Below are 537,774 nucleotides of genomic sequence, written 5' to 3' on the forward strand. Positions count from 1 at the left end.
ATTTGGAATTGTTACAGACTCACACAAAATGTGTGCAACCCTTGACTTTCACAATCTCCATTGCCTTCATAGCCGTGGTCACACTGCATTACAGCAGCATTCGCCAGGACAGGCAGCAGAGAGAGTATGGCGAGCTTCATCGTAAGTAAGGGACAGACTTCCGCCGGTCGTGTTTTCAAAATGTTAAAGATAACGTCCCACACCCACTTCTCGGCCACCCCCACATTTCGGCCACCCTAAAATGCCTCATTGAAAATACTCACCGCCATTTTCAAACTTGAATAGATTTACCAATTTTCACTCAATCATCACCATTCTTTCTGTGAAGCATAATAACTACCGAATGCGTCAGTATACAGAAGATGAAATTTCTCGGGCACTTGAGGCTATCGCAGCTGGTGCTAGCCTACGAAAAGCTTCATTACAGTATGGTGTTCCAAGAACAACTCTCCAATCTCGAATCCATGGCACCCAGGCAAGAGATATTGCCTTTTCTGATCTGCAAAGGCTTTCTCCAACCCAGGAAAGCCACCTGGCTGAATGGGTTCGAATTCAGGCTGCCCTAGGCCTGCCTCCAACCCATCAACAACTCAAGGACTTTGCTGAACGCATCCTACAGGTCCATGGAGACTCCCAGCCTCTTGGAAAGAACTGGGTGCAGTCTTTTATTAAGAGAAACCCATCTGTAAGGGTCCAAAGAAGCAGAGCAATCGATTCCCAGCGTATCAATGGAGCTTCAACTAATGTAATCAGGCAATGGTTTAAGCACCTCGCCATACCTGAGATCATAGCCATCGAGGCCTCTAATCGATACAATATGGATGAGACTGGTATTCTAGAAGGCAGAGGATCAAATGGGCTTGTTCTTGGATCATCAGAAACTCGTTCTATCCGCAAGAAACAGCCTGGATCGCGTGCTTGGACATCTCTGATCGAGTGTATCTCTGCAACTGGCAAGGCACTGCCTCCACTTGTTATATATAAGGGCAAGAATGTCCAGCAGCAGTGGTTTCCTCTAGATCTGACGCCATACGAATCCTGGAAGTTCACAGCTACAGAAAACGGGTGGACTTCAGACTCTACAGCTGTTAAGTGGTTAACAGAGGTCTTCATCCCTTCAACCCAGCCAGGGGACCCCTCAGAGGTCAGATTATTGATCTTGGATGGTCATAGAAGCCATGAGACTACTGCTTTTATGTATACATGCTTCAGGAACAAGATACACTTGCTGTTCTTGCCAGCACACACGTCACACGTCCTTCAGCCACTTGATCAGTCGGGTTTTGGGCCCCTCAAGGCAGCATACAAGAAGGAGCTTGGATTACTAGCTGAATGGGATGCTGGTACAGTTTTGGGCAAGAGAAATTTCGTTGTATGCTATGGTAAGGCGCGTAAGGCAGCCCTGACAAGCAAGAACATCATCAGTGGCTGGAAATGGACTGGTTTGTGGCCTGTCAGTATGGCTAGACCCCTCATGAGCCCTCTGCTGCTTGAGAACACATCAACCCCTGCTAAACCAGCTGGTCAGGTCTGCAAAGGGCTCTCTGATGGTAAAACAAGCGAAAAGTGGGCGGTAGATACATCAGCAGTCCCTTGGTCAACCCCTCAGAAGAGGGATGAGCTTCAGGATCAGTTCAGCCTATTCAGCAAGCTGGATAACGATGAGCATACGCAGCGCCTGCTTTTTCGGAAGGTTCAGAAGGGCTTTGATGAGAAGGCATACCAACTGGCAGTAGCCCAACGAAAGATTGAGGCACTACAGGCAGAGGTTGATGCCAGTAGGGCCAGGAAACGGAAGAAGGTTAAGATGAGCCCAAATTCGAAGTTTGCCGATATTGAGGCTATTCGGAGGGCTCGAATCGAGGCGGGCGAACTTGAAAGTAGCACAGATGAATCCAGCGAGTCAGAAAACCCTAGTGACAGCGAAAGTTGCATCGTCGTGGCATCATAATACATATAAATTTTAGTTGAAGTTGATGTGTATAAATGTGAGGGCATCAAAAGTGAGTGGCCGAAATGTGGGGGTGGCCGAGAAGTGGGTGTGGGACGTTAGTAATGAAGATGTGAGGTGTGATGATGGAGAGAATCGATCAACGTCGAGAAGAATCAGCTTATCATATATGTTCATTCTCTAACAGGCTTTACAACTAGTAAGTGCAAGTCGTTACCGATGTCTATCAAGGGTAAAGCGAGACCGAAGAGTTTAATTTGTGGTTCCGTTGATCGATATTATCCTCTATTGAGTACGATGTACGATTGCCGGCCAATCCGAACTGATCAAAGCCATCTTGGAACCACCAGAGCTGGAGTTGCTGGCACTAATACAGGTCCGCCATAGGGTGGTCGTGTTCGTAGCCGAGACGGACCTTCTAACCCGGCAACATCCTTATGTACACTATCCTGTGATGATCTTGAAATATGCAAAAGAAAGAGAGATCATTGACCAATATATTCTCTTCTCGTGTATGGGAATCTCTAAGTCTTAGTACTCAGTCAACCCAGCTGACTGTGAACTTGCAAGTGTTACTCCTGTAGGCCAGCAGTCTTTATCGCTGACGTAGGAAGTTTACTTGTAATTTCAAGCTCACCAGTGATGAACACGGCCATGACTAGCAACAAGTAGACTGTGTGGGGTCTTGGAAGTGCGCGTATACGGACAGATTCTCCTCCGAACGGCGCAGAGCCGAGGATTAAGGGTTATTGTAGACATTAGTTTGTGTCTGAATTTGATCTCATCCTGCGGATGAGTACAAGAATGCACCGACATTGAGAATTTTCTCTACGTAGACCATTACAAAGTCGTCACTCTTTGGACCTTTGTCGTGATTACTGAAAGCTAAGATACTGTCTAACAGTTACAGAGGCTGGGGCTTCACAACTTTGCCACATTTATTTGAGGGAAAAGTCTCATGATATCTTTCTATGTGTTTGAGCGGGGTTCCGTCATGTCTTCTTGAAAGCCAAGACCCCTTTTCTCTTCGCATGGAGTCCTTTGTGACTAGCAAAAACTAAATGCTCTCGGACACAGATATCTCTGATTTGTCAGTTCCGAGTGGAGCGAAATGCTTCGGGCCGCCAAGGACTTGATGGCCCGGAAGTGAAGTGGAGGTCCGGGGATTGTCGGATAGTGGCACGGAACGGAATATCTATCCGGCATGTCCCGATGAATCCCCGCCGTTCCGCATGCAATGTAGATCGCTGACTCATCTGAACGCTGGTCCCAGTCGGCGACAAGCCCCTCCAACCCACTAATCCCCGAAAGACATGAGGGCTCTCGGCGGACTCATCTGACGTGAGAACTTCTTCGCTGGCTCAAAGCCGATGAGCATCTAACTCGCTATCTCTTCACGTGATGACTAAATTCAACAGACAATATTAACCCTCCAACAACCCATCTCACTCTCACCTGCATCTGCCGACAGGGATACCTCAAAAGTGAGGGGCACTCACTCCTCATCCCACCTTTCATCCCACCACCTCCTCAACAACCCCTGCCATCTCAAGCAATGGCCAAGCGCGTGTGCATCGTCGGTACATACCCCCGAAAACCCCCGTCCTCTTCCGTACCCCAGTCCGACCCGGCACTCTAACATGCTCCGTCAGGCGCCGGCCCCTCCGGCCTCGTCGCCGCAAAGACGCTCCTCCACAACACCCCCGCCGGCGCCTTCACCGTCACAATCTACGACGCCCAGTCTCGCATCGGCGGTCTCTGGCCCACCCGCCGCGATGACGCCTCCGGCCTCGTCCACCCGCTCATGGTCGCCAACCAGAGCCGCCACACCGTCCAGTTCAGCGACCTCGCCTGGAACCCTGATGAGCCCGAGTTCCCCCGCGCCTGGCAGATCGGCCGCTACCTCGAGCGCTACCTGGACCGCTACAAGGGCGCCGACGTGAAGCTCGGCCACCACGTTGTGAAGACGGATCTCGCTGGCGACGGCACGTGGACCGTCACCGTCAAGTCCGACGCCGGCAAAGAGGAGACCAGCGTGTTCGACTACCTGCTCGTCAGCTCCGGCTTCTTTGGCAAGCCCATTGTTCCGGACGTTGCGGGTGAGACGGATGTTCCCGTCATCCACAGCAGCAAGTACCGCGACTTGAAGTCTCTCTTCCCCGATGGAGTCAAAGACGGCGGCAAGATCTTGGTTGTCGGGGGGCAGATGTCCGGCGTCGAGATCTCCGGCACCATCGCGACTCATCTCTCCGCCGCCGTGAACGCACCCGATCCGGTCCCAGTTCCGAACGCAGACAAGCTTTCGGTTCATCACCTCGTCCAGCGGCCCACCTGGGTCTTCCCGCTGTACACGACTCCCAAGGTACCCCATCTCTCCTCACGCTCACATCTCTCTCAACTGACACATTCCAGCCCGGCTCTCCAGCAGCCCCCTTCCTCCCCCTGGACTTCCCCTCTTACAACCTCAACAACCGCCCTCATCCCCTCCAAAACAGCCAAGGCCACATCACCCCCGAGGCCGCAAAGACAACCCACACAATCTACACCACCTCCCTCGGTCAGGACCAGTCCTCTTTCTCCCCCTCCGTCGCCGTCACGCCCTCCCACCACTCCGAGCCAGCCTACCTCGCCGTCTCAGAAAACTACATGGAGTTCGTCCGCTCCGGTCTCATCACAGTCTCCAACGGCAAACTCACCTCCCTCGCCAACACCACCGCCACAACCACAACCTCCCCCATCGAGAACATCGCCGCCGTCATCCTCGCAACCGGCTTCGACCCCTCCCCCTGCCTCTCCTTCCTCCCCGCCCCCGTCCTCGAGACCCTTAAACACTCCCCCGACCATCCCTCCCTCCCCCTCGCCCTCTCTTTTCACGGCACCCACCTCAAAGACCTGCCCACCCTCGGCTTCGTCGGCTTCTACCGCTCCCCCTACTGGGGCGTGATGGAAATGCAAGCCCGTCTCCTCGCCGCCCTCTGGACCTCCTCCCCCGCCCCTCCCGCGCTCTCAAACGCCCTGCTCGATGACGCCTCCGACTGGCGCACAGTCTCTCTCCGCGACGACCCCCGCTGCTCCCAGTTCCCCATGGGCGACTACGCCTACCTCATGCAGGAATTCGCCGCCGCCCTCTCCATCCCCATCTCCCCGGCCCCGACCCCGGCGACCCCTGAGCTGCCGCATAACAATAAGCCAATGGATATCCTCACCCCCGCGCGCTACCTCTCCCCGCTCGCCTCCCCCGACGCCGAGGCCGAAGCCGCCGCCTCGCTGGCGCAGACCCACGCCACCGCCGTCGCGGGGCTGACCACCCCGCGCTTCGTCGCCAAGGCCGTCTTCCGCAGTCTGCTGGGCACATGGTCCCTCGAGCGCTCCCTCACAAGCCGTCTGGCGACGCATCCCAGCGGTCACTTCAGCGGCACCGCGCGGTTCCTGCTGCGCGATAAGACTGCCGACGGGCTCAAGTGCGTGTCGGGCTCTGCTCCAGGAGAGGATCCTCAGGATGAAGGGTTGGCGACGGAGTACCTCTACATCGAAGACGGAGAGTTCCGCGCCGATAACGGGCTGGTGTTCAGGGCTACGCGGCGGTACATATGGCGTCATGATGAGAAGAAGGACTGCATCAGCGTGTGGTTCGTCAAGACGGATGATGCGAAGAGGGCGGATTACCTCTTCCACGAGATTGAGTTCTTGCCGCCGAAGGGAGAAGATGCCAGGGCATGGAAGGCGCAGGCTGGGCATCTTTGCATTGATGATTTCTATAATGTGAAGTATGACTTCACGTTCCAGAGTGTGAATTTGAAGGAGTGGAATATTGGATATACGGTGAACGGGCCGAAGAAGGATTACACGATAGCTGGGGTGTATAGACGACAGACATAGACAGATGTTACAGCCGGCAGGATACTAGAATTGAATTGTATAGAAGCTTTGTTGTGAAAGAAGTTTCTCAGGTAGGGGTAGAGTACTATACGATTCGATCCTGGCTATGAATGCTATTAATAATACATACCTGTGTAAATACTTAGACACAGTTCTTAGGTGTTCTCTCCACTACCCAAGGCGAGCCTCAACGTGGCTCAATGTCAAGCCGTGTGGCTTCTAAAGCGTGTTCTGCAAGTTGAATGTTGATTCCAGTGCCCGCCAGCTTCTCCTCTTGCTTTCTTCCCCAGCGGTCGGTTCAAAGAAGGTCGTGCGGAGCAGACAGTGACGACTTCGGTTAAAGTCTCTGCCGCGGATGCAGATGAAGTGTTGTCAACTCGCTAAGCATAGTAGTCGACGTCCTGCATCAAGATGTCTCCGTCGCAGTCAATCTCACGCAAGCTACCGTCTGCTTGTGCTGAAGCTCGTGTCATCCGTGGTTGCCTCCCGGTATTGAGAGCCCAGCATCGCCCCAAACCTTCGGCGCTGAAGGCCCAGATAAGCATGTCGGGACCGGAATCCACCGCTAGAGCTGTGATATCTGAGCAGACATCCACATGTTGACAAGGAACATCGATTGGGGAGGAAAAGCTGTCAAGAGAGCTCGCTGTCGGATGTACCGTATTGTTTGCAGCGACGATGGACAGAATCGACGACTTGAGCCACCACCATCTCCACTGCGCCACTGCTCCGTCGAGATCTTCCAATGTGCCATAGAAGCTAATGTCACGGAACACGTCAGGCGGTATGGTGTAGCAGACAAGAAGTTGTTTTTCGACTTCCTGCGAGCCTTCTTCAGTCGTATGTGTTGCTGGAAACACAGCAACAATACGCACGCCATGCCTGAGGTCGGTACTCGCGGCGTACATAGTTGGGGCACCTGAGGTAGCGCCGACAGGTGGGCTGAACTGAGCCTTCCGTTGGAATCGCGCGGTGGAACCTCTTGGTGCGTCTGCGCCCAAACATAGTGTTTCAGTTCGAGGGTCCGTAAAAAGAACGTGTGAGCCATCACTCAGAGGAACAGCATGCGTGTTGACCCATGACTCAGCCGAACCGGACCATGATTGAAGGTTTCGTTCTCCAGGTCCGGGACTTTGACGCAGCGTCGTATAAGGGAATGGATCGGCAAGTTGCTCGGTGACTGTGTGAATACTGGTAACGGACGTCCTTGGCCCGGCGGCAGTTGTTTTCAGGCTATACACAACGGCTGTTTCATCAAAGTGTTTGAACCTTGCGAACGCGTCGTAAATGGGATGTGTTGTAGGACCTACAGCGGTCGCTGAGCTGATGAGCCGAAGCCACAGAGACGTATCAACTCCAGATGCTTGGGAGCTGGGCGGAAGGAAGTACAGAAAGTCACTTTCCGTGGACAGAGGGAAGCGTCGAGCGAGGTCTTGGCCAGTTGGCTCGTCAACCTAGTGAAGCTCAACCGCAGACGCGCAGCCGAATGCTACACACTCGCGATGTGGACACATGGCAACGGAACGGGGCTGATCATCAGCGCCACCGACGCTGTAATAGACCCTTCGTAGGATTGGCGGTTCGCGCCACGCGTGCCATTGTTGGCAGACGCAATCCCCATCTGGGTTTATGTATGAAGGTTCCGCGTCGTTGTCTGAGTGGCCTAACGGAGCCTGGGATGAAGTAGTCTCCCAGTAAGATCTTTCGTGGGAAGACAGATCACAGACCAGACCAACCTGTTCTTCGATGAGAAAACCAATGGTTTGTCTTCCGAGGCTAGCATCCATTGCGCAAGCGATGATGTTCGCAGGACACAAGATCCTCGCCACGGGCCTAGGTAGGCCTCTGGGGCGGGAGCTGTCCGCTAAGGCCGACTGTGCCCAGCGGGAGCGACAAGGCTCGCATCGGTGATCCAGCTCGTAGATGTCGAGTGTTTTGTTGTGGCTGGCCATCAAGAACCGACCACACACACTGGTGCTGAGTTTATATGCACCTGTACCCTCTTGACAATCCGAAAACAGCGTTTGGCCGACCTCCACAAAAGCGGGCTGCTGGTTGGAGTACTGGCAGCAGAGAGTGCATTCCCTCGATAGCCATTTCGACATTGTCCATATTTCATCGAGATATTGTTTTCGTTGAGAAAAGAGGCTGAGACCCAGAATGTCTTCGACACTTGACCACCAGCCGCCCCTTTTGAGCATCTGAACGAGGACGGATCGGTTGAGGCTCATCGTGAACCAGGAGCGACAGGTATGTCTTGCGGAGTTGAAGTCGCAGGGATGTAGGTAAAGGTAGACTTGGTGCAGTATCTCGACGGGAAGTCGCATGGGTGGTGTTTCGGACGTCGCAGTGGTGCGGGTGTCGTCGCATTCGAAATCTAGCAGCTCAGGTAGCTCGCCATCCGCGGTGGTGAGGTAATGAATGATGGGAGAAGTCATGACGGATGTGGTATGTCAGAACGAATGTTGTTGGACGTGGAATAGAATTCGAACCCTCCGTCCACTTCGAAGTCTAAAAGGATGATGCAGTCGACCAACGCTGTGGTGTTGATGATGTTGAACGAGTTGGGAATGAAAGTAGCATGGAAGATGGCGTCAAAGTCGAGCTGCCAAAAGCCGCCGCAGAAAGAAGGAGACACAAAACTTAAGGCAAAATACCAGCGCGAACGAAGTAGGTAGACCTACAAAGGAAGGACATACCTGCCTGCCAAGATGCCCACTGGTGACTTGGGGAAAGAGCAAGTACTGCGCCGGGCCGCATGGCCCACTTTTCGTTCCTGAACACGGGGCCGAGCTGTTGCCGTCAAGGCCGTGAACGCCGAAAGTGCAGAGCCACTACACACAGAGGAGGCAAAGGATGGAAACCAACAAACCAGTCTGGGAGAGTTAGTTAAAAGGAAAAAAATGATCAGTGGGAGGCTTGAACTCCCGACCTTGGCATTACTCAACACGATGGATGTCGTATTAGTACCACGCTCTAACCAACTGAGCTAACCGACCTTGATGGCTCCCCCTCCGCAAATGTGCATTATAGTGGTAGCGGTGGACGGCCGCAGAATCACGGATTGCAACCTCGATGACCCCTCCTCTCTCCGTTCCTCAGCTTCTGAGTTAAGCGTCGAATGCACTGTATCTGCTCACGAGACGCTTCAACGCTCGTAACTCTTCCGCATGGCTCGTTAAGTGCGAAAACGCCAGGGAGCGGCATCCCCTTAGCTCATCAGCATCCATCGTATTCATGGCGCGACCTAGTTCAGGTGGACTTTTCAAAAGCCTGCTGATTGACCTTGTTGTCGACCAGGCACCAGATATGCCATGTGTCACCTTGTCTAATACGTTGCAAACTTCACGAATGATATAAGCTGTCTCTTTTCTATGCATAGCTAGTCTGCAATGCACATCTGAATGCTCACTTGCAAGACTGAACAACAAAGGCCGTACCCGTCACTCCCTCAGGTGCATTGGTGATATTAAGCTCACACGAGCTGCCCACCTCGTAGCTAACACTCCGCTGATCTGAAATCAGCACGCCGCCACCACCAGGAGCCTGGGAGCAACCCCCAAACGACGATCCGCTGGCGGGGTCTTCAAACTGGACACGGCAGAGGGTTGCGCCTGTTGCAGTGTGCACCAGAGCAGCATAGAGAGCCGCCAGCAGAAATTGCGCCCGCGCCATCACTGTAGCAAGTCAGGGTCAGATGCATACGCCACACGAAGCAAGCATGAGAAGACTCACGTACGGAATGGTGTAGATAACTAACTAGCTGACTATAATGACCCTGTGGCGGAACAGGAAGTCAGAGATTGGATTTTGGCAAAAAGGCAACCCGCCAACGGGTTAACGATGATAATAATGAAAGTGGTGACGGTCTAGCTGGAGGTCCTTACCAGCGGCACTTACGGCATTAAATACTCTTACCTGGGTCATCGGTTCGGTACACTTGCTGATTCAATGCCACATTGCATGCTCGTCTCTTGTGGGCGAGTTTGATGATTTCCATAAACAGCAGGATTCAGGTTGAACATTTGTGGTAGCGGTTCGCCACACTGCTTAGAGCTGAGGTTCATGGTCAAAAGTTGCGTCCAGCTTTCCTTGTGGTATTTCACACCCCGCCTCGTTTTGCTCCCCAGCTTGTTGGTGATATTCACAGCTCCGCGGCAATCGCAATGAGAATCCTTGTCTCACTTGCGGATTGAAGAAGATGGCCGAGCCCTCTAACGGTCCGAGACCAAACTCTTGTCAATGTACTGGTTGCTGTAGGGAAGGCCACTGCAATGCTAAGGTTTATCACAGCCCTGCCCTTCGGATATTCTGAGCCAAAAGCAGCACAAAAATACCGACCACAGAAATAACAAGCGGGCTTTTGTCTCAGAACACATGTGCAGCATTCATATATCTGCCCGGAGGGCGGCAGTCTGTCTGCAAAGGTTATTAGCAATCAATCTGTGATTTTCCAATTCGACGAAAGACTGTTGATTGATACCGCCACTTGCTCTGTGTGATGATCTAATCAGTATTCCAGCGGGCCGGTCCATCAAGGACCGCCGACAAAAGGGTTCATCTCAACAGTCTTAAGCGCTAGAAAGCTAAAGCGAGTTTCTTCCATGAGTCAGGTTTAAATTCCCATGTCATGTCTTCGCTGTTTGAGATCCTACCGGCCTGAGGCGGCGCGCCCGCTGGTACAGCAAGTCCGGCCACTTCTTGACAGCCAAACTCCGACGAGAAGTTAATTGCTCATGGGCTGTTCGCCTTGAATTGCGTATTTAATAAGCTTCACTTGCACTTTATCTTCTCGAGACTTCAGCCGGCTTCTAGCACGTCTTGTGACCCACTTTTTTAAACCATCCCTCCCTTTCATCTATTACTCACTTATACCACACTAGAGTAGCCGTCGTCGACCGACGCTATCGCACTACTACAAAATGCAGTTCTCTACCGTACTAGTCGTCCTCTTCGCAGGAATAGTCGTTGCAAACCCTGCCGTGGTTGAGCGTCAGCAGAACACTGTGGTACGTAAACCATTTCACTATTTTCATGAGGATCACTATGACTGATGAGGTACCTTGTAGTGCATCTCCTGCCGCGACGACTGCACTCGCAGTAAAGGAAGCGATGCCAACTTCAGGAAGTGTCTTAACACGTGCAACAAGGACCTTGGGTGCACGCTGTGACGTTGAAACTTTTTTAATAAGGGCACAATGTATGGATCCGCAAGATATGTCAACAGCCGATACTTTGAGATTAGACACGTCTGCGGTTGATGGTGCGTGATATGCAAGGTAGAATGAACATAGTTCTTCACTTAACCTCAAAATTGCATTTTGTAACCTGATCATTCTTGCCTCAGATTCGCCGTGTGTGGTGGCTGCATCGGATGCCAATCTGAGAATTGAAAGTTGAGCGGTGATTTCACCGTCGTTGTTGAAATCGAAGTCGGTAGAAGGGCGTGAGTCGAGTGGTGCAGTTGAAGTGAGAAACAACCCGTTCAATCCGAGCTAACGGTTTGCATACCGGCCCCACCTGTCCGGCAGTTGGTGCTGTGGTTGCCGCTTGGTGTTCACATGTCTTGCTGACATCTATCAGGGAACATTTATGTTCCACCTTGTCATGTACTTTACATTGCAGCTGTAGGATGATGGGGATAGACTCCAGCACCCGTTCGAGACTCCAGAACCCGTTCGCGGACGACGAGGAAGATGAAGACGCCGACAGCGATGACGACGATAACGACGATAACGACGGTCATCACGGCTCCGGAGCAGCTGGTGCTGTGACGGACGCGCGGGGTGCGTCGGGCCGGGGGTCTCGAGAAATCATTTTACTTCCTGCCATCACCGTTCTTGTTCTCAACTAGCACAACTAAGAGTTGACAAGTTGGGCGACTAAGCTGGTCTCAAGTACTCTATGAGCGACTTTGTCGATGCTGCTCGTTAGGCTAATCGGAACATCACAACGTCACAAGTTCTTGAGCTGCAGACATGACACATTTCTCAAAGATCTTCCGCGCTGTGGGATTTGTGCAGTCAATAATAATCCAGGAATGTCAGTTGAAAGATGTCCGCAAGGACCCCGACTCTGGACTTCTCACGCCGAAAAAGTGGACCTTTCGGCCAAAGTTGAAGAGGTTTGCCGTGACATGCGGTTCTTCATATCCAATAAGATTCCAGCAGACGATCATTCATTCCTAGTTCAAGGTGATTTATCGCGGACTGTTTTCGGTGGTCGCGAGCCTTCCATTGTGGTGCGGATGACGATGGGAGAAGGCACGTCAGGGCTCCGCTCCTGCCATTTGCTGACAGAACTTCGCGAACATTCCCAGACGGGAAAGTGGTGTTGAACTTTCCCCTCAACAACCCAAAATGTTGTATTTTGACGTCGACGCGCTTCAATCTACTTCCACCATTTGAGCTTTACAGCGAAAGCGGTCAAAGATCGCAGGCAGAGAACGCACTTCCATCCGCTGTGGGTCCGGTCCGGCAGTCTCCCGTGTACAGGTTAACTCGCAGGCTACCCCAAATTGGAACCTCACCGCGACCATCAAAAGCACACGTGCGGTATCGCGCCGCGGTACTTCGATGTCGGTAAAGACTTCATGGCGAGCCGCGCCGTCTCAACTGTCCATGCGCGGCCCTGTCCTCGCCATCGGTGGTGTGCCAGCGGTCCGGCCGGTCCGGGGCGATCGAGGTGAACGATTCAGGCGATTGTCGGCTCGTCGAAGGCACCCCGGTTGGTCTGGCATGCGGTAAGCCGCCTCCCTCTCCTCGATACTGCTTGGCGTTGGCGCAAAGGTCGAACGTGACTGGCTGACATTCTCAAAAGAGATAGAGCCAAGAGCAATCCCTCGTCATCCCGCCTGGGCGTGGCTAGCAAGATAAACTCTTTTAGATTTCAGCGTGCTAGCGGCACTGCGACGGCACCACCACCGCCGACCACGAGGCGCGGAGACGCGGGTACCGCAAGTCGCGAGCTCCGACTTTTAGACACGGCGCTCGCTCCACCAACACCCGCTGCCTGCAGCAGTGCAGCGATAGTCTACAGCCTTCCGAATCGAAAGCACCCATGACCACCAAATCCTTGGATCATCGATATCCGCGACAACGGTCTGGGTTTTGGGCATCAACCACGAGAACCCAAGCCCGCGTAACCCATCAAGTTGGAGGTACCAACGCTCGCCATCCCACGCTATCCACACGCAAGCCCTCACCTGCTTCGTCTCCCGCTGGATGCACTCCCCCCTCCGCTTATTACCATCCCGACAAACTTCCGCCATCTTGGCTCATCTCTCAGAGTGCGTTTTTGACCCCTGTTATCGTAAGATGCTCTGTCATCGAGCCCCTTGAAGGACGCGATAGTCCCTTTATCCACACACGATCTTATCCAGGCAACTGACAGTCTGCAGGCTGCCTCAAGCGATATCGGTCCTGTTCCAAAACCAAATCCCCTGATTAGTCCAATCCCCTCTTATTAACCTCTTGGTTTCCTCGTGAGAGAAGGGATATGCAGTGGGTGCGCCGTACCAATGTTTCGTGCTGGTGCTGCAAGGTCCTTGGTAGCACACACGCCCAACACGCCCAGCAGCCAAACACCGAGCTTGAAGCTCGCTGATAACGGTAGCCAGACTCAGTCAGATCCCCACATGGCTCCGCCGGGAATAATCACAAACCGCGATGCAATCAAAAAACCTTTTTGCTCCGTCTCCACTTACCGAATCTTCGTGCACCGTCCGCTCACAATCCTCGACACTCTTGTCCACATTGCCCGCTAGCGTTTGGCGTCAATCGTCCTTGGCATGGGAATAATTAAAGATGGGCGACGCCATTCCGCGGGCGTTGGCCTAGGAGACGGAAGATGCCACGAGACGACGAAAAGTTTGTGTGCAAAGAAGCAGGGAAACGAAATCTCTGTGGCGGCCGGGGATGGACCCCTCCGTACCCGGGTCTCCGCTCTCGGGTGGGTCCCATCTTTACCGGCTCCTGCGATCTGTGCGTCCCGGACGAAAGGGGCTGCTCTTTGCTCTGGCAAACAGCCAACCGAGGATGACAGCGGCATCCCAGCCAGCTTCTTCATCCCCAAACGTGAACCAGAATCCAGAATAGACTTCTCAAGTTCGGACGGAAGATCAGCCAGCGGCTTCGAGAAGGGAGAAAACGGGGTACACTCCATGTTGATCACTTGGCTCGAGCAAATGTTCGAGAGAAATGGGGAATCGTCGCAAGAAAAAACGCAGCAAACGGTTAAAAAATCATGACGACAACCCGAACTCATCCCGAGATTTCTCCCCCTGCTCAGCCCTGAGAGGGAACATGCCCCCAATCACCCGGGACCCCCGTCCAACCAAGCACGGCGCCACGGCGCTAGGCCCGTCCAAAGTCATTCCCTCTTATTCCCAGACCCGTCCCTCACCTGGATTGCCTAGACTCTCCCACAAATACCGGACAGAGCCGCAAGACTCACGAAAAAGAACGCGCCAAGCCGGTCGCGTAGAACGGGACAAGTCGGGCGGTCTGCCAATGGACGCACAAAGATCAAAGTTGTCTAGATCCATGCGCACGCATTGCATCGGCCGTGGTAAACGACGCGATTGGACTGAGCTCTAGCGACTCGAAAAAACGAAGCTTTTCAGAAACGGGCCAAAGAGGGAACTCGCTCTTTTCCCATCCCGGAATAGCCTCGTCTGCGTCGCATTAGAAGGAAAAGAAAAGCAAGGACGGAGGTTCGTGTCAAACGTGCTCGACACGTTTTCCGGTACGTATTCGTCGTTGCAGGCGTCCTTTACAATTCCGTCCCCTTTTCTCCCTTTCCGCGCACCCCTCTCCCCTGCCCGCGGCTGACACAAGATTCCTGCATCTGTAGCTGCAGAGATGACAATCGCACTCACTACCGTCTATCTCGACCTCTCACACTCTGCCAAATGCCAGTGACGAGATGCTGCTGCATCCACCTCTCCCGTTGGACGATTACAGGCTGTACTGCTAGACCTCCGTTCTCGCAGCGATCCAAGCAGGCGGCGGCAATGTGACAAGGTTGACATCAGTGGGGAATCACAATCGTCAAAACCTGACGTGTGTACGTGTCCAAATCCCACATGAATGGCTCACGGGCCATCATACAGCTGCTTCCAGGCCCATACAGGGATGCCTATTCATTTTTCTCATCGGGAGGCGTCAGACAAAGTAAACACACGCCTCCAAGAAACCTGGGACCAGGCACACCAAAAGACCTGTGTCTGCCAAAGAGATTGCACCATCGGACGGGAAAAGCGGGCCCCGCCCAGCTGGTGGGTACCCCGAATGCCGCGCCGATGCCCACCCATAGACCGAATTGCGACCGGATCCCATGCCCTGTCGCCAGGAGCAATACCAGGAGATAAGTATCCCTTCGTGACTCGACTTTTCGTCCTAGTAGGCGAGGATATAAATACATGGTGTGCCCCCCGTGGAACTGGAAGAGAAGAAGTCTTTGCTCCTTGAGCTTAAGTAACAGTCTGGGCCATCACCCTGCAATCGTCTTTCACTACTGCTCCCCCTTTCGTGACTCTTCCCACACGGGACTTCTTTTTGTTTACTAGTTCTGAATACATCGTTTACAACCTTAAGCCTCCAAGATGGAGAACACATCACGAACATCGTCAAACACCCTACCGCCGGGCTCTTCCTCTTCGGAAGGCCCGCAGTACGCCTCCATCACCAACAACAATACAAACACCCACAAGCGCACACCTTCAAACGCGAGCAACACCAACCGCCGCGCCTCGATCGCCTCCAACATCCTCCACCCGGTGCAGACGAAAGAGACCATCGACCCGGCCCTCGACGTTAACCTGCCCTACCGCACCCTCTCGCCAAATGCCAACCTGGACGAGTACCGCGTCGAGACAAATGACGGCCAGATCCCCGGGCCCCCAGCCGCCGGCGACGGCGCCGGCGGGCCCGCGAGCAACTACAAGCTCGTCACCTTCACGCCCGGCGACAAGGAGAACCCCAAGAACTGGTCCAAGGCGTACAAGTGGTACTGCACCATGGTCGTCGCGCTGACGTGCTTCGTCGTCGCCTTCTGCTCGTCCGTCATCACGGCCGATATCGCCGGCGTCGCGGAGGAGTTCCACGTCTCCGAGGAGGCCGCCCTCGTCAGCATCAGCGTCTTCGTTATTGGTTTTGGCGTCGGCCCCATGGCCTTCGCGCCGCTCTCGGAAATCTACGGCCGCCAGGTCATCTACGGCTCGACGCTGCTCCTCGCCGTCGTCTTCATCATTCCCTGCGCGGTGGCTAAGAACCTCGGCACCCTCCTCGTCTGCCGCGCCATCGACGGCATCGCCTTCTCCGCGCCCATGACGCTCGTCGGCGGCACCCTCGCAGACCTCTGGAGGAACGAGGAGCGCGGCGTCCCCATGGCCGCCTTCTCCGCCGCCCCCTTCATCGGCCCAGCCAGTAAGCCCCCCATCCTCCCTCCCCCCTTCCACTCTCCAACTAACAATCCCCAGTCGGTCCCCTCGTAGGCGGCTTCCTCTCCGACGCAGCAGGCTGGCGCTGGCTCTACTGGATCCAGCTCATCCTCGCCTTCGTCGTCTGGGTCCTCATCACCTTCACCGTCCCCGAGACCTACGCGCCCACCATCCTCGCCCGCCGCGCCGCCAAGCTCCGCAAGTCCACCTCCGACCCCTCCCACGTCACCGAGCAGGACATCGACATGCGGCCCCTCTCCGAGCGCCTCGGCATCTTCCTCATCCGCCCCTTCCAGCTCCTCTTCCGCGAGCTCATCGTCTTCCTCATCTCAATCTACATGTCCGTCCTCTACGGCCTGCTCTACATGTTCTTCGTCGCCTTCCCCATCATCTACCAGAAGCGCAAGGGCTACTCCGCCTCCTCCACCGGGCTCATGTTCATCCCCCTCGCCGTCGGCGTCCTCCTCTCCGCCGCCTGCTCCCCCTGGGTCAACAAGCACTACCTCACCCTCGTCGCGAAACACAACGGCCACCCCCCCGCCGAGGCCCGCCTCGTGCCCATGATGCTCTCCTGCTGGTTCATCCCCATGGGCCTCTTCATCTTCGCCTGGACCTCCTACGCGGACCTGCACTGGGCCGGCCCCGCCTTCGGCGGCTTCCCCGTCGGCTTCGGCTTCATCTTCCTCTACAACTCCGCAAACAACTACCTCGTCGACTCGTACCAACACCAGGCCGCCTCCGCGCTCGCAGCCAAGACTTGCATCCGCTCCTTCTGGGGTGCGGGTGTCGTGCTGTTCACCGAGCAGATGTACGACCGCCTCGGCGACCAGTGGGCCTCCACCCTGCTGGCCTTCATCGGCCTCGCGTGCTGCGCGATCCCCTTCCTCTTCTGGGTGTACGGCGCAAGAATCAGGCAGCGCAGCAAGTATGCTTACTCTGGCGACGACGAGGACGAGGCGGCTGCGAGTGGGAGCAGCAGCGATGTGGAGAAGGCCAAGGCGCCTACGAACGCGCTAGAGCCCACGAGGACTTTTGAGCCTGCGTAAACATCTGGTGTGACGAGAGGTTGAGTGGTGGTAATATCGTGCGTCGGAATGGCGGTGTTGGCTGCTCCGAAGCTGTTGGGGAGGGGGCATGTAGTTGCAGGGGACTGTACTTGTTTTTGGGTTGGTTCACTCGGCGTCATTGGGGAGTGAAAAAGGAAGGAGTATCAGGAGCTGGCCGGCATATTGAATCATAGACGCATTAGACATGGACGGCGATGCCGTAGACATAATCATAAATAAACCAAAATCAAAAATCACCGCCGCGGCAAAGGACACTGTAGGGAATCGTATATTCATAAGTCGTGATCCGTATCTACCCATGACCAGCCAACAAGTAGGGTATCCATCAACCTAGGGGTTTCGACAACGTCCAGCAGCAGCCTAGATAATGCGCACCGGCAGGGAGTCTCTGCGCGACAGGAGAAACTCTTCCTTGACCAGCGAATTGTCGCATTTGCGTCCCCGCAAAAAGTCCTCGAGGTTTCGGAACGTGCACTCGGAAATCTCCTGCAGCGCCTCCTCGGTGAAGAAGCCCTGGTGGCCGCAGATCAAGACATTGGGGAACGTCATCAGGCGCGTCAGCACGTCGTCGTCGATGATGTGTCCCGAGTGGTCGTTGTAGAAGAGGTCGCCTTCGCCCTCGTACACGTCGAGCGCGAGGCCCCCGAGATGCTTACTCTTGAGGGCATGGGTGACGGCCTTAGTGTCAATCAGGCCCCCGCGGGAGGTGTTGACGAGCATGGAGCCGGGCTTCATCATCTTGAGCGTCTTCTCGTTGATGATGTGCTTCGTCTTCTCCATGAGAGGGCAGTGCAGGCTGATGAAGTCGCACTTGGGCAGCAGCTCCTCGAGGGGCAGGTACTCGCCGAGCTCCTTGAAGGCGTCGGACTCGTAAGGGTCGAAGGCGTAGAGGGTGCAGCCGAAGCCCTTCATGATGCGGGCCATGGAGACGCCGATGCGGCCGGTGCCAATGATGCCGACCGTCTTGCCGTGGACCGTCTTGCCGAGCAGGCCGTCGAGGTTGAAGTTGCCCTCGCGGGTGCGGTTGTAGGCGCGGTGGGTACGGCGGTTGAGCGTCTGCAGGAGGGAGACGGCGAACTCGGCGACGGCCTCGGGGGAGTAGGAAGGGACGTTTGCGACGAAGATCCCGAGCTTCTCGGCAGCCTTGAGGTCGACGTTGTTGAAGCCTGCGCAGCGAAGCAGGACGGCCTTCACTCCTGTCTTGTGGAGGTCCTCGAGGACGTCGGCGGAGAGGACATCGTTGACGAAGACGCAGACGGCGTCGATGTTCTTGACGAGGGAGACGGTCTCCGGGGAGAGCGAGAAGTCGTGGTAGACCACCTCAAAGTCGGAAGGGGAGTGTTCGGCGAGGGTCTTCTTCTTGGCCTCGTGCTCGGCGGACAGGTATTTCTTGTCGTAGGCCTTGGCGCTGAAGACGGCGAGCTTCATGGCGGCGGTTGAGGAAGTCGGTGAATGGGAGACTGAGCTAAGTGATGCTTCTTGGCGAATTGATTGAATAAGGCTTGCTAGCTGTCTTTGCTCGAGGATGTTGTCGGAAAACGAGAGGATGGAGGTTGGAAGTGAAGATGGTAAACGACGTCGTCGGGAAGAAGAGGAGGTCGAGGGAATTTTGAGGCAGCACAAGGTCCAGCCAATGCATCAGCTCCCCCGCGCCTGCGCGTTCTTTTCGGGTGCCATTCTTGGCTGGAAGGTGGCCGCCTTCCACTTTCTGCAGGCTGTTCCTGCCTGTGATGCCTCAACCAGCTTGGCGCGATTCACGTCGAATTGCTCTTTCCGGCGTCCAGGGACTAAAAATGTGCTGAATGACGTGGACGCTGCGGGGGGTCCTGCCGCTCTTTTTAAGCTTGTCCTTCGGAGCAGTGGCCTGATCCTAAGAGCTACCCCGCCATGCCTCTCCTTCTGGAGCTTTGGGCAGCCCGCTAACCGGAATGGGCGCTGGCCTGCGCCTGTCACCACGAGCTGGCAGCAGTCATGCCCTGGATTTTCAGGGGAAGCCCCAGTAAATGACATCGTCACATCTGACTCGACTGGGAACGCTGCAGAATGCCACAGATGTACGAAATGACAAGATCAAGTCCTGGTGACGGTTCGATTTCATGGTCTCTTACTAATTCCTCATAAGTCGTTCAAACGCAAGGCACTCCAAACTCCCATGTGTATAGTCCTGTTGTCCCCGCTATCCACCGCCATTCACTACTCCAGTCATGAACCCATATCGACTGAGACTATTATCTACAGCTGGTGCACATCTCATCAAAGAGCCGTTATCGGTTGCTGCTGTCGGCTTGTTGGCGCCAGATGTGCGTATCACCTAGGCTCATCGAACTATCCGACGCAGCCGAGGCCGTGTTCGCCGGAGCATTGGGCCTCTCCGTGTCCACTGCGCTCTCGCTCTCGTCTCCCGAGTCGTCGGCTGGAGGCGGATCCTGATAGATCCACGGTCGATCAAGACTATGACACGTTGGAGAGAGTCAGAAATGGGGCCGCGGGTACATACCGGGAGGTCAAGCTGGGGTTAATGAACTTCATTCCCTTCTCCTTGTCCTCATCAATCGTGCTTCCTCTTCTAAGCAGGCCCTGCGAAGGTCTCGGCCCTTCAAAGTCCTCGTCGAGAATGGCAGAGTCCTCAGCGTCAAACTCTGCCCGAATGCTTCGGAGCGAGATGAAGCGGGTTAGGGGCTCGAATCGGCGTCGGAAGTAGAAGCTGTACCATATCGTGAAGATGACCAGAGGCAAGACCAGCACCGACTGAGCAAAGCCTGTCTGCAGCGCCATGACACTGGACAGAATGATCTCTGCCACGACCAGGCCAAGCACGATACGGTACGAAATCGTCCTCCACGCCGCACCCGTCGCATGCTGCGGCTGGTCCATGGCGTACAGGAGTTGATACTTGTACGTGAAGTAACCAAACGTGAAGTAAATCATTCCCATCGGCAAGATGAGAGCGCCAAACGGCAACGTGCTGTAGATTTGGCACAGCATAAACACCAGCAGCGCCGTCGGGAGGTAGAAGCCGTAACTGAACACTGGCGGCTGCATAATCTCGGCAAAGTCTCTCGGAGTCTTTGCCCCCATGCGGTAGATCGGGTAGAGAAAGACACTGCCCACCTCCAGGAGTCTGAAGGGAAACAGGCCAAGGCCTTGAAGCATGATGAAGTTGGCGTAGAACAGACCCAGGGCCTCAATCCGTGAACCAATCAGTCGTGCCAGCTTCGTCGTATTGCCCCAGGAATCCTGAAAGTCTTGGAAAATCTTAAAAACACTGAGCGCAGTCCCTGAGACGGCGAAGACGAGGAAGACGTTGACAAACGTAAAGAAAAAGTTCTTCGAAATGATGGACAGCTCGACGTCGCCCTTGGAGATCATGCCCTGCTGGTACGACAGATAATCGTACAGATAGGGCACGGCCACGTTGAGCAACGAAACGAGCACTGTCGTCAAGGACGTCTCGATCAACTCCTTGATGGTCGGGAATTTCTTCAAAAAATCGACCACAGAAGGGAACCATTGCTGGAAGTTGCAGACGCTCAAAAGACCTGCAATAGCAGCCAGCACGGCGATCCACAGGATAGACAGCGCGGCCACGAAGATGGTAACGGTCCACGATCGCAGCCTTCGTACACCTCGAGGTGCATATGTGTTGGCCCACATGATGTCTGAAGGCGCTGGCGCGGGTTTCGTCAGGAACTGTCCGGGGCGGGGATCGATGCGGGCTTGGATCGCCATCTGGCAGGCCGCAATACTGTCCATCGTGACGAATGCTTGATCGCTCGGCGCATATTCCTTCTGCCTGGCCTCGTAGATCTTTTCGTCGAGCCGTCTGAGCTTCTCCTCGTAGTAGTCGATGGCGTCCGTCTGGCGGCTCTGCAGCTTAAGAAAGCCGTACCACAGGCGAATCTTTGGGCGTTCCCGATCCACATACTCTGGGTGGATTTCGCCATGCCCCAATAGCCGTCCATTTTCACCGGCCTCTTCGTCAATCTCATCCTGACGTGGCTCCAGAACAGAGGGCTCTGCCTCTGGGTCACACAGACGTTGTACGGATTTGGGCAGGGCAGCCTGCTTTCCAAGGAAGACGCTCCAAGATTCCTCCAATTTCGCCAGAATTTGTGCTCGTTGCTCGGTCAGAGAGTCAATCTCCCTCCAGTCGCGGACCAGGTTAACACTCTCAACACGACCGATTTGGAGCTTCTCGATCAGGTGCTTGATCTTGTCCTCGGATCGCATGTTCTGGGGAATTCCTGACAGACGGAATGTCCTGTCTGTGACGGTTGACTGGGTTCCGAGGTACTCTTGGCGGATATGGATCACACGGAAAGTCTCTTTGTTCAGGATGTACAGCGTGAGCCCTGAAAATAGATAGACGAATACCAGCCATGCCCAAAGATAGCTTCTGTCTGGATCTTTCTTCGGGACCTTGCCGTCTTCGTCGTAAACGTTCGCGTCGCTGTAGGGGACGCGGTAAGAGCCCGTGTTCATCCATTCGAACATGGCAGCACTCGCGTTGTCGAGCTTGAGATCGCCTGGTTTGTAGTGGAGGTTGATCGGCAGCAGGATGACGAGGGCGAGGAATGTCATGATAGCCAGGATGCGAATGGCCATCCTGAAGAAAGAAAGGAACTGCCATTGTCAGCTTAGAGGGATGTGTTGCCTCTCGGGTAGCTCGTCCACCTACAACGAATGCATCAAGCCCCGCGGAGGCGAGAACCTGCTCCTCCGTCACACGGTACAGGCCGGGAATCCATCCGAGCAAGGTATTCGGAAGAGTGGGCAAGCCAATCTTGGGGTCGAGTCGGCGCTTGCGCGCAGCGTAGAGAGTCGGCCATCGCGGACGAAGAATACAAAATGCGACAAAAGCCGAGACGCCGAGGATGAGAGAAAGGGCTAACTGGACAATGATGGCACGGCTGCTCGGCTGGAGAGCCTCTGTGGCATCCTTCCCGCCGCACTTGTCTGTCGAGTTTATTATCAGCGCGTCCATCTCGCGTGCATAGTGAGGTTTCGGCCAAGGTAGTCGATGTTCTGTCAGTGTTGGCGGTGTAGATGCAGCTGTCGAATCGCCAAGCGGTCGTCGGTGGAATCTGGTGATGCAGGTGGTTGGTTGAAACCGAAGCTGGAGCTTCAGGCACGCGAAGGAAGGTCTCCACTTCATCTGAACCTGTGACGTGATGATGGAGCCCGAGATGAAGTAGCTGATTACGTAACTTTCGTCAACGGCCACACCGCCGCCACACGGGCCACCAACGCCGCGAAGTTCTAAATCGAGATGCTGCGGTTGAGGTGAGCGACATTGCGCTCATAGCGCGCTGGTTCCAATGCCCTAAATCCTCAAAGGCCAGTATGACCTGTGTGAAAGAATCCCATAGACAGTATGGCATGCCTTGAAAATTAGTATGGTCAGAGTTGTACCTTGAAAGTCCGGCTGTTGTTTGTCCGGGGTGTCCGAAGCCCGACTGACGAACATGCGAGGAAGGCAAGCCCAGCCCTCTGGCAGGCTGCAGCAAAATCACTAGCTCTAGTCGACGGTCGGGCCTCCTGCTGAGGTCGGTATTAGTCGCCTACACCGCAGATCTCACCGTGAAGCACCACTGCCTCTGCAAAGACCCATGCCAAGGGCAGTTATCGAAGACGAACCTGCATCTTGGGAATTTGGGAATTTGGAAGCACAGGACGAACAAGACGGGACGGCCAACTGCTTCGGCCCAAGAGTTGGGAGGTTTCAGTGCTCTGATGCCACAGAGCCGTTCAGAAGCCGACGCACTGACGCGGAATGTTTTCGTGGTCCCCTGCGGCGCATGGCTTCCCCCGAGCATTGTCGTCGTCCTCGTCCTGTCCGTTTGGCTTGCGAGGCTGGTTCGATTCAGAGCTGGCTTGACGTTGGAAGGATGGGCTGCAGCAGACAAAGACGGGGCATTCTACCGTCACCAGCCACTTGGCGCATTCAGGCCCTCTCCTTGCAGCCGTTTGCGGGCCATGCCATACGTCGACGTCACGCCCAGCGACGAGAACGATAGAGGTTGTCGTCAATCGATAGATTGTCAACAGCAGGATGCAGGATGCAGATGCACACCTTAACCGTCGCCGATGCCCGGGAATAAGGCCATGAGTCCCACTGCAGAGCGAACAACAGCGAAGTGCAGGCAGCAGGCCGAATAAAACATGGCGATAGCGATGAGACCGAGACGAAACAGCGTTGCAGGCCGCCCGAGTGCCAAGCTACGGCCCGGGACGGGTATTGACTTAGAGGTACCCGGCCGTAGAGAAGGTTGGCGGTCATCTCGTCGGCCAACCTCTTGCTTTCATGCGGCTTCCACCTCGGTCGATGAAATGAATGTTGCAGCAGCTTTGGGTGAGAGAGGCGCAAAGAGATCCGGTCTACAGCCAAAAGTTGAGCAGAGTTCATCTCCATTACCTGAGCCGGGGAAAGAAGTCTTTGTTATCGACGGGTCTGGATTGGCTGCAGGGCGCACCTGCCGTTGGCTGGCTGCGGAAACTCCCAATCGCAAGCCGCAAACTGCAAATCTGCGAGGTGGAAAGGGAGGTAGGTGCTCCGGCCTATTTTTTTCACTGGCCCCTCCCCCGCCGTTCCCCGGGTCGTCCCTGCCCCTCCACTGCCTTCCCAGCGCTCGCTCTCCTTCCCGCCCGTCCCTTCCCTGCCGCTGCACCACCACCACCACCCTCTTCCTGCTTTTTCAATTTCATTCCATAATTACCGGCGGTCTGGATTCAGGATCTGCCAATCGTACCTACCTATCTGCGTGCATGCCTGCGCAGGATTTTCACTGTTGCTGCCCCCCTGCACCTACCCTGCGCTACGGCTTTTGTCGGCCCACAACTCGACGACGTCGACCCCTCCAAAAACTCCCCGGTTCACATCTCTCCAACGACCACGAAAATTTCGGCTTTTTCTAATCAGCTCCATCGCGGCCCCTCAATGCCCCTCACTGCCCCTCGCATTTGCTACAATTGTTGCTTAATCACGATACTTCCGGGCCCTATTCAATCGCATCAATACGCGGCATACGAGCAACATGGCCGACACTCAAGTGACTTGCAGCCGAGCCGACGACTTCGTCATCGTCTCCAGGCCCAAGAAGGGAACCGCTTTTGTTGAGGCCCGACTTTACGATGGCGTGAGTTCACCTGCCACCGAACGCGCAACCTAGCCATCTACCTGTGAATAGTGCCAATGACACTCTCTAATTGACAGTACAACTACACCGACAAGGGCTGGCAGCAGATTCTTGCACACCTGGAACGCGAATTGAGCCCCGATAAGCTCAACGACGATGCCGTCATCTCCCTTGAAACAGATTTGAGGGACACCTCTCGTGAGTAGAACTCGCCAATGCCTCCCAAATCATACTGACCCATTGTCAGTCTACAAGCACGTGCCTCCGGGCATATTCCAGTCCTTGCGAGTCGTCGACATCCAAGGCCTCGACCCAACAACACGCAAAGTCTCGGCTCGGGATGTTGCCATCAAATTCAACCCTTACAAACTCAGCTCCGAGTTGCCAGCAACATACGACCACGAGCGGATCGCCGTCCTTCCAAACTCCAATCTTGACGGTCTCTGGGAACTGTATGACATCCCTGTCTACCGCTCGGAATATTATTATTGACTCTATCCCTTTCGTAGTTGCTGATTCTGACCATGATCTAGCTCGGTCAAAGACATCCATCTGCGATCGGAGCTTTATCAATGGGTACAGAACTTCGGTGCGTCTCGTCTTGAGCACCTTTCAAACCTTGGCCTCCGCTGACCTTAACCAGCATCTATGACCCATGTTGCAACCCCGCCCGCTTCGAAGCCAGCAGAATCCATTATCCTTATCCTGGGTCCCACTGAATCTGGCAACTCGGATCTGGCCATGGCCATGGCACAGAAGATCTCCATCCAACTTTAGCGCCGGGATAGGCTGATCCATCTGCATGCCCCCGTGCCAGGCATCAACTTCAAGAGCATTGCAGCGAAGGCTATCCAGTCGCGATCAACCATACACATAGTCCTGATTGACAGCATCGAGAGCTACAGCTGGACAAGGAGAGCCACAGTCTCCCCGGAGACCGACACCAAATTTCATGAAATTACCTGCTCGAGTGGTTTCGACACTCTTGCAGCGTTCCCAAACGTCGTGGTTATCTGCACATCGAGAACGGGCAACTTACCAGTCCACAGCCTCCCTGACCCCTCCGGCAAGCCAGTCAGATTGGCATATCTGGCACCCCTGACGTTGCCTCGCCTGCATCTGGCTCAACGTTATGATATTTTGTGCAGCCAATTCCAAGCTTACATGGACGCCGGCGTCATCACCTGCAACGACAAGCTTGACGACTGTCTCGGTGCCATCCACGACCGCGATGATGGGAAGTATACTCCAAGCATCCAAATTCTCGAGCTTGCAGAGCACATCGGGGACAACATAAGCGCCCGACTCGGGGGGCAAATAGTCATCCTGGCTTTGATGACCGACCTCAAGGAAGATACATGTGACATGGCCACTGCGGTGGGTGTCGTCTCGAGGTATCATACGCTTCTTGGTGCCGAAAGAACAACTACTGCTAACTAAGGTAAGGTGGTGTCCGGGCTTGCGTCGTGGACAGGTGAGGTTGACTAATGCATATGGGCAGGCTCCATCGAAGACAAAACTCAGGCGGCCGCAAAAGCCTCTGCCGAAGTCAAGCGAGCAGGGACGGAGACCAAAGAAAGGCCAGGTACTGCTGCAAGTAACCGAAGGGCCTTCTGTAATCAATCTGGGTTGCTTTGTCGACGTGGGCGAGGAGTCATCAGTCGCTGCGAGTCGACAGTGACAGTCAGTGCTGAGTAGAGGTTATTTCTGTTCCTCGGCGAGCGGTCCCTTCAATCCCCATGGTTGAAGACTCGGCGTTAGACGCCTATGAGTTCAGGAATATTGCATAGTTATGGCAGGTTCTGGCAGGGGTTCATTGGTGTGCGCCCAAGGTTGAGGCGCCACGATGACGGGTGTTTAAAGAGCATCGGATTGCTTCACCGCAAGGGCGGGTGATTAAAGTACATTTTTAATTACATGAATGATATCACAACTGTTCCTCGTGATGAAAAGAGGGGAGAACATTCTTCAGCTGTGCGCCTCTCAAAATGTAGTCAAAAACGATAGGCCTGTCAAGTGCGCTACTTGTAGCCCTAAGTCGGGCTCTCCACATCAACATTAAGACATCCATTCGTGTCCTTCGCCCTGATGGTCTAGCGGTATGATTCTCCCTTAGGGCTTAACAACCCACATCTGGGAGAGGTCCCAGGTTCGATCCCTGGTTAGGGCCTAATTCTTTTGCTTTTCGAATCAGTTGAGCTCCTTTTTGCACGAGAATATGCTGTGTGCATCCGCTGCTGTTGGTTTCCCTCTCAGTAAACCATTATATTATGTGCTGTTGCCTAGTATTTTCAGAAAAGCATGCTGAATGCAGTTGCTCGACAGGTTTTGATGTTACCGTATCTCGCTTTGTTTTGCTTACCGGCGGGCATGTCTAACACCTAGCGATTGTAGGTCCTAATGACATCTCAATACCGGCTAACGTGTTCTCATACGACAAATTATCCGGTCTCTTTTCTATCTTCGCTGACGAACATCATCAGCCTATCGGAAGAGGAGCTGTAGAAACCGGATGATCTGAGGGTCTACTCCGCAGGATATGCTGCTCGTTAACATGCGGCCAAGATGCTTTGCCAGCCTGATTGCATTTGCTATCGATGAGTCAGATGGCCTCATCTCACAGGTGACGGACAGGTAATTCCATACATCACCTCGATAGACAGAATCTTTTGGCCCAAGCAACTAACTGTGTCCTCGCGCATTTTTCCCTTTCCACTTCTTTGGACAGAATTCATACCGCCGAAGGAGGTGCTAGTTTAACAAACTGCTCAAGAACACGGGTGGGGTGTCATTCGAAAGGCGTTGCGCAAGGGGAAGAATCAACCCTGAGCGGATCAACCCGGGAATAGAGTGGTGCGAAGGTAGTAGAGTGCGTGTTTGTTTTCTCAGGGCTATTGGAGTGGCAATGTCGTCACTTGGGCACATGATCGATGTTGGATTTCGCGAGCCAGCTGCATTGGGGTGTCGTTGGAGACCGAGATTGTACTGGGGTCACATGGGGAGTTGCGACCTGCTTTCAAGATTATTCTATTCAGACTGAAAGGTTTGCCGAAACTAGTCTTGTATTTCCTTCCCGGATACTGGTTATTTGCAATCCCCACTGGGTACGTTGCTGGTGATGTTCGGCGGTATATCGATAGAGCATTCTCCCAGGTCGTTACAAGTTCCTTTGCCGTCAAAGCCATCGATTTGCGCGGTACAAGGCTTTCCTGCCTTGCTCGCTATACATCACTCAAGAGTCAGCCAGGCTTCGTTTACCAGGCACTCCCAGAGCTGTTGAACTTGCCTTGGAAGGCACTAATTTGATCAATATAATTGGGCAGTGAAAAGTATTCAAATAAAGCTGAGTGATTGTGAGAGTCAAATTGCTGTGCTGGTGGCAAGTTCGTGCTGTTTATATACCAGCTCTGGCTGCTAGGTGGCCTTGAGAGGGCTCCTAGCCATTCCTGGGCGACTCATTCTTTGACGAGAAATTTCCCTTGAGCTTCGACGAGTTGAGAAAGATGTTGAAACAGTCCTCTCAGACGTGTTCCTCGGGTAGTCGGTGAGGTCCGAGTCTTGAGTAGGTAGTGTGACATGATGGACCAATCAGCCAGACAACTCCTGGAGTTCAGATGACAGCTGTCAATCAAATTCGACAGACGACGAAGTTTTCAATCTTGCATTTCTGGGCCGGTTTGAGAGTAGCCATTGCAGCGATAAATGACACAGAATCAACGATGCACCTCATGGAGACAAATTCTGAACGTTGTTTAGTAAATAGCTTTTACGTTGCCGAGCCTCATGTCCGTTAGTTGGCTTCATGAGTATGCACCTTGACGCATGGATACTATTGGCCAATATGCGCAAATGTACTCACGAGGCATGATTCACAAACAATATTTCTGATATCTCTGCTTGCTGATGTGCATGAAAGCTGGCCAGCCACCAAAGAGTCTCATGTACGCCAAGAAGTGATATTGCTGACGGTGGTCTGACTACTGCACCCTCAGCCCAAGGGCTAATCCTTGCAACCACATCATGGTCAAAACTGAGCCCTATCCCCGGACTCGTTTGATCAACGTTCCATGTTCAATATACACCTCTCTGCAACTACGTTCGGAATGCAATAAAGGTCTGAAGTCTACAATCTTTCATTCACACGCGACTATCTTTTAGGAAGTTTCCTTCTTGGGGCATCCGAGACATCACGGCCGAAAGTTCCTTCGCTGACCTTCCAACATTGCCAACGTCTTCCGAACGAGACATGGAAACCAGCGACCATGAAACTACTGTTGATTCCTTCGTCAGCAGCATAGAACATGTGAACTCTTCATCTTTCAGCAACGAGGGCGGTCGGATGAAAGCTCTCTTAGCAGCACAGGCTCTGTTGGTCCGACTCGAGTCGCCGTGGGACACGGCTGTGAGACTCAACATGACTCAAGTAGGCCCCTCGATTCCAGGCCAAATTTTGTGATATATACGCCTAACGACTGCTCTTATTACAGCCGGCTCTTGGTGCTGCTATAAGAACGGTGAAGGATCTGGAGTTATTCGAGAGATGGAACGAGCACGGAAACGGACCGCTTACAAGCGCACAAGCGGCGGAGATTATCGGAGGCAAATGCGATCCTGCGTTGCTTTGTGAGTTTGAACTTGCCTAAATTCTTTTTGCCGCGCTTATCAACAAAATCAGACCGGCTTCTCCGTCTCCTGGCAGCAAACCATCTTCTAGAAGAGGTATCACTTGGCACATTCAAGCCTACGCAATTTGGCGTTGCTATCACAGCACCTGTGTTCAATGGGCTCTTCAGTAGTTAGTATGTTCGAAGAATGCCGCATGCGTGAAAGTTTCTGGACTGAACAAACCCTCAGCTACAACTTCATCCTGCCAATCTACGCAAAACTACCAAAGTTCTTCGAAGCAACCGGGTACAAGAATCCTAAAGACCCTAGACACTCGGGATTTCAATACGCCCATGGATGGGATGGAGACCTTTGGTCCTACTATCAAGCTCATCCCAAGGAGGAGGAAGAGTTCAGCATCATACAACAAAGCATTTCGGCGCAACAGCCTGCGTGGACAGATATCTACCCTGCAGAATCGCTTCTCGACACAAGCCCTGACGCACCATTGCTAGTTGACATCGGGGGTAGCATTGGCCACGACATTCTGAAGTTCCACGCCCTTTATCCCGAGAAAGCTTCACGACTGTACCTGGAGGACTTGGGATCCGTGATAGAAAAGGCGAAACTTCCATCTGGCGTTAACAAGGTGGCTTACGATTTCTTTAAGCCGCAGCCCATCAAAGGTTTGTCTCGTTATTGCTTTAGTAGGTATACCTAGGTTAACCGGCTGTTAGGTGCACGAGCATACTTGATGCACTCCATACTTCATGATTGGTCTGATGATCCGGCTCGGAAGATACTTGAGATGCAAAAGGATGCGATGACTCCAGGATACAGCCGGTTACTCATACACGAACACATAGACGTGGAAGGCCCTGCATACCCTCAGGCTACCGCTTTCGACATTCAAATGATGGCTATGGTATCAGGAAGGGAGAGATCCGAGAAGGATTGGCGGCAGCTTCTCGCATCAGTTGGATTCAGTGTGGTGAGGATTTGGAAATTGCCTTCGGCGGCGCATAGCATCATTGAGGTTGAAGTATTACCGGTCTAGGCAAGTACGCCCCAAGACGGGAAGTTAAATGGTGCAAAAGGCGTCAAGAAGACTTCGAAACTCGATAGGGACAGTTTTTCTACATGAAACCTAATATTACAAAACGCATCGTTCAAGTATGTCGAAAAGCATTCCGTACTCATCTGCCGAACTCAGATGTCGCTTAAGCCGCGAGTCTGGGTACGAGCACTCTCTACAATTCCATCGGCAGTTCGAAGCTTCTCAATTACCTCGTCGAGATCATTTCGCTGTTGGACGATGTGTTCATCCTCCCGAGCCAGCTTCTCAACCTCTTCTTCCGTCAATGTGAACATCCATTTTGTTGAAAGACCCCTAAGAGGTCCTGTCTCGTGAGAAATAAAGCTCTCGGTAATATTACTAGTAACATGCTCAATGAAGTTACCCAGCGATATCTATCAATCAACGAGAGTTAGTTGATGCCTTTGTGATCGGGGATGGAGGCATACCTCGTAATACACCTTGACAACATCATGGACGTCATTGACCATGTTTTCTTCCGCAGAATGGTGGAAAAGGTGAAATATGGCAGCCCAATGATCCTCGGCGGAATGATACCCTTGTGTGGGCGGATATGAAACGATAGCCTTCATCAGCCGAAGACTGCGGAAAGCCTGGAGTTTCTGCTGGAACCTCACATCCGTGGTCTGCAAATGGGACTCTCTCTCGCGCCGGCAGTGCTCTCTCAACTCTGCAAGAGCCCTTTCTTTCGTTTGTCGCTGAAATTGAGCAATGACCGCCGAGAGCTCTTTCTGAATGATTTCACAGCCACTGCTTGAGCAGACCTGCCGAAGGATCTTGTCGGCTGCGTGCTCGACATACCTGCCGACCTCATTGATATGCTCCTCTGCAATGCGCTCCCACAACTCTGATTGTTTCATGAATAAGACCCGGATAACCTCAGTGTTGATGAGACCAGGAAGCTCAGTTGTCTGCCAGATTTTGAGCTGAGATTGGATTTCTTTCGCAAAGGACGCTGCCGTTTCATCTTTCACGCCTTTCGCTTGTCCCACACGCCCTTTCCTTGGAGGTGTGGTGGGAGGAGTAACCGTGGGATCTGATTGCTGAGGTGGAACGGGTGGATAGTTGGTTGACATCTTATTGGCAAGCTCCTTTATAGGATCGATGTCAGGGTCTTCGAAGTCGAAGGTGTGGCCTCCCTCTTTCATTGCCTGGGTAAAGCTCTCATTGGCGCTGCGAGTCAAGGCTCTCACTCTCATGGTCTCATCGTCGAGGAACCCGGGAAAGTAGAGTGCCCTGTTTGTGATTTTGCAATACTTTTGAAGAATGTCTCTCAGGTATTGTTGGCGCAGATTGTGTGTTGGCCTCGGGTCTCCAAGGCTCTTCCTGGAGACCTCGGCTGTCGAAAGGAGCCTTGATATCGTATCTCGAATGGTAGGGAAGTTGTCTCGAATGCGAGCGCAAAGAAGGTTTCCGAGGTGTCTCTTCAGCATTTGAGAGCCGCGACGATTTGGGCTTATCTTGTTCCAAGGAGGCTGGTCAAATAGTTGGCTTTCAGCTTCTTGGAGATTGAAGTCGTCGCCATCCTTCGCCGATCGATTTCTCACAACAAACCAGCCATCCTGCATGGACTTGTCGGCGTATTCGCCAGTACCATTGGCGATGTCGACAATCTGACAAAGCGTGAATAAAGGAGCTCCGGATTCTGTGGGTTTGTGAAGATATTTACCTCGTCTGCATCGTGCAACATGTCGCACTTTGTGAAAACCCCGACGAGCCGTTTTTTCTCTACCACAGCAGTCTTCATGAAGATCTCTTGCCGTGCTAAATCTGTTACCGCGTCGGCCACACAGCTTCCAAACAGTTACTAGAGGGTCTCATACGACGGGGGAAATGGAACTTACATAACAATGTTGGCAGGCTGTTTCATGTAATCATCAATCATCTTGTTCACTGCCTTCATCTCGTACTCGTTCACGGCAACGGCATTTGATATAAGTCCGGGCACATCGAGAATACTGAAATGGGATCGGGAAGGCCCTGAAAGCTCGATGCGAAGAACCTGAGTGGCAAAGTTCTTCTTTCCTTTGCCTTTTCCGCGTCGAATTCCCATGTATTGGGTTGAGATCTGGAACAAAATTAGCTTCGCCGAATATCTTGTTCTCGAGTACCGCGACACTTACCTCATCCATGACCCTTTTGAAGTCATCGACTCCAAGGCGGTCAGTCGTGTAGACATAGTCCCTGTAGGAGGGGTCTTCAGGATATCCAAAACGGTCAGGAACCTCGGGCTCGGCAATGGTGATCCTGACCGTGCTGACAGTATCGGGAGCCGTCCTGCGGGAGACGATCCTCGTTGCAAAGCGAGTACAGCAACCCGTACCCACTGGGAAGGGTATATCTGTCAGACTCTGCAGTAGTGACGACTTCCCTGCCGATTGGCCGCCAGCAATGATAAGCTATGATAGCCGTGATCAGTGATGCTTGAACCTAGACGATTGGACGATGGGCGATCGAATACCTGAGGAATCGCAAGTTCCTGGCTAACTCCGCATGACTGCAGTCTGTCTATAGCATCAAACAGAATTTTGCTGTCCTTGCTGTCAAAAGGATTCTCGGATATGGCCTTATCCTGAATCCCTTGACTCTGATGATCGTCGAGACCGGGAGCGGATGCCACTGAGTCGAAGTGTTCATCTACGACAGATTCGGCATCGGACCTGTCGCTAGGGGCATCCCAATAGCCTTTCGACGTAGGCGACTCCAGTCCTGTACCCCCGTGGTCCGACTGAAAGAGCCCAGGAGACGGAAACGCCACTTCAGCCATGTTGCAAAGTAGGAATCAAATGAAATTGGGATTGAGGTATGACTGGTTAACAGAGATTGGAAATCAATTCCAAAAGAAATTCAATGAATGGGAGACTTGATACGAATGAAAAACACTAAAAGATTTTGCGTGGTATAATTTCGTGTTTAACAGGAGACGCTATTTATAAGAGGAGCTACCGAGCCCATGCGAAGCAGCCAGAGAGGATGGCGACGGAGTCGAACCAAAATCAGAAGCGCCTTTAGTCGCCCGTCAAGAACACTAGCGACAAGCGTGCAGTTTGAACACATTCACATACGAAGTCAAATCTGCCTTGCCAACCAACGTAGATGCAGATGTCGTCCGACTTCTCCTTTCTTGCTGAATCGCGTCATGAATTTCTGGGTCTGAGATGCGTGGGCTTGAAACCAGACAGAAGAGCGCTATTGGTTGCTGCAACACACCATACAAGGCACCCACGCCAATTGAGGTTCAGTTGATTGTATGCAGGAGTTCCCCAATGTGGTCCAGTTGCGGCTGTTGGTAGCAGGTTCGGCCAGGGACCTGGCCCAAATCCATGTGCGGATGCGATTTGCCCGCACGCTTATCAGTTCAAACGGACCCGAGGGAATGGTCGCGAAACGGGCTGAGCCTTCTTGGCCTCGGCCACGCCGACTCACATGCACTCAATAAACACCGACATTTAACGCCAGTAACGGGCCTGGCCCCAGATGGCAGGTCGCTGCACGGAGGCCATGTCCAGTCATGGCACGTCGACCGATGGTGGACAGGGGCGAACCGAAACCTGGACAGTCGTAGGCAACCAACAGCCTCCTGATGGTCTTCCCTGATGCGTCCCCTCCAACGAACAAGGCTTAATCCAATGAAGTGATATCAATTGCCCAGCGAATCTCAAAAAGCAATACGTGGCATACGAAGAGTTTAGACACCCGTCATAACTGGAAATATTGGCCCTGTATCCATGCACAAACAGGGGCTGCATCAAGGCGCAAGGAGTAGTTGCATAGCTGTAAGTGACCTACGAGTCTAAACATGAATACGAGAAAGCCTCCTTGAATCAGCCCCAAGATCAAAATGGTCACATCCAGAAGCGCCAGCGGCTCAGATGTTTCACGCCTTCTCCTCGTGCCGCGCCGTGACGATCACGCCAGCTTTCTCCCCATCCTCCGTAGACGCCTGATACATGTCCTCGGGCTTGTACTTGCCAAACTTGCGTAGCGGGACGCCCTCGTTGAACATCCGGTCAATCTGCTCCAGTGACTTGCCCTTGCACTCCGGGATACAGAACCATGTAAAAACAAATGCAAGGACAAGGATGCCTGCAAAGATGAAGCCGACCTTGGAACCAAGTCCGGCGCCTGGAGTGTACAATAAGTGGGGAATGCTGAAGTTGACGAGGAAGTTGGCCAAGACATTGACCATCGAGGCCGTTCGCTGGGAGGCGTCGCGGAGGCGCAGGGCGGGGATCTCGGTTGACACGACATAGTTGAGGGGTGCCCATGCCAAGACATAGGACGCCGCGAAGACGGTCAGCATCGCCACAATGCCTGTCTTGACGGCAAATGATGGATCCGAAACTGTGCCGAGGGAGCCCATGGTCACGATGGCTGCAAACTGCAAGACAGCACCGATCAGAAGGAGAGGCCTGTAATCATGCTCGTCAACGTTGTCCACCAAGATTTCAAGGAGGACAGGGATAACACATACCGTCTTCCTACGCGATCAGTCAGATAGAGACCAATGAAGACCATGACCAGATTGACAATTGCGTTGACAATGGTCATGGTGAAAGGATTGACGGTCCCGATATCCTTGATGAAGATTGCGCCATACGTCGATGCGAACGCCTGACCGGTAGCTTGTTGGAAGAAGTTCATAACCGTGACCACGACAGTCCTCTTCAAGTTGACGCCTTTGAACAACTCCCAGTATTTCCCTTGTTCGACCTCCTGTTTCAGAGCGTACTGTAAAGCAGCAAACTGTTCGTCGATTTCGGCGTCTGTGATCGTACCTACTCGGAGTTTCTTGAGCGATGCGTGGGCTTCTTCAACTCTGTCCTGGGTTAAGAGCCATCGCGGCGACTTTTCAAAAAGGTTAGTCTTTGTACATCGCAGAATTGGAGATTCAGAAATCACCTCGGGGATGAAGAAGATGAGGCACATCACTATGACTGGGATGACGTAGAAGAGCCCCATCGGGATTCTCCAGGACGCGTTTCCCTCCAGTGTGCTGGTGCCCCTGCAGACAGAGTTGACGATCAGAGTCCCGAACTATTAGCCACGTCAGTCAGTCTGGGTAAGTATCCGTCAACAACGGTTGTCTGTTACCATAAGACTAAATTGGTAGGATCCGACAGCGAAACCTCGGATCTCGGATGGCACGATTTCTGATTGGTAGACTGGCACCACTGCCAACTCCATCCCAACGTAGATGTCTTGGAGATGTTAGAGTCACACTTAATCAAGATTCAAACGCTGCCTTACAGTTGAGAATACGTGCGGCCATTATTTGCTCTTTGGTGGATGAAGTCAAAGCAATCGTTGCCGGAATTACTGCCCAGGCACTCATGCCAAACATGCACCAGCGACGACCCCAACGGGCACTGACGAGACTGCCGATGATGACGCCAGCGGCGAACCCGATGTAGTTGAGACTGTTGAACAACGATAACCAAGTAGGAGGAATCTTCCACTTTCCGGTTGTCGGATCCTGGTCGCCAAATTGCTTCTGGAAGGCGTCCATTGCCTGCGTCGTGGAGTAGCCCGCGTTGTCGAAGCCATAGTTGAAGGTCGAGATGGCGACTACGGTGAACGCGACCGCGAGGATCCGATTGAAGTGCTTGAGAATCCTATTTGGCGCCATGATGAAGGAAGTCTTCGATCAGAATGAGGGAATCCACGCCGCAGCTGACAGAGTAGGCTGGGGGAAGGAGATAGTGCATCGCGGATCTTTGAGTATTTGAACGCGTTCGCGGCGTTGAACCGTGTGCCTTGTTGGTTGGTATTAAGCTAGGCCTCTCTTCCTTGCAAGGTGGGGTTGAGCTCAAGGATCCAGCGGTTTGGCCTCCACTAGCAAACAATAAAACTCGTTCGACCTGCGGACTGATGGCAAACCAACACACGGCATGGCGGAGACGGGAGGTTTCCCCGACTTGGGGAAACCCACGGGGGAAGAAGCCGTTCAACGCGCTAGGCACTCGGGAGACATTTCCTGGAGGAAAATTGTGGAGGAGCTGAGCCCAGAACGAGAATCTTCTGGCGGGTGACCGGCCGGCTGGGTATTTGGCGTTGGACTAGGGTAGCTCCGGGGGCCGGAACTCGGGGGGAGGCAAAGCAGCAAACAACATCACGGAACTCGGGCGGAACAGAGCGCGAACTCATTCCCCCCCCGACTTCCCAACCCCATCACCCGATCTCATGCATCTTTCACATACATGTTTGGCAGAAGTTGCGGGTAAGGAAAGCATGGAGGCGGCTGCTCCATATCGAGCGTCCGGACGACCCCGAAAGGGCCTGCAGATTTGTTTCCAGTGCCGGAACCGAAAGGTAAGTTTTTTTTTTCGGCCTCGGATCAGAGGTGCTCCGCTTCGGGAGAGGGTCAGCGTTCCTAACCCGCATTCGATCAGGTCCGATGTGACGGCTCACCTGGGGGATGCGAAAACTGTCGCCGACTCAAATTTCACTGCTCTTTCTCAGTACCTGATGCATCTTTTGAAGATGAAGGGCCAGCTGGACAGGCGGATCCGAGCCACTTGAGGCTGGAGAAGAGGCGCGTCCGCAGAGCATGCATTCAATGTCGGGCCAAGAAAACAAAATGCTGTGGGACACAGCCATCCTGCAGGAGATGCTCCCAAAGAGGCGCTCCTTGTCAATACCCAGATCTGACTGCCACTACATCGCCGAAATCCCACCGGCAGCCAGTTACAACATCGGCTGACGAGTCTGTCAATGATGGCAATACGCGTAGAGCGTCTTCATCAGCACGGGGTACCTCGATCGCGCCGTCGCCAGCACCGTCCCCCGGCTTGTACGTAGAAGCCCGCCTCCGAAGCCCGGTGTATGCTGACATTCTACCCCAGTGAGTTGAACGTAAATAAGTCAATCATCAAACAGCACATTGACGCCTTCTTCGACCTGGTCTATCCTATCCCCTGCTATGGCTTCATCCACAAGGCCACATTCTGTCAAAGTTGGGCACAAGACAACCACAACCCTCGACTTTTGAAGGCCATGTGTGGCCTTACAGCACGCTATCTTGCCTCGGGAGACCAAGGGCGTCTGCAACAAGCGACTAGATGGATACAGGAAGCGGAAATGCAACTCTTCATGCGACTGAGCGACCCCTCGCTGTCGGATATTGAAGCACTCATGCTCACAACTCTGGATCATATCATGGCCCGCCGGTTCAGTAAGATGCTGATATCTGCATGCCTTGCAGCCCGGCTAGCCTACATGATGAGGTTGAACTATGAAGATGGCCGCCATGGGTTTCTGATGCAAGAGCGCCGGAGACGTCTTATGTGGGCTATTTTTACACTTGACACACTTTACTCTAGTGGTCGGGCTGAGTTCACTGGATGCTCAAAAGAGACGATTCACGTGCAACTGCCGTGTAATGAGCGGTCGTTCACTCTGGATATCCCTGTTATGACGGAACCTTTGTCACCTCCTGATATACCTACTACTTCTGATCTGGGGCTTATGGCATACAACATCCGGGTCCTGGACATCCGAGATCGTATCCAGAGGTGACATTCACCCTTCTCGCTGGTAGTCCATCTTAGCTAACGTCAGTGGAAAGGCTCTCTCACACGATAACGCACCGTCCAAAGCCACTTCCGGAATGCATCGAGCAGTTGAAAGGACTTGCTGATGAGCTCGAGAACTTACGCCGTTCATTACCACAACACTATCACTTCGACAAGAAGAACTTATTCCTTCGCGCATACACCCCCCAAAGAACATCATTCGTCATGTTTCATGCGTGGTGGCACCAATGCCAGTGCGACATGTATCGATTTACCATTCCTGGATTCCGTGAAGGGCTGCCATTCGAAGAGCTGCAAGGCCTGTCACCAGAATTTGTCGCTTATTGTAGAGACCGCTGCCTTGAGCACGCGCTAGCTGTATCGAACATCATGGCTACGGTAAATGAAATGGGGAAGGACATCTTCATTACTGACCCGTCCCTCGCCATGTGCGCCTTCCATTCCGCACGCGTCATCTCCCGCCTCGGCTCACCAGAATTCTCACGCTTACCAAGAGCAGTATTGTTAGCCAAGCTTCAAGCTTGCTCGGATATCCTCGAAACTCCCTCCGAAGTTTACCCAACGACAAAATTGCTCCGAGGCGGTATAGCGGATCTGATCCACGATGCCGAACGGAATTCTGGTGACTCTAGCCCGCTGAGGTCCGACTGGGACTTGGAGAAGCCCCATGAAAATGCCGGCGAGGTTGCCTCTGCGCCGGATAGTACCGGCAGGGGCTCACGTGAAGTGTACTCCAAATACAGCGTGACGGATGAAATACGAAAGCTTAAGTTTCAACAAGATGGCGAGGATAATGTGCAGCCATACCTGGACGACAGTCGAGAGACGAGAGATCAGCATGATATGGCCCATCCACATGCCTTCGGGATGCCCGACATCTCCAAGCCCGACGGCGCTCAGTCCTACATGGCAATGCAGCAAGGTATGACAGGGAATTCGTTCGGGTTCCCGCCTGCTGGATTTGGAGGCAACACTGCGGCGTATGACGTTTCCATGACGCTGGGATTCGAGCCAAGTTATGAGGAATGCCAGCCAGATCTGTTCTTGGACTCATTTATGCCGCTTCAGACCGACTGGAATATGGCCGATCCTGGGTGCTTTTGAGATTCAGGGCTGCTTTTAGTCACATACCGAAGGTCTTGCCATCATGAAGTAATTTTAAAGCACAAAATCTATGTATTCCGTCTCATTATGCTCCTGTCTGAACTCGATTTGCTATGATTTGCGAGAAGGTCAGAGACCGTTCCAGAAAATGCTCTTCTCAATCTTGAAGGAACCCGTCAATCCTTCAGTCGCGGACACCACATTAACAAGGTAGTCCCCTTTCTCGCAACACCAGCTGTTCCTCTTCTCATCCCAGACGGCCGTACTATATTTGTCGATGGGAATCGTTGCAAGTTTCCGCTCACCTGGCTCAAGATAGATTTTCTTAAAGCCCTTGAGCTCTTGTCGCGGCCGGGCAAATTTTGATTCTTGAGAGACGGCGATGTAGCGGATGTACATTTGAATAACCTCAGCGCCCGCCCTCTTGCCGGTGTTTTGTATGCTGAATTGAACATGGGATGGGCTGACTTGAATACCTGAAATGTCGAAAGTTGTGTAGCTCAGTCCGTGGCTTTATGAAGTTTCTGTCAGCTCAACCTCGAACTTAACCGGATACGAGATACCAACTCACCCGAAAGGGAATGCAGGCGTGATACGACGCGTCTCATACCATCGGTATCCAACGAACACGCCCTCGGAGTAATGCACCTTCCCGTTGTCACTACCAAAGCTAAGGAAGGCAGGGTTGTCTTCCAAACGGTCAGGGAAAGTCATTGGTAGCTTGCCGCTCGGGTTGATGCGCCCGAAGAGGACATCTGCGACAGCGTTCCCGGCTTCGTTGCCGCCGTACCAGCTGTGAATCATTGACTTCGCCGAGTGCCTCCAGAGCATCCGGATGGGGTTCCCTGCTTGTGTGACGATGATGGCGTCTGGCTGGGCTTCCAACACAGCAGAAATAAGTTTGTCGACATGAGGAGGCAAGTCCATGTTTTTTCTGTCCTTGCCTTCCTTTTCCAGGTCGGCCTGCGCGTGTGTGAGCTTGGTTTGTCGAACTTCAGAGCCGACTTACGTTTAGACCAGCTACAACCACAGTGTACTTGCATCTCTTGGCCAGCTCGACTGCTCTCCGGATGCCTTCTTTACGATCGATTTTCCGACACCCGCCAAGTCTGCAAGCCCCACCTGGAATTGCTAGCAACGAGCCACCAGTTACCTTTGATGTCGAGGCACTCCCCGCCTCCACCCGAAGGACATAGCGCTCCCCGGCTGTCATCTCGTAGACAGCTCGCCTTTCTGCAGATCCTTTACCAAAGAACATCCCGCCTGGTGTCTGTTCAGTTGAATTATCGATGACAAGTTCGTCGTTGATGTACAAATTGCTTTCTCCGTATGATGCGAGACCGAATTCGTAAGGCGCGGTGTGTTCGGGTGTGAAATGCGCTCGCATAGACATGAAAAACGTCTCCGCCTTGTCGGGATGTCTGTAGTCCATCAGTTGATATGTGGTGTCGGGTATTGTGACGTGATCAAATGGCCTTCGGCCAGCTGTGGCATGTGGTTCATTGAACATCTCGATGGTAACCCCTGGGAGACCTGCGTCGTTGAAGACATGTTCTGCAGTGAAGGGAGGCAGCAAGATGTGTCCATAGACGCCAGGTTCATGGTGGACCTTCGCGTTTGGTGGTAGTGACCCTCGGATACCCTGCAGGACAGAGCTGGTGTAGTAGGGCCGCAAACTAGCACTTCCACCACCACATGCAGCCGGGATCTCTGCATTGGGTCCAATCACAGCCACTTCATCGCATTGTTCTGCTGTCAGCGGTAAGATGTTCTCCTCATTCTTCAACAACACAATGCTTTCGCCAGCTAGGCGTCGATTGAGATTTTGATCCTCAGGCACATCCCGAGTGGTCTCTTCCTTTCCAACTCTTGCCAAAGCCGCATCATTGACAAACTCCAAGACCTTCCTGGCGCGTTTATCGATAGTATGTTGCGCAACCTTGCCCGAGAAAACCGCAGCAAGGGCCCCCTTTTCGCGATATCTGCTAGGTCCAGGCATCTCAATGTCGACACCGGCATTCAAGGCGGCTTCGCAAGAGTAGGTCCCGTACCTGAGAAATTAGCCATTATCTACGAATGGACAGAGAGACTGCTGGTACCAATCGCTCATGATGAGCCCGTCAAATCCCCACTCTTTCCTCAAGATATTTTGTAAGATCTTGGGACTTTCTGAGACGTGCAATCCCTGAACCTTGTTGTAGGACGACATAACAACTCTTGGATTGCTATCTCGTAAGGCGATTTGGAAGGGCATGAGATAGATCTCACGTAGAGCTCTGTCAGATATGCAAACATCGACCGACATCTTTTCCGTTTCTTGATCATTCGCCACGAAGTGCTTGAGAGCGGCTAGGGTTCCCCGTGACTGAACGCCTTTGATGATAGAACCCGCAAGAATTCCGCTGAGATGCGGGTCTTCTGAGAAGGATTCAAAGCCGCGGCCATTCAGTGGCGACCGGATGATGTTTACTGTTGGGCCAAGCCAGACATGAGCTCCTTTGGCTTCGCACTCTTTGGATAATAGTTTGCCGGTCTGTTCAATCAGCTCAGGATTCCAGGTCGCTCCTAAGCCGCTTCCGCAGGGTATGCACAAGGCCGGCACCGGGTTGAAGAACCTGGAGCCCCGGACGCCGTTGGGCCCATCGGTGCATTTGACAGCCGGGACGTTGTACTGTGGAAGAGGTGTGGAGTGCCAAAAGTCGGAACCTTCGAGTCTGTCAATTGACATCCTTAAATTGCAGGGGATGGCCTACCTGCTAGCAGCGAGATCTTTTCGGCGAGAGTGGCGTTCTCCAGGACATGTTCGATGTTGACCAGCTTCCGCGGGGGTGCCTCCATGGCAGAATCATTCCGTTCAGCACCCATTGTGCACCAGACTGAGGTCCTTCACAAACCGTTTGAATGACAGGTAAGCCTTGAGTACGATAAAGACATACATCATTCCACGTAATGATGCTGGCAAGGAGATTCCGGACATGAGATGACATATCCTGCGCCTCGGATGTCGGCTGGAGAGGATCCCGGATGTCGCCATACTGCAGATGGTCCAGTGGAGCAAACTAAATTAGGCCCTCAGAAGGTCGCATGCCGGCGGCATGGCCCCTGAGATGTGTTCATCAGCGCTCCTGTTAAATTGGCGGAGTTCTTTAGATGGCGGATGGCTGGCTGGCTTATTGTCGCACACGACGGAACAAGAAACACAATGCACAACGTTTTCTAGCCTCCGACCACAAGGACATGTGATCCCATGCCAAGCGATTGATAAGAAAGAAACTTTGATATCTGTATTCATCGTCTCTCGTCGCACAGGTTTCCTCGCTTCTTCTCTAGCCGAAAGCTGCCAGCACACTCTTGTGACCACCATTCGCACTCACAGCAGCACCATTCACCCAGCGACCCTCCTCACTCGCCAAAAAGCCAACAATGTACGCAATATCCTCCGGCTCGCCAATCCTAGCTGCAGCTGTGATATCTTTGACCTGTTGGTCGAGAAAGTCTGCGGGGAAGGTTTTCTTAGCATTTTCGAAGGCGTCAGTTGCCGTCGGGCCAACGCTGACGCTATTGAACGTCATGCCCTTTTGCGCGGAATACTGCTCTGCAAAGGACCTCGTAAAGCTCTCCAGAGCAGCCTTGCTTGCTCCATAGGTCATGATTGGGTCCCTATTTCCTTGCTTGCCAGCGATGCTAGAGATGTTGATGACTCGTCCGCCATACGCTGGAGCGTGGGGCATGAACGCGACGATCAAGCTGACAGGGGTAAATACGTTGGCGTGCATCATCTCAGCGAAGTCTTCGGGTGTCGTCTCGGTCACCGCTTTAGGTCTATCGGCGTTTCCCAAGATTGCGTTGTTGACCAGGATGTCGATGGTCTTCGCCTCCAATCCAGAAAGGGCTTCATTGATCACTCGCTGACCGACATCATGGTCGACCATGTTGGCTTGGATCATACACGTCCGCTTAGCGCCGAGCTCGCGACAGGCTTTCAGGGTCTCCTCCGCGGCTGCCTGATTCGAGACATAAGTGATGGCAATATTGGCAATGCCCTTTCGCGCAAAGTGGATCGCGATCCCTCGTCCTATTCCTCGCGAACCTCCTGTGATAATCGCTGTTTTCCCGGCCAGAGACCATGGCTGGGACGTGGTGGTCGATTCCGACATGATGAGATTGAGATCCATGATTTAGAGATGACGGAGAAAGATGGGATGTTTGCTTCCCCAATTGCGCCCAGATTGGCAACGGCCTTGATTATGTACTGGTCCCGATGAGAGTGTTTGATGGGGATTACAAATAGCAACAAACTTCAGATGATGATTGCGCTTCGATCACTTCTGAGTTCCCGCTAGATAATGTTTGAGTTTCGGCTCGGGCATCAGGTACGTCCGAGGCTCGCAAGACTCACAGACTACCATGAAACGGGATTTTGGAGAGTGGCATTGTTGGGAAGCTTGGCTTTCCCATTGGTCGGCATCTTTCCGATTCGTGACTTCTATCGGCTTGAAGGTCAGTCATGTGACGCCCTGGGCGGCATGATATACCCTCGTGGCTTAGCTATTACAACTCAAATAAAGCTTTTCAGTCGAGATCTTTTCTTCAAAAATACTAGTGATCAATAACGGCTTATCGGTAGCCTGGCCCAATAGTCTTGATATTTCTTGTTGTAACCGTTCTTGCGACATCTACTTTTTTGTCTGGTTGAGACCGAAGGTTGTTAGATGCGGCCAGTCTAAAAGGAATCATTAGCACAACTTCAACCTCAGTTCATACCTTTAACGTACCAAATGTGGTTCTTGCCGCGTTGACATGAGTAACCTTGACACTTTCGCCGACTTTCACACTCTTGCCAACTGAAGAACCGAAACAGTATCCATATCTTCCAAATACAGGACTATACTTGGCGCCCTTATCAACTCGTCGGTCCTTGTTCAACTTCTTCCAAGCCATACCACGATCATCGGTCGCTGTCTTCCCAGTAGCAAAGTCTACTGTGATACTCTGACACCGGTAGCAGTTAGCTGTCAGCGGCATTTGAACCCCTCCGCCGAACGTTAACTCGCCCCAGAAGTCTTCCACAAAAGGGCCCGATGCACCTTTCACAACGATGTTTGGTCGAAACTTGGTGATGTCCATTCGATAGTCCCCGTCTAATCGAGATGTAACCTGGTCGTTGGACTCTTCAGTAACCACAAGATAGTGAGCCAGATCATTGAAGACCAGTCGCTCTTGTGGGAGGGAAAGGAATGGTACAAGTGACTGGATACGTTGCAGGAGCCGAGCCCTTTTCAGTCCGCCTTTGCTGTGAGGTGCCATTGAACCGAGGACTGGTCGTGATCCGTTGCCAATATAAGCCAACCTGGTTTCGAAGCCGAGCCGTTCCGAGAACCAGGATGACAACTCATCACCCATATCGTATGCTTTCGCGTCGCTGGCATGTAAACTGATGCTGTAATCATCACAGCCTTGGGTGGAGGGCGTAAGAGGAAATCGAATCTCGTCCTTGGTGTTGACCCCAGCCGCTCTTGCAGCTGCGCCGAAGTCAGTATTGCCGCCATGCCACCTTACAACAACTTCGCCTCTGCTTGAATCTTCGCTTCTTCCGTCAAATTCTATTGTCGCTTGGAACAGTGCAAGTTGCAGGTAATATCCGGCCAACATTGTTTCGTATCTCTTGTTCTCGTCATTATCGCCATCACGACGGACTCTCTGTAGAGAAAATGTTCGGTCCCCTATAAACCCGTATTTTCCCAGGTGAGCTTGCTGCAAGGCGCATCCTCTGAGACCTTTGACGGGGTAACAGTACAGCTATTCAGTATCCGTCAGCATACATAGACTCAACAAACTCCAAGTTTCGGGTCAGCTTGATACCTGTGTGATCTCTAATGAGTCTCCTGAAGTTGAATTTGACTGTAGTAGTTGGCTGCTGATGAACAAAGTCGCTATCAGCGCTGCGACGACAACAACAGCGGCATTCGTCGTGATCGCCGGTAGGAAGGCTATCGTTATGTCCGTGATGTTGGTGATGGTGTCCATGACTTGTCTCTCTGCTCTGATGATCAGAGCTTTTGTTTCACTGGACTCTGGCAAAGTCAATGAGCGCCAGTCGCTTTCGCTAGACGGACTTCACGACAGTTTTATTCAGCAGTTGTGCCTAGCTGTCGCAACTCCATGCAGGGGTAGACCCTAAACTAAGCCTCGACTTGTCATTCAGACTCCGTAGAACGTGCGGAGTCGCGACTAGAAAATGTCAATTCACACCAACTAAACCCATTATGGAAAGAAGATGGACCAAATCCTGCGGGCAGACAGATTCACGGCCAGACAACCCGGCCCGGATCCAACGCATCCTCACACCTTTCCCCGCACATCTCCCCCAGGTGCCGAACCCTTTATCGCCTATCGGTGAGAGGGGCGGGCTTGCGGAGCGGGTTTCTCAACACTGATAACAACCAACGTCAGATCTCTGTGTTCCTTATCGGGCCCTCTTTATGCATGATTCTTCAATTCAGCTCTCCATCTGTCATCTGAACATAAGGAGATCCAGCTCCCAATTCGATCAAGCCATCGCACCATGGTCACCAACCGCGTTAGAGTCGTCGAGGGCTCCTGCTGGCCTTGCAAGAAAAGACGCATCAAATGCGATCTCACCAAGCCGACTTGCGTTCGATGCGCCAAGATTGGCGCTGATTGCGATTTCAGCGTCCGGAGACTTAAGTGGTGCACCCGTCCGACCATCAAGGCCCCGGCCATCTACCAGATCACGACCCGAGATGTGCAACTAGCTTCATCGCTCGCCGCCGATGAGAGACGCGCGCTCGACTACTTCCACCACCGCCTATGGCCGATGTTCACAACCGCACCCGAACCCTGTGCCGCGCCGATTCTGCAGGCCCTCGAACATCGAGTCGTGCTTCTGGCGACATGTGTCATTGCCGACGCCCACCGGGTGCTTCAAGACGGGCGTAATAGCCGTAACCTACTCCGCATGAAGCGGCTGGAATGCCTGGCGGCTTTGAGAGGCGAGCTGGGCGACACGCAGATAGCCAAGATCGACAAGGAGTCGCTGATGACACTGCTTCTGGCAGTACTACTGCTCTACTTTCACGACGGGTATCTAGAGTGCGCACAAGCTTCCGCGTCGACCACGAGCCACCATGGTGGTGTACGGGCAATCGTCGACAGTCTGGGGGGCATCAACACCGTCCTAGAAACCAGCCACGAGTCGATACATATGCTCCTTTCGGAGTTTGCGTCTACGGACCTCACATCAGTCATGCTTAAGGGTGGCCAGCCTGCCTTCGCGGCGGAGATCTGGGAAACGATAGATACCCGAGCTGTTTGGTGGGGAAGAGATATCCTCGGCAGGTCTTCATTGGCATCAGTCTTTCAGCAGATATCTCGCCTGGCATGGTATCTAGATGCGCTGATCAAAGGATCAGAGCGACTCTCCATGTCCACCGTGTCAGACTTTGAGACTGCCCTATCGCCGGTATATGCCAGAATCACCGACGCAGCAGAGAGCGATACCGAAACTGAGACGGTGGCCAACGACTCTTTTACACTTATTCGGGTCTTTCAGCACACGGCACTCATTTACATGTACCGAGCCATATGCGGCCTGCCGGTCTCTCATTCCCTTGTGCAGCAGCACGTTCTTCCGTGTTTGGAGTGCATTCTGGACATCAAGCAACCATCCAAGGTGCTGAATTGTGTCATCTTTCCTCTTCTAGTGGCTGGTGCTCATGTGTCCTCACCAAGGCATCGAAAGGCGGTGTTGGGTTTGGTTCAGGTTGTCCGTGATGAGATACGATTTGCTTCGTTTCATTCTGTGTCTGATGTTCTTACAGGGATCTGGAAGGCTGATCGGGAGGAGGTTTCGTGGTTTGAACTGTTTTCGGAACTTGGAGTTGATGCGATTGTACTATGAAATGGTATTATGTTCGTCCATACACACTAAAATATACCCAGATGTCACTACTCTACAGAACCGTTCCCATGTTCAAGTGCACAGCCTTCGTTTGTGTGTAGGCTGCGAGGCCTGCCTCTCCTAATTCGCGACCGACACCACTTTGCTTGACACCACCAAAGGGAACGCGGATATCAGAGTCATTAGAGCTGTTGATCCACACCATGCCGGACTCCAGACGAGCTGCTACACGGTGGCCGCGCTCAATGTCGCGAGTGAACAACGCCGCACCAAGACCATAGGACGTATTATTCGCCAGCAGAATGGCCTCTTCTTCCGTCTTGAATGGTGTGATAGCAACGAATGGTCCGAAGACTTCCTCTTGGAAGATCCTCATATCCTTCTTCACGTCAATGAAGACAGTAGGCTCGATGAAAAAGCCCTTGCCATCACCGACGTTCTTATGGGGGACACCGCCCGTAACAAGCTTGGCGCCCTCATCCTTACCGGACTGAATATACCCCAAGACCTTGTCGTACTGGGCTTTGGTGATCTGAGGACCTTGGAAAGTGTCGTCCTTGAAAGGGTCGCCGACCTTGTTATCGAGACAGATCTGCTTGAAGCGCGAGACATACTCCTCATAAACCTCTTGTTGAACGAGGATTCTGGATGTTGAAGTGCAAATTTGGCCTTGGTTGCTCATGATGCCGACGTGTCCCCACTTGGCGGCTTGGTCGAGATCCGCATCCTTGAACACCACAAGCGGTGACTTGCCACCGGTCTCTAAGGTGATGTTCTTGAGGTTGACGCTAGCGCCCTTCATGATCTGACGGCCAGTTGCGGTGGAGCCTGTGAAGGCGATCTTATCGACGTCCTCGTGAGAGACGAGGGCGTTTCCGGCCTCCCTTCCGAATCCGTTCACAATGTTGATAACACCAGGCGGAAACCCGGCCTTTTCGATCAGGGTAGCGAAGTAAAGAATGGAAAGAGGAGTCTGCTCGGCAGGCTTGAGAACCACAGTATTACCACATGCCAAAGCAGGGCCGAGCTTCCAACTGCAAAATCCTAGTGAGCAAGGTAATTCCGGAGAGCTTTCAGGATTTCAACTTACGCCGCCATCATCACCGGGTAGTTCCAGGGAATGATTTGACCGCAAACACCAATTGGCTGCTTGAGTGTGTAAGCGAACTTCTGTGGCGTGGTCGGGATCGTCTCGCCGTGGATCTTATCGGCCCATCCAGCGTAGTATCTCAAGGTGGCGATCGTCTCAGCGAGGTCCTCGCCGACAGCCACGCTGAAGGGCTTTCCGCCATTCCAAGTCTCCAGAGTCGCAATGGTTTCTTGGTGTTCTTCAACAAGATCTGCCAGCTTGAAGATCAGTTGGCCTCGCTCGGTGTTGGAGATGTCGCCCCAGCCGGGACCATAGAGGGCGGCTCGTGCAGCCTTTACGGCCTTGTCGACGTCTTCTGGGGATGCGGCTTCGACAGAGACGATTTCGGACTCATCACTGCATGATTCGATTAGCGGACGGCATCATCGATATGGACCAGGTTCGTGAAAATGAAAGTACCTCGGGTTGATGGCAGTGATTTTGGAGCCAGACGAGGCCTTCACAAACTCATTGTTGATGAAAAGACCAGTGGGCAGGTTGATCTTGGTGCCGTTTGGCGCAGTGAGATGTATAGTAGGTGCCGACATGTCGAAGAGCTTGGAAATGAGGATATGGAATACGAGGTGATTCGGTATCAGTGACTGCAGTGCCGAAAATAAAACGTTGGAGGAAGACGCGCAGATAGCCCGCAGAGCAGCTTGCGCATCTTAAGACACCCCGAAGACCCCGCCATATCGAGCGTTCTCAGACACAGTGACAATCAATTGCTCACAAATCGAATACTGATTTGTCATTGAACCCATTTGGGCAACATAGTTGACCATGGAGCCAGTCGTTATCACAGACCCGCATGCCCTACGCTACATGGCAAACTATTCTCCTGATGTAGAAAAAAGATGGGCAATTTGAGACGAGCTACCAGAAGGCCTCCCCAAAACAGCCTACAGAGCTCCCCCGCATTCCGCAAGACATGCCCAGGGTAGCTCTGACATCCTGGAGACCTAGTTCTGGAGCTCTGGCGGAGGGGTCGGCTGGTGAGGGATTGATGCAGGGCGTGCGGCTTGAGCTCCAACCTCGGCTTTCCGAATTGGGTAACAATTTGGACCAATTTAGTGGGGCGTCGAACATGGCACAGTCATGGCGCACATGGATGGGCGGACATGATAAAGTTGATTGACCTTTAGCTTGGGCATATCCTACATCAAAGATCATTGGCTGGCGCCGTTTTGAATCGGAAGAAGGCTGCCGAGACTGACAGCAGGAGGAAGACAGCCAGGATGAGGCAGCTCCAACAGACTTGCCCTTGGAGTCTTGCATCTGGGAAGAAGTTGAGCAAAATATCCAGCTTTCGTTGAGAGTAGGCTTACCTGAGACTCATCTTTCAATTTCCCAACTAGAAGTGACTCGAGTTTCTCCCTAGCAGCTTCGCTGCGTCCAACTTCGTGAAAGGCTTCGGTGGCATCCTGGCCAAGAACCTCAACTAAAATGTCATCGCCACCACCGCTGAAAGTTAGAAATTACAAGTTGGTGTGAAAAAGCGCTGGAACACATACGGATGCTCGTTCAAATACTCTGTTACGTCGTAAACCTTCTTACTGACAACAATAAGGCCAGTACGATCGGTTGACCGCTGAGCAACATCCTGGCGCGTGAAGGTTTTGGACATGTTGATAAGATTTGAAAGAGAGATGAGATTCGTTTGTCAAGATCAGCTGAAGACAGTCTTGAGAAATTGAAGGCCTAATTAAAGGGGGGACTACATGTTATAGATAGTGGCCGCAAACATGGCAACGGCTTCGGCCGGCGCGAGAATGAAGTAGATACGAATGACATTGCTACTCAAGATATAGATCGGCCCGCTTTATTGGTTCCTATGCTCTGTGTACCTTTTCAGAGACTCTTCTGGTCCGTTGCGGAATGCCTAAAGTTTGGGAACATCGAGAGCAGGAATTGACACAAGGCACCTCACACGCCGTCCAGAAACCACAACCATGGGCTGTCTATCGGACGCCTTGCGCATGTTCATGTGGTTAAGCTGGTGATGCCAAAGCCTGCGTCAAAGCTTGCGTCAAAGCTGCAATGTCTCGTAAGGAAGTAAAATGAGCACTTAGTGAGTCATGGAAGTACCTCAGTGATCTTTCATATTGCATGCTGTTAAATACCATTATCCCTGCCAATTAACCAGCATGTCCCTCGAAGCTTCACGAAGGAATGAGAGCCTCAACCTCGATCTCCACCTGCATGCCCTCTAGCCCAAGCTTGCCAATCTGGATACAAGTCCAAATAGGTCGGTGATTGGGGAAAAGCTTTTTGAAAAGCGCTGTCATAACATCGAAACTCGAATCCATGTCGAGGTGATACGAGCGGATTGCATGAATGTCGTTGAAGTTCAGCCGAGCGTCGACGGCCTTGAGAGCCTTGAGAACATTGTCGAAAGCAATGGCGATTTGCTTCTCAAGGTCTGGGGTGATGGCGCCGTTTTCATCCCACCCGCCCTGACCGGATGTGCGGACAATGTTGCCCAGCTTCACAGCTTGAGAGTAATGAAATTGGTCCGCATTGGATTCGGTACCGGGATAGTTGAAGAATTGTGCCGATGCCATGTTTCAGGGGTCAGATTGTCGTTGCAGAATTGAAAGAATTTGATTCGTGATGGGATATCTTGAGTAATGGAACTTGGTTTGCGGATCGTGGCAAGTGATGGAGACTACTTGAAGTCATATCTACTGGGCCTACTTATCCACGCGTCTGGTGCCAAGCTCTCGGTAACCGCGTCGACCGATGTCAGCCTACCACGTGTTGAAGCACAGCCAACTTACGCGGGGCTGACAGGGACCATCATGTCGTGGGCAGCAGTGTGGTCGATCTAGTTGCTAACCTGGTGGCGTCATTTGAGCACTCCCCACCCGGGCCGCTTCCTTGGCTCCTATCTAAACGTGGAGAGATGCATAAGTGCGAGTTGATCTTGACTGTTGTCAGTTCGTCATGATGTTCAGGTCTGGGAAGTGGTCCATGTTGTTACTTGACCGGGTATAGCGCCATAATGCGGGGTGTTTGAGGGCGAGCATTGAACCGATATGCCCGGCTCCGGGCAAGCATGCACACAAGTGGGCTGCCAAGATCGGAGCCGCATGTCGCTCCATCCTGCATATAGATAGATTAAGACGATCGGCATGTCCATTTTGATGTGGAGCTTCGGTTGGATATCTTATAACCGGAATAGGAGAGCCTCCCCGTTGAGAACAGTCTACATTCGTCGAAAGATACGACCAAATGGTCATGATAGTAGAAGGTGTCACTCTCCAATCTTTATACGGAGCAGGATTATCAGCGCTTAGTCTATGATGGGTTTTTGGATATCGTTAGCTGGGGTTTCGACTTTTTCGTCAAATTTCCTGATAGAGGTGATCCAATTCTGATAAACCCTCCTCCTCGGCTGTGGCCTCCGTCTTGAGGGAATGCTGACCAGACCTGTGACCGTGCCGTCTCCAGAGGTTTGCGGAATAAATCAAGCCTTCTTCTGTGGACAAAATCTCCGAATTATGCAACCGAGAAAATAACTTGGATAATTTGAACCTTGCATTCACAGCGATAGCGTTGACACCCAAAGTTTCCACACCATTTATCAAAGGTCCGACGACTATCACAGAAATCAAGAGTGAAGAGCCTATCTCGGCTATTGAGGCCGCTGGCCAATGACAATTTGGAATGCTAGTGGCAATAAAAGCCTACCCGACTTCGAGACAGAATCTACGAGCATGCTAGGGATACTGAGAGCGTACTACTACCTGCTGAGACAAAGAGTTCTTTGAGGAAGGTTCTACGTGTTATCAAAAACGAATTTACTCTATACTGCAGTATTCAATGAGCATTTGCTCCGTGCTTCTCGACTAGTTTCCAGTATTGTGATGCGGCATTTCTCCTCAGCGGCTTGCCAATGAAGATCATGACCACACACAAAGCCCACAGAGCCACACCAAGTGTAGCGGTCAGGATGAACGCATTTCTGAGGCCAATATTTTCAATCATTGGTACGACAGCGTAGCTAAAAGCAAAGCCTGAAGTACGTTAGCTTGTGTGCTGCCGATCGAAAGCATGAGAAACTTACCCATCGTATTACGAATCATAATAACAGATACAAATCCTTCTCCAGCAACTTCTTTGAAGCTATCCAGAACGTATGTGAAAGCCAGACTAGTGCCTAAAGGTAGCGTGACTGAGATGATTCCCAATCCAAAGGCGATGCCAAGCCAGTGAATACCCAGCGATGCTCCGACTCCGTATAGAATGCATCCGATGGGATGGGCAATGAGTGCCACGATGCCGAGCCAGAGGCGATGCTCCGGTTCCATCACCCCGCCATGTCTGCGTGCCATGATCACTGACAAGGCATCGCTTGCCCACCCAGAGATTGCACAGCCAATGGAGACTCCAATTACAGCAGCCAGGTAGAAAAGGCCAATGACGTTCGAACCGAAGTTGTAAGGAGCATTGCTGAGTATGAGGGCGAGAGACCCGCCGACAACATTATACCATGATAGGATGCCGCCGACGAGGAGGCCCGCGAAAAGGACAGTCGGAAACCGCAGAAGATGAAAAGGCAGAAGATTTCTTTTGAAGTTCCTTGGCTTGCGAGAGTCTTGGTATCCCCATAGCTTCAACTTCGACCAGAACGGCCTGTCGATAATAGCGCTGTATGTCTGTGGCTCGTTGATGTCGACACTAGAGTTTATCGTCGCGACTCCAATGTCGTCAGGCTGGGGCTTTTTGGTCTCGTTCACATCCCCATCATTCAAAACTCCTCCCTCTGTGTCAACAGCGTCAGCTTTGAGCTCCGCCGTGCCAATGATCTCTGGGTGGACACTCGGTCGGTAGAACATTGTCTCCTCAAAGTAGAGGAACGTTGAGACACTGAGTGCGCCACCCAAGATGGACAGAATGTATTGAATCCATCGCCAACCCAGGGCTTCGGCCACAAATCCTGAAGCCACGGGGCAGAGAAAAGCACCGCACCATAGCGTCCAGCTGTAGATTCCCATGTAGAATCCCCTTTGGTGAACGAAGAAGAGGTCATCAATGATGACCTCGATAAGGGTCTCCATCGGGGAGGAGACAACGCCGAGAATAATTCTGTTGATGTAGAACTCGGCGCTCGACTTCGTGTATGCAGACCAAAGAGTGACAAATGTCGTCAAGACAATAGAGATAACGAGGCTTGGTCGTCGGCCGTAGACCAAAGCGAAATTCTGGGTGACCATTGTTCCCCATCCAAGGAAGAGGTACATCAGGCCATTGCCCGTACTCAGGTTGGCGACTGATATTCCCGTGTCGGCTTGTATTTGCAGATAGGCGGGTGAAAGACCAGAAACGATGGCGGCAATGAAGAAGCACCAAATCATCACCCAGATGATGTTGAATGTCTTGCGCTTCTGAGTCCACGAGAGCGGGTCATTGGGGTCGTTGCTCGGCTGAGGAACAAGCACGATGTTGGCTTGGCCACTTCCGTGCTCCACATCAAGAACACCCTGGGTGTCAACGAGCTGAACCGTTCCAGGGACCTCGAAGGAAGACAATGGCTGTGACATGACGGCTGTTGAGATGTAAAATGATCGAAAGAGAGTTTGTAGCTTCTCGGCCTGATTCAGCGCAATTGTGTGCAGCGAGTTGACAAGATATCACGAGAATCTCCGAGGATCATGGCTAATTCAAAACTGCCGAATGAGTGGTCGTCGAATGCAGGACTCCTGCATACCATGTTCTGGGTTGCGTATACTGGGTTCTGTGCCTTTATCAAGAGGTCTCATCCATGCTTACGCTAGACCGATCGGGGGAAAAAGATGGGCCAGCACCAGCACCACCTGGTCAGTCGCCCCAGCATGAGTCGCACGAGACGACTGCAAAAGTCACTGACCAGGAATCGTAATCTTTAGTATTAGCCATCCGGGAGCCAAGGATGGCCACGTATACGCAGTAGAAGCTAGAGATAGAATTCTTCTAGGGTAAAAAGCGCAGGAACGGCGCTCTTCCCCGCATGAGCCCCGTTGTGACCAATGTACCGTTCTGATAAGTTCTCGTTCGAGAATCTCCACTACGTCTAGCTAAACAGTGACTACCGGCGTTCAGGCCGAGATAGTCAACTTCATCGCCCGAGTTGTGCATGGGATGCGCGGGACGAAGCTAGCGCTATCAAGCTACCGAAGTAAGCTGCAGTAGCCCTCATCGCGGTGCCCGATAACCAAGTTGGCAATGGGAGAATTGCAACCTCACGCGAACCTTATTTGCTTCTAGACGGAAAGTTTCTCGGCTGAATTTTGACAATTATAATCTAAGCGGAATCGCCCTTAACCTTGTTTCGTCTCACGGAGCTACAAGCCTGAGGCCCAGACCCCGCGGACCGCCTCCGGCCCTGAATTCTTGGGTCCACATCGGCCTGGACTCGACGGCCGGGTATGGCCCCACGACATCCGTGGGATGGGTCTATCCCATCGACGCCCCGGTAGTCCCCCAGAACACGGAGCACATTACCACCACCACAAGGCATCACTGAGATCGGCCCGCTTGACTGCCATACCAGCGCTGAATCATATGAAGCTGAAACATTGGCTTCGTATTCCATGTCAGATGCTTCAAGGACATCAGAGCAAGTGGGTGCTTGATTGCCAGCAATAGAGTTCACAGTCCCGATAAGCCACATGGAAGCTTCATTCAAAGATATCCCACATCGTATATCATACTACTTGTCCAATGTCATAATGAACATTACACCTGATGTGTACCGAAAACCAGAAAGGATCGTCAAAATACCTACTTTTCTTCGACTTCAACCTGTTTGCGCCTAACCGTAGGCAATGGCTCGGCGTAAACACCAGTCTTCTTCCGCTTGTCTCTGCGACTCGACACACAACACCACACACAGCAACCGCACAGCATGATTCCTATGGCTGAAGGAATGACTGTGACCAGAACCAAAAACTCAGTAAGACCACGATTACCTTCAGGTCGGTATGCTGTGGTTGTCGTAGCAATCCCTTCGCCGGGCACCCAGTCTCCAACATTGTTGACAGACTTGGTGGCGGCGGTGACAGAGTCTAGGTGTCGGACTGTTGCCATGTGATGTGCCATGCAGGATGAAGATCATATCCTTCGGTATATACTGTGGTTGATCCATTTGGATATGTAGCCGTGCGATTGCCGTAAGTGTCATGGTAGCCGTCGAAGTACCCCAGGATTTACCGGATACATGGTCTCGATTGGCAGTATGTCTGAGGTAGTTGTGACTAGTCGGTAATTGCTGAGCATCGTCAGTAACTTCAGGCGACCCATGAAGATGCCAACACGGTGATAGGGCTAACCTCAGACAGCAATATGCTGTGGATAGCGTGGTAGAAGATGCAGTTTTTGCAGCCAGGAGATGTGCTACCCAGCCATTTGGACACACTGCAGGACTGAAGTTCAATTGTCTGCCTCCGTCATTTTGCTTCCATGGAAGTGGCTGGCATGCTGAGATGCGCGGATTGGCCAAATTTGAAAACGCTATTTCAGTGGTCCCTTTTGTCGTCCCGTCTAAGTGAATCCACAATGCAGCCTCTCAAATAGTAGCGCAGCCCCAAGGATACCTGAACGGAGTTGTGAGGGCATCCTTCTCAACTTCCGTGGTTGACGATAAGGCGACAGTTGAAGTGGGTGCGAGTGTCATGTTTTTGAAAAGTCGAGTGCTGGCAGGCTTTGGAAGACTCTGTCCCATTCAAATAAGGTATTCAAAAGTGGGACGGCGATGTTGCCTTTGAATCCCCTCCTCCCCTGGAGCATTTCGACAATAACTTCGTATTCCAGGCACAGCCATACAGAGCCTGTACATAGAGCAAGCGTTAGCGCCAACCGAAGTCTCCGTACCAAGACAAGGGCCCATTGCGAGTGGCTGCAAGTGCTCGCTTACGAGAAACGACATCTCTAATGTCACTGGGACCTTCCTAAAAAGGGTCAAGTGAAAGCGGTAAATGCCTAAACTTGGGGTCGCTTTTATTCTGAATTTTTGTGCCGCATAGGCCACAGTCAAAATTGGCCTCTTAGTCTCAACCAGGCGATGACGGTTTGTTGGATGTGATATTGGAACCTATGGAAATTTATGAGGCTCCGCAGATGTTGACGGGTGATAATATCCTTGAGGAACAGACCGTGATTGGTTGTAATACGCCAATGTGCCCCTGAGCTTCGCCATACACGCCTGCAGACGTTGTTGGCTCACATACAAATGTGGTGCTTGCCTATTTTTCACTGTCAAAGGTTTACATCTAGGGCTTTCAGGACGTATAAAGTCTCAAAGATCTTACTCACGCTACCGATATATTAGCCACGAAAATGCATCAGCGTAATCTCTTTCTTTTTATGGTACGTATCACGTCATAAACCGTGATTATCGCTGAACATCCCCATACCGACGGTAGTTCAGTGCCATCTCACATATTAGTCGGTCATCAGCCGAGGCTGATCAGACTAAACGGTAAGAAACTCCGTGCCGAACCCCTGCACGCCACGTTGTGTCGGCTAGAATTCCTCGACTACGTACACATCGGCGCAACCGATGAAAGTTGGAATAGAGCAAAGAAATATTTTGTTCTCGGTCGAAGATAATCTTAGCGTTCACAACATCGACCAGGCTTACGGTCCTTTGCCGTCATGAATCTCAAGGTATTCATGGCGGCCGTTTATTTGCTGTCGACTGATATCTACCATGCATGATGGTAGCACCTGGGTCTTGCAAGTATATGCAATATTTACCGTGCAATTTTCAACAAGTCAATCAAGAATATGCTATCTCGGAACAATTTGAATTCGTTCTAGTACTATAAGGAAGGACTAATTTCGAATGTGGTCCTCTGCAAGGCACGGGGCAATATGGGGGTAATGACAGATCCGTAGGAATGCACAATACAGGTGTTTTTGAGCATCGTAGTAGACACTCAGTGGTCAACGTCAAACAAATAGCAGCAACTGGGATTTCGGTCCTTTCTGGTCGCTTTGCTTCTTGTTCTTATCTCGTCATCCCTGATCATGTTTGCCTGCTTTGATAGTCGCGTTTTTGATGTCGTAAAGATACTCATTCCTCGCTTCTTGTGCAGCTATTCTTTCCTCTTCCTCCCTTGCACGTCTTTTCTTTTCGTTCTTCTTGCCCTTCTCATGTGCAATACCACCCTCTCTGTAGCTAAACTCCAGCACTGACTCTCCATAATGGAATTGGTCCGATCCGTCGCTTCTTCGTACTTCTTCGTCACGCTTGCTGGAAGACATTCTGTAAAGATTAGTAATATTGACCCATGTCAGACGTTTTACACGTTATGGGTGCAAGCCACAGCTTACTTGAAGAAATATCAGGAGATTGGCTTGATGAATTGATTAACTGGTCGATTTGGAATGAAAATAGGGGTTTGGTCTAAAGGTGACGAGAGTAATTCAAACCTCAACAACCTCCTTTCTTATGTTAATATATATCTCTCGTCTTTGCCTCTCGATATACATGTTGGTGGACAGCTGCGTGTAAGATTATGAACAGTGTTCCGTAAGAGCGTTTCCTTACTCGCCCCCAACCCCACGAATGCTTGAAGTGAACAGTTGTCTAAGAGCATAGTATAACATGTTCACCATGTTTCGTAGATCACCAACAACGAAACAAAATAACATTGAGCATGGCTCAAAACGTGGATACGTGGATACTCGTGGAGTGAAGGTATTTACCATTTGATGGAAGGATAGGCATTGCAGTTCTTTAGTTGAAGTTGAAAATTACTTCACAAAAATCACCGATAGGGTCATAATTCAACTGAGAATTCCACAGCGATCATTGATCTTTGTTTCTAGTCCCGCAGCTCGCTGCGGTAAGGTTGACCAGGCGGCAAGTAAATGGCGAACATGACAAGCCGCGTCGAGTACGCAGAGACAATTTTCCTTCACAGTTCTTTTTCCGTAGCGTATTTTGTTGTGATTTACCAGGCTTCGAATGCTTTCACTGCAATGGTCGGAACGTAAAAATAGTGTCTTCAATCCTAAAAGTAGGCACTGATCTATAGAGGCGGTGAATTCAATTCGCCAAGGATTGTGCCACATCCCCGCAGGTGGATGCCAAATGCAATGCAAGCAGGGCAGGTGGTCACCATGGTTTCTGGCTGGCACATAAGTACAAATGCTTTGCCTTTGAGGTTCGTTTTCTTGTTCAATGCCCCAACACATTTTTTTGTCCGTTTCTCAGCAAATCGCCCCACCAATACACGTGCATGGTTGGTAAAGATGCCCAACAACGACGCCTGGGACCGCAAAGATGAGGCTTGGGAGAAAGCGGTGAGAGAAGCCAGATCGCTCTCCCGATACCGTAAAGTCACAGCTTTCGCTGAGCGGATGTTTGAGGAATCTGCGATGATATCGTTCCCAATCTACGTCGGCGGTTCACATGTCTCATATCCCATCCGACTCGGAGGTTCTTCTCTTAGGATTCTGGTTCGTTTGCCTCTTACGGACAGAACTGGATTCAGTGCAGAGAAATTATTTTTAGAAGCCGCTACGGCCGACTACCTCTCCAGACAATCTCAGTTGCCCTTCCCAAAAGTCCATCATCATGGACTCGATCTTGAGATCGGACCATTCTCTATTATGCAAGACTTTGGTAACAAAAGGGACATGCGCGATTTCTTGGAGACGCCGCGAACACATCTGAACGACCCACCAGTCTTACGCCCCGATATCTCAGACGAAAGGCTTGGAATACTGTATTTGCGCATAGCGCGATGCGTGCTCCAGACTGTGCAGCCTTCGTTTCCTGTCATCGGATCTTTGGTCAGCACAACGCCCGGATCATGTGCTGTGCTAGGGCGCCCCATTACAGCCAATATGTCCACTATGGTACAATTATCCAACGTCCCTGAATCGGTATTGCCGCCCACAGGCTCCACGTATCAAAATACAGATGATTGGTACGTGGTTCTGGCCCAAATGCATATGGCGACACTGGTCTTTCAACACAACGACATGGTGTCGTCGGAAGATGACTGGGAGTTTACATATGCCGCGCCGACTCAATTTGTCTTGGATTCTCCCTGGTGGCTGTTGCTAGGCTGGACGGAAAGATGGCACAACGGTATAGTAGAGTGGGCACATGAATATGGAAGACGATTAGAAACATGGCTATCGGCGCTACGGGAGGCGGAAAGTGAGATGGAACCAGGTTCTTTTCTTCTGTCAACGTACATGCGGGATAGTTGGGAGACGGGCCGCTTCTGGCTGAATTACGCTGCTCAAAGCAGTTGGGGGTTCGACAGCATTTACTGGAGATATCTTGACGAGCCATTCTTCGGTGTGAGGGATAAAGATGTCCCTACCGAGCAAGTTTGGAGGACAAGGATTCATCTTCTCACTGACGAAGAAAGGGAAGCTATGGAGCCTTTGGTGCAGATCAAGATGGCAGAATCGAAGGTACGGACTTTGGTCGACTGGGAAGATGACGAAGCAAAGCAACGCATGTCGTCATTCTTGTTTGATTAAGTATTCAACAACGGCGATTATAGTACCCTTAAAAAATCTCAAAAAGGGCTGGGGCCAGCATTTGGCTTTCCATTGGACTTCCCTTTCCCATCAATATTAACGCTTGTAGTTCATGAAATGTCCTGCTGGACTGCTAGAAGTAGTTTTGCTATCCAGGCGGATACTTACAATTTTTTGGGCAGAAATCTACCCATCTTAGGTATTGATTCTCGTATCCCAAGATTGTAGGCTGTGCGTATTGGAAGCAGCGCCAGTGAATGTTGATTTTCTTATAATTTGATACCTACATGGCGCAACAGGGTGATAGGCCATGCTGAGCATGTCCTCAGCGGAGCTATCCGCGTGTTGCAGTTCTGAAGCAGTCGCAGCCCCTGATCGCTGAAACGGCCATTCCCTGATAATACACACGGCGCTAATTGAACCATGCGAGCTTTCATCCAAGTTTAATCCGAACCAACCAATGATCATTCAAACACTGCAGCGTCCGTCGGATCATAGCATGGCGTCTCAAAGCCTATGAGACTGAGGATTGACGTCGCGTGGAAAACCCCGGACTACGCCGTTCCCACTCACGTCTGAGGGTCTCAAATCAGCGTGGTGAGACTTTTGACAGCGCAACAAATTTCAATGACAGTCCTGGATATCCCAGCAAACCTTAAACATGCCGTCGGATCAGCCATTACCTGGGCGTTATGTGTTTGGATGTAATCTTTTTCTGTGACTAGCGGTTACAGGGTAGCTTTTTACCTATTTTCAGCTTTCAAGTCCAGTTAAATAAGTCATAGCCTCTCTCGAACACTCTATGAACGTTATGTGCGCCCGTAGTCTTCGGCAACCCATCTCTTTCATCGTCAAGCAGAAGCTGGTCTTTGGTCGAACATAACCTTTCCTCTTGTACCTCATCATACATCCTAACTCCAATAATTCTACGTCGGTAATCGCCGTTCACTGAGCTCTCTCTCTCGATCAAGATGAGATTCACCTCAGCAACCGCCTTGTTGGCTCTGTTGATGAGCCCCGTTTTTGCTCGTACGATTTCTTTCCGACAGGAGCGGTATTGTTTCATGAGCTAACCAGAAGGCAGAAAGTTGTAATAATGGCCGTGGCTTTTGCAAGGGCGGGCGATGCGAGCCAAACAACGACCCAAGCGGCGCTGGACCTTTCGTAGGGACTTTCAAGGAATGTCTAACCGGCGGCGGACGATCTCAAGTTGACGACTTCATCCTTGGAGGGGGTAACCAAAACGCGAAGGTCAACGCTGGCGCCGCGTGTAATAACGGAAGAGGCACTTGTAGTGCCCGAGGTGCTTGCGAGCCCAATAACGATCCCAGTGGAGCAGGCCCTTTTGTTGGCACCTTTGATGAATGCTTCAGTTAAACAGTTGTGGGAAGCACATTTCAACCCCACTCAATAAGTAGAATATTCCCAGTCCATTATTCATCTGGTTACCTTGCTAGGTATATTGGAAGCATGAGAAATTCCGTGCCGGATTCTTGATACACATCTGAAATGCGTGTTATCAGACGGGAAATCGAGCGCTTGTGAATTGGCCGCTTTGAAACATTGAGGAAAGTCACTTCAACTACCGGTGAATCCGAAAGACGCATAGTCGGACTTAAGAGCTCCAATCTCCACAACGAACCCAGTCTCCTTGAAGCCATTACCAATCATCTATCAAGGTAATTCTCAACTCGCATCATGACAGTGGCAGCCACAGGTCAATCGGCGCTAACTCCGATCAATAATGCAATTTGATGTCAGCGATACGCATCAACAGCTAGCAAATTCCCACATTTGAGGGGCAGAGAGACACTGATCAGCGCAATGCGGGGTAGCTGTTCGCCATTTCGGTGCCGTCCACTACCCGCGCTGTGACCCCTCTTGATGGCGCGATCGGGCCCTAATGACGTTGAGAATAGGATGGACAAGATATATGTTCGACGTCTCCCCGCTCGGCAGATCTGCCCCTGCGATAAGATTAAGTGCTGACTGGTATCAGTAACCGAACGCTACATTACGCAGATCCTGACCTTTGAGATACAAGAGATACATCAATCATGGCCAACAAGCAGCTTCCCGCGCGTTTGAAGGAGTCGCTCGAGAGCACCAAAGTCGAGTACCGCCAACTCGGAAAGTCCGGACTTCGTGTTTCAGTTCCCATCTTTGGCTGCATGAGCTTTGGCGACCCGCGTACGATTCCGTGGGCTCTGGGCGAGAACGATGTGCGTGCGATGCAAAACCAATTGCGTGGACAGGTTGTACTAACAGGAGCTTTCAGGCGCTCCCGCTGCTCAAGGCTGCCTACGATCGAGGCCTCAACACTTGGGATACAGCCAACGTGTACTCCAACGGTGCTTCCGAGGTCACCATTGGCAAGGCGCTCAAGAAGTACAACATCCCCCGGGAGAAGGTCGTTATTCTGACAAAGTGTTTCTTTGCGGTCGGCGAGGAACCTGGTACGTCATTCGAGATCGCGATTCGAGACAGGTTTCTAACTGAATGATCAGAGGCCCGGCAATTCAACTTTCGCGATGAGTTCAATAAGGTGAAGGATTACCAGAATCAGTTTGGTCTCTCCCGAGGTGCCATCTTCAACCAGGTCGAAGCCTCGCTAAAGCGGCTTGATACTCCGTACATCGATCTGTTGCAAATTCACCGATTCGACCCCCGGACACCCGTCGAGGAAACAATGAAGGCTTTGCATGACTTGGTTCAGTCTGGAAAGGTTCGATACATCGGCGCAAGCAGCATGTGGGGAACCCAATTCGCCCAGATGCAGTTCGTTGCGGAAAAGAACAACTGGACGAAGTTTGTCTCAATGCAGAACCACTACAATCTTCTGTACCGCGAGGAAGAGCGGGAGATGAACCGATTCTGTGACGATACCGGCGTAGGACTTATTCCGTGGGCTCCGCTATGTAAGTGAATCTCGGGCAGTAAACGAAGCATACGAGGCATGGCTAACCATACTTCACACCAGGCCGCGGTCATCTCGCGAGACCTCCCGCAGACTTCGGCTCCACCTCTCGAAGCAAGGGCGAGAAGGAGGGACAGCCCGGATCCCACGGGACGGTCGAACCGGATCTCACAATCATCAAGAGAGTTATTGAGATCTCGGAGAAGCGCCAGTGGCCCATGGCGCACGTGGCTCTGGCATGGATCAACAAGCGGGTTACCAGCCCCATCATTGGATTCAGCAGCGTCGAGAGAATCGACCAGGCCATTACGGCGGACGGCAAGGTTCTCACCGAAGAGGAAGAGAAATATCTGGAGGAACTGTACCAGCCCAAGGCCATTGCTGGTCACATGTAATGAAGTATAAGCGAAGCACGGTCTTGCTAGCAGCAAGAAGCAAATTTCTCCAATCGGATCTATTGAACGCGTCCACGAGCCGCACCTTTCGTGTAGCACAGGGAAGCAATCGGAGCCGACAAGAATCTTCCTGAATGTTGCGTAATTTGACTCGAACCCTGAACTGGCTGAAGCTTTAGAAATGCATCCAAGCTTCTGCGTCCTTCCCTCTGGGATCCTACCATGTTCACCAAGCCGATTACGAAATAGGAGGGTTGAGAGTTGGTCCTCGGATTGGATGAGGCGTTTTTCGTCTGATCTCCCAGTCTGCCTCGCAACATTATCCGTCACAGAACAGGCTTCATTTCTGTACGTAACGGACAGCAACTTCACAGCCATCACGGCCTGACGTCGATGTTGGCCGGTTCATGGACTGATTCCCCGATTCCATCCTTTCTCTTGGACCCCACGTCCTTCCCTGAGCCACTTTCCGTATTCGGCGAAAGCATTGACAAAGTTGCTCTTTTCGTTACCCTTTCCCGCCCTCCATCTGAATGCGCGGGCGCATGACACCTGCCGGCCCATCATATTGCGCACTAGTTGCCGAGGGACGGAGGGATTTCGGTCGGGACACATGGGATAGGTCCAGAACCCCTCCTCGAAGAACTTGTAGAAGGGCTCTTATTAGCGCCCACGACCTTGACGGGTGTCAAAAATTAGGAACATTTCTCTTTTCGGTCATGCGATGCGAAGACTTCCCCAGCAGTTTCCGAAGTCACCGCCATCTCCCGTCGCACGCTACCTGGTTCATCCGACATTAAGCTACCTGGGCAAACTCAAGCGTGGGCGATTGAGATCTCTGGGGTTCTTTCATATGATATCATTGCGTTCTTTCCATGATTGCCGAAGACGACATGGCGGTGCATGGCTCTAACGTTGATATATGCAGGTGTTGTGGCCCGGACCCCTCTCGATCCCTTTCAACCCCCAGGTCTGACCACAGCTCCTGAACGAAGTCGCGAGAACAGACTTCTCCGGTGTTCGCCAAATTCTTTCTTCTTCACCATCGCTTCTTAATGATGTTTCCCAGGACGCTGGCCTTCGTCTCTCTAATCTCCTTGGCTTGGGCAGCGCCGCAAGCAAGAGGAGGGACTCCGCAAGTTACGATCAAAACACCACAAGCCAACATCAAAGGCACAACGAAAGGATTTCTCGGAGCCAAGGCCGGCGAGGTCGAATCGTTCAATGGAATTCCGGTCGCAAAGCCTCCCATTGGGGAGCTGCGATTCAAGCCCCCCGTCCGCATCACCGAGGCGTTGGGCAACGTCGACGCTACCACAGAACAGCCCGAATCTTGCCCGCAGTTCGCCCTGAATACCAACTTCGGCTCACCTCTCATCCCGCCAGATGTTCTCGATAAGGTGCTGAATTTGCCAATCATCAAGAATCTCGCCGTTGGACAAGAGGACTGTCTTACGATCAATGTGCAACGGCCAGCTGGGACGACGGAGAAGGATAAGCTCCCGGTGATGTTCTGGATTTTCGGAGGAGGCTTTGAGCTGGGGAGCACGTCAATGTACAACGGGGCTGGCCTTGTAGCAGAGTCCATGTCCACAGGAAAGCCAATCGTCTTTGTTGCGGTTAACTACAGGGTGGGAGCTTTTGGCTTCATGCCCGGAAAGGACCTTATGATGGAGGGAAGCTCTAACGCTGGACTGCTTGATCAACGAATGGGCCTTGAATGGGTTCAAGATAACATCGCCAGCTTCGGGTAAGTAATCTAGATGACCCCTTTCACCCCATCTACGGTGGAAATACTAATTATCAATTTCACAGGGGAGATCCAGACAAAGTCACCATCTGGGGAGAGTCTGCTGGGGCTATTTCGGTTTTCAGTCAGCTCACTCTCAATAACGGCAATATCACTCGCAACGGGAAGGCGCTCTTCCGCGGTGCAATTATGAACTCCGGCTCGGCTGTACCTACGGACCCGATGGATTCACCCAAGGCGCAGAAGATCTACGACCAGGTTGTGTCTACGGCCGGCTGCGACACGGCAGCGGATCGCCTCAAGTGCCTACGAGATCTTCCCTATGATGTAAGACACCCCTTCTATCCTCCTTTTCACGCATTGTCTGACAATGAACTACACAGGATATGAGAAAAGCGGCAAACTCGGTTCCTGGCCTCTTGAGCTACAGCTCGATTGCCCTTTCATATCTCCCGAGACCCGACGGCAAAAGCATCGTTTCCAGCCCTGAGCTTTTTGCAACTTCAGGCAAACTCCCCAAAGTGCCGTTCATCATTGGAGACCAAGAAGACGAAGGCACTCTTTTCGCCCTCTTCACGCCGAACATCTCCACAACTTCGGAAGTGGAAGAATACTTCCAAACTCTGTTCTTCAATAATGCATCACCTCAACAAGTAAAAGGTCTCGTCGCCACTTACAAGAATCGTCCTTCTGCAGGATCTCCCTTCCGTACTGCCGGCTTCAATAATATCTACCCACAATTCAAGCGCATGGCGGCTATTCTTGGAGACTCCGTCTTCACTCTCACGCGAAGAGCAGTGCTCAACATTTCCACAACTGTGCAACCCGATGTCCCGAACTGGAGCTATATCTCCAGTTATGACTACGGTACGCCAGTTCTGGGCACCTTCCACGGGTCGGACCTCCTTCAGACGTTCTACGGCATCAAGCCAAATTACGCCGCCTCAGCTACACGAGCATATTATTTCAACTTTGCCTATAATCAGGATCCGAACGACTCGAAAGGCGGCACTGGAGTGGCGAGTGTCAAGCTCATTGACTGGCCAAAGTGGAAGGATGGTGGAAAGTTGTTGCATGTGATGGCGAACAACGCTGACTTGATCGATGATGACTTCCGTCAAGACAGCTTCAATTTCCTGCTGAACAACGTACAAAGTCTGCGCTTCTAGAAGCATGTGATGGATGAAAAAGAGAATGTCGGGTGCGCGGTGAACATTGAGCTGGGCTGCTGGATCCGTTGCGGAGGTTTGATACCTACCAGCCTAAGGTGTCCATAATCTAATTGAACGCCGTCTTCTACTAGACATCCTTTGTTTTACAAAGCTTTGCCGTGGTGAACGATATACTATAACTCAGATGAGTCCCTTCATCTGATGATCCGTCGCGCAACTGAGCATGACGTCTATGATGGGACCATGTCTACTATCCATGCGCTTCCATCCTTCCGTGAAAGTTTCGACGAGTTCAAACACGTCCCATGTAATCCATCAAAAAGGCTAAACGTGCGGTCAAGCGGTACAGTTACCAGCTTCTTGGTTTCCATCAAATTCTAAGCAATGTCCTCCAATTAAGTTTCACCTATCTGGAGTCACTTTCACCCATGGTTGAAGAGGGGTAGGTTGAGAATTCTGCTTTCTTGTTGTTCCCTATTCCCTGTCATCTTTCTGGGAAATCTGCCTATCACATGCACTATCTGCATACCGCTTCAGGAAATGTGGCCAAAAATAGTGACTATCGTAGACTACAAACAACCACTACGAGCCGTAGCAAGACCTAAGGCTTTGCAAAGTACGGTCGCTCAGCCTGAGGTGTGATCCTCAGCATATGGCGCTTCGTCGTGCCCTCCTCCACCCGGAAGTCTCTGAGTGCAGAGTGCTGGGTGTTTCTGTTGTCGTAAACCACGACCGTTCCGGGCTTCCAGTGCACCCTCAAGTGCCAGTCCTGCCCTCTCTCAATGTGATCAAACAAGAAGTTCAGCAATGAGGCGCTCTCTTCTTGCTTCATCTCAACAATTCTTTTGGTGTACAATCTGTTGACATACAGAGAAAGCTGTTTCGTGACGGGATGGATTCGCACAACGGGGTGGACTGTCTCGATTGGCTCTCTGATGTAGCGGTCTCGATGATCATGCACGGACGCTTGCGAGAAACCGGAGTGAACGGCTTTCAAGCCGTGCAGCAGTGTGCGATAGGTGTCTGACAAGGCATAGTAGGCTGCCGTGGTCGATAGATACAGGGTGTCACCTCCAGATCGCGGGGTGCTCAGCGGAAGGAACGTTGTTGTGCCCATGCCGTTGCTTGAAACCATCAGTACCAGACTTGTGTCTCTACCTGGTCGTGACTTACATCTCATAGCTCATGTCACTGTGCCACTTTACACTTGTAACATTGTCTTTAATCTCGTTGTCTACTGCACCTGCACTGTGTTCGACGCTCTTCAGCGGGGTGTCTGTAATTGGGGAATCGTGACTGACTCACGTAAAGTCCCGGTACACGGGGAGAAGCTCGGGGTAATCCTTGATTTGACCACCCATCTGGTGGACATGAAGAGGACCAAAGTGCTGTCCGTACTGCCTCTGCCTTTCGGGTCCAATGTCGGCGAAGTCTTGGTCCCGGAAGAGGACGACGCCCCGCTCGGCGGCCAGGAGTGCGAGTTCATCTAGTTGGGCGGGGTTCAATTGACTGAGTTGAATCCCATGAATCTCGGTCCCGACTGCCGGATTAATCTCTTCATGTGTTACGCCGTGGGCCGAGAGAAGGTTCTTTTTCTTGGGGTCTGCCCTCAGCCCGACATCAACATGCTCGAACTCCTTGAGAGGCGGTTGAGTGCCAGGTGTAAAATGGGGGAGGTAGCTTTCATATTTGTACTGTCGATAGTGTCAGGAAAAAATTCGAAGATAGCATTGTTACTCCTTCTGCATACCTTCTCCCTCTCGTAGTCGATCGAAGTTTCTGCACGTAATTGCAGTTTCCGAAGTTGTTCAGTCGCAGTCTGCACTTGCGTTGCCATGGTCAAAATCGATACTGTGAAAATTTACTGGAGAAATCACTACTCAATACCGGCAAACCGTCTTAAAAACGCGAGCGGGTGAATTTCTCCGAGGAAACGTTGCAAGCACGCCATCTCGTGTCGCTCGTCGCGACATCATCCCCGCAGATTCGTCATGCCCTCTGCAACTCTCACATTGGCCAAAAATCCCATCTCCCACACTGATCTTATCATTCTCCACAGGCCGGGCGCATGAAAAACCTCCGAGAAAGATATTCTACACGATAGATCTAATGTTATCTCGTTTTCATGATTATTCCCGAGAGTCCTTACAAATAGAGCCTCGCTCGGTCGATTGCCGGCATCCCTCCGAGTCGTCGGTCGCAGGTCCCGCCTGCAGCATGACCCCCACGATAGCGTCGTGATTGTAAGGAATAATTGTGTACTCTTATCCCGCTGCCATTCAACTCACCATAGAAACCAAAAGTGGCGTGCTATCGAGATGCAGTCTTTCCCTTTTGTATGTCGGCCATCGGCCTTGCCCCGTGAACGCATATATGAAATGCCGACTTTGAACATCCAGTCAGCATGGCGCCTCCATCGTACCAGTATCAAACCTTCTCAGGCGAAGCAATGTCTAGCGACGGCAAGCAAGACACAGTGGTATCGGCAGATGCACAGGAGGACGCTCACAGCCGCCAACCGTCCCGCGGGGTATTCTCAAATGTCGCGCGAAAGATCTGGGGCGATGACCCTCGGGAGAGAAAGTACATCCAAAGGCTTGATAGCTTCCTATTGTGAGCCGTTCTCAGTGCCAACCGGAAGAAATACGACTGACGTAACGAGTTCGTATGTTTTGCTGGGATACTTTATCAAGTACCTAGACCAGACGAACTACAGCAATGCATTCGTAAGTGGCATGCAAGAAGAATTGGGTTTGTATGGAAATGAGAGAAATCTCCTCAACACATATTTCAATATCGGCATCATCCTGGGTACTATACCCGCGCAGATGATCCAGTTGAAGTGGGTGCGCCCGTCGATATGGATTCCCGCCTGCGAGCTGGCGTGGTCGGCCTTGACAATGGTCATGGCTAGTGCTAAAAGCATCTGCCCCTCCTCTGTGGTTTGTATCCTGACCGCCCTCTTAGCTGTACGCATTGCGTTTCTGCATTGGGCTTCTCGAATCGTGCAGGTTCCCTGGCTTTGCGAGTATCTTGGGGAGTTGGTACGGAAAGACCCAGCTCGCGAAGCGCATGGCCCTTTTTGAGCAGACGGCTGCGATCGCTGGAATGTTCAGCGGGTACTTACAGGCTGGGTTGTACACTGGCATGAATGGGACTGCAGGCCTGTCGGGTTGGCGCTGGCTATTCGTCATGGATGGTGAGAGTATCGCTTGGATGGTTGGAACCTTTCACTGACAGACGGAAGGGGTCATCTCGATACCGATTGCCCTATACGGATTCTTCGCCCTACCAGACTTGCCGCACAACACGCGAGCATTTTATCTCAAGAAGGAGGTGAGTCTTTCATCGCCAATCGTGATCACCCTCTGCTGACACTGCGGCGGCAGGACCGCGAGTATGGACTAGAAAGAACCAAGAAGATGGGTCGCAAGCCGCCGACAAAACTCACACTCAAGGCCATCAAAGACATCTATACATCTTGGCAGCTTTGGGCTTTCATCCTGCCCTATCTCATGGTTGCTGAAGCTGGGTCTGGTACTGGATACTTCAATCTCTATCTGAAGTCTGAGGGCTACTCGGTTGTCCAGACGAACGTTCTCCCAACAATAGGTAAGCAGTATAGAGAAGTAGCTCATCCTGGAGTGTTGTTTTCTGCAGATCGTGATCAAGGGGCAATCTGACTGGGTACTACAGGAAACGCGATCCAGATCGTAGCGGCCTTTTCGGTAGGATGGCTCTCGGATGCGACAGGCAACCGCGTTCTAACTGTGGTTTTCGTGCAAGTACTCGTCTTGGTATCGAACATCATATTGTCGATATGGAACGTGCCCAAAGCAGCACTTCTTGCGGCCTTTTACCTGAGTTACACGGGCGGAGCAGCACAGCCGGTGGTGATCAGCTATGGACATGAGATCACGCAGTGGAACGCTAACCTGCGACAACTTCTTGTTGCCACAGGAAACATCTTTACGTATACCTTCAGCGCCTGGATGCCTGGTAGGTTGTCTCACTCGCATGCTTTCGTGTCAAAGCACATGCTAATTTCGGAACCCAGTGGTATTATTCCCAACATATGATGCACCTAAGTACAAATACGGACATCAGATCCTGATTCTTTTCGGTGGTCTTGCGGTCATCGGAATGCACCTGCTAGACTATTTGTACAAAAGAGACCTGTAAGTTGATCGATTTAGGTTGTCGAGAACTCTGAATATTGACTGGCTTTCGTCTAGAAAGCGAAATCCTCATCTGTACGAGCTTGACGGTGAGACTGTCGGCGACAATGACTCGCAGAATGAGAACGTCACAGACGGATTGCGACCTTAAGCGAATGGATCCGGTGGTTCATTGTCCTGGCTATGGAAACCTGCTGAACCGGCCAAACCCGAAACATCTCCGGTCGGGGAGCCGTACCGATAGCCTGCGATCATTTGGGCACAGTGTTGAACGACGGAGTCAATACGAAGTTTAAACAGGATACCAAATTGAATTTGCCAGCATCATGAGATGTTTGGTGGCACAACGCGACAAACTTTACGATTGCATGAGACGGCGAACATGGACGGCGAACACGGACGGCGTGAGAAAACAAGACAATTGTCGGAAGGCGGGTCCGATCAATCGGCAGCTTTCGGAGCAGCGATGCTCCATCAACACGTGGCAGAGCCGATAGACAAGACCCGCTCCAGCTGCCGCTACCGGTGTCGAACCGGGCCATTGGGAGGCGGGGCAGAGGCGGTCATGGACCAAGAGTGCCGGAACAGTTCCTGGTCAGGTTTATTTCAGCTCTTGGTCCCCGAATAATCATTAAGTATGCGCAATGGAGAGGGATATTCTAACTTGGGATGTTACAGCGGACCACTCTACTTTCCGCGGGCAACCGGGTAAGTAGAATAACACGCGGGGACAGCTGCTGGGAAAACCTCTGGGCACCGTCATCGTGTCCTCACGGCCCTGCTCAATTCAGATACAGGCTCATTCGGCGCTATCAAACCCAGACACTACATCAATCATCTACACAGAATTTGCCAAATATTAGTAGTGAGATTGCTCACGGGGGTGGCCTATGCGGCAAAATTTTCCTTCGCCGCGAGTGGGAGTGTTTATCTTCTGTCACATGCGTCATTCCTCCCCTGCATGTAGAGCACACGCTCTCTCCTCTGCCCCATTCTGCGGCCCCCTCAGGCGGAGACCCAATGTAACCTTGCCCAGAGACACGACGACGACCACAAGGCATCGAGATGTAAGCTAAAGTAATCCGACAATGGAGAGAGGAATCACGAGGCCGTCCTGTTTAACATGATCAAGTCGAGGAATAAGAAGACCGGCGTCGTCCGTTGCTTCAAGACTTTCTCTAGCTCTAATCCCTTAGTCGTGTGCTCTCCTCAGCTCCCGCGATGCCGTTGGCGCCAGGGGTGGGAGTCGAAGGACCGTCCAAAGGGTTCCCCATAAAAGTCACGCCACTGTTCCCCATCGGCCTTGAATCATCCCTCCTTTCTCGGGGGCTCTCCCTCCAACGCCCGCTTCCTATTTGCTGCGCCAGCAACGCCCAAAGGACCTACTGCACCCTCTTGACTCTCGCTCTGTTTACGGCAGCGCGCAGCAAAACAACGTGGGTTGCCGAGCCTCTGCTGCAGACAGGTGACAGCTCGCTCTGGCTGGGTCACCTCATCCCGCGCGCTGCCCGAGGTAGAGTACAAGACGAAAATTGGCAGGAATTCGGGCACCTCTGCACCCCACGTAGGACGTCGTATCCGAACAGTTGTATGGCTGGGCCCTCCGTTGCCTTTGTACAACAGGAGACAGAGACACCTGTACCCAAGTCCGAGCGGCCTCGAAAGCCTTCGGGGTCCCACTTTGCCGCCGGGCCGCTGTCGGTGAGGTAATCGGCTGGGGGACTTCCTAAATAGGTCTTTCAGGTATCATCCCCGGGTTCCCTCTTCGTGAATGATTTCTACGCCTTTCCTTGTCGTAATCCTCCTTCCCTCTCTCCAACCTGTAATTTTTCCATTCTTCCTCTTTCCCTCCTGCACACCTCACCTTTCCCTCTCTACCGTCTTTTCTTTCTGCATTTCCTTCTGTGACAGACCGACTGCGTATAGACCAGGTTCCAGAACACCAAATACACTACACGTCCAAGGTGAGTTTCCGGCACGGCGCATTCTCGCATTCGGCGTTCCGTTCGGGCCAAGATGCCCCGCGATCTTTTCCGGCGCTGACTCCTGTTTCTTCCTAGAATCCGACGATCTCGAAAAACACACAATAAACAATACACATAAGAAATACACATAAAGAACACATAAGAAAACCGTCAAAATGGTCCTCATCACCCGCGCCATCTCCCTCACCAACTTCCTCGTCGCCTCCTCCGCGCTCGGCTTCCAGGTCTTCGTCCTGTACCCCTGGCACGAGCAGCTCTCCCACGACTTCGAGGACCTCAAGAAGGAGCACCTGCGCGTGCTCGACTACGTCAAGGGTGTCGACGCCGGCCTGAGGAGAGGACAGGGCGGCGCGCCCGCGGGACAGTCTCTCCTGGAGCGTCTGGGCTACAAGTCGTAAGCACAGAGCGCGACTGTAGCCCACATTCTAGAATCTCGTCCGCCTTTTTTTTTTTCCCCCTCCTCCCCCCTTTCGTGGGGTACTTTTTTGGGTCGGTCGGTCTGTCTTGTTACAACTTGGTCTTCATTTGTACGATTGCATGCGATACTCCCGAAATGCGAATTTAGAAAGAGTTTATACCCCCAAATGCAGCCTGTCGCCGTGCTTGTACCATATTGTCCGTTGTTTGTTGTCGCAAGTTGGTTTTTTGATTGTAAGATTGCAATTCTCAATCTCTCCGCCCGTAGTTTAAGTTCCAATTTCGTGTTTCTCCGACCTTCAATTCCGCGACTGCCGGCACCGACTTCGCCAGCAACCTGGCCGTCTCCAATGTAGTTCCACGACAGCGCCGATCAAACATCGCATTATCGCACTGAAAACAATCTTTTTGCCAGAGCTGGGTAATTGAGGGGGCTTATGAGGAGCCCGTTGAATGCGGTTTGCCGTAGTCTTAACTCCCAGATCATAATCTTCTGCTGCTTGGCATCTAGTTGGCGGTTTCCCGAGAGGCAACCCTCGACTCCTATCAGAGCACCAGTGTCCAAAGTACTTTCCTATTTGAAGAATATGATATCTAAATCGCCCAAACACATCCTGCGATATCTGTGACGCAGTCGGGGACATTCGGCACATGCTCGGCAGCACCGGCAAGCGGAAAGGTTACTCCACCTCCTCCAGGTGTTCGCCGGAGCTCGCTCCGACTCGGACCCGCCCGGGTGCTGGCGAAATCGGGTCGACGCGGGGTTTCCCCGAACGAGCTAGTAGACTGCCGGCACCGACTTCCCGTCCCCGGACCCAGGTCTTCGGATGGGATTGGTTTTGTTTGGTGTGTAAAAGACGTCTATACCTGTTAAAGACGTAAAATCGGGCAGCCTACAAAACAGTGCTTCCTACCATCCATTTGAGGACGGTACCCAAAGACGAGTGTACGCCATGCTGAGCGAAATTTTTATAAATGCTTCATCTGCACCCACTGCACGGGAAGTGAAAGGGGTCGATGCAAACGTAGCAGACAATTCCGTATTCAGCAGATTGCTTCCATAGAATGCAACTATCTCTGAAGAATCCATCCGCATCCACATCCAAAGGGGTATCTCAAACTTCAAATCCCAATTCCATCGCTGGCGAAACACCGCACATGAAGTATATGGTTGCTGCAACCCACTCACAAACTTCCGTCGCACTCTTCTCACGTATCCCAACTAGTAGCATCTCGAATGCGACCGACAGTTCATTTCCCAAACGACTGACGAAATTCGGAAAACGCTCATCCCACACGCTCAGGCGTAGCTCTCAGGCTCCGCAGGCCAGGTGCAGATCCAGGCGACGCCGAAAATCAGCAGCCACATGATCAGCCAAGTCGCATACCCGCCCCCGCTGCCGAGTCCGAAGAAGCTGCCGACCAGAAGCGCGGCGTGGATGAATGCGGTGACGAGCAGGAAAATATCGAAATGCAAGCGCCCCTGTAAGACAAATCACAATCAGCATGCGCTTGGAAAATTCCCAAACATGGGCCAAGCCGGCACACCCTGCCGGACCAAGCAAAAACCCGCCCGAACAGAGAACCGGGCGAGGGGGGCCCTAATAACTCACCAGCATGATCCCAAACACCTTCCGCCGCCCCTCCGCCTGCCCGATGACGGCCAGGCACCACGCAATGAAGAAGAAACCCAGCACGGCGAGGATGATGCCGATGATCCAGCTGACGACGCGGCCGGCGATGATGTCGCGCACGATGCTGAGGATGGACAGCGCGGTGCGGATGCCGAGGATGATGTACATGCAGATGCGGCGCAGCAGGGCCTGCTTGTCGGACGTCTTGAGCGAGTAGGCCTCCCAGGAGAAGGACCAGCAGCCGCGCATGTTGGGGCAGTTGCGGTCTTTGAAGGAGCCGCCTGCGGCCGGGGCGGCGGCGCCGGGTTGGCCGGCGTATTGTGTCATGTCTGCGCGGTGGTTTTCGAGGACGTCGGGAGGGTTTTTTGCTGCGAGAGAGGGTAAGGAAATCGCGAGCTGGCGGCGGTGGGATGGGGTTGGGAAATGGCTTTATATAGGAATGCGGCCAAGCGAGATGGGATTCTTGGTGGAAGAGGGGTGTTTGGTGTTGGACGTGGTGGGTAGGGGCGGAGCTTTGCGAGTTTGGGGTGGAGGAAGGGGATCGCTGTCTCACGACAGGGGAGGCTTGCTAGCCTTCAGGTAGGCACGCAGGATATGGGATCTTGGGGTGTTTTTGGCGAGTGCCGCTCTTGTTTGTTTCTGCCTGGATGGGCGGGTGCAAGGGGCGAGCAAATGTTTGCTACGACCTGTGTGCGAGGCTGGGTATGCATGTTGTCGTTGGTTGGTGAGACGATGAGCAACGCAGCAAGTATTACAGCTGTTGGTTCAGTGTTCAGGGTAGTGTTGGACCAGAGGAACCCTGCGTGCTGGACAAAGAGGTTGTCCTATTGGCAATGAAGATGCGACTCTTGCCGCCGGTTCATACCCATGATCTTCAAAACCCAGGACTTTTCTGGCAGACAAAAATAGAAGAGTCGTACGGTTGGTTGGTTGGTTCGAGTTGAGTGAGTGACAAGCAACCCCCGATCGTCTGAGCCCCCAAACAAGCGCCCACACCACTATCAGCTGTGGATGGCACCCTCAACCTGTTTAAGCTTAATCTAGCTGAAGCTCCATTGGGCGCCGTTGAACGTTAGCTCGCGCGATTCGCAGGCAACATCAGTGATCTTAGTTCTTGGTTAGCTGCATTTGAGTCGCAGGCAACGGGCTTCAAAAACGCTGTTACGGCAGCAGCAGCTGTTCTTAGTGTATTGTCGGCAAATGTCATTTCATTTTCAGGGGAGCCTCCGACCCGCTCCCGTAGAGCAATTTCAGCCCTGCATCACTGCGGAGGTGCCCACCAGGCAGCGGCTATCGGCCCCCTCTGTGCACCCTTGGCAGATGATCCTTCGCTTGGGGGCTAAGAAGGCAGACGTCGGATTCAGCCATATCCTCCGCTCCTTCGCAGTAATTTGCAAAACATAGTGTCACAGCTTGGCCGGGGATCTCTTCCAATGGATGGGATGTATGTTACGATGCTATAGATACAGACAAGGTACGGCACGTCTTTGCTTCAGCGTCTTGGGCCGGCCCCCGGGACCGGACCAAAGGCGGCTCCCCAGCCGTCGTCCGCCGCTGGTTTCGGCCTCGGTGCCTGCGGCTTGAACGCTCGGACTGCGGGCTTGGCCTTAGCCATCTTGGCCGCATCAGCATGTCGAGTCTTCTTCTCGGCCAAGGCGACGTTGCGCTGGCCCCAATCCGCCTTGATCGGGACGGATGGCCTTTTGGCCTTTCCGGACGTTGTTGTCACCGCGTTCATCTGCCCGCCAGCCGGTCCGTTGGCTGGCGTCGGTTTCGTCTTCTTTGGGGCCGGCTTTCCGTTCTGTTGAGACTGCAGCACTTTCCTGCCCGCGACAGTCCCCGACTTCTTGTCCGCATCCGTTTTTGACGTGTCGGTGGTGGGTTTAGACGGGCGAGTTTGGGCTATAGCTGGTTTCCTGTGGTCTGCGGGAGCAGCCGATACTTCTTCCGGGCTAGAGACATACTTCCGAAACGTTTGATGGATCATCTTCAGCTTCTTCCGCAAAGCCAACGTTCGCTTATCGTTACTGAGCCCGGTAGATCTCTGTCGGCGGCGAGCCCGCTGCTTCTCTTTCCGGGCCTCAGGGGTGGCTGGGGGGGTTTTCTTTCCAGTCCAGAACTCCGAGATCAACTCATCTGGCGCGGTCGGCTCCTGGTCCACCGTTTCGTAAAACAGTATCCTGTTCATCTCAGAGTTACCCCTCAGGAGGACGGCACAATTTCGTCCATCGTTTCGCATAACCCGTTTTCGCATGTCTTTCAGCAACGTCACCAGTCTTCGTAGAGCTAATTGATTGGCGTCCTCCCAATCTCGCAAATAACCCGCGGTTGGCACCACCTCTGCTTCATCGAATACACCGTAGATTTGGCGGGCGTTGATCATGTGTGTCACGCGGCCAACCCAGGCCTGTCGGAAGTCCTCTGCCTGCCTGTGCTTCTGCTCTTCTTCTGGTTTAAAACGCGATTGAGTCTTGATCTCGGCCATGCCGTCTCGCGGCGGTTCTGCGTATCCCGCACCCGCCGTTTCAATAACGATGTCGCCATTATCATAAGTCTTCTTGTAGGTCGTCTTGCCCAGATAACCCGCATCCTCGCCGCAATAAGCATCAACCTGAGTCTGAACCAGGCAGGTAACGTCGCCAATTTTGTACTTGATGTTACGCAAGTGGTCAGGGGAGTCTTGTAGGCTGCGCGGGAGTACCGTCACGGCCTTTTCGTAGTTCCTGCCAAAACCAGCAATGGGTACAGCTCCGCTGTCTGTACCCTCTGTGGGAGGCCGCATCACGTGCAGTGAGCGGCCTACCATGTACAGATTGAGGCGGACGAGTCTCGCTTCGACGTTGGTACAAAAGAAAATAAGGTGTTCCAGGACGTTCCTGGTCGCTATTATGTCCACGTCGTCCAACGATATGCGCTTTCCCTGGTAGCGGGCCATGTAACGGGCAGCCAGAAGCATCTGTGTCAAGAGGCTGTTATTTTTTACCACTTTTGGTTGCGGGGTCTGCAGGCCATCAGGAGGCACTGTAGGCGGCGTAGGCGGCGGACTGAACAGAGGCGCACGACCTATGCTGGGTCAGCTATTGACATGATGGTCGGGGGTCAACATCACTACCTGGTACACGTAATAACAACGGCTCTCCCGGTCTTCGGCGGGTATTCCAGTCGCTGACGACCTCATAGTCGGTTTTTGTGACGAACCCGTCGTAAGGCTGAATATGTCTGACCTCGAGGCGAGTGAATGGCTTCGACGACCCACGTGGGTTCTCGGCTTCGATGTCTGCACCAACGATGTCTTTCCAGGTCCTAATGCTATTCCTTCGACGAATATCTTCGGGGGCCGTCTTCAAATGCCCTGCTCTGATCCGACTGCTGACTGGTGGCCTCGCCCCTGTGGCTGCGATGAGTTTCCTGCGTGCCCTGAGTTCATTGCGAAGTTCATTGCGAGCCCTGCGTTCCTTGCGGTCCTGACGGGCTTTGTGTGCCGCTCGACTGGAGGCTTTCCTCGCCGCTTTCCTCGCCGCTTCCCTAGCAGCCTTCCGGACGTCTTGCTTGGAGATCTCCTGCCGTGCTTCCGCGGCTTCCTTCCATACATCCGGCGCGGCTATTGCCAGTGCCTCTTCTCTGGCCATCATTTTAGCACGGAAAACCTCGGCTCCCCATTGTCTGATCTCGAAGCGCCTCGTGGCCCAGGCAGGAGCGTTCCGTCGGACGGCCACCCAAGTCACCTTGGCCTTTGTTCTACGAGCCCTCTGCCTTCGCTTGGCTTCTTGCTCTCGGGCTTCTTGGTGTGCCATGAACTGCCGAAGTTGTTCCTTCGTGAGCTCCTTCTTCTCGGGCGCCTCGGGTGCCACCTTCTGCTCGACCTTGGGCAACGGCGTTGCGGCCCGCTGCGGCTGCGGCTTCGGCTCCGCCCATGCCTCAGGGCGGTGAGCAAACGCTGGATGGATAATCCTGTTTCGACCCGGCGTAAAGGCGAAGCCTCTGGCCGGACGACGCCATCGGAAGACGTTGTGGCCTACATTGACCCGTCGCATCTGGTGCTGTGAGGGGGGAGAGGCCGTCGACGGAGGAGAGAGCCGCAATGGCGGCGCGTGTAAGTGGATGAGTGGGTGATAGTGAGAGTGAGAGATCGTGGGTGAACATCGGCAAACCGAAACTTTTCCGGTCCTCGGGGTTCACATGTTCCGGGATACAGGGATAGCTTTCCCCGGCCAATCAGAGGTGTCACTAAGAAGGGTCCACTCTGGTACGTCTTACTAAGCACGTCGATGCCCCTGAGAATGCATCACGGCAGGAACAAAAATATCGTCAACGATGTATCTCAACGTTCTTTTGCAAGGTAAATACTCCAATTGTTTCAATTGGTCTAACAAAAACGCCAGTATAATTTCCAACCTGAAAATAAAAGCAACCCATGTGGTATATCTAAGCAAAACTCCAGCAAAAACCAACCCACATCTGCCTCACTCACGAAGAGGGCCTCTTCTCAAGCTCCGTGACACCCGCCTCCTTCTCAGAAATCCCATCGCTCTCGTGCCCTCGCAGCGTGCTGACCTGCGTCTTGCTGAAATTCCTCGCCGACACGCGCTGCTCAAACAGAATATCCAGCTCGGCGTACGTCCTGCCGCGCGGCTCGGGCAGGCGGAAGTACGACCATACGAAGCACAGGAAACAGCTGGCGGCCCAGAAGAAGCCGCTCTTGGCGCCCCAGTTCCACGCCGAGGGGTTCAGCATGTTGGGCGTGAGGATGTTTGTGACGATGCCCGTGACGTTGTAGAGGTTGCGCGCGAGAACGACCGTCTTGGTCTTGAGGCGCGTGGAGCTCAGCTCTGCGACGAGGGAGTAGCAGACGGGGCCGACGGTGCAGTCATAGAAGAAGGTGTACACGAGCAGCAGGCTGCCTATGGCCCACTGCGCTCCAATGTTGGAGCGCCCTGCGAGCGAAGCGAAGCCGATGGTCGCGAGGATGATGGTCATGGCGAGCTGGCCGCCGAGGTACAGCGTGCGACGGCCGAAGTGCTTCATCAGAACCCACGAGAGGATCGTACCGACGGCGCCGATGGCGTACTGGCCCAGGGACATGCTGAAGGAGTTCTCGACGGCCATGCCGGCTTGCTGGAAGAAGTAGGTGGAGAAGCCCATGAACGTGGCGCCGCAGAGCGTCTGGACGGTCCAGGTGCCGCAGACGATTTCGGTACGGCGGAGGTCGACGCCCTTGAAGCAGTCGGCATAAGTAGTACCGGCCTGGACCGCCTTTTCCATCTCGTTGGTGTGCACCATCATAGAGATGGTCTCGTCGGGGTTGAAGTTTTGCTGCGAGTTGCGGGAGGTGAGGCGGAGGAGGGCTGCTTTGGCATCCTCAAGGCGCTCCTTACGGACGAGCCACCAAGGCGACTCGGGAGCGAAGAAGATGCCGGTCATGAGTGGAATGGGCCACATCCATTGCAGCGCAAAAGGGATGCGGTAGCCCCATTCGTCGGTTCGTTCGACCATGGCACGGAGAACACCACTGGCGATCAGTTGGCCCATGACCCAGCAGAGGTTCACATAGGTGGTCTGGAAAGACAGATGTTAGCTTGAGTAACCTTCGCAAACTGGAGAGTAAACATACCAAGTAAGCTCGCAGATGAGTGGGGCAAACTTCAGAAGCATAAGTGACGGTGATAGTCTGGAAGATACCCCACGGCACACCAATAAGAATTTCTCCCACCAGAAGCTGAGGCAGCGACTGCGCAAAGAAGATGATGAAAACGAACGCCGTGACGCCGAGTAGCCCACCGATCATGGTCTTGCGGTAGCCGAACCGCTCCGCAATGATACCGTTGATGAACAGGCCCGAGATCTCGCCGACCAGCGCGCCGTTGCTGAGGCCGGACTGCCAGGCCGAGGTGAGCTGGTACGTGCCGTCGGGCTGGAGCTCGCCGAACTTCTTCTGGAAGACGGGGTACGCGTAGAGGTTGTTGAGCAGGGTCTTGTCGAAGCCCTCCATGACGACGCAGGTGCTGAAGAAGATGGACCACGCGACGGCCTTGGGGTACAGCTTGATAGACTGCAGGAGGCCCATGTTGTGCTCGGCCTCGGTCGCGGCGGCGGCTTCGGAGGCGACTCCGGCCATGTTGGCGCCGCCGCCCATCGAGGCCGGGGGCTTGAGCTCGGCATCGACGGCCTTGGGCGCGGAGGAGGTGAAGCCGACCATTGTGTCAAGTTTGGTGCAAAGATGTTCGCGCTGGGCGAGGTAGAAGTGAAGAAAGATCCGGGCTCGATCTACTGGAGAGTCGAGCTGGTTGGTATGAATGCGATGGCAAGCTGGATGTATTCGAGCTTGCTCTGCTTCGATCGCGATGAAGCTAATTCAGCTGGCTGTATCAAGTCGTCGTTTGAGTTGGGACACCCGGTCGTCTTATATCCTCCTGGAATGTAAACCAACCTGCTGCCCGCTGCCAAGGGATGATGGTGATGCTCCCTTCAGGAGGCGACCGGGTTGGTGTTGGAGGTTTTGCGGCCTCTCACTGGCTCGCTCAAATTCATTCGAAGGTGGCGTGGAAGCTGGAGAGGATGTTGACCTCATGGGCCACTTGTGTCTTAAGTTGTTCAATGCAAAAGAAGAAGAAACCCGTCCGGCAGCCCTGCCTGGCACCCTAACCCACGCAAGAGTCCCCGGGCACTAGGACGACGCAACTCCACTTTCTCCACGACCCATTGGCTCGCGCGGGGAAGAAGACGGATGGGCTGGTCTGGGGTTCCGTGTGCTGTAGTATGGGTTGAGCAGGACGGGAAAGACTCGCCACTTCGAGAAAGGGATGTCGTCTGTCGATCCACTGGTGTTAGAAGGAAAGGAAAAAATCCCAAGAAAATGGTTGCTCGTACAATGGGGCGCGCCAGCAAACCCACTGGAGAAAGGCGAGACATGCATCACAGTTCTGGACTCCACGACCGTGTCGCCGGCGACACCGCGGGCATCCCTGCGCCATGTGGCGTGCCTGGCGCTGCTTTTGGCCTGGGAGCTTTTCCTCGCCGGGTAAGGCCTCTGAGGCTAGAAGACGCGAACCATGTCAACCGTGTCTCTCCCCAATCACGGCTGAGAGAATGTTCGGTGCTTCCACCCACCGGCTATTGGCGCGAGAGTTTCTGCGAGATTTCGGTTCCCGGATTGGCCAATTGGGGGTTTTCGCCTGACGTCGCTGAAACTAGGGCCCCCTGCGTCCTTTGCTGGTTGGCTGGGTTTAGATGGGACGATGCTTGTGGGTTCTCTGGGGTCGAACTGTTGCAGCAGCTGTTGGTTGGTGCCGCCGGTTTTTTTCCTGGCAGCTCCCCTCCCCTTTCCTGTAACCTGTTTATTCGTCCAAGGCGTTGAGATCTGACAGATCGACCGGCCTACTTTGTTTTTGGGGGCCGGCTTCTTTTCTTAGTTCGTACGTTGATGCAGGTGCCTGTCATCACGATTAACCCAAGACATCTGTGCCCCCTGTGAGGTATCGAGTATCTCCGCAGCTACATCGAGGAATATGCAGAAACAAACAGATTTGGCCCGAACAATTCAAGCGATTGGTCGGTACGGATAGGCAGGCGCGACGTTGAGAGTTCAATAGCGGTTGGGGCTGGCGAGCTTGAGTGCCGTCCTCCGACGCAAGCCCCAGACTGTTGAAGTTCCATGTCGTTGAAAGTTTAAAGAAGCCTCCGGTAAGTCACGAGGGGTAGATCACTGTTCAGACACGACTCGGTCGCACCGATAAGATGTTATTGCGCTGGGCATCATCGTGGGATTGCCTTGGACATCACTGCTTTTCTTTCCCCACGAGGCCTCCCCCCCTTAATCTAGGTCTGATCGGGGAGACTTGCTCGAGAATGAAGCAAGGCAGAAGTTTGTGATACCAGATAGAACTCCCCCTTCCCACCGGTTATGTGCGCCCGTCTCGTCGTCATTCATGTTTGCTGCAGCATCTCTCTTCCCCGCACTCGGCCTTGGTCCTCCGCGCCCAGGCTAGCCAACCCCGCGCCGGTGCCAAGCTTCGGTTCCGTTCATCGTCTCCTTGCTAGCCCCGGCCATGTCTTTGGTGTTTGCCGCCGCCAAGTGGGCAGTCGTTCGTGTTTGTGCCTGTGGTAGCGCATAAGCTGTTGCTGGCTCCAAGTCATATGACACGATGTTTGTCGACGAATCGCGCCATGGGCGGTTGGTATCGTTGTTGTATGATAGAGTCAGTGACAGGCATGCCTCAAGGGCACGAAGTCGACTGCCGGGCCTTCTCGAAGCGTTACACCTAACTGGCTACAGAATCTCTCTGAAAACTTCCGAGACCCACGTGCCGTCCGCCGTGGATTCTGCGCCTCCGCTTCGGAGGTGACCACCTGGTGGAGGCGGTCTCGGGAACCGGCTTTAGACCGGCTGATCGACGAGCATGGAAGGCAAGCCACACCCTCGGATCTGGTCTGCGTCAAATTAAAACGCTTAGTCATTGATGGCGTTGAGTCTGCTCGCCAATTGTTATCGCAAGATGGTTCTTCCGCCGGGGGAGACGATGACGGCCCTGGGCTCAACAACCATTCAACCAAGCCGGCGACCGGTTGTTAATCAGAAGTCTGATTTTGTGAGCTCAAATGTGATTCGTGGAGCAGTGATCTCGAGGACACCCCAAATGCATCGGTGATCTTGATCAGATCGTTGCTTCGTACAACGTAAGCACTCAAAATGGAAAACGAATCGCCCATCAGCTTGCCAACCGCATAATGCAAGACATGTCAACCAATGGATGACCAATTTTTTCGCGTGCTGCTGACTATCCTACATGTTCATCCAACGCTTGTCAGGCTCAAATCCTCAGATTTCTTGGACGAACAGGGGGAGGGTCTTTAGCACATTTGGTTGAGTCAGGTTGCGTACATGAGATGAATATGTTTACTCGCTCTGCGAAGACATTGCAGAAAACGCCATAGTATTGCCTCCAGCTTTCCTATCATGTTTGTCGCGTGGAAATGGAAAAGACTCAAATGGGTACTCTCGAATATTGTTCCCTTCGTATTCGGATTCACTCAGCCGGTCAAGGGCGCACTCCTAATTCCGAGGCTGTTCCCACTTCAGCAGGTCGAGAAAACCGGGTCCAGAGTCAGTGACCGAAAGCTCGACGAGCACAATTGAGCAATCTCTCGGGCTGTTTTTGAGAGAACCATTCGAAGGATTGTGTGAGGTTGCCTCGCGTTTACGACGCCGGACCTTAGAGCAGTCGCAACGATGGATTTCATCATTTCCAATATCCACTTTCCTTCCGTTTTTGAGAAATAAGCCAATCACATGTAGCTAGATGAGGGTCACAATGCTGCGCTGCTATGATTTGAGAGCGCATTCGTATTCGGATACAGCGCTCATGGCTGGCTTCCTTATCGTTATCACGTATTCGTTTCGCCTACTTGGCTGTTAATCATCGATGCTATTGTCTGTTGAAAGGAGAGTGAGGTGCTATCGAAGCAGTTATAAAAGAAAACAACTATCTCTCCAAGATGCTTGAGCATGATCTGATACACTAACCCTCAGAATCGCGTTGATCACTCTGCCGACTCCTTAGACTTTCTACATTTCTTTTTTCCAACGCCAACTCCATTCTGCTTCAATATGGTGGAACGATCAAAACTGGGCCAAGTGCTTCTTGCTAGAGATGCTACTTTTGAGCAGATCCTTCACAAGGGAACGTCGAAAGGCAACGTTAGCATGTCAGCAATGTTGAAAAAAAGACCACGAAGCTCAGAAGGCTGCGACGGAAGACTACTTCAGGCATTGGGACAACAAGCTCAACGCTAAGAAAGAGACGAAACAGGATAGAGAGGTAAGTTGAACAAGTCAACCGCCGTGCGGGATTTTCCCTCTGACCCGCTTCTCGCCAGGCCCGAGCCGCAGAGTATGATTCACTCACGAGGCAGTAAGTCGATGCCGTAACTCTTCTCGATATTCGGACAAATGCTGAACATCAAACCATCAGATATTATAACCTGGCGAGTGATTTCTACGAGTATGGCTTTGGCCAAAGCTTTCACTTCTGCAGACCTGCCATTGCCGAAAGCTTCAAACAGGGCATCGCCAGACATGAGCACTATCTCGCCCACATGATCAACATCAAGAAGGGGATGAAGGTCCTGGACGTTGGCTGCGGTGTGGGTGGCCCTGCCCGCGAAATTGCCAAGTTCACGGGCGCATACATCACTGGACTCAACATCAATGAGTACCAGGTGGAGAGGGCCGCCAGGTATACAAAGACAGAGCGTATGGATAAGAACGTGCAATTCGTCCAGGCCGACTTCATGGTAAATTCAACCATGTTCAAGAAGATCTTCCACGCGACTTCTCTAATGCCAATGATCTAGAACATCCCCTTCGAGGACAACACTTTCGACGCCGTCTATGCCATCGAAGCCACGGTCCACGCCCCATCTCTCCAAGCCGTCTACTCAGAAATCCACCGCGTTCTCAAACCCGGAGGCGTTTTCGGCGTCTACGAATGGGTCATGACCGAGGCCTACGACAACGATAACCTCTCCCACCGCAAGACGCGTATCGATATCGAGCAGGGCAACGGCATCGCCAACATGGTGAAGGCGTCCGAGGCCCTGCGCGCCTTCGAGGCCGCTGGCTTCGAGATTCTTGAGAACGAGGATATGGCGGATAGGCCGGATCCAAGCCCGTGGTACTGGCCCCTCGACGCCGGAAGCTGGCGGCACGCACAGACAATGGGAGATCTGCTGTACACCTTCCGCATGACGGGACTAGGAAGGATGGCGACGCACGGGTTTTTGAGTGTCATGGAGATGTTGAGATTTGCGCCGCCTGGGATGACGAAGACGTCAGACAGTTTGATCCGCGCGGCTGATGCGTTGGTTTTTGGTGGGAGAGAGAAGATCTTGTCGCCGATGTATCTGATGGTTGGGCGGAAGTCAGACAAGACGGAGTGACAACATTCACCCATACACATTCTGAGAACACAATCAGGAAAGAGGATAGATAATGCAAGCAGCCCTAACAATACATCCATGACTCAAACAATCTTGCCCCTCCGCCTCCTGGTTGTCGGCCAGAAGTCCATGAGGTCCACACAAAACCATCACCACAACTTCAGCAACGAGCCAAAAAGACTCCAATCCAACCATAGAAGCAAAAGATTGGACGAACAGGGAATCGAACCCTGGACCACTCACATGCTAAGCGAGTATTATACCACTAAACCATTCGCCCACCGGTTGATTTCGCCCGGACTTGAACCGGAGACCTTCAGTGGAACACGGGGAACCGTCGAGGTGACGATCCAGAATGTTAGACTGACGTGATAACCAACTACACCACGAAACCATCTGGGATTGTTGAGGAGTTCTATCCCCGGCGGGTTCATGATGCGAGCCCTTGGTGCAGTCTGTGGATCTCGTGAATTAGAAGCTCCGGTTGGACGCCTTCATTGGGGCTAACGGAACCACGCCCCGTTTGGAGGTCCACAATCCCTGCACAAGCAAGGGTTCAAGGGTTCAGGTCCACTGAAGCAACATTCAAATCTTCAGAATGTGGAATGGTGGATTTGAGGCCGATGAGAGACGTTAGGATCCCCGGTTGTTTCGGTGCCGAATGATCACGTTTTAGCACAGAGGTAACACATGCAGATGAACAGTGTATGTCTATAAGCTGGATTTTCTACGAAACCCCTCTCAAAACGTTTGTCCAAGTACTAATGCCACTTTCATTGTATTTGCTGAGGCTGGCAAGCCCTTTGATTAGGCACTGGATTCATGTATGCCTTCGTTGGTGTATAATTCTGCCTTCCTCAACTAAGGCATGCTGGCTCCGTCAAATCAACTCCATCACTCACTGAAGATTGAAAAGGGTATTCCAGTCATCTGTGGCCGGGGCTGTTCTTGGGTTTAAATGCAGAAAACACGCCAAAGAACCTCAACCTCAAACTCAAGACCGCAACAATAACTAGTGTGACCAAAAGAAAGTTGACCGTAAAACTGCCTTACTCAGTCTATTCTCTACTGATTCGACGTCCTTCTACTACATTGCCATGGCCCACGTTATTGAGAATTTCTTTGCGATGGTCTCGGTTAGAGGGTCGTTGAGAGACGTGTAATACGAAACTCCAGTAGCACTGGGCCATCATGATAGTAAGTTAAAGTTCGTTTGACATTCAATATCTCACCATAACACTCTGATTTGACAAGGGATAGAAGTTCATAGTGCTGAATCATATACCAAATCGTCTGATGGATCAATCATTGTTGCCTTCAACATTCAAGCAACCCATTCTATTGCTTCGAATGTGATACAGGAATCATCAAATCCTAAGGAAATGCGTGCTAACGGGCGAGATACACAAGTGACGGGAATAATGTCGATGGTGATCAACAGATGTGGACGGCAATTTACAGGCTGATGAATCATTTCGACCCTGACGATTCGAGAAAGATGTGCTTCACAAGTGTCGCTTATAAAATAGCATAAGATCGGAAGATCCCCTAAAACAGCTTTTCATAAGACCCCCCTTTGAAGATCCCTCCTTCAAATACATAATACACCAGTATGATATGTTACATCAACTCCACGAATGGGTTTCCGGCCTTCTGCGTGACTATATCATCCGATTCCCTGTTGAAGGCAGGGTCAGTCCAGTGTTCAAACCCACCAAGCTCAAGACCTTTGTCTTACCCTTTCATTTCTTTTCGTCGGCCTTTGGTGCCGCTGATTTGTCCACGATCGTGACATTCAAGTGCAGTTGATCCTTCAACGCTATACTTGATACCGTGATGTGGTAGTTCAGAGTACCGGGATATGTGTAGCCAACAGCGGGATCGTTGGATGGGAACATCCAAGCCGAATTTGTGGTGCCGTCGTTGTACTTCGTCTTGTAGTGTGACTGGATGGGTTTGAAAAACCCTCTTTCAGGCGACTCGATACCGACGCAAAATGACTGTAGTGCCTCCATATCCTGCCAACAAAGTGCGACATCATCTTGCCCACTCTTGCCGAAATAGCACCCCTTGTTCCATGACATGAGTTGTTTGCCATCTCTCATCTCGAGCGTACTGCTGGTGATATCTTCTCTCATCTTGACATCTGGTGCGGTCGGGTATGTGTGTTCGAGTAGTGTAAAGTTTACCGACGCGAGATTCGCGAAGGTGATTGAATGATCCGGGTTGATCATCTTGACGCCTGGCGGATAGTAATGCATGAGGTGACAGAGGGAGGGTTTTTCGACTACGAAAGGGTTTTATGGAGGCGTCATCTCAGCACGTCTTCGCTCGGTTCTCTTGGCGAAAAAACGAATTCAAAAAATTGTCTGGGGAAATTCCTCGTGAACAAGGCAGAGACATGCAGCCGACTTTGTTGGCTTTCGAGGCGCCTTCACGGAGCTGGTTCTCCGCCCGAAATTGGAATTGCTTAGTGTAGAAGACCGCTTCCGGTGGAGCCAGACCCCTAGCTGCGGTCGGTGACGTTCGTGTGGCTTGTCCTTGCGTTGTTCTCGGTGGCTCGATTCATGCTGGATGCGAGAACCCGAATGCCCGATGCGGCCATAATGTCTTGGTTGTCCGGATGCAGTCCGGCAATTCTTCATGCTGAATGAGTGGACGGGGCAGGCACGATCTAGGTAGTGGCTGCTTAGCTGTGGCTCATTGGAATGTTGATGTCACTGATGTTGTAGATGTCTCTGTAACAAGAGTTTCACGCCGAGAAAAAAAATCTATGGAGCAAGAATTGCGGCGAGTAGTTCCATCAAGCATATTCAATTGCCTTTAATCATTCGCGTATGGTCTGTCGCTCATGATCCCTGTCAGTCAGTTGTCTAGTACCATGAGGTCGGGTTCACGACCAGCAAAATGCTTTCTTTCAGGGACTGAGACATCATAATGGGCTTTTCCGCCTCTGGCAATTTCTTAGAAGAACAACACCGCCACGAGAAGTCTCGAATACGGACGGACGGTGACTTGGTCTTGGTCACAGGTGCACATTTAAGCTCAGTGATGTAACACTAGACGTTATTTCCATAGGATCGGATCACCTTCTGTCTAGTGTGCTCGGGATCGTCTTCACTCAGCTCTAGTCACGAGGAAAAGGTATGCATAAGGCTTGGAAAACTACAGACATCCGCTGAAGAGGCACGCAAAAACGCGTTTACAAGCACAAATAAGTTCAAGGGGAATTATGATGCTTCATTATGATAAGCAGTAATTATTTGTCTACGCTGAACTTGGTATCCGTATTCCGCCCAATACACTTACCATGGGAATATCAGGTCTCCAGACATGTCCCAAGCTCCGATAGTAAGTCCTCGGCGGTAATGTCAATACCACCAGCCATCTTGTCTTCGATACCGAAGGCCAGGAAAAGAGTGTCGTCCATGTATCCATGATACCTTTGTCCCTTCGTCTTCCAGCTCATCGACGTTACATAAAACATGTCAGACGCCCCAGTGTCCTTCTTCTCCCGACCGTGTATCCATATGGGTTTCTTCGAGACAGCAAAGACTTCGAAGGGCGCTTTTTGCCGGAAGACCATGACGTACGGTTCATACTCGCTGTGGAAGTGATAGAAAGTCTTGTGCTGGAAGATCGTGAAGATGAATGTGTTGTCGCTGGTAGGTTTGCAGTTTACGTCCATCCGTTTGCAGAACGTAATGCTCAGGGAGTTGGTCGCCTGATGAATGGACTCCAAGTCCGGCGGCAGCTTCGGCATGTATCTCTCCAAACATGCCTCATCTCCGGGGGCTAGAAGCGCCAGGTCCGGCCCCACAGAGCCGTCGAGGTTGAGCTTCGAGAACACTCTCTTTGGCGCCACGTCGTGGTGCACGTACACGGCACCATCCTCATCCCAGAATGGGAACCAATTCTTTTCCATGGTCCCCCAAGGCGGTGGGCGCTGTAGCTCAGTGCCAGTGCTGAAGCCCTGATCCAAAGACATCTGGAACCCCCAGTTGCCCAGCGTTCGGAAATCTTGCATGAATTGTCCGAAGCAGCAGTATAGCGAGTTGGAGCCAAAGGTGATGAATGGTGCCTTCGGACCATGGAAGACACGAGCATCGTGAGGCCCAATGTTCATGGCGATGTAGGCCAGTTTGGGGGGACATTTATCATCACCACTATTGGTGGCAGCGATTGGAAGCGTCGTTGGTGCCTCCACGCAGGAGAGGCCTTCCATGCTGAAGAAAGCATTGCAGACCAGCTCGAAATGTTCTGCTGTCTTGTCATCGTGCATCTTACGCCTCTGCGCGACAATGATGTATGTGTTGTCGAGAGTAGGATGGGGCAAGATGTTGGGATTCATGGCATCTTCGTCGCCGAAGTGTATGGGGAAGAACCTCTTGTCGAAGGTAGATATTGAGAAGACCTCATGATGTGTCGACTCCGTGGCAATCGGGATAGAATCCGAAGGCGGTGTCGGTGGTAGGACGGTGGGAGGGACCGCGATGGGGGGCTCTGTGTCCTCCGGAGCGGGTGAATGCGCGGCAGCCGATGGGGCCGGCCGGGAGTGAGGTTTGAGCTCATCGGCTTGCCTCCAACTCGGCGCAAAGATGTGATCGAACCAGGTATTAAAACCTGATGAAGAGTCTCTAAAGTCGAGACATCGAATGCCAATGTAGACAAGGAAGAGAAAAGGCCCAACAATGAGGACGACACGCTTGAAGTCGCGAGCTAGCATCGCGAGGGGCTGTCCGCTCACGCCGAGGGTCGGATGCTCATTTGGCTGTGACTTGCAGCATTCGGGGTGCTCGGGTTGCAGCGCGTCAATTGCAATCGAGTAGCTTCTTGTTGCTGATTCTAGTTCTTCGACTCAGGCTTGACTGCGTGGTACGTACGGAGAAGAAGGTTTCCGGGTTTACGGCACAAGTGTTGCTGTGTCTCTCCACAATGTTTGTTGGGTCCCAGTTTCTTCCCCGCGGTTCATGATTGCATCGCAGAACAAGAGCTCCAAGGAATGTGGGGGACGGGGATACATGGACTTTGTGATTAAGCTAGTGGGAAAAAGACGGGGAAGTTCTCGGGGAGAGGTGTGCCGCGTGATGTAGATCGGTGGGCAAGCAAAAAATGAATACGACCTTGGACGTTGGGGTTTCCCCTCACTTGAGAGCTTCTATCCCCTGTTGGTCGACCCCCAACCACCCACTTTGCTAGCACGGGAGGGTCAGGTAACATGGCGAACTGGACGAGCGGAAACTCTGCATGCTGATGGAGGTGTTCCTGAGATAAGCGTCCCGAATTGAAGCAGTGATTCGCTGTAGTCCAGCAAGCAGCTCGCTGATTCAAGCATGTGAGCATGTGAGGGCCTCGGTGAACAGCAAAACGCCCCTGGTCAAGTCGCAATCACTCCCCCTCACGAACATCCCACACCATTACCCAATATAGGAATCCATCCGTCCTTGCAGCGTCATTGGGTGTGATACGGCTGCACGTCGATGGAAGGCTGCACATGTGGGAGATTAAGGTGTGCAGCTCAAGCAGAAGAGCTGTCTGCCTGTCAAAGAACTTTGGGTGGGGGGAATGTTCAGCCCATCATCAGAAAAAGATTATCGAGGCGAGACTTTTATTGCGAAGCGGTCTCGGAGGCGTCAGCACTTGTTCAGCCCATCGGCCCGCGTGGCGAGCACGCTGTGCCTGCACATTGGACGTCTTAGAATTCGACTAGAAGGCGGGATTCACTCGATGGTTTGGAGTGCGACCAATCCAATCATCCAATGACATTATGCTGTACCAAGCTAGGTGCGGCTGCGCCCTTGCGACTTTTAGTTTCGAGACGATGTAGTCCAATAATAGCGGGCAAGTGAATGAATTGGTGTACACTGATCATTAGCTATTTCCTAATTGCCGGTGTCCGTTGTTGTCTCGGCCTCTCCGATCAACTAGCTAGTAAAACATGTGCCATAAAGCCGGAATCCGCACCGTTCGATCAAGCTTTGGTTGATGGTGTTGGTGCTGGAAGAGTTTTCTTGTACAGCCACTGCGCAAACTTGACGCTTGGCTCATCAATCAGCCTCGTCACCATCTCTGCTAACCACAAGGTGAGCGGGAGAAGGATCAGATGTGGTAGCACGAAGGCCGGCTCCAACCCGAGCGGCCCAGCCATGGGGAGCGGGAATTTGTCGACCAGATGCGCCAGGTGTTGCCTCTCGGAGTCCTTGTGCCAACCCACGGCAGTGTAGATTCGGTCGCCCAGTGTTCCAAGGACAGGTCCGTGAACGAGGTAGAGAGCGAAAGAGATGCGGCCGAGATATTGGCAAAATCGTGTCTCGAAGAAGCGCCGCAGCCACCAAATGCGAGGGACGCAGGCGACTAGCAAGGTGGCAGCCCAGAATAGGTAGAACCACTTGTAGTCGAAGACGGCCTGTGGCTTCAATAGGGATAAGTAGTACCATCCGCGGTTTTCGCGCATTTTGTTGACGTCGCCGGTGTATGACGGTACTCCTCCGAGGTACATCGAAATGACGAATAAGTGATAGTAGATGAATGTCTTTGCTCCCTTCAGCTTGTCGAAGATTGCGGGTAGCTCATCCTTCTTTGCCAGCAAGTCGAGGTCGCAAAGCATCATGCCCGCGACGAACATGGCTCCGTACCAGCCGTCGGCAATGTACATGAAGTAGAAAGCCAGGCCAGCTTCGCACCATAGTCTTGCGTTTCTGGTGCAACGTGAAAACGCGAGCAGCGCGGTGTAAATGATGACGGATCCCTTCATCTCGACTGGAATAGACCACAGGTGAGGGTTCCAACTGAAGAAAGGGCCACCACCAGCCGTGAACACGAAACTGAAGTTCTTTGCCTCGCAGTACCATGCCCAGACGTCCTCTCTCCAGGTTGACATGCGGTCAATGTTGTCGACCCAGATGTCGAACATATGGAGAAAGCTCATGAAGATGAACGTCGTTGCCAACAGAGGAAGATAAAGCCGAAGCCATCTTCTGAAGAGGGCTGAGCCAACATTTTCAGCAAGCTTTGCGTGGTCTCCAGCTTGTATGAGACTGAGAGGCTTTGCGGACAGGACGTAGCCCGAAATGACGAAGAAAACGGACACCGCGAAGTGGCCGCCGGTGAAGAAGTGCCTGATTCCGGGGAAGGCGATTACGTGGAACTTGTTCTCATAACCGAAGGCATTCTCGAAGATGCGATTCTGAACGTGTGGCTCATGAGCCCACAGTTGGTTGTGGTGGATGTAAACCAGGAAGGCAGCGAAGCCTCGAAGACCGTCAAGATATGCCGTCGGCCGCAATGTTTCTGACTGTTTGGTATCTTTGATGGGCCAGAAAAAGGTGCCAAGACTTGAGAGGTTAAGCCGCGATGGTCGCCTCGTCCGAATAAGTGTGGCCGGCTTCCAATCTGACTCTTCCGAGAGCCATTTGGACTTGTCGCACCACGATGGTTTGACCTCGTCCCAGTCCGTGCTGTCAAGAATGCCCTCGTTTCTGGGAGACATCTTCACGAAAGGCTGATGTGTAGATGCTGACAGCAAAGTGATGCGAGGACGATGGTTTCAGCCTCAAGTTGTCAACGATGCGTGCTTACGGTCGTGTGCTGCCGCCCGAGGGGGTGATGGTGCAGGAAGAGTGCTTCAACCCTTGCCTGTCCGGCGGAAGACTTGATTTGGGAAAAGAAGGCACAGCTCTTTTCAGTATCCACGAGTCTTGCACGGGCACATCGGCAGTTGTGGAAGCAGAACTGCACTTACACGGCGATCGTCCGGCTTGGCGTAGATCCTTGTGGTCAATTGGCCTGATAAAATCCACATGAACCAGTTCGTTGTCGACGGGTTGTTCGTCCAGAGTTTCACGAGCCAAAACAAAACTCAAAGACCAGCTGAACGATCAAGAAGATTCCGAGGTCAATAACGTGAAGGATGCGGGGTGGCGGGTTGAGTCTAAGACGGTTGGGCAATCAGGCGTCTGGGGGGCCCTGGTCCAATATGCGGGGGATAGACCGGGGTAAAAGTGCGGAGAGCCAAACTTTGACCAACAACGAATTTGGTTCTTTTAGCTGGCGTAAGATGAAAATCACCAGATTTCCCTCACTCTGACGTAGATGCCATTCGTCGGTTGCGACTAGACCGGGCGTCCCTGGCAGGGCCATCGTGGGCAACGTAGCATTACTCGGCTCAGCTGGGTAGTGTGATCCGGACATGTGAATGACCTCGCCCGACTCAAGGACTCGGCCGGTTTGAATCCTTTGAGTTGTGAGAAATTTGCTGCCCTCCCTCCTGATTGGGAAGCTTCACCGCGCCTTGCTCCCCTGACTATCGTAGCCGTTGGTGCCGGCATGCGGCGGTGGTGAAGGATCGACCCAATAGACGCTCGAACAAGCTCAACGTCCCGGCGCTATTATGGCGCCAAATGCGGGTGGCCACAAACGAGTGGTCCTCATTTCCTCCCCGCAATCTAGATGGCTTCGATCCACCGTTCTTTTTACTCTCCGCTGCTAGAGGTGGTGGCTGTTCGGGGTTCTTTTGCCAAGGCGAATGAGAGCGAGCACCGTTGAGCACACCTCTCTAGTGTTTCTCGTATTGTGCAGACAGACAAGAAGAAGCAACGGCGAACTTGATTAGACAACTGCAGCGGCGGCGGTGGGGTCACACAGGATGCCGAACTGTCACTCGTTGGATAGTAAGGATGAACACGATGCGACTTCAGCCAGGCGACCTCGGCCCTTCCTCCCACTTCTTGGCCCTTGTATCCCGGCCTGTGATAATGATGCGCCGTTGGTAGGCGAGTGGGGGATTGGGGGTGGTCGGAAGCGAGAAGGGCAATCCCCGCCTCGACCACTAGGAATACCTATGGTCGTGTGCCTGCATGTTGGGAGCTCCTCAAATTTCGACATGCATCCTGCTGTTCCTTGTTCTTCTCTTATGCTCGTCGCATCTTCGCCAAAAGCTTGGTCTTAAAGCTTCTTTGGTTGAACACCTCCACCAGACTTCGAGCTTTGGACGACTGCAGTCAACATGTCGTCGCCCATCATGAGTCCATTGAGTCCATTGAGTCCATTGAGCCCAACAGGCTCCAAGGCAAACATCTTCCGGAATAGGGTTCCAACTCAGTTGCGGCGATGCATTCCCTTGTACATCGCTTGCGTTTGCCTTATCCTCCTGATTCTCAACGTCGACATGATCGGTTCAGTGCCCAAGCCGGTTCACCTGTCGAAGCGCAGCGGCACAAGGTCAACACGAGGCTTCCCCAAGAAGATTTGGCAAAGTTGGAAAGTTGCGCCGTTCTCCTTCGAGGGCGAGCAGATTCTTACAGCCAGAACATGGACGGACAAGAACCCCGGCTTCCGTTATGAAGTCCTCACCGACACTAACGACATGGAGTATGTTGAGGAGCACTACGGCCCTGAAGGCCTCGATCGCCCAGACATTGTCGACATGTACCGTCATGTCAACGCAACTATCATCAAGGCGGACTTACTGCGGTACATGATCATGTACGCGGAGGGCGGCGTCTACGCCGACATTGACGTCGAGGATCTCCGTCCTGTTAGCAGATGGATTCCGGAGAGATACAAGGAGGAGGATCTTGACCTAGTCATCGGTGTTGAGATTGATCAACCTCATTTCAAGGACCACCCAATTCTCGGCAAGAAGTCGATGTCGTTCTGCCAATGGACTTTCATGTCTCGCCCTCGTCATCCAGTCATGCTGAAGCTGGTTGAGAACATCATGGCATGGCTCACCGACGTCGCCAAGACCCAAGGAGTCTCTATCTCCGAGATCCAACTCGACTTTGACGAGGTCATCAGTGGTACCGGCCCTTCTGCTTTCACCAAAGCAGTTTTGGAAGTCATGTCTTCGAGATCTCGCCAAGGACCCATTACATGGGACATCTTTCACGACATCGACGAGTCCAAGGTGGTCAGCGGCATCTTGGTCCGCGACGTTGAGTCCTTTGCTGCTGGCCAGGGCCACTCCGACTCTGGCAACCACAACTCCAGAGGTGCGCTTGTCAAGCATCATTACCACGCATCGAACTGGCCCAGCCGCCACCCACGCTTCAGGCATCCAATCTTCGGCGAGGTCGAACGCTGCAACTGGAACATCGAGTGCGTCATGAAGTGGGATCAAGACATTGCCGCCTTCAACGCTCTCTCTCCTGATGAACAAAAGCAGAAGGTCGAGGAGCACGAGAACCTACAGAAGTTCCAGCAGAAGCAGAGCGAGCAAAAGCCGATCGAACAGCCGCTACAGTTCCCTCCGCAACAAGCTCTTCAGCCCCCCGCGAACCAAGAGGAACTAAAGTTGAAGTGAAGTAGCGGTCACGGTTTTCTCGACTCAAAGGTTTCGATTGATACGTCCGACATAGACAACGCCACAAAACATTTGCCACGCCAAGATGCGTAATTCAGCATCACAACTTGGTTGCGGCAGACACGAAGCGCAATGATTGCAGAGCAGTTTTTTATTTACACAATTGACGGCGCTCGCCCCCGGCGGATGCCTTGAGTGACGCTGGCATAGTCCGATTGTAGTTGCTTTGCAGCCCTGGGGGCTCTTCGGAGTGAGCAAATGGTCTCCTTCTGCTTGATAGGAAACATGAACACTAGCATGGATAGACAGATATACAGCTGAGGATGATACACAAGGAAGCACGCGCGAAGATACCCTTCGAACCCCTGTACATACCTTTGGCAGAAAATCTTGGCACTTGTCGCGATGCCGTGAAGCATCGCTGGAATAATGACGATGTCATAAAATCAAATACCAATGAATGCTGCAATGGATTGTCACAAAAGTCTTGCCATGGAATCACTTGGTGACGAAGTGATGGAGGCCTATGTGGCTCAGAACTGAAATGGTGTGTCAGTTGAGCGGCCCGTGTAGGGTTGGAAAGGCGTGTTGTGTAAAAGATTTGAATAATAAGTTGAAAAAATATGTACAAGTAAGCTATATACGAAGTTTATGCGCAGAGTTCACATAGCCACGAATATTTCATGACATATCCCCTATATACAGTCTCCCTCTTGCCACTTTTGACACAGTCTTGGTTAAGTATGGAGTTATCATCTCCCTTTAGAAAGTCAACTTCTGGCCGGCCTGTCCCGGCACAGTGGCAACAACGTTGGCAGAGCCGAGAAGGCTGTAAGAGTATCCGGGCGAGTTGGCGTTCATAGTACCGACGGGGGCAGTGTTGGCAGCACCGCCAAGATCATTGTCGATGGCAACAGCGTAACCGACAATGTCGGAGTCTTGGGTGGTGATGGGAACCGAGACGTTCTTGAAGACGTTACTCTGAATGAGGACCTGCGCGCCTTGGCGGGTGTTGATGGCAGAGTTTCCGCTGCTTGCTGTCAGTACTGATCCTGAGATACGCCGGGGAGGAGCGGAGGCATACTTGAGATAGTAGGAGTTGTAGATGTGGCCAGTGCCGAAACGCAGAGACGGGCCACGGGAGCCGAAGTTGGCCCAGTAGTTGTGGGCGTAGGTGATGCGGAGATGACCCTTGTCCTCGTCTCCGTTGTTCTCGCTGTGGCCAATCAGAGAAGTCTTCCAGTGGTCGTGGAAGTAAGTGCTTGAGAACGTTAGTCTACTGCATCTCTTTGGATGAATGCCAACTTACTAGGAGATAGTCATGTAGTCAGCGGCGTGGGAAGCATCCACGAGGCCGTCATAGTAGTCCTTGTCGGAGACCAGAGCACTGGAGAACTCGCAGTGATCAACCCAGACGTTTGTGCTTTGCTAAGTGTTGACCAGGAATTAGTCCGTGTGTTACCACTAACACAGGCTCAATTGGCTCACCTCAATCTTGAGACCGTCGCCAGTCGAGGCAAGGACGTTGGTTGACTTGATGTTGCGCACAATGATGTTACTCTGACGACGAGCGTGCAGCCCGATGCCATCAAAACCTGAACTTGTCAACAACTATGTTTACCGATAGGTATTGGCATGATTTACCAGCTCCAGGGAGGCCAATGACAGACTTATTGCTACCAATGCGGACGTTGGCGGTCCCCTTGATGACGCCCTTGACAACGACAATCTTGGCAGCCGTGTCTTTCTCGTTCACAGCGGCGGTGAACTCGGCGAGAGATGATACAGTGGTGACGGTTCCTCCAGCACCACCGGAAGTCCTTCGTAGCTATTAGCAGTGCCAAGTTGATTTGCATTCCTGTTGATACTCACCCTCCATTAAGGGTGGCATAGCCTAGAGTCGCCTTGTCGGAGATTGATGCTCGCTTGACAAGGTGGGGCTTGTCGGCGACATTGTCGACAGTGGGAGTCGGCGTCGCGACTGCGACGCTGGCGAATAGCGTCACCAAGGCAGAAGTGAACTTCATGGTTGCTTTAGTGTCAAGGATGGATTGAAGACGAGGTCGAGGTTGCCAAGGAGTCTAGAACCAATTTGTAGAGCTTAATATTCTGAAGACGTGAAATATGTTTCATGCTACCAGCCGTCCCTTTATATACACGATCTTCGCAGTTCACGATCGGGCCCTTTTCCGTCTACATAACAGGGGCCTTCTGATCACGGCATTGCATTACAGACTCTGGTGATTGCGACACGGCTTCGTTGACTGGCTGGAAGTATTTCCGCTCTCTGGGAAATGGTGAGGCTCGTGGATTTAGAGGGTAGCATTGCAAGACGGAAGCGATGAACCTAATCATTCCGCGAATGGTAGCACGCGTGCTCATCAAATCTCGAAAACCCCCTCAAAATGTTTCCTCCACTTGCCTGATAGCTTCGGTCGAAGGAACCCCTGCTCCGTGGACGATAAGCTGCTAGAACGGGAGGGTTGGCTCAGTCTAACGCCATCTTGCCGAGCGGGTTGACCAACTACCTAAAAAGAAGCTTGTCAACAAGCTTTTGTTTTGTTACCACCTTGTTTATTCAGTGGGGAGATGACTGTGTCATGTTAAGAGATCTCAATGGAGAGATGGGGTGGTCCGGGGTTGACGTTGGAGAAATTTCCTCAAATCAGCATTTCGCCGCGACTGGGGGGTGCAGGTACCGGCACTATCCGGGGTACAAGGTGTCTATACCACAATGAGAAACTCATAGCTCAATAAGCAGCTTTCATTGGGTAGAATTGGGATTTCACTGTCGAGCTGACGACGGGAAATGACCTATTCTCTTGGGCTACGGTCTCTATGGACGGGATACCGACGGACAAGTTTTTCCCGCCGTGGGGAAAAGTGACAAGATGGCCAAGGCAAGAACCTCGTTGTACCTTCTGAGGTTCAAGTGGCAAACGGCATTGGGAGTATATCGAAGCATCTGTCACAAATGCCAGTCTCAACGACTGTCAATGCCACGTCGTCGTGGGCTCGGATAGCTCAGTCCGTAGAACTTGACTAGCAATAACTGTAAGATAAGCGGGCGATCTGTATGTGGTTCTTGAGGAGTGTAGCCGATTGGGCGATGAATTTCATGGAAAGGCACTTCCAATTACTCATTTCTGAAGAAAGCAAGATCAGGGACTGAGCGGACGCAATCAGGCCTGTGACAAATGGGTTTGTTGTAGAAGTCCACAATTGTTGATTCTTTCCACCGATACGGTACATTTCTTCCCAACAGCCATTCGCGTTTTTCCTTTTTGCTTCGTCTCCATCGCACTCAATGGCCTCGTGACGTTGAGAATAAGCTCATGTCGACCTAGTTATCTCGGCTCTCACTGCCGATGGGCCTGCGGTACAACCTTGGCGCTTTCTTGGCAAGACTCAATGCTTGTAGACTATCAAGCTAAAGAATTAGACGTTCTCGGATAAGCTTCAGGAAAGAGGGAAAAATGACAGGCACAGTAGAACTAACCAAGGGGGGCTTTCGAATGAGTGGCATAAATTGCGTGTACCTGACTAGACTCGCATCTGCGTCCCTGGTTCGTGGATTCGTCTTTTCCGATGGTCCTCTTGATCCCACAACAGCTCTATGAAGCAACCTTAAAGGCATGCATAACCAATGTAATCTCCCACTTCGGATGAAGGTTGTGCTTCCTTCGAGCCTACTTCAAGTCGGGGGCATTGTACCGGAAGGTAGTCCGACTCCACAGCTCGTTACCACACATCTGCAACTCGATTCCCTCCAGGTACTCCTTCAAAGAATCAGAACATCCCTCTTCCAGCCTCTTGGCAACAAGATCCGCATGGTTTCGTTCCCATTCACGACACATGGTCCACAAAACTCGTTTCGACCCATCGTAGTCCAAGCCGGTTTCGTTGGCTAAAACCTGCACGATGTTGGACACGATGGATCCTTCGGCGTTGATATCTTTGGACGCACGGTACTCCTTGTCCCAACTCAAAATGTCGTTGATGACAGAGATGTGATGCGTGTAGTTTAGCTCGATTTCAGATACGGAGACTAGTTCCTCCTTCGTGACGGTGATGCCCTGTGAGAAACGCTGCAGAGCCAGAAGGAGCCTTAAGGGATTATTAGCCGTGCATTTACCATCGCAAGGTACCACATAATAAGACTCACTGCGAAGCAACGTCAAGCTCTCGGTACTCTAGGTACTCTGCGATGCTCTTCTTCGCTAGCCGAGCTTCGGCATTCTGGGAGCGCCAAAACTCAAAGGTGGGCGCTTCAACATCATCTGAGAGGGTCTTGTCAATGGCCCTCATCTGTTGCCAAATTTCGAGAACTATCTTCTCGATAGGAAAGTCCTCTGCAGGCAAGATTTCTCCTTTGACGATGGAAATGAGTCGCTCGTTATATGATGAGCCGTCTTGCAGCGACATATGCTCGAGCAGGTCTAGAGGGTATTATCAGAATGGTGGTTCAATATTTGGAATAGTTCCCTCTCGAGCGTTACACAGGCTTACCGTCAACCAGAAATAGCATCACCGTAAATCGAGACGCGACAACCACACGGTCATTCAGAGAGGTAGGATACTGGCAGCAGTGCCATGTCGGCAAGCCTTCAGCCACAAACTTGAGCCGGGAACGCTCGTCGGGAAAAGGCCAATTTTGAAGGAAGTGGTTGTTGACAAGCATCGTCACGCTGAGTTCATGAGGGTGGGGACGTCCGACCATATGCGACCGAGGCGGCCGGTTAGTCTGATCATTCGCACATGCCTCAAGAATGAGCATTTCGTGAAGTAATGTCTTTTACAAGACCGTTTGAGAAGGAACGGAGAGAAGGTTGTTTTGTTCAGACCTAATTTGGGCAAGAGCGATCTCTAAATTTGGGAGCGCAGGCTTTATATCTTGGATTAGCTGTGTTCGTCGAGGGTCGCATGCAGGAACATGAATTCTGCAAGGCTCGTCGAGCTTTCTCAACAGTCTCGGTGTCCACAAGCAGACGAATAGCGCGTTATCTTCAAGCTCGGACGCCATTATTCATCCGGTTACCCGGAATTCTATGGCAACGTTGCTGGTAAGTGCTATGAGTTCGCGTTCTTCATGTCGACACCCGTTGATGGGCCCGGTTACTAGGTGCGAAAGCCAATGGCTAGCCCCAATCAGTTCCATAACGGGCCTCTTGATATGGGCGGCGTCGCCATTGATGCTCAATTCCAATTCTTGAAGGCTTTGGGAACAATGAATAAACGAGTGCGCATGATGTTTGCTTCTCAACTGCTGGGTATGACGGGGTTTGGCGGCTTGCGCAAACAAGTTGGCTACTACCGGCAATGCTGGCTGTTGAATTGGCAGCGATGGACCAAGACTTTTGGCGAGGTGCGCCTGATTTGATCGTCGATCGCGTCAACATTGCCGTCTTTCATGTGTGATACCCCGGCGAGCGGATAAAAGACCAGCTCGCATGACATGGATGTGTAGTGTTGGAAGTCTAGCAAACACGACCCACTCCAGCTTTCATGCGTTTGCGGTGAAGGGGCAACAGCCCTGCAATGAACTGGGATCATCATGCGTCTACTACCATCCATCACCGAGAAGTCTTCTCCAGTCAACGAAATATTTTCATATGCCACTGCCTTGACTGCTTGTATCTACCTATCGCCCCAATCGTCGCTGTCAAGCCCGTCTACCCGCTCACGTCAACACACAACCGGAATCTTGGGTGCGTATATGTCCCATCCCAGTTTCTCCTCCATTTGAGCCGATGCGACGGAGCCTGGCCATAGCCTGCGTCCAGCATCGCTTGCTCGCTGAAGATACCATAGACTTTGACCGATGTTGCCAAGCCTCAGTTCAATATCGGCCAAATCCTCCATGGCCTGAACAGCGCGCTCATCGTCCATGGCTGAACCCGCCGGAGACTGCAAAGAGTCCACTATTGACTTGCAGACTTCTCTGGCCTCGTCGTATTGATATGAGCTGATTAGAACGTGCGAAAGGCTTCGGGCGCACGATCGCGACAGATATGAATCCATCCGCGATGTACATGCATGATTGTAGAGTGCCCTAGCCCGCCGCTCTGCCTCAGTCAGGTTACCAAGTCGTCTAGCTGTGCTGACCAGCATTCTTTGAAGACGGCATGCTGTCTGGTGTTCGTATCCCAAGCGTGAACCGAATATGTTCCACGCCTCGAGCAGGGCGATCTCGCATAGTTGGATATCATGACTGTTTTGTAATAGTAAGCCGCATATCTTTGTAACCGGGTGGGTAGGATGTAATTTCGTGGCTGTTAGAGCCCTCAGGTATCTCAATGAGGCTTGGCGAAGTTCTGGGCATGCTGTCGTGTTGGCAGGAGACAGCACAGCGAACACTTCCCAGACAAAGTCGAATGAGTCGTATGAGATCCCGTTGAGCACCATCTCGTCTGCGCTCTCCCATAACTTAATGCCGCAAACGCTTGTGGATTGCGACTTGATGATGTAGATGGCATGCTTGATGTCTTCCCAATAGCGTCTAGGATGTCCGGGTATGTTGGCTGTCCAATGCTCAAATACGTCAAGCGCCGAACTGCTCTTCAGCTGCTCACTGCAACACTGCCGAACGCTCTGAATGATTGCGCTCGAAGCTTGACTCTGAAGATTGATGGTTGTTGGAATTTGAAGCTGCATGCTGGAGCTCGGCGGGGTTTTATCCGAAAAAGCAGTCGTGGCTTGAGCGGTTTCTCGGGGTTGCTCCGTTGAACTAAATGACGCCATGTTTTCTCGAAATATGGCTTCGCACTCCTTCATTTCAGTTTTGTGGCATCTCATAACTTTCGACCAATCCCCCGCACTGATCTCGCCAACGCTTGCCGAGCTCTTTTGAATCGATTTGATGACTTTCATTTTGTCGACCTTTTTCATATTCTTTACGACGCCCCACTTCCACAAACGAGTTTCGTACATCCGTTTCCTGCAAGGGGCCTTATTATCAGCTAGGGCCGTTGCATAGATGGATTCCTTTTTGGGTGCAAGATGGCACATACGTGGCTTTGAAGTAGTGCCTAGCTTCCATCTCTGCAATCAAAACTTTCATCTGGCTATTCTTATAGATATTAATTATGGTCTGTTTGTGACGTTCCCAGTCGTTCGAAGTTGGCCAGGAATTGCGCTCAATAACGCCATCCGGTCTGGTTTTACCAACAGGTTGCATGGTGATCAAGGCAGGAAGCGGTTTCGCGACGCCACTAGCTGGATGTTGCGTATCGAATGACGGTAGCTTTCGACTAGTCAATAAGTAACATACCTCTATGGAGAGGTGTGTAGTGGCTGAAAGGCGAGGATAGATGCGCTGGGAAGCAGTTATCTTTACAAGGCAGGGTGATGGATGGGGTCAGCCACCTTGGCGCCACACGTCTCTGTGAATAAGTCTGCCTGGAGGTTTGATGCCAAGATACGTCATCACTTGGAAACTAGTATAGCAACCACTCAGCCTCTGATTTGAACCCCCTAGCTGCTTCGCTGTGAATGCCCTGCCACCGAGCATCCATGTCTGCGGCGTCTCAAACGCCACAGCGACTCAACTGTCAACAGGGTAGAAGGTGGCGCAGGAGCAGATCCGTCTACTCTTACAGCTTTCCAAGACAGCTTTTGATCCACGGATCTGAATCTCTCGTGGGTCTAGAACCACGTCCATTCCAATGTCGCGAAGCTCTCGGTCCCGAGTCGAGGCGAAGGATCCCGAGCGTTGGGGGCGATGCCAACGAATCATTTGCCTTAGCTTTACGGTGCGATCCTCCCTGCATAGATTGGCCCCCACGCATCCCTGGGCGTAGTAGGGCTGCCAATCGTTTTTGACTCGAAAACATTATATGCATTGTGCTTTTGCTCATGGTGGGTGGGGTTACGATACCATTGGTGAGGTTTGGGTGCTGACCTGGAGATTTCCAGGCAGAAACTGTGTGCTGCAATTATCCGCCCTACATCCCTCCGTCATATTGCATTCCTTTGTATATCAGAAACAACTTGAGGAGCGAATATTGCTTCAAGACACCTCACGCTGGAGATAGTCACATAGATGAAGTATACCTTTGATGGGCTGGATATCTCTGGGCGCGCAAATGTCTATTTCCATTTCGAACACCATAGCCTCCCTCCACGAGAGTAATTCGATGATTTTGCCCTGGAGGCAAGAAGCAACTTCGAAGATATAAGAAGTCTGCATCACATACATATTGTGCAAGACGCATCTGGCTCACCTGCCAACTGACTTATTTCACCATACAATTAGACATCGGAACCTTTCGGCTGATCTAGCGTGTTTGTTCATTTTTACTCGCATCACCATCTTCACCCCAGGACATTCATAATTTCCAAGCCTCAATGGCGAGCAATGAAACGCTGGTCCAAGAGCCAGATCGGAATGAGCAAAACGTTCAGTCTCAGTCCGCTGAAAACGAGGAGAAGACCGCGAATCCTCAACCATCCCGTGTCGCCAGCGAGAGCAGTCCTAGCATTTCCACCGTCGTCAATGACGAGAATTCGAATTCGCAAAGGACTGTCCAGAATGACCCGGCCGGGAGAGGTACACCTCTCGTCACCCGATCACACGCGAGAATGTCAGTTCAGGTGACGGATCGATACGCAGAGAATGCCGCAGCAGCCCCTGACTGGATGAGGAAGACGCTGGTACGCCATGATATGACGACGCGCTCCGTCGTACAATGGGCCATGGCACCACTGGATAATCCCCAAAGAACTATCTTGGCTCCAATCTTAGCCGCCCTGAGGGGCATAATGACTGCAATTCCTCTGCTATTTTTTAACTTCGTCCCTAACTCGCTGTGTTGGGCAGCGTGGGACCCAAAAGACATTTACGACCCCTACCTCGAGTTCAATGGAAAGTATAACGTCAATGACCCCGACGGTGGGAGAAGGCATTCCGTGCCTTCAGGGGACGATGGCTTGTCACATCTCGATGTGCTAGCACGTCGGACGTATCCATCGAAGCTCCTGCTCAAAGAAGAAGACGGAACGTGGACCCCAACGGACATGAACACGGCTAACAAACGACCAAAGTACTTGTTCGTCAGCCATGTTGGGTCGAAGACAAAACAAGACGAGCTTCAGTACCTTGATACCGCCCAACGACTCGCAGAGAAAGAAGGACTTACGGCAATCTACCTGGACGATTGGTGTTTCACCCGGCACATCAAGCAAAAAGTGAAGAGTGGTGCCCTCTCTGAGAATGAGGGAATCGCAATTACCGACCACCAAATATGGACTCTATGCGACGTCGTCCGTGGCTCAGCTCAAGTGGCCGTTATCTACCCAGGCGATTCTTCCTCCTCGGAGTCCAAGACGGAGTGGGGCAAGCGGATGTGGACGTTTGTTGAGGGACTCTTAGCTCCCGGTAACTCGATTCTTTTCTCTCCACGAGACTATGACAGGGAGAAGCTTCCAGACGGGCCACCGGTGGAATCTCTATACAAGGTAGAGATGACAGCAAGCTACTGGAGCGAAAGCGATACACGAGCATCTCATGAGGGCGGCAGCTCGGCACGGTTGCTGGCTGAATACTTTTCTGGCCAAGTCGTGCTCAGCACTCTTGAGGTTCTCCCACTCATCTTCGACGCCCTCAACTCCCGCAACACCGGGAACCAGAACTCGCTTTCGGACATGGGATACGCGGCAATGGGTCTTCTCCGTTTTCGCGTCGGGAGGAAGCCGGGCAGCACGGATAGTCCCACGCTTTTTCAGACTCTGTCCCACCTTTCTCTCAAGAACGACAGCGACAAGATCATCGACCGTATGATAAGCTTGCTTCCACTACCGAGGCTTCCAGGATCCGTTCCATCAGATGCGTCCAATCACATCATTTGGGCCAGTCTTTGCGGACAGGATGCCTTTGGCGCACGCGTCCACCAAATCACGCCCCTGTGCGACGTCGTGGGCGTGGCGGACGAGGACCACACGGTCTTCATTGACAACTGCCGAGCCATCAAGATACAATGGGACTCTCTCCCCGCCTTGCGCGTCGAAAACCACCCATCGGCCGTGACCGGACTCGTCACTCTTCTGCGGAAAGCTGCCATGAGCTCCATGTTGATCGTCATTGGCATGAGCATTACCATGGCCGCTATTGCCGGCGTAAACTCTGGCAGTTCTAGCAGCTCTCGCAGCTCCAGCAGCACAGGCTCCCTATCAGACGACTTTCGTCCTTCAGACTTTGCAATCCGCATGTTGAGCAAAATAGTGGCAGTCGCTGCTTGCATTGGATGCGCTTGCACGTTAATGATACCCGCGGCCGCACGAAGCATGTTCAGCACTTTCAAAGTCCGGAAATGCAGCCCTGGTCTGGTTGGGATCGAGGGTGTCATGCCCATCAAAGAATTGGAAGAGAAGATCCTTGGATACAAGTCTTCTACCGATGTATTCAACTACGACCCGCTCGCGTCGCATATTCTCGCAGATGAGGACGGCGTGGACAGCGAGACCAGAACCTTGGAAAAGGGCAGACCGGCATGGATCGAGAACGCAGAAGACCTAGGAGTGAAAGCCCGGCTCAAAAGAGGGCAGAGACTCTTCACACTTGTTGATCTGGGTCATCTGTCCGTCATGGTGGTAGCAGCAGAGCGGCCGCCTTCCGTTGCGCTTCTATCTGGTCGAGGGGGCGGGATGCTCAGAGCGGTTCTCTGCAGTTCCAGCCCTGCCAAAGACTGTCTCTACAAGGAGACGGTGGTCCAGATGCCGTCCGCAGTGTGGGATTCTGCGAAGCCTACAAAATGGCTCAAAGTCTGCCTGCAGACCCGCAACGAAGCCATGCGGGCCCGCTACCTGGCTTCCGAAGCCACCGTTGCTGCGGATTCGGCCCAAGAAGCGGCCGATCGCTCCAGCGCATGTGCTTGCAGGGCGGTAGCGGACGCCAAGCGGGCTTCTCATAATGCCAATGGCTCCCCAGAGACGAAGTCAGTGAGTAGTTCACGAGAAGCGGCTGACCTGGCAAAGAGCGCTGCAGAAGATGCAGCATCGGCTGCCAAAAAGGCACGTAAAGCTGCCGACGACGCTGATCCTGAGAAAGAGGTGGGACTGGCCAAGCAAGGGCTTGATGCCGCAAGACAGGCGCTCAGCGATGCCAACGACGCATGGCTACAGGCTAGTTATCAGGCGAATAAAGCTAGATTTGCCGCTGACATTGCGATATACAAATGAAGGATGGGCAGGAGTAGCTCCTGATCTCAATTTGATAGGATCGGACAGGCAAGCTGAGCACACGTATATGGACCGCAGTTGGCTGAGGGACATGGATACAATGCGTACATCAACGGTCATTCAACATGATCTACATAGCAATATACCTTCTCAAGTTCATTCTCTCTATCTCTACGCCTTCTGGCTATCGCAAGGAATATCCGACGGCACGCCCGTTGGGTTGACAAAGTAATCGTGGTACCAGTACACCTGCTGCTCAGGCTTCGTCGACAAGTTCGGCGCCGCGTCAACAGACTGGACCGTCTTAAGCACGGTGTACTGCGTCTTGTAGCTGCACCGAAATCGTCAGCCAACCTCTTCTCCCACACAATCCTCCTCTTGGGTGGACTTACTAGATCTGCGAGCAGTTCCCCGCCTTGAAGTTATTCTCAATGCGCCCGTGCGCCTCGTACACCGTCGCGGTGGCGTTATTGTCCGCGATAAAGGTCGTGTTGGGGAAGTGCGTCAGCGACATGCTGCCGTCGGTGGGCAGGAAGCGCTGCTTGCACTTGGTGATGGCGTCGGCGCCGACGCAGTGGATGCTCAGCGTGGTCTGCATGCCGTCTGCCGTGAAGAAGTCCGTGTAGGCTGTGGTGGCGGTGGGGTCCTCTGCCGGGGTGACGAGACTATGTCGTTTTGTTAGAGGGCATTAAACATGTTTGAGGGATTGAGCTTTGCTCACGCGTTGAGGAAGTCCTTGAACTCGGGCTGGACGCCGGGCTGCGGGTCGTAGTCGGTGAAGTCGATCGCCGCGACGAACCGCGCGGCGAGGAGGGCGGGAAGAGCAATGTTCAGATACATTTTTAGAGATTCTGTGATCGGAAACGAGCGTGGCTGAGATTGCGATATTCAACGGTTGTGTTGTGGCTGAACGGCTGCGAAAGGTAGTTGAGCTGAAGCCGGTGGGATCTTTATATCCAAAAACCTCAAAAGCAACAACTAATTAGCCCGCAATCGCCGCGCTTGTAAAGTTTCAGACTAACTTACCACCGAGCCTCAAATACCCAGCATCTACAAAAGGACTCGCACAACTCATCCTCGCCGACTACCGAGAGCGAACATCCCCCACAAACACACTCACCGGCCGACCGCCCCTTTTCTCGGCTGAAAGCGACACCACAACCCCATAACCTAAAAAAGTAAAATAAACAACCGCCCAGACCATGTTTTTACCTCCCTCTCCGTTCGCCGGGCCGCACGAACGCGCCCCAGATATATCCTCGCAAAAACCGCTGTCACGCGCGGCCGGGGGGGCCCTTGTCGGACATGGGACGAAGGTTTACAGGGACCATCTTCCCGAGATCAACCGCCGAGCTCGCCGCGACCCCTATTTCCTCCTTGCTGCCCCGGGCCGTCCGGATGGACGGGGGCGCCGATGGACGGTTCTGAGCAAGATTGATCGATCGGGACGGGTGTGCCCTGCGAAAGGGGTGTGCGTGGCCTCGTAAGGCGGACGATGGCATTTCACAAATCGCGTTTCAGCCCCTGCTGAAGATGTCGTCATTCTCATGAGAAACATAGCTGTCTCACACACCGAAACCTCATCTCCAGGCTCACCACCGCCGCGATGAAGCCCTCAACCCTCCTCCCCCTCCTTCCCCTCGTCGCCGCCATCGACATGGCGCCCTACAAGCCCGCCGCCAACGTCGACGCCGCCTTCGCCCCCTTCGTCGAGGCGTACTACGTCGCCTCCGAGGACAAAGCCGCGACCACGACCTTCACGGACTTCTGGCCCGCCACAGGCCAGCTGATCATCGCGGGGCGCACCTTCTCCGGGTACGCGGCCATGCTGGGCGTCAAGCAGAGCCTGCTGCCGCCGGCGGGGGACAAGTCGTGGTGGCACCTGATCCGCGGGGCGAGCGTGGCGGGCGAGACGGCGGAGAGCAAGACGTTCGTGGCGGAGATTGTAATACAGACGACGTATGTTGGGGGGAACTGTTCACAGGCGTAGTAAGTTTGAGTTTCCACTGCGACGAGGGAGAGGGAGGGGGCTGACGAGGGAATAGTGGCAGCGCGAGTTTTACGATTTTGAAGGATGCGCAGGGGGCGCCGAGGTTGGAGCCGCATTCTGAGAGTCTGAGTGTGTATAACCTCACTGTGTCGACTACGGACTCGCCCACCGATATCCCGTGCAGCTCTTCATCAGGTGTGGCGCATGATCACGATTCATGAAAGGAAGCATTATAGAAATAGATTCATAAGTATTGTATTTCGCTCATGATGGAAGTCGTATCGCACATGACACACATATCGTGTCCTATCTATGAAAGCCGTATCCTGAAAATGCAAGCAGATGTATGTTGTCGCTCTCTAATGCCGTAATGACAGTTTTTCGTCCAGGTGCCGTAACCCAAAAAAAATCCACACTGGAGTCGTATCCGAACCGCACTTATGAAAACGCCGCTGCCAAAAACAATAGTTGGTTTTTGGTTTAGAAACCGCCCGCCGCCCATATGTATAAAAGTGCCGGTCGTTCAATCGTCGCACCAAGGGAAAAAAGTATACACACGTAAGAAAATAGGTATCGTAACTAAAGAGATTTAACATGAAGGGGGAATCGTGCCGAAAGCAAAAACGGGAGCATGCAGGAGTAGTGGTAGAGAAGGAAGAGCAAGGCGGGATTAGCGGCCCTTCTCGACGTCGCGGTTGTTGGGGGTGTCTTCGGGCTGCGTGGAGATGATGATTTCGGGTGCCGCGATGGCTTTGGACTCGTCGCCGGAGACGACGACGTTGTCCTCAGTGGACGAAGACTCGGCATCAACAGTCTTCTTGCGACGGAAGACGGATCCCATGCGGGAGAAGACTCTGGCCAGGACGCGGTAGACAATGACCACCGGGCGTCCGACGGTCTTGGCAATCTTCTCGAACCAGGGATCCGGGAACAGACGGATGAGGACGGCCATGGGGAGCGAGAGGAACGCGATGACGACGGACACGCCCCAGTGCTCGGCACTGATGCCGCCGGGGGTGATGCGGAAAGCCTTGCCGCCGACGTAGATAATCGCGACCTGGGCGCCGACCATGATGCAGTTGATGACGATGAAGAAGTAGTTCCGGTGCACGCCCTCGAAGATGTTGAAGCGGTTGTCGAGGCGTCTGTTGTTGAACTCGTTGAAGATCTGCATCCACACAAAGGTGTTGAAGATCATGGAGTCGAGCTCGAGCTGCTGGTCCTCGTTGGCGGCGTCGTAGCCGAAGATGGCGTTGCCGGCGAAGTGCAGGATCAGGGTGGCGGTGAGCTGGAAGATGGCCTGGCCGATGATCATCTTCCACATGTTGATGGTGATTAGGGGCGCCTTCTTGCCCTGCGGGAGGCGGTCGAGGATCTTTTCAGTAGGAGGGTCCGTGGCGAGGGCGAGGGCGGCGAAGGTGTCCATGATGAGGTTGACCCAGAGGAGCTGGACTGCGGTGAGGACGGACTCCATGTTAGGGGAGGAGACGGCTGTGATGAAGGCGAGGAGGACGGCGGTGATGTTGACCGTGATTTGGAACTAAAGAGACATGTTAGTAAGTCAGGTTAATGAGGAAAGAAAGTTGCATACCTGAAGGAACTTCTGGACGGCGTCGTTCACCGCGCGACCCCACTTGAGGGCCGTGACGATGGAAGTGAAGTTATCGTCCATAAGCACAATAGCCGAGGCCTCCTTAGCAACCTCAGTACCCGAGATACCCATCGAGAAGCCCACGTCCGCAGCCTTCAGCGCTGGCGCATCGTTAGTGCCGTCGCCAGTCACAGCGACGGTTTCGCCCAGAGCCTTGAGGCGGGTTACCAGGATGCGCTTGTCTTCGGGCGAGGAGCGAGCCAGAACCTGCAGACGGGGCAGAGCCTCATCCATAGCCTCGGGAGACAGTGTCCGGAACACAGGGCCTTCCATGATGAGACCACCCTCGGTGAAGATGCCACACTCGGTAGCAATAGCCCTGGCAGTAACGGCATTGTCACCAGTAACCATGCGGACAACGACACCGGCGTGCTTCGCCTTAGTCACGGCCTCGGGAACACCAGGACGGACAGGATCCTGAATACCAACAACGCCGACGAATACAAGGTCGTGAAGGACGTCGCCAAGGTCAACGTGGCCCTCAGAGGTGGCGTTGACACCGTGAGGGGGCCATTGGGGGAAGTCCTGGTAGATCAGAGCGATGGTACGGAGAGACTGCTTGGCGTAAGACTCGATCGTCGCCTCAAGAGACTGTCGGTCAGACTGCTCCAAAGCCGAGATGGAAAGATCGGAAACGTCGAGCTTCTGGCTACAGTATCCCAAGAGAATCTCAGAAGCACCCTTGACAACCAGTCTGTAGCCCTCGTTGCCGGGCAGCTTGATGACGGCGCCCATGCACTTCTTGCTAGAGTCGAATGGCATCATCTGGGCGACCTCCTCGTTGGCGCGGGTCTCAGCCAGAGCCTGCATACCAAGGTGGTCTTTCGCAAACTGAAGCAGGGCGGTCTCGGTCTTTGAGCCGATGAAGGTGGCTTGGCCGTCCTCCTCGCCCTCGAAGGCGGTAGAGTTGATCGCGACGGACTGGACGATGAGCTTCTTGGTGGCGGTAGGGAGAGACTGGGCGAATGCGACTGCGGAGCTAGCCTTCTCTCCTTCGGAAGACTTTGAGAAGCTGGCAGAGCCAAAAGTGCCGGCAACAACCGTCATCTTGTTTGTCGTCAAGGTACCGGTCTTGTCGGAGCAGATCGTGGTCGCATTGCCCATGGTCTCGCAAGCCCGCAGAACACGCACAAGGTTGTTCTCCTTCAGAAGCCGGGTGGTCGCGAATGCCAAGGCAAGGGTGACAGCCAGGGGAAGACCCTCTGGAACAGCCACGACAATAATCGTGATGGCAACAATCAGGATATCCATAAAAGACGATGCCTTCTCGGCCCCGGGACGGCTGTCGTTGGGCAGGCCGGCCAGGAAGCGAATCAGAAGGACGACGAAGAGGAAGAGAGCAGCAGTGCTTCCGAGCTTGGCGATAGCTAGAGCAAGGCCCTCGAGCTTCTTCTGCAAAGGCGTAGACTCGGTTTCGGTGCGAACCGACATCATGATCTTTCCGAAGCTCGAGTTGGTACCGACAGAGGTGCAGACGAAGGTGCCGACACCCTCGAGAACCTTGGCGCCGGAGATGATGAAGGGGTCCAGGTCCTTGGGCGGGTTGCCGGACTGCATCGCGTTGAACACCGCATCGCCGCCAGTCTTCTTGAGCGCGTCAGACTCGCCGGTGGCCGAGGACTCGTCGCACTTCAGTTCGTGTCCGCTGATGAAGATTCCGTCCACCGGGACGAGATCGCCGGGTTCGAGATGGATAACATCGCCGACGAGGACCTCTGCAACGTTGATCATGTAGGACTTGCCGGATCGAATGACCTTGATCTCGCGATCCTCCTTTTTAGCATTAAGCTTGACAAAGGCGCGCTCCTTTTGCCAATCATTAAGAGACCCAACTAGGGTCACGATCAAAATCGCAACGATGATGGCCACGCCCTCAATCCAGTCGACCGGTTGGCCTTCGTCGGGGTCGTGTTCCGCGCCAAACGTTTCGTATAGACCGAGCGCCAATGAAATCGCGGCGGCGACTGTCAGCAAAATAATTACTTTATCATTATAAGCGTTCCACATCAGCTTCCACAGAGGCGTAGCCTTCTTCGGGGGAAGGACGTTTCTGCCGTAGACGCGGATACGGTCGGTGAAACCATTGCCGTCAGCTTGGTGCGTGGTGGTGGGCTGAGCACTGGCAGTGGCGAAGGATGGCTCCTTGTGGCCGGTTGCCTCCTGGAAGCTGACCCTACTACGGGCGGCAGCCTCATCCTGCGATAGACCGGCCTTGACGTCTGTCTGGAGGCCCTTTTCGATGCCACGAAGTCCGCCGAGGGCCAAAAATGCAGGTAAAGATTTTGGGTTCAAAAGTTTGTTGAGGTGCCCAGGGCTAAATGCAAACGGGTTGTTGTCGACAACAAAGTCACCTTCAGTGCCGGGGTCGGGGCGGAGGGCGGTATCCGGGTCCTCCGGGACGACGGTTGTTGTGCTTGAGTGCATGCTTGTCGCGGAGCTGACTGCCGGCGTGAGAAACGGATTTGAGTGTGTCGAGATGGGAGACGGTGTTATCGCGTCGTCGTGATCATTGTCCCCACGGGGATGGCGGGTGTCGACGCGCAACTGAGGAGGTGCGAGAGAAGCCATTAGCACCGGTGCAGAGTGTTCTGAAACTGATGCGAGATGTTCTCATGAGTGATCGGGTGTGAAAGGTTTCCAAGATGAGGTTTGAGATAAGGTAGTTGTGAGAAGGTGTAGTTGAGAGCTAAGATTGGGCAAGACAGATGATGGGCTCCCTCTCAGAGGCCTCTTGGTGACACAAGGATTGGTATTTAGATGTGTTGTGCAGCAAGGCTGTGTAGGAGGCGACGGTGTTGCGTGCACTCAAGGTAACGAGAAGTGGCAGAGTCTGAGGCGTACCAGGTGAGCACCGCGAATTTGCAACGACAGAGTGCCCGTGGGCCTTGGCGAGCCAAGCTGCGCCCTCGCCCCGTTCAAGAGAGTTTGGAAATCTCAAGATGACACCGACGTGTCGAAGACGACGAAGTAAGCCTACTCCGAGTCCGACGGCGTAGTTGAGAAGGCTGTGCTAGGCAGCGGAGGGGTTGGGCGGCGGCAAAACATCCACTTCCAAACTAACAGAGTCTGGAGTTGCAGAGGACGGTATTCGGCTCAAGTCTGTGCGGCCATCATGGTTTTGTTCTAATCGTCACAGAGTTGATGATGATTGACGAAGGGGTAAGAGATTTCAGAAGTGTCTGAGATATGCTGGCGATGGCGCCTAGAATCTCAAGACCAACAATCGAGGGTGGCAGTGCTCTCAGCGACTGCCTTTCTTGGCAAGATCAAGAGGAGATGAAGTCAACCGAGACTCCACAGGGAAGCAATGGATTGGTCAAAGTGAGGGACTGATAGGATGCAGGTGAGAAAAAGTCGCGCTTCACGATTATCACAGCAGCATCTGGCGGTCTTGGCGGAGCAGCAGTGGGTTGGAAAAAGTCTTCCCACGGGATCGAGAGGGGAAGGAGGGAAAGCCATTTGAGGAGATCCGGAGAGATAGAATGACGTGCCGGTCAATTATTCTCACATCCTGGGCTTGGCCGAAATCATTGGCAAGAGATTGGCTGGGCATGGCGAGAAGGGAGGTAACCGCCAGCGGTCTGGGCATTGAGGCTGTGCAAAGGAAAAGTGCAAAAGGTCCCGATGAGGGAATTTAATATGGAGCAGCGAGAAGCGAGCTCTGTTCAGTGGAAAAGAAGAGGTCGAGTCGGGGCCATCCTAGGACCGCCATGAGCAATGGCGAGTCGGAAACAAACAAGGGGTAAATTTGGATGGGGAATGGAGATTTGACAGCACATTGGCAACTCTGCCCGAGTGCCAATGTCAAACATTTGGCCCCCCTTGGCGGGTTTGTTGTTGCAAGTGCCGGGTCCTTATCACGTTCTGTTCTCCGGTGGAGATAGGTGAGCATGCGCGGGAGACAGTCAGGCCAGACACTTGTAGACGAGACCGAGGACCGCAGCCGGAGATGGCGTCCGACACTGGGGGTGGCGGCCCCATTCTTTCGCATTCCCCAAGACTTTGGCGGCGTTCCATTCGGCGGGTATGAACGAAGCCGTTGGATAAGGTCTGTTCTTCATCCCGATCGGTGGCCAGGCGTTGGTTCAGAGATGATGCGCCAACGCCAGTCGTCTGGCGCTTGCCAAGATGACCAAGGAGTCGAGGGCGCTCTTCGATGGAGTAGGCTCGTTCCTTTGCTTTGGCGTTCTTTCGCGCGACTCCCTCCCGTGGCTTCCGTGCTGGCAAGAGAGAGCAGGCTGCGAAAAGAAACCCCATCGGCTTCGATGAGGAAAGCGGCCGACCGGTGCCACATCCGACAGCAAGGCACGGAAATGCACGGAGACGTATCGGTCGGCGACGACGGCGACAAAGTTGTGGGTAGCATGGAGACGGAAAGTGGTGGCACAAGAAGAGACAGGAGGGGTGACAGATGCAAAAGCTCCTCGGAATGACGCCCGTCCACTGTTTAGACCTTGGGGGCCGTCATGTATTCGTATCCGAGAATTTGTTCGAGAACGTGTAGGTTGGTGTTTGTTTCCATGACAGTGGTTCGTGCCATGGATGGATGGATGGATGGATAGATAGATGGCCTGTGTGTTTCCGAGGTGCTCGTTTGTGTCGAAACAGATTCGCTTTGAGCCGATCAATCGGCTCCAGTAGCATTCCCGGGCGTATCTGGCGTGCATTGGTGATGATGGCGGTAAGTGAAAGGGAAAGAATTGGCGATGGTGGAGCAGAGGAAAAGAAGGTGAAAATGAGCAAGTCAACGCGCCAAGAAAAATTCGAAAGGGAGCAGTCGCGATCCAAATGTCACAGTCGAATCAAGCTCGGGCAGGTGCGCTAGTGAGCGCCAAGAGTGGCTGTACACTGCACCTGCACAGCTCCCTATTGGCTCGCTTAACGCAGCCAAGGGAGGCCGCCTCCGCAAATGACCTGTTTAGGTAAGCAGTACCTGCAAGGGTGGCACGTCCGTCCTTCCGTTGCGGGAACCCGCCCGTCGGGTCAGCCAATGACACTTTCACAGTCTGACGAGAGAGCTTCCTTCCCTTCAAGAGCAAGTCCGAGGATGCAACGTTCATCTCCTCTTGCCGCTCCTTCCCTGTTGGCAGTTGGCCGAGGGTGAAACGAAACGGTACAGCTTGCCTGCCGGCCGGAAAACTGAAACAGACAATTGGCCTCGAAGCTGTGGAAGGTTTGAACCAACACTGACTGTGTCCACCTACCTATGAAAATGGAGAGAACTCTTCCATGGGGTCATGATCATAGTCGATATGGATGTCATTGACCTCTTTCGGTCTTCAAGCCTGCTATCTGTGTTCTCAAGGTTTCTCGAGGTGCTTGACGGTCAAGGACCCGTTGCTGGAGAAGACTCTTAGTCTCTGACTATTGAACGGACCAAGAAATTCCAATGCAGTCATCGCCCACTTGGCATGTATCACGTTGATCCATTTCAAAATTATTTTCAGTCTTGTGCTGAGACATTTCGGACCGTTTCAATGTGCCCTACCAAGTGCCTTGCCATATTCGCAGCAATTATAATATGTTGCCTTGAACTTTGTTTTGCTGTGCGGCCTATGTATGATGTACCTACAACCGCATTATCGGCATTTCCGTGATCCTCTTCACTGAACCCAAAATAAGTCCCGATGTCGCCACTGACTCTTCAAAGCGGTTCTCACGAAGAAGGATAGAGGCTCATCCCGAAGTCAATTTCCACCGTTCGGTGGAAATACAGAGCATGCAGCTACTCCGCCTCAATGTGAGAACCGTTGTGACCACACGTGAAAGCGCCTGGCTTGCGGTTCTTGGTTATGCCACTGAGATCGTAAATCTTGCAGCCGCATAGACCGTAATAGTCTCGTATTCATGAACTCAGGTTTTGGGAGACTGGTTGCGCTTACCAAGGGGTGTCAGGTTTTAGTCCTCGTATATTTCTTGTTCAAATCTGAAATTCCCAAAATCAAGCCAATGGCTTTACACCCTGATGGCCAACCGTTGTCGTTTTCGTTGCGAAAACGAGACGATCTGTTTCACATGCCTCCCCACGCAACTCAGGTAGTCACCGACTCACCGAAGCTCGACAACACTGCCTCAGCAACGAAATCATCAACGTAACCATACCGCAGCGTCGGGTATCTTCAGCGGCATTTCGCCTCTCATGGAGACTTATGGCATAGTTTAGGTTTGCATACGATGCTCCGCGTTCCAATCCGCCTCGCTCTTGCGCAATGACATGGTGGCTCAACGACGAACGTCCTCACCAGCCACACTCCGTCGTCGTCAAAATGAGGCTGGAGTTGTCATTTCGCGCTGTAGTCCGCTCTACTAGGCTTCAAAGTCTCAACATGTGAAAGAGGTCGCGACCCTTTCCACGATCCATCATGTCTTGGCACATGAGTCTTGCGTTGGCAGCACAGCAATATCTCACCCAAGGAGGCTTATTGTCGCCCCAAACAAGCGCCAAGTTAACGAAATTGTTGAGCGGCGGCCTCTCTGACAATTGCGAATACTCGGGCTGTGGTGTTGCAAAGTCCATCCTCTCACCACTCACGGCGGTACACGTGAGATGTACCGGAAACGCCAAGACCCACTGATTGCAGCACTGCCCGCCTCCAAAATGTGCACTGCCTCTTAATTCACTGCATAATGACGTTAAGTGTCTGAAATGAAGTACTTGCTTCTTTTTCGCGCGGTGCTTTTGTTGCGTGCTTGGCGCGTTTGTGCGAAATATCAGTTGCCCGAGAGAGAGCCTTGCATCTTGGATGCGCTAAGAGTGAGGCGCAGTTGGGGGCAACTGCAGAAGACTGGTCGAGAGGCCCGGGTTTGGGGCGCTCTGAAAATCTCTGAAATTACTTGACATCTGACTGAAATATTGTTTCCATCTCTGGTATTATTTCGGTCATATTGCAATTGCGCTCTTGCTTGGTAAAAACAGTGAATTATCCCAAAAGATGCGGTGGAACTCACTCCTTCGTTTCGACTAGCAACTTTTGGGTCTCAACACAGTGCTGAATTTGTCGCGTAATAAATAGCCCAATTGTAGGTGGTTGCCTAGGAATCCGATGTAGTGTATTCAGCCAGGTCTACTCACCTGTAGAAGATGAGATTTAAAAGAGAAAAAAGAGAAATAAAACAACAATAACGCGTAGGAGATCGGCGTACCACTGCTGCAGCGTTACATTCCTTCATTTTGGCCTTAATCTTCGAGAAGTATTGATCGATAGCAAGCCCACCTCTTGTACCTCTACTCTTTATACCTCAAGTCACACCATCTGGGGAAAAAGTAGAATACCAAAAAAAAAGAAGAAAAAAAAGAGAAAAACAACCCAGCTCTATTCAATAAACATGCCCCTAGTCCCTCTCAGCATAAAACAAATTCCATCTCTGTGCCAAGAAGATCAAGATTCGCGTCATCTCCGTCCATGAATCCATCTACGTAAATATCGCCAATGAACTCATACTTTCCCTCTTGGTTCGTGGGTCGAATGACAATCGGAGTTGAGCATCCGTATGCGATGACGACCAAATCATCAACACCCATGTACCCTGTTCCCATTCCCATGTATCCTCTCTTTTCTTCGCTCTCGAGGAGACAAAAGCAGCGCCCCATCATACGGTCTCCGAAGTATTCCTGGAGGAACTGACGTCCTCTAAGGAGTTTGCGCCCCTTCTTTTGGTGAGACTGTAGTTCTTCGTCTAGAGGCAGTCTCCCCAAGCGTTCTCCAAGATATTCGGCAAAAACATCGAAAGTAACCTGCTGCCACTGGTCCACTTGTGGCAATTCGGTACCAGAAGAATCTCCTTCGATCGAATGCTCTGGAGACTCTATGAAGCCGTACTGACGATCGAGTGTCGAATGGACATCATCCGGAACGTCGCCCAAACATAAGGTCCGGCAAAATGCTGCTGTGTGGCCTTGGTCATAATGTTTATCGTCAAGTAAAATGTGTCTCCACTCCAAAAAAGCCATGAGGTAGTTGGAAAGTCTACCAAGCGTGCCAACAGCCATCCCCCTTGCCGTTATGGTGCCAATCTGGATCCCAGGTATTCGTAGCTCATCTGCGTTGAATTCTGGCGTATTTGAAGAAAGAGCGAGTTGCATTGAAGATGCCACATATGGGTGGCGATGGGAGAGATGAGTCGCAGCAAGGGACAACGTGTCAGGGGAGTGCGACCAGTCCGGGACCCAACTGGGCAAGCCAAACGAATTCTGGTGGTATGGGTAACGTATGGATTCGCATATTATGTCGTAACGTCCGGATATTCTGCAGATGCATTTGACAATCTCTGTGAAGATTTCTTGTGGCGTCTTATGGAAATTGGGTTGAAACGTTTGCCTAATATCCGTCGGTAAAAGGCTGAAGACACCAAGAATCTTGTCTTGAGGTCTGGCAGCTAGCTTGCTCCTGCAGATGCGGAGAATCTCCAAAGGACTTCCTGATAAGTTTGTTGATGGTTCTAGCAAAGCATTCGGGCCTTGTGTCGTCAAAATCTGCGCATGTGAGTAGTGGTTCTCTGAAGTGATGACCACTGTCCCGCCAGGGAAGGAGGCTTCGATGTGATGAGCAATGCTGCGAAAGATTTTGCACGCCGCGAGAATTTCGTCCAAAGGTATAGAGTTTGAACCACAGTGTACCATAACTCTCTTGGCGTGAAAAACCTCTTGAAGGACCCAGAGCCTTTTCCAATAGTTCATTTCAAATAACTGAACAACGGCCGCGATTTGCTTTTCCGACATGGTCCAGTCGACGGAATGAGAGACGTTCGTATTGGATACTTCCCGCAACCAACTGAAAGCTAGGTCACTCGTTTCCTCGAAAGGGGGAGGTCCTAAGCAAACTGCAACAGTTTCAGCTTTGCTGTAGATTGAATCCATGATTCGAACTTGAGAGCTGAGCTCATCGGCGTCGTCCTGATTGATTGATAACGCATCGACCCAAATGCGCACTGCTTTATCTTCTTGCCTCAATGCAGTCAAGGCATGCCACAAACTTGCAGTAATTCGGATGGTCTCTCCGTTTAACATCATAGTCTTTTGGCGCCTGCGGTTTCCCCACGCGTAGGATATCGCAATATAACTTGGCGGCGTTTCCAACGTAAAAGATGCAAGACACCCTTCAATAGAAGTCTTGTGGTCTTTTGCGGGAGACAGGAGTAGTAATCTGATTTTCCCATGTTGAAGGGGGTTGTAGCTTGATGCCGTTAATGGAGGGCCGTAGCATGATGCAATTGAGGGGCGCTGTGGAGGACGCTTCATTGATTCTGGATAATGTTCAAGAATAGTTTTATTTGAAGCATCTCGTCGTCGTGCGAAGGGTTCCTGCGTGCTGCCTGTATTTGGGCCGTTGTTGCTGGAAGATGCTTGCGTCCTCCGTCTAAGTGGTGAAGGCCTCTGGAACGTCATGGAAGGTGCGCCTGCATAACGCTTGGGCGCGACCCCATGGAGAGTAGCTTTACTGTCGTCGCCCCTTACCATGGCGCCCAAAATGATATTGTGTTGAGAAAATGAGCACTGACAACTTGAAATGCCGGATATCCAGCATACAACTTGCAGCCTGATGTACTTGCAGCCTGATGTATATATGTAAGCTGAACTGCGGGGTAACGGTGCGAGCTTTAGTCAGAAGGTTGGGCTTTTTCCAGATTTTAGACGCTGCGACACGCTTTTCAGACAACTATTGGTTGGTCGTTTGCTACGCTGTCCTCATTGGCTATGCCAACATCACCTGTATATTGGCCAAGGCAGAGGCAGTCGAGCTTCGCTCCCTCATGATTGGTCTTCATCTGATAATCCATTTGGTGACAAAATGTGGTGGAGGCAAACTTTAGTTCATTTACCCCAGGTGTAATAATTAACTACTCATTGTCAGCGTGAAATTTTGCCCTGTAGTTTATAAGTAGGTACCTTACTTAGGTATGAATAGAAGCTTTAACACAATAAGCTGCTTAACTTTAGAGACTGCTGTTTCAAACGCTAGTGATATGTAATTATCATCTCCATTTTACATGTCGAACTCAAAGTAGAAGCAGACGATGAGGCCTAGGTGTGATGGACGTATGCACAACACCTTCGATTGTGAACATCTCCAAGGCTCAGACGGTTGTTATTTGACTTGTTGTTGACTCAGCGAAGAGTGACTCAAGAACTTCTTTGTCTTCCCGACCCCATGCGTCAAAACACCCAATCCGCTTATACTTGCCTTTTTCCTCCATTGACTCAACCAACACAAGATATGAAGACCACCGTGAAAAATCGATATCTCTGCGGAACACATCGGAGAGTTGGTGAGGAACTGACCTCATAATATTCAAGTCTCGAACCCCAGCTTCCAATATGTGGGCCTCTGATTCTTGCTTGCGTCTGGATATTTGCGTGGGCTTGCTCACGCCAATTACAACACCTTCCTCTCTATAATCCAGCTTGAGATCTTTCGTCCGAAGAAGCAACACAACGATGTCGGTCAATTTGCAGCCGCGTCTCTGTGTCAGTCCGGCAACATCGTCCGGCTCAAATTCGATAGACCAGCGATAACCATGCTTCTCTAGCGACAAGGAGCAAATATCCTGGACAGTTCCGTCTTCGTATGTACCTTGCGCAGAGTCGAAGTCTAGTCCGCGGACCATGCAGCCATGCAAGATGATAAATCCGGAGCACAGTTGGCCAGTCGGCTCGTCTGGGATGATAGGCACCGTTTGAGCTTCGATGACGTTGGCGTAAGGTACCAATGGTGTGCTCGGAAGACGGGTGAGATAGGAGATTGGTCCTCTCAAGTGTGCCCGACTCCAAGTGGGAGCGACATATCCCCCGGATTCATGCCAGTCTCCTTGCTTGTTACGCTCTTTTAGCACGGACATCCAGGCTTCCACGTCTTCCGTGTTTGTATGTCCTATGTTGTCAACGTTTCTTCGATTAGTAGCTTTCATAAAAGCCTCCAGATCTGATGGTGATGGTGGCTTCCACGCCAGCTGAGTCACCAAGTCCCCTCTCCAGAGTCCGGCGAGGTACTCGTCCGGACCAATTTCTGAAGCTTGAGCTATCAAACGTTGGAGCCTATCCACAAGAACTCGAAGCGCCGGCATTTTATTCGACTCGTGCGCCAACGATCGCTTTGCATATGATCGAACAATAAGACGCCAAGCGTCGTAAATGCTTTGCATGTCGTGTTCACGCCCTGGGGACAGTTCTTGTTTGGACAGGCCAGACTCCCGACGGCACTCACACTCCATGAGGGTATCGCTGTAACGGGCTAGAGCCCGGCCGAGATCTCCGGCTTTGCCGGAGCAGCTACCGAGATCCAGCTCCGCCGAATCCACTATTCTGCTGTAGCACACCGCCTAGCCCCGGTCTGCATCACTGCTGCTAGGCGCCTATCCCTGTAAAGTCCTTTCCTCCTTCTTCAGCTTAGAATAGTCAATCGACGGCACCTCTACGTTGAACAAGCCTAGGGGCCAGCCCCTTACAATCGCACTCCCATGCCATCTCGTCACTCGTTAAATGCAGCACGCGTCGGCTCATCAGCCTTTCCTGCATTGTCCACCCTCTTGAAACAATGGGCTGGCTCAAATCCAACGCGCGACCCGACACCGTTGGGTGAGGTTGCGGCTTGATGAGCACCATCGGAGTGACATCTCCTTCGGGGTCGATGTAGGTACGATACTCAAGCTTCGAGAGGGCTTGGTCGGTTTGGAAGAGACCCTGGGTTGCTGAGTTGCTCCCGTCGGCACTGAGAGTGAGGGTGGCACCAGAGTAGACCTCACACATGAGCGCCGCCTCATGGGCCCAGTCTTCCGCAGAGTCCTGTATGATGCATAGGCGGTCTACCCAAAGATATTGTAGATCGAGATTCCTGGCCGCATGGATTGCATCTCGAATTGTACTCGGCAAGCTGTGGATTTCGATGCCTTCGAGATGAGAGTGGTGATTCTTTGTCGTGGTAATCAGTCCAGGCGCCCCTGAGCCCCAGCAATAGCCGAGAGCCGCGTACTCGCCGCTCTCGCCTTGAGTTTCTCGGAGGTAAACTCGGCCTTGATCGCCCCCGCTAAGATCTAGTACTCGTGTTGGCAAGAAGGCTGGCCCCGGTATGCTGCAGATTGTATGCCGTTCACAGCAGTTGTCTCGCCACTTCTTTGCCAGGAGTAACGCCTCATCTGAACCCGAAGTAGGTTGGACCTTTGCAAGGCTCGCGGGTTTAAATCTCTGCTCATCTACAGTTAGGGGGTTGATACCCATCTCATGAGACCATTCTTGGCGGAGTTGTCAGCCAATTCGGTGGCAAGCGCTTCTAATGTCAAGCAAGGAGACTTACCCATCGGTAGTCCGACTTGCAACTCTCGTTCCATGCTGCCAACATTCTGGCTTTTTCTGGTCAACTGTTCACCATGAAGCTCAAAGTCGCTTTCTCGGCATCAATGTCCGCAACGACTGCGATTTCCAGCCAACTCGACCATGGCTGTCTCACCCGAATGGTTACTCTTGTATCTTCATCCGGGGGCCACTGAATGTCGTCCAAGGGATGTTGTAGCAGGGCAGTCCATACAAACGAGCAGAAGCCATAGGCCCTAGCTTCCCCGACCCGCTTGAGAGTCGCGCCCGATGCTGAAAACTCTCTGTATGGACCCCGGAAGTTGTCGCCCGGATGTACCTCCAGTAGTACCACCCCTTCACAGACCGCGCAGATTGTCGGCAAGAGCTGAACTAATCGATGGTCTTGGTTATGAGCAATTCCTTGACCTAGAAGCACGACACATTCTGAACAGGAGTCGATTTGTTCCGAGACGCAGTCCAGACAGGAGTATCGAGGTCCAGAGATTCTGTCGTCCTTGTTGTCTGTGGCGGGACACGTTGGGTTGTCACAGCAGGCGTCGTCGTGTCTCAACGGATCTAGAACGAGGCGATCCTCGAGGCCATTTATGAGTTGATAGACTGGGTTCGTTATCCCGTCGGGGATTTCGTCGAGTCGTTTCAATGGCATTTCGCAGAAGAGTAGCACATGCGACTTTTCAATAAAGGGTAAGATATCCATGATGATGATGTAAACCCTTTGACCTGTTTGAGGCGTATTTGAATGGACCGGTTTCAATCCTGATGTGGAAAGTAGCACCACTTCATGTGTTTTCTTGCAGTACGAGCTTCAGGCTCCAGCATTTCGAGCGACTGAGAATTGGGCATCCAGACGGTCGGTGGTTCCGCTTACGTTGTGTAGCGCCCTAACATAGCCCACCAACTGAACCGATGCCATGCAAGGGTCATTCACAATATCACCCGACGTTTTTTGAAGGCACCATGCTCGAGACCGTAAGCACCAGCGAAATGTCTACACAATCTGGGGCCTATACTTCACTGTACTTTACCACCGAAATTTGACCCAGTTTCTTTAAATGCAGTCATGTCAACCTTGTGGTGGAAATGGAGACCCCAGTTGCGTCATCTTCTATTAGGTATTATGTTGATTCGCGCCCATCGCGGTCAAGTCACCTTTTCTACAAGCAGCACCACTAATCCTGACAACTTCGTGATGATGTTTTCTGTCCTCATGAATGAATATCCTCCTAGGTTTTGATTGTGATCATAAACGCGCTGCATTTGTCCCTTTCCTACGTCTCTCCTTCTTCCTCATAGTTCAGAAAGATGTGTTCGAAGGAGCATGCTATCTAGTAACCGTAGCCACCACCGCCACCACCACCCGTGGACGGGGGGGAAGAGTTGCCCTTGGGCGGTGCACCACCACCGCCGCCGCCGCCGCCATACTGTCCACCGGGTGAGTTACCCTTGGGAGGGGCAGATGGACCGTTGCCAGCCGGGGGAGAGTTGCCCTTCGGAGGCACACCGCCCCCACCGTACTGTCCACCGGGTGCATTGCCCTTGGGCGGGGCGGCCGGACCGTTGCCGTTCGGCACAGTAGGAGCATTGCCTTTAGGCGGGGAAGACGGACCGTTTCCGTACTGCCCGCCAGGAGCACCGCCCTTCGGCGTAGGAGGAGCAGGACTGTTGCCTGATGCTCCGGGGGCTGACGGACGCGGAGGAGGTCCGATAGGCTTGCCTCCTCTAATCTCATCGGGAATGTTGGGGACTGGACCCTTGCTGGCGACCCAAGTGTCGACGTTGCCCTGGTCGGAGGCAGTGAAACCGGACGGAGCCCAGCGTGCGGGAAGTGACTTTGTGCATTCCGTCAAGTCGTTGATGTTGTAAACGCCCAGAAGAGAAAGACGGACGTATTCGTGAGCGTAGGCCTGATGCAAAGTTAGGACGTCCATGAGAGAAGTATCAGCAGATGAACTTACCGCGTTCCACGCAGCTTGGCCACCAGGACCGGCAAAAGCAGCAAACTGGGCGCTTGTGCTAGGGTACTTTGATAGTGCAACGTCGCTGTTGAACTTGAATACGCGCGGAGGGGCGTTGCCGATGGTTTCGGAGTAGAACTTGACATCCCACACACCAGGGGTGCTGTCCTGGGGGTCGCCAGAACGCGAAGGGTCGACAAAGCGTTGTTGACTGGTCGTGTGCGCACCAATGAGCGAAATTAGGCCGTACGAGCTGATGGTTTTATTGTTGAAAAGATCGATTAGGGCATCAGCTGGGCTGTTGACGTCGGGAAGGAGGTTGGGAGGAGCAGCAACTGATGAATCCTTTCTTCCAATGAAGGTCCTGACGCGGGGACCCAGGGGGCACACAACGGTAGCAGCGTTTGCGGAGAACTGGATGAGATCCGCCATGCTGATTCCGTATTGCTTGTATTTGTTGTACCACGTCTTGGTTTGCTCGATAATTTCTTCCAACCCCTTGTTCTCGACGCGGGATGCTTCAGAAGAGGACAGCACAATCGAGCCGTCAGCGCCACCGAGGTTGCCGGTTCCCTTGGACCAACCAGCAGCATCGTGGAAACCGAGGCGAATCGCTGCGCGAGCGAAGTCGGTGCAACGGCCCGATTCACCTCTGAAAGTGGTTGCGAGGTCGTCAGCGATGTACTTCCAGATGCAACAGGTGTCGGCAGCGCAAGCTGGTGTGTCTTTGGCTGGTAGCGCGCCATTGTTGGGAGCAGGAGGACTACCGCCGGGAGCGGGCGGCTTGCCTCCCGGTGGGGCCGGAGGAGGAGCGCCACCGGGAGCAGAAGGACTACCGCCTGGAGCAGGTGGCTTGCCTCCTGCAGGGGCCGGAGGAGCGCCGCCGTATGACCCACCTCCCGGGACCGAAGGTGGGGCGCCACCGGGAAAAGGAGGCTTGCCACCGCCAGGAGCAGGAGGAGCGCGACCTCCGGAAGCTGGAGGGGAACCGCCGCCGCCAGACGGAGGAGCGCCGCCTCCACCACCACCTCCAGAAGGCGCACCACCTCCGCCGCCGCCACCACCCCCGTAACCGTAGTCTCTGGGATGGATAGGGGCGGATCTCTTCTTGCCGGAAGGATAAGCCTCGTCGCTCTCGGCGTTGCCAGCACCAGAAAGGAGCTGCTTGATGTTCTTGCCTACAGGCGTGAGCTTCGAGTCGTCAAGCGTCGCAAGATCGCCAATGATCTCGGTCGACTTGCCGCCGTTGGAACTGCCCTGACGGGCCGCGATCTCGGCGAAGGTGTTCTTCATGCCAGGGTAGCCAAAGACAGGAGCTGCCACGAGGGCTGCGGTGAGGATGGAAACGCGCATGATGAGACGGCGAGACCAGCTGGCGGATAATTAAGAAACGAACGTGTGTTTAGAAGCGAGAGTGTAAAAGAGAGGAGTTGTGTTAAGTATGAACGAATGTACAGAGACTCAAGCCCGAAGCCGATGTGTTCTGATGCGAACCAAGACTTATGATTGCGGGAGTTGTTGGTCCTTTATATGTTGAGTTGTAGTTCGAAGAATTTCCCCTTCCGGAACCGGTCTTACGATGCAAAACCACTCCGTCTTTCCAAAGTCAGGCTGAGGAGAGCCGTGAACTGATGCTAACATCGGATTACTTCAAAAGGTCCTGAAGCACGTTGACGCCGGCCTTTACCATGGCGCCGGTGTGGTGGTCGACTAGTTGCACTACGGCTACATTGAGCCGGACGCAATCCTGGAATGCCGGGTGTCGGATGCGATCTTGCTTAGCCTCTCCTTTTGGTCAGTATGTGAAACTCGATCGGGCTCGTGGTTGCTAGCTACCGTGGTCTCGTAGTCTGCGGGGCGTCGTCGAGAACCGTGGGTGGCTTGCACCAACCTATGGAAAGCTTGACATTGTCATGCTTGTGTATGCATCGTTTCTTTGGTCTTCAGACCATCTTGTAGCTTATGTATTGACTGGCCATAGCATTGGCAATGGTAACTGAATCTTCTGGCCTTGATGAGGTGTTGAGCTGCTCAGATGCTCGTGCATGATGCGTGACAGCTGCCATTGATGCTCACATCACGTCTGCGCACCTGCCAACCCCGTCTGAGTGACTGATTGACTGTTGACAGACATCCCCAGACTTGCCATGAAAATAGACTTGCGTCTAGGAAGTTTCCGGACTAGCAGATCGATGAAGAAAAGGGGCAACTGTCTTAGCGCAATGAACCGTTCGCACATTAGCCGTTTGTGGCTGATCCGATGTTCTGTTTAATACGAATTGGCTTTGCCTAGTCGCAAAACGCCCAGATTAATTCGAATTCACCTGAAACGAGATGGTCATCAGCAAAAACGCCATAGGCCTAGATAAACAGCGCTAATAAGCTTATTTCTTTCCAAGAGCTCTTGATGTTAGAATAACGCATCTCGGTGGAATAACTATGACCGCATCCTGACGCGTGCAATTCATGATCTTTTGGGTTGAATGTTGCAGCTATACCCGAATGTCATGAAAGACGTTTCTGCCGTAGAACATTGTGGGGTTATCTTCCTGGCCGAGGAAAATGCAGCACACTGCGCGATATGCAAACTATACGAGGGGCACATACAACCTGCGACTTCATACCAGAAACAAGCAGTGAAACTCGTGAATCTCGTCTTAGCGCAGGTATTCCCAAGCTACTGTGCGACTCGAGGACTTGTCCGTCCTAAAGGAAATGTTCGTGCTCCAGCAGCTGCGAGCGACGATCGTCTGCCGGCTCATTACCGAAACTGTTCGGCCAACAGACCAGCAAACCGCCCGTTGAGGTTCGGCATGTCACGCATGTAGCAACGTTCTGCGTCGTCGACCGTCAGAACGAGCCTCAAACTCTCTGCGCAGATCCCTTGTCCACGGCATCAGCGACGATCGCCGCGCCCGCAGCTGTCACGATTTGTTTCCGAGCAGGCCGCAACCCCATGCCGCAGTGTCTGGCTCTTGCGGCCGATGGAACACAGATCCGGTTTCGTTTCGGCGATATTTTTGGGATCGCGGCCGTCGTTCGGCATGCCACCCATGACATGGATCTTAGTCAGGTAATCCCCTCGTCATGACTAAACCACATACCTTTCCACGTCGTGCCTACTTAGTTGCCTTGACGAGTTAGACTGGTTCCTGATTCGCACAAGCAGTCCTAGCCCACGTGAGAGTTCACCTAGCTTGGACTGTAAACACAGTTGATGATTCACAATGCGGGGAGTTGTTGAGCTGTTGTTTTCTAGTTGCTTGAGTTTATGTGTATGGAAAGGTAGTAGTTTTCACCACGGTTTGTGGTTTTGGGGAGGGTATCAAATTATGCTGGCTGGCGGCTGTATTTTGTCTATTACATGCAAACGCACATACGCCGATGTGTCCGTCCTCGCTTCTCCATGCAGTCTATGAAGCAGACGCTTTTCGCTGATATGTGAAGCCGAGCAGGATATTATGGGTGCAAAGGCTGTGTGCCTGCGGTAGGCGTCGGCCATGAAAGACCATTGTATTACGGTGGTGTGGTGTCCTGCACCTGGCGTCGTAGAGTCGTCGAACCTGCACTGCGTCGAACCTGCAGTGCAGCTTCGTGTGAGGTCGGGTGTTGAGTGGAGTGAACTTGTGTCGATGTCCATTATCTGTACGCTGACGGAGCATTGTTAGATACCGGGCTAGGTAAAATGTGATATGGTTGTGTCGGACTTACATCGACCCTCGCTGTAGTTCTTCATTTCCTGTTGATCCAGTAGATGAAGCCCCCAACCCCAAAGATACATGTCGCAGCTGCCACCGTATTAGTCTACATCGTGGAAGACCCGACGGAGTGTCACGCCGACTTACCAACTGCTAACGTCTCCAGCACCGTGTGATCAACACTCCTCTTCATCAACATCGTCCCAACCTCAACAGCTCCCTCCTGGAGGAGCCTCGCATCGATGACGGGCATGGCGGCTTATGAGAAGAAGAAAACGTCGGTAGTGATACTGTTTAACAATGGACAAGAAAAGAACTGGCCGGGTATGTAATGTCGATCACCGGGATCAAGAAAGAATGGGTTGGCTTTTGTTCCTCCGTGGACGACACTAAAAACAGATCAAGAACCGCCTCGACTTACACGGGAGAGCAGCAGCGCGGCATCCATACATATAAAAAACCACAAAAGCAAGTCTTGGGGAACCATCGAAATTGGCCCCCCCCCCCCCCCCCCCCCCCCCGGTTCCGCCATCACCCCTGTGTCTGTTTCCCCGAGGTCTCCGCCCCGTCGCAACAAATGAACTGCGCAATCACCTTATCGTGGGGACCACCGCGCCGTCCGCCTCAGCGTCCCGGGGGCTGGGCTGTCGAGAGAAGCAAGGCCAAGGGAACCATCTCCCTTCCCCCCTCCCTTAGCATGAAGCGCGCGTCTGGGTTCGCACAAAACTGCCGTTGGGGTGGCCGTCTACGACACGCGTGGGCTTGGGAATGGGCTCATGTCATCTCATTTCGGGTTTCAGTAGGGGGCAGCTCATGCAAGGTCCCACGTTATCTTGGCTTTTGCCCAAATACCACGAACGGGGAGATAGGTAGTTGTGTGGCCCTGGGCAAATCACCAATTAGAGCTCCCCTCCGTTCCGCAACTTTTTGGATGTGGTCTGGGTTCCTGGGTCCCGGTACCCATTGAGTAAGGTAAAAGAAAAAAAGGTGTGGTTTCGGGGCCGCGTTCCTTAAAACGGGCTGGACCCGACCGGGGTGTGCACTTTGATGGATGGGTTTGGGCGGGCGGTTTCTGTTACCGTACAGTACACCGCCACATACGACGACGAGTTTTGAAGCAAGTCGACGCGGCCGATTTACGGATCTGCGAACGACTCGGCTGATGATGGAAATCATAAAAGATACTCTGGATTCTTTTTGGTTCTGCTAGGTTCGAACTCACCAAGGGCCCGGCTGTGTGGTTCGCCATTTGCATATGCAGTGTTAGTCTGCGGTGCGCGGTGCGATGTGTTGCTGCCGCCGCTTTCGTCCAGTCCAACATCTCACCTCATGCCCGTCCTATTCTCTTCACAAGCCTGAAAAATCACCAGACATACCTGGCTTCGTGCTCCCATCGGCATCACTTCAGAATGTCACAAAACCGCGTGGTCCTGCCGCGAGTCCTGCGGCGGAAGCACATCAGCTCGGTGGGGGGGGATCTCACCACCAGCGCACCCAACGACCCGTTCCAGCCTCCTGAAACAAGGAGGATCTGCGGGTAAAAAGGTCGCATGAACCCCTACTTTACAGCACGCTTAGTGGACGTCTTCCCCCCCTGAGCCCTGGCGCATCTGCCCATAATCCCACAACCCGGCGACACGGGGACATTTATTAGACGACGACGACTGCCTACCAAGTACCAAACGCAGACGCCACTTACTGTCTCGTCGGGACACATGCGTGTGAGTATGTGCGGCGCTTTCAAACCGATTCCGCAATCCACATGCCTTATTGTTTAAAAACCGGGCTTGTGGTTGGAAACGCGGGGGGGGGGGTGGAAGGGGCCCTTTTTCTCTCTTCTCTTACTTTGGTGGTGATGGTGTGTGTGACTTGGTTGTCGGAGAATATGCATGTCTTGTGCCAGGAGACTGGATAAGGTCGTCACCCATCTCGAACGAAAAAAAAAAAAAGCCAAGATGAACAAGCCCGAAAGGCAACATGGATCTTGGCAGCTGCCCACCACCACCACCATCCGTTTTCCCCGTGACAGGCTTCGCGACAGCTTGGCTGCTTGGCTTTGGCCTTGGCTGTGGTCTTTTCTTCTTGAACGCTGCCATTCAGAGTTTAGATGATCAAACCTGGTGTAAGCAATTTTCGAGACTTGGAGGCTGAACAGCGTAAGTTGCTACCCGTCCGGCAGATTCGGGCGGTAAATTGGAGGGTCCACTGTGTAAGAGCGCCAAGGGAATTCTAGATCTGGCTGTTGAATTTCAAATTCATCAGCCGGTGACTTGGTAGGCGCCGTGAGTGTGAATACACACTTTCCAGATGTTGATGACTGGAATTTGAAGATCGAATCTGCCGTCGTCGAATTCTCCGTTGTCTCCGTGCTCCGGTATGTCACAGAACCGCACCACAGGCACCGAAGCCACCATGGCTCAAATTTCACAGGATATACGGAAGGATCTGGGTCGACAGTTGAAATTCGAAGCCCAACCCCCCCAAAAATCCTCCAAAGCCATAGCCTGAGTGACTAAGGCATACTCTATCCCAATGACAGCCTCTCTTAGTCCTCCCGCCTCGGACTTTATTCAACTCCTTCTTCCCGTTCTCCATGGCCTTCCAAGCCATGTCCCTGAACTTGTTCGTCGATGCCCTCACTTCTCACACAAGCCTGGTTTTCAAGCATGACGACGCAGTTACACGAGACCACGGCATAGTGCAGAAGCCAGCCGAGACTTGCATTACCGCCTCTCTTGGCGGGAAGAAGCGTCAGCGGGGATGGGTGGACCGCGGGCCGCTGCCCCACACACTCACCCGCATCTCGAGATCTCGGGATCCCGTATCGCCCCGGTTGCATATCGAGGCAACAAGAAAAAGAAAGCAACGGCACATTTTCCAGCAGTCGCATATTCTAGTCCAGCCTTGTTGACGTGTCCTCGCATCAAGCCTCTGCTAGCATTTCCGCGCCGGCGTGGGTGCATGCCTCCTCCGCATGTGACCCATGTGGGGTTAGCTTTTCCAGAGACACACATCCGACATCAAGATGGTGCTAAGAGGCAGTCTAACACCCGCATAGCTGCATTGCCAACACTGCTCTATGCCGCTCGCCTTCCGGCTCTGATAAACCACGAGTCCATCTCATTTTCAACCATTCGTCTTTGCCACTAGATATTTATCAAGGCAGGCGACCCTCTTTGCAGCGAACATTGGGAGGGAAACTTCATGCGGGAAAACGGGATCCTCGATATCCCCGAACCCGTGTTATTCGTCTGAGCCTGATGTTTTTTCCGCGACGCATCAAAGCCGAAAGAAGAATCGTGTTTTGTCACAGGCCAAAAAGCGTCTGAGCACCACCGCCCTTCTACACACCTGTGTGGTAGACTGTCGCCTCCCCCGGGAAACCCGGCCTAATTGAATGAAAAGAGAGGAGATCCAGATACAGAAACAGAGCAGTCCAGGAAATCCCAAGGCAGAGGATCTGCATCTCTCATTGCCGCGAAAATGAAGCCTTGGAGGACATCAGCCCTCCTCACAGCCCTTTCGGCGTTATCCACAGCAACAGCAACGGAACGATGCGCCCCAGAAACGTTCGCCCTCCCGCAGCATCCCCTCCCGGGCGCTGTCCTGGTGAGGATCCTCGCGACGCCCGTCCGTGGGCTGCGCTTCACGCCCACGTCGCCCGAGGGCCGCGCAGCCATCCCGAGTTCGGGCGTCAGCTTCTGCAACGTCACGGTCGAGTACGTCCACGCGGGGTTCGAGGACCTGACGCGGGTGCAGGTGTGGCTGCCGCTGGCTGGTGAGGGCGGGACAGGTGGTTGGAACGGGAGGTTTGTCGGGGTCGGCGGGGGAGGGTACTCGGCGGGGCAGTTTGGCAGCGAGGCGTTTGGGGCGAGGGTCGCGCAGGGGTATGCGGGTGAGTCTCTTTTCTTATCTGGGTGTTCGCTTTTCGTTCCTATGAATTTGGCAGTGTCTCTGCGGTTTGCACGTGGGTTGGTTTGCAAAGAATGCTGAGGGCTGACCGGAATGCGTAGCCGCCGCGACGGATGCGGGGCACGACACGACAACCTGGGAAGAGGCGCCGTGGGCGCTGAACGCCGACGGGACGGTCAACTCGCGGCTGCTGGAGAACTACGCGCACGTCTCGGTGCACGACATGACGGTGATCGCCAAAGCGGTCATCACCCAATACTACGGCCGGGCGCCCGCGTACGCGTACTGGGCGGGCTGCTCGACGGGCGGGCGGCAGGGCATCATCGAGGCGCAGCGGTACCCGGCCGACTACGACGGGATCCTGTCGGGCGCGCCGGCGGTCAACCAGCCGAGCCTGATCGTGAGCACGTACTGGCCGCAGTTCGTGATGAACCGGATGGGCGTGTACCCGCACGTGTGCGAGATGGTGCTGATGACGCAATTCGCGGTGGAGGCGTGCGATGAGATTGACGGGGTGCGGGATAATGTGATTGCGGACCCGGATAAGTGCGACTTTGACCCGGCGAGCGTGGTTGGGCGGGAGCTGGACTGTGGCGGTGGGAGGGTGATGGAGATGTCGGCGGCGGCGGCAGAGATTGCGCGGGAGATTTGGAGAGGGCCGCACGACGAGGACGGGAAGCCTTTGTGGCTGGAGAAGGGGTATCCGATCGGGGCGCCGTTTACGGGGCGGTTCGGGCTCGGGAACGTGAACTGCAGCGTGCCGGGGGCGCCGTGTACGGGGCACCCGTTCCGGATGTCGGTGGAGTGGATCCGGAACCTGGTGCACAAGGACCCCGGGTACGAGGTGGCGGGGATGGACTATGCGGAGCTGGAGGCGGCGTACGCGCAGAGCCGGCGGGAGTACGAGGCGCTGATCGGGGCGAACGACCCGGACCTGAGCGGGTTCAAGCGGCGCGGGGGCAAGATGATTAGCTGGCACGGGCTGGCGGACGAGTGCGTGACGATGCGGACGTCGCGGGACTACTACGACAAGGTGCTCAAGAGGGACGGCCGGGCGGGGCGGTACTACCGGCACTTTGAGGCGCCGGGGGTGTATCACTGCTACGGGCTTAACGGGACGTTTTACCCGCTCAAGGGGCTGGAGACGCTGCGGGCGTGGGTGGAGGAGGGGGCGTTGCCCGAGGTGCTGGATGGGTTTAGGCTGAGCGGGGGTAACGAGAGCGAGGCGCCGACGAGGCCTTTGTGTGCGTACCCGGCGGCGGCGAAGTTCAAGGGCGGCGATGCGGCGAAGAGGGAGTCGTGGGGTTGTGAGAGGAAGGGCGGGTGGTACAGCACTTGGGGGCGGGATGAGTTGTAGAAGGACACGGGGGGGGGTCGTTGGAAGTGGATATAATTCATTATCAAAAGTAGTTACATCGCATAATACATATTGGTTTAGATGATCGAGGAGACACTGCTATTGCAAAGAAAAGAGGGATTAAACTTCTGATAGCGCCAGCGGAATTGCCGTAGCGCAACGTGATAGTGCCGTGGCTTGGGCTGAAGGGAGTTGCGAGTCACCAAGTGTCCTCCAGCTACGAGTATCACATTTGGCATTTGCCGGTGACAAACAGCAACAGCAAAACAGGCGATTGCTACAGCCACAATCAGGTGAAGTTGACAAACGGGAAACAACATCGGGGGATGAAAAGACGGGAAGCAGCAGGTGGAGCCTTTCCTCCGGATTTCGCTCCGCCAATGGCACCCGCCGAGAGAAGGAGCATCCCCGCCGGTTAGCCGTTATCTTCCCTTGGGCTGCTTGGGCGGGGCTTGGCTTAGCCCGAAGCGGAGAATCAGGGTCTCAACCGAAGGGCGCTAGCTCGTGGTTACATAAGCTCCGGGCTACCTGCAACACTTGTGAACTGCCCGAACCTGCAGAAAAACGTGACTCTGGAGGACGATTCGCTCCACTGGCGGAAAGCCGACGGGCCCAGTTGGCCTCAATCAGAGACACGATTGGACGGTTGGGGGTGTCGCCACCTGTGGCTTTCTGTGGTGCCTTCCCACAATTCACAGTTTTCAGGGTCCAGAGCACGCCGCTCCCCGCTTCTGTGCTGATGTTCGCATTTCCTGTGCCTGCCCTGCCATCCATGGGCAGGTGGGATTCATGGATGCCCGTAGCTCCTCCTCCTGATAGTGGCCTCTGGACCTGCGTGTGCCGTTGCTTCCCTTTCTGCCTGCATTTTGGCTGCGGCTGTTGCATTTCTTCGTGGCTTGCTCTAACAGAGGCAGAGGCAATTGCCGGTCTTGCTAAGTGGACAGGTCCTTCCTGGCTTTTGAGGCCCGGCCGGTCCCTTCCCTGGCACCTGCCGCCATGTCCGTCATTTTTGGCAAAGGAAAGAACAGGCAGGAAGTCGCCCCCTCCCCCTCGCCCCTCCTCCTTCTGCCACACACAGAGTTCAGGTACTTTCCCTTTCCCGTTCCCAGCCAGTTTAAAGAAAAGAGCGCTCGCTCGAAGAAACCTCGATCTCGATCTCTTGCTTCACGTCCGAAGATCGAGCACCACTCCCACTCACCCTCCACCGGCCGCATTCAATCCCTGGCCACCGTGTGCGCCTGTGCAGCACCCCAAGAGAACCGCCGAGAGGGCCGCTGCATCACTTTATTCGTTTACTTCATTTATCCTCCGGCGCTACCGCCGTCCGACCTCTGATCTGCTGCCGCCGTTCGATCGATCGTCTCGCTCCGCCCTCCGCGCGCGGTCGCAGCGTCGCGCAGCGCAGCCCACCCCCCGTGAGTGAGTGACGGACGCCGGGCCTGGCCGCTCCCGGAATCGATCAGATTCAGATACAGACATTTCGACTTTGCCATCATTTCCCCCATCCGATTCTTCAAAATTCCGTCCCACGCCATTACCGTGCGGCCCCACGTGCGAAGCCTCTGCTTTCGACCCGCCCGTGGGCCCCCGGCTCGATTGATGCCTTCCGGCCCCAAGAGTTCACGATCCGCTTCACCCTCGAGATCTGAGTCGTCGCCCAGAGGCCGTGATGCCGCCGGTATCCCCAAACCCAACCCGGCATCTTCGGCGGCATCCGGCTCCCGCGGCGACCTCAGTAGCGATGGAAAAGCAGACTCTGCCACCCCTCCTCGCCTCTCCTTCAATCACCTGAAGCAGGGCGAGAGCCATCAACGCGTGAGTCCTTTCTACTTCCTGTACTGCTTTCTGCCTTATCTGCTTATCATCCTTATCTACCCTGCCCACCTCCACCATCATCCTACAACATCCCCGTTTCCCATCAATCCATCAACTCCGTTCTAACATTTTAATCATCCTACAGATTCGCCATGGCGCAAAGCAGCTGCTTCGCCTGACGGAAAACTTCGCCGCCTACAATGGCCCCGGCCCCGACGGTGGTTATGACACCACCAACGACCAGGCTCTGCCCAGCGACAGCGACATACGCGCCATGACCAGGCTGTCACATGGCATCGCTCGCGACATCAGCCAGATTATGGCCCTCCGGAAGGATGACCCGGGCCACCACAAGCGAAAGAGCGTGGAGGAGCAGTTCGGCGCAGTCGGCCCTTCCACCAGCCAGGCCGGCATGGCCATGCCCGACTACGCGAGCACCGCCGGCCGCACCAAAAACCGCCGCAAGGTCGAGTTCTCGTGCCACAAGTGCCACCGCGTCGACACCCCCGAGTGGCGGCCCGGCCCGGACGGCCCCAGCACCCTCTGCAATGTCTGCGGCCTGATTTACGCAAAGAGAGAGCGCAAGAAAGAAGGTTCCACCATGCCGACCTTTGGTTCTCCCAACTTTTCTTGAATACCCATCGCCCAAGTGGGCGTGTGAGATGTGTGCAGTACGATTTCATTTTTACATATTGTGATGGCTGCGGGAGGCCTTGTGGATTATGAGATTTACATGTAAGATACCCCCCCCCCCCCCCCGCGATGAGGGACCCGAGAGGACCGTTCGTGTGTTCGTTTGTGTTGGAAAAAGGCTTTGCAAAGGGGTTTGGGAATGCTGGCGCAATCGGCGCAACTGGGACGACGGAACGTGGATATACCCGACAAGAACTTGATCTTTCTACCTTCTAATATCGTTTCTGTTTGTACCTCAATCCACCACCGCAACGTTACCTGAAGTGGTACGATGCTTGGCGCATGCGCTAAGCTCCTGGGCGAACCCCGCCCAGCTCACCAGTTCTCATCGACATATGTTGGGGTCCATATTTCGTCCCTTGCCCAACAGCAGAAAGCTCAGCTGAGGCAAGGGCCAAACCGTCCCATGCATGTCTGACTTTCAACGTCAAATGTCTCTAACGTTGTCAAGTACCGTGTTCAGCTGAAAGCCGAGGAGATGCTATTCTGGACACGGCAAAAGGAAGAGTTGCCCATCCCGCCCGGCGCTAGCTTCGTCCGCCCTTCCCTTCTCGCAGTCGTCGGGTACGAATGAGCATGAGAGGCACAGCGACGAGATGCCTCCGATAGCCGCGCCGGAGATGCGGGGAAAGGCGTCCCAGATCTGACCCACACACCATGTCAGCCCATCCCGGGAGAGGGGAGAGGAAAAACAAGAACGCCCACAAACGGCAATGCCAATGCTGAGCGGCTCCGCAGCCGATGTTGCATGCAGGCACAGAATCTCGTATTCTGTCCGTCACGCGGTTATGATGATTTTGGTGATGGCGATCCCACAACGTCATTTTTCATCTACTAAACCTCGTGTTCGTCCGGAGTGTCGTGACATCGTGGGTGGTTTGTTGAGGGGCGGGTTTGTCTTGGTTCGGCGATTTGGAGAGGGTGATTATCTGGATCGCTGGAGACGAGTGGTGTTGTCGGTGTGTGTTTGAGGGAGGATTTGGCGGGCTGTCAACCTCTTTGGGATAATGTCATGACAGTACGGATCGACCGCTCGTATTTTTTCTTGGGTCTGGGGCTGTAGGGCATATCGCCCGAGGAAGCCGACGACGTCTTGAAGTCTCTTCCGTCGTCATTGCTACCACGATCCAGGTATATAAGTCAACGGAGCTTTCAACAACTCACCTCCCGTTCTCATCATCAGCATCATCACAATCTCTACCTCCCACAACCACAAAACTCCAACCACCACAAAACCAAAAATGCAGCTCCCATCCCTCCTCCTCCCCCTCACCCTCGCCCTCGGCGCCGACGCCCTCGGCCGCGCCGTCGTCGTCAACCGCTGCCCGACCGAAGTCACCCTCTGGTCCGTCGGCGGCTCCGTCTCCGCCGCCAACACGCTCTCCCCCAACGGCGGCTCCTACGGCGAGACCTTCGTGCGGGACGCGACCACCGGCGGCAAATCCCTGAAAGTCACGAACGCACGGGACGGGCTGTACACCGGCGCCGCGCAGCTGAATTTCGCGTATAACCTGGACGGGAGCCAGGTGTGGTATGATCTGAGCACGGTGTTTGGGGACGCGTTTGCTGGGAAGAAGATCACGGTTAAGGGGAAGGCTGGGTGTGGCGAGATTGTGTGGGGTAGTGGGACGAATCCGGGGGGCAGCCAGGTGAAGGTTTGCGGGAGCGATGGGGATGTGACGTTGACGCTGTGTGCGGCTTAGGTGATGAACACCTTAGAATGGAGGGAGTCGGTGGATGGGGAGCAGGAAAGGGGTTGGAGAATGAGGATCGAGGATATAGTAATGCATAATGTTTGACTGCTTCGTGAGATTTGAGGTCCTTCGTTGACGCTGAACTGTGGGCGATGTGAGGAGAAATGTCAGGTATCGGGGTGATATGTCCGGATCGGGCAGACGGAGCGGAGCCGGCCTGTGGGGATGCCGTTGGCGGGGACCGGAGCGGGATGCGCTGTCCATCCACACGCGAGAGATGCCAGGCGTGTAGAAGTTTAGAATACACCAAGTTCCCATGGCAAGTAATAGCCACACAGCGAATTGATTGCACGAATCAAGGTCGTCAGTTGATATGTTCTATCCCGATCAGAATTGAGTGGTCAACCGTCGAGTTTCTCCAACACGATCCTGCTGCGCAGCCTCATCTTGGCAATCCTGATGTTTGGGGCTCGTCATTGGTGTATTATGTTGTGCTACTTGGGAATAAATTGAAGGGGATGGATGGGAGTGATGCAAGAGGCCAAGGCGAATAAAGTCTGTGTGATAGATCATGGTGCTCGCCTCCAGTGTCTTTTAGGGCCGACGCAAGGTAAACTCAAGTTATCAAAGTTATTCCATTCGAACAACGACCTGATTCTGCGCCCACGAAACTCAGTCTGGGAAAGAGAGGCCAATTTATGTACTCCAAGCCCTCTCGAAGGAATCCTGCGCTGTAGGGATCGGCGTGCGCAGAGTCATTTGGCGATTTCGCCTTTTGATACGTTTTCACTGCTGCTCTGGAGCGTAACTCACATTTGTATAATTTGGATTTGGTGCAAGCAAGTAACGTGCTTTGAGCACAAATTGAACATCGTAGGCGATTGGGAGCTGGTATGCTCTTCGAAGACACATGATTAGTATTTGTAGTGCGCGGGAAATGCCATTCATCCTGCTGTGGAATACCGTTTGCAATAGAGGCCTCTGGACGTAATTTATTCAACGCTGTATAGATAGACGAAGACGGCGCGAGATACGGCGCATGCGGATTCATCAATGCGAGACAGCGTCAATATGGGAGCCTTACGCTGTACTGCGACTGGTTCGATCGTAAGGAGACGTGAGAGTCCGCGAGTACTGAGCCCAGAGATTGCTCTCATTTGCCGTTGATGGTAACATTCGAGACACGCACATTCGTATTTATGTGTGCACTGTAGAAGGCCAACAGCATTGAATAGTGGTAAATGTATAAATGGGACGAGAGGCTACAAAACTCTCGAAGTTCTCCCCACAGAGGAAATCCCCCGGGCCGCTCGCGCCACGAGAAATTTTGTTCAGCATGCAAGAGGCTCTGGCCCCTACGTGACGGTTGTTCATGCGTAATAGGCGCACTTTATGAAGAATTTGGTCGCACTGGATACTAATTATTCACGCGGAATAAGCAAAGACCAACAACGTATGGCGAGCAATAGCACCGTAGAAAAACCAATATGCCCTTTTTCATCATTAGCGACACACGCCTGACAGGGACCTAGTTCCTAGCCCAGCGAAGCTCACCACGATAGACTCTACGATTTAGAACGCGAGTGGGCCAGAGCCATTGCTTGTCGAGTAGTAAAGTATGAAAATTTCTGTTTTATTTTATAGCTGATGCTTGTGAATGGTCATGCGACTGAGGTTAAGCGACTACATCAGCCCTTCGAACATGGAATGCTGAGGATAACAGAAGGTATTGACGTAAGCAGAATCTTTACAAAGGAACAGATAGTTTGTGACTGGTATTGACGAGTAAAGCAGATCTGATACTCTGGCTGTTGTGGCACCGCCTCAGATCAGTAAGCCTGTCGACTTCTTGCCGACAGACGGGGGTTGAATGGAAATCGGGCATCCGTAGGAACGTTCAATAGGCTGCAATATATGCCGGGTGGTGACAGACTGTAGAATATCTGATGATTCTTCATCCTTGGGGTCGCGACAACTAAAGTCCATGCGATGTCCCGCTCACATGCAGCCTTGACGACAACGCTCTATAGCAGACGGTCTGCCAGACTATGAAATCTTGCGGCCATTCACGCGATTGCGTGTGGGTGTGTATGTGCAGAATCTCCGTGACATTCTCAAACTTCCAAGCATTTAAAGTCCAGTGATTCTTCGAGGGCAAGCCGCGGAGAAACTCCCATCTCCCCTTCTGAATGGGAGCGGAAATCAGATGGGGTATGTCAGTGATCGAGGGTCGGGTGTGACAGCGAGTTGCATACTGATAATGAACATGGATTGTGGGTGGGACTTAAATTGACTTCGAGAAACAGGATTGCAAGAGAATGGTACGCGAATCGCGCTTTTACATGGTGAGCTTTCGGTATGCTGGTTTTCAGTAGCCTCCTGTTCAAATTTCACGGGGCAGTACGGAGAAAGTGGACCACATGACCCTGAAGGATGGCTGTATTATGTAGGGAGCTTTCGATGAGGGAATACTCCGAGACAAGTGATGATGATGACGACGGGTATTCTTGTGGCAATGAACGAAGTACAGGGCTTGGGCTGCACTGGTTCTGTCTAGAATACTCACACATACTTCTTCGAACGATGAAAGATAAAGTTGACGAGGTTAATCCAAGAGTTGAGTCAAGGCGAGGGGAATCGCTTCAGAGCCAAAGAAGCTGAGAAGCTCGACTGTGACTGGAAACCGAAGATGAAGTGTTACGATTGCCCTGCGTCTCATCTTCTCAGGGGAAAGTCGCCTATACTTTTTTACACGTGTGTTCAGATCAGGGGCAATACAGTCAAATGTGCGTTTGATGGTTCACACTAACTATCAAGGGGAATGAAAAGCACTTATTGCGGTTGTTCTACCTCGACTCGTCTTCCCGTTTCACAGTTTCCGACGACCATCAGTAGGTGAGCTGATTTTTAAGTACTAGGACGCAGACATCTCGGTTCCACGAATTGTGTAAATTCAAACTAACAATACGATTAACCTAGGTCCCGAACACACAAAATGGTCCGGTATCCGATGGAGAAATCGGCAGAATACGGACAGAAATATAGGGAACAAATACTATCGAATACAAAGTCTATGTAGACAATCTCAGGGGTAACAATGAAGAAAATCAATTGATCTGCCTCTTCTATTTACTTTCATAATTCCCATGGGCCATCATGCATGATAGCATCTTGCTATGGAGTATAGTGAAGGTTCAAGCGGGCAACAGGCGACCGAGTGAGTATACGCTTGATAAAAGCTCGTTTAGAGTGGTTCCAATCTCAGTTAAAAGCGCCAGCATCATCGAGACGCCAAACACATGGAAGCTCAAACCTTTGCGACATCATATCCAACGAACGCACCGAATATGACGGTAGCCGTTGTTTACAGCACATGAGATGCTTGATAGCTAGGAATTCAGCATGCTACAAGTCTCAAAGACCATTTCAAATAAACTGTTTGCGAGAATCTCGGGATTCTTCTTCGAACGCGAACGACATCCGAGCATGTTTCGGTGGTTCGGAGCCAAGCAATGCTCATCGCAACTCTTTGGCGCAAACGAAGGCCCCTGGCAAAATGCTAGAAACCATCTGTGCATATCCCGCCGGCGGCGCCTGGGTCCCAAGACGTCGGGTAAAATACTTCTTCGTGCATCTCAATGACGGTGTCATCAAGTTGAAATCATCGAGAATGTTGATATTCGCTCCTGGGGTACTCCTCGCTATCGCGTTCGCTCCACGTCCTAGCCGACTTTCGGACCAGATCACGTCACAAGTTCAAGCCAGGCTGCCATTTGTGGGTGACATACATCAGATCGCATGTATGTCGAATTGGCATTACCTCGCTTAGTATCCCTGGCAAACCATGCGACTTCTTCAAAGCATCTCTCCTTAGCGACCAGGCACGATCTCGTCATTTTCGAATAGCTAAAGACCGGAGACGAGACCACGGATGAACTTTCCGATTCCCCAGGTCACATAGATCTTGCTGCCGCACGGAGTTTGTGGGATGAATAGTCCCGCCGACGGGCTCGAACGGCGATGTGCCGCCCTTCCAACGGGGAGAGTGGTCTGACGATGAGGTGTGCTTTGGTTCGTCTGGAATGGAAGTGCAGACACAACTGTAGAAGCAGCTCACTTAAGCATTCTATCGACGCCCACTGGAAGCATCTTTGAACGAGAACGCAGCTTCACTGTCCAAAGCTATTGCTTCGCGAAAGCGAAACCGGAGGTGGCTCGTATCCGTTTAATTTTTCGCACATTGTAAAATCCGGAATTTCTAACGCAGCAACGCTACCTGTGCATCCAAATAGCTGTTCGAAACCGATTGGATATCATCATTTGACCGTGGTAAGAAAATGAACACGTTAATCACATCCGGAAAACCAAGTTACCCTCTTCCCGCAGCCGTAATGCTGCCAGGCGCATCGCTGCACAGCCATAACTCACGAGCTGCCGACCCCTTTCAGTCAGAATCTAATCACAGTTTGGACAGCCTCGGAGCCCTGCAACTAATGAACGGCCGAAACGCAAGCTGGTTCGGTGGGTGATGGGATGAAACTATCGACCAAGCCGGCTAGCCCAAGGGGGACTAGGTATTTCAGGACGTCCTAACGCTGACGGCGAAAGCCTGGACACTGCAGAATGCAGACTTCGTCGTTCTGGGCGAAGATGCTAAATTTGTGTCTTGATGCAGCTGTCAGAAACTGCATGGTGTATGAAAAGCCCAGCCAATGCGAGTGCGAATGTCGAAATATGTAGACGTCACATTTGGAACCCCCTGTGTGGTGATTGCGCTCAAACTAGTGTCGATTTGACGATGTCTTCATGAATGAATAGGCACGTCTGCTGGGTATGCGTTCGTCAATTGTATCAATTACCCTAACCGCAAAGTGGTCCATTAAATCATGTAATAATCGTGACCGTCGAACTCGAGATCGTAAGCTCACATTAGCCGTCACCCCAGCGCCGTTTGCTGAGTGGTATCTCGTCTAGCGCGCTTGAAATTCAACCCAAATGCCATCCAAAATTCTAAACCCGGGCAAAAGAAAACTGATTAAACTTCGTTGACAAAGAACCGCGCCTGATTGATGCCGGATACGTCTGCGATGTACCGGAGCCTTCCTCTGAGGTATCGTCTCTGCCGTGCTGTTGCCCATTCGCTCTTCATCGCCATGGCCACCGGCCACATAACGATGAGCCCAGCCTCTCCCTTGAGAGGATCATCAGGCTTGGTGGTACCACAAGGAAACTGTGACACGATCACTCCGTACCCGTTCCAACTGCAGAAGTACGGAACTGCCCCAACAATATCCTCAACCCGGGTGGTGGCTATCCGATTTAGCTCATCATACTCGTCATCATCCTTGAACATTTCCTTCCCAGCCGAGGCGAGCCATGACGAAGCTCGCATCATGGTCGTGATCAAGTTGAGATGAGTACACCAAGTGACCAAGTGCAATACGGCCATAGGAAGATTGAAGAACTTGTACACCTGCCCCTCGAAAGTCGGCTCCGTATCAAGCTCTTCATCGGTTCGATCGAAAACGTATTCCGCCGTCTCGACCTTCCACGTAGGACTCGGGTTGTTGTCGTTGATTTTGCGAAACTCTGCTTCCAATCGTCGTGCCTTTACAACCAGCTCCGTCATTTTCTCAATCGCTTCGGGACTCGGTGAGCTGGCCTTGGCAATGATGCCGTCGACAGCCTGCTGAATCTGACTGGCCATGAGACTGATATCAACAGTCGGCTTGTTGCTCTGCTGAATGGCTTCGTTGTAAAGAAGCCACGAGTAACTGGACATCTCGGCTTCTTTGAATATGTTCGACACGGAGAGACACTGGTTCCTCGTCATTGCAAAGAGTTCCTTCCCTTCAACTGTTTCGAGGCACTGCTGCCCGCGCATCTGCACAATACGTGCGGCGCCCTTGAGATGACTGATGTACTCTTTCATAGAGTCTTGGGACATCAATGTCTATTCAGATTGAGAAGTTAGTGACGATCATTCAAGACACGCGGACAATCAATTACCTCATAAAATGCCAGCATAATTACGGCTCCCAACGTCTGGTCGCTTCTCATCTCCTTGGGGTCCGCAATGGCCTGACCGACCGCCCTCAATGCCTTGATGTGATGCTCCTGAGCGCGCAGCAGTGCTGCACCTCTCATACCCTTCGACTGCCTCATAGCTAATGCCGCCATGGATGTGGCCTTGAACGCCTGCGAAAGGCATGCCGATACGGTCCCGCTGCCTAGGAATCGTGGTAAGAAGGCGTAGTACCCGCGTGCAGTCGGTGTTAAGGGCACATTGACGAATTCAGACAAGAAAAGACATGAAGCTTGTTCATCCAACGAGTCCATCAACCCTCCTGGTACCTTCTCAAACACACTCATCAGGTCGCCTTGCTTGTCGCCCAATCTGAAGTTTGGCGTAGAACCTCTCCTTGTGGTAATGGCCGTCGTATCCAAGTACCAGTCATCTACTTCAACGCTCTTAATCGGTATTGATGGGTCGATAGCACTGTTGCTGTCGGAGCTCCCGGACCTCATCTTCTTGAGCTTGTCGACCGACTTGCTCTGGTCCCGGACAACGGCGCCGTAGCCGGGACAGTGGCGTTTCGACTTGGTGCATCTTTGGCAAAACGGCTTCGCCTCGTCGCATTTCACCTTCCTTATCCTGCACAGCTTGCACCCTCCGGAGGGCTTCCCTGTGTAAACCATTATTGTCAAGATGCCGTCTTAATATTGTGAGCTGTGGTCTGGTAATAAGCAGAAGAAGTGTTGTTGCGTTTGGCAGAAACGAAACGCAAAGGACGGCTTCCAGCGGGATGGTTACTACTGGAATATGGGCTGAACACTCAAGATATTTGAAAGGCAGTCCCTGCCATTCAGGGGCTGACTCGAGCAAGCTTTTGAGTTTGTTGACTTCGAGGGGAGGGGTTATTAAGAGCCGGTGAAGGTCGAGAGGGCCTCGGCGAAAATCTAACATGACATGTAATGACACGGACCAAATCTGGGATCGAGTGCCCGTCATGCCATGCATGCCATGCGTACTGGGGCTAAAATAGCAAGTAGGCAGTTTGTCTCCCTAATAGCTGTGCTCTTCTGTCGCAGGTAGGCCATTACGTGACGGGTAGTGTCCGTCCCGCCGGCTCGAGCACACGCGTCCGAGGACCACTGGATGCGCATGAGAATGTCGGTGCGGGCGATCTTCCTCCGCAATTGGACGGCGTAGTCCTCATATGATTCATGATTTTCTGCTTCCCTTTGCAGTCTCTTTCTAAATTTGTTCGAAACAGGCAAGAAATTATCGCGCAAAACTCTCATGTACGGTTGATGGCTGGCCTGCAGCGGAGATGTTGGGGTTCGGATCCGGGCGGACAGGTCCGCCAGGCACGACATCCAAGACATCAGTTCTTCAGACTGGAAATATCATGACACACGCTGCAGATTGCTGATCCATCCGTGCACCCTGTCATCGTGTGACAGGACTAAGTCTATCTTGGGGCGCATGTGCTCTTGGACCTTTCCATTTTGTCGGTTTTCTTGCTAGAATAATGTTTCAAGGATAGAAAGATGCGGCTGGACCTCAGGCGGTCTTGGTGTCGACCTCCTCATCCCCGCTCGGCCGAGCGCCCACCGGGATGTGGTCTGCTAGGTGTTTCGTTTCACCAAGGCAAGACGCGGATCCGAAAAATGCCCAAGCTCAAGCGAACTGTCATCCGTTTGAGGCAAACCTCATCCTTCTGCCTTTCTCGCTTACTGGAAAAGATGAACGTTGCTTGGCCACAGGAGAGAAAACTGGTGCTTCCAAGCGAAAGGTTGATGAACCTTTTGATGCATTTGCTGACGCATGTGAAAGATTTGGGAAACCCGTGCAGTCTATCCGTGGTGCTGTGGCGTCTTGGTTGGAAACGGTTCCATGTCGTCTCATCTGGCTCGGAGAAGGGGGATTTAATTCGACCTGAGCGGATAAACTAGTCGGAAATCATCTCGCGGACTCTGTTGTGACTACGACTTCCGAACACGCCTTCCGGCAACGCCCTAGAGTTGCGAACCACGGCAACCTAGGTGATCCCCGGAAAATGGAGTCCATCAGCTATTATTGGAAAATGTTCTAGTGATAGAGCGCCGTCTCCTTCTTTGTCCTGCAACTGCGCTTCTGAATCTGTGTGGGCCCACTTGTTGCCGAGTCAGTTTTGACCCTTCTGGCCAAAGACATGTAACATGATGCGAGTTGACGGTTTTCTTTAGAATGCCGAATATGGAATCATCGTAGCTAAGAAGCATGGATATAGTTCTCATTTGCTTTTTTTGTGCACTTTATCGTCTGACTGTGTCGAGCAGAAGGGCTCCCGTGCACAAGAGTTGAGCAGTCAACATTGAACCCAAACGAATGGTGGGAGGACCAAGCTCATTTATGTGAGAATGACTGTGATGAAACGAAGTCTCATCAGCAGCAATATCCATCTCCTTTGGAGAGGGAAGTTCGCGCCGACGAGACAGACACTGCCGCTACTCTTCCCAAACCCCGTCCCCCATCAACACAAGCCCGAGAACTCATCTTCATTGTCCCACCCTAGATTTTGGCCGACGGGTAGTAAGACCAAAGTATGGAGGCTTGGTCTTGTCTGAGTTGCGGGGTTCGAGAAGCAAGGTGACGGCTTGGATTGGCAATTTCCTATCGATAAATACCTAGCGATACCGATGCTTAAAATGAATATTGAGTAAAATCAGAGTCCTTAGTCGTTCGTCTCTCGCTACGTCGAATGAAAAGAACGGAATCTGCGCTCAAAGAACTTCAGTATACAGTAAGGGATTGGGCGTTGCAGTATCCACATACCTCAATTGTGCTTCTTACTGGGGCCGGATGGAGGTATTTTCACTCCTTTAGGTCGAGCAACCCATTCAGGAGCTGAGCCATCCGTGCCAGCGGCAATCTCGTTCTTTATCTGAAGTTTATGACAAGAGTTATTACGGTCTCACAGGTACACGTAGTTAAACAGGACATTATCGGTCTTACCTCAAGGTCCCGTAAATAGGTGTTGCCCTCACTAACCACCATCGCCCGAGGGACCGCTTGGGCGATGGCACCTAGGAACAAGACGACGGCAACTTCAAATTTCATGTTAATATGTTGTTAATAGTAAGTATAATACAAAATGATATCGAAACTGGAGAAATGGGGATGGAATCTCTGACGCACTACCGGGGAGATCACGGAGACTTAAATGACACTAGCTGAATATTCTTATCATCAAGTGTACTTCGGACCGATCCAGCCTTGCATATGAACGCCTCCGACGACATCAGATCCATCAGGCGACACTATTTGAGTATGCAGGCAAGTATAAGCTTAAAAGCTGCGCGTAAAGGTGCCTATGAGTGTTCTAGGCCGTACACCAAAGGAACTACCGTCCATGAGTATCGCATCCTACACTCCTATCGGTAGCCGGCAACTGGTCATAGTTCAGAGCCTGCCTGTCAGACGAAGCCAAGTCGGATTGCCCCGAGACCCAAGCTTCTTGGAGGAGCTCGTAAGTTGATAAAACGCGCAATCATCAGACCCAGGTCATTTTCAATTCGTCCAGGCGGAGGGGTGGTTGAATCATGAGTCATCCTTTTCTAGAAATACCGAGACCTAGCTTGTCAACCCAGCTCAAATGAACCGTCATGAAAATTGGCAAGGCCTGCCGATGATGTTTCACGTCGTTGTTCACCGCTTGGAACACCTGGATAACCTGCAATCGGATATCACGATCACGACATCCTCATTTGGGTCTGGGCTCTTTCGCCGAGAATGTTGTCGTCAACAGTCTTACACTTCAAGAGTAGTAATTATACCAACAAGCTAGTCTGGTAGTCCATGCGTAGTATAAACATCGGATATGATGCAGAAAAACTCCCACCTCGTGCAACATCCCGCGGATCTGCCAAGGATTCACCCAGGGGTCAAGACACCAAGATCTAGCTGCCGGCAATAATTTCCATCACAGTCCTTATGGGAGCTATTCTCCAGGCTATCCTTTCGTGAGAGGAGCTCGGTCCGTTACCCAACAGAGTTCAGAGATGAATCGCCAGGTGTATCTCCAGACAGCCGTCGCCAACTTTAACCTGAAAAGAGCATGGATCCAACCCATCTAATGAATAATCTCGAAGCAAAGTTCTTATTGACTTTCAGGGTCTCAATGTCGATACCTCGCCCGACTGTGTTTATGGGAGACGCTCCCGTTGAAGCTCTCCAACAAGTTTGGGAGGGTCCGGGTCGTGTTGGGGCGATCCTCATAGCTGTGGCAGCCTCCACATATAACTAGCCCCAATTTCATCGCAATATCATGCCGACACATCGAATCTGGCAACTGGTGCGCCAGTGTCCACGGCTTCCGCGCATGTCGCACCAAGCCTCGTTTTTCTCAAAATCCCGATATCCCACCGGAAGTAAATGCAGGTCCGAACTTGTCCTGTAGGAACCCCATACGCACAGACGCCAGGCCAGAACTTTGCACCTTCTAGTCGGCGCATAAGGTTTCCCGGGACCTGGGCTGGCCAAGGGGGAGTGGCGTGATGAGGCCAAACGAAATGGATATTCGCACTGACATAACACGTATCGGAAAGATCAGCCGTGCAACGGTGTTCGCCTGAGATGAGTGCTGCCAAGCCATCTGGAGATGATCCTCATGGTTGGTTTGTTGATCAGCCGTGATATAGCAGGAGAACTGCTTTGCTCTTGCCTTGGGTGCGACTTCTAATGAGTTAGTGCAATAGCATTGCCGCACCGTGACGGCATGGGTATTTATCAAGATTCATCTGATCCTGGAGGCCAAGATGGCAGCGCTAACGTAACTGAATGGAGAAAGCCGACAATGTTAATCAGCAGATCCCGCCGGTCAATATCTTTTGTTTTCCTCAAACTTTGACTTTCGGTGTTTACCCACCCCAACGGTCGGTCTCCGCTGTTAAAATGGGCTGCCGGACCGAAAGTTAGCGCCATCAGCCTGTGATATGCTTGAAGAACCCCCGCAAAGTGCCTGCTGTCAACACCGCTCGGGATTTTATTACTTTGTCAGGACGCGGCGTCGATCGTTAAGCCTTTTCGGCCTATACTGAGTACAAAATGGTGAATCTCTTCTCCTGGAACCGTCTGCTGCTGTTTGGAACGCTCATCCCAGCGATTGTCCTCTTGTGGCCACGGGTGTCCCCTCACATGTCTTCGGTACTGGCTATCCAGCCGCTACCGAAGACGTACTCCATACGAATTCTGAGTTATGACCCTCTGATGATATACGTCGTGGGGTTCCTCTCATGGGCCGAGAGAAACCACCTGCTGCAGCTGGGGTAGGTGGCGTCCGTTTCAGTCATCTGCCGGCACATCTGATCATTTCCACAGGCAGCCTCTATTTGAACGGTCGACGGTTTACGTAGATGCGGAGAACCAGAATCTCTACGACTCGGACCGAACCAGTAGCACCGCATTCCTCCCGGACGAGGATCCTATCGTCCGGCGGATTATCAAGCGCGCGTCGGAAATCCAGGGGTACACGCCTAAGAACATGCATGAGTCTCTTCAGCTGACTCGATACAGCGCTGGTCAGCGCTTCAACCCTCACCTGGATCCCCTTGACGATTACCACAACGGCTCAACGACACATCGTCTGACGACCATCTTCGCCATCGTAGAGGCGACCTGCGAGAAGTGCGGCACGCAGTTTCCGAACCTCAACATCAACTGGACTCTGGAGGATAAAAGCTGGTGTAACTATGTTGAGTGCGACAACAATGAAGCTCTGACTGTTAAGGCTGTGGCGGGCAATGCACTATTCTGGAAGAGCTGGGACAACTCTGGGAAGCTTGATGACAGAACCACTCACGCGGGACTTCCTCCAGAAGGAGGCATCAAGACGGGATTGAATATTTGGACCAACGGTTAAGGCTAACGCTTGGATCATCCCAGCTAAGAAACATCATGGAGGACTATAAAGCCACCAACTTGACATGTCAGTTGTAGTTATGATGGTTGGTCTTTTCAGGAGAAATCGGGTCCACGAACTGACGCTGCAAGTCAAACTTCAGCGCAAATAGATTAAACCCAGTTATGGTCAATGGGATATGGGGTCTTACCACCGCCGTCAACTGAGGAATGTAGGATCGCGTCTGGTGAACAACATTGTTGACATAGCACCTTCCGACGAGAGTACATCGCCTGTAGTGAAATGATCCCAAGTTAAGCTTGCCGGGGGTGAAAGAGGGATAGAATAGCTGATCAAACTCAAATGCTGTGCCATTCAAGAAAGGAATATATGGCCCAGCATACAGCTCTTCAATCGCCCTGAACTCAGAGCAATGGATTTCATTGTAGAAGAGCCTGCAGTCCGTAATGAGCAATGGATATGAAATTAATGTTACACGCTGAAGCTCGACAGATTCACCCTCAACAACGGAACATGTGTCTCGCATGCTTCCAGTCATGTTTGAGTTTCGTTTCCATAAGTAATACCAGCGCAGCACCCGATTCAATCCCATTCAATTAATTCAACTAATCAACTAATTAAAAGAGGGTATTTTATACAGTTAATTAGCTAAAATAATAATACCCTTATTTTAGACGTTTTAATTAATCTAAAGTTAACTAGAAAAAAAAACCTTAGTTTCTAAACTAATTAGAATTTTTAAAATATTTATTAAAAAATGAAAAAAAACTTATTTAGATATGTTAGTATTTAGTCTTATTTTAATTATTTAAAGTTATAATTTTTTAAAATTTTATATTTAAAATAGATAACTTAAACTAATTTTAAACTAATATCTCTATAATTCTCTATATAATAGACTTATTATTAGTTTATTAAGTTTTATTATGATATATCTCTAAAAAAAAAAGTAAGTAGTTACAGATATTAGTTTAATAATAGTTTAAGTTAATAAGTATTAAAATAAAGTTAGGTATTTTTTAGTAGTATTAGCTTTATTATTAAGAAGTATTAGAAGTATTAGAAATATATTTTTTACTATATTACTTAATTAATATATCTTTAGCCTCTTTATTAAAGCTTAAAAAACGTTTATTTTTAACCTCTTTATTAGTTTTTAAAAATAATCATTTTTTAATATTATTAATAATATTACTATTACTATTGTTAGCACAGGTATAAGCGTATACAGAGGCGTAGTATATGCGCCTATATAGTATAAGGTTATGGATGTGGTAATGTTATGATAAAAGGTAATAATTCCGAGCATTTATGAGCATTTAATTGTATAGATAATAATAAGGGAACAGATGTATTGTGATGAGTCTGGTTGTTGTTGTTCGCAGGTTGCATCCTCTAGTAGGGAAAGGTGAGGGGAAAGATAACCTGAAACGTAACCTGCTAAACTGCTAATTACACAAGGTGTTTACGTAACTATACGTGTTACATAATCAATATTATAGTTATAAGTTATAATAAATCAAGTATTTTTATATAAGGTTTTATACCTTAAACTTTATTAGTTTATTTTATATAGAATATTAAAGTAAGTTTAGCGTTATTATTATTATAAAAGGATGTTATATTTTAACAACTATTATATTTATTTTTATACTTTAAAACTTTATTTACATATATTTCTTAACATCTTTTTTAACCTTTTACTTATTATTATAATACCTATATTAACTTATAATTAATATTTTAATTGTTTTATTAGCTATAATATATTAACTCTTTATAAAATTACTACTTAAATTTATATTTTATTAACTGCTCATAATATATTAACTACTAATTTGACTATTTATAATAGTCTTAAAGCTTTACTTTATATTATATAAACAGATGAGTATTTTATTAATATTCAATATATTTTAAGGAAAAATAGCTAAAATTATACCTCTTAGGTTAAAAATAAGGGCCTCTTTATTTATAAGATCTTTTAAAATAACACTTAAAATATACTACTGTTTTACTCTATTTTTAACTATATTAATAATATATTTAAGTAGTATTTATTAGGTTTATTAATACTATAATAAAGCTAGATATCTTAATATATTTTAAAAATCTTCTATTATATCTAACGCTAAAGTATATTTTAAGACTATCTACTATATCTTCTAAGATTAATCCTATATTAAGAGTATATTTAGTAATAACTTTAATATTAATAAGCCTCTCCCTAAACGTTAATATTTTATTTCTATTATTATATTTTAAAGTAAAGTCTTATAGATTAAAAAGCTAGCTTTTAGGTTTATTATTAATCTTAATAACTCTTTTTTAATATTTAGTAATTAATATATATAATAAATATCTAGCTTTTTTTAATTATAATATTTTTAACTAAATATGTTAGTTAGAGTTAAGTTAAAGGATTTATTTAACTAATTTTATGCTTTTTTAGAAGTATAAATCTAAGGAAAAATATAAAAAGTATTTATTAAGGTTTATATATTATTTAATTTATAGATCTGTCACAGGCTAGAGCCCGGATTGATATCTCCAGCTTCGCCGGAGCAGTTACTGAGATCCAGCTCCGTTGGACCCACTATTCTGCCGCAGTACGCCGCCTAACCCGGCCTGCTTCACCGCTGTTAGGTGCCTACCCTTGTAAAGTCCTTTCTTCTTTCTTCAGCTTAGAATAGTTAATCAACAGCACCTCTATGTTGAATAAGCCTAGGGGCTAGCCCCTTATATATTCTAAGCTTAACAACAAAAGATGCTTATGAAACCTCATGAGAGCGATACAACCGATTTGCTAGAGGGTAGCGTAACGAGAAGATGCTATATGAAAACCTCATAAGTGTGACATGATAAATTCACTGGAGGGTAGCGTAAATAATGCGATAACTGTAGAGATTAACTGCAGGGTTAACAAAGCAGTTAATATAAGCATATATCCTCTTTAGGACTAGATAACGCAGCTCTTAACAGCTCTGAACAGGCTTATGTTAACAGATAGAGCAACCCTTACGCCAATTATAAGCAGCATACCTACCCTATCCACAGCTGATATAACTACATAGGTAATAAGCGACAGCATTATAATAATAGTAGCTAAGCCCTATAAACTAACTTCAACTAGACGACTAAGGCTAATGCTTCCTGACCCCCTAAAGTTTGATAGCTGTAAGGGGCTGGCCCCTAGGCTTGTTCAACGTAGAGGTGCCGTCGATTGACTATTCTAAGCTGAGGAAGGAAGAAAGGACTTTACAAGAGTAGGCACCTAACAGCGGTGAAGCAGGCCGGGTTAGGCGGCGTACTGCGGCAGAATAGTGGGTCCAACGGAGCCGGATCTCGGTAACTGCTCCGGCGAAGCCGGAGATATCAATCCGGGCTCTAGCCCGTGACAATAGCATAAGATAATAGTTTCTATAGTAGGCTCTAGAGATAAACTTAAAGCTATAGATTAATGCTAAAGCTATAGGCAGAGAAGAGAGCGTGTTTATATATATCCACGCCAGGCTGGAGGAAACCACTTAAGCAATATCCTCTACCTTCTTTGCTGATAGAGTAGGCTGAGGAGACACCTCTCCAGCTTGATTTATGGACTATCTTAAAAGAATATATAGGGATCTAAATACTAAAGCCTAAGCCTTAGATAAGTTATATATTATGCAGCAATAAGAGGAAGAAAGTTTTACTTCCTTCTTTCCTAAGTTTGAGAAGAAGTTTGCAATAAATAGGGGAGGATCTTAGCAAAATAAGATTAAGATTAACTACTTAGAGGGCATATTGAATTCCTAGTTAAGTAACCTATTAATAGGGGTATTAGAAGTGCTAAAGGACTACCACTAGTTTATAAAACTGCTTCTCACTATAGGATCCTGCTTAGATAGTAGGAAGCTTGGGGAATACTACCTCAGTTATACTTCCTAGAAAGTGTTATAACCTAACTGCTAATAAGATATAGATAGAGATATATTAATGTTTAGCGTTAGCTATGCTAAAGGTAAGGAGAAGATAAAGTTATATTACTAATAAAGCAGCTCCTCATCTGAAGACCTGCTGCAGCTTATAAGAGACACCTACAAATGCTTCAACTGCAACCAGATCAGCTATATTACTATATAATGTCCTAAGCTGAAGCGTTCCTATCCTGCGAAGGTTAAGAAAGCTAAGAAGTGAGAAGAGAGCAGTGATAAGAGTCCTATAGAGGAGCTGGGAAGCTCTGAGGCTGAAGAGAGCTTAGGAAAAGAGTAACTCCACTGCAAAGTTAGGCGTTAGAGGCTGAACTTAGTAATATTATAAAATAGAAGCAGTTTAAGTATTATATAAGTAGTAAGTTAGTAGTAATTACTACCTATATATATAAAGGCACTTAAGCAGATGCCCTAATAGATATAGGGTGCAACTTATACGCCCTTATTAACCACAACCTAGCCTGCAAGCTCTGCCTGCTAGTAGTAGACCACTCTAAGTGAGTATTGGGCAGCTTTAGTGACGCTATAAGCGCTATAAAAGCAATAGGTGTGGTTATCTTTAACCTTAAGCTATGCAGTTATAATAAGAAGATCTTTATATATACTACATATAGCCTTAGCAATAATCTGTTCCTAAGGAAGCCCTAGATAGAGAGGAACTACATCATATATAATGCTGCTGTGTAACAGATATAATATAAGAAGGGTGGCGTAGACCTACATCTAAAAGGTGAGGAAGAGCTAGGATAAATGCACTAGATCAGAGCTGCCTACCTCCTCCTAGGAGCCCCTTTTGTAACGCTTTGTAAGAGGGTATAATAACATACTAAAAGAACTATAGGATATAAAGTTTTAGCGATCAGCCTAGCAGATATATAGAAGGCTTTTATAAAGAAGACTGAGAAGGCAGACCTAAAAGCCCTCCTCCCACCAGCTGTACTAGCTAAGTTCTAAGAGCTATTCCAACCTAATAAAGCTGCTAACCTTCCACTATATCGCCCTAGGGTTGACCATAAGATCCCTATTAAATAGGATAGTAGTAGTAATAAAGCTATACTACTATAAGGTCTGCTCTATAGTATATCATAAGAAGAACTCCTCATCCTCTATAAGACCTTATAAGACCTACTCAATAAGGGCTTCATCTGCGCTAGCAGCTTAGAAGCATCAGCCCTAATACTATTCATATATAAACTAAACAGAGGAATATATTTCTATATTAACTATTACGCTCTTAATAAGCTTACTAAGTGTAACTAATACCCTCTTCCCTTAATTTAAGAGATGCTATAGACTGTTAGTGCTGCTAAGTGGTTTATTAAGTTAGATATAGTAGCAGCATTCTATAAGATCTGGATTATATAGGGAGAGGAGTATAAAACAGCCTTCTAAATGAGATATAGGCTATTTAAGTAGCTAGTTATCCCCTTTAGGCTTATAAAAGCCCCTGCTATATTCTAATAATATATTAACAGCATACTTTAAGAGTATCTAGACAACTTTATAATAGCATATATAGATAATATCCTAATCTACTTAAATAGATTATAATAAGACCATAAAGCAAAGGTTAAGCTAGTACTACATAAGCTTACTATAGTAAGGCTATATTTAGACCCTTATAAGTATGCGTTCTCTATAAAGATAGTTAAGTACTTAGGGTTTATTATTACAGCTGGAGTTAGTATCTCTTATAACCCTGAGAAACTGAAGGTGATTAAGGAATAGATAGCTCTAAAGATAGTTAAGTGAGTCTAAAGCTTCCTTAGATTTATAAACTACTATTAGATCTTCATCCCAGCATACTTAGAGATTGCTGGACCCCTGATAGCTCTTACAAAGAAGGGTGTCCCCTTCTGCTGGGGTAAGGAACAAGAAGTAGCATTCCAGGAGCTTAAGAGGATCTTTGCTGCTAAACCTGTTTTATATCAACTAGACCCTAAGCGTATAACCTATATTAAGGCTGATTGCTTAGGCTTTGCCCTTAGAGGTGTACTCTTATAGGAAGATAAGCATAGCAGACGTCACGCAGTAGCCTACTACTTACAGCAGCTTAATACTACCTAGTTTAACTATCTGATATATAATAAAGAGATGCTAGCTATTATAAGCTATCTATAAGAATAGAGAGCAGAGCTATAGAGTGTTAGCCACTTTAGGATCCTATTAGACTATAAGAACCTAAAGTAATTTATAATGAAGCAGAAGCTTATAGAACGGTAAAGCTGATAGGCAGAGGAACTATCTCAGTATAACTTCAAGATATAGTACTAGCCAGGAAGCAAAGCAGTAGTGCTAGACGCACTCTCTAGATGTGAACAAGATATACCTATATCTCTAGAGGATAAGCGTAAATAAGGTTGAATCCTATAACTCCTCCCAGAAGCAACCCTACCCTCAGCACGTACATAACATATAGAGGCAGCACTATTAATGCTTATATTTACTGATGATAAAGAACTATAGCAACTCTAGGATCAAACCTAAGGATAAGATGAAGTCTACTAATAGGCCTATGCTGCTGTAAAACAATAAGAAAGAAGCTTCCCCCTAAGCCTTAAGCTAAAGGTTCAGATTGCTAAGTGTGAGATTAATAATAGCAACTAACTACTGTTTAGAGATTGGATTTAGGTATTAGGTAATAAAGATCTAGATAATAACGCAAATATGCTACGCACCTATATTATTTAAAGCACCTACAACTTAATGTTTAGTAGCCATCTAGGAAGAGATAACACCCTTACGCTAGTTAGTAGATGGTTCTACTAGCCTGGTTAGTCGCACCTAGTATAGCGTTTCTGCTGTAACTGCAATAGTTATAGGCGTAGTTATATCTAGAGGGAACGTTATAAAGGACTTCTAAAACCACTACTAATACTATAGCATATATAAAATAACCTCGCTATAGATTTTATTATTAACCTTCCCCTTATAGATAAGGGTGAGAGATATCTTTAGGTAATTATTAACTAGCTAGGTAAAGGTGTAACCCTCAAGGCAATAGAAAGCATAGAAGCTGAAGCCTGCGCTGAATAATTCCTAAACTGCTACTTCAGGTTTTATAGCATCCCTATGTTAATTATAAGTAATAGAGGGAGCAACTAAATAAGCTGCTTCTAGCAGCAGTTCTATAAGCTTTTAGGAATAGAGCAGCAGCTTAACACCACCTACTACCTACAGACTGATAGAGGCCTAGAGAGGATAAACCAGGAGATCTAGGCCTACCTATGCAACTACGCCACCTACTTACAGAAGGACTAGGCATATAACCTTCTAGCAGCTCAGCTAGCGCTTTATAGCTGCAATAATAGCGCTATTAGGATGAGTAGCTTCTTCCTAGAGCATAGATATAACCTAAAACCTATTAAGGTTAAGGAAGCAGACCTAGCAAGCCCTGAGGGCACCTATAAAGGCTAAGCATATAAGTTAGTAATAAGGCTTTAAGATGTGATAGATATAGCCTAATCAACCCTCGCCTTAATATAGCAACGCTATAAGGAGCTGGCTAATAGGAAGCGCCAGCCTATAGAGAGACTAGAAGTAGGTAATAAAGTCTAGCTTCACATAGGGCATTATAGATCCCCTAAGCCTTATAAGAAATTAGATTAGTTACACTATAAGTATATAGTTATAAAAGTTATCTCACTATATATAGTAGAGCTTGATATACTAGCAGCTATATACCTATGCTTCTATATAGATATCCTGAAGTATGCAGGTAACAACCCCTTACTTAGTTAAATATTAGATAATAAGTAGCTGCTACTAATTATAGACGATAAAGGCGAAGAGACCTAGAGTGTAGAGAGTATTAACGCTACCACCTAGAAGTATTAAGGGCGCAGGCGACGCCATAAAGTTCTAGTTAAGTGGGAAGGATATACAGAGAGGACCTAGGAGCCTGTTGAGACGCTCCAGGGGACATAAGTAATAGAGGCTTACGAACGCCGTTATGGCTCTGCGATGGAGCATGATGGAGACCTAGCCTTAGCGCCGCGGGCGCGCCGCCGGAGGGGAGCGGGGGGGTGATGTCACAGGCTAGAGCCTGGATTAATATCTCCAGCTTCGCCAGAGCAGTTACTAAGATCTAGCTCCATTAGACCCACTATTCTGCCACAGTACGCCGCCTAACCCAGCCTGCTTCACCGCTATTAGGTGCCTACCCTTATAAAGTCCTTTCTTCCTTCTTCAGCTTAGAATAGTCAATCAACAGCACCTCTACGTTAAACAAGCCTAGGGGCCAGCCCCTTACAAGATCTTACTTAATTAGTACATAATTATTACTATCTTTAGCTATTTTATTAATAAAGTAAGTAACTAAGTATAATACTTCTTAGCTTTTTACTACTAGCTTAACGCTTATTTTAATAAAAATATTATTATTACTATTTATATTATTTTTAGTAACTAAAGCTTACTTAATAAGGTTAATATAGCTATTCCTAATAATATTATAAATAATAACTCTTATTTTAAAGCTTTGTTTTTCTTTTTTTTCACTTATGTATATATAGATTAACGTTAAATAATACTAAATTTAATATCATAGTTATATCCTTAATTTTTTTAGTTATATTATTATTTATAATATTAAGCATAAAATATTTAAAGAGAAGTTTAACTTCTTTTTTAAGTTTAATAAAACCTAAGAAAACTTAACTTACTAAAAGTAGAAACACCTTATTAGTAAGCTTTAGAATATTATTAAGTATATTAGAATATAATTATAATAATTTAAAAACTTCCTATTTATTAGTAATTGAGCTAATAACAATAATAATAAGACTTTTATTTTATAAGAGACTTTATTATAAAAACTAGACTTAATACTAAATAATACTAGTTAATAAAACTTAATATATATAATAGTTAAATATATTTTATTTAAAAATAGCTAGATTAATAGTTATATGTTTCATATTTAAAGCTTTAAATATACTATAGATTATATCCCTAATAAAGATACTCTTACTAATAAGAATTAATAAATCTCTATAAAGTTAAATAAAATATTTAAGCTATTTTATAAATAAACTAAGAGATATAAAAGCTAAAATAAAAATAATAAATATAATTAACTTTAAGAGGTTTTAATAAGTATACAATATCTCTTAGATTAACTTAAAGGCTAATATAAGTTTTATAATACCTCTATTAATAAGGAAATTAACTTTATAGGTATTTAACTTACTTAAAGTTAGTTATAATAACTATTTTAACCTATAAAAAGTATTATAATACTATATAAAGACTTTAGTAATAGCTTTATAAGCCTTATTAATTGATTATATTTTAATTTATATTTAGTTTAATTATATATCTTTATAATACCTTTAGTATAATACTTTTAACTCTTATAATTACTTATACTTATTAATAATTAATAACTAATAAATACTTAATAAATATTATATTAAGTTTATAAAATCTCCATTTTATACTATTATAGTAATTTTATATTCTAGCTAAAGCTTATAATAGCTTAAGAAATGCTAAAATATATTACAGATTTATAGATAGTTTTATAATACTTAAGAAAGATTTTAAAAATATTAAGAATAATAGTATATTAAGAGATCTAACTTTATTAATTATTAATTTTATTTAAAGTTTTAATAAACTATTCTTTTATTATTTATTATTAGTATAAAAGTTAAAAACTTTAAATATTATTAATAGTTAAATACTAAGATTTATAATATTATTATTAATAAAACTAATAAACTAGAATAATATTTTAGCTTTTTAATCGCTAAGCTTAATAATATAATAACCTTATTTAGTAATAGATTTTATATTAATAGATTTTCTTAATATTTAGTAAACTTAGCTTTAATATCTTTACTATTTTAGTCATAGTAATAGACTAAAAGAGGGTATTTAGTTTTACTAAGTTAGTTTTAAAGTTATAGAGGTCATTAATAAAGCTTTTATAGTTTAAGAAGATTTAATACCTCTAAAATTAGATTTAAAGTAATAGTATTACTATTAATAGCTATTATTCTAAATAGAGAGGTCAATAGAGGGCTATATAACTTTAGATTATTATATAATATAACTTTAAACTTTCTAATAATATTATAAGAGCTTTACTAACTTACTATTTAGGTAAATTAAATTAAATTTAATTAAATTAGTTAAAATAATTAAAAGTGTTAAAAAAAGTCATTTAATTAGCTAATCTTAAGCCTCAGTTTTGACTTAATTAATTAGTATGCTACACTGAGTAATACGCTAACAAATAACTAGAAGACTGCAGTGAAAACTGTGGGAGGGAGTTATATTATCTTATGGACGCAATACTGGCTTTTCAATTGCTAGTCATGATTTTCATAGGTATGTCACCCATTCTTCGTCGATGAAAGGGCAAGGTTACCACCGAAGGGTCATTGGCTCATTGAAGATTTGTTCTTTCTAGTGTTGCTAATGTTTTATATACGCTCCGTGACGTTGAAGACGGAATCTCTCAATCTGCGAGCACCTTAACCGATATGTCATGAAAAGGTCTTGATAAGGCCTGGAACACACACCTGTTGGTATAAATTAGCAGTTTGTAGATGGTATTTGATGGATGGTCAATCTTTTCCGCTGAGGGCTAGCAACAATTAGTACTCTCCGCTATCTTCTTTGACTGGCAAGTGATACGTGGCATAAAGACTCAATCGGGAGACAACTCGCGCATCAACCACAGGCAAGATAAATCTTTATCGTCGCTCTCCGAGTATCCTATGATATCATCAGCAGGACGAAGCCTACCAGTGCCATAGATTTCGGTCTTCAGTTCAAGCCTGGTCAAGCTGGAGGGTTGAGCTTTGGATGAAGGAAAGCCAGGCGAAGTTCAGCGCAGGTTGTACAGCTTAAGATGAGAGAATCCTCGTGCCGGCATTTGAATTGCTGTTGAGCTGTACAAGTTCACACAAGCATGCCACACCAATATTTAAGAAATGGACTCAGCTTAATCTTTGACAATTGACGGCTGGAAATGGTGCAACGTCCTGAGACGTGTAAGCCTACACAGTGAATAATATGCCGGCGTGATAATGTTCCTTTTGCCTTCCCTGAGAATGAAAGATCTAGAAATTTTAGTTCTTTGGGGTTCTGCATCAACGTTGCCATCCCAGCTGAGTGCTGGTCAGCTCAGACATACCTAGGCTTAACAAGGTATGTTCAGTAGGTTTCGAAGCCGCATGGATCGTCCTTGGTTGTCCAGGGAGCATCATCTGAGTGCACATGTAGTACATCAGAGGGAATGAGAAACACGACTACTGATGTCCCAGCACACGTTCTTGTTAATCAGGACTTCGAAGTCCTAGATCATGTCGCCCGGATCAGCTCAGGGAAAACTCGCAGAATTTCTTACTATTCTGAAGTCTTCCTTCGTTTCAGCCGTTTGGTATCTTTTAATTTGCCGAGTCGACACTCCACAGAGTTATGTGTTCCCAGCAAGTAGACCAACGCAAATTCAAGCAACCAATCGTCTTCTGCGATGCCGGTTGGTTTTAGGCACTAGCAAGGGGAATGGATCGTGCTTATGATGAACCAGACGAGTCTGTGCAAGCCTCTTTAAAGCATACACGCTGTCGGCCCCGTGAAATATTTTCACCTTTTGTTACGTATTTGCTCAGAATCATCTGGGGATCCTAGTGATGCACAACAGCTAAATGTATAGTAACCTGAGTTTAATGTGCCTCACTTCATGTAAATCCATTGTCTGAACTCGTGCCAAGGTTCAGCAATCAACTTCTCATGGTCTACACTATTGAACCAAGGGATCCAGACCGTCCATTTTCCGGTGGTTTCTTTTCTGACAATGACTGGATCTCCGTCTGCTTAAATAGAATTCCTTACAGCACCGTTGTAATAACGTCGAAAGAACCCCAATGAGTCAAACAATAGCAATAAAGATAGCGCAGACTACGATCCTTCAGATTGGACTACAGGCAGAATCGCAAGTACAAAGCAGAGCGATGCCGAGATGGTCTTGTGGCAAACCACAATATTCGCATAGTGACAGCCGTCCTCCAATCGAATGATGCTTCTGGCGAGTTGATACATGGAAGAAGAGCGTATTACAGCGGCAGGAGATACGGATCAAACGTATGATAAGGTTATGAAACAAATTGTGAATCACCGTGGATATTATACGTGTAGCTGCTGGAGACGACGACGGACTGGGGCGATGTGAAGCTTGTATGTCATCATGCCTGTGGCGCACCCCCATCATCATACTACACATCTCTGGGTCCAATATGAAAGGGATCACCGATCATCATCCAATTGTAATACTGTTCTCGAACCCGGCATTCGTTGTCTGATAGCAAAGCGAAGTCAGCACAGCTCCTCAAGTATTATCTACCTGAGGTGGCATCTATCATGTTCCAGTTCCCGAGTCCAACGAATCGCAGTCACTGTCCTCCTCCCGCGATTCCAACCCTGTAAAGGACCTTGGGGATTTGTTCAAGCCGACTGGAAAGTATATAAACTTCTTTAAGCACTGAATATCATCGACCTCATCAAATCGGTCCTTTTCTGGTAGTGACGTCGCTTCATAGAGAATCCAAACCAGCCTCAACCGAAAGAACAGATTAACATGATTTGTGTCAGGCGTTTTTAAAGGGTATGTGAACGCGTTCCAGGGCTCCGAGTTTAATAGTATGAATACACTCGAGGTGGTGGCCCTGACGGACACCGCCACCAGACATGTCGACTCTCAGCTGTATCTCAGTCGCGACTTCTGGGAATCATTGGTTCCCTCGCCTTGTCAAGACTTCGATTATCTGGTTCAAACGGAATAACCGCTGTGAAGAGAACAAACTGGATTTGTTGTTTGAAGTTCCAGAACAGGCAGAGCATGCTATATATAGTAGAATCACTTGAAAGACCAAGGACCTTGTTGATAGAGGAAAGCAAAGCATTTCAGATCACGTATGAGGGTTTTTCATTAAATATAATCGAGGTGGCATATACCTTCGAGTACAGAGGCGGTGTAGACAATGTGTGTGGTAGTGTGTCTGTGGTCTTGGTTTGAAAGCTTTTAGAACATGAGCCGGTTGTCAACCAGGACTATCGACATATTTTGAACATTCATAGTCCTTCAGCTGAGGATTTATTGGCACTTGGCAGTTTAGGGTATTCGGAAGGGAAAAAGCACGAGAAGATGAGGATTACAAATGACTGCTTGGGAGTGGAGCAGCGACTTCGATTGATATCATCTGCATCCGGCAGTGTGTTGCTTGGGTGACTGGACATCGGTATCGACCGCTACAACTTCTTCGGCAGATTCATCTGTTCGCTTGTGAGCGTTCTCTGTATGTTTTGATAGCGAAGTTTTATATCACTGGCTTCGACATTGCAAGTGGTGGGCGATGGATCAGTTCATGCGAAACCACAACCCAAGACCCTTCTCTTGGGGCTCAGGCTTGGAGTATCGTATCGCACGACGCCTAGACAACGAGCAAAATTTGACTAGCTCAACACGAATCAGATAAGAAAATCGCCGGTGAGGGCGAACAAAGAAAGGTGGTTGACTAGCCATATGGAGCCCAAACAGTCGGGTCGTGCTAAGGAACGCACCGTCTGTTTGTCTATCTCCCCTCACCAGCGTACCCTGGGAAAGATTCTGCTTTGGGGCCGGCTTGGCTCAGGGACAACAGGTCCCGGAACCCGAGCCGACCTAGCGAAAAGACCGCAGTGAAGCGGGGACGGGGAAGCGGATAAGTGGTTTTGACGTCATGTGCTAATCCCAAGCGCGTGGTCTGATTTGGACGGCGCTGTTCTGGTCGCCAATTGAAAAGTCAATCCCGAGGAGGAAGATCCTCGGCGCGAGTTAGCCGTGATGGCCGGTTTGTCGACCAATAGCTGTCGTGAAGGAGTCGCCTCCTAGCTGTGCCTCGTATTTGCCGGCGGGCCCGGGTTGGTGGTGTAAAGGACGGAAGCCAAGACCTCCAGAAGAGACGGCGGGATGAACTGGATGGGGGACTAAGAAGATCAGAGTTTGAATATGCTTGATGTCGTAGTAGAAGCTTGCGGGAAGCCAGCTTCTGGCAGAAGCTTCTTGCGATGAGATGGTGGTTGACAGCGATGGGTTGTTGTCTTGGACTGCCCATCGCATCACTGTGGTCGGGCGCGAGAAGCAACGTTGCGAGGGGTGGCGGCGCTTGGGAGTGGCTTGTTCGCCCAGCTGCCACTGAAGCTGACCACTCGGGTAATCAGGTCAGACTCTGCAGGCGATAGCTAGCAAGGGTTGTGTTGACGGATAAAATGAGGGTTTCTCACGTGCATCTTTTGATTGAACGCTGCACCGGAGCTCGTAAAGCATTTGATGAAAGTCCTGGTTGAGATGCGCTCAGATCAGAGTGTTATTGCTGAAAACACCAGGCGCGAGCCGTTTTTCTCCAAACTGGATGGATACCCGTGGCATGGGTAAGATCGGACAACGATCTGACGTAAAAGGTCAAAATCACCCAGTCCTGTGCAGAATTCTGTAGTCAGAGTCGGTGACGATTGTCTCGGTTGATCTGCGTGGGACAGTGTGTCTAAGGTCAAGAAGCTTGTTTTCGCGCCCACAATAATAAGGTCAGCGCCAATGCGACGTGAGGCCCTGCGATGGGGCGGAAACCCCGCGGCCGCGGCCCCCGGCGGGGGGGGCGTAGCGGTGCTCGTATCCATCGTGAGATTTAGATCAAACGACGATGTGACGATGCGGCCATGTCGCGTTCTGCGTTGGCCTCATGAGTCAGCGTGGCAGACCAGCAGCAAAGGTGGCCGACGATGTGTGTCTGATGGAATCCAGGTGTAGGAAATCAGCAAGAGCCGACTGTGTGGTGAAGTGTTCCGGTGGTTGGTGAGGTATCGAGAGGGTGTGCGGAAATCCGCAGGCATTACCTCATTGGTGTAGGTAGGTCATCATTTCCCTGTACGAAGGGATCTTTTTCTCGCGCAAGCTTGCTGGCTTGCTGGGATGAGGCGGGCAGCGACAGCATCATGCATCGTGAGGGGAAGAGAAGCTAGGCGGCGGCGAGCTGCAGGTTGGAGTAGAACAGGAAAAGCAGGCGAGAGGAAGATGGGTTGACAGGGGTGCCAAAAAGCCTCAAGCTCTGTTTCTTTTCTTAGGCAAGCGAGTGCGTCTTTGTCGTGTCCAGGTTGGAGTTAGCGGCGGAGGTGAAGACCGTCTGCCACCTGATGTGCGTTCGTTGGAAACGGGACGTTGAAATCTTGTGAGTCTTGATGGTCGTGCAAAGTCTGATTGCAGGAAAGTCGTCAGCAGAGAAAAGTCGGGCAGGAAATGGAAGCTCGACAGAAGACGTACGAAGGCTGGGCAGGAACCTTCAAAGGAGCGCCTGCCTCTCATCCACATCACCAGCGGTAATTCCTGCGCCTCCCATTGGAGGGAGAGAAAATTTGACGATACGTACTCAGGTAGGTATCTGCGCTTGCATGTACGTACCCTTTCATACACGGCAAGAGACAGCCAGCTGGCAGTAGAAGGACAGGCAGAGGGAAGGCAAGAGGCTCCTTCCTCGAGTGCAGAGAGAAAGAGGATCGCGATGGCTGCCAGGAAGGACCGTCACCCCGTCACCTCGTTTGTCCCTTCCGCCTTAGCCGAGTGTTCCAACTCTCCACAGTGGAAGAAGGTGCAGGGCAGTAGCAGTTGCCCAGCGAGGCAGCATGGAACTGCCCGCCCACATCCACCTGCCTAAATCTGGTTCTGGCTGCCGCTGATTGGCTCTGCTGGACCGTCACTGTCATTCGACGGCTGAGCAACCCCTGGCTAAACCGCGCTAAGGGACGGCAGGGGGAAGGAGGCATCTGGTCTTCTAGGCTCTTTCCGATTTTTTTTCTCAACGTGCAAACCCATTCATTCATGCAGAGGGAAGAAGCCCGGCGAAAAGAAAGAAACGGCCGGACACATTGAAAGAAACTTAGACTCATCCTTACGGGCCCGTATCGTGGGACTTACATGGACCCAGCAACATCCGGCGCCACCATCCGTCAAGAAACGTCGAAACATCAGTCCAATCATCGCAGCAACACGAGAAAAACCACCAGGGCCACCTTCAATAGACTCGTGAACAGAGGACCCCAACTCCTCACTTGAAGATCCTCCGCACTTCTAGCGTCAACCCGTCGTTACAGTCCAAGGTACGGCCTCTCTCCCCCTTCACGTCTGTCTCCACCGGTGAGATCACTGACAGCAACCAGCCCATCCCAACCTGTCTTCCGCCGTCTGTCCCGTCTCCATGGCGGCCATGACAGCCCATCACGCTAGCCTTCGGTACGAGCTGACGGAGCGCGCCATCGCCGACTCACCATGTACTCCAAGGGCCGACTGCTGCCCGTCGACTGGCCGATGAGGTGCCGCCGTTGTGGTGTGAGTGGTCCGAAGCTAAGCAACATCACCACACCCACCATCGCCTACCTCCACCACCAATGCCATGATGCAGCGGCCCAGCCTGCAACCCAAGGTGCCCTACCCTAATTCTGCAAGCATGTACATCAATGGATGGCTGGGTTAGGCTGCACAGCTGGCTGGGTCCATGGGCAACGGGACATCAACCACGAGGCGACTGCGGCTCCAGCACCAAGCTCGTATTCTTAGCTTCTCCGTCACCGTGGATGCAGCGGATGAATGGGCCATGGGTGCATCAAGCATGGGATCGATTCCGCCCGCCGCAACCCCGACTTGGCCCATCCCATCCACCTCGCCCCGGAGTCGTGGCTTCTCATAAAGGCCGCATCGCTGCTCCGGCACTCTGGTTCCTGCCCCCTTTCCTCCTCACCCACGGTCGCTTCAAGCCTTTTGGCAATACTACTTTCGCTTTCAACTGGTAGACTTTCAAAGTCACCGTCATTCGCTTCCAACGACACCCGAAACCAACTCAAGATGCGCGGCCTCTACATAGGACTGGGCGCCATGGCCCTGGCGTCCGTTAACGCTTGGGAGTACCCCTTTTGCGTATGTCTCTCCCCCGTCACGTGAGGACCTCTGTATCTAGTGACACCCACTAACACAACCCAGGAGCACGATGGCTGCTACCGCAACCTGATCGACCAACGCTTTGAGGAGGAGGCCAAGACCTTCTGCGTCGACTTCCTCCACGGCACCACCACCGCTCCGTCAGCCATCCCAACTGACTTCAACAACTGTGGCGGTGACATCAAGGCTGTCTCCTCGGCGTGCTCTTGCATTACCTACAGCATCACCAACACAGTCCCGGCCACTACCTCTTCCGCTCCCGCGACCTCCAGCACCCCCGTCATCACCACCTCAACCAGCGTCTATGTCACCCCCACGCCTACTCCTACTCCTACTCCGAGCAGCACCAAGGAGCGCTCCACCAGCACTTCCTCTGAGGACTGCACCACCTCCACGACGCCGGTCAGCAGCACCTACGTCCACAGCTCGTCCTCCACCTCGGACTGTGATACCACTTCTTCGACCGCTGTTAGCAGCAGCAAGCCCGTTCACACTCCCACCACTTCTTCCGAGGTGAGCAGCTCGAAGCCCGTCCACACCCCGACCACTTCCAGCGAGGACTGCACGACTTCGACGACCGCCGTCAGCAGCACCAAGCCTGTTCACACTCCTACCACCACTTCGACTGAGGACTACACTACCTCCACTGAGGTCAGCTCCACGAAGCCCGTCCATACTCCCACGACTTCTGAGGATTGTGACACCACTTCCACCTTCGTGAGCAGCACCAAGCCGGTCCACACCCCGACAACAACCTCATCCGAGGACTGCACCACCTCTACGGCAGTGAGCAGCACCAAGGGTCACAGCACCTGGATTACTAAGACCTGGAGCACCAGCAAGTCTTATAATTCCACGATCGTCTCCACTGAGGACTGCACCACGATGACCACGTCCACTGAGAGTTGCACCACCACTACCCTCATCACCAGCACGAAGCCCGTCCATACCCCAACCACCACCTCCACTGAGGACTGCGACACTACTTCGACTGCTGTAAGCAGCTCGAAGCCCGTCTACACCCCCTCTACCTCTGCCGATTGCGAATCCTCCACCGAGGTCAGCAGCACCAAGGGACACACCACCAAGAGCCACCAATCTCACACAGTCCCTACCTACACTCCTCCCACGACCACCCCTTGGGCCAACACCACGAGCAAGCCCCACCACACAAAGACTACCGACAAGTTGACCACCTCGACCATCTACACTACCCACGTTGAGACCATCACCAAGTGCCCGCCTCACGTTCCCCACTGCCCCGGCACCATCACGACGGTCACCGTCCCCGTCTCGACCACCATCTGCCCCGTGACTGAGAATTCCACGCCTGCTCCCCCTCCCCGTCCCCCGACAACGTGGACTACGTCGACTGTCTACACTACCCAGGTCCACACCATCACCAAGTGCCCTCCTGGAACTCCCAACTGCCCTGGCGAGACTCACGTCACCACCGAGACGATCCCTGTGTCAACCACCATCTGCCCGGTCACCGAGAGCGTTCCTCCCCACACCTTCAGCACCGTCAAGCCCGTTCCGAGCAGCCAGCCTCCTGCTCCTCCTGCTCCACCTGCCAGCTCTCCTGCGCCCCCTCCCGCGGGTACTCCTCCCCCTCCCCCTGCCGGCACTCCTCCTCCCGCTGGAACTCCCCCGCCTCCTCCTCCTGCTGGTACTCCTCCTCCCGCCGGAACTCCCCCTCCTCCCGCTGGCACGCCTGCTCCCCCGGCCAGCAGCCCTGCCCCTCCTGCTAGCAACCCCGCTCCTCCTGCTAGCAACCCTCCCGCCCCTCCTCCGGCCGTCACCACTCCCCCGGATCAGACCACACCCGCTCCTAGCCCTAGCAAGACCACCACCCCTCCGGTCCAGGTCACCAACGCCGCCGGCCGTCTCGGCTCTGGCGTGGTTGCCGCCGCTGCCGGTGTCGTCATTGCTGCCCTTCTTTGATGCGAGTAATGTTTATGGATGTATGGATGGAAAAAGGACACCCGGGCCACCTCGCCCATGTCATGACCGATATTCAGCGTTGTATTTAATGTATAATTCTATGAAAATAATGTTCAGACGACAAGATGTGGGTATAGGATATGGAGCAAATATTCATATCACGTCGCATCATATTATTCAATAAAACGAAGTAGCTTAGACAACATTCATTGCCCATGACCCTGAGCTCATGTGATGTAATCAAATGATGGTAAACTATCCAACCTTTGATGATGCAAGAGCGTCCGCTATGCTTCAGAGGTTACATGCTCAACAAAATGGGTCGTTCGAACGTCATGTGAACACTACTACGTTATATCATCTCGGTTTGGAAGTTTAAATGCACTCACTCCTTGTCTCTGGGTGCCTTTCCTTCTCAAACTGGCGGGAGAGGTGGAATGACAGGCTCCCATCCCGGAGGGTCCGGGAAGGCACCGGCGTCGGAGTGGGGCCAAGTCCGACTCCACGGCGCCGGGACTTGCCTGTTCCAGCACTACCAACTCGAGGCAAGAGATTCAAAGATCCCAGTGAGTACTGGATCGCTATGCCAACTTTTCAGTGATAATTCTTCTCGACGATAAAAAAAACTGCTTTGTTTACATTTGACCAGCTCCATCCAGCAGATGCTACTTGCTTCCTTCCACGGCCCCCTTTGACTGCGAGCTCAAAAATATCAAGTGGCCAACAACGAAACGAAACAACCAGGATTACACACTCTGCCGTCACCCTCCAAGTTCCCGCAAAAGCATCTTCCTCAGCTGCTCCTCCATCCCACTGTCCTTGACAACCTGCCTTCCACGTGACCAGCTGCATCGCATCCCGGTTCACCTTGTCAATGTCCCTCCTCGACCTCTTCCTCCCCACACCCCAGCCCTTCCCCCCATCTCTAACCTCCCACTTCTCCCTCGCCAAAGCAGGTCTGTTTAAGCGCCTCGCCACAGATACACCACGCCCGGAAAGTGGTCTTGCTTTGCTCCATCGCCTTTTCCCGCCTGCCCTTCGTCTGGCTCCACAGCGCGCGGAAAGGGCCCCTTTTTACGCAGAGAGCGCGTCGTGGGGTTTGCCGGTTGTCGTTGTTTTTCAGTGGCTTGGTGTGGGACGAGTTGACTTTTGAAGGAGAAACGGTTCCTTTGGCTTCTCTACCGCAGAGGTTTCACAAAATCACATCGGCATCTTGGCTTTCCTGAGCTTGACTGTTGTCCGTCCCGCTCGTTTTGAGGTTATTCCCTACGAGGTATGTAATATTTCATTGTCTCATCCTCTCCGGCCCTCGAGGCGCCCTGCTGGTCACGACTCTCGCTCGCGATGGTCATGTTCACTTGCCCTGCGAGACCGCTCAGTTCCCGAGCAGGCATCCGGCCCGAAGACGATGGACATTCCGTTGAAACAGCTTCGCCTTCCTCTCCCTCTGTTATTTATCCAAAATCTCACCATACCCAAGCTAACTACTTCTCTTCCCAAAGATAATCCGCCCTCTCCAAGTCACCGCACCAAGCTCCAAAATGGCCGACATCTTTCCCTTCATCGACGAAACCCTCGACTGGTGCACCCACTACGTTAACCGGATCGAGACGCTCCGGCTGATGGAGGCTGCTGCCCCTCCCGGCGACCAGCAGCGTGAGTACCGCACCAACTCATCGAACCTCCTATTCGCGATCCCCTGGTCGAGTTGTACATGATGAGAAACGCAAGAGACAGAAGTGGTCTGATGAGTGGTGCCTCGGCTCGACTCATGTGATCTACAAAGCTACTCTGATGCCTTCCTTCTACACTGAATTTTGAGAATGGACGTTTAAGTTCGAAGCGCGGCTAACAATCTGAACATTACAGTGCTTGAGAGGATAGCTAGCACAAAGAAGCAGTACATGGATCACCTCGCCACTCTGGTCGCAGGTGCGTCGTTGCCCTTACAAGATTACAGGGCATTCAGGGTTTGATGCTGACTGAAATTGATATAGCGACCCAGATGGTGCTCAAGACTTACACAGACCACCGCACCGCCTCGCGCAACGTTTCGGGTGACGCGACCCTCTACGCCAACGACGACGACGAGGGCAGCACCAGTGCTCCGAGTGAGTCAGAGTACTACTCGGCCACAGAGGAGGCTTGAGGCACCATGGCTTCCAAGGCTGGACAGCTCCAGGTGGTGAGTCAATTTTCGATATATATGTTCAATTCGCTGTTCTGTCATTATTGTGGCATTTGTTTTAAAGCCCGATGAGTCTTTATCGATGACGGATCCTGAGTGTGATCTCATGCTAACTCTTTTTCTCTCCCAGGGGCACAGAGCTACATCGGCGGTCAGGCACGATAAATCTCTTCTTGGCAGTCAGGACGAGGACCGTTGGCTCTCTCTGTCGTTGGGATATGATGAGGCATAGGGTATACAGATGAACACATTGCGGCGTTGGAAGCCCCTATGACTAGGCCTTGATATTTGGTGATCTTTCAAAGCCTGTGCTTTGTGACACGTTTTCCATTGAGCCCATTGCCAATGACACGGGCCATCATGGAGTAGTATTTGTGCGCTAAAAAGTAACTTGAGTTACCTTGCCAAGCATGATATACTCGTCGGGGCCTAAGTTCCTCAGGCAGCTATGCCCACTCGCATAGCAGTCGAAGGTGTTCGGCAACTGGCCGTCATGCTACGCAGACCAAGGAGATTGTACAATTTGTTCTCTGCGATTATCCCTGCTTTCTGACGCAGAATACGGGGGAGTTTGATAGAAACACAGGACTAACACAATCGTGAGGCCTGCCCAGGAGTGTTGAACCAGCATTATCTCAACCGACGTGTAAGTAGTACAGGATCCTCTGTCTAAGTTCGTCGGACCCTTACTAGATGCCATGGAATTCAAATGAGACATCATTGCGGCGTTCGAATGATTATCTTATAGCGCACCCCTGATAAATAGCAACCTCGGCCGTCATGTCGCGAACGTAGATGCGCCACTTAGCAGTCCTTCCCATCCCCTTCTTGATGTGTGACCGGAAAATAACGCTTTTGAGACGCACTGAAAACTTGCTGATTTACTAAGGTACTGCTACTTAAAAAGCCCCCCATGAACCTGAAACCTTCAGACCTGTATGCCCAATGTGATTTCTGGGGTGATTGTTGGCAAGGGCAGGGCCCGGGAAGCAATTACCTCCGTCCGAACGACCGGATGTAACTTTCTCGCGTTTTATGATGTGAGCCCCTGCAGAAGGCATATGCTGTCGTTTACCGCTGTTTTGCCTTGACCTTTGGAGTGCATTCGTTCCAACGCATTCAGGGCAAGGGATGCCGGCCCAAAGTTACACAGCTGCGTTTTGAGCTGCAGACACGTCACTGGCTTGGCTTCTAGCTGTCGTCGTGAATTCAAGCTGAAACGCGCCTCGTGGGTGGCCATTCCGTTTGTGTTAAGATACGAGCATGCTCATGGGAGGTCGTTTATGCGGATGAATGAGTGAAATGCTTTCTTAGAAAGCTTTTAGGCGTGATCGCAACCATCCACCTAAATTTTGGCTTCATGGAACAACGCACAGCCTCGATAAAGTTTCGTAGTTTCTAGTATTAGACATGTTTACACAACACAATTCATCAATGGCCTCTCGGATGTGGGATCGTAATGCTCAGTCAACATAGCTTTTAACTGGGAGTCCCTGGATTCCACGCCTCTAGATTGGTCTAGAAAGCCCTTCCGAAAGCTATCATGCTAAACAAACATCTGGTGTTTAGTAACCATGCCGTTTCCATAGTATTCATCCTCATCCCATTTCAAGTGCCTTTAGTGTCCCCTCACACCAGGGGTTTCCTTCAACGTTTCAGCGGCATAGGGAATTTCCAAATGATGTCTGATCAGATATTGACATAGCAGATTACACGCCACTCAAAGTCTCAACGATGTGTGGTCAACAGATGTATACTCAACACAGCGGCTATAAGCAGTTACACACCAGCAATGCCAACTTGGATCCTCTGAAAAGATGAAATAGCCGATCTTCTATGGTAGGATCTCGAACCTGAACACAAATATAGGCTATTGAAAGCTGGTTCTGTTGAAACCTCAGTGCGACTCAACTACTGACTAATTATCGTGAAAGGTTTACCAAACCATCTTGATTCAGGCATCAACGTGCTCGCATTTCTGCTCCGCAAGTCTTCCACGGTATTGCCCTACAATACCACGAGAATTTTGAGAAAGAGATGCACTGTTATGTGACCGAGTTTATCGTTTAGGCTGCGACGCACACACATCATAATAAGTGCGGTTTGCCTTTCCACCTTGCATCGCAGTGGAAACAATATCAGACCAGTGGATAAATTCGGGCTTGGTACATGACCAATCACTGCCAAGTTACAAATAAATACGACCTTTCAATGGTGCTCTGGAAGTTTGGCGCTTGTTCGAGCTGCATCTGCACTGAGTCCTGGGATTAGTGGGATGGCAGTGGGATAGCCGAATCCGTCGAATAGTGTAAATCCGGTTCCGAGACCATTACCTGGCAAACTTATTCAACATGTTTTGATTTTAATCCTACGAAGAGGGTTCACTCGATGTCACATATAAGCCCGGGTTCGGCGACGGTCATTTAGCTCGTGATCAATCCAATTTTTCCATGTTCTGATGGGGTCCAACTGTCATTCACGCCTGGGCTATTTGCGCAGTCATGTAACTTCACACATACAGATATGCAAAACGAACTTATTCGAGATTCCAACCTGAGATTCTAATATTCGGCATCGTCGTCCTCTGGTAGCTATTCATCTCGTGACTTGTGATCCGCGCGTGACAAGCACTTTATGGGACCTCGTGCTCCGATCGATGCATTGCTATCAAGGTGCTCTGCCGTCCCTACTTGGCACCGTTTGCACCAGACAATGCTGAAGCCATCGATTCGCCGTCTGTAGTTGATTCTCCTTTGCAGTTGAACAGGTTTTTGAGAGACCGTCAGCCGAGGTTTCGCCGATCTCGTTGTTGACTCGTATAAAAGCTATGTAGTCAATTGATAGTATGGCCATGCTCACCGTGAGGAATTTTTGCCTGGTGTTAAAACGGCTCTGTAGACCATTCTGACAGCTCACCATCGGTGGCTAAAGTTGACTTATATAGGCCACCCCGAAGAGTTTGAGGCGCCCTCCATCACACACCTTATCCTGAGTTCGATGTCAACTTGGGTGTTGCCTGCGCTGTATCATTGGCTCCATTCGTCTTGTTTCGTTTCCGAGGCCATACTTTCGAAGGGGAAGGTGACTCATGCTAGTTGCCTATGCGCGGTGTCCATTATCACTTTCTGTGCTTGAACTCAGTAGTTGCGTCTAATCCGTCTGCCCGGGTAGAGTCTGAGGCCAGCAGATAGGGGAATGATTGGCGGGGGGCCGGCCTGACACAGTCCGATCAGCATAAGGTCGATCATCAGCTTGCACTTCTCGTAACGGCAGCACTTCAGCGCTGATTTGCCTGGCGGCGGTGTGAGGGGCGTCCGGTGCCATCGAAATCCCCCGTATATTAGCCAGGGATATTCCGAGAGTGACGGGCAACAATTAGTCTCTTTCTGGAGTAAAGACTTGAGGACCAGGCGTCTGTATGCGAGGGTTGTCATTCAATTGAAGCAAAACTGATTTTCTGGTGTGCTCAAGGCCAAAATGCCTGACGATTGGCATATTTTTATGTTTTTGACAATAGGTACCTAGTATGGTATTTAAAGACCCCTTCAGCAACTAGAGATACTCTCGGGAGTGTGTAGACAACAGATTCATTGTACAACACTTGTCTAGATACCAAGTCTCTCGGAAGCAATCTTTGCTCCCTTGACCCTATTCGCAACCTTCTCGAAGGCAACGTCCCTCGCAAAGTCAGGGCCCTTGGCGTACTTTGGCTTGCGATCGATGCTGAATGGGCTGAAACCGCAATCATCAGTGGCACCAAGCTGGTCAACCGGGATGTGCTTCGCTGCTTCGCACAGTGCATCAGCAATTTCCTCCGCAGTCTCAACTCGAGGGTCTAGCGGGTTCGTGACACCGATGAAGGCAACCTGCTTGACACCGTTGGCATCCTTGCGAATATTCTGCCCAATCTCTTTCCAGACGGTTAGCTTGTCCTTCTCAGTGGACAGTTGTATCAGGAAGTATCCTTTGTATGTTAGTATGATATTGTTCGAATACTTGAGGCATCAGATCACAAACCTGCGTTGATCTTGAAAAGTGAGGGGAGAAGTGAATGGTACGGCACGTCGGCAGAGTGGACAGAGTCGCAGTCACCACCGGGGCAAGTGTGAAGCCCAATGTTTGCCCGCTCTTCGGCAGTGAATTTGCCGAGGACTTGATTGATAAGGTCCACGAACGTTTGAAGCAGATCCTCATTTGTCCAGGGGTTTCTAGGGTCCTTCTTCGCCGCCAATCCTGAATCACTATTAGCGCCTCATTTCACACAAAAAGTAACCAATTTACTTACGGCCCTCTGTGAAGTCGATTGAGACTCTCTTGGACCCAGCTGCAAAACATCCCCGAATGTCCTTCTCACACTCCCTCACCAGATCATGAGTGAACTGCTCCCTGTTGTACCCTTCAATATCGCCTTTCAGAGGATACAAGAGGTAAAGCATGCTCGGTGCAATGACAGCACTCTTCATTTCATGGCCCCCGGAAAATGCCTGTGACTTTTGGAAGTTCTCGTACGCATAGGTCTTGTACCTGAACGGACCCTGTGTGAGGCGGGGAAGCTGGCGGTGGTGGCCGTCGTCAAAGTAGGCGAACAATTGGCCATCTCCAGCAAGTCCTAACGGGCCTCAGCTATAAAGTCTTTTCATGAAGGTTGTGAGAGAAGTGAGTGAGTTTCTAACCTTCGGCAAGACCTGTTCCGCTCAACGTATCCGTGATCGGATACGTCGCGAAAGAGCTTGCTCGTTGTTCGCCGTCGCTGACGAAGGTCTCGCCAGTTTGTTTCAAGCGATCGATGGAGTCTTTGACGGCCGCATCCTGGGCCTTCTCAAGTTGGCCTTTGAAGATCTTTCCAGCGTCGTAGTCCGCGTATGTCTTTTGCAACGCCTCCGGCCGGGGGAGACTGCCAACTAGCTCCGTAGGGATACCCATGGTCGCGACTCAATGGCAATATTTTCGATACCACTTTCAGTATCAATTCTGAACAAGAATTGAGAGTTCACCAGCGTTCAGCTTTATGGTCTTGACAATCTGGCGTGTCGGAGATGGCCTCCGTGGTTTACTCGTCCGACGCCCCGCTCTAGCCACGTATCTTCAGCGGCAGTGGTGCCGGGATGAGGGGCCGAAAGCTAAATTTAAACGGCTCTGGCGACTTGAATTTGGCTGATAATTACCCTGGTTGGTCATGATCGTCGTCTGATGAACGCTGTCAGTTTGGGGTATCTGCAAAGGACCGGGCCTTTTTCGGAATTGATTGCGACGAAGCTATCAGACTTGATAGCATGATCAACTTTGCTAACGCATAAATTGGCCTCATTACTTGGTGATTGAGCTGCTATGCATGGCCTTCAATCGACAGGTGGGTTTTTTTGTCCAAGCCAGGCATGCGCCCAATGAGTTTGGCCATTACGTCAATATGATGGATTTGATAGGCAGGCGGTGAGATGTATCTTTGTATGTTCCCAGTCTCCGATCCAGTCGGCAAAAACCATGAGTCTTCCCCTCGTCAACTTGAAGCGACGACTTGGCAATCAGACACGACGGGAAACCAGGCGCTGATTGACCTGATCACTAGAAGCTTCTGAAAGTTGCTTCGATGCACAATCTATGCGTTTGTTGTAGAGACATACCCTTGGACCCCGCAATTCTTGGGCAGGATGCTCTCCACAACACATGGTTCGACTTGGGCGATCTTGACAGAGTCATCAACAGCAAATGCCCCTTCTGTCAGCTGGTGGCGCAGGCAATTCATCAAGATCATGTTGTTACGGCGGATGATGGAGTGGCCACCAGCAGGCTGAACCCTGTGAATGTAGTTTGGTCCAAGAACATCGGGCCAGAGGGCGGAGGGGCTTTCTACATCTATGGCATTCGAAGATGCGTTCTTTGCTTCACGGGTGACTCAAGAGAATTGGGAGTTATACGCAAGCCACGCTTCCTCCGATCTACAGTTGACCCATGCATCGACTACGAGAGAATTAGACGATGGATCTACACCTGCGAGACAAAACACACGGAGGGGTGTGGCATGGAGAACGTCCCATTTTCGAAAGCATACCCTGGATTGGCGGTTCTACGGCTTATTGACATCACGGAATGCCGCCTTGTGGAAGTCACAGATGTCCCTCCTTACATCGGTTTGAGCTATGTGTGGGGTGGGGCTAGGAGCATCCGATTAACGAAGTCCATCTTTGAACAAATGCGACTGCCAAATGGACTCCGCGCCGCCTGGTCGAGCCTCCCGAAGACAGTCACCGACACTTTTGAGCTTGCTAAAAAGCTCGGAGTGAATCATGTCTGGGTGGATGCTCTTTGTCTCGTCCAAGATGATCCTGGTGATCTTCGTCGCGGAATTGACACGATGGATAACATCTTTGAGCGATCTTGGTTGACAGTAGTTGCGGCCTGCGGGCGCAACGCTAATTCCGGCCTTCCTGGAGTGCAGAAGAACAGTCGAACCCTGAACGAGTCTGTCGAGGTCAAGCCTGGCGTTCAGATGATGATCAAGGTGGACTTGGACAGAATGCTTCAGTCCACAATCTATCATACTAGAGGATGGACGTGAGTAGATATGAGCTTTTGTGCAGCTCGCACTTCATGAACGAGAAACTTACGTTCTTATGTGTAGATTTCAGGAGCACGCTTTGAGTCGTCGAGCGCTATACTTTTTCGAACACGAAACGTTTTTCCGCTGTGGACATCTTGACATCTCTGAGAGGTGCATTGGTGATGAGCACCATCCACTTGTCAATATCGAGAATGAGGAGTGGGACCAACCCCGAGAATTGAAGCAAGTACTCAAGCTAGCGAATCCACTTCGAGATTATTCCCGACTTTTGGAAATTTACACGGCTCGCGTGTTTACAAATCCGCAGGACGCAGTTTGGGCTCTGGCAGGTACAATTCGACGAGTCGGAGAGACCTTGAGACAGGACATGGTGCAAGGGATTCCAGCAGGTGCGCTAGGTCACTTCATGCTCTTCAGGAGCGCTTCCGGGGGCGGCTTCTTGAGACGCCGTAGGGGATTTCCCAGCTGGTCTTGGGCAGGGTGGGACGAGCAAATTACGTTTGAGTACGACAATCTATTCAACAATTGGAACGATACACGACACTGGATCGTGTGGTTTAAGAGGACTGTATTGGATGGGGTCCATCTACTGCCCAATCATTACGACGCGGGCGGTCAGTACGCGCTAACAACGGCTCAACCTGACTTTCCCTACCAAGGCAGATTCTGCTCTCGCTATAATCTAGATGTCAGTAAAACCAACCCAACGCACGATATGTTCCAGTCAGCTGGAACAATTTCATATCCAATTCTGCAGTTCTGGACTGTTGCGGTGTATTTCCGAATATCCATCGAGGATGCAATCGGTGGGATTGGCTCGTTCTTTGGAAAGGATGGGCGCAGCTACGGTAGTGTTAGGGTTGATGGTTTGGAGTCAGTAGCCTTCAATGATTCCAACGATCCCGTTGAGGTCATTCTACTATCGGAGCATACGGAAGAGGATTCTTCAGATGGCCTGTCCATATTTTACAATGTTATGCTTTTGGACCAGAGCAAAACAGTAGCGGAACGGAAGGGATTGGGTCATCTCTCGCTTTCACACATCGACCACAGCTATTCGCCAGGTCCAATATGGAAAGAGGTTTTGCTGGGATAAGGTAAATTTGATTGTCAATGAGCAACATACGTCGGTGGTCGACGGAGACAAACGTGCTTCTCAATACACTCGCTAATATTTTAACGCAATTCACTCGTGCTAACCACTGAGCAAATCCAAGAACCCTGAAACAAATTGCACCGATGCGTCCCCCGCTGACTCACCATGTTCCAAGGCCCAGCAACTTGCCGTTCGTGACATGATGGGTCCCGACTGCAGTGATGGGACCAGACGTTTAGCTCTCTGTGGCATTCACGACGTTAAGTTCTGGAATTTAAGCGTCGGGCCGTGATGGCTCACCTTTGCCTTAATATATTGAAGCGGCAAGAAATTCTTGAAAAGATGGAACACTCCAAGGAGTTTTCTTTGGAATTCAGGGTGCTTGGCTGTCAGTCAGATAGCAACAAAGACGCCGTCACCAACCGCCCCAGAGACTCTTTCCTCGTTCAAACTTGCAACGAGAGGTAGTTTCGAATCAGTTCCGAGCATGAGATGTTTGTTGCCCAAGAGGCTAAGATACATACGAAGCCTCGACCACACGAGTTTACTTTTAAATGCAGCCCAACTTTCTCACCCAGTACAAAACATGCTCAATCTGACGTAAGATCAATAATTGAGAGATCCTCAAACGCGTTGACATCACCAGCACCCCCTTGCTGAACATCGGCTGCCGCGTCCTCAACCAACCTACTCGTCTTCCACTCTCTGGTAGCCGGATTGTACTCAAGCAGATGCAGGACCTTCTCGTCCATTTTGCCCGTGACTTCGTACGACACCATCAAGTTCGGCTCAGCATAGTGGCCCATGAACTCAAGCTCAAGCTCAAACTGCGTCCCTACTTCAATATCGCCGCGGAAGTTAATCACAAACGGCTCGGATCGTGCGACGCGCCTGTTGTACGCAAGCTTGACCGACTGAAGAAACGTCACCGGGGTCCCGTCAACATCAACGCCACAGACGGTAATCTGGTGCCGTCCCTCCCCGACGGTCTGGAACTCAATCGACAGCCGGCGGCGGAGTATGAACACCGGGATTGGTATGTCGAGATTCTTCATGACTCGGATCATGAAGTCGTCCGTGGTGGCCCACACTCGCAACTGCGCCAGCTCGTCTATCGGTGTGCTCTGGAGGTTGCAGATTGCGAGCTGCCCTCCGGCAGAAGTCCGGCTGCGCTTCTTCCTCCCGACCGTTTCCGGGATCTCGTTCGCGGGGCTGACGGTGAGGGATGATCCCAATGCAAGACATAGGTCTGCCTTTCTCGCGTTCTCGCGCGCGCGTGACAGAGGTTCTTCCCAGAGACTTTCGCCGAAATTGATGATGGTGTCGAGGAGGACGCCGCCGCATCTCGCGCACTTGCGTCCGGTGCGGTGATCGTGAATGGAATTTTCAAATGTCGACACAGCTCGGAAGTCTGACATCATTAGCCCAGCGGTTCCGATGATGTTTACTGGAATGGCTTGTACCTCGAAGGTATTCCTTGTCGCAGTCTTTGCAATACTCCCTGTTGCTATTGCCATGCAACTCAGAAATCCGTTCCTTTTATGAATGCGGTTTAGCTGCCCGTAGTTATTGTCATCGCAACGACCAGTGCAACTTACCGGCAACATGCCGCTTCTCCTGTGCAGCCCGTCACAATTCTGGCTGACGAGGTACTTCAACAGCCCGCGGTTCTGCAGCTCAACCAGAGCCATATGAGTGGGCGTCGGGATAGCTTGCAGTGTGCTCGTCGTCTTCCCGACCCGTTGTCTCCCTTGAGCTCTGAGCGTCCACGCGCCCTCAGGACCTCGGAAGTCCGGTATTCCTGGATCGCTCTCTCGTTAGAAGACGTTTGTAGGATTTCGTCCCACCACAGAATCATCTCAGACATGGACTGACCAGCGGACGTGGAGATGCCGGCTCCTGTAAACGCAATAAAGTGCTTGCTCTTCCTAATTCTGTCCGCCAGCTGTCTCGCCTTTGTTTCGACCGACTCTGGCGCCTCACGGCGTTCCTTTTCGGCAACTTTGGGAGCGGTGTCCGCCATGACAGGATTGAGCTCAACAGAGAGCGCGATGAACAAGTTGCTGAACGATGAAAGATGTAGAGAAGCTCTCCAAAGGAGATATGAGATAACGTGAGAGTGCGAGCGAATGAGATGCTGGATCTATGTCAGCCACTGATTGCGCGACGGCACTACTTATGTCGTTGGAGAACGTACACATTTGGTCGATGACAAGACAAAAGCCCCACGTGATTTGTTTCTAAAGAGGAAACTAAATCGCGGTTAGGCAGCAGCCGCAGCCTGCTCACGCCAATTCACACCATGGACTCAAACTGCTCGATGGATTGGGCTTGGTGCGATAAATCGTTGTGAATAGCGCCCCACTCGACGATAACGGTCTGTTAGTGCTCAACAATCACACATGTACTGTAAATACCCACACCTCGAAACCCGCCTTGAATCATGTAGTAGATTTTAACTTGCACTCAGTTATCACCAATGCATACAACGTTTGACCGACTTTTACCTTGTTGATAGTTCGCTAATTAACTGTTTCACTTTTACTCGTTATTCTTACTTGCTGTTCTCCTTAATGTATCCCTTCACGAACTTCCTCAGGTCGCTCTGCGGCAGCTCCAGCACTTTATTCGCCTTGCCCTCTTCCGGAATAGAGTGGCCGGGCACGTCGGCGAAGTGGTACTTGATGAGAAACTCCTCAAACGGGAAGCGTCCGCCGGCAGCCAGCTTCTTCTGGCCCTCCTCGTTGACCTCGTCGGCGGTCTTGTGGTTCACCGTCCACTTGGCGCCGGTCTCCTCCTCAAACAGCTTGAGCAGCTGGTTCTGCGTCACGTCGAACTCGATGATGTTGATGTACTGGTTGGCCGTCTCGTCGGGGTGCTTCAGCACGGCCGCGATGCCCTCGGCCAGGAAGACCAGCGACGTCGTCGACACCTTCTGGTTGCCCGAGTCGAAGATGTCGATGCTCTTATTCGCGAGGTCGATGCCGTAGATGCCGCGGGTGATGCTCTGCCCGTCCGTCGTCAGCACAGCTCGTCCCTCAAAGCCAGCAAAAGAGGATAACTCACCCAATCAAAGAACAGACTCGTGCCAATCCCAGTCCACGTGAACCCCTCATGCGCCTTCGCCTTCTCAATCAGGTAGTCCACCGCCTCGGTCTTGGCAATCAGCCAGTCGCCGAGGATCTCACCCTTGAGGTTGCGCGTGTTGAGGCCGTACTCAGACGGGATGAAGCGCTTCACGCCGGCCGCGACGGCGGCGTCGACGAGCGGGTCCTGCGCGCCCTTGACGACGGCCGCGACGGTCGAGATGGCCGAGACGACGGCGTCCTGGCCCGCGAGCGCGGCGGTCAGCGACTCGACCGAGGCGAGGTCGGCTTTGCGGACGGCGACGCCCGCGGGGAACGTCGCTGTTGAGGAGGTGCGCGAGATGGCTGTGACGGTGAAGCCGTGGTCCTGGAGGGACTTTACGACACGGAGGCCGACGAGGCCTGAGGCCTGTGGGAGGCGGGTGTGAGCGCGTTGAAGCGGAGGGGAAGGGGGGGGAGGGGGTCTGGCTTACACCAACGACGGCGACTGTCTTGATCGACATCTTTCACAAGAGTGATACTACTGGTTTGAATTTCACCTTAAAGATTTCAAATTCAATATAATAAAAAGACCTCTTCAATAGATATTCAGAACGTGTAAGTCGCAACAAGCTTCCCGAGAACGCGACCTCCTCGCACTTGAAGTTCCTCGACTGGTCGCCTTATATACTCCCTCCCCGGCAGTCGACGACGACAAGGGGAGGGGAGGGGCAGGAACATACCTACACAGCACATCCCTCCCACCATCCCCCGCCATATTCTAGATACTTTGCGCCATCATCCATCAAGCTTGACGGGCAGCCCTGCCAGTGCAACCTTACACGGCCATTGCAAGCTTCATTCTGCATATGTATCTAGGCAAAACCTGGCTCCATGCAGCGCGTGTACGGATGCCTCCCCCGGCAAAAGATCAGCCAGAACTTAGAGTGGGATATCGAAGCTGCTGAAGAAACAACGGCCGGGTTGCACCTTGCGGAGCCTTGGGACGAGTCATGATAGCGGCGGCTCCCACCGAACGGCGTACCCGCCCCCTTCAATGCCCTCTGATAAGATGCTATGCATGGCCCGCGCCCCCACAGGCACCATCAGAGGCAGGTCTGTCGTCACATCCCAAATCGAATCGAACGGTGTTGTTCCGAGTCTGTTCCGGGCTGTGTTGTTGGCGTGCCTTGCTTGGTAAAAACTGCCGGGCTGCGGCAGGGGCCCTGGTCACGGCCCGAAAGCAGATCGATCTCCGGGTAGTCACGGATATGACCAGGTAGCCTTCGGTAGGTAGCTTCGGTGTTTGGTATTGGTATAGCCTCCTTCCTACATTGTGGCCTTATGCGTCTCTATCTCTGGGCGTGGGCGAGGCTGGTGATGGATGGATCTCGGGCAACAAAACTTTTTGGAAGGTGTGCTCGGTTTCGTTTCCGGCAGTTTGTTCATCCACGAAGGCAGAGTTAGACATGGCTGAAGGGAAGATTTGGGCTGTTCATTTTTGAAGGTATAGTAGAACTCATTCTCGAATCCTGCTATCGCTCACGACTTAAGCATGGAATCAAAATTCAACATCCGCTAGGAATATGATATTACACTACAGACAAATAAAAGCTAACTCAAACCACCTTATTCACCTTCCACCCGCCCGAAACCCCCCTCGCAACAAATATCGTGACCCCGCTCGCTGCCAGACAGCACCCGCTCCAGATCCACCCGCTCAAATACCCATGCGACCTCGACAGCGCGCCCGCAATGGGCGACCCGAACAAGATGGCCACCGACATGACCGTGAAGGCCATACCGAACCGCGTGCCCATGTAGCTCTTGTCGGCCGTGAGCCGCACAAACGTGGTCGGCTGCAGCGCGAAGAACGTGCCCGCGAAGAAGCCGTACACGACCGTGACCGCGATCAAGCTGCCCTGGCTGTCCGTCGCGGTGAAGCAGAACGCGGCGATGGACATGACGAAGACGGCGGCGCAGATCATGTTGAGGATGCCGGTGTAGGGCACGATGAAATTCGGCACGATGCGGCCGACGATGGAGGCGCCGTTGAGGATGGAGAGGAGGTAGAGGGCGACGTCCGGGGAGGAGAGGGCGTTGTCGAGAGCGTAGGATTGCACGTAGACGTAGGGGGTATACATGCCGAGGAAGAGGAGGCAGCAGGCGCCGAGGAAGAGGAGGAAGGGCGCGTCGCGGAAGACGGAGCGGTCGATCCAGGGGCGGCGGGCCGGCAGCGTCTTGAGGGAGGAGGTCTTGATGACGAGGAGGGAGACGCCGAGAGTCACGAGGGAGATCAGGGCGAAGACGAGGACGGTCCAGCGGAAGCCTATCTTGGGCTGCATCGCGCGAAAGAGGGCGGGCAGGACGAGGCTGGGAGGTTTGTTAGCTGAGTCGGTTTGTGGGAAGGGGATGGTGATGCTTACCCTCCTACGCCGCTACCGTTGGCCGCGATGCCGTTGGCCAGGGGCAGTCTTGTCGAGAACCATTGCGAGGGGAGGGCGACGCCGAGGGTGGAGAGGCAGCCTGTCCCGATGCCGATGATGAGGCCCTGGCAGAGGAGGAATTGCCACAGATTCTGGCAGAAGGCTTGCAGAATGAGTCCGACGAGGACGAGCAGCGAGCCGATGATGAGCAGGTAGCGCGAGTAGCCGAGGTCGAAGATGGGCCCGATGATGAAGCCCAGAAAGACCATCAGGAAGTTCTGCAGAGAGCCAATGGTCGAGATCTGGAACGCGGTGTTGTGGCGCAAGATATCAGACGCGTAGTACGCCTGAAAGGCGCCGAAGCTGGATATCAGACCTGGGAAGTCGTGTTAGCCAGGGCTCATCCATTATAAAGGCGCTCACGCGTCCGCCGGCTCACGATGGTGTTGCATCGCGGCCGTCCATCCCAGACTTACCCCATGTGTTGAAGTACAACAGAAACGACCCGAGAATGTGGAGCCATGCCTGCAAACCACCGTTTGGCGGCCCAGCAGGGGCGGCGGGCTTTTCTGCTGGTGGTGATGCTTGTGAAGACGACGTCGGCGGGCTGTCGTTGGTGCTGCCGTTGTCAGCGACGACAACGGAGGCATCTTGTGCCGTGGTGGCAGCGGCGTCCTTCTCATTCTGCCCCCTTGGGCTCTCATTCGGCGCCGAAGACATTGCCGGGCCAGGTCATCCGAGCCGGGTCTGACTTAGAGCAACAAGCGCCGAAACCTTGTTTGTGTGTGCTGCTGCTGGTTCCGAAGAGTCGCCGTCGCAATAGCCGCGATAAAAGCGCCAAAAAGAGGGTGCTGAGACACAAGGGATGCGCGAAGGATCAAAGTGAAAGGTGAAAAAAGTTTAAGTGATTGAAAGGGGAGCCAGTGTTGAGGATTAGGTAGGATTGGCATGCATGGAGTGGAACAGAGACACACAAGAGAGATCGGAAAACACGTTCGGCATTGGCAAAATACTTCCGAGAGCGATCGCTGTTGCTTCGGTTTTCTGCGCTCACTTAAGCAGAAATGGCGTTGTCGAAAGATTTCCCAGTGGTCCCTGGCCTGGCCCCCTTTCACACCAACAAAACATCAACGGGTTGTGGGGAAACGGAATTGGGCCCCAGCCAATTTTTGGTATTGCTGTGAATTTTTTTCAGTCGAAGGGCAATGGGCTGATGAGATGGGGATTGGGTGAGCCGATTCTCTTATGGGCGATTCCCTGTCGACGGGAGGGTCGTCGAGTGCAACCTTCCATGTTGATTGCTCAGATCGGGACCCCCGATGGAATCCGCAAGCCGCGGCAGATCTGATCTGGGTTGGCTCGATGTTGGAAGCGATGAAAAGAGTCCAAAGGGTTCATTGCACTTCGTTCAGAGAGGTCAAAGTCATCCTAGAAGTTAAGAATCCAAAGTTCAGCACGTCAACGTTCTCAGCACAACCCAAAGATTTTCAGACACTCATCTTAATCGCCCACTCTCATCAGCAAATGCGTTCCGGCATCATTCCGCACTGCATCTCCATCTCAGGACAGCCGCGGGAAGGATCATCAAAAGCAATGGGACCCCCGTCGCCGGGGACCGCGCCTGTTTAGGCAGTCCACATCCATGCTGATCTGCCGCGCGCGCGCCGGTCGCCACTGAGATGGAGCCCCAGAATGCCATGGCCACAGCTGCTTGACAACCTGCCAAAAATGGGCTGACACGACATCATGGCTCCAGCTGGATATTTTATCCCAAATTGGGTTAGAAGGAGTGAGGTGATGGGATGAAGTCCGATCGAAGAGACGTGCGTGTATGTAAGTTCAGCTCATCCATCGGAAGTACCAAATGTTCACTTTGTATCTTGCTTCCAGCAAGGTGAGCGTTGCCCAGCGGCCACAGACAACCTTGGATTGAGACGTGCAGATCCCCACTGATGCGCAAGCAGGTGAATTGAGTGACGACGGTTGAAGTAAGTGGGAATGCAGACGCCTGATTAATATGTTTATCGGCTCGATTATAAATATGTACTGAATTTCATCTGGAGCTATTCTGCTCTGTTGCGCCCCTTCCGATAAGAAAACCGACGTCACGTCAACCGTCTGTGTAAACAACGATTCTCGTGTGCCGCCTCATATGATTAACATCATCCCGTCTCTTCATCGCTCGAGCTTGAGCTACTGCTGAGGTTGCTTGGCCTGTTAGGTCTGACAACAACAAAGCCCTGCTCAGGTCGAGGTGGCCTCACGACCTGAAATCCGTGCTCTATACTCGGCTGGCCAGTGAATTTGGCCCAAATACCAGAAGTAGATCGAAGTGATGGCTTGGGAGCAGGAGGGCGGGGAATTTCTTCAGATGCTCGTGTGGCGGGCGCCGGTCTAGGGGCGCCGTAGTATAGGTCGGCTTCGCGGAACGAGTAGTCGCTCCATCGTGGACCAAGTGGCCTTCCATCGGCCTTAGTCGATGATGTCTGAGGCTCAATGGCCGAATCCTCTTCTTGTATTGATTCCTCTGATAGCCTAACCGGCGACATGATGGACTCGGAACGCTGGATGGATCGCTTCTCTGCCAGGGTGGTGGATGCGGATGCGGATGTGCTTCTCGATGGTGGGTAAGCAGACGAAGCTGGCGACGCAATGCTTTCGGATCTTCGATAGTAATCGGAAGAAGAGATGGACGTCCCACGCGATGGTGAGCGAGGAGGGCGATAGTATCGACTTGATGTAGTTGATGAATTCAGACGCAATGTGCTGGGACTATCAGGGCGGTACGTTGGGTGAAGGTAGCCAGCAGCAGGTTCCCCGAATGCGTCGTGCTCAGAGGGCAACCCGTAGGAGCTGTCGGCGTCGTACATTGTAGAAAGGTTTGTTCTCGATACCTGACGACGTCTAAGCTGTCGGAGTCCATATACCTATATATTGTCAGATGATGTATTGCAAAAGTAGACAGACAACGTACGTCAGGCCTTGGAGCTTTCCACCAAGTCTTGCACAGCGCAACAAGGTCGCAGACCGCCGGGACAAAGAAGCCCAATAGAAGCATGCCGGTATGCAGTGCCAGAAGCAAGTAGCCGATGGCGCTTTTCGTCTCGTGTCCCGCAAGGTCCGGCAGGAACGACACCATGAATATTAAGCTGCAGAGGCGCATGGTTGCCGCAATCGCGCCATTGGAAAAGGTAGAATAGGCCTGGAACCCGGCAATACTCGCTAAGAGCAGAAGTTCGCATGAGCCAAGGACGGCCAGCTGCGCCGGGCCCGAGATCTGCAACCCGCCGATGGCCGCGCCACGGACGAAAACCAGAACGAATAGGATGAGAATGAAGGTCTCGTCATGTCGTCGGAAGTCCTCAGTAGGCACGATCCGTCTATACCGCTTCGTGCTGTCGAAAATCAAGACGCCAAGACTGTGAGTAGGAATTTGACGGAGAAGCCAAATAAACGCGCCCATCATGGCAACAATGAGCGCCACTGCGAGTGACGTATGGTATGCTGGCAAGAACGACGCGTGGTCCAGCTGATAAAAGGAGAGGGCCGCCAAGGGCAACATGAAGTAGGACAGTATGATTCGAAGGACACGGCTAAAAGTGTGTCGCAAGCCGACAGTTGATTCAGAAACCTCGCCATCGGAATTTCGGTGACGATTCACGAGCCACACGACCTCGATCACCACGGCGCAGCCGAGAGCAACAATCACCATGAGAACAACCATATTGATCCAGGTATCCATCGTCATAGGAGCACCTGCAATTTGAGTCATCAGCTCCAGACCAAATGTACCGCCATACGTGCCATTCATGACGTAGATTCCATCCTGGACTTTGTCATAAGTCACCCCGTGTGTAACAGGCCCAACCACGAAAAGCGAGAACCAATTCAAGTTGCTGACCACAGGCTGGTAGAAGCCGGGATACCGGAGGCTGAGCCCACCAGTCAGGAAGACAAATTGGATGTACTGCAAGCAATCGCCGACGTTCGGAAGGACCGTCCGTATGGAACGCTGCTCCTCGTCGAGCGTCACTGGGGCACTGTAGACGGAGCGCAAGACGCCGACAAGAAACACGAAGAGGAAAACGCCCCATGTCGTGTAGCCAATTGCGGATATCGTGGTCGGATCGAGCGTAGGAGTTATGTTTGCTTGTCGGCAGCTGATCTCTTCGGAGTCGTTGCTCTGCAGATGCAGCGTCGCATGGAATGTCGACAATGGAGGCAGGCGGCCAATATCGGTTTCGAAGTTGACGTACAGACTCGCCGGGTTTCGCATGGTCGACTTCCAGCCTTTGGCAAAGTTGAGCTTTGCGCATGTCGTATTAGTCTTTGCGCTGAAGGCCGATGATCGTCCCAGCATCTGGATTTCTAGAGCCGCTGCGGGCATCATTCGGGCGATTTCCTCGCATTCTTCTTCTTCGATCCATCGCCCTACCCGAAATGATAGTCGCTCATCTCCGTCATCTAGCTGTCTTAACTTCGCATCGAGGCTCGTAGGGGCGAAAGGATCGTTTCTGGATGAGACTTCGTCGCACGTTTGCCATTGAACATAGGCACCAGAGGCGCAGCTGGCCAGCAGCCCTACGAGGCCAAGGCGTGCCAGCATCACCGCACCTTCCTGACCTCGTTTGCGATTCCCGAGACAGGCAACAAAGGTGGGCGACAGCGCTTCTTCTTCAGCGCATCAGTGACAGTCGCTGCAAGCCCCTCAATAATGTGGTCGTTGAAGATGATGGGGGCAAGACTGATCGTAACCAACGCAGCAGACGAAGAACTTCCATCTTCTTTCTGAACATGACCAGTGGATCCAAGGCATTGACTGCATTGCCGAGGACGCTAGTCCTCAGCCTGCTCGTATTCTACTGCAAAAAGGGGTCTTTTCTATGCGGATCCCCCTGACTCGCGGGTCCGCCGAACGTCTTTTTGCGGGGATATGCTGGCGTTGCAGATGCTCACGAGGCTCTATTGACTGGCGCTGATAGAGCACACAGGTGGTTCGATCCACTGTCTCTCTCCTAGAGAAATCTGCAACGCCTGAAGAGTGAAGACGGCGACGAACCAGGGTCCTGATAATTCCCGATGGCCCCCGCGTCTCACACGGAGCTGATTCTCGGCGATGGACGTGTCGGCGGTTCGACAGGTGGATGTGGTGCGGGCACAAGCTGATCCTGTGTTAGCCATCGAAGAACCAAATCGGAACTGGCAAAAGCGCAGCCATAGGGGACAAGGGCTAACGTTGTATGTCATGGAACCATAGCCGACAAAACAATGATGAAAAGGGCAGAGACGCCGCTGAATCGATGGCAACCGGCGCATTCCGCTAGACTGGTAGACCTGAAGGCCGACGGGGAGAGTTTTTTTAGTGTACCGGCAGATGGAACGTTTCCCGTCATCTCCTATTTTTAGGTGCTTAGCTAGCGTTTCCGGGTAGAAAACTTTCCCTTCTTTCGCAAACCAACAGCAGCTCATACTGACGGATGTATGTCGATGCAAAAAGCCTCCAATGGACAGGAACGTTGGTCAGGTCAATCCCTACCAAAACGGACTTCGAGACCGACAACGGCGGAGCTGTGGATCTTGGGGGCTGAAGCAAAACATGCCACTCAACGTCTTCCTCGTTGAGTGCACGTGGGATGCAATCAAGGGAAACAGGGAATTCGGCCAGGTTTAATCATGACGCAGTCCATCTCTCGATGACGAGGGAAGCCTTGTTTTTGTCCATGGTGCTCAGACTCCGGAGAGAGATGGTCTAGAATCGGCATCGCGACCGCCGTCAAGTGTGAAAGTGGCGGCTACCCAGGCGCGCCGTGTCCAACATGCCGCATCGTCGGTCCGTGGCCTGAGTTTGATTGCCGATCTGTTTTTTTCATCGTGGGGGCCAACCAACAGTTGGTAGTTCTCGAGGCTCTTGAAGATGAATTCGGGCAAGACGAACAAAGAAGACGTGTGAGGAAACCGCGGGCGATGATGGTGGTGGACGATTGCCAAGGGAAGGCTGAAGAGATGGGATGACAGGAGCCCCAACGAGCTGGTTTGGACGAAGCGATGGGATGACCGGTGTCTGGTGTAGGTTGTCATTGCGCTGCAGCAGCTCAGGGACCAGACGCAGGGAGAGAATCGGCCGTGCCGTGCCTTTGGCCCAAATGCCCAAATCGACTTTGGAGACAGGGAGGTGTGGTGCGCTGAGGCGGAGGACGCAAGAGCCAAGTAAGCAGTCGTACGAGAGCAGGTTATCGCAATTCGGCCATGCGGCGTGGTGAGTCCAATGTTTAGGATCTATCGCGATCCTTGTGTCGTGGTGGAACATCTTCAAAAGCAAGCGTCCCTCAGCTTGGCGTCGAGCAGAGGGAGCACCGGTAATATCGGCATCGAATATAAGATAAGTAGGGGTGGTGAGGTTGATCATCATCTGGAGACGGAAGAATGCGGTTTGTTCTCGTCGACTGCGGCGAGATGCATGTTTGAGGAGAAGCACGCCAAAGGAGAAGGAGACGGAGGGAGGCTATCATCACCCAATTCAGCAAGAGGGAGGGGAAAGAGGAAACCGGCAGGCACTTGCCTCTGCAGTCGCGACGCAGGTACGGCCGCCACCCCGCCCCTTCTGCATGTGGAAGGGCTGCCTACAGAACGACGGAAGGGACGCCCCAGACTCAGCGAGGATGGAAAGAGCACACTTCGAACAATGGCAGTGGCGAGCTGAAGGTGCTTGCCCTCCTGCCTTCTTGCTTAGCCAGATCACGATGGCACCTGACCTCGGTCGCAGAATGCAATAGTCGGGTTTGTGAGCATCGATGGCATCGACAGCCCACAGCTTACCTTACACCCCTGTCTTTCCAACGTCATCATTTTCTGATTTGGATTAATGCTAGGAGGGCCCGGTGCAGCGAACGACCACTAACAAAACCATATTTTCAACCGTATTTCTTGCGTGCTTTAGCGGCGAGCTGCCTCCGGTCGAGCCCACCTTCCGTGTGCCCTCCGCCCTTGCATCGTGCTGCAGGAAGGTGCAGGTGCACCCGAGTGCTGGAGCGCTCCTTCCGTGCAGAGTGCAGACGGGCTTGCCTGCAGGTGATGCTGCTCGCTTAAGTAAACACCTGACTCCATCAAGACTAGCGCCCGACGCCCCCAATCTCTCCCCCAAGCTGCATTCCCTGTGCATCGGAGCTTGTTCCACCCTCCCGTCCGTACCTTAGTGTTGGCTTCGTTTTTCGGAGCCCCTTCAATCGACTTTGTTTCTTCTGCATGTCTTCGACGTGCACACCCCACGGCAGATCTCGTCCTGCCCAGATCCAACATGCCTGGCAAACAATGTCAACCCAATCTACTCGTGGCGACTAGTTGCCGGGCGTCGGAGAGATACTTGGCCGGCTAAGACAATAAAGCAATTGAATCACATCTATCGTGGCCTCCGGCCCCGGCTCCGTGCAGCCACGCATTCCAGGCATTCCATCCATGAGATGCGCCTTGTGATGGACCACTGGGCTAATCATTGGGCAGCCTGTCAGCTTCGCCTTGCTTGTTGAAGCACACCACCAGTGCATCATCCCTGGCTCGTCGCATGGCTTCCATCCGCCAGCCTGGATGCCCCATGTCTCGCCAACTCCCAAGGGCACAGTCCCTCCCTTGCTACGGATGCACAACACTCGGCTCCCGGTTCCTGACTTCGCTCCGCTGGGCTCTGGGCATGCGCCTGTGCTCATTGCTGCTTTGGACGCTTCTCTCCGACCCTGACCTGACGTTCACATACTGTGCCGGAGCTGAGAGAAGAAGCTCTCCCCTGCTTTCACGCTCGGCATGCTTTTCCCGCCTTCCCTGGATTGTCTCGGGCGTCTTCAATATCTCGCCCTAATCAAACAAGCCTAGGCGTACGCACCATCCCTTCACAACCTTCCTCCACACTCACGACTGCCAGCTCGCCAAACCATGCGAGCAAACACTTTGGTCGTGCATGAAGCGCATGTTCTGCGCCTACGCCTAGCTTCGATGGAGAAGCTCTAGTTCGACCCATGGGCTAGGTCGATGTCGGCCGCGACGGAAGGGCCGCGGCTGTGCCCCATCTGGCGTATTGAGGGGTGCCATGCTCTTGGCTCACAATCTTGGCCATCATGGGTTTTGTTTATTATCTCGCGCGATCCCAGATCCTCATCATATCCTTCTCTAGTGCCACGCTCTCTTTACTTCCTCAAGTCACCTCTTGGGTTTTCTTCTGTGTCCAGGCAGACATTTCGTCCCTCTTTCTTTCCCTTCTCAGTCTGCCAGGATGAGGTTGTCCATCGGAGTGCTGGCTTCGTTGCCAGCACTGGTTGCTTCGCTGGCCTCCACCGATTCATACCGTGATGCTGTAAGTTCTGGTCCCTCCTCCGAAGTCACAAGTTCTGTGTTTGAGTTGTACCAATTGCGATGGGATGTGGACTGACGACATACTATTGCAGGATTTGCCTCAATCGGGCTATCTTCCCAACCACAACCTTGACCCAAACATTGCCGGTTCTTCAAGCTTCAGAAACTTATGGACTTTCACTTCTCCTGACAGCAAGGAGTTCTGGTTGGCCAAGCCGTTGGTTTACACCCCCGAGGGGGGCACCGAGCTTGTCATCACCGCCTCCGAGATGAACATCATTCGTATCTTCGACAGTAAGACCGGAAACATTCTGAAGCAGAGAACTCTCCAGGCCCCCTTCTCCGCTGCCGACAGCAATTGCGGCGATATCCCGAACTGGGTTGGCATCACCGGTACACCCATCATCGATCCCGCGACAAGCATCATGTACGTTTTCTCTAAGGGCTATCGAGACGGGACCACTTCCGGCACAGCCAACGGTGTCTACAAGATGTACGCGATTCGTATTCCCTCGCTCGAAGACGTCGACAAATTCCCCGTCCTGATTGACGGTATCAATGCCGATAACGACCCAGCCAAGTACTTCGTCGGTGGTGTGGCCCTGCAGCGACCCTCTCTGGCCGAGCTCAACGGCCACATCGTCGCCGCATTCGGCTCTCACTGCGGTCGCTGGAACTACACTGGTTACCTCGTGTCCGTCAGTAAGACACCCGGCGTGGGCCCAGTGAGCATGTGGGCCACGGAAGCCGCTCCTGGAGCTCCCAAGCCGCAGCCACTTGATCTCGAAACCGAAACGGGAGGCAAGGCAGGAATTTGGCAGAGTGGCATGGGTTTGCCCGTCATCGGCAACAACGTCTATTTCGTGGCAGGCAACGGTCAGGGACACGCCAACGGAAATGTCCCCGCCAGTGGTAGAATCTACATGTCCACGCTCGACGAGTGCACAGTAAAGATGGAGGTAGCGTCGACTGGAAAGTTGAGCCTGATCGATTATTTTCAGCCATATGACTACATTGGACTGGATGCTGGTGACCGCGATGTCGGTTCTTCGGGACTCGCCGTCCTGGACCCAACCGTTTTCAAAGGCACTGGCGTCAACCGAATGTGCGTCACGGCTGGGAAGAAGGGCAGAGCCTACGTCATGAACGCTGACAACCTCGGCGGTTTCCGACAGGCGGCTGACGGTGGCGATGGCATCATCCAGACAATTGAGCTTGGGTTCTCACTGTACGGCGGATTCGGCAGCTACCCCGGCGAGGGCGGTTACATCTACGCGACCACTGTCGGCGGCCCGCTTGTTGCGTACAAGCTTGGTTTCGACGCGAAGGGTGCGCCTCAATTCACTCTTGCTGGCAAGTCAGCCTCCTTCGTCGGAGCTGGTCGCGTTGGTGTCGGACAAATGACTATTACATCAGACAACGGCAAGCCTGGCACTGGCATTGTAAGATCCCACTCACCCTTTGACGTCCATTGACTTTGACTAACACCCGACAGGTCTGGGTTGCGGATGTCAACGTCGGTCTCCAAGCTTTCCGTGCCGTTCCTCAAGACGGCGTTATGATTCCCATCACCTTGCCCTCCACCCAAGGTAGCAACAAGTTCCAGCGTCCGGTCTTTGGGGATGGTCGTGTCTTCATGAACGTCAACAACAACAAGCTTGTGGCGCTGGGATCTCCCGTCAACCCTGCTGTCAACTGCACCAGTCCAGTGGACTTTGGCTCTCTTGAAGCTGGTTCCACTGCCAGCTTGACTGTCAATTGCAAGGCCAACGTCGCCCTTGCCAAGGTCAACGGCTGCACTTCTGCGGATCCGACTTTCACTTGCTCCAACTCAACTCTGCCCCAGGGCGCTGTCGCTGCAGGGGCTTCTTTCTCCTTGAACGTCACTTTCGATCTCTCCAACCCAGCCGTATCGATTGTGCCTGGGGTCCTTTCTAGCGCTGTCACGCTCTCCATCAGCCCTCCTGCAGAATACGCTACTAGCGTGCTGGTGTCCGTCCAAGGCACTGTCGTCAGGCAGGGCGCCTTTTTGAGTGCTACCCCGTCGGACATTGCTTTTGGTAGATTAGTCCTACGTGATGCCCCTGACGGTCTCACGGGGTCTGCTCTCATTCAAAATGTTGGTAACGGCACCTTGACGTTCACCGGCTTCGCCTGGCAGACGAACACTAGCGACTACGCCAACTTGACCAGTGATGGCGGGCTTGGCTCTGGTTTCTCATCTACAAACTTCCCGACCGTTGGCTCCACTCTTGAGTCCGGAAAGAGTCTGACAGTTGCCCTGCGCTTCTTGAGGGAGACACCTGGATCATACCTGTCAAAGATTACCATCTGGTCTAACGGAGGAACTGCTGTGCTCACTTTGAGTGCTTCCGTCAACGACCCGCCTGCTGTTTCGTTCGAAGTCTCCAATGGCTCCGGTGGCTGGACTGTGCTCTCAAACTACACCGTCTCATACGGCAGCGTCGTTGCAGGAGGCCTTGTTGACAAGCAAATCAGGGTCTGCAACAAGGGCGATGCCCCTCTGACGATCACCATTTCCAAGCCTCCCGCCACCTCGCAGCTCTTCGCTTTGAACCCTAACAACGAGCTCACTGAGGGAACGCAAGTTGCCGGCGGTAGCTGCTCCATCGGGAGCGTTGGGATTCACGCCGCACCGGTTCAACCGAACCATCCTGCCCAGGCCTTGCGGGCCACGTGGACTCTCAGCACCGACGGTCTCAACTCGACCACCGGGGAGGTTTCGGGCCGTCATGACATTGTCTTCGAGGGCACCGTTGTCAGCAAGCAAGTTGGGCCTCTTCTTTCCAACGGCACTGCCAAATACCAGTATGTTGGATGCTTCAAGGATACTACCAATTTGGGCCGCAATCTCCAGAGCTCCGTCAACACTGCTGCTCAACAGAAGACGAACACACTGCAGCAGTGCCAGGGCATTTGCAACGACAGAGGTTTTGCCCTATCTGGCGTTCAGTACCACCAAGAGTGCTGGTGCGGTTCGAGCATCAAGAACCCGTCTACGTACGAAGACGAGTCCCTCAATCTCTGCACTTTCGATTGCACTGGAGATGACACTCAGGCATGTGGTGGCGATAACGGGCACATGAGCTTGTACGCCGATACTACATCATTCGACATTGCTGGGTTTTACGATTCTCTCAAGAATCCCAGCTCTAGCTCATCTCTGCCAGCATCAACGAGGTCCTCCACCAGAGCATCGTCCGCTAGCAGCGTACCTCCAGCCTCCTCTGTAGCATCTTCCTCGGCTATTACCAGCTCCACGACATCCTCGGGTAGCGGTGTCTCGAGTGCATCTGCGACTTCGTCGTCATTACTGCCCAGTGCTTCGTCTGGCCCCTCAAGCTCAAGCATCAGCACCGCTTTCATCTCGACAATTACCCCCACTTCCACGACTTCCAGCAGCGCGACTCCATCTGCAACATTTGTCGTCTCGCCCCTCAATCCTCAGATGCCAGCTATTATCGGCGGGCAGTGGCAGTATGCTGGGTGCTTCAAGGACCTTATGGACGGTGAGAGACTCTTCCAAGGGGCGTCATCCGCCTCGGACGACATGAGCTTGGCCAAGTGCGCCGCATTTTGCAGTACTGGCGCGCCAGGTGGTGGAGCCTTCAACTACTTCGGTGTCGAGTACGGACGCGAATGTTACTGCGGTTGGGATGCGCAAGCCGCCAAGATGTCGACCTCGGAAGCCGAATGTTCTTCGCCTTGTGCGGGTTCCTCGGTTGGTCTTTGTGGTGCCGGCTTCCGCCTTTCGGTCTACAACAACACTATCCCCAACCAAGCACCGTCCCAACCCCAACACGCTGCACGAGCAGGTGACTATGAGTTCCTAGGATGCCAGACCGAAGGTGTCAACGGACGCGCTTTGTCGGGGGCTTCCTTCGGCTCGGCAGATATGACAACCAAGGCTTGCGCCGCCTTCTGCGCTAAAGGAAACTTCCAGTACATGGGTGTCGAGTACGCCCAAGAGTGTAGGTTTCATGTCTCGTGTTTGCCAGACGTTTTCTGACAGTGATATCAGGCTGGTGCGGTAGTGCGACCAATGCGGGATCGGTCCCGGCTCCGCTGAAGGAGTGTGACATGCTTTGTCGCGGCAATCAGGTTAGTCTACCTTACCCCATCGCAAGATGTTTTCTAACGGTGAATAGTCTGAGTACTGCGGAGGAACCAGCCGCCTCGATCTTTTCAAGCTTTCCTCTGCTGGCGGACAGTCATCGTCGTCACCCAGTACCTCCACCAGGCAATCGTCGTCAGCCGGTTCCAGCTCTGCCTCTGTTGGCGCCAGCTCAAGCGTCGCCCCTTCAAATTCTGCGGATGTCAGCTCCGCCATGTCCACCGCGAGCCCCAGCCCTTCACCAAGCAGCTCAACCATCTCGTCATCGTCCGTGGCGCCACCCAGCTCCCTCGTGCCATCTGTGCCGGCATCAACCACGAGCAGTTCCCCTTCGACAACTGACAGCCCGTCGTCATCGGCCTCGGCCACGGCAACCGACGGGTACTACTATGTCGGCTGCTACAGAGACCGACCGACCGGACACGCACTTCCTCTTCTCTTCGCCAATCAGAGCGTCACGCCTGAGCTTTGCATTGCCCACGCCAACTCGGTGTACAGCAAAGCTCCAACTCCGACAACCAAGTTGCCGTACCTATTTTTGGAGTACCACCACGAGTGCTACGGCGGCTCGAGTCTCGACTTTCAGGGCGGCGTTGTCACCTCCCTTGTCGGGACCAAGGCGTGCAAGAACTACTGCTATGGCAGTGTTAGCACCGTCACCACTGACGGCACCGTCATAACCACAACAAACACGGCCAACTATTGCGGCGGGGCCAAGATGTTTGACTTGTACGCTCTTTCAACACCGGTTGCACTCCCGACAACCGGCGGACCAGTGGTTACCCAGACTGCCTAATCGTTGGCATAATCTCACTCAATCTTAATGGAGTAATAGTGGCTTGGAAAGGCATTGGAGAAATTCAGAAAATCTCACTTAGCACATACCCAAAGCATACCGATAAGCGGGTGCCATGTAGTCATTGCATATTTACATCTTCTTTTCTTATTCAGTCTGCCTTTCAACTGCTGCGTGAACCGTACCCTAGTCCCGTGTTTTGGCTTGACTCCAATGCCCGCCGCACGTGCCGCCTCCGGTACACGGAACGGCCCCGGGTTCAATTAGCTTTATCCAGACCTCTGAGCGAGTCAATGAACAAGAGCCAAACACCGTCGACATCTTCTCATGTGTTAGCACAGCAGTCCACCGACTGACCTGCGTGTAGCATTCAATCCTTCAGAATTCGAATTGCCGATAGATTCAGGAGTCCCCACCTCAAATACCCGACACCCAATGGCAGCCTCCGCTCTCTGATTAGGCAGGTCACAAGTTGCCCGCGGCGTTGACTCGCCCACATGTCCGTATCGGCACCGGTCGGGTGGACTCCGACTCCGAAACATGGATATCGGCAAATACTGGGGTTCTATGCCGTTATCTGTTGAAACCCCACAATAATTGCACGTTGGTGAAAGAGCTCCTATCTCGGCGAGCGGGGGATGGGGAAGCTCTCGAGACACTGACTGGTCAATGGTGAAGGATGCATGGAGGTGGCTATCACGCAACACAGGGATCTCTGTATGTGACTGCTTACAAAATGATGTTCCTACACCTCTTCCCGCGAGATTTTGTATTCTCTTTCTTCCATGTCGTGATTTGGGCCGAAGCAAGGCGACAATTTCAAAGCCGGAGTTGAATGCATTGAGTTGGAGCACCTCCGGTCGACCACAACAGCTTCACGATGCGCTCCAACACCCTCATCAACATCTTATCTGCGGCAGCGGCCGTCGTCGCCTCCTCTGACCAACATCCTCTCACCAGCCCCTCAGCTTCCCCCTTCACTTGCGATCTCCCGCCCCCGATCTCCCCCTCCGACGGTCTTCCTTCCGCAAAGGAGCTCTTCACCTCCGAAGCCGCCATCCTCAAGCAAGTCTCCCGCCATGCAGCCCTCGTCCGCGTCCCGTCAATCTGCTACGACGATCTCGGCGACTTTGACACCGACCCGCGCTGGAAAGTGTTCTACGAACTCCACGATGTCATGCGCAAGACCTACCCAGCGGTCCACGCGCGCTCCGAACTTGTCAAAGTAAACACCTTCGGCCTCGTCTACACCATCCCGGGCTCCTCTCCTGACCTCAAGCCTCTCCTCCTCGCCGCCCACCAGGACGTCGTCCCCGTCGCCGACGCCTCGACATGGACCTATCCCCCGTTCGCCGCGCACTTTGACGGTGAGTGGATGTGGGGCCGTGGCGTCTCAGACGACAAGAACTCCTTCACGGCCCTCCTCTCGGCGCTCGAAACCCTCCTTGAGAACCCGGACTGGGTCCCTAAGCGCACAATCATCCTCGCCTCGGGCTTCGACGAAGAGTGCTCCGGCCAGCGCGGCGCGGGTCACATCGCCAAGCACCTCGAGCAGAAATGGGGCAACAACAGCATGGCGCTGATCCTCGACGAGGGCGGCATGGGCCTGCAGCAGCTCGACTCCAAGACACTCTACGCCCTCCCCGCCGTCATGGAGAAGGGCCACGTCGACATCTGGCTCGAGCTGCACGTCACCGGCGGCCACTCCTCGGTCCCCTTCCCACACACGGGCATCGGCATCGTCTCGGAGATGGTCGTCGCGCTCGAGGCGCACCCGTACTCGCCGCAGCTGACGACGAAGTCGCCGCTGTACGAGCACATGGTCTGCCAGGCGCGGTACTCCCCCGACGCGCAGCCCGAGATCACGAAGCTCCTGCAAGAGGGCGATCTACAGGCGCTCGCGGAGACGTTGGTCGAGATTGACCGCCCGACGCACTACCGCCTGCAGACCTCGCAGAGCGTGGACTACTTCCAGGCCGGGCAGAAGATCAACGCCATGCCGGAGGTTGTCAAGGTCGGCGTGAACTACCGCGTCGCGCCGCAGAACAGCATCCCTGAGATCCAGCACAACGTCGTCTCGTACATTTCCGGGATCGCGGAGAAGTACGGCGTCAAGGTTGTGGCGTTCGAGGGCGACGAGGGGTATGAGAAGTACGCTGCTACAAAGAAGAGAGATCTCGCGGGGGATGTCGGTCTGGAGAATGGTGGTGTGGAGGTTAAGTACGAGGTTGACTACAACGGCACCTTGGTCCTGAGCTCCTCGCAGAAGACGCTCGTGGCGCCGGTGTCGCCAACCAAGGGCCCGATCTGGGATTTGTTCTCGGGAACGCTGCAGAGCTCGTTTGCGTTTGATGAGGGCAAGGTTGTGCCGGTTGGGGAGCTGATGACGGGAAACACTGACACGAGACATTATCTGAGTAAGTTTGACTTCTTGCCTTGTTTCTTCTAATCTTGGTTTGGAGGATCGCCGAGGTTTTGAGCTGCGAGGAGAGTTTGCTGACATATGGTGCTTGTGTAGATCTTACCCCTAACGTGTACCGCTTCGTGCCCATCCGCAATGGTGCGACGGTGAATGCGCATACGATTGATGAGAGGATCCAGATTTCTGCGCACATGGAGATTTTGAGGTTTTATTATGATTTGATTCGCAACTTTGATGCTGCGGAGGTTTAAACTAAACTTCCTGCCGAGGATATTTGTGGTTGAATGTGGCTCAGACACCAGGGAATCATCTAAGGTTTCTTCAAATTGAGAATTGATGGGATGTCTTGAGGAGCTCTTGGCTGGGATTCCCGGGGATATAGTGAATGATGATGATGGTCGAGGTGATATTTATGAAGCGACTTTTCTTTTAGCTCTGGTGACAATGACAACTGCACTGAAGTGAATGACTGTGCTAAAAGTGGGAAAGAGTGCATACTTCTCATAGTGTTGGTTTAATAAAGACTCTAGGCTCGCGATGAGATGGGTGGAATCGGCCTCGCTGGGTTTTGATTCATCATGCCTCTCCTTAAGTTGATTCTATGCATTTTGTATCAATATCATTACTCACCCTAACTGTGAATTGTGTCAAGGGATAAGTTAGTCTAAGTAGGTACCCGGAATAGTTGACGGACGTTAGGTGGTGGTCACGCTGCGGTACAACCCTTGTCTTGGAGGTGTTAGTAACATGGACACAGGCATCGATCCCTTTAGGGTGGGTTAAGATTGCTGTCTGTGAAGGTACTCCCAAAGATTTGCAGTGAAGGTACCCATAAAGTGCGCGCGCAACTGGGCGTCAGTCACACCAGCTTTGGTCAAGGCCAATAGGATGCCGTTGCTGTGCTGGCAGTGCATATCTTGGCTCACTACTGCATGGTATTAAATGGATGAATGGAATACGTATTGACTCCCTCTGGAGGGGTTAAAGTTGCAGTGAAGTTGGGAACCGGACTGTCGGGTTACACATTAGTTCACACCCAATCAGGCTCCAACCATCAATTTTGATGAGAGCCAGTAGTATGCAAGTGTATTAGTGTATGGTGGCAAATGAATGTATTCGCTGGCTTCCTTGGTCGGATTTAAGATTGCAGTGTAAAAGCTAACCAATCTGTTGGGTCTGGAATTTGAATTTGCGAATGCCAACTAGTGCTTGACTGGGGTTGGGCGCATCTCCACGTGTTACCAGGCTCCCCGAGAATGCGCGTGTAAGTTTTGAATTATTATGAGGTGAGAGTGCCATGATGAGATACATACCCGCCGGAATCTCTGGCGGGCAATAGTTGATGTACTGTATGTTTCTTCCCTTCTAAGTTTCCTTCTTCGCAGTTTGCCGCCTAACTTGATGTATTGAACTATATTCTATTCTTAATCCTGTTACTCTGGCTACTCTCGGAGACAACCTTGATTAAAACCAGAAATCATAGGAATCACGTCGCACCTGATATCTAATCACGTCGAAAAATGGGCGATTGTCATGGAATATCTTCCTAAAATTTAACGCAACCTAATCAGTTTGGAGTCACATTTGATCCGCCCTGCGCACATGAGTAGTTCCTGTGGGCGTCTACCCATCGCATCTTTCTCACATCAGTAGAATAAGGTACTCCTTGCTTACAATGCATCTCTTTGCATGCTAGTTTGCAGCGCCACGTGACGACAGGTTTGTTTTTGATTGTCCCTGGGGGGGTTAAAATCGCAGTGATGCCACAAATTCATCATGCAGTCTCACGCTCGGTCCTTTCATCTTGCAGGGGTGTGCAGAAAATGCTGCATGTCAGCACAATAACCCACAAATGCCAAGGTAAGCTGTTGGTTGTATGCCTCATACCACATGATGTATGTTCACTTGTCAAACTGCCAGCTAAGCACGATACAAACCATGGTGCACGAAGACACATCCATGTCCTCTGGGGTTGAAATCGCAGTGAGCCGGCGGACGACCATGACCCCTGTGTGAATGCTCTGAATTCGATGTAAGTCGCCTCCGAGCGGGAGACCGCCTATTTTTCCTGTGTCTACGCGGCTATATTTCCTATGTACTTCATCACTCCTGTCCGAGACGATAGTAGCAGCGACGAAGACGACGACGAAGACGACGGCGAAAACGACGACGATAATAGAAGGGATAACGACTATTGAAGCGACGACGAATATTGAAGTACGACGATAAAGTAGAATAGCTATAGGAAAAGTAGTCGACATAGCACAGGAAAAATAGGCGGTCTCCCGAGCGGTAGTGGTGGGGTACAAATGAGAAGGTAGGTAGTACCTCCTCCCTGCTATACAGCCACTTCGGGACTTCTCTTAACACCTATCTAGTTAAAAGCGTATATTCGAGCTCAAGTCGTCACGAGGTAGGATACTTCATCTCGGATGAAGCATCAACTAGATATTCCCTCGACAACCTTGATGTTGGCATCAAAATACCAGTGTTGGCGGTGAAGCTGCGAGGTGTCCACACACGAGCGATACCGCCTTCCCTATCATGCGATTTAGAGAAACTTGACATGTCTGTCTGCGGTGTGTGGAGTTACTAGGAAGATAAACAATTACCAACGCCATCTTTTAAACGTAAACCCCGACCACCAGGACACCCGCAGTCAGTTGGTTTGCCCCTTATGTTGCATTTACAATATCCGCTTTATGCAGGAAAACGAAACGGAGCCCCTCTCAAAATCAAATTAATTTATCGACGCTGGTCTCAAATAATTGCATTCCCCTCATCAGATCAGCCAATTTCCGCCAGGCGCATCTGACGTCGCCTGAATTTGCGGCGCCAACATCAGACATATCTCACCATAATTATTCCTTTCGTTTTGGTTTTCGTGCCCCTTGGCCAGTGTAGACTGCTTTCAAGTACGTGGTCGCGAAAATGCACTCAACGCGCGAGGAGATCAAGGCTGCTGTTGATGCGTATCGTACACATATGGCTGAACGCAATCGCCGTGCCCTTGAAGTTTACGGTGAGTGGACATCGAGGACAGTCTTCGTGAAGTTAGACTGATCCAGAATGTCTAGTGCAAGTTGCTACGCAGGCTGAGCTCGACCCGGAAGATTGGGGGGATGTCGCCGAGGACATGAGGATAGACTGTTTTGCGAGCGTTCTGGGTCGTAATGATGCCCGGGCCTTGATATCGCGTCCAGAGGATACACTCACGAAGTTCGATGAACTCGCACCTCTTTGCGATCTTGACGGGTGCGGGTGGTCTATTCCGACCAGCGATGAGCGAGAGCTGTATTTCTCCCGTCTAGAAAGCGCTCTGAAGACAAAATGTCTCGAAGAAGTTCGCGATAGCATCACCGCCCCTACTGAGCTTCGCATTCTCGCGGAGTACGTGGGTGCATTGACTGGCCCCGGGATGGGAGAGACCAAGTGGACGTATCAGGCCATGTTCTGGACCGGGGCGGGCGCTGAGACGGATCATTCGATCAATGCTACGGTCAAGAAACCTCACGAGCTGGCAGTCGACGGCTGTTGGGAAGTTGCTGCTGGATGGGAATCCGGGCATGGCGTTGAGAGCTTCTTCTACATAGTTTACTGCCGAAGAAACCGGCCCGACGGAGAGGTTGAGCCATGGGCCTGGCGGTACATGGCTTATGGCCCGGACGACTGCAAAACTTTTGATACGATCCCGGAGTTGCTTGAGTGGTATTGTAGATATCGGGAAAGAGAGGTGCCTAACATTGAGGACTTGGACGCGGACGAGGTATTGGAAGGGCACATGTACTAACTGGGCTAACACTCTTTCGAAGATTCCTGTGTGAATGGAAGCTCACCACCAATGATTTAAGCTAGAGAATGATTTTGCCTTCGTAAGTAGACAAAGACATGTCTAGCAGCACGTTTTGGCGAGCTCGTATGCATCAGAGCCGCCCTCTGAGAGGTATGCAATTGACACTTCGCGTTGCCTGTCCTTCTCTGGCGTCTGGTCTTCACCGGTAAGTCACCTTCAACATAAGATAAGCTAGTTCAGCCAGTTGTATGATGTTTTCAATGTTTGGAATAAATCTGTAGTAAACTCACACGCCGCTCATAACACCGGCCTCCTGCAATGGAATCACATCAACAATTCTTACAAAGCCAAGACAACGAGAATATTATCCAAGGCAAGGGCTCGCTCATCCACGCTCAACCCCATATATTTCCAAGCCCATGGCTCGGGTTCACTCTGGGCGTCTGTCACCGAAGATGTCCGGCAAAAGACGACGTAGAATGGATTATGAACCCCCCTCCTCTGACTGCAGCGCTATGGCACATTGTGTAAGTTCCCATGGATACATATTACAGTCGTCAGTCAATTTTCTACCTTTGAGCCCAGCCATTTCCAATATGTGGAGGTTTACGCCACAGCACCAAAAATTGTGTTTATCCTGGCAAACTGCGAGCCGGAATCGAAGGCCGAACCTCTCGGGCCAAAGAGTCCACATCGGCGCCCACGTGGGCTACGGACGGCCGCTCATTGGCCCCGACAACCCCGGCCCGGTGATGCAAACTCACGGAACGAACACACAGCTCACGCAATCCATTCTACTCCATATGGCACATCTCAATTCATTCCCACGTGCTCCCATGCAGGATTTTGAGCCGCAAGACCTGATGACACCCGCCCGGGTGCGCCTCCCCGGCGATCTAGCTCGTTCGGCTGCTCCACAGGTCGACGTGGGTGAACCAGGTCATCGGACGACATCAACATGGATGATGGGATTGTCTGGCATTGTGAAGTTTTCAAAAACTTTCATTGGTCCTATAATTTCACAGAGACTGCGACTTGAAAAACTCAGAATGCCGTCCCTGCCGATCCTGCAGGGTAGGTTACACTTCAGCCGCTGCCTTGCGTCTGTTGCGGTCGCTGGGTTAGGCAAGGGAATGCGTGACTTGCACATGATGGTTCATCCAGGTACTTATTATTGTTTGTGGCCCTCTGTAAAAACAAGCAGTTGGGTTCAAAGCATTGTTTCTGTCCCCCAAGATTACGACCGAACAGAACTCGACACAATCCTTCTGTCTAGTTCACCGAGGTCAGATAACGATTGAGCAATCGCCAAGACTGTCCGATGTGACGGGAATCTTCCATGAGCTTCAGGCCCCTGCACTCGACTTATCCTCGGTTGAGTGGTGTTTGTACCTTGTACACCAGCCCTGCACGACTCGAAGCCCGCGCCGAGCAAAGGCTCCCGGGGCGGCGCGCCCTGCCCAGAAATGCACTAAAAAGCTTAGCCTGGTTCTCAGGTATGCTTCCAACGTCATTTGTTTTCAGAAGAGCTGTCTCTATTGGAGAAACATTTTCCATTGGACACCACTCAGAGCATGCATCCAAAGTCAGCTCCAAAGGAGAGGGACCATTGAACTACTGCACAATCAGGTCGCATGACAGAGAAGGACTAACGTTCTACACGTGTACCCGCACCAAAGTTGATCCTATCGCATCCTGCCCCCGTCTTCCTGTCTGCCCAAGAGTCGACCAAGACCGGAACACCACCCCCCTCATGCCGCATTTCCGGGCTTATCACCAACCGGCGCAGAAGCACCAACACGACTCGAACAGAACCCAGCTGTGGAGTCCCCATTTCGCAAAGCGAACCACTCGTAAGGCCCCGTGGTATCGGTGTAAGCCACCCGTTCGGTGACCCCATCGATAATGTTGCAGCGGGGGAACAAGGGCCACGCGCGGCTTTCCCGCTTCTCATAGGGCCGCCGGCCGCGAGCGGCCCCGTCTCGTCGGGGGAAACACCCTTCGCCTTTCGGGATGGAGCTCTTTTGGATGGTGAAGGATACCTCGTTGGTGGGGAGAGGCATGCAGCATGCACGTTGGCTCTAGCGTCGCACCCGACAGCTGCGTAGATCGAACTTTTTTGGCTGTGTTTCTTCCAATGGGCTTGTGATCGTCCGATATATAAGGTATTTAGAAGTCCCGCTTCGTGTTCGGCGCCTGTCCTTCTTCTTTTGACTCGCCCCCGGTTCAGGCGACCTCGTCATCTTGTCTGTGCCCCAAACTGCTGCTTGTCTTGCCTTGATCGCCGGTGATCTCGCCAGCGACGAACAGAGGACTGCTTCACTGTCGACCTTCCTCGAAACGCCAATCGCGCCGAGAATCGTCCTGTCGACATAATGCTGGGTTTCCTGAAAAAGGAGCCCTCCGAGTCCGAGCTCAGGGCGCAGGAGGTCGTCGACCAGGACACCACCCCGCGCAAACCATTCCGTGAGGCGATCGTCCCCGTCATCGCATGCGGCGCCGGTCTGTTTTCCGACGGCTACATTAACAACGTGAGCACTTCACCCTGTCGCGCACATGCCGCGCATACTTCGTGAGTGATTGGGACAATGTAATTGACGCCGTTTGGATGCGATAGGTCATTGGCTCCGTGACGACGATTCTCGCGCTGCAGTATGGCGATCTGTACAAGAACTCGAACGCGAAAAAGTACGTCGGCGACATTGCCTTCGCCGGCACAGTCGTCGGACAGCTCGCGTTCGGCTGGCTTGCTGACCACTGGTCGCGCACGAACTCGCTGCTCGTCTCCACGATCATCCTCGTCGTCTTCACTGCGCTCGCTGCCGGGTCGTATTACAAGGGCGACGACATAGGCATGTTCAACATCCTGGCAGCGTGGCGATTCTTCGTAAGTTCTCGCGCATCGCAGCTGCGACCCTTGGCGACCTTCGCAAACCCCGTCTAACATGCGCTCGGTAGGTCGGAATCGGTATTGGAGGCGAGTACCCGGCTGGCAGTGTCGGTGCCGCTGAGTCGACTGGAGAGCTCAAGTCCGGCAAGCGCAACATGTTCTTCATCCTGTTTACGAACTCGATGATTGACTGGGGTTTCGTCATCGGCGCATTCGTCCCGTACGTCGTCGCGGCAGCATGCCACAACGGCCACTACAGCACCATCTGGCGCACCAGCTTGGGCATCGGTGTGGTGTTCCCCATCTTCCTGTTCGTCCTCCGCATCTTCGTCAAGGAGAACGAGGAGTTCCAGAAGAACTCGATGCGCCACGCCAAGACGCCGTACCTCCTCTCCCTCCGCTTCTACGGCTGGCGCCTGTTTGTTGTTAGCTTGATCTGGTTCATCTACGATGTGAGTAAACAGCGGTGCGCGTGAGCAGGTGGTCTCGAGCTGACAGTAGTTTAGTTCTCTGCCTACTCTTTTGGCATCTACTCTTCCACCATTCTGAGCAACATCTACGGCGACACGGCTCCGCTTACGACCGTCTTCGGCTGGAACACTGTGATCAACCTGTTTTACATCCCCGGCACCATGCTCGGTGCTCCTGCCTCAGACTGGCTCGGCCCCCGATACGCCCTCGCTTTGGGCGTCTTCCTCCAGGCCATCGTGGGTTTCATCATGGCTGGTGACTACTTCAACCTGTCGCAGCCCGGCATGGTCGGTGGATTCGTCGTCGTCTACGGCGTGTTCCTCGCTCTTGGAGAGTTCGGCCCCGGTAACAACATCGGTCTCCTAGCAGCCAAGACCTGCGCAACTGGCATTCGCGGTAAGTGGTCCCCGAGCAAGGGCGGCGCAAGTACTTGATCAAGACATACTGACAGCTGAACAGGCAAGTACTACGGCATTGCCGCTGCTATTGGCAAGATCGGCGCCTTCGTGGGCACTTGGGGTGAGTCGTTTTGAAGAACATGGTCTTTAATATTTGTACTGACATGGGCAACAGTCTTCCCCTACATCCAAGCCGCTGCCGGTGACAATGCCGTCGCCACTGCGCAGTACCCCTTCTGGGTCTCCTCGTCTCTCTGCGTCCTGTCTGCTGCCCTCGCCCTCTTCTGCTTGCCCCACATCGGCCAAGACACCATTGCCCTCGAAGACGCCCGCTTCCGCGCCTACCTGGAGGCCAACGGCTACGACACGCGCCAGCTCGGTCTCAAGAAGGGCGAGAGTGTTGAAAACGCCCACGACAGCGATATCCCGTCCGAGGGTGTTGCCGTGAAGGGCGAGAAGACGGTTGCCTAGACATGAACCTAGGCAAAGTTTGGAGACTGAGGATGGATGCAAGCAAAAGAGCCGGACATCAACTCGATTATTGAGTCGAGACAAATGTCCACGTTATGGATACCCGAGCGCCTCGGTCTCAGGCTTGAATCGTCAATTTTGGTTAGGGGGAGCGTGTATTCAGAAGCGCATAATGATACCACTCGATGCGATGATTCCCGATGTAATTGACAGAAAAGTCCTTTAATATCACAATATTTACATATAGCTCCTTCATATTTCGTTACCGCTTTGTGACTTGCATCACCCACGAAGCAGCCTTTTCTAATGTGCTCGGGTACTTGGCCCCATCATCCTCAAGCCTGTTGCTGTGCAGGTCCATTGTGTCGAGACCGACCCTTTGGGTTTTCGCGTACAGCTTGTAGCTGATGATGTTCACAACGTATATGGCGATTCCGATGTAAGACGTCATGAAAGTGGACACAGTAAACTTCGGAATGAAGGCATTGTATCCTGGCAGGTTCGCGTCAGCTTGATACACATTTTCCATGTCGAGAGAGCTCACGTACCATTGAAGAAGACAACGAGGACCGTTATGAGGAGAGCAGCATAAGAGCCATAGGGCTGCAGCGGTCCTCGGTAAGGCATGATACCCCGGGGAATGCCCCGGGCCTGCATGCCCCTCGTAAACTGGATGTAGCTGACAAGAACGCTGACCCAGTTCAAAGTGCCGAAGACAGTCACCAAGCTGACGAGATATCCGAATACTTGGGACGAGCTCTTGGCCGCGTTCATGTACGCAAGCGCGGCAAAGACGCTCGTGGCCGCAACACCAATGATGGGAACTCCAGCTCCTGTCGTCTTGGTGAAGATCCTAGGCGCCTGGCCGTCCCGAGCAAGTCCGTACAAGGTGCGGGATCCGATGTAGATATCCGAATTGGCCGCACTGATGACGAAGATGAGTAGACATCCGTTGACGACGTGAGGAAAGACGGGAATGTTGGCGAGCTGCACCGCGATCACGAAAGGACTCGCAGCCGCGCCGGTGCTCTTCTTCGTGCCGCCGATGAGCAGGTCGTTGGTATATGGGACTGACATGCCCAACACGAGGGCGCCGATGATGTAGAAGAAGACGATGCGCCAGAGCGTCTGGCGGACAGCCTTGCGAATAGTCTTTCGCGGGTTAGGAGCCTCGCCGAAAGCAACGCCGACTACTTCGGTGCCAGTGTACGCGAAGCAGGCCTGGACCATGGCCGCCCAGAAGCCGAGGAAGCGGCCTGTGGGACCTTCGACGAGGTAGGATCCGAAGGCGCCCGGGTTGTGCCAGTATTTGAAGCCGATTACTTCGCCGGAAGGTTGACCACCCGTTGAGATGATGAAGCAGGTGAGGACGAGCATGATTATAACGAGTAATTTGACTGTTGACATCCAGAATTCCGCTTCGCCGAAGAAGGACACATGGAGGACCTAAAGCTCATGTCAGATTGGCTTCGAAGAAGGATCAAAACCAAGAAGAACCCACATTTACCGCAATGATTGCGACAGTGAAAGTCGTCACGAAGATTGCAACGTTGAGATCGGGTCGCCAGTATTGAATGATGATGCCAGCCGCTGTGAGGTTGTTCGGTAGAACGATGGCGTATTTCAAAAAGTAGTTCCATCCCGTTGCGTACCTATCGCGCATCAAAGTCAGTTCATAACGCAGGTAGATATTATACCAGAGGTGACTTACCCAAGAGCTGGATCAACAAACCGGGTAGCGTACCCAGCAAATCCCTTGTCAGAGGGCAGCATCGTCGCCATTTCGCCAACGGCCGTCATGATGAAGAAGACCACGGCTCCAATGATGGTATACGCAATCAGCAGACTTGCGGGCCCGCCCCTGACGAGACCGGTTCCAGAGCCAATAATGAGGCCGGTGCCGATGGCGCCAGCGACCGCAATCATGGAGACATGCCGCTCTTTGAACTCCCTTTTCAGCTGGCCCGTCTCCGCTGAGGAGCCTTCCGCATTGGACAATGTCGTCTCCAGGTTCGACGGGTCTCGCTCAGCATCATTCACGCTCTTGCCAAACTTGGCGACGTTGTCTGAGCTCATGATGAAGATGCCAAAAAGAAGATGAAAAAAGAGCGTGACACGGAAAAGACAGTGTCTGAAGACTTGGACGCTGTCATGCCCTGGCCATGGTTCTTATACACAATCCATGCAGAGTCGAGTCGATGCGAACTTTCATACTATCTGGCTTATCTCGTTTTGAGGTCCAAAGACGTCGATAGCTAGGAAATGATCAATGGCCCAACGCGTCGGAGACAAAATCCGGGGAAGTCTCGGTCTCCACTGTGTAGATAGGCCACGAGACTAAGACTCACCCATCATGGGACGAGCTGCGCGCCAACATGCGGGGCAGTGAGTTCTTATCAACCCCGGACCCGCAAATGGAGGTCGAAGTCCGTCTCCAGTATCGCAGTTGATCTGGATATCCCTGTCACAACATCAGATGCATTTAGTTGAATGCAGTGGCAGCCGGGAAATATTTAAAGCTAGTCTGATCATCCTGCGCGTATCAAGTCATTTCTCTTAGATAAAAGTGTCTAAATCAGCGTCTATCAGTCCAGATACGACCCACTTCTGACTTGGGCGCGCCCTGGATGATACAACATCACCAACAACGGACTTGAGCCTCCATTGCCTGCGTAAGCCAGAACGGCGAAACATCACGCGCGGGGTATCTGCATGATGATACTTCGTGGTTTCCGAAGTAGTGCGTGTAGTTTCGCCGATATAGGAGGACACGAAACTGATAAAGGAGAGATGAAGCCGACATTGAAGCCCGGGGTAGGAGACCAACTGAGCAGAAGACACCAGATCCCGAAACATCGCAGAGAACCCCCTTCATCTCTCTTCTATTTTCCTCAACATGTCTCCAAGTGCAGTTGAAAACCACACGGATGATGTTCCGGTGTTGGCCAAGTCCCTCCAAACCCCCTCAACGGAGGCCGACTTCTCTACCTTCCGGTCCCTGGTGCCCTTGGTAGCAGACGACAAGATCACATACCTCAACGCCTCCTATCAACCCCCCTCAAACCTCATCATCCACGGTGCCATCACCAAATTCTCTTCTGAGGGCCTCTACTCCGCCCACCCCAAGCCCCAATGGCAATCTGCCGTCGAGGAGACCCGCGAATTGGTCGGCCGCTACATCAACGCCGACCCCTCCTCCATCGCCTTCACCCGTGACACCACCGAGGGCCTGAACTCCTTCGCCCGCAGTCTCAAGTTCACACCCGGCGACAACGTCGTCGTGCTCGACTCGGAGCACCCGAACCATGTGTACGGCTGGATGGCCTTGCGCACCGCCGGCCTCGAAGTCCGACAGGTGCCCACGATACCCGAGGCAGAGAGGAGCGGTAAGGTCACTGCGGCTAACGCGGCGACTTTCGCTCCGTACGTGGACGAGCGCACTCGCGCTATTGGAATCAGCTCCATCATGTTCCACAGCGGCCAGTGGAACGACGTCGCTGACATCTGCAAGGCCTACCGGCCCCGCGGCATCCACGTCCTCGCCGACCTGACGCAGCAGGTTGGCTTCGCTGAAGTCGACGTCAAAGCTTTGGGCGTTTCCGCGGCGGCGTTTAGTCTGCACAAGGGCCTCAACAACCCCACTGGCTTCGCGGCGTTCTACGTTGATCCGGCGGTGATCAAGGAGATGGACCCGACGCCGCCGATTGTCGGATACGGGGCCGTCAGCAACGTCCGCGCTGACTTGCTGGTTCCCAGCGAGCCTCTGGTGTACCACCCCACGGCCCGTAGGTACGAACACTTGAACTTGAGCTTGGTTGCTGCGGTGACTGCCAAGGCGTTCCTGACGTTTTACCTCGACTCCATGGGGCCAAGGCGCGTTCAAGAACATCTCTACGGCCTCGGAGATGTTTTGCGTGAAGGATGCAAGGATATTGGCATCAAGATTGTCGGGCCTACCAGCCGGAAGGAGCACGCGCCTCACCTCTACATTCTCGATCTGCATGACCCGCGGTGGATGGAGCTGCTCAAGGATCATGGAGTACTTGTTACACCGTACCGTCTGGGTATTAGAGTGTCATTTGGCTTCTACAATAACTCGTCAGATGTCCAGAAGCTTATTAGCGTACTAAAGACGGGCGTCGAGTCAAGCCTTCCTATGTAAGAAACGTCTGGATAGATTGGGATTGGTTTGGATAGCAATATCCTTCTTTCACGATAACAAAATTCTCTGTGTTGGTGAGCCAATGCAACCTATCAGTCTTACATCTGTGTCAACTTATTCCTAGCCTGCTCGGCCAAGTCCCAAGCAGCACAGCATTCATCCAAGGAATGAACCAGGTACTGTGCCTCCTCAGCCGTACCAAACAATGTCAGAGTCCTAGCCGCTTGCATGACCGCATAGATCATGATCAGCGGGCTGTGTAGCAGTCCGTATTGGCTCCGATATTTCCGTGAAATATGTGTAATATTCTGTGCGGAAGAGACGCAGTCTTTGCGTGCGTTGTCGATCATGGCTCCGCTGTGACCCGATGCCGCGTGATCAAAGTTGAGAGCAATCCGTACACTGTGAAACAGCAAACTGAAGCGGATTGCGTGAGTGATCGATGCAATTGGATGGCTATTGGAAAGCAGGGGAACTCACTGGAGGGCAGCTACACTGGGAATCAAAGGAGTGCTTGGAGGTTCCCATCTGTTCCATTTCGCGCACTCTGGCAAGGCTTCATACCAGCTGCATAGCTCAAAGTTCAGACTGTCAAGACATGCCTGCCTCCTAAGGCCCTCAAGGTTTGACTTCGTCGAAAACAGCTTCGATAACATTTTCTCGATGATTTTGGAGAGGCGGATTTGCTCCTTGAAACAAGGTACAAGCGGTAGTGGGCTGATGTCCGCGAAGCGGCCGTCGTAGGCGGCAATGCCGGCGGGAAGCCACGGCGCCATTTCTGGAAAGTCTCTAAACGATGTTAGTATTGCAATACGCATCCCTCAGTCGTTAAGTCTTACGGAAGTCTCTCGGTCGTTTCGACCTCGGCATCGTCATAGAATAGGTAAACCGGCCTCCCGAGAATCAAGCTGATAAGTTTGTCGGACGTGTAGCACCCCCAGAATATGCGTCTACGAATCTCCATGTCTTCTTCCGTGACTATTGACGAATCATGAGAAATCCAGTGCTTTGGATCTCTCTGAAAGCCGAGATCTTGTGCCATACGGAAAGCAATTCCTACGTGACGTCAACTCACTAGTGGTCGGGCTGATGCGGTATATCGGGGCTCACCTGAGAAACCCCACCCCTTGGAGAGATTCCCTCTCCCTATCTCATAGAACGCTAGGCACAGAAAGCCTTGTACCGTGACAATCGATGGTTTGGTAAAGCCGGAGACGATGAGAATACTCTCAGCTGCGGAAAAGAATTGCTCGCTTGCTTGCCGGTGTCGTTTATCTGGTGACATCAGCGTTCCAAGTGCACATATAGACAGAAGTAATGCCGATGACCAGTATTTGCAGTTGGATCTCTCCCCGAAATGGTCCCTGAGGAATGCCTCACGGTAGATGAACATGAAATGAGGGTACTGCCACTTGAAGAACTGTAGTAATGCGTCCGAAACCAGTTCATCTTGAAGATTGATACCGAAGTGCTCTGCGACATGTTCGAAAGTCGACTCGGATACGAGGTTCGGTGACGACTGTGATGAGAAAGCACCGAGTGTATTGCTGGTCGTTGGGCGATACGCGTTGGCTCGATAGATGCTTGTCGCCCCGTGATAGATTAGTGAGCCCTCGACGTCGACCTGGAGGTGTGCGGTGCTGCGTCGGCCTTCATCTTCTGGTGTGCGTTGAGCTGTCTTTCTATTCTCGACTGTGCGAGAGCCGCCAGCCTGCAAGTGATCCCCAAACGAGACTGTCCGCAACATCTCGTCGCGCTCCTTGTCTGGCGCTGTCTGGAGGCTGCGGATGAATGATTCCAGTGAAGCGACTCGATTCTCCAAACTAACAACGTACTCATGCGTAGCGGGCCGTCTTTTACGGTCGACTTCGCGGTATTCGCATGTCTGCTTTGCCGTGACGCAATTCTGGCACGGCTCAGTGCGGGAGCATTTCAACTAGCAAAAGTCAGCGAGATCGGCCCCTGGAAGCAATCCCAGGATCTTCGGCCACCTTTCGGTACTGGCATCTCTTGCAACTAAAGTTGTGTCAGCGATTCATTCCAATGATGTTAGCAGGAGTTCAACCCACGATATTCTCTTTGCCGGCTCGAATGGCATCTCAACACGGCTGGCATCGTGTGCATGGAAACTAGTCAGTAGGTGAGGAGTTGGTCGGCATGAATTCGGTGGGTACTCATTGACAGCGCTTAGTCACCCTTGTTACGCGCTGGAAGTTTCATAGCAAACCGCAAACGAGCGCTACTAGCAGGCGGAAGCTCGTGTATGCTATACCCTTCAACATCTGCTTTACCCGGGTAAGATAACAACTAATTGGTTTTGGCTTTCATTTGGGGGAAAATTAGTTCCATTCGGTGAATTCGATTTTGTAATGTCTTACTGTCCGAGTTTCGTGCAGCATGGCTTTAAGTCTGTAACGAAACTATCTGAACAGTAGACAGAGCTCAGTAAACAGCTCACAATGCTGTTTGCCAGACTGCGCAAATCACTCGATCTCAGTTAAGGCTTCACATTCTCCTGATTGGCGGCTGTAAAGAACATGAATCCAATAGTCATTTGAATGACTTTTCATGCAGGACTTTCACATGCTGTCGCTTCCGACCAAGAACTACATTATTCTAGAGCCCTGTTGGGAAACGGCAAAATCCTCCGGGCAGTGAATGCGGGGTGCATTTGGGGGATCACAATCCCTCACAGCCGTTGATCTTTACGTCTTGATCCCCAAGCTGCAGGGCTCATAGGTGCGCCAACCGCAAGGCCCATACCACGTCAACGGATCAGCCTGTAGTGGTGTGGCCTCCACCACGTAAAGCAAAGCCTGGGATTGGTATGAAAAGTCTCCTACACTTTCCTCACTGCATAAGTGAGCCCTGCATCCAGTATGCCATATTTCAGGCCTCCGACCGCCGGGGTTTGACTTTAGTGGTCGTCATCTGGGGTCCGGGGTTTGACAGTGTGCCACGACGCCCATTGCTGCTGATCTTCTGTGGACAAACGTGCCCTGTTGAGCATATCTATGTCTGTCATCTTCTAGAAAGATCCCACTGGTGATCATCCCTCCTCGGACCCTGACGTGGTATTTCATCTAGACAAAGTGGCAATTCAACCACAATGCATGTAGAGATGTATTCACAGTGACCAGATCTGTCCAGCCTTACTCTTTTGGCCGCTGATCGGCCCAGGCAGCCACGCAGCCAACATTCAACCAGTCTGCGCGGGATGTACTTTGACCTCGGAGCCAGCACATTACAACTGGCGATTATGGTATTACAGACTACCTAATGATCACGTATGTGAGTACACGGCAACAATGATGCCGCATCAGTTCATCGGCGAGACCGGCGACTTGGGGGGCTTGGTGGCTGTTTTCTCAAGAACTTCCATTCACTCAAGAGCTTCAATAAGGCTACCGAGCCATCCACGAGTGCTTGGGTACTTAGACATGGCCGGCGGATGGCGGTCATCCATTCACAGGTTTGAAGGTATGCTTGGCGTTGGTCCAATGTAATGAGAAGATAGATGCATTTTCCACGCCATTTTAACAACCTTCAGCCAGCCTGAATATGAAGCTAATGGTCGGACTCAGTTCCCTATCCTCCTCCAGAGCAGCCATCATGAAAACTCATACCTAAGCCAATCGTAGAAATTGCAAGCCAGCCCAGCTGGTCTAGGTGTTTTTGCCGTGAACACAACGCATAGAATCCGTCCATTCAACAACCCTCCATACTGTTGCCGTCACCTCTGGTATGACGATCTTGACCACACCGTTGCCCGATGCCCAAGCACCCCTCCTTCGTGTCGCAATCAAGCAGTTCTCCCTCCAATCCGGATTCCCCCTCCTCTTCAATGGCCCATCAGATCCATCAACCCATCTCCACACCATGCAACCATTCCCATGAAAGACAACCTCTCATCTACCACATCTCAGCTGTCACTTTTCGCCTCCCTTTCTCTCACAGCCCTCGCTCATCATGCCATCCCGCGCGCGGCAATCCCTAAACCCGACGCTATGAGATACGTCAGCCGTAGAAACCCAACCCATCAATCACCGCGCGGCATCCGCCCTCGCCGCCTCCTCCTCCAGTTCCGCCTCAACCCTTCGCAGCTCGCTCAGCCCCTCCGCAATCCCCTTCACCTCCTCAGCCGAGGGCCTGACGCAGGGCTTCCGAGGCGCGCCCCCATACTGCTCAAAGTGCCCGATCGCCGCCTTGACACCCACAAACCCCGTCTGGATGGCCACCCAGTCCCCCTTCGCCACGACTGCCTGCAGCCGCCGCGCCTCGGCGAGCCGGCCGTCCGCCGCGAGCTCCATGACGCGCGCGCACGCCCGCGGCGCGATGTTGGCCAGCCCCGCGATCGTCCCGTTGGCGCCCACGACCTGACCCTGCAGGATGAAGTCCGCGCTGCCGCCCGCGACGAAAAACCCCTGCGGCGCGTCGTCCGCCACGCGCGCGAGCTTGCCCGTGTTGCCGCAGGTGAGCTTGATGCCGACCACGTTGGGGTGCTGCGCGATGCGGACGATGGCGTCTGAGGACAGGTCGCGGCCGGAGGCGGCAGCGGGGAAGTTGTAGATGAGCAGCGGGATCGGCGACGCGTCTGCGACCTCGTAGAAGTGCTGGACGATCTTGTCGTCCTCAAGGAGGGTGCTGTAGTAGCTAGGCGGTAGCGCAAGCGCATGGGTTGCGCCGCTTTTGTGGGCGTCTTGGCAGAGCTGGAGGGTCTCGCGGGTAGATTGGGCGCCGCAGCCGGCGATGAGCGGGATCTTGACGTCGTGGCCTTCTTGGTGGATGATATCGGCTGCGCAGCGGATCATGGAGCTGCGCTCCTCGCGTGTGAGGTGGACAGCTTCGCCGTTGGAACCGTGGACCACGATGCCTGCCACACCGGCGTTGATGAGCCGGACGAGGTGGCGCTCGAGGGTGTTGGTGTCGACCTCCTCGGTGTCAGTAAAGAATGCCAGGGTTGGCACGTAGACGCCGTCGGGAAGCCTGGCGCTCAGCGCCTTGGGCGCCCCATAGGATGAGGTTATAGTTGAGGGCGTGGTCATTGTTTCTGTTGACATTCTCGTGATGAGTATGATGTGAGGTTGATGATGAGACAGTCTCTCTCTGGGTGGACGAGCTTCGTGGGCGGACAAGACTTTGAGGTTGCTAACCACAGTTCAGCTAGACAGACACAAGTCTGAGGGATTCGGCCTTTATGGTCGAGAAATCTGTATAAGACGAGTCTTCAGGGGGGCAGCAAGCGGACATAAGGTGTTGTACGGCAAGTGAAGCGTGTCGTTGGTTGAGGTACGTCTTCAACGGGCACATAGGGACTGCCAGCGACGAATCAAGACTCAGAGCCGGGGTCACAAGAATCCTGTTTAAGGAATAAAGACAATGGTGCAAGCCATGGCCAGGGATCCCATGATGTTCGACATGCGGCTTTGCCAAACTTGGCGCAACGCACGGCTGGGCGGCAGCGCCGCGGCGTGGGGGTGGCTACTCATCCACGCCTTGTCCTGCCGCATTCGACCAAGTGGTTGGATGCATGGCTCATGGATGTCCAAGCGGGATGGTGTGGAAGGGTACCAGGTGTGCGGTGAGCTGATTGCATGGCGATTTGCGCATGGTACGACATCACGAGGGGGGGAGATCGTCTGTGAGAGAACTGGCTTGTGGTACTTTCGGGGATACTTGTCCCAGGCATCAAGCAAACTAGTCCGATGTAAGTGGTGCTTGTCGAGCACCAATCTTACCAAATGGCTTCTCCAAGAGACATAGGACAACTTATTTTCAGCTGGACTTTTCATGTTAGCGCCTGAGACGATCAATCCTCTCCAAACTCTGGTAGCTGAGGACACGAATAGATGACCGGGTTGACCGCCGGCCGGAGAAGACGTTTCGGAGCCGCGGGATTCATCCAATGCTCAGGCCCGTCAGCAAGACAAGACAAGCCACCAAACGAAGCTTGTTTGGACCAAATGATTGGCAAAAACAATGCCACTCCGACGTTATTTGGTTGATTTTAGTTTCAGTAGTCTTTAGCTTAGCACGACTGTGCTTTGTTCAATGCGGTGAGCGGCCAACAGTAGCCTAACTTCCCCGGACTGCGACCCCCACGCTTTTTCCAGCGCCCGGGCTCAAGGGAGATTTTGATTTACCACTACACAAGATCAGCCAGCGAATCATTGAATTTGGGTTGTCATCTGTTCCTCCGTACGTCTTTGCTCTCTCCAAATCTGAGAAGTAATACATACGCTCAAGGAGCGGGTTCTCGCGATCTGCCGTAGTACAGACACCGAACAGGGGTACACATGGGCTGTTGAAGGTGCCGAAACCCGCAAATCACGGCCCAGAAGGCCGGGCTCGGCGTTCCACCCCGGCCACTGCATCCCGCACCATCCTGTGCGTGTCCGTCGCCACCGGCCGACGCAAACACCCCTCCTCCCACCACATGACCTTTGCCCCGTCTGCTGATTGACCTATAGAATACGTAGGCGGCCCTCCTAGTCAGAGAAGCCATCTTCCTTGCTGGTGTCTGGGCAGTCAGGAACAAGGCACTGCGCAGCGGTTCTCGGGGTTCATCGGTGGCCGAGACGGTCCTCGGCCGCAGGAAAGTTTGCTCACGTGAACATGCGTGGGGGTTTCCCTTCATAGACATAGTCGTCGAGATCATGTCCAATCTTTGGCATGCATGAGGCGGTGTAGTATCAAAAGTCTACTCTTTGTCTATACTCGTGGAAGACTACTTCATCTCATCCACGGTGATCGGCGATCATAATGGTTGTCACACTTCTACAGACTGAAGTCCTCGGTCGATGAATAAGTATCAATCTTTATTTGCCAATGTTCAAACAGATAATGAGCACAGTTCCTAGCAACTCAATCTCTACCTCCACACCTCCTATGATGCTTACTCAGAGATGTTGAAAGTCATCAATGAGGCATCTCACATCTGGGTAATGCCCTTAGGGCAGCCACCAGTCCAGTGCTGGCAACTGGCAATCCAATCTCCTGTGGGAGAGTAATGGGCGTCGCAGTCCGCCTGGGTGGTGGGCTTGTTCAAGATACACTATCCAAGGCGTCAGAGTTTGGCCATTTCAAGGTGCCTGCATGGTTGTCACTTACCGCCTGGCTATTGGTAGCCTTGTCCCAGCAGCGAGTCGTATCAGAGCCCGGCTCGCAGAATTGCAGAGCGACCTGAATGTTGGGTCTCTCTCTGTTGAAGCAGTTGCACATGTAAGCCGAGATAGCGCTGGGAGCCCTTTGAGAACAAAAATTGTTAGCGATTGTTTAGACTTTATTGCGGCGATGTGGTCTTACAAGATGGCGAGAGTGATTGATGTAATGAGCTTCATGGTTAAGATTGTAAATGATGAACGATGGTTATTCAGTAGCGAGAAGAAGAATATGAAGTGCATTGTATTCAGTGGTTCACAACAGGAAGGCTCGATGGCCGTCTTGGCTTTATAGAGAAACCAGGTGTGTTCATCATGTTTCATGAAAACTGATGACTTTCCTATTTCATCAATCGCACCGCCAGCCTTCATCTCGGACCAACATCTTCGGACAAGTCCTTCTTTCAAATCCGTCTTGATATTGCTATTGAGCAGCAGATAGCTGATGCTTTCCCACTAGTAACGAGGCCGAGATGAGACACCCGCGATGATTGAGGCTGATTCTACGTCGTCAAAATGGGAAGTTTCCTAGTCTGGACGAACTTCACACAGACGTTCCAGAAAGATTGGCGGAACTCAGTAAAGCTTAAAATCGGGTTGCCTAAAGCACGATAAATGATGACAGAAAGCTTGAGTTTGCGACTAGCGACTCAGGTGTCCGCCGGCCGATCGAGCTGCTGGGGATGCGGAATAACTTGGCTCAATATTGCGAAAAGTATGGGTGAAATCGTTGTTGATTCGGTTGTATAAAGACGCAATGAAGGCCACAACATTGAGCATTCTTTCTTCATCCACAGCATCCCAACAGCTCAGCAGCAAATCAATCGTTTACTACCCAAAGTCACGCTTTCCTACCACCATGAAGCCTACTTCAGCCCTCGTCACTATCGTGGCTCTCCTCGGAGGTCACGCCGCTTCCCTCCCGACGGAGCCCAGCACCCAGAACAACGCCCGAGAGATCACTGATGTCCAGTCTCGTAAGTCAGATTCGCAGTATCACATATAGGGAGTAGCACTGAGAATCAAGTAGTTCCCGCCCGCGAGTACGCCGTCGAGGAGTCTGTTGGCATTACTATCCACTTCGATGATACCGCCGGTAAGCTCAACCCTCTCCTTTTACACAGCAACGTCGCTAACACATCTGAAAGCCGTGGACAAGCGCGACTCTGAGCTTGAGACCCGCGCGTCTCACCCCCAACGCGCGCTTCAGCGCCAACTTCTACCCCAAGTTCCACACCGCCGCGCGCCCCTTTGCGCAGGCCATCACCATCGGTGGTCACGCCTACATCATGCAGGCCTGGGTTGACCTCCAGAATCGCATCAACATCATGGTCGATGCTGCTTTCCCCGGTATGCTCCCGTTCTAATGGCTCGATTATAACACCTTGACTAACAATATGTCAGGTGTTCCTGCGCCCACTGCTGGAGTTTCCAACAAGCACGCGGCGTTTGCGGTCCTCCCCCACTTGTGGACGCTTGGAACGACCTACTTCGCCCAGGATACCGGCGTCGATTTTGAGCCCGGTGATGCCTGGGCTTTCTTCTGGTACCCTTAAACTGGTCGTGGTCGTACCTGCTGGGTTCGTGGGTGCCTGGAGACAGTAGCTCAACACCTTTCTGTATCCGTAGCAACTTACGCCATCGGTCCGACGCACCTCAGCATAAGATACACTACTTTGAAGTCACTTATTTGAGTTGGTACATGTAAACGGGGGACCCTGGTAGTTTAAGTTGATTCAAGGAAGCCATTTGGGCCAATAACAGTTATTGTACTTCACATATGGCAGCAATACAGGTGACCTCCACAAGTGCACGAGTCAAATATCAAAGCAGATTCCTAGTTGCGGCTTTCTCTGTGTCACAGCCAATGAATCTTCCATCATTAAAAGCTCTAAAGATCCATTTATCGAGGGGAAAGATGTCACAGCCACGTTCGCGAGGCTGAAAGTAATGTCAAACAGCCAAACAGCGGTCAATTTGCTAAGAATAGTTCACTCGAAATCTGAGCCAACGATCTAGATCATAGACCGCAGGTCACATTGCGCGTACAACGAAAAGCCTTCTGGCGAGGCGATGACTAGCATCTTGGCGCGTTGCGTGGACTGGCGGGGAAGATCAGCAGACCTGCAGCACCACGATCGACGAGACTCATGAAGCTCTTTGGAACTTGGACAAGTTTCCACGCGCCTCTCACTCTCCACTAGATGGCAAGACAAAAAAAATAAAGAAATGTCGCAGCTTCTTCATTGCCTGCCGAAAGTCAATTCGTCGAGTGTTATTTGCAGTGGAATCCACATGTTGGTGCAAATTTCAGCGTGCCAAGACATGAAGTGCATGTTGAAGGTCCTAAATTTAGCATCCGCACCTCCTGTCAAGCTTCACAGACCCAGTCCAGCTGAGGAGAAGAGGCACAACAAAAAGGTCCGCCTGCCCGCCCCGCTGCGACGCTGTTCTCCAGCCTCCCTAGGCTGTGGGTGGTTTTGGGGAGGGGCAACAGGAGAATCCAGTCAATTGCAACGCCTGGAAAGAACATTCTCTATCCGCTGCAACAAGCCGCTGCGTTGATTTGCCAAAAGCCCCGGGGACAGGACGCGGTGTCGATCATCCGTAGGCCGGCGTCATCCGGTGGCACACTGTACAACCCCCTCGCGCAGGGAAGCACCCTACCCAAGCTTTCCGCAGCACAGCGAACAAGAGTCGAGAGAATGTTGGGGCTTGCTCCATCTCCGCGGCCATGCGCCAAGAGGACAGTGTGAAACATGGACAGCTCACAATCAGATATTTTTTTCCGGGCGGAGCGTGGCGGACACTAAGGCCGCTGTGAGATTGGGCCACGGCGAGAGAGATGCGTGTTCGTCGTGGCTCTGCTAGTCTTGGCGGGGATATGCCGGCGGCGAGTGGTTGTCGTCTCAAGTGATGGGCCGAACCTAAGTTTTTTGGGTTGGATGACAGGCGCAAAACATGTTTCTTCATGATGGGTTGCTGAAGCTGCTCTGCTGTCTTCCGTTCGTTCACGGCGATGCGATTGTCGCGGACGCGTGTTCCTGCATCTGGGCAATTGCCGTCTACCAAGTGACAGCGAGGAACGATTCTATTTTTCGACCATCTTGTATCGTTGTAATAGAGAGTTTGTAAAATGTCTTGGCGCCTCCTGTCAGCCCTCCGGGGTCCTGTCCGGCACCCAGCCGGCATTACCCAGCCATGAGCGCTCAGGTTCCGGTCATCTCCGCGAAAACAATGCTGCCGATTGAGGCACGCGACACATTCCCTCTTTGGGCCTTCGCAGAATGCTGCACTGTAAAAGACAGTATCCGTTCTCTACATACTGACCACTCTGTGTCAGTAGTGCCTATCGCTGCCGCAAGGGGACAACAGGGGGTCCAGTGTATCGCATTAAGCTTTCCTGGGGATTCGGGGCTCTCGGGTGGGCAGCAACAAGCTTGAAAAGAAACGCGAAATTCAGGGCATCCGCAACATGGCCCAACAAGGTTGACGGGAGCACATAGGCAGTGTTTATCTTAGGTAATTGTACTCTCTACTGAATAACAACACTCTCTACGGTGGGTTTCACTTTCACGCAGCGAGAACTACCGGTACAACAGAATCATTACCTAGTATACCACAGCCGGGATGCTGAGTCGTCGATTGAGGCTGGGGCATCTGTGAGCGTTTCTTGGCTTTGCTCATCGGAACTCCACTTTTGAATAGCTGCAATTTTGAGTGGGAGGGCGCTGGATGGGCCAAGATGGAGACCGTCGACGCCAAGAAACCAACCAAGACCCAAGCCTCCAAGTGACGATGAGCGGCGGTCGCTGCCCGAGACATTGCTCTGCCGCTTGTGTTGTTTGATTTTCTTCTCTCCCCCTGTGTTTGTGTTTCGAGAAGGCTTCCTAGGAGAATCTGGATAAGGTTATATATCAAGCATCATCCCGCCCCTTGCTTGCCGTTTACTCTCATCACCATCAGTCTCATAGTCTCAAGCAAGCCTCACTTACACACATCCACACATCCACACACCAAAGGTCTTACAGCACCAGCAAACACCGCCAAGATGCACTTCTCCCACGTCGCCCTCTCCCTCGTCGCCGCCGCCTTCGTCCAGGCCGACCTCCAGCTCGACAGCGACGACATCCCCAGCCAGTGCCGCGCCGTCTGCAACCCCATCTACGAGCTCGGCCGCACCTGCGAGGTCGACGACGACCAGGTCACCGACGACCTGACCGAGGACCGCCTCGAGGCGCAGTGCGTGTGCACCAACTCCAGCATCAACGTCTCGTCCTACGCCGCCCTCTGCGCGAGCTGCATGGACCAGAACGTCACCGACCGCGACGACCTCGATGGTAAGTTACTTCACTGTCTTTGAACCTTAGAGAGTGACTGCTCACACGAACATCATAGACATCAACGACATCCTGAGGACCTGCGGCTTCGCCAGCACGACGTACACCTCCACCGCGTCCTACGCCTCAACCACCCCCTCCGTCACTGCCACCCGGCCCACTGCTTCTTCGCAGCTGACGACCACCATCACGCCCGGCGCCGCCGGTGGCAGTGGATCCTCGCCGACGTCGTCCGGCAGCGGCAGCGGCAACAGCAACAGCAGCCCCACCACCACCAACGGCGGCTCCAGCAGCGCCACGCAGACCCCGAACGCCGCGGGCGTTGTCTCGCCCAAGGGCCTTGGGTTGATTGGTGCCGCCGCCGTTGGTGCCCTGCTTTTGTAATTGGGGGTTTTTGGCATGAGTTACTTGTTCTTCACGATGATGTCTAGTTGAAAGATTCTTTCTTTTTCTGGGGGGTTTTAGGGTTGTGGCGCTATGATGATACCTCAGCACTTACTGTCGCTTCTGATGATTTTACATGGTTTCGGTGATTCACTGGGGGTTGTTCCCCGGTTTACCGAGGAATAATAACGAATTTTTGAATCAATTTTTGAGTATGTCTCGGGTGAATCGATGTGTCTCTCGTGCGGGTTACCATCCGAGGTCTCGGTGCTGTCTTTCGGGCTGAGTCAATGCCGACATTTGATCCATCATCTATTCACCGAGCGGCAACCTCATGATCGATGTCTCGGTCCACATGGCGGTGAATCGCAAAACGGTGCTTAAAAGTATATAAAATAACTTGCTAAGCAGTCGAGCGACTCTTGCTCATTATCGATAACGCACAATTTCACATCATCACCTACAAAGCTCGTCAACTTTCTCTCATGCGCCCCAACCCCAGCGCCAACTTATTACGCTCGCGAACGCTCTCATGCCGCGAGATCAACGACATGAAATCTCAAGTAGGCACTACACCCAAGCTTTGCGGCTGCTTCTGCGGGTGCACGGCCAAGGTCTTCTTTGGCGAGGATAAATGCAATGGGTGCGCCAAGGGGTTCCATGACGATGGAAAGACGCCGCCTGGTGTGCCGAAGGTTGAAAAATAACGGTCACGACGGCGACGGGGATAGTCGGTAGTTGTCAAAAACACACTTCTGCAGCGTACACGCATTGATTATAACCCATATTCCGCACAATCTTGAACTATGATATCGCAAGATGAGACAAGCCGAATGTTAAAGTGAAGTTTTGTTCTATTTAAAGGTATAATGTTCGAAAGGCGGTATCTCTGCAAACACAAGCTACAAATGAAAAACAGTAACAGTCCTACCAACGCCTCATTCAACCTCTCTCCATCTCTTCTCCAGCTTTTCAATAACAAGGGCCTTCGACCCAGAAACCAGCCCAGCCGCAAGCGATGCAGGCTGCTGACTCGCACCTGAAAACGCACCCTTGATCGAGATATCATGCACACTACCCGTCGGCGAGCCAGCAACATTCGACAACCGCCGTCTCCCCAGCGCCATCTGCGCCTCGTCGATCGCCTCCCGAATCACAGGCACCGTCTCGACATACACCTCCCTCCTCTTCCTCGACGCCTTCAACAACTCCGCCGGGTCCCCCTTGGCACACGCCTCCACATACAGCGCGCGCATGCGCGGCGAGTACATCTCGCACATCAAACTCACAGGCGCGGTCTCGCCCTTCAGCTGCATGCGCGGCGCAAGCGCGGTCCCGCGCGCAAACTCGTGGTAGCACGCCGGGCAGATGGTGCAGTCCTTCCAGCCGTACCAGCGCCGGTTCTGGGCGTCCTCGTCGCGCGGGCAGAGCGGCAGGCTCGCGAACTCGAGGGCGTAGGTCTCGAGCGGGCGCGTGTCGGCGATGAAGAAGCCCTCGAGCAGCTTGGCGAGGTAGGCCGCGAAACGCGGGGAGGCGGCCGGGTTGAGCGCGCAGAGGTGCGTGGTGCCCGCGGCGACGCCGCACGTGGGCACGAGGGAGGCGGCAAGACCGAGGGGCTCGGCGACGGTCGCCACGCAGGCGGCGCAGATGGAGAAGGACGGCGGGTGCGAGGGGAAGGTGTACCATGTCCCGTCGCGGATGCCGGCCGGGGAGCAGAAGTCGGCGTGGACGGCGGTGTCGAGGGCTTTCCAGAAGATGGCGAAGTCGCGGGTCTCCTGGGCGCGGGACATGGCGATGCCGATGTTGAAGTGGCCGAGGGTGCAGTGGACCATGCTGCCGTAGCGGGAGGCGAGGTTGTCGCCGGCGGGCCGCCAGCGGTGTTCTTCACCGGAGAGCAGGACGTGGTCATGGTAGCAGGCGGCGCAGATGAGGACGCCCCTCATGCTGCCGGTGGAGGGGGTGAACCACTCGCGGGAGCCGACGGCGACTTTCTGGCGCTTGGCGCAGGGGGTGATGGCCATGCGGGACGCGGCGGCGGCGGTGAAGCCCTTCCAGTCGTGGGCGTCTGCGGCTTGGGTCTTGTAGATGTTGCGGATGTAGGGGATGGCGAGGTCGCAGGCCCAGACGTCGGAGGCGGGCTGCGACGAGGCGGGTTCGAAGTTGGCGGCGCAGCGGAAGGGCTGGATGTGGTCGTCGTAGCAGGCGCGGCAGACGACCATGTTGGGGACGGCATTGTTCTTGGGGCGGAGCCACTTGGTGCCCTCGGAGCCGGGGACGCCGGCGGTGCCGCGGCAGTCGGGGACGGCGCTGCGGAGGCGGAGGTAGGCGGTGAGGTCGTCGATGCGGCCGGTGATGAGGGCCTGCTGGAGGAGGTGGTCCCTGACGCGGGGCTTGCTGAAGCGGCACGCGCGGGGCTTCTTGTCCTCGCAGAGCTTGCCGCGGAAGTCGTTCTCGAAGCGGGTGCCGAGGAGATGGTCTTCGTAGCAGCGAGAGCAGATGGGGAAGTCGGGGGCGGTCGGGTGGGTGTACCAGGTGGAGGGGAAGGTGACGGGGGTGTCGACGCAGGCGACGACGCCGCGGTCGCGCTTCCGGCTTGGGGGAGTGGCTCTGCGGGAGTTTGCGCGGGGACGGGTTGGTGAGGTGAGCGGTTCCTGGGGAGGTAGTGCGCGGGGAGTGAGGACAACTGGTTCCGGGGTTGGGTTGGTTGAGGGAGGGGTGAAGCAGGACGTGGTGCTGGCGGTGAAGTCGGGGGTGGAAAGCTCCTCTCGGGGAGTGGACGGGACGGAGTAGATGGTAGAGAGCATGGGCGAGGGTGCGAAGCGGAGGTTTTGGAGAGTCTCTTCGAGGTTGTCGATGTCGAAGCGGCCTGGACGCAGCTCTGTCTGGGAGACGGTGGTCTGGCTCTTGGTCTTTGATGTAGTCGAGGTGGCTGAGGCGGAAGTAGACTTCTTCAGCTGGCTAGATGGGGCCGGTGCAACGGCGCCCTTAGGAAAGTAGCTTGGTTCATCGGTTTGCGGCGGTGTCGGTGGCGGCGGAGGGAAGCTCGTCAACGCGTTCGGCCCCGGGCTGCGGAGGTTCGAGCGGTTGCCGTTGTTTCCTGCAGAAGACCCAGTGGCTGATCCCCGCGGCGCTGGTGAGCCTCCCTTAGCGGAGGCCGGTGCCGGGCTTGGTGGTGGCGGAAAGCTGGTGTAGCCGGGCGGGCTCGGCCGGTCGGTCCACTGTGGTGCCGGCGCCTGCAGCAGGCTCTTTGCAGGGCGGACGGGCTTCGGCGCGGCGAAGGTCGGCTCCGAGGGCGGGGCCTTTTTGTCGGCGCCCTTCGGCGGGTGGGGCCGTGAGCTCCGGGTGGAGGACATGTTGCAGTGCAGCGCGGCCCAGAGTCGCAGCAGTCGCAGATTCAGGTCGAGTAACACTTTGATTCCCTTCGCAACCCCACAACGGACTTCTTCTTTGGGAGCTGCAAGGTGACGATGGCTTCAAACACTTCTTCTTTTTCTGGATGGGTGGGTGGGTGGTGCAGTGTGGGACGAGGTGAATGAAGACGGTAAGGACAGGCCGTTTAATCAATCAACAACAATAAAAGAAAACCGCCGAAAAATGCAATCCAATGCCAAACCACAACAACAAAGCAAGGAAAGGTCTTGCGGGAGTGCATGCAACCTCTATCCGCATCCGGGACGTCGGTCATGTTTAAAGGCAAGACGTCAATCCCCAAGGGATGCGCAGAAAGGCGAGCAGACTGGCCTCGAGCTGGCTTAATTGGTGCCCGATGGGCGGAATGCCGGGTCATCCGTGGAGACGATCCACACCACTTTACGCCCGACTTGCAGCGATCAGCCTGGAACCGGTGGCGGGCCGCGGGAAGGGAAGAGGGCAAGCATGGGCAGCGCGAACTTGATGGCCTTTTGCAGAGATGTTCCCTGGATGCGACGACACGAGTAAACGATGCACCCCCGTCCGTCCAGCTTCTCTCATTTCCCGTGGGAAAAAAAGACCTGCTTGTTTCTCTTGTTTATGCCCGGCAGATGATGTTTTCCTTCTGGAAGGTTGTACCGTGTTTTGCGCGCCGCCCGCGTTGGCATGTTTCTTCCTTTCCTGCAGCCTGCCGTGGCCTGCGTCGGGGAATTCTTTTCTGCCCTCCGCTGGCCTGGGCTTTTTTCTCCTTCTCCCAATTGACAAGGGCTCTGGCCTTGGAATGCAATGCCAAATGAGCACAGAACGGCTGCTTTGGGCTTTGACAGTTTGATTATCGGGCGCCAATACGGAAGGTGATGTTGTTGTTTTTCCTTGTTTTTTCCTTCCCGTGTTCTAGCCTTGAGCAGGGCCAGAATTTTCAAATTTCTCTGCCTCTCTTAGCTCGAAGAGACACAGACAGACAGCCCCGAGAACGCGGATCCCGTCAGGACTCAGGACAGCTCCAGGAACGTGTGGCAGGTTGGGCTGCTCATCTCTTTCGCGCACTTCGTTCGCAGGGACACCGTTGGGACGAAAAGTTGAGATGAACGTTCCCACTTACTGAGTCGTAAACTCGAGGCGCTGGCCTGGTTTGACCATCTTTTCTTAGCCACAAACATAAACACCCACGCCGCAGCGTAATTCCCTACCTCCCTCACTTAAAAAGCACTCGCTCCCACAAAACCTGCTCCTCTCATACTGACTCGAATGTTTGGTTCCTTGGTCGCTGCTCCTTTCTCACCTTACCCTGCCGCAGCCTGGATCAAGTGACTCGGCGAACCAATATCTGTGAGGCTCTTGCTTGCAACGCCACCCTTTCCAGCGTCAAGCGTGCTTGCGTTGCGTTGCGTTGCGTTGCGTTGCGCGGCGGGCGCGGGATCTGTGTGCCACTTGTAGCGCTGCAGCCGTTGGTGGGAAGGCGGAAGCGATCGAAGCGCATCATACACACTCACACTTCCACTCACTCATTCACATGCACACAGACACAGCAATCGCACAGTTGCAAGCCAAGGAGAACAGATGTTCGAGCTACTGGGGTCTGGACCGGATGCACAGCAAGGCCCATCCCGTGCGGCGACGGGAAAGGGAAATGGACTCGCCAATTGTTCGGGTGTCTGCATCCGTAAGAAGATTCTCCGTAAAGAAGGCCAGGATGAAGGGGGAGCAGATGGCAAAACCTCCGGCGCCAACAGACCCCAAACCCTCGCCTGCGCGAAAGGGCGATTCCTTCGCGTCGCGCTCCAGCGTCACCTTTCTCAATCTCGGAGGCGTCCCCCCAAATCCAATGGCTGGGTGGCTTGCCGCACATGCGCCGTCGTTGTGTTGACTGCAACGGGCTGCTGCTCTAGTTTCTCAACCCTTGCGCTAAGACCCTTTTTTTCGTCAGTGGGAGATGGGACCTTTCTTATCGTGGAAAACATCCCGCCGAACGTATCGTTCCAGGGGGAGTCTGCCTCTTCGGTAGCGAATTGGTTGGTTGGGTGGTTTTTGTTTGGTCGAGTGACATCGCATTTCTTCAGGTGAGCCGCGCTTGTTTAAGCCCAGATCCGTCTTGTCAGTTGAGGAGGGCGGGAAGAAATGGCAAACAGAATCAGATCTTCAATGTCTTGGGTCATCAATGTCGATCCCCGTTGAGCATCAATTGGAGAACGAAACATCCAACCAACTGTCTTTTTTTGCTCCAACCTGCTCCATCCTGAACACCAGCACAGCAAAACCAACCGAAGGATGCTGCACCCAGAGTTTCCTCTTCAGGCTTCGAAGAGTCGCATTGCTGATATGATCCCTGCGGAACCCCCCAACGCCGTTCCATGGTGCCGATTGCTTGGACGTGCCAAAGCGGCTTAGTCCGTCACATCATCCCCCAGGCGCGGGAAATTATCACAACAGGGGCACAACCATTTTCAGCACTCTACGAGTCTTAAAACCCTCTGTTATGACACAAGAAGGGCCCCAGGGGGCGAGGGGGGGAGACGGCCACGCCAGGAAGAGAGTTCCGAACGGAGAAGGGATCATGGGTTGCGATTGAAACTCTCTCTCAGTGCTCCCTCTCTGTCCGAGTCGCTGTCCATTCTTTTCGTTTGCTTTACTGCCTCCCACACCCCGCAATCCCATTCATTCATTCCCCTTCCATTCGTTCACTCATTCAGTCGTTCGTTTCCCATTACCGGCGTCACTCGTTTCGCTCCGGGGACTGGTTTTCTGAACGTTGACCGGGACAGCACACTGTTGGTTTGTAAAGGTATCGCGGCAGAGTCCCAGCGAACGCGCGCAATCGCATTGCTGCGCATGGCCCCAAACACCATCTGTCCATCTGTCTCCCGCCCCCAAATTACGATTTCGCAAATACGATCGGCACTCGCTTGGTAGCAACGCGAACAACCACGTCGCACTCACACAACACACGCTCGCTTATTTTTCACAAAATCAACTGTCTTACACGCTCTGGTTAGGCATCAACGAAGAGACAGAGGCTTAACGAAGAAAGGCAGGAGTGATTGCTTTCCGTCTTATCCCGGGAGGACCGAGATGATGGTGGCGCTGGAACGTTTGGCATAGCGAAAGAAGACACCCAAGATTTGCCAGCCAGCTGGGACGCCAGCAAACACACGCCCAAAAAAAAAGAGTTTGAAGGATTTTTCGATTGCTGCCCAAGTGCTGGAACAGAATCAAACAACAAAAGAAAGGATGAACGGGTTCAATTTCCCTCCGCCGCCCGACGAGCCCGTCCCCGTCGTCCCCCGCGACATCAAGGCCAAGCGCATCGTCCCGTCGCCCCGCAAAGCGCCCACCGTCCGGAGCGGCAAGGGCTCCATCTTCGGCAAGGCCTCGATCCCCTCCGTGTACTGGGCCGGCGACGATCCGACGCCGGGAGGCAACGAGGAGTACACCTTCTACCGCGAGGGCACCCCGCCGCCGAGCGAGAAGGGCGGCGGTCGCCAGCGCGGGCTGAGCCTGTACGACCAGGAGAGGCGCGCGGCGCGCGGGCAGGACAGGAGGAACCGCAAGTGCTGCGGGCTGAGGATGTGGGTTTTCTGGCTGCTTGTGTGCCTGGTTATCCTCGTGGTGCTCGGTGTGGGTGTTGGAGTCGGTGTTGGCGTGGGGTTGGGTGCATCGAAGGCGAATCAGTCGGATGAGAGCGCGGCGCGGACGAGGTATGATCTTTCCGGATGGATGATGAAGATGAATGAATGTACTGACTGTGTATTAGTTCCGCGACACCTACACCGACGACTGGCGTTGCCGCCGCTTCTCCAACGACACCTCTGTCCAGCCCAACAGCATCATCCCCCTCCGCCGCGTCAAGCGTATCAACGACGCCCGCCACTTCAACCAAGACGTCCTCCACGACATCATCATCACCAACTGCAACATCCGGCCCCAACGCCCTCTGCCCCGAGGCCGCCAATACGTTCTACAGCCCCGTTGGCTCGGACAAGCGGTTCCTGCGGGTCTGCGGCGTGGACTACTCGGGCGACAACGAGGCCATCGACATGTCCAACATGCTGGCCAGCAGCATGGGCGAGTGCATGGACATCTGCTCCAAGACGGCGCAGTGCACCGGCGCCGGCTGGGGTAACGTCACGACGGGCGAGGGCACGACGGAGCTGAGGTGTTGGTTGAAGCGGAACTTGCAGAGTTCGCACAGCGCGAAGGAAGGGTGGAATTTTGCCATCTTGCAGTGAGGGTGGAGAAGGTGTTCTTGTAGATATTTGGAAATAATGATAATGTGTTGGCCTCGTCAGGCTGACTTTGATACCATCTCTAAACATGAGAGAATGAACGTGTAACTTTCACTGAGGCAGTGTAAATGAGACAACATGTATTCAGAAACGATAGCTGCATTAACCCATAACGATTATTTATAACGCCTGTGCTGGTATAATGTAGTCCATGCCCATATCCATCATGTGTCCATACCTATTCCACCATACATGCTTAATTGATCGCAGCAACGACAAAGCCAGCCACGGCCGCAGCAGCCATGACAGCGCCGGTCTCCCTCGGTCCGGCCGCGTTTCCAGACCGGCCGCCTCCATTTCCATTACCATTACCAAGTCCACCTCCACTGCCGCCACCAGGGTTCACCGGCCCAGCGCTGGTGATCTCCGCGACCAGAGAGCTGCACTGGCCGGTACCCAGCGGCAGGACGGTCGCGACGCCCTGGACATCGCTGCAGGCCTGCCAAACGGCGCGGAAGTCGCTCATGTGCGCGTCCTTCCACGAGGTGAAGGACTTGGCGTAGGTTGAGTAGGCCGAGCCAATGGAGCCCGTGATGGTCGGGTTGGAGCAGGGATCCGTCACGGAAGCCGACAAGGCGAGGTAGTTGGCGACATCGGCGGGGAGGGTGGGGGCCGCGTCGGTGATGCGCGGGAGGACGGCCGTGGCGACGGAGTTGCAGGAGGCGAGGTCGCGGCGGACGGGGGAGCCGATGTGCTCGGCGTTGGGGGCGGTCATAATCTCCAGCGAGGCAGCTGAGGCGCCGGCCGCGGCAAAGAGGATTGAGCAACGCATAGTGTGTGGTTGAAGAGGGCGTAGGTTGAGTGTGATGTGGTGTAGTTTGGCTTGTGTGAGATGGGTATCTCTTGTATTGATGGAGAGCGGAGATGATGACAGGGGCAGTGGGGCAGGTTGAGCCTGGCTTATTATGTCCCGGGCGGGTGTCCTGCGCAAGCACGGGTGAAGGCGTTGATGACGACGGTTCGCTCGATGATGGAGGAGCGCATCCTCAGTGCGGCGAGGTCTGAGGGTGCAGAATGCAGCATGCACCCGTGTTGTTGGGACCTCGGGAGTTTTCTCACCATCCTATGTCGAGGGGAGAAACATGGGTGCCATACAAGCTCGTGGGCTTACATCGTGGGGCGAGCTCCATGTTTCTCGTTTGTCTTCCCCCCGGCTTGCCGCCCCCTGGCTTCGCCTAATGTGGCTGCCTAGCAAGCCTGCATGAGGTTGTTCCAGATGGTGAAGAGAATCATCCTGCTATTCCTCTTGAATTGTTCATGGCGGTGGCTCACCACCCGTTGGCATCGTTTCAAAATCACATCACTCAAATCACCCGCAGAGCTAGTCGAGATCTCACGGGAGAGCGCCCCCTTCGCTCAGCCACCGCTATGCCGAGAGCGTGATGATGGGGGAACTAGCGGCAAAGGCTAAGAGAGCAAACTGACTGACTGAGCCTGTTCATTGGGCTCCCGCACATGTCTTGCGTTAGGGGGTCAGGGGTTCAGACACTCCCGCATGTCGACGGGCCAAGGAGGGCTCATATGGCAGCAATCCGAGCCCTGTAGGAGCGGCTTGACAGGCCTTCTCTTGGCGTTGGGCTACCGATCATTGGCAGATCCTGGTCATCGTTGGGGAATGTCTGTGGCCGCGGGTCTTTCCTTTTGACGATGCATGCATGATGGTCTTTGATGGCGGTCGATGTGTCAAATGTTTCGACAGGACCGTCACCTCGGGAAGAGGCAACCCATTATTCTTCGTTTGCGTCTTTCGTCATCATCCCTGCAAGAGAAGGGGACTCGCGATGAACCGAACCGCGCCTTGCGCCGCACTCGCATTGTTCAGCGAAGCACATGCTTCCATGTCGCCCAACTCAAAACTGTCTTCTCATCCGATGTTCGGCAATGTGTAATGCCCTTTCCATTTCTTTCTTGGTATCTTGAGAGTTTCTGCACCCGAAATCGCTTTTCGTCATACGTCATTCTTGCTGCCCCCCCTATCCACACAACCCGTGCCCCCATGTCAAAGTCCGTCGGACGCACCAAGCTCGTTCAGCTCTTTCGACCGCCGTTCCCTGTCCGCCACCGAGTGTCGCGCGTAAGACTCAAACAGCCCCATGAAGGGGATGATCAGCAGGAAGATGGGCACCAGCTGGCTGAACATCAGGCTGTTCTCCTCGTCCTTCTCGTCCTGCTCCATCTCCGAGTGCCCGATGCGCCGGTCGTCCACCACGGCCTGGATCCCGAAGCTGAAGTACGCCATCAGCCCGACGATCGTCTCGACCTCGGACGCGAAGAAGTACCACACCCCGCGGAACGCCGCCTTGCACCACCGCCACGCCGTGTTCTCCGTCCACCGCGCTACGAAGACCGCCTCGGGCTGCAGCACGTTGAACTGCTGGGTCTGATTGTCGATGAACCGGCTCCGCACGTGGTCCATCCAGAAGATCCGCCCCGTGCGCGAGCTCATGAAGATCCTGACGCCGTAAAAGTACCCCATCATCACCATGTTGACGATCATGAGGTTCGCCGGGTCGCCGCCCTTGGGTAGCCCCAGTGAGCACTTCATGGGACATCGGAACTGGCCGGGCTCGTAGATCTCGGCGTACCCGCCAACGTAGAGCGCGTAGAGCAGCAGCACGACCGTGGTGGCCATGAAGAATATCCGTAACGCCCTCGCCATCCGCCGCGGGAGGACCATGTTCTGCTCGTTGTAGCGCTCCGGGTGCGTGCGCTTGACGCTGTCGCGCATGCTCGTGATGACGAGCAGCGAGAAGAGGTGTGTGTTCGAGCAGAACCACGCGAGGTCGGTGACGATCATGAAGTGGTACGTGGATATCGTCCCCTCGAAGAGCTGCTTCATCCCCGCGACGAGAATGGCCATGCCGGTGACGAGTTGCAGGTCGCTCAGCGTGTTGACGAGGTCGTACGCAACAAGGGCTTGCAGGTCTGGGTTCATGTGCAGCCGGTGCATGAGATTGCGCGCGGGGGCGGAGACATGTTTTCGGAAGAAGCGGTCGAGCGGGTTCATGGTCTGGCGCTCCTCATTCGTGCGGCCGATTACGAGGCAGAATATTGTTGTTAAGAGGGTCACGAAGGCTGTGAAGACGAAGGCGAAGATGACCTGGTGCGCGATGGGGGTCAGCGGAGAAGAGATGCATGGGAGTGAATCAATGACTTACACCCCGACCGGCAATGTCTGGCTCAGCCGTCATCCGCGGACAGCTGCAAAAGCCAAAGTAGCTGCAGTCGAAGTCGTTGGCGTCTATGTTGTAGGTCACATTGTCTCCCTGGTTGATGCAGTCGATCAAGGCCTCGGGGTAAGCGTAGTTCTTGGCCCGTGAAAATGCATGTTCTCCGACGATGGGCATGGTCAATCTCTGATGAAGACCTCAACGCCGAATAATTCTCTTCGTGTCAATACTCGACGGGAAGCTGATGTCGACAAGGCTACATTGGATAAGACAAGGGGCTCTGTATTTATTTGGTCATTATCGCCCGATAAGCTGGTCTGGAACCAGAGACATATCTCAAAGAACTCGGGAGCCGAATGTAGCATGGAGCCGGCTTCGGAATGATTTCCCCAAGCCACCGCCAACCTCATTAAGAGCTTGACGACACAAAGAAACTGCTTCCTAAATCTCGGGCACCCATGATTCGCCCATTTCAAATGTCAACTGGCTTAGCCCCTTGGCAGACGATGTCAGTCCCGCCGCTTTCACAGGAACCCCAGCACCATCCACGTGAAGGACTCCAAGATACATTAAGCTCCGGCTGACTTCCGAGCCCATCAAGCTCCGGTCGTCTTCCGGACCCCACCGGGCCGCTTTAGACTGCGCCGACCGGGCGCCCACGCTCCGGAACCCCCACCTTAGCTCCGGATGTTTCCCGCGTCGCAAAACTCAATCAGAATCAGAGTTCCCAGCCCGCCAGACTGTCGGATCCGTCGGGTTCACGAGCCATATGAAGCGGGTTTGAGCTGAACTCTCCTAAATCTAGATCCCATCTTGGCGGACAGCTCCCGCCAATTGTGGGCTTAGGGAGAGAATGCCGAAAGGTAAAGAAACTGTTGAAGCTCGGGGGCGATAAGTGATCCTGGGTGAGATAGGGCGAGACTTCATCAGCTTCCAACTCAATCTCGCCGAGAGGTGACAGCTTCGGGGCGAGGCCGGCAGCGTGAGGGATTATAATTTCAGTCTAGAGGCAGGCTTACTCCCCAGGCGAAGGTGCGCAGACGTAACATTAGCCACTACATAGAAACAAAACCAAAGCAAACATGGCCGCTGTTTCCCGCCCGCACTTTGACTCCGGCCTCAAACGCTGGAACCCCGACGACGACAGCATCTACGTTCTCAACCGCGGCGACGTCGCCAAAGAGCGCGCGCGTCTCGAGTACAACCACCACAAGATCTGGCTGCCCCTCTGCGGCGGCCTCTGCCCGCCCCAAATCCTCGCGCACCTACGCCAGCTCCCGGCGCCGCGGGTCGCCGAGCTCGCGACCGGCACGGGGATCTGGCTGCGCGACATGGCGGCGCAGCTGCCCTCGACGGCGGAGCTGCGCGGCATCGACATGGACACAACCAAGTTCCCGCCCGCGTCGGAGCTGCCGAAGAACATGTCTATGATGCAGCACAACGCGCTGAAGCCGTTTCCGCAGGAGATGCACGGGACGTTTGATATGGTGCACGTGAGGCTGATATCGCTGGGGATGAAGAAGGATGACTGGGCGGTTGCGGCGAAGCATTTGTATGCGTTACTGAGGCCGGGTGGGTACTTGCACTGGGAGGAGGTTGGGGATTCTGTTTGGAAGGTAATTCCGCCCAGCAAGGCTTTTGACGAGTGGATGAGGATCGCGACATTGTGGTCCATGAAGGTTGGACGCGATCCCTTGTAGGTCGCATTCTCGAGCATGTAGAGAAACCCTCGAAAGTTTCACTAACTATCATGCAGTATGCCCGCCCGCCTGCCACTCATCGTCCAGGACGCAGGGTTTGTGGACGTGGAGGAGAAGATATTCAACTCCTTCGGCACCAGGGACATGCTGCGCGAGCCGATGCTCAAGATCTCCGACGAGCTGGTCCGGCCGGTGATGCTCTGTGTGCTTGAAGACGGCGGGCTGGAGACAATGCAATCCGAGAAGGACATCGATAGGCTGCAAGAGGAGATCCGGCGTGATGTGGAGGAAAACGGGGTCAAGTTTGGATTTTACTACAGCTGGGTCTGGGCGCGACATCCCTGAAGTAGAAGACACGCAGCGACGCCGGTGCATGCCGGCATCATACTAAACCCCAGGCCGACATGACGTGGAGAGAGAACGCTGACAAGTAGGACGTAGCTTGTAAACACGATTCTAGAATTCTTGAAAGGGCGTGCTTGCTGTAGCATCTCATCCATCCACGGGGGCTGTGTAGCTGTGCTGTCCAATTGAAGTGCGATTCATGAGTGGAACATGACGATGGCCTCAAGACGGTGCCTTTTCACGCAAACCTCAGGTCTAGAACGGCGACACTATCCACAGCTCAGGCCGGCGTTTCGTCCTCGACTGCGTCGCTCGCGATCGCCTACCCCGCGGGGTATGGTTCAGCAGAGGTGGGGACCGTGGGGTTGATGACGGCAAGAATGTGGTCCCATGTGGATGCTGACGAACAAGACTCGACCCCACGCCGTCACCGCAGGCCTCGACTTGGCGATGTATCAGTGCACGCCGTCATCTGATGTTGAAGGTAAGATGGTCCAGTCGCGGATGGCGCGGTGTTTCGTTCGGGGAAATGGATCGCGGGGTGGTCCCTGGCGAGAGATGGGGTGAACAGAGGACCTGTTCGAGGATGTCGTTAGCTTCGATTGTGATACAGGGGAGGTAGGGACATAGAACAGCAAATGACGAAGTTGAAGAATCCAGCGAACGGCTATCAAGGCGAAACCAAGGGTCCATCACTCAATTCGAGAAAGCGCAGGGCTCATGCCAGAAGCCAAAGCTCAAGACGTACCATGGGTCCCTCAACAGCTTCTGCAGGAACATCTCGACAAATCGTCGTTCTCTTCATGTTCAACTTCGACTCCTGCAGGATTCAGACTTTCTCAACGTTGCAGTGGAGTGGCGAGCATTTCTAAGATGCGTGTGCTTCGATCATTGACGGCGTGGTTCACATCTGTGTAACGTGAACATAGATGAGATTGGCATTAGTTAATGGACCATCTCGTGCGTAACACTCATTTCGCAACACCATGGAGCACAAGCGAAGAAAATCGGGTTAATAATTGAAGTCAATTGATCCGTTCTGCTTCGAAACATCCTCCGCACCCGCAGTCTGGCTGTACTCTGCCTGGCTGCTCATAAAGATAACGGTCCTGTGAATGGTCATGTCAGTTTGGATTCGACATGAGTGCGACAATTCATTCAAATGAGAGTTCAGGCCAGGTGTCAGGCTCTAGGTTTTGATCTCAAAGATCCAGATGTAGGCTGGATCTCGACGTCTAATTAAATTTGAGAAAACATCACGCGAGGCAGGAAAGTGAAGTGAGAAATGGAAAGTGGAGTTGGCTTACCTGTTCCGCGATGCTATCGCGTCAAACCGCCGAGACTGGATGGCGACGCGTTCTGTTCCTCCCACTTGGTTGGTGCCAGAGATGCTGCAGTTAGTACGACAGCGCATGTCAAACGAGCAGATGCATCGCTCCCGGGTGAACACCAAGCTTGCCGGCCGCTCCTCAGGTCTTTCGCTGAGAGAGCCTCATGACAGCTCTTGACCAGATTTTGGTGGTGATGCAGAAGGGAGGTTGCCGAAAATTTTCGAGGCTCAATCCGGCTAGGCGCGTCTTATATACCGCGCACGTGCTGAGGGCACGATTGGCCAAGCCCGCAAGCCACCCATGATATCCTTCTATCCAGTGCCCCACATCGCGACCTTCCAAGTGTCTAAGCGGTAGAGTGTTGTAAGAGGTATTACTCAACCCCGAAGGTGGTGCAGACGAACTTGAAATCGAGACCTGCAAGAGTGGACGTTAGTTCAGTATTCTGGGAAGTTAGAAGTGAAAATCTGGAGTGGAGATGTAGAATTTTCAGAACAATTTTAACAAGAAATCATGGTCGCTTCGCACCAGCGATCAGCATCGCGAGAAGTTTGTCATCACAACAGAGGCGTGGCAGGAATGGGAACGATGAGACATGGTGACTTGCCTGTTGCAAATGCGGCAACCTGTGTGTTTTCTGAAATTGCCATCACCTTCATCTGTGTCGTAGGGAGTCCCTCCATCGATCAAGCCAAGCTTCTTGGGTCCTTCTCACCATGGCAGCTGGTTCACGGCGCGATGCGTGATGGAATGGAGCCCTCGAATTCGCCTGAGACGTCGCGGTATCAAGGGCTCATCGGCGAAACGGCAGCCTTCGACGATGAGGATCAGCCCCGATGGCATCCAGAAGACTTGCTCTGTGAAAATGGTCAGACGATGCAGAGATCTAGGTGGCTGCCGGGTTGTCATCGTGACAGAATCATCATGGTAAAATCTCAAGAAGAATAAGCGTGCTTACGGTGCAAATAGCTATCTGGAGGTAGCATTTCTCGCATCTGAGTCGGGCTGGTACTGGTTGGCAGGAGCGACCAGAGGACCTGCCACAGGCGGTAGGTGATGGTAAGAATCTGTGACACGACACATTTTGGTTAGCCAGAGTTCGAGGTAAATGTGCATGGTATGAAAGAGGAAAGCGCTGTTCAGACACGAGGGGGATCCATCATCCCGCCCTCCCAAGCATGGATCAGACCACCAACACTCGACGATGTCATCACCACAGCAATCGGCGACCACAGTGTTGAAGAGAAGGTACATACCATGGCGATCGTGCCAGGATTTAAGCCCAGCCTTCTTGCAACGCTGCGATGATATGATAGGTGGCGGTCAACAAACCTGGATTTGAGGGCGCGGCTGTCGGAACTTTGATCGAAGAGGCAAGAAAACTTGGTCAACGCGAGCGAGGACGAGATCGATCCTAAACTTTCAAGGCCATCAGTGGAAAGAACTTTCCAGAATGAAAAACAGATCATTGGGGAAAGAACGCAAGGTCAGAAGTATGGTGGAAGGTCCGCACCGACCGCTAGCGCAGCCTCGGATTTGGAATGAGATAATATCATCATCAAGCGGGGGAAGATCGGAATGTAGGAAATGGCAATGATAAGAATACTAACGCAGTTGATGGCAATGTGGTCCCGTTGTTGATGCTGCATATGAGGTCTGATGATCTGGAAGATGGTGATGCAGAGTTGAGTGGAAAATGGAATGCGGAGGTGAGGGAGAGAGAGGGATTTGTAGCTGGGGAAAGGTTGAAAGGGAAGAGAAGGATGGTTGTCTGGGTCTGGGGGAGTTGGTGCGAGGGCCCTGATGGCGAGAGAGAATCCTGGAGTGCTGACCGCTTGACGCTCCTGTGAGGGTGAGTTTGGGATCTGAGACCACGTGAGCGTTCTGGAGGAGATGATGCTCAGGGCTGCCTATGAATGAATTAGCGAGCCATTGCAAATGCACACATGTGGTTGAGCATAAGCCTGCAAACGTCACCTTGTGTGTTCTTTTGAGGCAGCATGTTACAAGAATGGAATGATGAACATGTGAAAGGCCACACAGGAAAGCCATACTTCAAGCCTGACATCAAGATATAAACAAAAGAATCATTGAAAGTGATCTCCCGCCTAACAGTGGAGCTTTGCTGTCTTCGTCCATCTTTGATTGCACGCGAGAAGGCAAAGATACTAAAGATCTACAAAAGGTAAACATGTAGAGACTCCGGGATAGCCATTTTCATAGAGATATCAAATGAGGATAAGTGCTTTTTGACATCTTGAGCCGACTCTATACCAGCCAGACACCAAAGGACGGTGCTATGTAACCACTATTACAAGCTTCTTGCAGCTATCTGGCTGGCTTTGTCTGGTTGTATTTGGATGATGCTCAAAGCCCCAACATCTTTCTTCAGGAATCATTTCATGATAATGTCACCCATCCTGACTGATTTTACAATATGTTAAACTGCCAGATGATGTGGTCTATGACGATGCACGGAGAATAATCAACTTTCGTGTATGCTACGGCCTAATACTATCCCCATTTTGTCAAGGGAAATAGGAGGCTTGCGAGATTCATCCAACGCCCAACGTGGAGGTTGATGTGAAGCTTTGAGCCTGAGCACTTATTTGTGAGTCTACAATTCTTGTAGAAGCAGCCGTCGAGGTGTTTGAAAACAAGGGACTTGGATCAGATGAGGGCTGCGTCGAAGATATCGATGCCACTGGGGTCTGTGAGTTGGCGTTGGATGTCTGAAATGATGGCTGTCCTGGGTTGCTCGTTGTAGAACTGGGGATTTGAGGAGATGCAGTGGCTACGCCGGTTTTCGGACTCAGCTTAGACGGATGACTAGTGGCGGCTGAAGATATTGATGAAGTGACAGCATTGCTGCTCGGAACCATCGGTGAAGGTATCCCCGAGCCGGTGGTTGGAGAAGCCACTGATGAGGAGGAGTTTGGCGAAGAGATAATCGTGTTGCGCGAAGACACCGATAGAAATGTTTCCGATATAGTGGCTGGAGGAACGGAGCTAATGAAGTCCATGATGGTCAAGACGAATTGCAAGACGGGCACAGGAGACTCGACACCGGCCGTAGCTTGACGCTTGAACATCGGCACATGGCTTGAGCGGAAGCCATTACCGGAGTGCTGCTTGAGCCCATTGTCTTTTCGGAAACAGGATCAATAATTCAAGTTCACTAGTACACACTCCCTTAAAACCCGGAATAAACGTACCTTCATACACACCGTCGTTGGTGGCATGCGCGAACGGAAGGCTTAGAATGCATGCTGCAAAAGCTACGGCTGATACCATCGCGTGTAATGCAACGAGCTGAAGCACGCGCTAAGGAAACTTTGATCTTCAACAAAGATTCGCGAACCAAGCTAGTGGGGATACTACGGGCTTAGATCTTCGTCTGTCCGTATTTGAGAGACATTGTATGGTAGGTTGCCATGTTGTGGTAGGCTCAGGAATTCACAATCACCCTTCTGACTTGAAGACAAGCCATGTCTTAGTCAATTGTACTAACGACCAGTAAATGCCATCAGAAGTACAACATCACCATAAAACACATCTCACCGAAGGAATGAATATTCGATGAGTTAACTGGCCAATTCTACCAAAGTCACGACGAAATGCGGGTTTACAATGAGGGTGCTGGCTGCGTCACTGAAGAATTTCTTCCCTCAAGAAATCCAGGTTTTCATACATAGAGACAGGCATCTATGTTCGGCTTTTCAATCTGTGTAGAATCTTGAAAATTTGAAAATTTGAAAATTTAGGGACGATTGGGTGGGAAAAAATCGATGCAAAAAGTATCCTTGCCACAAATTCGGTTGTTCGTCGAAGTTGCAAAAAGAACTCGACGTTGGCCTGATTCGAACAGACGCTCCCGAAGGAACAAGATTTCTAGTCTTGCGCATTAGACCACTCTGCCACAACGCCGGAAGATCCCTGTTATTTGATGCATCCAGGGGTGGAGACGTTAGACATTCGGCCAAATTGTGATCAAGATCCATGGAGCCGGACCCTCCGAGTCGCCACCACCAGTCTTCGCCATTCTGCCCGACGGGAATCGCCAAACGATGAAGGCAAACCTGCGAGACACACAGCCGGAATCCGGTTTCCTGATGCTGATTGGTAACCCAAGCCGGTCAAAAGGTCTTGAGATGTTAGAGAATAGGAAGGGAATTGAACATGTTCCTTGTCCCGGCTTCACCAAGTTACCTTTCGCAGAGATTAGCTTGAAAGCAAGATGTCCTATATTAATCTTGGTGTAGCACGTCAACGGTCCTCATCAATGCTCTCGTATGCTGCAACAACTTCTGCGGCGGATGAAGGATAAACGCAATTCGTAGCGTCGAGGGCTCACGCACCTGCATGTACTCCTTTCCTGCTGGTGACTAACGAGCGGCCAGGGCGCGTCTGCATGTTTCTACAGATGACTTGACCGCATAGGTCACAGAATGTCGTCGTTGACACGGGAGTACAAGCAGTAATGCCGGTTGATCCATGTCGTGATTGATCGACGTCCGGGTTTCTTGTCCAGACTCTCGGGTTTTTGATCCGATCCATGGTTCAGACTCGCGGCACACCTTTTCCAGGTACCGCGAATACAACTTGTTCAAGATCGTCACAATGAAGAGGCAGGCAGGCTTTGCCGACAGCCGCGTATTCGTTCTTCCAGGCTGGGAAATTTGCCTCTGTCGCTTGAGATTTGGTGCCAAGGGTTAGGCGGGCAAGTTGCTCGACGTTGAGTTCAGAAGGGGCAACGTTGGCGCTCACAGCGTCAAGCTGGTGTTTCTTGTGGCAAACTTTGTCATCGCTGTTCGGTGATATTGACTCATGCTCTATCCCGCCGGCGATATGAGCCAGGGCGTCTTAACCAGATGTTTCCGTTGCGTTTCTTGAAAAAGGCGCCGACTTCTGGTTCAAATGGAGTTGCCAGGTCTCAACAGCCTCCCGGCTGAAATGGATGGCGAATAATTGCGATCTTAATCCGTTGTCCGCAGCTTCCGATCTACCGTCCGATGTTATCGCGGCGTTGCCTCCAGACGAAGTAAGCTCGCCCGTGTGCGCCGCCCAGGCGGGTGTCGGTTGATCCGGTTGCAAAAACGTCCGTCAGCCCAGAGTCCATGTTGTAGGGCTGGGCCAGCTGACTCGGTGCGACGGGCAGATGAAGGGACGACGACCGGACGCCGATGAGCGAGTCCATTCAGATCCCGCGGCGTTTGCCAAGGACGCCGCTGTTGGCTGTTCTGATTATCCTGCGGCATCGGCAGCCGCTGCTGTGCCTGGATGTGGAGCGAGGGGATGCTTGCCGTCCGGTCTTTGGAAGCTTGCGTCGCCGCAGTCTCCGATGTTGTTTCGTTTCGGACGACGCAGTGACGGGCTCAAGGTGCGCGCACCGGAGACAGCAATTGCTTCCGTTCCCATCAATCGCTATGAACTTTTGGTGGAGGACTCGGATTGACGAATGCGACGCAGTTGGTGAGCGTAGCACCGGGCGCTGGCGGATCGCTACAGGGGTGAAGGGTCTGCTTGGGCTCTGAGGTTACAACTGGCGAAGACATTTGCCCCCCTTGTGGATAAATGATCGTTCGCTTCACGGGTGGATGAGCCGATCCTCGCATCTTAGCTGAACATCATAAGAGACGGACTCTTCTGGCTTAGCTGCCGTTGACGACGTCGTTCAGAAAAAGAGACGACGACTGGAGCAGTTCGGACTTGGTGTCGTGCATTGGACAATCTGATGAGTTGCTAAGGTTCACTTCCTACACGTGCAGTGAACAAGTGGTGGTGGGATGGAAGATGGGATGTTGATTCTCGACCAGGGACATTGCGTGATGATCATCTTCAGCTGACAAATTGCGCAATAGACCGCCTACTAAGGCTCGCCTTCAGACGAAAGATACGAGCATTTACGAGGCCGTTGGACTGCTCGCAGAGTGCCTTTCGTCCAAAATTCCCCGCATAAGCCAAGATTTCCATGTACCGGAACATCACGTTTCACGTCACGACGCAGACCGTTACGGTGCGTAGACAACAGGTGGCAGTCAAGTGTCGGGCGAAGAATAAGTATTGAACATTGAATGGTATGAACTTTGTACAAGAACATTGCAAATCCCAGATTGCGGGGGTCAAGCCCTTTTTGAAACTTTCAGGTCTGGTTTCCAAGTCATCTCGTCTCAAGGCTGACCGGGTATCAGATGCGACTCCGACGTCTGTCTAAACTCTATTTTCCTGTTTAGAAGCGCTTGCGAAGAGCCCGCTTCGAGCTGCGGCGCTTGTTGCAGGAGGACTGTTTGTCAAGGTTTCGTGGTCAGCAAAATGAACTCTTTTGAACTTTTCGCAACGGTTTCAATCCGAACTCTAAGAGCGGAGCCTCGGACATATGGGACGTTTAAGGAGGGAAATGACTTACGGCAGGGGCGGAAGGAGTGGCGCTGGGGGTAGCAGCGGACTCGTCAGAGGCACCAGAGTTGCCAGTGGCCGGAGTGGAGGGGGTAGCGCTGGGAGTAGCAACAGTGGCGAGGGTGGTGGGAGCCGCGGAAGCAACGGGGGTGGTAGAGCCAGAGCCGGAGCCGGAACCGGAGCCGGAGGTGAAGTCAACGCAAGACATGTAGGTCTGGCCGGCCTCAGCAGAGTCCCACCACCACTGAAGAACGCAGTTGCCGGCGGTGCCGCAGTTGGAGGGGAGGGAGTCGGGGAGAGTGACGGAGAAGGCGGTGTTGTTGGCGGCGACACCGGTCTTGGTGGAGGCGTAGTTGGTGAAGGAGATCAGGGGCTCGCCAATGACGGAGTTGGAGGTGGTGTCGACGACGGAGACGTTGGCAACACCGGTGTGGGGAGCGCGGATCTCAACCTTGAAGTCGACGGTCTCACCGGGGGAGTAGCTCTGGATGTTGGCGTTGTCGGCGAACTTGTAACCCTTGCAGAGGGCGAGCTCGCATTTGGAGGCGTCGAGGCTGCTGCCGGCCTGCTGGGCGAGGCCCTGGATGTTGCCGTACGGGTCGGACTGCTCGGTGTTCCACATGGTGGTGCCGCAAGCCTCCTTGAAGGCATCACCGGCGACACGGGGAGTGGGCGAGGTGACCTTGCCGTGGGCCGAGACGGCGGCGACGAAAGAGAGAACGGTGACGATCTTGGACTGCATCTTGAAAGATTTCGGTGTTGATAAACTCGACGAAAGCGAAGGTTGTCGTTTCAAAAAAAGGGAGTGAGAGACTGGGATTTGTCTTGCGATGTTGTAAAAAGCTCAAAAAGAGTGGCTTGTGGCTAGCACAGCTGTAAAGAGAGTGTGAAAGAATGAACGTGAATGGAATTTGACCGGATGGAATGAGACGCAGAGTTCAGATAGAAAGACGAGCAGAAAATCAGTGTGGCATGAGTAGGATCTTATACGGATGGATGGTGAGCAACCCCATCGCACCCCTTTGCGAGCGGTCGTCGTCACTGCGCTGGTGTCATGGACGGCCCAGTCCGGACCCAGCCAGGGATCGGGATCCAATCTATTCGTGACGGCTTGTAGCGATAAAAGCTTTCAGGGGATAGGAACTCGTAGCGAGGAGCGGACGAGGGACGGAAAGCCCAGGCCAACGCTTGACCAGGCACGAAAGAAGAAAGACAGGCACACACCCTCGAGGGGCTGCTCACCGCGTGGTCCAACAGCCTTCCAAGAAGTTCTGGAGACTCAAACGCCCCAATTGCTCCCAGACTCGCGCAGATGCGATCCATCCGTGGTCCTGGAACATTAGACATGGCAGACCAACAACCCCGGACACCATCCGACCGAGGGAATACCAGCGATTGGCCCAGGCGCGGACAGGGCTCCCGTCTTTGGCTGTAGTCGCCCAGTTGTTTAATTTGAGTGAGGCTAGGTGGGCTCCTGTTGGACCGAGTCTTGCCCGTCTTTGGTCGGTGTCCCTGCGCAGACGCCCACGAGGCGTCCGTCATGATATGATCCCTGTCCGTCCTGCTCCTGACTGGGGTCGCTGAAACGGTACCATCACGCATCTTTCAGGCGGCTCCGCCGAGTGACCCCCACCAACACATCCTTTTCGCGCTGCCTCGTCCGTCTCCAAGTCCCCATCGTGCCGGCTGAGCCTACTTCTTACTCCATCCCATCGTCGGTCCTCGGCTTTCTCATCTTCGATGACCTTGCGATGGAGATTTGACGCCTGAGAACTCCTTGACGGAAGTAAATGGACGGTCGGACGGTGAAGGGAAGATGCTGCCAGTGCGGGTGACAGATCATGTTTGTTGCATCCACGTTCATCATCTGGAAATTCGGGTTGCCGTAATCGTCTGTTTCAAGAAACTCCTCCCTTGGGACGCACATTCAGGAGTGACGTGAGTCGCTTATTCGTACCCGCTGGCTTGCCCAGGCACCGTTTGCTGTGACCAGTCGAGTGCAACGGGCGACCACATCGTATGCGGCATCCAGACCGGGCGCCGTCCTGGTTACCGGCGATACAAATTCCCCCGTACTGTCGAATGAGTAATCTACCCGGTCCCAAAGACACGCATGTACAAGCCGGACGGCATCTCAGATAGAACGAGATCCTTCCGTGCTGCAAACTCGTTCCATCTGTGATCGACTCCCACCATTGCGCCTCTTCAGCCTCTCGACGAATCTGCCGACGCTCAGCGCACCATCAACCATCAATTCCTGACCGGACTTCGCCTGGGGCAGACTCCGCTGGCTTCCGTTTCGTTGGCTGTTGACCAGGAATACCGCGCGTCATAAAAACGCACATCTCCAGCGGTTCTCAACTTTTTCGTCCCAGTTATGGCATGCAGGTTGGGAACCTGGCCTTCCAGGTCCAGGCCCGATCGTGTCGGTGAGCTCCTCGCTGGCTGCTGGTTGGACAAGGTGAGTGAGTGAGTGCGCAGGCAGCCTCTCAAATTCTCGTTTGTTCATTCTTCCAAGTTCCCCTTTTCGTCCGATCATCAACTGAACACATTGAAACTCACCCCCGTGCCCACAACGTGGGTCCTCGGCAGGGTCAAGGGCGCTAAACCCTGCGACCGTAGCGCGGCCCCTCAGTGGTCCTAGTCAGCCTCTCTCCTGAGCCGTAAGATTGGGCCTTTTTCATCTTTTACCTTCAGGTGAGAAGGGGGAAGCGAGGGAATCGGGTAGGAGGAGAAGGGATGAATCATGGGGAGGAGGGCAGGCTCCAGCGGTTTATGCGACGGAGAGTGTGGGAGATGAAAGGCTTTTAAAATTCATGGGATGAAGATGGATCCTTCTTGAGTAAATGGAAATGCTCGATGGCCCTGGTAAAAGATTTTCTGATCCGCGCAAATCGGCTGCCGGCCGATCATATCGGCCGAGTACTAAGGGGTGAATGACGCCATGGGGGATTTCCATTGTTTTTAAGCGATCTGCAATGACGGACAGGCCGGGAGTTGACATTGAAAGACGTGACAGTGAAGTAACCCGATGAAATTTTGATCGTGATTGAAAAGAGATGAGAAGATTTTGATCAGACCGAATTCGGTTCCGATGTTGGTCTAATTGAAGATGAATCTTGGTTGATAGTGGGCATGTGCTTGCTGATGAAGCATTGCGTCGCATCAAACTAGGTACCTAGGTCCAATCGCGACCGTCGTCTGACATAAATAGGTTTTTTTCTTATTCTTCAGATCATCACTTTTATTGTCATTGAATTGCACTGTTTTTGACAAGATGCACCAACTAGCAGGATCAGAGGTAATGGGTTAAGTTGTCGCTGTCGTTGTCGTAGTCGAGAAGCGCCAAGACGGCCAAGCCATCTTTGTGAAGTGTCAAGGAACCGCACTGACTATCAAAAGCTTAGCCCCAGAGAAGCTTTTCATGCCCATCTTGTCGCCCACTGCCTATCATCATATTGTCATGAGAAATTTAACATGGGAACTGATGACGACACCTCTGAGATTGCAGTTTACGTGTTCAGCATCTAACAGGTGACACGACATGTCGCTGGACACCAGCCACACAACGCCTCAGCGGATCCGTACTCACCCTGCCGCAGGCCATCGTCTCATCTGCAGTCCCTACTATATCCAAACCGCTCAACGCCGCAGACACCGAATGACATGCGGGGTTCGGGACCGTGTCTATCTCACTGGCTGCAAGTTCGGCCCCGTCTTGTAGCCGCCGTGTCACCCGAAGTAAACACCATTTCTCTGACATCGCTTCTGCAGCTGCCACCCCACCAAGGGGTAAGCTGAGTGGTTTCTTCGGCCGTAAGCCAACCCTTTCGGCGGCAGTTGCTGTGCCTGTTACGGGCTTTGATATGGATGTTCTGTCCGGGAATATGGAGACCTTAATTGCCGGGCGACTTATCTAGAGCGCCAAGGGAGGGAATGTTCGAGTGACTCGGTCTCTATCAAATCTTAATCTACTGAAGTTATCTCAACCTATTCAAAGCGTAGAGTACTCTGCTAATTTCCAAAGACAATGCTGAGGGCGAAACTTTACCTTTTTTTGCTAGTTGCAGGCACATCTCCAAATGTAAATCTCCATGGTTACTTCCCCGCATTGATTCGTTCATTTTTACATTGTTATTGTCCTATTTCAACCAGCGTGGCTGGGGTTTGTAATTGTACATACCCATGAGTAGCGAGCATGATCGCCGCCGCAGACGCCTTGTGCCAAAACAAGGGACACACCAGGCGTTGAATAATACCTAAAAATACAAAATGAAAACAAATACGTAGTTATGAACATCACGGTGTTGAGTTGGAGTTGAGGTGGAGTATGTGTTTAATGATTGTGTCAGGCTTATATTCTTACGTAGACGGGCAGTGCATTACTGGTGTATACATAGAGTTGTTTTTGGCGAAGATTAGCCTCGTTCCTAAATAGTTTTGCTATCCGGGCGAGTAAAAGGCATGAACGATAAATAGGATGATAATGGGATTATAGGGATAATAGGAGGGGCGACTAAACTTATGAGGACGACGGCGACGGCGATGATAACGACAGGAATTATCGACACTGTAAATATTACACAAGAAACAACAACATTTATCAAAGATTATATCAACCGTCAGGCCAGGAGTTCTCTGTCAGGGTAGCCGGAAATCAAAGGATTTTATTTCTGATCTTATCGCAACACTTGGATTCAAGGATACAATATGAGTGATGAGTGAAGCTAACTAGAACCATTATACCTCTCATTCATCGTCTATTTCTACCTATGAGTAAAATTTGTACTGTATCGGTCGGCCGTGCTTCGTTGTTTATCGCTCCAATCCCAGGTAAAAGTACCCCTCCCAAAGATGAACTACTGCTCGTAGACTAGCCGCTTGGTAATGACATCGGAGGATTCGATAACCTTAACTTGACTACTAGTTCCTATGTTCAAGTAGAAAGGCTCTTGGATTTAACTTTCGGAGTCATCCGTGGTTTCTACGGGTGACTCCATCATTGCGGAACTGCCCACTCAAGCCGTCTTGGCAGATGCCCCCATCATCACGGCCCGCGTGGGATGTTTTACAAGCCCTGCCCAAACTCTGAGATATCGCCTAGACTTAAGAACAGATCGGAGAATATGTAGATCTGTTTGCAAAATCTATTTTACTTTTCGGCCGCCGAGACGCTACTTTGAGGTCCAACACACAAGTTGATGATACCTAATCTCAATCAGGGTCGCAGGTTTTCAACTCAAGAGAGGTGTTGTTCACCAGAGGCAGAATTTGCTAAGTAATAATTTTCAGAATCATGGGCAGGTCAATAAAGTCTTTCTGAATAGGTTGCTGAGTGATAAAAGCAGTTGTCTTGGCACTCTTGCCGTTTTGTTTCCCCAAAATTTTGAGTTTCAAAGGGCAGTATTTATGCCACCTACTAAGTTGAGTCTATGGAATAGACCAACAAAACTGAGAAGTTGAAAATTTCAAGTGCTTTAACCATTGCAGAATGTTCTAATCTGCTATCCTGTCATCTATAACTAAATGCAAGTGTTTGATCTCTCTAGACTCATTTTCCGCATTCCTCTGATCTAGGAGCTAGATGGTCGATAGACCCAAACGGATCAGCCAGAATCTGATCAGAAAGTGCGCGGAAGATCCTGTTATACACCTCAACCTTCCCATCCAGTCCCCCAAACAAAGTGTCCAGGCCACCCTGCATGCCACCTCCGACATAAATACCGATCTTCTTGCGCCAAGCAGTAGTCTTTGATATGAACTGCTCCATCGCAGCTCTGAAAAACGCCTTCTCACGACCACCATGAACCTTACAAGACGGGTGAATATCCAGAGCAGTCTGAACCACGTCCTGATGCCAGTACACATGAGAGAGCTTCTTTCCCCACGTTCCGGCGACAAAGTCCTGGAACTCGCCACTGTGACGCGCGAGGTCAACCTCCTCGGTGATGATATCTCGAATTAACACGTCGGCGTCGGTAGAGTCGGGTGGCAAACCAATCAGCATGAGATCGTTGCCGTAGCCTGTGAGGATGTGCTTCTCCTTGATGAGACCATTGCGCATCAAGGCTGTCAGAGTGATCTGGATGTCCACTCGCTCTCTCTCTGCGGTACTCAAGGCTCGCATGGTCTCGGGAACCGCGTCGAGGAGATCCTTTGCTGAAAGCTCAAGACGGACGAGGGGAATACCCAGATAGTCCGCGAGCTCTTGAGCCTCTTCATGCTCATTTCCCCAAGGTGAGCCGGCACTATAGGCCGTCACCTTCAGGCCGGCACGAACAGCAAAGGTAGTGACAGCGCCTGAGTCGATACCCCTCGAGAGGAGAGAGGTATCCTCCTGGTCGGACTGGGTGTTCTCAGAGACTGCTTTCTGCACGGCGGAGACAAAAGCGGAACCTGCTTCGTCGTAGTCCGTGATTCTGGGGCTCAAGGCAGAGAACAGAGGGTCTCTGCGCTCTTGCGTGCTCAAAAGCCAGCCACTTTCATCTTTCTTGAGTTCGAAATAGGTATGCGGAGGCAGTTGAGATACTCCCTGAAAACTCGTAGGGCTGTCGCGGTTGATCACGTTGGGATCGACGAAGCCAATGGGTATCCCCCACTGCGAGCGCGCAACATTCAAGATGAAGGGGTTGCTGCCGATAGCCCATGCCCGGGTGGTTGTGTTTTGTACGGCATACAGAGGCGGGTTGTTCATGGCTGCCGTTTGAAACCGATCAAAATCGCCTTTGAAACCGATCAAAATCGCCTTTGACTTCTACTGAAGTGGCCCATTCGTGAAAGTGTCTGGGGGAAGAATCGCCATCCAGCCAGGTGTATGCGCCGGAACTCAGAGCTGTGCCCTGCCCGTAGACTCGTACGCCTGAATGAGTGGTATGCTGATGTGACTTTTCGAGAGATGCAACCGCCAGGTTGCTCAGCAAGATCCAAGATGGAACGGGCTGTGCATCTGAGCTTGAGGCACCATTGGAAGATGTGACAGCCATTTTCAATCTGGGGAGTTGATATGAAGGCTTGACAAGTAGGAAAAAATAATATGACTTAGAATGCGTGTGACAACTATGTTCTGACTTGTGGTGTTGAACTTCAACTGATGATTGAGTCAAATACGTATACTCGATTTCAAGTAGCATGTCATAGAGAAGCAGACTTCATGGACCCAGCCATTTCGTACAGCAGCGGTTGCATCATTCAGATGTCCTTTTGAGAGCCGAGACATCCATCTGGCTCATAGAAGATCCGCGCTGGCAGTTCACCCAGATAAAAGACTACAAAATGGAGTTGCACATAATCTTTGGCCTGAAATTTACCACTTGGAGCAGGCCAAGGACTGTCTCATGGATTGCGAGTCTCAACTCATAGCGCAGAGTCACTTCGACAAGTTCCCGCGAACATTCTTCCCTAGCAAACCTCCTTTCTTTGCGGTTGTTCGTCCCCTTCCAGCGGACTTTGAGCAATGCGACATCTGCAACATGGTCATGCTTTTCAGAGACTTGAATGAGCATCTCAAAGAGCATGGGGAGACAATGTGCGACGTATGTGGTAGCAGACTTGCATTGGATAGTCTTGAAAGCCATTGCACCCAAGTCCACGGTTTCCGACCTTGTCAGCTTTGCAAGAAGATCCTCAGCCCACAAAAGGATGAGGATCACCTGAGAAAATACCACAACTGCCCTTCCTGTCATGGTTTGCAGGTTGATGCCATCACAGGCCATATGGAGGACAAGCATCACCTCCACTGGTGTGATGACTGTCACAACGATAACTCTGTCTTTTATATCATCAAGGCCCATCCACACCCAATATGCCATGCCTGTGATGAGATCGTCTTTCACTGTGGCATGTTGGGTCACCTTCGGTATTCACATGGTCTGTCATGGTGCCTCGAATGCGAAACACGGGGTTCGGAAACGCCCATCGAAGAATTATGGTCGCACATTACCTCTTCTCCTTACCACGCCTCATATCAATGCATCTTCTGTGAAACATTGTACTTGGAGAAAGGGCTACTTCACAATCATCTTACTGGTATTCACGAAATACGTACCTGCTCATTTTGCCCGTCTGAAACATCCTTCGACATGAGGCACGTCTTCGACAAACACAAAATGAGTCGATGTCCAGAGTGTGGAACTCACGTTCCAGAGGAACGAGTGCAGCCACATTTGCGGTTCACACACAATTGGGTCGTTTGCACTATCTGTGGCGCCTCAGAACCTGATGAAGACGCTCTTGAAGACCATGAAGAAGACCATCCTGCATGCGACATATGCCGCCAACAACAGATGAAATTGGAGGACTTGCGCAAGCGCTTGGAGCCCGAGCATGGGCTTGTTTTCTGTCCATTCTGCTCGTTCAGGACGACAGATCTTCTGCAACATGTGCAAGGCGAACGTTCCCTTTTGACTAAGTCGACTGTCCCGAGAGGCTCTCGGACGATTACACAAAACGTTCTATCGACGCTCGGAACGGAGCTTGAGCGTTTGGAAAGTCACCATCCAAGGTCCAGAGAGCTTTTAGGCAGGGCCATGATCTGCATCACATAAGCAGTCGAACTAGAAAGTCAATTGTCAGTGGAGCCGGCCTCCATGGATGGGGAAGATAGGGACCACTTTACGCTCCATGGGACATCCGAGAAATCAACTCAAGTTTCCAACTCACGGCAACATGGTTCCAGCTCGTCAAACATATTTAATTTGTCCACAAAAAGCCGAAAGACCGTCGAGCCTGATCGAATGGATACAGTAACGCGCAGCCAACGTCAATCAAAGGCAGTGGCCAGTTGCGACCGTCATGGCAACAGAACGGAACCCTTTAAAAGTGCCTCGGAGTCTTTGCTACAGAAAATAACGAGCAAGGAGACGTTACGCAAATTGGAGGAAGTTGATTCTTCACGAGGCCAATTGGACAGTCTACAGACAGGTCTCTGCGATCTTATCTCCGAGGGCGACAATGTCTACCGGTCTGTCTCTACAATTAGCACCTTTGTTGACAACTGCGAGCATGGTGCCGGATACATAAGAATATGCAAGTTCTATGGACTTCTCAAGATAGCAAAGATGCTTGAGCGTAGGAGAATGGAAACCGCAAGACAGAGAGTCGACAGCGCCGACTATGACCGAATTTTGCAGTGCAAAGGCCTGTCAATCAACCAACGCAGCCGCGCTGAGTTGAGACAAAAAGTCAAACTGGGACGTCAGTTGCAAAAGATCTGCGGGCCTGATGTTGGACTGGGTTGTTTATTGGCTGTCGACGTTAGTAATATCAAGTCTATCGCAAACGTCGAAGCAACAGAAAAGGAGTGATTTCATCAAGCGGTGAAGAGGCACCACATCATTTGTGAGTTTGGTAGGAAGTGTCTTCACAGCTTAGTATTAGGCGTGGAGTTGGACCCTGGGGACATTTATGAACTCAATGCGCTCGCTCAATAAAAGTAACAATTGGCCATGTTCAACCTGAGATACTGTCCTAATTGAATGCCAAGTGTAGCATACCGATAGCTACAATGAAAAGCCATGACCAAGCCTCGCAGGTAGATTTTAACTTCAGGCTATAATCCTGTTATGGCTGATAATCATTGTAGCTCGGACGACGGTGCTCAGCTATAGTAAATTTGTAGTCTCGGCGTTAATCTTTGGAACATGGCTGACACCGCACATTCACACTAAAATGGTGAATATCGTCTGGTTTATGGTCTGAATGGGGGTGGGGGAGGGAGGCATTTTTATGTTCAGCCCGCTTCGGATCGGCCCCGCAATGATGGGCCTATGTCCTTGAGACATTCATTCAGTGAACACACGTCGCACAAACGACTCATATTGGTGTCTGGAGGTCCTGAAGGGTGGCCTGGATTGCTAACTTGAAACGTTGAAGAGATCCCCTGATATATTTCACGTTCCTGTTTTTCCACCCACCAACCGTTTGAGAAGAAAGGCCACCCATTTGACCAGCTGGTCCAGCACAGCAAACCACCAGAGCTTCGAACTTACGTAGGATTTCTGTCATCTGTAGGGTCTTACTGTGGTCGTTTTTCTTTTCTTTTTGGCTGCGGTGAAAGACCTTCTCCGATTGCAAACCCCAAATTGATTGGCAGCGGGTCCCGTGTGCGTCTTCGTATTCTAGTGTCAACCACCTGTCTGCCACCGCCTGATGTTATTATTAGTCGGACCACGTTAATTCTGCTTTCGATATCGGTATGCGGGAGAGCCAAGCTGATTTTATATCGTGCTCGACGGGGCAATTGGCTCTATTCGCTGTGTAGTTCCACTCGGGATGTTATTAACGACTCGTGTGATCCCTGTCTCGTCCCTATCAGGGCGAGGCTTCCTGACAAAATGCCAGCATCTTTGTCATTGTACCCCGGCTTACTTTATTTGAGTTTGATCAACGGGTTGAGGCGCGCTGATCAACGTCTATTACCAGCGGTGAACTCCCACAATACTGCGTACCAGCCAGCTCGATCTGATACGTCGCTGAATACTATATAAAGTTGACTTTCATTCCCCGACTTTTTCGTTGATGGACATATTCGCCTATCATCGGACTACAGCTCCTTCAACCAACGATCGCCATGAAGTTCACCACTATCATTTTCGCCGCTGGCATCGCTGCCGTCCAAGGCTTGGAGCTGATCAGCGAGAACCCACTTTGCAAGTACGAGAAGCTCAGTGTCGCTGCATGGCACAACTGCAACGACTTCAACGGCGGCCAGGACCCGTACAAGGACTCAGACTGCGATCTGCCTTGCGCTAGAGCCGGAAGAAACGAGGGCGGAAAGTTCGTTCACGTCGCCAACTACTGGGGTAGCGATAGATGCGCCCTGCAGTGCTATCTTAAGTAAACCAAAGGTATGAACCTCGAGCCCCAAACACTTACCTCTGGTGACCTTAACTGACCACAGGGATTGGCGCAGGGCCAATTACACAGCGAGAACAACGAGAGAATGAGGATTACATGATACCAACTACATAGTAACTATAATAAATCCAACAACCTAGATCACATGAATGGCGTAAGAGCCTTGATTCATTGAAGGGTGACTGTCTTGATCTTTATCTGGCTATCGAAACATCCTCTGCATCCAGCACTCGGTATTCGAGGACATATCATGGACATTCATTACCGAATGCCGACCATTAAAATACGAGGAATACACAACTGGTGTCACCCTCCATGTGGCAGAAACGGACTGACGCCGAGGTTCGATGCACGCAAACCTTCGGAGTATCAATCTAAAGGCAAGATAGTTTGGATTCATTGCTCGCAAAGGTTTGAAATGATGCCTTCTGCAATGTTACCAACTAAAGGACTCCACGATAAGCCTTGCTTTAACTACATTTCCCTTGCGTACAATATCCGAAAAGGCAGTCCTGACTTCGTCGCTCAATCCCTCCGGCCCGCAAACCATCACGCAGACTTCGCTCGTAGCCCCATTTAGCTCGTTCTCAAGCACGTCTCTCACATTCATCCTCTTACCGATGAAAACCTCCTTCTCAATCCTCCACAAGGAGCCTGAGGCTTCAATTTCATCCACCAATGCCTGAGATCGGCATCCCCAAAACAGCTTGGAGCGGCCAGGGTGACCGGCTAAACTGGGTAGAAGAGCAGTTACTCCCACCCCACCAGCGATTGCAACCATCGTCGGGGCTTTGTGCGGTGATTCAAACAGAGGCGCGTGAGATGGGTATCCAGACTCAACAAGCACAGGGATTGAACTGCGAGTGCTTAAACGTGAGGATAAACCTGTATGGGTCCGAATGTAGAATGTGATCCCCATCTCGGGTGGCTTGTCAGATGTCTGGGATGAGCTGACGGGACGGTGGCTGACTGCAGACTTCTTATCAGCAGCCCGATCGCTGCTGTTGGAGATCTTTTCGATGTCGCCGTCAATTTGCTGGGCGACTTCAATTCGGGAGCGAGTTGAAAACAAAAGATGCCGGAGGCAATTGAGAAAGGGTGGTTCTCCCATATGCGCCAGGTGAGAGTTGGGAAGTACAGGTATGCAACGCCAGATGCGGAAACACCTGGGACGGTAACGCGAATATACTCTGAGTCGACCGCCGTGATATCAGCTGTCTTGACGCCGTGGCGTAGGAGTCTCAGGACTCGAAACACGCGGTCGAAAGCCCAGATCGCCATGCACACGATAATCCATATCTCGTAACCCCATTGGTGTTTGAACTCGAAGACAATGTGCCAGTAACAGCCAGCGATGATCAGAATAGCCACGGCAATATGCCATGCGAGGAACGCCTCATAGATCTTCCTGCGGATGGGTATGACCGAAGACGGAAACATGACGACCAGACCCAACGTCGCAATGATACCCCAGTACCAGTATGGTTCTAGGCACTCGGTCGCGTGGGTGCCATTCTTGATATAAACATCCAGGTAGATGATGCTATGTAGGATAGCCTGCAGGGTTGCTATGGCTGCTATCCATCGGTGCACCAAGAGAAACGTCGAGTGGGACCAGTCTGTAACCCAAAGCAGGAGATTGTTTCGACCGGCGTACAGAAATGCCAGCGGCAGGTTGGCGAAACTTAGCAGTCCAAGACGGTTGGATATTAACATACACATCCAACGCCAGCCGTCGCCAGGATACCAAGTGTTGGGGTCGGCGTACTGATAGTTGACTGCTGATAGTACGGTGTTAATGACTATGAAGTATAATATGAAGAGAGCTTGTCCACGCTTTGGCATGAGAGCAAGTCCAAAGAAGACGGGTGTGTCATGACGGTGGCCAAATAGAGGTGGGTCGATGATCAACGCGTTGAACTTGGTGCGCCAAGCTGTCGGAAAGGGGACAAAGCGTAGGAGCGAGACGGCGATGGGGATGACAACGCCTGAGAGGAGTATTATCAGACTGCATATTGTTAGACTCAATTCATGTCTGAGGGAGTGTTGTACTGCTCACCCAAATCCTTCCTGTTGGCTTTCTTGATTTTCAAAGATCGTATCGGTATTGTAAGCCGCAAACCAAAGGTCTTCGGATACCAGGCTCGTTTGATTCAGAGACCCAGTGGCGTTGTATAAAGCAGTTGGAGTACCGCTGATCTTCTCCAGCGCCTGTTGGTATGTCTCCTTCGGGTCCGGCTGAACGGCTTCTGTGCCGGCCACGTTCTCTTGCCAGAACTTCTCGAGCTTCCAAGTGGGCATGTTTTTGCAACGAATCGAGACACACCAAGCAAGTGTCTGCAGAAATGCGTCGTCGGTAGCGTAGCAGCTCGGGTCTGTCATCACCATGCCGCTCATCGACATTCCAGACATGCCGCCCATGTCGTCTGAACCGGTAGTCGAGCAGTTCAAAGTTGCGCCAGAGATTGCATCGCGGCATGCAAAGGCGCAAGGAGGTTTGTACATGGTGATTCCGTAACCGACCAGGCCTTGCCCGGCGCCCATCGCATGGCCGGCCGCCGCGGCAAGGACGACGAATGAATGGGGCTTCATCGAAGATGTTGAAGATATTAGATGATGATGATGTAGCTAGATCGCCAAGGCTGCAGATGTCCCTTTTGATTCAACATCGACAGGTATCCGCTTCCTAGTTATACGAATATGAACCACACGAGGAGGTTGCATCTGATGCGGAGTTTGCGATTAGGATTTGGGTGATTGAGGTAGTGGGTTTTAGATCGGGAAAACTGCTCAAACTCTCTCACACTGCGTTCGTTTTCGCCGCAACCTGAGCAGTAATACGTCCGACCTGATTGGATCATACCTCGAAACAAAGGCCTCGATCACTTTCGCTTTTGACTGTCATTCCACAAGCAGCGGCTCGAATCCGGGCCCACGGTGACGGCTCGCAGGGTTTAGGGACTTTCGTACCATATTCCGCGATCCGCCCCGCAGACCACACGTCGCTCTAGGCGGGTTATTGTTATTACTCACGATCAACAGCTCATTCGTGGCGTTTGAAAATGTAGAATGACCGCGTTTAGATCGAAACCGGTGAAGACGAAATGAACTCACCCATGTGATAAGGGCCAAGGCCGTGCTTTGTCCACACGCAGCCAGAGCTACGGCCAATTGTGTCGCTTTGCGGCCTCCTTTCCTGACGGCTAGGCTTGAAATTTTGTGTCGCTCGAAGTCTTTCAAAGCCTGCTGTCAGCTCTCGATGAGTCTCTCGACTAGTTTAGGTGATAGGAAGTGACTTAGGCAGACGCAAACGTGCCCTCAACACGCGCCATCAGCCGCCTGTCCACAGCCATGCAACCTTCATCCACCATCAGATAAATGTCTAGCTCATGTGTCAAATTGTTGACATTAAAACAGACTTGTAGAAAATTGCCAAACATTTCACAGTCTCCCCAGCCGTCAAGCATGGGTACTTGGCTTTCTTCGCCTGCCGTTTCCGAGTCAGACAACCACGCCGCGCCGTACATCTCAGTCCGCATATCGACCTCGTCTAGCAAGCTTACTATGACAGCCGGGATTCCGCTCATGATCGATGTTTGGGTCATTTTGCACCATGAGCCGGATCAATATGGAAGCTTAAATCACTTTTTCGGATGAGGTTGGGGACCCCTAACGAGAATGATTTCTTGTAATGGCTTCAACAGTGCAATCGCGCTTCTCTTATTCCCGGTACAATGTTAATCAATGGTGCCTCCTCTGATCACACTCGTAAAAGACGGCACATAATTAATGATATTGATTGATCACTGATGCAAGAGCTCAAGGTCTCTGCATCTAAATATGACTGGTGACGTTCAATGAAACCACTCGAAAGGCAACATACATAATTGTTAGATCAACCACTTAAGGTAGAGTTTAGACTCTTAATCGACCTAACAGCCTCAAATAGCGTTGAGGCTTTTAAATATCATATCCTGAAGTAAGGCTAAATCGACTTTTCAAACACGCTCGCAATATTCTACAGCTCATCAGTTCATGTTGAATGCCACAGCACCTCCGGCTCCACGACCCCAAAATGCTTGCACACAATCGTCAAGCCTTACCAAATCAAGGCTCACCCCAAATCTCATCAGCAATCTGCCTCACCAGAGATAGCTTCTTCTTCTCGTCATCCAGGCTTAGAGGGTATCCGCTCTCATGGGTGCTGAAACCGCACTGAGGGGAAACGCAGATGCGCTTGAGCGCCTCCTCCTTGGTCTCGCCGCTGCCCTTGGCGACGAACTCAGCCGCCTTGTACACGCGAGCTTTCATCTCCTCCTTGTCCTCGAGGGCAGGTACCTTGGTGCTGATGATACCAACGACCACGTTCTTGTTCTTAGGGAGGAACTGCAGGGGCTCGAAGCCACCCGCGCGCTCGGTGTCGTACTCAAGGTAGAAGGTGTTGACGTTGAGGTTCTCAAAAAGCTTCTTCGCGATGATGTCGTAGGCACCCTCGGCAAAATGGCGTCCGCCAATGAAGTTTCCACGGCACAAGCTGCACCTTGTTAGTATTGGTCCTGTCCTTTCACTGCTTTAAATGTACTTACTGGATGCCTGTGTGCATGTCTTCGGGGAGCTTGCTGATGCTGTCGTTGTAGAGCTTGATGTAGGCGTCAAGCAGGTCCTCAACGGTACCATCGTTGTCCTTGTCCTCCTCCCACCCTTGGCGGAACTTTTGCGAACAGAAGTCTGGACGAAGTCAGTAAAAATCGCCTTTTCTGAGATCGCGGTTACTTACAAGCCATGCCCGGGTCATCGAACTGAACGTTACGCAGACCAGCCTTGTAAAGCACCGCAAGCTCGTCCTGGTAAACCTTGGCCACGTCGTTGAAATACTCGGCGTCGCTGGCATACGCCTCCTTTGTGTAGGCTCGGCCCTGCTTGTAGCGCATATGGAACCACGCAGGCGTGATCATGGTCAGCTTGATGTTGCCCCATTCCTCCTTGGGCAGCGCGGCCTGGACGAGTTGCAACTCGTGAAGGTTGGACTTGGACTTCTCGGCGGAGTGCGCCAGCTTGGCGCCGGCAATGACGGAGTCGCCAGGCATGACCTTGCGGTCCTTCTCGATGAGGCTCACGACGTCGGGGTGGTAGAGGCGGAACATGCTGGCCTCAGCGTCTTGCAGCCGGGTTGTGCCCTCGAACTCGTCCCACATGAGACCCCAGAAACGCGTGCGGTTGTACTCGCCCGAGGTGACACCCTTGATGCCCAGGTCGCGCTGGAGCTTGACGACCTCGGCGACAGACTCCTTCTCGACGGCGGGAAGTCCAGCCTCTTCTTCGGACATGCCCTGATCGCGGATCTTGCCCTCGCGGATGTCGAGGAGCTTCTGGGGGCGGAGGAGGGAGCCCATGTGCTCAGCCCTAAAGGGCGGTGCCTGGTGAAGCTTGGAAGACATGTTGGCGAGCTTCAATACGAGTTTACTGAAGATTGTTGTCTCTTCTCTCTTCTCTCGTCGCGAATTGGCTCAAGGTGAAGAATTTGAAAGTCGTGATGTCTCGGTAGGTGGCCGACCTAATGCTCGAGGCGGGGCAGGGGATTTTAACGGCGGGGCAAATGAGGGGTCAACTCCTGACCGATAGCTGACGAAGGGTGCGAAGGTCCGATTGAGGAGGGCTCAGCTATAAGCTAGCCGGCCTTAGTCGAAAAGATAGCTCATGTCAGCCGGGAATGAACCCAATTCGAGAGCGCCGAGGGGACATGGAGCTTCGCCGCAAAGACGGTGGTCCCAACTCCTGTCGGCAGGGCGCCACGCGCGTGGCTGGACATACTTCTGGGGTGCATTTGCCCCTCCTTGTTTTGTCCGAAGAATGCTCTTTTGCCCCTCATCCCCCACTCGCCCGGCACCAGCGCCGTTGCGTTGACGTCAACGGGATTGGCCGAGTCGGCAGTGGGATGGGGGAGTTGGGGAACGGCAGGCGCGGTCAAAGAAGAAGCGCGAGAAGCCGGTGTCGTTAATGTTTCACATTGAACTTCAACCGGCAAAGCCGGCCGCGGGGTACGGTCTCCGGCCAGGCCCGGTATTGATCCGCAATTGCCGTTTCCAACCGGTGGGAGGCTCGGGAGACATTGAGGGATTGCAAACTTACAATCGGTTGGAGAACTGAACTAAAACTGATCCGCTGCTCTGTTGTCCATTGTTGTGACTTGGCCGTGGCTGCTGTCGATCACTGCCTATGGGAATACGCAGAATTGGTAATTATGGCCCAAACGCTTGGGTTTGGCAACGGCCAAAATTTGGAGCCCGTGGTAGAAAGCTTCCAGAAACACTGTGGGTTCGCCGGGCGGGGCAAACACTAGTCGGAGACAAAATTCATGCTGTCAAGTCTCATTCCTCCATCGCCTATTCGCCGTGCATATCTGGCCCGGATTTTCGGATTTGCGGAGCGGACTTACAAATGGGAATCCACGCCGTGGCATCCACCATTTTGCAAACTTCTTGACTTTGGGATTGAATGAAAGCAGCAGTATCCCCTCATTCACGGTTCTGGGTAAGCTTTTTCGCACTTTTGAAATGGCGTCAACCCCGTGAGATAAGTCTGGGGAGTGAACATTTCAATATGAGCCTTCAGATTGAAATTTGCGGGAAGTAATGATATCAATCGCCAAGGAGGTTATAAATTCAGACGATGACACTTCATGTCGAAAAGACGAGTAATACAAAGAATAGTACTAAAAAAGTAATACAGGACTTAACCTCCCACAACAGGAACAATCTGGCCCAGAATCCTGCGCGTATCACCCTCTTGACTACGTTTCTTACCAGGAACCGACCGCCTCGTACTCTCATCAAGCGTCCAAGAGCGATCTAGCATCTGTCTTCTTGATTGCATCATATCCCGAAGCCTTCATTCCCCACTCAAAGCAATCCGCCCAATGTCGCCCACCATATGAGACGCCAGGTGGCGCTCCGCCTAATTCATCAGATGTCAGCAATTTCAACTCCAGTCATGATCAAGTTTCTTGAGATGGCCACTCACAAGCTTGACTTTCCGCCCAATCCATGTTGGAGACACACTGGTCAACCGTCATATTTGCGACCTCGTCGTCCACTTTCCTGTTCTCCGGGCATGTGGATCCTTGATCAATGTTGCTCTTAATCCAGAAATGCACAAACCCGACATCATATAGCTTGGCTTTGCTATCAGGAGCCCAAATGTCGCGGTTGTAATCGGTCCAGTAGTAGCCGACTTTCGTCTGGTCTTTGCCGAAATGGTTGTCTTTATCTACAACGTATCTGACAGCCTCCTCACAGAAGCGTCGGGTAACGTCCTTGTCAGGCTTGTATGATGGTGGAACTGGCTCGTTCCAGCAAAGTGATTTGCCATGTTCGAGTGTCGGAGCTCCGTTATCGAACTCGAGATTGTAAGTTGCGACGCCGCAGCCGTCAATAACAAGGCGGCCCTTCTCGTTCATCCAGAAGCCCTCCTCGTGGCCTGGAATCGTATCAGTTCGACGTGACTCATGTTTTGATGGTTTGCGGGTGATGATCTGATGCACTCACATGAAGGTTCCGTGACAAATCTGTTGAAAGCTGCAGTACAGGTCTCCTGGCAGCCTGAGCCGTCGCCTTTCGGTTGCCATTCCATGGTCACGTTTCTGGACTCCCCAACGATGGCCTCACCGCGCTGCCACTGTCCTATAAAGCCGCCCTTGTCGAGAGTATTGTTCGTAAACGCGCACATCTCATTGACGGTACTCCGCAATCGTCAGTATGGCCTTTCTCAAGACAGGCAAGGCATTCTCGGTAGAAGACTCACGGCCACCAGTTGTAAAAGTACGACCAGTACGGAGCGGTACACTTGACCTTGAATTTGGGAGGTGCTTTTGCGTTTGACGATGCGGTCGAATCCAGGTTCCCGTTCAGATGCTCATCCCTGGGAGTGATGTTGTTGAGGAAACGGAAGTGACGGGTGACTTCGTCCTTTGCAGGAGTGACTCGAAGGGTCTCAGATGATCTTGTAGGGTCCTTCTCAGTTGGCATGGCGATCCCGAGAGTGAAGAAGACCGCTGTGACAAGGCAGATGAGGTCCGATGAGAGACGCATGGTTGTTTGGTCTGTTGGCGATAGCTGCGTTCGGCAGGATGAAGAGAATTCTGGAGCTTCCCGATGTTGTACTTTGATTGATTTATCTTGTCGTTGGCATGAAGCATCAGGGAGATATTGGGCCCTCTACCCTTCAAATATTTATACACACTCGTATGATATGATACATATCATAGGCTGCCTCACGATGTGGCATGATGTTCAGAATATTTTCGCGAGAATGATATCAGTGTAACTCCACAGGCGCGTTGCAGTCAATAGAAGACCACTTCAGAAGCAACAGAGAGCCTCATCGAGCCCTTGATCATCGTGAGTTTTGACGGTCAAGTTCCAATCGGAACACTTCTGAAGTAGCCGGAACGCGGTGAAACCCATTGTCCAACGTCACAACTTTCGGCTATTTTGCGAGACAATTTCACTTCTGCGTTCCATCAACGATCGTACACAATCTTCTGATGCTATTCTTGAAGACTTCTGGTTACCTTTTAACGGGCAAACAGGGACCAGGTGATGAAAATTTGCCAGCTCAGCTCAATGACGCCATTTGGGACTATTTCCCTTCCAAGACTGATTGGCATTGATGTTTCAATAGAGTTAGTCGAACCATTTCGCTCCAACTCGTTTGCCCCATTGGTCAAACATACTACGGACCCAACTTCTGACGGGCCGTGGCTGCGAACATAGCCGAAGCCGGGGGTGGATATCTGCGCCATCGGTATCCCGAGTGAAGGGTCACCTCCCGAGCTTTCGACTAGACTGTTGGAATGGGTAAGCAATGTCTTTTGACTTAACAAGAGAACTCCTTTTCGTAGATGGACTGTCTCCTCTTTGATGTGGCTCTGTAGTCCTACTGCAGTCCCAATGGCTTTGCCGTCGTTAGCAGAAATTGCATGTTGGCTTGATGCCAATGTCGTGTCCGCCTGTTGTCCAACCGGCGCTGGACTCCACCAGGTCGTGCGCATCGCCACGTTTCTGATATCTCCGATCCAAATAATCACAACGGCGCTGATCATGATACACTGTCTCCGTGCAAAGTGACCATGGATACTTATTTCTGCCTGATATGGTCGGTGCCTCAAGCACCTCGGGCTTTGATCTGTACCTTATCAATCGCATCTCTCCGCGCGGGTCTTGTGATCTGGATGTAGAGTTTGATGCGATTTACGCAAGTGGGAACCTTTGTAGCAGTTCGATGAACAGCGCCATGAGCAGCACTGGCGACTCGGCTTCTATTCCGCCTCGCTCGGGATTCACCATGCATATTTATGTGGTACGAACAATCGACAAACATCGTCAACAACATCCAGAGCATAGCCTTTATCGTCGTACGATCTCGGTCCGAATTTGACTGCTGATAGAGGATATCTATGGACCTTCATGTTCTGAACGATATCCTGCTTGTCAGGGGCAAAACTCGAGTCCTGCTACAAACCCCGTTGAAGATGCGGGTGGTGGCATGTAGATGTCGCCTGACCAAATAAATTTCACCGGCTGTTTCTCCGCTTTTCATCGATAGGGTTTCGGGTACCAGAATGTCATGTCATACAACAGATGGAGTCCGGAAGAGATGTGTATTCAGGTGAAGTGGCTATTGCCGGGTCTCTGTGCACGTAAGCTTTAGAGAAAAGGCATATGCCGAATCCCATCTACATGAAAGGCATGAGCGATGTACCAACAATACAAGCGCGAGAAGATGACCAAGATAATGAAGCCGGAAGTCGGTCAGCGAGCCTCTTTCTGATATGAGAGCGATGGGTGGATGGTTTAGTTGGAAGCGAAAGGTGTAAATGAGGAAAAGCTAATGACATCGATTTGAAAACAAATGGTAGAACGATCATCCATCTGGCAAGACACTCCCGCCACGGGTGGCGTGCAGCCTGTATCGTTTTCCAAGACAAGCAACAGCAACTGATGATGCGATATTTGGACATGCCAGATCACTGCTGAAACCACCAAACGGGAGGAACATCAGGGACAATGTTGGAAGTGATCAGAAGTATAGAAAGTCAGCCCTTTTGCCACGGGTGGCGTGACCGCGATGATAAGGTGTGAACCAACCCAATGACAGACTCCCGAGATGCAGCCTATCGCTTCCCACCGGCTGGAACCGACCAACACTCCACTCAACACCCAGGACGGGCACCTACAATATGTAGTGACCTACAGCTGGATAGTTCGTCTCATCCTTACGAGCCAGCGTCTGACGGGCGAAGATGGTGGCCACCACTTCGCTTTGTTGCCTGCCCTGGCAGTAGACACTCAGATCGTTTACTTGGACCAACCAATTCGGATACGAATCACCGAGGAAGTCATGCATATCTCATTGCTCAAGCAGGCAGCCAGTCGAGTGCCCGCAAATCGCCAAGACGCTGGAACTTTTGCAGATCTTGGATAACCATAACGGGCAAGGCTATCATCGCGACCAATCACCCCAGAGCAGAAGGCGAATCCAGATGCCGCTTGCTGACTCCCATCATGCCCAAAGGGACCTGCACAAAAGCGAGCGGCTGAAGTGCAGGGCGCGCGCATCACCTACCCTTGCTGGTATGGAAGTCCGCATGTCACGAGCTCACCTGCACAGATGGCGGGCGCGTGTGGTGGTGTGGGTTTGTGTGTGCACTTTTTGACATGATCCCACCTGCCGAGGGAATTCGAAAAAAGCAAAGACATCCCCTCGTTCAAAGCAAATTCCCGGCCTTCCAGCGCGGGCCATATGGGCCGTCTTGGCGGGAATGTCGTCCAACCCGCGCTGTGACCCAACCAACACCCCTTGATCGGGGCAAACCGCGGGCCAACAACAAGCTTGTGGGCCTACCTCCAGATAAGGACGGAATGGCGCATTGGATGCCTTTTCTCGTTTGCCTGCTGTCAGATGGGGGCGGAAGTCTGGAGGAAGCCTAGGCCTGGTGTTCAGGATGCGTACAAGCAGGCATTTCCAGCGAAACGGAAATAAGTGGGAATTGTCAGTCAGTGATCACTGTGTCGGACCCAGGTTTGAGATAGAAGCGCCCGTCGACCGTCGTCTGGAATCGAGATTTGCAGGGAGCCATCAGACAGAACACAATGCGGTAGCGCCGTTTGTGGAAATGTTTGTCGGTCTCTGCATTCAACACGTCCAACAGATGGGTTCCAACAAGGCTGCTGAGATCAGCTGGTGCTCGCAAAAGTGCCGCTGGGGGTACGTTGTACCTTGAGTAACGTTCGTTACTCATCTTATCCGCCATCGGCGCGCGTAGCATTGCTGTGGGGAAACTCGGAACTCTCCCACTTGTCGGCCGTTCTCCGATTCCCGCGAAGGAAAAACAATGGCCAGCAGCGCTGAGGAACAGCAGCCGCAAACCGCGACAAGCCTTTGCCAGCCGCCTTAAGAGATCCGGCCGAGAGGTTGCCCAGACGGGCGCGCTGCAAAAGAACCTCTGGTCGAACTTTTGATTCTCTTGGTAGGCAAGGGGGAAACGGAATGCCAACATGGCGTCGCAACGGCCGCCCTTCCAAGAGTGCTTGACATGTCTTGCCTCTCTGCGCCGAGCCGTGGCACAGTCGAATGGCGAACAGGAACTTGGCCGACAACCACCGCTCACTTGACGAGTTGGAGGGGGAGAACCACAATATATAGGCGGCTTGGCGGAGCCCTTGGCGGCATGGCCAAGACGTCCGAGTCGGGGGTTGTCGCCGGGATATTGCAGCAGAAGCGGAGTCCTCCTCCGGGGCCACAGGTCCATCGACCTCTCCTGATAAGGAAGCTGGTTGACGCTGGTCGACGGCACCAACCAACCGCGACGGCGGACGGGAGGTCGACCTCGCGCCGCCCAGCCCTCCATTCTCGAGCCGATTCTGTGATCCGGAAGGGTGGCCCCAGGACCTTTTGATCTGCGACGTTCGCGCCGCAGGGATGGGGATGGGCTGCTCGACAGAGACATGTCCCATACTGATTCCGTGCCTCCTGACTGGTCGCGGGCAGAGAGTCATGACACATCAGGTTATTGTTCTGCCAATCGATGAGGCGGTTCTTGGGAATTGAATCAACTCACAGATTACCCAGCAAATAAACTATTCGACAACTGGGGAAGACATTGGCTCCCCCTCTGCTGATCGATAACGGCCTTGGCACGCCAGGGCCCTTTTGCTCCTGGGATTTCGGCCGGCCGTCCAGACTCGGTGATTCCCCAAACCACCTGCGGAATCTGGTAATCGTCATTACGATCGTTGGTTGTCGTCGACGCCCGCCATGGGTATCAGCCGCCACCCCCATGAGAGGCAAAAGTTCCATGGCCCTGGTACCCTAGAAGGGTCGGATGGTCAGTTGCAGCATGGCGGCGGTCCCCGGTATGCGTTCGGAGCTCCAACCGTGAATTCTTAAAAGAAACCCGCAGACCACCGTCTCCGTCGAGGGCTTTCGCTTCTCTTTTGACATCAAGCCAGGTCTCTCTTTGCCTAGAGCCAGCCAGCACAGCCAGCCGGTGTGCCGACTTGAATCCGACAAGCACCAATCTCGACGACCCTCGTCAACATGGTGGCCACGAACCCCATCCCCGGGCCCATCCAGGCCGAGACTCAGATTCCCTCTGTGGATCCTGCTCACGACCCCAACATCGTCACCGAGAAGATCCGTCACTCTGAGCAGATTGACGATCTCAAGAGCGAGCTCAGCGATGGCGACCAGATCACGGATCTCTTCAGCCCGTTTCCCGAGGTCAAGGGTATCGAGCCTGAGGAGAACCCCTTCACCATCCGTGCCGTTCTGACGGGTATCATCCTCGGTTCTCTCGTCAATGCCTCGAACGTGTACCTCGGTCTGAAGACCGGTTTCTCGTTCACCGCCACCATGTTCGGTGCCATCTTTGGTATGTCTTGCCGCGCTGGCAATGCAAGTAGACTTAACTGACACACGAACTCTAGGCTATGCCATCGTTCAAGTCCTGGCCAAGACGGTCCCTCACATGCCCATCCTCGGAGGCCGTTTCGGTCCCCAGGAGAACTCCATCATTCAGGCCTCTGCCACCGGTGCCGGCGGCATGTCCGGTCTCTTCGTCGCAGCTCTCCCGGCCATGTACCAGCTTAACCTCATGTCCGACAACCCTCGTGAGGACTTTGGCCGCATCTTGACCATCACTGTCGTCTGCGCCTTCTTTGGCCTTTTCGCTGCGGTGCCTCTTCGCAAGTTCTTCGTCATCAACGTTGCTCGCGAGTTGAACCTTGTTTTCCCCACACGTAAGTTGGACTCACTGTGCTGAACTCCCAAGCATCCGCTGACAAGAGCAACAGCAACTGCGACTGCCCTGACTATTCGTTCCATGCACGCCGTCGGCAGCGGTGCTGCGGACGCTGTCAAGAAGATCAAGACCCTCGGATACACCTTCGTGGGTGCTCTGGTTCACATTGTTGTGTCCCAGTATGCCGACGGTATCCTCCACAACTGGCACATCTTCACCTGGTTCTACATCTGGAGCGGCTACAAGAACTGGGCCATGAACATTGAGAACTGGGGCTGGTACATCCAGATCACCCCCGCCTTCTTCGGCTCCGGCATGCTCGTCGGTCTGAACGCCGCCTGGTCCTGGTGGGGAGGAACTTTCTTCGCCTGGGGCTTCGTCGGCCCTCTCTTGGTCAAGTACGGCGAGGCCGTCGGTGTTGCCCGAGCTCCGGACGACCCCAAGTGGCATGACAGAGTCGCCTTCAACGGCATGACTATCAGCGATGAGCCTGACTGGGTTCCTTCTCCCCGCTACTGGTTCTTGTGGCCCGGAGTCATGGTCTTGGTGTGCTACTCTATGGCTGAGTTCGTCCTCCACATCGGTGTCATCCTCGACGGTGCCAAGTTTGCCTTCCGTTCCGGTGCGAGAAGCATCAACAACCGTCTCCAAGCCAAGGGAAAGTCCAACGAATTCCTTGCGAAGCATGCTGCTAAGGCTGATGCTGCCGATGGTCTTGTTGAGGACTTTGCTCCTCCCAGCCAGCAAGTCCCGGCCTGGGTTTGGGCTACTGGCACTCTTGTCTTCGTCGTTGTGGCCTGCATTGTCTGCCACATTCAGTTCCACATGAACGCTGGCCTCGCCATCCTTGCCTGTATCCTGGGTCTTCTCTTTGCCTTCCTCAGCATTCACGGAGGTGCCGTCACCGACTGCACTCCTTTGACTGCCTCTGCCAAGGCCTCTCAGCTGGTTTTCGGCGGTGTCACAAAGGGACAAGGCCTTGAGATGCACAATGCCCAGCGCATCAACCTCATTGCTGGTGGTATTGCCTCTGGCACTGCGGACGTGGCAACTGCTCTTGTCAGCGACTTCCGTGTTGGTTTCCTTCTTCGCACCCCGCCCCACTTGCAGTTTTACGCACAGGCCATCGGTGCCCTCGTTAGCGTGTTCTTAGCGCCAGGAGTGTTCGTACTGTTCATGGCTGCGTACCCATGCATCTGGCATGAACTTGACGCAACAGAAGAATGCGCTTTTCTCGGTATGTTTTCGCCCTCATTTTTTCTGCATTTTCAAGCTGACCGGGAAAAAAAGCGCCTTCGGTAACGGCTTGGCGGGCTGTAGCGGAAGCTGTGACCCTTCCTCAACTTCCTATTACTCGTTCTTGTGGCATTTTCACGATCGTGATGGGTGTGGTGTGTGTCCTGCAAGCCGCCCTCAAGAACTTCTACCTTGTGGGCAACCGCACCAAGTACAGGGACTACCTTCCCAACTGGATGTCCATCGGTGTTGCCTGGGTTCTGGGACCCGATTCTGGCTATGCCAATGCCATTATGTTCGGAGCTATCACTGCTTGGTGGTGGCGCAAGTATTTCCCCAAGAACTTTGAGACTCACTGCTTCGCGGCTGCCGCAGGTAAGATAACTCCAAACACAATTAATCAAGTGGAAAAAACAAGGCTGACTCTCGAATTAGGTCTGATTGCCGGAGAAGGCTTCGGTGGTGTGATCAACGCCGCGTTGGAGCTTGGTGGTGCCTCGGGCGCATTTTACGGCACTGAGATCGCAATCCCCGGTGGAACATGGTAAACTCTGGCTCCGTAGACCACTCCATAATACCCTGTATATGCCACCCCAATAATATCTACGCTCTCTAATTCATTATCCGTTCCAAACATCAACCTCGTGAAGTTGGCCGATGATCTGCTCGTAACAGTGGGGCTCCGCAGACCGTTCCGGACCCCACTCTAGCCGGTGTCTCCAGCAAAACTCCCGGATCGGAGTTCTAAAGACCCGCCTCTGCCGGCACCCTCCTTCCCACCGGCGCACTCCTTTCTACCTGGGTCCTCCTTCCTGCCCGCGCTCTTCTTACCTGCGACCGGAGGGAAGCACGTCGCATACCTCTTGCCGTTCCAGCGCTGCGTCGGCCAGTTGCGGAAGGGTACTTATTCGAAAGTGTGGACGATCGTGCGCTGGGTTTTCTTCCTGTAGGGAAAACGGATTTCCAGAGTTGAGAGTTTGAACAATCGCCGGTCGGCGCTTGCATAAGCGCCCAGAGGGCAAACCTTATAAGCACAGAGGGCGAACTGCTGTGCTGTATGCCCCTTGAACCCAAAAGCCGGAAAAGATGACAAGCTGTACCCCGATCGTTTTGACTGGGTCGTTGCAAACAACTGCAACGCGAAGCAAAGACATTGGCAATGCGGTTGTTATACCCGGTTCTGAACTGTCCAACTACGCTGGCCGGCAGTGCAACTGGTGGGTCCGCAATATCTGTGGAAAGCTCTCCGCGGAGACCGAACGAGGGACGCTCCTGTGCCGCCTGGTACCGAAGTCGATTCAAGCGGCGCTTCAGCTTCCGTACTCGTCCTGCATTGATGAAATACATGATGCAGTTAATATGAGAATTGAAGTTAATTTGAAATCTGATGATACAATCCTGCTCACGAGGATAACAGATGATTGATCCGGTTGATTATTCAACGTTTCGCTTCTTTCCAAGTCCCGAGCATTAGAAGAGAGACTGCCGAACCAGAGTAAAGCAGGACATCGACAACAATTGACACTGCGCTCGCGCCTGGAATATCTTCAAAACTCAATTATATTGACGGACTTATTCATCGAAACTCCGCGACCCGCAACGCTGAATATTTGTGGATATCATCGACCCGAGAGGCTCGCATTCAGCTTGCGAAACGAGTCGCGTGGATTTGATGGGCTTTGAAGCACAAGTGAATACGAGTGCATAGATGGGATTCCTCCGACGAGGCCGAACCTGCAGACATAAAAGACGACGAGTTGGGCGTCTGAATTCGTTTATTGCAAGCATAACATTTCACACTACAAGCACGACATTCCATTCTCACACAAGAAACTTATCTCGTAAATAATTTTGTGTCAACACTAAACATGCACGCCAAGATCGTTCTTACTGTCCTCTTCGCCGCCATGGCGATGGCCAACCCCGCTGTTCTGCAGTCCGATTCCTCAGAGCACCCCAAGCTCGTTGGCCGTCCCAAGGGTAACCACCCCGGCTCTGGAGCTAGCTGCTGCTCGTCTACCCCTGGTGTCTGCCAGCCTTCATGCGTTAATTCATAGCTCCCCTAGGCGGAAAGTTTTGTTACACGAATGTTAATGGCCTCATAGTGCCCGATTGGATGCCCCTAAAGGATGTGTCGATGATGCATCGACTTGTCCGACGATGTCCAGTTGCGCCAACGGGAAGGCTGCTTGAGGTCTGGTCGTACCCGCCGAAATCTAGTAAAGCATTCTGTTCACGCAGTTGCTCATCGGGCACAAGTCAGGGTAGTTGAAACCAATATAAGAGGGCTTTTCTAGAGTGGCTGAACGGGCTGTAACCAATATCCCAACTAACATATATGTGACTTCAAGAATGTAGCTATGTATCTCTGTCCACGACTCCGAAGAAGGGCCACACCTACTCGCGCCACAGATGCTCCACTGTGCCGTATCCAACGCTTGAGCCGACAAGTTGTGAGAGGAATTCATAATCTATTTAGAGAGACACAATATCCACGATATCTATTTCCTCGCTAACGTAAAGATGTTAACACCCATGGCGCCAGGCTCCGTCGGAAAGCGACCCCGAAAGTATTTACCAATTACCCACAAGAAACCTCAGCTAGGCACACTATTACTCTTTCTTCCCTTCCAAGTTGTCTTGTTCGCAGTTTGCCGCCTGTAGGTGCACCTTTTTGACTGACGTATGACTCTCACGGGAAAACATTCGAGGTCCAGGATAGTCTGGGTCAAAGAAAAACCTATATGGCCACCTATGGGGTATATGACCAGGGCGTGAGTTGCCAGGGGACAGGAGCATCTCCCTCTTTTGCAGCAGGTGCAACGCGAATGTTGAGCTTCTTCTGATAAGGTGTATTCTGTTAAACTCATATCCTTAGAAAACATTCATCGCTTCCCGTCATCCCCAGATAACGCTCCTATTTATTGACAGCGTATGTGTCTTATTCAGTGGAAAGCAATCCTTGCGGAGATGCTTTTCACCGCACCTTACACGTCAGCGGCTGACATGAGGCTCCTTGCCCCCTTGGCATCATCGCTGGTTGGGACTTCAGGGTCTTGGTCTCTTGGCTGACCAAACAACACCATGCAAACACCCCGCACCCCAGACTCGCTCGTGTCCACAAGCCCCTTTGCCAACTCTTGTTCACTCCTGGGCGAGAATGCAACGGAGATTCTCACATTCCGTGATGTCATCCCAATCTTCGTGCTCATGAAAATTTGGTGTTGCTACCAAGAACACCAAAGGAAAACCCCGCAAAGTCCCAAGCCGAACCAAGCAATCCTGCAAAGGCGCCAATGTTTTGAAAGCGAATAATATTCTCATATCTAGTATGGGAATCTTCCAACGCAGATGGACCACGCGAAGATGAGTGCGGAGGCGATCTGGGGTTGTGTGGGGAAGATTTGAGAGGTTAAAAAGGTAGCAAAGATGGGCTGCTCGACTTTTATGGCTTTCGGTCGTCCATTTAATCCCTCTCTCTCTCTGTCTTGTCCTTGTCTGTTTGTGTTCTTCGTAGCGCTTTCCGATGGCCAACGATAACTTACCAACTCCGCCTGCGGGCCATGATCCCCGAGACGTCATGGGAGCCTCAGAAAAAGTCACTAGCGAAGCTGTCAACCTCCACAGCGTACCAACTCAGCAATCCGAGAACGGAAAAGGAGCTTGTGTGCGGAACGCTGTTGAAGCGCTGGGCATCCCCGACTGGGAAGCGAAACAAAGCAAGATCGTCCGGACGCTGGACATGACCTTGCTCCCTCAATTGTGGATCCTCTACATGTTTAACTACCTGAACCGGACCAACATCGCGTATGGGCCATATTCCAGTATAGATCTTCGAAAAACTGACTTTGAGAAATAGCCAGGCTCGTCTTGATGATGACTTTGAGGCTACCCTTAACTTAGGAAACACTGACTACAGCACCGCGGTAGCTCTGCTCACTGTTGGGTAAGTAAATACCATGGCTGCAGCGCGCCAACTTATCTGACCCTTCTCAGATACATGCTCGCGCAGCTGCCTTCAAACATGCTCATCACCAGAGTTCGCCCAGCTGTCTACCTTCCAGTTTGCGCAATTCTCTGGTCCGGCGTCTCAGCCGCCACTGCAGGCGTGTCGAGCCCCGGCGAGCTGTTCGCCGTTCAGTTCGTTCTCGGAATCATAGAGGCACCGCTATTTCCTGGTGTACGTCATGACAAGTCACCACTTGGCTGGTCTTTTAGTTACTGACTCTGGTGCAGGCTGTCTATCTGATGTCGTGTTGGTACACTCGCAGAGAGCTAGCCCTTCGTACCGCGCTCCTCTACTCTGGCCTTGTTCTCGCGCAAGCTTTCTCGGGATTGATCGCCGCTGGTGTCTTCTCAGGCATGTCAGGTGCAGCAGGTATTGCCGGCTGGAAGTGGCTTTTCATACTGGAAGCAGCACTTAGCGCCTTCTTTGCACTGACTGCCTTCTTCATCTTGCCCAACTATCCTCACTCGAAGACCGGAGGTGCGATGTGGTCGATGACCGAGGAGATGCGGAGAATCGCAGTGGCTCGCATCGAGGATGACCGGGTGGAAGAACCCACCGACTCGACCGTATGGCATGGGCTACGCCTGGCGTTGACGGATGTCAAGACATACATCTTTGTAAGTCGATCACCGAGCCATGCTCTCGATCATCCCTAATTCTTTCATTGTGCAGATCTTCATGAACATCTTCATGACATCCTCCTACGGATTCAACAACTTCTTCCCCACAATGGTCCGTGGTTTCGGTCTGGGTAGCAGCACCATGGCTCTCGTTCTGACTGCCCCGCCTTACATCGTCGGTACCATCGTCTCGTTCTGCGTGGCGTGGTCTTCGGACAGGAAGAAGGAAAGAGGCTACCACATCATGACCAACAACTGCCTTTCCATCACCGGCTTCGTCATCTCGGTCGCAACTCTCAACACGCCCGCTCGATACACCGCGGCATTTCTCTACACGACGGGCAGCTTCTCGGCAAACGCTCTAGTCTACACATGGGCAGTTTCAACACTCAGTCAGACACCCGAGAAGCGCGCTGCCGGCGGCGCCATTGTCAATATCATGGGCCATCTGGGCAACGTCATCTCGCCCTACTTCTTCCCAGACAGCGACTCGCCGAGATACACCATGGCAATGATTCTTCAAATCGTGTTTGCGGGTCTGACTTTCTGTATGGCGTTTACGTCTAAGACGTATTTGAGGCGGCAGAACAAGAAGTTGAGGGTCGTGGCGGATGATGCTGGGGCCATGTACAACCCTTTCACCACGTGAAAGCAAAGATTCTGCCTAGGTTTGCCGTCTTTAGCGGTCAGGGCTTAGCGACTTAGCGTCGTCCTTAGAATCCGCAAAATAAGTCCAGACGCGTACCGATTTTGTGGGTTTTGTTAGCAATTGTCGCAGAGTATCCGCTACAGCTCGTTCCACTCGGTGCGGCTGAACAAAGCCAGCCCTAGCAATATAATTTGTTGAGTAGTTGTCGCTCCGAACCTTTACCTGTGCTGGCTAGGTTCCTGCTTCCCGCGGGTCGCGAAAGCTAGTTTTCCTACGAGCCAGCCCTATGTCTGCACTACAAATTAGGAGATGCTCCCGACAACGTTACTCGTAGGCTAAGCCTTGCTAACGGCGAGGCCGATTGGCCTGGGGAGCGTCCAAGTCGGCATCTTTACCGGTGTGCCAAGGATGGTAATGCCCTCCCACCGGCACGATGGGGTCCAAACTGTAGCTTAACACCCCTGGACTGTATCAAGACCCAGTACAACAAATCATCGTTGACTCTATTTAAATAGCATCTGTCTTGTTGCTCAGATGTACTTGCGATAATGCTCAAAGACTTTTTTCTGTACGTGTTGATCCTTCAGCACGCCGTCAGCCATGTCGGACCACTCTTCACTGCAGCAACGCAGAGCTGGCGGAGGCCATTCCAGTGACCAATCCAGCGGCGTACAAGAGACCCTGGACGAGTCCATCCTCGGCCACCTCTCCCAGCTCTTCAACAAGTATGCCGGCTCAAGCGACAAATGGACCCGGGATCAGCTCAGTGTCTTCATGCAGCATGTGCAAGCGGAGGACCCCAACGGCGCCGCGGGCTACCTAGTCGACAAGGACGAGCTGGACATATTTGATCTGATCAAGTACATTTCCTCACCATGCGGAAACATGTTGGAGGTGGCGCCGCGTCAGGACCTCTCGTGGCCGCTGAGCAGCTACTTCATCAGCTCGAGCCACAACACCTACCTCACCGGAAACCAGCTCTCGAGCGACTCCAGCACCGATGCGTACAAGGACGTCCTCCTGCGCGGGTGTAGATGCATCGAGATTGATGTGTGGGATGGAAAGGAGCAGTACAAACCGGGCTTCGATGCGGAAGGGATCGAAGGGACCGAAAAGTGGGAAGGCGCTGCTGTTGCCACGGACGGTGCACCTCAGAGTATCGGTTTCAGAGATCGCATGGTCATGAAGGTTGGCCGGTGGATGATGAACAAGTTCGATCCTGTCGATCCAGAGGGGAGGACCGTCGATGAGAGGCTATCGGACATCATTCAAGCAGAGCCGCGCGTTCTCCACGGCTTCACGATGACGAAGGAGGTCCTCTTCCGCGACGTCTGTCGGGTCGTCAGGGACTACGCCTTCGCCACCTCAGACCTGCCACTCATCGTCAGCTTGGAGGTGCACTGCACGCCCCTCCAACAAAGCGCCATGGTCGACATCATGGAAGAGCTGTGGGGAGAGTACCTCTTGCCTGCACCCACAGGCACGCCGGAGGCCCTGCCGTCCCCAGGCCAGCTGCGAAAAAAGATCCTGGTCAAGGTCAAGTACGTGCCCGAAGACGAGAAGAACGACGCCGAAAGCACCACCGCTGCCGAAAGCCTGGACGACGACAGCAGCATGTTCGAGGTCGTCACGGAGGGCAACGAGCGCAAGACGAAGAAGGTCAAGCCGCCCAAGGTCACGTCGCGGCTGAGCCGTCTGGGCATCCACACGCGCGGCATCACGTTCAAGTCGTTCGAGCAGCTCGAGGCCTCGATGCCGAACCACATCTTCTCGCTGTCCGAGAAGGCGGCCTTTGCGATCCAGAGGCGGATGCCGCGGGCGCTGTTCATGCACAACCGCGCGTTCCTGATGCGCACGTATCCGCATGGTATGCGCGTGGACTCGTCCAACTTCGACCCTGTCGCGTTTTGGAGGGCGGGTGTACAGGTTGTTGCGCTGAATTGGCAGTCGTGGGATGTGGGCATGATCTTGAATGAGGGCATGTTTGCGGGGTCTGATGGCTATGTGCTGAAGCCGGAGGGCTATCGCCAGCATGATGGTGCGAATGGCAACGAGGGGGAAGAGGAAGAGTTTGGATCAAAGATTGTCGGCAAGACGCTCGATCGGATCGCTGTTACGGTCCTCGCGGCGCAGAATCTTCCTCTGTTGAACAGAGACGACGATCCTGCCAAGTTCATCCCGTACGTCAAGGTCGGCCTGCACACAGAGCCAGATGCTCTGGCGGCGATGGTGAGCGAAGGCACTGGCGGAGAGCAGGTGAAGCAGGTTGGATACAGCGGCCAGACGAGCAAGAGCAGGGGCACCAGCCCAGACTTTGGCGGCGAGGTGATTGAGTTCTTGAATGTGGAAGGTGTCGTGCCCGAGTTGGCGTTCTTGTCGTTCGTGGTGATGAACGATGTGATTGGGCCGGATGTCACGACTGCGTGGGCGTGTGCGCGGCTGGACAGGCTGAGACTCGGGTACCGCTTCATCAGGGTGTTGGACAAGAGCGGTATGCCGACGAATGGCATTCTGTTGATCAAGACGGAGCTTAAAGAGGCGGAAGTCATCAAAATCCCACGTCCCGAAGCCTCAAGTCCAATAATCTAGTTCTCCGAAGCAATGAGGGAACTTCTTCACCGCGAGAGAACCACAACGGTTTCACTATAAAATCAAGAGAAATCACCATATCGGCTTGAGCTCGCCAGAAATATGATTGCCGTTGGAGCATGGGGATGTCATCATTCTACAGAAGCATCATGAGGTGACAACAAAATCACTGTAGGGAATCGCTTAGAAACGTTCCCAAATAAGTTATTTTCTCTCCTCCGTGTTTCCGTCGTCCCACATGTATTGCACTTCATTCCGATCGCAAGATGAAAGCCCCACAAACTGCAGCGTACCAGGTGGACCAGGCTATCAGCAAAATCATAATCGCCGTCAGGTTGCGAGAAGGAACGCTTGCCTGAAGCTGTTGACGAAAAGGCCGCCATTAGGCTTGCCGGTAAGTTGAAGACTCGCCTGCTAACTTTAAATACCTTACCTAGGTAAGTGACTGAGATTATCTGGCAGCAAGGCTGTGACGATTGCTTCATTAGCTTCTATCACTTGTCTCTCCATGGACTGTGAGGACATGGGTACAGCCACAAGGACGTGGACAATTTTCTGTTCCTGTTTCCTGGGAGTTGCCTTTTTCTAAACTTGATGAAATATGCATCCTCCTGGTTCTCATTTGCGTTGAAGGAATCCTCCAGGTGCCTATAGCTATTTGTTCAATTTGCAACGATGGGTGGCTCATTGGTGTTGATGAACTCGAAGCAAGCTCGGCCGAAATGGTGTCGCAATTATCGCAATTACGTGCTGGGGTTACCAAGGCCGACTTGGCGGTCTCAGAACAGAGTGGAGAAGCGGGATGGCGGGGAAGCCAGTGTCCGGCAAGAGTGGCGGATGCTGGAGATGGAGATGCCGACCTCAAGGAGGCCATCGCGATGCAATGCAATCAGATTAGATGTCAAGACCCAATGAGCACGGCAGCGCAAAATTGTTCACCACATGTTTCGAACGAGCCAATTGAGTTCAGAAGCAGCGACAAAGAAAGAAAGAACAGACGACAGGACGACACGTGATGGCGACAATCGCTCTTCCCCTCCACATCCGGAGCTCAGCCGAGAAGGAAGTGTCGATACTGGCTAGTCCCAAAGAAGGATAGTGCCCCACGTCTGGTTCCTTCCCTTCCCGAGAATTCAGTGAAGGCTCTTTCCTCTGGTGCAGCGCAGTCGCTCTTTCCCGCGGATGTCATCCTCCATTGTTCCGACCGTCCGGAAAAAGAGAAGCGGGGCTTTTCATGTTTTCAGCCACTCACAGCGCTGAAAGCGGCCGCCACTGACGGAAGGCAGTCGCAGCAAGGCAGGTGCAGGGCCTCAAGGCACTGAAGGAAAGCCCGTCCAGGTCGGGTGGCACCTGCAGCGCAGTTTTTGTGGCAGGCAGTGGCATTGCAGTGCGGCATTTGACCCAGGCAAGCAGACCAAACTCTGGACAAGCAGGAGCCAACCTCGAGAAATCCCACTCTTTTTTTCCTACTCCTTCCCTTTCGCAGATAGGACCAGACCAGACCTAAACACCACCTCTCCTTCCTCCGACCTCCGAACCATTTTTTGACGTTCGACCCTCTCCCCTCCGAATACCCTCACCAAGCACCACACGACCGCCCACGATGCTGTCCCGAGGATCCGCCCGCACTGCGCAGGTACGTGAAGAGACCCAATTGACGCCCCATTGAGCCGAGGCCTGGTGTGTCCGTGTGTGGTGTAGTGTTTTTTTCGGCCGGATGTGTGTAGCGCGGGCCGCTGTTGGAGGGGAAGAAAGGACAACAACACGGCACCATCGCCATGTCACGATAACGCCATGCGCAAGATTATCAGCTGGGAATTCGCACGGGAGAAGGCAGACAGACCAAGACGCCAACATGCACACACACACACACACACACACACACACACACATCGCAGACTCCAGCAGCTCGGCTCCCCACTGCCACATAACCAACATATCAACACACAGACAGACATGGCTAACCCGCTGCCCTCCAGATTCTGCGCACCGCGCAGCCCGCGCGCGCCTACGCCACGGTCGGCTCTGACATCTTCAAGCCCACCAAGTTCGGCGGAAAGTACACGGTCACCCTGATCCCCGGTGACGGTATCGGTGCCGAGGTCGCCGAGAGCGTCAAGACCATCTTCAAGGCCGACAACGTCCCCATCGAGTGGGAGCAGGTCGAGGTTTCCGGCCTCAACACCACCTCCCCCGAGAAGACTGAGGACCTCTTCCGCGAGTCCGTCGCCTCCCTCCGCCGCAACAAGCTCGGCCTCAAGGGTATCCTCCACACCCCCATCGAGCGTTCCGGCCACCAGTCCTTCAACGTCGCCATGCGCCAGGAGCTCGACATCTACGCCTCCATCTCCCTCATCAAGAACATCCCCGGCTACCAGACCCGCCACGAGAACGTCGACCTCGCCATCATTCGTGAGAACACCGAGGGTGAGTACTCTGGTCTCGAGCACCAGTCCGTCCCCGGCGTCGTCGAGTCCCTCAAGATCATCACCCGCGCCAAGTCTGAGCGCATCGCCAAGTTCGCCTTCAACTTCGCCCTAGCCAACAACCGCAAGAAGGTTACCTGCATCCACAAGGCCAACATCATGAAGCTGGCCGACGGTCTCTTCCGCTCCACCTTCCACCGCGTCGCCAACGACTACCCCACCCTTGAGGTCAACGACATGATTGTCGACAACGCCTCCATGCAGGCCGTCTCCCGCCCCCAGCAGTTCGACGTCATGGTCATGCCTAACCTGTACGGTGGCATTCTGTCCAACATTGGTGCCGCCCTCGTCGGTGGTGCCGGTATCGTCCCCGGCTGCAACATGGGCCGCGACGTCGCCGTCTTCGAGCCCGGCTGCCGTCACGTCGGTCTCGACATCAAGGGCAAGGACCAGGCCAACCCCACCGCCCTGATCCTGTCCGGCTCCATGCTCCTCCGCCACCTTGGTCTCGACGACCACGCCAACCGCATCTCCCAGGCCATCTACGGCGTCATTGCCGACGGGTAAGTCTCAACCTCCCTTGCCTGCCTCAACTCCCAGCTAACAACCCCGCAGCAAGGTCCGCACCCGCGACATGGGCGGTGATGCCACCACCCACCAGTTCACCAAGGCCATCCTCGACAAGATGGACACCTTGTAAATTGCCCCACCATAATGTGTAGCTATAGACACAATAACACACACAACAACCTACACCTCGGCGCCGACCTTTTTTTCCTCGAACTCAAAGACCTTTCCCTGCGACATTAGACGTTGGTCCGTTTCCGTAAACAAGAGGCGCGACTTGGGGGCGACGGGAGATAGATACCAACCCACGCGGTCGAATTGCATAAAAGCGGAGGATGGTAAACAACTGTTAGAATTTTCTCTGTTTTTTTGGACACTGGGGAGCCCGGTGGGAAGTGGGGAGGTCTCGGCGGGAAGATTGTAGTTGTACCAAGTTGTACGTAGCATAGGAGTCACGCAAAGCATATGAATTCCCTTTTTCCGTCTTCAACTCTGGGCACCCAAGCTTTCTTATATGCGCATTGTGAGCGAACTGAGGCAAGCGTTCCTGGTCACGGCATAGCCTTTCCGCCCCATGACGAATTCCCCCGATGCGTTTCGCCAGCTATGGCCCGTGGGGTTAAACGATAGCCTCGTGCCGAGAAGCCCGTTCCAAAAATGCCCCGAACCACTTCAGCCTCGTCTGTTCCAGCGAACCACCGTCTTCGGATTGGACACGCTTGTGGGAGGTCGTTTCGGCTCGGAGGGGTGGTTCGCGTGCGGGTTGTGTGCTCGGGTAACGTCGGCAATCCGAGGGGCTGGCTCGGCTGGCCGAGTTTTTGTCTCGGGGTAAGTCGGAACGGCCGAGTTGAAGAATCGGAGAAGGAAGGAATTGTGGGGCGTTGTTAGTCAGTTGCTGAAGACTTCAATGCTGGAAAGAGTTGGGTATAAAAAAGAAGAGTTTCCGCCTGTTTTACTTCCGAAGACCAATTTGCGTTCCAGAACATGTGACTCCATGCTTCCGAGATTTGCGATTTTCTTGTGCGTACCTGGACAGATCAAAAGGTTTTGAGAATAATATCCAGCGACAGCTATCTAGAACACAAATAGTCGAAGAGAATAACCTAGAGATTAAGCCGTTAGGGAATGACTACGTGATTTGGATACATTTTTAATGAAATGAGACGTTATGGGTTTCTCAGGGAGGTACGTTGTGATGAAGCAGTCGCCGAGTCGCTGCGCAACTACCAGAAATTAGCAATAGCGATCCAGTCAATGATTAGCGTGCCTTCATCACGACGCAGTCTAATATTGTCTCATGATATAAACACTGCGGTATGCTGTCACATAAGGGGCAAGTTGATCTGGTGCATGTACATTAGTGTATTGCCAGTTCGCCCCTGAGTATATATTTGTCGAGGTTGTTCTTGCGAGTTTCGGGCTCCGCTAAACAATGGGCAATGGCGTACATCTCCGTGATTGTCGTTTCTATGGGCACAGGGCACTTGTTCAGCTTTCCTAATATCAGCGGTGCTTGCAAGGCTTTACCTCGGACATAATGCTTTTATGACAGGAGATTGTAACGTGAGGTACGGTTGACAATACCCGCATGACGGCTGAGATCCGGGACGGAAATGGCGTAGCGTGAAAATCAAAGAGAGTTTCAACGCCGTATAGCAAGCTTGGGGAGAGAAACACTTCCGGCGTGGAACTTGGAAAATGAATAAGTACCCACTGCGAGTTTGACGCTTTTTTCCTTCTGAACGAGATAAACTGAGAGCCTCACAAGACGTGGGACATGACAAGCCATCAATGACACCTCCAATCTCAAGAACCTCATTTCTATCGTCTTTGCATGCTCACAGCAGCTAGAGAACGTGGTGCTTGCAGTTGCTGCGCATGCGCTATTAACGATTCGAGTATGAATACTTCCAATCACCCTAGATGAATAGGTGTAGGATGGAGAACGCTGAAGGATGAGCAATTTTCAATAGGAGCACTACGCATGTGCAGAACGGGGAGATGTGGGAGACTTGTTCACACCTGGGAAGCCTTATCTCGAGCCGCCACGCGTGTAATCATCTGCGAAACACTGCCAAGACTGCTTCTGGACTATAAATTTAGTGTTTGCACCCGCCGCTGAAGCATCTCCACGCAAATTGGATATTATTCTGTTCTTTCGCGGCCGGAGTCCACGTAGGCTGGAGAGTCTGGTGGTTGGCGTTAGTCTTTTCGCTATTACGTGTACGTGTTCAACTCCAGCCCATACATACCTCCTTGCCGACCAATGATTACGCAAGAACACTCATGAGACAGAGGTGTTGAGGCACAGAGACCATGGATGGGCGCCAGGTCTTGTGTTGAAGTAAATCTTTGCTGAGGGGATATCTGATGCTGGGGCGACTGTTACGGCACATTCTTGTCGGCTGATACTTGCTGCTGTGTATAGAGCAAGCTATCGCCCGATTTCTGTGTCGCTTTCTATGTCTAGGCGACTTGTAATCTTTTCATAATTTTATAATCAACTGGCGTCTTTTCCTAGGGTATGATATGGTAGGCTGCCGTGAGTGAAGAGTTTCAAACCCAGGCACGAGTAATTCAAGCTGGCAAGTATAAAGTCCAGCAGATTGTAACCTGATTCTGTCCTTTAATGGAATTAGGTGGCGAATTTAAGCTATCTGTTGGAATCCTTTGTCCATATCGTCGTTTCTCATAATGGTATGACTTCGTTCCGCGGCTGGCAGATTGATATTCGCACATACTTCGCTCGTTTTGCTCGCTAGGTAATCAGAGATGGATACTGCGAATCAAACATTCAAATGTTCCAAGAATTGAGACGCTGAAGGTTGATGTACAACGGCAACGCAGTATTGGTGACATGGGGAGGTTTCACCAGAGTCATTCACCAGTGCAGACGTTCTTAGCCCTTCTCTCCTGTTACGCCCAGGCGATGTCGGGGTTACTCACTGGTTGACTATATATTTTATGGTGGTATTTGGTCGCTGTAATCTTGCCAGGCAATGTTTCTCCAATTTGCCATTTTTGAGATCCCATTGATGGTCCAGACACCGCTTGGTGGTTCTTGCTGGTCTTGCTGTTAATGGCAAGTCGGAGTTTGATCTGTCCTGCCGCTTGCAGGAGACTCACATGCGAGATAATACCTGCAGGACAGCCGTAATAGAGAATGACAGCTTTGTTAAGACAAATCAGTCACAGCATTCTTTAGACCTACAATCGAGGTGAAGCCCAAAGCTGGGAAGAGCCTCAGCACGCACCTGGATTGACGTATACATTTGATGAATGCTGTATGATTTGGCACGGCGTTATGCTTTTTTATTTACTAATACTCTTTCTAGTGTTCAAGGGTCGGCTGACTGTTATAAAAGGGTAAGGAGCGGCAATTGAAAGACGGAAAAGACGGCAATCGTCCTTTCTCAACTTGCGTCTGGGCTGGGTTGAGATGAAGCCAGTCCGTCTGGCTACGGGAATGGAGAGAGTCCATCCCGCTATGAGAAATGAAAGTTTGTGTCCCAATGGAATTTATATATCGTCGCTTGAAATACGCAAATACAAACACTGAAATACTCAATGGGTGAAGATGACAGACAGGCCAAGCCCAAAGACATCCCGACGCCATTTGACGAGATGGCCAGCTGGTATTGCATCAGATGTGCTAAAATTCTCACTACACGGAGCCAGTGAGTTGCCTTGTAGCTGGGCAGTACTGTTGCGATTTATCACTGATTCTTGGTCGTAGGTAGCTGGTTGTTTTCAAGCCCTCGTCTCAGAATACCCAGGAGATGAGACTGGAAAGGAAATCCAAAGTTGTTGAAGCCATAAGTAACTTCCTTGGCAATCCGTTTGTACTGCCCGTTGAAGCACAAATAATATGCATGAATTTTCGTGTTTCATTACTTTATGTGGCTTGAACATTACGTGTCATGTAAATGGTCATTGATATCGTTGGTAAGCTCTTGATAGCCCAAACTCTTCAGACAGGAATCTTGAACCCTGAACGACGGAGGTTCTGGAAAACACCACTCGGGTCGTACTTGGAAGAAGCAGCCTTGAGCTTAGAAACAGCGGCCTCTCCAAAGGTTGAAATGACATCTTGCACCTTGTGGGCATAGTTGAGATACTTCCACTCCCATGCGACACCCAGAGAGACCGCGTGAGCCTCCACATCGTCAATGTAAGCCTTGATCAAACGGAATGCAATGGCCTCCTTGTCAGCACCGTTGATGGCGAACGTGAGCAGGAACATGATGCCGTTACCCCTCTGGATGTAGTGATCCAAGCCCATGATGTTGCCTCCATTCTGGACGCCTTTCTCAACGATAGACTTGGTAATCGGTTGAAACATGCAAAGGGTGTTAAAGCCGGACTCGACACCAACAGCCGCCTCCAGATCCGCAACGAGGGTGTAGTGCTTATCCGCTGCGTAGTTGATGATGCGGGCATCGTTGTCGAAAGCCAACGTAAGCCAGGCGTTTCGGAAACCGGGGGGCTGACCTTGGCCAAGCTCGTTGGCGACGTTGGACATGAGGTCGAGCTTCGTGGTGTCCTGCGTGATATTGCCGGCGGCGAAGTAACCATCAAACGCCGGGGGTCTGACCTTACCCAAGGCGTTCTCGATCGCAGCGTTGAGGAACATACCGCCGGCCGAGGGCAGGTACACCCAGTACATGATGGACGAGCTGTTCTCGTCCTTATACACGTTCTCCGTGAAGTCGACTAGCGCATCGACGACCTTCGGGCCGGAGCTGAGGTCATAGAAGATGTTGCCGCCCCAAATGACAGGGTTGGTGGGGTCGGGGAACTCAATGGCGTACATGTCGAAGCGGGTGACGAGACCGAGGTTGGCGCCGCTGCCCTTCAGGCCCTGCCAGAGGTCAGGGTTGGAGGTCGCGTTGGCATTGACGATAGAGCCGTCCGCGAGGACAACCTCGAAGTTTGCGACGTTGTCGGCTGCCATACCGTGGGATGCCGAGTGGAATGAGTTGCCGCCCCCAGTGATGAAGCCACCGGTGCCTACCGTTCCGGCTCGGCCGCCAGTGACGACGACACCGTGGGGTGCGAGGGTGTCGTAGACCGTTTGCCAATGGCCACCGGGCTGGATGGAGGCGAGCTTGGTGTCGGGGCTGTAGGTGGTGCCGTTCATGTACCCTGGGAATCGTCAATGTGAAGTTTCATAATGCGATGACAAGACGACTCACCAAAGTCGATGGTCACACCATCCTCGACACTGTTAGAACCAGCAAAGGATCCATGACCCCCGCCGCGAACGCCAAACGTGCAGTCGTTGGCGACCAAAGTCTTGATGATGGCGGACACATCCTCGGCAGTCGATGGCTGGGCGATACACCACGGGTTGAGAGCTGCACTGACGGACCAGTATGTACTCATGCGATCCGCGTAGTCGGTTGAGTCAGGGAAGAACACCTTGTCAGCCAGACCGGTGGTCTTGCTCAGTTTCAAGCACTGTCCACAGCATGATTAGTATCGCTATCCACTCTTGAAGCATCCGACATGGCAACAAAAGGAAAACGGGAAACCGCCAAGACCTGGAGAAAAGGGACAACGACTCACGCATGCCGTCGAATCAAGGTAGGTCTGCTGTGCTAATACAGCCGAGGCACACGAAGCTGCAGCGCCCAACGCGAGACTCGCGCTGGTTGACTTCATGGTTTCGGCTTTGGCCCGGCAGGATGTCTTTGGTGGAATTGACTGCCCGGGCAAGATACCTTAGGTGTGCGATCACTAATAGCACCTCGCAAAGCCAAGCCAGAAGAGGCGCGTAGAATGACAGAATATAGTTACACACCAACGAAGAGGGATGCCACAGCAGCCAAATCCACGCGATTGCCGTGGTCTCGTCCTTATATTCGCCTCGTCTCACCGACCCACGGAAGACATTATCCTATGCAGCTGGTGTGCCGTGGACCCCTGTGAGACCTAGCATCGGAGAACTAGCCTGTCGAGATGCATTGCAGGAGGGGTTCAAAAGACCTGCGCTGCAGGGTGGTATTGGGAGCGTCAATAGAGCAATCTTCTCGCGTTGCGCAGCTTCATTGATACGACAACGCTGAACACCTCTACGTGGGAGTGGCCGAGCTGCGTTGGCAGACTCACTTGCGTCGAATAAACCTAGGGTCCTAGACACGCGGAAGTGGCTGACCTGGTCCCGAGTCCGGCCAACAAGTCCAATTGAGGGTCTTCACAAGAAGCCCTAAGTGTTGAATAAGTGATGATCAATGTCGTTTATGTACGTTTGGCCTCATTGTTTAAAGACCCAGTCTGCGCCCTGCATCGCCACATCGGCCAGATGGGGGGTTAGCGAGCATGGGGAAAGAAGTCCGAAGCAACGAATGGTGAATTCCTGTTTCTACTGCCCATATGGAGCCCTGCTGACCGTGCCGTACGCTGTATCATGTTGGTGCTCTAGGTGGCCGGGGTACGCCCCTGCAACGGCCGATGCGGGCCAAAGTCAGAGTGACAACGCGCCAACATTCCCCAGCTTGGGGCCGCAAAAGAGAGTTCCGCCGAAGCTAAAATGGACGCATGCTTCCGTGGTCAAGGTTCAACGACAAGGGGCTGCCGAAGCCCTACGCAAGCGACCTGCTTGAGGGGGAAGTGACGGACAAAAATCTTCAGCAGGCCCGGAGGATAAGCTGCAGATTCATGTTGGGGCCTATTTTCTGTGTTCCTCTCTCATTTCTGATGACTCTGGGAGTCAGCCCTGGTACTGTAGAGTTTTGTTTTGCATCTCGTCTGAAGATGCACGTGTAATGCTGCTGCACAGCTGGCAACTGATGGCCCGGGGACATTGGCTCCCTACGCCCTACAAGAAGGCCACATCTCCATACGGCGCCTGTCGTGTTTCGCTTTCGTCCATTCGGTCTTTTGGAAAAGCCGCAAAGTCAGCTGGGCATCCCGAGATCTGGATCCAACGAGCGAACAACATGGATCTCGCGCAAAGCTGCCACTGTAGTACGGGCAGATAAGTAAACAATTAAGACACAAAGCCAAATTCCTCGCATGTGAAAAGTAGCTACTTCATACTCGGATGATTTGGCTTCGCAAAAGATGGCCACGCCCAGACTTTAATAGCGTAGGCTCGTTGTTCCAGTCGCTTCCGTCACGCCATCTCGCATGGAGGATGTTTCCCTCCATAGGCAGATACTCATGGAGAAGAGAACTGCATTCTGGCTTCAAAACCACGACAAGTCGCGATTTTAGGGTTCAACCAGGAACCTACAATTCAGGGACTCCCATTAAGGCCAGTCAAGAAACGCGTAGTATGAATCAGGCTATCAGCACAGGACATGCATCGCCGAAATGGAACTCAAACTGTCAGAAGCAGGACGAAGGTTTCCTTTGGCCCGACTACTGTTTAAGCTCTTCTATACATAACCGGCACTCTTCCAAGCACCCTTCTTTTGCGTTTACCGCTCGGGGACCATTCTTCTGGAAGGCGACGGTCTACTCCTTTTCCGTCGACTCGGGTCGGTGTGCTCTCTTCAACTTCATGTCAACTCGTCCATATCCCATCGAAACCGTGGGACGCAAAATCACTCCGTGTCCACGATGCCCGTGGTCAATGGCGTAGTCACGCTGCTTCCAGCGCCAGAAGGCTACGTGGTCAACTTCGACCATCCACAGCGGCAGGCTGTTCCGGCGGCTTTTTGGGTATGCGGGGTGGGATCTTTTTTGAGTGCATTGCTCATGGCGCAGCGTCTGTATACGAAAGCATTTCTTGTCGGCCGCCTGCAACTTGACGATTGTAAGCTGAGAACCGCCTCATTCTGGCCCCCTTCTCTCAAGTATGCTACTGGACAACAGCGCGGTATTCATGCTGACTTACTGCTCGGTAGTATTTCTCCTTTTGGCTTGGGTAAGTCCCAACAGTCTGGAACTCTGGATCACATTGCACTGCAGGCATAAGCGAGCTGTGCCTCGCCATGTACTGGCATCTTGTGAAGGTTGCATCATGCTGATGTGACTTCAGCTCACGTCAATAACGACTATCGCATTGTGTACACGTAGGTCTGCCCAATGTTGATGAAGTCTCCCTAACACTGACGATAATTTAAACAGACATGTTCGCGGTGGGTGCTGGCGGAGTCCACGCCTGGGAGATTCCGATAGAGAAGTTCCACATCTTCATGATGGTAAATTGCTATGGATCAGCAGAAGACGCCAACTACTGACATGGATGTCATCAAACTTAGGACGTCTTCCTCGCCGCCCCTATCTACACGATCTGCGGAAGCTTCGCCAAAGTCTCGCTTCTCATATTCTACATGCGACTCTCGCCTCAAACATGGTTCAAGTGGGCGGTATGGATCACGCTGGGTGTCATCATGAGCTACAGCGCTGCTCTTTTCTTTGCTCTCATCTTTGCGTGTGATCCAATAGCAATGAGTTGGGACGTGACAATCACCGAAGGGACATGCATCGACCGCCCGGCAATTTACATTGCGACAGCCGTCGCCAATATCGTGTCCGACGTCATGATTTTCTCGTTGCCAATTCCGATTGTGGTGAAGCTTCAAATACCACGCCGGCAGAAAATCGGGTTATTCTTCATATTCGCAGTCGGTTCTCTGTAAGTACAACCAAAATCTCTCTTTGTGACGCGAAACGAAAAGACGATTGACTCCTTTGACTTCTTAAGAACCGTTGTTACTTCTCTCATCAGAGTCTCGCTGCTCCCCGCCATGTTAACCAGTCTGGATCAAACCTGGGCCATCTCCTACGCCAGTCTCTGGATGTACGTAGACGACGACGTCTCAAATCTGACCCTTATAGTTTCATCTCGCTAACGTGGCATTCCTCGCAGCATTGTTGAGGCAAATCTTCTCATTATCTGCGCCGCCCTCCCGACTCTTCGGAAGTTTTTCCGGCACGTCGCCCCAAAGATAATCGGCGAAAGCACATATGCAAAGGGAAGCAAGAAGAGTGTCACGGGCAGCACAACCATCAGCCGTATGACCATCGGAGGCTCGAATGGCAGACCAAGTCGAAACGGGCACCCGCCGCCCGACGAAGACGACGGCGAAGCGTTCGATATGGAAAGGGGAGGAGGTGATCGTTCGGGCTTACGAACTACCCCTGCTTACAAAGATACTCCATCTTATCATGACGATATTTCCGCAGAACAGGCCATCAATCTGAATAACGCGATCATCCAGACCAGGACTGTCACCGTGGAGGTTAGTTTCAAAAAGAAGAGACCCAATGGGTGGTCATAGCATCGTTCATTCACAGCTTGGAGAAGTACGGCGAAGTTTTGGGGGATTTCTGCCGATCTTTTTACCCACATTATACGTAGGAATTTTAGCATATGCAAGCAGCAAATACGAATATTTTCCGCTCATGTGGTCACAAAATGGGCCGGTATTTAAAAACTAGAGAAAATTCGGGTTGAAGACGTATCAGCTAGAAGAGAAATCGTCGTATTATATGATAGTCTATTGCCGATGCCAGTAACACTGCTGCCCCCCACGAGTATGCACGCCAAATTCACTCATGAAGCTGGACGAAGCTAGATACTATCCACCCAAGTCGACACATCGTGGCCCTGGTTGTAGCATTCGATAAACATTTGCCACAATCCACTTTCAGCAGATAAAATGGAATCAACTCAAGTGCCTGCCACTGACTGGGGCAGCCATCAAGGATCATGCAGGCGGGTTAATGCTGTAGAGACTGAGTCTGTTGCCGTTGCCGCAGAACTGTGTACCGTCTCCTTTACAATGCTGACTGCAGTCTGCCTCTGGAGCCTTTGTGCCTCCGAGGGTATTGCCACAGTAGCACTCGCCGCCGTACTCGAGACCAAAGTACTGATAACTCTTGCAGAAATTTGAGCATTTCTCGACCGTCATGTCGTCGGCAAACAGGATGTTCTCCTTCAAGGAACGGCCGTTGATGTTGTCGTTCCAGCATGACTGATACCAGAAACCGTTCGTGCTGCCAGTTGGGTTGGAGGTAGCTGCGATGGATCCGGAGGGAAGAGCGAAGACATTGAGACGATTTCCGTCGCCGCATAGTTCTGCGTTATTGCCTTTGCACTTCATCGTGCACTCAGTCTCGGCCACCTTCTTGCTGGCGGTGTCCAAGGAGTTTCCGCAATAGCACTCGCCAGAGTACTCGACGCCGAAAACTCCGTAGTTCGAGGAGCTGCAGAAGGAGGCGCACATCTCGAGGGTCATGGCGCCATCAAACTTGACTGCCCCCGATAGTACACGTTGGGGGACATTGTCTGTGTAGCAACCCTGGTAGGCGAAGTTGGACACGGTAGCAGGAGACGTGGTGGTGCCCGTGTTGGAAGTGCTTCCAGGATTGTATACAGCTTTGGTATTAGGTCCATAGACGCTCAGCCTCAAGCTGCCTCCACAGGTCTCGAAGCTGGATCCAGTGCAAGTCATTGAACATTCCGCATCCGGAGCGCTGACAGTCGGCAGGGTATTGCCGCACCAGCATTCCCGCGACCATTGTGTGCCGAAGTAGGTGTACCCGGCGCAGTTGGCAGCGCATGCTGCTGCTGTCATGGAGTCGGAGGTGAATTGCTTGCTGGGAAGCACGCGGGTGTTGCCATCGGCGAAGCAGCCAACATAAGGTGTGTCGGCAAGGGTCGCGTGGGTGGCAGGGAAGTACAACCAACGCTCGTAGACGCTGATGCGGCTGGCAGCACCGCAGGTCTCCAAGGATGAGCCGCTGCAAGGCCAACTGCATTCAGTTGAAACTGCGACAACTTGGTTTTCCTGAATGGTGTTGCCGCACCAGCATTCTTTTGCGTACTCGACCCCGAAGTATTTGTAGTTGGAGCAGAAGCTGCTACACTTTTCGACGGTCATGTCATTGGCGACTAAGGTAGCGGCTCCCAGCGTGCGCTGTCCATGGATCAAGTCCGTATAACATGATTGATAGCTGTAGCCTTGACCCATGATCGATTCCTTGAGCGCCGAAGAGCTTTGGATAGTAAAAACAGAGTTAAGGAATTTCGGAAGAGGGATACAATGATGGAATCTCAAACTAGATTCGGGCTGAAAGCTTGCAATAGAATGCTCTGGGACAGGGAGGGGAAGCGACAGCCCTTGAAAGAGCTCGTACACCGGCAGATGGACTGCATTTTGAATTATACGAATTGCTCGGAGGAGAGACTGTGAGATTCAGGGTTCCAGAGTAGTTTATGAGAATAAGCTTGTTTTGAGTCTAGTCCCAATAGTCACGATGACGGCTTGTGCCTTCCTGACCCAACCGTCTGGTAGCTCTTTGCGCTAACAGCCAGCCGAACGGCCCCCAGGAGCAAAAGCGACGCCTCTTTTCCGGTGCGGAGGAGTTTGGGCCTATCCAGGCTAGAATAGGGGCAGCACACATTAGGTTCTGAAGCCACACTTTATTCAGCTGATCAAGCTAAGAGTTGAATTGGAGTGAACCATTTCTCGTGGTCATCTCCACGCTCCTCTTCTGGTAGAAGGCCTCCAGTAGTTTCATTCTCAGCTATCATCAGTTGCCACAATATCTTGGCGCCGAAGCTACCTAGCGTTATCTTTTCGACCACCCGGCAGTTGATCGTCAAACCAGGGACTGGGACTTGCTGAACCGTGAGTCCAAGCCGGGAAATCCCAGTGCAACCTCATTTTGTATGACTAGACCAATACAATAGATCGGTTGCTTTCTTGTTTGCATAGGTGCGCACACAATCACTTTTCGCCTGCTAATCACCTGACAAAATCGCAATAGTCTTCACAACACCATCGGTCACCAATGGCCCAGTTTTGGAAGTAAGATATATGTATCTGCTAGTGTGCTATCTTCCGTCCAACGCCCCAAAAATCATACGCACAGCGCTACTTATGCAACGAATCGCTTTCCGTTGCAGATGGGAGCGCAGAGAGTGTCTACGTTACGCAGTGATCAGTTATTATTCATCTGAAAATCGCAGATGTTGACTTACTGCACTCATCCTCACTAGGCCTGGGGCAAGTCCTCTGGCAGTCCTCGCAGGCACCAGCCATGACAGAGGCAGCGTAGGTGGCCAGAAGAGCGAAAACGAATTGGAAACGCATGTTGATGGTATTTGATAAACGTTCAACGTTTGTGTTGTGGTATAGATTATGGAATAAAGTTGTGTGATAGACCCGGTGGGATGTTGCAATGATGGGATGAGATGTTGTGATGACAGGACAGAAAAGTCGCGACGAACGCAGTTCTTGTCATGTCATTTATACTCACATTTTCACACCAAGGCGCTGTTGACGTTGACGGGTATTGAGTCCGACAGTATCAATACAACTGGGGTAGCGTCTTACGCCCGTTTCAAAATATCACCGTTGTACACGGCATATTTCGTGAGTTTCGCTTTATGGAGATGTCGCTACGGCGCCTGGAGAAGTGTTGAGTGTGGAATCAGTGCTGACTCGCCTCCTTGAAATCCGTCCGCCGGGTTGAAAGCTGCGCCACGGAGCTCACCGACAGTGGCCAATATGCCAAGCAGCACGGCAGCCTTATGCATAGCACTTGTGTTTGAAGGGCGATCAAACGATTTCTTACCAAGGTGTTGGTGCTTACAGCTGAACTATTTCTGTACACCTTCTAGAATGTTTGATCATGGGATGAAAGATGGTATGTATCTCACGTCGATTTGCGAGGACCTGTTCACTGCTGCCAACAGGAGCTTTCCCAATCGAATTCCTCCTAATGGCACAGCACGGCGCGGCAACAAGTTCATCGCCAATATGTCTAACACCAACAGCAAGCTCCATTCTACGGGCGCTTGTGAACTTTACGAATGAAAAAGCCCCCGTCTGAGTCTGTGAATTTAGAGTTTAAAGGCCAGCTTAGACGCGTCACGTCCTGCGAGGTCCCCACCAGCCTCTGGCAATGGTAAATACCAGTTTCGGTGTCGGATCTGCATTGTGTCTGGGATGTTGAGTTCCAGTGTGCTGTACCTTTTCAGCTCGCACGTCGAATCCGGTTCGTCTGTAAAACTTGAGACAAGTCGCAAGCCGTCATCGACAATAAGCTTTGAGTTAGTTGTATCGGTAGTCCCGGTGTGTCACACCCCCCTGCCAACCCCGGATCACTCCAGATCACCCGGGACCGCTCCGGACCACAGCGCCTGAGTCCCGCGGAGTACGTGAAGTGGAGAGCAGTATGCTAAGCAAACAAACTAGTACTCTTTCAACTTGCCGTTCGAGAAGTAGTCAATCTTACGCATTTGCATTGATATGGCACCGAGAAAGACTGTTGTTTACAAATCTAGGAAGACTTTACTACGAACAGAACTTAGAAGAAGGACTCGACTCAGTTTCGTGACCGTTACACTGAAGTGAGCAGCTCATTTGGAGTATAGGGCCTGCTGCGCTCTCCATACTTGCTGGGACTGACGCCCACATCCGGAAGTCCCGTGAGAATAGCGACTGAGTTATTTTGCTCGTGTCACATCACTTCAGGAACATGATCTTATGGGAAAAGGAGACACGAACTATGGAAACGCAGATGCAACTCAAAGACTCCTGGTTCCACTTGATTGTCCGGTTCTGGATGGAGATCAGCATGCCGAATGCATTAATCGTGCACGCGGAAGTTTCGGAACTAGCTCCGTAAGCAAACAAACCATCCATTAATATATTTGAGTGCAGTACGTCCGAGAGTCTATGAAATGTTGTGGATGAATGAAAAAGCCGTGTACTTTGTCACAACTCAGGGGGGGCCGATCTTCAGGATTTTGCCGTCTTGGAGAGTCACCACCATATGCAATCCCCGCAGCGCCTGTGGCCTATGAACTATAGATACCACAGTATGAGCTGCAAACTCAGTCTCAATAATCTTGGCCATCATCTCCTCCGTCTCCTGGTCAACTGCGCTCGTCGCTTCATCGAGAACGAGAATCTTGCTTGATTGCTTGCGAACGATGGCGCGTGCGAGACAGAGAAGCTGCTTCTGGCCCTTTGACAAGGCCAAGTTGGAGACGTCGGTGTCTAGGCCGCCGCTGAGGGAGATTGCCGACCACAAAGACACCTTTGTGAGGGCAGAGATGAGCTCTTCATCTGAGGGAATCTCCTCGGCGCTGAGACCCTCAGTGTGTGGGAAGAGATTGGTGCGCAACGTTCCGGGGAAGAGCAGAGGTTCCTGGGGAATGGCGATGAGACGGCGGCGAAGCACGTTGTTTGGCACTTGAGCGATGTCGATGCCGTCGATTACGATTGAGCCTGAGTCCAAGCCCAAGAGTTTGAAGATTGTGAGGGTCAGTGTTGACTTGCCGCTCCCAGTACGACCACAGATTGCGACCTTGTCGCCTGGATGCAGAGTGAGTGTTACGTCCTGCAGAACAGGCCTTGTGTCTGGGGAGTAAGATGCTGTGATATTGTTAATCTCAAGTCGACCTTCGGAAGGCCAATTAGATGGCAGGGGTGCTTGCTCCTCTGATGAAGGGGATGGCTCAACCGGCGTTTTGGTTTCGAAGGTTCTCAATCTTGAGATGGCACCCAGGGACGTCTCAAGCTCCGTCCAAGAGGTGATGAGGGTGGCGAGTGACGAATTGAAATTGAGCACGTTGTAAAGCGCGATAGCAATTGCACCAGTGCTGGTCGATTCTGGAATCGTCATTGCTAGCGAGACGAGAAGAACTGCAATGGCGCCAACAAGGATGTCGAGAACCAGAGTTAGCCATCGCTGGATGCAGAACAGAAGGTAGTAAGGCCGCTGAGACTGATCCAGGAGATGGAGTGATGAGTCGCGGAATGCCCCCTGCCAGCCAAATGCCCGGATAGTAGAGATGCCATCGATCGTTTCGACCAGTTTGGTCAGTAGTGGTGCCTGAGCCTGAAGGTCGAGGAATCTCATCTGTCGAGAGGTTCTCAGGTAGAAGGCCTGCAAGCAGTAAAGAGCGACCAGTAGGACAGGGATCACGGCCGCGAGGTACTTGGCACCGATCATGATGAGAACTAATCCAGCAAGACAGTCCAGAACCGCTTCGCCGTGTTAACTTAGAACGCTGTGATTCCTGATGAAACTTGGTACTTACCGATGGAAGTCATGAATAATGCGGTTGGGAGGTCTCGGTCAATATGGGAGAGGTCTTGACTGAATCTTCTACATGTCAGTGTTGGAGGGCACCACTGATGCGAAGGAGACCATACCGATTCAGTAGATCGCCTGTGTCTTTAACCAGGAAGAAAGACAAAGGTGCCCTGCAAACTGTCAGCGGAAACTCTACACCTCCTTTGGCTTGCTTCGGCCCACCTCATGACGGTCTGGAGCAATTTCCAGTGCAGGTTCTGAGATGACTTGGGAACAATCATGACAAACATCATCCTGTACGCTCGTCAGTTCTCAATTGTAACGCTTAGGTTCTTCCAGTGCATCGTACCAAATATTGAGTCCAATGATAAACAAGCCGCCGACAGACATGCCGGCATAGACACCAAAGTACATGCCGGTGTCTGCTCCTCCAGTCTTTGCATCGTTCTCAGTCCAGGACTTCAACCAAACCTCTGTCATTCCGTCAGTACCAAACCCAATGAAGGACGAGGGGCTACTTACGGGGAAATACCCGGACAAAACAGTCGCCAAACATGCCCAGCACCCCAAGAGAGCCGTACAGCCATCCAATTGACCTCAGGTAGTACCAGTAAAGGGTCGTATCTCCAGCCTTTCTCAGCAGGTCCAGTTCCTTGTCGTTCCCCTCCGGTGCTTTTGGTTTCTTGCTCTTCTCTGAAGTTTCGGGGGTGGATGTGCCGCTTTCATCGTTCTTGCTGTGCTTGTTGTCCTCAATGGACAACGTTTCGAGGTAGGCGCTATGTCGAACAGCAGTGAAAGTCCCCTGGTTGGCAATCTTGCCATCGTCGCTGAGAATGACGATATGATCACCATACTTTAGGTAGCTCACTACGGGGTTTGTCAGCTCAAGCAACAATACATAGCGCACCAAGGTATTACTTACGTGAATGTGTAGCAAGAATGATGGTAGTTCCAAACCGACGAACCAAGCCATTCTGGCCAAACACGTTGTCCCAGATATGGTTTTGGGTAGAGGAATCTAATCCACTAAGCGCGTCATCGACAACCAGAACAGGCTTCCTCGCATAGACTGCCCGGGCCAGAGCCTAAAATCGCGTTAGATTACCCGATGCCTTCTAAATTTGCCAAGAGAAACTCACAACACGCTGCTTCTGGCCACCGCTGAGAGACTGGCCCTTGCTCCCAACAACAGTTCCATCGCCATTTGGCAGATTCGCAAAGTCTGGCAGCAAGGCACATGCATGTACGACCTTATCATACCAGTCCTGATTCAGTGGCGATTGGGCGATGATGTTTTCCTTGACAGTTGAGGTCGTGAGCCATGTGGTCTGCGCACAGTATGCCACGCCTCCATCCAACATCTTGATGGAGCCGGTCATGGGAAGTTCGCCCAAAAGACCTCGCAGCAAAACTGTTTTGCCAGAGCCAACGCGACCAATGAGGATTGTCAGCGTTGAGGGCGGAATGCGAAGATTGATATTCTGTAAAATGGGCGTGTCTCCAGCCTTGATTGAGATGAAGCCGTCTTCGACCACAACGACATGCTCTCGATCCGAAGACGTCTTGGTTGAAAAGGTCTGCATCTCAACTCCAGCATCGCTCTCGGAAGGAGTAGGTCTTGCCTGCTCCATCGTAGTGGGGGCCTCTGAGGAAAGATCGTTACCGACAAAATCCTCAATCCTCTCGAAACTTCCCAGAGAGGCAAGCAAACTTGGTACGGAAGAGATCAGCAGGGCCAAAGGACCAGCAATCATGTCGATAATGGAGAGTGATGTGAAGACAGTTGCAATAGAAAGCGACCCTCCCGCATTGATTCTCTGCGCGAGAAGCGCGATTCCGAAGGTCACGACGGGACCAACCATGCTCGGACAATTTCCTGTTCCAGTCAGTTACGTGCTTCACAATGTAGGGTTACTGCGATATCTCACCTAGGACATTCATGTAGGTAATCATGGCACGGTACTTCTTGGCCATGACTAGCTCAGTGATTCTAAGATCCTGGATTACCTTCTGGAGGAATTCCGTCATGCCTAGCATTTTGGTCTCCTTGATAGAGCCGAGGACCTCTGAAGTCATAGTGATGCGGGTCTGGATGTTCTCGCTCCATAGCTTCATCGCCGGCGGCATCAGTTGTCCAAGTTTACTCATACCAACGGTGCACACTGTCCACAATCAGTATTTGTTAGACTTCGTAGTTGCCACAGCTCCTTACCTATGATAGTGATGGCCGGGCCTACGCTTCCAAGTCCAAGCTGTCTCTGCAACAGCCAAATAGCAATGCCGATCTCTACAGGATTCGCCCAGACCTCATGAAGTGTCTCAAAGGACCTGCAGATGTTCCGCACGTCGGCGCTGACCAACGTCAGAGCAGCCGATGAGTCCTCAGCTGCAGCCGCGTTGGCATCGAGATTCTTCGAAAGGACAAAGGATGCGAGAGACCCTCGAACCATGGTGATGAATCGGTATAGTTTATATTGATAGAATCCATTCACAATCTAGTTGCAAATCATTAGCACATGGGTTTCCACCTTAGAACGAGCATTGCACGTACAGCTGTGCCAAGATAAATCATTGCGGTGGCTGTGATGAGTCCGTAAGCTACAGACTTGGGGTCGGATCCCTTGTTGCCGTCGACGTAGGTGATGATTCTGTTAATCAGGAACGGCTGTGCAAATTTGAAACCAATGAGAACCAGTCTCGGGAACGCCGTGGCGATGCAGGCTTTCTTGGTCGAGCTGAAGAGCGCCTTGATAAGTGCGTACTTGCCCTTCCCCTTGCGCTGGTCCCACTGCTGGAGCAGTCGCTGGAGAAGCTCCTCGGACTTCAGACCCTCATCGATATCGTAGAGCGCAGCAGGTGAGAGAGTCGCCTTGAACCCCCGCGTCATCAACTCGTTGAGCCACCAAAAGAAACCGCGACCGATGATGCCGCTCGTCGTCTCGGGGCTAAGGTTGCGCAGCGCGGCAATGAGGAACCTACGCTTCCCTTGGACTTCCAGCATGAACATCGCCAGCTTTACCGTCAGCGAGGCTGTGAAGACTGCCGCCAGTTTCTGCAATCCGGGAAGAAGCCATAGCGTGCGGCATTGCACGGCATCAAATGCCAGGGAGAAGACGAGGTAAACGCAGATGATTGTCGAAGGGCGGATCGATCGGACGTGTTCGGTATGGCTAAGCACGCCGAGCGCGAGTGCATCTAGCACCCCGAGGACTGCTGCAGCGACCGAGACGCGGTTGGCGAACGGCGCCTGAGCCCACAGCGACACCAGCGCAATCTGAATCACACCGAAAGTGACGCACGTCACGATCTTGGCGGCGTTGAGGGGATGGCGAAGCACCTTTCGGCGCTGGCGGAGCAGCTGTTGCAGCCGGAGCGGAAGTGCCAAGAGCAGGGCGGCGGACGGGCCGATGTTGAGGAGCGACTGTTCAAAGAGCAGTGTGAAGTCGAACCGGTCGCTGCACGCCGATGCAGCGGGGCCGAACGAGCCTTCACAGTCGGCGATGGAGGTGAAGTTGTCCATCGCTGCTGCCGGTGGGATTAATGATGGGAAACGTCAAGCTGCAGCAGGATGCTGTCAGACTAGACGAACATGGTCGAACATTTAACGATTCACATGAGATGGCGGCAGGGGACACCTTGGTGTAGGTTAGCGGCGCGTGTTCCAACTTCCAAGAGACTGGCGTAATCTTACGCGCGGAGATAGGCAGTGATGCGCGTACGGCAACGCAAAACGCGAAGATAGTTACGAGGCCAAATGACTCAGTTTGTGCTGGAATTGTCCTGTATGGATATCTCACAACTATGGACTATTCCGCATGTCTCAGGCGATTGTTGCCGTTTGAGTCCTGTCGGACAACGAGGCAGCTCATTATCGACAACTAATCCCAGGACACGATAGATAGCAATGGGAATGAGATGGAAGAATAAGTAGTAAGCTCAAATAGGCAGGTCAATAACGGCTTACGTTGGCGCTGAGACGGCTAGCATCCGCTGTTCGACCTGAGGCTATGCGGTCAAACTGCCTGCTGGAAAGCATATCAGCAATGGTTCGTGCCGAGACCCGAACGTGAGGAAAGCGGTTCATCCTGCTGCAAACCAAGCACTTGGGACACGCATGGTTACGTGTTGGCTGCGTGTCAGACGACGGAGAACCAGCAGGGACCAACCGCCTGAAGATGCCAGAGATATCCCTGTTCAGCGGTCTTTTGGGGGAACTTTTGACGCAGTAAACGGGAACCTAACGCTGAGCAGACAATGTTCCCGCCTATTCTCGTTTAGAGTTAGATTGAGACCCTCATGTCGCGGCGGAACAAGAAGCTTGTTTTGTCGAAGCAGTGGAGCAATACCGCACTAATACAGTGGCCGAAAGCGACTTTGAAGAGCGGGTATCCGCTAAAATTCGTCCGTCTTACTTCTCGAAGATCGAGAATGTCCTCCGAAGCCTTTCCGGCGGCAATGACAATACCCGGCCGAGGGTTAACTATGAAGTTGCCGCCGAGGAAAGTTCCTCGTTCCGTAGATCTCAGCACTCTATCAACTACTGCCCTTGTAGGCCAGAGTCTGTTCCCGCCCAGTGACTGGCGATGCGTTGGATGTACCAGCGCAATAATTCGACGGCTGCGTTCTGATAGAGGATCACATCATCCCCCTTCGCTAGATTTTATGACCAAGAGAGATGGTGTCAAGGATGTTCTTCGTACTAGGATCACGACCTGACTGCATTAGTTACGGCGAAAGAAACCCATCAAATCACAACATCGATCAGCGGCCTTCTCTTCAAGAATTGCCTACTGTGTGACGAAGTTGAGCTGTGTCTAAAAGCACTAAGATACGTACGGTACTGAAAATGTAAAAACTAATTGCAGGGCCAATAACAACATTAAAAACAGACTCATCTCATAGGTGCGGCCAAGAAAAGGACTGCCGCGGCTCGTTACACTCGGGTACGATCAAGGGGATCACCGGGTAAGAATAGCGGGGTTTGAAGATGCTTAAACTTTGATGAACAACATAACTAAACACCTTTATAAAACACTTCACTGCAGTTGTTTGCGTTCAATTGAGTGAGGTATGCGAAAGAACTAAAGCTTTTCTCGCACAGTGTCAAAAAGAGACTAAGAGAAGACCACTTGAACGGCAAAATGCAAAAGATGAAAGGGACGAGACTCGAACTCGCGCGGGTTGCCCCACCAGGAAACAGATGTTAAGCTGACCTTAACCTGGCGCCATAACCAACTCGGCCACCCTTCCAATGAACGATGGTTCCATGCTCCAAAGCGGAGACTATGGACCGCACAGGGTCTGAGCTATCCCGCACACCAAGGAATCATTGTGCGCCCCCCGGTCTCTTCCTCGGTCGCGCGTAAGGCTGTGAGTTTGGGCTTGAAGGACAGGTCCTTCTCTCAGGAGCCATTTCTTGCACAGTGGTTCCTCATGTTGGTGTGTGGTCTCAAAAGAGCTCGCGTGAATATGAGAGTTGGAAGAAGCCCATCTTATGGCGCTGGCGCTCGCGTGCGCAGAGGGACGATACAGCGCAGAGGCCCAGTAAACACACTGGTGAGCGAGCACTTGCAGCCGGAGGGTGTCGACGCCTAACTAAGGTACATCGATTTGGGTGCCAGAGACAACAGCCTGGATTCTATCAGAAGAGATGAAGGAAGAATCTTGTCCAGAACTTTCTCCGCACATTCCGGTGTACGTTCAATCACGTATGCAGGACGTCATCACACGCTAAGACGAACCAAACCCAAAGTTTGGCTGCCCCTGTCGATGCCATTCCAAACGCCATCTGAACTGTCGATATTTGACTTTCTGAACATCTCAGTAACTCTTTCCATTTATCTCACTGTTGACTTGGAAATCATCTTCTACTAACCCGAACACCCAAATCCCATTAAAAAAGTGCAATTTGCAACCATGTCTCGCGATTCCCTAGCTGCATTCCGCAAGTCGCCCTCCTCAGACGACCTCGCCGCCCTGGCCGAGAAACATCTCGAACACGACCTCAAGGATTCGGATCGCGACCTTCTCAAGAGCGCAGCTGCCAGAGTCAGCACCCATGCGACGATCGGGTCCGTCGTTGGTCTAGGGCTGGGATTCTTCCTCGCCTTTCGGCTGAGACGGGCGCGGGCGGACATGTTTGCGGCGTTCCGGGCCACTGAGAAGCCCACCCATGTGCAGTTTGCCAGTGGAAGAACAGGTTTGTCAAAGCATGCGCGTGTGTGGAAATTGTGAATGCCATGCTAACGAGTGGGCAGAGCCTATCCCGGATGTCACAGACAAGATGGCCCCGACTAAAGCGGGCGACATCGCGGCTTACTCACTGCTAGGGCTTGGGAGTCTGTTCCTGGGCGGCGAGCTCGGCTTCGTCTCGGGGACTGCCTCCGCTGCTCGAAGTATTAGCAAGGACCCTGAGGCTCGGGCGAGGATCGAGACTGCGTTCCGAAGGTTTAGGGCAGATGCTCTCAGGAAAGAGGCCGATCGCCTGGATGGGGGTGAGAAGATCCTTGACAAGATCTTTTAATAGGATGAACCCCAATAATATTCATTGTTTCTATGTGATCACTTGAGGAGCATGTGAACATGTGAGGTTTCCGACATGATCAAGCTTTTGCTGAAAAGCGAAGATCACACAGTTGCTTCGGCTGATCTGCTGCAGTCGTTAGCCAAGGGCCTCGCACGATGAAGAGTATCCAAAATGTCGCTTGCTCCTTGCTATAATTCACTCAACTAATTTCTGAAATGCCCCAACGCTATGCAGTGATATCAACTCCCTTCAGCGAGCCTTCAGCACGCCACTCCTCCAGGAACTTGGTATAGTTGTTCATGCCCGTGGGGAACGGCGCGCCCCTCATCTTCTTCATCTGGTCCTCCGGCTTCGTCTGCTCGCCCTCGTTGGTGATGTACGACGGCGTGCAGGTCGCGATTCCAGCGAACCACGCCGCGTGCATCATGATCTTCGCAGCGTAGCCTTCCTCGCCCTCCACTGTGCTCTCAATCACCACCTTGTCCGTGCTCTTGCCAGCCCGCTTCATCGCCTCGCCCAAGATATAAGCCGAGTGCTGCGCCGCAATGTCCGTCACGTAGGCAAAGTTGGACGACGCGCCCATCTGCATGGGGCCCGTGAGGAAGAGGTTCGGGAACCCGTTGGTGAGGACGCCGTGCAGCGTGCTCGGGCCCTTGGTGAGCCACTTCTCCGAGATGAGCTGGCCGCCACGGCCCTTGATGGTCATGTTGGACTGCGACGACGGCTCGGCCATGTTCTCACCGGGCGGTCTGTATCCTGTGCTGAGGACGATGACGTCCAAGGGATACTCCGTCCCTCCAACTACGAGGCCGGCTTTGGTCGCGTGGTCCACGCCCTTGCCCTCTGTGTCAACCAGGTGAACGTGAGGAAGGTTGAATGCCGGGAGATAGTCGTCGTGGAATGTCGGGCGCTTGCACCAGCCCGGGTACCACGCCTTCAGACCCTCGGCGGTCTTCTTGTCCTTGACGGTCGACTGCACAAGCTGTCTAAGTCTTTCGGATCTGGGCGTGTCAAGAGCCATCAGATTGCCTAGGTGCCCAGGAATGTCCTCCATCTTCAGCGGAGCGTCGTGAGGTCCGCCAATGATGGCCTTGTACGCCTTCAGCGTCGTCCAGCCGTCGTTCACAAGGTTCTCTCCCGGCTCGCCTCCAGTAATCCACTCATTGAAGTTCTCGGTGCGCTTGCGTTGCCAACCTCTCCCGGTCGCGATCTTCGTCTTGAACTCTTCCGGATTGGTGGGCCTCTGCCCTCTCTCATCAACAGCCGAAGGCGTCCTCTGGAAAACGTAAAGCTCCTTCGCCCACTTGGCGAGCTGCGGCACGACTTGAACAGCCGTCGCACCCGTACCAATAATTCCAACTCGCTTGCCTTCCAGACCGGTGAGTTGCGGGTTCTCGGGCGCTGTGCCCAGCCCGCCGGTGACACCGTAGTTCCACCTCGCCGTGTGGAACATGTCACCCTCAAACGTCTCCAGATTCTTCGCCAACTTGGGGTGGTTCAGCACACCATTGGCCAACACCACAAACTGCGACCGAACCTTCATCGTAACAGCCGCCTCGCCGGGCCCGCGGCCCTGCTCAACCACAACATCCCACCTCTTCGCCTTGTCGTCCCACTCGTAGCTCCTAATCTGCGACCGGAACACACCCTTGTCCGTGAGGTTCCACATCTCGGCCATCCGCTCGGCGTGCGCCATCAGCTCCGGGCCGTACGAGTACCTGTGCTTCGGGACGTACCCAGTCTCCTCGAGCAGCGGCATGTACGTGTAGCTCTCAATGTCGCACATGAGGCCCGGGTAGCGGTTCCAGTACCACGTGCCACCGAACCCGCCGGCTACGTCGACGAGGCGGATGTCCTCCGCCCGCAGGCCGGCCTGGATGAAGCGGATCGCGTACAGCAGGCCACCGAAGCCTGCGCCGAGAATGACGACCTTGACTTCATCTCCGTGCTTGAGGTTGGGCGGTTGCGCGTTGAGCTTGGCGTGGTCGACCCATGGGTCCTCGGCGAGCTTGCGGAAGCGCTCGTCCTTCTCGAGCTCGACGTACTGGCCGTTGCCGTCGGCGCGGAGGCGCTTCTCCTTCTCCTCGGTGTACTTCTTGTTGAGGGCCATGAAGTCGACGGCAGCGGCCCCGGCAGGGGTCGCGCCGGCGGGGACTGGAGGTGCGGACATGGCGATGGGGCTGCTCGGTGAAGTATTCCCACGGCCCGAGAGAGTTGTGGGGTTTGAGGAGATTTGACGGTTGTGGTTTGCGGATGAGATGAGAGGGAACCATGGCTGTGAGCGATCGGGTTTGAGATCTACATATATGCGATTATGATGAAAGGGCGTCCAAGCGGCATCCCACCTCAAACGGTCTTCATGGCGGTTCATGCATGGGCGGGTCTCGTCTGGTGTCTCTCAGGGTCTCGAGCTCGGAGGAGCCACGGCCATCGACCTGGCAAAGACTCGGCCGGCCGCTTATTGTCACTCAACAGTGGGCATGACTGTGGAGCAACTCGGAATGAATCATGGGCCCGGCAGAGCGTTGGCTTGGTGGACAGTACAGAAAAAACAACGAAGAACCCCTTGAGATCGACAGTGCAAACGTATTCGTATTCGTTCGTCGCATTCGAGCTGCAGCATCACAAGCGATGTGGAGTAAAGGACGAGAGAGAGAGTCCCCAGGTCTTCGATGTGCCGGCGGGCAGCAAGCGCTAGCCACCTCGGCCGGCCTGCTTCCCGCTGCACTGGATCGCTTTGCAGGTGTTTTGGACAAACTGTCGTGTCGTCCAAAGTTTGCCCAGCCTGTGAGATAACCTCCACGTGGTTGAGCCCATGCAGAACCCTGCAACTAACGACTCCGCGCGACGAATTAGCGTGGGGAGCCGTCTTGGAGTAGTGAGGGGGACGTTGCTTTTGCCCCTCCGTGATTGTCAACCGGTTCGTCTAGAATGGCCAAAAGAACACGCCTACACGGCTCCTGCATCGCGGATCCTTGCCGTTTGTCCTGGGCGACGGCTGGTCGCAGCTTTTGTTACGCGTGTTGAAGCTCGCATCGAAAGCGACAATGCGAGTGGCTCATTCGATTCTACGAAAGCGAAACCGAGGAACAAGGAGCCAGTGCCTAGAGTCTCTGGAGGGGTGCCGACTCCATGCGTTGAGGGCGGGATCGACCGACAGACCGCTGCACAGCATCTCCGCCGGACTTAAACTCCGCTAATACAATGTGTCCGGATGACATGAAGTCAATGCCGATGGGAGCATCCTACGTGTTCACACACATACGAGCTGTCATCTCTACGTGCCGTCGAGCTAGGCAAAGGTTAATTGAAAAGGTTCCGGGGGGATGGGCTGAGCCAAGATTAAGCTTGATTCAGTCCCTGAAGCCGTTACCGCGCGGAGATGGGCAGCGGGCGCGTCAACGCCGCACTCGGGTGGCTTAAGGCGTTCCATTTCATCGCCGTTCTGCAGCAATGTCCTACATGGAATGAGAATGGCGAATGACATGTTTGGATAATAGCTGAAGACGAGGTGCAATGGAAATAGGAGCTTGAGGAACTTGCCACCTTATCGATAACACAGCCACGAAAAGCCCCAGAACAAGCTGAAGTCAAGTGTCCACTCTTCGCTGTACCACAGGTAAAACCAGTCGCTTCGAGGCCATTTTTGAAGGCAAACTCCTTATCAGCCTGCTACAAATGACCACCGGGAGATTATTGATGCGGCACGGAAGAACAAATGCGCCCTCGGACAAATGGCTTCGTCAAAATCACCGTATTTCTGCAGGTATCAACAGATGAACCCCCGGTCCAGCGCTTGGATCCCTGCAGACCGCAGCGACGCTACCCCTCAAGGACCAACATGCCACTGAGGGGGGCCCATATCATGGACTTGCATCAACCAAAGAAGTCATTGGAATTTCTAAGTTTGACTCGTCACTTGGCGAAACAGTACAAAAGGTGTTGCTTGAGCAAGTGAATGGCCATTTCTCCTACCAGCCTACTGCTGCGTCCTTTCACTATTTTGCACCTGTTTCCGGCCAGAACCAATCACGAAAATCATCATGGGCTCTACACTCAACCTCCCCGACTATGACGATCTGCCACCAGTCGAGGGCATGCCGAAGGGCTGCGCGTGGGGAATCTTTGACAAAAACGGAGAAAAGGATATCTACGGCACGCTGAACCTGCTCACGCCGGAGGTCATCAAAGCAGCTGGGGCGGAGGTCCGAGACGGAGTGTCCATCTCTCTGAAGTAAGCATCCGCCTCATTTATCAACGATCCGCGGTCATTCTAACAACACTCTAGCTGGTCCTTAGATGGCTTGTCCAAGTCCGAGATCCCAGGACGCAAGAAGCTCGTCCACAAAGTCCACACCCTCCGGTCCTCCAAGCTGTGCGACGCCATAGGCTGGGACGACGAGCTGGAGTTCAACACGCAAAACAGCAGCCAGTGGGATAGTCTCGTCCACTGGCACCACCAGCCGACCGGCCTTGCCTACAATGGTTTCAACCCAACTCAAGAAGACATGTCCGCCAAGTCCACGGCGGAGAACAAGATGCCCACCATTGATCACTGGCATACCCGAGGCGGCGTGGTCGGCCGCGGCGTCTTGGTCGACTACGTCTCGTACGCAGAGGAGAAGGGGATTCCGTATCACCCTTTTGGCGGCAACCGCATCACTGTCCAGGACATCGAGGCGGTCGCTGCGCATTACGGCGTCGAGTTCAAGCACGGGGATATCTTCCTCATCAGGCTCGGCTCCACGGAATTCATTGACAGCATCAAACCGGAGGACATGGGCGGCGCATCGAAGATTGCAGCCATGTCCGGTGTCCACGGGTGTGAGGAAACGGCCAGGTGGTTCTGGAACAAGCATTTCTCTGCTGCCGTTGCAGACTCGAATTCTTTCGAGGCGTTCCCGCCTGTGCATCCTGATGGCAGCGTCGCTGGTATTTCAGGTCTGGGTAAGTTCCGCTTTTTCGTGGTATTTGAGCGAGAGTTACTGATACGACTGACAAGTTTTGCACTACTACTTCCTGAGCTTCTTCGGTATGCCTATCGGCGAATTGTGGGATCTGAGCCGTCTTGCGGCGCACTGCAAGAAGACCGGACGGTACTCCTTCATGCTCACATCCGCACCGCTAAACGCTCCATGCTTAGTTGGCTCTCCGCCGAATGCCATCGCCATTTTTTGAGGTCTTTGGGATTTCAGCAGCTGTTCAAGTACTATTGCATGCATATCACCGAGTACAGAAAATCATTTTTACCATATATAACTTCATTCTCAGTAAGCAGCCATGTTTACGCACAGAAATGACCAGCATTGAGTGTTGATTCAACACTCATTGTCTTGATGTTGATTCTATATTGCGGGCTTTGGCTGTACATGCTACCAGTTAGTTGGTTTGTATTATGGTGAGTTATTGGATGATAAGCGCTCTGGGTACCAAAGGCGGAGGAAAATGAAGGTCAGAAAACTTTGCAGAGGCCTTACATTCACAGACGATGTTTTCTTCAAAGGTCTTAGTCGGCACTTTCGTGGAGGATAAGCTGAATTTGATGATGAAATCTCATAACTCTTCAGTAAGTTGCGGTCATAACCCAATGGTTCCACTACGGATCCATGTAGGACTGAACTCGGTTGAGCTCTGTCGGTATCTATTATAAGCTTTGCAGTGCCGAGGCTCCGTTTCGGGAGGCTTTTCTCGTCAGATAGCCTCGTCATAACACTTAATCAGGAGAGTGATTAAACTCAATAGCTCACTGTAGTAGATTAAGATATCGTCTGCCAATGCCGTAGACTTCCAGTAGACCATTTGGACAGGCGCTTATAGGGTTCAAGCCTACTGCATATTACTCAAGAAGATCGACGTCTTTCTTTTAGCAAAAATCGGATTTCATAGTTGAGCAAACGTTGGAAAAAATTAGGGTTACTTTTTATCATATGTACATGCACTGTAGTCCACCCGCAATTGATATACTATAGGCAAATCAGGCCGTTTCATGATAGCTTTTCTCTCATCCAAATATTGAGCCCAATCTTACTGCCTTTCTGGACGGGTAGTCCAGCGTGAAGAGTGTCCTCGTGAAGCGAGCCGTCACCATGAAGGTTTTTCCAAAACACGGCATTTCCTGCTCGTGGTCGGAACGTCAGTGTCCTCGCCTGACAGTCAACTATCTCGCACCACCTCTTGTCCTCCGAGTCCCAGTCGATGGCAATTCGAGGGAACTGCGTGCCGCAGTGAGCCCCACAACTGTCATCGAGAAAGGAGAATATGGTTGTCAGCCTCTCGAAACGACCTGTGGTGTTCTTCGCGGTCACCTCTGCTCCTTCTTGTTCTGAATGACGGCGAGTGGAGAGGACGTCGTAGTGCGGCACATATTCACCACCTTCAAGATATCGGGTAGCTTGAATCTGCTCAAACTGGTCTTCCGAAACGAATCCTTGGAAACGTGCCGAGCGCGATATGACAGACTGCACGACGGCATCGCCTCGTGGTAACATGGCCGTCGAGCTCCGACGACCGGATGCTAATCTATCATGCCGCCCAGTGTCGTTGTCAATTACAGTGGAGCGTTGGTAGCGGTCTTGCCTGCGTCGAGAGTCCGTGTCAGCAACAGCTAGAGCATGTGCGTGGTGGTAGGGGACAGCACAAAGTCCCCGATAGTGGTAACTGGGCAGTGGATAGAGTTACTCACGCAAGACCCAGAAGGTGTTGAACCTCATTCGGCGTCAAGAAGTTCTCTATATGGATAATCAGGGGGTCATAAGAAACGATGGTAGTGACCAGAGGCGTTGATTGCAAGCTGGGCTTCGTGTGTTGAAACAGGATTGAGATCGCAATAGATGCAATTATAAAGATGGATGAGGTGACTGTCAACCAGCTAACCTTTGACGAAACCCCCTCAACTGTGTTCACCGACTTGGGTCTGGTTGTTGCAGAAGCCATGGTTACTCTTCAGTAGGTACTGCCGGCGACAAGCCGGGGACATTGCCGTTTGACGTTCTTTATCAGTCTCTGGGACCAGCACGTAAGACAATAGTTCAACGTAGCTAGAAAGATACTTATGTTATCTACTTTGCTGACTGTCGACTTAATTTAGTTCTGGTTGGAATAATTACGGATGGATGTCGCGCACGATTCAGTCAATTGACCTGTCGCTCGGTCTCGGACTTCAATTGAGTGCGAGAGCCACGTACCCACCAGGCCACAAATTGAGCCATGGGCTTGTTTAAAACCTGAAAATAACAAAGCATAAACGGCTACATTTGAGTTTGGTATTTCGGCAACTTCTGAGAGCATCGACTACTATTCGAGAAACTATCCCATCGGCTGTTGCGCAACGCTGCAGAGACTTACCCACAGAAGCCCAGTTTTCTCCAATTTCAGAGTTGAACATACCTGTACGTTCAATGTTATTGTCTAAAGCGCGTAGCCTTTCCGAATGCATTCCCTTTTCTCTGCACATTGTTTTCCGGTGTCTTGTTGCAGCCGATGGGATACTCTTCGGTTTTTATCCAATAAAGCTTGAGCCGTTCCTTTTCTTTCGCTCTAACTCCTGTATCCCAAAACCAGGGTGGGAACTGATCAGCGGCTGCGGCTAAATCGGATGTCACATATCAGCAGACATGACGTCAAGAAGTTGTGGGTATTACTATGTCTACACGCAGGGCCGCATGGAACCTACATGTAGACAGACGGTCTGTCCCATACACCAAGGACCACCCATGTTATATGCGATCTGTACCGCGGAATTGCGAACGCGAGAGACAAAGGAGGCGCAATCATACGAAGCGCGTTGTAAGAGGCCGTTGTTTCTGTATCTCGGCATGCCCGGAGAGTTCCGGACTTTGGCGGACTATAGTTCTTCGATTTGGACCGGTAAATCGACAACCCCTTGCTCCACTCTCTTCAAACTCAACTAGGTGATCGGCAACTGTGACAGAAAGCTTGCTCGTCTTAGGCTGGACAGAGAGGTTCTGTTGAAAGCGAGACACGGTTGAGGTAGAAAAGTATTTAAACTGAGAGAAGTTGCTCGCTTGGCGACAGTTTTTTTATTCTATCAACCCAGTCAACTCGATCAATACAGAAACCATGCAAATCAAGACAATCGCCATCTTTTTCTTCGCTACGCTCGCCGCTGCGGTGCCCAACAAGGCCGTAAGTGAACTTGATTGACCACGCATACCTCGTACTAACCAATAATCAGGCCGCGGACGGAGTTGAAGCTAGAGAGGCTTCTTCTGGCCCTTCTCCTGGAGGAAGCTGCCCTGAGGTAAGTACCAGCCACCTACACGCTGTTGATGCCTTTCAGCCCTGACCCTTGGTGTAGGACCCGAACTGCGGCCCTTAAGCGGCTCCTAATGCCCGACGGAACGCAACCCGGCGGCGAGAAACATCCCACTTTTTGTACTTCCTCCCCACGGGGTAACCGCGGGTGGGGAGAACCGGGTCAAAGGATTACACAACGGGGGTGCCTGGTACTTTTTGTGGTTCTTCATGTAAACAGAAAGCTGCCGATAAGATACAATGCCGGGAAGTACTGGTTCTGCATAACAGTGTTTCCGTGAAGTTTCCAGTGTTCAGAGAGCCTCGCCAGCCTGCCAGTAACGATTTGTCGACAGCTTGATACATTGGCTTAGGATGTAAAACGATTGCTGAAGGTGAGGGGATTATTAATGTCGACCAGCATCCATTCCCAGACTTCGTGGCAACAACAGATAGTGGTGCTACTAGTCCATATTCAACAGGCCTGTCACGAAACCGAGTCTTCCAAACGGGGTCTTCCAAGAAAAAATTGCAAACTAATTAGTCCAGTTCTTGTTCAATGCTCCACACTTCAAACCCGCCGGCAAAGGGTGGCTGCAGTCCACTCCAGTACCCCGTACCGAACATGAGATGGTTCTGCGCAACAGCGATGCCGCCCTTGAAGAAGTCAGCCAACTTCTCCTCCCTCAGAACCTTCCCCGTCAACTTGTCCAAAAGCACTAAGGACCCGGACCCTTGAGGAAACCCGTTCTCTCCCGTCCTGCCCGTTGAGCCTGTTACCAACACATCATTGACAACCGTCGGGGCGATCATGCTGGCCGTGTCATTAGGCGACGCCGTTTGCCATAGGATCTTGCCGTCCGCAAGAGCTGCTGCACCGAAAGCGGCATTCTGAATAATCTGGCCGTTGGCGAGGGCGTATGGCTTGCGAGCATTGTTGATGGCGGTGAAATAGACCGCAACGTCGTCCGCAGCAACGCCCCAGCTCAGACCGCCCTCGAGACCCGCGGGACTTGCCTTGGTCAACCATAGCACCTCTCCAGACTCGGCGTTTATGCCATAAAGGTTGCCATTCTTTTGTCCAATGACGATCAAGTCTTTACCATTGGGCGTCTTGGCGCCAGCTCCGGGGACCAGAGTCGGTCCCATGCCGAAATCCGAGTCGAGGCCCACCACCGGCGGACACTCGGCGCCGCGCGGATTGAGCACACATGCCAAGTTCCACGCATCCAGGACGCCGAGTTGCCGTACCCATTTGATGCTGCCGGTTACCAGGTCTAGAGCGAGGACTGACTCTTGGTAGATGTCAGGGGGTAAACATGGATCGGGGAAAACGGTGCCATTTTGGCTGTGGGCGAGTTGGCATGCGGCATTTTCGTCAGGGACGGAATGAGTGTTGCCGGTGGCGATGTAGACATAGTTGCGAGCTGAGTCGACGACAGGGCTGGATCCCCAGACAGAGGCGCCGGAGAACGGGTCACCTGTGAAATTCTCAGGTTGCGTCATCATCATGGTCTTCCATTGCAATGTTAGAATGTCGCCCTCGAAGGCAACCGAGTTCATGCTGCCTACGTGATCGCAACAATTGTAGTTGGCCAGCGAAGCACTGATCACTTCGAACGATGAGGCTCCGACAAGTAATTGGCCTGCATACCAAGTCGGAGACTGTGTGATCATGGCGACTGGATGGTTATCAATTTGCAGGTGGCTCACGAGAGTGCCTGTCTCCTTGTCGATGGCAAGCACAAGAGCATGCGCGAGAGTTCCGATAAAGAGGTTACCGCCGTCAGTTACAGGCGAGGTGCGACAGACGGGGTTGACGCCCGATGCCCGTTGGATATCAGTCAGAGGTGCGAAGTCAAGAATCATTTGGGTAATGTTGGCCGTCCACTGCACATGACATGATTTGTAGTCCAAGGCGACAAGAAGACCGGTCCAGGTCGGATAGTAAGCGATACCATCGACAACGAGCGGCGAGGCGCTGACGCCGGCGGGTTCGTATCTCTGCTCGCAAGTCTTGATCAGAGCGCCGACGTCCTTCTGGGCAATGACGGCGTCCGGCCCCGCCATCCGCCGATTGTGGATGCTCCCGCCCCAGCCGGCCCAGACACCGGGGAGCATCGGCGTCGCGGCGTGAGCTGTGGCCAAAAGCGCAGCGATGCGGAAGAGTACGGCAAGCATCCCGGATAACCTTACGCGGTATGGAGATAAGGTCATCTGGGGAACAGCGAGAGATTATTATGGCGCGGGGTGTAGAAGATGATTCGGTTTTCGGTTGAATGACAGTTGCGCCAAATTAACATGACAATCATCAATGAAGTAAAATGAGTATCATGAGTTGCGCAGCCTGCGAGAAGCTAACTGATAACAATGTAACCATGGAGGCTGCATCATGTCGCCGATATCCGACGATTCTCCCAACTGCCCGCCAAGCTCTCGGCACGGCAGGTTACACGACATGTAGGCGCCGGGATGCTCATCGCCAGTCACATGGAAGTTTGCCCGAATAGGGTCTTCCGAGAGAGTGTGGTAAGCTGAAGAAGAAAGCACCCTTTTCCCCCTCTTTTTGTACATGGAATATGTTTGCAATGGAGAACTGTTGGTTGCACGGGGCTTATCAACTTGTGTTCGTTTCCAACGGCGTCCCCAGCTAGCCCTGAAAGCGCTACCATAAGAAGCAAAAAAGCAAACGGCTGGGGTCCAAAACCCCAAATGAGGCTACGCTTGCCCAGACGTGGCTGACGTTACGCCTGGCAAACAATATCGAAAGACAATCAAAGCTGCTGAACGGACAAAGCCTAAAAACCGCACGCGATCTAATCAATTTAGTTGACGCGTCGTCGCGCGTTACCCCTGCCCCCTGAAATGGGCACCCACTCGTTGCGCACCCAGCGCAGAAACAATTTAATCCTACGGATCTCCCATCAGTCCTCCTTGTGTCTCTGTATCGTACAATTATTCGTAAAGCAAAAATTTCGCAACCATGCCGCCCGTCCGCACAAAGAAATCCACACCATCGAAGCTCGGGGGACCCCTATCGGCCTTCGGCTTCGTCAAGATCGACAAGGAAGAGGCCCTGGCCCGCGCGGCGAAGGTTGTACCGAAGAATCCAGACCCAGGGCCGCCTTCGTCGTCGCCATCATCAGAGGACGAAGATGTGGACGATCCAGCTCTGCGGACGAAGCCGCGGGGTGGCTCGTTCCAGCGACCGCCAAAAAGCTTCACTCAAAAGGGCGAGAAGGTTGCCATGTTCCACGGCGATAGCGGAGGAAACTCGTATATCTTTCAATGCGACCTCGAAGCCCAGGTCGGTACAGCTACAAGGGAGTTAGTGTTTGGGTTTTGATATGAATTCACAAAGTACGTTTCTCCCCCCTCTGACATCAACCTTGCACATCATGACCTGTGCCTCCACTCTAAACTCCAAATATACACCCAAACGAATGCTCGCTAACTCGAAGCCAGAGGACAGACACATCGACACCCTCGTTTCCATGTTCCCCAACCTCTGCCAGAAACTCTGGAGCATCGAGCTCGTCTTCATGGATCCTTACAGGGAGCCGTATGACGGCTACGTGGACGTCGACGACGCCGACCTCATCAGGCTCGCAAAGGCCTGCCCGGCGCTGCGCGCCTTCAAGCTCCCCTACGCCTCAAAAACGGGGGACGCTGCGTTTGCCGCCTTTTGTCGGCACTGCCCCAGCCTGACGCGTCTTGAGATCTTCACCACCAACTGTCTCAGGGCGACGGGCGCTTGGTTCGACGAGGTACGCGAGAACCCTTCGTGGGCGCCGAAGCTCAAGAGAGTGACGATCACCAAGGGAGAGGACGAGAGGATCGACATGGATGCTTTGCTGGCGATGAGCAAAGTTAGAAGCAACCTGTTAATCACGTTTGTGAGGGGTGATGAAGACAGAGGATTCCGAGGCCGCTATGAGTTGATGGCTTTTATGGATGAAAAGTACAGAGGGGGAAAGAAGGTCAAGTGTCAACCTTGCCATCAAGAGGTACTTTAGACGCTTAATGTGGTTAGATTCTTAATGTCGTTGCTGGTAGACGCTTGTAACACTTTAATCACTCAAGACAAGCCCTTCAAAATTCATTTCAAATCAGGTTTCTATATGCCGCTGAAACTATCGAAACAAGAACAATGCTGTTGAGGTATTATGAGTTATACAAAAAATGCAATTTTGTTCAGAACCACCCCCATTCCTTCCGGGTGTCCCATGCAGATGTCCCATGCAATGTGAATGTGATGTTGCTTTTGCTTTTCCCTCCCACTTTCCCAATCAACGAATCGAAACTCTCAACAGTCATTTCTCTCAACCCTTTATGCTGCTCTACTGCAACATCTGCTGCATCGCGTTGATTCTGTAGCTTTCCCTCCTGTCCATCAGCTCCTGGTGCTTTCCGCTGTCCACAATCTGGCCGCCCTCCACGAGGAAGATCACATCGGCCTTCTGCACGGTGTGCAGACGGTGAGTAATAGCCAGCACCGTCGTGCCCCGCGACGCGCGCTCCAGACCCTCCTGGAGGGCCGCCTCGGAAGCGGCGTCGAGCGCACTGGTGGACTCGTCGAGCAGGAGAAGACGCGGCTTGCGGACAAGCGCGCGCGCGATGGCGAGACGCTGCCTCTGACCGCCGGACAGACGAGACGCGGAGGGTCCGCACTCGGTGTCGTAGCCGTCGGGCAGGGCCATAATGACGTCGTGGATGTTGGCAAGCTTGCAGGCCTCCTCGATTTCCTCCTGCGTGGCGTCGGTGTCGGGCGCGGAGCCGAGGTTGACGTTGAAGCGGACGCTGCCGTCGAAGAGGGTCGGGTCCTGGGGGACAATGGCGACGGTGTCACGGAAGGAGGTGGGCAGGTTGGCGATGTCGTGGCCGTCGATGAGGACGCTGCCGGCGGTCGGGAAGTAGAGGCGCTGGACGAGGTTCATGATGGTGGACTTGCCGGCGCCAGAGGGGCCGACAAGGCCGCAGAAGGTGCCGGGCTGGAGGGTGAGGGAGACATTGTCGAGGATGTTCACGTCCGGGCGCGAGGGGTAGGAGAAGGAGACGTTCTTGAAGGTGACCTTGACTCCACCGGCGTTGGGGCGCGGGAGCTTGGCTTTGGACTCGCCGGTGGCCTCGGGGTCGGGCTGGGTGTTGGGGTCGCCGATGAGCTGCTTGGGCTGGGATCCGGTCTTGGAGAGGTCGTCGTTCTTGCCGAGGTTGATGACGTTCATGATGCGGGAGATGGCGGTGCGGGCGCGGGAGAACTCGGGGGCGAGGGCGAACATGGTGCCCCAGAGCTGGGCGCTGATGAGCATGGCGACGAGGATGATGAGGAACTGCGTCTGGGTGTATTCGCCCTTCATGATGAGCTGGGATCCCCACCAGTTGGCGAGCGCGTTGACGAAGGTGCCGGTGACGTTGGAGATGGCCAGGAAGATGTTGGTGGTGGCCGAGGCGCGGACCATCTGCTTCTGGGGTGGGAGGAGCAGGCGGTTGTAGGAGTTCATGACCTCCTTCTCGAGGGAAAGAGCGGCGACGGTCTTGATGGACTGGACGGCCTCGGTAGCGACGGAGGTAGCGGTTGAGAAAGCGGCGGAGTGGCGCTCCTCGTAGCGGGCCAGCATGCGCAGCTGCATGAAGCCGGAGCCGAGGAGGATGGGGATCGTGACCAGGCAGACAATGGCGATCTTCCAGGCGATGATGTGGGACAGGATGACGGCAACGAGAACGTTCACGCAGATGGCGAAGACTGTACCGATGGTCGAGCCGGAGAAGCCACCGATGGCGGCGCTGTCCTTGGTGATGATGGTGAGAAGACCAGAGGGGCTGCGGCCTTCAGACTGATGCCACTGAACGTCCTGGTCCATGAGAGAGCGGAAGGACAGGACGCGGACGGAGTAGAGGAGCTTCTCGGCGACGACACCGAAGCAGGACCAGGCGAAGAAGTTGGCGAAGAACTCGATGCAGGCAAGGCCGAAGAGAAGACCGGAGAAGAAGCGGCCCATGGAGAGGATGCGGTCGTAGGTGCTGGCACAGGGGTTGAGAGCACCGACGGTGAAACCAAAGATGAGACCAGATCCGGTGAAGGTGCATCCGACGATGGTGGCGGCAATCATGGCGACGATCAACCAGGCGTACGAGGGCTTGACAAGGTGGGCAAGGCCCTTGATGACGGCGCTGTAGGGCTTGGGCTCGCCGACGCCGGGGTCGTCCTCCTTCTTCTCCTCCTCACACTCGCTGCTGCTCTTCTCCTTCTTGAGGGCGGCCTTCTCGGTGGGCTCGTCGGCGTCGTCGACCTTCTCGTTGATGACGTGGTCGGTCTTGAGGGTGGAGGCGTCCAGGGAGTCACCAGAAACGGAACCGGCGCTGGGGGCGCGGTCAGTCGTACCAAGAGTCTGAAGTCTAGCCATGCGCGCGAAGGCGCCGTCCTCGCGGGCCATGAGCTCAGTGTAGCTGCCCTGCTCGACGACCTCGCCGGCTTCCATGACGACGATGTTGTCCGCGTTGCGGATGGTGGAGAGACGGTGGGCGATGGAGACGATGGTGCGGTTCTCGGTGGCGGCCTGCTCGACGGCGCGCTGGATGCGCTTCTCACTGGCAGAGTCAAGGGCAGAGGTGGCCTCGTCGAGGACGAGGATCTTGGGGTCGCGGATCAGAGCACGGGCGAGGGCGATGCGCTGGCGCTGGCCACCAGAGACGAGCGAACCGCTGGGGCCGGCCATGGTGCCGTAGCCGTCGTCGAGGCGGTTGATGAAGGTAGCGGCATCAGCCTGCTCCGCGGCCTGGCGGACCAGTTGCACAATCTCGCGGACCTCGGGTCCGTAGCCGTCGATGGAAGTGAGCGCATCTTTGCCCTTGGAGGCGATCTCGGCGAGCTGGTGGCTGTTCAGGAAGGGCTTGAGGTGCTGATGCGCCTCCTGGGGTGAGTTGATGAGACCGAGGGCGATGTTCTCCAGGATAGAGCGGTCGAGAAGCGAAGGCTCCTGCTGGACGAAGCTGATGAAGCTGCGGAGGCTGCGGACGTTGAGCTCGCGGATATCGGTGCCGTTGAGGAGGATCGCGCCCTCGTTGGGGTCCTGGAGACGGGCGATGAGCGCCGCGATGGTGGACTTTCCGCTGCCGGAGAGGCCGACGACGGCCGTGTACTTGCCGGCGGGGAAGTCGAGATTGACGTTGCGGAGGACGGGCTGGCCGGGGCGCGAGGGGTACTCGAAGGTGACGTTCCGGAGAGTGATGCCCTTGGGGTCGTTCAGGGGGAGAATCTTGCCTTCGTCCGAGGTGCCGTCGATCTCCGAGGGAGCCTCAATGTCCTCCATGAGACGCTTGTACGCGGCTGCGGCTCCGCCGAGGACGGGTAGGATAGGGGCGATGGAGCCAAGCATGATGCAGGCTGGAAACGAGATGAGCAATTAGCACGATGCCCACACACACAGAGAGAAATGGTGCTGCAGTTCACACGGCATGTTTGAGGGAAATAACTTACCATCAACGAGAAGATAGACAACGGCGTAGATCTCACCAACGGTGGCGCCGTTGCCGCGACCAGCCACGGAGTCAGCGATCTTGATGGAACCCTGCCAGAAAGCAAGGGCGTTGCCGGCGTAGGCGATGAAGTAGAGAAGACCGGCCTGCACGGCGGCGACGGAGGCCTTCTTGATACCGGCCTTGCGGGCATCAATCATGTGGTCGGCGAACTTGGCCTCGAGACGCGGGCCGGCGCCGAAAGCCTGGACAACGGACACGTGCGAGAGCGCCTCGGACGCGATCGATGACGCGGAGGCCGCGGCCTGGGTCATGATGCCGGAGTACTTTGTGATGTAGCTGCCTCCAAGGAAGGACGACAGCAAGAAGGCAGGGAACATGGACACCAACATGCCGGCGAGCTTGGGCTGCTTCGTGAAGGCGATGACAAAGACGGTGACGAAGAAGCTCAGCGACGCCAGGATGATGCCGACCTTCTCGGAGGTGCCGGACTGGATGGCGGTGATGTCGCCGTGCAGCCTGCTCGAGACCTCACCGGCGGCGGCACGCTTGTCGAAGAAGGACGGCGGCTGCTTGAGCAGAGACGAGACGTACTTTGTGCGCATGCGCTGGGCGAGGCGCTGGCTGATGATGCTCCAGGCGAGGATGTAGCTGTAGATGAGGATGAGGGCGGCGCAGCCGACGGCGACGGTCTTGACGACCTTGTCGTTGATGGCGGACTCGTAGGCGAAGGCGTCAACGCCGTCCTCGGCGGCGCAGGTGGCGGAGTTCATGTTGTCAACGAGCTGGCCGAAGAGGACGCCCATGAGGGGGAACGGCACGCCCGCCGCGATGGCGGTGAGGGAGGCGAAGATGATGAGGAAGACGTCGAGCCATGTCGGGTCGGCGGCGAAGAGCAGGCGGAAGTAGACGAATATTTGCTTGTGCCACTGTGCATTGTATCGTTAGTCACGTATGAGTGGATGAGAATGAAGGCTGTTGTGTTTGAGTTTTTGGAGTTGAGAGCTGCGTCATGAGACATGATGCTGCGGCGATGATGCCGCCCGATAAGATCTATTTTGGTGTTGAGGGATTGCGGGCCGGGCCGACCACAGCACGCATTCAAAAGCTCAATCGCATGCAGCCCAACTCAAAACAGCGACAACAGCAGCAGCATTTGGGAAAGACTAACCGGCATCTCTGCCTCCGTCAACTTCTTGGGCTCATCGGCCGTCTTGGGCTCCTCGACCGAGGGAGCGGTCTGCTCGGGGGGCGGCTCCTGCTTCTCAGCTACCGCCATGTTGGGCCGGTCTGTCTGTAGGATTCCTTATCAGATCAGATCTTATCCTCTCTTGCTGGGGGGGGTCCGTCGGACGATTCCAGCACCAGGGCAGCGGCAAAGAGGGAGGGGAGGGGAGGGGAAGAAGAGAGAGGAAAAGAGTGAAAAGAGGTTGGAAAGAGTGAAGAAGGCAACCTTGAAAAGGTTCGGAATGGCAAGATGAGCCGGCGTCTCTCTTTTTCCCTCTTGGCGTCTTTTGCGCCTTCGTTTCCTTTCCTCGCGTGGAGAAAAAAATCAACCGGGTTGACAAGGGCACATGCGAACCAAAGAGGGACTGCAGCTCAGGGAAGAAGCGAGCGATGTGGTGGCCGATTCCGGTGCTTGGCCTGCTGCGGATATGGGTGCCCAAAAGAGAAGCGTACATATGGGCACGCCGGTCTTTTTGCTGTGCGCCTCTCTCCTCTCTTCTACTATTACTATGGTTTTTTGTTCCTTTGGGGAGGTGGCATTGGGGCACCACTATCAGAAGCACGACGATCAGGGTGTCTTTTCGGTGTCCCTTTTTTTCTTACTGCGTACCCTTCTCCGCTGCAGAGGTGGAAGAATTTTGCAATGGAGCACTTGGGAATGGGCCGGACAAGGGGGGCTTTGGCCAGTCATGAGCGAGCATGTGGTGAAGGGTGTGATCAGATAAGATGATCTGATTGATTAGATATGACGCTAGCAAATGTCGCTAGCCCGTTTAATTTGGCGTTGGTGGGCTTTCTATGCGGAACCCATGCCTCGGCGTTGCGCAGCCATGTTCCCTTGACAATGCGTAAACCCTGGGCCGCATGCTGCTCCATGAACGCGAGGATGTGTGGACTATGGGATGCCGAGGGGAGAAGAACTGTTGGCTTGCTTGTCGAGTTGTCTTTGGTCAGGAGGAGGCTCGGATCGGAGCGGCCCCCCTCCCCCTCTGTTGATGTCCTTCCCTCGGTTGGGATCTGATAGCAAAGATAGCAAACTAAAAAGTGACGGTCGCGCGGAGCTAGGAAAACACGCTCACAGGGATCGGCTTGTGGCTGGCCTACCCCGTTGTTTACGTACGGACAACGCAAGCCCTCTTCTGTCATGACTACAAGAATCGATCTGCCCCCCTCCACAACCAGTCCCTCCCCCCGTTGCCCCTTCGCTAATTCCAACTTCCTAAACTGGGCTCGGTAGGGGAGGGATTGAATGGTTGCACAAGAGCTAAGGCCCGTCTGGACTGGAGCTTATGTTGCATTGCCGGCTCCTTCACCAGTCTCACCCATATGCCGCAAAGATGCACAATTCTTCTCACAGTGAACGGGAGAGTGGCGAGCGATGCATACGGGCCCCGATTGTTCATGATTTGAATTTCTATTCCTCTGGTCGCCACACTGTTGCATCCGATGGGGGGTAGCTAGCGCCCGGGGGACCACAAACCGAAAAGCGATTCCCGCACAAAATTCAACGGCCGCGGCGGATTGATCCGCGCTTTTGAGAGAAAAAAGCCAAGCCACGACTCACTGCAAACAGGGATCGTGCTTTTCCCAGCTGGTATTGCATCCCGTCCGGTCTCCGGAGCCGGGGGCCAGCTTAGCTTGCAAGCTTCCAAGCTTCGCATCATTCTCGAAGCAATTTCGCACTTCCTTCTGCAGCACTTCTTAAAAACCCACACGGCTTCGGCTCTTGATGACCGACCGGCTCGATCGCCGAACAAGAGGGCTGAAGGCCACGTTCGCAGTCCGAGTTCACGGTGGACCCAGGTCTTACTAAATATGGCGTCAATCCTGGCGCAGCGTGACCTGTCAAACGGTACAGCCGAAATGAATCGACCCTTTCTCCGAACTCCTTTTTTCATAGAAAAGGAGAGAAGGGGTTGAGGAGGCTGAGTTATGAGCTCCGGACTTATTGATCTTATCAATCTTATCATATCATGTACCTTCTCGAGGAGGCGTCGGCGACGACACATGACCCCCGACGCGTTCGCCCCGACACCGTGGTTCTAGATCGATGCAACATGCTCCTGGAGAGCTGGACCCTGTCAGGCGGGCTGAAATATAGTGATCGCTTCTATCGTTGCGGTCACATGCCGTCTGGTCTTGGCTGCATTGTCTGCGAACCCACTATGGTTCGATAAGAGACACGGGCTGTAGGCAACCTTGAGACTAGCTATGGGTAAGTGTTGGTGTTAGGTTGTCGCGATTAAGCCGCATACATGTAGCGTCGAAACGGTCTTCTGAGGGAGAACATGAGATGTCTTTGGAAATGAACGTGCACAAAACTACATGAGGCTGGTGCTGTGGCATTACCTTAACCCTGGCACCTATTTACAGTCCCTGCCATCGAACGGCAGCACCCGGGCCAAAGCCTCCGCCTGTGATTAAACTCTGCTAAGGGTTTAATGTAGGGGAGCATTTATTTGTAGACTGGGCGTCTATTTAAAGCAATTCACGATGAGACTGAAGAATCCCAACTTTGTGTCGGTACGGCTGATTTCCCCAGAAGTCAGCTTGACAACAAAGATCGCCCTTTTCTCAAGGCAGCTGTTGAGCTCTTAACAGTTGTACGAACACAGCTCACTACAAAGTACCTATGCCCAGCGACGATGACTATTGAGCATTGCGACACCCCGAAAATGAAGCTCGCCCTTTCATCTGTTGTCAGCTTTCGAAAATATGCAGAGGTGAGTTCAATACCATTATACACACCGTCGCACTTGAAGACGAGCTCCAAAGAAATCGTAAGTGCCGATAGCATCCATGGCTTTAGCCTGTACTGGCTCATAGCAACATGAATTGAAAGTGCTAAGGATAACAAAGTTCCTCGCCTTTCCTAACTATGCATCTATAACAATTTTGTGATGAACAGCCAGCGCAGCTCCTCACTATGAGATAGAAGAGAAGAACTAAGAATTGCTTGCTGCCAACTGAATATATTCCAAGAAAGATAATTCTTGTCGAGTTTGGTGTCATAATGAGCGTTATGAGTCATGAAATGGCCGTGGTCTTCATAAGAATTTCCGCAAATGTAGGTCACAGTTCAGGAGGCTTTCTGTGTCATATTGTAGAGGAGTGAGCTTCTCATGTTACTCGTGATACTGATTGGACTGAGTTAAATGTCAATCGTCTAGTACTGATTCGCATGGGCCTAGGGCATCGTAAAGATAACTCCAAATGAGAACATCAGCAGTTTTCTTTCCTACCTACGTCGCTGCTTAAGGGTGCCTGTGGTACTTGTCAACTCATCGAATATTAATCGACTTTTCGGCTGAGGTAAACAGCAGCTACAGGACTCCTGAGTTCAAAGCACATTTATTTGTAAATGTCCCATGAATTCTTGAAATTATTCATTATTATATTTCCGGTGATGCCTTATTTACATCGTGCTCTAAAACTGGAATAGCGTAGTGAACCCGAGGTATCCTACCAAAAGCGCCCAAAGATGCCCTCGCCGTGCAACAGCGGATGCATATCTCCAACGAACTCGAAAGTCTCATAACAACTACCATGCTCCATCACGAAAACGCCGTCTAGTTCTTCTGCGCAATAATGCGATAGCTCGTCGACACAAGCCTCATGGTATCCATCTTCACGAACGCCTGCCCATCCAGACACAGCCGGTTGATGAGCGTCTTGAAATGCGGCGGTAACAGCCTCACCTTGACAAGCCCCAGGATGACCTGCCGCAGACTCCGGAAGTACACGTCCGCCTTATCAATCAGCGGCGCCTGCACGCCGTCAATACTCGCGTTGTCCGAGCGGAGTACCGTGAACCCGGCATGCGTCAGCGCCTTCTCGAATGTCTGCGGGGTCGGCGTCCCCACCGCGCCGATGAGGGGCTTCGTCCGCCGCATCAGCTCCGCGTGCTCGGCGTTGGTGGGGTCGTACGCCGGCAGGCTAACCCAGTCCAGCAGCGAGATCTTGGCGCCGGGCTTCAACACGCGGCGCAACTCGGCGAACAGTCGTGGCAGGTCCTTGCACAAGCTCAGCGCCTGGATCTGGTAGAATGCGTCGAAGGTGTTGTCCTCGAACGGGAGGGGCAGCTCGTTCATGTCCTGGATCGTGAAGCTGTTCTTCAGGCCCACCTGCTCGTTGAATTCCTTCGCCTGCGCGACCTGGTTGGGGTCGATGTTGAGGCCGGTTACCTTGGCGCCGCTGACGGCGGCCATGTGCGCCGCGACGCGGCCCCTACCGCAGCCGAGGTCAAGAACCTTGTCGCCTGGCTTGAGGCCGATGTCCCGGGCGATTGACTCCTCGTACAGCATCTGATTGTCCAGCACGGAGGCCTTCTTGTCCATCAGCGGCGGGATGTACATCTTCTCCACGTCGCCCAGCGCGCACAGGTGGTTCAGCACGCCGTAGTACGACTGTAAGCAGTCGCCGACCTTCTGGTGGTAGTCCGGGCCCAGAGTCTCAATCATCTGGCGCTCGTCGGCCCAATCGAGGCTGTAGATGACGTAGGACGCCATGAAGTCGTCCACCTGCTTCGGCGTGAGGTCGAGCAGGTACTTGAACGACTTCCAGAATGTTTTTGAGCGCTTCGGCGACGCGGTGCGGTTGATTGCCGCGTGTTGCAGGCCGTTCTTGTTCTTTTTCCACGATGTCTGGGCGGCGGGCTTCAGGGTCGAGACGTCATCGGACGATGTCGAGCTGCTCCGGGGCGTGTCGGTGACATCAGCGGTGGGCGGTTGCGCTGGCGCTGGCGCGATAGTTTCTGCTGCTGCTGACATTGCGGGCGGTCTGTCTAGTGGTGTGGTTTGATTTGTAAGGGATTCAAGGGGAGGGGAAGGGAGGCGATGAGAGAGCGGTGTCAGTCGGGAGACGTGGGACGGGTAGAAGAAGCGCGAGTATCAATGAAGGCCGAACTGGGTATCACGGTGTGCATCCTGAGAAACAGAAAAGCAGGACAGTAAACAGGTGATGGGGATCTTGGATTATTTTAAATCAGCATGTGTTTACAATGATCAGCGTAAAAAAAGCAAGATCTGACGGAGCCGCAAACCGGATTGCTTTCTAATCTCTCGTGACGTTCGGTACCTACGGAGTGACGTCCGGTAGTTCCGAGCGGACCTTACAAGCAAATCACCAGACCATTGGAAAGGACCGTCCGGCGCTGGAGCTAATGCCAGCCCATCATCAGCTAAGGGGTTGGGCAATTCTCTTTGGCACATGGACTCACTGCAATTTCTCCCCCGACCTCTTCGTCAGAAATCGGCCAGGGCGGACTCCGGGAAGAGAAGAGGGGAGGGGGGGCTGGCTATGTGGCGTGTGAGTCACTTTGGGGGTGCAGCAGCCAGCTTTCGCCCGTGTCTGTCAGTTTGCGGCCACAGCCAAAAGGGAGGTGAAACGATGGGCGGCGGTGAGGGTTACATTTCATCGGTCGCGTTTGCACTTTCGCCGGTCGGGGGCCTTGGTGCCGCCCTCGCTGTTTCGACGGTGTTGCTCTCCTTTGGCAACGCATGTGTTCCGTGGACTTTGCGTCATTGTGGCGCTCTGGCGGTGGTGTTTTGATCCCCGTCTTACTGCCGGGCCTGGCCCTTTTCCCACCTTTTCAGCATCCCAGTCCTCGTCCTCCCCCCAGTTTTATTGGCAATTTTTGACATGTCAGATGCAAGCACTCATGTAATGTTGAACAAACCGGGCAGGTAGGGCTGAAATGGAGGGTGGGCAAATCAGTAACAAACCACGGGCTGGGTGTGGTCAAGGCGGCCGCTTGTGTTTCGCGATGGGTGGCTCAGCGGATGTGGTTACGTCGTTTGTGGCGGGCTGGCTGCTTCACAGATGGGCGGATGTTGCGAATACGGGCACGATGAATGGCTCGATGGAGCTTTGTGAAATAAGCTTTATTTCTATCTTGAATGATCCGCACTTCGCCTCGTTTCTTAAATTCTTTTGGGTGGTGTGGTGGTGGTCTCGATCGATTTGATTGCTTGACTCCATAGGTGCCTACCAACCCTCTCGGGGCGGGCCTGGGCCGGTCCGCGTGTGACTACCGGTCGGTCCCTCGTGTGTCTCAGCTTGTGTTGGGATTTGGAGACATGGCAATCTCAGCGATGATTCATTGTGCCTTGCTTTTGCCGTGGTTCTGCCGTGTTGTGTACGGCTGGTGGCTGTGCCCGTGACGGAGTGTGTTCCGATGAGATGAACGTGTTTGTTGAGGGTCCCTTGCCGGATGTCTCGGTGTCGTGCATCACTAGCTCAACACTCCAAGGTGATGCTAGTACGGATTGATGAAGTAAGCAATCACTAAGTGAAGCTTGTGATTCAATTGTCTGCGAAAAACCAGAAATCTGAAATGAGATTCTCATGTCGGTGTGGCATGTTTGCTACCTGTGCAGCGGTTTGATGTGTCGGTCAGAACAATCTAGCTCTTCAACCTGCGAGGTATTACAGTTGAGGGCGCGCAATCTTGATCACGCCACAAACCAGTTGAGAGGTCGTACGTCCAATGGCGCTGTTTGCTGCGGTGACATCATGCGACAGAACGAGTCTTTCAAGCTCTGCTCCAAACAACTCATCGTCCGTTATGAAAACATCTCGGTGCGTGCTACACAAAGTACAAATTTCTTCAAATACTACCAGCTTCATTGATCACTGTCTGTAGAAAGGAAAAACTCTAATTTAACGATCCAATAACGTCAGGCAAAATGTCTACAATAACATACAGAGTGTGCCAGAACTGATCCCTATCATGACGATGCTAGTTTTTCATTTTACTAATGTAGTGACGATCAATTGTTCATTAGCCCCATTCGTGAAGTCCCATTGGAGGAATAACGTAAAAAAAACCTCGTGTAAGATCCAACTTTAATTACCACATTCTTTTCTCGTTGTCCACCAGGTGTGTCAAACTCCCTATGAAAATATCATTAACGTCTGCGTTATCAAGTAATATAGCAAAAGCTCACAACAATCAGGTATCTCATGTTCAATGAACGAGGCACGGCCATGAAGGAATAACGAGAGCTGCAACATCGACATTGGCATTTAAGACTAACAAGACAAGCCTGAGGCAATGTTATCCTCCATGTCATTCAGTTGAGTCGCAGTGTTGCCTTGCGGCCAACTTGGTCCTCATTTAGCTTCATGGAGAACACGTCTTCATGTCTTTTCTTCGCTGCTGAATGATATCACAGGTATCCTCCATGGAAGCACTTCACTCCAGCCCTTCTAAACGATCCCCTCAACGCCATACGTTGGTCCTCGTTGAAGCCCCAGAATCTGACCTTCATCAAGTTGGGAAATTTCTCGGGCGTCTCCGTTGCAAGTTTGATCAGATCCGGGAACAGCTTCCCGTACCGATCGTACAGCTTGAAGGACCGAATCGACGGCGGCAGAAAGTCGACGATCAAGTCTTTTTTCCTCCTTCTGTCGCCGGGGTCCATCAGAGCTTGCAGCATCTCGTCAATCTCATTGTCTACTTCCCCGCCCTCGACCATGTTCCCGATTCCATCTTCGTCAATCTGGACCCACAACGCCTCGGGCATCATGTCTCTCGTCACAAAGATGGCCTCCCGGTCAATCGCGAGCTCCTCCAGTACCTCCATCTCGTTCAGGCTGGGCATCGCGTCTTCGGGCGATAATCGCGAGTTGTGTCTGTACATCGACGAGCGGGCCAGGTCAAGATCTACGTCCTTGAGGGTGTCTTTGCGGAGGAGCAGTGCTTTGCCAATCTCTCTCGGGATGGCGTCGCGCTCGTCGGGGCTTCCGACGTCGATGTGCGTGTCGACCTCGTACCCGAACACCTCTAGCTTGGGGAACCCGTTCATGATAGCTTGAAGGTGCGTCGCGCCAAGTGCGCTGTTGTTGAGATCGAGGCTTCTCAGGTTCGGATGCGTCACCGCCGTGGACATGCCGTTGATACCCAGACCCCGGATCCGCTCCAGCGCCGGCGCGGCATCAATAATCCCCTTTACACAGTCAATGCTGCTACCTTCTCCCTGGTTTGACACCTGAAACGTGAGGTCTGTCAACCGCGGTAGAGAACCCGGAGCGCAGAACGGGAAGCTGGGAACGGAAAGCGGGAGCAGGTGGATGTGCTCAACGTTAGATACGAGGGTGACCATTAGTGCATCGACAACGCGCACACGGTTGTTGAAGAACTCGCTAGCATCACTACCTTTGGTGATGTCTGGGATGAAGCCCACGTAGGGATTCTTGTTCTCGGCGCCATTCAGGAACCAATCTTTGGGCCATTCCTTGCTTGCTTCTCCCAAAAGACTTGGAGGAACGCCTACTTCAACGATGATCCCGTTGAAAAGGTCCTGTAGCTCTGGCGTCACGTCTTTTTCGTAGACGCTCCATCTTCCGAGGTGGAGCTCCTTGACGTGGTGGGCGAGGTCACGTCGTTTGGCGATGGTGCGCGCGAGTAGGAGCTCATAGCCGACAACAGGCTTCGGGCTGTGATAGAGCACTGGTTGTGCAATGTCTCGAAGAGCGCGGCAGGTTCGCGATAGTCTCGCCAAGTCCAGACGGAGGAGGTCCGATGCGGTGAACCGCTTGCCGTCTTTGGGCCGCTCTTCCTGGCAGGTGCATTGTCCCAAGTTTCGGCTTATGACAATACAGTGGGGGCAGAGCAGACTGACGATCTGGATCAGGATCTCGGCTGGGAGGTCAAGGAGTGCAGTCATCTTGACGTAGTGGTTGACAAGGTCCGTGTTGAGAATGACCTGATCTTGAGAAGCGAAGGCGGGGGCATGTGTGGATTCTGGAGACGTGTTCCGAAGTCAATTTCCAGATACTTGGGGCATTAAAGTCCGAAGCTTGAGAAATGCGTTAAAAACAACTCGGAATCTTTAGTATATGATATTTTGGCAAGTTTCGGTGAAGGATCAAAGAGACAACAAACATACGTGGGATGACAAAGTCACGTGGCTTATCAACTGACGCTGCTGCCTGCCGCGAATATTGAACTCAATTTCGCCACACGCTGAGCGCTTGGTTTCAAAGTTGGGATTGCGTTCTTTGAATGGCTTCTGGTTGAAATAGACGTCGAGTAAAGATAGATAAAAACCGATCCAGGGTTCTCGGTCAATTGGTGTGCTTCAGATGACTGCAGTTGGGCGTGTTGCCGGTTCATGCGGGCTTCCTTCCTAAATCATGGTCGGCTGCCGATTAGATAAGCGATCCGACATCCGCCGACATCCGGTAACTGCCGAGACCCGCCACGGTCTCCGGAGACCCACCTTTCGGCGCCGAGCCCGGGAAAGTCCAAAATCTTACTTTCGAGGTCCGGAAGTATTGGAGATTGCACAGGGAATTGGCGTAAGGCTATTTGTTCATGGATCGGTATATGCCTTGGGAGATTCCGTGCGTTGATACAAAGCGATCTTGAAAACGTCCTGAGATAGAAAAGTGCATTGATTAGAAGTTTGTCGGCGTAACCTTCGACGGGCTTCATTCATGTGAGTTTAGGACCACATGTTTTCCGCCCACTTCCTGCACAGCAACCCTTTAACATATATCTCACGGGATGCTATGTGGCAAAAAGCGGCATGGAGCGTTGGCATGTATGGCCGCCCGTGACAGCACGGTTGTAGTGGTGGGATGCGGTCCCGTAGGCTTATGTGCCATCGCAGCGGCCGCCAGCCTTCGATCTCAACGTCCGTTCGCTATCGACGGCTTGATAGACCGCATGGGGCGGGCGGAGAAGCTTGGAGCAAGATCTCTGAATATTCTTGATGGCATGGCGAACTTGCAGGCTGTGGCCGAGGGTCGCGGTGCCGACCTTGTCATCGAAGCCGTGGGCCTCTCTCCGGCGTTGAAAACGGCCTTTGAAATTGTACGGCCGTTTGGAGTTATCAGAAGTATCGGTGTGCATTCTCAAGATGTGAGTGCTACATGGCCTATGTTAGGTATCATTCTGCTAATGACACCTAGATACCGTGGTCATCGAGAGAGGCTTACGAGTACGTACTCGCAGCGAGCATATCCTCCCTTACAATCGAGGCCATCGATACTGATCTCATTTTAGCAACAACGTCCGGCTTCAAATGGCTCGATGCCCCGTTCGGAGCATGTTCAGTAAGGCTTTAGAACTGCTTGAAAAGAAACCAAAGTCTTTGGGGTGAGTTTTGTGCAACCCAATTGTCTGGCCTCATCGTTGGAGCGATTACTGACTACGATGAGATTCCTGACAAGCACCCGCATCCCACTATCGGAGGCAGCGGCTGGGTATGAGTTGTTTGACGAAGCTCGAGTGTTCAAGGTCATATTCAAGCCAGGCTTGATCAGTGGTCACGTAAATTACTGTGGCGATGATGCAATCGAGATATGAAATGAATTGAAGAATAATTTGCAAGCGATTCATGCCGGCGCCATGCATTGAAGACGTCCCTAGTACCGCATCAGACGCGATGGACGCGACGGGTTTCAGCTATTCAATGACCCATACCAATGTATAAAGCACCATTCAATTCCGTAATATGAAGAACTTTGCCATTTTGGCCGGCCATTTTTAGCTGTCTGGGCGGAAAGTGATGTGCGACGGCAGCGGCGAGAGGCGACGATGGCAGCAGAGGTGGCAATAATAGCAGCGACAATATTAGTGATAATTACACGTGCTTCTATGTTCTACTTGCTCTCAGATTGTGGGGATAGTCACTAGCCCACACGGGGCGCTCTTTGCCAGCCAGCTGAGACTGTTTCCTAGGGTAGGAACAGACTCAGCACACGAAGACTGAGTGGTATGAGATCAACTGCGGCTGCTCGAGCTCCGCGTCATAATAGGCGCATGCCGACATGTTTGGTTATAAAATATCAAATAGCCACGCCATCAACAACAAATGCACTTGATACGTTGTCCCGGCGTCGGTTCGCTGCGAAAGTACCAACAGCATTAGGTAAAGAATGTGGCTGGTCCAATAAAAGCCAGTCACCACTCAGCAATATGCAGGCAGACTGATAGGGCATCAATGATCAGTTGCGAGTGTTGCCCGCATTCCTCTTCCAATGGCGGCGCCGTGTTCAACTGGTGTGATATCCTGCCACTCTACACAGCCTGACGTGGCAGTGCAAGGCAGACTGGGACATTTCATATTGGTTAACATTTGATACTCACCTTTTTTCTCTCTCATACTCAGGAGCCCTCCTACCATTGCAGCCACTTCTTTTGTCTTCACGATACCATTCGTCATGGAGTTTACACTTGCATTCGGTGCCGTCGGCGATTTTATCGCTGTGATAGCACTGATCAAAGACATCATCGCGGAACTTGACGACTCTCGTGGCTCAGCGAAGGATTACCGTGACGTTGTGCATAGCCTCGAGATTCTCCAGAGGACAGTAGAGCAGGTGAGCAAGATATACGACGACCACGGGGTTGCCAAAGATCTGCGCGATCCGAGGATACTTGCGATGAACAGCACCAGTCAAATCCAGAAGGGTCTTGAGGCATTTCGTGATCGCAATCGCAAGTTTGATTGCAGTCTTGGGGCTGGGGCGAAGAAAAAATATTTTCCGACATGCCTTTCGAAAGATCCAATGGAGCTTTGGGTAGAAAGACGTCATGAAGTTTGGGGATGAAATGAGAGGCTACACAATAACGCTGAGTATGCTGCTGGATGTAACAATTATGTGGGTACCAGTCTTCGAGCTGATATGCAATGGTGGTTCTTGGTGCTAATTTCCAGAGATTGACAGCCGCCTGATGCAACGAAACCATGAAGCTCGAGTTACACGGGTGGCCGAGAACGAGGACCGAACAGCCATTACTATTCGCAAGTCGAGCCAAGTGCTCAAACAGTATGTTGGAGCAATTGGTCAAAGAATGCTTTCCAAGTTGAGCTTCGTAGCTGGACTCGGTGTAGAACTTCGAAAGTCCACTTCAGACCTCATGACGATGATGGTGTCACTGTCGGGTGATCTGAGTGGAATCAAGGCTATCTTGATGCGGCTCGAGCGGCCTCTTAACGATGAACACTTCATCCTCGAAGACATTACAGGCCGAGCTTTTACCATTCATCTTAAGGCAATTACCTCATGGGATGCTTTCGACTTTATCCTTGCAGCTCGATTCCAAGGCAAGAAAGGCGCCCGTCGGGTGCAAGGCAAACGATATTCTTTGCAGGAAAGGGCGTCTCATCAACAGGTAGACCGCTCGACTGACTGGGAGAGCGCATTTCTGCCATATCAGAAGATTGATATGAGCCTTATTTGCAGAGAAAGTCAAACTGGGTCCCAGACAAAATTAAGCATGAGCTGTCCGTGGTGTCAGACTGTATCCCCGGGCTCGATTGATAGGGAGACTCAATGGTAAGTGGGCATGGTCTGATATCAAACTTCGAATTTGCCCTGACGTTCTCCAGTCGAAATTGCAATATGTTCTTCAGGAAAGTGCACGAGAAAGACGATGCAGAGGAAAGACGATGCAGAAGCGCAGACCAATATCACGCCTGTTGCTGTTGCTACGTCGCAGGCGATACCTTCCACATCTAGCAACTTTATCGTCCGCTTTGGAGAGCCATCGGTCCGAACGCAAAAGCGAAAACGCGGGAACGGAAGGCCAGAAATTGGTGCAGCTGTGGATCCACGGGCGACGAAGCGAAGACAACAGCCAAACGATGGTGGCAATAAGGTGTTGGCCGAAGACGGACATTCAGACTCCGATGACGAAGATTTTCGTGGGTTTATACGGATCACTCTTGTCTCAAAGAGGCGGCGGACTAAATGGTTCACATCACACCAGACGGAAACATTTACCGCTGCAGCCGAAAGACTTGATGTAAATGACACAACTACAAGTGCCGCGAATAACACCATCCTCAGGCAAGTGTCTTATGCTACCGGAGATAAGAAGATTGCCGAAACAACGGCAGATCTCAAAGCAGCAGTATCCGGAATTGCGCCGCAGGCCTTTCGAGACAATCTTGCGGATGACATGGAACTGAATAGCGACTCTGATGACGATTCAGACAGCGGATCCGAAATGTTCCAGCGTGACAAAAGCCCCGAAGATGAAGTGGCCATGAAACCCCAGCTTCCAATTTACAGAAAAGGTACTCTCATATGCATCGTTCCGAATCATACCCAAGAGGCGCTAACTGTAAAACTCAGATCGACAAGCTGGTTTCCTCGAACACGAAAGAAACAACATCCCTAAGCACCTTAAAGCAACAACTTGGGGAAAACGGCAGAAACCTATCATTTTTCTCGATGACGTGTTCGATTGCACGCACTTCTTTGGCGAGATGGATTAAAGAATGGGTTATGAGAGATGGCTATTGGCACGCCACCCGTGAAGTGCACCATATGCTGGTTGATATAGCGGCAGACATAGAGTTTCTGGAAGAGTGTCACGAGTGGGCTGACTCAAGTGAAGAGGATGATATGGACATGATCAACGGCATGCTTTCTGAGAGCACACGGCAATTCGCTGAGCTTCAACGGGCGATCCAAATATCCGAAGGCAGTGTAGGACATGACACAGTCATGGGACGCTCGCCATCGCGACGTGCTTGGGGCGGTCTTTACTCAGGCACCGCGCTTGCGTTGACGTTGAAAAATATCGAGCATGTGCCCGAGATCCATGACATGAGGTGGTCGTGTCTCTACGAGGACCACCGCCTCTTAGCGGGGAGCGTTGACGATCTCAGATGGGTGCGAGATTATCGTATGTCTAATTTGCCCACGAGGCCAACCGTCAATGATTTAGCCATCTTTGACGATTAGAAATCCCGATATTCTATGGCGTCAATACTTTTGGAAGACGATGTCAGTCGTGTCATTCTATCAAGGCTTGCTGCCGCATGACAAGTTTATCCGCAATCACATAGACCGGCAATTATTGTTTCTTCATATCAGTCATGAATTGTCATTATACTATACACATATTTCTATTTTGATACAGATGTTCCCGATTACTCCTGCGCAATCTTCAAGACAGCCTTACCGAAGTTCTGTCCCGTAAGCATACCAACGAAACCCTCAGCGGCCTGGTCAATGCTCTCCGTGACGTGAACCTTGACCCTCAAGTCACCCTTGGCAATAAGAGGCTGCACCTTCTCCTGGAAGGGCTTGTACTTGGCGGGGGACAGGTCGACGAGGAAGCCCTGAAAGGAGAGCTTCTTGGCGACGAGGTGGAAGAGTCCACGGACACCCTTCTGCTGCTCGAGAGGGGTGTTGTAGTCGGAGATCATACCGCAGCCGATGATGCGGCCCTTGGGGTTGAAAGACTCCAGAGCGGCCTCGAGGTGGTCACCGCCAACGTTCTCGAAGTACATATCGATACCCTGGGGCGCGAGGCGCTTCAGGGCGTCACGGGGAGACTCCTTCTTGTAGTTGAAGCCGCCATCGAAGCCGAGCTCGTTGATGATGAAGTCGAGCTTCTCGTCAGAGCCGACGGAGCCAATGACCTTAACGCCCTCAGCCTTGGCCAGCTGTCCAACAATCTGGCCGACGGCACCAGCGGCGGAGGACACGAAGATAGTCTCGCCCTTCTGGGGCTTGCCGATGTCGTAGAGTCCCTCGTAGGCGGTCATACCGGGCATGCCGAGAGCGCCGACGAAGAGCGGGAGGTCGACGTTGTGGGTGTTGGGGACCTTGAAGAAGCCCTGGGTGAACTTGGCGGGGATGACGGCGTACTCGGCGTTGGGGCCCATGAAGGAGGTGACGAGGTCGCCGGCGGCGAACTGCGGGGTGTCGGAGCGCTCGACCTTTGCGACAATGGAGGAGACGATGGTGGCGCCCTGCTCAAAGGGCGGGATGTAGGACTTGCCGGCCTCGGCGGGGCGCATGCGGCCGCGCATGTAGGGGTCGAAGGAGGAGTAGAGGACCTTGATCAAGATGCCGCCGTTGAGAGGCTGGTCGAGGTCGATGGGGCGGTCCTCGACGGTGAGGTCTTGGCCCGGGACGGGCAGGCCCTTGGGGACCTGCTTGAAGACGAAGCACTTGTTGGAAACGGGAGCCATTGTGATGAGTTGTTGACGATCTGAGGAAAGGGGTATCAAAGGGTTGGGTATCGTGATATTTTATAAGATGAATGACAAAAATGTGAATATAGGATGAGATTGTACTGCTGTTTCAAAAGTCAATTCAATCTTGGGACGGGATAGCTGGTTTCTTAAATGGGATTTGAGCACTTGCTCCAGATCATGACGAAGCTCCATCGGGCCCGCTCCGGGTCCGACGAGGTGGTCCCTTGATGCTGGCCTTCATGGCAAACACGGGGTTGCCAGCGGCCGGGCCATGCTCTTCAGAAGGCGGTAGAAGCCATAACGTCATGATGGAAGAATGGCATAGCACACGTCGAACAACCCACTCGTATGGTTGTCCTCTCGGTGGGGTATGGGTTTCGCCTTCTGATCTAGGCTTGGCTGTCAGTTCGTGAAATGGTTCCCCGATCTAGGATAGCCTGGGAATCCTGCCAGCTTGTTTTGGAACGAGTGCTTCTCTCAAGGATTGCTTGGCTGATCGCTTGACCGCTTGCCGTGTGGATAATTAGTAAGTCAGCGCTCTGTGCGAACATTTTTTTTCTTCCAATTTTTTGCCCCTCAATTCTGTCACTGACATCAAGATGCCGCGGCTCGTGGCGGGGCTACCCGCTGCACGAAACGGTAAGCGGTCTGTCGCTAGGCCAATGAAGCTAATTGATCCCTCCATGGACCGGGGACTTGGTTCCTGTTCTTTCTTAGGGTTGTTTTGTTGATAACGCTATGGTCGGCGTTAAGGTACTAATGCTACGCTCTGTAGTATGTACCGCCACGTCGCTCTTCTCTGGTCTGCAAAACTGACGGAGTCGGGATTGCCGCTTTGTCCAGGAAGCCCCGAGTCAGGAGTCCGTCCCATCACTGACTAGCTCTTGACAACATTTCGTCGTGTCGCCTCAGAACACTGACAGAGCCACAGAAATCTCTGCCATGAAGCAATGATGACAAAGCGACCACCAGATATCTCCGGAGCTGGCTGCCCATTCTGGTGTTCTGGCTCCGAATGAAGCTCCTAGAGCCGCCGGCCGTGTTCCCGGTTACCAGGTCCGCGGCCGAGGCATGGAGAGTCTGGCCAGGCGGTCGGGACGGAGCCGAGGTTGACTTTGGACCCCTTTGATGAGCCTTTCAAGCGTTGCAGACGGGGTCCGGGGCAATTGATGGTGTCGGGCAAATGATTGCTCCAGAAGTCGAGCACTGAGAGAGGGGCCAGATCCAGTTGTGAACTTGTGTGATGGTATTCTTGATTTCAAAGCCACAATTTCCGCCCTCCACATCGTCCCAATTCCGCTATCCACTTGGGGCGATCATCCACTGATTCTTCTCGAATTCTCGAAATCTCCGATCGCCCGCTGCCCATGCTGTTCTTCAATGATGTGCCGAGTGACATGCTGGCAAGGGTCCTAAGCAGCATCTGCCGGGAGCAAATGTTTTGTTGTCGCCATCATCCTCGCGTGTCCCTTGATGGTTTCTTTCTCTGGGATCTTTGTATCGGACGCGGTATCCGCGGACACAGTCACGAGTTGAACACCTGATGATGACCCGGATTCAACCCAGTATTCTTCATAGCCCGTTGGTACGAACCCGATCTTTTCGAAGAACTGGTTTCCATCCTCTGTGGCCGTGAGTGCTGCCAACAAATATCAGTCACCATTTGTCCTCCATCGCATGCTCTCGACAGAACTCACCCGACTGCCCGATGACCCTCCACCCTTTCTCCGCCGCAGCTTCGACGACAGAGTTCATCGCGAACCTTCCGAACCCAGGCATCCTCATCTCAGTCTGGGGATCGTCGGTCCTCTCGATATGGAATACATGAAGCCCAACCTCTGCGCCTTGGTCGCTATCGCGGGGAAACATGGTCGCAGGATCAATGTCCGTCTCCTTGAGCTTACCGACCAGCAAATGGCGCCAGAATGAGGGGAGGACAGGGAGAGCGATGATGGTGCCGGCCAACGGCCACGACATCCACTCGCTTCTGACGGCGGTGAACCAGAAGCATGAGGCAAGCTCTGGTGCTGCGTCCGTCCAGCTCCGGAGGCGGTCCAAGGTGAGCGGCGCGGGGTACATGTCCTGGTCCGACCGGAAGATGTCTTTCAACATTTCATCGTCGAGGCCTTCCGCCATCAACGGCGCCTGCGGGGGGTTCTGTGGCTGTTTCTTCGGGGGCATTATTGAAATTCGACTCTGTCCACAGTTCGATGATTGATGACGTTGAAAGAAGGTGAAGATACAGCAAGATGACGCGCCTTACCTCGCGCCCTAATCGTTCTTGTTGGGGCGCGTAGCGGAATGCCGGCATGACGCGCGCTGTGGAAGTTCTGCCACGGGGGTTGAACCCCACCAGACCTCCCCCTGATGCGACCCAAGCCACGGCGAGCAAGGTGGCCACCCCCAAGAATATGTAAGGTAAGACAACGTGGATTGCATGACAGATGCCTGAACTTGGAGTGATGAAACAATGTTCGATATGGCATCGAAAGATTTCTCTTTTAAGTATGGTTCAGTAATAAGTGTCTTTGGAAGTTTGCATTTGTAAAGGCTTCACAAGCTGGCTCTGTTTAAAGTTTGGCTGTGAAGATTCCGCATTGTTCATCCTCCGCAGTCATTGAAAGTACATGATTTGACGAAAATGTTTTCAATTACCGCCAAGCACGCAGGTCCCTCCGAGAATACAAACTCGCCAGAAAGATCCAAAACTCAGCTAGGTGATATTGTGGAGAGTTTCCTGGTACTTTCCTAAATCTGAGGGATGATGGTTGCAGCTTGCTCAGCGAGGGCGTAAGTCGCAACCTGCAAGTGGGCAGCGATCGGGACAGGGAACACTGAAGTGTCCACCACGAACAGGTTATCGAGTCCCTTCACCTTCAGGTCATTGTCCACAACCTTTCCCATAGACGCGGTGCCAGAGGGATGAAAGGCAGATCTTTCACGAAATGGATAATTAGCATCAAGACACTAGGAACACTTTGCGACGTTGTGCAACTTACCGGACAGACGCGCGAAGACGATTGTTCAGGGCATCGTCCAGGATCCCTTCTGTAAGAGCATCCTGCCCCTCAGAAATGATCTCACCTCCAAGGATCTCGCTTCCCAGAACAGTGGTGTTACTCCCAGCGAACCGCTACTGCAGGCGCTGAGCCTCTCGGTGCGCGTATCGGTCAAAGTTGGTACCGAAGTAGTTGGGATCGACGACCGGGAAGTCCCTCGCGTTGGTGGAGGCAAGAGTAACGGTTCCCCGAGAGGTCGAGAGAAAGAGGATAGACGTGAAGCTGACGGTGCTTCCACTTGCACCACCTCCGTAGCTGAAGTACTGGAACACATGCTCCAAGAGAGTACGATTCTGCTGAAGCAAACGATGCGTGCTCAGATCCGGCGCCACGCCCTCGTCGGCTTCGATCGCTGCAGCCAAGCCCTGTGCATCGACGGATGTGGACACCATGAAATCCTGCGGCTTGCCCCATCCATACTGCTCCTGGTCGAAGAGTGGGTTTCCGGAACCTGGGATCCAGCCTTCCTTTGGGTTCCTGATGGCCTACGATGTCGTTGAAGAGGAGTGCTCCATGAAGTTCTTGCCCACTTCAGGCGATTCGACCTTAATCTCGATACCATGGCGCTCTAACTCATCACGAGGACCAATGCCGGAGAGCATGAGGATCTGAGGCGTTCGAAGGGCGCCGGCTGATAGGATGACTCGTCGGCTGATAATCTGCGTGCCATTTGCAAGCTGAACTCCGGATGTATGTATTGTTCCATTCGTAGAGACAAGCACTTTCTCGACTAGAGTATCAGCGAGCACAGTAATGCCATCGAGCGGATAGATCATTGAAGCGATCTTTCTTCGACCGTTGTGCTTGTTCTCGGAAAAGTCACCAACGCCAAGAGGATTGCCTGCGTTGCCATCAAGCCCCGGCAGGGTAGGTACTCCAATCTCATTCCACGACTGGAGCACGTATTCGCGAAGAGGGAAGGGTCTGCTTGTCGACGTGACCGTTTGAGCAAAGACGTCGCCAATGTAGCCGTGTTGTTCCTGGTTCCGGTCGGGGTGTTGGAAGACTTCGGACTGCCTCATGAAGGGAAGCTGACCGGCATATGACCAGCGGTCATCGCCAACCGTAGCTCCCCATTCGTCGTAGTCGGCCTTCTCGCCTCGAACCCAGTTTCCTACACAACAGGGGTTGTTTCAATAAAGACAAATAGGAGACAGCTCAGAAAACCTACCAGCATTGATCAAAGTGCCGCCTCCCAAACCGGTGCCTAGAAAGATGTCGAGGGTCCGGTTGTTGAGGTTGACTTGCGGCGCGGTAGGAACGTTCCATCGAAGGTCTGCACCACCAGTGCCATTTGGCCAGACGATGTCCTGCCGATCGTTGGCATTGGGGCCAGCTTCGATGACCAGAATGTTGGGGCTGTTGTTCAGACCCAACAGGCGGTTCGAGACAACTGAACCGGCCAGGCCACCACCAACAACGATGTAGTCCCACAGCATAATCTAGAAATGTTGCCGGTCTCAATGAAAGCAGGGCAGAGATTGACAAATGCTCGGTTCTGTAAGGTCCAATCTTGACATCACTTACAGGAGAAGAGCAGCGAATAAATACATTACCACAATAAAGTACCCCTATCTCTGTCAAAGCTCGCGTCTTGGCCCGAACATGAGGCCGAGCGATGATATCAGTTCACTAAGACTTTAAATAACGATCAGGGTTAAGTCGGTCCTTTCAACGTCGCCATCCCCGGCACGCATCGTGACCTTCCTATGGCGTTGACCTCTCCGTGCTTTCGTAGAGGCTTGGTCGTGTATCAATGGTTTGAAGTGCTGTCATCGGCACAATCTCTTGCGCAATGATTGTAGGGGCCTGGCTTTGGTGCTCAACAAGGAGCTCCCGGGGGAGCTCAAGCACCTCGGTGGCTGTTGCGATGGGTCTAGATATCAGCCGGTGGGATGTCAGCAAGTTGCATGTCAGCAGGTAGCATGAAGCGTCATTTCGGATCACATCAGGCGAGGCTCCTTATTCCTGCATTACACGATATCAGTTTGACAATCCAGGCATACTGAAGGCTCGGAGTGATCCAACTAGTACGACTGTGATTATTGCTTCTTTCAACTCCTGGAGAAGGACTTACGAGGCTACTTGCCTACCCAGGATCCCTCGAAGCCCCAAATCAATACAACCCTGTGTCGACGGGTCTTCATGCAGAACACGTCGGGAAAGCTTTTGGATGCCAAGCAGCCGACGGGATGCTGAATTGATGCTGCCAGCTGACATTGCCGATCCCCATGGCGCATCTTCTTTGTGTGCAGAGCTGAGAACAGCAGCCCCGCAGGATAGAGATCATGGCTCCTCCTAAGAAGTACACATAGGAAAACTCGAGTTCGCGCTTGTGTATCTGTCATTATGGAAGGTCTTCTTTATACCTTCCAAGTCTTTCAGCGGCGAATTTCATTTGCTCCTGGTCGTTTCAGAGCAGGAATGGTGACGAACGAGATTCTTTCGGCACGCTCGAAATGAATAATTACTAACTCTGTCTGTACCCACACAAGGTGACCATAGTGCCAGAATCCAATTTCATGTTCTCACTCAGGCAATTGGAAGTAGATCAACTCCCCTCTAGCCGCCTCGTGCTGCTCCGGGTTGTTAACGGTGGAAAGCAACAGACGGTCAAGCCCCGGGGTGCCCCGTATGTAATTATAAACAATACCAATCACCGATACAGCAAGCATCATATCGCTGTCGCTGGCAAATATCATCGACGGAGCCAGACGCATGATCCTCAACGCTTCGGCCATCGGCTGCCAATGGTGCTTAATCTCTTCTGGTATATACAGCGGCCCGCTCGTTGTCTTCTCGAAACCCCTTTCTGGCGGGAAGGGCTGAGGTTCACGATTGCCAGTACGCAGAACATGTAGAACCTGCATGACATAAACCAGAGTTGAGTTGTATATCAGGAGATCCGTCGCCTGGTTAGCTGATTTAACGTCTATAGCCCTCGTCAAGATTTCTTTAACCCAAGGGATCGTGATACCATCTGCGTCTTGTGGCAGATGCAGCCACACTTCTGTGGCTACCTTGGGATTGACGACTTCCCAGTCTTTCCTCCACTTTTGCAGGCGTGACAGATGATCCCACGCTCTCAACTCGACATCAAACTTTTGACCTTTTGTCAAAGGGATTGATGAGGGGCCAAGCATAGCGCCGAGGCCAGGCAGGTCGACGTACATGTCTATGAGCCGGTCGTGCAGGGTCTTTGGGTTGTGTTTCCAGGGTATGGTCTTCCAGGCTACTTGTTCGAAGAAAGAGGCTTCTTTGTGGAAGAAAGAGCTGCATGACTAAGTTTAAGATGTTCGAATGAGCCTTACGTCTGGACCAGTGAATAGTTCTATTGGAGATACTTACGTGTTGCGCTCGTATCTGTCTAAATATCGTCAACATGGGCTCGTGCTGGAAGTGCTCTGGCCCGCAAAATTCAATGACTTGAATCACCCCAACGTAATGTGGAAGGTTTGCATTGGCCTCAATGGTGTACTGTTCAGTTATTAGCTCGGTATATGCTATGTCTCAAGCTACGTTTCATCTTCAACGGACGTTAGGATAATGGAAATACGCATACCTGGTACATGCACAACACCATAATAGTGAGAGTCCAACGCGCCATGTCATCTTTTGACTTTTCTTGAAGCGCCCAGTGAAGTGCTCTGATCACGCCGCCGTTCATCTCGTAGCCATCCGACACCATTTGGGGCTTTCCCGTCAACGTTCCCATGTACGCCAGAGCAGTCGCCAGACCCGCGGTATAATGCGCCTTTTCTGCCTTTGTGGAGTTCGCCGATATTGACGTACTCAGCAACGGTTTCCAAAACGGTGCCCAACGGTAGTTAGCCAACAAATGCGAGAACGCCATGGTGTTACAGAAGGCGGTCAACGGCAGCTCTGGTGCAATCTTGGCCCGCAGGACTGGTGCGGAAGTCACGGGAACTAAAGCTGGGCTGCCGCTGCTCTCCCCACTGACCGTGTAGTTCTGCATGCGGAGCGGCAGATCATAACCCAGGCATTTATGACCTGACTTGGCACATCGGCCGCATTCTGGGCGTTCCCTGCCTGATGATTGGACAATCCGTCAGCTCCGAAGTGCCCGCGATGAGATGTGAGATCCTGCCGGCCGGAGGTACTTACCGCATTTCACCCGCCTTCGCCGGCAGGTGTGACAGTAGCCGCTCGTAGGCGCGCGTCTCATCTCGGCGGCCTGACTCGTGATGGCCAAAGAAGAAGCAATGCTGTGTCTTGGTCTGCAACTTGCCGGCCCGAGTCCTGAGAAGGGTGCGTGATGATGTGTCAAGGGCGCGGAGACGTGTGTGGTTGTCTCCGAAGAGAATGACAAGAGTCACAAGACAGTGATTGTGTTCTCAATCAGGAAACTTTCGTCGGCCTCAATTGACAACAAACAAAAACACCGTCTCTGCGATATTTAAACTGCGCGCTTCAAAGCAGGCGCGGGGTGCAAAAGTGGACTTGGCCGACATGAAACGGTCTGCCACTGACAAATTCGGAGCGTTACCCGGATGTGCGGGTCGACTGACGACGTTCGTCAGCAAAGATGCTGCACAAAGGTTCGAGGCCCTTGTCAGCGCTAAACCCTTCATGAGAGAGATGCTGCAGAAGCGATGTGTACCCTGGGCATTCGTAAGTGCGGGCCTATCACGACTCGTTCTGCAGAAGGATTCATCACGACTATTGGATGATCTACCGCGCCGGGGATGTCTCGATGTGGTAAGTTTGCTCGAGATGCAGAGAACCGCGCATAAGGCTGATATTGTTAGCAGGCATCATGGTTGAAGTCTGACTGATTGAGGCGCTAGAATCCCCATGATTCTGAGGGAAGGTAAGGGGAGTGATTTGGGGGAAGCAAAAACGAAAAACAAACGCAGTAATACAAAAAGCAGAAGGTCCAACGTCGGATGCCTAGTATGACTTGGTATTGAGCTATCATTGAAACCATTCTCGCCACCTTGATTATGGGCTGGGAAAATGTGTATCAAATGCTGTCAGCTGTGAGACGGCCTGCCTCTTCCACAAAAGAGCACTGATGGTCAATATACCAATTTAAATAGAATCTGTGGATTGAGTAAGAATCTAAACCCCCTTCCTCTTATTCCTAGAAACAGACATCCACACGAGTGGCAAAGCACCACGAAGCTGTGGGGCTCTGAGAGCCTATTCATCACCTTGACCAACGTCCTCCCAGAAGGGTTGGCAACTTTGTCCTGCTACAGCAGGTGATTACTGGATTTTGGTTAGACAAAGGGACCGACTGAGTGACTACATGTAGGTTAACTTGATGGGCTGAGATTTCATAATGGTTATGATACAATACTCAAGGTTCCTGTTAAAACATTGCAATAGTGCGCAAGTACTTCAACGAGCCTCTCGTGATAGATCCATGAAAGGAGGCCGGACAGAGCGAAACTCTGGAGAAGATAGATTCCCACACGCACCAAGTGGCTATCGTATCACCGCACATACGAATGGCGACATAGTAGCGGCAAAGCCAGTGTGTGGTCAAATCTGTCAACTCGTGGGCCCGGTAGCCGTATCGAACATGTACTCCATTGTCATTAACGTCTATATACGACACACTCCGTCTGCACGTCAACTGTATGTTCTAGGGGCTGGCGGTTGCCCTGCTGCAACCCCACCATTTTTGTACTCTCTCCGACAGGCAACCCATATATCAACGAATACGAAACCGTACCCTTATGTAATCATAGTCTCGTCCCTTTCAATTACGACTCTCAGCGTGTCTTTAGGACGCAGCGTGAAATTCGGGTTCGCTAACTCGATTGTACCGTCGTATCCAGGCTGTGGCGAGAACGTAAAGTTGCGGACGAGGGCAATGATGACGGACTTGATGTTGAGTAGTGCCATATTCTTCGCGATGCATCCAGAAGGACCCTGGAGGAATGCCTCCATAGCGTAGGAGTCCTTAGCGGCACGACCGTCGGACCAGCGGTCGGGGTCATAGACGTGCGCGTCCGGGCCCCAGAAGGCGGTGTTGAAGTGTGCGACGGCTGGGCAAAGGGTGACCTGAGTGCCCTTTGGGACAAAGACGCCACAGACTGTGACGTCTTCTGCGGCCTCGCGGGGGAGGAAGATGCCTGGAAGATCATAGATGTCAGCAAAACCTGTGAGAAACTGACGCAGGAGTTGGAGCGCACCTGGTGAGTAGTATCGTAGAGTCTCGCGGAGGAAGTTGTTGAGGTATGAGAGATGCTCGACCTCCTCATAGGTAGGATCCCAGTCCCGCGGCTTGCCAGAGCAGAGCTCGTTGACTTCCGATTTGAGGCGCGCCTGGACGCCAGGGTTCGCAGCAAGGACGTATGCAACCCACATGAGGGTTGAGCCAGTTGTCTCATGGCCTGTTACTAACGTCAGAGGTTTCTTTGGGTAAAAATAGGTAGTTCAATCCATAATTGCTTACCTCCAGCGATGAAGTTGAGCATGTACTCCAACAGCTCCTCATCAGTCCACAGCCTCTCTCCCTCCTCAAATTGGCAATCTTCCATAATGAAAGTCAGGATATCCCTTCTTTCCGATCTCTTCTCTCCATCCAGTCCGCGCTTCTCTCGCATCATCTCCATGGTGCGGTTGCCGACGCAGTTCAGCAGCATGGTTCTAATGAGAGCCACGTCGTTGAGCCACATCTTGTTGCTCTTGAGTGGCAGCCACGAGCGAACCGGTATGTGGCCGTCGATAAAGGTGATTATGTGTCCAAAGGCGGGCTGGCGGATGATGCGCTCATACACGTCGTAGAAGTGCGCCTCTGGGAGCGAGATGCTCTCGAGGTCGCAGCCGATGGAGCCAATGACGAAGACGTCGAGAGTGGCCTTGCGAAGGAAGCGCTCGACTTTGGCACGGTCAGCTTGCATATCTGAATAAGGGGGAAGGCAGTGGGTTTAGCTACCGTCAACCAACTTGCGGTCTTCACCTCCCAACTCGTGGCTGATAGCCTCGCAAAGCAGACGGGCCTTGTTTTGGAATACGGGGAGCATTCTCCGGGTATTTTGGTTCGAGAATGCCTCTGTGATGATGTCTCTTAGCCAACATGTACGTCCAACATTGCGTTTGAAGACTCACTGGAAAGCTGTGTCCGCTGCCTCTTCCTGTCATCGCCCTCAGAGAACATGAGTCCGTGACCGGTGATGGGCGAGAACATCCTGCCTGCCAGCTGGGACTTTCGAAATGAGTAGGCCTTCGTTTGTTGAACCTCCTTGAAAGCCGCAAGGCTGTTGACCATGAGCGTCTCCGTGTTGCCAATGGTCAAGTACCGCACAAAGGGGGCATCGGGCCACCTGCGCATCCATGAAATAAAGATATCGGCGGGACCAGGAGTTTTGATCTGGTTGAGCATTTGTCCGATGAAAAAGTGTCCCCCCTGGTGTTTTCATCCGTCAGCGACAATCCCAATGTAGTTTGATGGAGTTCAACTTCGGAAGATTGAAGTTCTGTGGTAAACTCTTCATTAGGACGTACCTCAGGAGTTGGAAGATGGCGCATGGGCGACACCCAGTAAGGATAGATGAAAACCCGGTAGCCTACTAGCACAAAGCCCTGCGTCGCAAGGGACGCAAGAAAAAGTAGCCCGGCTGTGAAGAGATTGACATGGTGAAATCTCCAGGTAAGAGCGATGATGAGGAGCGACGCTCCCACACAGAGCCTTGCAGCCATCCTACAACAGCGATCTTGTCTGCAATGATAAACAAATGTCCAAAGCACCAATACGAGACAACGAAAAGCAACCAAATATTAGGGCAGGAGGACTACTACACAGGGTCTAAAATCGCAAGACAGAGTGCTAGAGGGCAGTAATGGTGAGAGTGAGTGTAAGTGAGTCGAGGAGGGCGTTTGCGAAGTCGGATGGAAATTTCAAAGGTCTCCTCCTCGTCTCCAGCCACAGCACAAGTCAATGGGCACCGTCAGGCTTTTGTAGAAAAACTCCCAGAGCCCTATCCCAATAGTTTTTCGAATTCCTTTTTGTTCTTTTTGGACATCAAGCCCATCCATGTGCCCTCCTCCCACACCCCAAAAGGAGGGGGCCCGGCGGCAGAGCGGAGATTTCATAAACATCGAGTATGCAAAGCCTCCTCCAAACTGCATTATAACCGATCCCACCAAGGATCTTGAACCATGTGTCGACCAACAAATTCTTCCAGACAAGCAAACATTTCGTCACACACTGAGCGCCACCAGCATAAAAGCTCAGGATGGGGAAGAAATACATCCCGGCTTGGACTCACCGCAAGATCAACTTGCAATCTATTCTCGTCGTCACACAAGGATCTCCTCATCAACTTCCCCGGCAAAAGTCTCTCGCATGGCCACTGGATCTGGCTTCATGGGAACACAAACTGCTGAATTACCCCTGACGGCAGCGTGACACCCACGAGGGGGGTGGAGTTGGGATCGGAAGCTACAACAAACGTGAGGCTGGTCCCTGTTCAATCCCCGTCACCAGCGATCAACGACTATCTGCAGAACGGGGTGTGCGTCCATGCGCGAAAAGGCGAATACGCCTGGAGACGATGGCGGTCTCGTTGTCCTCGGTGCCCCAAGTCTTTGAAAGCGTCCGGCTGACAATTGTCCCCCTCACCGTTGGGCGGCTGCAGAATCGCAGGCAGCATAATCATGAAAGAACGCCGCCGGTAACCTTTCCGAGTATTGAACAGCAAAGCGGATGCTGCCGCGACGTTACACAGGCCCAGTCGTTTGGAACAACCCTCCAATCGACTCCAACTCGCCTCCTCGTCCGCCTCTCTCGACTGAGACACGAGAAATTGCCGTCTGATGCGTCCTGCAGGCCAGACAAGAGGCAGAGCTGATAGGTCCGGAGTCCCAGATTGCGTGGAAAGAGACAAGAGAAGACTATTGACGCTGGCGTAACCAGTCGGGAAGACCTTGCGAAAGGCTCTCTGTGGTTCACCGTCGCTGCGGCCGCCGATGCGACCAGAGACGGGTACACGCTGCATCGACGACAATTCCTATGCAATTCGCTGCACATGCGCACGCGCGAGATCATCGTCGCCATCAATCACTCCGCATCAGCATGTCGCGGAGCATCCGGAATTACCCTCATACAAGCTTATTGGTGGATGTATTTCCCCTTGTACGACCTCAAAGTTGCAGGTTGGCCTAGTTGACTGGCTATTCGGCGGTTGCGTCTGCTCTTCACCCCTCGCACGGTACCTAAGAACTTTCTGCGAGATCTGAGCGAGGAATTCCGATGTATTGTGATTTCCCGGGGGCCGCGGCCAATGTCTCTGATCCAGTCGGCGGGCGGGGATACGGGAGAAGGGGGTGTGAGGCCGCGATCGATCGTACAGAGATCTTTTCCCAGGACCTGGGAGCGACGTCGATTCCCGAGAATCGCCTACGGATATTAAGTGGCTGAAACCTTTGCTGTGATTGGATCGGATTTCTGCAGTTCTTGCAGCCGCCAAGCGTTGATGAGGAGATGCTGAGCGGAGTTGAGAGCGGCTGAAGACTTCTCAAAGACGAGGCAGTTTTCTTTTCTGTTGTCACGAAGCAAAGATGTGGTGGCTCAGGTGAGTGATGACGCAGTTTCAAGGGTTTGATGAGAAGAGTTCCAGAATCAGGGCGAGCAATTCAGACCCGGCAGAGGGTTTCTTCTATCTGCAGGCTGTCGGAGATCACGGCTCATCATGACTTGCGAGGGTGTTACACGAGAAAGGATGCCATGGCCTTGTCAATTTGTAATCTTGTATGCTTGTATCCAGGCGCCCGGCAATGTCTCACACCCCTCCTACGCTATGGGTAAATAGCCTTAGTGAGGTTGCAGATGGGGCTGGCCGTGATTACTGATATGGGCCGTCATCTGAACTTGCGCGTGACACGAGACATGACCAGCATGATCGTGGGAAACCCAAGTACCTGGCTTTGGACTTGAGGTGACAGCCACGATATCGAGGGTAGTCTCGCAGTCACACTTCATGACTATTTTGGGAGCAAGTCAATTTCAGAATTGTTCAACGTGAGAATTCAAGTATTGTACCGGTGCCTGCTTTTGCGTTACGCCACACTTCCAGACCTCGGCCAGCTCAGTGGAACAGACTGCCAACGAGTACATTTGTATACATGTGGCGACGTATGTCACGCAGGACAGTAAACACTTATGCAGCTTTTGATTCTCCTCAAGGTCGAGGAGGCAGCGTAGTCGTGATACAACCTTGTCTTTTCAGAAGTTGACGCAAGATGCGCCGGACGTCTGGCTTCATGTCAATCGATGTCTTGAGGCTCAAACCAAACGATGACCAGGGTCTGTCGCTGTTCTATGGGACATTCAATATCCGAGAGCTCCTTTTCGGAAAGCATTCGAGTGATGGAGACTGGTGCATCTCACCCCTTGTGTTTCATCGCCTGGATCCCTCTCCAGAGTCTTGATCCAGTACGATCAACCACTGCGAAGTCGGCCGCTGACCCATCAGTGAACTAATCCCACCGGCAGTTGTAGTAACATGGTGATCAATCATGCCATACTGCTCAAAGCGTTCGTCTGAAGGGGCAGAGCACTCCCGGTCGCTGAGTCTTCTGGGTCGGCGTATGTGCGTTGCTGCATCCCACCGGTAAATCAGGAAATAATCAGGGAATCGATTTAAGACTCACAGCGTCATTGAGCAGTAGTCACGATGAGCTCTACGTGTGGTTTCACCCTCGGCGTTTTTTTATGCACCGAAGCCGAAGACTCGGACTCAAAAACTCAACAGCAAGTCGCAGATACAAACTCCGAACTACTTCAAAGCCTTCGATGAAATTACACAATAAGAGTTTTATCCTGCTCGACTCTCCCGAACCTTTCTAAGTCGCCCTCTTGAGCTTCCCAAAGCTCCCTCTCTTCTGCATCAGGTCTCGATTGACATGGCGGAACCAAAATTAAACATCATCATTGTCGGCTCCGGCTTAGCAGGCTTAGCAGCCGCCAGTACTCTTCGAGAACACCACAATGTCACCGTCTACGAGCGTGGCAGCCAAGATGTCGCGACCGGTGGACAAGGCCTGTCCATCTATCCCAATGCTGAGAAAATACTCAAGACCGTAGGATTCAGCGCTAATCGCGCTGGTGCCGTCGGTTGCCAAGGGTACCGCTCTTTTGATAAGAGCGGCAAGAGGTTTGATGATTTCCCAATCGACTTCCACGCTCGATATGGCGGCGATATGTTGCTCATGAAGCGGTCTGATTTCAGAGCCGAACTTCTACGTCTCGCAACAGCCCCGGCCCAGGAGATAGATGGTGTCCGTGGCGAGCCTGCCAAGATCTTTTTCAACACTCCAGTGGTTGATTTGAACCCAGAGACAGCGACTATCACCTTGAAAGACGGCTCCACTGTCCAAGGTGATGTGGTGGTTGGTGAGTTATTCAATCTCCAAAAATTTCAAAACGCTTAACCGTGCAATCGTAGTTGCCGACGGCGTCCACTCGGCTTTACGCCATCGGATCACGGGCGACAAGGCTCACGCCCCAAAGAAGACTGGACTTACCCTTTTCCGTCTTGCTGCTTCGATTGAGGATATGAAGCGAGTCCTGGGTGACTCCTCAGATTGGCTGCCTCCACCAAAGGATGACAACCGCCTCAACTTTGTCCTAGCTGGGGACAACACCAACCGTGTCATCGTTCATTATCCAGTGGCACATCACAACTACCGGAACTTCTCTTGCCTTTTTTTCTGATAGTAGAGCAAATGTCGCGGAGTCATGGCATGCAGACGGAGAGAAGGAAGAGATGTTAGAGGTCTACAAGGACTTCCCCGAAGAGATCCTCAAGATCATGAGGTACGTCGCCGAACATTGGCTGCTACTAGGCCTTTGCTAATGCGGTGTTATCAGTGTGGCAACGGAACTCAAAATCTGGGATCTTCAGGATATGGACCCGCTCCCAAACTGGAATCGAGGGCGGTCCATCCTCATTGGCGATGCTGCTCACGCCATGACTCCTCTTCAAGGCCAAGGTGCGAACTTGGCCGTGGAAGATGGAGAGGGTCTTCAACTTCTTCGCCCCGGAATGTCCCACGAGGCAATCGCATCAGTGCTGCAGACAATCGACAAAGTTCGGCGACCACGCGCGACAAGAATTCTCCTTGACACTCGTAAACAAGCCAGGAATGCTACGATGGAAGAGAGGTTGTCAAAGCTGGACTTCAATTGCAGTTACAAATCCATCCATGAGGTCCTCAAGGCCGACACTTCGGGAGGAAAATGATGTATTGATTGCTTCTATGAGCTGTTTCTCGTGTACAAATGCGAAAGACATTAGAGCTAGAAATGAAAGGCTCGTGAGGTGTGTGACTAAAACACGGGCATCCTGGCACTGATATCTGCGGTAAATGTTGTTAGAACTGAAGAAATGATCTTTGTCGAATTTGGGCTAGGAGAATCACAGTACTGCTTGGGTAAAGTATCAATTTGAGTCACTAATTTTAAATTTTCTCGGCCTCTGGCAATCTGCTCAACGGGACTTGATTGCTCGTAAAGACACTCGGAGAAATCAAAACTCAGCTGCCGATACTCATAGTATCGTTTGCAGCATGTTCTAAATAGACGATTCCACGGGGATTTACTCCCGGGCAAAGTCCAACCAAATAAAATGTTCACAATTCCCATAAAGCTTTGAATCTGCCGTCCGCCTTCGCAAGTAGCACCTGGGGCGGACCATCCTCGACCACCTCCCCTGCATCCAACATAATCACCCGATCACAGGAAATAGCCATCTCCTTCCGATGTGTGACCATGATTACCGTATATCCCCCAAACTCAGAGTCCAGTATCCGATGAACTCTCTTCTCCGTCTCAGTATCCGCTCCCGATGTGATCTCGTCAAGGAGCAGAAGACCGCCGTCAACACCGGTTTCTCGACGTCTCACCCTGCGGCGTAGTACCGCGCGAGCAACACTGAATAACTGCTTCTGGCCTGCACTGAGTTCAGCTCCGCTGATCATGGCATTAAGTCCGCCCTTTTCTTCGACAGCGGTGTCGAGACCGACATCGCAAAGAATGGCAGCACACTCTTCATTAGTTGCAACGGAGGCTGGGTCGAGATTCGCGCGGAATGTTGTGTCTTCGGGGAGGACAACGGGATCTTGTGAAGCTGAAATGACGCGCTCGCGGAGGGTGATACGATTGACGGTGTTGAGGGGAACGCCATCAATCATGATGACAGGCTGATGATTTGCAGTAGCGCTCGCTTGCAAGGGGTCGATGAGGCGTAGCAGTAGTGCAAGGATAGAGGATTTGCCGCTGTTCGAGGTCAGTAAATATGGCTCGGCAAGGGGGTTTGACGGCTTACCTTCCCGTCCTTCCACATATAGCAACTTTCTGTCCGGGTTCAAAAATCATGTTCAAACCTTCCAGGACCTTATGACTGCCATTGTAGCTTACGTCCACGTTACGTATATCTATATGCCCGTTCATTGGCCAGGCTTCATCAGGTATAACATCATCGCCTACGGAATCTTCCCTCTCAGTCTCCTCTTCGAATGCTTTAAGGCGACCGATTGCGCCAAGAGACGTTTCAAGACCGGTGTACGCGACCACAATTGTTGTCAGCGTGCCGCCGAGTGTGATGAGAGTAACCAGACCTGCACCGACGTTGCCCGTGTCAGATCTTAATTGCGTCGCGAGAGCTACTAGGAGGACAGCTACAACGGCCACTATGATGTTCATTGTTAGCATCAGCCACTGTTGTGCCATTGCCAACAAATATGAAGGACGCTGGGAATCATCGAGCAGGGTGTTGTTGCGGGCTAGTTGATGAGGAAACCAATCGAAAGCCCGGATGGTGGGCAGGCCATTCAGGGTGTCTAGAAAGTTGGTACTGGAGAAAGACTGGTTAGAATGCGGGCTGTTTGAGTTGAGTCTAAGGCATGGAAGTCTTACTAGAGAGGAGTCTTTGCCTCGAGATCAAGAATACGAAGCCGCTTGGAGGTGGGAAGATAAATCTTCTGAACCACCCACAGCAACAACACGAAGAACGGATAGCTAATTGCCAGCCAGGCTGAAGACACTGCAATCACGGCAGCCTGCCCAACGGCGATGGCAAGACAAAAGCAGAGGTTGTTAATCATGCGAGGCAGTTGCGTATCCATGATGTTCATATCCTGACTGAAAAGGTTTAGGATCTTGCCAACGTCCGTGGTGCTTAGAAATCGGAGGCTGCTATTCATGACTGTGTCGACTGTGGCATGATGAAGGTCTTTCCCAGCAAGACGTACGGCAGTGCGAAGCATGATGAGACCAGCAGGGAAAACGCAGATAACACCACCTGCTCCGATGAGGGTATAAAGTCCCATCCAGAAGGCGAAGCTATGCTGAGGCGTGGAAGACGTTGAGTCTGCCGACAAAAACTTGAGCCAGATTGTTGGGAAGTTGGCACAGAAGCCAACACCAATCACTAAAATAGCGAACATGATCAGCGGAAGAGGCTTCATGGTGGAAAGCCAGTGGCGGTAGACGGTCAAGTCGACGGTGGGAATGGTTGCTGAGGTAGGCTGGGGTTTTGGTACAATGACCGTCTTCGGAGGCTGTGATGCTTCTCTCGCATCCTTTGACCGGGATGTTTCCATCTCATCCGTTGTCGCGTCGTTCTTGCTTTGTCTTATGATAGCTTCTGGGATACTCGTGAGACCGAATCGTCGAGCTCTCTCCTGATCTTCTGTAATGTCTATGACTGTGCCGTGATCGAGAATAGTACCCTCTTGTGTGAGCGCAATGATTGAATCGGCAACCGGCAACAATTGTGTCGAGTGCGTAGAAATAATGGTAGTCGTGCCCCGCTTTCTTAGAAGTCCATTGCTTCCGAAGATGGCCTGGCAAACTTGGTGCTGCGTCGATGAATCTAGGCCGCGAAACACGTCATCGAGGACCAAGATATCTGCTTCATGATAGAGTGCTCTTGCGAGAGATATACGCTGCCGCTGGCCACCACTCAGCGAGACACCCTTCGTGCCCACAACAGTCCTGTCTCCAGCTGGCATGGTTGCCAAGTCGTCCAACAGCATTGCTGCCCGTATGACGTCGGCGTAGCGAGCTGTGTTGAGTGGAGAGAACCCAATGATGTTCTCCATGATCGAGGCATTGAAGAGAAACGGCGTCTGGTCGCAGTATGCTAGTTTCTTAGATCCCAAGGTGATGATGCCCTTGGCGTGAGACACCTCGCCAAGTAAAGCTCGACAGAGTGTGGATTTTCCGCTGGCAACGGGACCGACCACGAACGTGATGGATGACTGGGGAACGCAGATACTGATGTCTTTGAGGACGGGCTTGTCGTCTGTCCAGCCGAAACTTCCATCTTGAATGCTAATGAAAGCCTCTTTGCTCTTAACCTCAGTATCCGGATGCCCAGTCTTCTCATCAGTGTCAGTCGGGTCAACGATGTGCCTCCCATCCACTCTCGCCCCCCGAGCCAGAAACACCTTGATTCTCTGAAGGCATGCAAGAGAAGCAGCTATAATGGGCAAGCTTTGCAGTACGACTAGTAACGGTGCCGTCAGCAGCGCCAGAAAGGAGAGCGCTGTAAATGCTCGCGTTTCGTCCAAAACCTTTGGGCCGAAAGCGAAGGCTAAAGCTGGCGCAATAGCTTGCGGAAGCTGGCTCGAACTGGCACTAATGGCGATGAGGATGCGCGAGCGCTCTCCCACACGGATCTCGTCTTCCCTCTCCCGCTGTACGAGAGCCGCAGCGGGACGAATCATTCCAGACACACGCAGATCCTTGATGTTGCAGAGAACGACCGAGGTGGCTGCGATGCGTTTTTGCACGCGGGCCATCCACGCGCTTTGGTAGGGTACAGCACGTTTTGATATCGCAAACGAGATGAAGAAACAAATGAGGACGATGACAAGGGGGGCAAGGAAGGCGAGGCCGAGCTGCCGATGTAGAAGCCAAGAAGCAATTCCGATCTGGATTGCATTGGCCCAGACTTCGTGCATGAGGCGGAGGCCAGTGTAGATTCTCTCGACATCGGCACCCATCAGTGTGACGGCAGCCGAGTCGCCATCGCCCACATGCTGAATTTCGGCCGTTTTCTGGTAGATTGCAGATATCAGGTACGCGCGGAAGAGGGACTGAAAACGTTCTTGGTAGTACCAGTACAGGGCAGTTGAGATGGCGATACCTGAGTAGGTCAAGACTGCGACTGCGACGAGTCCGGAGGCGGTTGATGAGTTGTCTTCATTAGATGACAAGAAGCCCAGTAGGCGTTGGAGGAAGAAAGGTTGGCAGAAGGTGAAACCAAGAAGACAAAGTCTTGGAAGAATGGGCAACAGAACGGACCAGCCCAGCGGCCTCGCGAGCCACAGAACGAGGTCTGAGATAGAGGTTCCTTTCGACTCCGGGCTTCTTCGAGTGTCTAGCTTTGCGACAGAGATGGAAGTATCAAGTGGGAACAGATCATCCATTATCAAGGGCTTGTGGTAACCCTTCCACAACAAGGGATTGAGCCATGAATAGAGGCCAAGACTCAAGATGCTGCTCGTCTCTTCCGGACTGTGCTCGTCCGAGTCCCACTTAACCCACCGCCTCCGCTTCAAGCTCTCTAGTCCCAAGAACAAGACCTCGACGACGATTGCAGTCGTGAACAGGACCTTGAAAGACAGTGACAGGTGTTCATTATTTGGTTGGTCTGATGCAGACCAGAGGGAAGGACATCGATAGATGTCGTAGATCAGAGCGAGAAAGAGGAAAGAGCAAGCCAAAATGGAAGGCCGAGACCGTTTGAAATGCTCAAGTGGCGAGAGCGCGAATAATAGACAAGACGCGGTGAAATTGAGGGCTGTGGATGCTACGAGCTCCGCATTAGGATGGCCATTCTGCGGGCGAAGCACCACGACGAGAAGACCGAGTCTTAGCCCGGTGAATACGGCGCCGGCAACGAGCTTGGCGATCCACATGATTCCGGCGCCGCGCACAACGGACGGGTCCTGGGACCGGTAAAGGCGGAGTATGCGGAGAGCCGCGACCGCTGTGAAGGCGGCCGCAGTTGCGACCGAGAGCCAGAAGATCCATCGGTACTCGACGGCGGGGAAGTCGGGCGCGTCGCAGTCGGCGCGCAGGCCGAACGCCACATCTTTGATGCAATTATTGTCTTGGTCGTTCATGGTCAACATGAAATGGGCCAAGACCAGAGTCCTCCCACTACAGCGCCTGCTGCTGGAGGGACATGCTGCATCTTATGTCGCAATCCACCCCTTCAAAAGTTCCTGAAAGAAACGAAGGATCGGTGACCAATACCAGAGAGGAATAGCAGGCTTGGGGGAGATTTTCGAGAACACTGGTTGCCGATGTAACGTCTAACATTTTCATGTTGCCTACGGCATGATGAGGCTGTCTCATTGGTCGAAGCATAGGCCAGGGGGAGAGGTACATTGAAGCAGTCAAAAGCAAGGCATGGGCAACGCCAGCAGAGGCCTGCGGACAGTTGTTCGGAAATAAGGCCTGCGGGTGATTTGGTACAAGCAATCTTATTGCTGCACCGCCTCAAAGAACTTTCGTCTGGAGCAGAATTACCGCTCATGTCTACTACGGGTAGATAAGATAAGAGGTTGTGACTCACAGACGGGTTGAGGCAACTGGGAGACAGCGGAAGGGTGTGATTGAACCGAACATCAGAACGCATGAGCCAACGCAGGTTGGCAGAAAAAGTCAAATCATTCTCATAGCGAAAGTGGCCGTGTTTGTGGGGACGAAATGAGCTAGAGGGAAGAGAAAGCTAAGATAAATCAACTTCTCGGACGCGCCGCTATGGTGGTGGTTGACTAAGAGAGACATAAGCCGCATATTGTACGAAGCGTTCGCTATCTCTAGAGCCTGAGTCGACAAATTTGTGATCTCGAGCGTTGTCTTGGCCGAGTTTAGGCAATCGAGCAAGATCTGGGGCGAAGCAAAGCTCTCGGAGTCGAGATAGCGCACTTGAGAAGCAAAACGGCAGCTCCGTAGATTAATCTCGGGCAGACAAGAAGCAAAAACAGAGCAATCGACCGAAGCGAGAGGTTCCAGCTCGGGTCGAGCCATAGGAAGATGGCAACCACACATGGCATTTTATAACCCCATGATCAATGATTGGCTTCTTCAAGAACTGTTCGACTTTACGATGCTCTCGGACACCCACCTGGCGTGAACCGGAATGTGGGGAGCGTTTGGAACCCTGTTCCTCCAATCAAAGCCGTCCCGTATTTCTCGTACAAAATACGAAATCTTCCGAGGTCCACGGGCGGGGGGCAGAAGTCCGGCCAAGTCAAAGAGACCCTGTGTTCCCGTACTCCTCAAAGCGCCCCAAGATGCATCAGCGAAGCCAATTGCCAGTGTCTGGCCCTCATCGGAAGATTCTAGACGACGTCACATGTATGGTACAAGCGGGATGGAATATTCGGTCCCACTCAGCCAATCCTATTCGACGTCTGTAGCCTGATCGATACGTACGCTCGAGCACTCCGGTCGGCGTGAATGCGATCGCGAACGATGGACAAGGACGAGAGAGACGACCCAGACCAAGCTTCGGCTCAAGAATCTCTGGCATGTAAGGCGCAAAAGCACAAGGCTGCGGCTGGCGCTGGCTGTTGCTGTGGTACATGTCGTAAGAACAAGAGAAGATCCCATAAGAAATCTCGAAATGGGTGCATGAATTGCAAGAGGAGAAAAGTCAAGGCAAGCATCCCACCCCTCGAGCTACCGCCAACCCTACGCTCAACCCACTTCTGAAGACGGCCTAGACTGACTCTGTCTCCCCGGTGATTAGTGCGATGAAATCAAGCCCGAGTGCGGCAACTGCGTCCGGTTCTCGATGCATTGCGACTTTGCCCCTCCGTTGACGAACCCGCCCGCCCACTCCCCGACCGCATCATCATCCCCGACGCCGACGCCGAAGAAACGGGGCCGTCCGCGCAAGAACTGGGACGATATCCAGAAACTCCCGACGCCGACGGCCTCCGAGCCTGAATCCGCCCGAACACCAATCACCCCAGCCGCCGTGCCCGCGACCGTCGAGCCCTCCTTTCCCCAAGTCCTGAACCCGGACGATCTCGAACTCCTACACCACTACATGTGCCACACGGCCATCACACTGGGCGACGCGCGCGTCTGGAGAGAACACGTTCCGCGGCTGGGTTTTCAGCACCATTATGTCCTGCACATGGTCCTGGCCATCTCGGCGCAGCACCTCGCGAGGTTGCGCCCAAGCCACGCCGGTCACTACGAGGCGCTGGCGGAGCGCCATTCGACGAGCGCCCTGCCCGATGTGACCAATATCATCCCGAAGTTGAACAAGGACAACTGCCAGGCACTCTACCATACGACAGTCCTGGTCTGTCTGTCGACATTCGCGAAGCGGCCGAGCCCGGGACATCTCCTGATTGTGGCGGAAGAAGGCGAGGTGCCCTGGTGGGCGTTACTCCGTGGCGTCAAGTTCGTCGTCAAGACGATGGGCATCCAGACGATAATAGCAGGGTGGAAAGATGATGGCGTGACGTTCGAACAGACGTGGACGCATTGCCCGCCGATGCCCCCCCCTGTGCACAAGATGGTGCACTGGGAGAAGCGTTTCGAAGAGCTCGCCGATCTCGTCGCCACCGCCCCAGAACAGGACCGGCAGATGTACACGACGTTGCTAGGATCCCTGGAAGAGTGCTTCAAGATGACTTTCGGCACACTAGCTGAGCCTGTAGACCAGGTCCAGGGGAAGTTCGAGTGCATCATGCGCTGGCTGTACAGCATGGAGGATGATTTCGTCGTCCGTCTCCAGCAGAAGCACATCCTGCCCATCATATTGCTGGCCCATTTCAACGTTCTCGTGCAGACGTTGGAGCACTTTTGGTTTATGCAAGGTTGGTCGGAGCATCTTATGAGCGGTCTGTTTCAGGTCCTGGAACCTCAGTACAGCCACTGGCTCCGATGGCCCGCGGACCAGATCAAGCGTCCTGCCCCCTCGGATAGCGGTGTGTTGTCGGTACGCAACATCATCGACTGAGTGGTACGACGGTATAGCACGCTTTGCTTCCATTCTTCGGTTCACCCCCTGTTCATGGCAGAAGCTGCAGTAACAAGTGGCTTGATATAAGCATGATACTGGAATCAACTCGACCATCGGCTGGGCAGCTATGGCACTGTTAGACGAACTATCCGTGGATGCAATATCGCGATGCCGCGATCCAACCGATGGTCGCTGAGTTGTTTCAAATGGGCCATAGAGCTGTCTTATTGCATGGCCAGGTCTTCATGCACTGCAACTAGCGCGTCATGCATCGCACGAGATGATGATGTCGGCGCTCTGATAGAACAAGAGGAAAGGCGAAGCTTTCTCGAACCAGTCTTGGAAGGTAAGTTCGCATACCAGTGCTACATTGGCCAAGTTCATCCGACAACTAACTTCTCGTACAAAGCTGGGATAGGCCAAGTTGCCATGATGGTTCCCGTCGATGACTCGGCATGCAGAATTTGAAGTCCAATGAGGGAACTTCAGCCAACGTGCCGGAACAAGCCGCATTCTAGACTTCGCACGGGTTGGGGGGCAGAGCGAATTACGGCGCAGACGAGGGTTAGGAGCTCACGTGCCGCTTGACGCATGCGGGTGGTCGCAGGCCTCACCACACATGCCGGAAGGAAGGGAAACGTTTATCCTATACCGACGACCTGAGAAGGACGACTGATGGGTTACATTGCGGCCTAGCATCTCAAGGTTGAGAAGGAGTCGGGACTAGTCATGGGTGTGGCCTGGAGGCGGGGGACGCCGGATCTTCCGATGTTTCTCATCTAAGAATCTGGAAATTCCATAGATCACCCAACGAACCCTTCGTCCCTGTTGGGCAGCAAGAAGGGGAACAGACTCTGTGAGGCACATTGCCGTTCCCATACTCTCTCTCCTTCTCCAGAATGAATGCGACTGTAACTTTGCACTGCCCTCTGTAATGTAGACCGCCATTCGTGATGAAGCCTCGGTCGTGCCAGTCCCTTGTCCCCAAACGGAAAAAGACCCTGAAAAGATGAGCCTAGACTCCGCGCCGCCGTTGCATGTAGAGGGCGACGATCTATTGCAGGACCCTCACCCATCCGAACCTAAAATCACGCGTTTGAAAACCTCCCATCGTCGTTCTTGGGATCTCTATGAAACAGCGTGTTTCCACGTGGGGGATGAACCAGACCCGATTTCCAGGCACCTGGTCCCTGGATTGTCCTTAACGATAGTAAGCTAATTCTCCGAGAGCACGTCCATGGTGTTTCCCACTTAACGACCCGGCAGCCGTTCCAACAGGCGATGCGTCAATAAGTAATCGTGGCATCAGTTTCATTTTTCCCCCCTTGCCCCCGCGAAGCACGATCCAGCCTCTTGGTAACGGCTTGGGAGGGGCCATGCGAGGTCCCGAGCAGCCGGCGTCGAGGGCTCGCTTCCCAGCCAAGCATTGTGCAACTTGCCGGAGCGAATCAATCCTGGTCCTTTTAAGACGGATTTCATTGATAGATGACTCTGGAATGGGTTTTTAGTATGTAGTTTGTCGACTTGGAATGTTGAAATTCGCCCATAAACTGCGCATAAGCGAACGTCTTTGTCCACTCCAGACTCGTGAACAGCAAGACACTGCGCCAAGCAATTGTCCAAACCCCTTCCCACAGCCATGTCGTACAACCACACATTGAAGAAAATGCGTCAAATCGTGTTCTGCCTCCCCGGGCATCTCAGGATCCCATTGACCCCATTTTTGGCCCTTTTGTACGTTCTCAATTGCGACTAACGCGACTTGTTGGGAGTGGCGGACGGCTCCGCTGGTCCCGATCGCAATTGCGATCGAGGGATTGCTTCTTAGTCGTAAGCCGCCCCGTTGAGCAATCCACCGCGATCTCTCTCTCTTTCCCATCCCAATTCACCTCTCTGAATGCCTTGAACCGGTTTCGACTCTCCTCTGCTCTCTTTGACCGACTTTTTTCGTGGTTGTGTTGCGTGTGTGTGTGTGTCCTGTGTCGTGTTCAGGGTTGATGGCCGCTCTCCATGTCTATCTGACTTGAACCGAATGGTGCTCAACAACACGCCAAAGAGGTGAGTTAGCCCCAATCGGGGGCAAGCCTGGCCATGAACCTTGGCCAGCAGAATACTCGTGCGATTACATGAATTGGACATAGGGCTAACTTTTTATTGGTTTGGGTCAAAATCTAGATCTACGAGATCGTCAGGTCTATTTACGCGGCAGCAACCGCCTTCATTTTCACTTGACTCCGTCATCCGCAAGGACTCCAAATTCGTGGGACCTAGCAACCGTTTTACCGAAGCCTGGGTTCGAGAGCAACAAGACGCCGTTCCCGCTACCATTGTCAAACTTGCTGAAGCAACTGAGTGGTCCGAGTCCAAGACCAGACAACACCACGCTCAACGCATCGATCAACTAAAGAATCTCACCAAGAACGTCGACTCCTTCGGCGATTCAGCTACTCCGCAACAAAACCGACATTTCTGGACAACTAACAACCATGGGCGAGAGCACCAAGCGAGCTCGGCAGCGAAGCCGTGAGTCCGCCGGCGGCCATGGCCACAACAAGTCCAGCCAGACCCTCGAGGTCAAGAGACCAAAGCTTGCTACCAACGTCCCCGTCGAGGTCATCCAGCAGCAAATAACCCCTGAGTCGCCCGTCGGCTGGTCTGGCATGAAGAGCTTCCTCATGACTGAGCTGAGGAGGGAGATGGGTCTGCCGTTCCACCGCCACGACAACTCCAACGTTGACGAGAAGAGCGTCAACCTGGCTTGCCCTCTTTTCATCAGGAATCCGGCTGCTTTTACGCATGTTCGCAACTCGTGCACCGATGGAAACATCAAGGGCGGCATCGGAAAGCTCATGTAAGTGCCATATTGTCTCAATCGGGTAATGCGGAGACCCCGGCTAACCAACTGCAGCGAGCACATCAAGAGAGTGCATCTGAGAAGTGACAAGCAGTGCCACAACTGTGGCGCAAGATATGGCTCCAAGCCTGCTGAGTCAAAATCGTCGCATGCACGCAATTGCACCAAGATTTGGTCACCCTATGAGCCGCCCCTGCTCACCGAGGACCAACATCGCGTTCTGGAGAATCTGTCCGTCAGAGCCACCGGCCAATCGCTGGATTACAAGTACAGACACAAGCTCCTTATGAAGCTCTTCCCCGGTCAGGAAGAGTGGGCCAAGAGAGTTGAGATTTGTGGGTGTTCCCCAAACTGTGGCTTGTATTCACCCTTGCTAATGAGTTACACAGACCACGACTCTTACATGCCTTGTCTTCTTCCTGCGCAGCTCATGTTTGAGGCAATGGAAAAGGCAGTCGACCGATGGGAGAGAGGCTACGCTACATCTACCGTCATGTACGACTCGGATGGAAGCGACGCAGATTCGGACAGGTCTCGGGAATACCGCCGAATTTCGGACTCAAGCGCCGGTGCATCCCCCGACACAGACGCATCAAGCGCATATCCCTCAGCCAGCTCGGGCGGCTACAGTCGCACACTAGGCAACGGCGCCGGCTACGGCGCTTCACAATCATACCAACTCGCGGACTACCAGGACGCCAGCTGGGAAGGCATGGACGGGATGCCCCTGGCGACGCCCTCCGCGCACCAAGTACAAACCTCGAGCACATCGCGCAGCTCCAAGTCGCGGCAGAAGACAGCCGAGACGGACTACGTGATGCAGATGCAGCAGGACTACCAGACATATTCACACTCCGGCACGGTGGACGACTTTGACGAGCTGGGCAGCGCGTCCTACGTGGACTTTGAGCCTGTCTTCGACGTTGTTTCGACCGTGCCTTCGGATTACCACTCTTACACGATGGACGTTGAGCAAGTTTTGCCGAGCGACTATCTGGGGCAGGGTCACTACCAGAAGGACACCATCAACCCCAAGGACATGCATAACACTTTGATCGGATTGGGATCGGCGACTGTGCCGCGGTATCTCATTGAGAACGAGGAGGACTCGGGTATTGTGCTGCAAGATACGCAGGAATATCTGGGTGGCCGGATCACACATAGGTGAACGGTAATGGCCGAGGTGAATTAGCATCTATACTACGTTCGTGGCGGGATCACGCATGTAATGACGGTTTACGAAGATATGTGGCAGATGACAGCATTTGGCGAAGATTAGGACCAGGCAAATCTGAGTCGGTCAGATTATTTCATTGAATCATTCAAAGCATTTCTTAGGCTTGCATGACCGATCATCCCGTTTAAACCAGTGTGAGTGACTATCATCAGTACATGAATCAAATAACCCATGCAAAGACTGCCAAGGCCCCAATGATCCAGGTTGTCTTTGCATCGATACCAAAACGAATACCAGCAGAAGGCGACTCTGTTGGCGATGGCGAGCCTGTTGTAGCGGTGGCAGAACCTCCTGAACCTGAGCCTGAGCCTGAACCGCCACTGCTGCCTCCAGTCTTGTCAATAATAGGGGCCTTGGCTGAATCGATGAACAAGCCTGAGATAGCACTCAAGGCGCTTGTCCCTTCACCGACTCCAGTTGTGTTGTCGGCAGTCATGGGATCGACGAACTCGGCCTCGCTCCAGTAGAAGCCACATGTGACATTTCCGTTGGAGCTATCCATGCAGTGCTTGGCGGCGGCCTCGGCGGAAGACCGCAGCATTGGGAGAACCGATTCCGAGAGAAAAGGGGCGACCTGAGTGGCGACAGCAAGCCAACGGTGGACATATCCCTTCATGAAGAGTGCGTCGGTAGGGCAGGTGCCCTTCTCCAGTCCCTCGCACGCAGGTTCGTAGGCAATCTTCTTGGGGAAGAAAGTCTCCATAGCTGATTTCACTAGTTTCGCGGTTCTATCTTTCCAAACCTCGGATCCGTCGGTCTGATGTCATGTCAGCGCCGAAAAAGCGGACATCTGTCGAAGAACTTACGAAATTGTACATGAATGCCGCGCCTTCAATGAGAATCGCAGCGTTCTGAGACCACTGGGCCTTGTTGATGTCGCTACAGTTGTAGGGTACATGGGCTCCATCGTACACAGCTGACGTCTTATTGTCAATGAAGCCCACGGTGCTCAGCCAGTCCCACGTCTTCTCGGCTTGTTTCGCGTACGTGTCGTTACCAGTGTATCTCGCAAGTCGGGCGCTCATGCTCAGAAAGCATCCGTTGGACATCGCTGTGGATTATCTCAGCATTTGGTTTCCTCCAAGCAGCCGAGTCAAATACTTACAGTTCTTGTAGTTATATCCGTTGTTAATAAGCGAAATCTGCCAGCGCAGTCCTCCGCCACAAGTTCCATCGTCTCGGTCCGGACTTGCTTGGGTTTCCCACACATTCTTCGCCAAATCGATCCACGACGGTTGGCCATCGACGTTTGGCAGTTGGTATTCCGCGGCCTGCAGCGCGGCCGAGCCCCAGAAGCATTGGTCGTCATTACCGGCGGTTGCAGTCCAGTTCGGGGGCATGTAGTCGTTGTTCGGACCAATCTGGAATGCCATGCCCTTGAGGACACTGGCCTGGAACGAATCATCTCCAGTGAAGTGCTGGTAGTCGAGGTAGGTCTGCCAGAAGGCGGCGCCTTGATACCAACAATAGTCCCCGGTCGTATACTGGGGAGGCCCAGGAAGAACGCCGGGAGTCTCGCCATACTTGTCTCCTTCGTAAAAGGTGAACAAGCTTTTGGCAAGCTTGCTGGAGGACTCGACGATTTCATCGCGAGAGCTGATCTTGAGTTCTGCGGCGGAGCCAGGGAGGGAGCTCAAGACGAGCAAGGCGCCCGACAAGGCAGAAGGGAGAATCGCGACCATCTCGAAGTTGGCTCGTAGATTTGGAGGGTTGAGCTGTTCTGGTTAATTGTTATGGTGGAAGAAATTTGGCGCCAAGAGTGAGATTTTAGTCTGCCAGAGAGTGGACAGCGAGCAGCTTTCGGAAACGAGTGTGATGGAGTCGTACAAATAGACCCAAAGAATGCGATCCCACCAGAACGAGACACCTCACCAAGATGCGATTACGCCCGAATACTGGATGGAAGAGGAATAAGGACGGTGTCAAGAGGAGAAAACACCGCCATTTCGTGGAAACGCGTTGGTGCTTACTGAAGTCAGACAAACGCGACCCCTGCTGTGCCGCACGAATTGGCCCCCTCCAAACGGCTGCCTGCTCGGCAAGGTAGCACTAACCAATTAAGCTAGTATTTTAGGTCCTCAGATCGTATTGATCGGCGGACTTGCGCCCCAGACAGAGGTCGGGTGTTCGGGTACGGATTCCTTCCAGGAAATTTCGGCTATGCTGCTAAATGCTGTGTTTGAAAGGGGTAAAATGCTACCTTCTCAACCCCCAGCGCTGCCAGAAGACTGCAATTTGTCGCAGTAAGCAATGCAAAAAGTCGCTGTTTGCTCCTGTCATAAGGAAATCCAAACTTCATTGGAAAACATTCCCGTTGCGCCAAAAACAATCATCCATGCCAGTACTTCTATGATGCTTCCGACTCCTGAACGCCGTTAAACACCGTTGTACCCGCACCTTCTCCTAAACTTTTGACTCTAGATTCTTTCTCCTTCTCTCCATTCGCAGCCGTTGACTCTGATGTTGGATCGGGTTTCGACTCGTCCGCATTTGAAACTTGCGCAGCCTTCAGAGTCTCTGTCGTCTTCTCTGCGACCTCGGCTTCCTGGCTGGCAGCGAGTGCCTTCAGAGCCTTCTTCTTCAACGCTTTCTTCTTCCTGGCCTTCTTCGTGGACTCCGCCTTCTTACGGCGTTGTTCCTCGTCCATAGCGGCCTTCTCTTCCATAACCCACTCCTCGATCCGTTCAACTGCTGTTTTCGGGTCGCTTCGGTACTTGAGCAGAAAGCCCTGGACTTGTGCCGGCGTAAACATATTTTCCGGGATGTGACTGCTGAAGCTCCCCACTAAATCGTCAAAATCCTGCGTCTCCTGTTGCGAAGCCTCGGGGTCCTTCTCAAGTACGGCTGTCTTGTTCGTCAGATGGGGTCGGTACATTCGCTCAAACATGCCCTTGGCGCTCTCCTGTGAGATGTTGCCGAGATAAATCATGCGATCGATACGTCCAGGTCGAACGAGCGCCTTGTCGAGTTTGTGAGCCACGTTCGATGTCATAAGAACAATACGGCCCTCCTGGGATGCAACTCCATCTAGCACATTAAGCAGGCCGGATAATGTGCACCGACAACGGGCATACTCTTTCTCACTGCTGGCATCGCTGGCCGCATCATCTTCGTCTGAGTCAGCGTCCACGTCGAGCTTCTTCCGCCGTTCAATTCCGATTGCGTCAATGTCTTCCAGCAACACAATGCATTTTGGCGGCAATGCCGTGAATAGATTTTCTAGATCGCTGTCTCCGCGGATGCTTGGGATGTGAACGAGGTATAATTCGAGGTTGAAGCGACTTGCAAGAGCCAAAGATAAAGACGTCTTGCCGGTTCCGGGTGGCCCATAGAAAAGATAGCCCCTCCTGTAGGGGATGCCTCGTTCGGTATAGAACTTTCGAGTTGAAGGATCAAGATATGTCTCAATGTCGTCAACCAATTCCGACTTCGTCTTTTCGTCAAAGTGCACCGTCTCCAGCAACCTGATTGGCCGAAGAATCGTCGTATCCCAGGATTCTTGTCCGTACTGGTTCTTCGTAGCCCGGACAGTGATGAACGACTCCCGCTGCTTATCCGCAAAGTCTCTGCAGTTGTCGAGAAATTTTTTGATAGGCTCTATCGACCGGCCGAGTCGCATGACCACAAGTGGCTCCTCTCCCTGCGGAGCTGCGGAGTACTCGTCCGGGATCCCGAACGTAGCGCCGGGGCTCCGCTGCGGTACCCGGCGGACCATGAAGAAGCCTCCCTCAAAAGTGAACCACGTCGTGCCAAAGGTCGGCAGATACTGAACCGGGACTCTCTTCTCGTGGTGCAGATCGTCGCGCTCAACAGGTTTGCGGTCGTACCATGCATCATTCTGTATCACCTCCGTGCGGGCTGTCAGGATCCGGGTGCCTTGGCGAGTGAGCACATGGGCGCCGAGCCAGTTCAACACCTCCCGGTTGAGCTTGTCGTTGCTGGCGATTGATATTGACGCTGTGAAGAACCGCGTGACCCACCAGTAGACCTGCGTCCATAGCTTTTGCAGACCTGTCAACGCGTTTGGTATCTCGGCTCCGAATGTGACGAGTAGAAAGATCGTCGTCAACTCAATCCTGAGCCATCTTGAGAAGAACTTTTGTAAAGCGCCAAAGCCAGGCGCACTTCGCTCCAGGAAGTCGCTAATTCCTTGGTCGCCTGCGCCAGTTAGCAAGGAGGCCTTCGTAAGAAAGTTGCTCATCGTCGGTTCATGCGCATGAGAAGTAAACAACAGCCGCTTGCCGAATGCATGTGGACAAAATGAAGTTAAATATCGTGTGATCAGGGTAAAAAGCTTTGGGGGCTTGCTGTCACTCTTATGAAAGTTTTCAAGACACGCATGAGGCCGCCCGCTGGCCGCAGCTGCAGGCAGAAAGAAGGCTGCGGCGTTGCGTGGTGCTGCCTAAGCCCTATCACGCGCGCCTTTGCTCCAGGCGGTAGCGTTTAAGCCTCAAATGGATCTTAGAACCGGGACGCTAGCCCGCATCAGTTGCAGCTACATGACGCTTGCTGCATGTGATTGGAATGTGGCGGCTATCCATTTGCTGCTTCTGGACAGAAAGCTGACGTTGGTTCTGGGCCAATCGTGGGGTAAGAAAGCGCCCTGCTGTACGACTGAGACATTCGGGACCGCCTTGTTTTTAGGAATGTGGGATTCTCCATTTCAAGGACTTTGTTCGTGCTACATTGCTTTTCAATCTGGTTCACCTGAAACAACCGATGTGCGCGAACATGCTATGTGATTTCGAGAGGTGTGTATTATGTGGGCTGGCATCGAATGAGTTAAGCGCTTGCTGACAATCGAATCACCTGTATTTGGTCTTTCCACCATCATGACTGCGAAATTGGGGACTTCGGTAAAAAGATCAGATAGTACGATAACCAGCCAAGCACTTCTCACAATGACGTAATTTGAGAGCCGCTGCACGTTCAGCCTCAAAGTTAGAGCTGGTAAAGTAGCAAAGGCAACCCATTTGCAGGCAAGTTCCAGAAGTATTTTGAATATGTGGGACTTGTTCCAATTGCTGCCTCTACCCATCCTGGAGCCGTAGAGGTCTCACGTTCATTCCAGGGTCTGGCTGCCTTGCGGGTTTGCACTTTGTTTTCTATTTCGCGAGATGATTCTCAGAGCAGACAGTATCATTTTTAGAAAGGTTACTGCTCATGGATCTCCTTCCTGTTTCAGATCATGAAGACTCTGTACAACTTCAAGAACGGACTCTCTACTTTTCGATATTCTATCGACGAGATGCGCATGGTAAGTCGTCTTTTGTCAGGGTATTGTATAATGCTCATCAGGTAACTGAATGTTGATGTAAGTTCTTCTTCTGTTTAGGCCACCGAGCCGCGAGTTCTCAGGTCTTGTCGAAAGATCTTTTGATCCTAAATTCCCGACTCATGGGGCAGGCTGTGCATGAAGAAAATTGCCACGACCTTGATATCTAGACTTTTCGATTTCGGAATATTAGGCCAAAGTTGCGTAGTCTATTCGCTGTATAGCTGTCACTAGCAAAAGTACTCTGCAGCATAGCTCGAAAGATTCATTCCTGTTTGGGAACACATTGCAGCTCGCTCAGCCCTATCGGTTCCCTCTTGCCAAACGCGGAGTCTGTGCATAAGGGTCTTCCTTTGGCCCCCACGCCATTTCAGCACTGTTCATGGCTGGTGCCTATTCATAGTGCGTGGCTATGTTTGAGGGACGCTGCTGTAACGAAGTACCTCGTCACCTTGCGAAGTCTCCGCAGCCGACTGACTTCGAAAGTCGGCATGATATCTACCAACGGGAACTTCGCAGACGGTGCGGAAGCTTAAGTTCGACGCTATCCACAGTGGGTTACGGCGTCTTCGCAAAGACCCTGGTCGGCGTTCGGTTTCATTTGTAGATGGGATCGACACCAAATGCCGACCCTTCACCCTTGAACTTCTACCTGGCATCCGAAGATTCCCAAACCAAGACGACATCGGAAATCTGGCGATCCAATGCGTTTGCCGTGGTCTGGAATCAGAGCGGTGAGTATGCCGTTGCTGTGTCGTTGCAGTGCCCACCTGTCAGACTAGGGCCAAATGGGCCACCTATCCGCGGACTTGCTGCTTACGGCATGCTTACCGCTGGACTTCGTGGGGATCAATGCTTCGAACATGCGATACGGACCCTTCAATGATTTGAGGAACTCATGGCCGAAGACTTGTCTTGAACATTCGGCGTTATTCAGCTTCCGAGGCGCCGCCAAAAAGCCACCAATCCGGAGCGCAATTATTACCAACGGTGAAGCGATGATCAGACGCCCGAGAGGTGATGGTAAATGCCGCGGCAATTATATAATTGCTTTCGAAGACGCCGGGGAGATCGTAAATCATCGACAACTCGTCCTCCGCCTTATCAATCAAGTTGCCGAAGGATTCCAGTGCAGGAACTAATCGCCTCGAGTTCTGCGTTCCTGGCAGGCCGGCGGTGTTGCTTCGCTTCGAGTGGAGAATGCCCTCATCGTCGTCGTCGCCATCGCTGTGAACTCGCTCAAGACCCTCCAGAGCCGGGATTCGTCGACAGCTTCCATGGAAAGTCGAAACACGACCTTGGTGATAACTAAATATGAGGATGAAATAGCCATGGTCCCTCTTCCGATATCGTCTCATGTTCCAGTTTAAACTCCCCTCTTTGATCGACATGCAACCCCTCCCCATGAACCCTGCATCCGAAGAAGATGCATCTGACACGTGGACTTAGCCGCAAACAACACAAGCGACAGCCTCGCAAGAGCTCAAAGAGGGTGAAGGCGCCACTTCGATGCAACTCTGGCTGAGAAATATCGGCAAGGGCAAGTAAGCGGTGCCGGCCGTTTCTGCTTGAGATTGATGAGCATCCGAACCAGCGTCGCAGCAGAGACCGATGGCCCCCCAGACCCCTGGATTGTTCTGACGTTTGCGCACGGTTCCCTCGATATGGACCCCTATCGTCCCTATTCGGCCCATTACTGGACGATGTCACCCCGTTGGGGAGGTGCCGCGCTGAAGAATCTCCGCAATGGATGCGTCCTCATGAGTCGCCGGACCCGCAAACAACGGTCAAGCTGGCGAGAAACCGCTGCAATTGCCGTATGTTGGTGGGTAGCTCAAGGGTTCTCCGAATTCCGACTTGAGCCTTCCGCGGGCGTTCTAGCAAGGATCGCTCAACGGGGGGCCACAGGGTTACGAATGCAGAGAGAGAGGGGTTGAGAGGAGGGGAACAAAACGGAACAATTCAACAAATTGCGATGAACCTGGTGCTGCAGCTGTCACATTTGGCTAGTGGTATTTAAAGATCTTGACCGCTTCGCCGCCTTCTTTGGTTCATATTGACAAGCCTTTCTGAAATTCTCCTACCGAACCTGCAGACTCCTTTCGCTAATCTTTCTACACCACATCACACCCATCACCACCTACAACACATACATCATGTCTGCTGCCAAGCCTACCTTCGTTCTCGCGCCTGGTGCGTGGCACAAGGAGATCTGCTACTCTCCCGTCGAGCAGATCCTCAACTCCAAGGGCTACGAGACCGTCGCCGTCGAGTACCCCTCCGTCGGCGCTGAGCCCCCCACCAAGGGCCTGAACGACGACGCTGCGGCCGTCAGATCCGTCCTCCAGAGGCTCGCCGACGAGGAGAAGGAGATCGTTCTGGTCGTCCACTCCTACGGTGGTCTCGTCGGTGCTAACGCCGTCGAGGGTCTCGGCTACAAGCAGCGCGCCAAGGAGGGCAAGAAGGGTGGTGTCATCACCTTCGTCTACCTCAGCGCCTTCGTCGTCCCCGTCGGCAAGTCTATCAAGGTCATGCTCGGTGGCCAGTTCCTCCCCTGGATGAAGTTCGATGTAAGTTGAGATCAAAATGAGACGAACCAAGTGTCATGACTAATGCTCTTGCAGGGCAACTACGTCCACGCCCTCACTCCCGAGGAGATCTTCTACCACGATGTCGAGCCCGAGCTCCAGGCCAAGGCCATCTCTCAACTGAAGCACCAGTCCGCGCCCGTCTTCGACGACGTCGTCACCTACGAGCCCTGGCACGAGATTGACTCCATGTTCTTCTTCTGCACGGAGGACAAGGCCATCCCCCTGGCCATCCAGGAGGGCATGGCCCAGCAGCTCGGCCCCAACGGCTTCACCTACTCCGTCAAGGCCTCCCACTCTCCCTTCCTCTCTGTCCCCAAGGAGGTTGTTGAGGGTCTGGAGCACGCCGCTAGGGTTGGCCAGGAGAGAGTCAGAGCATAGATGTGGAGGTTCAAACAAAAGCGTTTCAATAGTTTAAAATGAATGAAGTCATGGATTGATGACCAAATCTGCTGTCTTTGGAGTTGGTGACCTGTGTAAGGCGGGTAGGTGTGAGACCGACTTTTGATGATGACACGTCCGAATGGGGTTTCGTGGTATATTTGCAAACTACACCAGTCCAAAAATGAATCAGATCCTTCAATCTGGCTCATGTGATATGAGTATTAATTACTGAAGCTGCTCCTCAATGGCACTACTTTAGTGTCGCTTCGGGCCGTTACGAAAGTGTCTCCACCACCTCTTCACATCTTCACGTGAGCCGCGTCTTGGTATGCGATCCCACGTTGCTAATGTCCGAGCTTGCCGATGCAGGCCATCGTAATGGGACGCTGCCGCGTGGGATATGTCGGGATCGTGGAGACTGGCCGGGAGTCTGAGTCACAAATCTCAGCCCCTGCAACTCGGCAGCGCCCCTGGCAGGCTGGCTAGTCGCCATGTGTGAGCGTAGGATGTTCAACTCTCGCTTCTGCCGTTGTTACGCGTCATGTTTGATGTTCTTCGATGGGCATATTCTAGAAAATGTCGGTTAGACGAGCAACGGCGGTGAGTGTCCTTCTTACAAGGAGAAGGGAGTGTAATGTCCTGGGGCTGTCTCATGAAGCGAGCTGCAGTACCCTAGTCCGGTTTCCACAGCACGCTCGTTCTCGTAAACTTGAATACAGAATCAAGAAAGAAACTTCGCAGGTTGTGACAGGCTCTCACATGGTGAGCTATTGCTATGTGCGCATCGTTCGAATTGAGTCCCCGATTCATTCATCGTCGCATCTTTTCACAAACATCATATTCCTACATGCACCAACGCTCACAGTACAGATTTCGGCGCGTCCCAATATTTGGGCACCGCGAAGGTGACATCCGAGTTCTCCATCTTGATGCCAACCTGCCACCTTCCAAGACCAGGCCAGAAATTCTCATGCTCGCCCACAATGTTTCCCTTCTCATCGGCCTGTCTAATGTCGAACCAGCCAAGGCTTGCCTTCTTCGAGTACTGCCCCGGCGCAACGCTACACCATCGATCTGTGCCTGGCAGTTCGCCTTGAATGCCGCTGCCCTCGGGTAGCGGAGGTTGAACAAGCGTGGCGTCAAGGCCGACGTATGACAGAAGATTCAGTGACAGCGGGAACGACGGGACGTAAGGGACGGGCTTGAATGTGGCTTGGAAAAGTGGCGTCGTGCTGGCTGATGCTTCTTTGAGATCGCCTGTGGTGTCGTGCGGGAAAACTTTGACGTGGGTGCTGCCGTCCACATCATACTTCCAATCAAAAGCGGCAAGGTGCTTGGGGATATTCCAGTCTGAGATCTCATGTCAGTAACTAATCACATGAGATCTCAACTGAGATGACAGATGGAACCACAACTCACTTTTGCGGCCATTCCAGCAAGTGTGCTTCTGCGACACGTAAATTCTCGTGATTCTGGCATTCTTCTTCTTCACCCGCTTGCCATTTTCCTCGACCGTGTACTCATGAAAGCCGGGGCTGAGGATCAGCTCGTCATAGGGACCCACTGGGCTCTCGGTGTATCGTATGATCTGAACCATGCTGATGCCGCCCAACGGTCGACTTCCTTCCGGATTAATGTACGATGAATTTGCCTCGAGAGGAGAGTATGTGATTGTCGGCGGGTGCTCCGCCTGTTTTCTCGGTGTCCAGAAGCTGAAGAGGTAGATGTCGCCCTTGAGCTTCCAGGGTGGAGGAACGTGGGTGAAGTCGTCAGAGGTCATGGTGAACCCAACGGTGTGAGGAATGGAACGAGCCTCTCGGTGGAAAAACAAGAGAAACTAAGACTAATGTGGTGCAAATGAGACTTTGAGATAGAATGAGCGCTCGAGGTCCATGAAAACACTAATCTTCGTCGGATGTCAAGCCGGTGACTGCACGAATCTGGGGTATGCTGGAGGATCAACAACATTGGGGACGTGAAGCGGGGAAGGGACGAGCTGTCAGCACCTTATATTTCCTCCTCGGGCGTAGCGCGGGCCTGTGCAGCGCCGGCGTGACACTGCTGTTTGCGGGGGTAGGCGCCCGGCCGCTTCACCGGGCCTCGGCTTCAGGGGTCCTCCGACGAGCTAATTGCCACATTGGGAATTGTTAACTGCCCGTAATAATCCGCACAAAGCTTTTCATCGACGAGTTATGGTGGATTGCGAGGCTGCTGTGATGCACTCAATTATCTGCTCATACTAGTTCTATCACACTTGGTTCGGGCAAGATGCTCCAAAACCCCTTCATCTCCTCCTTCGACATCAGCAAGGTGTCGTTCTCTGGAAACTCCATCTGTTCGATCCAAACTTGACCCATGCGCTCGTAAACATCTACACCTCGTCTCCTTCGCTTCTGCAGGTGGAGTGCCATACACGCCCCAGTTGTTTTGCCACCAAGCACAGCAATGTGACCCGTTCGCCTTCGAGTTCTAGGCATGTTGAAGTCTGGAGTGTACCCATAGGCGACTATGCCTGTTGCTTCTGTGAGCACCACTTGAGGATTGCCCTCTGCGTTTGGTGCATACACCACCTTGCACTTGAGAATAGGTGACTCAATCGTGATTGAAGTCATCGAAGATTTCGATGCCTTGCCCAAATTATCAGGCCCCTCATGGACAACGTCGATGCCCACAAGAGTGGCTAACGGCACGTACCCCTTGCCGATATCTAAGATCCAACAGACTTGTTCTTGCACTGAGGCCCACGACCAGCTTGGATATTGCGATTTTCTTCGAGAGTCTGGGGATGAAACGGATGCCCTTGCCCAACACAAGTCCAAAATCAATGTCCTTTCCCATAGTTCAATGAGATATTTGCCCATGTCGTGATGGTTTTGCATGCGTTTGACAATACTAGCAAGAGCAGCCATTCGATCTTCATCAATCTTCGTGAGCTGGAGACTGGAATACTCAGATATCATACGATACCAAAGTAGATCTGGTCTTTCGGAAGGAATGTGATATGGCATAAAATTGTAGATGATACTCCCCTTGGGGGGAGGGGGAAAAGAATATTCGTTGCTTTCTGACTCTTTTTGTCTCAGAGTCCTCAATCTGCAGTTCCAAATCACCTCTTGGGCGCAGAAGTGAAGTACCCTATGTGAAAGTCGCATTTCCTGGTAGACCCAGCCCCGGTTGAACAGAGGCAGCTCTTTTTGTCTGCCAAAGAAAGACCAGTGAGTGGGCAATCCGGGGAGTTTGAATCGTGAAAAGGCGTTTTTGTACCCAGAAATAGATCTCGCGATGTATTTGGTTGGCGTCTCCGAGTAGCAGCCTTCCGACGAAGCCGTGGACTTTGTTGCTGCGATGGTGATGTACGCGTTCTCGTATATATCAGCCATTCTTGATGCCTCGGTCACCCTGTCTTCTGGACTGTCTTGAATGATGCAAAGTGAATCGATCCAAACATATTCGATGTCCAGCGAGCGGCAGATCTCGACTGCATCCTGGAAGGTCACAGTCAATGCGTTCAAAGGCATCTTTTCCTTGCGATCTTGAATGTTTCTCTTGCGTGTCTGGAAAACCTCTTCGGGCTTGCCCCAACAATGACTAAGACAGGCGTAGCGCATCTTCGTGACGTTCTCTCGGAGGACTATAGTATCCTCAAGAATCTCGAGAATTCTGGTTGGCCCGCTGAAATCTTTCCCAGACTCCAGCGGAGTCTGGCACTTCGCATGCGATTCTGTACAACTTGAAAACCAGCCGCTTATGGCTTTTCGGGTTGTACTTGAATTCGTGGTTTCTGGGAGGTTGTGGCCGGCCCTTTCGATATTGAACGGAGGCAGTATACCATCTGCAGCTCGTCAGAGTTTGATTTCTTCGAATTCCTCTTTGCTATGCTTGGTAGTATGTGCCGTGGTCTGCTTCAGATAACGTGCAGTTCGAGGGACTGAAACGAGTTCTGTAGCGATGCAGGTACTCACCGGCCTCAGTCTCCATCTTGAAGAGATCCAAATCGAATTTACCATCATCGGTGTAAATGGAAAAAAAGCCGCCCCATAGGAAGTCTGAGACAGCGGTAGACTCAGTGATGTTAAGACAGTCAATCCATACACCAATACAAGCTGAGACGAATGCACATCGCAGGCATCGATTCTCAGCGCTCTGTCGTGGGTCCTTGTAGGTGCAATGCCCACTCATAGAACGTGTCTTACAAGGGTTGCAATTCATATTCAGATTGCCTTGGGTGTGGGTTCGGAATCCTTTGCTGAAATACTACCTACACAGACCAAGCTGGGCTTTTGATGTACGCGCCTAATGACCTAGTAAAGCTGGCGGTCACGTGACCACTTGCTGCCTAAATGCATTTTCTTTGGCACCAATGAGAGCTATGGAACGAAAAATTGGAAATGATTGGGTTGTTCTATGCTGCCATGCCTCATTAGACTTTTTGCGTCTTAGTAGGTAGTTTATGTAGAATTGCGTGGGATGTCCACACCATCTTCATTTTCCCCAAGTAATCATGTATCATATCACAAGGCATTTGGCCTCAAATGCCCAAGGGCTTCGACGGCCCAGAGCGCTATCGCCCCCACCCGTCTCGGCGCCCAACTTAGGTGTTTCCAGTGAGGCGGATCCGTTAATAGGATCCAGACCTGCGATTGGGTCTAGGCGGTTGATATGAAGAAGTCGTGCTCGCCCCGTCTTTATAGCTCATAGTATTTCCGTAGGGGCCTCCTAGTCTCCTGTAATCTTTTCTCCAGCTGCGGTATTCATTTAACCGCACTCTGACGCAACCATCCTTCGTCCGTAGACCGGACTTAGGGAGGTCTTACGCATACTTCAGCCTATCGTCGTCGTACAGTCGGTATTATAGCGTACCTCATACTAACTCGATCGATCTTATGAGTTATAGGCATGCAGGTTATTAGGAAAATAAAGGTGTATTATAGGAGTAACTATTCAGAAAAGTAGTCTATATTATAGGCTAATATCTATATATATAGCTTACGTAATACTATATATTATATAATAAGTAGTGAGGCTATAGCTTAAATTAAAGGTATTTTTAGATATTATAGATAGCTAAAAAATCTATTCCTTATTACTATATACCTAAAACTTATTTAAATTTATTATATAAAATATATAAAAATAGATTTTAAAGCAATAAAATAAATACATAAACAAAATTAACGTTTATAGTTATATTTATAGAATATAAAAATGCTTAATAAAGTTACTTAGTTATTAAAATAAGTTATAAGTATACTTAGAATTAATGAAATCTCTAAATATAGTTAGTATAAACTATTAAATATAAATAATAAGTAGTAGAGATAAATAAAACCTCTTATAGTTTACAAAGGTAAGTTTTTAAAAATCCTAAATTACTTATTGTAGTATTTATATATTATTAAAATAATTATTAAATTATTTAATATAATTATTAGAACCTTTATTAACTATTTTACAAATTAAACTTTTTAATATTTATTAATTTAAAAAAGCTTTTATTTATATACATAAGGTATATAAATATAAAGAAGTTACTATTAATACTATTATTATTACTACTAACTTCCTCTCTATGTTTAATAATAACAGTAATAATAAGGAGTTTACTACACCTTTTAGCTTTTTTATATTTCCCCTTTTTTATTCCCTTTATCTTATTATTAAGGAGGTTAAAGATAAAAATAAGTATAACACCTTATATATATACTATTTAGAGTAGTTTTAAGTATTAGAAGTATTATATTAATTATTTAGAATAGCTCTCTAAAAACCTCTCTATTATAAGATCTTTTATAAAAAATACTTTAGGTTTACTTTTATAAATAAGACCTGAAGTTATTATTATAACTTTATACTTATAGCTATTAATACCTCTAATATAAAGTATTATAAAAAGAATTGATATATTTTATATACCTCTATTTTTTATAATGACTTCTATATCCCTCTAGTATTTATTATAATATTTTTTTACTTACTACTTCTAAGAAGTTATAAAATTTAACTTTATTAACTAAACTATAAATATAATACCTTTTTAGAAGTATTTCTCAATTCTAGAGGTATTTTATTTACTTTAGAAATGTTGTTTTAATTCTTTTTTAATTTTAAATATAAAATCTTAATTATTAAAGAACTAATATTTAATATATTTTTACTCTTATTTAGAGTAGTATTATTAAGATTTCTACTCCTATTATACTTATTTCTACTCTTATATTTACTTCTCTTCTAGCTTTTATTACACTTATAATATTTCTTTACCCTCTTATTACGCTTATTACTCTTAATACTACTTCAATTATTTTTTCCTTACTTAATAATAGAGAGAAAATCCTTTTTAGCTTTATTATAGCTAGTAAACTCTTTATAGCTATTTTAGCTTAATACTAATAGAGCTAATTAAACGTACTTATTACTATTTTTAATACCTATTAAAGCTAAGTTTTATGATTAAGTTTAGAGGGTTCTTATATATATTTAGAGCGTTAAGTTAAAATAATGTTTACTTTTAAGTATGTTTAGACTTATTTTTTAAGCTTTTATAAAATAAATTAAGCTTCTTAGCTATAAAGCTAAACATAGACTTTCTAGCTATTATACTACTTTATTTGGTAATAGTTTTATTTTATATATTTTATAATAAATATGTATATATTTACTAAGTTTAGTAAGATATAAAAGTATTTAAACTTATTTCTAAAAAGGTTTCTTATAAAACTATTAATAAATATTACGTTTATAAATATATAAGCTATATTAAAACTAATTTCTTAAAACCTTTCTTATACCTATATATTTTAAAATCTATATAGTAAAGATACATTACAATATATTCTCTATAACTAATTATAAATTAAACTATCTATTAATTAATATAGTTAATTCTTTAAACGCTTTTTCTTGTATTTTACGTTATACTTTAAAACAATGTTTTAAGTACTATTATTTCTTTTAGGGTATTTTTAAAGTTTAAAGCTCTATTTCTATTATAAATATTAAAATAATATTTTAATACATAGTTTTTTAATATATTATATTTCTAAAGAGAAACATAATATATCTCTCAACTAATCTCTATATTTCTTCATTAATAATAAATAAAGTATTATTTATAATCTAAAGACTTTATATACCCCTTAAATTTCTAAAATAAAAAGTAAAAAAATAGGTTGTATAGAAATATTAAATTATTTAGTTAACTACTATTGTATAAATTAATAAAAAGTTTATAAAGAAATATAAAAGATATATACCTATAAAAGATATATTTAGATATATTCTTACTACTAAATAAAATATAAAACTAACTTTCTCTTAATATCTTTTTATATATGTAAGAGAAGTTTATTCCTTATTGTTTTTAAATTCTCTAAGAAGTAATAAAATTATAAAATATATTCCTATTTAAAAATTAAAATACTTAATAATCTTTTTAATATATAGTTTATATACTAAGTAGACCTTTTAAGCTATATAATTTCTAACTATTTAAATAACTATTAAAATAATACTTAATAATATTATAAGTTTTAAGTTTGTATTTAGTTTTTTGCTTATTAATAATTTAGTTCACTTTAGAATAGTAATTTTAATAATATAAAATAAAAATATTATTTATATAAAATGGAACTAAAACGTAATATTTAAGATCTTCAAAAGAATATACCTCTTGTAAGTTTAAAATAAATCTTAATTTCTTTCAAAGTATTCAGAAATACTTATATTAAAAGAGGAATACATCTTTAAAACTTTATAAAGTTTTACTAAGTTTTATATATTCTCCTCTATATGTAAAATCCTCTAAGAGTTAATAATACATTAGAAATCTATTCAAATCCCTCTCTATACGTAGAAAAACGTTATTTATATTAAACTACTATATTCTAAAATCAAATTAAATAGCTAAAGCTATTATAATATAAAACGTTTCTATAATAAAAGTTACTATATATATATGTATTTTAAAATGTCTTTTTTCTAAAAATCTCTTCGTATATAAATTCTAATTTTAAAACGTTCTAAATTAGTATTTATCTTAACTTTATATGTAAAAACCTATTTTAAAAACAAAGGTTTTAATTATATAGATTGTTAATTAACTTCTCACTACGTTCTTCTTTTTATAGTTTTTTAATTTTAAATCTCATTATTGCTATAAAGTATTTATATAGATATTTTAAAAATACTAGAAGTTTTTTTTAATTCTAAGGAAGTAATTAAAGTTTAAATATGTAGATATTTTATTTGAAATCCTTATTATTATACTTCTATTTCTAACTTTTAATATACCTTTATATATATAAATAAAACGTTATATACTTTAAAAAACCTTTTTGTATTACTTTCTGAAGATTAAATATAAATATGATAAAGAAAGCTTTTTAAGTATATTATTCTTTAACAAGAATAACCTTGTTTTAATGTTTAATCTTAAAAAATAGCTGTTTTAACTTATTTCTCTCATAAGTTATTTTAGAATAAATCCCTAAAATATTATTAATAAATAACATAAAATCTCTAAATCGCTCTAAAAGCTATTAATTGTATTAGCTTACATAACTTATTTTTCTATAATCTTTCTGATTATAAGCTTTTTTTAGAACCTCTTTTAAACATTTTATTTTATATATTTAGTTTATAACTCTATATATTCTATTTTCTAATTCAAAAAAGTTTTTAAAAAGTATTAATATTATTTTCTCTTTATCTATATTTAGTATTAATATTTTAAACTAAACTTAAAACTTACTATTTTAATTTTAATATTTATTAAAAATGATATAAACATTATTATCCTCTTCTAAAATATTTATAACCTCATTAGTTTATTTATAAGATTTATTATTAAATATATTTAGTATATTAGTTTCTTTTCTTTAGTGTTTAATTATAACTCAAGGTTTTAAAATGTATTTAGAAATAAGAAAACTTTTTAAAACCTCTTTTTGAGTCTCTTTATATATTATAATATCTTACAACTATATATTTAAAGTCTCTTACTCTTTAAAAATATCTTTTATTATAATATTAGCTTGTTATTATATATTTAGAAGTTTAAATACTAAGTTTAAAAATAATTTAAGTTTTAATTTCTATTTAATAACATAATATATAATCTGAATTAGTATTACTATATGTTTACCTTCTTTTAAATAAAGCTTTAAGTTATTAAATTATATATTATATATTCTAATTACTTTTTTCAGTATAAATATGTAAATCTTATATAAATTATATAAATTATTAATAACTATATCTAACTAAATATCTAATATATCTCTATAGATATACCTTATAGTATATTTCTTTAATCTTTCGTTTTTTTTTAAATAAGTATATATAATAACTATATATATAGATATGTTGATTTTTAATAAAGGTAAGAGTCTCTCTTAATTATAACTGATTAATAGAAATATTAATTATATTATACTTTTTTAACTTAATTTAGCAACTGTTAATTAGTTTTTTATTATAAAAAGTAATCAAAAACATAAATCTTTAAAGAAAACTAATTCTAACTATATTTGTTAAAGAAATTTAACTTCTTTTTATATTTTAATATGTTTTAAGATTATTTTTTAGTTAATATACTCTAAACTACTAATTAGGTTTTTTATATGTATTAAAAATGTTTTAAATATAATTCTATTATGTTTTACATAATGTTAATAATACATATCATTATTAATAATAATTACTACTATTTTATTATCTTAATATATAATATAAAGTATTAATCTATATTACTTTCTAATCTATTATTTAAAGTATAAAAATGCTACAAAGACTTTTTTAAATAAATAATATATTAGAAGGAAACCTTATAGCTTATTTAAACATGTATCTTTAATGATTAGAATATAAATACTCTTAAAATTACTTTAAAAAAGTAATAAAAAATATCTTAGAAAATATAATAATATAAATAAATTACTTTATTTTCAAATTTTAAACATAAAATAACTTTTTTTATTTAAATTCTAATATATATTTTATATTATATCTGTATTAAGCTACATATCTTTACCCTCTAAATATTCTTAACTATATATCTAAAAACCTTAAAACCTAAATAGATGGAATAAATATATTATAAGTATATACTATCTAAGTAATCTCTATAATGATTATACACATTTTATTTATAAAAGGCTTTTGTTAGTTAAATGATAGTAATAATATATATAAAACTTGCTAATATATGTTTTAAAAGATATAAAGAAAAAGGTTTATATTTAAAAAAGACTAAATCATATTTTTAGATTAATATAGTAATAATTATATTTTAAATAAAGGGTTTTATATATAAAATATAATTAAATTTATAAAACTAAATCTTCTATATATGAAACTGATTTTAAATATAATATTAATATAAAAACCTTTAATATAAGTAATATTCTTAAGTATAAGATTACTTAATATCTATCTATTTTAGCTTTTGAAGATCCTTTTAAGAATATAAGTTTTTTAGCTTAAAATTGAAATCTAAGTTATACTTACTTTTATAATACCTTTAAACTAAACTCTACATAAAAGTTATTTAATAATAATAATTTATTATTAACTAATTATGTAACATTATAGTTATTATAAACTATACTATATAAGAAAATATGTAGTAGATTAGAAGCGTTAAATAGATATATCTTTAGTATGATTACTTTAAAAAAGCTTTATAGATTAATTAATCTAGCTATAATATTAAATAAAAATCTAATATTTAATTTCTAACTAGATCTATTATTTTAATTAATTCTTTTATTATAATTTCTATACTATTAGCTTTTTCTATTATATAAACTACTTTTCTTATAATTAGTATCACTTATTTGATTTAAGATTTATTTTGTATATATAATTATAGTTTTAATATTTATTAATTTATTTTCATTAATTTTAAAAAAGATTTATTAAGCTTTATTACTTATAGACATTTAATAAAATTTATAGAACGTTTTATAAATATACTCTAAGTATGTATATATTTTTAGAGGTCTAAAGATATTCTTGTCTATATAAATAGCTATTAAAATATATATTAGAAACTTTAAATTCATATTTATAATTAACTATATCAACTTAATGTAAATTTCATCTAAAATAAGTTAATATTTAATTATTTTGAAAAAAGTTTATAATCTAAATTCTCCCTAAATCTTTAAAATATTAAGTTCTTTTTACCTCTATATAGTAATAATCCTACTCTATATATTGAATAAAAAAGTTAATATTAAAATTAGCTTTTTTCAGTAAAGAAAACTAATTGTTCTAAATAATGTTAATAATTATAAACTTGGTAAATATAAGCTATTTCTTAATCTTATATATAAAAATTTATAAAATTACTTCTAACTAGGTTTTATTATTTAAGATAGCTAATTTAATATTAATTAGAATAAAATTTAAAACTGTTTTATTAATTTATATCTAGAAGTTAAAATAATATATTAGGAAGGTCTATTAGTTTAAAAATATTATTTTATAAGTTTTGATTACTATATTATATTTTAACTTAATATGTTTATAAATAATAATTTAAAATACTTATAGAAACCTTTTTAAAAAAGGATAATCCTTTTATTCTATTTAAAATAATACTTATTTCTTTTTGACTTTTTAAAGTTTCTATAATTGGATAGATATTCTTTAATATATTTTTAATAGCTTCTATTAAATATTTAGCCTCTTCTAAATATTATTTTATCTATTTATTATATTCTTCTTAATATTTTATATTTAAAAAAGTTTGATATTTAATAATAAATTTAAATATCATGAGAGCCATAGTTATTTATAAAAAGTTAGTATAATTATTTATATCTAAGTTAATATAGTTTTAAAAGTTTCTTAAGTATATATAAAACTTAAAATAAATATACTATATAAACTAACATAGTTCATCAGTCAGCCGGCTGGACCAGTTAGCTGGACGTTTTTTTCCCACATACATAATAACATCTAGTATTTCTCAACCATAACGCATTAAATCAACTATTAGTTGTCGCTATCAGAATCTCCTGATGGTCCGACATCTTTGGAATAGGTTCGCGCGTTATGCCCAGTCTCACCACATATACCACAGCGTCTCTGAGCTAGCTGGGCTCTCTTTGATGGACCCCCCTCGTCATCCTCTTAAGGTGCTGGATGTTTCCCTTTTTGTTTTCCTTTAAGCAAAACTTAAGATTCCTCTATACTAAGTGCCCCTCTAAGCTGGACTTATGTTCTTTTAGCCCTCTAATGCTTAGTAAGTGTTATATTTGCATCCTTAAGGGTATAAAGCTGATCAGTTAAAATAGTGATTAAGTGTGCTATTACCTGCGCACCCTTTAATAATTGCTTAACTGCAGTAATAATTAGTGTTAGTAAGCTTCCTTAATAAGCAGAGATATAACTTTTGATAAACTTAGACTGTGAGATAGTTTGTTGTAGGTTAGAGGGTGTTTGCAACTGCTAAGGTGGAGGTGTTGAAGGGTTGGCTATGGGAGGTGTAGGCGTCTGTAAATGCATATCAAGCTTTTTGATAATATGGTCTGGGTCCTATGGTGAAATTCCAGCGCCTTAGAAAGCAGACCTGATGTTTTCCTCATTAAAAACCTTGTTGTGGGCCTGGTGGAAGGTAATAAAGAACTTAGACTTGGTGATGTGATTTATGGAGGATCTGATGAATTAGTTGATTTCATCACTATATATGCGTTTTAAAGGCGAATAAAGGGTAATATTTAATAGCTGTAGTAGATATAATAAATATATAGGCATACTGATAGTTATAATATTGTTCTGCTTATAGTAATTATTGAATTTAGCTGATAAATAGCTCTTATAGCTGTTAATAATAAGCATCTAGTAGACGCCCTTTATTTAGTTCTTAGTATGTTTATTAAAGTGTTTAATCTAGTTAAGACCTATCTAATTATTTGTCTATCTATTAGCAGTGGGTTTGATCACTTAGTTGCCTGGAAAACCTGCTTCTGTGGTCTAACTAGTAAGGTGATATACGCCTTTAACGATCACAAACGGAGGGATGCACCACCCACCCAAATTAATATATTTAATGACTGTAGCCTATTTATAGTTGCCAGGCTGGACAGACTTTGCTTTGCTGCATTAATCAGCATATATAACCACTATTAACATAGTGATTATACCTATTATGAAGCTAGTTTTATCAAAATTATATAGGTCCCCCTCTTAGATGCTATACTTAGCTATTATGTTGCGTAATAGTGTAAACCACTTTAATATAACCTTAGGATCTTCTTAAAGAGCCTTTTGATAATCATATAGACGATTAAACTTGGTTTTTAGAGCAGGCTGTGAGTCCACAAACCGCCTGGCCTATTACTTGCCAACAGGCTTGCTATTACAGGCTCACAGCAGGAGATTAGCTATATCTTCCACACTGCTGAGGTGGAAAGGAAATCCTCTGGAATCCTATTTAATAACATATTAGAGAAGTGTTTTCTCTTTAATTAGATTGAGTTTATATTATTAGGGTTAAGCTTATTTGCGTTGTAGTTAGTTATTCATTCTATTAGCTAAGGTGCTCTTTGGGATACTGTAGGTTTTTGCAGCATGCGAAATGCTTAAGTTATTACCTGCAGCGCGTGTTGATTGGATCGCTTTAATCGCGAGAATGACTTTGTCTTCTTAGGTGTAGATTGGCATTATGGTTGTTGAGATTTTACGCGTTAAAGGTTTAAGTGATTTGGACGTAAGAGTGTTTAGAAAAAAACGTCCGACTGACTGGTCCGGCCGGCTGACTGATGAACCACGTTAATTATTATTTAATATAAAAATATCTTCTATAAAAAGAATTTTATTATCAATAGAAAATATAACAAATAAAAATAATAAAAAGGTTAATAAAAAGGATAAGAATAAGTTTCTTATATATAATTTATAGTAGAGGAGTAATTTAAGTTATTAATAGAGCTAAGCTTATAACTCTTATAAGTTATAAGTATATAAGTTATTAGGAAAATAAAGATATATTATAGGAGTAATCACTCAGAAAAGTAGTCTATATTATAAGCTAATTATTACGACCCGTTATGTATGGATAACAGTTGACCGACCCACTTGGGCATTAGGCGGCTAGGATAAGACATTTGTACTGCAGGATCACAGGAACAACAGGGACTCACTCGGAACGGAAAAACTATGGTAAAGGTCATGTGACGATAAGAAGGACCGACGAGAGATAAGCGGTCCTGACCTAGGACCGACATGAAGAAAGCGGTCCACACCTGGGGACCGCTCGGAAGATATCGGTCCTCAGTTTAAAGAAACTACCCTAGACTTGTATATAGTATGACCCTGAGCCTGGCTTATGGTCAGACTTCTATAGCTCTTCAGCAATCAACTTAGTATTCATCCTCATAGATACTCTCAGCTTACCTTCACTGCGAATCACTTATTGAGTCTAAGACTGATCACCTTAGCCTCTGAAGACCTGATCTACTACAGCCTACGAACTACGACCTACGACCACGACCCAGTGTACTGTTAGAACGTATCAATCCCCAGCTTCTGTTAGCAGACCCTACTGTCGGATAGCTGACCGTAACACTAATATCCACATATACAGCTTACATAATACTGTACGTCACGTGATAGGCGGTGAGGCTGCGGCTCAGATTGAGGGTATCGCAACAATCGACTAGCAAAGACTAGAGAGATGAACGCCGGCGTTCCTATCCCACGCATAAGGGATGGAATGCGGTGCAATATCAATGTGTTCATTCTGATCGTACCCCTTTTAGACGCCATAGGCGTAGACGCGGTTAGCCAATGTCACCTGTGCGCGCAGATGATCCTCCGTATCGGAGGGGCTCTGCACCCAGAATTCAGGGCATTGGAGAGTATGGCTCTGGTGCACTAGTGAGGCCAGATCCATTGGGGGTAAAAAGACGACGGCAAGTGCGGACCACATCATGCGGTCGGGGGACCCAGAGACTGATGATGTAGAAGATCATAACGCCGAAGGCGGCGAAGAAGTTGTACTCCTGAATAGTGACCACGTAGTATACATCACCAGCTTGGCCTGGCGCCTCCACGAAAGCAAAAATCCGGCACGCGACAATGTAGACGGAGTTGCATACTGTTGCAAGAAGCAAACCCCAGACAATTTTGTAGTCACCGTTGCCCACGGCGGCCGCAATGCAACTGATGATGTCGAGTAAAATGTAGTCGAGCAGCATACTATCCTTGGCCATTGCGCCCTTTATCTTTGCTTCTCCTGGGTACAAACGAGCGCGTTCATCCTCTTCAAGTGTATTGGCCATGTTGGCAATGGGCGTAATTGTCCGCTGATAGATATCAGCCGCGAGGAAAGAGCTGTTGAAGAGGCCGAAGAGCAAAGACGGGAGTACGGTGAACACTATTCAACGAAGGAAGATGCGTATAGTGACCTCCGGATCAGCACTCCCCGTTTGAGAATCATGTCGACCATTTTCGGGATGCACTATCCGATTGTCTGGTGCAAACGAGGAAGAATTGTGTCTGAACCCCTTTGCCCACGCGACTGTAGCGGCAATCAACGCAGAGGCACCAAGTATCGTGGCGAGGACAAGATAGGCGTCCGAAAGGAAAGTATTCCTAACCCTGTCGACATGTGGCCGTGAATCACTTGGTGTAGTACCCTGGACGGGCCTCGAACTAATGTTGGTCGGTAGTTTCTGTAACGTGATATATGGAGCCCTAGTGTCGAAATTTCGAGTACCACGTTCGGGGTCCAAGTCGCTGGTTGTGCGGGTGTCGCTTGCTTGAAGAAATCTAACCCCGTGAATGACGAGCTTGCTGTTCTCCTTTTCCAGCATCCTAGATGTAGTCGCAATCCTTTTTTCGGCCAGGATCTGACGGCATATTCACAAACTCGTCAACAATATTAGAGCCTTGAATCAATGATACCTGAGCAGCCAGAGTACATGGACTCCACTTCAGTCCCGTGTGGTTTCTGTTGAAAAATATCGTGATACTGAACGTAACCGGGAAGAGCCAGAAATAGGTAATCATGGCAATAGCACCGCAGGCGACGGAGATGCGCACACCCCAACCAGCAACGTCTTCAACAAGCTGTATTAGTCCTGATTTGACGAGTATTAGAAGCCACGTGACTAGGGAGCTTATGTTGACAGCACAGCTAAGGTAATCGCCGCTTTGGAACAGGGGAAAGATAAGGCCAGGATTAACATTGCCCCCGGGAATGCTGTTCAGTGGTTCGTTCAAAGAAGCCCCCAATGCTTCATCGACTAAGGGCTTAGCCATGTGGCTGTAGAGGATAATGCGATTGTATGACTGAAGAGTTCCCCTCCAGAGCATCGTAGTAAGGAATGCGATGATGCCTGGGGCGTAGAGCCACAGCGCATAGCTGTACTGTAACCTCAGATGAAGTACTGTGGATTGTGTTCGGCCAAAGAAGACAAGAGCCCCTACGCCCGATAAGCATGCGATGGACCAGATCTGTATAAGAACCAGATACAAAAGTTTGAGGGCAGGCGGCTTGAAGTTCAACTTAGGTAGCGACGCTGCCTCCTGGGCACTGAGGGGCAAGAAGATGCCGGCCCCGTCTAAATTATCTTAATCAAGAATTAGCAAAAGCCGTGAACACACTGACATCCAGGTGGTATGCTCATACAATCATACCGCCCGACGACCGATGATTCGGTGCGAGGCGGCCGCAGATCCTCACCCTCCCAGGGAATCTCCGTCGCGTTGCCACCATTGTCCGGCGGAGACTGAAAACTGCGGAGGGCCACCGACTCCGTAGGTTGATCTCCCGCTGAACTTGGGAATGAGATAAAAGATGGTGGTAAAAGGAGGCGAACGGGAGTTTGCAGCCAGCCTGACCCTACGTTTAAATACGGGAGGGGCATCAGCAGGCTGACAGCCTTCGACAGTCTCAAGAAGCCTTTAGAAGCTGGAAACTGCAACGGTCCTCGTCATTGAATGCCAAAGGCCCGTTAAGATCAGGCTGACGAATAGTACGTCTCAGACTTCCCGTGGTGTGCTCCGTATTTGGGTGGCACAAGGCAGCCTGCAGATAGCTTTAAGTAAGTGATGCCGCTGATTCTGGCATTCAATGCATGCGCATCACGCACGCTCCGCACTTTGTCCCAAAACGGCTGGTCTCGACTCATTGGCCAGTGACACCGGTCTCCCGCACATCTTAATAGAATACCATCGCGCAAGGACTGACAGGATATTAATAGCAGTGATACAAGGCTCTGCTGCGCGGCGGCGTCACTGTCCCCAACGCGACCAACATATAACCCTATGTGCATTGTTCACGTCTAGTAATAGAGGAAATATGTTTTTTTCTCCCGGCAAAATCGTTGATCAATACTCCAGTGATATCGTCAGCCACAATTCCGCAAGTTTTGTACTGCAGGCCACTGGCACGAGATGAGATGGGCATATTCGGCGTATGTCGCGATTAGACATAATTGTCCAGACATTTAGGCCGCGAGCCTGCCCTCTATGACCCTGCTCAAGATCAATCACCTGGGGCATCAAGGCTGTTAGTCACGAGAGTATAGTACGGAGCTGTTTGGCTCAAGGCTTCATCGCTTGGTAGACGTTTTCGTGTTATTGCCTGAGTTATTGTATAAACAAAGCCACTCACAGCAAGCCCTCCCCCATTCGCTCTATTCCTCTTCATCTCGGGATCCTGGTCCATCCTTCACTTCTAGAAGTTACCAAGATGTACGTGCGTTTGCTAACGGAATTCTTATCCCATTCTCTAAGGTCGGAAAGAGCATCTGAAAGCTGCTCTGTGTGCATTTTAGATGGGTTTCATCGGAGCAGAGAAGAAGCGTACAGTCTGTGGCAACCCGTAAGCTCCAATGTAAAAGACTCTAGGGACTTTCTTCCTCAGCTTTCGGTGGACAGACAGCAGCCTGGCACTTTTCAAATGCCAAGTTGCATACAACAGTGGCCCCCAACATCGGTCCCATAGCGTTGTAGCAGGTTGCCAAGACTCCCGAACATCCAGCTTTGCAGATACTAAAATTATCGAGAGTATTCGGTCCGGTCAGGAGTGTTGCGAGAACAGGAAGGAGTTTCATATTGCTTGAGTCTCTGTGCTTTGATCGGCAGGCCGAAACGTGAGTTGTTTGACTACGTAGAATCTAACTACGTCGGCTTGATTGAAGGAAGTGTTAGCTATTGTCGCTTGAAAAAGTCGTGGGTGTGGGCACTGGGCATCGAACAGACCGCATTAAATACCCCGTGGTACACTGTCAAACTTGGTCAAGTGATCTTTGACGTAGACTATCAGCAGCCGTCTTAATTGCGATCTCCGGGCCATTTCTGTTGGAATGTTGGGTGGTTGGCCTCCAGCAGCTGCAGTCTTTCTCCGTGATGATCATCAGCTGTGTAAACTCTAATCGGTACGTCAATCATCGACTTTTCAACAAATGGATTTCAACTATGATGTACATTTCATGAGGGATTGTTTCCGCGCAACATGTTACCTGTAACATGTGACGATGTTCGCCACACAATTACGCCAGCTTCATGAGTATGACGAAAGACGTAGAAGCGTAGAGTTCTTCCCTTTTCGCGTGACGCTTCGCGTGAGTGGTCGGCATAGGCCCCAGGTGAACGGAGTGAAATGAACTTTGCTGCGGTTGGCCTCCTGCATACCTTTTCGCTTTTTAATTTGAGAACTTAGGACCTTTCATTAAGGATTTCTTTCAATACGTGGAGACATCATTGAAGGCAACGCCACAAATAAACACAGTACGTGGGAAAGTTTCCAAAACAGAATTCCATTCTCAAAGTTGTTCCAATTCCTCTGTTCAGAAACTTTCCAATTGTAAGTTTGCATATGCTCCTCCGATATCCGTTGCCAAATCGTCTATCACACATTTCAATTCCCGGTTATCCTGTAGCCACCTACCCATCCAGCACGAATCGAAGTTTCCCACTGACATAGTGTAGAACAACAAGCTCCCAAGGGCAAGTAGTTGATTAGCATCGGGGAGCAGATCTCGCCTGCGAGCACGAAGCTTGACATTTTCCAAAGGCTGCATCGCATGCCTTTACAGCAGGTGTAGCAGCTACACCGGATGTGACTCCAAAGATGCCACCGGCTACAGTGTAGCATGTGACCACAAGAGCCGCGCATCCAGTCTGACAGGTGCCATATGCACATTTCTCGGCCAAGACCACAGCGGGCGCCAATATTGAGAAAGTGGAAAGTATTTCTGTCAAGGGATTCATGTCGATGTCTCGGTCTAGATTGCCAAAAAGATTTGCTTGTGAGTCGATGTCGTGGTTCTCAGTTTTGCCAGCAATAGTCAAAAAGGGTTGTGATGGACGGCAAGAAAGGATTGAAGCTGGAAGTTCGCGATTTCGGGAAGTATGATCCTTAAATAGTTTGGCTACCGGTCCAAGTCTGATTGCAGGCTTGTTACACTCTCACATGTTCCATCTGACCGCATTAAACTTTTGCAACTTGAAAAAACCATCATCTCAAGCCCTTAGCTTGAACTTCATTTTTAACAACTACCAACAAAGATGTGCTGCTAAGGATCCCGGTCATAATAATCTTCTTACTGACTGGAGATGGAATCGGCGATATTGGCGAGTTCGTACTCATCTGTCAATACCGAACAACAGCTAACATTTGAAGACGACTCACCTCCAATGTAAAGGAACCTAAAGGGTTGGAACCAGAGCCACCACAGCACAAGCAGCCTGACACTTTCCGAATGCTACGTTGCATGCAATAACAGCGGGAGCAGCTGCGACACCAGCTGTTGCCCCCCAAACTGCCCCAGCAGCGGCGTAGCAGGCCGTCACAACGCTTGCGCATCCAGCTTGGCATATGCCGTAGCCTAAGAGGCCAGCTTCGACGGCAGGCGGCGCTGCCAAGAAGATGTAAAGTACAAGGATGGTTGAGAGATCCATTTTATTGAAGCGTAAACTGTTCGCGTGACAAAGCTGAACATGTAATAATCTGCGCGAATTAGGTTCGAGGTAGTGGTGTAGGGAGAAGAGTGATGTTGGTGACCTATCTGCGAGTGCATTGGCCGATTTGACCGCATTAAATATCCTGGTCTACGTGTATTGACTCGAGTCAATTTTAATAGAAGGCTGTCAGACATCACTTTGCTTGGGATGGCTGGATCATGTCTGCTGGAATGTTCGGATGTCGGCCTCCAGCGTCTACAATCTCTTCTGGCGTCATCGTTGACCCCGCGAACTCAAACCATCACGTCTGATACTTGATTCCCGACAAGATTATTTCAGATCGGGAGTATCGATTGAGGCTACATCAGCTTGCATCCCTTCAGAGACAGCTTCTACGCAACGTGGGTGGCAATCATCGGACGATAACAGTCGAAGGCAGATGGCCGATTCCCAACCATAGACGATGAGGTCATGTGTCATCGTCGACGTCTTGCAAATCAATGCGCTTTGCGTTCTTAATTCGAGTAGACTGTCAATTTCTCAACGTACCTATATTCTCTGCGGGAGCTGGGATCGGGCGAAAAGGGGCATACAATCTATTTGCATAGACATGAGGTGATGAAGTCTTCAACAATATCATTCAACGAAACTTTGGAATAATTGGTCTTTACAGTACTCTAGCCATTCCACATTCTGCATTGCCAATCTTCCATATCCCCCTAGAGCCACCTCGCTATTCGAGCTCTGGCTTCTCGACGACAAGATATTCATTCCTTCATCATTAAATGATGGCTCTGATTCAAATTGTATTGTTGGAGGCCGCATAAAATGATTGAAGGCAGTCAACGTCACAGGCCACATATGCGTCGACGCCTTTGAGCATGACGTGGCTTGCAACAAATGGGCTCATGACTGCAAACTGATCAGCGACGCAGGAGCATGCGCCCAGTGCAGCCTTACAACCATTCCAACAGTCTTCATATGCAAATTGAGCAGCAGCTCGAGAAGAAACAGCCAAGACGGCAACCGGGGCCAGAATGAGGAACGAGGGAATGGTGACTGCGGAGAATTTCATACTGATAGATGAGTCTGGGTTGTAGAAGAGGCCTTGCTGATTGGTGGTTGTGATGGGTTTGCTTGTGACGGCGGACGGTGTCTGGTGTGTGTTTTGTAGTGTGTGTTTTGTGGTGTTTGGTGTGTAATGAGTAGTGAGCGGTTTACAGTGAGCAAAGCGGCGAATGAATTGGGTTCTTAAGTTTGTACATCCTCAAAGCATTTGAATATGTTTACTTGATGGCTTCCGCAGACCTCCATCACCCATACAACTTACGGTAGCTGGAAAGAAGGACCAACATGCGGGTGACAAAGAACCAGACGTTACGAGATTGGGCCGAAACATCAGTGGAGCACTTTGAAGCTTTTATTCATCCAATCAGTCTGAGGCGAACAGAAACTTGATCATTTCTCTCATTCCTCTCGTTTCTACAAAATGACCTGCGGTTGACTTCCAGACGTTTCGATGCGCCTTGGACAAAGAAGTTCGGCGACAACGCAATTTCATAGCTCATCGGTAACCCCGCCCTCACACCAATTATGGAGGCGGCTACAGACTGCACGAGCATCTATGGAAACTGATATCAGAATTACTAGTCTCGAGCGTTTCCGAAGTTGACTATACCATACCTTCCTTTGTCCAATATTTGGATTCAAAACGAATGGGAGCAGTACATACAGACTGACACTCTTTGAACGACTGGTCGCATGCCTTGATCTTTGGCGGCGCGCCGTAGCATTTTGTGACCCATCCCTTCTCTGCAGCAGCGTAGCAAACGAAGACGGCCGTCACGCAGTTGATCTGACAGTTGGCGTATTTGGTGATGATGGGCTCCTTGTCGTGGAGTGCCGCATTTTGAGAAAACGTATCAGCTACAGCCAGCCTCCCTGCTGCCAAAGTTATGACAAGTATCTTCAGCTTCATTGTAGGATCTTGAGTCGATGTAGCGGGGGAACAAGGTAACTGATCGTTGGGTGGGGATCGCCGAAGATAATGGATACAACGTTTGGAAGCACATGACCACGGCAAAAGCGCTGGACTCTTGCTGCTGAGCGTTGAGGCCTCGATACCTCCTCCCTTCGCTAGAAAACGTTGAGAGGCGCGGGGGTTGGGATGCATATCTTGTCGGCCTCCGGCAGACGAAAGTCTTTAGTGTCACTAGGTTTTGGTGGGGGCTGTACTCAAAAACATTGATGCATCTAGACTCTTTCGTGGTCGTCCAATCTGCAGAAGACAACGGGAAAAAGCACTTTGACGAATTCGCCTGTTTGACCGAGGGTATCTGATTCGCATTCGATCTCTTAAAAAGCAACTTTTCCTATAACCCAAAACGCCATGCCATGCGTCATCCGCAATAAACCATCCGCCCCTGAGCCCTCTTCAGAACCGGATATTGCGCTTGCGACCAGTGTACTTTGACGTAGCCTTGACGATCTTTCCCTTCCTCTCCATCTGTTCCTTCTTCTTGACGATCCATGCCTTGCTGCCCTTCTTGATCTCTCCCTTGCCGCTCTGGTCGCTTGCCTTCCGCCTCGCGTCCTCCACGTCAACGCCCTCCATGCCGTTCACGACGTTGGTGATGTCGCCTCCCTTGCCGCCTTCGGCCGTGCCTCCAACCGTCAGGACTAGGTACAACTTGACATTCTTCGTCTCCGGGTCGTCCTCGAGCAGACCGGCGCCGAAGCCAGCCTTCACCGCCGCCTGGGTAATCATGTTGCGCTGTGTGTCGTTCTTGGGGTAGAACTGGCACACGGCTCTTCCTCCACGACGTAATGACGCATAAAGGCCGTTGAAGAAGCGGGTGAGGCGGCCCTCGGGGGATGTGTCGCTGCTCTCGGCGTTGCAGAGCCACTGGATCGCGGAAATACTGATGGCGGCATCGAAGGAACCCGCGCGGAAGGGAACGCCCTGCCCGATGTCGGCCAACAGCAGGTCACCCTCAACATCTCTTTGCAGCGCAATGTCGAGCATGGAGGGGGAGATGTCCATGCCGATCCAGGTGTGCGGGCCGCCGTCCTCCTCACCCTCAGCAGAGAGGATCTCGCCGGAAAGACCGCTGCCACAGCCGACGTCGAGGATCAGAGAGGGGCCCTTAAGGTCGAGAAGTTCGAGTGCGCGACGAGTCATCGAGGCTTGAATGTTTTGTATACGGGAGCTCGTGGTGTATTTGCGCGCTTCGGTGTCATCGTAGTGGATGTCGGCCGCGCTGGAGGAGGTTAGTTGGATGGCGGGGTTCGGATGGGGGATTGACTGACAGGGTATCCTCAGGGCGCGACATGATGGGCTAGATCTTTCGTTCGATTGACGGTCTAGAGTATCGTCAGGAGACAAGCGGCGGTCCGGCGGTCAGGGTAGCGATTCGTGACGTCGGCGCATCGAGGTTGGGCGGTGAATTTTTGTGTCGTGGGAAACTTCAAAATTCGCAGGCTTCGGGGTACGGATAGCTATCGATAAGATAACGAAAGTGGTGGGGTCGATAAGACTCGATAAGACCAAGTTCCAGCTGCGTACCTCATCCCGCGGTCATCCCGCTGCCCGGATCATGAGCTGCTCCGAGACTCCGGCGCAAAGGCCACGCTTGCGAAATGGAACCCACCAAAAAATGTCCCTGTCTCCCCGTCCCGACGCGCCTCCCGTGGCCGTGCAGCATGCGCCTGGGCTTTAATTACACAATGTGAAGCTTCCCAGTTACAATCGCCTACCACCAAACACCACCTTCGCCTTCTCCACGTTCTTTTTCTTTCTGTACCATATTATTCCTTGAACACAACACAACACAGCCGTCAAGATGTGGATTCTACCTCTTGTTGGCTACCTAGGCTCCATCGTGGGCTTCTGCTTTCTGACCCTGGCAATCGGTTCGTGAACCAACCCCCGGCCTCTGTTCTCCGGGTCTCCCTTGGCAGCATCACGTACTGACGTAGCTATTTCCACAGCCTCGGGTCTTTACTACCTCTCCGAGCTCGTCGAAGAGCACACGGTTACCGCCAAGAAGCTGCTCACGAAGCTCATCTACTCGATCATGGCCTTGCAGCTCCTGCTATGCGTCGTCGACCGGTTCCCCTTCACGCTGACCCTCATGGGCATCGTCTCCCACGTCGTGTACCTCGGAAACATGCGCCGTTTCCCCTTCGTTCAGCTGACTGACCCTCTGTTCCTGGCCTCGTGTGGTATGTCTTTCCCCAAAAGCTGCTTTTCCAGAAAGCCCAAGCTGACAGTAAGCTATAGTCCTCGTCCTCGTCAACCACTACCTCTGGTTCCGCCACTTCTCCGCCGCCCAACAGCAATCCTATTCCAACATGCACTCCTACTACGACCAGCCTGACATCCCGAGCTTCACCGAGATTGCCTCCTACTTTGGCCTCTGCGTCTGGATGGTCCCTTTTGCGCTCTTCGTAAGTTTATCCGCGAGCGACAACGTGCTACCCACGATGGGAAGCGAGGACCCCCTGCGGGACTCGACTGGGAAGAACAAGCGCCAAGGTTTCGTCAAGTCCATCGTCGATACGGTGCTCGGTGCCATTGGACAGGTGTTCAGCGGAGTGGGCTGGGACAGGAGTTGATCGTGTTTGGCATGTGAAGAGGGGCGGGGCTTGGCTAGGGATAAATGCATCTGGGACATGTGGTTTGGCATGTCGGATCTGCCCGCACGTCATTTTGCTACGAAGTTGTCGGTTTATATAAAATAGATACCCGGAGAATTTCTCCATCTGAGCTCCTGTTTGCCCTTCCTATGACAGGCGCCTTCTCCTTGTAGCACGCGCTGGTCCAAGGCTATGAGTTGACTGAACGTAGAACGAAAGCTTTGGATTCAAGTACTCGCGCCGAATCCTTGCGGGCACTGTCATCCGTAAGAATGTCCCAAGTTCAACCTTGCTCCGTCAGACAGCAGTCCTGATTTGAGACACGAGTCCTTTGGCGTGGATGACGTACTAGGCAAAAGCCAGGGGTAGCGATTCAGCCCACCACAATCACGGAGTCCCACATCAACAGTAACGATCCGGATCCGAGCCCGAGTGCCCGGTCTGGTCCCTCAGACTAAAGCGAGTCACTCAATCATACACGATGATACCGGGGAAGACAAAATAATTCTAGACAATATGCGACGACCGTCAGAAAGCTGTGTAACTGGGAACAAGACCGGTTCAGTAGCTTTACTTCCCCAGTGTTCGCTCGAGTGGGGCCATAAGTACAAGAGAGAGCGGTACACATGGTTTGGCGCGTGAGACTCTGCGTCAGGTTTAATCTCGGGCTTAATTGAACTTTCGAATGGGGAGAACCAACCCCAGAAAAGTCGATTGTAGAAATGGCTGAAACCCCCAGTCCAATCTATGTCCTGCCAGTTGACGCGGTTATTGCAACCCAACCTCAAGGGCGCCCGTGAGCGACCGCCTAATTTTTGTACAAATGGCTCTACCCTAGAAGGTCGCAACCTTCCGGGGCGGACCTGGGATCTGTTTAAACTCGTGATGAGATGCAATAGAGCTATCCAATAGGTGACAGGATCCGCTCTGAGTCTGATGCCCCTCACATGACATTGCTTCCAGATTACCCCTCTTTACCAAGGCATCGGCAGTCCATGTCGGAATCTTCCAAGCCGCCTGGAGGAAGACTAGATCTGCAAGCAAGATTGAGAAAATCAATACCCCCCAGCTTTTTTGCTGAGGAAGAGAGCAAAGATATTGGTGAACAATGGTGGCATTCTTGCAGCCCAAGGGTCCCATAAGAGAATGGAACTTATCGAATGAGCCTTTGAGATCTGTCAGACGTTTGTCTGTGCTATTAGGCACAGGGCTAGGAATCCGATTGAAACGTTCTATTTCATCTGGAGCAAAAGCAGATCCATTCAGAAGGTTCCCAGACGCTCGATTCGAGTCATTTGGTGCCAGAATTGCGTACTCCAGGCCATTGTCATCAAGCAGAAGACTTGGTGACTGGCAACTACCTAGATCCAGGGAAAGAAGAGAATACAAGATCTTGGTGCAGTGAAGTCCTTCTGTTAACGATGCCGAGACATACCAATGTTGAATTAATTTCAGCTGCATGATTCCATTGCAAAGAAACGCCGTTCACAAAAAGGATAGAGCCGCTCCTTACATTAGAGTTGTAGTCGTGATAACCTTCATCATCTTCTAGGTCGTTTTTATTAGGCCCCGAGCTGTCATCGTTTCCCGTCCACCAGTATAGGTTGAAGAAATTGTCGTCTTGAATGCTTTATCAAAGTTAATTGCTTCTAACAAAGTAGCGGACGAATAAAACTTACTCTTTTTCGAATGGGTTCAATGTGTAATATAGATGAGCTCGGACGACGTATTTCTTTCCGTCTCTTACATTTGTCATGCGGGATGCCGTAGCTAGTACCCCGTTCCAGTAGGCGTTGAGTATTCTGGTTCCCCACCAGACGCTGGCATGTGTCTTGTAATCATCTTCTACAACATAGCTATAGATCTTGTCCCCTGAGTCACTGTATTCGGTCGTGACCGTCATAGTCATCAGGCTTTCATCAGTTGCAACAGTACAATCGAATGTCGCCAGTATTGATGAATCTATCCATGAAAGCCACCTTGAAGGCGCTGGTGGAGCCGCAGTGTCGGATTTTCTCAACCGAGGCTCTATTTCCTTCGGTATACAGCTCTGAAGGGTGTTGTTCTTGTAACCAATTGTGGACAAGGAGTTTCTGGCCGGATCTGTAATCGCTTTGATAGTGTATCGGAAGCTGAGGTTTGTGGTGAAAAAGGAATCTCCAACGGATAACAGATGCGGTTGGCATTATGCTTGCACATCACTTTGCCAATTGAATGGACGCTGCCTGAACCATCTTTGAACTAATTTCAGCTTGGGGTTGATCAGTTGAAATTGGTATGTTGACATACTGCGCATTTGCGTGGGCTTCAGTGCTGTTGGGGTCGGACGTGTAAACCGTTTTCAGGTAAAAGCCGTTCGCGCTCAGGTTGAGCAACAAGAGTATGACTGCAACAACAAGGCCTCCTACCAAGGCGACGGGTGTGAACCACCTGAAAGGGTACGGCTTGGATATCGGATACGAGAATCGTGAGTTATGCATCTTTTCAGTGTGGCATCAACTTCATAATACGCCCAACAGCTCAGAAAGAAGGATGTTTCTTAAAGATAAAGAGTTAAGCTGTGACTCTGCACTTGGAAGATACCAATGCACATTGAATACCTAGGCTGCCGCTGTTTTGGTGCAACGCCTTCTGAGACTGTAGCACCTCTACCTGCGGGGTTTGTTCTGTGTATCAGTAAGCAGAGCGGGTTCGGTTGATGAACGAAGTGAATGGAGGCAGAGAAGCTCGTGCATATATCATCGTCAACGGCTCCGCGAAGGCTGACTGCTTGTCTATCATCCCGCCCCGTCTCCCTGCCAAGCACCGCCGAGTGCTGCCGAAAGAGGAAGTTACTTAACAACGCATGCAACCAACTGAGCAAGGAGAGGCCATCGCCGCCACTCGATCGTAAATTCGACACCCCTAGGTTGACTTGAAATATTTGGTGTCTTAGTTCATATGACTGTCCTGGCTGTAGGTCAACCTCCGCAGTTATTTAGGCATGTCCAGCCACTGAAATGTGACATCATCGCTAAACCATCGATCTTTACTTAATGACATAAGGTGTTTGGTAGAAACTCTTTCCACTGCCGGCTCCAGTCGGGTCGTGTTGGAACTAGCCAGGCAGAGCGGCGCAACACTGATTGAGATACCTCCAACTTTCACTCACTTGCACACAACTCTTACAAGCTGAGACCTTCACACGAGATGTTGTCGGCTATGCTCGGCATCAAAGAAAGACATCTAGGTGGCTATCAAGAGACTGTCGCACCACACCTCACCTGACTTCTAATGGACATGTATCAATGGATTGTGGTTCATTGAAATATAACTACAATACAGCGAGTGACCATGGTCCAAATTCCTGAATTTTGTTTCATGCATGTTTGATGTCCCCTATTTCCAAAGGAATGTCGTAAATGCAACTAGCGAATGAGTGACGTTGGTGTTTGCAGCCGAAAATAAAGTGCTTCGTCGAGGGATGAGAGACCTTCAACTCATTTGCGAATTGGGTGGTCATGATACCGACTCATGATTAACGGCGCTTGGCAACACCGTGCCGCTTGAGGAAATCAACTCGTTCCTGGCGGTCGGTGAGAGCCTCGTATGCAGGAGCATGCTCCGAGTCGCGAGAAAGCTTCCAGACATGGGTGGCATCACGGACGGCATAAGCTGTGTGCTGAGTCTGACGCCAGCCTTCCGATCGCTTAGCCTTCTTGTTCTTCTGGATCCAAGTCTCCTTCTTGGGAGAGACGTCGCGAGCGTGGCGGCGACCGTGGTCGCCACCACCATCATCCTCGCCGTCATCGTCACCATCAGTAGGCTCCTCGTCAGTGCTGGGATCCTCGTCGCCGCCCTCTTCGCCGAGGGCGCCGGCGGCGGAGCCCTGCGGGATATCAGTGGTAGCGCAGGTGTCGTCCTTGGCCAGCTGAAGACCGCAGCGATTCTCCGAGTCCGGGGCCTGGCCCTGGTCTAGCCCATACAGGACAACGCCGCCCTGGTCGTCGCTGGCCTGGGCGGAACTGTACAGGGTGTTGACAGCGCCGTTGCAGCAGTCGCCAACGACTTGCTCCTCACAAACGATGCTGATCTCATCATCTGGACAGTCAGAGTCTTCGTTCAAGTAGATATCGAAGGCGAAGGCGCGGTGGCCAAGCAGGAGAAGAGAGGCAAAGATGGCAAGAGTGTTGGTACGCATGATGGCGGTTCAGGCTAAGATGTGATACTAGGTTGTATAAAGGGGGAGGAGAACTTGTGTGCTAATGTAGAAGTGTTCGTGTCTGATGAGGAACGGAAAGATAGACTTACTGCTATGATTGTGGGTTTCCTTTATATTTTGCGATGCCATCCTGGAAGCGATTGAATGTTGTTACTTTTGAGCTCCGGACGTACTGGGCGACACGAAACAGAACAGTGCCTGGTCGTGAGAAGTTGCTGACGGCCAAGTGACGATTTGTGACGGGTTCGTAAGCTGCGAGTTCAGAGATCGTCACGAACAGCTGATTCTCTTGCTGACAACAGCCTGGTACAAAGGAATATGGTCTTTGGTCCCTCGGTGAAATTGTGATCGTAACTGTAAAGAACCTTTGATGATGCTACTATACGTCAGAGTGCTTTTCAGAGGTTGTTGCTGCAGCTACAACTGCAGCTCCAAGGTCGTGCACAAATACAGGCTGTAGATCCTTGCACTATCACAATCCCTTGAATAGTCAACGTGTAGACAGAGTCCGGCGTCGGGCGGAGGTGGGTCGCCGGAGGCTGTGACAATGGTGTTGTGGTGAGAGGATTTGTGACAATGCAACTCTAAGACTCTCAAATTGTCCCGATTGCGAAGAGCTGTGATTGGGGGCGAGGCAGTGTTTCGAAGGCAGCCGCCAAGACACCAAGGAAGATCTCGATGACAAGATGTACCGGCTGTTTGCAGGAGCCGCTTCATAGTCTCCAATATTCTCCGAAAGACGTGTAGGTCGCAGGTCTGTGATTCGTCCGGAAGACGTAATCAAGCAGCTGATTGGTTACGACTCTGCAGAGTGTTCCGGCGCCGCCGCATGGCACTTCATGGGACTTTGATTTTATCAGCCCGAAGTAGACTAATCGAACGGCTCGCGACCGGTGCGGTCCACTTGTCAGACCGGTACAGACACGATATGATGATTTATCAAAGTCCCGAGTTGGGCTGAAAAGTCTTGGCCTGCGTCCTGTCGATCAATATTGAATAAGGATTACTGATGATACGGAAAAGGTGACCAAACGTTGATCTACTTCCGTTTAAAGCTCAAGGCCTGGTCCGATAATTGACTTTGACCCCTTTTGGGATTCATCTATACATAGAATGAGTAAGATGCTTTTGCGCTTCAACTTCTCATCGTGACAAATCCATTACATCCGGAATACTTCATAGCTTCAAAGATGCTACCCAAAAGGTACCAGCAGTCACGATACAAAATCTAGAATGTGTTCTGACCCTCTGTGTATCCGAAATATCTTGCCATCGCAACATGAGTTGCGCCCAAACTCTGCTGGCTGTACCAACATGGTCCCATCTCGACCTTCTTCGGGTGTCAGGAATCATCACAGAGACGTCGGATGACTGAAGTCAGCTCAGGGTTGAATTCCGGCTCACCGAGGGTAATGATTTGCGTAGTGTCTAATCGAATAGAGACTCAACTTTCTACTCGGATTTTGTGAATTTTACTTTGGTAAAATGATTGCGTGTTCTTTCCCTGAATTTGGAGCCAGCGTGTTGCGATGCGGGAATTCAGGCTGCATTCCTCCCATAGGCTATTTGTGATGTTGTCATGATTTCCTTTGACGACCGCCGCCAAATGGCCCGAAATAATCGGGAGAGTATATAATGCTTTGATACTCTCGTATAGCGTTCACTTTAATTCTTGAGTAAGCCTTCTTACCAGATTCTCAAGCAACAATTCATTAAACACCTGCACCAAAGGGCCAGTTTTATTTTCAAGTCCTCAAACTACTTCACCGATTCAAAATGATGTTCTCCAACGCCAACCTTGCCATGGCCCTGGCCAGTACCCTCAGCCTCTTCCGTCCCGCCGCTGCCGGAAACCTCTGCCTGTCCTATACCTACCAAGTCCAGGGCGGCAACGGCGCACACGACTGGCGGACGTTCGCGGCCGGCAGCCCGTGCGATACCACCAATGTCTTCGACGAGGACATCTGCTCGTCGCTGCCGGCGAGTGACAACATTTGTGATGTTGACTACACTCTTGTCTCAGCTGAGGATGACACGATTGACGATGCTGATTGCAGCATTGCCATTGAGATCGACGGCACCGTCTACCACGGACGTCTGTCGGATGGCGGTCTGGACGGCAGCGAGTGTGGTGCCGATTGTGGATTCCCGCCGCGCGAGTTCAAGAGCAACTACATCTTTGATAATGTGCCCATGTGCGATTAAGGCTTCACAAGGTCTTGAGATGGGCCGTAACGGACTTTGATGACAGAGGATATCTACGGCTAGTCAGGAGGAGCGCACAAGTGTCAGAGAATTCGCAGAGCTTGAGTTGATGTATACCAGAGCCAGTCATTACCACATATCTCCTAATCATATACACTCGTTGATTGTCTCATTCCACCTCGGATTGAATTACAAAATGACCAAAGTGACGCCCCGTCATGGCATGCGAACGCCTGCTAGCCAACTCTCTCTGCCTTCCCCGTTTTCGCTATGTAACAGAATGTGAGTCAAAAGTGAACTTTGTATGTCTACCGCCCACGGACTTTAGCAGGCCCTCATAGCAGCCGGTGCGGGTGGGATACCGATGATGCCTTATGTCCGAGGTCGGAGGGTCTTTTCGGCCTTCATATATTTGATCTCAAAAGCAGCAGTATCAAGTCGGATATCTCACCCTTTATTACCTATATTCTCGGCCAATAGCAGCACTAGCTTACGAAATGACAACAGCTGAAAATTGAAGATATCGGCTTCAGCATACAAAATAAGATTTCAAAATGTCTAAACCACTTTTCCTATCGCCCTCACCTTCTTCACCGTCCCTACTTATGAACGAACTCAACTCCATCCTGACAGGCTCCAGTACCCAGGAACAAAACGACCCAAAGTTCCATTGGTGAGTCTCCGTACCTGCTCCACTGATCTGGGGCCGAGGGCCATCGGCTTATGACTCGCCACCGTAACGGCCTGGACCTCTACTTCCACAGGCAAGAAGGCCATCGCCGCCATCGCCGCGCCCAAGTCTCGATATGACGCTGATGCAGCTGGCTCATCGGTGCTGATCGTGTAGCCCGAATACTCTCCCTCGAAAAGAAAAGGGGCGTGGAACAAGGTGACTGTGACCAGCGAAGAATAGATGAGCTCCTTCTCTGCCGTGGCTAGGTCAAAGTAGATGTGATTCAAGGAATTCATGATCAGCCAATGTACCCAAGCAGGGCGGTGCGATCACAGCTTCTCGCTTATGGACTCAGATGCAAGAAACGCCATGTGCGGTCGCCGCCACGTTCCTCCGGCTGCCACCTTTCCATGCAACTCGCTCAATGCCGCGAGAATTGCTTCAACTGCATCGCGGTGCATGCGCATCCCGGGTTGGTTGTAGTTGCTGCCGATGGTGCACATGATGTGTGTTGCGCCCGATAGGCAGTGGACCATGAGGCGTGGTCGCTGATTGGCCTTCGGTGATCTCCCCATGGGAGTAGCTTTCAATACCGGGGAAGAGTAGCTTGAGCTTACGAGCTGACCGAACGAAGACATGTATCTTGGTCGATTTGTCCCTGTTGGATAGGAGCGATTTCAAGACTGCGCTGCTGGTGCTGCCGGTGCAACCAAAGAAGGCGAGCTTTTGAATCTCTGCTGGGGCCAATCTTGATGTTGTAGTATTGTTTTATTTCAGAAATTGGAATGACTATAATGACTATCGTAGATTCGGCTTTGTGAAGTGAAACCTCACTCTAAACCAAGCACATATACATCATGAAGAGACGATCTCAGCGCTGAGCCGGTCACTGAAGGAGGCCGAAGAACCGGAGGTTGAATTCCGTTAACAGTAGCTTCAGAGTGCCGATAGACGCGAAGCGCAAGCGGACCTATGCTGGCCAACTGACAAATGCAAAGACGTGGAGTTTTATTTGTGTCCGCCGGCATTTGGTCCGTACCAAATTCCTTGGCGTCAGGTCCGCGGCTCTGGCCCTTGCTCAGTGGGAGCCGGCCGCATCGGATGAACATGGAGATTTATTCGGTTAAGGCTCCGATCAGATTATAAACTTCGGCCTCGGTCGTGAAGTTCTAATAAGCCCGCAATTGGCTCATGAAACTGTTCATGGATCCACTGTAAAGGTCAACATGTCAGAGATCCAATCGTGGAAACGATTGAAAGCCTGCTATGTGAGTCTAAGGGCCACTGTCTGAGCCCGCCATGAAATATTTTGAGCCCGGTGTTATTACGTAGGCGGTTCTTTAACTATTGATCGTCAACTTCACATTCAAAAAGATGCAAAAGACGTCAAATATGAGAGCCGCAGGTATTGGCTTGCTTGTTTTCATACAGAAATCTTTGGCCATCTCCGCTGGGTGCAGAACACTCGCTCAGGTGTCCCCGGATATCACTTTTCAACCAGGATCTGCAGTTTACGAGTATGAAAAGCGCAATTTCTGGTCCAATACCGGTAAGGCCTCGAAGGTCTCTCACACTTGCATGAAAGTTGGTAAACTAATTGGCCACGGTGTAGAGATACTCAACCCAGGCTGCATCTTTGTGCCTACCTCAGCTCATCAGGTCAGAACCGCCATGAGCGCAGTGAAGTCCGTCAACGGCTCCTTCGCCGTCAGAGGCGGTGGTCACACGGCCATTCCGGGGGCGAATAGCATCGACGGAGATGTGCTCATCGCCTTCTCCAACATGACACGACTAGAACTCTCCGCTGAACGCACCCACGTTCACCTCGGTCCAGGGCTGCGTTGGGGAGAGGTTTACAACGCCCTTGAGCCATACGATCTTACCGTCGCCGGCGGCCGCGTAGCACCCGTTGGCGTTCCGGGGCAGTTGTTGGCTGGCGGAATAGGCTTTTACAGCAACAAGTATGGCTTCTCAGCCAACACGGTCAGCAGCTATGAGGTCGTCCTCGCCGATGGGAGAATCGTGAACGCGACTGCTTCCAATGAGTACAATGACCTCTTCTGGGCGGTGAGCATTCTCCGAGAAACCTGCGGCAGAAGTCGAAGCTGATATTGCTCCCAGGTGAAAGGATGCGGCCCGAACTTTGGACTCGTCACATCGTTCGAACTCCAGACCATACCCAGCCCAAGAGTATTTGCCGGCGTTCTGCAATTCGAGTCTTCCCAATTTGAAGCCTTCTTTGAGGCTGTCGCTGCCTATTCCGCGGACATCTTCGACGCAAAGTCACACATCATCCCCACAGTAGGATTTGCCAGAGACAATGCTACAGACGAGATCTCGGCCTACGCTTACGTCGTGTTATTGTACGACGATCCGTATGAGACGGAGCCTGGGATCTTCCGCCGGTTTCTCGACATACCCAACGTCGGCAACACGCTGAGTCACCTGACTGTCGCAAATCTCGCTTTTGAGACTGGAAAGTCCGTCATGGATGGCCAGGGTGATATTTTCACCGGAGGAACGATCGCTTCAACGGACTTTGAAGGACTGCTTGCCGGCATTCACCTCATCAGCGAGATCTTCGAAGAGGCGGTAAGATCGGTCCAGGCACAAGTTCCTGCCGGTACCTTCGCATCCACGGAGGTGTACTTCCAGCCCCTCGGCCGAGACTTCATCGTCACCTCGCAGAACGACAGTGAAGGTGGAGGGCCCCTGTCGCTGGACGGATCCCAGGGCACCTACATCGTCTACGCCATTGCGTTGACCTGGGTCGACTCTCAGTACGACGACGTTATCTCTGCTTGGATTGAGAAGACAGTCCAAACAATCGACAGCGCCACGGCTGAGGCGGGCCTTTACCATCCTTTGAGACACATGGGAGATTCCGCGGCCTTCCAAGCTGCTGAATTCTTCGATGGCTATCCTCAGGGCGTTGCGGAACGGCTGAATAATGTCGCACTGAAGTATGATCCCGATGGGTTCTTTCAGAAGAATATGCCGGGTGGTTTCAAGTTGTCCGCCTCGAAGGTATCCAGCAATAACGGTGTGGGAGGTGTTGACGGAACTGGTTCCTATGATGCCGTATCCTTAAACAAGGGGACGGCAGGGTCTCGGGACTTCATGGATATGATGTTCCTCTGCAAAGATGAAAACGGGAATGCCTGTGTGTTGGTTAATCTGGTCGTGAGGGAACAGCCTTGAGCATACGTCTTCATGACATCAAGGCTTGTAGAAACTAGTCATCTCAAAAAGACCGCCCGCTCTGCTCGGATTAAATAGGTAGCAGACGTAAGATGCCAAGCCAACATCAACCAAAAATCCCCATCACCAACAGCAAAAAGACCCTGCATAAGCGAGACCCTTTTCAGATACCCGGCCATTGAACATTCACAGAAAATGAATGCCCCTAAAATCGCAGTGCTGCTGACTACACCCGCTCGCCGATGCCCCTGAAGCGTGGTCTTTTTAGCAATCATCACCCCTGTCGACCATGTGCCCCCCTCCCTAGACACTTTGGTGCCTGCACTAGCTCACGGCTGCCAGGGGGCTTTTTACACATGTCGGGTTCTTTTGGCCAATTCGAATTACTGCCTACCAAAAAGACCGCTTGAGGATATGTAGTTTCTGGAGAGTGTGGACCATGGGTATTTTTGATGATGACGCATGCATTTTGGAATGTTTTGGGAATGTTTCGCTGTTCGATGTTCGATAGACTACATGATTTTGTATTTTTGTCCGCGTGAGGAAAGAACCGCAAAAAGACCGTTTTGAGGAGCCTATGGTGGCGGAGGAGTTCGACTCCTCGTCACTGAGGATTGACGCTCCTCAGCACATGAGGATTGTGACCCGCGCAGCGGTCTTTTTGTGACCTTTCGGGGCCCTGTGAGGATTTGGAAATGTATATAAGAAATCGATGAAGGCCAACGAAAAAAGTCTCTCGTCTTCAATCTCTCATTTAATACTCCCATCAGATTTCAATAGAGCAAAATTATCTACAATTTCCCCAGTCGCTTGAGACCCATCCCACCACCTGCATCCGTCGCAGAGATGTCCTCCCAACAGCCAAACCAATACACCACCCAATACGTCGCCGTCCCGCGCCAGCACCAAGGCCAGACCCCGACACAATTCACATATCAACAACAAGGTGGCTCGGCCACGCTCAACACCTGGCTCTCCCAGGGCGATTCCGCGAGTCCGTACCACAACATCGGGGCATATCGGCCGGTCACCGGCTCCGGAAGTGGGGCCAGCACATGGGGCGCGGCACCGGGTAGCAATGGAGCTACGCGGGGCAGCGGCCAGGGCCGCAGGAACTGATCCTGGCAAAGGAGCTTACGAAATTGACGAATGATGTATGAGAGAAATATTTTTTGATCGCTCACAGGATCACATCGGAGCATGGGGGCTAGCATGGACCAGGGCGCGGGATGCGGGACATGCGGCATATGCGGCCGCCGTGGGGCCGCACGCTTGGGGGCGGCAACTGGAGACCAACAACTTTTTGGCGTTATCGGGGGTTAGTTAGAGATAATACAAGGATAACTTTCAATCTTACCCGAGGTCTTTGTCCTCACGGGCAGGCTTCCTGAGGTTCGTGAAGTGGTAACGCCGAAAGAGCAGCAAATTGGGTCTTGCCGCCGCTTACGGCCGCTAAATCCGCATGCTTCGACCATGAGCCATAGAGACCGACCACTCAGGACTCAGCAGTACCGAAAGACCTATCCACCTGTTGCAGCGCCACAAGACTTTACGATGTGGATAGCGATACTGTCTGAGCGTTTTCCGAGATGTGGATGAGAGCCATGATACGACATGGCATGTGTAAGACCATCGCAGACGATGTACTGGGATGGGTATAAAGAGACGGCCAAATCGACTGATTGAAAGCAAAGAGGCATCACCAGGTTGTTCATCAGCATCTCAAGTCACTGCGCCAAGTTACACTTCACAGACCTACCTTGACCTCATCACCACTCATATCATGGCACCGACCTACGACAACACCACACGCGCCAGCGAGCTGGTGCCCATTTACGCTCCTTACATCGCAGGCAAGACTATCCTCATCACCGGCGTTTCTCCTGGGAGCCTCGGTGACGCGTTCGTGAAGCAGGTGGCAGTCGCCAAGCCGTCGACTTTCATCCTGGCAGGCCGTAGCCCGTCTAAGGCCCAACCCCTCATCGACTTCCTCGCCTCATCACACCCAGACATCACCATAAAGCCACTTACCTTGGACCTCACCTCCCTCGCCCAGGTCCGCGAGGCCGCGTCCCTCGTCAACTCCTGGCCAGACGTCCCCCACATCGATCTCCTGGTCAACAACGCCGGCATTATGGCCGGTCCATACGTCCTCACCGAAGACGGCTTCGAGTCGCAGTTCCAAACAAACTACCTCTCGCACTTCCTCCTCACCAACCTCCTCATGCCCAAGATCCTCGCTTCCCCGGACCCGCGCGTCGTCAACATCAGCAGCGGCGCGCACCGCCTCGGGCACATCCGCTGGACGGACCACGCCTTCGACAACGGGGCCAACTACGACTGCTGGGCGGCGTACGGGCAGTCCAAGACGGCCACCAGCCTGTTCGCGGTCGCGCTGGCCGGCAAGTTCGGGGCGTCGCGGGGCCTGCATGCGTTCAGTCTGTGCCCGGGCTTCGTGAACACGAACCTCCTCGCCGCGGCGCACGGGGCGGACGACATCCCCGCGCTGCTGGAAGGTTTGAGGCGGGTGGACGCGGTGATGGGCACAAAGTATCTCTGGGGCATGGGCGGCATCGCGCCCAAGGATGTGGACCAGGGGGTCGCGACGCATGTTTATGCGGCGTTCGACCAGGAACTGCTGAAGCAGGAGAGGAACGGGGAGTACCTCAACCACTGTCGCGTCGCGAATCCGTATGAGGAGGAGGTGTACTGCTGGGCGGCGAGTAAGGTTGACGCGGACATGCTGTGGAGGTTGAGTGAGAAGCTTGTTGGGCAGGAGTTTGCGTATTGAAGCGGGAGGTCGGCACACGGGCCCTTTTGGAAACGTCTAGTTGGCATGCAGGAGTATGTAGTTTCACGGCGGCTGCATTGCTGGTGAAGCACTTCTGAGAAGAGAAATGAAGTCATTATTGGCGCTGATGGACGTGCGCGATTGAAGACAAGCCAAACGAGTGATGTTGTGTTGAGAACACAGACGCAGCGGGGAGCTTGAAAGTCGGAGACCGAAGCACTCGCCACATTTCTATTCCACCAGCCACAGATCTGCACCAGCCACAGAATCCGCCCGATCTAGAACCTCATTAGTCATTCGTGGCTTGCCCCATTCTGCACCGCCACAGCCATCCCTCCATTTCCACTTAATTGTTCTAAAAAAGACTCCGACCATCTTCCAACTTGCACAAGTGGCGAATTCCAAGTCCAAGTCCAAATACCGGCACGGCACCGTTGTCCCTTGGCGTTCGGTTTCTCGCTCCTCAACAGCTCCTTCATTCGCTTGAAATGCTAGCCATCGGGTGGGCTTGCCCGAGGGATGATTGGGCAACAAGTGGTCTCCGACGCGTACGCCTCGTCATGCGAACCGTTTCCTGCGCCGACTGCCTGGTACAGCAGGGAGACAGACAGACACAGAAAGAGACGACTCAAGTGCTAGTCAACTTGTCAAGCCAAGCGGGTGCTACGGAGAACAGCAAAAATGAGGCTGTGCAACGCCGGACAGCCGACGTCATTCGTCCGACATGCCCAAAATCAGCTCGTTTGGGTCTCACGTCCCCCCTCCACCCCCGAAAGTCTGTGGCTTGGCCCTTGCGCAAGACATGGATGAGCTTCGGTCTCCCCACGTCTTCATTGATGTTTCCTGGGATTGTTCAGTGTCAATCTCGGATGTTTGCTGGGCCTCTGCCGAGTGGCAGGATTGACGGCACCTTATTGTATGCACAAAGGGCCTGAACATACGCCTACAGGCTGCCTCAAGCCAAGCAATATCCATGGAGGAGACGAATGCTAATCGCTGCATATTCCTGCCACCGCACCAGAGGCGGCAACCTGGTAGGCGAAGCTTTTGCTTTTCTCCACGTCGCCGGTTGGCCACTGGTATGTCATGGGAGCTTACGACGCCAGCCTTGCGACGACTAAGAGGCCAGATCCAGGCACCCGTTCATAGCCATTGGAGAGGTACGCCCCCAACCTGGCACATGTGATGTTCGGTCCAGACGCAAGTGTCTCTGGGCTGCGTAATTATACATAAGCTTAAGCTAGGCATACTCCATCAAAAATCGGTTGCTCTCTTTAAAAGGCTTGCTGCCGCTCTCTTACTCTCAGACCTGTGGTTCTTTTGGTCTGGAATTCTCCTCTTTCTACGCACACATACATACTTTCCCCATACACACGCATTCTAACATACATCGTTGCATGATACTTATGGGATCATTGTACGAAGAATCTCCAGCAGGCCGTGACTATCGCTCAGCAACTAACGCCTCACTCAGGCCCGAACGCGAAATGGCTCCGACCATCGACTCGGCGCTGGGGACGGCGGACATGGCCAACGAGCAGCGCGGCCTGCTCGAGCTCATCGACAAGCTGCAGTTCGCCCAGCTCGACAATGTCAAGCTCCCGCAAATCGTCGTCGTCGGCGACCAGTCCGCCGGCAAGAGTTCCGTCCTGGAAGCCATCACGGGGACGCCATTTCCCCGCGATGCTGGCGCATGCACGCGCTTCGCGACCGAGATCCGACTGAGGCGGTCCGCCGAGCCGACGCTCAACGTCTCCATCATCCCCGACAAGAATCGCAATTTTAGAGAGCAGGAGAGGTTAAAACAGTTTGGCGGCGCGGTGGACACCGACATGTCGTTTGAGTCGCTCATGAGGTCGGCCGTGGAGCTGATTGCGCCCAAGAATATCCCCGGCCGCTTTGCCGCCCGCGACATCTTGGTCGTTGAGAAGCGCGGGCCGGACATGCCTCTCCTCACACTGGTCGATCTTCCCGGTCTCGTCAAGAACGCCAACAATGACCAGTCAATGGACGACATCACGACCATTGAGACCCTCTGCGACCGCTACATGAAGTCCTCGCGCACCATCATCCTCGCCGTCGTCGGCGGAAACACCGACTACGTTCAGGCGCCGATCCTCACCAAGGCGCGCCACTTCGACCCCTCCGGCAGCCGCACAATTGGTGTCCTCACAAAGCCCGATCTCTGCGAGTCCATCGGTCTTGAAGACAAGTTCATTGAACTCGTCCAAAACAAGGACAAGCAGAACTACTTCAAGCTGGGCTGGTACGTCCTGCTCAACCCGGGCCCCCGCGACGCAGGCCAGCCATGGCCCTCCGCCCGCGAGCGCAAGCAGCGCGAGGAGGAGTTCTTCGGCCGCGGCAAGTGGCGCGCGCTTCCCGGCTCGATGTGCGGCGCTGGCGCCCTGAAACAGAAGCTCTCCGTCCAGTTGCAGCGCCACATCGGCCGCCACGTCAAGACGCTGCGCAAGCAGATCCAGAACGCCCTCGACGACTGCGACGCCGAGCTCAAGAGCATGGGCACCGGCAAGGACACCGTCGAGGAGATGCGCATCGAGCTCGTCGAGCTATTCTCAGCATCCAAGGAGCTCGTCATCCCCGCCGTGTACGGCTTCTACAAGAACCCGCCCGGCAAGAACTTCTTCCGCGCGACCGCCGACCCCCGCGGCACGCCCGCCCAGAACCTGCGCGCCCGCGCCATCGAGGAGAACGAGAAGTTCTCGCACCGCATCCGCCAGAACGGGCGCAAGTTCGGCTTCGCCTCGTCCACGGATTCGCGCTCGCCCACGGGCGCCGACGGCAGCGTGACCATCTCCGACAGCGGCAAGCGCGACTTCGTGACCAAGGAGGTCGAGATGCTGCTGCGGCAGATCCGCGGCTCCGAGTTCCCGATGGATCCCAAGCCGCGCGCCGTGTACATGCTCTTCCAGAGCTACTCGGAGAACTGGCCGCGGCTCGCGCAGGAGCACAAGGACAACCTCGGCGTGGTGTGCAACGAGTTTCTGAGCGAGGTCATCGACTTTGGGTGGCCCGGGCGCATGCACGACCCGCTGCGCTACAACTTCCTCGACCCGCAGGTGAAGAAGCTGATGGCGAGCGCGCAGGAGGAGCTTGAGCGCCTGACGCAGGACATGAACCTTGAGATTCAGCCGTACGACCCCGAGTACGAGGAGCGGCTGCGTAAGTGGCAGCTGGAGGCGACCAAGGACGGCGGACGGTACACGGAGGCGCAGGAGGTGTGCGAGAAGATGTTGATCTTTTACGAGCTTGCGGCCAAGACTTTTATTCGCAACACGATCACGCAGGTTGTGGAGCGGCACTTGCTGCAGGGCATGTACGGTATCTTCAACTCTGTGGAGATCTTGAGCATGCAGAGTGAGACGGTCGAGGGTATTGCTGCGGAGAACAAGGAGACCAGGGACCGCAGGATGACGCTCAAGGCCCAGAAGGTCGCCATTGAGGAGGCCAGGGACATTTGCGCCAACCTGGCCATGAGGAAGGAGTTGAGGATGGTAAGTCAATCCCTGTCCCACAATTCACACGCGATGATGCTAACTGAGACCCAGTACGCCGACGAAGACCGCGATCTAGAGGAAACTTCAGACGAAGAAGACGAGAAGCCCCGCGAACGCGAGACCCCACGCGAGACAAGCCGCAAGCCAGTCTCGACCCCCGCGCCCGCGCAAGCACCACCTGCCGCACCAGCCCACCGCCCAACCCGCTCCCGTGATGACCGCGAACGTGAGCGCCCGGCCGCGACATCCCAACCAGAGCAGCAGCAGCAGCCCGCGGCGCCCAACGGCAACAACACGTACGCGGGCCACCCGACGCCGGTGCAGACAGCGCGCCAAGAGGCCCCGCGCACCAACACGTCGACCTCGGAATGGGACGAGGAGTACTACCGTGCGCCCGCCCAAGCGCCTCCCGCGGTGGCGCCGCCCCCGCCACCCAGGCCCCAGAAGCTGAGGACGGAGGAGGGCCTCGCGCCTGAGGCGGCGTCGTCGTATGTGCAGCGCTCGCCTAGCTCGATTGGCGAGCAGCAGAACGGGTATTATGGGCACGAGCAGGAGTATACGCCGAGCTCGGGCAGGAGGGTGACGGCGAAGAAGCTTTTTGGTAGAGGTTGAGGGATGGGTTTGACGAGCAATGGAATTGGTTTGGGCGGCACTGGCGTTTGAGCTTGCATTTTATTGATTGGGTTTCTCTTGTTTGAGTCATAGAGAGATCTCTTGAAGAGAGACGGTTGGATATGCTCATGCTGGGCTAGAGGAGCATGTGTCAAGATTAGATAGTTTGATACCATCCATTATATGAAAGACTTCAACTTTACTGGAAATCGTCGTATGTCGTGAAGCTAGCGTGCAAGCGCCCATGGCATACTCCTCTACTTGCCGTAAGCCTCGGGGAAGGAGATATACTAGCCACGCAATATCTATTACATATGCCGACATGAACCCATCACTTCGCACGTTGTGCTGCGTTTTATTTAGATGTTGGTAGTTTTCATACATTGAAATACGGCTTTAGGAAAGCGATATACTCGTCCTCTTGGACTGTGAATCGGGGTCAGCAAGCGCAGAGTTTCATTGTGACACAATCTCATTGAAACTATTGTGCTTCCTCGTGGGGAAACACAACATCCGACCCTGGCACCTACTCTTCATCACGTCTCCCGTTGAAGTTCTGTATGACTGGCGTTTCAAGGTCTTCTCTGCAGCAATGTTGCATTGCGAGATGCTCAACCGCCTGAAGCCCCCACAATCATCCATAATCAACAGCAAGGCGAGGCCGGCCCCGTATCATTTTATTCAGACTTTGAATCACGATACGTCAAGAATTGAGATATCTTTCAATAAAACTAAGCAAGCGTAGGACTTGGATTCTGCTAGCATTCGTGTCCAGCAACAGGGAATCAATCCGCTGGCTGTCTTAGTTGTCTTCGTTACATGGACCAGTTGGGAATGTAGTTGGCTTCTATCAAGACTAATACACATTTTGGTCATAGACATCCATTGTTTAATGCTGCGTTGATCCACTGCTGTTCTTGAATTAAGTCATCCAATGCATATCTCGCAATACAAAGAAGGATGTCTCATGAGATTTGATACTGAGACAAGCAACGCCATTCATCATCTGATCAACACCCCCGTCAAATAATTTGAGACGGCGCGGGTCGGTTCTGCTTACATAGGAGGCAACTAGAAAGGGTTGGTGATGTTCCTCGTCAAAACGGTCCCGTTCCCAAACACCGTCCCACTTCTCAAGACATCCACGCGCCAAGGATCAAAGTTCGGGGGCGGGTTATCAATCCGAGTCCCGTTCGCAAAGATGATCCCATTCCACGGCGCCGCCAGCCTCTTGCCCGACTCCTTGACCAAAGGATTCCGCCGCTTGCTGACGTAGCAATTCTCGCTGACCATGTACAGATTCAACCCCAGCGCCAACGTCCGCAACTCAGCCGCTCGATTATTCGCCGTGGTGTCTCCCGAAACGCGCACTCCGATGTAGTCCATCAGCATCACGGTCGGAAACATCTCCGGGGTCATCTCCGCCACGCCGCCGTAGTAAAGCATCGGCGTGGTGAGGTAGTTTGCCAGGTTTTCGAGCCCCCAGAACACCGCATCCTCGTGTCTAGCATTCAAAACCCACTGCGATACGAAGAAGTCACCTCCTTTCGACGGCTCGAGGCGCCTGCGCACTGGGTCGTAGAAGCCTGCGACCTGGTAGTGGAGCAGTTGGGCGGGCGTGATGCCCACATTCTCTTCCCATCGGTCGGTGCGGTCCATGTGCTTTCCTGCGAGGAAGATGCCCGAAGTCGGGTCGTCTTGCGGGATCCTCGGGTCGACGCCAAACTGGTCGAGGATAATGGCCACACAGCCAGTTCCGCCGTTCTGCTCCATGAGCTCGCCCATGACCCGTTCATGCAGCCTGGTTGCTTCGGTCAGGCCGCGGCAGCGGTTTTGGATTCGGCGCAGCTTGTCGAAGAACTGGGCCATTTCATCCCCGTCGAAGGGATGGCCACCACCGAACAGGCCGCCCCGGAAGGAGACCATGTCTCGCATCCACAGGAAGACGACCTCACCAGGATGGCTGAGGTAGAAACTTGGAAATGTCAATTTAATAGTCATGGGAGTTGATGAGTGATGTGGCGTTCGTGGAAAAAACTCACTCGTTGATGTCGTCAATAACATTTTGCAGCGTAACCCCTGAGGCTCCTAGTATCACAGTCGCTCTCGGATCGGTCACATGGAAGATGTGAAATTCGCCATCCGCGATAGCTGGCCGAAGATCAAAATAGCGGGCACCAAGCGCCAGTTGCTCCGCGATGCCGTAGGCTTGGGTCTGGGTATCCATGGAGGTGCCTGTAGGAAACAATGTCAGAACAGCACCTCTCCACACACGTGTCACGATATGCTTACCGCCCCATTGGTACTTTCCAATGACACTCATTCCAGCATCATGGGCCCCGGGCATGATGACGTGCTTCACAAGCCTTCCCTTGATGTGTTCCTTGATGGAATCCATCCAAGCCACTGGTGAGCTATCCAGTGTGAGTGAATGATGGTACCCGTAGTTCTCGCTTCCTGTAATCACGAACGTGATGGATACTTCAGTTTCTGGAACCTCGTACTCCTTGACGCCTAGTCCCCAGCCGTCCAGGTCAACCACGAACCGTATTGGCCTGTCAGAGGGATAATGTGTCGTGCACCTGATGCGGAACTCATGGTTTGTGCCCTTAACCTCAAAGTACGCCTCACCGTTGTCGTCAGCTCTGCTCGTACCTGAGGCTGCCCAGCGGGCCTTGTTCTGACGAGACTGTCCCGGTGGGATATCATCAAAGTCAGCAGCTACCTGGTAGTAGTTGGAGCGATCCTTCAAATAGCGGAAGGTGTACGGCGTGAGATTGACGATTGTAATGTAGTGGATGGTCGAAGTCGGCATCGGGTACATAGCATGCTGAACGTCAGGCATCGTCCGTTCAAGCCACGTGTTGTCTCTGACATCGCACCTGTCTCCTTCGTCTATAGGATAGTCGAGACGGCATGCGTCTGAGGGACAGTACCCGCGCGAGCAAGCAAACTGGCACAGCCCAAAGTCCTTGACCTCATTCACGGGGTCGCCTGTCGTATCCTTCATCGGCGGTGGTTCGTTCAGCCCGCCCTTGTTGGAACATGTGCAGACGCCCCGGGGACAGAACCCAAAGTTACAAGCGTATTGGCACAATCCCTTGAGGCCATTGTCCGAACCTCCCCCGGTACATGCAGGAGGGAGGAACTCGGAGACAGTAGGATTCTTAATAGGTTGCTTGCTTGTGCTGCAAGATTCCGTGGGGCAAAAGCCACGAGGGCATGACCACCCGCAGAGACCCGTGTAGCTCTCACTCTTACCCGCAGCTGGGAAACCTGCCGGGCCTGTGGTAGGAGGTTCAGAGATTGGGGCGCCGATGGCGAGACACTGACATGCTGAGACGGGGCAGTACCCGTACTTGCAGGTAAATTCGCAGAGCTTGGTGAAACCAGTCGCGCCAGTGCCTTTGATGCATTTCTGCTCGTCGCGCGATAGTGCCGGCGTGGCGGAGATGGAGCCTGCAGCCATCGCACTCCCAACCCACGCGTTCCAGTTGGTGAGACCGCGTTCTGCGCAGCTGTCTGTAATGGAACCACCGTCGATAGTGGCGATGTTCGCACCGCCTCTATGAAGAGAGATGGATACCGAACCCCTGCCCTGGAATGGCATGCTTCCGTGGTAGACGCCGATGCCCCCGTCCGGGACGGACGTCCAAGTTCCAGCCTGGGAGGTCCCCCCGACGTTGACAGTAACGTCTGCATGCGAGCCGAGCACAGCCGAAAAGAAGATCCTGTCTTGCATGACTTCGGCTGGCGAGAACTCCAGCTGCAACTGGCTGGCAGTATTACCGGACGTTTCGCCATCGCCGCACATGGCCGCAGGGGTCGTTCTGAACCATCCCATAATGCCCTCCTGGGTCACCGTAGCTTTGCCGTTCTTGTAGTAATCGATCCAGAAGGGGAGTGTCATCCTCCAACCATCGTGGGGCATGTCTCTCGCAAAATTGAAAGGGGCTCTGCCTGTGACGAAGGCTTCCATGGCGTTAGGACGAAGAGGACCGATGTGGTGGGATTCTCCGTAGTCATTCCAGGAAATGATTTCAACGTAGCTAGGAGGCCAACTATGTTAGCTGTCGTCCTGAAACAAGCATGCGAGAAATCAACGAGAGAGAAACATACTCTGGCTGGTTATAGACAATTTGGATCCAGCGGTCGTGCCACAGGTCGTCTCCGCGCCACAGCCAATTTTTGTTATAGCCAGGGAGATTAGTGTAGAACCAGGGCGACGCAGGCATCATGTATGGCTTACTAGTATCCTCATTCACCCTCAAATATTGGTAATATGAAGCATCCACATATGTATCCATGTTAGTGTTTCCCCAAGGCCAGGCAGCCCAGTTAAAGAGACCATCGGCGACTCCTCCCGCCAGTTCCGCTGCTCTCTTCGCTCCCTTTGAGGACCAATCGGGCATGAAGAAGCAGGGAAAGGAGCGCTTGATGTCGACCCAATCTGCAGCCTGTTCGGGGCCTTCGAAAGTGGACACGAGCGGTGTCCCATCGCTATGCTTGAAGTATTCAGGCCTGGTGGCGTACTTCTTCAAGAGGTTGAGAACGTCATCCTTAGGCCATGGGCCCCCGCCGGCATAGTCGAAGGAAAAGATGAGCTTGAAGCCCATGTCGCTGGCCACCTCAAAGACGTTCTCTAGCGACGCAGCGTTCATGCGCTCGCCGTAGGCAATGTTGAGGGCGAATCCGTCAATGTGGGCCTCTTGAGCGAGACGTATGTCGTCACGCCAGGTGGCAAGAGAATATCTCCCAGTGTTTCCAACCTTTTTGCGGTCAGTAGTGTTCTAAGGAAGCGACAGTTTACCTGGCGTATCGTACCATGAAATGGGCAAACACCGCTTTGGCTTGCACGTGGCAAGCGCTTGCGAGAACCGCCAAAGACGTGAGGATTGGAAACCTCATGATTGCTGATTGCGAGTGAGTCGCGACAAAGAGCTACGAGGACAGTTGCCGTATGCGATTGGACTCTTCATGTCTTCATGTTAAGTCGCAGACAGCTGTTTCTCAGTTTATAAGTACTTCGCTCAAATATTTTCACGCCACGATTCCGGCAAAGTCCATATTGGCTTAATTGCGTGAGAAATTCCTCAGAGCAAAGTGTCTGCCTATTGTTCCGCACACGAGATACCAATGTTGGATGGGATTACACTGCCAAGTCACAGAAGTCCTTTCCGATACTCAGCAACACCCACGCCATCATGGCTTTAACCGTCGAGCCAAACCTGTATGCAGTCATGAGAGTGAGATTGGGGTCTTAGTGCCAAATGGAGGTTGACGTGCGATGCTTTCCTACGGCACGGACTCTGGAAGGCTTGTGATGTGGTTGGACAGAGCTACTGTCCTCTGATGAAGTCGAAATACGGCTTTCCTCTTTCCGCAGGAGGTCGAAAATATCTCGCCTCGCAGGGCTAGCCCTTGCTACCCTCGGAGTGGCTGGACTGTGACATCTGACAACATGACCAGGGAGTCTTAGGCAGCCAAATTAGAGATTGGCTATGGTCTGCATCAATATCTGACTTCTGTTGGCCAAGCTTCATCGGTGTTCTCCAACACAATTCCTTGATCACGGCTGCTGACCAGCCTTTGCGAGTTTTGCGATTGAGAAAGGAGTTCAACGATTGTGGATAGCATTGAAGAGTTTGTGGGCCTCATTTGCTTTATTTGTGAGTGGCTTGTCTTAGCACCCTCGCGTTTGCCCGATATCAGCTCAAAACACTTAAACGGAGGGAAGGTGGAATATCGGTCTATTGACCTGCCGAACTGTCAACCTAGGCTGACCTTGGTCAATCTTACCAGGGGCGAGCAGCAGGCATCCGTGGATCTTGCCGAGCCGAGAAAAATGCTTATTATGAAGCTTGTCTGGTGCAGATCTTGGCATCGGCTGCAGGGGTTCGTTAAGGAAAACCCCGGATAGTTTGTTGAATTCCACACTGCAGACATGCAGAGAAGGTTCAGCAACGGAGCTACTGGTTCTTACTTACCTAGTCTGGTAATGCGTATAGTCGCTCAATTCGATTTGCCATGCTTCTTGCAGGTTGATCCAATTCTTGCACTCCTTCGCCGTCAGCTTACCGAACCCAAAGGGGCGAACGGCCGAGCGGCACAGCAAGACTTTGGTGGCATTCCTTGTACCGAAGTTCCTGCCACCCCATGTACTGCTCCTCCAAGATTGGAAGGCCATTAACATGCCTGCTAACCCCATCACATGGGAGAAAGTTTCCATATCATTTGATACCATCTCTGAAGCCTATCTGGGCATCACTTTGTCGCGTGACAATGCCTGCATTGACACTCCGTAAGACAGGTTCGGTATCTCTCGTCGTCGTCGTCGTCGTCGTCGTCCGTAATCCCCCCCCCTCGAGTTTCCGCGAGGGCGGGAGTTTCATTACGGAGTTCCCTGATGAAACGTTCAAAGAGGTTGCTGTGTCTAAAAGGTGGACCTAGATGAAAACCATGCTTGGCTTTTAGAAATGACTCATGCTACCTTGATGAGGGGAAAACATCGAATAACTAGATTAGCATTTGCTTACGCATAAGTTAAATCTACAGTCAATGATTCATTCCCTACCTCATTCACTTTGCATCCACACTTAACTCACCTTTCAAAGCATCTGACTCTTCGACTCTGAATCGAACTATTAAGCAGTTTTGAGTGCCTAAGCCATGGCATCTCAAAGCACAGCGCCGTTCCCGTGGGTTCGTCTTCCACTAGAGCTTAAGCTCATGGTCCTAGAAGAACTATGGCAGCTAGGACCAACTGCTGGGAAGAGTCCTTTTGCACGCTGGTCTACAGTATCGATGGATTGGTACAAGTTTTTCACCTCTCGGCTCTGGAGAACAATAAAGCTCAGGTCAGACATGCCGTTTGATATAAAGTGCTTCAAAGCCTTTACCACGCACTCGAAGAAAGTTTGGGTCAGAAAGATTTCACTTCATGTGAGCTTGCAAGAGTACACATGCCAACAATGCGGCCACGAAGAAAGCGCGGAGACCAAGGCAGATAACAACAAGATTTTCTCCGACAGCCTTCTAAACCTTTTCAATGTGCTCTCTAGTTGGCCAGGGCAGGTAAAGGGTCCAGAAGCCGATGTCATGCTAGAGCTCAGCGCTAGCTCTCCGAGCGATCCCATGCATCATCAGACGTCTTTTCGGGATCATAAGCGCCAGGTTATCGCCCAGTCGCCTGGACACTCGAGATTGAATGCCAAGAAGCGACTTTTAGGCCAGCTTCTTGAACTCCGATTAGGTAGATCTGGCCTTCCAGAGGTTACTGTGATCAGGGCACTCAGTATCAGTCAGAAATGTTTACGAAGCCTGTCATCTTACTCCTTGAGGAGTATATTCAGCAAACTTCCGAGCCTGCGAGACATTAAGTATGAGCCTTGGCGGGGTGTGGACGAGGAAGATCAGCGCCAACGAGAGCATGCGAACGCCTCTTTATTCCGGTACGCAAGACGCTGCCCCAGCCTACGCACGCTCACATTGTGGGAAGCACAGTCTCGGAGACTACATGAAAACACACTTTATTCTAAGACATCGAATAACGAACTTACTTCTGAAGCGACGATTACGAGCTTCAAACTGGAAGCGCTGGCAATTTCCCATGCAATAGACGCAACAAGTTTTCTGCGATGCTTCCATGATGCCGCTAGCAAAATATGGAGTCTCGGGATTTCATCCAGATCAACACTCAAATATCTAGTCCTCAGCTGTCAAACTCAGGGTCTAGCTGCGAGTCCAGCAAAGGTTGAGCAAGTCTTGTTGGCCGCTGCTAAAGCAGCCTTTTATATGCCATGCTTACAGGCTATGGAAGTATGGGCCCCGGGTATACATGAGGGCTTTTTCTTCAGGTATGAGATTATTGAAGGCATCGGCTTACTCACAGTGGGGGCCACTTGGAGAGTCAAGCCGCGAGATCCTGCGATGTTCATCGCGTGGGAGCGGGTAGCACGCAGGCACTCAGTTGCTAGGTTCGAATTCGACATCAAATTGATCAAAAAGGCCGATCTGCGAGTGCCGACGAGCATTTTGAAGTTCTTAAAGTTTGGCCACAACTTGCGAGAGTAAGGACAATCCAGAGCTGTGTCGTGAAATTCAAAGATGAAACTTGGAAATATTCCAACCTCACAGTTAGGTTTTTGAGAATCAGGTGTTGAGGGGCCTTACGAGAGAGAGAAGTTAGACTGTGTGATGACGAAGCATGGTGAGTTCGCGGTCGGTATCATAAATGTCTACTTCCTGTCTAAGGTATAGCGAATAGAAGTTTACCTGGTCATAATATTGCTATTAAGTGGATAAGATCTAAGGGAGTGGATATTGAAGCTTACCTTCTAGGAAAGAGTATCTAACGCCTCGAATTCAATATGATATCAGAATAAAAGGGGCTGTAGATCAAACGCCGGTATAAAAGGACTGAGAAATCTGGAGAATTAACAAAATTTCATTAACGGACTAATTTCCTTTCCAGGAGGCTAGTTGTCGCGAACCGCTCCTTGGATAGGTATCTAACGACACATGCGCATCAAATTGAAGATGTACTGTATCTTTATGCTTGTCTGATCCTAGGATCGCTGGAGTGTACTCCATCATGTGTGTGATATTCTCCGCCGTTGACCATATCCATGGATATTCATGATCTTCTCACAATTAAGAAGCGGGCGTATACAAATAATCGCCCCGCAAATGTGTATCGTAAACTTATCCTACGGTCCCTCACTAATTACTAGTAGTGTACAATCACTAAGCATCACAAAGATGATGGAATATAGGAACTAACTATCTTCAGTCTGGAATCATGACCGTACTACTACCTGGATGTCAACGATAGATATTCCACATAGTAAGATTGGACATTGGACACAGTATCATCTCACCACATATGGCTAATGCTCTGTCATCTGATACTTGCCCAAGTGATATGCCTAAGACGGCCAGCTTGGAGTCGCCTTCCTCGAGACCATTGCGGAGCCAAAGACACAAGCTGGGATCAGGGCTTATGATATTCATGTAACAACCAGAAATATCATTCCAGGTGATCTGAACTATGGATTGACTGTTGAAATCCTGCTGGTGTGGTGCTTCTGTATCAAACTACGAAAATGGTTCATGTGGTCGAATCATAATCATTTTACTTAGGTCTGACTAGAAAAGTTGCTCATCCCACTTGGATTGAATTCTGATCTCACAGTATTCGCATTTTTCACGTCTTCAATGGTGCATACATGTGTTTTCATTGTTCTTCTATCTTTACTATTACTCAGACACAGGACGAAGTGAAATTATCGGCTAGTCTGTTCATTAACAAAGCGTCGAGTCAACACAGATCAGCAGAGCTTGCATGTTGCCTCTGGACAGGTCCCGTGGCTGCACGCAAAACTGCACAAATGTACATACTCATCGTCAGTGACGCCGTCAAGGGGACAACCGTCAGAGTCTACGACAGGAGGGCTAGCCTTGGCTGTGTCAGCGTACTCAAGACACTGGCACGCCGTCGGAGGACAATAGTCATAGGTGCAACTGAATTCGCACAGCTTCTTGAAGTCGCCGCTAGTGCGGTAAGGTGATACCGTTCCAGAAACACAGGCAGGACCGGATGGCGCGGTGGTCGCCGGCTGGGATGATTGGGCAGTAGTCGTCGTGGCGGATTTTGTTGTCTGAGGCGGGTAGGAATAGGGAGGGACAGCAGATGTGACGTTGGGGGTTGAAGGAGGAACCCATTCGGGACGGAGGCAGGCAAGGCACAGCTTTGGAGTCTGCCTCTTAGTCTCATCAACGCTAGAGCTGTATCCGAATACAGTACCAATGATGAAGGTCCGATTCGACGCGTCATAGTAGGCGGTCGTGTTGCCTTCATCCACGGCACCGGTGCCAATCATCCACGACCAGTCTGTGATCTGATCTGTGACATAGGCTGTAGCGATGGAAGCATCTTGCAGGGATTCCGAGTTCAAAGCTGTGAAATTGAGAGGTTAGGAAACTGGTTGTAGAACGGCACAATCGACGGTATGCTCACCGATAGCATCACCTCGGACAAGACCAAGTGTGCCCTGGCAGCTCACAGGCACAGGATCGAGAATCAGTGCCGAGCAAGGAACGTCTGGGTCCTCCTGGAACCAGTTTCCCGTAAGGCTTGTCTCCAAATCGGCGCGACACTCCGCAGACAGGAAGCCACAAGCATGATCGATTTGTTCCGTAGGATCCGGTCGAGCGCTAACAAAGTAGTGACGGCAAATAAACCACGTAGGGTCCATTGGCAGAGGCAAAGTCTTGCCTGGGTCCATCAAGGCGGCAGGAAGACCAAAGGTGAGGGCAGTGACCTCAGTTGTCAGATTCTTGCCGACGGAGTCCGGCCATGGGACATCGTTGGCAATACGAAGATGAGCCTCGAATCCGTCAACTGAAGAGCCCGGATATGGTTTCGTCCAGTCGAGGCCGCCAAATGTCGCGAGGTCAGCCTGGTCAGGGTGCTGGAAGGCCCCTTCAACCTCGCTCCAGGAAATGCGAGCAACATTGGAGCCATTAGCAAGAAACTCCTGGTTTTCGAAAAAGATGTACGCCATAGAATCATCGGTGGCCGCAAGGGCTGCCGTCAGAAAAGCCAAAAGAGAGCAACATTTCATCATGATACCAAACTGGAACAGGTAATACAGAATCGTATGCCGAGGAAAGAAAGAGCGTGTTGAAAACTTTTCACTCAGGATGATCAGGAGCAAAAGTTAGGAGAAAAGAACAGGAAGAAAGCACCAATTAAGGAGGAGTCATATACCGCAGGCATTATCACGAATGCCTATAGCCAGAACTGCTGTCTGTGGTTACGTTGATGCCTCGACTATGTCGGCAGAATCGCCGCCGATATCCCTTGCCAAGAATCTCGGTGATGTGTCCCGTTTCAGCCGAGACAAAAGTTCTTCTGCGGTCCGCGACCCGTTAGTGTACCACACGACTTTCAACGGATCTGTCGCGAAGGACCAGCCAGGCCTCCTGGCAAGCTACGGAATGAATCCTGGAGCGACAGTCGAGTACTTCGTGGTACCTCTCGTCTACAGCGATACCCTCGGCGTTGTTGGTTCGCATGTCAAGCATGCATCTTAAAGAGCAGCTGGGCAAAACGCCCCACCCCGAGTACAACTTGCCCTTTGCGATGGCAATCATAGTTGCTGCAGAATTCAGGTAGGCAGATTGCCCCTGTTGGACGAAATTGGCCACAGCGTATTCGACTGGGGTTGAATTTCTGTTGGTTCTTTGTGGGGACGCGAACAGTAAAGGCTCCCGCAGTGTGGGCAAGGCAGGGGCAAGGGACCTTCTCGTTCGAGCGGATGTGTCCATTCATCCGGCGGATGGATCGCCAACCACAAAAACTAACAGAAAGTATGAGGCCAACGGGACGCGAAGCCGAAGGTTAGTCTTCGGCTACTGCAGAAGGGTCGAGCCCCTAGCAAAACCTTTCACCTGATCAACATTCCTCAGGAGTCAAAGACGGGCGAAAGGAGTCTGGTGCTTAATTTGACCTTCCGTCTGGCCTAGACAAAGGTGTTTTCACAACCTTCCACAGTGTTCACAATGAGGTATTATAGCAGACCTGAGGCCATGGTAGCCTTGGAAAAATTATCAACTATGTACGCAGTCTTTTGTACCTGGCAAAGATACCCAATTACATGAAAACTTTACTTCTTGCTTTTCAGCTGACACTGGAGATTTCTTTTCATCCCCTCCCAGCCCTTCAGAGCGTAGATGTGGCCATACGCAACGATACCAAATAGAGGCTGCGGTTTGACTGTGTATGTAGCACCTATGCCATCCACCCAGTCTTTTAACCCTCTCATGATCCTAGGATCATCATCTGGATAATTATCCATTCCCAGCTTTTTCTTGACTACTTGCCAGAGCTTTGCGTTCTTCAGCATATCCGCAGGGTCCACTGAGCCTTTGTAGCTTTTGAAAGTACTGTCTTTCATAAAGGCTTCCACAAAAGTCTTTCGAATATTTTGCTTTGTCTGCATATCCTCTGAACGTACCTTGAGAATACGATTCAAAAGAGGCTCAACAGCAGCAAGTTCCTTGTAGACCTCGCTGTAAGTGGATGTACCGTATTTCTTGGCGGCGGCATTGAATGTTTGGGCGAGGTCTTCGGTGAAGCTGTTGTAGTACTTCAATTTGGGTGAGATTTCCGCATCATTCTTCTCATTGATCTCGTACATCTCTTTTTGGGGAACCCCCCTCATATCTGGGGTCTTCGCAGCGCCGTTGTTTCCCTCCTCTAGTAACAACTCTGCCGTTCGCTCAGGATTGTCGAGGTCCAGTTGGACGTTACACTTGGCTTTTGGATTGTCCATATACCTGCAGACGAAGTCGGGAAATGGCAGCATATTGCCATCTGGACCGACATTTTTGGGGAACGTGATGAGATCGCCTTCTTTGGTCGGAATGGGAGATCTCACAGGGTACAGCAGCCTCTGAGACTGCCCGTACATCTTCCATTCCAGCCGGTAGGCAATGTAGTACAAGACCGTTTCAAAGGCGTGAGAAGGACCGGCAGCGACGGCTAGCTGGCCAAAAAGAAGTAGTTAGAGACCGAGGAACTTCATGATGTCGTCGTGCTAAGACCTGGTGACGTGAGGAGTACTGAGAGCAAGAGGCGACGGGGATTCTCAAAAGAATAGAGGATGTGTTCGCAGGCGTATGGGTAGAGAATTCGGAGCAGAAATTGTTTCTTAAAATAAGATGTTTTCCTGACGGCACATCCGAGAAAAGATTTGCCATGGAAAAGTCAAGTTCGGCAGTAATTTTATGAACACAGCAGAACTTCACATCCAAGCAGGAGGAACAGTAGAGGGGCAGTGGCTTCAATCAGACACCCACCCATCCCCCCTGAAACTGTAGTAGTCATGTACAGGACAAACAGCTGTACCATTTTCAAAAAAGGTAAATCTCTGCTTTGGCCGTTAGTAATAGCGAAAGTGGTGTTGCAGAACAGGCATCTATTACCCGGCATACTCTAAACGGAGAAACAGACATCATCTCCGTCCATCTTGTGATCAGATGCACATTGGAAACCGCATCATGCGAGAGGTAGGAGCTCTTGCCGCCAGCCGAACTCCATTGATGTAGTAGCCACTACCAGGACTGAGCTATTATGGGGTGACTTTGCTCGGAATTGAGCCGCGAGCCGGCTGGTGTTTGCTGAATGTGACAGCCAAGAAACATGATCCATTGATCCAGGGCCGGTTCAAGTACAATTTAGGTTAGAGGTCTTGTTCACGCCGCAGGTGAGGCTTCTGCCTGAGTAAAACCATCAATCAGGCACTTCTCTTGCAACCCATGGACTTCGGCCTGCATGTTGAGTTGCTGCAGCCTGCAGCGGGGGCAACAGCCTGTCACAATTGCGGAGCTTCCAGGCTTAAGACAAGAACCAACACAGATTGCAGACTGCATTTCAAGCGGGCGGATTGTACACATTAGGCAGGCCAGTCGTGGGAAGATGCAGGTCATTCGCTCATTTGACTCATGAGATGTCGGATGTGAGAGACTTCTTCGACCGGGGTCTAAAGCTTGACTGTGCCCTGACAAGGGTCCATCTCATTGCTAAGCTTCGGGAACCCCTGAACCAAAGAGATTTTAAAGATTGCCCAGGCGGCTGAGGCGGGTAGAAAGTGGAGTCCGAGTTGACGGATGGCCTGAGCAGACAAGAATGTGTCGGTTGCGGGCAAAACCGCGCGCAGTGGCAGGTGATTGTTGGTTGTTGGAGGACGTTCCAATCCATTATCCACCCGCGTGTTTAATTGCACCAACCTGTTGGAAGATGAACAGAATGCGACGTCGCCCTAGGGACTTTGAGCATCCATGAGTGGTATCTTGGCCCCGCCAATTCCGTCGGTGCCGCTTGTGCGGACCAATGGAAGAGACTTCGCCATTGAGATCCGCTTACACGGCCTCACGCCTACAGCAGGCCAGGCCGACTTAGAAACGGACAAAGATCTAATTGCAGTTGAACCTCATTTTTTAGGTTCGAAATGCACGTTAAAATTCCATGTCGGACCATATTCTGAGGAAGGTATTTCCATTGCACAAGTAGCCGCGCTCCTGCCGTCATTTTCTTCTTACACGCTCAAACTTACCATTATCGTATCTTCGTTTGCTCACATCTACCCCCTGACTTTTGCAATGAGAATTCTATCTCTTCTGGTTGGCATCTTTGCCTGGGCGCGACTGGCTCAAGCCCAAGCTGTCTTCGCCCACTTCATGATCACCAACTCTGCCAACTACACAGCCGATGACTGGCTCGATGACATTGCCAAGGCCAAAGCGGCTCATATTGATGCCTTCGCACTCAACATGGCCTATGGAGACCAACGAATGAGAGGTCTATTGCCGATGCGTTTGAACACGCGTCTTCACTGGGGTTTCAGCTCTTCTTCTCGTTCGACTACGCTGGGAACGGACCGTGGCCTAAAAGCGTTGTCCAGGGCCTGATTAATCAGTATGCTGGCTCTGACACCTACTTCCACTACCAGGGTAAACCATTTGTGTCGACGTTCGAGGGCCCTGACAATGCCGAAGACTGGGTCGAGATCAAGGCAGCCACCGGTTGCTTTTTCATCCCCGATTGGTCGTCCCTTGGCGCGAAGCCAGCAATGGCTAAATCAAATGGCGTTGCTGATGGCCTCTTCAGCTGGGCGGCCTGGCCGTGGGGTGACCAAAGTATGGACACCTACGTAGATGCGTCCTATAAGCAGTACCTCAGCGGAAAGCCCTACATGATGGCGGCGTCTCCATGGTTTTACACGAATCTTCCTGGCTATGAAAAGAACTGGATGTGGCGAGGGGATGACCTCTGGTTCGACCGGTGGCAACAGATTCTCTGGTGGCGTCCCGAATTTGTCCAGATTATCTCGTGGAACGACTACGGCGAATCACGCCATATTGGACCTGTGCGAGATAATTCTCTCGAGGCCTTTACCATTGGAAAAGCTCCCTTCAATTTCGTTCTGCCACATGATGGCTGGCGGGATACACTTCCATTCACCATCGACATGTACAAGTACAACACGACGACAGTCGATTCAGAGCGTCTGGTAGCCTGGTACAGACCCAACCCCGCAACAAGTTGCAAAGACGGCGGCACGTCCGGTAATACGGCGTCGCAGTTGCAGCTCGAGTTTCATCCCTGGAACGTAGCTAAAGACGCCATCTACTTCACAGCGCTGCTCGCATCGTCTGCCACTATCGAGGTCACTGTCGGAGGGGTTCAGCAGAAGGCTTCCTGGGCGGCCACACCCGAAGGAGGCGTTGGTCTCTACCATGGGAATGCCTGGTACTACGACCAGACAGGCGAAGTCCATATTCGTGTTGTTCGCGGTGGCACAGTTATTGCTGAAGTAGCCGGGATCGCTATCACCACAGACTGCAGCAAGACCAATGGCTACAACAACTGGAATGCCTGGGTCGGCAGTGCCACTGCAGCAGGCTCCATCTCAGCCAAGCCACACTCCCGTACAGACCAGGTCTGTGTTGAGGGTACAGGACCTCTTCCCGGTTTTGCGACTCTTTGCGAATTCACATTTGGCTACGGCTACTGTCCGGAGGGTGCATGTCATTGCACAAAGTTAGGAGCGCAGGTCGAAAAGCCCAAATGGAAGGGCATCACGGCGTATCCAGCAGCTGGCAAAACAAGCGACTACCAAGGGCTCTGTCAGAATTCTTGCAATTGGGGATTCTGCCCCGGCTCTTCCTGTGACACAGTTGAGCATCCTACCGTCATCGCCACAGTATCGCCATTCCTACCGGGCACATGCACGCGTGGCCAGGCCATGAGCGCGTCAACTTATTTTGATAATCTATGTTCTTTTGCCTGCTCTCATGGCTTCTGCCCAATTGCTGTGTGCTACTGTTCTGCACAGGGGGCGCTCAATCTCATGGAGCCTACGAGCAAAAGCAACGCCATCTTGACGGCACCGCCAATGACCACGGCTTATGCGCGTTCAATTGCGCGCGTGGGCACTGCCCGTCGATCTGCGCTGATCCAGACTTGGGCCAGGCAACAGATCTCTGGCAGGCTGGCTACTTTGTCCCAGAGTACAACATCGAAGAGGACGACGTCTATCCCAGCATCCTTTCCGCCGACACTACGTGTGACCCGAGTGTCAGGCCCAAAACTCTCGATGATTTGGTCAAGGTCATGAATGACGATACCTACAACCCTGTCTGCCGAAACCTTTGGGCCCTTCGCATACTCTCCGACTCTCTTGATAGCTTTCAGGCGGACTACAAGGACGCTCTCAGCGGCTACGATGCTGTCTTTGGATACTATGCCGACTATGTCAAGCAGAGGATCAGCCCTCAATTGGAGTCTTATATGGACTTCGATACCGGGCGCGGAAACGAGTTCTTCACATGCTCTTGGACCGTTCGGTCCAGGACAAGGGAAGGGCCCTGCCCTCCGGCGGACAAGTTCTGGCAGCAGAGTGAGTCATGGTCTGTGACTTACACCCTTTCTGATCCGGATGGGTTCTACGCTGCTGTTCAACAAGACCTCGGTATTGAGAAGGACTGGATTTCCTTCGGCGATTGGCATCAAATCGGTGAGTGCGTCGATGCACCTGACTGGCGCCCCCCGGGGACGAAGGTCCACTGCCGTGAAGCCCAACTTTACAAAAAGGGTCTCCCTGTCAGCAGCAACAAGGTCAAGGTGTCAAACCCCAAGGACGTCATTGAGGCAGCGTTGCCATCGATCAGCGACTTGTCTATGCGCGTCTTGAATATGTACGTCATGGCAGGCCTTGGCTACGCTGATGATACAGGTGACATGGTGACGGCCGTTGCCATGCCCGTTTTGATGCTCGAGGGCGTCATTGAGAACATGAAGGAAATTAAACGTATTGGCGCCGCACAGCGCGACCTCCTGAAGAAAAGACTTGTGCTCGAGATCCTTTCCATTGTCCTGTTCGTTCTGCCATTCGCTGGCGAGGTTGTGGGTGCTGCGTTTGGCGGCGCCGCCATGGTGGCTCGTATTGCGGCAGTTATTGGGGAATTCGGGAACACTGCCCTCACCATTGAAAGCATTGTGAGTGATCCTGTATCGGCGCCTTTTGCCGTTCTGTCGCTTCTTATTGGACCCTATGGCGGCGCGTCGGAGCGAACGTCTTCACAGGCCATCGCAGAAGCGGCGGCGGCGAGAAGGGCTCTTTCTGCGGACAAGATCAAGTTGTTTGGCGAAAGTTTCGTTGCCCAGGACGCAAAGATCCAAAAGATTGTAAACGTTTGTGCCTAGAAATTAGATACCTAGGTCAGCCAAAGCAAATTTTCAGCCCAGAAGAGTTGTGCTTTATTCCGTGGCATTGAAGATTGTAAGACGATGAGGCAACAAGCTAATCTGCCGGGGCAATCATCCCACCATTGACAACCCCCCTTCACCCGGAGAACGCCTATTTTTCCTATGCTAGAGCGACTACTTTTACTGTGGCCACACTCTAATCACTCCACGACCGTCGTCGTCGTCGTCGTCGTCGCTTCTATTGTTGACGTCGTTATCGTTATAGTCGTCCTTGTCCTCGTCCTTATCGTCGCTGTCGCTACTATCGCTTTCGATAGTAGTAAGCAAATGCACAGGAAATAAAGCCGCGCAGACACACGAAAATTAGGCGGTTCCTTTTCCTGGTACCTTTCAGTGACTGTGCAGTACCTCGACAATCGACTTCCGAGCTTGTTGCTAGATGACTAGGATAGTTCGGCCCATCAGGTCATGCTTTACCCCTGTAAACAAGCAGGGGTATATGGACTTTTAGCAGGCAATGGCGCTCTCGCTTTGAGTTCAAAAGGGTTGAACCTCCCAACGTGTCCTGCCGCTACTGATCACCAACCTCATTTTTCGACTAAACAATACGCTATCCTTTCGTTACTCTTGATCACTTTTGAGCTGTGTATATTGGCATGGTAACGTACATTCGGGCATAAGATGTCGTTCTCTATTTGTCGTCGCTTCGCCGTTTCGAGACTCGCGCGCTGCACATCCTCGACGCAGCGTACGATCATATTTTGCGGGCAGTCCCCATATAGCAAACATCGGACAGGCTGTGCTCTTCTGCCCTTTACTTTACGGCATTTTTGCCATTCCCTCAGACAGATGTCTACCTCGCCAACAAAAACAGCCAGCCACACAGGCGATGAAACGCCCGCGAAAGACTATAAGGCGATGGACTTGGCCGCTTTCAATGGGAAAGAACTCCCAGCAGACTTCTTAGATGTGGAAGATTGCTACATTATTCGTGGGATCCGACATCATGAGAGTTTCGCGAGATCCGACAAAGTTGAACAGCTCTGCTTGGAAAAGGGAAGAGAATTTGCTAGAGCCCGCAATGCGCGTCTCATTATGAGCAATGAGGTCCCGCAGATGTCTTCTGAGACAGAGAAGCCGTACTGCATATGGTATCCTGACCTCGCCACGGAAGACACGTATAGATCCCTGGCTCAACGCTACCCAGATATGCATTACAATGTCGGGCGTGCTTGTGCTGCTGCGGGGTACAAGGCGCTTTACGACGAACTTGATCTCCTGCCAGATGTGTCCATCGCCGAGGAAGCCCGAGACAATGGCCATATGGACATATTCGACGCTATCGTCAACCAACCCGTGAGATACGCTGTCATGGATGACTACACGCGAACCGTCGAACTGGAGAATCCCAGGCCTGGAGCCTGCCTTAACGGCGACACTGCTGTCCGATCCTCACTCGAACGCCCAATACCCAAGAAGAAGTTCCATGTCACCCGCACTGACGGTCACTATTTCAACATACAAGAAGACAAGCATGCCGGACCATCATCGTGGCCCACACCAGAGTGCTCAACACTGAAGGCCCGCTTCACCGAGCTCACCTACATGCCGCTGCCTCGCGACCTTCCGGCTCTCAACAAAGACATCCTCATTCTTTTGGCCGCATGGAACGGCAACGTTGAACGCTATTCGCGACTGAGGCGACCTGTGTTGATCCCTAACGAACTGACAGCCGTCCTTCGCGGGGTATACCACCATACTCCCTTCGCACGATGGCTTTCCACGTGTGTCGATGATATTGTCCCTCCTGACACCAGCTATAGCGACGAGGTTTGGCAGGCTATTCACGCGCGTTCCATAATGAATGGGGATCTCTCGCGTATCGACAGCGAAACGGACGGTGAAAAGCTTCCCTTGCTGTTCTGGTGGCCGCATCACCCGCACGAAACCACACTTCGCGAGCTCGTGTGGCGACGACCTGACCTCAGGCACCAGGTGACTCTAGCATGCATCGCCTCAAGCTACCAGCCATTGTACAACGAGCTCACAACCGGCGAGGAACCGACGCAGCAGCAGCTGGAGATGGCTGTCCAGGTAATGAACCCTCACTACCGCGAAGACGTCATTCGCCGCGCCGATGAGCACGGAGTCAAGTTGTTCCCCTATACAGGGAGTCACAACTGGGAACATACGCCTTGGCCGCATCCGACTCGCTGGTCGAGAAGTTACCTACGACCTGACAAGGAGATATGGAAGGACGAATACACACCTCGCATGCCAAAGGAGCTTTTCAACCGGCCAGACGATCACGACCATGACTGGGATGAGTGGTGTTGGCTCGCCGGTGATCCGCTCAGTCTCGTCATGAACGAACAGATGGACGAGTGGATGTGTTTCATCAGCGCAACAGACAACGCGAGACGGGAGGCCGCAAAGCAAGCGAGTGGCCCAAGGAACCCCTGGTATCTATACTCCTCGGAGGAAGACAAAAAACGTCGTCTGACCCCGGGGCCGGAGCCATCGCGCCCGAAGAATTTTGACGATGAGGGCTACTTTACGTGAGTCGTCCTTGTTTCGATGCAGAGCTGCGTGGTGTCGTTGGAACAGCTTGGATATCAGAGTAGTGTAATATTTGCCAAGTAGAGCTGGCGGCCTGCGGCAAACAGCAATACGGTGGCGGAATATCAAGTTATGGTAGAATTCGCGAAAATTTACATATGAGAAATAAACCTAATTCTCTCCTCTAATCTTGTGACCCCCGAGAGACGCTTAGTACCGTGTCCTTTGATACTAAGAGGTCGAAGTTCAACATCAGTTATGGACGGCTACGATCATGTGTACGACGTTCCGGCTTTGAGCTTTCATGCTGTCAACTGCCGGTGCTGTTGCTGGAATCAATAACTCCGTATTAGCTACTAACTGGGATTTTGTTCCATATTTGATTCACCAGCATATCCACTTGTCCCATATCGTTGCTTCTGAGGAAGATGTGGTTAGATGATCCCCAGGTACAATGAATGAGCTGCAGGACATGGGATGGGCGCAATACGACACAAAACATCGCACGATTGCCTTATTCACTCCACATGAGTTAGAAGGGCAAAGATTCAAATCTGGCTGGAAGAATTAAAAATATTGGGTGGTACTGAGTATTATCGAGGACAAAATGTGATGTTCCTAAGGTGATCATGATCGGTGAGGTGTGCATACTGCGCGAAGTTGGGTACCAACAAGCCGGGTTCACAGCTGGGCTAGCCTCCCTAGACCTTGCTAAACAGCAGAGGTCACTCAACTCTTGAATGACAAACGTTGACTTTGGAAGACGTCCAATACCCATCCACTAGTTTTCGGCGCAAAATTGGCAATGAAGCGCAAACCTGATTTACCACATTTCGCAGCTGACTGATTGGAACTTTTGGCTCATCTTCAAGCGTTTATGCGCTACAGTTCACCAATATCTTACTGCAGCCCAATGGCTTCAGCGTTCAAACATTGACGCCGTTTGACGACGCCACCACGAAGCTTATTCCCAAACGCCAGTCTTCCAGCAACAAACGCCAGCGGCCCGTTCGTCGCTAGTGTTCAGCCCTGTACTCGTCACAGGTGGTCCAACATTGCACCGGTCCTGCGTGCGTAGCTTGACGGAAGACAGACTTTACTGCATCCGGACAATGAGGGGGAGGCGCTGTCGAAATTGCTTGGGGGACCTCAAGCGCGAAGCGAGGCGGCCCAAAGTCCTCCCGGCTAAAGAGCGAAGCGCGCCCCCAAAGGCGCGAATCCTCCCAGTCGGCGCAACTCTTCATTTGCAGTGTCTGTCGGGCCCCGTTTGTTGTCTGCAGCCACACGGCACAGCGGACATGGCCAACCTGGGAACATAGCCAGCCAACACAGTTCCAACACGCGGATCACCACCAAAAGGTCGCTCCGGCGTGCGGCGCAATCAAGCTCATCGTGGCGTCAATCCATGCGCTCCTGCGCCGAGATGGCGCTGGGTCGGGCCAAAGACGCCTTGCGAGGCGTTGTTTGGGACGCTGGTTGGTAGTGTTGAACGGCGTGTTGGAAGCGGACGATGGAATCACCATCCGACATCTGCCTAGCTGTATGTGAACGGCGTGTGGGGGATTGAAGTATAAAGAGAACGACTTCGCAGTTATGTCTTCAAGATACTGGGTCATTAGAATCATTAGCAAGCAAAAGGATCAGAATTGAAGCAACATCATCTCAATCGATCATCATCTCAAGACCAACCCAGCACACCACCAACCAACACACTCACAATGGCATCCACCACCATCCGCAAGGCCGTTATCACCGAGTTTGGCGACGAGTCCAAGGTCAAGGTCATCCAAGACACCATCGACGCCCCCGCCGCCGACCACGTCCAGATCGCCACCATCTACTCCGGCTTCTCCGGCGCCGACATCAACATGCGCAAGGGCGTCTACCCGCTCCAGAAATCGGCTCCGCTGACCCCGGGCTACTGCCTCGTCGGCACCGTCAAGACCAACGGCCCCGGCGCCTCCAAGTTCTACCCGGGCGACACCGTCGCCGCCATGACCGTGTACGACGCCGAGGCGGAGCTCGTCAACATCCCCGAGAAGTACCTCGTCCGCGTGCCCAACGGGCTCGACCTGCAGCAGGCGACCGCGCTCGTGCTCGACTGGGGCACCGCGTACGCCATGGTGCACGAGCACGCCAAGGTCGCCAAGGGCCAGCGCGTCTTCGTCCACGGCGTCAGCGGGGCCGTCGGCTTCGCGCTGATGAAGCTGTGCCAGCTGCAGGGTGCCGAGGTGTACGGCACGGCGTCGGAGCGCAACCACGCCGCCGTCCGCGCCGAGGGCGGCCACCCGTTCGTGTACACGGACAAGAACTGGATGGCGGCCATGAAGGAGATGGGCGGCGCGGACGCCGTGTTTGACCCGCTCGGCTTCGAGAGCTGGGACGAGAGCTGGACGATTTTGTCCAAGAGCGGCATGCTGATCGGGTTTGGGGGCAACTTGAACTCGCTCGGCGGGGATGGTAAGGCGCCGCGGTCGACGGTGGTGCCCACGATGAAGCTGTTGGCGCGCGGCATGGTGCCGTTCTGTCCCAAGCGCACGTGGTTTTACTACATCACCCGCGATGATGCGACGTTTGAGCCGAACCTGAAGGCCATGTTTGGCTTGCTGGGCGAGGGCAAGATCAGAGTGCCCATTAAGAAGGTGTGGGATCTGGAGGATGTGCAGGACGCGCATCGCCAGTGGGCGAGCGGGACAGGCGTTGGGTCATTGATCATTCGTGTTGGCGACGCCAAGCAGCAGTGATCATGACGATGCTAGCTCGAGTGTATCTATTCTCACAGCGTTGCGAGTTTTGCTCTTGGTTGATGAAAGTAGATTGACTCGTCATTTCATAGTTGAGATTCATAGGCAATGACGAGAGTCGCCAATTCTTACATGCTTAAGCACCTTCCTGATTTCGCTTGGCCGATGTGGACGCGACCATGCGGCGTAAGATCATTACTTGCCTGAATGATTATGTCGGGATCATTTTATTCCTTGCTGACATTGAACACCTACTTGAAAACCACATGTTCCCCCTTCTTCATCTCAACACCACCGCCCATCTCAAACTCAATTCGACTAACTGATAGTGTAACGGCAGGGCGATAAGATAAAATCCAGGCTTGCATGAGCGACGTGGTTGGGGAAATCGATCGATCACTCTCACACAGCCGCGGCAGCCACCCGAAGCCAAGCGAAGCGCCCGCACCAATTGGCACTTTTTCCTCTTCCGCATCTCATCCCTTCTTCATCAACCCACGCTGAAATCTCATCAAAAACAGTCCACAATTCACGGCGCTCATTTCAGGCATCAAACTTACAACCCTCAATATGGGCTGGCTCACCCACCTGGCCATAGCCGGCCTCTTCGGCGCCGCCACCGCAGCGAGCAAACACAAACTCCACGACTTCGACTGGGACACCATCACGCCCACGCACAAGCTCTCATACCACCCCTGCTACTCCGAGTACAACTGCACGCGCCTCATCGTGCCCCTCGACTGGCTTGACGCATCCAACCCGTACAACGTCACTCTCGCCATCATCAAGCGCCCGGCCAAAGTGCCCGACTCGGACCCGGCGTTCGGCGGCACCATATTCACGAACCCAGGCGGGCCCGGTGGCTCCGGGGTCGAGCTCATGCTCTCAGAAGGCTACGCCCACCAGGAGACCGCCGACTCCGACCGCAGGAAGTACGAGATCCTCAGCTGGGACCCGCGCGGCGTGCAGTTCACCACCCCGCGGCCGGATTGTTATGGTGAAGACAGCCTGGCGCGCGGCACCGATATGATTCAGAAGCTGGCCGTGGGACCGATGAGTGCTGGTCCGGATGCGTTGAGGAGGCAGTGGGCTAGGGTCCAAGGTTATGGGAAGCTTTGCTCGCAGAGCGCGGTGAATGGGTCGATTATCCCGTTTGCGACGACGGCGTCGACTGTTCGGGACATGGTTCACATTTTGGATAAGATCCAGGAGCTGCGTGACGAGGAGGCTGCTACCGCCCGGGGTGGTGGGGATGGCGATGCGCAGAAGCCGCTGCAGGCTCGTGAGGACAAGAGACCATTGCGGCTGCAGTACTTTGGGTTTTCGTACGGCAGTCTTCTTGGAAACACTTTTGCGTCGATGTATCCCGGTCGCGTCGGCAGAGTCATCCTTGATGGCATCGTGGATGCTGATGACTACGTCGAAGGGGTGAGTCCATCGCGTATCACAATGATGGTTGGGAGCAAGATTGCTGACCTCATTTGACAGGGCTGGAGGACAAACCTTCAAGACACCGAGGAGCTCCTCGAACAATTCTACAAGACCTGCTTCACCGCAGAATCAAAGTGCGCCCTCTACCGCCACTCAGATACGGAATGGGAGGACATCCGATCGCGAGTATCAGACCTCGTCAAGCGTCTCAACGACGAGCCCATCTCCGTGCTCGACGGCAAGCTAACCCACATCCTCACGGGCTACGACGTCGTCGACGCCTTCAAGAGACCCCTCTACGACCCCTACCGCAAGTTCGTCCCCCTCGCGGACAAGCTCAGCGCCGCTGTAGACGGCAACTACACCCTCCTCCTCAACGACGCCGTCGAGTCAATCCCCGAGCTCGACCAGGCCTGCGCCGCGCCCAACGGCACCGCGCTGCCCTCAACCTTCGGCGACGGCGGCCAGAGCATCCTGTGCGGCGACGCCGAGGACCACACCAACTTGACACTGGCGGCGTTCTCCGCGTACGTTGCGGAGCTGGTCGGCCAGTCGCCCACGTTCGCGGGGTACTGGTCGCAGATCCGCGTCGCCTGCTCGGCGTGGGATGTCCGGCCGAAGTGGCGGTACACGGGCCCGTTCAGCACGCCGCCGCACGATCCGGCGGTGGTGGAGGGTAAGCCTGCGGCGCCGCTACTGTTTCTCTCTTCGAGGCTGGACCCCGTGACGCCGTTGAGGAATGCGTACAAGATGACCGCGCGGCACCCCGGGTCGACGGTGGTGGTGCAGGAGTCGATTGGCCACTGCGCGTTCGCGACGGGGAGCAAGTGTATGAAGAAGGTCATCCAGGAGTATTTCGAGCGCGGGGTTGTGCCGGAGGATGGCAAGGTTTGCAAGCCGGACTGCGATCCGTGGGATGGGGATGATTGCTTGCCGTCGACGAAGGGGATGAGGGTGGCGGGGTTGGGGCCGCCTCACGAGATGTCCTTTGCATGAGTGCGGTCGTACCTCACGGTTTCGATAGATGGGCGAGACGTAGAGCGGGCGATGAGGCTTCGTCATGTGGGTGACCGTTAAGAGGGAGGAAGCACAGGAATTACAAGATGTCTTGGAGGTCCAAGACAACGATGGTCAGCCTGCGATAATATGTCTCCCGAACAAGCTTCACAGTCAGCCTCCAACGGGTAATCTGGTTTCCCGCTGAACGCCATCTGAGACTCTTCCGTCATCATTGGATGGGACTGAGATCTGGGGATTCGCAGCTGACTGCAGGGTGCAGATGTCAGACCCACGTAGGCGGAAGCCGAGGGCGATCACCGAGCTGTGAATACCCGAAAGGAGCACAAATCGATTTCTGCCTGAACGTGTTGTGATGCGTGATCATTGGCTCGACAAGTGTAGTAGCCTTTTGTTGAACTTCTCTGTCATCACAACAACTCGTTCCCTTGACTCTCCATCGCCGGGACTTTCTAAGTGTACCCAGCTCACCGCCGGCGATAATGTCTTACTCAGAACCAGTCTTCCCACCTCAAGTCCAACGTTACACGTGCTAGAAGCCCTAAGCTGAGACATGCCTCTGAAAAGATATACATTTTTCCTGCTCTTTCGCCCCGCGATAGCGTGGGGCGCGGCATTCGAATACGAGGGACCGTTGCCCCGCGTCAGCCCTGAGGCGATCTGATTCTGACATTTCCGCCGCCGAACGTGCCGGTGCCGTGCCTCCCCAGACTTGGCAGGACGATCGACGATGCACGCATTCGACTAGGCAGGCTACAGCAGGCGGAATCGTGGGGAACAGCGTCCTGGGAACATGCAATTGTCATGTCATCCCTAGCTGCCCACTCAACCGCATATTCTTTTCAGCTCCTCGGAAGCCAAGGGTAGAAGACATCACGCTAGGGTCTCAGTCAGCCCCAGGATCGCTTCCGCCGTAGTGGCTTACGCGCGACGTCGGCATTGGCTGAAGTAACGCCACAAGCAGGACGTTTGGGCTCGTTTGGCGGGGTGTTGGCTATCTACACGAGGTTGTTCGGCCTTTAACCGGAGTTGGTATGAGGCATGCAAGAGGGATGCCAGCTGAACGGAGCGGAATTTGGCCGTGAGTAGACATGACGAGACGAAAATAGATAATCGTTGGGGTGTACAGATTCATTTCGTATTGGCTATTGTCATGATGGATGCGGCGTCGACGGTTGAGGGAGGACGACGTGTTGATCGCGGCCTGGGTGCTGCCGTTGGGGCACGACGAGGATTGTGAGAGTGATGGACGAGTCGGGTCATACGCTTAACCGAGTTTGTGATCTCTGCGCCTTACGCTATATTGATGAGCAGAACCTTGAGAGTCTGTATGGCTACATAAGCTCGACATGATCTCCAGAAGATAACACCATCTCGACATCTCATCGCCTCATCGCACAGACCAGAGCCTCCATCGTTTACAACCCATCCTCAGACTTCAGTCGCTGTATCATTCCATCTCTCAACATGAAGTTCGCCGCAACCCTCCTCAAGGCTCTCGCCCTCGTTCTCCCCGCCCTAGGTCACCCCCTCGAGGAGCGCGACGACGTGCAAACCGTCCACCTCACCTTCCACGGCGGCCCAGCCTCCTACGACCTCGCCATCCCCGCCGACGGCAACACGTACCCCACAAGTAAGTCACACACATCACCACCACCGCATCTCACTTAGGTAAATGAACACCGATGCTAATCCATGACTGCAGACAACAACATCGCCATCGACAAGATCGACGCGAACGACTACTTCGCTTACTCCAACTGCCAGTTCAACACCGCCGGCGAGAAGACGCTCGTCCAGTCCATCAACAACCAGAACGGCGACCAGGCCATCATCGTCGGTCCGCCCCAGCCCATCATCTCGGTCAGCTGCCAGGGCTTCTGCCTGGGCATCTATGGCGATTGCTACAAGAACGGCCAGTTCGTCGCGTCGTGCTGCAACGGCTTCTGTGCCGCGAACAAGTGCAGACCCTGGATTGCCCCCAACTAAGGTGGAGTCTTAGTTGCGAACGGTTGGCTTTGCGCGTGGTTTGTTTGAACGCGGGGTCAAGGAATGAGTAGGCCTGGGGTGTGAGGTGGACAGTTGTCGTGTTGTTGCGAATGGCTGCTGTTTGTTGTGAATTCTCTTAATATTCGCTTATATGAGCCTGAATATACTATCTTACCTAAGCAATACATGTCTCAGCTCGTACCTATGGTTTGAGTGATGTATTATTCGACGCCGCCTATTGCCTGGTAGGCACCCGGTTCCTCGGGCCGGAATGTGGATCCGATACCGGCCCCGAGGCCCGGTTAGCCCCACTCGGCTTCCTCGGCAACTCGGACTCGTACTCTCGGTCGTCAGCTGGTGAGAAACTAGGCGCCGTTCTTCGCCGTTCAAGTCACATAAGTAAGCTTATTTGGATTATTATATCCCCATAGGCTTAGAGCCGCGTCATGTTTGCGTCTTCAACAATGACGACTACTCATGCCTGCTGGGATAAGTTCTCGAGTGGGGATAACCGGCTAAACTTGACTTCGCGGATAATTTCCTGTTGGGTGGCTGTGTCGTACGTCAGGTTACCTATGTTGCCCGGCGGTGCTCTGAAGGATTCCAACAAGGCTCTTTGCAGGGGCTCTGGTTGCGTTGGCAAATCCGTATTTAAATACCACGTGTCTCCTGAATATGGGTTGCCAAGTTCTAGACCCCAGGCTGAGGAATAAGTTTTGATCTCTTTTCCAATAACCATCTTTATATGCATTACATCCACATAGATCATTAGCCATTACATCATTCGTCCAACATGGCATTTAACCCGACAAAAGCAATCGTCAACAATGAAGGCTGTGACCTCCACTACTGGTACCAAGGTCAAGGCCCCCTCATAGTCTTCGTCCCCGGCGGCAACGGCCACGGTCGGCAATACAACCCCCTCATCACCGCCCTCTCGGGCGCGTACACCTGCGCCACCTTCGACCGGCGCCAAATGTCCGCCAGCCGGGTCGCGGCCCCTAAGAAGCTCAGCCCGCCCCAGCAGGCCCGCGACATCCGCGCCGTCATCCGCGCCCTCGGCTTCGACAAGGCCGTCGTCTTCGGCAGCAGCTCCGGCGGCCTCTTCTCGCTGCAGTTCGCGCACGACTTCCCCGAGATGGTCGACCACATCGTCGCGCACGAGTCGCCCGCGACCAACCTGCTGCCCGACGCCGCGGCCATCTACGACAACATGTACCACCTGCGGGAGGTCTACGAGGCACAGGGGATGGAGGCCGCGGCGGCGGAGTTCGAGCCGCAGTTGCTGGGGTACGACGACGAGGGCGTGCCCAGGCCGATGGAGCCGGAGCCGTGGAACGCGCAGAATTTCTGGGCGAATGAGTTTGGGCCGTTAATGGGGTACACCCCCAACTTCAATCGTATTAGGGAGAACGGAACGAGTGTTGGGCTGATGAGGGGAGTGAGGAGTCGTGATGCTTGGTACGCGAGGTCGGTGGATGAACAGGCCAAGATTCTGGACTGTCCGCGATTCGATGTCCCTGGTGCGCATGAGGGCTTCCAGGTTGAGTGTGAAAAATTCTTGCCGCACTTCCACAAGATGTTGGAGACTCTGGAGAAGAGACGGAGGGAGCGGGAGCGGTCGTAGGTTTTGCGTTCGAATAGAATAGCACACAGCTGGGTATGAACGAATCGTAATCTGATCGCTGCCGTTCTTGTTGAGACTTGGGACATGAACTCTGCAACGTCTGTCAGTTAAACTTGAGCCTCTTCAGCCCTCGCTTCTCCCGCCAATAATTCGTCCCCTCGAGCATCTCCGTGCAGCCAACCAGCAGCCAGCCCCATTTCCTCAAAAAGGACTCCGTAGCCTCCCACCCCCTCGGGTCCCAGGGCTCGCCCCATACAATAAGCGCGGCCTCCTCGACCCCGGCCCCGGCCCCCACGTCCACAATGTCCCGGCACATGTCATCCTCGTCAATGTAGTCCTCGCCCTTGTCCGCCACGATCTGCAGGAAATTGTCCCGCATCTGCGGGTGCGGGAAGAAGTCGATCCAGGGATGGTGTTCGACAGCGAGCTGTAGCGCCGTGGGGCGCATGTTCTCCGGGCACGAGGGCCCTGTCGTTGACGGGCCGAGGCCTGGGCCCAGTTTGTTGAAAGGGGAGATGGCCTCGTAAGTGAGCCACTCAGCGTTGAAGTCGAGGGCCTGGGCGTTGCGGACCATGGCGTGGAAGACGTTGACGCGTACGAGGGTCGTGAGGTACCCAGGACAGGGTTTCCCGTTGATGTAGTCGACGTACGCCTCCTCGGCAAACATGGAAAGCATCTGCCGGGTCTCCTCGTTTCCGAGCTCGCAGAGCTTGGAGACGTTGTTCCTGAACACGTTCTTGGGGGTGGTGGCTACGAGAGATTTGGACTCGGGGCTTGCGCTTGATGGCGTTTCTAACTTTATCTTTGCCGCGGTCAGATCGAATTCTGAGTCCGCATCTGGCGGTGTTGTCTGCTTTGATTTCTGATTTCGTCTCCCTGTTTCACGAAAGGGGTACTTGTGTTAGTCAACGAATCCAACACCGAGGCCAAGGTAAGAACGTAAGAGAAACAGTCTTAGTAAGGATTGACTAACGCCGTGCTCGTTGGTTCAAGCGGTTCTGCAGTTTCCGCCTCTCAGCCGTACTGGTCACGCCGGTCCAGTCTTCGGAAGGATCACGCAGCTCCGCCAGACGCGGATTCGCCAGCACCGGGATCGACGTCCCTGCGGGAACGGCTGCTCCAGGGGTGAAACACATCTCCATCGTCGACCTTGAGTGGCCTGGCTGCTTGCTGTGCGTAATAGTTTGCCGCTCTACCCAGATTGTTCTTCCCGTCGAAAAGCTACCGGATCTGGCACGTCAGCGTCAGCAGCGTCGCGAGTGGCGGCGGCGGCAGGCGGAGGTCGTCCGTGAGGGAACGATGACAATGGGTTGGACAATAATGCTCGGAGATCAAGGCTGACGTTCCATATATGCAGCCTGCTGACGGTCTTCCACCATTGAGGGTGGCCAGGATGCTCCCGCGAGCCCGCAACTCTATCGTCGAATCGGTTTCGTTGCCCTCTGGTGGGGTCATTTCCCAATGACTCGGGCCTGGATGAAAGCTCTACCGTTCTCTAGAGAACAGAATTTTCGTCGACTACCCCTCCTTTTGTTAACAAAGGCGTTGCAAAGATTGTGCTGTCCTGTTCTCAACGATTCTTCTCCTCGACCGCTAGTCATGATTTGCATAGTCGCGGTAGATATGCCGTCTGGAACCACGACTCCAAGGAGAGAGAGGGTTTGTAATCGACAAAGGCGAAGCATATCGACACAAACGAGCGGGACGGATTTAACACCCCTGCACCAAATTTTAGCGGCGTCAGCAGGCTGCATTAGCGTCCGCCTCTGGCACTTAGCCATCCCAGCACATCCAATGAGAGGGCATTCCGACAGATGAACATCCCTGCCGACTGGTTCGAGCTCGGTCTGTGCCAGAACTTCCCCGACCCCCCAGTCTGGGTTCGTTACGTCAGGGCCTCGTGCGGTTTAGACTCTGCCAATCGTAGACGAAGACCGTTGCCAGGGGTAGGTTATGCACAGCTTTTCAGGATGTGAATCCCCTCGCCGCGTAACTCTGAGGCGCTGCGAATCGGTCCTTTGGTGATGGGCAAGGGTACAGCCATGCTTGTGTACTGAGTCGTAGTCTACCGGTCAGGATTCTAGTTGGTTCCTCTACAGAAGCCAAGAGCGCGTGGAGATTGTGAGTACCGCCTAGACAAGATTGAATGCGATAGTAGCACGAGGATCGTGATGAATCCTCTGATGAGTCAGGAGGTGAAAAGTTGTTATCTTCTATGAACAGGCAGAACACGGAGAAACTTCGGATCTGAGGCCACGAGTTGTCAATAGGCTTGAGGCCTTCTCACACTTCATGTTTCTTGTACCAAGAGGACACCCTATAGCTGAACCTAGAAATTGACTTGGCAGCTTAGACAACCAAGTCGCTCTCGGTTTATCACTGTGAGCAAACTGTACTTTTACTGTTGCGACTCGGCTTCTGGGTCCCGCGGGAGGCGTAGCCCGAAAAGGTATCATTTGGCCGGAAGGCTGGCTACTGCGAAGGATACGTGGTGGACGTCGCTTTCCATGCCAGCTTAGTGGGTACCTTACGCCCGTTTTGAGTCGAAGGGGCGGAGCGGAGCCGATGATCGCGCTCAGGGGTTGTCCTGCCCTATGAATTGCTACATGATGTAGCGCTTGGTGAAACGGGTTTTCTGGCCTTGTCAATCTGTATAGTATAGATGGAAAGGATCATGGGCTTGATGGAAGGTTTTTGTGGAACTACCTCATCGTACGATACGCATTCATCAGTGAGATGGAAAGAGAAGGGGGCATTGGCACAACTGCCGGCTTGGCAAATTGGCCCAAGAGGATGGCTTTGATCAACCTCCTAGGGGTAGGGCATCACCATAGAGAACCTTGGAAGTCTTACATTCGAACATGCTCATCAACCACTGTACATTTAATTCATTCTCTGCATATGGCCTAAGACCACGTAGCTCATACTGTAGGCCAGTCATTTCTGAACCGGACGGAAGGCTGGTTTGACTGAGATGTACGTAATGCCACCGGCTAGGCGAATAGTAGTGCAAATTCCGCCAGTAATATCCCACCCGCCAGCTAGACCTCTCGTCCGCCCCCTTGCTCTTTAGTGCCTAAGGAAGCCTCTGTACAGCATATCTCCCGGCTACCGCCCTCATGGCTGAACACCATCTAACCAGTAACCATACTTGCTTTCCTATCCCCTGCTATTGCGGGTCATGTCGGATGACCAACCTGTCCGTAGCCACTACACCAAGCCTAGAAGCCCCTCCTTTGAGAAGCATTTGGCAATCATCGTAAAGACTACGCCCGCCATGCAGACCGAACCGCCGAAGACGGAAATCTGAGTGAAGCCGTGGTACTCGTTCAGCAGGGCACCACTGACCGGCGGTCCGATTAGCACAGCCACCGAGGCAATCGAAATGCCCATTCCCATGTACGTTCCAATCTCCTTCGGCGATTTCGGACATAAGGTGAAGACCACAGACCCTCCAGAGATGATGGCCCCTGACGTGAGGCCGTAACATGCCGCAAACACAATAATGCCCGCGTTGGTCGTCGCCTGGGTCCAGCAGAAGATCATAATGCCGGTGAGTAGGCCTGCGAAAAAGAGAATGTTGATACGTCCCAGCTTATCGCCCAAGATTCCAGGAATGATTCGACCTGGAACCGAAGCTCCGTTGATGATCGCGACGAGATACCCTGCGAGATTTTGGTCCATTCCGTGCGCGATGCCGAACGTCGGGAGGTAGAACATTGGGATAAACATGCCGATGAACATGAACATGACGCCGAGGATGAGGAACACATAAAGGGGGTCTCTGAAGGCGGTCCACAGGAAGAATCGAGTCTTTCGAGGGGGAAGACGCGCTTTAACTGCGAAGGCCGAGAAGATCAACAGCGGGATCATGATGAAGGCGCAGATTCGAACCGCCCAGCCGAAGCCCAACCGGTCCAGCAACTCCGAGAGAACAATGGGGAATATCACCGCGCCGACCGAAGAGCCTGCGATTGCGAGACCCATAGCTGCGCCTCTTCTCTTGCAAAAATACTGCGGCGTGGCGGCCATGGCGGGGAACATGATCAGTCCGTTTGCGATACCGCTCAACACGCCCTGGGCCAACATAAACTGCCAGTACTCGTGGCACAAGCTGGTCATCATGATGGAAAAGATGTATAGACCTGCTGCCGGGCGGATGACCTGGGATTTGTCAGTCGATGAACCAATTCGCGACGAGCGTTCAAAGGGCGAAGCAAGCTTACCCAGGCACCATAGCGATCAAAGACAGGTCCCCCGATTGCGCCAGAAGCAAAGACTAGAAAAGCCTGGATGGATCCGATCCATGAAATGTCGTCAGGCGTGTGATCCGACAATTGATTCCGCATGTAATACGCTTGGAAGACACCGAAAGAGTTGGTATATCCCAAAGAACAGAACAAAATGGCTGCTGTGCCGGCGGCCACAAGCCACGCGCGGGTTCCACCTTCAGGAAAGACATCTTCATCTGACTGCGATACTCTCTCCTGCTTTTCGTTGCTGCCTGTTCTTTCCTGACGCGGAGTCGAGCCGCTTCTGCCACTCTTGTTGGACTCTGCCCGCGATTGCCGTCGTGCTATCCGTCGAGCCTCACCAGGTTGCTCCTTCGTATTGGAGCAAGCCGTCGCCGGTCTTGAAGGCATCCTGGACTCCGGTGGCGTTGCGAACGCTTCAATCGCAGGTGTCGACGGTGTCGAATCCGTCATCAGCGGCGAGTCCTCGGTCGACTGGCCATCCTCGTCTGTTGTGATGGCCTCGTCTGTCGTGGTTCCTCCCAAGCCCTCGGTGCCCTCCCTCTCCTCCTGCGCGACATTCACATACTTCGTTTCCTCCATTCTTCACGGCGCTCTTGGAGATTTTCTGCTCAGGTTTGAAGTTGTATGGGCGAAAGAAGGGACTGGGGAGAACACCTCGGGACACTGCTCAGGGTGTTGCGCGACATTGAGCTATTCAATGGCCGCCCCGTCTGCAACCCGATACACTTTTCTCCTCGTCATATCTCATGTGGTTTTCGGGAGTCCGTTTCCAATGCCTCGTGCAGATTTCGAGTTCTGTAGCTGCACAGGTTCTTTGTAGGAACGTGCCAGTCCGAGCCCATCGGCCCATCACCGGCCGAATCGCTTGGCTGCGGACGCGGCACGGTTGAAAGCGGACGTGCGTCTGCGGCCTCCGGAGGATCGGTGTTACAACTGGTCTGAGCAGACGCAGCTTCAGCCCGAGTGGTGCCGTGGATGGAGGAGGTTCAACTTTGAAAGTTTGAACGTTTGCGACGTTAGAAAGGACCCAAACAATCTGGGTTGATGTTTCACAGATCTGAGATTAACAACCTCGCATTGGATGAGAATCAGTGCCGTATCATGGTTTTCTGGTCGGGATCCCAAACAGAACAGAGCGCCGGGTTTTGCTATATGTCATCTCAACATCGATAGCAAAAGGGCCAGACAGCCGGGTCATTTGAAAGTGCGAAAAAGAAACGAACGTAGCGGTTATTCTGCCGGTCGCTCGGGACCGCGATCACATCTGGCACCCTGCACGCCAGTGCCCGGCTCGTGCCACGACATTAGCCTACATCATGACCTGCCTCATGACACCCAGCCATAAGCAGCCACCCGGAAGAGCCGTTCCTCATGCTTTAGCACACTCAACCACTCCAATCTCTGTCCCCCCCCTGCGGTGGATTTTGACAATCTTCAAACCAGATGCTTTGGTGATCTTCTCAAACCCCTCTTCAGTGCGCTCTTTGCCTCCAATGTTGAGCATGATCATGTCAGCAGCAGCGCTTCTAACAGACGGCGGGTTCGAAACCACTTGTTCCATTATGAGAACTCTAGCGCGCGGCTCATCTCTGGGCAAAGCGGCGCAGAGATGCGTCAGAATCTCGATGGAGGCTTGGTCCGACCAGTCGTGGAGTACTCGGCGGAGCAGGTAGATCATGGCGCCTGTCAAGCAACCGTACTATTAGCACTGATGCGCGGCCCGCGGACATCATACCTTGTTGTTCCTCTCTGACAGGGCGTACTTACCCTCGGTGGGGTTCTCCTGCATGAAGTCGTGCCCGACTTTGACAACCTCGAACAGCCCCTGATCGTCTTCTCTCGTCACCTCGCTGATCACATCTGGGCGGTCTTGAAGGACGCATCGATGCTGCGGAATGCTTGGCACAGCTTCGAGAATATGCTTGAGCGTATCGCCGTGGTTTCCACCAACATCCACTATCAGCGGCCTTTCTTCCGATGCGGCAGACATGGCCTCCTCCCCGATCCAAGAGAAGTCGTAGATCGAGGCCGGTCCGCCGTACCGTCCGGCGATGGAACCCTGAGACCTCATCGCAGATGCAAATATCTCAGCTCGCTCCGCGTCAAGATCGGTGTGCTCCCACACGGTGAGCTCTGGACTGCCCCAGGCAAATGTGTACGGATTGTTTGACACGCCAGCTGGTTCGCGGTTTCCGTATGTGGCAAAATACTCCTGCCAATGCGTGTATCCGCGAAGGCCATGGCTGAACATGACTCGAAAAAGATTGCCAATCGGGTTCTTGTGTTTGAACATTCGTGAAGACGCCGAGTGAGCGACGTGGCCTGATGACGTCTGGACGAGTCTCCCAGTGGAAACAAGCATGCCTCCAAGGCGGGCTTCAAATCAAGCCAGTCAGCAAACCATTTCTTTCCTTTCAGGAGGTCCACTTACCCACGAGGCTCTCATCTGCGTCAATAGAGGTGGCGAGATCTGCGTACGAGATACTGCCCTTGTCTGGGATAGCGTCGAACAGCTTCCATTCCATGAACTGATTCAAAGCGCCGATTTCACCCATCTTCACCTTGGTCAGTCATGTAATAGAATTGTGATAGCATTGAAACTAGTCAAGTTGTTGTTGAGACTCTTACCGCGACGGCGAATCCACCAATCATTCCTTCTGGCCCTGTTGTAAATTGAAGGATACTCTTTGCCTTCATAGACATCTTGGACTTGGATGCCTTATCGTCTGTCGAGGCAAGGGCTCTGGCATCTTGCAAGAGCGACTCGGCGAGAGCGACCAAGTTGTCACAGGGATTGAGCGATCCCATTTTGGCTCTTGAGTTTTGTGCGCGGTTGTTGTGTGATTGCAAATCAGAGTTGGAGGTAATAGGGATAATCAGAGTCTAGAAAATGAACGACAGGTGAAAGATAAACAGCCCTTTATGTCCGACCCTCGTCTTCAGTCTGGAACGTCAGCCAACGTAGAACGGCGCCAGCCTCATTTAGTGAACCAATCCTTCGGACGCCATGGTACGTACGCCTCATTCTAGGCATGCAGTCAGACGGCACATGTATTTTCCTCTACGTGCGAAAATGTTTGTCCATTCGATCCGATTGACGACTTCGGAAAGCAGGCTCCAAAAGAGAAATCGGTGGATGATGATAACAATCCGGACTTCCCCAACTCTGACATGGGAAGATGATACAGAAAAGATTCGTCAACCATTCAACTGCGCCTCGTTCTGTATGATAAGCGTCGCTTGAGTGACTCTTGCTGTTCAAGTGCTGGACTTGGCGCTCGCCCGAGCCTCACTCGGCACGTCTTGGCCGGTTATCTTGGCCTGCACGTCAGGTCGTCTTTCTCTGCCTCTTACAACTTGAAACTCCATGGATTCCGACTCGTAAAACGATTGCGACAACTGACCCACTAGCAGCGTACCCAATGATGGTAATCCTCCACATTCCATCGGGCTCGCGCTAAATGGATCATGAGCTTGTTGTCGTCCTCAACGTCCGTTGAGCCCTGAATCAGTAAAGGGTAAATTCAGCTAGACTCTTGCTATCCGTGCGAATACTTCTAGCTCAGTGGCCGGGTAGTGATAGTTGGCTATTAGAAATAATTTCGAAGATGACAAAGGAACAACGACAATGCCGGAGAGAACGTTGATTGAAATTGCGACGATGGAAAAAATAAGAATAATGATTATGTAGCTTGTAAATAAGACCGACAAGTAACAGTCTGCCCGCTGAGCAGGGAATATCCGCCCGGAAAGCAAAATACTTCAGCAGGGAATCTTACACCACCTATGAGATCTAAGGTTGATACGCCGATACAACTTGCGCAACATCACTCGCCACTCGTGCCATAGTACTATCATATATACGGATAATATTGAATATATACTAAGATTGAAGGTTTAGGAGAAAAGTTAGGAAAAGGGGGTATCAAGTAAATCCGTCTACATCCACGTCTTCGTGTTCACGACGCTTCGAAGGTCCATCTCGTATTCTGCATCCGCCTCTCTTCTGACACTTCTCATGCTTCCTGGAGTCATCGGAGTCATTGGTGTTCTCGGCGTTCTCGGCGATCTCAACAGGCTCGGGCTCATTAGGCTTGGAGTCCTGTGTCCGCCACTAACGCTTCCGCTTCCTCGCCAAGGGGGTTGGTAGGTAAGTGGCTGCAGCGGCGGTGGTGGAAGAGGCTTCATCCGCGGGTCGTGATCGTTTGAAATATGAATTATAATCATGTCTTCTTCAACATCCGGCTCCGTTGAGCTTGATTTTGGCGACATAGGGATAACACCCTTGTCGCGCAACGACATGTGACTGCTGCCTCTGTCGTGTGTTTCTTTGATTTCCACGGTCGGTCCGCGGATTGTTGTCAGAAGACCAGGGATCTTCTTGAAGAGGGGTCGTAGTGCGGGAAGGCTTCCACACATCAGTGCGACCGATATCTCGGTGATGCTCCATGTCACAAAGTCCACGTTATCCCCTGTACAACGATGTCAGAATTTTAAGCAGCTTCAAGGATCAAATGCTTATGCAACGTACATGTGGTGTCGTATGAATCAGCAAACAGGACCAGCCATCTAAGACGAACGATCGAAGTGATGCACGCGCTAATGTCTGTTAGCATGAGGCCCGTGAGATTGCAAAAGGCCGATGAAGAGCAACAACTCACAATGATCCCAAGCTGAACATGAAGATGACCGCCAGCTTCTTTTTCGACCCGAGCTGCAACTGGCTGAGCTGCTGAATGGGCATGGCGAGAATAACAATATCTTCGACAATACTGAGGATAGCGCTGGCCAGTGCCACGGCGTTGAGGTCCACGCATTTACGAATGAGAGTCCGGTCCCAGATGCCGGCAATCGGTGTGCATTCGAACATGATGACGAAGGTAAAGACCAGTCCATGGCCAACGAGAAAGACAAAGACAAGTCTGTTCACAAGCTGAAACTTGCGGCTTGGGAAAACTCGCGCAAACAGCGCGACAATTGACACTTTGGCCAATATGAGAACGATAATGTAGAGCATCTGAACAGCATAGTAAAGCTGCCATGACAGTTAGTGCACGATCGAACCATGGATAGTCGCGACTGGAGACTTACTTGGATGATGCGCTGGGCGTTGGCGGGGTTGACATTCCAGTAGTGAAGGCCGAATCCAAGCTTGGCGCCTTGAAGATGTTAGTACTTTGCCTGAGAGCAGATCCACGATGAACTTACTTGCAATGACACATCCCATGGTGGCGGCTAATACAATCTTCCTCGCGGGTCAGTATCTCTTCAAGGGCAAGGTGGAAGCAATTGGCACCTACAGCTGTCACCAACGTAGTCCAATCGTCCAGCTCCAATTTTCCAGCGATAGAACGCCTTGAGACAAGTCTCAGAATCACAACGGGGAACGTAAGAACAGCCAGCACGACTACGACCAACTTGATTTCGAGATCTCGGGATGCGTGGGGATACGGTCGGCAAAGGTCATCGGTCATGTACGACAACTCTGTAATTGTCTGTTAGCTATGCTTGCAACTCTCCAAGTCAAAACGCATACCCATTTGATCTCGCCATTCGCAGGAGGTCTGCACGCATCCAGAGAGGCCCTCCAACAGGGTCGTGTTGGTGCAAACGCACTGGGCGATGTTATCGAGTGGGCATCCTGACCCAAGAAAAGAATCGGTAACGCACGAAACCTGTCCAAGGATTAGATCTCGCTGATGCTCGCGGCTTCGCGACAGACAACTTACCGCGCATTGAGGGATCTGGCTGATGAGATCAAGCGGCGAAGTGGTAGTGTTACTGGCCTGACCTCGGACGGTCTCAGCTGCCCATGGCAGCAGGACAAGCGCCCACTGAAGGAGGCCTTTCATGTCAAGTAAAACGGAGATGCAAGAAGACCAGAGACCAGGAATTGTCTGCTTGAAGAATGAATATCTAGTCCAGCTATACGTTTCAGCGAGCACGGAGCATGATACCAGATGCGGCCATCTGCTGCGACCCTAGAAGAACCAAGACAGAGGATCCCAAGCAGCTGGATCGTGGGCTGCACATAAGTATCTTCAAAGGCACCGTCGCATTGCCGCGGGCAGGTCCGTATACACCGATGCAAGATTCGAGGAACGCCTCGTGGGTATCTCCAGCCGTTGAACTATGTCTATTTCTGGTCTGGCTCTCATGTGCGTGAGCCCTGAGAATCTGTCATCTGTCTCTTGGCATAAAACCTCGAAATACTACAATATGCATGCGGGCTGTCTGATATTGATTCGCCCCACGCAGAGTTTCTTGAAGTTGGGTTACAATATATCCTAAAGATGGTTTAACGCAGTGAGCCACTCGCCTCGATTCGGCATGAGCGATTGCGCCGGTGGGAAGGGTGAGGCCAGGACTGAATCATGACCCCTGGAGCCGGCTGAATGGTCCATTGGTTCGTCCGATGTCCGCTGGGTCGGGGTTTCACATTGACATGTCGGTTGGTGAGCCCGTGCAACCTCTCCGGCCATTTTGCTGGGTCCATGATGGAGTTGATGGGCGTTGAAAGAGGGATCACGTTGCTTGACCTAATATCGGGGAACTCAATTCTGTGGCGATTCCGCCATCGGTGTGCTATCAGCTCTCCACTTGGTACATGCACTTTCTTACCCTTTCATGCAGAATTGACAAGTACCCCGCCCGTTATCGCGAGCCCACGAACCACGTGTGATGTGCGTGCGATTCAAGGCCGCCCGCCCGCCCGCGCGGTTGTGCACGCCCGGACGTCTTACTGGACCGTGATGCTGGCCGATGAGGGCCGGCGAGGAGGAGACGGATGGATTTGCGCGGGTCTGAGGGGCTGGGGGAACAAGGGCATTTCGATATTGAGGATTGACATTGACGTAATCGATGTGCCTTATTCAATCATCTGATGCTGCATGAAATGTGACGAGTCAAAGATGGAAAAGATAGCGATGCCAAAGTCCGAAGCACGAGAGCCTCGCAGACAACGAGAACGACAGTTTGCGAGGCGCTAACGCCACAGCCGCGCTGTGTGACGAGGGCATTCCCTGACTCAAGCGCAGGAACCCAGCCGGCCCTGTGCCGCGCCAAGTCCCCAGTCTGGCCCTTCATGGCCCATCCCTCGGCCGGGCTCGCTCTGCCAGGCATGCCGAAGCTGTCTAAATAACCTTCTTGCCGGGTGCTCCGGTAGGGAACGGGATCACCCTTCCCATGTGTCTCGCGGTTGTGTGACGAAACCAACATTAGCGCACCCTCCAAGCCAAGGCAATGTTGTCCGATAGATTGCTTATCAGCAGTTTGAGCGGTAGCCGTAATCTGCCACAATTGTGGCTCATTAATCGTGATGATTGCCTCAGTGCAGTTATCCCAGGTTGAGCTTAGTTAGACTGAGTGACTGCCTTGGCAGGGCGACTCATGTTCATGCAGCCTTTCACGTGCACATTCGACTCGGCGCAATCAGCGCAAGCTCAATAATATATTGATTTGTGTTGCGCAATACCCCGCGTGCCGTGGGAATGCTGGTTTTCTCGGGGAAAAGGCAAGAACTCTAATCCGGCTACTTAATCACCAGCGCCCGTACCAGATGACGATCAGACATGGCTCATGCAGTGCATCCCATTATCTCATAAGCTAGACACCGCCGTTTTTCCGATTACTCACAGAAACTGAGTTACCGGCATCAGAGTTGCTGCCCTCAGATGAAGTGCGCACAGCCTTCTCTTGGACCGGAGCTTCGGTAACGGTGGTGTTGTTGATGATGCGCCCAGCCGCGTCGTGAGTAGCATCCCATTCGGCAACGTCGGCGTAGGGGACCTTCTGAAGCTGGTTACTCTGAGCACCGTCCTCAAAACTAATGAGTTCATGGCGCAACTTGTAGCCCTTCCATTTTGGGGTGAGGAATGCCCAAAACCAGTAGTAAGCTGCACAGGCGAGAAGACTGCAATCTCGTTAGCCGTTGCGAGTCAGATTATTGGGGAGAAAGACTGCTCACATTCCCACACCGGTCACCGCGTACGTCGCATACCAGAAGCTGACGTCACCAGCGTATTGTCCGCCTGCTGGCGGGTACCATGGCATGATCAGAAGGTAAAGCTGGATGCAGATGTTGAAGATGATCACCACGTGCCACGCTTTGAACTCGGGCCCGGGGAGGCTCAGCTTACTCCGCCGCCAGCGGACGACATAGATACCCACAGCCATTGCCAAGTTAAAGGCGGCCTGGGGAAAGACTCCGAGATCGTTGACTGTGGCATCGTTAGCGAGGCGGGTCCCACGCCGAGCTCGGGGCCATGTATGGGGCTCGTACCAAAAGTGAAAGCGTCTCCAGCCGGGACCGCAAGAATCATTAGTGCAGTCAGAAACCAAATCACGGCATAAGGTCCCAATGGCGTTCCAAAAGGCTTCGTAGATACCCAGAATCTTGTCCAAGGCAGTACGCCTTGGCGACCGCACTCTCTGATGCGGCGAGAAAGGCCAATAATAACCGCGATCATATTTCCGAAAGAGGCCAGTGCAATAAGAAAGTTCAGACCACGCACAGCCCCAGAGTTCCCGAAGACTGCCGTGAAGAACAGGCTTGCGACTGTCAAGCCGGAGTTCTCAAGATCTTCTCTTGGTACTAATCAGAAAGAATAAGTTAGCCTTTCTGTGGCGCTTGGCTGTTGTCCAACAACTTAGGTCATAGCTCACCAGCAGCGAAGAAAGCAACGTTGGCGAACATGTAAAGAACGTAGACCGTGGTCAAAGCTGTGGTAGCGTAGATCTTAAGAGATCTGACGGGATTCTGCGGGCGCACTCAAACAAGCATATCATCACTTGTGGGGGATCCTCGGCCCTTCGGCCACATACCTTCACTTCATTAGCAACATTGAATGCGTTGTTATAACCTTTTCATGCGTTAGTTGACTCGACTTCGTCTTCGAGTCTAGCTCGAAGATGTCATTTGAAATTACCTCCGTATGAGAAGATGATGCGGTAAAGTGCAGTAGTCATGCCGTAGGCAGTAGCCGAAGAGCTACCAGACCAGGCATCTTTGAAGTTTGCCGTGGGGTCTTGAACCTTTGTGTGTCCGCCTCGAACGACGAAACCAGTGATGATGACGAAAAGCAAAGTGCAAATCTTCACGATCCCCACGCCGTTGGAAAACCAATAAGCGTACTTGGTGTTGAACACAAGTGCTGAAGATGGTCAGCCTATTGAAACCAACGTAAAGATCAACTGCAACATACTCAGTGTGGCTAGGGTGTAGCAGGCTAAGGCGGTCCCCTTGATTTGCCAATCTGTGCCCTCATGGCCGGATATGGCAATCAGGTAGTTTGCCATGACTTTGCATCTGATCAGCGATTGAGTCGTGGTTCATCATGCGTATGCACCTACCCGTGGCGTTTGCACTTCCGAAGGATAGGATAACACTCTGAACTGCGAATGTGGTTGGGAAAAGCCACATGGGACGGGGGTAGGCTTGTTCGAGGAAGACGACTTCGGACCCGGATCGACTGGGGAAGTATGCGGTGACTCGAGGTAGACGGCTCCAGATGCCATGCATAGCTGATCGCGTGATTGGGTCAGCCATTGTTGCCATTCTAGCTGCCGCTGTCGGGTTGCGTGCATGGGAAGGCTTGGTGACTTACTAAGTAACCAAGAGTCCAATAGACAAAACTGACACCAACGGAACCAGTGCCCGCGAGAATCGAAGCAGCTTGGAAATGTCAGCATGCCCTGTGAACTGCGAAGTGCCCGGAGAGAAGACGCACGTGTTGAGTAGATACCAGCACCGATCATCATCGTGATGTTCAACAACGTGATCGTAACCGGCCCGACGGAATATCCCAGAGGTGAGTTGTTCTCAACGGGCGCGCCGGAGGCGTCTTGGTATGTCGGATGTGCATCATTACCGCCCTTTTCGCCGATGTACTGAACGCTTCCATTGGAGATCTGTTCGACCTGGCCCTCGGCAACGGTGCCAGACGTCGCGGCCCGGTCCCCAAAGGGCCTGCGCCAAGCCATTGAGACGCCAAGTACCAAGAGACGGGAGAGACGGAAGACTAGCGGGTAGGGCTGAAAGCAGTGTTTCAGGAGAAAAGAGCTTCGCCGTTGGATGGCAGTAGTGTCGGGAGGAGGGACAAGGTCACTGCACAGCGCCAGCGATCGAGAAGGAAGAAGAAACGCGATCGCCAGGAAACCTATATACCATGCAGAATTTTTTTACTCGTCCTCTTCCTTCTCGGAATGCCTCATCGGAATAGGCTTAGGGGATGCAACACACTTGGAAATCAAGACGGACAGTCTCCGCCAGTTTAGGATTCCACTTCCCATTGTCAGAGTCCATTGAGAAGCCTAGGAATGGCCGCTTCGTAAGCCATAACTAAATGTCAAATCACTATAGAGCTTTGACTTCCAAGTAAATGTTGGTTTGTGGAATTGCAATTCTACAGCTGTCAGTGGTCGGTGCTGGTTTACGGCCCGATGTTGATTTCAACATTGGAGGGGTGGATGATACAATCGGCACCGAGGTAGGGGGACGACTGGGTTACTAGACAGGGTTTGTCAATGACAACAGATTTCACTGTCATGGCGAATATCCGCTTCCGTCTTCCGCGATTCTGCATTATATTCCGAAGGCCTTTACTGGCACTTTCGGATGCATTTGCGCAGACACTGGATGAGTTTATTGCTGATAATAAACGTCATGTATCCCATTCATAGACACGCTTCAGGCAGTTTATCTACAAGTAAAATGATAGCAGAGAGCAGGAAAGACCAAAGATTCTCTAACGCATCACATGTTGCGCCTTTCGACCAGTTCAGTTTCTCAGAGAGAAACCGGGAGCTGTTTCTTTCTGCAAGCCAAAAGAGCAATCGAGGTCATTAACGACCAGCGGGAAGTGGACTCGGTCGGCCGAGGAGGGTGGGATTTCGGCAATTTAGTACGTAAAGGCAGCCTTGAGCGAATGACGCGATCTACAGGAGACCCCATTACGGGAACTAGGATTGGGGCCACGGTTGCGTGCTTGGGGCTGGCCGTCCAACCCCGGCCAAAGGGCGGGGATATTCCGGCAAGATTCATCTTAGGAACATTGGCTTCACCAGACGACGGAACTTTTTCCAACCAGCATACAAACATTAGTAATGGGTGGTGAGATAACGCTGTCTCCGATTTCCAATTTCGCCACTGAGAAAGCCTGTAGTCAACATCCAGTACAACAGTCAAGTCATATCAAAGCTGAAAACCGTTAGATCCTCAACTTGAGTATCTTTGTGATACTTCGTAATTGTACACTACTAGCGGTGGGTGATACGGGTTCACGATACCTACACGCGGGCCGATCATTTGTATGTATTCGCTTATTAATACTGAAGAGATCACGAATACATAACTAATAGTATAATACCAGAAGAAAGGTCAAACACAGGATAGAGCCTCTTCCGGACATCTTAGGGCCAGACCAGTAAGGTCACCAAGTGTTCAATACACAGATCCTATCAAGAATTCATGTTATAAGAGCATGCAGTTGAAAATCTTCAGTAGGCGTATTTAGGGTGCGACAATGATATGAAAATAAAACAAAACCGTCACCTAAGCCTAGTTTCGTTAGATTGAACAACCATATTCTGCCATTCAACAAGTCCGTTGAGATTATTGACCTAATGCTTTTGCCCCTTTTCCTTCATACTCTTGCGATTCATGAGACAGAGTGTGAGCCGTGCTAAGACGGCGGCACTAATGACTGAAAACGTAGCATAGGTAAAAGACGCGACCACATCGCCCGTCTCTGTAGTTTAGTACAAACGTCTCAGGCTCGCGGGTTTTCAGCAGTCCCTACATACCTACTTAGTTCAGATCACTTGCTACAAAACTCCCGGCCATCATATGAACACTATAAGCCCCGAACTTGGTGCCTTTGGCTCGGCAATAGTCTCGAGAAAGGATACTTCAAGCCAGTCATCGTCCCAGGCATTTCACTTCGCCAGGTATCAGCTGATGAAGGCCAATTACCCTGCTGCTGTTTAACAAGACACGTGATGTTGCAATTTTAAAGCGGAAAAGGGCCTATTTAGCCATAGCACTTGTGCGCAAGCGACGTGTTACGTTTGATCATTTCCTACAGTATTCTCCGAGATATACCCTGGCCCTTCTTGATCAATTATAGCTCTGTATGAATCCGTTCAAAGTTCTTGAATGGCGTCTAAATCAGTTGTCACGCGGGGAATGCTACAAACGCGTGAACAGGTCCTGCACAGCTTCAAGGAGAGAGTACATGTACATCAGATACTTATCAGCGGGCTCAGGAAACACAATTCATCTTCTACAGTCAAGCACACATCAAGTCTACATACAGACCACTCCATATTTCAACTGCATTAAAAAAGAATGAGAGACCTACAGACTCATCAAGGAATTTGCTCCTCCGAAACGGAGATTTTCTTCAAAACCTTGCAACATCAAGTGAACCTGAAGGATCACCCGGACGATCGCTTGCGATGTACAACCTTGTTAGCGAGGTCCAAAAAGTTGAGTTTGCTGAACAGAGGAAGCAACACATGTATGATGTGTTACGGTCAGCTATCCGACAGTAGGGTCTGCTAACAGAAGCTGGGGATTGATACGTTCTAACAGTACACTGGGTCGTGGTCGTAGGTCGTAGTTCGTAGGCTGTAGTAGATCGGGTCTTCAGAGGCCAAGGTGATCAGTCTTAGACTTAACAGGTGATTCGCAGTGAAGGTAAGCTGAGAGTATCCGTGAGGATGAATACTAAGTTGATTGCTGAAGAGCTATAGAAGTCTGACCATAAGCTAGGCTTAGGGTCATACTATATATAAGTTCTGAACAGTGTTCTTCGTTTATCCCAGAGTGATCACCTAAGTGCGTAAGGTGATCGCAATCAGTTGGCAAGACTAACTGATCACTAAGCGTTCCTTCCTATACTCCACTAATCGTTTTCTTATCTTATCGTCATATGACTTATATTATAGTTCTTCTGTTCCAAGTGAGTCCCTGTTATTCCTATGATCTTACGGTATAAATATCCTGTTCTAGCCGCCTGATGCCTGAGTGGGTCGTTCAGCTGTTATCCTTGTTTACAGGTCGTAACATGATGGTCACAGCTCTTGGAGCAGGTTCGATATAGTGGACAGAATACAATAACCTATCTCGTAAGATCTAGATGTAACACTTGACGAGAAGAAGAGATTTGAGGTGTGTACGCGGGGCGTTGCCGCAAGAAAAGGGGCCATGGTAAAGACATGACTCGCGATACCACCACCACCCTAGCATGCAATCCCATGATGTTTATGCTTTAGCAGGATCATTCTCAGTCAACAATACTTTATTAAACATCATACTAAGCTTAGTGTTAGCACAAACGCTCATCTTTTCAACCAACAAAACTTAAAGGAGCGCTTTATTACAACCTATAAGCAAGGATAACAGCTAAACAACCTACTCAGGCGTTAGGTAGCTAAAATAAAGTATTTATACTATAAGATTATAAGAATATCAAGAACGCACTTAGTATAGAAGAACTATAATATAAATTATATAATAATAAGATAAAAGATTAAATCTATGTACTAAAAATATAGAAGCTATATTTAGTAAGAATAGATTTTATTAAGATTAAGAATAAAAATAAAAATAAAAAGTATTATTTAGAAATTATATAAAATATAACCTTAAACCTAGTTTATAATTAGATTTCTATAGCTTTTTAGTAATTAATTTAATATTTATCCTTATAAATATTCTTAGCTTATTTTCACTATATATTACTTATTAAGTTTAAAACTAGTTATTTTAGCCTCTAAAATCTTAATTTACCATAGCTCATAACTTATAGCTTATAACTTATAACTATAACTATAACTCTAACTCTATATATTATTATATTATATTAATCTCTCGCTTTTATTAATAAGCTTTGTTATTAAATAGCTAATTATAATATTTTAATTACTTTGATTTTAACAAGTTAATTATTAATACCTATTGATAATAAAAAATAAAAATATATCTTTTTATGCTTTAGCTAAATCCTTTACCCTAAAGTCTTTATTTTCTTTACATAACTAGCCTTAAAGCTTAATATGGAAACTTATTCATATTAAAGATTATAATATATTAAACCTTAAGTATAACTCTAATAGAGAAATCTTTTTCACTAAAAAAGATATAAAAAGCTCTAATATTGTATCTAGAAATAGGAAGCTAAATCTAAAAATATACAAATATTTATTAATAAAAATAAGTAAATAGTACAAAACCTTAATAGATAACTCTAAAATACTATAATAGCTTTTAAAAAGCTAGAAAAAGATATTAAAAAAGATATTAACTTTAAGAGAGTTAAAAAAACTCTAAAAATAACGTAATATTTTTAAAACTACTACTAATATTATTACTACCCCTATTAGAAAATAATAGAAACTTAAGTTTAACGCTCTTATTGTTTATAATAACACTTTTAGATAACTTAAGAGTTATTTAATTTAAATTAAAAATTACTAAAACTTATATTATACAAACTTTATTAACTGAACTAAAAAAGTAATTTATACTACTACTTACTTTTAAAAATAAATTTTTAAGTAATTTAAATTTATTTAAAAACATTCCTTAAGTATAAAACTGTAAATAAATACTCTACTAAGATTTATAATATCTATAGTAGTTTTTAGAGATTTAAAGATATTTTCTACTCTTTCTTTTAAAACCTTAATAAGAAATAATAAGCTAAATATAAACCAATGTAACTTAAATAAACTAAATCTATTAAAATCTTTATTATCAATTTTAAATAACTTAGTATTTAATTTAACCTTATTGAAGAAACTAAGATCTTTATATTCTATTAAGAATTTACAAATCATATTAAGGATAAAATTATTAAAATTAACTAACCTAATAGTTTCCTTTAGTATATAGATCTCACTATTCGGATTAATAATTAACTATTTAAATAATATAAAAGAAAAAGCAAAAAATACTATTAAACTAACTTAAAATATAAGTATTAATAGTAACCCTAAAATAAGTTAAATAGTTAGTAGAATAATAATAAACCTTATAAAAACTAAAGTAACACTAAATAAAGTACTATATATTAATAATATAATAAACCTATAGATCTTAATATAAGGATTAAGCTAGCTAATAAGAAGCCTTAAAACCCTAAATATTATAACTATAATAAATAAGGATATATTACTAAAGACTATAAATAGCCTAAAAAGCTTTCTTAAAAACTAATAGCTAAATAACCTTAATAAGTTAATATAATTATAAAAGCTCCCTATATATCCTTATTATAAACTATATATTATTATAATAACTACTAAATCTACTTTAAAAATAAAGAAATATTAAAACACTATCTAAAGGATAGCAACTTTAAACGATCTAAATATAATATAACTATTCTAAATACTCACCTTAAAACTTTAATACTTTTTAGAAAAAAGGTTATATTTAACTACCTATATAACCTTTAATCTTCTAGCTTTAAACCTCATCTTAATTAGGTGAAAGTAATTAGCTATAAAAGAACCTCTAAATATATTAGCTAAAACCTCTATAAAGTAGAGGAAAAACCTTTAAATATATTAGCTAAAACCCTTATAAAGTGGGGGAAAAAACCTTTAAATCTATTAATTCTTTCTACTCTAAGTAACTTATATATATACTAAGTCTTTAGCGTAAGCTTATTAATTAGTATATACTATATATATTAGTACTATTATTAGTTAATAATATAAACTAGAAGTTTAAGCTTAAGCTGAAAGAAATTACTACCTTAATATAAATAATTAAGCTACTTTATATAAAAAGCTAACTTTCTAATTTAGAGATCATTAAAGATATAGAAGGCTTAATATGTAGTTTAGAATGAAATAGAATCTTTTTTTTTCCCTTTTCTTTCTCTATATTTTAAAGGTTTCTTATATAATATTATACAGAGACGAAAGTTAAATAAAGATTATTATTATATCTCTATTTATAACCTCTATTTTAAAGTTATAATACTCTATTTATAAATATATTAGCTTAATATGGTAAATAGCTTAATACTTACCACTTACTAGCTAGAGTATAAATAAGAACAAAATAAGAAAAAGACATATAAAAACTACTATAAACTAATATATTAAAACTATTTATAAGAAATTATAAAATCTATTTAGTTTATTTACTTTAAATCTCTTTCTCTTCTTTTTATTATTGCTTTTTTTAGCTTTTAAAAAAGCAATAAAATAGTGAATTTGTATATTTAGTGAAACTATATTTATTATTTTACTCTTTTAGCTTTTATAGCTTTAAGATTACATTTATACTATAATATTATTTTTTAGTTTTATAAAGTTATTAATAGCTTATAGTAGTAGTTTTATAGAAAACAAAAGTAATTTCTCTATATGTTTATTTTTATTAATAACCTCTATTTATTAGTTATTTACTAAAATAGTATTTTATATAATCTTTATAATAGTAATCTTTATATTATTAGAAATATTCATTCTAGCTATATAGAGGGCTAAAACATATATTATAGCTATATTAATACTATTTATATAGTTTCTATTTATATTTTAAGTAGTAATATAATTAATAAGTAGAATATCTCTAAAATATTTAGTAATAAGTTTACTAAATATTTTATTAGCTTTTTTAAAAGCTTTATTAGAATAGTTAGTATAATAATAACCTCAATAAGCTTTATGTTTATAGCTATATGTATAAGATTTATAAGGAATTTAGGCGTAAATAATGCTATACTGAAGCCTTTTATAAAAGCTACTAAAGCTATTAAGGATTATAATAATATTAATAGTTTATAAAAAGGTTCTAAAAACCTCTTTGTATCTATTGTTAAAGAACTTATTATAGCTTTAATCTTAACATATATCTTTTTAGAACTCCCTACTAATCTCTATACTTTTAGTTATTAAAATAAATAGTTTTATAGTATAACTACTATTATATATCTTATTAAATATTAAAATAAAGGCTTAATTAGTATCTCAAATAGTATAGAAAACTATTTAATAGCTTAATATAAAAAGTACTATTATAAGGATTTTATTTATAATAGTATGATAAATATTATTATTATTAAGTTTAATTTTAAGAACTTTTAAAGTTATTAATTTAATATTATAATAACAAATAACTAAGGTTAATATAAATAAACTTAATTAAGTTATTAAGCTTCTATTAAATAGCTATAATAATAAACTAGAGGTTATTATTAAGCTTAAAATAGAAAACTATTACTATAGCTATCTTCTAAGAAGCTTTAGCTATTTATTAGTATTATTTAAATAAGAAAGAATATTAAGGATCTATAAAAGACTATATTTATTATTAAGGGTTTAAGGGAAAAGAAACTAATATTAGCTTAAAAGAGCTATTAATAATAGCTAAAGATATAAAATTATTATTACTAGTAGTAGTATATTAAAGACCTTTAATTAGCTAAAGTAGAAAGTGATAGAAGTTATTAATATTAGTTTAAAAGATTTATTACGAAAAATGTAAAAATGTGAGAACATAAAGATATAAAGATATATAGATATACAGCTATATAGCTATTAATTATAGTAATATAAAAAAGAAGTTTTATAAACCAAATTAGAGAGTAAAAAAGGTATATATTGTTATATTTTAAATCTTAAAAACTATAATATAGAAAATACTACTATTAATTATTATGATGTTTTTAATATTATGATATTACTATTATAAAAAAGATAATAATATCTATAATAGCGTTTTAATCATGAGTTTAAAAAAAAGTAGATGCTTGTCATAATAGAGGTTTTAAACTAATATAATAAGAGAACATATATATTAAGAAGTAAAAATAATAAAATATAATAGACATTACTATATTAGTAATTAGCTTATTGTAATATATAATATTAATAGTTTTTAATAGTAATAGTCATAATATATAGAGAAAAGCTTTAGTTTATTTAAAATTTAAAATAAAGCTAAATAAAATAGAAATACTAAAGCTAATTTAATAAATATAGTATATTTTAGTAGCTGAAATTAATAATACATAGTTAATATAGTAGTACTACTAAATAGCTTATAGTAATATCTATTAGAGGCTAAAAGTGAAGGTAAAAATAAGATACAAATAATATTTATATATTTTTTATTAAGTGTCTTTATTAAGTTATATATAATACCTTTTTAGTTTAAACTAAATAGGTATTTATATTAATTTATAACTTTCTATTCTTTCGCTCTAAAATAATAAACTACTTTAGGTTTAGTTTATAAAGATATCCTCTATAAAAGGTTTTTCAGTGTTTTAGGTAGATAATTAATATTAAAAGATTAGAGGGGATGTAAAGAAAAAGTTATTACATTTAAAGCTTATTTTAAATCTAATTTATTATTATTTAGTATAAATAATTAACTAAAGTTTTAAATATCTTTTTATTAAGTCTAACTATTAACAGCTTTAGCTATAGTTTTATTCTATTTTATATATAATATTGTTATTTCCCTCTGTAAGTAGCTTAATAGTTAATTCTTATATTTTATAAAATTATATATCTTTTATTGTCCTTCTAGCTAGATATTTTAGTATTTTATTTATTTTATAATGTTATTCTCTAACTTTATATAGTTATTAATAACCTGAATAAGGAGCTTTATTAAGAAAAAAGTAAATTTATAGCTTAAAGTATTTTTAATTTTATGCTTTATGGACTAATAGTTTATTAAAGCTTTATTTTACACTATTTTTAGACTTTTATTTTATTATTATTAGATAAATTAACTTTATTAATATAAACTACTAAGAGATATATTATGATTATAGTAATATTATTAATATAGTTTCTAGTTATATTTTAAAGAGTTCGCTTTATAATAGCTTAAATAAACTTAAAATATCTAGTTAAAAATATATTAATATTTTTATAAGTAATACTTAAGTAGTGTTTTAAGAATATAATATAGAAATTATTTAAAAAAGCTTCTTTTTTATTATAGTTAGTTTTAAAAAAGATTTAACATTAATCTTATTATATTTTAGCTTTTTATAAAAGCTATTACAGTTATTAAGAATAATAGTTGTTAACACAGGTATAAGCGTATTCAGGGGCGTGGTATATGCGCCTATATAGTATAAGGCTATAGATGTGGTAATGTTATGATAAAAGGTAATAATTCTGAGCATTTATGAGCATTTAATTGTATAGATAAGAATAAGGGAACAGATGTATTGTGATGAGTCTGGTTGTTGTTGTTGGCAGGTTGCATCCTCTAGTAGGGAAAAGTGAGGGGAAAGATAACCTGAAACGTAACCTGCTAAACTGCTAATTACATAAGGTGCTTACGTAACTATGTGTATTACATAATCAATATTAAGGTTATAGGTTATAATAAATAGAGTATTTTTATATAAGGTTTTGTACCTTAAACTTTATTGGTTTATTTAATATAGAATATTAAAGTAAGTTAAGCGTTATTATTATTCTTATATTATTATTATCATTATAAAAGAATGTTATATGTTAACAATAATAATTTTAATTTACTATAAAAAGGTTTCAGAAACCTTTTTATATTTATTTTGACAGAATTATATCTAGCTATTGTAATAAAATACTTTTATATTTAGTTTTAGCTAATTTTAATTCTTTTACATATAATAATAAATAGCTTTGTTATATTATTATTTTAGTAAAGCTTTTTAAAAGCTAAAATAAATGCTAGTTAAATGTTTATAATAATATAAAAAGTAATATAATAGCTCAATATAAACTTTTTTAGTTTTAAGATTATTTCTTAATACAAGATATAGATTCTATTATTTATTAGCTTATTTTCAAAAATGTTTTAAAGTATAGACTTAATAATATAATAAAAAGTGAGGTTTTTAGAAATAAATATTAAAATATTATTAACTATCTACTCCAAAGAAGCTATTATAGCAGTTATCTTCTAAAAGTATTTAGTTATTTATTATTATTATTTAAATAAGAAAAATGCTAAGAATCTATAGGAGGTTATATTTATTATTAAGGATCTAAAGAAAAAGATATTATTATTAGCTTAAAAAGGTTATTAGTAATAGCTAAAAGTATAGGATTATTATTACTAATAGTATAAAAAGGAATTTTAATTAGCTAAGTTAGAAGATAATAAAAGTTATTTATATTAATTTAAAAAACCTATTTATAATTAGTAAAAGTATAGAGAAATAAAATTATGAAACTATTAATAATAATAATATAAAAAATGATTTATTAGCTAGATTAAAAAGTAAAAATAGTGTCTTTATAATATTATTTTAGCTTAGAGAGAGAAGATTAATAAAAATTAAAAAGAGAATATTAGCTAAGCTTATTATAAGAGCTTTTAATAGCTTATAATTATAAATAAAGATATAATTATAATTATTATAATAATAATCATAATAATAGTAATGATAATAATAATAACGTTTTAAGTAAGCTTTTAGCCTAAATATAAAGAATAAATAAAGCTTTCAAAAACAGAGATTTTCAAAAAAGCTAGTGAAATAATCTAAAGTTATATACTGATAAGTAAAAGTATTGAGTTAAGCTAAATATAGTATTATTAATAAATAGCGTATAATAAGAGAGATAATTATATAATAAAGCCAATTATAACTATTAATAATTTATTATACTTACTTCTTTGTATAGAGATATATAATATTATAAAGCTATACCTAATAAATAAATATTGTTAGAGGAAATAACTACTATTTAGAGAAATAACTATTATTTCTACTATTTAGAGTTAAAACTAATTTGCTAAATATTTTTAAATAGATCTCTTATATTTATAAATAAATACTTCTTCTCTATTTTATATTTACTTATTCTTTTCTACTTTATTTTATATTATATCTAAAGCCTTTTTATTATTATAAAAACCTCTGTTATAACTTTCAAAAATATATTATATTATTTAAAAATATCTATAGACTTATAGATAATTAATATTTAGCTTTTTATTTTATTTTAATAGATTTATTTATAGAGTAATATATTATAAAAGGCTTTATTAACAAGTATTTTATTTTTGTATAATATATGTTTTATTTATTAAATTTAGCCTATTATTTATCATAGATATTAGAGAGAAGTCCATTGTTTTCTGTAGTTTTAAAAATATTTTATGGTTTATAACTAAAGGATTTTCTTTAACTATTAGTTTTAGCTATTTTTAAAGAAGAGTTCTTTAAGCTTTTGTTAAATATAAATACTTTATAATAATAGAAACTAAAATTTAAAAACGTTAATCTTTATATTTATAATATTAAACATGTAAAACTTAAGATATAATTATTTATAAAAAGGCTTTTATACATATATATATATATAATTTTAAGGTTATCCTTCTAAACGAAGATACTTATAAATAGATATAAAAAAACTGTTTAATTAAAAAAGAAGGTTTTAAGAATAAAATAAGTTTTAGCTATTTATAATCTATTTTATAATTTAATATAGCTAATAAAAGATGTATAGAGATGTAGAAAAGTTATTTTTATTATTTGTAAAGAAATATAAATAACTACGTTTTAGTATTATATAGTTTATAAGCTATATATGGGTTATAATAATACTTTTACCTTTTTATATTAAATAGAAAAAAGAATAAAAGTGAAATAAGAAATAAGAAATAAAACTTAATCTAATAAAGTTAGACTAAAATAAATAAAACTATTTAAATTAAAAACTTTACTATATAGTTTAAATAGTAATGAATATTATATTATTTATAGTGTTCTATCTATGTAAACTACTAAAGTTTCAAATATATTCTTATATTTAAGTAGTTTAGCTAAAGCTAAAGGTTGCGAATTATTAGCATAATAAAACAGAGGTATAAAAACTAAAGAAACTAATTATATAAAAAGAAACATAATATAGCTTATTATCATCTTTTAATATTTAGTTTATATAATATAGCTAGTTAGATTAAAATTATCTCTCTTTTAATATTCTTATAATACTTTATTAATATAAATCAATATTATTATATTAGTCTATAAAATTAAGCTATGTTAATAAGAATATCTTTCAAGATATTTATATTTACTTACTTAATCAATAATAATAAAGAAAATCTATTCTACATAATATAGTTAACTAAATTAATATTTTAATTTATAAGAAATATAGCTTCTACTCTAATATATTTTTATACGTTACTAAATAATATTATTAAAGTTAATATAGAGGTTTATAAAGTTAAAACTATTTGGTACTTATTTAGTTTTAAAATAGCTAGTTTAATTTATATCTTTTTTATAATAATAAAGATCTATTTTACTATTTATAATTTATATTAAAATAATTAATTTTTTAATTAAAAGCTTTTAATTTCTTAGATTTATAATTTTATTATAATACCTAATATATCAAATCTATTAATTTAACTTTTTGTACTTTATATTTATATAATTTATCACTTTAGAACATTTAGACTTCTAAATAATATATAGATTGTTATTACCTTTTTTTAAAATATATAGTATATTAATAAGCTTAAGAAGTTTATAATAAATAGCTGTAAACTTATTAGTAATAAAGAATATAAAATAGATATTTTTAGTTTATTCTATGAAAATAGATATATATTTTTAAATATTTTTTTAAATTAACTATTATCTATCTACTAACTATAAAAATAATAAAATATTAAAGATTTATTTTTATTAAAGAAAATAATACTAATAAGAATAGGTTTTAAGGGGATATTAAAGCATAGTTATAGATAAAGATATTTAATAATTATAGCTTAATAAAATAAATATAAATAATAAGGCTTATTAGTTTCTTATTAAAATAGTAAACTAGATCTTTATAAGCTATAAGCTATCTATAATTAAAAAATATACTAAGCTTCTAAACTTTAAGTCTAGCAAGTATAATAAATAGTTATAAATTATATTATTATAAATAACGTGGTTCATCAGTCAGCCGGCCGGACCAGTCAGCCGGGCGTTTTTTCCCACGTACCCAACAACATCTAGTATTTCTCAACCACAACGCATTAAATCAACTATTAGTTGTCGCTATCAGAATCTCCTGAGGGTTCGACATCTTTGGAACAGGTTCGCGCGTTATGCCCAGTCTCACCACACATACCACAGCGTCTCCAAGCTGGCTGGGCTCTCTTTGATGGACCCCCCTCGTCGTCCTCTTGAGGTGCTGGACGTTTCCCTTTTTGTTTCCCTTTAAGCAAAACCTGAGATTCCTCTATACTAAGTGCCCCTCTAAGCTGGACCTGCGTTCTTTTAGCCCTCTAGCGCTTAGTAAGTGCTATATTTGCATCCTTAAGGGTATAAAGCTGATCAGTCAAAATAGTGATTAAGTGTGCTATTACCTGCACACCCTTTAATAATTGCTTAACTGCAGTAATAATTAGTGTCAGTAAGCTTCCTTAATGAGCAGAGATATAACTTTTAATAAAGTTAGACTGTAAGACGGTTTGTTATGGGTTAGAGGGCGTTTGCAACTACTAAGGTGGAGGTGTTGAAAGGTTGGCTATAGGAGGTGTAGGCGTCTGTAAATACATATCAAGCTTTTTGATGATATAGTCTGGGTCCTATGGTGAAAATCTAGCGCCTTGGAAAGCAGACCTGATGTTTTCCTTATTAAAAACCTTATTATAGGCCTGGTGGAAGGTAATAAAGAACTCAAACTTAGTGATATGATTTATAGAGGCTCTGATGAATTAGTTGATTTCATCACCATATATGTGTTTTAAAGGCGAATAAAGGGCAATATCTAATAGCTGTAGTAGATATAATGAATATGCAGGCATACTAATGGTTATAATATTGTTCTGCTTGCAGTAATTATTAAACTCAGCTGATAAATAGCTCTTATAGCTGTTAATAATAAGCATCCAGTAGACGCCCTTCGTTTAGTTCTTAGTGTGTTTATCAAAGTGTTTAATCCAGTTAAGACCTATCTAATTGTCCGTCTATCTATTAGCAGTAGGTTTGATCACCTAGTTGCCTGGAAAACCTGATTCTATAGTCTAACTGGTAAGGTGATATACGCCCTTAACGATCACAAACGGAGGGATGCACCACCCACCCGAATTGACATATTTAATAACTATAGCCTATTCATAATTGCTAGGCTGGACAAACTTTGCTTTGCTGCGTCGATCAGCGCGTGTAACCACTATTGACGCAGTGATCATGCCTATTATGAAGCCAGTTTCGTCAAAATTATATAAGTCCCCCTCTTAGATGCTATACTTAGCCATCATGTTGCGTAATAGCGCAAACCACTTTGATATAACCTCAGGATCTTCTTAAAGAGCCCTTTGATAATCGTATGGACGATTAAACTTAGTTTTCAGAGCAGGCTGTGAGTCCACAAACCGCCTGGCCTATCGCTTGCCAACAGGCTTGCTATTACAGGCTCGCAGCAGGAGATTGGCCATATCTTCCACACTGCTGAGGCAGAAAGGAAATCCTCTGGAATCCTGTTCAATAACGTATTAGAGAAGTGTTTTCTCTTCGATCAGATCGAGTTTATATCGTTAGGGTTAAGCTTATTTGCATCGCAGTTAGTTGTTCATTCTATCGGCTAAGGTGCTCTTTAGGATACCATAGGTCTTTGCAGCACGCGAAATGCTTAAGTTATTACCTGCAGCGCGTGTCGATCGGATCGCTTTAATCGTGAGAATGACTTTGTCTTCTTAGTTGTAGATTGGCATTATGGTTGTTGAGATTTTACGCGTCAAAGGTTTAAGTGATTTGGACGGAAGAGTGTTTAGAAAAAAACGTCCGGCTGACTGGTCCGGCCGGCTGACTGATAAACCATGTTATTAATAATAATAAAATTATAGAAGAACCCGCTAAATAACTTAATAAAATGCTATAGATCTAATAATTTAAACTTATTAGCACACTTTCTACTATATATAATTAAAGACTTAAAGAAAATAATAAATAGAGGCTTATATACTTTTAAAAAGCTGAAGGCTTATACTTAAAATAAATCTAAACAGAACTTTATAACTTTTTATAAAGAGAATAACTAAAAGCTATACTGTTATAAATAGAATAATAGAAATATATTTATAGAAACTCTATAAGAATTAAACAAATCAACTAAAAGCTTAATAAGTTAAAAAAGAATCTAAAGAAGAACTAAAATATTAATATAACCTACTAATAGAGGAATACCTTCTTAATATAACTAGTAGTATAATAGAGTAAAAAAGAAAAGTTATTGTTTATATTAAGCACTCCACTTAGAGTGGAGAAAACCCTCTAAAAATACTTAAACACTTATATATTAGTTTTCTAAATAACTATAAAACATATAAAAATAAATATGTAAATAAAAGCTTAACTAATCTATACTTTATTGATATTTTCTACTCTTTTTATACTTTAAGTTATATAATCTCTTAGGAGAAAATAAGCTACTAAGAAGAAGTTTAGTAAGATTATCTTTATAATATTCTATTTTATTTTAGCTTTAAATAACTGAAGAAACATAATAAAAATTAAAGTAAGGATAAAGAGTAAGGCTAATTAAAGCTAGGAACGCTTAAAAATACTTATTTCTAGTTATTTTTAAAGTATAAAACTTAATAAACTTTTATTATAAGTTAAGCTAAAAGATTTTAAGGTTTTCTTAAAGAGTTAGTTATTAAAGTTATTAAGAAGATTAAACAAAGTATAAAAATATATATATTTCTTTTTTATTTATTTAGGTTTCTTTTTTTATAAGCTAATTAAGCTTCTATTTATTTATATAAGCTATTTCATTTTATAATAACGCTTAATATTTATAAAAATACTATTTAGCCTCTTACTTTTAAGTTAATATTATTAAAAATCCTAAAAGCTCTACTCTCTTTTATATATCTTTTAAGTTTTTTATATACTAAAAAGAAAAGAATTTAATTAATTTTACTTTATATATTTAATCTATTTTATAGCTTTTAGCTTATATTTTCTAATTTTTTAGCTAATAATTAGTTTCTTTATTAATGTCTTTTTAATTTAAATTTAATCATAATTTTCGTTTTAAACTTATTCTACTTATTATATACTAAATATTTTCTATTTTTCTAATATAATTAGAACTAAAACAATACCTTAAAACTACATAGCTTAAGCTATATTTTTGATTAGGTTATCTTAAACAATAAAAAACTGTTTTAAAGTTAAGTTATTAAGCTTATTTACTTTCAATAGTTTAAGCTTTTTAACTTTCTTTTTTAACTTTCTTATAATAAAACTCTTTTTATTTATTTTCCATTTTAAAATATGTATCTGTAATTTAATTCAAGCTTTACTTTAAATACATTTTCCTTTTAATATTAATAATAAAAATATAAAATTAAGGTTATTATTATAGATTATATCTTCTATTTTATTAGATTTTTTCATAAAGCTTAAACCTTCTACTTTAACTCTAATTAACTTCTAAATAACTAAAAGCAAATTAAATATAGCTTTTCTAAAGCTTAAGCTTTTATTAATCTTTTATTATTTACTTTTTGAAGTTTTTAGCTAATCTTTAAAATTAATCTTAGGTTTTAGCTTTAAGCTGTTAATTAACCTATTATAAAAACTAAATTCTTTAGTAATAAGTTTAACTTACTAGTTAAAAAGGTTTTTATAAAGATTTAAATTAGCTTTTTAAGATTTAGTAGCTATTTCTAAATATAACGTTTTGATACTAAAAGTACTTTATTAAATAAAATATTTAATAAAATCTATAATATAAAAGCTATATTTCTATAAATCCTCTTTTAATTTAATTTAAAATTATAAAATAAGAAAAGAAATATCATTAAGAAGGTTTTAAGTTTCTATTAATATTTTATAGATTTTATACTAATTATAAACTAATTTGACTATTTTTTAAAAGAAGTTTCTAATTTATTTAGGTTATTATTATTAGTAATATCTTATATACTATCGAAATAAAACTATAAACTATTTGTTTAATTAAAGATTAAGCTTATATATTTTCTTAAGCTTATATATTTTCTTTTATTATTATATTATAAAGAAATAATAAGATTATATAAAATACGTTTATTGACTAAATGTTATAATGTTTTATTCTAAATTATTATAAAAACAAATGTAAATAATGAAAACTTTTATATATTATTTCTTAATAATATCTCTAATAGTTAAGTTATAAGCTAGTTTAATATAGCTGTTTAAAAAAGGCTTATTTGTCTATTAAAAACTAAATATATTATAAAAGTTAAAAAGGTTCTTATTTATATACCTTATTATTAGATTCCTTAAATTAAGTTTTTATTATTAATATAAAAGAATCTATTTTATCAATATCTAATAAAAACTAGATTTATAAGGTTATTATTAATATGTATCTATTTAGATCCTAAAAATGATCTATTTTATGTGAACTTAAATGCTTTATAAAATCTAAAACAAATAATAAAAGATTTAATAAGCTTTACTATTTTAAAGATAATCTTAAGAACCCTTTTATTAAATTATATAAACTAGATATATTTAGTCTTATTTAGTTTAATATGTATCATACTAAAATAACGAAAATAGAAATTTAAAACCCAAAAAACCTATTTTTTAAAACAAAATAGAATATTTAAATCTGCTGTTTATAGAGTTAAATCTTAAGAAACTAATTAGTTTTTATAAAGATATATAATATAAATTATAAGCTTCTATTTAATTCCATTAATCTAATTAATATCTTACATAGCTTTTTAAGCTTTTTAAGATTAAGAATTATAGTTTTTAAAAAAGAAAATAAAAAGAAATAAAAGTAATTTCGTACAATATTGTATAAAGTTTTATACAAGTTTGAAAAAGAAAACCTATTAAGTTATAAATATATAGAATCAACTAAATATATTTATGTTACTACTTATTTAGATTATAATAATTGGATATCTTATAAAAAAGAAAAAGGTTAAAAGAATAGATTTATAATAAGTAAAGAGTTATCAATTATAGTATGAATAGTTTTTATGAAGATTTAATAAAAATAAAAGAAAAAAGAGGTATGATTTTTAAGATATATAAATAATAATTAGGTTGAATTAAAATATAGTAGTAAAATATAAAAATATGTATTAAAACAAAATAGTTACTATATATAAAAATATATAAAGATATTTAGTGAAAGGTTAGTAAGTTAAAATACCTTTTTTATAGATATTATTAAAGTGAGTTTAATACTAGCAGTTAATACTTTTTCTTAAAATATAATCTTTAAATCAAATAAGACTAATTAAGTATATAAAATAGTTTTTTTTTAAAATAAAATTTAAATAGTTATTAAATATAATTAGCATTTAGATAAAAATAAAATTAAATGCTAAAAAGAAAGAAAAAGAGTAATTAGTATAATTTAGTAATAAAGAAAATAGAATATAGTTATAAACTACTTAGTTAAGCTTATAATTATATATTTCTAAGGGGAAAGTTAACATTTATAGCTATAAAAGAGGTGAGGTGTTTTTTATAATTTAATTATAACATATATAAAATTAAAAGCTTCCTTTTTATAAATAATAATATGTTAACTAATATATTTATTTTACTCTTATTATTAAAACTTAAATAAACATATTCTTTTTAATTTAGTTAATCTTAGATTTATAATAAAAAGCTTTTTAAATTATTCTTTTTTTATTCTATTAATAGATTACTATAACAAATAAGTTTGTAAGTTATTATAGCTACTATTTTAAGTATGAACTACGTTTCTAGTTAGATATAAAAAGATATATCTTTTCTATTTAGCTATATTTCTTCTTTATTCCTCTTAATAAAATATTGTTCATAATCTTTAGCCTAATTAATATTTTATAATAATAGATAAATTAATTCTAGATAGTATAATTATAGATATTAAAATTAATTTAAGTCATTTTTATATTACTATTTTAAACTAAATATATGAGCTTTTCTATTTTTCTCTTATACTAACTTATGTAAATTATAAAAATAGAAAAAGAATTATTCACCTATTTAAGCTTATTATGCTACTGTTAATTATAATAAGTTATTTTTCTAAAACTATTTAGATTACTACTAACCTATACATAAACTTCTTTTTTCTTTTTAAACTCTTATTAAAAATCTTATTAATTAGATTTAATATAAATTAAACTTTATTTATCAGATTACTAATAATAAAAAGGCTAAAGAAGTTACTCTAAGGTTTTAACATTTACTCATTAAGTTCTCAATAATATATATAGAGCTAATTAATAAGAGAGAAGTACTAAATAGGTTTCTATTTTTTATAAGAGAGGTTTATATTATAGAAGGTTACATTAGCTTTTAAGAATAGCTATGCTAAAAGATAGATTGGTTAAAAGTAAATAAAGCCTTATTAATATATATATGTATATATAGTACTTAGAATCTTTTTTTATATAATAAGTATTTTAAGCGTTAAGTCAAAATATTGTTTAAAGCTAAATATAATAGATATTAGGTTAATATATTTATTCTTTTTTAGGAGTATATTTCCTATTAACCTGAAAGAAAAAAAGGTTATTTTACTTATATTTATTATAAAAAGAGCTCTTTATATTTATATAAGCTTAATTATAACTAAAACATAATTAAGTAAGTTTAATATATTAAAAAAGAAAATAAAAAGAAAAGTATTCCTAATAATACTTCTTATTAAGAGAGTAGAGGCGTCAATATTATGCTTTATTCTAAATATAAATATTTTAGAGGTAAGGTAATTATATCAATGTATAGATTATTAATTAATTAACTTATTAAGTTAGCTATAGATTATAAGTTTAAGTTATAATATTTTTTTCTTATAGTTTCTTATAATATCTTTAATAAGAACCTTTATAAATAAGTTAGCTTTTTATTAGTAGAAGTTAAATTAAAATATAAAGGTAAGAAGAAGAAAGAAGTTAAAAAACCCCTAAAGATACTAACTAATTATTAATAACTGAAAGGCTAAAGTTTATAAACTTATTACTAATATTAAAACTATATTAATATAAATTATTCTTAACACTAAAGAATTAAAAATCACTAACTACACTATTTTTATATTTATCTAGTATGAGAAGTATATTATCCTCCTCTAACTCTTATGTACCTTAAGAAAATATTCTAATATAATACTCCTTTACTTTTTTTTAAATTATATATATATAATAAATAATTAGTTATTGTGGCTGTTTTAACTTAAATCTATACTAACCTGTTATAAAAGTCTAATAAGATATTACTAGTTTACTCCTTTTTTTTTCTTATTTTTAACGCTAATCGCTTAGCCTTTTTACTATGAATAGTTAGCTATATAATATTAATACTATACTAAAAGAACTTATAACTTAATATTACTACTAAACTATTATAAAAACACTTTAAGTTTATATAATTGTAATAAGTTTTTATACTTTTTATTATCTAATATACATATTTTATATGAAAATAATAAGTATAAAATATAATATTATTCAAACTAAAGTAATAAAAGATATTTTTATAAATAGAATAAAGTATTAACGTAAATAATAAGCAAGCCGAACAGATAAGCGAGCCGAACACCCAACTGCAACCACATTATAAATATAATCATCAAATAACCACAAAAACTATAAATCAATTAAAACTACTTAGAAACCTCTTTATTAGACGTTTCTTCAACAAATTGATATGTTCGCGCATTATAACCGGTGTTCCCACAGACGCCACACCGCTGTTAGCCTGTCTCAGTCCTTGGCTGACAACCACTACTCCAACGCGTTTCCTCCTCGATCTGAGTTGTCGCCTCTCTCTGCGATTGAATATCCTCTGCCTCAGCTACAGTAAGACTTCCTCCTTGTCTAAGATGTGTTTTCTTAGTCCTCCTACGTCAGCTAAGTAGGTTATTCTCTTCCTGAAGTATCTGGACCTTAGACCTCAATAAGGCAATCTTATGCATAAATCCACGCGCCCCCTTTGATAAATGCTTAACAGCCTTAATAATTGAAGTTGGTGAGCTATTTTGATAGCGTGAGATTTAATTCTTAATGAGTTCAGACTGAGAAGACGCCTCTGTTGGGTTGTTTGGCGTCTGAGAAGTCCACGCAGGGGGTGTTGTTAGGAGAGACCCTGGAGGCGTTAGAGTGTGTAACTTCATATTAAGCTTAGATAGTACACTCTCTGCACTTAAAGGCATAAGCCTAGCCCCTCTGAATCCTCCCTGAATGTTTTTTTCTGTAATTGCTTTTGTTAATGCTCTATAAAACGTAGGGAAGAAGTCCTCCTTTATGATATAGGTATCACCCTATTGCATCTTTTCCTCAATTTCTCAGCTGTAAGCCTTCTTTAGTGGCCTAAAACACCTAACATCTAAGGGCTGAAGTAAATGAGAGGAATAGGCTGGCATATAAAGTGTAATCATGTCGTTTTCCTTGTAATATATCTCAAAGTTAGCTGCATAGTGACTTTTATGACTATTGATGATGAGGAGGTGATATCTGCCACTCGCATGCAGTTTTGTATGCTGATCAAAGTGCTGGAGCTAATCTAGGCCTCTTTTGTTTATTATCTATCTGTTTTCAGACGTTATAATAACTTAGTCGCATAGTAGATCGGTTTCAGTATACCAGGTGGAGAGGTGATATTAGCCTGCAATAATAATATATAGCAGAACGCTATAGCCTGACGAACTGATAGCCTGAATAACTATAACCTATTCATAATTGCCAGGCTGCATCATTTTCATATTTAAACGCCTTTCAGCACTTATAATAACCATCCCAGATGCAATCTGGCCTATTATAAACCTAGTCTCATCAAAGTTATAGATATCAGATTCTATAATGCTGTATTTTGCGATTATGTTTGCTATAAGATGAAACCATATATTTATTGCGTCTGGATCTTTATATTAGGCCCTCTTATAGTTGTACTTGCGAAAAAAGCGCGTCTGAAGCTATAGTTGTCGCTTAATAAAGTTTGAAGCCTAGCGCTTCCCAACTAGGGGTGCGTCGCAGTCGGCAAGCAGTCGATTAGCTATATCTTTAACACTATTAATCTGAGGAGGAAACAATTAGGAATCCAGGTTGAGAATATACTTAATAAGCTTTTCTTCTTTAAGCGTACTTAATTTCCGCAAGTTAGGCGTGGTGTTACGTTGTGATGATCTTCCCTTTAATCGATCGTATAACGTTATAACTAGGATAGAGTAGATCCAGGCAGCCTCTCAGATACTAAGACTTAGTGTGTTTTTGATAGCTTGGACTGCTAGGACCACTTAAGCTTCTTTTTATGTTGATGCTATTGTTATTGTGGGATTGACGTGTGGTAGAAGTAAGAAGATGCTGTGGTTGCAGTTGGGTGTTCAGCTTGCTTGTCTGTTCGGCTTGCTTATCATTTATGTTAACTTAAATTATTTTAACTTTTAAATATAACCTAACATAACATTAATATTATAAATATATTACGAAGTATAATTAATAGATCTCTAACCTAAAACTAATAACTTATTTATATTAAGTTTTAAAAATAAAACTTTTAGAGAGAAGACTTAATATTATAACTTATAAGTAAAGATAATAGCTAATTAACCTATTTAGGCGTCAAGTAGCTAAAATAAAATATTTATACTATAAAATTATAAGAATAAGAAAAACTCACTTAGTATAAAAGAACTATAGTATAAATTATATAATAATAAGATAAGAAATTAGATCTATATACTAAAGATATAGAAGCAATACTTAGTAAGAATAGATCTTATTAAGATTAAGAATAGTAGTAAAAATAAAAAGTATTATTTAGAACTTATATATAATATAATTTTAAACTTAGTTTATAATTAGATTTCTATAGCTTTTTAGTAATTAACTTAGTATTTATCCTTATAAATACTTTTAGCTTACCTTTATTATAAATCACTTATTAAGTCTACAACTAATTACCTTAGCTTCTAAAGACCTAATCTATTACAGCCTATAACCTATACCTATAACTTTAACCCTATATACTATTATAATATATTAATCCCCAGCTTCTGTTAGCAGACCTTACTGTCAGATAGCTGACCATAACACGCTTATGCTGACTCGCTATCACAGGTCTGGCAGATAAAATAACGATGTTTTGCTAGGAAAGCACAACATCACAGCACTATGAAACCATCTCCAAATACACAATAGCAGAGGGTCGGTCATAAAATGCATTGCTGTGCTTCCGAAGCCGACTTAAATATAGAACGCCTTAGCTATTACTGTCAAAATTCTAGATAGCTTTGGCGTTTACCAGCTCTGTATCAAGTGGCAACTGGGAAAAGGATGAGGTCTCTGTCGCAGGGAGCTCAACAGTCATCGCAAGTCCAAAGCAATGCTAAAATCTACGGTTTCCTCCAGGCAGAGCAAGTCAATAGACGCTAATTGCTTGAAGAGGCACTGGCATGGCAAGGATACTGGGACCTTAGTCTCTGAAAACCAAGCCGAGGAGGCCGGGAGATTAATCACATTTAAATAACCTCGACTCTCAAATTCAGAATGTGGGGATAGGAGATAAAGCTTTTCTGCTCGACGTCTTCCCTTTCTCCGCCTGCATCCGCAAAACTCGTTCAAAAGCGAACCCCGAGATTCTCATATTGTAAAATGTCAAATGAGCGGGACTCCGTGAAAATGGCTGCTAACGGTATCAACCACCGCTGGCACTTAGTGTAGTGTACATATTCTTGCATTCCTGCTCTTCCTACATTCAAAGGTCTCTCAAATCTCGTAATTTTTCAAACTCCGAATCGACTCCCCACCCCCCGGACTCTCCCAGGCTAATACACTTACCGACAAAAATGCGTCTTACAGCAACCATCGCCGCCGCTGTGCTCTGCGCAAGCGCACCACTCGCCCAAGCCTGCTCCCCAGGCTTCTCATCGAACCGCAATCTCTCCCCCGGCGACTTCGCCTGGCTCTTTGCAGACTACAGCGTTGACGACGTGTCCGGTTGTAGCAGCCGCTGCGCGCGCCAGTGCACCGCCCCGGGTAAGCAGTACGGCGCCTGCATGGGCTGCGCGAGGTGGAAGGGTAACGCCCAAGGCAAGATGGACCTCCCGCCCTGCAGCAAGCCCATCACAACTGCAAATGACGACGGCGAGTACGTGTCACGGGTACGGTGACGGCTTTTGGAACTGCATCACGCCGTGCCCTCCCGGCTATGAGGTACGTTTGATCCTAGTGACCTCAGAAGTGAACAAGTCAATGCTGATGGCCACACGTCGGATAGTCCAAGGATTTGGGTCGTAGTTAATGATGCCGAGCCAGGTGGCAGGTGGTTGTTGTAGGCTTTGCTCAGCGCTGCTGGTATCCTTCGAGACTCCATAACACACAGACCTCATGGCGCCGAGGTATAAGTGAATGCTGATGTTGTTGACGTTGATGATGCCAGTGCATAAGTGAGTTTGCTGTCTTTAGTGACTGCGTAGAGCCTGGTGTAGTCCATCTCTTTCTTGTTCCAAATTGAAGTCCGAAACCTCTCATCAACCAAGCTGTTCACAACCCTGTGCTATGCATTTGGAGTCTCGATAGATGACAAAGACATATCTCATAGCTGTGTTCGTCTCTCGACAGTCAACCTGAAGAGACTCATGTGGTTTTGTCGTACTGTTTTGATCGCTTTTGCTCCTTCTGGTTTTGGCTGTGTCGGTACAAAATCATGTGATACTGCAACGTACTGCTGTGTTAACAATAGAGACCTTGTGCAGCGCGACAAAAGCTTTGCTGTTCTCTGAAGTCTCGTCTGCTACGTTCTCTGCAGATAGAGCCGTGGGACTACGGGATGGCGATGTAAGGGGCTGGCCCCTAGGCTTGTTCAACGTAGAGGTGCCGTCGATTGACTATTCTAAGCTGAAGAAGGAGGAAAGGACTTTACAGGGATAGGCGCCTAGCAGCAGTGATGCAGACCGGGGCTAGGCGGTGTGCTACAGCAGAATAGTGGATCCGGCGGAGCCGGATCTCGGTAGCTGCTCCGGCAAAGCCGGAGATCTCGGCCGGGCTCTAGCCCGTTACAGGCGATAATCAACCTTTTGCAGGCAGACTGCAGTGTGTTGGCGGACGCCCTCTAGAGCCAGCCACCTTAGCAGCCGCAAGAAGTCCCAATTCGTGTTCGTCAGGTGGTTAAGATGTTGACCTGCCTTCTTTGCCTTCGCTTCCCTAGTGCCGATGTGGTACCAGAATAGAAGTCTCTTATCAAACCAAACATCCATCTAGCATTGGATACCAGCTCCACCAACGCCTTAACTACCCAAGCCCCCACCATGACGTGTAGCAGCCTAGCCGCCTAGTAATACCCCTTGGCGAGGCGGATAGCTTTGCATTTGCTAGAGTTGATAGCGACCTTATTCTCCAAATGCTATCTGAGAATGTCGACTGCACTCCCGCTGAGTGATGCCACGTTACTCCTGAGAAACGAACTGATGGCCAGAACGGCAGTGTCGTCCGCATATCTACGGTGCTCTCGTGCGTGTACGCTTGGATCCGGGTTGCTGGACCTGTACAGAAGAATGCATATTACACCCACTTTTATTGCGACAGATTACTTCATATTAAGACATGGGTATCAACTAGCTAGATGTGCTGTACTTGACACATGGCGGTAAAGGATTCTCCATCCCCTTTTACACAATACTCGGTAGCATCCGCTTCAGTAAGAGGAAGCCCGAGCTGAGATCTCTTCTTTTCATTCACCACATTCAGGCAGATTTCGTGGTAGATCTCTCGAGGTAGGTGCAGCTTTTCCAGTCGCAAGTGTTCTGCAATAGTTAGCATACCGCATGTCAACCTTCCAAAGGACCTGGGATCAAACCTTGTAGACGTCCGTTCCCCACCAGCTAAACTTTTTCGAGGCACCGGTGTAAAACAGCGCAAAGAAGATGACAATACCAGCGATGGCAACGGAGCAGTCCAGCGCAGAACTGAGCACGAAGTTGTACCGCCTCCACCAATGTCTCTGTCTTCTCTTGATGAGTAGCGCGAACAGGAGTCCCACGATCGCCCAGCTGCCATAGTTTGTGCCAGACGCCGGAGGGATGTAGTTGAGTGCGCCGAGGAACAAGGGCACATGGACCTTCTTGAGCCATGTAGCGTTCGGGAAAACCTTCTTTCTGAGAACATGGACAATCACCGGCAAGACCGCACCGACGAGGAAGAACCAGAGGAGGTTGCGGTACATGGCTCCCTCTGCGAAGAACCGGCGAGGGCCAACTGCGCCCCACACCATGCTGGTGTTAAAATGGGTTCGAGAAAAGGGGCAGGTGAAGCCGTTGGGTGCGGTGGTCGAGCAGATGTCGGGGATGTGGTTGAGGGCCCAGTTGAGCACTGAGACTTGTCCGAGACTTCCGATGACGAGGCCGACAGCCTGAACAAGGAAGAGTTGTCTTGGTGGGATCTGCGCAAACGTTAGTCAGGCTAGATAAGATGTGAGAAATTGCGAGTTTTCACATTGCAGTAAATTCCAAGCTTGAGATCTTGAGCAAATGCCAACCCTTTGATACCCGAGATGTATCCTAAGTTGAAGAACCAGATGTTGGCAAGTACCTTGCCCTCCCAGATGTATCCAGCAACAATTCGGCAGAAGATGTCGATTTGGATCTTCATGTTGGTAGTGGCGTAGATCCAGGCAAGCTGCAAACTTCTGTCAAAACTGAAACCATGCTGTACTTGCGAAGAGTGGAAATTACCGGAATGAAAAAGACCGCAGAGACGACGAAAGACAGAATGACTCCGTACCATCGCAGCTGAACAGGATAGAACTCGCAGGCAAAAATGCCAAAGCCCAGAGCAAGAGCGGCCACGGTCCAGTACCAGAAAACTGGCACAGCCCCATACAAAGACTGGGGGTTGTCTCGAGGCATGGTCTTGCGACCGAAAAGGGCGGGCAGTGGAGAAGCTCTGAATGCAGCGGCGATGCTCCTGCGTTTCTCGAGGAACAGCCAGACAAAGAGAGAAGCGATGGTAGCGAAGCAGAGACCGAAAGTGTTAAGGGCATACGTGACCGGGAGGTAAATCTGGGTGGTCACAATGATTAGCGGCCCAGTTGAAGGATCGGTGTCAGGAGTGTGCTTACATCAGAGTAGGCTTCGTACTTGGTGTCGTTGAAAGTGAAGCCATGTTTCTTGTCGATGACCCGGGAGACATTATATGTCTTTCCATTCTTGTCGTAGATTGAATTGCTCTGGATGGGGTAGTAGGCTGACTCCCAAGTGTTTGAGTAGTAGAGAGCTGGTGAGATGATGTAGATCCAGAAGACCAAGGACGCAAGAACGTTCAGGACAGCCCAAGTGGGCACAACCAGTGGTGACCCAATGTAGGCGATTTGACTCCCTGTGTTGAGTCAGACACATGATTTTACTCGGCATGGTTTGTTAACTCACAATCGAACGTGAACGGCAGCAGACCGATTCCGCTCTTCATTCCGAAGACTTGGCTTATCACAGCGTTATTGGGCGCAATCCAGCAGACCCAGGTGAAGTATCCCAATGCAGGAAAGATGAAGTCGGGGAACCAGTACCAGCAGAAAGATGCGACATAGGCAAACATGAAGAACTTGTACCTCGAGGCTGTCCACTTGGTCCTATTGAGGACACAATGTTAGTTGCGTTATCTCAGAGTTGTAGGAGCAGAACGTACTCTGTCTCGTCTTCCTTTCTGCTGGAGTGCAGAGCAGCGTTCAGGGCAGTGTTGCCAAGAACACCAGGCCACAACAAGCCAACAGGCTCAACTACCAAGGAGCGGCACAGTCCAGCCAGGGCAAATCCAAACAAGATCGTGGCCAGAGTTACTGTAAGCTCAAAACCCCACCCTGCTTCGTAACCGTAGAAAACTCGCTGTTCGGTCAAGACGTCCGCGCTAAGTCGAGTGAGGAAACTGAGGTTGGCCATAATATAGATGAGGATGTTCTCCTATTGTTCCTATTAGCATCGCTACCATATATGAAACATCAGGTGATGAGCAGACCAACCTTGTAGTTGAATGATCCCGGGTTGAGACTGTAGCGGTTGCCTCTGACATTGAAACCCCAATCCGGGACCACAAACTCCCAAGCCTTTCCAACCGGGTATGCCATGAACTGGATGGCGGACTGTGACAGGGTAATCGACGGGAACCGGAACGTATAGAGAGTGTTGACGCCGCTGCCCAAAAGACAAAAGCCGATACCGATAATCCACATGCGGAGGGTGAGGCATGGCAAGGAAGGGTCGTCGGGTCTCAGGCCAACGCCGGCCGCATAGAGAACATCTTGGCTCGGGGCACTAGATTCATCTGATAAGATCTTTTAGATAATATTCCTTGGCATGTGAGAGAAGCATTGACCATACCGGAAGAGCGCTTGACCTCTTCAATGGTGTTCGTCGGGCTCACGGGCTCGGGCTCGTCGACGACGGTTTCGTTGACCGTCTTGCGGTTCCCCTCGAGGCTTGCCATGGTCGGTTGTCTGGGAATGCCGAATGCCAAGCACGGTGTCGAGACAGACCACAGATTAGATGAGATTAGATGGACGATTATCAGACTTTTATTCCACCCCGAGCTTCAACCCACGATGATCCTGGCGCGCTCCCGTGTAAGTCGGCGTTGCCGCCAATCCTCATTAGACCCACAACGTCCGGGTTCACGGCACCGGATACTGGCGTCAGCTTATGGGACCGGCCGTATTTAGCGTGAGGGTTCTGAGTCGACATTTCGGTCGAGGCGACACGGAGAAGGACACCGATCAGGAGAGGAAGACTGCCAGTCGCCAACCACATTCCTTAAACGTAGTCAGTGCTCCGGAATTCCGCCCATGACAGCACGAAAATTGCAACGTCGCGTCCCGCGGGCGGAACAAACACAGGGCCTCGTAAGGCTAAATCGGGGAGCCAAGACGGCACGCGGGAAGATTCTTGATGCAACCCGGGCCGAGGAGACGTGGAGGAAATAACCTCATGATGTGACGGCGGAGCTAGTCCAAAGACCCAAAAGATCTTTTCGGCCAGTAATCTTCGAGCGCGCCTGGAAGTGGCTTGCCGATTATCAAGATACCGGCTATTTCTTCCGATTGAGGCTCAGCATGCAATTTCCTTTGAGCTTAATCATCCCGGAGACCTATGGCACGCGACTTGATTTGCGTGGTCTGAGCATATTCTGCATGTTCTTCACACTGCCACAGGCTTCTGCGGCACAGGCTTTGCCCGGGGCGTCGAAAGTTGCCCGAAGACTGAGATGTCACAAAAAAGCAAAACATTGTCGTGGGAAGTTTGCGTAACACGAACATGAAGAGTCTTGGTTTCTGGAATGATATAAGTCCAGACAGATTCTCCATGAATTAGAAGATCTTTTGAAGCTAAATTTCTGCCGCATCTCCTCCATCAGCAAGCACAAATCGCGAGACCTAATTGGGCAAGTTTCCACAATTTCATGCCAAGAAGCCGGCACCGTCTGTAATATCCTCTGAAAATTTTGCTAAATAGGGATAGCAAATAATGACCACCTGCTGACCATCGGCTTATGGATATCCCGAACCTCGAAGCGAAGAGACGCGATGACTAAAATTCGGTTGCATTGGAGCAAGACACGAAGAAGCGAAAGAGAGTGGAAAAGAAGAGCGAAGGATGCGAGCGAGCGGGAGCAGGCTTTACCCTGATCGGCAACGCCTCCTCGTCTTCTTCCCGAATGAACCCCGAAGAACCCCACCGCGAATCCGGTTTAACCCGGGCCAAGTTCTCGGCCATCTTGGGAGACTCGCCTCTGAGTCCTCCCTCGCCTATGCCCGGATCCGCTGCGACGCAGTCTCGCAGAGTGACAGCCGCGCTCCGCTTCACCCGCGTGGTCGCTACTCTGGCCGCGCTCCTCGTCCCCTCATTCCGCATGCCTGGTAATAAACGGGACCTGCAGACGGTGCTTCGGTGGGTGATGCCCGTGGGTATGACAATCACCGCATTCATCCCATCTTGTTTTTTTTTTTTTTTTTTGTCTCGCGGCCTTCGTTATTTTTGGGGACTTCTGTGCAGCCCTACAGGACCCCCCCTCTGCAGGTCCAGTTCTCTACTTACTGATTATCGTGATTAGATCTTTCTCCATTGCCAAGACTACGTGACTGACTAGCCACACTCTAAAGAGTTGGGACGTCTTGGACTACCTTTTTCGGGGGCAAGTGCTCACGCATGTGGCTTGGCCAAGGATGTCTTGTGCCTTGGTCATGTACCTCAAGGTGTAATTGCAAGTGCTTTTGCGCTCCTCCAGGAAGTGTCAGCGGCTTGGCATTTTACGTGTCATGTTGACCTGTCCACAAGGGTCCTCCAATACTTAGCTTGCACTCTAGATTCGCGTATCGCGGGTTGAATTTACACTCAAGACTTCCATCTTTGAGCGAAGCTTAGACAAATGTTTCTCACGTAGTACAAGGCGTTTGAATGCAGAGAGTTCTCTGGTCCCGATATCGGATGTGGCCTGTCACGGCCAAGATGCCCCTTTCATCCAACATCGTTCAGCTCCAACTGCATGAAGCAGAATGAATGCAGAGTTTGATGAGAGGTCAATGCGAAGGATCTCTCAGGGGAGAGTTTCCAGACTCTTGGGATTGCATTCGATGATTCGGTCGCAGAGGATGAATGTGATCGCGACTTCTGTTCAATCCGAGATACAGTCTCGAGTGGAATGTGAACCAACTTGTACGACATTAAAGTCTTCCGGAGACAAGCGTCATTACAGAGATTCAATTTCTATTCCTTCGTTGAAGTCGATCTTCACAAGGCGTTTGTCGTAGTTTTTTTGATTTGGATTGCAAAAAGTGCACAGTTCAGCTCGGTGAACTGCTCGATGACCGACGTAACTACATAAAACCGATCGGCGCTCAAACTCGTGCTGAAGTCAAAAAAAGAAACCAAGGAAAATGATCACGATGCCGCAATATAGCAGCATTAAATGGGCTTGCGCGTCACTGCATCTCGGAGGCGGGAAGTCCTTGCTTCGTGGTCCAAGTGATGATACCGTATCATCGAACACCTTGCTTGAGCCTCGGTCCTGCCCAATTAATCGCTACGACTTCAAGACTGTCAGGTTTTCGCTCAGCACTGGAGCATGCGGCTTCATCAAACTTCTCCTTGAGGCAGTTGGTCCCCGATCTGCCCGCCAGACGCGCTTCAGAAGCATAAATGCAAAATGCACCTACGGACCGACAGCTGAAAACTCCTGTTGTCTTCAAGTGACATCTGAGGCGTGATCATGGCAAACATAAGATGGAGAATGCCGACGAAGACTACATGCCTGCCTCAGTTGTGGCAAGGCCCGGTCCTTCATGCAACACACATGGGAAGTGTCCGGCCTAACAAGTCGAGTGCTTGTGTCTCAGAGCATCGGAACGCATTGTAGGTCTCGCTGCCCACGTTTCTGGGCCTCACTCAGTCTCAAGAGAAGAAGACCCAGTGTAAGCAATTAGATCGGGCGGATAGATAAGTCACGAGAAAAGAAATATCGTGCCAGCCTGCTGGTACGGATCCCGCATTCTCGTAGGCCCCAAACGCAAGACACTACATCGCGCCGCAAATTTCGCCTCTTTCCGAGAAGAGCAAAAATTCGCTGCAAGTGTCATTATCGCGATGCACAACTCAGTCGTTGCTGCTGAAGAGGCGAGCGTGCTCCGTTGCCAATCGAGATGCCGCGATTTTCCTGCGTCAAAAGCGTCGTTGCCGAGTACCCGTCTGTTGAGCGCCGAAACCGATCGGCGTGCCGTTGGTCAAATCGCGCGTTCGTAGAGGGGAGCTTTAGCCGGAGCAATGGCCGGAGTTTTCCGTTGGTCTCAGTCTGGCTACCCGGAGGCAGGTCAGCAGAGGCTCTGCGAAGCGGGCAAAATTCTGAGGTCTGTCGCGAGTTCAAAGTTGAACAGGGTCAGTATGGCATTGGATATCTTGGTGTTGTCGACGAACATGCGCTTTCGTGCATAAGAAATCCTTCAGCTGTTTAGTCTAGCTCGCTGAGTGGGAATTCGTGGGCTTTTGGCGATCTTTGTTGGTCTTGACTCAGTGGTCTCGTGAGGACTTGCCCTCGGAACATGTCTCAGTAAAACCGATATTTCGACGGCCCTGCTCGTTACCTCCGATCCAGTCACAGTGAAGCTCGAGATGACCGTCGCGTTGAGCGGTTGTGGCGAAGAGATTTTCTCTCCAAGGGTGTCGAAAGTGTCTCGACGCGCAGCTCTTTTCGTCCGGCCTATTGATTTACGGAGACTGTCCCCGTCGGGGTTGTTTTCCACTTCAAGTAACCAACGAGTTGGTTGGTTTCGCTGACCAGGGCAGAGTTGGTCCAGAACCCACCTCGCTCACCTAGAAGGCATAGCCTGAGCTGACAGACCTGTCGTCGGCCAGTGGGCGTCTTGATATTTTTCTTGGCTGGTGTCGTCCCCCCCTGCTTTATGTGTTTGCATTGGCGGCCGACGGACTCAATGCCGCTTGTTGTCCGTCGTCCGTGAAATAATAGGAGTCCATCGTGGGGGCCTCCGACTTGGACTTCGTCAACGACGACGTTGACACATGAAAAAAGCATCGTTAGATTGAAGGAAGGCTTCAAAATAACTCACGCGGAGGTAGCCACACCAGAGCACAACCAACGAGCCACGTCAGCCGTCGTCTCTGCCCACCATCAGCCTTCTATGACTCGGGAAGCGGGTGGCACAGCAGCTTGTTGGAGAAGGTAACCTCGATCGGAGGGTGCCTCTGGACCAGCACCAGCACCCCAGCGCGGGCTTTCGAGCTCGCCAGCAACGGCCATCGGATGGCTCAAGCGGCCTGATGAAGCCTCGGGAACCCCAATGTTCGTCTCGATCCAAATGGTAGCCAAGCACCCGGATCAAGACAACAGCAGATCAGCGCATGGTCCATCATGTCCTGGTTTCGCCTCTAGCTCAGTCCAGATGGCAATCCTTTACCCAGACCAGAGGCAGGGCGGGAGGCAAAAATGCGAGACCTCCCACCACTTCTTAGCTTCTTTGCGTTCCCACTTGCCGCCATGTGCGTCCCGGTCTGCATGGGTAACGTTGACTTCTGCTTGCGGGTATCGGCCATGATTGGTTGCCAAAGAAATGACAGGCTAATTTCTGCAAGGATCCTGGTCGGTGTCACCAGCACTGGCCGGTGGGCTTGCAGAACACGATTGTTCATGGATAATAAACCCGCTCGAGTGGGGGGGTTTTGCTTAGCTTACGGGTATGTGGGAGACATTTCCCTGCCAGCTACCCATGGCACCGGCGATACTCCCTGCAGCCAAGTGTTGAGGGGAAAAAAAACCCTTCTGCCCGCTAGCTTCTCTGGGGTTCATCGACGGACAGCCACGACAAGACTGGACTGATACTGATGATGTTCTCGTTGGCAGTCTTGGCTCACAAACATGTGAACCTCACCTGGGTGTCTGTCGACCAGCTTCAGCAGTGTCTCTCTAGCTGCGTCTCGAGGGTTGCAATGCAGCGACCTGCAGAAGTCAAACCCAGCAATGAACAGACTTTGATGAGATGTGACCAGGGGCCGGCAGACACCATCCTCGCTCCAACCCCACCGCGTCGACCTGTCGACGGCCCGACCAGAGGGCAACATGGAGCTGGTGCCCCCTCAGAGCTCCTTCATCCCTTCACGCCACTTTCTTCTGAAGTTTTTTGTCCAGGGATAAGCCGATGCATTGGCTGATCTTTTCACATTTCGGGTATGAACGGTTGGTTTATTAGCTAGGCATTCCATGCGCGAGGAGGGTCCAGCCAAGTACGCGGCCCTCTGACCTGAGCTGTCGCCGGCCTGGAAGATCCCACTACGCTAGCACGAACCCAAACATACCTCCGATGGTCTTCGAACTTTGATTCGTCTCTTGGCATCTAATCTGATCATCTGATAAAGTAAAGATTGGGCGACATCGGCTTGGGTTGGATTTTCACCTGGCTCTTGGCAGGGCCCATTTCTAATATAGAAGAGCGGATAGAACCCTCGCTTTTTCGAGATCTGGATTTTCCTCCCTTCTTCGTGGTTCTTCAAGCAAGGTCAACAGGCACGCTCAGCCTTCAACTTCCCATTCCTTCTTGCCCAGAACCCCTTAATACCCAACTCAACGCCAACCCGTTGAGTCCTGTGGTTCATAGTCGCACCGCGACCGACAATCCCCTCAAGAACCATGTCGACCACCATCGAGGCAGGCGCCCAGCGCCAGGACACCGGCTCCGACATCGAGAAGTCCGCCAACTTCAACAATGGCGTCCAGGAGGTCAACGCCAACCCCAACAACAACAAGGAGGGCGACTCCGACGCTGAGAGCGAAAACTTCCAGGGTGGTGTCCAGCGCGTCCGTGCCATCACCTCCGTCTGGACCAAGAAGACCCTGATCAGCATGTTTGTCCTGTGAGTCCTCGCCCGCATCCTGCCACCCAAGCCAGCTTGGCGACGGTGCCAGCCGACTAACCTTATCTCAAAGGATCTACATCGTCTCCTTCGCCGATTTGCTCCTGCAGTCCATCCAGAGCAACCTCAACGCCTTCGTCACCTCGTCATTCCACAAGCACGGTCTCCTCTCCATCGTCGGTGTTTTCGCTACTATTCTGTCAGGATGTTGCCAGGTCACCATCGCCAAGATCATGGACATCTGGGGTCGCACGGAGGCCTTCCTGATCATGATTCTCTGCTCTTGCATCGGTGTCATGATGAAGGCCGTCTGCCAGAACATGGAAACCTACGTCGCCGCCCACACCATCTACTACGTCGGTCACTTTGGTATGCTGTTCGTCCTCGACGTCATGGTCGCCGATATGACCTCCCTCAAGAACCGTATGATCATGTTCGGCATCAACGGCACCCCTAACGTCATTGTCGTCTTCGCCGGTCCCAAGATCGCCGACCTGTTCTACACCAACCTTAACTTCCGCTGGGCCTTCGGTGCTTTCGCCATCATCATGCTCGGTGTCTGCGCCCCTGCCGCCGCCGTCATGTTCCTCATGCAGCGCAAGGCCGAGAAGGCTGGTATGCTCCAGAAGGTCAAGTCCGACCGTACCTACCTCCAGGGCTTCCTTTACTACCTCGTCCAGTTCGATGGTAAGTTTCTCCCCAGCAGACCCCCAGAATGCCTCGAAGATCTCTAACAGGCTATTCGCAGTTGTCGGTATCATTCTGCTTACCGCTGCCTTCTCCCTCTTCATGCTGCCCTTCAACATCGTCTCATACGCCGCTCACGGCTGGAAGTCTGCCCACATCATTGCCATGCTGGTTATTGGAATCCTCTGCGTCCCCGCCTTCTACGTTTGGGAGAAGTACTTGACCCCCAAGAGCTTCATCGCTTGGCAATACCTGAGGAACAGGAACATCATTGGCGCTGGTCTCCTCTACGGCCTCATGTTCCTTTCCATTTTCTGCTGGGATACATACTACCAGTCTTACCTCTTGGTTGTCCACAGACAGAGCATTACCCACGCTGGTTACATTCTTAACTGCTTCTCTCTGGCTTCCTCCTTCTTCGGTCCTCTTTTCGGATACATCATTCGCCTGACCGGAGATTTCAAGTACACTGCCCTCGCTGGTGTTCCCTTCATGCTCCTGGGTACCGCTCTCCTGATCCCCTACCGAACTCCCAGCACCAGCGTCGGAACCCTCGTTGTCCTCCAGCTCCTCAACGGTATCGGAACCGGTATCTTCGCCGCCTGCGCCCAGATCTCCGTCATGTCCGCTGTCACCCACCAGGAGATTGCCTCCGCCATGGCCATCTTCTCCCTGTTCGGCTCCGTTGGTTCCACCACCGGCTTCACCGTCGCCGGTGCCATGTGGAACAACATCATGCCCACCGAGTTGTACAACAGACTCCCCGAGGACGCCAAGAACCAGACTGCCACCATCTTCGGCGACGTCACCGTCCAGCTCTCCTACGAGGACGGCACCCCCATCCGCGACGCCATCGTCGGCGCCTACGGCAGCATCCAGCACAAGATGGTCATCGCCGGTGCCTGCTTCGTCCCCCTCTGCGTTGCTAGCATCCTCATCTGGAAGCGCATCAACCTCAAGCAGCTCGAGAAGGAGAAGGGCCCCCAGACCAAGGGCAACGTCTGGTAGATGTTTTCTATCGTGTTACTTACTACCCTCGGACTTGCCCGGAATTGTCGGGACATTGTTCAGGTCGCTTTTTATACCCGCCAGTGAGGCAGCCAGAGCCGCGGTGTCAAAGCCGTCTCTGCCTGTGGATTTGATAACCTCGAGATGTTTTGCCGTTTCGGTCGGACTCGATATGTGTACTTAATCGGATGGGCCGATCCCTAGGAGGGAGGACCTGACAAGTAATATTCTTCACATGCAATCCTTAAAAGATTTGATCATAACCAATCATCCGTCTCAATCGTAACACCTGATCCGCGACCGCTGTGCTTGTGAATGTGACGGATGCTGTTGCTGACTATTCCTCGCGTCTGATTGGACATGTGCGGGAGGATGCAGCTTTGCCTGGATCGCTTGGGGATTGATTTCCCTTTCAGTATTAGTTCTTTGCTTACGGTACGGATTCTAGAAGGATTCGACGGCCAGCTGCAGTCTGCGGGCTTAACAATCACAGAAACGGGAATTTCTGGGGCAAAGTCCGCTCCGATCCCGTGTTAGGCAAACAGTTCTGTCATGTCGGAGGCCGAGCTGAATAATCATGGCGGCCCAGCCCGGCCCCCGGTGTTGATGCCGCACCGAATCTTACGGTCGATTGAAGCATCCTTGCGAAACCTGGTGGAACTGCTGTCGTTGTCCCATCAATTCAAAGAACAAGAGGCTCCGTATGACAAACTTCGGCCGAGACATGCAAGGAATGATCCCGATATGTCAACTGGTGCGAAAGTGCGTTCGTGCGGCGCTGTCCTGTATCTTGCGATTAATTACCCGAACGGGCCACGAAGTCCGAGCTGCTCAATTGTATGCCGTTTCGGTATGGTGATGTGTAAGCGGCGTCCGAACTATCTCAAACTTCCGCTGGATTGGAAATCTCTTAGAGTTCAGACGGACTATCGTCATACAATCATAAAAGGCTTCCTAGTGAACTCTCATTCAACTACCGTTCACCTACGATACCACCAACAGCATTCCTTTAGCTCACTCGAACTGCATATCCTCATCCAAAAAGCTTTAAATGACGTCGACTCAAACGTACCTGATAATGGCAGCCATCGATAACCCGGCAATTTCGAGGGGCTCCACCGTCCTCGTCACTGGCGTCAACGGCCTCATTGGATCACATGTAGCGGACCAATTCGTTCGGCAAGGATTCAAGGTCCGAGGAACAGTTCGTGACGCCGACAAGAACGCATGGATTAGTGCCTATTTCGACAAGACCTATGGAAGGGGCAATTTCGAGCTCCTGTCCGTCCCCGACATGTCTGTCGAGAATGCCTATGATAAGGCGGTAAAGGGTAAACTCAGTATGGAGAAAGTTTTAGGAGGAAATGCTCACTTCATCTAGGCGTTTCGGCATTTGTACATGTTGCTTCAGTTGTCACATTTGACCCCGACCCAAGCAAAGTTATCCCTCTGGCTGTCAAAGGCACAGAGGTCGCTATCAAAGCAGCCTACGAAGAACCTAGCGTGAAGCGATTTGTGCTTACGTCGTCTTCATCTGCTGCTGTCCCAAGCGGGTCGCTCCAGGAAAATCTGCCAGAGGACAAGATTGGGTCGATCATCACGGAAGAGTCTTGGAACACTGAGGCAGTGGATCTGGCTTGGAAGCCTGCCCCGTGGGGCCCAGACCATGGCGCGATCGTTTACTCAGCCAGCAAGGTCGAGCAGGAACGCTTCGTATGGGAGTATTACAAGGAGAACCAGTCAACGCGACCTGATATCGTTGTCAATGCTGGTAGGTTGCTTCCGCGCTTGAAACTGTTTGTGGGCTGTTGCTGATGTAGGCAGTACTTCCAAACATGAACTTGGGCAAGAGTTTGGACCCAGTCAACCAAGGCCATCCATCGACGTCCGGCATTGCCGCCGCTTTGATGAACGGCAATCGCTCACCTCCTACCCTTTCAATGCCTCGTGAGTCTTGAAGACCTGAAGCCCTCCGTGGTGCAACGGCTGACTTGACCTTCAGAATACTTCATCGATGTGCAAGACGACGGCCTCCTACACGTCGCAGGGGCTGTACTTCCGGATGTGAAGGGGGAGCGCATCTTTGGGTTTGCGGAGCCGTTCAACTATGACCAAATTCTGGGCATTCTTCGCAAACAGAACCCGGGAAGAAAGTTTCACGAGAACTATGCTGCGGGAGAGTATCCATTTGTGGTCAAGCCCATTGGTCGTGCAGAAGAATTATTGCGTAGGCTCAAAGGATCTGGATGGACTTCGCTTGAGGACAGCTTGAGACTCAACACTGAGGACATTGCTGCAGCTGATGCTGCGTAAGCCAGAGCTCAGTATGGATGCCAAGAGTTTATGAAGATGTCATCAATTATATCATAGTGTCCGAGATGGGTGAAAGCTTTTTATCTTACTCAAGGGCTTAAGCTACTTGTAACCCCGTATCACTATGTGATGTATGCAAAGTATACTTCCATGGCGTCAAGACAAAAAGCGAAAATCTCATTGATCTACAAAAGAGTGAGAGAGAAAAGAAGATATGTACAGAAAGCAAGCGAGGGCGTACCCCTTCGGGCGTCGCCCCATGTACAATTTTGAAGAGGCCAATGCCCAACATGTCGGTCTAAGTTTCCATCTATCCGGTCTATATCCCTTAGACATCATAGGTGCTGCCGATGGGACCGAACTTGAGGTTGGACCAGATGACCTGACCGTTGGGGTTCTCGGCGATGACCTCGGAGGGAACACCGGAGGTGGTGGGGCATGGGCCACGGTCGACACCAGGCTCGCCGGCACGGTCGACGGGGTAGCTAGAGTCAAGCCAGAGCATGTTGGCGAAGTTCTGTGTGATTGTTAGCCGCTGTTTTGTCTTGGGCCAGACTGAAGGGTCAAAACTTACGTCGCTCCAGATGGACATGACGAGAACCATGGGGATCTCGAGGGCGCTGTTGAGCTTGGACCAGCCGCCAACTTCGTTGAAGCGGTCGCGCTCGCCGAAGACGGAGAACTGAGCCTCGCAGAACTCAGGGGTGATATCAGCGTCCTCGTTGGGGATGCCCTCGTAGGTGGTGCCGGGGATTTCGATCTTGTTGCCGTCCTGGATGAAGAACTGGGACATGCGGTTGTTCTCGAAACGAGTGACAACGCTGACGGGTGTTATTAGACATCGAATTCCATGAGTGTAATGATACTGGATGGTTGACTTACGTGAACTTCTTAGTGGTGTCGACAGTCTTGCCCGGTCCGTAGAAGTCTTGGTTGCCCATACGGTAAGGGTTGTAGTCACAACCGTTGGCGTCACAGCCGCCGCCATAGCGATCCTCGGAGTATGTACCGCCACAAGAGGTAGTCTCGCAGACGTGGTAGTTGTTGTTCTCGCAAGGGTGGGGAGTCAGGGCGAAAGCCTGCTTGTTGGACTCCCAGACGTCAATCTCAGCGCAGCAAGCACCGAGGTTGCCGAAGCCAGAGTTCTCGTCCGTGGCGGAAGGCTTCCAGCCCTCAATGTTACCCTATGAGACGGCCGAGTCAGTTCATGAAGCTCTCCGAAAACGACAACTTCAGCTTACCTTGCCACCAATGAACTTCAAGTCACGGGCGCACTGAGCGTCGCAGTAGCCGGTACCGTACTTAGCACCAGCAGCGTTGTTGGCCTCGGAGGCAAGACCACCATCCTCGTTCATGGCAACGAAGTACAACGCGCTGTTCATACCACAGTCGACGGTAGACAGATCGACATCGAATGCGAATTCGTTGTTCATGAGGGTGAACATCTGGTACTTGGAGTCGCTGTTCATGAGGTACATGCGGGATCCGATGTTCTTGCCGTACTGGTGCTCTTGGACAAACTTCAGGGTCATGGCGTTGCCGCTGGTCGAGACACCGTAGGTGCCCGAGTAGTTGGCTCCTTCGACCGCACAGTTCTTAGCACAGTCATCAGGGCCGGAGCATTTGTCGGTCCATTGGTTGCCGTCGTAGCAATTCTCGTAGCCACTAAGAGTTTGGGTCAGTTCCCCGTGCGAGATAGCAAGTCGATATCAGAATGGCAACGTACCCGACATTGTGAGCCCAGCGCCAGTTGGCGTCAATGACAACGTCAGAGCTCTTGGTGCTGCAAGAGCCAGAGGTGCAGTCGGACCAGCTCAGCTTCGGGTGAACCTCAGCCTCCTCGGTGCCGACCTGCTGGGCCACGGCCATGGCCAGCATGGAAAGAGCGGTGATGGTGTACTTCATCGTGAAGAGAATCAAAGGGAGTGGAATGCTGCCGGTGAAGACTGGGAATTGCTGAATTGCGTGATGAGGATGGAGTCCAAATCACCTCCTTCGAGTGGAAACCATCGTCCTACTTATGCTTTCGAACTTCGTCTCTCAAAATTTGAGTTCGCCCCCTTTCGGAATGAGGCTCGCCGTGTAGATTTACTTTGGCGTCCCGAAATCCGGTAGCATCGCGTCGTCGTTCCGTGACAGAATCATTAGATGAACCGTCATCAATCGACCAAACGGGGCTAACCTTCCCATGACCAGGTGTCACCCGAGCGGCTCTTCTCAAATGCCAACATGCTTCATGTGACCTCAACTTCGAAGTCAACCTCACATCTGGAGAAAACCTCAAGTGGCAGCCGGGACGAAGATCCCGTAAGCTCCCAGGTACCCACGACAATCCCAGCAAAAGAAGCAGTTGCCCAAAGCAGCGATCTCCTCGCTAAACCCGTGGAAATCGTAGCCGTTTGCGCCGGAAATCTCCCTATATCAAACAGTCGCCAAGGTCTTGTCAACGGGGCGCAGGTTGCTCTATTGGCTGGATGTTGAGATATCAACGGGTTGTGGCGGACGGATTGTGATGAGCCAAGTCATGTTATCCATGGAGTATGTCTCGGCGTCGGCAGGAGACAGCAGAGACGTGCGGGATGGGCGGCTAGATGTTGCGTGAGCCCTCAGGAACGGCCGCTGATCGCAGCCGTCTTCGGTTCTCGCTAGTTCGATGTCCGAACTGATCCAGCAAGGCTCCCTGGTCCGTCTCGGCGATTGCTGACAAGGACGCGTAGGTAGGAGGCCGCGCTGTCTCTTTCTCCCGCAGCGGACTCCTGGAAAGATGCTCCCCTGCATGTAACCACGTCCACATGTTTACGCTTGGCAAGTGAGCTTGAAGTTTTTCCAGCCATACAGGCATGAAAAGAAGAAAAGAAGTGGATGTTTTGAGTCTTGGGGAGTTTCCGCTTCGGCTCTGCGCCGACTCGGGCCTCAGCCGAGAGCTCCGATACCTGATCATCGCCACTCCGTTAGCAACCCGGCATGAATCAACAAATAGCAACTCCTAACTTAATCTCACATACCGCGCGCCGTGCAAGCCTGGGTCGCAAAATAACAGAGTGCCACGCCACTCGTATTAGGAGAGGTCGGGCGGCAGAGGACGGGCGGCAAAGGACGGCATGCGAGTTCGGTTCCGATGGCAGCAAAGCGGCAGCCGGTAGTGCAGGCCGCGAGGCCTGTCAGGCTTCGTTTGAGTTGAACTCAGGGGCCAAGAAATAAAGTGTGGCCCGATGGCTCTTGGCTCTGACTTTTGCCGAAGAGGCGTCTGGGGGATCTGCGGGGGGAAGTCTTGGCCAGCAGGCATTCGAGCGACAAACGGGCGAGGCGGGGATAAATATGTCGTCCTCATTGGTTTTATAGCGGGGTAAGCGGGAAAACGTCACGGCAGACGGAGGTTGACGTTCCGTGGACTTCATATAATTCATATTAACATCCGGCTTCGATTGGTGTCGTGCCTTGCTGACGTAGTCCTTACTATTCGCTTCCGCACATCCAGAGTCGCATTCTGCAATGCCACGGCGAGACGCTGGAAGTTACTGTTGGATGGAAAACGGCGGCAAACAGCAGATTTAGATGGGGATGTCTTGGAAAATCGATCAGGAGATCTCAATCTCGCGGGTCAGGCGCTGTCATGCACACAATACTTGGATTGCGGTTCATCGGAACACGGCCCGTCAACTAGTCGCACAACATCGACACATTGTCCTTGATTGCTTCGGCCTTTTGATCAAAATGTTGCTACGAATCAGAGTCTTTTTGTTCCTGTCAGTGGCTGAGAGTTCAAACTCAAACACGGGGCCTCCCGAAATACCGGGTGTTATCCGGACTGTAGCCGCGGGCATGTCACGATGCCCGGCTACAGATGCACTTGGCTTAAGAGACACTTGCCAAGACGAATTTTGTGGTTTGTCGCCATGATTTATCCACAAGGAACCTTCATTCGCAACTCCGCCTTGGTCTCTTGGCCTTCGCCCGTCTGATGCCTTGGCGATAAGTAGTAGGCTATCACTCTGTCATTTTCTTAAAAGCCGTTGCGCTTGGCTTCTTCTTTTCCCCGGACAGCCATTTTTGCGAAGGCATTCATTTTTCATTGATCATTGTAGATTATAATCTCCTCGTCAATTGCTATTCCGGCCATGAGTTCGAGGTCTTTCCGATTCAGATATGAAAAAAGCGCTCCGCAGTGAGGACATACATCTTCACGGCCTTGACAAGCTTTGACGTCGCAAAGCTTACGTTCGCTCTACAACCATCTCGTTCAATGTAGGGCTACACTAAACTAACGCATGACGTAGCTCGGAAATCGGTTCGCGAGTGCAATCTAAAACGTATCACTGCCTCAGAACAGGTGTGATATCTGCAGGAAGAGAGGCCCGGAACTCGGTAAGGCAAAGCAGGTTGTAGATTGGCCAATAAGTATTCAACGCACTGGATAACCGAAGCACAGCACTCTTAGATAGCCGTGGCGCTCATGTGCAATCTAATTAACGGAAAATTGATTAAAGCATGTGACTCGCCCTTGTACCACCCGAAGGCGCTAGAAACAATCACCGCGGTGACTTTGAGCATTTTGCAAAACCATCCCGCACAAGCTTGCTCTCCATCAGCACGTCCCAATGATGACACGCGTACATCTGGTTGTTTGAGAGATTGATCTCTGATTTCCCGCGCTCATAAACATCCTTACCTACCATATGAATCTACCGCTCCAACAACACCTTGTCCTTCGTTGATGACGCTAATCAGTGTGCTTACGCAGGATCCGGCATCCTCGAGGGCGTTGTTCAGACCCTGTGCGCGGTCTAGTCATATGGTAACTGACCCAGAATCAAAGTCCGTGGCAACCCCCAACTCACAAGGAACCATTGGGTGCGCCGCATCACCAGCGAGGAGGACTCGGCCTCCAAAGTTGTTCCAGGGTTGTATTTTCGTCCATGACCCAAACTGTCCCTTGTTAGTGTTTCCACTGAATCCCTTTGGATCTTTCGCAGAGTGCACTTACATGGTCAATCGGAAGGTGTGTGTCTGGCTTCACCCATTCGGCCACTGACTTGAAGGGCTCGCAGTAGTTTGAGCCCAACTTTTTGAACAGCGCCATGCGTTCCTCCTGGGTTTTGGGCTGTTCTTTCCCGTCATCAGGCCAGTAAGAAAGTGAGACCTGGAATACCCATGATGCTGGGTCATTGGGGGTTTTGACGTCGCCCACTAGGCAAGGTCAGGTCCGTGTACAAGAGTCAAAGGGTTAACGACGTACTGGTCAAGAAAAAACACGTCTTTTGTTCAGGGTGAGGACCCAACTGTGACGTGTTAAATCTGTGGATTTCTTGATCAGAATGTCTTTGGACGTACTGTCGCAACGGGATGAATCTGACTACGCAGATGTGAAGCCTGTTCTGCGGTGAAAGTTGCCCCGAAATTCTACCCTGGTCAGCTTTTCAAAGGTAGACTGATGAGAGCAATACTTACGAAAACTGCCACCGGGGCAGGTGTCAGGTCGGTTGCGTTTTCAGGAATAGCTGTTCCCGCACTTTGCTGCGGGCTGAGAAAAGAAGTCAGCCAGAGCCCAATAAAGCCTGGCTTCGCACCCGCAATGACTTACGTCCGTCAGCCCCTATCAAAAAAAGCCCCTTTCCAGACCTCATCTCCGTTATTGAAAGTAGCAGTCACAACGCCATCTTTTACCGAAAAGGACTCATCTCTCTGCCAAATCGGACATCTAAATCTGCACGGAGGAGATCTCTGAGCCGACCGCGGTGAACCCGCCTTGGTCCATCGGCTGCAACGTGAGTTACGAGATCCCCCGTCTTGCCATTATACATCGGAATTGTCTTGGAGGCCTCGTGAGGAATGTCGGCGTGCGGGTCTGTCTGCGCGCTCTTGAGGTTGGCGGCAAGGTCTGCAGGCAGACATTCGTCAATGTTGTGAGTAGCCCAGTGCAACGCCATTCCCCAAAGGCCTGCTCTGTCTTGATATTTTTCGTAAGGCTGCCTCTCGAAGACTTCGACTGGTATGCCGGCCTCGTGCTGTGTCAACATGATGTCTTCTACAATTGAGACATCACCTTGCAGGTCTCACCCACCTTCTTCAGTCCTTGAGCAATCAACAAGCCGGTGGCCCCTTGGGTAAACGGTCAGTACTGGAATATTTATGTTGCAGCTGAGAACCCACCAGCGCCAATGACTAGAACTCGACGGCTCTCTTCAGAAGACATGTTAGTAAGTGGTCCTGAAACTGTCGTCGGTTTCTCTGTTACGGCGTCGAACGGCCTGGTAGATGGATAAATCTGGGGCTGAAGGTTGGGATCAGCCGGCTGTACTTAACAAGGACTCGTTATTGAACTCTTCTGGAGTTTTCCCCTCCGTATGCATCCAGAAATTCACACTACGCTGTGGTGTTGGAAAGGCCGACGAAGAGCGAAATTCTCTCAGAGCTGATGGGTCCGCGTCATCGGCTTTTTTCCCGTGTCCGAGATTGAGCGAGCTGATGCGAATAAGATCTGGGTGCTTTGACGAGTCTAAATAGGTAGCCTGCCGTTAACGTGCCGACTTTCCAGTTTTTTATCATGCACTACCACTCCGTTCACATCAAGCAAGGCAAGATGCAATCCACCAACAACAACATGAGCCAAGCAAGGCCCGAGCCGGTACCCGGTGTTTTCAACATTGGCGGACACCTCGATCAGCCACCTCTACTTGGGGTTCCCCTCCACCGACACCGACAGAGATGATCTACAAGATTGGGCAGAGCGCACTGCCGACTTTGCCGCTTTCACCCGTACTACCGGCTTCTTGGAACTGAAGCACATGCACGGAGCTGAAAAGCCGTTGGAAGAAGGCGGGATTCGATTCTCGAACGGCAACGCCCCTCCCCACCTGGGCTTTGGACACTGGGGTTCACCTTGCCCGATGTGCCGAGCATTCTGGCTAGACTGAAAGCTGCCGGAGCCCCGGTTGTCAAGGACTTGGGTTTCAATGGTCGCGCCAGTATCCCGTTGACGGAGTTGGAGAGGGAACGTGGCGTCGGTGCGGAAGAGATGGTGGAGAGCTACAAAAAGACCATCAAGCAAGTTGCACTGGTTGAAGATCCCGTGAGTTCATCTGCTGCACCTTTTTATGAAACTTTCTCCACAGACAGGGCTAAGCAAGCATGAAAAGAATGGATACTATGTTGAGCTGGTGCCACAGAATATGCAGACAGATTGAGGCACAAGGTTGGGTTGTCACGGGCGACAACTTAGACCAGCTAGTAATTCAACGAGGCGTGCGTTGTGGCGCATCGGATAGAACTAATAAACATGCATCGTGTTTGCTGGAAGCATTGACCAGGCGGTAGCAAGTGAGACAAATTCGGAAGCAAGTGATGCGTAATGTGGATTGGTCTGATTTTGAACTCTTTGAAAATCACAGTTACCATACCACCTATCTCCTCCCCCCTGACTAGGTTATGATAAATGATCGTTAAAGTGGTAGTTGGAGTTTTCTCCGCTTTCAGCCACCTCAGCAGAGACAATGCCGATGACAAGTTGCGGAGGGAGTGGGGGGACAGGCAAAGCAGTTCCCTACTCGCCATTGTCGGCTTCGAATTGTTCATCCACGCACTCCAATGGTCGCTGACAGATTGCGGATATGACGGCAAAAATGTTAGCCAGATGTTTTAGGGCTGTTACTCGTTACGTCATCCGAACCCGGGCAGAGTGTCTTGTCGCGAGGCCGAGCCGTTACTCGCTGTGCTCGGACATTCCGGCGGGAGGTTAACCGCGACTTCGGCATCGATCGGGGACCGCTTCGGTGGGAGCCCCAGCGATTCATCGGTGGGCAAGTCCAGTTGAAATGAGATCGAAAAAATGAAAAAGAAGAAAGGATATAGGAAAAGAACATCAGTCGCAGCTTGTGAAGAATGGTAGGTACTAGGTACTGCGTGCTGAGCAGACTAAGCCGCCATTCTTCTCTCGAATGACTACATACCTACGCTGAAAAATTACAATCAGATCTTTGTCAAGATAATTACCAACTATGGCGGAGTTACCCAAAGTTGAAACCACACTGTCAAATAGTTGTTCCCCAATCAAACAGACCAGGTGCGATATGCCAGTCACAATCGACAGCTCAGCCAGTCTTCAGTCTCCACGATTGGATACCAAGAAGGAGGTAATACTTTCCCCGAAAAAATAGTCAACCCCTTTTTTGAGTGGAGCATCTCCAGCATGCTCAACCGCGAATGCCGGATCGAAGTCACATCCTCTTACCCGGGGATTCGCATAAGACAACAGCACCGAGTCGCTGTGTCGTAGGGCGGTTCTTATCTGCATTTTTTAGCCAGTCAACACTGCAGCACATCATGGCGAATACAATGCCTAGTGACTGATCTGAACAAATCACAACGCTTGAGGTAGAATGTATTCCAGTATCCGAACTACGCGCTGGGGTCGTCGGCTGGGAATCCCAGGATGACCCGGCTATGCCACGCAATTTTACCTCGTCTAAAAAATGGTTTATCGTGGGCATATTATCCTCCATCAGCATGGTCACTCCATTCGCATCCGCATTTAACTCGCCTGCAATTTCATCAATCAACAGAGAATTCCGGAACACGAATTCTCTTCTCGCCACCTTGAGCGTGACGATCTACTTGTTGGGCTATGCCATCGGGCCACTCATTCTTGCACCGTTGTGCGAGCTGTACGGCAGAAAAAAGCGTCATCAGCACTGCAAACATATGCTTTTGTCTTTTCGGCATCGGCTGCGCATTAGCGCCCAGCATGGCTGGACTTACCGTATTGCGGTTGCTTGCGGGAATGGGAGGCTCGGGCTGTCTGGTAAGGAACATTTCCAGGATTATCACGACGCGCAAACAGCGAAAGAACCTCACGTATTGACTAGTCATAATAAGACATTAGGTGCAGCAGTTGTCAGCGAAATGATTCCTGCTAATGCAAGAGGACGAGCCATGGGTACTCTCACCTGTGGCCCTCTTTTAGGTGAGTCTAACGATTTGCTGCACCCAAGGTCATGTTATGTCATCACACTGACAACTCAACCAGGCCCGACGCTGGGCCCATTGTTGGGGGGCTTTGTTGTTTCTGACATGAACTGGCGATGGGTCTTCTGGGCGGTAGTCATCATTGGCTGTCTTCACGATCCAATACTATTTCAGTTCGGCGCCACAGAAACTAACCCTCGGATCCTCGTCCAACGGAAGACCATCGCATTACGAAAGCAACTCAGAAAAGACGACTTGAGGAGTTGCTACGACTCAATTTTGTCCTCACAAAAGAAGCGCCAGATTCAACGTGTCTGCGATGGATTTGTGCAGCCTGCGAAACTCTTGTTTCTCTCTCCTCTTGTCCTTTCGCTCTCAATTTACATCGCTTTCGTTTACTGAACTATGTACCTCCTGTTCACCACAGTCACCCTCGTCTTCAGTCACACCTATGGGTTCAACGAAAGACAGACTGGACTCGTATTCCTGTCCTTGGGCGCAGGAACTGCTATCGGACGGCTTGTTACTACAATTTGGTCTGATCGCGACGTTGTCCGTTTGGTAAGAGCTAACAATAGGACGTACGTGCCAGAAATGAGGCTGCATATAATACTCGAGTTTGCTTTCCTTGTGCCTCTTACGTTCTTCTGGTACGGCTGGTCGGCATACTACAAGGCACATTCAATGTCAACGATACTCAGTCTCGTTCCCTTCCAGACAGGCATTGTCGGTGTCGTGATTCCCATGACGACTAGATTCCTATCCCGTTGAGGCAGCCAATGCCATGGCGGCTATGACAGTCTTGAGGAGCATTGGGGGCATGCTGCTACCCCTGGCGGGGCCAAGCATGTAACGGGCGCTTGGATACGGCTGGGGAAATTCTTTGTTGGGGTTTATTTGCGTTGGGTTGACACCTTTGCCTTGGTTATTTTACGTTTACGGGGGGGAGCTAAGAGCCAAGAACAACACCAAGTTCTGAGTCTTAGTACCTTGAGAAGAAAAAGACTGCCTGCGACAAGCTGTATCCAAAGTAGCTGCCTCATGGGAAATTAGGTCAACCGCGCGTCCAGTGACCCAACCACAATGCAGACCCTGCTCGAAGGGTCCTACGCGCCCAAAGTTCTGGACAAGCCCAATGTTTGTACCCGAAAAGCTCAGCCCTGCTATAAATAATGTTTAAATTGAAAATGCTTTCCAATCAGTCTAGCCCTCGCTTGCCATAGATAGTGTTCCAGGCCACTTGCAACACGTGGCTACTCAAGGCCACGCTGTCCCTTGCGAGAAACTTACCGCTTTTTGCTTTTCGTACTTGTCAACCGAATCAAAGACCTCAAATTGCATGTCAACGGCCGAGAGCCTTACCCATTGCAGTTGCCTATCAGCCCGACACGTTTCTTTTTCATGACCATGCATTCCAGGCGTGCTCACGCCCATCCCTCAATTGGGCACTGTTCCGAAAGACTGACATGCCTATCGCTCTGCGCCGTAAGACGTGCTTCTGAAGAGGCGCTTCTCCTGCAACAGAAGGACCATGTACCAACCGCAACTAGTAACGGCGAGGGCGCCTTTCCCGCGATGTTACCCCAGTCCCATCCCCGCTTCGGGAAGGTTGCAACGATCTCTCGAGTCTATTGGACCCCGTACATCGGCCCGCAGCGCTTTCTCCTCTTTCCCTTGATCACCGGAAAACTTTGTGAGATGCATGCTGTGTTCTGGATCAATTGGCCAGAAAGCGACACCTGTACGACCTCCTGTCTGACCTGCATGTTCCATCAGTGATCCTTCAGGTCTAGTCCCTCATGTCTCAGTAAGATCTACTGGGCGCGCGGGTGGCAATTTGCTAGGGCTTTGATAAGACGCCTCTTTTTGATGCTGACAGGGAGGGGATCACTCAACATTGGCAACATTGGCATCGGGGTAGAGTATGGGGGTTAAAAGCTTGGCCTCGGCAGTCGTTTTCCTCCGCGGAAATGTTGAATACTTGTATCCAGGCCGTCTGCCCATCACTCGTCGTCGTTCAGTCTTTGGTATGCTACGATATCCAGTGACATTTCACCATGGACACCGACAGCGCTTTGAAGTCGGAAAAGACGGCAACTCGAGCAGAGTCGGTCGAGCTCGCAGAGTCGCAAACATGGGACATGCACTCCACCAAAAAGCTTTTGAGGAAGCTTGATTGGCACATCATCCCGTTCATGTCGCTGATCTACCTGTAAGTTCGTTACATCGATCGATGTTCCCACAATTTCCCACAGTCTCGGGAATATGCAATGTTCATTTACAGTACAGATTATGCTTCTTAGATCGGACGAACATCGGGAACGCCCGACTCGATCACCTCGAGCAGGACCTGAATTTGCATGGAATACAATACAATGATTGTCTGGCGGTTCTGTTCCCGTTCTATATCGCGGCTGAAATTCCGAGCAACATGATGATGAAACGCCTTAGGCCTTCCATCTGGCTCACCTTCATCATGGTTTGCTGGTCGGCGGCAATGATTGGACAAGGTTTCGTCAAGGACTACTCAGGGCTTATGGCCACTCGAGTGATTCTAGGGATATTCGAGGGAGGGCTGTTTCCCGGAGTCAACTACTACATCACGCAGTGGTACTGCCGACACGAGTGCGGCTTCAGAATGGCACTGTTCTTCTCGGCCGCAACATTGGCTGGCGCCTTTGGTGGTATCCTTGCGCGAGGCATTGCAGAGATGCATGGTGTCGGGGGCCTTTCCGCATGGGCATGGATCTTCATCTTGGAGGGAATTCTGAGCATTTTAGTCTCGTTCACTGCCTATTGGGCCATTTACGACTACCCGGCCACGTAAGTTGGGCTGCAGCCTCTATTCTGAACCCTGATCTGACCGTTTTCTAGCGCTCGATTTCTCAGTGAAAAGGAACGGACGGAGGTCCAAAGACGGCTCCAAGAAGAATCGGGACATTTGTCCAACGAGTTCAACGTCAAGTATGTGTGGCAGGCCATCAAGGATTGGAAGATCTACATCCACATGCTTATTTGCATGGCCGGCTTCTGCCCCATCTACTCGATTGCGCTCTTCCTGCCGACCATCATTAAGAATATGGGTTACACATCAAACAATGCGCAGTTGATGAGTGTTCCTCCATATGTTTGCGCTTGCTTCTTTACCATCATTGCGAGTTGGTACGCCGATAGGATCAGGCAGCGTGGTGTGTTTCTGCTGGGTTTCCAGCTCGTCGGAATCCTGGGATTCTCCCTTTTGGTGGCTACCAGGAACTCCTCTGCGCAGTACGCCGGGACCGTCTTCGCGGCCATTGGTAAGATAACAGAAGCTTCATCACCCCTTTGGGCACAGGTAGCTGACCGCTCCCGTAGGAATATACCCCCAAATTCCTCTTGGTATGGCTTGGAACAGTAGCAATATTGGCGGCAGTCTCAAGAGAGGAACGGGTATTGCAATGCAGGTGATGGGTGGTAACTGTGGCGGCATCATCGCTTCCTATGTCTACCTCTCCCGAGACGGACCGCGATACACCACCGGACACAGTATTCTCATCGGCTTTGTCAGGTGAGGGCATCCAACACCCAAATGTTTTGCCGTTGCTAATGCGTTGAAATCAGCATGGCATTCTTCTTGACTTTGTTCATGACGACTTGGTGCCGTCGGGAAAACGCTCGCCGAGACCTTGTTGCCAGGGAAGCTGGCGTACAGGAACTGACGGAAGAGCAAAAGGCGATGGAGGCAGAGCTAGCCGACAACGTGCCTTGGTTTCGATACACGATTTGATTTTCCTAGATTCGTCGTTGAGATGCTCTTCGCACATTGAGCACGTGGCTTTCTCCTGAGCTTCCTAGAGTGGCGAGGCCGCGCAAAGCGCATGAAGTGACGCTGCTGCCCAGCGTCGTTGAGTCATAAAGACTCAATGGAGAAATACATGAAGTAGACAGATTGAAGGCCTGTATAGAACAAACACGCAGTCTATGCGATAATCAAGATCAGGCCAAGGCAGATCCGGGCTTGGCATTTGCCAAGCTATATATTGACAAGGCGTGTGATGCGTATTCACGGCGCCCGCAGATCCAAAACACGTAGCCACAATTCTTCAGCCTCGTGATCTGTAGAGCGTATATCGGAGGACGCAAAAAGAACCTCAAATCGCAGTTCTATCCTGGATCCGGTTCGGAAATGCCATCCGACTTCACGCGGTAAGTCGCAACTGCCCGATAACCCGCGTCAGATTGGAGGAACGGTGTAGACAACTTGCGGTAACATTAAACTTTCAGACAGACGAGCGAGGATAGCTCTGATCAAGGCGTCCCTGTCGGCGGCTCAACATTGTTTAAAGACTGTATGTCAGGTGCTTGGTCGATCCTTCGTACCGCCGCAGTCCCCTATGTTTTCGACGGATTTATCCGGGCCAGCAAACGCACGATGCATGCGTGCATCTCAAGGATACCATGCAGAGGCTTGGTTGCCACAGATAGACGGGCGCTAAGCATTACGCGTAAAGAAACTTTCTGATTTGCTTGACAGCCGTTCCTTGTTGTCTTGGCGGAGGACAGCGGACGATGCATGTGTGGGTTCCCGAGCCAGAGTTGGGATAACCTCATATCATGCCGATCTATGATGGCCTCTGCTTTTGAGGTTGTCATCGTGGCTTCTAGTTAACCTGTTCGGGACCTGTCGATCAGGGTGTTTCAGGAGGCCCGGCCCGTAGCATCAACGTGCTTGATCTTTCTCCTATCGTCCGACTGGTTAACGAAAACGAGAATAGCATCATGAAGACTCAAGGTGAGGAAGAAAGAAATGTCTGCCGAGATACAAGACCGCGTCTGGATTAGACGCGACACCACGCGCATGTTGATATTACAGACGGTGTGGGCGCAAATACGCGGAGAGAAAAGTTGCAAATTGAGCAGCTCAGCCACGGCGCTGTGCTGTTGTAGTTGAGATGCCATCAAAGTATGTCGGGGGAAAGGAATACGACGAACCCATCATCCAATGATTCTGACTTTGTTGTCATCTCTCTGGATGTTGGCTGTGATCCCTTCGGCTCCGCTGGGCTGTGATGTTCGGGGCGGACGAGATGTCCGGCAGAGCTTCTAGAACATCTCTCAGGGTCCTTCGGTCTCGGTTTCTTCACAGCTCTCCGACAATGTGGCTAGTGATTTGGCGCCGTTGACGAATTAGCGCGGTGGTGATTTCCTCTGACATGATTTATCCGGACCGCCAGTAAGCACGGGGGAAATTAGCGCATGAAGCCATCGATTGAACATGGTCTTGGTACGGCCCGGATGGATACTCTTTAAACTTACGTTGCAAACAGGAAAGCACTCGGCGACACTAACCAGCCTTACAGATAGTATAATCGGCCCCCTAAAGGTCAGATATACAGGGCAGAAAGTGTGCCTTGCTGCCGGGCTGACAGGCGTCAAGATGGAATTGAATTGATGGACACAGGGGGGAGCCAGGAACAGGTTGGGGGATGCTGGAGTCAAGCTCACACCCACACCCCGTTAACCCCGAAAGCCAAAGGGCGATTTGAGTAATTCATTAGAGGTCACCCCTGGAAATACGACGTATGCACAGACCAGGCGGGAGCTCTGGCAGGAACCTTCATGACAGATGCCATCACACACACCTCCGGGATTGGGCCGGGGATGTTCATCATCTTGCATTGTACTATGTAGAGCATCAGAACCCACGCAATCCATGCCGTGTTGATGGAGGCTTTGTGGACAGCCTAACCCCTCCACGCAGTAGACTCTCGTGGCTGGGCATGTTTGCAATTCCCGAGCCACAGAGACGTGCCATGCGATATGACGGGACGGATGGATCAGCATGGACATACTATGTAGAGATGAGCTCAACGTTGAGTCTTTAGCGGATGTACCTGTAGCTCCTCGTGGCACCCTGGAAGCTCAAGCCATCGAGAAGCGGTGCTGCGGCCCTCGAATGCTTAGACGAAACGAAGCCGTACGACACGCACATACACTTTTGCCGCTCTATTTCACCCACTTCTCCTGCCCATCCGTACCCCTATTCCTTGTCTCCCCTTCCCCTAGCCTCCAATAGGAACAGCCCAGATACTCTCTGTACCCGTTTCACTTTCTTCACGCCCACACCATTCCTTATCCGTACCGGCTGGCTCTTCAGTAGGTGTTTCTGACGCACGCGCCCGTGCTTCGTGTTGACTCGTCAGCAAGGCGCAGTTTAAACTGCTCGAGTTTTTCCTCAATACCCGCCCCGGCCAGCCCAGCCCAGCCCAACGGGGCGTACTCGCTCAGTCTCCCCGAGAATCCCAATACCCAGCTTCCCCGTTCTACCTGTTTCCATCCTCATGATATAACCAAGTGGCCTTGCTCTGCATGTTGAGGCGTCAACCAGACCGTCCAGACTTCAGCAATCCTGTACGAAAGCTACCGAGCCGTTTACTTCAACTACCGAAGCCAGAAAGGAGCACCCGACCGTAACCGGCCCCGGCGCCCAACTCCCGATCAAATCGCCATCCATTACCTTCTCCTCACATCCCCACAAATTCGCTTTCGGTCTTCTCAACTTATCGAGCTTCCAACCACACACGACACTCGCTGCGCACCTGGTGCCTACCTTCTAACGGACCGCGCCGCTGGAGAAATCCATAAGCAGCTGCATCCTGCTGACGTCTCTTGTGTTTCTGGACGCCAACCGATTCGTCGGCTTACCATCCCCTGCTACGGGTTCGTTGCCTTTCCCCAAGCAGGGGGCCGAAGTGCCACGAAAGGGGGAAGCGGCCTTCTGGCTCTCATTCGGACTCCCGGGCGTTCCAGCCAGTTACGGACTGCCCACTCAACTACGTACGACGTGTGCAGAATTCCACGCTTCGCCCGTCTAGGAAGAGAGGGAGAGCGAGAGTCGGGGTCAGGGTGACAAAAGGCTGTTTAGACCGCCACTTGAAAGTCCTGTGTCGCTGGAGAAGATGCCGCGTCTTGGATACAAGAAGTCTCGCGGTGGCTGTGCCAGATGTAAACAGCGGCGTGTCAAAGTACATACTACCCCCCTCACCAACCAAACCTGCATACTCGTATTACCACACTCATATGTCATCGCGGTTGGCTGACGTCTTTTCACTCAGTGCGATGAGAACAAGCCATGTGGCGCCTGCATCAGACACAATACCCAATGCAGTCTTGTCGAGGGTGCGACATCAGGCCAGCCGGCCTCAAGTGACTCCAACAGTATGAGTTGGGAGCCATCAGGGCCTCAGGCTGGGCCAGTGACTAGAGCTTCAAGTCTGCAGCGAAAGACGTCAACGCGCAAAGGGTCCAGTGGCAGCCGCAAGACGACCGCCTCATCGATTAGTCCGACGGCTCACTCACTCACACCACCGAGCTTGCTGGACTCCACGCTGAACTTACCCATCGACTTCATCAGTGACCAGGCCTCTTCATCAGGAGGGGGCAGGCGGCAATCTTCAATAGCGGCTTCAAGCCCCGATCCGTTCCCGTACTTTGTCAAGTTCTCTACCGGTCCGGTGGAATCGATTCATCTGAGCAAGTGGATCACAGATCTGGAGCTCATGCACCACTACTCGACGACAACGTCCCTCACGATGCCGAGGTCATCGGATGCGAGCAACATCTGGCAGTTTGAGGTCCCGAAGCTGGGCCTCACCTACATGTTCCTGATGCACCAAGTGCTGGCCATCAGCGCACTACACCTCGGCCACTTACATCCAGAGCAACGCGAATCGTATGCGCTGCACGCCTCACAACACCAGAACGATGCAATTGCTGGCATGCGTGAGACCCTCACCCAAATCACGCCCGATAATTGCCACCCTCTCTTCGCAGGCTCTTCATTGCTGCTCATCAGCGCATTTTCTACATTTCCTTACCAGAGGAGCGGGCCCCAAGGACACCAGGCGCCAACAGTCGACGACGTTATTGACGTCTTCTTACTGGTGAGAGGAATGAGTAACATTCTGTCCTCATCACAACCCATCATTCAAGCGGGGCCTTTCAAAAACTTCTTCCATGAAGTAGTCACGCCGGCATCTACACCATTACTGGACGCCGTCAAACAACACCTAAATACCTTCTCAGCCAAACTACCGAACACCGATGCCGACGAGTACAGTAAAGACATTGTCGCCAGGGAAACATCAAATTTGCTGGAATGGATCGACCACGCCACCAACACGACAGCGTTCCCAGAGTTGCGGGTTGGTCTAACATGGCCCACCAGTCTATCGGAGGAGTACATGCAGCTCATGCGGAATCGAGACCCAGCCGCCTTGACATTGCTGGCGTATTACTCCGTCGCTGTCCACTCAACAGAGAACAGCACGTGGTTCATGCAGGGATGGGGCGTCAACGCGGCTCGGGCGATAGTGTGCGATTTAGATGCAAGCTGGAAAGACATGATACAGTGGCCACTGGCCTTCATCAGTGACCGGACGATACAGCTTTAGTTATGATATCAAAATCTGATGAATACAATTCCCAAATTCAACTTCACACGGTAGACTATCCATCGCACGCGCCACAGTATTGGAATACTATGCTTTAGTCTTTACGAGTACGACAAGTAACTGTAGGACAGAGTTTGCACCACATGTTGCTACCAAATCGCCACCTTAATTATTATACTCTAGCTTCCGTAAATATTCCCCAAGTCGGCTGTCTTTGAGTTGACTCGACTCGGGCGACGTACAAATCTTCCATGCACGGCTCGTCCGTCGTCGGCCGAAACCAACATCCCCGCGGCAATCTGGCGGCTAGTTGGCACATATTCCAGATCCGGTAGTATGCATAGAAATCAACGGTAGATAGGCAAGGCACACTCGTCTGGCGTTAAAGATCCAAGCAGGGCCATGTCTTCTTCATCCGGTGGTTCTGAAACGGCCGGATCTAACTCTGAACGCCCCCGAAAGCGAAACCGAGCAAGTGGGGTGGAAGTTTAAGTGACCTGAGCTCCGACCATTGCTTGACTGGTAAGGCTGATTTGACACTGGATATGTCACCATCCCTTCGCCGCGGGCCACGGAATCTAAAACCTGCTGGCCTACCCCTGCGGAAAACGGCATGCAATCATGAAGTGATCCGCGCTAGGGGGGGAAATATGCCCCTGCTTGTGTCCGGAGTTGCAAGATCGGACGAAGGGTTCGAGGCAGGTTTGGAGACTTCAGTGGAACCTTTCCAACAATTCCGCGGACTCTTGCCGCTACTAACTCTATCCTTCTTTCACGTCAGCATATTCAGCAGTATGATCTCCATGTCACTCAGTACATCCAGCCGAAAAGGACATGCCTCTGCATCAAAGATCGATCCTCCTCGGCCTCACGATTCATCGATAAGATCATCAACAACAAAAGTACAATGAAAACATCTCATCATCATGAGTTGTCTGCTGACTGTTTCAGGTGTGGAGCCGCCGATGGAATACTGGATGAAGATAAGGCTTCAAACACAATTCAAAAGCTCAACACTATCCCAGCAGCTGCGTACGTGCATTACTCTTCTCAGAACGCCCTACCCTCATGGCTTGAAAATCATGTCATCGGCTGATTTGGACAATCAAAGTCGCTGAAAGTCGCTGCAATATACAAAACAGGAATCCAGCACGCCGGATTACGCGCACCGGAAACCGTACGAGCCGATGGACAGACGGGTTCAAACATGGATTTGTATTCTGAACAAATACTTCAAGCTATTTACAGAATCGGATTTAAGCCCAAGTGTCGAAGAAGCGAACTGCCTGGAAGAAAGCCTCCTCCTTGCCGTACTTCTGCTGAGGGTCCGAGATGTTGGCCCGAACACCGAAGCCATGCGAGGTGCCGCCGTACAGCGCAAGCGAGAAGGGCTGGCCGGTCGCGCCGAGGAGGGCCTCGATCTCGGCGCGGCGCGCGGCAGGCATGAGGTTGTCGTTCTCTGAACACAAATCAAGGTTAGTGATGCGTTCCTCATATCGAACATCGACGCGTTCAGGAAAGACAATGACGTACGGGCAGCAGCGACACTGGCGGGACCAGTGATGGCCTTGATCTCATCGTCAGTCAGCAGGCTTGGGTGCGCAGCGAAAGCGACATTGGCGCCCTTGCCCGCCGCAAGCTCGCGGAAAGCATAGCGGCCACCGAAGCAGTATCCCGTCACAGCGACCTTACTGACGCCGAGCTCCTCCTTGAGGTACTTGACGGCGTTGGCGATGATGGGGTCCGTCACGTTGGGGCCGTGGGCGGCAAGGAACTGCGTGGTGTTGAAGCCCGGGACGTTGATGTCGTTGGGCGCGGGCTTGCCGTCGAACAAATCGGGGGCAACGGAGATGTATCCGGCGCGGGCGAAGCTGTCAGTCAACCTATGTGTTGCGTCAGCATTCATGGATTCACGACGCGGACCGAATGCCGCGCAAGGTACCGCGGACGAGACGGCGATTGAATGCTTACAGCGTGTTCTGCGCCAACTGGACACCGTAAACGTCGGTGAGGTAGAGAACGCCGACAGAAGTCTTGTTCCCACGGGCGCTGTGTCCCTTAGGCTTAGAGACGTAGATGTTGACTGCGATGAAGTGAGCCCGGTGCACCGTTATCGGGCACGTCGCGGAGAGATGATCACTTACGTCCGTTGTAGGGAACCGTCTCGCCGACCGGAGTGCCGGTGTGAGCGATCGCGGAAACGTCGGCAACGGGGCAGTTATTCGCGGCGGAGGCCAGGGAGGCGAGGCCGAGGACGGCCGTGGCAATCGTCTTGCTGAGCATCTTGAGTTGTGTTTTGCTTGAAGATCCGGAGCTTGGTCGATTGAGAGCTGCACAAACGGGGATGAGACCGGACGGACGATTCCAGGCCAGGCACGGGAGGGGGAACGGACAACCCTTAGATCTTTTTAAGATTTAAGCTTCCTCCGGGGTCAACGTCTTTTGCCTGATTACAAATGTCCACTGTTCGGAATCATAATTGATGACCAGCCCGGCTTTTAGCGGAGGTTGGGAGGATCGGAGAATGGCAGGGGAGCAACGGTTGCGCCGTTATTCATCGCCAAGCGTGAATTCTGCACTGAGTGACTGAGCACCACCCTGGCTGAGAACCCTGGGAGGACGTCATTCAATTCAATCGCTCGTCTCTGAAAACAGCTGTGATCGGTGAGATGTCCGGCGGGGATAAGGTTCCCGTCGGGGCCTAAGAGGGAAGCCGAGGCTTGCTCCGCCAAAAATCGCACCAATTGGTGCCACCGGTGCCCTGGTTTGATGTTGCTTTGTTTACTGGTTTAGACGCTACGCCGATAGAGTGTAGTCGAGGTGATCCCTGAATTTTCCAGGGCAGCTTTGCAGCACGGGAAATGAGGATCGCTTGGGACGAATTGCCGTGCGCGCGGTGAGGAGACAACGTGGGGCAATTGCGAATCATGGATGGCACTCTCGCTGCCGATTCGGCGATTCTGTCCGACTTTTTAGCTTCCATGGTTTCGGTGAAGATGTCTCACCGAAGTTGATTGCGCCGTGTCCCATCTGAATTGTCACAACGCTCATCCATACAGATGGCGAGCTTTGGTTGAATTTCGTGTCAACTTGATGGCGAAATGTATCCAATGCATCCAAGGTTGCAAATCGTTTGTTTATTTTAGGCAATGATGTTCTGTATTTTACCAAGTCACTACGGCAATTCAAGAGGGTGGCGATGCAGGAGTCCTCGGACCTCACAGGGCCAGGCTTGGTGACAGTCACGCTATTCTCACGCTCTCACAACAAAATCTTGTTTTCCCGCTGAGTCTCTATTCTATAGGTATGCAGGTACGATGGTACATCACTGACTGACGTAGCTGAGGGCATCGATGTTAGAGACGGGCTGGTGACGTGCCTGCCGGTCGCGCTCCTCGTCTATGGTTTAACACCTGCTGGAATAAGTATATTCCAACAAGTGCCGCGCGACTCCTGTGTAACTTATGTCAAGAGCACTTTTTAAGAAAAGATTAAAAAAAAATAAGAAAAGAAAAAAGAAAGAATACTGTAACATCCCGAAGAATAACTAGAAGCCAAAAAGGAAAGAAAACCCTAAGAGATAAACTTTTTCGTCACGACGGAGCGCAGTATTTAAGGGCATGAAAGCTCGGGGGATACAAGACGACTCGTTCATATCATATCACCAGTCTCAGTACTATTTCCATCTCAACAAAGAAAGCCGCGATGAACTCCCATGGTTTCCAGAAAGCCACATGAGGGTACATATTTTCAATCAAGTGTGTGGCATTGTTCTATCTTATTCTAGTCTTCTGGTGATCTTGAACCTTTGTCCAATCTAGCCCCAACAGTTCCTCCCCTCCATTTCTACCGTCCCGCCTATGTGTTTCCGAATCTTAGACCATCTAGCACCAATCCACACAGTTGGCGTGAGTCTCTGCAGGGCATCCGACGAGACACTGGAAGTTCTTGTGAAGGCCGCAACCCCAGATGCAGACCTGTCCTTGTATCTGGATGCAATTCGGGGAATTTTCACCCGGGCAATAGGGCTTCTGGAGAGCGTTGCCTCGAGCCTCAACGGCTGTGCTGAAATCGAGAGGCAAGATTCCTTCGGGGAAGTCGGCGTAAGAGGGTGAGGCAGGCTGAGTGTTCTCAGGAGTAGGCGTTGCAGCAACGAAGCCTACAATGGCAGCGAAGATGGCCTTAGCTTTTAGTTAAAAGCCAGGACTTGAGTTACGGAGATCTTACAAGAGATTGGATCTGAATTTTGACAATGACGTTGGACTGGATAAGGTTGGGTTTGATGAGGTTGGGTTGGCTGAGGCTTGAAGATTTGTGTGATTTCGTGTGGGCAGTGATGGTTTTTGAGTTGAGGTTGATGATGCTTCCAAACTCAATAAGACGGGCAAACTCGTCTCTTTTATACCTCGAAGATGATACCTACCGATTTAAGTGTCTCTGGTATCAATGCGTACAGCCATGACGTGAATGATTACTGCCTTGTCTGCCTAAACTACCCAGATTTCCTAATGATGTCCATGGAGTCCTTCGCTTGGCAACGTTGGCGTTGAGGTGCTCAACGCCAATAACCTCTCATAAATCCTTTATGAAAGAAGTTACAATTGCGTAAAGGTTTCTTGGGGAGTCAAATGCCATCTTGCCGAGACACGGGAGCTCCAATAGCTGCGTACTTACATCCTGGTCCCTCGAAGAAGGAGCTGGACGATCGTTCAACTAGACAATTCGCTAATGAAGGAGGATTCAACGTCGCCTGGTTTTGATCCATACGAGAGGCACAGCAATAAAATTGTTGCCTGTTTCACGAAGAAGGAGTGCTGATTGATGCAAACGTGTTTGGTGTCTCATCCCATGGCGTGATTCCTATCTTGGCTCAAGTGGGTGTATTTGGGGCCGACACGCAGACAGTAGACTGACTTTTAGACCTCAATTCCTAAATGAGAAGTGGCACAAACTCTAGACTTCTGTGAACTCATTCAAAAGCAGACTGCACTGTTTACGTGATTTGCCTTATTTCATAGGCTATTATTCAAGTTGGAAGAGCTGGACTACCATTAGACTAAAGACTTACACTCATGAAATGCATTGAAGACACAACCCGCCGCTAGTCCTGTGAGGCTGACATTATCCATTTGCGCGTGCATTTGTGGATTTCGGGGCTGTGGCTACCAACCTTATGATCTTATCAGATCCAGGACCCCTGCGGCGCTAGATCCTTCCACTACACCTCACGGCAGCTAGGTCAAGAAAAGACTTTCTATGCCTGAATTAGGCATCCCGCGCTGCTAGGTATCCACCAGGTGGACGCCCGGGGAAGATGAAGAGTTCTGAACTTTGGACGCCGTTCGCTGCCTGGGGCTGATGGGTGCAGAGCGGGAGCGGACCGCCCCTTCCTTAGGCTAAGCGAGGGGCGCAGGCGGCGGGTGGCCAGACTTAATGATTAGAGAAACAGCTAAGGCATCCTGCCTCGTACAATTTTTCAAATGATACCAAAGTGATCAAAAACTGCATTGCTGAACGAGAAGCTTGCATGAGGGTGGGATCGTTGAACCAGTCCAATTCAGGCACTGAATACTTAAGGCCCACAAGCTAGGTGCACGACTGCCTTGAGTACCACGTACTAGGCTTTGCCGACTCCTGGAGAACATGGACAAGGGAAACACTCGGAGCGACTTTCTGGTGGTCCCGCGGAAGGGAAAATTAGATATCACATCGCAAAATGTGGACAATGAAACAGATGTCCTAGGGGTAGGACAGCGATGACCGGAGTGCCCTGCTTGGCTTTCAATCTAATCAATTCGCTCAAAATCTATTCAATAATCATATTCATAACCTACCTAGTAGTTAGTAACCACCTTCCGAGAGATGCACTTAGATGGTCTCTTGCCGTTAACACTTTGCAGCTGACTTATTATACTGTCCCATATGTTGGTGTTCGACCGGGCTTGCGACTGTGGCAATCAATTTTGTCAGATCCAGACCTTGAGCTATCGGATCTTGCAGCTACGCCCTACGCCGCAAAGATCTTGTACGTCTACATCGGGAATACCGGAAAACTTTTCATATACAAGGCCAGCAGCTAGTGGAGCGGGAATTGTCAAGACACTCATCAATCAACTTTGAATGCGATTCGCTGTCTCGGGTTCATGGGCCAGGGTTGCGTATTATCCATGCAATGGGCTTACGTGCGCCGTATGAAAGGATTCAAGCAACGTCGGATTCGCGAATATAGCTTGAATTACTTCATGTCTTCAAGACGATTAGCCTCATGGAAATGAAGCCAAAGATCATACATCCCTTGCCGATTTTCCACGTTCCCGGCCGCTGAGCGCAGTGAAGTTGAGTCCCGACACTTCAAACCACACGGGAAACTGAATTAAAATGTTTTCAGTTCATCAACCACATAAAAGAACCGTTTTGTAGTGTAGCAGTGTTTGTGAGAACCACCTCACTAGTTTTATGGCCATACTGGGATCTTCTTGGCATGTATTGAATGTTTGAAGCCGAATATCGATTAAGCAAGCTCGCACTGTGATTTGGGAAATCACAGATGTTCTCGCATTCATTGCCTACCACGATGGGCAAGTGTTGCGACGAGATAGCGTAACTCCTGGTTATTTCCATACCAACCCCTCGCCAAGGTACGGCAGCTCTCAAGACACAAAGTCGAGATCCAAGCAATATGCAAGTGCTGTCTAACTAGACCCTTGAATGGTCCCTTTGTATCAAACCTCCACATTAATCATCATAAATCATCGGTTTTCAAGCACCCATCGCTCCATTCGGCAAATGGTCTAAATGTTTGTGACGAGGTTGCTGCCGAGGCAGCCAATAATGTGATGCTGTTGGAACGGTTGTTGGAACAAACACACGCAGTCGACAGGGGAAACAGCGGTAGCGAGAATCCCGGTGAAGAGGGGTAAGACAACCTGAGCGAGCGCCAAGTTCCTCTTTTCTCCCTCCTTATTAACTCTTATTTTCTCGTGCGAGTCACGTATGTTCCTGAAATCTATCACATTACATTTCAATTGGTGCGAAGCCTCTAGTTCAATCATGTCCGATCAACAACAATCTCAGCCGAGTACTGGGCCGGCCTCCCCCACTGCGGCTCAGTTAGCTTCGCCGCCGGCTACACAGGCTGGAGCTCAGGTTCAAGCCAGTGTGGTCGGTACGCTCGAAGCAGACGACCAAGACCAAGGAGGACAAAATGCGCCCAATGGCAACGATAACGACGGGTCCTCAATTTCCGGACACTCAACCGATGAATCCCATGCGTCCCTGCGATCCAGTATTCTAGACTACCGGCGCGAGAATGGCCGCACGTACCACAGACTCAACGATGGAAAATATGTGGTGCCGAACGACGCTTTGGAACAGGAGCGACTGGACCTCGTCAATCATATGTGGACGATAATCTGGGACGGGAAGTTCTGCCTGTGCCCTAAGGATGATGGTGCTAGAAGGGTCCTCGACATCGGTACTGGAACAGGCGTGTGGGCTATGGACTACGCCGACACTCACCCTGAAGCGCAGGTGATTGGTGCTGACCTTAGCCCAATTCAACCCACGTACGTCCCTCTTAACTGCATATTTGAGGTCGATGACCTGGAGAAAGAGTGGACTTGGTCTGAGCCATTCGACTTCATTTTTGCACGCAACATGATGGGATCATTCTCCGACTGGCCTAGCGCTATCGAGCAGGCTTATAACAACCTCGAAACCGGTGGCTACTTTGAGATTCACGATACTATATACCCTATTCTCTGCGACGATGGCAGCGTCCCAGAGGATTCCCCAATCTCGAAATGGTCACGTCTCATGCTGGAAGCCTTCGAGAAGACAGGTCGATCCGTCACCATCGCCCGTCAATTTCCTCAGTTCTTGGAAGAAGCAGGATTTGAAAATGTCACAGTGACAAAGTGCAAGCACCCACTTAATGACTGGCCTAAGGATCCGAAGTGGAAGGAGGTCGGTGGCTGGGTTCAAGAGTCGTTGTTCCCCGGCCTTGAGGGGTTGTCACTCGGACTGTTCACGCGCGTGCTGGACTGGACTCGCGACGAGACATTGGTTTTCTGCGCTCAAGGCAGGAATGATGTGAAAAACACAAAGCTTCACGGTTATTATGACGGATTGTCTGTGTACGGACACAAGCCGTTCCCTAAGAAAGACTAGTGATAGCCGATAGATAGTTCGAACTTCGATGTTCCTGAACACTATTTTCGAAACAAGACGTTTGAATTTGTAAGTTCCGAAAATGCCCCGGCAATCTGTTATTGGGACGTTATGGTATGTGACAAGACTCCGTCACGTGGCCGTTCTTTGAGGAAGCCCTCATCGCCGTAGATTGAAGAGACGGAAGACGAAGATTGCCCACTCTCTTGAATTTCCATCAACATTCCATGCTGGCAAGAGGAATCCGATCAAAAGCAAAGTCACAAACCAATCCTAGTCCCAATACGAAGCTACCTCATGCGATGCTTGTAGGTTGAGCTGCAGCTTCGTCTAGGAGTTCGGCCACTGTTCTGAACTTCAGACCTTTGAAATACCTTTCCCTATGCTCAGCGATCTTGGAAGGAGAAAACTCCAGTGCTTCGCTGTGACCCATGATCTCATAGACGGCCACCGCAACGCTTGCGTCGCTTTCCTTCGCCACCAACTGCTTGATGCTCTGGGCGAGCGACTTCTTGACAACTTTATATTCGGCAAACCTGAGCTTCCCAAGTTCTGAAAGCTCGAGCCAGGTCATTTGCTGACCAGAAACACAGGTGAAGTTCTCCCAGGTGGACGGATCATGACCGAGGAGAACAGCTACGGCGCGAGTTGCATCTTTAGCCGAAGTGAAATCGACCTTCTGAGATCCGTTGCCGTACAGGGTGAATTCATTTTTCTCATAGTTCTGAACCCATCGATCGTCGTAATCGGCAAAGTGTCGCTGCGAAGTAGGGAGGAGATAGTCAGACATCCATCCTTGGCAGAAGAACGTCCACTTGACCCCATCTTGGCCCCGAAGTTTGTTGAGAATGATGCTGAGGTCATCGCCGACATAGAGGGGCTGATCGGGAACCTGTTCGTAGTTGCCCACCCATACTGAGGGGAGAAATATTTTGCACCGAGGAGAGGTGCGGCAAGCCTCAAGCATGTCGAGGTGGATACGCACGAAGTCGGTGGCGTAGCCCGTGATGGACGAAATAAGAGCATCGCAATCGACAAGATGCGATAGAATACTCTCAAGGGAATAGTCCGTAGTGCGTTGTTCAAGCTTCTCGAAGAAAGGCTTTGGACTGCGAGTCAAGATGACTACATCGTAGTCCTGGTTACGAAGCGCCTCAACGAGGTATTTGGCGATGTCGCCTGCGCCAGCAACAGCAACCTTCATGTTCAAGGCTCGGGTTAAAATCAGTAGATGAAATGAATTCCTGAAAATGGTGTAAAGCTCGGACGGAGGGATTGAACCAGAAGTTGGTAAGGCCTGGTGTTATGGGAACAGCGTGTTGTTTAGGAAGATAATTACCGGCTTTAAGTACAAGATGTCGGGTTCTTGGAGTACTCCGTCCGATGGACAAAAAGCTTTCATTTGTAAAAAAGGAGGTTGATAGTTACAGTTCAATCAAGGTTCCCCGCCTCATTACCCGTACGTCGGTGTTGTCTCGGTGTCCGGCAGTCGATGAGATCGGGGCGCCTTATTTCTCGGGCTCCCCGCCACGACGGCCCCACTCCATCATTCGGCCCTAGACTGCCGATTTCAAGCGGCCTTCACACGACCCATTCCGGGACCATCAAAGAAGTCAGACATTGTTGAATTCGAACTCATAGTCCTCAAAAACACTATAAGAGACCAGGCTGCGTCGTGGAGCTCTTATCACTTTGCTAAGCTGTATGTAGCGGCTATTTTTTCTCGCATTGGAGGTCTTCGTAGCCCTTGAAGGCGGCTTGCATCATTAACTCCGCGCGGTTGTGGATGGGTTCAGTGGGATGACAGTTATTTTGAAAAGCTGTGCTGCTGATAAAGATGGAATTGAGACGGTTCCCTGATCAGAACTGGTTGTGCTCCCTGTCGATGCCCCCGTGGTGGTAGACGTCTCGATTTCCAGAAGAGTCGAAAGTCCCGAGATTGACGACGATGCCATCGCCGACGATGAAGTTGCGGAGAAAGTTAAAGGCGAGACAATAGAAGAGGTTGCGATAAGAGAGGAAGTGGGCGAGGTCGAGAAAGAAGCTGAAGCGACGGAAGCGGAAGACAGAAATGAGGTCGCCTCAAGCGTTGTGCCCAGTCGTGTACTACCTGGAGTGGACCCGGAATTACTTGTTAATTCAAGGCGTTGAGTGGTTGTTGGTTCCAAGCTGTTGGTATTGATTGACAGGATTGTAAACGATCCTGCGGAAGTAGTCGAGTTTGGGAAGAAACGCGGGGTGCTGATTACCATTGTTGGTGAAGAAGTTCCAGGTGTCAGACTGGTAAGCACACCCATCGATTGACTACCCGATGGCAAGCTGATGGTGAAAGAAGAAGAAAAGCTGGTCGTGCTATCGATACTAACAAAAGAGATGGAAACAGTTGGAAGAAACGACGAAATCGCCGTGGCAGCACCACCAGTTGATACTGATATCGAAGAGAAGGAGCCTGGAGGGAGGATTTCAGAGCTGGTTATAGTTGATACAGAGGTGGTTTTACTGGTAAGGACTGGGGCGGCCGTGGTACTGGTATCTGAAGCAGGCAGGCTTGATCCCGAGTTGGCACCAAGAGAAGCGGGTGTTGAGGAAGTACTGCTAGCAATTGATGGCATGGAGAATGAAGTAATCAAACTGATTGATTCTGAGTTTGAAGTTGTCGAAGATACCTCCGTACCTGAATTGGCTGTGCTGGAAGTGGAAATATTTGTTGTGGAAGTAGTTCCTGCGGACGACGAAGACGGACTGCTCGAAGCGCTAGACGTGCTTGTCGTCAAGGTAGAAGCAGTTGACGAGCTCAGAGATGCAGAGCAAAACGTTGCAGTCCTCGTAGAAGCTGCCCGAATTCCATACACGGAGTACAGGGTGGTGTAAATTGCGATGGGACAACCTGCACTTGATGAAGCCGAGGATGACGCTGTAATCACACCACCACACTTGGGATTGCCGAAGGGCGGATAGGACTCCTGGCATGTGTATTGGTTACATCGGGTATTCTCCAAGGCCACGGAGCCGTCAAAGACAATGGTTGTGCCTGGCTTGGAGCAGTAGCAGGAGGTGTCGAGAATGATGGAAAAGTCTCGAGGGATCGCGTTACATCGACGTTGGCAATCGACCGGCCCTGTGCCGCTCCCTTGGTAGATGAGCTCCAGACTGGATAGGTCGGCGAGTGCCCCGCAACCCTCATATGCTGAGGGAGATGAGGACCAGAATTGCCCCATTTTAAACAGTAGCCAAAAAAGGAGCGTATGTAAATGTTGTTGAAGAAGAGTTCAACCTTCGATCTATTACGATATTTAAAGGGTCTTACAGCGGTTTGGTAAGCCTGTTTAGTTATTTCTTGGTTGCCCTGGAGTCACAAGGAAACCATTCCCTGGCAACTACTCCAGCCGGCGGTGTTCCAGATTGCGCTCCTAGCGGACATCAAGATCGAACCAACATTCGTCACGTAAGACAGTGCCATTCCGCAGCGGCCCAATCTCGTCGAACGGTGTCGCTGAGCATATCTACTAGTGTGTTACATGCCAGACATTGCCGATCTGATGAATGTGCGGCCCGGATGCGACTTCGAATCTTCGGCATGTCTGTCACCAAAGGGTGAACACAGGTCCACGAGTTGCTCACTCTTCGAATAGAGATTTTCAACGCTATATTCGCCACCAAGCCGTCTTTTGAGTTCAGGACGATAATCCCTGCCTCACTAGACGTTGCAACTTCAGTACAACCGCTAGTAGCAGGTATGCTTCGACACCATTACTTCTGCGGAAGACAGCATTTCGTCAAACAACGCTTTGACCGCTGGGCCAATAATGTTTGCAGGCATGTCCCTCTCCAGATGTACCTTTCCCGCCCGCAAATATTCGATGTCTGCTCTTGATGACATATTTGACGGGTATTTCATGATGCTTCTATACAAAACAGCGATTGCAGCCATGTAATTGGTAGACTGAAATCTGGAAGGCATTAGATCATCGCCAGGCAGCTTCAGGTTGTCAGATGAACTTACAGAAGGGTGTGCGTCTTCACATTGGTATCTCCCATGCTGCTCGATCAATTCGTCAGCAATAAATCAGTTGTCAGTCAAGGCCTTTCAGTTAGAAGGTTATACACACTTGTTGAGGGCCTTGATAAAAGATCTCGCGGCTTCAACACATATGGCCTCGCTCGCCTGAAACCGCGAAGGCTCAGGTTCTTCTGAGTCGCAAAACGCCGACCTCAGGACAACGATCGACAAGTGAATCGTGCGAAGAAAGTTGTAATAGTCTATGTGAAGCAAGAAGACGTGCGGGTGGGTATCCATCGGCGACAATACCACACCTTCTGGGCGACACGCGACCAGCAAACCTTCCTTCCAAGTTGCTAGGCGTTGGTCCACCTGAGAAATTCTCTGAAACCTAGAAATAGCTGAGCAATCCGATTGCATCACAAAACAGAATTGATTCTGAATTTGGTGTAACAAATACCACCACTGAACGATATCTAGGAATCCAGGACTCGCTTCGAGCTCGGTGAAGGGTTGGTGGTCAATGACCATGAACTTTTCGAATACTTCGCTTGATGTCCCAGGTGAGCGTCCTTGAGACAGTGATAGGTTCCTATTGCAGCACGTTAAGAGGAGAATTTTGAAGAAGTATCATGTCAGGCTCAGCTCACGCATCGAGACCAAAAGTCAAGAACCATAGGCGGGTGCGAATGGCGCGGCGGCGCTCGGAAAACCCAACATCTGGTGGATTTCTCTGGTGCAAACCTAGAGACTGTGCGATGCGGACTGCAAGGCCGCAAAACACCCATGCAATTCCGCACCTACCAAAGTAAAGTTGATATACGACCTATAACCCGACTACTTGTGAGAATTTATTTCTTGAACTCAGGCGTACCCTAACGTAGCAAACTCACGTGAAGTAGTATAATTTGTAGCGAGGCTTCACAGGGGGCTGCGAGCGAGTCCAGCATTATGGACCAGGCTTGTCGGTAGCAGGCAGAGCAGAGCTCATCGCCATCTCCGCATGGCTTAGATGTCCCGTCTCTGTCACTGAGAGCTCCTATAGAGATTGCAAGGTAGAACATGCAGTAGTCAAAAGTATCAAGCTGGGTGCGCTCGTAAGTGTAAAACATCTCAGCCCGGACCATAAACAGGTCCTCATCTAATATGGGCAGAGTGGCATTGATGTTGCGGAAGTATGCTACGCATGGAGAGAGAATATCAGCCACACGCCAGAAGTTTCTCATGTTTATGGTCAACCAACCTTGCAAGCTGGAAAAGGCTGTTCCTCGAGGTGGCAGTGACTTCCTTGACTGCGAAGAAAGACTTTGTAACGACGAAAGACCAATTTCTTCAATTTGTGGACCTGCTTCGACGAGAAAGCGGAGTTTTTCAGGCTCTAGAGGAAGATGCTGGCTTTTGAGACCGTCTGCTAGGCAAATAGCAAGGGTAGCAGCAACTGAGCTTCCACCTGGTAGTCAGGCAACGTGTTAATAGTTCAGTTGGGGATTGTGACATGTTGTAGCTTTGGCAATTCACTCACCGAGATGTTGGCCCTGAGTTTCATTCTGCCGAATATAGACGGCGGGAGGCACCGCGTGGGATTGTGAATTTGGATACCCGCCTTCACCCCGTAGAGTTTCTATGCTGGACACTTTGCCTCTGGTCAAATTCTGTGCAGAAGGCTTGGAAGCCGATACTCCAGGGGAAATTGATGGGAAATTATCGAGTTCGCCGTTTGGAGGTGGCTGGGCCCGTAAGTCTGTCTCGGCCTCGACCTCCGGAGCCAGGAGGTCTGTGTTAATATCGAAGAACTCTTCTGAAGTTTTGCTGTCAAAATCCCACAAGTCGGGTGGTACTGCATCTCCGGAGTGGCGAAAGTCATGACGGGCACGTTGTGATACTGTTTCGCCGTGGAGCCCGGCGTAATGAGACCATGAAGGCGCCATCACCGCTTGGCTTTCAAACGTTGGGCTTGTTTCCGCCGCAGGGTTTATCGAAAGACACACGCTGGAATCGTCGTGTTGATACGCCGTTTCGTGACCGCCGACATGAATGGTGCTTCCAGCAACCTCGTTGCCATGTTCAGAATGTCTCGAGCTATTTAGAATTGAACGCCGCCTTCCTCGGTCCGAAGAAATGATGCACTGTGTATTGTAAAGCTGGCAATTGAGGCAGGGCCGCTGGCCAGAAGTGCATTTCAACTGTCGGCGCGAGTAGGTAAGCACAACGATCTTATGTAGTTGAGAGCAAAGTCATTCCCACGTACCCTCTTCTTACGGCAGTAGTCGCAAGCTCGAGCCACTCGCTTCGGTCGGTGGTGATGATTGAAAGGTGAACCGGACGTATCAGGCATTTCATATAAGTGATTGCAGCGTCCACAAGAAATCATCAGAGGCAGATTTGATGCGAGGAAAGGAATTATGTTGATCAGGGCGAAGCTTCGCTGATAAAGGAGTTCGCATAAAAAAATGCACGGGCTCTCAGAGCTGCCGAACTACCTGTCGATCGTTTCTCTCTCGGTCCTAGGTGGATGGCCAAGCATCGAATCGACTCGACGGTGGTACGCACGCGACGTAAGGGAAACAAAGTTAAATCTACACAAGTAGACACCAACTCGTGGGCTGATCTGTTTGCAATGCTTAGCTACATCAGACGAAACTAATTGCCTCAATCCCTGTCGCACACCCATGGGTTTCCTGGCCAGACCTTGTACTCAGGTTCGTCTTCCTCCGTCTCTTCCCTGAGCAGTTCTCTCAATGATCATCCATAGTCATTGCCATTGGGAAGCCTCTGAATCGTATGAATATGGTATTTTGCAGGTTCGTCGTTCGTAAGGAAGACTCCGGAGTGATGGTCAAACTCAAACAGCGTAACCGGACTCTGGATTCGATAGTAGAAAGGGTCTGTCGAGCTAAAGCCGCCTATCCAGCAGAAATAGGTTTCCGAAAGGTGTTCGCGAATGTCTGCTAGCCGGAACTCAAGTGGCCCTGGCGGAAGAAGCGTACAGGAGGAAATGATTGACAAAAGCAATTCCCGCTGCTCGATGGTCATGTCGGTGGCTAGGACGCCTTCGTAAGGGATAACTCGGTTGTCTTGAAAGGCGCCAGCCAGATGTCTCTGCGCGTGTATGTTAGCCTAGATTTATGACCGGTGCTCGATACGCGCACCTGATCAGCCGGGTTCCATCGACCCTCTGGCATGGCTGAGTTGTGCAATCCGGAATATAGTTGCGCTTTCTTTTGCATTGCCGGCGAAAGCGACACCATTAGCCGTAAACCCAATGAAACCCAATGCGCTACCCTCCGCACACAGCGTTATCCCTTTATCCGGGCCATCGTCGATAATCTGCTCGTATGTAAGCAACCTCCCAACTCGCACGTTTACTCTCAGTCAACGTCCGTGGCTGACATACACTTGGCTCGGCCCCGAGAAAGACTGGGCCGACGACCATCTGCTGTCGAGCGATGAAAACATTGAGAGCAAGATGGTGGCCGAAAAGCATATATGACCAGGATTCTGTCTCTGAAGGTTCTCCGAAGATCACGAAGCTATGCCGCCAAGAGTCATGTCAGATCGGTCGTCGATATCTGGTTTCACTTACAAATAGCTGTATTCGTTCAAAATCGCCTTCTTATGGCAAAGTTCACCGAGAAACTTGTTGGTCTTCATTGCACCTCTGACTTTGTCGAACCCCTTGTCGCGGAGGGAACTCTGCACCAGGTTCATGATGGATTCGATTTTCGCTTCTTCCAAATCTTCGAGACGTAGGCCACACTTGAACAACATGAATTCGGGGTTCATCCATTTTCTCCTATTATAGATTTGCGTTTTCAGTTAGCACTTCCCAGGTTGGATTTGACATCCTGACTTACCAGTCCTCGGAATCAAGGCTGTGCGAGATGCAACTTTTCTCGCTAGGGCTCAGAACCTGCAACAACGTCCGGGCTGCTTGCACCTGGAGTCTATCAGCCACACTCTTGTTTCTCATGCACAGCCATCGAGCTACTATATTTTGTGTTGGAGCCACCTCATCCCGTAAAACATAGAGTCCCTCCTGTTTACGGCCATCGCAAGTGATGCCATGAAACGGGACTTCGAGATTTGCTTTCCAAGCTTTCCAAAGCGGCTGAAGTTCCGGGTTTGTCACAATAGTTGTTGAATACTTGTACAGGTCGCTGTCGTCAATGTCTCCGAAACGTTGCCACCCTGTAAAATGTCGTCATTATGCAATTCGGGGCGTCGGCCCAAGGATACTACTTTCCTTGTTTGGGTACATGGCCATGATAGTCATATGCGTTTGAATCGTCGGAGGTTTGGGCCATGATAACAGTAATGATGCCAGTCACGTTCTGGCTGATACTCTCAGTATTTCAGAGGTGATTATGGCAACAGTGAAATGGTTTTTATGTTTCGGCGTTGAAATATGCGAGATAAGGCCCACTGCTTGACTACGCGTTTTTGGTTTGGTTTCCGTGGAAGATGTCGCAAATCCAAGTCTGGAAGATGAAACTTCACCCGCCATCTCACTCTTCAGGCATTGAATTTGATGAACTACCAATCATAAGCCACTTGGACGGAGATGCAGATCGATATAATTACGGAAGACTCCTGGTACTGTGGCACTCCCAGTTTCCCCAAGCCCGTGGCATCGTTTCTCATCACAAAGTCACAATGTCCGACGCTGCAAAAGAATTCAATGACAAGTACACAAATGCCAATCTGGCAGCTGATGCATCACCTTACGATGAGACCGTTTTTCATTACCTAGTGCGACATCTGGAACTTGTGGACGGCGGAGCTATTGCGCCTGTTGCGCCTGATATAATTGTGAGTTACGATTTTTCTCTATCAAATAAAGGGACGCAGTGCTAATGGCAACCATAGGCCTCAATGCTTTGCGCTCAACGCCGTGGTGATGCAGTACCTAAACTATTCCATGATCTGGCCAAAGCGAGAGACGTCGACGAAACGAAGATGTTGTTCGCGTCATTTAAGCTTGCCCTCGACCTAAATTGGCCGTTTACTGGACTGCCACAATGTGTTCCCGCATGTCTGGGATTGATCGGAGAGCTCCGAGAGGTCGGTATAAGCATGTCGAATCAGATTGACAGGCAAGCTTTACCCCCAGCGAGACGATATGCCACACGATTGATGACATGTCATCAAGACCTTTGATCACAGATGCCGACTGGTTCAAGAAAGGAATCCAAACCAACGAAGCCATTTACCACGCTGTGGGAAACGCCGAAGTTCATCGTGTGATGGGTGAGGTCTTCCCAGAAATTAGTCAGTGGTTGCCATCTCGCTTTGGCTCATCAAGCTCACGTCTACCAGCATACATCGCGAACATTGCGGTATTTGGTTTCCTGATTGGAGGCTCCGAGAGAACTCAAAGTCTCCCTTTATGCGAAATCACCATTGCCGGTGCGGTAGCCGCAATAGGGGCAACGAGGCAGGCAAAGAGTCACTTCAAAGGTTCCATGGGGCTTGGGATATCCGTGGCATCAATTGAAGCTGTTTTGTATGCCGCGGAACAGGTGGCAAAATGGAATGGTGCTCAGCTTCCCGGGAAGATTGATGCAACGGGATTGGCGATGGAGGTTGAGACGAATCTTAGAAACCTGGGCGAAATGTAGTCAGTGCACATTGACTTCGAGCGAAAGTTTGAACCATTGGTGGACATGGAAACAAGATGAAACTTTTCGGACGATGATTCCCTTTTTGAGGTATGACTTTCCGAGGTCGTCACGATTAGGGTGTTCTCCGTCGTTTCTCAGGGACGTCGTTGAATTTTCTCGGAAGGTCTATGAACCGAAGTCGGTCCTCGGGCTGCAGTGACCACCGGCAAGGCTTACATAGTTCAGCTGATATTGACCCATGGAAAAGTCGGAAGAGCGATGCACCATCTCTCCGATCGTGACCATGAAGCTGTTCACACCTTACCTAGGTCAACTGGGGCAGTCAAAGTGCATGTGCTTTTGGTACCATGGAATTTCAATCGGGCGGGCTTTGCCAAGTATCTGGCATTCAGGCCTCCGCGGAACTCACTTCCCGGCAACTGTCGATCTTCCAACCATCTGGGCACTGAGCCTTTGCACTTATTCCGGGAAGAGGTCATTCTAAGCCTTTCTCAATGCTTCGTTTGCAATTCACCATACCAGATTCATACCAAACTCCGTCTTTCAGCGATACTGAGCAACTTCTAACGGCGATAATGGACTCCAAACTGGTCATCAACGGTTATAACGTGCCACTATGCGACACAGTCCGACCCGAAAATGAAGACAACTTCAAAGAAAGAAAGAAGGAACTTCTGCCTGTGGGATGGCGAAAGACACCGCAAAGTCGGCCTCTTCCTGGCGAAATAATCTACGAGGTGAATGAGGAGATGAAGCACTCCGACGGAGTCAAAGTAAAATCGCCACGTCACGGGACCCATGAATTAGTACCCCTACTCAGATTCTGCAGATATACTACGATGTTTGTCGGCCGAACATCTCGGAAAAGGTTCCTGCGCTGCTTGCCTTGAGCCCCTACGGAAAAGGAGGGCATGGTTTCCGCAACTACGATCTCATGCCGTATATAGTTGGCATTAAAGAGGAAATGCTCTCTGGACTGGAGAAGTTTGAGTCGTACGTTGATATGAAGACCCCCTCGTACTCGGATAGTTGCCAAGAACTTCACAGGGTTGACCCCGCCGAATGGGTTCCACGAGGTTACGCCATCATCAGTGTTGATGTCCGAGGTTCTTGGGACTCGGAGGGAGACCTCTTCATTGAGGGAACAGGAGCTGGTTCATACAGGTTCTTTGACTTTATCCTTCGGATATTACTGATACCTTTGTAGGCCGAGACGGTGCACAAATCGTGGAGCATATCGCTAGTCTGCCCTGGTGCTCGGGCTCCGTGGGAATGCAAGGCAATTCGTGGCTGGCCCAAGTACAATGGAGCACCGCGTCCCTTTGCCCTCCATCTCTCAAGGCTATTGCGCCTTGGGAAGGCTTCACGGATAAATATCGCGACGTGTTATGTAGAGGCGGTATACCTGACGCTACCTTCGACAACCTTCTCTACCGTGCAACCGTCCGCGGCCGACAGAAACGAGAGGACGTCGCGAAAGCAATTAAGAAATGGCCCTTGATGAATCCCTACTGGGAGGACAAGATAGCCAAAATCGAAAACATCGATATTCCCATGTACGTCGTTGCAGGCTACAGCTCCAGCATCCACAGCTACGGAACCATTCAAGGCTTCCGAACAGCTAAGAGCAAGAAGAAGTGGCTTCGGGTTCATTGTACGCAAGAATGGTTTAATATCTACAGACCCGATATGACAGACGACCTTCAAGCCTTCTTTGATCGATATTTGAAGAACATTGAAAATGACTGGGAGAAGACCAATCCCGTGCGAGTGTCAATTCTGACGTTCGGGAACCGCTTCGGCCCTGTGAGTGCCCTATCATGCCTTGGGTTGCATGACTGACCAGCTGGTGTTCTTAGAAGCCGATCGAACACTTCCCAATGGGGAGTTATCCCCATGAGAAGACCGAGTACAAGAAATTATACATAACCGAGGACAAACTCTCTCTCTACTACCCGGAAGTCACCGGCGTTGCCTCTTACCAATCCGATGATGCGAATGCAAAGACGGAAGACTTTCTCTTTACATTCTCCGATACTACCACATTGATGGGATTTACTAAGGCTAAGCTTTGGGTCTCTTGCAATGATTCGGATGACATGGACATATATGTTAGCTTGAGGAAAGTCAGCAAGTCTGGAAAGCTACTCGAGCACATCAACATACCATGGACTGCGATACCCCAGAGCCACAGCTATCAAGAGGATGTGGTAGGCTCCAACATTATCAAGGTGAGTCGTTCGGGCCGTCTTCTGAATCCATATTGACGTATTCATGCGAAGTTCACTGGATCTCACGGAATGCTGCGTGTCTCCCATCGCGCTACCGACCGATCCAAACAAAACTCCATCATGCCACATCATCCCCACAAGGAGGTTCAGAAGGTCCCGCCGGGTGAGATCGTTCCCATTGAGATAGGTTTTTGGCCGATTGGGATGCAGTTTTACGAAGCTGAAAGTCTTCTTTTCCGTGTGGGGGGCAGCAAAGACGCTTACCTGGAGGTACCGGATATGCAAACGCCCAGTGTTTACGGGATAAACAAGGGCAACCATTATGTTCACTTTGGCGGGAAGTTCAACTCATATGTGGTCGTTCCTGTCATTCCGACTGTTTGAATAGTACGCTCGTTGAGTAGACCTTACAGTCAACACTCTCTAGGCGACCCTATCTGTCTTTCATGTAGACTGTCATCTTTGTTTAGTTATTGAGTTCTTACGACCCTCATAAATGGGACAGAATGATGTATCGCAGTTAGATATGTCTTGCCATTTGTTTCTTGTCTGTAGCAGGTAGGTCTCGAGCTTCATGACGCGTAGAGGGCGATAACGTTAGGGAGATGAGAGTAACACGCCGTTCAATTGAAACGTCAACAGCATTCAAATAAGCTTGACCCGGACAAGAGATCTGAGATCATAGATGCCCATGATCAAAGAGAGTCTGATCAACAGATGTCGTCATGGAATAGCCATGTATCAAGAGAAGAAATCCTTCCAGACCCACAAAAGAAGGTGTAGGTTACGTTGACCAGTTTCTTTGGTGTTCCAAAATATCCGGCATTGACTAGACCATCCACGGAGAGGTGAGGGAAACCTTACATAACATTGGGTAGGCCCAGGTGCACGTGCGTCCTCGGAAGCACCGTCATGAGAGCCAGTACTCCATATGTTCGATAATTCTACAACTAAATAACCTGCTTTCATGGCTTAAAACTGAGATCTGATCAAAGTGATCGCCAAATTTACAAATATTACCCATCTCATTCGTGCCCACTGTGGCACTTTCACAATGACAGACATTTCCCAAGCACCTGACAACCCAAACAATGAGAACCGCAAGCCGCCGGCGACGACCACGGTCCTTATCGTTGGCGCGGGCCCCGCCAGGCCCAAGTTGAACCGTACCCAAAAGGAGTCTTTTGGCGTTGAGCCCAGGCTTCGCAGCTTGTTGATGTCAAGCCCGGCTTGCCTCATTATCTCAAGGCTTCTGGGGTTGACGGCGTGAGCTTTGGGTTGGCCAAGCCGCGTGGGGTAGCGCGTGATTATGATGGAGGGAATTTGTTGTCTGGCGAGAAGATAGGCGGTCATCAATCCCGCGGCTCAAGAGTTAGGAAAGCTTCCATATGAACGACAAGACGATGCTGTCAAGGATGTCACCCCTGAGCCTCTATTCAACGTTGCCCAGCCGGTTTTGGAGGCGTTTCTTCAAGAAGCGGTCCTTTTGAGTGGAATGGTTTCCATCTATCCTTCGTGGGACTGGGAGGATGCCGAGTTCGGGGAAGGGAAGCTGACTTCATTGATCGCAAGCAGATCAGACCCTTCTACGACAGTGAAGATAACATCAGAGTACGTCGTAGGCGCCGATGGGGCTGATTCAATAGTCCGCTCCAAACTGTCCAACGTCATATGGGCATCACCCAATGGGATAGAAAGGCCAAAGAGATTCTACTGCTCGATTCATGCATCCGGCGACTTAACCAGATCATTTGCAAACAGAGACAGGCGCGGTCAGCTGTCCTTCTGTCTCAACCCGGACCACAGGGGAGGGCTAATTATTTATGACCCACAGCACTCTTGGGTTCATGTACGGCCCGTCGAGCTCGAAAGTGAGCCTCTTGGGAGTTTCACGGATGCCAGATGTCAGGAAATAATCCGCTCCTGTATCGGATCGAATGTGGAAGCGAAGATTCTGTCCGTGAATGTCTGGAACACGTGGCCCAAGGTAGCAAGTGCCTATAGCGATACTACTCAGCGAATCCATCTCGTCGGAGACTCGGCACATTCTTTCCCCCCTCAAGGGGGCCTGGGCATCAACACCGGGATAGGAGACGCTCACAACCTAGCATGGAAACTCGGCATCGCCATCCGCTCTGGGACGCACCTCGCGTCTTTGTTGGTTAAATATTCAGAAGAACGACAGCCTGTAGCGGTAGCAAACTCGGTTCAATCGGCATATAACGAAGCCAGGTGGCTCGAACTCAACAAGACGGTCGAAAAATCGGTGCGAAAGGCTTCGGCTGAAAGGGCATCATTCAGCTATCATGCGATAAAGATGGAGTTCGAACAGAGCCTGGCACTCAGCAAACCACATTTCGATTCCCTGGCTCTTCAGATTGGATACGTATACGACAGGAGTAGGGATCCCAAGCGACTTCTCGCAGACTGCTCGGATTACCAGCCATCGTCCGCCATTGGCGCCCGACTTCTACATGCGTGGCTTGCAAATGGTAGATCGACGCTGGATTTGATTCCCGCGGGAGAGTTCAGCCTTCTTCATTACGACCGAGGCTTGAAGTATCCCAATTCGAGCCGCAGGGTTGGCTCCAGCGATGTTCGGTTGCGCAGTGTGGACGTCTCTATCGCCGGTGCAGAAGGACCTTGGATCAGCATCATGGGGTTGAGAGGGGAAACAGCTATTTTGGTACGGCCGGATCAACATATTCTTGGTGACACGGGATCTGTAGACGAGGCATGGGCTATTATTAGCCGGTATCTTGGCAAAGAAGCTGGCTTGGTTTCAAATTAGCTTAACAGGAACTTGTATCCGAGGACACACTTGACACTAGAATCCGGCCGAATCATCAAACCCAGTGCGTGAAAGGTACGCAAGCATAACTAAGTATGTCGATGTTCCTTCACATCTCAATGACACCCAGGACCGTTCTTAGTGGGTGACAACTGGATGCGACTTGAACTGTCGCCTTCTGGTAGCTAGAGGACGCGATTTACTGTTTAACGATCGTGATTTTGTACTCTAAATCATGTCTTGGACCCAGGTTTTGACGAATAAAGATGTGGTTTGATCTACTTTAAAGGACTGAAAGCTTCCTGTATTAAATGTTGCAGAAAGGGCCGGTCGTCGACAGCATCGGAATGGCAAGACGTTGACTCGAAAAGCGTCCAAAGTGGACACGCCTATTTGATTCAGCTGCTGACTAGTCCATGACCACCCTTCTATTCGTAGACGCTGCCCAGACACTTGGTTATCGATGATTGGTCACGTTCGTGGTTGGTGCCTAAATCCCAACCAGACGTCGCCTTACAGTCACCCAGACTGTTGTGCCCCAACCCGAAGATACCAATACTGATCAACTGCTAGTCAAGAAATTGTCTCGTTTGCCCATTTTTCATCGTCTACGCCCTAGCTGAGCCTGCCAGCGGGGCCTCTTGAGTTCGAAATTATGTTGGAGCGGTCGGAAGTGCCTTGCGATCGGTGTCTGGAGATCCTCAACCACACGACCAAAAGAGCTGCCTCGAATTCCAAAGATCACCTTTCGCAGACAAGTACTAGGGCTTTGGTGGAGTCAGCCAAAGCCTGTCGTTGTTGCGAACTTCTCTGGGACCTCTTCGTGAAGCCAGCGCTGGTCCATGCCAAGCAGCGCTTTCCTAGTAACGAATTTAACTCTTGCCTACCAGTTGGCCTAGATATATCCAGTACTAAGGTACAAGACAATGAGAATCGAGTTCACTGGGCAACGATCCGCATTGCGGTGGAGGCTGAGCAACAAGGGAGATCTTTCCTCAAATATGGGTTGGTCGGCGTTTCTATTGAAGATGCAGTTGAAACCCCCGGTATTTTAGACTTGATAGCTGGCCCAAATCTGCTAAAAAAGAATGTCGCTGATCTAACTGTGCCAGACCATCGTCACCCGCCTTTCTGGACTCTCAGCTCGACCACACCCTATCTCACTCCAGCAGAGGACCGCATCCGTTGCGCGAAAGCCTGGCTTGAGACCTGCGAGAGAGACGCGCATCGCGAATGCCAGCCTATTGAAGGTTTACTGCCAACTAGGCTAATTGATATTCGGGTGCAGACAGGTATACTTCGCCTGGTGCACTCCGACAGTCTAGACGAGCGAGAAGGAAGGGTGAGGTACGCGACGTTAAGCCACTGTTGGGGGCTTGCCGGAGTGCAAGGACCCTTGAGAACCACCAGACAGACAGTGGAAGCTTTTTGCCAAGAAATACCAGAAAGATCGCTTCCACAGACGTTTCGAGATGCGGTCAGAATTACTAAGTCTCTGGATATTCCTTATTTGTGGATAGACTCTCTCTGCATCCTCCAAGACGATCCTGACGAGTGGCAAAGAGAGGCGTCTCGGATGAAGGATGTCTACTCTGGGAGTGTTGTCACCATCTCAGCCACTTACGGTAAAAACAGCAGCACGGGCTGTCTTCCGGAAGACGAATCAAAAATGAAGGTAGACATCGCGACCAAGTCATCTCCATCGTCTACCACCAATAACAATCCAGTTGGACATTTTTCATACAACCATCAAGACAATTTAGCCGGACGTCAGAAAAGCGTAATGGTCCGTCTCGAAGGACACAGTCCCCGGGGTCAGTTGGAGGAGGCCCATCTCAGCACCCGAGGCTGGGCTTGCCAGGAACAGATACTGTCACGCCGCATTCTCTATTGTCTGAACTCTGACATCCACTGGCAATGTAAACGATTCTATCATACTCGGTCAGGGCAAACTTTCGGCGGTTCGGAGTCACTCGGGCGTGGGATTGACTTAATCAAGTCTGACCACGGAGAAAGTTGGTATAAGTGGATCGAAGACTACACCAACAGAGAGTTCACAATCTCTTCAGACAGAATGCCAGCATTTTCTGGAGTTACTGAATACTACCAGAATATCACGCACCAGGAAGTGCTGCTAGGCGTTCGCCGCAAGTCTATAGCAAAGGATCTATCATGGGTGAGAATTGGATCAGAAAAGGGCCCAGCGGACACCGGAGCGCCTTCTTGGAGCTGGCTTTCTTGCAACGCACCTATCTACATAGACTACTGGCAGCGACAGGAAGGCGATATCGAACCCAAATCCTGCACAGTTGCGGTCAATTGCCGCGTTGATTGGACCGGCCCAGCAATGACCTCGGCAATTCAAACGACCGTCTTCCGTATACGAGGCCCGGTCATGAAGATGGCGATGCGAATCGCACCGGAGTCTTTACGCTGCAACCCGCCATATTTCATCGTTGGCCAGGAAGAGTCAAATTTTACGAAGGGGCCCATGCCATGGCGCTGTGCTGGACAGTTTGACCACGAAAGTCATCCCGGTGATGAAAAGACCGAATACACTTGTCTTCTTCTTTTTTCACGAAGGGAGGGTGGCACAAGACATAAAGAGGTCTTTTTGATACTTTTACCCAATACAGAGACAGCAGTGGACGGTCAGCTTGAGACTACGAAGGCATGCAGCTTCCGCCGCGTAGGAATTGCAATGATCAAAGGGTCTGACCCAACGTTTTTGGAGGCAGAGGAAAGAACTCTGGACCTATCATAAACCTAGATCTATATTTTTAAATGAACATTTCTTTCGTCAACAAACCTAAATACGATAGAGGCTCGCATTTAGATCATCGTTCTTTCTTTCGGGGGCCTGAAAGTAATTATAACTCGAACTCCCACTTAAGACTAAGTACCTTTGTGTTGCTCAACACCTCCCACCGGCGACTTACTGACTCTACCGCACAGGGGTACTATTTAAAATCTAGGAGCTGGTTGACGTGCTTCGTCAACCTCATGCAAAGCACACTGCGTTGGGGGCCCTTTCTGCCCTTATTCCATCCGTGCCTCTCGTGTTCCTCGCGGCTCTCGCGAAACAACCCCCAATCTATCCCCGGATCCAATGGGCAGAATTGCCCACCCTCCGTTTCGACGCAGGCGAGCTATACTTGACAAATTACTTAAGAGACTCGAGCAACTATATCAACTGGATTAGAAGCCCGTTATTGCCACGACATATGGATCTTAGTCAGGAACAAGAAACCACTCCGCCCGCTTTTCGGGAAAATTGACACGCAATCCATACGTCTCACTATTATTACCGGGGATGCCTTTCTTACGTCTGTCGAATTTCATTTTGATGAATATGACGAACCAGTGAAGGTCTTGGATGTCAGTCGGCGTTACGAGTCGAACGAGACGGGCCGCTGATTAAGAGGCGCCTGTAATTCACGTCTTGGGGACAGCTGCACTCGACCGCAAGATATCACGAACGGGGAGAAATGTTGTCGACCCAAATACCATATCGGAAGAGTCCCGAAAAGAAAGCAACAAGATCGCCAACTAGCCCCCGATCGACAAGATAAGCACCCAGTTCCCCCAAATCGCAGCACATCATCTCGCCCCCGACTTCTCGGGTACCCTTCTCGAACGTATCATCTCAACCTCCGGAAACGTTCCCGGCAACGACACACGTCAGAAAAAGAGAGAGTCCACATCGGATCTGTCAGCGACATCAAATACGGCCCAACACGAGCGTCTAATAGGTCCAACCCGGGAAACATAAGATCGGCCCCCAACAACAGCCTCCAACCCCGCACCAATCCACGGCCGAGTCCTGCCCCGAGCACTCGGCACTTGCATTGCGCTCTCACGACGATCCGGCATTCCTACCACCTTTGCGTAAGAAAGGAAAATCCAGTCCGGGACAGACATTTCTTATCCCAGGCTCGGCAAGAATCACGCATGCAGACCCCAAACTCTTAAAGCCCAGGGATCGCCTTAGTCAAGGGGGCGCAGTCATCGCTAAACGTGACACGGCTCGCTTCCCCCTCCGAGCGCTCAAGCTCACGCTCCCAGCGTAACGACTTTCCAAGAATGACGGTCGAATCTGCATCACGCAATGCTCCATGTGCCGTGCTATATCATCCGCAGATATCATAGTTGGGGGCCCGGCGGAATCTGCTGCCCACGATCGTCTCTGATCCGCTCTTCACTGTTCGTTGCGAATCCGATGTCTTATATGTGGGTTGAAGATCGCCTCGATTCTTCCCACATCGCTGGAATGGATCGTGGCTTACCGAGGACATCGGATCCGTGAGAGGAGGAGGCTGCTGCAAGATCTGACTTGTGCTCGCCACGCATCTCTTCTCGGCTCCCACCGGGCCGGCTCTCACACCCTCAACCCCAGCCCCGTCACCCGAACTATGTCGGCTGTCAAGAAAGGCCAACCTGCCAAGTCTAACTTCCCCAAGTGTCCCTCATCTCAAAACGAAGCTTTTCCTAAAGCTGGCGTGATGACACCCCCATTTTCCACGGCGAGTCAAGATTGAATAGTCAAGATTGAATGTGATAAAGCTAGTTGACATCCAACTTTTTCCTCTCATTTCCAAGACATGCACTTTCCCGTCAACCCACGACCCCCAAGACCCACGGATCATACTCAATCTGTCGGAAACGCACCAACTTGGCAGCCTTCAGCCCTGCTCTACAAGGAAATGGATGGGGATGGGGTTATATCGCGTCATCCCATATAATAACAGGTATCGACAATCATACCTCATGAGACGTCGCAGCGAACTCTATTCTCAGCAACCCCCTGCATCCCTGCCAAAACCTCGCCTTACAGCCAGGGGTCCCATATCGCAGCAGGGGTGGTCACGGACTCGACGACAGCAACGACCTTCCGTCAACTCACGACGACGCCCACTCACACTTATTCCAACATCCACTCACACATAACACCGCTTCACTCACTGGCATTTGTCCACACACCGCACGGGAGTACCTCTGCGCTCTGCACCCTATCAATGCGCGCCACCGGATGACAATCATGACATAAACTCTTTTTATGCCCGGCTCACACCAAAGGCCACCAGTATGCGCAGACGTTTAGCCGTCGAAAGGGATGATCTGCCTTGCCGCGGAGACGCATACTCTTTCCATCATGAAGCCAAACCTTGGGTGTGGCCACCCATTAGTAATAGTCGAAATCGCAACCAGCTGTTGAAGCCCAACCCAAAATCAACAGCCCTCACGCCAAGGGAGCCGCAGAGCCCCTGCCGATCATTGCCCTCTCCATGAAGCAGCGGCTGAGTCCCATCCCGGGCCCCCTTCCAACCGCGACTGCGACCCTAAGGCGCAGCACGTGGTGCTCGTCGATGAAGAGTCCCGAGTCCCACGAGCCAGCGTGTCGTGAGGGGCTTCTGAATGGACGCCGATCCGGTCGGTCGGTTCCCTAGCCGAATCCACTCGGCTGGTAAACCGCTACCGTGTCTACCTAACTACCGTACCACCCCCCTTCATGGGCCGTCTGACGATGTTCAGCCGCTCCGTCGGTTAGAGTGGCAGTCTAAGGGTTGAGTTGTTCGTGCGAAAATGCCGGCGCCCGTCGTCGTGACTCGTCCGGTCCCTTCCCGTGATGGTCGAATCAGGACGGTTTTCATTAGGCTTATCGGTCGTTCCTCCTGTCAGA

At 50.7% G+C, this 537,774-nt stretch overlaps 138 protein-coding genes across 138 annotated transcripts; 63 read left to right on the forward strand and 75 right to left on the reverse strand.

Moving 5' to 3' along the window:
* Window positions 1-3,506: 3,506 nt before the first annotated feature.
* FMO1 (putative flavin-containing monooxygenase 1) lies at window positions 3,507-5,830 on the forward strand (the record flags this gene model as incomplete). Its single annotated transcript, XM_037315402.1, has 3 exons — window positions 3,507-3,531; window positions 3,604-4,313; window positions 4,364-5,830. 3 exons carry the CDS (start codon window positions 3,507-3,509, stop codon window positions 5,828-5,830), a joined length of 2,202 nt encoding a protein of 733 aa, XP_037186061.1.
* A 9,604-nt stretch (window positions 5,831-15,434) lies between these two features.
* Window positions 15,435-17,317, forward strand: CGCA056_v000142 (putative MFS-type transporter; the record flags this gene model as incomplete). Its single annotated transcript, XM_037315403.1, has 2 exons — window positions 15,435-16,257; window positions 16,311-17,317. 2 exons carry the CDS (start codon window positions 15,435-15,437, stop codon window positions 17,315-17,317), a joined length of 1,830 nt encoding a protein of 609 aa, XP_037186060.1.
* A 381-nt stretch (window positions 17,318-17,698) lies between these two features.
* ldhA (D-lactate dehydrogenase) lies at window positions 17,699-18,766 on the reverse strand (the record flags this gene model as incomplete). The annotated part of the gene is made up of 1 exon (XM_037315404.1): window positions 17,699-18,766. The coding sequence occupies one exon, from the start codon at window positions 18,764-18,766 to the stop codon at window positions 17,699-17,701; it is 1,068 nt and encodes a 355-aa protein (XP_037186217.1).
* Window positions 18,767-19,602: 836 nt separating this feature from the next.
* CSC1 (Calcium permeable stress-gated cation channel 1) lies at window positions 19,603-22,322 on the reverse strand (the record flags this gene model as incomplete). Its single annotated transcript, XM_037315405.1, has 3 exons — window positions 19,603-19,789; window positions 19,836-21,961; window positions 22,017-22,322. 3 exons carry the CDS (start codon window positions 22,320-22,322, stop codon window positions 19,603-19,605), a joined length of 2,619 nt encoding a protein of 872 aa, XP_037186214.1.
* A 2,050-nt stretch (window positions 22,323-24,372) lies between these two features.
* CGCA056_v000145 (uncharacterized protein) lies at window positions 24,373-25,914 on the forward strand (the record flags this gene model as incomplete). Its single annotated transcript, XM_037315406.1, has 5 exons — window positions 24,373-24,474; window positions 24,552-24,672; window positions 24,722-24,926; window positions 25,008-25,063; window positions 25,292-25,914. 5 exons carry the CDS (start codon window positions 24,373-24,375, stop codon window positions 25,912-25,914), a joined length of 1,107 nt encoding a protein of 368 aa, XP_037185333.1.
* A 1,451-nt stretch (window positions 25,915-27,365) lies between these two features.
* On the reverse strand, window positions 27,366-27,659 carry CGCA056_v000146 (uncharacterized protein; the record flags this gene model as incomplete). The annotated part of the gene is made up of 1 exon (XM_037315407.1): window positions 27,366-27,659. The coding sequence occupies one exon, from the start codon at window positions 27,657-27,659 to the stop codon at window positions 27,366-27,368; it is 294 nt and encodes a 97-aa protein (XP_037186212.1).
* A 1,061-nt stretch (window positions 27,660-28,720) lies between these two features.
* Window positions 28,721-30,136, forward strand: CGCA056_v000147 (O-methyltransferase; the record flags this gene model as incomplete). Its single annotated transcript, XM_037315408.1, has 5 exons — window positions 28,721-28,897; window positions 28,962-29,097; window positions 29,150-29,273; window positions 29,329-29,765; window positions 29,817-30,136. 5 exons carry the CDS (start codon window positions 28,721-28,723, stop codon window positions 30,134-30,136), a joined length of 1,194 nt encoding a protein of 397 aa, XP_037185331.1.
* A 152-nt stretch (window positions 30,137-30,288) lies between these two features.
* On the reverse strand, window positions 30,289-32,942 carry dymA (Dynamin-A; the record flags this gene model as incomplete). The annotated part of the gene is made up of 6 exons (XM_037315409.1): window positions 30,289-30,549; window positions 30,604-31,788; window positions 31,845-31,968; window positions 32,020-32,243; window positions 32,299-32,574; window positions 32,637-32,942. The coding sequence occupies 6 exons, from the start codon at window positions 32,940-32,942 to the stop codon at window positions 30,289-30,291; spliced, it is 2,376 nt and encodes a 791-aa protein (XP_037186223.1).
* A 1,110-nt stretch (window positions 32,943-34,052) lies between these two features.
* On the reverse strand, window positions 34,053-35,804 carry fmqE-0 (MFS transporter fmqE; the record flags this gene model as incomplete). The annotated part of the gene is made up of 5 exons (XM_037315410.1): window positions 34,053-34,587; window positions 34,650-35,023; window positions 35,078-35,212; window positions 35,270-35,376; window positions 35,426-35,804. 5 exons carry the CDS (start codon window positions 35,802-35,804, stop codon window positions 34,053-34,055), a joined length of 1,530 nt encoding a protein of 509 aa, XP_037186224.1.
* Window positions 35,805-36,755: 951 nt separating this feature from the next.
* CGCA056_v000150 (putative transcriptional regulatory protein) lies at window positions 36,756-38,814 on the forward strand (the record flags this gene model as incomplete). The annotated part of the gene is made up of 4 exons (XM_037315411.1): window positions 36,756-36,808; window positions 36,909-36,968; window positions 37,021-37,689; window positions 37,743-38,814. 4 exons carry the CDS (start codon window positions 36,756-36,758, stop codon window positions 38,812-38,814), a joined length of 1,854 nt encoding a protein of 617 aa, XP_037185153.1.
* Window positions 38,815-38,943: 129 nt separating this feature from the next.
* On the reverse strand, window positions 38,944-41,679 carry bglK-1 (putative beta-glucosidase K; the record flags this gene model as incomplete). Its single annotated transcript, XM_037315412.1, has 5 exons — window positions 38,944-39,325; window positions 39,386-39,777; window positions 39,824-40,865; window positions 40,914-41,520; window positions 41,568-41,679. 5 exons carry the CDS (start codon window positions 41,677-41,679, stop codon window positions 38,944-38,946), a joined length of 2,535 nt encoding a protein of 844 aa, XP_037185152.1.
* A 461-nt stretch (window positions 41,680-42,140) lies between these two features.
* asqE-3 (Short chain dehydrogenase asqE) lies at window positions 42,141-42,971 on the reverse strand (the record flags this gene model as incomplete). Its single annotated transcript, XM_037315413.1, has 1 exon — window positions 42,141-42,971. One exon carries the CDS (start codon window positions 42,969-42,971, stop codon window positions 42,141-42,143), a length of 831 nt encoding a protein of 276 aa, XP_037185155.1.
* Window positions 42,972-43,490: 519 nt separating this feature from the next.
* Window positions 43,491-44,841, reverse strand: Marc1 (Mitochondrial amidoxime-reducing component 1; the record flags this gene model as incomplete). Its single annotated transcript, XM_037315414.1, has 3 exons — window positions 43,491-43,537; window positions 43,590-44,613; window positions 44,677-44,841. The coding sequence occupies 3 exons, from the start codon at window positions 44,839-44,841 to the stop codon at window positions 43,491-43,493; spliced, it is 1,236 nt and encodes a 411-aa protein (XP_037185154.1).
* A 538-nt stretch (window positions 44,842-45,379) lies between these two features.
* On the forward strand, window positions 45,380-46,735 carry CGCA056_v000154 (uncharacterized protein; the record flags this gene model as incomplete). Its single annotated transcript, XM_037315415.1, has 1 exon — window positions 45,380-46,735. The coding sequence occupies one exon, from the start codon at window positions 45,380-45,382 to the stop codon at window positions 46,733-46,735; it is 1,356 nt and encodes a 451-aa protein (XP_037185157.1).
* A 52-nt stretch (window positions 46,736-46,787) lies between these two features.
* CGCA056_v000155 (Aldehyde dehydrogenase) lies at window positions 46,788-49,491 on the reverse strand (the record flags this gene model as incomplete). The annotated part of the gene is made up of 5 exons (XM_037315416.1): window positions 46,788-47,769; window positions 47,826-48,221; window positions 48,285-48,421; window positions 49,193-49,328; window positions 49,379-49,491. 5 exons carry the CDS (start codon window positions 49,489-49,491, stop codon window positions 46,788-46,790), a joined length of 1,764 nt encoding a protein of 587 aa, XP_037185156.1.
* Window positions 49,492-50,026: 535 nt separating this feature from the next.
* Window positions 50,027-50,428, reverse strand: yjgH (RutC family protein YjgH; the record flags this gene model as incomplete). The annotated part of the gene is made up of 1 exon (XM_037315417.1): window positions 50,027-50,428. One exon carries the CDS (start codon window positions 50,426-50,428, stop codon window positions 50,027-50,029), a length of 402 nt encoding a protein of 133 aa, XP_037185129.1.
* A 1,258-nt stretch (window positions 50,429-51,686) lies between these two features.
* On the reverse strand, window positions 51,687-53,410 carry CGCA056_v000157 (putative MFS-type transporter; the record flags this gene model as incomplete). The annotated part of the gene is made up of 2 exons (XM_037315418.1): window positions 51,687-51,883; window positions 51,934-53,410. The coding sequence occupies 2 exons, from the start codon at window positions 53,408-53,410 to the stop codon at window positions 51,687-51,689; spliced, it is 1,674 nt and encodes a 557-aa protein (XP_037185128.1).
* An 8,001-nt stretch (window positions 53,411-61,411) lies between these two features.
* On the forward strand, window positions 61,412-62,666 carry dtxS3-2 (Aldo-keto reductase dtxS3; the record flags this gene model as incomplete). Its single annotated transcript, XM_037315419.1, has 4 exons — window positions 61,412-61,576; window positions 61,633-61,810; window positions 61,862-62,272; window positions 62,335-62,666. The coding sequence occupies 4 exons, from the start codon at window positions 61,412-61,414 to the stop codon at window positions 62,664-62,666; spliced, it is 1,086 nt and encodes a 361-aa protein (XP_037185145.1).
* A 1,058-nt stretch (window positions 62,667-63,724) lies between these two features.
* CGCA056_v000159 (putative secreted lipase) lies at window positions 63,725-65,585 on the forward strand (the record flags this gene model as incomplete). The annotated part of the gene is made up of 3 exons (XM_037315420.1): window positions 63,725-64,416; window positions 64,482-64,743; window positions 64,800-65,585. 3 exons carry the CDS (start codon window positions 63,725-63,727, stop codon window positions 65,583-65,585), a joined length of 1,740 nt encoding a protein of 579 aa, XP_037185047.1.
* A 604-nt stretch (window positions 65,586-66,189) lies between these two features.
* JLP1-2 (Alpha-ketoglutarate-dependent sulfonate dioxygenase) lies at window positions 66,190-67,425 on the reverse strand (the record flags this gene model as incomplete). Its single annotated transcript, XM_037315421.1, has 4 exons — window positions 66,190-66,712; window positions 66,762-66,836; window positions 66,894-67,282; window positions 67,339-67,425. 4 exons carry the CDS (start codon window positions 67,423-67,425, stop codon window positions 66,190-66,192), a joined length of 1,074 nt encoding a protein of 357 aa, XP_037186114.1.
* Window positions 67,426-67,992: 567 nt separating this feature from the next.
* Window positions 67,993-69,917, forward strand: liz1-9 (Pantothenate transporter liz1; the record flags this gene model as incomplete). Its single annotated transcript, XM_037315422.1, has 8 exons — window positions 67,993-68,201; window positions 68,251-68,491; window positions 68,556-68,787; window positions 68,836-68,924; window positions 68,978-69,200; window positions 69,285-69,587; window positions 69,646-69,766; window positions 69,824-69,917. The coding sequence occupies 8 exons, from the start codon at window positions 67,993-67,995 to the stop codon at window positions 69,915-69,917; spliced, it is 1,512 nt and encodes a 503-aa protein (XP_037186115.1).
* Window positions 69,918-70,435: 518 nt separating this feature from the next.
* On the forward strand, window positions 70,436-70,792 carry CGCA056_v000162 (uncharacterized protein; the record flags this gene model as incomplete). Its single annotated transcript, XM_037315423.1, has 2 exons — window positions 70,436-70,474; window positions 70,589-70,792. The coding sequence occupies 2 exons, from the start codon at window positions 70,436-70,438 to the stop codon at window positions 70,790-70,792; spliced, it is 243 nt and encodes an 80-aa protein (XP_037186116.1).
* A 1,114-nt stretch (window positions 70,793-71,906) lies between these two features.
* Window positions 71,907-72,149, forward strand: CGCA056_v000163 (uncharacterized protein; the record flags this gene model as incomplete). Its single annotated transcript, XM_037315424.1, has 1 exon — window positions 71,907-72,149. One exon carries the CDS (start codon window positions 71,907-71,909, stop codon window positions 72,147-72,149), a length of 243 nt encoding a protein of 80 aa, XP_037186117.1.
* Window positions 72,150-73,468: 1,319 nt separating this feature from the next.
* Window positions 73,469-74,129, reverse strand: CGCA056_v000164 (uncharacterized protein; the record flags this gene model as incomplete). Its single annotated transcript, XM_037315425.1, has 2 exons — window positions 73,469-73,651; window positions 73,782-74,129. The coding sequence occupies 2 exons, from the start codon at window positions 74,127-74,129 to the stop codon at window positions 73,469-73,471; spliced, it is 531 nt and encodes a 176-aa protein (XP_037186110.1).
* A 1,165-nt stretch (window positions 74,130-75,294) lies between these two features.
* On the reverse strand, window positions 75,295-77,836 carry CGCA056_v000165 (uncharacterized protein; the record flags this gene model as incomplete). Its single annotated transcript, XM_037315426.1, has 2 exons — window positions 75,295-76,865; window positions 76,915-77,836. The coding sequence occupies 2 exons, from the start codon at window positions 77,834-77,836 to the stop codon at window positions 75,295-75,297; spliced, it is 2,493 nt and encodes an 830-aa protein (XP_037186111.1).
* Window positions 77,837-78,269: 433 nt separating this feature from the next.
* On the reverse strand, window positions 78,270-79,998 carry CGCA056_v000166 (General alpha-glucoside permease; the record flags this gene model as incomplete). The annotated part of the gene is made up of 2 exons (XM_037315427.1): window positions 78,270-79,358; window positions 79,414-79,998. The coding sequence occupies 2 exons, from the start codon at window positions 79,996-79,998 to the stop codon at window positions 78,270-78,272; spliced, it is 1,674 nt and encodes a 557-aa protein (XP_037186112.1).
* Window positions 79,999-83,406: 3,408 nt separating this feature from the next.
* Window positions 83,407-84,737, forward strand: ERG6-0 (Sterol 24-C-methyltransferase; the record flags this gene model as incomplete). Its single annotated transcript, XM_037315428.1, has 5 exons — window positions 83,407-83,496; window positions 83,540-83,617; window positions 83,676-83,710; window positions 83,771-84,092; window positions 84,153-84,737. The coding sequence occupies 5 exons, from the start codon at window positions 83,407-83,409 to the stop codon at window positions 84,735-84,737; spliced, it is 1,110 nt and encodes a 369-aa protein (XP_037186113.1).
* Window positions 84,738-88,056: 3,319 nt separating this feature from the next.
* Window positions 88,057-89,463, reverse strand: CGCA056_v000168 (uncharacterized protein; the record flags this gene model as incomplete). Its single annotated transcript, XM_037315429.1, has 1 exon — window positions 88,057-89,463. One exon carries the CDS (start codon window positions 89,461-89,463, stop codon window positions 88,057-88,059), a length of 1,407 nt encoding a protein of 468 aa, XP_037186108.1.
* A 1,245-nt stretch (window positions 89,464-90,708) lies between these two features.
* Window positions 90,709-92,226, reverse strand: CGCA056_v000169 (uncharacterized protein; the record flags this gene model as incomplete). The annotated part of the gene is made up of 1 exon (XM_037315430.1): window positions 90,709-92,226. One exon carries the CDS (start codon window positions 92,224-92,226, stop codon window positions 90,709-90,711), a length of 1,518 nt encoding a protein of 505 aa, XP_037186109.1.
* Window positions 92,227-93,903: 1,677 nt separating this feature from the next.
* On the forward strand, window positions 93,904-95,040 carry OCH1-1 (Initiation-specific alpha-1,6-mannosyltransferase; the record flags this gene model as incomplete). The annotated part of the gene is made up of 1 exon (XM_037315431.1): window positions 93,904-95,040. The coding sequence occupies one exon, from the start codon at window positions 93,904-93,906 to the stop codon at window positions 95,038-95,040; it is 1,137 nt and encodes a 378-aa protein (XP_037185077.1).
* Window positions 95,041-95,802: 762 nt separating this feature from the next.
* On the reverse strand, window positions 95,803-97,067 carry plyA (putative pectate lyase A; the record flags this gene model as incomplete). Its single annotated transcript, XM_037315432.1, has 6 exons — window positions 95,803-96,070; window positions 96,125-96,301; window positions 96,350-96,468; window positions 96,529-96,635; window positions 96,685-96,860; window positions 96,913-97,067. 6 exons carry the CDS (start codon window positions 97,065-97,067, stop codon window positions 95,803-95,805), a joined length of 1,002 nt encoding a protein of 333 aa, XP_037185076.1.
* Window positions 97,068-98,729: 1,662 nt separating this feature from the next.
* On the reverse strand, window positions 98,730-99,721 carry Ari1-1 (Aristolochene synthase; the record flags this gene model as incomplete). The annotated part of the gene is made up of 3 exons (XM_037315433.1): window positions 98,730-99,147; window positions 99,206-99,479; window positions 99,550-99,721. 3 exons carry the CDS (start codon window positions 99,719-99,721, stop codon window positions 98,730-98,732), a joined length of 864 nt encoding a protein of 287 aa, XP_037185075.1.
* Window positions 99,722-103,386: 3,665 nt separating this feature from the next.
* CGCA056_v000173 (uncharacterized protein) lies at window positions 103,387-106,215 on the forward strand (the record flags this gene model as incomplete). Its single annotated transcript, XM_037315434.1, has 1 exon — window positions 103,387-106,215. The coding sequence occupies one exon, from the start codon at window positions 103,387-103,389 to the stop codon at window positions 106,213-106,215; it is 2,829 nt and encodes a 942-aa protein (XP_037185074.1).
* Window positions 106,216-106,386: 171 nt separating this feature from the next.
* Window positions 106,387-107,055, reverse strand: CGCA056_v000174 (uncharacterized protein; the record flags this gene model as incomplete). The annotated part of the gene is made up of 3 exons (XM_037315435.1): window positions 106,387-106,546; window positions 106,608-106,880; window positions 106,937-107,055. The coding sequence occupies 3 exons, from the start codon at window positions 107,053-107,055 to the stop codon at window positions 106,387-106,389; spliced, it is 552 nt and encodes a 183-aa protein (XP_037185160.1).
* A 766-nt stretch (window positions 107,056-107,821) lies between these two features.
* On the forward strand, window positions 107,822-108,426 carry CGCA056_v000175 (uncharacterized protein; the record flags this gene model as incomplete). The annotated part of the gene is made up of 2 exons (XM_037315436.1): window positions 107,822-108,204; window positions 108,261-108,426. The coding sequence occupies 2 exons, from the start codon at window positions 107,822-107,824 to the stop codon at window positions 108,424-108,426; spliced, it is 549 nt and encodes a 182-aa protein (XP_037185072.1).
* A 449-nt stretch (window positions 108,427-108,875) lies between these two features.
* On the reverse strand, window positions 108,876-112,280 carry CGCA056_v000176 (Calcium-transporting ATPase 2; the record flags this gene model as incomplete). Its single annotated transcript, XM_037315437.1, has 2 exons — window positions 108,876-109,745; window positions 109,797-112,280. 2 exons carry the CDS (start codon window positions 112,278-112,280, stop codon window positions 108,876-108,878), a joined length of 3,354 nt encoding a protein of 1,117 aa, XP_037185071.1.
* Window positions 112,281-121,248: 8,968 nt separating this feature from the next.
* CGCA056_v000177 (uncharacterized protein) lies at window positions 121,249-122,177 on the reverse strand (the record flags this gene model as incomplete). The annotated part of the gene is made up of 2 exons (XM_037315438.1): window positions 121,249-122,081; window positions 122,144-122,177. 2 exons carry the CDS (start codon window positions 122,175-122,177, stop codon window positions 121,249-121,251), a joined length of 867 nt encoding a protein of 288 aa, XP_037185070.1.
* Window positions 122,178-123,488: 1,311 nt separating this feature from the next.
* Window positions 123,489-125,471, reverse strand: vpl1-0 (Versatile peroxidase VPL1; the record flags this gene model as incomplete). Its single annotated transcript, XM_037315439.1, has 2 exons — window positions 123,489-124,067; window positions 124,119-125,471. The coding sequence occupies 2 exons, from the start codon at window positions 125,469-125,471 to the stop codon at window positions 123,489-123,491; spliced, it is 1,932 nt and encodes a 643-aa protein (XP_037184690.1).
* Window positions 125,472-131,299: 5,828 nt separating this feature from the next.
* On the forward strand, window positions 131,300-133,085 carry CGCA056_v000179 (putative feruloyl esterase; the record flags this gene model as incomplete). Its single annotated transcript, XM_037315440.1, has 2 exons — window positions 131,300-131,711; window positions 131,830-133,085. The coding sequence occupies 2 exons, from the start codon at window positions 131,300-131,302 to the stop codon at window positions 133,083-133,085; spliced, it is 1,668 nt and encodes a 555-aa protein (XP_037185068.1).
* A 1,599-nt stretch (window positions 133,086-134,684) lies between these two features.
* gtaG-1 (GATA zinc finger domain-containing protein 7) lies at window positions 134,685-135,534 on the forward strand (the record flags this gene model as incomplete). The annotated part of the gene is made up of 2 exons (XM_037315441.1): window positions 134,685-134,900; window positions 135,046-135,534. The coding sequence occupies 2 exons, from the start codon at window positions 134,685-134,687 to the stop codon at window positions 135,532-135,534; spliced, it is 705 nt and encodes a 234-aa protein (XP_037184572.1).
* Window positions 135,535-136,834: 1,300 nt separating this feature from the next.
* Window positions 136,835-137,296, forward strand: CGCA056_v000181 (Antigenic thaumatin-like protein; the record flags this gene model as incomplete). Its single annotated transcript, XM_037315442.1, has 1 exon — window positions 136,835-137,296. The coding sequence occupies one exon, from the start codon at window positions 136,835-136,837 to the stop codon at window positions 137,294-137,296; it is 462 nt and encodes a 153-aa protein (XP_037184573.1).
* A 5,026-nt stretch (window positions 137,297-142,322) lies between these two features.
* CGCA056_v000182 (Transcriptional regulatory protein moc3) lies at window positions 142,323-143,986 on the reverse strand (the record flags this gene model as incomplete). Its single annotated transcript, XM_037315443.1, has 2 exons — window positions 142,323-143,240; window positions 143,297-143,986. 2 exons carry the CDS (start codon window positions 143,984-143,986, stop codon window positions 142,323-142,325), a joined length of 1,608 nt encoding a protein of 535 aa, XP_037184570.1.
* A 4,393-nt stretch (window positions 143,987-148,379) lies between these two features.
* P4H3 (putative prolyl 4-hydroxylase 3) lies at window positions 148,380-149,193 on the forward strand (the record flags this gene model as incomplete). The annotated part of the gene is made up of 2 exons (XM_037315444.1): window positions 148,380-148,600; window positions 148,653-149,193. The coding sequence occupies 2 exons, from the start codon at window positions 148,380-148,382 to the stop codon at window positions 149,191-149,193; spliced, it is 762 nt and encodes a 253-aa protein (XP_037184571.1).
* A 16,854-nt stretch (window positions 149,194-166,047) lies between these two features.
* On the forward strand, window positions 166,048-168,084 carry CGCA056_v000184 (uncharacterized protein; the record flags this gene model as incomplete). The annotated part of the gene is made up of 2 exons (XM_037315445.1): window positions 166,048-166,119; window positions 166,183-168,084. The coding sequence occupies 2 exons, from the start codon at window positions 166,048-166,050 to the stop codon at window positions 168,082-168,084; spliced, it is 1,974 nt and encodes a 657-aa protein (XP_037184576.1).
* A 1,541-nt stretch (window positions 168,085-169,625) lies between these two features.
* Window positions 169,626-170,233, forward strand: CGCA056_v000185 (uncharacterized protein; the record flags this gene model as incomplete). The annotated part of the gene is made up of 3 exons (XM_037315446.1): window positions 169,626-169,740; window positions 169,954-170,016; window positions 170,082-170,233. 3 exons carry the CDS (start codon window positions 169,626-169,628, stop codon window positions 170,231-170,233), a joined length of 330 nt encoding a protein of 109 aa, XP_037184577.1.
* A 3,644-nt stretch (window positions 170,234-173,877) lies between these two features.
* Window positions 173,878-175,195, reverse strand: metE-0 (Methionine synthase; the record flags this gene model as incomplete). The annotated part of the gene is made up of 4 exons (XM_037315447.1): window positions 173,878-174,236; window positions 174,290-174,505; window positions 174,558-174,881; window positions 174,946-175,195. 4 exons carry the CDS (start codon window positions 175,193-175,195, stop codon window positions 173,878-173,880), a joined length of 1,149 nt encoding a protein of 382 aa, XP_037184574.1.
* Window positions 175,196-178,517: 3,322 nt separating this feature from the next.
* SRT1 (NAD-dependent protein deacetylase SRT1) lies at window positions 178,518-179,950 on the reverse strand (the record flags this gene model as incomplete). Its single annotated transcript, XM_037315448.1, has 4 exons — window positions 178,518-179,338; window positions 179,391-179,463; window positions 179,526-179,728; window positions 179,803-179,950. 4 exons carry the CDS (start codon window positions 179,948-179,950, stop codon window positions 178,518-178,520), a joined length of 1,245 nt encoding a protein of 414 aa, XP_037184575.1.
* A 531-nt stretch (window positions 179,951-180,481) lies between these two features.
* PRR1-0 (Pinoresinol reductase 1) lies at window positions 180,482-181,516 on the reverse strand (the record flags this gene model as incomplete). The annotated part of the gene is made up of 3 exons (XM_037315449.1): window positions 180,482-180,934; window positions 180,994-181,422; window positions 181,487-181,516. 3 exons carry the CDS (start codon window positions 181,514-181,516, stop codon window positions 180,482-180,484), a joined length of 912 nt encoding a protein of 303 aa, XP_037184578.1.
* A 1,095-nt stretch (window positions 181,517-182,611) lies between these two features.
* apdF-9 (Aspyridones efflux protein apdF) lies at window positions 182,612-184,138 on the reverse strand (the record flags this gene model as incomplete). The annotated part of the gene is made up of 3 exons (XM_037315450.1): window positions 182,612-183,365; window positions 183,419-183,794; window positions 183,895-184,138. 3 exons carry the CDS (start codon window positions 184,136-184,138, stop codon window positions 182,612-182,614), a joined length of 1,374 nt encoding a protein of 457 aa, XP_037184579.1.
* Window positions 184,139-185,580: 1,442 nt separating this feature from the next.
* Window positions 185,581-187,805, reverse strand: CGCA056_v000190 (uncharacterized protein; the record flags this gene model as incomplete). Its single annotated transcript, XM_037315451.1, has 2 exons — window positions 185,581-186,345; window positions 186,393-187,805. 2 exons carry the CDS (start codon window positions 187,803-187,805, stop codon window positions 185,581-185,583), a joined length of 2,178 nt encoding a protein of 725 aa, XP_037185565.1.
* A 3,873-nt stretch (window positions 187,806-191,678) lies between these two features.
* On the forward strand, window positions 191,679-196,689 carry CGCA056_v000191 (WSC domain-containing protein; the record flags this gene model as incomplete). The annotated part of the gene is made up of 5 exons (XM_037315452.1): window positions 191,679-191,759; window positions 191,851-193,200; window positions 193,254-195,750; window positions 195,801-195,880; window positions 195,928-196,689. 5 exons carry the CDS (start codon window positions 191,679-191,681, stop codon window positions 196,687-196,689), a joined length of 4,770 nt encoding a protein of 1,589 aa, XP_037185564.1.
* An 880-nt stretch (window positions 196,690-197,569) lies between these two features.
* Window positions 197,570-199,362, forward strand: CGCA056_v000192 (putative carboxypeptidase; the record flags this gene model as incomplete). Its single annotated transcript, XM_037315453.1, has 2 exons — window positions 197,570-199,106; window positions 199,208-199,362. The coding sequence occupies 2 exons, from the start codon at window positions 197,570-197,572 to the stop codon at window positions 199,360-199,362; spliced, it is 1,692 nt and encodes a 563-aa protein (XP_037185567.1).
* Window positions 199,363-202,042: 2,680 nt separating this feature from the next.
* On the forward strand, window positions 202,043-202,901 carry CGCA056_v000193 (uncharacterized protein; the record flags this gene model as incomplete). The annotated part of the gene is made up of 2 exons (XM_037315454.1): window positions 202,043-202,133; window positions 202,189-202,901. 2 exons carry the CDS (start codon window positions 202,043-202,045, stop codon window positions 202,899-202,901), a joined length of 804 nt encoding a protein of 267 aa, XP_037185566.1.
* A 2,378-nt stretch (window positions 202,902-205,279) lies between these two features.
* Window positions 205,280-207,134, forward strand: GIT2 (Glycerophosphodiester transporter GIT2; the record flags this gene model as incomplete). Its single annotated transcript, XM_037315455.1, has 6 exons — window positions 205,280-205,435; window positions 205,522-205,791; window positions 205,863-206,246; window positions 206,301-206,661; window positions 206,725-206,784; window positions 206,839-207,134. 6 exons carry the CDS (start codon window positions 205,280-205,282, stop codon window positions 207,132-207,134), a joined length of 1,527 nt encoding a protein of 508 aa, XP_037185561.1.
* Window positions 207,135-207,396: 262 nt separating this feature from the next.
* CGCA056_v000195 (putative amino-acid permease) lies at window positions 207,397-209,210 on the reverse strand (the record flags this gene model as incomplete). Its single annotated transcript, XM_037315456.1, has 4 exons — window positions 207,397-207,626; window positions 207,683-208,580; window positions 208,636-208,786; window positions 208,846-209,210. 4 exons carry the CDS (start codon window positions 209,208-209,210, stop codon window positions 207,397-207,399), a joined length of 1,644 nt encoding a protein of 547 aa, XP_037185560.1.
* An 820-nt stretch (window positions 209,211-210,030) lies between these two features.
* Window positions 210,031-211,296, forward strand: CGCA056_v000196 (putative aminotransferase; the record flags this gene model as incomplete). Its single annotated transcript, XM_037315457.1, has 1 exon — window positions 210,031-211,296. The coding sequence occupies one exon, from the start codon at window positions 210,031-210,033 to the stop codon at window positions 211,294-211,296; it is 1,266 nt and encodes a 421-aa protein (XP_037185563.1).
* A 98-nt stretch (window positions 211,297-211,394) lies between these two features.
* On the reverse strand, window positions 211,395-213,394 carry CGCA056_v000197 (putative transcriptional regulatory protein; the record flags this gene model as incomplete). Its single annotated transcript, XM_037315458.1, has 6 exons — window positions 211,395-211,713; window positions 211,777-212,085; window positions 212,136-212,352; window positions 212,407-213,232; window positions 213,288-213,312; window positions 213,366-213,394. 6 exons carry the CDS (start codon window positions 213,392-213,394, stop codon window positions 211,395-211,397), a joined length of 1,725 nt encoding a protein of 574 aa, XP_037185562.1.
* A 1,945-nt stretch (window positions 213,395-215,339) lies between these two features.
* On the reverse strand, window positions 215,340-216,341 carry CGCA056_v000198 (putative 4-hydroxy-2-oxoglutarate aldolase; the record flags this gene model as incomplete). Its single annotated transcript, XM_037315459.1, has 1 exon — window positions 215,340-216,341. One exon carries the CDS (start codon window positions 216,339-216,341, stop codon window positions 215,340-215,342), a length of 1,002 nt encoding a protein of 333 aa, XP_037185569.1.
* Window positions 216,342-218,227: 1,886 nt separating this feature from the next.
* Window positions 218,228-218,636, reverse strand: CGCA056_v000199 (uncharacterized protein; the record flags this gene model as incomplete). The annotated part of the gene is made up of 3 exons (XM_037315460.1): window positions 218,228-218,350; window positions 218,407-218,542; window positions 218,602-218,636. 3 exons carry the CDS (start codon window positions 218,634-218,636, stop codon window positions 218,228-218,230), a joined length of 294 nt encoding a protein of 97 aa, XP_037185568.1.
* Window positions 218,637-219,315: 679 nt separating this feature from the next.
* CGCA056_v000200 (uncharacterized protein) lies at window positions 219,316-220,012 on the forward strand (the record flags this gene model as incomplete). Its single annotated transcript, XM_037315461.1, has 4 exons — window positions 219,316-219,433; window positions 219,487-219,518; window positions 219,605-219,806; window positions 219,861-220,012. The coding sequence occupies 4 exons, from the start codon at window positions 219,316-219,318 to the stop codon at window positions 220,010-220,012; spliced, it is 504 nt and encodes a 167-aa protein (XP_037184783.1).
* A 2,495-nt stretch (window positions 220,013-222,507) lies between these two features.
* On the forward strand, window positions 222,508-223,180 carry CGCA056_v000201 (Protein CAP22; the record flags this gene model as incomplete). Its single annotated transcript, XM_037315462.1, has 2 exons — window positions 222,508-222,796; window positions 222,855-223,180. The coding sequence occupies 2 exons, from the start codon at window positions 222,508-222,510 to the stop codon at window positions 223,178-223,180; spliced, it is 615 nt and encodes a 204-aa protein (XP_037184782.1).
* Window positions 223,181-224,118: 938 nt separating this feature from the next.
* CGCA056_v000202 (uncharacterized protein) lies at window positions 224,119-226,533 on the reverse strand (the record flags this gene model as incomplete). Its single annotated transcript, XM_037315463.1, has 1 exon — window positions 224,119-226,533. The coding sequence occupies one exon, from the start codon at window positions 226,531-226,533 to the stop codon at window positions 224,119-224,121; it is 2,415 nt and encodes an 804-aa protein (XP_037184785.1).
* A 3,286-nt stretch (window positions 226,534-229,819) lies between these two features.
* On the forward strand, window positions 229,820-230,817 carry CGCA056_v000203 (uncharacterized protein; the record flags this gene model as incomplete). The annotated part of the gene is made up of 2 exons (XM_037315464.1): window positions 229,820-230,286; window positions 230,343-230,817. 2 exons carry the CDS (start codon window positions 229,820-229,822, stop codon window positions 230,815-230,817), a joined length of 942 nt encoding a protein of 313 aa, XP_037184784.1.
* Window positions 230,818-231,070: 253 nt separating this feature from the next.
* On the reverse strand, window positions 231,071-231,646 carry CGCA056_v000204 (uncharacterized protein; the record flags this gene model as incomplete). Its single annotated transcript, XM_037315465.1, has 1 exon — window positions 231,071-231,646. The coding sequence occupies one exon, from the start codon at window positions 231,644-231,646 to the stop codon at window positions 231,071-231,073; it is 576 nt and encodes a 191-aa protein (XP_037184787.1).
* A 1,227-nt stretch (window positions 231,647-232,873) lies between these two features.
* On the reverse strand, window positions 232,874-234,221 carry CGCA056_v000205 (uncharacterized protein; the record flags this gene model as incomplete). The annotated part of the gene is made up of 2 exons (XM_037315466.1): window positions 232,874-233,974; window positions 234,033-234,221. 2 exons carry the CDS (start codon window positions 234,219-234,221, stop codon window positions 232,874-232,876), a joined length of 1,290 nt encoding a protein of 429 aa, XP_037184786.1.
* Window positions 234,222-235,126: 905 nt separating this feature from the next.
* tcpN-1 (N-methyltransferase tcpN) lies at window positions 235,127-236,089 on the forward strand (the record flags this gene model as incomplete). Its single annotated transcript, XM_037315467.1, has 2 exons — window positions 235,127-235,740; window positions 235,801-236,089. 2 exons carry the CDS (start codon window positions 235,127-235,129, stop codon window positions 236,087-236,089), a joined length of 903 nt encoding a protein of 300 aa, XP_037184789.1.
* A 7,560-nt stretch (window positions 236,090-243,649) lies between these two features.
* CGCA056_v000207 (uncharacterized protein) lies at window positions 243,650-244,558 on the reverse strand (the record flags this gene model as incomplete). Its single annotated transcript, XM_037315468.1, has 2 exons — window positions 243,650-243,703; window positions 243,827-244,558. 2 exons carry the CDS (start codon window positions 244,556-244,558, stop codon window positions 243,650-243,652), a joined length of 786 nt encoding a protein of 261 aa, XP_037184788.1.
* Window positions 244,559-249,367: 4,809 nt separating this feature from the next.
* Window positions 249,368-250,510, reverse strand: carA (Carbapenam-3-carboxylate synthase; the record flags this gene model as incomplete). The annotated part of the gene is made up of 1 exon (XM_037315469.1): window positions 249,368-250,510. One exon carries the CDS (start codon window positions 250,508-250,510, stop codon window positions 249,368-249,370), a length of 1,143 nt encoding a protein of 380 aa, XP_037184791.1.
* A 3,873-nt stretch (window positions 250,511-254,383) lies between these two features.
* On the forward strand, window positions 254,384-254,759 carry CGCA056_v000209 (uncharacterized protein; the record flags this gene model as incomplete). Its single annotated transcript, XM_037315470.1, has 2 exons — window positions 254,384-254,649; window positions 254,714-254,759. The coding sequence occupies 2 exons, from the start codon at window positions 254,384-254,386 to the stop codon at window positions 254,757-254,759; spliced, it is 312 nt and encodes a 103-aa protein (XP_037184790.1).
* A 778-nt stretch (window positions 254,760-255,537) lies between these two features.
* On the reverse strand, window positions 255,538-257,175 carry freB-4 (Ferric/cupric reductase transmembrane component B; the record flags this gene model as incomplete). Its single annotated transcript, XM_037315471.1, has 2 exons — window positions 255,538-256,678; window positions 256,730-257,175. 2 exons carry the CDS (start codon window positions 257,173-257,175, stop codon window positions 255,538-255,540), a joined length of 1,587 nt encoding a protein of 528 aa, XP_037185859.1.
* A 1,602-nt stretch (window positions 257,176-258,777) lies between these two features.
* Window positions 258,778-260,108, reverse strand: yxjH-0 (Uncharacterized protein; the record flags this gene model as incomplete). The annotated part of the gene is made up of 3 exons (XM_037315472.1): window positions 258,778-259,204; window positions 259,257-259,398; window positions 259,448-260,108. The coding sequence occupies 3 exons, from the start codon at window positions 260,106-260,108 to the stop codon at window positions 258,778-258,780; spliced, it is 1,230 nt and encodes a 409-aa protein (XP_037185860.1).
* Window positions 260,109-261,499: 1,391 nt separating this feature from the next.
* CGCA056_v000212 (uncharacterized protein) lies at window positions 261,500-262,757 on the reverse strand (the record flags this gene model as incomplete). Its single annotated transcript, XM_037315473.1, has 4 exons — window positions 261,500-261,624; window positions 261,691-262,146; window positions 262,215-262,408; window positions 262,471-262,757. The coding sequence occupies 4 exons, from the start codon at window positions 262,755-262,757 to the stop codon at window positions 261,500-261,502; spliced, it is 1,062 nt and encodes a 353-aa protein (XP_037185857.1).
* A 2,963-nt stretch (window positions 262,758-265,720) lies between these two features.
* On the reverse strand, window positions 265,721-265,969 carry CGCA056_v000213 (uncharacterized protein; the record flags this gene model as incomplete). Its single annotated transcript, XM_037315474.1, has 2 exons — window positions 265,721-265,895; window positions 265,947-265,969. 2 exons carry the CDS (start codon window positions 265,967-265,969, stop codon window positions 265,721-265,723), a joined length of 198 nt encoding a protein of 65 aa, XP_037185858.1.
* A 1,298-nt stretch (window positions 265,970-267,267) lies between these two features.
* On the forward strand, window positions 267,268-269,754 carry CGCA056_v000214 (putative oligopeptide transporter; the record flags this gene model as incomplete). Its single annotated transcript, XM_037315475.1, has 5 exons — window positions 267,268-267,601; window positions 267,657-267,968; window positions 268,023-269,207; window positions 269,261-269,581; window positions 269,642-269,754. 5 exons carry the CDS (start codon window positions 267,268-267,270, stop codon window positions 269,752-269,754), a joined length of 2,265 nt encoding a protein of 754 aa, XP_037185855.1.
* Window positions 269,755-271,074: 1,320 nt separating this feature from the next.
* Window positions 271,075-271,263, forward strand: CGCA056_v000215 (uncharacterized protein; the record flags this gene model as incomplete). Its single annotated transcript, XM_037315476.1, has 1 exon — window positions 271,075-271,263. The coding sequence occupies one exon, from the start codon at window positions 271,075-271,077 to the stop codon at window positions 271,261-271,263; it is 189 nt and encodes a 62-aa protein (XP_037185856.1).
* Window positions 271,264-272,786: 1,523 nt separating this feature from the next.
* Window positions 272,787-274,484, forward strand: CGCA056_v000216 (putative transporter; the record flags this gene model as incomplete). The annotated part of the gene is made up of 5 exons (XM_037315477.1): window positions 272,787-273,013; window positions 273,066-273,152; window positions 273,203-273,386; window positions 273,443-273,832; window positions 273,888-274,484. The coding sequence occupies 5 exons, from the start codon at window positions 272,787-272,789 to the stop codon at window positions 274,482-274,484; spliced, it is 1,485 nt and encodes a 494-aa protein (XP_037185853.1).
* Window positions 274,485-275,084: 600 nt separating this feature from the next.
* CGCA056_v000217 (1-phosphatidylinositol 4,5-bisphosphate phosphodiesterase 1) lies at window positions 275,085-277,073 on the forward strand (the record flags this gene model as incomplete). The annotated part of the gene is made up of 1 exon (XM_037315478.1): window positions 275,085-277,073. One exon carries the CDS (start codon window positions 275,085-275,087, stop codon window positions 277,071-277,073), a length of 1,989 nt encoding a protein of 662 aa, XP_037185854.1.
* Window positions 277,074-278,676: 1,603 nt separating this feature from the next.
* On the forward strand, window positions 278,677-280,199 carry CGCA056_v000218 (Isocitrate dehydrogenase [NAD] subunit 1; the record flags this gene model as incomplete). Its single annotated transcript, XM_037315479.1, has 3 exons — window positions 278,677-278,709; window positions 279,053-280,062; window positions 280,115-280,199. The coding sequence occupies 3 exons, from the start codon at window positions 278,677-278,679 to the stop codon at window positions 280,197-280,199; spliced, it is 1,128 nt and encodes a 375-aa protein (XP_037185851.1).
* Window positions 280,200-284,036: 3,837 nt separating this feature from the next.
* On the reverse strand, window positions 284,037-285,730 carry sol5-2 (Bifunctional solanapyrone synthase; the record flags this gene model as incomplete). Its single annotated transcript, XM_037315480.1, has 3 exons — window positions 284,037-285,211; window positions 285,262-285,526; window positions 285,635-285,730. 3 exons carry the CDS (start codon window positions 285,728-285,730, stop codon window positions 284,037-284,039), a joined length of 1,536 nt encoding a protein of 511 aa, XP_037185852.1.
* Window positions 285,731-287,632: 1,902 nt separating this feature from the next.
* CGCA056_v000220 (Satratoxin biosynthesis SC1 cluster protein 4) lies at window positions 287,633-289,299 on the forward strand (the record flags this gene model as incomplete). The annotated part of the gene is made up of 8 exons (XM_037315481.1): window positions 287,633-287,734; window positions 287,780-287,828; window positions 287,920-287,939; window positions 288,054-288,087; window positions 288,143-288,216; window positions 288,277-288,653; window positions 288,723-288,818; window positions 288,888-289,299. The coding sequence occupies 8 exons, from the start codon at window positions 287,633-287,635 to the stop codon at window positions 289,297-289,299; spliced, it is 1,164 nt and encodes a 387-aa protein (XP_037184528.1).
* Window positions 289,300-289,728: 429 nt separating this feature from the next.
* Window positions 289,729-290,994, reverse strand: CGCA056_v000221 (WSC domain-containing protein; the record flags this gene model as incomplete). Its single annotated transcript, XM_037315482.1, has 1 exon — window positions 289,729-290,994. One exon carries the CDS (start codon window positions 290,992-290,994, stop codon window positions 289,729-289,731), a length of 1,266 nt encoding a protein of 421 aa, XP_037184527.1.
* Window positions 290,995-293,755: 2,761 nt separating this feature from the next.
* atnG-6 (ABC transporter atnG) lies at window positions 293,756-298,595 on the reverse strand (the record flags this gene model as incomplete). The annotated part of the gene is made up of 11 exons (XM_037315483.1): window positions 293,756-295,026; window positions 295,080-295,144; window positions 295,195-295,245; window positions 295,298-295,369; window positions 295,425-295,548; window positions 295,598-295,942; window positions 295,998-296,160; window positions 296,215-296,951; window positions 297,004-297,237; window positions 297,288-297,570; window positions 297,627-298,595. 11 exons carry the CDS (start codon window positions 298,593-298,595, stop codon window positions 293,756-293,758), a joined length of 4,314 nt encoding a protein of 1,437 aa, XP_037184706.1.
* A 2,396-nt stretch (window positions 298,596-300,991) lies between these two features.
* CGCA056_v000223 (uncharacterized protein) lies at window positions 300,992-301,598 on the forward strand (the record flags this gene model as incomplete). Its single annotated transcript, XM_037315484.1, has 2 exons — window positions 300,992-301,274; window positions 301,333-301,598. 2 exons carry the CDS (start codon window positions 300,992-300,994, stop codon window positions 301,596-301,598), a joined length of 549 nt encoding a protein of 182 aa, XP_037184705.1.
* Window positions 301,599-301,827: 229 nt separating this feature from the next.
* ausC-3 (FAD-binding monooxygenase ausC) lies at window positions 301,828-303,771 on the reverse strand (the record flags this gene model as incomplete). The annotated part of the gene is made up of 1 exon (XM_037315485.1): window positions 301,828-303,771. The coding sequence occupies one exon, from the start codon at window positions 303,769-303,771 to the stop codon at window positions 301,828-301,830; it is 1,944 nt and encodes a 647-aa protein (XP_037184704.1).
* A 1,873-nt stretch (window positions 303,772-305,644) lies between these two features.
* On the forward strand, window positions 305,645-306,779 carry CGCA056_v000225 (uncharacterized protein; the record flags this gene model as incomplete). The annotated part of the gene is made up of 3 exons (XM_037315486.1): window positions 305,645-305,835; window positions 305,890-306,548; window positions 306,604-306,779. The coding sequence occupies 3 exons, from the start codon at window positions 305,645-305,647 to the stop codon at window positions 306,777-306,779; spliced, it is 1,026 nt and encodes a 341-aa protein (XP_037184703.1).
* A 3,615-nt stretch (window positions 306,780-310,394) lies between these two features.
* On the reverse strand, window positions 310,395-312,071 carry pvaA (Polyvinylalcohol dehydrogenase; the record flags this gene model as incomplete). The annotated part of the gene is made up of 1 exon (XM_037315487.1): window positions 310,395-312,071. The coding sequence occupies one exon, from the start codon at window positions 312,069-312,071 to the stop codon at window positions 310,395-310,397; it is 1,677 nt and encodes a 558-aa protein (XP_037184702.1).
* A 766-nt stretch (window positions 312,072-312,837) lies between these two features.
* Window positions 312,838-313,870, forward strand: CGCA056_v000227 (uncharacterized protein; the record flags this gene model as incomplete). Its single annotated transcript, XM_037315488.1, has 2 exons — window positions 312,838-313,165; window positions 313,320-313,870. 2 exons carry the CDS (start codon window positions 312,838-312,840, stop codon window positions 313,868-313,870), a joined length of 879 nt encoding a protein of 292 aa, XP_037184701.1.
* A 324-nt stretch (window positions 313,871-314,194) lies between these two features.
* On the reverse strand, window positions 314,195-318,609 carry CGCA056_v000228 (ABC transporter 1; the record flags this gene model as incomplete). Its single annotated transcript, XM_037315489.1, has 3 exons — window positions 314,195-317,238; window positions 317,332-318,259; window positions 318,502-318,609. 3 exons carry the CDS (start codon window positions 318,607-318,609, stop codon window positions 314,195-314,197), a joined length of 4,080 nt encoding a protein of 1,359 aa, XP_037184712.1.
* Window positions 318,610-322,126: 3,517 nt separating this feature from the next.
* On the reverse strand, window positions 322,127-323,326 carry ERG6-1 (Sterol 24-C-methyltransferase; the record flags this gene model as incomplete). Its single annotated transcript, XM_037315490.1, has 1 exon — window positions 322,127-323,326. The coding sequence occupies one exon, from the start codon at window positions 323,324-323,326 to the stop codon at window positions 322,127-322,129; it is 1,200 nt and encodes a 399-aa protein (XP_037184711.1).
* Window positions 323,327-325,726: 2,400 nt separating this feature from the next.
* CGCA056_v000230 (uncharacterized protein) lies at window positions 325,727-327,226 on the reverse strand (the record flags this gene model as incomplete). Its single annotated transcript, XM_037315491.1, has 1 exon — window positions 325,727-327,226. The coding sequence occupies one exon, from the start codon at window positions 327,224-327,226 to the stop codon at window positions 325,727-325,729; it is 1,500 nt and encodes a 499-aa protein (XP_037184793.1).
* A 5,226-nt stretch (window positions 327,227-332,452) lies between these two features.
* Window positions 332,453-333,502, reverse strand: RED1-0 (NADP-dependent oxidoreductase RED1; the record flags this gene model as incomplete). Its single annotated transcript, XM_037315492.1, has 1 exon — window positions 332,453-333,502. One exon carries the CDS (start codon window positions 333,500-333,502, stop codon window positions 332,453-332,455), a length of 1,050 nt encoding a protein of 349 aa, XP_037184721.1.
* Window positions 333,503-334,920: 1,418 nt separating this feature from the next.
* CGCA056_v000232 (uncharacterized protein) lies at window positions 334,921-335,689 on the reverse strand (the record flags this gene model as incomplete). The annotated part of the gene is made up of 2 exons (XM_037315493.1): window positions 334,921-335,147; window positions 335,206-335,689. The coding sequence occupies 2 exons, from the start codon at window positions 335,687-335,689 to the stop codon at window positions 334,921-334,923; spliced, it is 711 nt and encodes a 236-aa protein (XP_037185775.1).
* A 567-nt stretch (window positions 335,690-336,256) lies between these two features.
* Window positions 336,257-338,006, reverse strand: pno (Pyridoxine 4-oxidase; the record flags this gene model as incomplete). The annotated part of the gene is made up of 5 exons (XM_037315494.1): window positions 336,257-336,443; window positions 336,508-336,606; window positions 336,646-337,052; window positions 337,098-337,681; window positions 337,739-338,006. The coding sequence occupies 5 exons, from the start codon at window positions 338,004-338,006 to the stop codon at window positions 336,257-336,259; spliced, it is 1,545 nt and encodes a 514-aa protein (XP_037185776.1).
* Window positions 338,007-339,095: 1,089 nt separating this feature from the next.
* On the reverse strand, window positions 339,096-340,420 carry CGCA056_v000234 (uncharacterized protein; the record flags this gene model as incomplete). The annotated part of the gene is made up of 3 exons (XM_037315495.1): window positions 339,096-339,848; window positions 339,916-340,044; window positions 340,130-340,420. The coding sequence occupies 3 exons, from the start codon at window positions 340,418-340,420 to the stop codon at window positions 339,096-339,098; spliced, it is 1,173 nt and encodes a 390-aa protein (XP_037185770.1).
* Window positions 340,421-342,270: 1,850 nt separating this feature from the next.
* CGCA056_v000235 (Cytochrome P450 monooxygenase FUM15) lies at window positions 342,271-344,241 on the reverse strand (the record flags this gene model as incomplete). The annotated part of the gene is made up of 6 exons (XM_037315496.1): window positions 342,271-342,671; window positions 342,732-342,932; window positions 342,995-343,420; window positions 343,478-343,594; window positions 343,651-343,948; window positions 344,047-344,241. The coding sequence occupies 6 exons, from the start codon at window positions 344,239-344,241 to the stop codon at window positions 342,271-342,273; spliced, it is 1,638 nt and encodes a 545-aa protein (XP_037185771.1).
* Window positions 344,242-347,445: 3,204 nt separating this feature from the next.
* On the forward strand, window positions 347,446-348,785 carry xlnD-3 (3-hydroxybenzoate 6-hydroxylase 1; the record flags this gene model as incomplete). The annotated part of the gene is made up of 4 exons (XM_037315497.1): window positions 347,446-347,935; window positions 347,988-348,199; window positions 348,279-348,358; window positions 348,413-348,785. The coding sequence occupies 4 exons, from the start codon at window positions 347,446-347,448 to the stop codon at window positions 348,783-348,785; spliced, it is 1,155 nt and encodes a 384-aa protein (XP_037184720.1).
* A 388-nt stretch (window positions 348,786-349,173) lies between these two features.
* Window positions 349,174-353,676, reverse strand: CGCA056_v000237 (ABC transporter FUM19; the record flags this gene model as incomplete). Its single annotated transcript, XM_037315498.1, has 4 exons — window positions 349,174-349,819; window positions 349,869-350,232; window positions 350,293-350,396; window positions 350,459-353,676. 4 exons carry the CDS (start codon window positions 353,674-353,676, stop codon window positions 349,174-349,176), a joined length of 4,332 nt encoding a protein of 1,443 aa, XP_037184792.1.
* Window positions 353,677-355,358: 1,682 nt separating this feature from the next.
* CGCA056_v000238 (Sterol uptake control protein 2) lies at window positions 355,359-356,540 on the forward strand (the record flags this gene model as incomplete). Its single annotated transcript, XM_037315499.1, has 1 exon — window positions 355,359-356,540. The coding sequence occupies one exon, from the start codon at window positions 355,359-355,361 to the stop codon at window positions 356,538-356,540; it is 1,182 nt and encodes a 393-aa protein (XP_037185779.1).
* Window positions 356,541-359,029: 2,489 nt separating this feature from the next.
* On the forward strand, window positions 359,030-360,565 carry CGCA056_v000239 (uncharacterized protein; the record flags this gene model as incomplete). The annotated part of the gene is made up of 3 exons (XM_037315500.1): window positions 359,030-359,394; window positions 359,452-359,732; window positions 359,787-360,565. 3 exons carry the CDS (start codon window positions 359,030-359,032, stop codon window positions 360,563-360,565), a joined length of 1,425 nt encoding a protein of 474 aa, XP_037185780.1.
* A 229-nt stretch (window positions 360,566-360,794) lies between these two features.
* On the reverse strand, window positions 360,795-362,316 carry DCW1-6 (Mannan endo-1,6-alpha-mannosidase DCW1; the record flags this gene model as incomplete). The annotated part of the gene is made up of 3 exons (XM_037315501.1): window positions 360,795-361,391; window positions 361,441-361,685; window positions 361,740-362,316. The coding sequence occupies 3 exons, from the start codon at window positions 362,314-362,316 to the stop codon at window positions 360,795-360,797; spliced, it is 1,419 nt and encodes a 472-aa protein (XP_037184904.1).
* A 665-nt stretch (window positions 362,317-362,981) lies between these two features.
* bcs1l (Mitochondrial chaperone BCS1) lies at window positions 362,982-364,835 on the reverse strand (the record flags this gene model as incomplete). The annotated part of the gene is made up of 1 exon (XM_037315502.1): window positions 362,982-364,835. The coding sequence occupies one exon, from the start codon at window positions 364,833-364,835 to the stop codon at window positions 362,982-362,984; it is 1,854 nt and encodes a 617-aa protein (XP_037184903.1).
* Window positions 364,836-368,065: 3,230 nt separating this feature from the next.
* Window positions 368,066-368,878, forward strand: CGCA056_v000242 (uncharacterized protein; the record flags this gene model as incomplete). Its single annotated transcript, XM_037315503.1, has 2 exons — window positions 368,066-368,479; window positions 368,534-368,878. 2 exons carry the CDS (start codon window positions 368,066-368,068, stop codon window positions 368,876-368,878), a joined length of 759 nt encoding a protein of 252 aa, XP_037184906.1.
* Window positions 368,879-369,740: 862 nt separating this feature from the next.
* On the reverse strand, window positions 369,741-370,661 carry CGCA056_v000243 (uncharacterized protein; the record flags this gene model as incomplete). The annotated part of the gene is made up of 2 exons (XM_037315504.1): window positions 369,741-370,231; window positions 370,301-370,661. The coding sequence occupies 2 exons, from the start codon at window positions 370,659-370,661 to the stop codon at window positions 369,741-369,743; spliced, it is 852 nt and encodes a 283-aa protein (XP_037184905.1).
* Window positions 370,662-391,238: 20,577 nt separating this feature from the next.
* BUD23 (18S rRNA (guanine(1575)-N(7))-methyltransferase) lies at window positions 391,239-392,136 on the reverse strand (the record flags this gene model as incomplete). Its single annotated transcript, XM_037315505.1, has 2 exons — window positions 391,239-392,064; window positions 392,114-392,136. 2 exons carry the CDS (start codon window positions 392,134-392,136, stop codon window positions 391,239-391,241), a joined length of 849 nt encoding a protein of 282 aa, XP_037184900.1.
* A 510-nt stretch (window positions 392,137-392,646) lies between these two features.
* On the forward strand, window positions 392,647-393,421 carry SVP26 (the record flags this gene model as incomplete). Its single annotated transcript, XM_037315506.1, has 3 exons — window positions 392,647-392,716; window positions 392,795-393,028; window positions 393,087-393,421. 3 exons carry the CDS (start codon window positions 392,647-392,649, stop codon window positions 393,419-393,421), a joined length of 639 nt encoding a protein of 212 aa, XP_037184899.1.
* An 855-nt stretch (window positions 393,422-394,276) lies between these two features.
* Window positions 394,277-394,903, reverse strand: CGCA056_v000246 (uncharacterized protein; the record flags this gene model as incomplete). Its single annotated transcript, XM_037315507.1, has 1 exon — window positions 394,277-394,903. One exon carries the CDS (start codon window positions 394,901-394,903, stop codon window positions 394,277-394,279), a length of 627 nt encoding a protein of 208 aa, XP_037184902.1.
* A 2,056-nt stretch (window positions 394,904-396,959) lies between these two features.
* On the reverse strand, window positions 396,960-397,772 carry CGCA056_v000247 (uncharacterized protein; the record flags this gene model as incomplete). Its single annotated transcript, XM_037315508.1, has 2 exons — window positions 396,960-397,522; window positions 397,733-397,772. The coding sequence occupies 2 exons, from the start codon at window positions 397,770-397,772 to the stop codon at window positions 396,960-396,962; spliced, it is 603 nt and encodes a 200-aa protein (XP_037184901.1).
* Window positions 397,773-399,422: 1,650 nt separating this feature from the next.
* Window positions 399,423-399,848, forward strand: CGCA056_v000248 (uncharacterized protein; the record flags this gene model as incomplete). Its single annotated transcript, XM_037315509.1, has 1 exon — window positions 399,423-399,848. One exon carries the CDS (start codon window positions 399,423-399,425, stop codon window positions 399,846-399,848), a length of 426 nt encoding a protein of 141 aa, XP_037184908.1.
* Window positions 399,849-402,192: 2,344 nt separating this feature from the next.
* On the forward strand, window positions 402,193-403,722 carry sol5-8 (Bifunctional solanapyrone synthase; the record flags this gene model as incomplete). The annotated part of the gene is made up of 2 exons (XM_037315510.1): window positions 402,193-402,588; window positions 402,643-403,722. The coding sequence occupies 2 exons, from the start codon at window positions 402,193-402,195 to the stop codon at window positions 403,720-403,722; spliced, it is 1,476 nt and encodes a 491-aa protein (XP_037184907.1).
* An 846-nt stretch (window positions 403,723-404,568) lies between these two features.
* CGCA056_v000250 (uncharacterized protein) lies at window positions 404,569-404,841 on the forward strand (the record flags this gene model as incomplete). The annotated part of the gene is made up of 1 exon (XM_037315511.1): window positions 404,569-404,841. The coding sequence occupies one exon, from the start codon at window positions 404,569-404,571 to the stop codon at window positions 404,839-404,841; it is 273 nt and encodes a 90-aa protein (XP_037185964.1).
* A 664-nt stretch (window positions 404,842-405,505) lies between these two features.
* CGCA056_v000251 (Short-chain dehydrogenase TIC 32) lies at window positions 405,506-406,513 on the forward strand (the record flags this gene model as incomplete). Its single annotated transcript, XM_037315512.1, has 1 exon — window positions 405,506-406,513. The coding sequence occupies one exon, from the start codon at window positions 405,506-405,508 to the stop codon at window positions 406,511-406,513; it is 1,008 nt and encodes a 335-aa protein (XP_037185965.1).
* A 1,487-nt stretch (window positions 406,514-408,000) lies between these two features.
* Window positions 408,001-410,640, forward strand: MX (Interferon-induced GTP-binding protein Mx; the record flags this gene model as incomplete). The annotated part of the gene is made up of 2 exons (XM_037315513.1): window positions 408,001-410,025; window positions 410,080-410,640. 2 exons carry the CDS (start codon window positions 408,001-408,003, stop codon window positions 410,638-410,640), a joined length of 2,586 nt encoding a protein of 861 aa, XP_037185962.1.
* Window positions 410,641-410,897: 257 nt separating this feature from the next.
* Mutanase-0 (Mutanase) lies at window positions 410,898-415,548 on the reverse strand (the record flags this gene model as incomplete). Its single annotated transcript, XM_037315514.1, has 7 exons — window positions 410,898-410,900; window positions 411,023-411,066; window positions 411,771-412,615; window positions 412,683-412,875; window positions 412,933-414,689; window positions 414,760-415,409; window positions 415,465-415,548. The coding sequence occupies 7 exons, from the start codon at window positions 415,546-415,548 to the stop codon at window positions 410,898-410,900; spliced, it is 3,576 nt and encodes a 1,191-aa protein (XP_037185963.1).
* Window positions 415,549-419,924: 4,376 nt separating this feature from the next.
* Window positions 419,925-421,205, reverse strand: CGCA056_v000254 (uncharacterized protein; the record flags this gene model as incomplete). The annotated part of the gene is made up of 3 exons (XM_037315515.1): window positions 419,925-419,931; window positions 420,040-420,598; window positions 420,659-421,205. The coding sequence occupies 3 exons, from the start codon at window positions 421,203-421,205 to the stop codon at window positions 419,925-419,927; spliced, it is 1,113 nt and encodes a 370-aa protein (XP_037185968.1).
* A 1,104-nt stretch (window positions 421,206-422,309) lies between these two features.
* CGCA056_v000255 (uncharacterized protein) lies at window positions 422,310-423,011 on the reverse strand (the record flags this gene model as incomplete). The annotated part of the gene is made up of 1 exon (XM_037315516.1): window positions 422,310-423,011. The coding sequence occupies one exon, from the start codon at window positions 423,009-423,011 to the stop codon at window positions 422,310-422,312; it is 702 nt and encodes a 233-aa protein (XP_037186007.1).
* Window positions 423,012-424,806: 1,795 nt separating this feature from the next.
* Window positions 424,807-427,912, forward strand: Mutanase-1 (Mutanase; the record flags this gene model as incomplete). The annotated part of the gene is made up of 3 exons (XM_037315517.1): window positions 424,807-425,062; window positions 425,203-426,333; window positions 426,543-427,912. 3 exons carry the CDS (start codon window positions 424,807-424,809, stop codon window positions 427,910-427,912), a joined length of 2,757 nt encoding a protein of 918 aa, XP_037185966.1.
* A 1,098-nt stretch (window positions 427,913-429,010) lies between these two features.
* On the forward strand, window positions 429,011-430,477 carry CGCA056_v000257 (uncharacterized protein; the record flags this gene model as incomplete). The annotated part of the gene is made up of 1 exon (XM_037315518.1): window positions 429,011-430,477. One exon carries the CDS (start codon window positions 429,011-429,013, stop codon window positions 430,475-430,477), a length of 1,467 nt encoding a protein of 488 aa, XP_037185967.1.
* Window positions 430,478-432,468: 1,991 nt separating this feature from the next.
* indc11 lies at window positions 432,469-433,218 on the forward strand (the record flags this gene model as incomplete). The annotated part of the gene is made up of 1 exon (XM_037315519.1): window positions 432,469-433,218. One exon carries the CDS (start codon window positions 432,469-432,471, stop codon window positions 433,216-433,218), a length of 750 nt encoding a protein of 249 aa, XP_037185969.1.
* Window positions 433,219-433,788: 570 nt separating this feature from the next.
* On the forward strand, window positions 433,789-435,645 carry tap-0 (Tripeptidyl aminopeptidase; the record flags this gene model as incomplete). The annotated part of the gene is made up of 2 exons (XM_037315520.1): window positions 433,789-434,646; window positions 434,707-435,645. The coding sequence occupies 2 exons, from the start codon at window positions 433,789-433,791 to the stop codon at window positions 435,643-435,645; spliced, it is 1,797 nt and encodes a 598-aa protein (XP_037185970.1).
* A 1,488-nt stretch (window positions 435,646-437,133) lies between these two features.
* CGCA056_v000260 (uncharacterized protein) lies at window positions 437,134-437,655 on the forward strand (the record flags this gene model as incomplete). The annotated part of the gene is made up of 2 exons (XM_037315521.1): window positions 437,134-437,299; window positions 437,372-437,655. 2 exons carry the CDS (start codon window positions 437,134-437,136, stop codon window positions 437,653-437,655), a joined length of 450 nt encoding a protein of 149 aa, XP_037184831.1.
* A 793-nt stretch (window positions 437,656-438,448) lies between these two features.
* On the forward strand, window positions 438,449-439,282 carry CGCA056_v000261 (putative hydrolase; the record flags this gene model as incomplete). The annotated part of the gene is made up of 1 exon (XM_037315522.1): window positions 438,449-439,282. The coding sequence occupies one exon, from the start codon at window positions 438,449-438,451 to the stop codon at window positions 439,280-439,282; it is 834 nt and encodes a 277-aa protein (XP_037184830.1).
* Window positions 439,283-439,385: 103 nt separating this feature from the next.
* On the reverse strand, window positions 439,386-440,424 carry CGCA056_v000262 (uncharacterized protein; the record flags this gene model as incomplete). Its single annotated transcript, XM_037315523.1, has 2 exons — window positions 439,386-440,158; window positions 440,256-440,424. The coding sequence occupies 2 exons, from the start codon at window positions 440,422-440,424 to the stop codon at window positions 439,386-439,388; spliced, it is 942 nt and encodes a 313-aa protein (XP_037184829.1).
* Window positions 440,425-442,492: 2,068 nt separating this feature from the next.
* On the reverse strand, window positions 442,493-444,117 carry apdF-13 (Aspyridones efflux protein apdF; the record flags this gene model as incomplete). Its single annotated transcript, XM_037315524.1, has 2 exons — window positions 442,493-443,446; window positions 443,509-444,117. 2 exons carry the CDS (start codon window positions 444,115-444,117, stop codon window positions 442,493-442,495), a joined length of 1,563 nt encoding a protein of 520 aa, XP_037184828.1.
* A 3,360-nt stretch (window positions 444,118-447,477) lies between these two features.
* On the reverse strand, window positions 447,478-449,390 carry CGCA056_v000264 (Satratoxin biosynthesis SC1 cluster protein 4; the record flags this gene model as incomplete). The annotated part of the gene is made up of 8 exons (XM_037315525.1): window positions 447,478-448,010; window positions 448,070-448,137; window positions 448,200-448,573; window positions 448,630-448,697; window positions 448,747-448,783; window positions 448,839-449,023; window positions 449,075-449,213; window positions 449,268-449,390. 8 exons carry the CDS (start codon window positions 449,388-449,390, stop codon window positions 447,478-447,480), a joined length of 1,527 nt encoding a protein of 508 aa, XP_037184835.1.
* Window positions 449,391-451,143: 1,753 nt separating this feature from the next.
* On the reverse strand, window positions 451,144-453,519 carry MUP1-5 (High-affinity methionine permease; the record flags this gene model as incomplete). The annotated part of the gene is made up of 10 exons (XM_037315526.1): window positions 451,144-451,450; window positions 451,505-451,757; window positions 451,820-452,131; window positions 452,203-452,296; window positions 452,362-452,399; window positions 452,466-452,690; window positions 452,742-452,837; window positions 452,890-453,060; window positions 453,152-453,211; window positions 453,267-453,519. 10 exons carry the CDS (start codon window positions 453,517-453,519, stop codon window positions 451,144-451,146), a joined length of 1,809 nt encoding a protein of 602 aa, XP_037184834.1.
* Window positions 453,520-477,330: 23,811 nt separating this feature from the next.
* CGCA056_v000266 (uncharacterized protein) lies at window positions 477,331-477,654 on the forward strand (the record flags this gene model as incomplete). Its single annotated transcript, XM_037315527.1, has 1 exon — window positions 477,331-477,654. One exon carries the CDS (start codon window positions 477,331-477,333, stop codon window positions 477,652-477,654), a length of 324 nt encoding a protein of 107 aa, XP_037184833.1.
* Window positions 477,655-479,226: 1,572 nt separating this feature from the next.
* Window positions 479,227-481,957, reverse strand: pgt1-1 (Glutathione transporter 1; the record flags this gene model as incomplete). Its single annotated transcript, XM_037315528.1, has 9 exons — window positions 479,227-479,286; window positions 479,340-479,921; window positions 479,975-480,157; window positions 480,214-480,540; window positions 480,600-480,856; window positions 480,907-481,106; window positions 481,163-481,434; window positions 481,494-481,795; window positions 481,852-481,957. 9 exons carry the CDS (start codon window positions 481,955-481,957, stop codon window positions 479,227-479,229), a joined length of 2,289 nt encoding a protein of 762 aa, XP_037184832.1.
* Window positions 481,958-487,657: 5,700 nt separating this feature from the next.
* MFS1-1 (MFS siderochrome iron transporter 1) lies at window positions 487,658-489,576 on the forward strand (the record flags this gene model as incomplete). Its single annotated transcript, XM_037315529.1, has 3 exons — window positions 487,658-487,881; window positions 487,955-488,568; window positions 488,630-489,576. The coding sequence occupies 3 exons, from the start codon at window positions 487,658-487,660 to the stop codon at window positions 489,574-489,576; spliced, it is 1,785 nt and encodes a 594-aa protein (XP_037184827.1).
* Window positions 489,577-490,654: 1,078 nt separating this feature from the next.
* ALD2-6 (Aldehyde reductase 2) lies at window positions 490,655-491,889 on the forward strand (the record flags this gene model as incomplete). Its single annotated transcript, XM_037315530.1, has 4 exons — window positions 490,655-490,907; window positions 490,958-491,347; window positions 491,401-491,523; window positions 491,579-491,889. The coding sequence occupies 4 exons, from the start codon at window positions 490,655-490,657 to the stop codon at window positions 491,887-491,889; spliced, it is 1,077 nt and encodes a 358-aa protein (XP_037184826.1).
* A 328-nt stretch (window positions 491,890-492,217) lies between these two features.
* On the reverse strand, window positions 492,218-493,794 carry CBH-1-0 (Exoglucanase 1; the record flags this gene model as incomplete). The annotated part of the gene is made up of 5 exons (XM_037315531.1): window positions 492,218-492,406; window positions 492,464-492,710; window positions 492,772-493,073; window positions 493,131-493,554; window positions 493,616-493,794. The coding sequence occupies 5 exons, from the start codon at window positions 493,792-493,794 to the stop codon at window positions 492,218-492,220; spliced, it is 1,341 nt and encodes a 446-aa protein (XP_037185898.1).
* A 2,777-nt stretch (window positions 493,795-496,571) lies between these two features.
* cctM-1 (FAD-dependent monooxygenase cctM) lies at window positions 496,572-498,082 on the reverse strand (the record flags this gene model as incomplete). Its single annotated transcript, XM_037315532.1, has 10 exons — window positions 496,572-496,577; window positions 496,627-496,673; window positions 496,728-496,815; window positions 496,874-497,076; window positions 497,126-497,168; window positions 497,221-497,289; window positions 497,338-497,410; window positions 497,689-497,894; window positions 497,951-497,988; window positions 498,040-498,082. The coding sequence occupies 10 exons, from the start codon at window positions 498,080-498,082 to the stop codon at window positions 496,572-496,574; spliced, it is 816 nt and encodes a 271-aa protein (XP_037185899.1).
* Window positions 498,083-502,907: 4,825 nt separating this feature from the next.
* CGCA056_v000272 (putative transporter) lies at window positions 502,908-504,616 on the forward strand (the record flags this gene model as incomplete). Its single annotated transcript, XM_037315533.1, has 5 exons — window positions 502,908-503,062; window positions 503,140-503,673; window positions 503,725-504,146; window positions 504,205-504,397; window positions 504,451-504,616. The coding sequence occupies 5 exons, from the start codon at window positions 502,908-502,910 to the stop codon at window positions 504,614-504,616; spliced, it is 1,470 nt and encodes a 489-aa protein (XP_037185900.1).
* Window positions 504,617-508,049: 3,433 nt separating this feature from the next.
* On the forward strand, window positions 508,050-509,282 carry CGCA056_v000273 (Sterol uptake control protein 2; the record flags this gene model as incomplete). The annotated part of the gene is made up of 1 exon (XM_037315534.1): window positions 508,050-509,282. The coding sequence occupies one exon, from the start codon at window positions 508,050-508,052 to the stop codon at window positions 509,280-509,282; it is 1,233 nt and encodes a 410-aa protein (XP_037185901.1).
* Window positions 509,283-510,538: 1,256 nt separating this feature from the next.
* On the reverse strand, window positions 510,539-511,565 carry tropI-4 (Hydrolase tropI; the record flags this gene model as incomplete). The annotated part of the gene is made up of 4 exons (XM_037315535.1): window positions 510,539-510,741; window positions 510,816-511,165; window positions 511,254-511,365; window positions 511,427-511,565. The coding sequence occupies 4 exons, from the start codon at window positions 511,563-511,565 to the stop codon at window positions 510,539-510,541; spliced, it is 804 nt and encodes a 267-aa protein (XP_037185902.1).
* Window positions 511,566-516,332: 4,767 nt separating this feature from the next.
* tdiE-6 (putative methyltransferase tdiE) lies at window positions 516,333-517,451 on the forward strand (the record flags this gene model as incomplete). Its single annotated transcript, XM_037315536.1, has 1 exon — window positions 516,333-517,451. One exon carries the CDS (start codon window positions 516,333-516,335, stop codon window positions 517,449-517,451), a length of 1,119 nt encoding a protein of 372 aa, XP_037185903.1.
* Window positions 517,452-517,746: 295 nt separating this feature from the next.
* On the reverse strand, window positions 517,747-518,655 carry swnR-2 (Oxidoreductase swnR; the record flags this gene model as incomplete). Its single annotated transcript, XM_037315537.1, has 1 exon — window positions 517,747-518,655. The coding sequence occupies one exon, from the start codon at window positions 518,653-518,655 to the stop codon at window positions 517,747-517,749; it is 909 nt and encodes a 302-aa protein (XP_037185904.1).
* A 5,538-nt stretch (window positions 518,656-524,193) lies between these two features.
* CGCA056_v000277 (uncharacterized protein) lies at window positions 524,194-525,715 on the reverse strand (the record flags this gene model as incomplete). Its single annotated transcript, XM_037315538.1, has 6 exons — window positions 524,194-524,550; window positions 524,846-524,981; window positions 525,035-525,244; window positions 525,306-525,388; window positions 525,461-525,639; window positions 525,691-525,715. The coding sequence occupies 6 exons, from the start codon at window positions 525,713-525,715 to the stop codon at window positions 524,194-524,196; spliced, it is 990 nt and encodes a 329-aa protein (XP_037185905.1).
* Window positions 525,716-527,647: 1,932 nt separating this feature from the next.
* Window positions 527,648-529,687, forward strand: cocE-5 (Cocaine esterase; the record flags this gene model as incomplete). The annotated part of the gene is made up of 5 exons (XM_037315539.1): window positions 527,648-527,845; window positions 527,902-528,226; window positions 528,280-528,878; window positions 528,932-529,303; window positions 529,355-529,687. The coding sequence occupies 5 exons, from the start codon at window positions 527,648-527,650 to the stop codon at window positions 529,685-529,687; spliced, it is 1,827 nt and encodes a 608-aa protein (XP_037185896.1).
* Between the last annotated feature and the right edge of the window lie 8,087 nt (window positions 529,688-537,774).

This window comes from Colletotrichum aenigma, assembly GCF_013390185.1.
Source record: "Colletotrichum aenigma strain Cg56 chromosome Unknown KSG_Cg56_contig01, whole genome shotgun sequence".
NCBI lineage: Eukaryota > Fungi > Ascomycota > Sordariomycetes > Glomerellales > Glomerellaceae > Colletotrichum > Colletotrichum aenigma.